This window comes from Alligator mississippiensis, chromosome 11 (genome assembly GCF_030867095.1).
Source record: "Alligator mississippiensis isolate rAllMis1 chromosome 11, rAllMis1, whole genome shotgun sequence".
In the NCBI taxonomy this organism is placed as follows: domain Eukaryota; kingdom Metazoa; phylum Chordata; order Crocodylia; family Alligatoridae; genus Alligator; species Alligator mississippiensis.
This window is the reverse complement of record NC_081834.1, coordinates 22,866,014-23,345,788: the sequence shown is the minus strand read 5'-3', so window position 1 is coordinate 23,345,788 and position 479,775 is coordinate 22,866,014. Positions and strand designations below refer to the sequence as shown.

Genomic DNA, 479,775 nt, shown 5'->3' with positions numbered 1-479,775 from the left:
ACTGAATTACTTGAAAAGCAGTAGCTTTGATTTAGAGGCAGACAGCTAAATTGCTGTAACATTATTGATTCTGTTTATATGTCTGAAAACGCTGTTCCTGATGACTTGGTGGTAGCCCCTTTTCTAAGAAGTGCTATTTGTATTGAGTAGTCTTCATCATGCTTTTAAAGGCATGATCAGTCTTTAATTTGTAGAGTAAATATGAAATTGATCAGGTATGTTCAAATTTAGTTTTCAGAGGTACATTTGAGGGGGTGTGGGGACTGCTGGATATCACATACTGGTCACACTCTTGAAACTTACCCTGTAATAGTGCTGGTGACAGTAAATGAGTCCTTCCAGCTACAAGACTATTTAAAAGCAAAAAGTTATAAACTCTTTCTTGTAACCCTGCATCCCCATCAAGCTTTTCAAGTGAAATTTACTGTAGCCCCCAGCCCTTTTTACTGGGCATATGTCTACAGAGATTATATTTCTGTTGTTGAAGTACAGATTCCCCTGAAGTGCAAAACACTGGTGTATCCTGTGAGAATTTAAAAAAAAAAAAAAAAAAAAGATTCCTATCCTAAACCATTCTGCAGTGTACTTGTACTTCTTTTCAGTAGGGCATCAGTCTATTGGATTGAATTATCTGTACTAAATACTCCTATGCAACTGTATGGACAGTACTGAAGAACTGAATAATACTAGTATTGGCAAACTAAAACCTAAAGGTATGGTCTGTAAATCACCAAAAATCTGGGGTTTGGAGATGGGATCTTTGGTATCAGAACCTGAATAAAAGTGGTGTACCAGTTAAGCATACTTTTGCTGGGAGAATCAGCTTCATATAACAGAAGCTTCTGTAACACTTTGAAAGGACAGATTCACATTGCAACTACATTGCCATATCTAGGGGAGATGCAACAAGCAATTGTCCAGCTGAGGGTTTGTTTTGATTATGGATTTGTATGTTGCTTTCCATGTACATGCTGAAAGACTTGTGACTTCTCTTGTGTGAAACTGCCATGTTACACCTTGTACTGAGTTGCACAAACATTGATTGGTGTTAGTGCTAGCTTGGAATTTAGAGCTGTCACACGCAGTCATGAAATCTTCTCTGACTGTGCCCCACCTGCACAGCTGTGACTTGCCACTAGGAGGCCTGGTGAGCAGGTGCAGGACTAGGAGCTGTAGCTACTAGAGGGATGGTGAGCCAGGAACACTTCCATCCTTGCTGAAGGACTGCAACTTGGGCAGCACATCTGTTGGGACTGGCCACACCTTAATGGAACAGGAGCTGAGTTGTGTGAATCGGAAAGAATCCTGCCCTGGAGTAGCGTAATTTTGAGCTGCATAATAAGTGCTTAAAACCACTTCAAAATGTTAATGTGCAGACAGTCCGGGAGGGTTAAGAGCTCCAAGAGCTGCCCAAAATTACTATGCAACAAGGTATCAAGTAATGAACACCTCTTTGTTACTTATCACCATTTGTCACTTGTATCTTGTAGATGTTTAGTTAGTCACAATGTCCCCTGAAAGATTTGTTCTAAACTTTGATTGGAAGAGGATTAACAACCTTTACCAAGTTTATATGCATGTTACTTGCTTTTGATTCTATCCCAACCTAATTAATTAGCAAATTCTTCAGGAGTTATTTCTAGTATTTGACTCTATCACAAAATAATATGCTATGGAGAGTTGTAATGCCTTTTGCTCTATGAAGGACTTGCATCTTATGCAAGTTCTTTAGTAAACTATGAAGAAAGGCTTTAACAGTGTATTTTTAAATTCTTATATGGCATGAATGAAAATTATGGGTTTTTTTCAAAGCAACCTTTGCATTGCAGGTATGTCTAGAACTCATTATGTTAACTAACCTTAAAGTTAGTTAAGCACTCCCAATTACTCCTGATATAAAATTAAATCTATGGTAAAGATGCCAGTAGTGCATCTATCTCTAAAACAAGAAAAAGCTGTTTCTAGCTGAATTTGGAAGAGACTTAATGTTACCTAAAAAAACCTGCCATCTTTTCCTACCTGTGCCCATTATGCCAGCAGCAGGCATTGATTCTGTGTTACTATATTATTCCTTTTTTGGAGTAACCATTTGATCAGCTAAAGAAATCATCAGTTGTAGTATGGCATAAAATGTCTACCCATGTCTAAGGATCTGGTCCCTTAAACTAAACTATAACATGGGTAGAAATTCCAAAGACTTTCTTGAACAAATTCTGCTGAATCCTTCCCCATTTTAAAGTTCTGAAAGGATAATTTTCTTTGCTGATGTCATTTAAAATCAGTATACAATATTGTATATGGATGTTATCACAGCTAGGTTAGTTACATTTGTAAATGTTAACTGTGATACTTGTATTCTGAAATCCTTTCATCAGCTCTGAATTTTTTTTTTTAAGATAGACAGATTTCTTTGGGGGTTGTTTTTTTTTAAATCTATTTAGTTAGACCGATGGTTAAGGAGCATGACTGGTTACTTATAGGTGTAGTACAGGAAGGCTGTATCTATTTTGTCACTGTCTTTAAAATCTGACCTTTAACGACAGACCTGAGATTTCAGTTTTGTGCTGAATAATGTTGAGACAGGAGTATTTTGGATAGACATATCTATTTTTGACTCGTGATTATAATTCCATTTGAATCCAGGGCTCCAGCTGTGAATGGCTGATACAATAATCCACAGTCCAAGCACGCTAGTGAAAGCAGCAGTGTGGATTTAGCATTTGCATTATCCCAAAGCAGCACGGTGGATGTTGGGTGAGAGCAGGCGCATACAAAAATTTTTAAGTTCTTATAATAAATAAATATCAAGTGAAGGATGAGAGTCACACTTGAGACAAATGATGATGTCAGTGATGACAGATAAGGAAAAAAAACCTGAGGGCATGTCACATGGCCAGGAGGGAAAAGGTACAGGCTCTAAAGAAGTAGGACATTCACGGAAGCTTAAGATACTGGATATATTGATGAGGAAAAGACCATTGTAAACATTGAGAGAAAGAAGACACCAATTACAGCTTAAACTGATCCTGGAAAAATTAATATTTATTTGTGATGTTTATTGACCATAGAGCATTGGAGCAAAGGACAACTCCCTTTTCAAAAGCTCAGCTTCCTCCCTCTCCAGTCTATTAAAAAAATCTGTTACTGATATTTTTTTGCTTGTTCTTACTATATCACTCTCCCAATCCTTGTGTTTTTGATCCTCTTGGCTGTCCTTCCTAGCCTGACCTTATGCCTTCACCTACTGCTCTATTTGGTCCATAATACCTTCCTTCATGTCCCAGTTGTCTTTTCCTATAATCATCTTTTTTTGTATGCTGCTCTGGCCTGTTCTGAACTGGCCTATAGGACCACTAGCCCATCCACATTCAAATCCTCCATGAAGGCTCGCTTGCTTTGCAATGCAAGAAGCTAACCAACTACGTATTTGCCTTTATATAGAGTAGCTTCACAGCATGCACTCACCTTCACAGACTTTGCTGACCTCTCTCTCCTTAACATCACTGCCAAAACTGTTTGTAATTTATTCTCTGCCCCTATTTCTGCATCCAGTCTGAAACTGGAGTGTAAGCCTTTCTGGATGCTGAGTGTGAATTCTTATCTGTGCCTAGCAAACTGCTGTAAAATTATTATAATGTTTCGGCCATGGCAAAGAATGTTAAGAGCATTTGTGGAGGAAGCACGTCCCCTCACAAGTTGTCAGATTCCCCCCACACTTCTCTATTGCCCTCATCCCTGATTAATAGGCTTTTGCTAGTTTTCTACTTTGGCTTTTTGGTTACTTTCATTGGCCTCCTGTAGCTGACCTCCAGACCACTCTTGCGGTTGGCAATTACAGGATTACCACAATGAAGAGAATCTGCAGAATTGATCCCAGAAGGAAGAAAGGATACTATGTACCATTTGTATCCCTCAAGGAGTTGGGGAACAGCTAGAAAAAAATCATGGGCTATCTCCAGTGAAATTCTAGTTCCTTCTCCCAGTGAATTTAAAACAAAAATAAAGATGGGAGCAGTGAAACTGCTGCACAGATGTGCCCTAAGGCTATGCTTTTATAGCGGTCTCAAATCATGGGGAAATGAATTTGTAACAAAAATTTAACTGCCAAAAGGTCTGTCTGAATTTTTTAACCCTTCAGTGGTCTTAGGCTGAAGCATGTGCAATGCTGAAGCAAAAAGGGTTGGCACAGACTTCCCTCTACCAGGAGGCCTCAATGTCCCTGCCTGCACTTGCCTGGAACCATTTTCTGTAAGCATCCGCCAGGGTTGGTCTGCTCCCTTGCCTGGGAGGTGCCTATATATCAATGCAAGTGGCTTTGGCAGTGGCCATTTGGACAGGGGAGTGGATGATTGCAGGATTTGCACCTGACACCACACAGATATGGCCTGTGGGTTTCACCTCGAGAATGATCGTGACACAGGCGAGAATTGGTGTTTAAAAGGTGCATAATAGAGAAATAGGGGTGGAAGGGACTTGCAGAAATCGTGCCCCTTCCTGAGGCAGGATCAGCCCCATCCAATCCATCCCATACAATTTATCATCTAAGCTTGATATCAGGCTACTGTCCGCCCTGATGCCACGCAGACCAAACGCGAACCTGCCACTGGTAAAATGGACCACAGCAGCCAGTATCCTACTTCTATGAAACGTTGATACACGCTCAAGGCAGACAAGGTTCTTTGGGTAAACGTGGTCGCTTTTATTAGACCAACTAAATGGTTGGAAAAAAATGTTCTTTGGGGCAGAAACACTTTTCTTCAGGCCTAAGGAGAGTCGGCGGGTGTCTGCTCTCCTGGGTGGACTAGAAGATTAAGCCAATATGAAAAATGCAGGTCTGTGAAAATACAAATGTGTGGCAGGGAAGATGCGGGGACGGGAGGTACAGGCAGGGCTACAGAGGAGCGGACTGGTAAGAAGACGACGCTGCAACATCCTCCCCCTTTCTGTTTTGTTTTCCCTCCCCCTGATCTTCCCCGGGAGCCTGGACATGCCCGGAGAAGGATGCCCGAAAGCCTGCGACCAACTATTTTTCCAACTATTCAGCCGGTCTAACAAAAGACATCACCTTTCCCCAAAGCACCTCGTCCGCCCGCGTGCTTGGACCGGCGCGGCTCCACCCGCCAACCGATTTCACGGTCGGGAGGCCGTGGGCGGCGGTGTGCGCCGCCCCGAGCTGAGGGACGAGCCCGTCCGGCGCGGGACAGCAGGCCAGGCGGGCCGTGCAGTGCCAGGGCGGCGCCCCAGGAGACAGGGCCCCAGGCCGAGGCCGAGGCCGCGCTCAGCGTCGCGCCGCCCGCACCCCCGCCCAGCGCCGCCTTCCCACAATGCACCGGGCCGGGGCCGGCCGCGCCGCGCCGCACAGGTAGCGCCGGCTCCCCCGCCCCGCCCCGCCCCGCCTTAGCGTCGGCATCGGCATCGGCATCAGCATCCCCCGCGCCCGCCCGCCCGCCCGCCCGGGCGGCATCATGGCCGCGTCCGAGCTCTACACCAAGGTGAGGGGCCGCGCCGGGCGGGGAGGGGAGGAGATGCCGTGTGTGTGTGTGTCCTTCAGGCATCCGCGGCCGATGGCGGCAGCGCCGCCGCTCCCCTCCCGGTCGCCTCCCCCACACCCGGGCCGGGAAGCGGGGGGTGGGGTGGGGGGTATCTGCCCCGCCCTGCCGCAGCCGCCGCTCCCGGCCCTTCCCGCCGCGGCATCGCGGGCTCGGGGGTGCCGGCTCCGCCGCGCGTTTGCATCCTCTCGGGCCCGGCGGGCTGCGCGGGGGGGGATCCTTCCCGGCCGGGTCCCCTGCAGGTCCGGCGCGCGGGCAGACCCGGCCTCCAGCACCGCCCGCCAGCAGCAGCCGCTGGCCGCAGGTCTCATCCACAACCCCTCGCCTGCCGACCCTTGGGGTTTCTCTCGTTTCCAAAATCCACCTTCCTGCTGTTGTCTAAAACCAGTCTCGCTTCTTCAGAACTGTTCTGCCGAAACAGGCATGGGAGACGGGGCTGAGCCGTTGCAGCCTTGCGGGGAATCTCTGTGGGTAATGGTAGGCTACGATCCTCCTTGCCTTCTGCCTGGCTGAGATCCCTGCTGCCAGCACTGATGCAGGAAGGGGACTCTTTGTAGGGCCACTTTTCAGTCAATCTCTTAATATAGTTTAGGGTGAATTTTACTACCTCTCCGTGTGAACTGCGGAGATCAGTGCAGAAGCGCTGCATACGTGTGTTACTGACCGACAGGATTAAGGTCCATTGCAATGCACATTTTATGCATTAGCAGTAAAGTGTCTCGTGTGTGTGTGTGTGTGTACCTGCAGCAAAACTATTGATCACTGATTTTTCTTTTCTTTTTTTTCTGGCAGAAAGGGCCATTGTAGTCATTAGGTATGACCCCATGCCATTGAATTTTATCAATCTTATTGTATCAAGTTTGTAATTTCAGGTTGAGTTTGGGCATATTTTATTAAATGGTGTCCAGTCTCGAATTTTCCATTGCTTTATAACATCAGTTACGGTCCAGCTAGTTACTCGTGTAAGTAGGGAATATGAAAAGAGAGTATTTCTGCACTGGATGATTCTTTCACCGTGTTTGCAGTAACTGCCCATGGATATACAATGGGTAATCCCTTTTGAGGATGATGAGTCAATACAAACCAAATTCTTGATACAATGTTGACGTGTTTCATAGGCCAACTCTAAACAGTGTGTGTTATGGGAAAAGCTGGCTCTTGGCCAGAGACTGGACCAATCACATAAATGAGAGACTGAAAAAAAATTGTGGAGGTGATGGTTAGTTGATGATAGACCGAGGTGCTCTAGACCAGTGGTTCTCAACCTCTTTCAGTATCAGGACCCATTTGTAAGCATTACTGGCCAGTCCCAAACTATCACTCACTGCCAAATTCCCATGCCTCTTCCACCAGCACAGCCAGATCTGGGGCGGGCATTGCCCTCTTCCCTCTGCCAAGTGAATGGAGCTGGGCCGTGCCCTCATCTCTCCATGTGGCTTGATCAGTGCCAAGCCATGCCCCTTTCCTGCCATGGGCCTGGATCAGGCTGGGCAGCCCCACTGGTCTCCTCTGAATGACTGGATGGAGCCCCGCTGCATCCACCCTGGGTGCTGGATCAAGGCCATTGGCCACATCCTGCCCTTGGACAAACTGAGCACTGCCCGTCCAGCCCACCAAGGAGAAAAAAGGCTGAACACCACTGTTCTAGACAGCTGCTTATATTAAATGTATCTGCATAAACAAATGAAAATAAGCATTCTGGTCAAAGGAAGTGTGGGCACAGCTGGCCTTAAAAAATTCACTAGACATCTATTTGTCCTTGTATATATTTAAGAATAGCTATTCCTGATTAACAAATTGTGCAGATGCTTTTATTCCACAATAAAAATGTTCAAAATGGGAAAGTATAGACACTTGATTAAGTTAACACTAGATAAGTGTCAGCAGGGTATTGCAGTGTTTCAGCTGTTCCATGGTAGTGGCCTTTGTGCATGTATTGTGCATAATAACTGAACACTAGCCCATGTCACTTTATCCTTAAACTACTCTGGTGATTCTCAACCAGGGTGCCACACAATGCTAGCACTGTTAAGTGTGCAAACATGATTTACAAGATAAACCCAGAGTTTTCAAATTGGAATCCACAGTGTTAAAAACATTCTAGCCTGTTGTAGTCTTTGTCTGAGTTCTGTGCAACAGCAGAATTGTTCTCTTATTTTTCTGTAGTCAAAAAACAAGTGAAAGCTCAAAGCTGGTATTTTATGAGGGGTGTCTCCAACCTATCAATGGGAACATCAAGTTGAAAAAGGTTGAGAACCACTGGACTAACCTATAGAAGACTAGCGTTCATTTACTGCAGGACAGATTTGTTCAGATAGATGAACGGTTACTCTAGAAAGAGGTGGTTAGTCATGGAGCAATGAAAACACTGTAAATTTCCACCCACGTGCATCTTCCACTAACTTGATTATATGTTCGTATCCAGAGTTAAACAGGAATAGCTATCCTGCTTTAAATTCACACCCTTCCTACCTTGTGTAGGCCAACTTTTTACTAGGCTGCTAGAAAGGACTAGATTTCCTGTCGTTCTGGGACAGCGCCCTTATGACAGCTTAGCAGCCTTTATCAGCTCCTGAAGAGGGTGATGGTACATGAGCATATAATAGACTTGAAGGTCTCCTGATTGCTGGAGGAGAGAGAATTTTTGTTTTCTTCCATTCATCATCTCAGTTTTTGTCATATATATGTCCTCCCACCTCTGTTTTCCAATTTTTAGATGTTTTATTTAGTGAATAAGAACAGTAGAGTAAACTTACTAAATAAGGAACATAATGACTTTAAGATAGTGGGCAACGGTCCTGTATAATAAAACAAGTGCAGCATATAGTCCCCCAGTAGAGGACTAGGTAATAAACTTATTCCAGTGTTCACTTTCTGAAGATTGTTCCTATTCTTTATGAGCTAGAACAGATTATTCTCTCCTCTATTAAAGCCATGTGTAGTCCAGAAAAACTAGTTTTTACATCTCTTCCCCACTGGTGAGCACCTTCAGGATGGTTCCATAAAATACACAGAGCCTCCAACATGAAAGTAATACTTGACATAGATACACAGTTACTGTAAGACTTAGCCCTAGATTCAGCAGCTCTGTTAAAAGTGACCAAACATTAGGAAGACTGGATCAAATAATAGGTAGCATGTAGCGTTAGAGGTTCAGTCATGGGTAGGTATGTTCAAGTGAACTGTTCAAGGAAGAAGCAGTCTCACTGGCAGACTTCCTAGGGAATGGGGTAGAGGAGAAAAGGACAAGTTGACCAGAGACGATGTGTTCATAGATTCATAGATGTTAGGGTCGGAAGGGACCTCAATAGATCATCAAGTCCGATCCCCTGCATAGGCAGGAAAGAGTGCTGGGTCTAGATGACCCCAGCTAGATGCATATCCAACCTCCTCTTGAAGACCCCCAGGGTAGGGTAGAGCACCACCTCCCTTGGGAGCCCGTTCCAGACCTTGGCCACTCGAACTGTGAAGAAGTTCTTCCTAATGTCCACTCTAAATCTGCTGTCTGCTAGCTTGTGGCCATTATTTCTTGTAACCCGCGGGGGCGCCTTGGTGAATAAAACCTACCCAATTCCCTTCTGTGCCCCCGTGATGAACTTATAGGCAGCCACAAGGTCGCCTCTCCTCCTTCTCCTGTGGAGGCTGAAAAGGTCCAGTTTCTCTAGTCTCTCCTCGTAGGGCTTGGTCTGCAGGCCCTTAACCATACGAGTGACCCTTCTCTGGACCCTCTCCAGGTTATCCGTATCCCTCTTGAAGTGCGGCGCCCAGAATTGCACGCAGTACTCCAACTGCGGTCTGACCAGCACCCGATAGAGGGGAAGTATCACCTCTTTGGATCTGTTCATCATGCATCTGCTGATGCACGATAAAGTGCCATTAGGTTTTCTGATGGCTTCATCACACTGCCGACTTATGTTCATCTTGGAGTCCACTAGGACTCCAAGATCCCTTTCCACTTCCGTGTCACCCAGCAGGTCATTTCCTAGGCAGTAGGTGTGCTGGACATTTTTCCTCCCTGGTGCAACACTTTGCATTAATCCTTGTTGAACTGCATTCTGTTGTTTTTTGCCCACTTGTCCAATCTGTGCAGGTCTGCTTGCAACCGTTCCCTGCCCTCCGGCGTGTCCACTTCTCCCCATAGCTTTGTGTCATCCGCAAACTTGGACAGAGTACCCTTCGCTTCCTCGTCCAAGTCGCTGATGAAGACATTAAAGAGTATTGGTCCAAGGACCGAGCCCTGCGGGACCCCACTGCCCACACCCTTCCAGGTCGAAACCGACCCATCCACCACGATTGTAGTGTTGTTTTAAATGATTGCTCTTTCAGTGTAACAACATAAATCAGGTAACTCTTTCCAAGTATGAGAGAGAGCTACCACACATTTTGTGTTTTTGTTTTAATTTAATCCTTACTACAGCTTCAATGGTTCTAACTTGTTCAGGATGGTCTTCTTGAAATTCCCACAGAACTGAAATAAGTTTTCACTGCATCCAGATGAGTCCAAACATTTGTTTCCCAGGGAACAAGTAGTAGCAGCACACCAGAGAATGCCTGTGCCATGTGCACTCTGGCATGTGGCAGGTTACCCCGGTGAGGTAGGGGAAGCTGGGGCCAGCAGCCTTACCTGGGATCCTGTCCCCCCCCCTCCCCCCCCCCCCGACTGCAGCCACGGTAGGAAGCCTGGCCAGCAGCCGGAGTGTGGCTCTGGCTAGCCAGACTTCAGTTTTGGGTGGTGTGTACTGCTGTTGTGTGCGCTGCTCTGCTTTTTTTTTTTTTTTGACCCCGGGATCTCCCGGGGTCAAAAAAACCCAAAACAAACACTACCTATGCTGCAAGGTAGCAGTGTGGGGAATGCCTCCATGTGTGGTGTGTGGCATCACAGATAGGTCTACGGTGCCATACACCACATGTCTGAACTCATCTAGATGCAGCTTTTGAAGATTAGTTGGAGTAGCTGGATGTCCTCTGCTTGGAATTCTCAGAAGGGCTAGGATTAGGGGATGTCTCCTGTAGTGTTACACTCTTGCTTGGGCACAAAATATGTACAGTCACAATAATGGGAACAACTTCAAGATGACAGAGGGCAAGACTCTGAAAGGCAGGGCAAGTTGATCAGCTATACAGGTGAGTGAGAGAGACTATCTTTGTGCATGTTGAATGGACAAACTAAACTGAAGAAGTAGAATGTTTTTCCCTGATTTTTGCAGCTGTAGTAATCTTAGGAGTTGGTCATAACAATAGTAGGTAAAAATCAAGCATTAGCTTTGAAAATATTGTCAATATTTCTTTAAATCTTCAGAAAGAGAGAGAGATCGCTATTTTTGTTGCAAAATATAGTTTGTGGATCAGTGAAGTATAGATAAGTGAAGTTCTGCACTGTTAAGCTTCAAGATGTCCCAAAGCACTGTTCAAATGCAGAATGAGGAATGAAGATTGCGAACTTGGATCTCTTGCGTGGCACCATGAAATAGTACTTCTGTGTTGCTGGCCAGGCCACAGCTATTATCTTGAAATAGGATACAGTAACTACTTTTCCAAAGTGAGATTGTTCTTGCCAAAGACCATCTACATACATTTTGTGATAACCGATGTCAGCACTCTGAAAATCCTTTTTCCCTTATCTGCATGTCAATTTGTTTAATCTCTGTGACTCTCTATAGACACTTGTGTTGTTATTCACTATTGCTGATAACAGAAGCTTTGAATTAAATGACTGACTCCAGGACAATCAAACAACAGCATGCTCTGTGTGAATGTGTTTGACCTGTCCCTTTTTTGATATTGCTGCACCCAATGAGTAAATAGATGTATTTACTTGCACCCAATGAGATTTCAAATGTAAATTGTATACAAGGCAGTATCTTCTCTCTAGGGTAGTGTTTCTCAACCCATGGGTCAAGACCCAAAAGTGGGTCACAAGAATATATGAAAGGGTTGCAAACAAACTTTAAAAATGGATCAACAAACTTCAAAAAAAGATTCTCCTCTAAAGGAGAAAATCATGGGAAACTCTGGGTTTTCCCTTGCAGGCTGGCAGAGTTCCAGCCTGCAGGGGGCTGCTTGGGCCTCCCATGCCCCCCTACACACACCTCATGCCCCACATACTGGGGGCTGGGGCTGGGGGTCACCAGGTTAGGAGTGAGGAGCACCGGCGGGACCAGCAGACTGTTTTTTACTTAAACTATTTACTGGGTCAGCACTGGCTATCAATGTTTACAAATAGGTCCTGCTGCAAAAAAGGTTGAGCCACTGCTTTAGGGCTCAGTTTCAGAACTATTTCATGAGTAGTGTCAGGCATTTTTCTTTGAAATATAACTTTGGGCCAAAGTTGTAAATTTCTGTAAAATTGCACAAAAACATTAGTACCAGTATATGGAAGTCAACAAAGCAGGTTAGAAATTGTGTTTGCTCTTCTTTTCAAATTAAAATGAGGATCTTATATTGTTAATGTTTTTGTTCCCCTAGTTCAAAGCTTATTTTTCCCTTTGGTTTTCCTCTCTGTGATTTAGGCACTTCACAGTTATTCACAATTACTTTCATCTTCCCAGTTATAGAAACAGAGACTTGTATTTTATGTTAGGTACTTTATTTTTAGATTTATTTATTTTTTTTGGAAGTTCCTTGGGCCCCTATCAATCTCAGATAGTTAACACTGGATGGGGTAAAAAGATTTTCTAAGATAGAACTATTGTTTTCCCAGAGCATTTATGTTGTCTTGGGTATGAACAACAAGCAGCCCTAACGGCATTTAAAAAATTAGTAATAGATCATTCTTTTTTTTTTATCCTTGATGATGCTTCTTGCTTCCTTTTCCAGAGTCTAATTAACAGCTAGTGCTGTTTACCTAGGACTTGATCCAGCTGCAGTTAAATTCAGTGGAAAGACTTATTGGGTATTTAGTAGACAGCTTTAGTTTACACTACAGCATATGATTCAACAAGCCAAACTCAACGTTTGACCTTCAATTCCTCCATCTTCTCCTTGATGCCATTCAACTTTGGGTTTTGTAAGCAATAAACCAGACTGACATGGGGTGGAATATGGGACACCGCTGACAGAAAAAAAATTAAGTTTCTTGGTTTCACTGCTAGTGCATACACTGTGGCTTAGCTCTTCTCACTATGTACTTTATCTAGCTTGTTTTTGTCCCAGAATATTTTGTTTGTTTGTTTGTTTTGCTGAAGGATATGTGATTGAAATTTGCCTCTAAGTATTGTATTTGTATAAGTAAGCATTCCCCATGGTCAATAAAAATGTCTTTGTGAGCATTTAAAAGAAACAGCAGGCTCTAGTCTGGTACTGAAGACTGCACAGGCAGACCTCAGAACCCTGTAGCTTAACTGGGACAGTTCTTGGGGCGTGGTTAGGGTCCTCTTTATGAAAATAAACGAACATCCCTTTGCAACATTTTCAGTTTAAGGCAGCACTGTGCTATTGTGGCTGGAAATTGAGAATGACCAGAAACTGACTCTCTAGTTTCTAAAAGTCCAGAATAAGAAAAATAATAGCAAACAAATAAAATGCTAGTGAAAAGACAGGTACATATTAAACATTTGCTTACTTCTTTCACATGCTTTTTTAAAATGTAGAACTGGAGGAAGTCCTCTAGCTGGCTTAATTAAGAAGTCCTTCTGTTGTATACTGTGTTGCTTTCTAAAAATTAAACAGCAGACAATTGTCTTAATAGATTTTTCAGGGTTGTACTGCTCAATAATAGCATGATGGCAGTTTTTCATGTTGATATACAACTTGTATGGTGTGCTATTTTAACCAAGAAGAAGCAAAGACTTATTATTTTAGTGTATTTCTACATGGGATATGTGGGACGTAGGCCCCTGACAGACATTCACTTTAAGATGTGATGGGATTTAATCCCTGATCCCAGAATCACATATCTTGCCATTCATGTGTGTCTTCCTGTGCTGGGCCTTATAAAATCATGTGTATTGCCCAGCTGGGTGGCACACAGGTTTTGATAAATCCTGGTGTGTGAGTAGCCACCTATGCAATTCAAGGCATGATACAAATGAGTCACAAAGTTATAATTAGATGTGAAATAACTTTCTGGCTCAATTACGGTATTATCACACCTTAAATTGACTAGCACATGCATCTGGGTTACTGATTAAGGTGAGGTTAACCTATTATTGCATCTTAAATATAACATATGTCAGGGGCCTCAGTACTGTGAGGTTATCATAGAAATTAAATATATGCTGTTGTTAAATTAAGCAGTAACATGTGGGAGCCTTTGATACTATATTTGCTAATCTTGCCCTTATGTTGTTTCAAAAATTAATTGCAAACAGATGAGGGAATATGTTAGCTACTTAGGGCAACTGCTTTACTATTAAAATAATGGTGCTTAAGCATTATGGGTATATGACTGATCAGAATTTTACATAGCAGTGTTCCTGAAACTGTTGCTGAAGTGAAGGCACTTAATATAACATTACCTACTATATAGCAGTGTATGATTATAGTAAAGGAAGTGCTTTTGCATATATTATTTTCTTTTTTGCTATTGGACACCGCATCCATGGTCTAGGAAACTGAAAAAAAATCTCAGATTTCTGTTAGCAGTTTACATCTGTGATATGTCACCAACACTTTGCTATTCTTATTAGCAGAAAAATTGAAGCCTTAAGGAGTGCAGGTATACTAAACCAAGACCTCTATGGTTAGAGCTGTTCATTTGAGTACTGAGTTCCTTCTCAATAGGAAATGAGATCATCATGGGCAGGGCTTTTTGTGGTCTTGAGGCAGCAATCTCTCTGTGAAAGCCTCTTCCACAAATAGGCTTTGAGAGGATGTATTATGCAAGACAAATGAAAAACAGTAACATCTCTGGAAGCTTTGTTTCAGTAGCTCTCTATTCAGTAGGAAATATGGTTGCTTAAGGTGTAAGTTTGCATGTGTGTACATATGCACATACATATACACATTTTAATGCATTCATTGTACAGTTGTAGCATTTTTCCTGTTAAAAGATGCACATTGAACTCACTGAACTGCTTATATCCAAGGAGCAGTTCAGAATAATTTACAGTGGAGTCGCATCTTATGCAGGGATTAGGTTCTAAAGTTGGCGAGTAAGGCGAAAATCGTGTACAGTCAAAATTACCCTTGAAAATCCCTTAAATTGCCCATATTGGGGTGTCGTCAGGGCTTGATGTCAATCCAGGAGATGATGGGCCAGGCTTGGGTGACGGAGAGCGAGTCGTAGATGAAGTGGTTGGCTCTGGTTCAGCTCGAGAAGTTGATTGCGTAGGCTCATCTGCTGCTGGTTGTTTTTTCTTGAAAAACATGGTGATTGGCAACTGTCACTGTTGTCTCTTGAGCTGCTCAAACATTTCTTGGTACGGTCTCAAATCGTCCGTAATACTATGTGTGATTTTGAGACTTTGTTCCATGGAGGGATTGTATTCAGAAATTAAATCATTCAAGTGTTTCACTGCTTGGAACACTTCAGCAAATTTATGAAGATTCCAACTTGCTGGCTCTTCCTGTTCGTCATCGTCATCTTCTGTAGACAGTTTTATCAGTTCCTCTAACTCTTCGTTAGTCAGTGTTTCTCTATGGCCCTCAATTAATTGAGCACCAGATGAAGTAGTTGGCTTGCGTTTAGGGACCATGTTGTACGAAAAATACTCATCTTTAAACACTAGAATCACACTCAGCGCAGCGAGATGCTGACACTATGAGAGGCGGGAACTCGAGTGGGATGGCAGGCAGAATCGCCTGCACTGTTTAAATTGTTATTTTTCTCTCTTTTTTTTTTTTTTTTGCCGAGCACTTATAGTTGAGTTCGCGTAAGTTAAATGCGCGTATGATGCGACTCCACTGTATTTAAAAGCATGGTATTCTAATATGTGTTAGATATCAGATCCCTTGGTATTTCATCAGCTTTGTGTTAATACAGTTGGCTTCTACAAAAAGTCAATTGTGGTTATATGGTAAGTAGATGGTTAGAGTTTTCCTTGTATGGGGGGAAGTGTGTGCAACTGACAGTTACTTTCTGCAAATGGCTACCCCTTACTGCTGTTAGATTTAAAAAAAAAATGCAATGTTAGCTTCTGTAGTGGATTTAGAGATGCCAGTCATTTAATACAGTTTTACGGTTAGTGACAGAATTTAGGTTTTATAAAGTTAGAGTGATCCCACAAGAGGCACGCAACTAATATTAATAGAACAGTTTTTTTTATCCTTGATTCTGTTCTTTTCTTCAGAAGTCTTGGAACCTAACAGGATTCTGAGCATGAATACAGGCCAGTGATTTTCAGCCAGGGTGCCATGGCTGATATAGACAGTCCACACTGAAGCAACATCTGGTTATTGATATGCCCTGGATGGTACAGCTGTGATGTCAGGAAATGTATGTTTGTTACACCAGTAAATGTTTCTGGTTTTTGTTCCCCTCCCGTGTTTTTGCTCCCCTACCTCCTCCATCCCATCTTTGACCCTAAGGCTAAGAACAAACGGTCAAAAAGCCCAAGGCTGAACTGATTCAATCTTTGCAGGTTAGTTTAAGCTGTATAGATTAAACTGATAAGCAAGTGAATAGACATTCACTTTTGATTCTGGAAATGCAGTCGCATGCCTGCATTGGCCCAGGCCCACCCATCCTGTGGGGAGGGGAGATGGAAATCACCCTAGGATGCTGGGGGACTAAGAGTGAATTTGAATTTGGATGAGTAGGTAGATGTAATGGCTGCCTTTCAGCAATTTCACTGTGAAGCTTGAAAACTGCTGGAAAGTAGGAACTCTTAATTAGAGTTAGTGGTTTGTTTTGTCCATGTGAACTTGGCAGGAACAGATTCTGGACTTAAGTCATTCTTTACCTTTTTTTTTTTTTGGCAGGGGGTGGCAGGGAATTGCATGTTTGACAAAAATGTTAGAGGTTACTTGTCTTGCACATTTTATGGAACAGTGTTTACAATGGATGGTTTCCCCCTTGCCTCATGGTAATAAGTGCTATATCTATTATTGTTTGTAGAAGTGAGTTATGGCCAGTTTAAGTGTCTGAGCATTACAGCTGTTCCTACTGTTTTTTCCAGAAGCGGAGTCCAGAAATGAGCACAAAAGAGGAGAATAGTGTCCCGTATTCCTTTACCTGTGCTGATGCTATGAAAATGAGATTTAAAACAGTAGTTACAATTTTCTGCTTTAATAGTGAAAGGTTTTTAAATGTTTGCATTGCAGAATAAAGAGTATTTGGTTAAAATAATTGGATCTGTGATTCTTGGAGCATTTTTTTCCCAAAAAACTTTACCTTGGGATGTTTGGCAAAGATCCTGCAAAGACTTATACACACAGTTAACTTTATTCACTGTAAAAATTCCACTGACCTCAAAGTATGAAGTTAAGAACATCTGTAAAACTTTAAAAGCACAGGGTTTTAACTTGTATTTTATTCAGTTTATGGGAGATATTTATTGTACTCTGATATTCCAGCGTAATTTGCATGGCAAACAAATAGAAGTGTCTCCTTGATGAGTCCTTCAAGTGATTGGCACATATGTGTCTATCCTTTTGATAAGATGGGTTTGATTGTTTAAAAGCATTTAATATTTAATAGCAAAACTGATTTCTTTTTTTAGGTGTGGCATCCAATTTCCACATGCGCCACTATGTCAAAGACACAGTTACTGGGCTCAAGCTTTTAAGATTAAACACCACTCCCTGAATTTCAAGCTGGTGCAAGCAGCAGCCCAGTGTGAAATACACTATGAATCAGCACTTTGTAATACAGCTGATCTGAATGGCTCCATAATTTGCAAGCGCAACAGTACCCACAGATTTTGTGCTGAAGATTGCACCCTCACAACCTGGGTTTTCTCCAGACTAGTTTGCCTTAGGAAAGTAGTTCATCTTGATGTGCTCTCATTTGACTCTACCATGTGTTAGTTTTGTTTTCTTCCTTACTGTGTCTGTGTAAGAATTTGTAAAAATGAAAGGATTATTGCTGACCTGAAGCACAGTTATGGCCCAGTAGTCAATGAGTGGAGGACAGGACATTTGTAATGTAATTCTACCAGATGTCTGTGACACAGATGTGAAGCCATACTGTCATTAGACCTTTTTGTCAATATGTATTGGCTCCTATTGGATGCATTGTAGCAACATGAGTTTCTGTTTTTTGGGTGAGGGTTAATTTGGCAAATTTCTTGAGATGGGTCTTGTGAGCATTTTGCCAGGCCTGCGGGTAGGCCCTAAAGGGCAACAAGAGGTCAGCTAGGTGGGAGTACAGGTTACCAGGGCATCAGGTCAGAGTCTGGGTCAGTGGAGCAGAAAACGCAGGACCAGGTCCCAGAAGAGCCAAGAGGGAGATTCAAGGTATATAGTTTGGAAGGAGAGATCAGAAACCAAGAGAATCGGAGAGCTGGTACCGAGTTCCACCTCAGTGAATGTGAGGCTTGCTGGAACGGACTGAAACTGTTGTCAAGGCTTAAAAGGGCTGAATGGCACTCTCAGCAGCCAATCCAGTTACAGCAAACTGGGGCAGTCGCATTAACTTGGGATCATGGTCAGGTGTGGAAGCTCAAGAGCTCAGCCAGGCTGAGCCTGTTTGACAAGAGCCCTTGAAAGGGGAGCCTGGTTAGCTGGAGGTCCAGGAATCTGTAGGTTACTTAGGTTGCATACACACATGCAAATAACCTGGGAGATTCCTCCTAGGTTTGTTCTTGTGGTAGAAAAACTAGGGTTACCATATTTCCAGGATCAAAAAAGGATTCCTGTGGCAGGGAGGATGCTGGGAGCGGGGTGGAGGGGAGGAAGAGGGGGAGAGGCAGGGGGCCAGTGATATGCCTGTGGCCTGCCTCTGCCCCTAACTCCTAAGCTCCTGCACTGCTGGTGCCCCTCAATCCTGACCTGCAGCACCTTGCTCCACAGCCCTGCTGGTGCCCCTCACTGCCAACCCAGAGCCCTCTTTCCACCCCCCCCCCCAACCCAGCTGCTCACGCATGCACACACACTCTTACTTGCTGGGGCCTACGTGTAGAGCATGTGACCCCTGACAGCCAATCACCTTGCCTGCTTCTCCTAGCCCCAAGCAGTCCCAAGCTGCTTGTGCCCAGGAAAGCAGAGGGAGAGCAAAAACCCGGACATTTGCGCTCATTTTAAAAACCTACTCGGACATGAGGACAGGGGGTCAACAAAGGGGACATGTCCAGGAAAACCTGGAAGTATGGTAACCCTAAGAAAAAGGTATGTAGAGCCATGTGTGCAGACATTTGAATGCTGAGGCCCTGAAGAGTGCTGACACTGTAGCCAAAGTAGGGGAGCGGGGGAGAGGCTGTGCACACATCTCAGGATGTTCTGCCTAATCTGCCTAGCAACAGATGGCAGTGGTGCATAGGGCAGTCCTGCTTGGTTAACCCAGATTGCCCATGGCCAGCCTGTGGTGTCAGCATATACAAACATTCACTCGCCCAGGAGAAACTCTCCTAGAAGTGATTTAACCCTGGTTATTCCCCTTATTTTTCTCCTGGAGCTGCCATTTTTACTCTGGGAGAAAAAGCCTGAACAGCTATACACTCATGGTTTCTCCTAGGAAAGGAGCAACTCTCCCAGGAGAAGCCGAATGTCTGTATTAGGCTTTATTTGACACTCTGTGATGCCCCAATTTTCTATATTAGCTAAAACTAACCAGGGAAAGAATGACTATTCAGGGAAATCTCTATGGTAATAGTAGTGAAGTCTAGGTGTTTAAGGCTGGGGCTACAACTCCTTCAAGTGTATTAGGGGAAAAAGACAAAGATAACATGAGGCAAATTTTGATCTTACTGTGGATGTTGGTTGCAATAAAAATTAATAATGCTTTCTTGAGCTAATATAATTCTCAAAGGCTCTTAAGATAATACTTCCTGTCCAGGGCAGGGGGTTGGACTCGATGACTTACTGAGGTCCCTTCCAACCCTAACGTCTATCCATCTATAAGCCCAAAAAACCTATTATCAATGGGAAGACATGTTGATGAGATGGCCAAGGAAGTGTTATCTCATAGTTATATGAGGAGGTGAATAGTGAAGGCTCCTATTGTGTTCTGTTGCACTGTAAGTGTGAGAACATTACTTTATCTTTGTTTCTATTTCTCTTGTCTATACAATGCGTGTAGTAATAGGTAACTCCAAGAAATAGTTTGAGGCCTAATTAATGCCTCTATATTCCTTTGAGTTCTGTAGAGGCAAAATATTGTAGAAGCATGTTTCAAAACAGTAGCAATTGCTATTTATTAAAATTGTATCTTCAGCAACCTACAGTCACAATTATCAGAAATACTACAGCATAGAAGGCAAAAGTGCAGAAATGGGGAAGCTCAGGTTTTGCTAATCAGAAGGATGCATTGGCAACTTGAAAAGAGTTGAAGACAGCACTGGATTTGCTTCTAATTTATTATGGGGTGCGCCCAATGCACACTATGGGTACCTGTACACATGCCCAATGCCTGCTTTGACGCATACTAACTAGCACACATTGGAGTAGACTCAGTCAAGTCTGCCGGAGTGTGCCAAGTAGCACGCTCCAGGAGCCTCAGCATTATGTGTATTCTGCAGCATTCTGTTTCTTTATGCTTCTAAATGGTGGCAGAGGCGCTTTATAAAGCTCATATAAGGAGAGTTAGTTAAAGCGCCCCCACTGCCATTTTGATGCTCAAGACACTGTGGGCTCTTTAATTAGAGTGGCTCCTGAGAGCTGCTCTAATTAAATCTCCCTCACCCTAGAGCATATGTTAAGACGCCCTCCAAGTTGTAGGTCCCTTTATGCTAGAATCAGCAGCCTTCCCAAGTGGTACTGTAGAAATTGCCAAGCTTGTATAGGCCATGCCCAGTTTATGGATGCAAAAGGGGGGACAGGTGCTGATCAGGAAAGGGCTAAGAATCCAAGTGTAATTGTAGTAGTGTAGTCCAGATTATTGCCTTCACATCTGTTGGTAAAAGTATTTTTAATGAGTACCTTTAATGAATACGCTACCTTACTTCTCTTCTCTTATGTTGTTTTTGAAGTCCCTCATTGTCAGTTGGCAGACAAGGTTCTTTGGGTAGATGTGATATTTTTTTATTAGATCAACTAAATAGTTGGAAAAATTGTTCTTTACAAGCTTTTGGATACAAACACCCTTCTTCGGCCACAGGGAGAAGAGTTTGTTGTTGCTTTGTGTTGTCGGTTGTTACCCATCTGCGTGTATGTCTATCTCTAGGCCTGTCATGTTAATTCATATGAAACTAAAACTGTTACAAATAATCAACAGGATAATTGATTTACTAAATTATCTTAGCTCTTAAGAAACAGAGGAGATGGATGGGCATAAACAGAATCTGTACAGCTGAGGCCCTTCCAAGCTATTTGTTCTCTCGACCTGATTATGAACGTGATTGCAAAATTTAAGTTCATAGATGCAATGGAATTGCTATCAAGCAAGGCTTTCAAGCTTTGCTTTAGCCTTCTGTAGAATAGGGAGAAAAAACAGAACTCTGTATAACTTGTCATATAAACATCCCCAAGTGTTCTAAATAGTTATATGAAAACTGCATGCTTGTGACAGTTTTAAACAAGGAAGAACTTGGATGTCTCTATTTGAGAGGTTTGCATGTGGTCTTCTTATTGCAAGTGAATAGGACAAAAGATTTATTGCTGGCAGAATCACTTAGTAATGGGTTTGAATTTTTCCGTTTGATTATCACAAGACAGTGCCATGCTGTCATTATTTTTGATGATTTAGAGGAAAACACACTCACTTTCTTTGTGCATCTAGAGAACTAAACTAAAATACTGAGTTACTTTAACAATAAGGGAATTCAGTACTCCACCATGGCTTGTGACACATTATCCTCTGCAGATTTCATGGGTTATTCATATGAATCTTGAAAAGCAGACAACCTCAGTTGTTTTTGCTGAAGAAGTCAGAGGTAGAAGTGTGGGTTGCTGTATGTGTTACTGTAGACTGAGAACAAACAAAATGGAAATATCTATGCAAGCTAAATCCATTTTATCTGACAATGAAACTCCAACTGTCTCTGAAGATGCTGGAAATCTGCACCGTCAGAAGTACTGGATGATGATAGATGGCTTAGACTATATGTATGTCAAAGTAAGTAGAGCAGTTAAACTTATTTTATATGCTTATGTTAAATACAGTTGAAACCTTTTTCAGTTGATTGCATACAGTATCTGTTTTTTGTCAGAGTGTATTTACCAAGGCTGAATGCACACTTATTTTTGACTTCTGGTTCAGAGGTTTACAAAACTCTTACTGTTTGAAACATTCCAAACACGATTTTGTTTATTAGGGCAGACTCTTATTTGTTTACTTTACTTTAAAATACATTTTCCAAACAATGATTTGCATGTGTTGTTGAAATTGAATGTTAATGTGATTTTTTTTTTTTAATCACTATTAATTATTGTAAGATTCATATTGCTGCAATCCTATTTCTTGGTAGACAAAATATTAACTTTTTCTAATAGCTGAATAGACATTTTTGAGGGAATATAATATTATTTAACAATATTCAAATTAGGGCTGTCAATTAATCACGATTAACATATTAATTGTTCACGTTAATTTTTCAACACTTTAATTGTGCACATGGTTTTGGAGCTTACCACTGCCCTGTGGGGCAGTGCAGAGGACCACATGGCAGCCTGGGTGTGAGCTCTGGGTGGCTGCAGGGGGGGTGGTGGGGCACACAGAGATGCAGACATGCAGCCTGCAGGTGGCTAGGAGTGCATCCCAGCAGCCAGGGGCATGTGGAGCAGTGCGCAGCAGGCGAGTCTGTGAAGGTGAAAGGGTGGGGTGGGGGTGGGCAGATCGAGGTCCCCACAGTGAGGGAGGGAGTAGGTCAGAGACAGGGCTGGGGTGAATGGGGCCCCAGGACTGGGGTGGGTCATGGGACGGAGCCACGGGCAGTTCCTCCAAGGGCGCAGGGCACCCTGGGGGAGACATGGGGGGCACATGCCCCTCTCCCCCCCCAGATCTGTGCTCAGGGTGGAGGCAGGCTGCCACTACGGGCTGGGCTTTGTATCCTGCTGCCTTTGCCCTTGGAGCTACGTGCTAGCTATGCCATGTCCCCTGCCCACCTGGTGGAGGGAGGCACAACATGGCATTGTGCAGTTCCTGGGGCAAAGGCAGCAGGGCACAGAGTCCATCGTGCAGCAGACAGCCCGCCTCTGCCCCGCGCACAAATCTGGGAGGCACATGCCCCCCATGTCTCTCTCAGGGATGCTCACAGCAATGGGAGTGCCCCCCGCCATGCGCCTGGATGAGTCCCTGCCTTCGTCTCATGACCTGTTCTAACTCTGGGGCCCTATTCACCCTAGCCTCTGACCCACTCCCTCACAGTGGGGGCCTCAATCTGTCCTCCACAACACTTACCTGCTGGGTGCTGTCTATGTCTGTCTGCCCCTCACTCTCACACTGCTGCCCCTCACTCCTATCCCACAACACTCCACATCCTGCCAAGGTATCTGGGACCCCCCCTCCCTGTGCTCCAAACTCAACACACCCCCACAGCCCCCAACGCCTTCACAAATTCCCCCCACACCCACCTGGAGCCATATAAAGTACCTGCATAATTTTGTGTAACTTTGAGTTTTTCTGCACATAATTTTGTGTTTTTACCTATGCAATTAAAATTGCGATTAATTGCAACTAATCACAATCCATTTTTTAAATCGTGTTACACAACCCTAATTGAAATATAAATAAACAGTGTGGAAAGACATCTGAATGTATGTGGAAGACTTGGTCCTAACGTAGGTACCTCCAGTGTAGGATGCAGCTCTGAGGATCACTGCTATTCTGTCACTAATTTGTAACATCCTCCAAGGTCTTGTAGGCTAGTATCTGGCTCCAGTGGATCTGACGTAAACCTAGAAAAACTCTAGTCACTGACACTGAAATTTGGCTACTCAGAGTTCTGTCAGCTAGTACAGCAGGCTTCTGGGTACAGCAACAGTGGATGTAAGTAAATACATTTTATTCTTTGGGGCCTTAGCAAGGCATTGATCACTGGAGATTAAAGGAAACATTTCAAATGAAACAAAGGCATGTGCAGGAAAAAGTCATCTAGCAAATAGGTGGGGAGCTTGGCTTTCAAAGAAGTTTCTTCAGAGTTTACCAGGGAGGTACTTTTATATGGTTACCTGGCATTTCTCAGGGTGCATGACTGGGCCTTCAGCCCCAGCCCTGCTTTATTGCTCCATCCTGTACATGTTGGAAGGAGAGCTATGGGAAATTTAACTCTGCTTACTGTTACTCAAGTGTGGTTTTTGCACTCTTACACTGGGTTTACATACAGTTGCAAGTTCCTTGAACATGGAATCTTCATATTTTGGAAACAAATGGTGGGACAGAATATGTACCCTTAATAGAGAGAGAAACTATGCATACTTTATTGGTGATGGGATACTGTGATACTATACCATTTAAGTGCTCCTAGGGTGGATGCGAACATAATGGTAAAACTATGCCTTATATCAATATAATAAAACCAGCTTCCCATGAATGGAATGAGCAAAATAAGCCATACCAGTAAATGTGCAGTTTTGAAGTGTAATTGCATCTGTGCTAAGGGCTTCTAATGTCATAGCCATTTGGTTACAGGTAACATCTCTTCACACCCTTGACTGATATCACAGTGCCTTATATTTACATATTAGTGAAAATGGATCAATGGATTAAAAATAAACCAAGTAAAAATTGACAGCTTGGGGTAAACAGGATCAATATGTGAAAGAACTAGTGCTTGGGGGGGGGGGGGGGGGGCTTGTGGGGGAGGGGGATATTGGGAAGGAGCATCAGTATTCTCAAGCCTAAAACCAAGATATAGAATAGAGACATTGTCCTCTGTTCCATGTGATAAGTTAAATTCTGGCAATTTATCAAGGGTGTGTTTGCATAGAAAGTGCACTGCTAGCAAGAATTATATGAAAACCTGTGGAGCCTATACTTGTATCACTATGTCATAGTGTTTATGCCAGCTTATTCCCAAATGACTAATTGTTCTGAACAGAGCTATGCAAGTAATGCACTTCTGATTTGTTAATCAAACCAAATTATTACTACTATTATTATTTTTAAACCAACTTTGAGGAGAAACAAAGATTGAAAATAATTATTTCAGGTTGAACAAAACATTTCACTTGCTAAGCATTACTTTGGGAAAATGTCATTTCTAAAAGCAAATCAAATCTTTAGTTTTCAAAATGTCAAAACAAAATGTTACAACTTTAGGGGGATTCTTTCTTTTTTCTTTTTTTTTTTTTCCAAATCAACCAGTTTACCAACATTGGCACAAATTTTCAGAATGTTTCAGTCTATCCATATCTTCTAGTTGAGGTAATTGGGCTTTGTTCTGTGGTACCTGGTTACACATTTTATTTATTTTTAAGGATTCCCTATCGTTTCCATGGGCCCGATTGCTCAGTATAACAACAGGCTTTGAAGTAATGTAACAGTCAGGATTTGCTACTCTGTCTCCTTACATTAAACTTTGGTACTGTATGTCCTTGAATCCAAGATGGGGTTTTTTTCCCCTATTCACCATGAGTTTTTAAAAAAAAACCTCATGGCCTCATGTTGGATTTGAGTGCCAGGCTGGGGCAGGGCCAGAGCTTGAGCCATAGCCATCGCTGCTGCCTGACCAGGACTAGAGTTACTGTGTGTTCTGGGCCCTAGATGGGAACAGGAGCCACCACATACGATAACTTGTGGTGAGGTGTGGGGGGAACAGGGCTGCAGGCACCAGGAGGGACACGGGGCAGGGGCCAGGTCTCCAGCCTTACCCCATCACTGCTTTCCCTGCCACTTGTCTTCCTCGTGCTGCTTTACCTGCCATAGTGGTGGTGGGATGAATTTAAGACAACCTTCCAAAAATTAGATTCTACCTGGAAAATTATAACATGTACTTAACATTTATGAATTTCCATGTATAGAATCTAATTATTGTGAGGTTGTCCTAAATTTAAAGTCATTTTGGATTTGGTTAAAGATGCGAAGCTGTGGTTCATAACACCATACAAATAGTTTTGTATTTTAATACGAATACTCCTTTAAAGAGTTGTTTCTAAATTAGGACTGATTCAGAATTGAGGGGAACTCTTAGGATTTGCTCCCAAGTTTATAAAAAGACATTTAGGAAAATGCAATCCACTAGTATCTTGATTTTTCTGACTGTAAGGATATCGTGTTGTGAAAACTTAATTCCTGTAGCTTTGTAGCTTTTTTTTTATTTGTCTAACAAGCATTCAACAGCTTTCTATACTTCAAATGCTTTACAGACATTAGTGAATTTAGCTTTATAACACCACAGTAAAATAGGTAATCAGTTATTGCTCCAAGACCACTTGCTTCCCTTAACTGCTTCTGTGTCTCAGTTCTACTACTATAGCACAGTGTGGTCCAGTGCACATGTCCGATCAATACAACCCTTTATTGTCTCCTCCTGCCTTAGTGAATGTTAGAAAAGCTGAGTAATCTCGTCACAGCATTACAGTTGGCTCTGTGCTAAAGCAGTAACACAGATACAAAAGAAGATGCTTCTTTTTTCTGTAACTATGAACCAAGGATGAACAGACAGCTGCATTTACCACTGACTAGTTTCTTTCTCCCAAATGGAAGGATCTGTTAGCAGAATCTCAGGCAGCCACTGTTTGTTACTCGAGTCTGTTCAGTTATCCCATCAGCTTCTCTGATGGGAGCTTAAAAGCTTTTGGAAAAATATATTTTAAAAGTCTACTTAATATCTGAAATCAATAACTGAATTGGAGAAGATGGGAAATTTCCATTTTAATTTTAAAGCAAAATATATGAAAAACAGCTAGCTTCTTTCACAATGATCTGAGATGGAGATTCTGTGCTTCACAGGAAGATTTAATGATGCCACTAACAACTGAAGTAGAGCAGAAAAGTGTTGGGCTGAAATGTTTCAGATAGTATATTTCAGTATTAACTTGAAGCTCTCAACTCAAGGCTTGGCAGAGAGAGAGAAATCTGAAGACCCACTTCTTTCTTACTTGCCAAGATCTGAATTAAGAGCTTCAAGTCTAACTGTGCAAGAGTTGATTTTGACATAAATGTAAGCAGTTTGAATCTTTGGTACTAGTAACAGATGTTTGACTGGTAACAGTGGAGACTGAAATTCTCTGAATAGCGACCCAGTGGGCATGCCTACACATTGTTGTATGGTGATATTGCTACAGCACCATGCTTTAATACTTCCTTTTGCAAGTAGTAAAGCATGGTGCAGTATGGGTGGTTACTGCGCCATGCATGTGGCACATAGGTAGATTTCGCCACCATGAGTGTGGTGCTATGGCGACGTAACTGGCGATCACATGTAGACACAAGTGATCCTTATATCACCATAGCACTCAGTACAACAACGTAGTGTGTTACTATGTTGCCATAGGGCAATGTGTAGACATGCCCAGTGGGTACAGCCAGTTGGGAGGCCACGCTGATTTCCTCATGTTGCTCTGCCATATGGCTTCAAGAGAGCACTTCTAAGGGTAAGGCAGGTAGTTCAGCCTCATGCCTATTTATTCCTTGTTCCCTTGGCCCAACCTCATGTCCATCCATTTCTTGCCTTTAGTGTTCCCTCTCAGTACCAGTTGCAGTATTTTTTTACAATGAGGAAATTAGAGTCCATTTCTCAAGCAACAAAACACACACACTTCACTTTTTGGGTACCATAATTATCAGATATTAAACTCTTTTGGTCACTGTTGTCCTGACTGGATTTGAACTAGTCCCTTAGGATGGCTATTTATCTTTTTTTAACAATTCTATTTAAACTGCTAGTGATTTGTGGTCTGTTAAAACACTCTCTTTTAAAAAAAAAATTATTAATTTCAACTTATTAGTGCTAACTTTTTTGGATCTCAGATTACCAAAAGTTAACAAAAATGCTAACCTTGAAGCACTGGAATTTTTTTGTACAACTGTAAAGTGTCTTGCAACCACACAGTGAAAAATCAATACTGTATGAAACTCTCTCATTTTTCTATTACTTCTCCATTCAGTGTAGCGCACTTAGCTTAATATGTAGAACATGGCTGTTCTCTCTCTCTTTTTTTTTTTTTTTTTTACTCTCCTTTACATCTTCCGTGGCTCTCAGCAATTGCCACTATTTTGTAGCTCCTCTAACCAGTCTTTCAGGTAATGTAAGTTTTGGTTTTACTCTAAGGCTAAGTCCAGACAGTCAAAAAGCCCGAAGCTGAATCGATTCAGTCTTTGCAGGTTTGTCTAAACTGCACAGATTAAATTGAAACAAGTGAACAGACATTTACCTTTGATTCAGGAAATGCAGGCACATGCCTGCAGTGGCTCAGGCCAGAAGCTGGGGGGGGCACTAGAGCACAGCTCTGACATGTAGCCAGCTGTGTTCACTTTCTCTTTCTGCTGCCCCCAAGGTCTCTGGGATTTGCAGTCCAAAATCATAGCACCAGGACTCTGCAGGATTGCTCATCACTTCCTCTTCCAAGTGCCTCTGGGATTTGTAGTACATAGTTGCAGCCAGCAGTAAGTTTGAGTGGGGTAAGGGGTGTTTAATCCCCACCCTGGCCCCAGCCCCTAGCAAGGGTTTGCCTGGGGGAAGGTAGTTTCCTCCCCCCACCCCTTCCCACCCCACCCCCCACCTGCAGACTGGGGGCATGCCCTTCTTCCCCCCTCCCCCAGCACCTTGTTAGCCAGCCCTCACTGCTTCAACTAGGGAGCGGAGGGGCAGGGCCAGCCCTGCTCTCTGGAGCAGACAGCGCAGTCTAGTCCAGAGCTCCAAAGCATACTAGGATGCTGGGGGACTAGGATTTAACTTGAACCAGGAAGGGGCCAGGGACAAAAGTTTCATAAACTGGTTTGACCCAAATCAGGTAAATCTGATACTACATTTGACTGGGATCACAGATGGCCCAGCATGCTGGTAAGTTTCTTTTGACTGCATGAATTTGAGGGAGGCAGATCGAGACCCCCACAGTGCAGGAGGGAGTGGAGTAGGGGCAGGGGCAAATCAATCACCCCTGCCCCGCTCCCTGCTGCACTGTGGGGATTGCCCCATGACCCAGCCCAGCCGAGGCCCCATTTATCGGGAAACGGGCCCCCAGCTTGGCCGAGTTGCGGGGCAATGGGAGCCCAGCGGCTCGTCCAAGGGCATGGGTAGGCGGTTTCTGCCACTGCACGCACCATGGGGGAGCTGGGGAAGGGGGCACATTCCTCTCCCCTGAGCTCCCCTGTTCTGTGCCCCTGGACAAGCTGCTGGACTCTGAATACCCCACAACTGGCTCAGCCAGGGCCCCGTTCATGGTGAGTGGGGCCCCTGCTGGGTCGTGGGACAATTGGAGCCCAGCAGCTCCTCCAGACCCACAGTGCAGAGTAACCAAAGTTGGGGGGTGGGGAGCTAGCCGTGGTGCTCAGTCTTTTCATGGGGCAAGGGAAGGCTGCAGCTGCGCTCTGCCTGCTCCCCACCTCCACGCCTCACTGCAGCCTTTGAAAGCGGCGCCATGTGCCCTGCTGCCTGGTCCACTCAGCAGCAGAACACGTGGTGCTGAGCCACTTTCAAAGACTGCAATGGGGTGCGGAGGCAAGGAGCAGGCAGAGCGCAACTGTAATCCGCTCTTGCCCCATGCAAAGATCAGCTGCCCGGCACCGCAGCTCTGGAGCAGCCACCAGACTCTTCCTGGGACAGGGTGGGCATGGGTGTCCCAGGGGCTCCATCCCCTCTGGCCTGGTTGGCCCTGCTCAAGGCCGGGTCAGTGTGGAGAGGCAGCCAGGGAGAGTGGGGGCTTTGCGGCGGTGGATGCCGGCACTGGGCAATGACCCCTGGTATGGGGGAAGGAGTGGCCTCATGGGTGCAGTGGGCCCCAGTCCCAGCCTCACTCCCTCCACCCCTTCCCCTGCAGATTTTGGTGTGGAGCGTGCACATACGCACATGCACTCAGCCCCTGCAGATTTTTTCTCTCCCTCTGCTTATGCCTATGACAGACTTGTATGGTTATTCTTATTCTCCATTACAGTATTTTAAACCAAACTTTAATTGTTTGTAACTGTTTATTACGGTTGATATGGTTCGTAACACTTTTATTGTTTGGTTCAGCATTGAAACTATATTTGATAAGTTTCCTTTTTCCTCCCCAGTTGTTGACTAATGTTTCTTCGTTTGTTCAGAAAATTCCTTGTATGAATCAGAAGGTTACCAACTGACTTTAGTTTTTGATCTAACTCTAATTAGCATCCTTCATAAGAAACCTTTTTGACCCATAAACCTTTCTTTCCAAGTCTAGAAGCTAGAGTTATTCTAAACACAAAACTTTCCTAGATACAAATCTCATGATGCCTAATTTACATTACACTAAACTTATTATTTGGAAAGAGTGCCAGATAAAATGAGATACTGGATTGAAGCTATTACACTTCAGGTGGCAGTACTGACATTTAACTTGAATATTCCACAACCTTTCTGATGGTCCCAAACTGGACTGACATTATCTGGCACTGACCCTTGACTCGATAATGGTGATGTGGTCTACATGGCAACTTTTCCATCTTTCGCCATGTCCTCTTTTCCAACCATTTTTCTTTTTCCTGTTGTTTCACTTTATCTCATTTGAACATCCCTAAATCATAAATGTTCTTTCAGGTAAGGTATTTTGTACCTGGATGATTATGTAATTTCTCTCCTTTGTTTAGTTCTATGAGTGCCTTTTCATGTTTCCTTTGATCTCATTTCTTACATATATTTTTACAGGTATAAACTGTCAGTTATGTCCATCTAAGTCACTTTCCTTTAGAAGCTATAACATGCAGCTTACCCTTTAGGCAAGAACGGTTACATGATGATTCATTACATTACATATTCTCTCCATAGTTAGGGTTGCATCAGTCAATCCTAAGGCTGCACCAACTGTTGGGACAACTTTGATGTAGCAATAATGTTCCTCCATTCTTCCCGGTCTTTTGCAATCCTTGTTCAATCAGTCAGTTTTAATCCCATCTGGTCTTTGATGTTGGTGGTCCAGCTTCTCCTAGGTCTTCCTCTTCTTCATCCATCCACAGCACCCTGTAGGATGGTGTTGGCAAGGGTGCTGGGCCTTTTTGTTACATGTCCAAACTACTGCATCTTTCTTATTCTTATGATTTCAAGTAAGGGTTCATATTTGCTGACTTCCTGTCTGATTTGATCTTTCACAAATTCATTTGTTCTTTGTGCAATGTAGGTTATGTGTTTGAAGTCTTCTGAAGCACTGCTTTCCAAAGGTCTCAGTTTGCTTTTCCAGTGCCCTAGTGAATGTCCAGGTCTTGTAGCGATAAAGAGTTGTTGAAATGATAATAGCATGTAGTAGGTGGAGTTTTGTTTTCATTGCAAACAAATTTGCTAATATTCACCCGCATATCAGTATGACATTTCTGGTGCAAGGTATAGTTCAGAGGTTCTGCTGAAGCACAGAATGAGTTATTTTTGATAGTCATTGTCATTTAGCTCACAAAGACAAGAAGGTGGAGCTATAAAGATCTACCAGGTACTTGTGTACTCCTATGCTGCTAGTCATGCCTCTTTGAGTGACTTAGCACCCTGGATACTTATCCACAGAGCATTTGGGTACTAAGCAAAGACATGGTGAGGAGTGGCAGGGGGGTAAACATAGGTGGGACTGGGTACTAGGCATCATGTGAGGGTGGAGAAACATGGTTGAGGTGGCAGGAGAAGAAAATAACAGCAGGAAAGCACTAATGTTTCCTTGCCTTGTGTATGTACAAAATATATTGTGACCTGCTGGAAAAGGGAATTGGATTGCTAGCCACAGTAGGCCTGCTGCAACCTTACTTTTCTATTAACAGCAGTCAAGTCAGCATCCCACCTCATAGCTCAGGTTGGCTTGCGTATGAAGGGTGGATTCACAGAGATCTGTCAAAGTGAAGATCCCCTTCGTGCCTGCTTTTCTCTACACCCACATTTCCCCACCGGTCATCTTGCACAATCCCTTCCACCCCTCTGTCCCTGCATATTATCTCCTCCTTTGTATACCTTCTGTCCCTTTACCTGTCTCAGTTTCAAATGTTTATTCATTACAGCCTCACTAAAATGCCCTGAATTGGCTCTGACTTCAGGTAAACAACATAGAGATTTTCAACTACAAGTATGTTTTATAGGTAATCTAGTTTACATTTCAGTTCAAGCTGCATGATTGTGAGGATCTGACTGTGTATAATGCATTAGATCATATGGTAGAGCCACAAAGGGAGGAGTCAGGATATACTGGAGGTGTAATATCACAGTTGCCTGGGCTCCTTATCTCTTGGCTTGATAGGAAATGCACTGAGTGACCATAAGTATAACTTGATAATCTATATAGGAGAAAGGGGGCTTAAAAGAATCTGGTACAAGGGACAGTTTGCATGTTGTGAGGAATGGGGCAGATGCCTCAAGGAATTTTGTATTTTAGCTTGTATTCTATATTTTTTACATAACGGTCTTGTTTTATTCTTTTTCATTTCCATTCATTGGGTACTTCTGGTCTGTTTTCAAAAAGAGAAACTAGAAAAATTGAACACAGTTGCTGCTGCTGCTTCTGAATTAAAGGCATTGCAGCTTTAACTAAACTTTGTTACATTAATTTTACAGTCAAAACAAACTAAAACAAAAACAAATTTCCAGCAAGAACAAAATAAAAAAGCTCAAAACCAGTTGTCTAAACAGCAATCCTAGTTTAGTAGTGTTCAATTAATTTCCAAGTAGGCAGTTTTCAAGTTTAAAGTAAACTAGTTTCAGATATTGGCACATTGTGCTGAATTTTTGTATTTCAGTTGCATGATTTTAAGTAGGAAGCTACTTGAAGGTGTATGTTCCTTTAATGTAATCAGTCATACACCCTTAGCTAAGTAAGTTCACAAGAAAAAAAAACTTTGGTATGTAGCAAAGAAATTGTTGCATGTGACTTCCCTTGGATACCACAATGGTTTTAAAGAATGTTTGCCACTAGAATCATAAGTTATTCACAGAGTGAGGAATTTTAACAATTGGAGCTATCTGAAATTACCCTTTGAGGTAGCTTTTAGCTATGGAAGAGAACCCATGAAATACTGCTATAGCTGACAGATGCCATTTCTGGATGGCTGCTCAGCTGGTATTTTTGGTGAAGAAAACTTTAATGGCCGTATATGATTTGATTTAATCACTAATTATTAGCAGGGTATAATTATTGAAGAGAAGATCAAGTAGATTAAGCATGACTTTATGGGGATGAGGTTTTTACAGGATTCTTATTGAAATATTTTCCTCAGACTCGACTGTTTAAAGGAGAGATTATTTTCCTGCTAGCTAGAAAATTAACGTTTTTAATGCAAATATAGTAATTTAAAGTAAAATTGAAGTGCTGAGCATTCTGGGACAAGAACTGTGAAACAATGCACTTGAATAGAAAAAAAGTTGGGGGGGGCTTAGGTTTTAAAGAGCCCCAAAATATCTATCATTGGGAACCTACCAAATTTGTGATTTTGGTGGTAGGTCCCCTGTGAAAAATCCTGGTCCCCACAAAAAAGCATGGGGATAGCTAAAAAACAGGAAAATGGCCAGCAAGCATGGGGCAGGGGGAGAGGGAGGAGGGGGAGCTGCAAACAAGGCAAGAAGTCCTGATGTTCTGAAGCATGGTGGGGAGGGAGGGAATTTTGCAGCATAGCACGGCAGTCCCCCACACCCCTCGTCAAAGGGCCCTAGAAGTCCCATCCCTCCCTGGTGATTGACAGGTAGCCATCTTTGATCTTTCTGGAGGGGTGGGGAGGGGCAGGACTTCCAGGGCCCCTTGGTCAGTCAGAGGTGTGGAGAGGCCTGCTGTGCTCCACTGCAAAAAAGGCAACCAGCATCACATGAGGACCACAAAATCTGGAGGCAGCTGCTGTGAATTAGATAAATCCCTATTATCATGCCTACTGCAAGTTGAGTCATATGTTCAGGATACAGGTTTAGTTATATCACTCATCTTGGACTAGGATTCCTATTTTGAGAAATGAGTCAAAAGAGCAGAATGAGATTTGGATTTATCTATGGATAACAGTTCAGCAATTTTTAGTGGGATGTTTATATTTAGTTTTGGTCTTGAGCACGGATGTCCTTGTTCTATCAGTAATTTTCCCTTTATAGCCAGTGGCCAATCCTCATTTGAAAAAAAGTACTCTCATACTTTTCAAAAAGCAAAACTGCAAATTATTGTATACTTAGGTGCAGATGGATGTATGGATGGATATATAATGAGATTCCTTTTCTTTTGAGTCAAGTAGTTCCCTGGAATTCAAAGGGACGTTGTACATACTTGAAGTTAAGTGCGTCATGTATCTTTGAGCTTTGGGTCTCAGTGCTTTTAAGGATAGTCATACACATGGGAAAAACACACACAGAAACACTTAAACCATAACAGAAAAAGTATGTGAAGAATTCAAATTGACACACTATGTCCTTATTCGTAGAAGAGTTAACTAGGAAAAAACTGTTGATCCTGTATTGCCTCCTTAGCGGCTGTTGTCACTGGAAAATGTAGAATGATATATGAGAGAACATTTTGGATACTTGGTTATCAGGAGGAGGAACATATTTTCTTTGTTAAAAAGTATCTTCTAGTGGGTAAATCTAAATTCTATTATGTGCTTTGTGGCAGTAGACTTCTGAAGTGTATCTGAAGTATATGAAGCCCTAAGTGTCTGGAGTATGTTCTAGTATTAAGTTACTTTACTGTCATAGTATAATACCATGTTGGAAGGAATAACTTAAGCAGTTCCAAGAAGTAGTCTCTACCTGTTAATGCAGTGTAGAAATGTCCAAAGTATCTCTTTGCAGTCCAACTTGTTTGAAACAGTGATATTGCATAAATTAAAGTCATGGAGACACATTATGTAACTTTTTTGTATGTGGCATTATAATATGAAATTAAATGTGAATATCTTATTTAATCATTAATATCATAATATTCATATAGAAATATTAATTGCCCCCAAACCTCGTTAATTAAAAGTTGTTTGTCCAGTGATGCCTTGTGCCCTGCTACACCCAGACTTTTGAAGATTAGTAAATAAGTTAATTTAATAGAAATTTAAACTTCTGAAACCAGGAAATAAAAGGAGAACCTCTTACCCTGCAATGCAACTTTCCTCTGCCTGCTGGAACTGACAGTACCCACTGGGAATGGTTCAGAAAAGGAGCAAGTACAGTAATATGTAGATAAAAGGAAGTGTTAAGAGAGCATTCCTTATTTGTGTTGTACATCACACATTTATATTGTAACACTAGTTTGTGTATATTGTGGCTCTCTTAGTTGCTTTAGGTATAGTAAGATTGAATGATGGAGGTTTTAGTTGCAGCAGACTGGCATTGTGATCTGACCAGGGCTAAGTACAGACAGTCAAAAAGCCCTAGGTTGAATCAGTTCAGTCTTTGCAGGTTAGTCTAAGATGCAGAGATTAAATTGAGAAACAACTGGACAGCTGCTCATTTTTGATTCAGTAAACGTGGCCACATACCTACAGTGGCTCAGGTCAGAAGCCAGGGAACACTAGAACACAGCTCTCTGGCATGTAGCCAGGATGGGCTGTGTGCTTGCTTCCACTTCCTGCTGCCTTTGAGATCTATGGGATTTGCAGTTCAGAATTACAGCAGCAGGACTCTGCGGGGTTGCTCATCACTTTCTTTTCCTGCTTGCAGGTGCCTCTGGGATTTGTAGTTCAGTGTCACAGTTACCAGTAAGTTTTTAGCTGGGCAGGGCAGCTCTGTACTCAGGGGAAGGGAAGTTTAACCCCACTCCCTGTTCCCAGACCTTACCTGGGAGGGGTGGCAGTGCTTGCCTCCCCCTTCTTCCAACCCTTCTCTGCTGGAACAGATGGCAGAGCCCTGTTCAGTACTGGAAAACATGCTGGGGGACTGTGATTTAACTTGAACCAGGAAGGTGCCTGGGACAGAAGTTCCGTAAACTGGTTTGACCCGAATCAGTTCAATCTGATACTGCATTCAACCAGGTTTATCTTGAACTAGTTTCATTCAGTTTGAAACTGGTTTATGTGTACTGAATTTCGGTTCTGTTACAGGTTTAAACAAGTTTTTAATTACTTAAACCAGTTCATGTGCAATTTCTGTCCCTAGCCAAGAGGTGCAGACATGCTTGGAGGGATCATGTCTGCCTTGTTTCCCTGCTAAGTTCTGTTGCTTGTGTCAGAAGAGATAGTGCTTGTTTCTGATGCCTGAACTAAACTTAGTTTCATATTAACAAAGAAAGTGTGTTAGACTTTGCCCAGTGGTGGTCATATGCTCTGTTCCTGAGTATTTTGAAACATCTGAAAGAACAGTGATCTAGTGTGTGCTGGGGCATTGCTTAAAGAAGGCTGAAGGTAGGTGTTTCAGAGATGATGTGCATCTCAGCCTTTCATTTCCTCTTTCAAGAATGTTTAACTGTACCTGAACTCAACATTCTTAAAGGGCAGACAGCACCATCAAACAACCTGAACTTTAGTTAACAACTTCTTACAGCATTTAATCCCCTGTTGTAAAAATTATTTCTCAACTCTCCTATGTCTCACAGCCCAGCCTTCTATCTCTGTCTCCTAGGGGTATACATCATGACCAGGGATCTGGGTTGGAGTGCTGCCTGCCATCACAGGAAGCCCCACCACTGGTGTCAGAGCTTCTGCCTGTTGTGCTGCTGGGGCTGCCACCGTGACAGCTGGGGTATGACCCTCAGACAATTAAAAAGGCGGGGATGTGGCCCTACAATGTATTTGACTTTGACATCCTGGGCTTAAACTGAAAAACTCAGTGGAATTCTGAGGGGCCACATCTAAATAGTGACCTGCTGAATTTGCAATTATGTGATTTTTGTGGAAACCACAAATTCAAGCAGGCTCTGAAGAGAACAGTGGGCTCACTGCAAAAAAAAAAGTGAATGAGTGAGTGAGCATCAGATGCTCTGCAGCAGGGAAGAGGTTTCTTTTCATGTTGCTACTCAGGGGGCACGTACACACGTGATACTAAGTCACTGTGACACCACAGCTATATTGCCATAGCAATGCACTCCCTCAGTATAGTGAGTCGCTATGGCAACATAACAACTAAAAATAACCATGCACCACACACATGGTGCAGTAAGGCTGTTACTGCACCGTCATTTGGTACTTCCAGAAATACTTCCTCTTAGACTAATGTGCAAAGACTGAATCAATTCAGCCTTGGACTTTTTAACTATCTGTATTTAGCCCATACGTCAGGACCAAGTCTTATCTATGTGTGGACACCAAACAAACATGCCAAGCCTCCCCCCCCCCCCCCCAAAAAAAAAACCCCCCAAACAAACAAACAAACAAACAAAAACCCTGCATACTTGGTTGTGTACTATATAATCCAAAATACTACCATATTTACTCAAATCTAAGATGAGGTCCATCCCTCCCATGAACATGGCTGGAGGGGGGAGGGGGCCTTATCTTGAATTCCGGTACCAGCTGCAGGAGACCTTATAGCTTGTCCCCCCCGCTACCCCCTGCCATTTATCTTCTGCTCCAAATTCAAGTCTGGCCTGGAGTTGCTGCCACTGCTTCTACCTGGCCAGGTGGAGCCAGACCTGTGGGCCACTGACTGCCCTGGAGCCAGAGCCACCACAGACTGCCTGCCCCACTACCCCTTCCCACTGCTGCTTTCCCTGGCACGGTAGTGGGGTGATTAATTTAATATAACCACCTAACAACAAATTTTAATTTTCCATATATAGAATCTAATTATTGGAGGGGGGGTTACCTTAAAATCAATGTTGTCTTGTATTTGGGTATATATGATACAGTATTCAAAGATTTCCGGTTCCAGATATTCCTCTGCCATCCAGCACACAGTTAAATTATTACTGTGCGCTGCATCCTTCTATCCTTCCTATAATAGCTAGTTCATATAAAAAAAAAAATGAGAAGCTTACAATTACTCCCAGTAACTGTATTAGCAGAAGTGCTGTGGCTGTGAAACTCCTATAAACTTAGGTTCAGACCCTGCTGAAGACCATTAGGTACATGTGATGAAATTCCCATTTGCCACCTGCTATTTTAAAAAATTAGAAAAGTACTAACAAAAAATTTCAAAATAACATTATATTTACAAAGTCAAAGGTCAGAAAGTACTGGAATTAAGTTGTTTGCACAGCTTAACCTTGGCGCTTTTTTGTATATGCATTGTGGCAGAGTGACTCTATGATCACAGACACTTTTTTTGTGTCCCCCTCCTCATTCTCAGCAGTGATAAGATGGACAGTGTATGAAACGGAAGGTTGAAACAGGAGAGGCATTGGACTGGGACATTAGAGAAATGGGTTCTGTTCCTGACTCGAAGAAACTTTCCATGTGATGATCTGCAATATCAAAATGCATTCAAATAAGAGGTGGAAGAGCAAATCAAAATTATACAAGCAATATTAATTCTGGAATTTCCTAATTTTTTACATTCTTTTCCCACAGATTTGGTATGCAATATACACGTTATTGCAGAACAGCCAGTAAAAGATAACTGTTCCAAGAGCTCTAAAATTCACTGGATGATGTGAATGGTCTTTACGTTTACTGCACCTCATTGGATTGCAGGTTAATACATTCATCAGAAATTGTGAACTCTCTACATCAGTCTTCATCTTGGATTGTATTCTTCATTTTCACAGTATGACTTTCATTTCACATTAGCAGTTGGCATATTCTTAAATGACTATGTCTTAACAGGCACTTGTAGCAACTTGGCCCATCAACTTTCATGATCTTTCAAAGACCAACCCATTGCCAGGGGACAATGGGCTTCTTGCATAGATCCGTAGCTGGAGGAAGGAGCTTTCCAAATGAGGCACATGGACAAAAAAAATAAAGATATATTTAGGGTTACATTTCTCCATGAATGTCTACTACCACATGTTAGCACACTAGATAGCCGAAAGCAAATGTGCTCATCCCCTGGCCAGGGGTCCACAGGGTCCCCCATGGGCCTGGGAATTCAGTATCAGGAAAGCAGTGGCAATTAACTGTTGCTCCCTTGGAGCTCAAGCACAAAGGACTCCCTTCTTGGTGCTGACAGAAAAATCTTTCATGTGGTGAATCATCATCAATCTCTTCCTCTAGCTCCTTAAAAGTCTTCCAGACATAAACTGCTCAGTCAGTCCTGCTTGGCTGGTGAGATTTGGCTGGACTGCAACCTGAGGCCCTGATTCTGTAATTGGATCCAAGCAGGCAAACCATTACATTGCCGAGTCTACTGACTTCAATGGGATTTCACTTGTGGGGGTGGGGAAAAATAACATCTGTCATAACATGTGCATCATTAAATGTGCCTGCAGGTTTTTGTTTCATCCAGATTAATTTAAAAAGACACACTATCAGCAGAGGCATAGAGGGCAGCCACAGACACCTGGGGCAGCTGCGCAGGCTGCCACCATGTCAACTGTGACAGTGTGATTAGCTGCTGTCTCAACAGCAGCTGTTTTTCCACGCTTCCAGGGCTGCTTCCCAGGTTGCCCCCACCCAGTTACACTACTGATTGCCAGGGTGTTCTAATCTAGTTGACCATAGTGCAAGCCTCAGCCTTTTGATTTTTTTAGCTGTTTTATTTCTGTTAACAGTTGATACAAAGAACAACTTTAATGCTTTAAATTTCTTTATTTTTTTTCTTTCAGTTGATGCCATGGTTGTTGTATTCTGCTTTACTGGTTAGTTTTGCATTATTTCTAGGCTATGCCTTTTGTGTGCATTTGCAAATAATCCAATTTTGGGAAATACTACTGTTTTGCAGTCCCTGGTTCATGGAAACCGCCACTAAGTTGATAGATGTTTGCAGCCTCAACAGTTTTCTTTAGATCTAAACAGTTATGGCTTGTCTTTTATTTTTATCTGTACATTTGATATCTGAATAAGCCTTGGGGCATTTTTTAATCATTTTAATATTTGGTGGCATTATTTGGTATTGGTTCCGATTCATTTACTGCTTGTTTTTCTCCCCAGAACCAATCTGTAAGTTGCTTTTTATGTACCTATTAATAACCAGGTCCAGGTTCATAATGGAGCCCCATAGGACTCTGCTCTGAGCTGTGTTTTCTGTGGTGTCTTTTTGTTCTCACAGATTGTGTGTTTGCACATTGGTTTGCAATACCTTGTTTTACTATGCCTTTCCAGTTGCCTTGTGTGTGTGGATTGTGTTAATCCTATAGAGCTCAGTATTTCCAAGAGTGAATTTTGTTTAATTGAACAAATCTAGCAGTGTTTTGAAACTTCTCAGTTTAATTTCTGTCACTAGTTTTGTTCATAGGCACTTGAAATTTTTTTCTGATCCTGAGACTTTGATTTAGCTATTGCATGCTCTTATACTTGGGTGTGAACACTGATGGTATGGGGATACTTTGATTGCTTTGGTTTCATAGGATGTTGGGTTGCATGCTTCTTCCAGTTGGTTATATTAATTAGTTTATCTATCCTCAGTTTGCCTTAACCAAAGCACATTGTTAACACAAAATAAAATTTAAACAACTGTCCCACCAAGAATCTGTTCAGGAGTCAACAAATATTAAGAAGTAAACATTTTTGGTCAGCAAATTTGTAGTGACATGAGTTTCCATAATATCTTATTGTGCTTTTTGGTTAGGTCTCATTACTAACATAGACTATAATATACTAGTTAATTCATACTGTTCTCTTCACACAGGTATGTTCAACATTCAGTAAAATATAATACCTTTTCTCCCTTAATTCAAATGGTTTGTAATCCAGTTTAACTCTGAGTTTCATCAATTAATGATATTCTACCAGTTCTTTAGCTAAGGGTGCCAGCTTGACAGTTTATACTTGATCCAGACATTACATTTATAATTTGTTTTCTATCTAGTAAAAATAAAGTAGTTCTTGTTTTCTTAGTGTAATTTACCATAAGCTTTTCATGTCCAGTTCAGGAAATGTTATGCTTTTTGATGTTTTAATTAAAAAATAAAGTTGTTTTGCTTAGTTGTGGAGCTGGCAGCAAATCTGTGCCTTTCTGTTGCTGCAGGTCTTGCTAAAACAGTCAGAAAGATTGTTCTCTGTCTGGTTGGATTCATTTTTACTTTGAAGTTGTGGACTCTTTCATCACCCACAAAAAAGTATCAAGTGCTAACCAAATAGATATTTCATATTTTTATTACTACAGTAATACTGCAGCAGAGTAGGGATTTAAAAAAATAATTCTCAATAATGGGTTGGTTTCTACTTTCTATGTATCAGCTATGTCAATTACTACTTAAAGTGGATTAACATCTCAAAACTGAGGTTTTCTGAGTCAGATGATCCCAGTTGGTTGATAGTTAACACAGTCTGCTGATTTCATGTGACCCCCCCAGATGAGATCATGAGGTATGAAAAACTGCAGTAGGCTTTTTTTTTATGGTACGGAATTCCAGTTTACCCAGTTATCCTGAGATATTTTAGACCTGTAGGTAGGAAAAAAATAGAAGCTCTTGAGTTGCTGTCCATTTTTTGTCTTGCTCTATTGGTGTTGTTACTTAGATAGCAAGCCTAATGGAGAAATAGCTGTGCTTGTGTAAGCAAAACAGATAAAATGTAAATGGGTCTTTACCCATGTTTCTGTACAAGTGGTTTTCTTTACATGATTGTAATGAGCCTACAAAATAGTCCAGGCATTGAATCAAGCATAGTCAGTTTATTTTTTGTGCTTATTCAGACTTGATCTAAATATAAGCTCCCTTATTCTGCAAATGATCTTTTATGCTGCTGTCTAGCAGCTTTCTTGGAGCAACTGTTGACTATTTCCTGCCCAGTCCAGACTTAGTTATGACTGATGAATTCTCAGAAACTAAACCACCCAAAATACAATAACACTTCAAGATCCTAACACAGGAAGAGCTCTTTAAATCTGATCAGTTATATGCAGGGTTTTCTTTATCTGAGAACTTGCAAACCTTGCAACTGATGCAGCAGTGAAACTCTGTCTAGATAGTTTTTGTAACTGCATCTTTCATAGTGTTTTTGCCAAATTTCTTTAGTAAGAGAAAAAGTGGAGCAGCAGCATACATTGAGGAAAAAGTGCAAAAATATTATCTGGGTATCCTTCTGTAAAGCGGAACTATTACTAATGTAATAAAAATCGATGTTAAGTTAAAGCTGCTTTGTCATCAAGAATGCTAGAGTAGATGATCTCAAACTTGATTCATTGCCCATGGATAACTCTTGACAATTATTTTCTATTTTCTCTAGGGTTTTAGAAATTTACAGTGAACTTTTATTAATGTTAGTGTTCATCAGAGACTGAGGACTAAGTACATTGCAAACACAAGGAGGCACAACTGTCTGTTTAAAATCTGTTTGTCTCTTAGATTAATTCTGTTTAACTTCAATTTCACCTGGGCTAGGGTTTTCTGGCTCTCGTATATCTTATAGGAAAAGAGTTTGGGTTTCCTGTATGATCTGAAGAGAACTTACAAATTCTGAAGTCATACTTAATCCTTGCTTTCTTTTAAAAAAAGCATTTATATTGGCTAGTAAGTAATGAACAATAACATAATAACTTGAAATTAATGGCAGCTAGATGCCTAACTATCTCAGAACCTGGGCCTTGGCTTTTAATATTTATTTGCCCAGGATTTGAAAAGTAATTGAAACTACTGATGGCTAAGCATACTTTCCATACAAAATACAGGTGAAGAGATCCATTTCCAGGAAGCAAGTTAACAAATTTTCAGATCACTGCTGGATCTGAATTTTTTTGTGTCTCTAGATCATCTAGCACACTGTGAACACTACCAGTAATGAAGAATGAAAAATTTATTATTAATAATTAATTAGCTACTATATATTACATTTTTTTTAAGATCCCAGATTAGGCCAGTTTAACAGAAGTTCAGTGTACATAAACCTGTTTCAAAATGGGCGAAACCAATTTAAGAAACCTGGTTGAATGTAGTATATCAGACTTAACTGATTTGCATCAAACCAGTTTATACAACTTCTGTCCCAGACTCCTTCCTGGTTCAAGTTAAACCAGAGTCCCCCGCTATCCCAGCATGCTCTGCAACCATGGGGTGGGCTCTCTGCTCCAGAGAGCAGATCTGGTTCCTCCCCTCTGTTCTCTAGCTAGTGGTGGAGGCATGGCCAGATGCCAGCTGGCATGGCCCCCTGAGGCAAAAGGAGCAGGAAAGGGGTTTATTCCCCCTTTCCCACTGGAGAACCGCAGCTGAGGTCTGCCTGGCCGGGGTGTAGCAGCCCGTTTAGGTGTTGGCCCCCCTTACCACTCCAGCGGCAGGGTCTGGGTAGAGCAGGCTGCCATGGCACCACTATCTGCCTGCTATGCCCGCAGCAGCAGGGCTGAGGCTGTGGGGCTGAACCAGGCCAGCCCAAAGGCGCTGCTGAGGGTGGATGCACAGGGGCCAGCCTAAGCTGCCTGAGATGTGCCAGCAGGCCCGGAGCCCGGGAGCCACCTGCCATGGGATCACTGCTCCTGCCGCATCCCTGTCCTGTGCATCACTTGCTGGCTGCAGCTGTACCACAGGCTGTGCTGTGGCGGGCAGGACTCTTCTGCCTCCCTTGCCTCCAGCTGCTGCTGCTGCACAGCTCTGGGTGGGCAGGTGGAAGCTTTAGCCCCATGGCGTCTGCCCAGCTCAGCTACGGCTCCATCTCTGGCTGCTTTCTCCATATCCTTCTTTCCTTGCCCACTCCCCACCCCATGCAGGGAGCCATCAGCAGTGACACCAGTCGGGGATGGCAGACCCCAGCTATGGTCCCCTGCGGGAAGAGGGGGAATAACTCCCCCTCCCTGCCCCTCTCTACCTTAGGGGGCCATGCTGCCCAGCCTCTGCCCATACCCACGCCCCTGCTGCAGCAACAATAAGTGGGGAGTGCCAGGAGGACCCCAACTCGGGTCCATGTCAGTGGGACAGGGAAGTGGGAATTAATGCCCTCCCTGGCCAGTTCACTTGAAGCTACTGCCAGGGCTGGCCACACCCCCAACACAGTTTCCCTGCAGGTGAGGGCATGCTCTAGCACCCCCCTCCCCACCCCAGCTTCTGGCCTGAGCCACTGCAGGCATGTGCCTGCATTTCCTGAATGTCTCTTGCAAATTGGTTCAATTCAGGTTAGATTCAGGCTCCAGCTTTTTGAATGTCTGTCTCTAGCCTAGTAGTGTACACAGGTCACTTTCCTTTGTCATCAACCCTTTTTCCTTGACTAACCTTAGACTCCACTACCTATTTGGATAACAAAGAATGTGAGATGACCTCTTTGGTTTGCAAGTCAGATCTGTTTAGGTTGTGACCTGGCTGCTGGTCCCTCTCTGCTACTAGATTATCTTGGAAATCTTGTTCTCTTATTTCCCTGGTCTTCTGAGTGTTTTTTCTCTGAGCATAGGTGTAAGCATATCAGTGGTTTCTGTTATTACATGCCTCATGTTGTTGACATCCTTTAAAAAGCATGATACAGTATTAATTTACTCTCAAGGTTTATCATCCTCTAATCTTACATTAACATAGTCTTAAAGTTATTGGTGTCAATCAGAGCTATCTAAATTGTACATCCCCCTTTTCCTTAACTCTTTCAATGTGATATAATGAATGACATCTCAGGTACCTTTCCTGTTGATTTTCTGTATTTAACTTGCCTTTCCAGAAAATTACAAAATTCAAACTTTAGTATAAATTACAACTTGATGAAGTGCATTTACCTTAGGAAAGAGATTCTGAACTTTTCATGAGGATGATGGCAGCCTCCCTGGAATAAGAAATGTTACTGTTTCTATTAAATATTGTATTGATTAAACATGATAATTCCATTGTTTTGGAACCATAATGTTCTGCAGGTGAAACTCTGAGAATTGCTGCATTATCTGTAAAACAGTTTGAAGATGTAGGAAGCAAATTTAATTCAGCAAACCCTCTGCAAGGTCTTTAAATACTTGGTATGCACCTTTTGTGGATAAATGTATTCTGGAAAGCGAAGTATAGCACCTATTGCATTTTTTCAAAGCTGCTGTAGCTCAGTTAATCTTTGGTTTATTTTATGCTTTTAAATACAAAAGGGTGATTTAAGAGAAGTGACAGGGACAAAGGACTATAGCAGAGATTTCATATCAGTTCTGTACCATGTAAAAAATTATCTCCTGGAAATTGATCAGAAAAACTGTTCTGCTAATTTAACATAGCTGAAGTGTTATGAAATATAATCAGCAACGGCTCTCTGCTTCTCCTTTCTCATCGAGATGTTTTCTGTCTTGTATTTCAAAATAAGCACTGCATAAACTATAGCCTGAGTGCTTTTAGCCAGGTTTTAATATCCTCCGTCACATGGAGGACTCATCTGGCTTTGGCAACCTGGTTTCTATGGTGATCTGTTCTGTGTTCTGCTTTCTCCTTTCACTTGTAGCCAGACAGTACGAGATGTAGTTTGCATTGATTAAATTAAAGGTGCCTATTTCCTATTGGTTCAGAATCTGTCTACAGGCTGACTTGCAGTATCTGCCAAATCAGTTACAGAGAATTGTGTGCCTTTTAATAGCATTAAATTCAAACGGTAACACACAGCTTACACTGATGCTTCCATCTTACCTGCTTCAGAGAACTTTTTCATATGGCCTAGAGGGAACCAGTCTGTAACACTTCTGATCTTTTCCAAGTAGAGTTATAAAAGCTTTTCTCATAGAAGAAAGGCTTAGCCGTTCTCTTCCATATCTGTTCAGTTCTTTGTGTATCTGAACTTTTAAATATTTACCTCTGACTGCTAAAAACAGTTTAACATCATTTAAAAAAAAATATGGAAAACAATGTTATACATTTTCATCCATTTAAGCCACTATGGTCAGCTTATACAGGTTTCCCTTGCTTTATGCGGATTCTGTATGTGCAAATTCGCTCTTACACGCTGACCCTTTTTATACCAAAATTTTGTTATATGTGAGGTAATTTCACTCTTATGCCATCTGTGTGGTGGAAACCTGCAGTCAGCTGCTTTGTGCAGTGCATTGTGGGAGTGACAATCACAAAAATATAGTCTCCTGTGTAGATCTGTGCTCCTTGCTCATTGTCCGTGATATGTGTTTCTGTAGTTGCCATCCCCATTATGACAGTGCCCTGTGCTTCTATGTACTGTCTGCTGTTGGTGAGTACCAAACCTGTCTTGTAAAAATGGTAGAGATGGGTCCGGGGGTCAGTACAGTTGAGGTCTTGGAACATATCTCTATTGGTTGCATTGTAAACTAGGTTCCCTTTATGCGAACTCAAGTTATGCGCTGTTTTCCAGAAATGCACTTACAGCATAAAGCAAGGGAAACCTGTACCACCTAGCAATGTCCAAACAGTGTTTAAAGTATATTGATTGTTTCCCCATTATGAACACATGCTACTTATATTTAATCTTTAGAGATCTGCTGGAAATGTTTTGAAACATCCATTAAATCCCTCCTGCTCTTAACCTAATTAAATCACATTAGTTGGTAGTTCAAAGAAGATTGCCATGATACAGTGTACTATCAGTACTATCTTAAATATACTGCTCATCTAGCTCTTGCTTAAAAACAATCCCCACTTTTCCCTTGGGTGCAAGGGAAATTAAAAACATTTAGCAAATAGCCCATCAAGCATGACTGGGGGAGGTGTGGGCATCCCCTCTCCCCCTCCCCCCCCCCCCCCCCCCCCGCTGCCTCTGGTCAGGGTCCAGCTTCCCCACCTCAGGTCCGGGCCCACTCTCTCCTTTCCCCACCCACTGCTTTGGTCCTGGACTCGTTCATGCCCCTCCCCTTCCCCCCCCTGTTGTTTTGGGTCCAGGTCTCCCCCTTTGGTTCAGGTGTGGGCTTATGTGCCCCCCCCATCCCCCAGGGCTGGGGGAGGTGCGGGAGAAGGAGAGCTTGCACTCTGTGGCAGGCGGCTGCAGTGGCAGGTGCTGGCAACAGCCAGCAGGTGTCTGCGGTGGGGTGGTGGGCTGCTGCAGCTGGCTGTGCACTGCCACCGGTAACCCTCCCCTCCCTCCTTCCCTCTCTCTTCCCCGCCACCACCTGCTGGCTATTGTTGGTGGGGAGGGTCTGCTCTCTCCGGCCCCTCAGTCCCCGCTGTCATGGCGATGATCCACTGTGCATCTCTGTCTGTGCAGAGCACTCTGATTGGCTGTCAAGACAGCCAATCAGAGTGTGAATAAAGCATTACAGATGGACGGACTAAGGCTTTTATATTATTAGAATAAAGAAAATAGATTCTTATTGTAGATAAATGCTGAAGAGGTGATTATTTATGTTTAAAGTAAATTTCTGCTCTTCTCACACAAATATCTAGACAAAGCTGCTTGGAGATCAGTCTTGCATTGACTAATAGTTTCATCATCTAACTTTGTGATGTGGGCATGTAGCTATTCAATAGCTGTTTAATTCAGGGAAATGAGTAGTTTACTAGGGTCTAACATGCTTGCCTTTCATTGGATTACAAAGTGCCAGTATGAATTGCAGTATTCATTCCATGGGAAAGAACAGGAAAATGGCTCCTAGAAGGTGATATACAAGTGTTCAATATCCACTGACCAGACAGACTTAAAATGTCACTTTTTGTACTTGGAGGGTGTGGCCCATGGGACCTCTGCTACTGAATCAGGCTTCATCTTTAATATGTGGTCATAGCCTGGCGTGCTAGACTTCTCAGCATGCAGTCAGAGGTATTGATTCCCAGCCCAGGCTCCCTGCTAGAGAGAACTAACTGAAACTTGTTCCATATTATTCCAAGTGGGTGCCCTCACACTTTCCTGTAAATCCTTTGGGGAAACAGATTATTGTTACACTCCATCTAGGGAGAGATTTTCAAAGGTACAAATGACAGGCACTTAATTTTCATTAACAGTCAAAAGTACTGCTTCTCGTGTCAGTCAGAGTCTCCCAATGCCTGAACAAGGGTGTTTTGTGTCTGAAACCTTGCAAAGAACTTTTTTTCCAACCATTTAGTTGGTCTAATAAGATACCACGTTTACTCAAAGAACCTTGCCTGCCTATGCCCTTACACCAACACGGCTACAACCAACAACCCTGTTCTCTCAAGTGATGTTACTATGGATGTAAACACAGGAACTTGGTGTGTTCAGTTTAAATATTTGAAACAAGCACTCAAAAATCAAGTTGACTGGCTGTCAGAATCCAGTGTTGAGAAAATGTTTGTCTTTGTTTATTCTACACTCCTCTTGTTCAGTTATATGCATTTATTTTAGATGCATTAATAAATTATTTAAATGTATGGAGCTGACCTTTCCAAATTTTCCGGTTAATAGCCTTTCACCTCCAGCTCAAAACAGCTGATGTGGCTGCAGACATTTCATAAGGCTTTAAACTAATTAAGTAGTTGAAGAATTAGATTAGCAATTGTCTTAAAGGAAAAACAAGGCCCAAGAAGATTTTGGGTCAGGATGGCATACCTTTTTTCTAATTTCTACGGGATTCTGATCTTTTTTTAATGAATTGTGTTGTAGGTTGTGAGTTTGGAATGATCTATATTTATGTAGCTTTAGAGTAAATTCCTTGTTTGAAGAAAGCAAGAGGAGAGAGGAAATCTGCCTTGCCTGTGATTGTTTCAGACTGAATGTATTATTTTGTTGGTATGTCCTTGTGGTTGTTTCTGACCCGTCTTTGCTCTTGCACTTCTTTCAGCCACTGTGCTACTAGTTTTTGTGCAGTTTAATTTTGTTTTAGAATAGAGGTGGGAAAAATACAGCTTGCAGGCCACTTCTGGCCTGTCAGCTGATTGGATCCAGCCTTTGGCTCCCCCTGTGGAGCTCCGCTTGGGGCAGGGCAGCCCATGCCATGCTCCCATCTGCACCAGCTTCTCGGTGGGGCTGCTCCTGGTTTGGCTGTAGCTGCCAAGGTACTGCTCAGCTCCCCATGTGTCCAGCGGCCCCATCTCCTCCTGCCCCTGTTGCACTGCTTCACAGGGAAGCTGCAGCCAGGTTGCTCCTTCCCCAGCATATGAAGCTTCAGCTCCTTTCCACCCATTTGGCTGCCCGCAAGTGGCTGCTCATCACACCAGTTGGGCAGAGTGGGTGGAAGGCAGGTTAGAGCTGGAGCCCCAGGCACTGGGGCATGAGCCACCCAGCTGCAGCTTCCCTGCCACCCAGAGTGGTACACTTGGGCAGCTGCAACCCCACTGGGAAGCTGCGCATGCTAGCCAGGACTGTCCAGTGGGGGCAGACATATGAGCATAAAATGGGCTACCCTAGGCAGGGACGAGCAGGACTCAGCCCCATACAGAATGTTGTGGAAGTAGCTGCAGGCCAGTTGGGGGCAGAACACACCCAGGCATCCTATGCTGCATAAGCCCCCTGCTCCTTTCTCCCTCACTTCCTGCCAACTACTGGGACCTAACGCATAGGCAGCCCTCACGCACACTTGCCTCCCCACACCCTCCACGTGCATACACCCCATAGCCCCCATACCCCTTACGCTCTCTCTTGTGCACACATGCATACCCCACTCAATATACAACAGTTGGACTTTATTTTGAGCTGTTAGGCAATTGCCTCTACTCAAACATATATCAAGACAAAAATATTTTTTGAAATAAAATTAAAATATGTTATAGTAAATGTTTCATTTTTAGTATACAATTTGGTTTTTTTTATCTATACTTTGTTAAAATGATAACTTCCAAAAGTTTTTTGTGTGTGGTCCTTAACAGTGTACCAAAACATGTTAAGTGACCCACCAGCCAAAATAATTGTCCACCCCTGCTTTAGAACTGGGCTTTTACCATAGGTGCCGTGATTCCTCCAGGGGATTACAGTTATTTTCAACTAGTTGCAACCACTCTTCTTTTCTTGACTGATGAATGAAAATGTGGAGAAGAGGTCCTGATACATTTTTCTTCTATTTTAATATAAAGAAGGTCGTGATATGGAAAACATGGAGTAACACTTCTTTTGAACATTGGGGTAGGCAAGAAATAAAGCCAAAGTGGTGAAAGAATAAAGCTGGAAATGGTCTAGGTCAGGGGTGGACAAAATATGGCCTGCGGGCCAAATCCAGCCTGCCAGGCAATTTCATCCAGCCCTTGGGCATCCACCAATTAATAGTACCCTGCCCACCTCACTCCCACCCTGAATTTTTCTCCTAAAAATGAAAAAATCCAGGTTTTATCACATTTTTCCATGGCAAATAGAAAACCTGGATCCCTACAGATTACTAGGGCTGTGCAAAACATCACTGTTTTGTTTCGGCTTCTGTTTTGATGTTACCATGGAACAGTGTTTTGTTTCAAGTTTAGTTTCATTTAGAAAGCACTGTTCCATTTCGTTTTGTCAAAACAATTTTGAGTTTTGCCCATAGGCCATAATGGGGAAGCACGAAAGTGGAGGAGGAGCCGCCTGTTGTGATCACAGGCAGATCGGGGACCCGCATCCCCGGAGGAGTCCAGCACAGCCCTCCCGGGGGTGCGGGTGGAAGGCTGCTGCTGCTGCCTGGGACCAGTGCTGGGAGCTGAGCCCGGTGGTGGGAGGCAGAGTGCAGCCCCGGCACTGTGCGCTGCCTCCCCCCACTGGGCAGCAAGCTGCTGGGCGCTGAGCCTGGTGGAGGGAGATGGAGCACAGCCCTGGCTCTGCACGCCAATTCCCTCCACTGGGCAGCAAGCTGCTGGGCACTCCACCTCCTTCCACCAGGCTCAGTGCCCAGCGGCTCACAGCCCCATGGAACTCAGCCCAGCGGCAGGAGAGTTAGGGCTGTGCTCCTGTTGGGCTGAGCCACATGGAACTGTGGATCCACTCAAACTGCAGCCCTGGCTCTCCCCTGCTTCCCACCACGTGGCTGCTGCTTCGGAACTTGAAATGTTTCAACAGGCCTCGTTTCATTTCAATTTCACTGTTTCGAGCTCAAAACAAGTCAAAACAGTGTCAAAACGAAACAGTCGGTGAAATTTTGCACAGCCCTACTAATTACCCAAGGCTTGGTTGCTGGAAGTTAATTCCTAGCTGACCCACTATAATGTCACTGTCCTTGGGCTTTCCCTGGCATGTTAATGATCCATTTCACTATTAATTTTCCATTCCACTTCTAAAGAATATCTTGAAATCCACGGTGCTTCATGTTACGTTTTATCAGCCTCTTACTGTTCAGTTGTTCTCCGTACTGCAAGGGAGCAGTGTGAAGGGGGGTTTTTTGTTTTTTTTAAACCTCTGGTCAAAAAACCTGTGGAGGAAAAAGGCAGAGCAGAGCAGCGCATGCACAGATAGCACATACTGGTCAAATGCAGAGCCAGGCTGCCTGGAGTTGTGTTGCGGCTGCTGGCCAGGCTCTGCGTGGCAGAATTGCCGCTGCTAAAGCCCTGGGAAGCCCCCCAGAACCCCAGCTAAGGCTTCTGGAGTCAGCCCAATGCTGGTCCCAGCCTCCCCTACTGCCCCTGGGGTAACTTGCCACATGCCAAAGGGCACATGACACAGGCATTCCCCGGAGACAACTAGCAGCAGTGCAAGGTGTGCCACTGCTAGTTGTCCCCAGGGAGTCAAATGTCCACACCACGTGTGGATGTGGCCAGCGTATAATGTTACAGTCTCTCACTCTCTCGTGCTGTCTCTCTCAATATATATTATTTATATATAGTTATGTAGACTAGTAGTTATGTATGGGGCTAGTTACAATTAAAAAGTAAAAATGTATTAAATACAAAGATTAGAGTTTCTTGTCTTCTTTAAAGGAAGTTCTGATTGCTAGCTCATCTTCCAGTCCGCATTTATATAGGACAGGCATAGGGGTCGCTAAATGTTTTGGTTTTGCAATGAGAAGAATTAAAATAAATGCGAGTCTTTCAGGACTTTCCCCTCTAAATTTATATTTTGAGATTACTTGCAAATCTTGAAAAAGCATTTTTTGGGTGTCTTTTGGGAGGAAGGATCAAGGGAGAACTTTATAAGTCCAGAATATGACAAGGGGAGAGCTTTGTTGTAAGCCTATGTATTTTCAGCAAGTGCACATTCTTAGGCTAGGGACAAACATTAAAAAAGCCTGAGCCTGAATTGATTCAGTCTTTCCAGGTTAATCAGTTTTGTAACCACACGGGCATCCCAGAAATGCAGGCATGTGCCTACAGTGGTTCAGGCTAGAAGCCAGGGGGTGCTAGAGTAGCCCTCCCTTCCCTTACACAGGCCTGAGCTGAGGGGGGTGTGGCTAGGCCTCAGCAGGATGCTCCAATTATTCCCCCGCTGCCCCTCCAGCAGCCCAGCAGGGGATGTTTATCACCCCTAACTCAGTGTTTATCAACCCATTAATAAAACAAAGCCTCTCTCCATTAACTAATGGGGCTCTTAAACAGCTCTTCCAAGGAAGGACATTAAGCTACCTGTTTAGCTCCAAAAAGCCAGCCTGCCTTTGTCGTCTCCCACAGCGCGAACTATAGCCAGCATGTGATCTGCTAGCTAAAGCTGAGGTGTCTGCATAAGGCAGAGGGAAAGGGGAAATAATCCCTGCTTAGCAGGGGGAAGCCAGGCAGATGCTCTGTGCCTGCAAGTCTCTGCCGGAACTCTGGCCATGGAGCAGAAGGGAGGGGCCAGCCCTGCTGTGAAGCAAAGCCGTGTGCAGTCCAGAGAGTATGCCAGGGTGCTTGGGGTGCCTGGTTTATCTTAAACCAGCAAGGGGTCTGGGACAGACATTGCATAAACTGGTTTGACCCAAATCAATTAAATCTGATGTTACGTTCAACCAGGTTTGTCTGAAATCGGTTCCAGTCATTTTTAAACTGGTTTATGTGCACTGAACATCTGTTCTGTTACAGGTTTAAACCAGTTTCTGATCACTTAAATTGGTTTATGTATATTGTCTGTCCCTAGCCCCAGTGGCCTGAACTAGATGTGGGGAAGGTTGTGTGATTTCAAGTAATTGCCTTAATCATTTTTTTTATCTTATGCATCACTTTTTATTTTGGCTCTTTCATAGTTTCATAGTAGCCTGGGTCAGGAGGGACCTGAACAGATTATCTAGCCTGACCCCCTGCCACAGGCAGGAATGAATACTGGGTTCACAAGATCCAAGACAGGAGATCATCCAACCTCCTCTTGAATTTGCCCAAGGTAGGGGTGAGGACCACTTCCCTGGGAAGTTCGTTCCAGATTTTGACCACCCTCACTGTAAAAAATTGCCTTCTGATCTCCAACCTAAATCTATTCTCCATCAGCTTATGACCATTGTTCCTCGTCACCTCAGGTGGTGCTGGGGAGAAAAGGGCTCTGCCTATTTGCTGTTAATCTCCCCTGATGAGCTTGTAGGCAGCCACTAGGTCTCCCCTCAGCCTCCTCTTGCTGAGGCTGAACAGGTTCAGGTTCTTCAGTCTCTCCTCGTAGGGCCTATCTTGCTGCCCTCTCACCAAGTGGGTGACCCTCCTCTGAACCCTCTCCAGGCTGGCCACATCCCTTCTGAAGTGCGGCGCTCAGTACCGGATGCAGTACTCCAACTGTGGCCTGACCAAAGTCGCATAGAGGGGGAGTATCACCTCTCTGGACTGGCTTGAGATGCATCTTTGGATGCATGACAAGGTATGGCTGGCCTTGCTGGCTGCAGTCTGGCATTGGCGGCTCATGTTCATCTTGGAGTCAATAATAACTCCAAGATCCTGTTTCGCCTCTGTGCTTTCAAGAAGGGAACTCCCCAGCCTGTATGTATGCTGTGGATTCCTTCTCCCAAGGTGCAGCACCCTGCATTTGTCTACGTTGAACCCCATCCTATTCTCATTTGCCCACTTTTGTAGCCTGTCTAAATCTGGTTGCAGCCTCTCTCTCCCTTCAAGTGTGTCCACCTCGCCCCACATCTTAGTGTCATCAGCAAACTTGGACAGCGTGCTTTGCACCCCCTCGTCCAAGTCACTGATGAAGATGTTAAACAGTGCGGGCCCAAGGACCGAGACGTGGGGTACCCCACTGCTCACATCTCCCCAAGTTGACTACAACCTGTCCACTACTACTCTCTGGGTGCGCCCCATCAGCCAATTTTTTACCCATCCAACTGTGCAGGCATCAATGCCACAGTTGCTTAATTTATTGATGAGGATGGGGTGAGAGACAGTGTCAAAGGCCTTCTTAAAGTCTAGAAAGACTACGTCCACAGCGACACCATCATCCAAGGATTTAGTTACTTGGTCATAAAAGGCAATCAAGTTGGTCTGGCAGGACCTGCCTTTGATGAACCCATGCTGATTGCCCCTGAGCATGGTCTCCTCTGCTGGCCCCCCACAGGTGTGTTCCTTGATGTTTCTCTCCAAGATCTTCCTGAGCACCAAGGTGAGGCTTACAGGTCTATAGTTACTTGGGTCCTCCTTCCTCCCCTTCTTGAAAATTGGGACCACATTAGCCAGTTTCCAATCCCCCGGCACCTGGCCAAATGACCACAAATGTTCATACAGCCAGGCCAAGGGCTCTGCGATGACCCCTGCCAGCTCCCTCAACACCCTTGGGCGGAGGGCATCTGGACCTGCAGATTTAAAAATGTCTAGCCCTTCCAGAAGATCCCTAACTACATCTGCGTTGACTGAAGGCCTGATAGAGCTATCCCCAAGATTGTCCCTACCTCTGGTAGGTGGGATATCCCGGTCCCTGTTCAGGAAAACAGAGGCAAAGAAACTGTTAAAAATATCAGCTTCCTTGTCTGGCATAGCCACAAAATTATTGTTTGTGTCTTGCAGGCCCCCTGGAGCCCTCTTCTTGTTCCCAATCTACTTGAAAAAGGACTTTTTGTTGTCCTTCATCCTGGACGCTAGCCTGAGTTCCATCTCTACCTTGGCCTTCCTAATACCCCTCCTATACTCCCAGGCCAAGGAGGAGTACTCCTCCTTGGTGATAGCTCCTCCCTTCCACTGGTTGTACGCCCCCCTTTTAGTCCTCAAGCATTCCTGAATGCCCTTGCTGATCCAAGGGGGTTTCTGAGCACTCTTTCAAATTATTTGTCCTATTTTGAAATATTTTGTATCCTTTTTTTCACCCTGTATATGTTAGACTTTCTAGATTCCCTTACCTCCACTGGGTTTATATAAAGTCGTTAATGGAATATGATTGAAAAATATTTGAGGGTGAGGGAAAGATGTAACAATAAAAACCATGTTCTAGTTATAAGCAAAAGTTTGTGTTAAAGGCTGGATCCTGAGTGCATTTAGCTTCTGCTTTTAAAAGAAAAGGGCCATAAGAACATGGGATTCCACTGAATTTAAAAAAGAACAAGTGTTGACCAAACATTGCTCCACTCTGGTGGAAATACTGAAAGTTGCATTCTCTGGCATTTATCTGTAGTTGAAAGTAATTCAAATGAGATGTCAAAACAGTGGCCTGATGTCGTATGGTAATTAAACATGTCATAGCCTTTTGCGAAATTTGGAAGTGTTAACTTGGTTCCCTGACCAAATTGTGACTTGAATAAGTGCACTCTCTAACTAAATTCCTTGTGCAGTTTCAGGTAGATGGCACATTCTTAACTTGACTTGTTTTTACCAGTGTTTGCACTGTTAAGCAATTGCCACTTCATTACAGAAGTATCTGTATTTTGATGATGATTTTTGTTTGTTGGCTTTTTGTATGATAAGAATACCAATCCGCAGCTGTTTTAAAAATGTACTAATAAGAAACCATGCAAGCTCATCATGGAGTTAGAAAACAAGCTGAGTAAGGTGCTTCAGGATCCTTTGAGATGAAAGGTGCTGTATAAAAGTCTAGCTTAAGTCATTATTAGACTGCAAGATGAGAGAGATGCTCCATTTTCTCCACTAGGATGAAATAAAATGCTGTGACTCATAAAATCCACCTGCTAATTTCACTGATGTGTTGGTGCCTTGCTATGTGGAATGTTTCAACATACAGTACTTAGTGGTAAGTTCAAAGTTTTGATTTAAAAATAATTTATAAGAACAACTTTTCCGGAATAGATTTCTTTTTTTTTAGTTTTAATTTTTTTACTTTTTAAGTCCCATTAAGAAACTTATTCAGCTAACATAATACCTGCTTTTTTCATATTCAAAGTTCTTCTTGGAGTATTAACTAATTAAACTTTACAACACTATTAATATTATCCCTATTTTACAAGTAAGGCACATTAGTCAGAGAGGTGAGAACTGTTAACCAGAAAGATCTTGAGTTTTATCCTCCTTTTTAGCACTACATTTCCTTGTTGAATCAAATTAAGTTATGTCCATTCAAACAAAGCTTAATTATCTTAAGTTATATTTATTTGATTCATTTATTTTAAATCATTCCTGTGTATGTTACAGAATAACCTCTGCCTCCTTTATCAACCACCTAAACTGACCGGGTGGGAGGAGAAGAGCCACCAAAGCCTGGCTAAGTGTTTAGATAGTGCTTTGCCAAGTATTTTCACTGCTTCCCAGAAGCCAGTAGACCCTGCCAGTCAGCTAGAGGGGAGCATGTTTCATAGGCAGGGATTCCTGTCTGCAGCAGAGAATACCCTACCTCCTGTTCTCAAGAGTGTGTTGACAAGAACACTCCATTGAGCCTCATCATTGTGATATTGCTATATGCTGCAGTTAGGATCTGTTCTGTAGCCAGTCCCAACCCATATAGTTTATAGATTAGTTTGCTTTATTAAATCTTTTTGTACCGTTCTGTAATGTGGAACAGGTTCCTGTGAGCACGAAACAGATGAGTTTACTGGCATGGGATGACCCTGGCTAGGGACCAGAGGTGTGCGAAGCGGGCCCTATTCGATTCGGATTCAGTCCAAATTAGGGACAGTGATCGATTAGTTGATTCAGATCACTTTCCCTTACTTGATTTGGCTGAATCTGAAGATTCAACGCTGATTTGGAGAATCAGCGGTTTGGACACAGACACAGCTTTAAAAGTTTTTTCTACATACCTTGAGGTAGCAGACGTGGCTTGTGATCGCTGCGATGCTGGGGCAGATGAAGCGTCCCACAGGAGGGCCCTCCTCGTGCTTGGCAGCAAACCCAGAAGTGGACCAGAACTACTTAGGTCCATTTCTGGGTCTACCAGGGAGTGTGCTGGGGGGCTCTCCCCCCAACCTCTCCCCCCCCCCGGTGGCCCCCAGCTCAGCAATTGGCTACAGGGGGACCCTGGGTGTCCCCTGCAGACCCAGGAGGCACCAATCACCAAGCCAGAGGTACGCGGGGGAGCCCCCTGTGCTCTCCCCAGCAGACCCGGAAGTGGACCAGATGTGCTTCTGGTTCATTTCCAGGTCTGCTGCAGAGCGTGCTGGGGAGCCCCCTCTGCTTCCGAGGGATACTCCACGCACCCTAGCATCACAGCACTCGGGAGCCACCTGCTACCTAGATGTATGTAGAAAAAAAATTTAAAGCTATGTCTATGTCAGAATATCCGAATCTTTCCCAATCGATTCGGAGGGTTCTGAATCGATTCACAGAGATTAAAGGGTACTCTGATTCAATTTGGATTCGGAGGTTCAGCCACCAAATCGGGCCGAATCCGAATCCACTCCACTGAATCGAATCGGGGACTGAAGCTTCGCACAGCCCTACTAAGGACAGAAATTACACGTAAACCAGTACAAGTGATCGGAAGCTGGTTCAGATCTGTAACACAATAGAAGCTCAGTGCACGTAAAGCACTTTCAAAATGGCCAAAGCCAGTTTGAGATAAACCTGGATGGATGTTGTATCAAACTTAACTGATTTACATTAAATCTGTTTATTGAACTTCTGTCCCAGATCCCGTCCAGATTCAAGTTAATTCACTGTCCCCCAGCATCCCAGAATGAAAGCTCTACTCAAGCATGGATCCCCGCTTTCTCCCTCCCTGCTTCCCACCACCTCCCAGCTTCTGGCCTGGGCCACTGCAGGCATGTGGCTGCATTTCTGGAATCAAAAGTGAATGCCTGTCTGTTTACTTGCTTATCGGTTCAGTCTACACAGGTTAGCCTAACCTGTGAAGATTGAATCAATTCAGCCTCAGGCTTCTTGGCTGTCTGTACTTAGCCTTACTGTCTGCTTGTGCTGATATTCATGCTGGACAGGAAAGTTAACAAAATGGGTCCCAGCTTGGAAGGGTTTGCTGAGTGGTTAAATAATTATCTCACACTATCCATTAAAACAGTTAAAAAAATTAGGAAAGGACCCCCTTCATCCTGCCAGTTCTTCCCCTCCATAGACATTTAACTGGCAGCTCATAACCAGTGATATCAAAGGGTAGTTACGGATCTAATAAATCTTGCACAGACATTTGACTTTTGTCTTGTATCATGTTGTCTGCTTCTTAAACTGAGTCTTCTGTGTGGACTGATTTGTGGTTTGTAGTGATTGTGTAACATAGGGGATTTTGTTTTGTAGCGAAACTAAGTTGTTATGACTGCTCTCCTCCAGGAACTCATTGGAATTGAGATGTATATACAACTCGTTAGGTTATCCCAGTGAGCAAGATTAACTCTATCACAGTGTGTATGAAGAGAATGGAAATAAGTGTTTGGATTTACAAACCTGGCATCAGGATGAGGATTTTACTGAAGGAGGAGGCATTAATTTTCTGTTGGTTCTTCCATCCTCTTTCACATGATGGTTCTCTCAGGATCTGATACCTTCAGTAGTGTGTAAAAACCCACCTTGGAGCAACAATCTGTTTACCAGGAAGACATTTACATGTACTTTATAGTAATTCCTGGAGAGGAAGTAGAGCAAAACAGTGGTTTTATCTATGCTTTAAAAAAAAATTGTGAAGAAAATGCTGCCGAGAGGGGAGCCATGGAGAAAAAAGCCCCTTGGCTAGATAGCCAGAAAAAGAGGTCCATACCCACCTTACTCTAAAGCAGTGGTGCTCAGCATTCTAACCCTGCCGGCTTTCTTGTGCAGGTTAGTCCACAGGCTGGATCTGGCATATGGGATCAGACCATGGGTGCAATCCAGCATGCTGGCCCAGCCATTCAAGCTGACCTGACTCCGTGCACACACAGCTTGATCTCAACATGTTGGATCCAGGCCCTGCCATACACCATGACTTACCATGCACTGGATGCAGGTGTCGCGGTGGATGTAGTCTTTCTGGACTTCAGGAAGGCCTTTGACACTGTCTCCCACCCCATTCTCATTAAGAAGCTAGGTGACTGTGGCATTGATGCCTACACAGTCAGATGGATTGCAAATTGGCTGAGGGGTCGTACTCAGAAAGTGGTGGTGGACGGGTCATTTTTGACCTGGAGGGAAGTGGGCAGTAGGGTCTGCCAGGGCTTGATCCTTGGGCCCGCACTGTTCAATTTCTTTATTACCAACTTGGACGACAGGGTGAAGAGCAGCCTGTTTTAATTCACAGACAACACCAAGATTTGGGGTGAGGTGGGCACGCTAGAAGGGAAGGACAGATTACAGCAGGACCTGGACAGGTTACAGGGGTGGGCAAATGAAAATAGGATAGGATTCAATACTGACAAGTGCAGGGTGCTTCACTTGGGCAGTAGGAACCAGCAGCATACCTATAGGCTGGGGAACTCCCTTCTTGAAAGCACAGTGGCAGAAAGAGATCTTGGAGTCATTATTGACTCCAAGATGAACATGGGCTGACAATGCGAGAACATGGTCAGTAGGGCTAACCATACCTTGTCCTGCACCCACAGATGCATCACAAGCAGGGCCAAGGGGGTGATCCTCCCCCTCTATGCAACACTGGTCAGGCCACAGCTGGAGTACTGCATCCAGTTCTGGGTGCCACACTTCAGGAGGGATGTGGACAGCTTTGAGAGGGTTCAAAGGAGGGCCACTCGCATGATCCGAGGACAGCAGGGCAGACCCTACAAGGAGAGGCTACAGGACGTTAACCTGTTTAGCCTTCACAAGAGAAGGCTGAGTAGGGACCTGGTGGCTGTCTAAACTTACTAGGGACCAGCAGGGTTTGGGAGAGACTTTGGTCCCCCGAGCACCTCCCTGAGTAACCAGGAATAATGGCTATAAGTTGCTAGAGAGTAGGTTTAGACTAGACATTAGAAGGCACTACTTCACAGTTAGGGCGTCTAGGTTCTGGACCCTACTTCCAAGGGAAGTGGTGATGGCTCCTACCCTGGGGGTCTTTAAGAGGAGGCTTGATGTTTACCTGGCTGGGGTTATTTGAGCCCAGTTTTCTCTCCTGTCCATGGCAGCGGGTCCGACTAGAAGATCTACAAGGTCCCTTCTGACCCTACATCTATGAATGCAGGACCATATCATCTGGCTGCCACAGGTATGGAAATTTGGCAGCAGGCAAGCAGTTCACACTCTCCTGTAATTTTTCAGATTCTGACAGCCTTCACTTAAGTGATTAACCTCTTCTTCCTACTGATGAAAGAAATATTACAGTCTCCAAAATCTTTTAAAAATAATTAAACCTTTTTTTTTAAAGAAACACAGATAATAGTCTTTAGGAGCTTGAGTCATTTTCAACTCTAGGGACAGAAGTTGCACATGAACATATAAAAGTGATCAGAAATTGGTTGACATCTGTAATGCAACAGAAGATTAGTGCACATAAACCACTTTCAAATAGGCCAAAACCAGTTTTAGATAAACCTGGATGGATGTAGTATCAGACTTAACTGTTTTAAGTTAAATCAGTTTATTGAACTTCTGTCTTGGATCCCGTCCAGATTTCAAGTTAATATACAGTCCTCCAGCATTCCAGGTTGCTCTGCACTTCCCTTGCAAATCTCCTCTTCGCAGATGGGTGGGTTAGCCTCACCCAAGCTGTCTGCTCCAACTGAGCACGGAGGCATGCTCTAGGGCCCTCTGGCTTCTGGCCTGAGCCACTGCGGGCATATGGATGCATTTCTGGAATCAAAAGTGAATGTGTGTTCACTTGCTTATCAGTTCTATTTACACAGCTTAGACTAACCTGCAATAATTTAATTGATTCAGCTTGGGCTTTTTGACTGTCTATACATAGCTGGGGTCTGCATAGAACCCTCTTTCAAGGAGGACATTTATTTGTTAAAGCACAAACCTTAAAATACGCAATAGGTTTAAAAGCAAAGTAGTAAGCAGGGTGTTTATTTAATAATTTTTTTGAAGTTTCAGCATCAGTTTAAAGAACTACTGAAAGATATGAAGATAGTAGCTGTGACTTATTTACATAGGTAGGAATAGTACCCTTTAAGAGTTCATCGTGGTTATAGGTTTGTAGGATTGGGGACTAACTATGAAGTTCTGGAATTGAAATTGTATTCTTTAAAGCTGTGGTGTTCCAAAGTGTGTGTTTATTATTAGAGGTGCACCAATACATTGGTCCAGTGTTGGAACGGCACCGATATAAAGAAAATCGACTGTATCGGAAATAGGCTTTTTTTTTTGCTTTGTGTGGCCAATTAATGTGGCCGATAAAGGCCTCATGCATGCATGCAGCCTCAGTGCAGCACATAGGTGGCGAGGAGCACAGCCTGGCAGCATGGAGAACTGTGTCCAGCTGGCAAGTCTGTTGTGGTGGAAAGGGAGTAGGGAGGGTGTGTGTGGGTGCAGATTGAGGCCCCCATGATGAGGTTAGGAGTGAGGCTGGGGCAAGCACTGCACAGCCACTGCAGGGTGCATGACAGAGCCACGGCTCATCCAGGGGGTTCAGGGAGGGGGGGGGGTGGCTTCTGCCACTGCACATACCTTGGGAGGGCATGGGGGGGGTCTGTGTGCCCCTGGATCTGTGCGGGGTGGGGTGGGCTGCGCTGTGGGCTGGTGCTGTGCTGAACTCTTCCCAGTGGGAGCTGGGGCAGGCAGCGGTGGTGCTGGGAAAAAGGGACTGGGGGGGCTGCGGTGAATTTTGGGGTGGCTGCAGCCCCCCTATGGTCCTCCTTCCAGCGCTGCTGCCTGCTCTGAGCTCAGCCCAGCCCAGGCCCCAACCTGGAAGAGCCTGGCACAGCCCTGTCCCCAGCCTGCAGCAGCAGCCCCCCCACTACACCCCGTGCACAGATGTGGGGGCACACACCCCCATGCCCTCCCAGAGTGCACACTGTGGTGGGAACCGTCCCCTCCAGATGAGCCCCAGCCCCACTCCCTCCCTCCCTCACCACAGGGGCCTCAATCTGCTTCCCCCCCCCTTTCCTTTCCCCTCCCCTTCCACCACAACAGACTTACCAACTGGACACTGCTCTTCAAGCTGCTGGGCTGCGTATCGGAAATCGGATCGGTATCAGCCGATATGCCTCCTTAAAAATCAGCTATTGGTATTGGTCCAAAAAATTAGTGCATCCCTATTTATTATAGGATTAGATGATGGGCTGTTGGTCTGAGGAAAGAATTGGTTGTATGCTTGCTAGTGAAATTTTTCCAATTTTTTTTTAATAAAGCAAAAGTTAATATGGCAAAGTTTCTTCTTAGTCCACTGTCCTCTAGCAGGTAACCATAGTGAAAAGCACGTCCTCTGATCTTGAGCAAAGTGGCTGCTTTAGTACATTTATGGATTAAACAGGGATTTTCTAAGGGCACTCAGATGATATCAGATGAAGCTGTATTTGGGAATTTATTGATGACATTATATTATCCATTTCTGATTTTTACTTTGTGCTTTCAGACTCTTTAGAATAAAATTTAAGAAGTTTATACATGGACAGGGCATGCAGGTTATGCATAGTTCCAGCCAGACGGTGCAAATTATTCTTGTTTGTTTTTCATAAATACCAAGCATTTTAAAATTTTCGACCTGTAGTGAATCAGCAGTGTAGCTGAAGATGTATGTAGTTGCAACGCACATTAAGTTGTTCTAAACAAACAGGAAGGGAAGAAGGATTACAAATGTGAAAGAGTGGTGCAGGCACATTAGCTTTGTTCACTGCATAAAACAAAAATGTCCATAGAGGACTTGCCTGGGATTGAACTTCCCTTATATGAGGAAGCAGGAAAGTCCCAGACAGTTTCTTTGTATTACCAGGTGTAACTTTGGGTATAGTTGCTGCCATTATTAAATGGCTCATGATCTGCACCTATGCCTGAATGGTTCAGGATCTGGATTCATAAAATGAAATCAGTGCTTCATCATTATTTTTTAGTTCCTGGCTCTTATATATTGACAGATGTAATATTTTCTAGGAAACTGAGAATAAAGAAACAACGAATGAATTCCACTGTGACATGTACTGGATCTAAAATACTATGGCTAGATTTTTGTTTTCATTAAAAAGATTAATAATTATGGTTCTGGGTGTCCCTGGGTTTTTGAAAGAAGTAGTATTTCTACCATGTTCAGAATTTTAAAATTGGCCAGGGTATTTTATTTTTGGAATAGTTAGTCGTTGCTGCTACTAGAATACAGAACCTTGGGTGTGTGTCTGTTCTTATGAACCTATAAAGTGGGTTGTTTCTGTAAAATCCTCTGCAATGAAATTGTCCCTTTTGCTAGTATGGATGAGTAATCATATATAGTATTCAAGGTTTGTAGAACATGGGTATACTGTGTGAGTGCTAAGATGTTTAGGACAATCGCTATAGATTGGTAAATATCTAAATGAAACATCTCTACTTAAGGCCAATAAAAATTGTTTTTTAAGTATATCAGGAACAGAAGATATACATACATTCCTAAATAGGGATAATGAAATTATGAATAATGTTGTACAAAAGACAGGTATGTTCAATAGATATTCTGAAAGACACTAGATGACACGGCTGTCCATGCTAATGACATTTTATTCAAACTAACTTGGATTCAACTGTTGACATCATTTCATGGAAAATAATTCTCATCAGATAAGTTTGTTGCAACTTTCTGATTAAACTAAATGGTTGATAAAGTTTGAATTGGTTACATTTTTCTGACAGCATAGTTTTGTTTTGGAAAATAATTATTTGTTGTAGTTGAAACATTTAGTAGGAAATAGGTAAATTGTTGGTCAATGTAACAGGGATTCAGGCAGGAGCCCTGCTACTTAGGCAAGGTCGGGCAGGACTGACCCGACAACGAACCCTGCCAGGTGGAGGAAATTACACACCCAAGACAGGATTGGATGATTAGCCCGCCAAAACCGGCATAAAGCTGGCAGTGGGGCATTAGCTGATTGCCTTTGGGCACTAGAAGACAGACCAGGAGTTACCGAGACTTCAGAGAGAAAACAAGAAGCTGGACCTGCAATCTAGAAGGACACCGGGGGTGTGGAACTTCAGGAGACTCGGCGGGTCAGCCGTAAGGGAGATTACCTCTCTGAGAATCCCAGCTGCACTGGTGAATGCAGGGAGATGTTGAGGTGCCGAGTGGTGAATCTGCCAGGAGCCTAGCCCGTCGGGACAGTCGATGCCGAAAAACGGCGAGATAGACTGTGAGAGAGCAGCAGGGGACTGCTCCCGGCACAAGGTGCCTGTGGACAATGAGAGACGTGGAGAACGCATATCTCTAATGAGACAATTAACAGCGGAGACTATTCACAAAGTATAAGGTATCTGGCGCGGAGATTCCTCATCTGTAACACAGGCTTCCCTTGCTAATTAAGTAATTAGCAAGATTACTGTAACTGTACCACTTTTATTTTGGAAACTAAAATAACACTGTGAGCACTTAACACCAGGATGGCATTTATCTATCCCCAAACATCAAAGAGCACTGATCTCCTTTCTTTTCTTCCCAATCCAAGTTGTGGCAGACAAATACAGAGGAGAGATGAAGCTAAGATTGCCCAACCCACTCACAGTCAAGCATATAAAATAAGAATCAAAATATTTTATTTTAATATACTGAAAATATATTTAATATATGAAAGAAGTTCAGTTAATATCCAAACAAAATTGTTGACTGTACTGAAATCATGGAGTCATAGAACAGTATGGCTGGAAGGGAACTCGGGAGGTCATCTAGTCCAACTGCCTGCTCAAGGTAGGACCATCCCTGTCTAAGCCATTTGAGACAAATGTTCATCTAATCTGCTCTTAAAACTTCCACCTCTTTAGGTAGTCTGTTCCAGGAGTTAATCAGTGTTCTGTAAGGTCAAAATACCGTGTTGTTTTGATTTTTATCCAAAATGTAATTTTCAATTTTCATTCAGTGGGAAATGTCAGAACTCTGTTGTTTTCTCTTGCAACAAAGCAGATAAACCAAAACAAAACCCCTAAACCCCCCCCAAAAGTCAGAGTTATAGAATTTCTACCAACATGGAATTCTAGGTTTCATCAAGGCCTACATTAAGGTAACTAAGCTGACAGTAATGTATCTGGCTTTTTGGAAGGCATTTGATTTAGTGTTTTCTGTGATGTTATGCTGAAAAAAATTAACAGTAATGGGAACTAGCACAGTACATATAAAATTGATTAACAGCTGATTCAGTAATAGATACAAAAAGTAATTAGAAATATCTTCATTTGCTAGCAGGTGTTTTAGTGAGGACTGACATTCTTTCATTTTTTGTCCCAGTGCTATTGAGTATCTATATTTCCTTCAAAATAACTGATAAAGTTATTTCTGAATAATAGTTGTAGGCAATTAAAATCTTTGATATTCTGTTAAACATTTATGAGGATAGATCAACTTTACAGAGCAGTCCCAGTTGCTAATAAGCTAGGCTCATTTGAAAAACACTCCAAGAATTAGATTAGCTCTTGTTATACCAACTAATATTACTTCCATTTTTTTTCTGCATGTTCCTTAGGTACAGGTTGTCTCTTGTCACTTTACTTAAGTTGCAGGCACTTTCTGAAATAAACCATTGTCTTGTTGCAATTTGTACAGTGACTAGCACCTAATAGAGGTTTGTAACTTGACCATTTCTCCTACCACCATACAATAATGATAAAAAAATATACAGACAGGGCGGGGGGACTACTTCAGAAAAAAATATTTTGGCATAGTGGTGAATAATCAGGCAGCTCTCAGTGCAGTGCTGTGCATAACAGGGATAACATGATTGGATGTATAAATGCGGGTATATTATGTAAAAGGAGAAAGTGGTTTACTTGCCTTTGTATACAGGGTTCTTGAGACAGTTAAGGCTACCAACTGTTCATTTCTGATATCCACACTATCTGGAAGGTGTCGAAGAACTGGAAAGAGTTTGGAAAGAATAGCAAGAGGTCTAGAAAACTGCCTGATTGGTGCTGACATAGGAAGCTCTATTTAGCTCATGAGAGAGAGAGACAAAAAGATGACTTAATGACTTAAGCTCATGCATGGAGAGAGAAGGTCTAGAATTATAAAGCTCTTTTATGTAGCAGACAAAGAATCACTGTCTCGATATTGATGCTATATGAATTCAGGTTACAGAGGAGGCAGAATTTTTTTAACAGTTTTGAATAATTAATACTTGGAACAGTTTACTAAGAGATGTAGTTAAATACCCATAATTTGAAGTTCCAGATCATGACTGCGTAATTTTAAAATTCTAACTCAGCTACAACCTGTGGCATTGGTGCCGAGTACGTGGGGGTCTGAGGGCCTTGGCCTCCCTTGGGAAGAGGTGTAGGGTGACCACCCATCTGTAATTGGATGGGACAGTCCTGAAATGGGAAGATCAAGTCCCAGTCCCAGGCTGCATGACTCCAGGACAGCATTTGTCCTGGATTTCCAGTATCATGCAGGGATCTAGGTTTTCTGTTCTGTGGGAAATGGGGGGGTTTCCCCTTGCAGGCTGGCAGTTACAGCCTGCAGTGCGCTGCAGGGAACAGGATGGAGGGGCACCACATGCATGTATGCATGCGCACACGTACACGTGGCCAAGAATAAAGCCTGAGGCAGCGGTGGAGAGCAGTTCCCCCAGTTGCCTGCAGGTAAGTCTGTACGGGAGAGGGGGGCAGATTGAGGCCCCACATTGAAGGAGGGAGAGTGCAGGCCCCCTCCAACTCCCATCAAAAATAAAAGTTGGCATTTGTGAGCTGTGGAATTTCTTGGTAAAATGTTTGTCCTGTCATAGAACTGGCCACACTGGATGATCATACTGCTCCTTCTGTTTATAAAAAATAGTGAAAAAAATGATTGTATGGGCATCCAAAACTCTTGCAGGAACTGGGAAAGTGTACTTTTTTTTTTTTGTCATTCTCTGAGTCATTTCCTTCTGTGCAGTATTGGGGCTTGGAAACTGTATGAACGGGCCACGAGTCTTATCTGGTGTATAGCAGCTTTCATGATTTGAAGCTAAGAAGAATCTTGTGATCTGCAAAAATGAATTGCCAAAAAAGAGTGTTCCCTCATTAATCCACAGTTGGAGGAACCTATCGATATGTGGCTTTCTTCCATCCTCATTCCACTGTACCCCCATCTCTGGAAGGAGCTGGTGTGATAATGTAAAGTTGGGAACATTCAGTGCCCTAACGGACTGAAGGATAATTGCGACTTAGATGCATGTGAACTGTACCTGGAATTCCATATTTTTCTTTTGTAGTGTGTAAACTTTTAAACAAAGGTAGAAGTTTTGCAGCTTTTAAAGGTCTAGGTCATATAATTCAACCAGAATTCACAGCAAAGATGGAGATGAATACTTTAAAAATAGTAAAAATTTGCTATATTGTAATCTTATCTTTGGATGATAATGTTCATAGTATCTGTTCAAATTGTCTAAGTCTCAAAAGAATTGTTTTAATTAAATCCTTTAGAAAACATAATCCTGGCTAGTATAAAAAAAAATTTCCTTTTCTATATTTTCTGCACTAAACTTGCATTTTGCTGAAGTTATTTTAATATGAAATTAATATTTTTTTTGTGCATAGGAAATACATTTTCTCATATGTATGGCTTTTCTCAGTGGATTAGAATGGTGTTTGAGTTCATAGTAGACATTTTAATTTACAATGATATCTGTTACTTGGAAGTTCAGATGGTATTCTAATACAGTATATGAGTCAAGTATTTGATGGTGTGTGTATTGAAGAGTATGTTATTAATAAGGAGGAATCACTGATATTTTACTTGTTTTTACATTGCAGTTTGCTAGGATTTGGATCCCTGATCCTGAGGAGGTCTGGAAGTCAGCAGAACTTCTCAAAGATTATAAACCGGGGGATAAAGTCCTCCATCTTAGATTTGAAGAAGGCAAGGTAAGCCTACATTTGTCAGGAAGTTATTGTTTTTAGCTACTAGCTGCAGCCTATTGTATACTGATATTAAAGACCACACTTTTAAAATGTGTCCATATTTGTGAACTTTAAGTACAGTTATTTGTACCTACAGTCCTTGAGCACCATTGCTTACATGTAACAGGAATTTGTATAAGTGCCTTGTTACATCTTACACTGTGAGCCACACAAATGTTCATCAGTGTTAATCCTAGCTCGAGTTTGGAGCAGTCACACTTTGAGCCCGGAGGATAAGAATCTCCCAACCTCCCATTCTGGGCTTCTCCCCTGTTGCCTCTGCCCCATACCCCTGCCTACTTGTATCTGCTGGGCTGGCTGTCCAAGGAGAGCAGGCAGGGAAGGGTTAACCTACCTACACAGCCACCACTACAGGTTCTCAGGACTGAGCCTGCCCAGAGAGTCTCAGGATGGCAGCTGGGCAGACAGGTTAACTCTTCCCTGCCTGCTCCCTCAGGACAGACAGCACAGGCAGCCACAAGTGTGTGGGGGTGGGGGGTGGTAGACTGAGCAGGGATCTGGTGTGCTGTGGGGGCTTCCAGGCACCATGTCAATGCCATTCAAGGCTTTGGGATCTGCCACCTTACTTAGGTAGTCCTGCAATCCAAATTTGGCCCAGGGCACTGGGTGAATAGAACTTACTTTCAGAAGACACCTTTTCACTTGATTTTTCTTGTTCACTTTCTAATTTCTTTTCCATCTTTTTCCCCTCCCCCAGGGTTTAATTACTGTAATGAACTGAGTTGTAGGTGGTTTGGGCTAGTGGTTAGACCACCAGAAGAGGGACAAAGAGAAGGAGAGTCTGAAATGTAAGCTCAATCCTCGGGAAATCCAGGGGTAAGATCCAAACTGCAAGCAGAGTCAAAGTTCAGGATTTGGACCCCGAATGACCAAATCCAAGGGCAAATCCAGAAACTAGACCACACAGGGCTGGGAAGCCAGGAGTACTAGATCACAGAGGATTGCCAGGGCAGACCTTCAGCAGGAACTGTTAGCACAGCTTCAGCTCAGTGGGGAATCTGCTCACCTAGCAGGCAGTCAGGACTCCCAGACAGTGACCAGAAGGGACAGACGTTCAAAAAACCTGGGCCTGAATTGATTCAATCTTTGCAGGTTAGTCTAACCTGCCTAGGTTGGATCAGTTTGCAACTGTACAGACATTCCCTCTGGACTAAGGAAATGCAGGTACATGCCTGCAGTGGCTCAGGCTAAAAGCCAGGGGGCTGGAGCAGCCCTTTCCTTCTGTAGTGCTGAGCTGAGTGGGTGTTTGGCCAGGCCCCTAAAGGACCTCTGATTAGCAAGGGTTTTAAACCCCCACTCTGCATGTAGCATCCCAGGTTTTTCCCCGCTCACTGCTAAAGGGGTGGGAGTATTGCCAGCCCCAAGGTAGTACTGTGAGGCAATACAAGGGTGCGCAGTGCATGTATCTGTTGATGATACTGATCTTTTCAGTCTCCGTCTCCCTGCTTCTTCATATTGTCTGCAAACCTGGCAGGCAAGAGAGCTAGCAGGTGGCTGATAACATGGAGTTTATCAGCCCATCAGCAAAACAAAAGCACCTCTCATTAGTTCAAGCTCTTCTTACACAGCTTTTTCCAAGGAAAGGACAGAGGGACATTACCATCTGACCTGTTGATTAGCTCCAAAAAGCCCTAAGCAGACACTGTTCTGTCTGCCTGTTCCAGTGAAATTAGAGACACACACAGGCACATCTCACCATTAGCTAGCATACTACATGCCTAAGGTCTGTGGGGCTGAGGTCATGCTGTGGAAGATGAGCGGGAGGGAGGTGGGGATCCTTGCTTGAGCAGTGAGGGGGTGGGGGGCAGGGGGAAGCAAGGCAGACTCTGTCAGAGCCCTGGCTAGGGACCACAGGGGCGGAGCCAATCCTGTTCTCTGGAGCAGAGAGCCCTGCCCAGAGCTGCAAAGCAGCTGGGATGCTGAGGGACTCTGGTTTAATTTAAGTCAGCAAGGGGTCTGGGACAGACATTGCATAAACTGGTTTGACCCAAACCAGTAAAGTCTGATACTACATTCAACCAGGTTTAGCTTCAGCCAGTTTCAGCCATTTTGAAACTGGTTTATGTGCACTGAAGTTGTGTTCTGTTGCAGGTTTAAACCAGTTGCTGATCACTTAAACTGGATTATGTGTAACGTGTATCCCTAGCCCTGAAGTCATTAGCTGGGTTACAGCTACAAAGCCCCACGTGGGTGTGGCCCATTAGACAGTTAGCCTAGGCTGGGTGGCCTGTTGGAGTCTCTGACCATTGCATTGTTGCCTTATGTTTATTCCCCAAATAGGGGAGTGTCAAAGATAGTAAAGCGCTGGAACAGGTTACCCAGAGAGGTTGTGAAATCTCCGTCATTGGAGGTTTTTAAGACCTGGCTAGATAAAGCCTTGGCTGGGATGATCTAGTTGAGTATATAGTTTGAGCAGTGAGTTTAAGTAGATGATCTCCTGAGGTCCCTTCCAACCTTAATTTTCTATGATTCTGTATAGCCCCTGGCTGGCTCCTGCCACATGCGGCATACACTGGCCCTAGCCCTATGCGCTGTATGCAGTGCACAGAGCCTGCCTGTCTGGGGTTTGACACCCCTGCCCTAAATGAAATCCTAACCCGGGTTTGACATTTAGTTGCTGTGTAGACGATGCTACAAGAATTATAGCTGCAAGTCAGGAATAAATAGCAGAAGCAATTTAATTAAAAAAATTAAAATAGATGTTAGGAGGTGAGAGTAAAATGAAGAGACCATATACTATATATAGAAATGGTAATTGCTAAATAGAAAGTTAATATATTTCTTTTAATCATCCATTAATTTTATTCAAGCAATTTAAATGTATTTAAGAGGATTACTTCACTAGATGAGACAGTAGTGACAATATGTTAATCATAAGATCAGCTTTTTGAAGCTAAATGTCTAGTGAAGTTAGTTGAGGGTTTTTTTGTTTGTTTTTCCTTTCTCTTCCATTCTTTCCTCCACTTAGTAGCTTAGATCCTACTTCTACAACTTTAGAAAGGAAAATAGCACAAAAATGAGGAAGTTGGAAAGAACTTAAAAGGAACTTTGAAAAACTTAAAAGGCTTGCAGAGAACATGGAAGCTGTTTTAAAATACCATTTTAGAGGCTCAGGCAAAATGTATGCGAGTGTATGCAAATCAAAAGGAGTATTGAATGGGTCCAATAAAACCCCTACATCAGGGGTGGGCAATTCTTTTGGGTAGAGGGCCACTTAATAAGTTTTTACGAGCTGTTGGGGGCCGCATAGGTAGCCCTTCCCCTTGACACTTGCCCCGCCCCCTGGTCGCCACATTGGGACCAGAAACCATGCTCCCTAACCCCTGACCTTTGCTGCTGGAAGTCCCTCCCCTTGCCTTCCCCCCCCACCCCAAATACTCTTTTTGGGAGGGGGGATTGCCATCTTAGAACCAGAGAAAAACCAAATTGTACACTAGAAGTCAAACACCTACTATAATATTCTAATTTTATTACAAAAAATGTTTGTCATGATTTGTGATTGTGTATTGTATATAGAAGGGATTGCATAATTAAAAAATAAAGTGTCACTCTTTTATATTCACAGATTCACAGCAGTATGTGTGTGTGTATGATGGGGTGTGGGAGTATTTGGGGGGTTGTAACTGTGTGGCTGTGTAGGGGGCATAGGGTATGTTGGGGTATATGTATATGTTGATAGGGGCTGTGAGGGTAGGGTGTGGGTATGTGGGGTGTTAGGGAGGGTGGAGGGTGTAGGGATCCCCTGCATGCTTCCCCCAAATGGCATGCAGCCACTGCTGCCTGGCAGCAGCAGCAGACAGGAAGATCAGGGTGTGGCTCCGGCCAGTACTGCGCATCAGAGGGAGTGGAGCCAGTCCTATCGCTGGGGCTGCACACCACACTCCAGCACTCGGAGTGGAGGAAGCCCCACTCTGGAGCCTGCTGCTTCCCCCATTCCCTGTTGCACAGGTCCCTGCACTCTGCTGGGAGTGGAAGGAGCCCTGCCCCCTGCTTCCCAATGGAGCCCAGTACAGGGCTTCCCAGCTGCAAGTGTGGAGCTGCAGGCGTGTGATGCAGAGCCCCTGCAATAGAAACAGCCAGCACTGCACTAGGGGTAAGGAGTGCCCCCAATGCAGCCTGACTGGCTGCTTCTGTCGCAGGGGCTTTGCACTTGTAGTGGGGAAGCCCCGTGCTGGGCTTCATGAGGAAGCAGGGTTGGGGCTCCCTCCACTCCCAGCAGAGTGCAAGGACCCGTGCAGCAGGGAGCAGGAGAAGCAGCAGGCTCCAGGATGGGGCTTCCCCTGCTACAAGTGCTGGAACTGCAGGTGCACAGCGTGAAGCCCTGGCAATAGGGCAGGCTCCGCTTCCTCCCCCCCAATGCAGCGCTGGCCAGAGCTGCACCCCTCTGAGTGCCTGCGCCAGGCACAAGCAGCCTGACCTCCCCGCCTGCTGGTGCTGCCAGGCAATGGGGGCTGCATGCCATTGGGGGAGTGTGTGGGGGTGTTCCTATACCCACACCCTGCCCAGATGAGCTCCCCTCTGGGCGCAGGCTCTTCATTGTGGTCCCACTTCCACCCAGCTGCAACTTCACCCCCCCACCCTGCCATTTCCCTACCTGCTGCCCTGAGTGAGCAGTTCCTGGCTGCAGCATGAGCCCTGCCCAGAAGCTGCTAGCTGGGCAGAGCACTTTCACTCATGAGGGTGGGAGTGAGGCCCAATAGGATATGTTGGGGGGTTGTACACATGAGCACCTTGCTCCCATCCTCATGGGTGGAAAGGCTGGGCAGGCTGCAGTTCACTGGGGGGCACTACAAGCCGGATGAAAGTGCCTGCCTGCTTGGCTTGATTATAGCCCGCAGGCTGGATTTTGCCCACCCTTGCCCTACATTGTTTAATAGTAGAGTTAAGGAGACTGTGCAAGGCAAAAAAGATATCCTTCAAAAAAATGAAAGGGGTGCCCAAATGAAGAAAACTGGAAAAGCTTATAAATTCTGGCAGGTCAAATGTAAAAGTGAAATAAGACAGGCCAAAAAAGAGTTTGAGGAGCATCTAGCAAAAGATGCTGGAGTTGATTGTAGACTTTTTTTAAAATACAGCAGAAGCAGGAAGCTAGCAAGAAAATCAGTGAAACTACTAGATGACCAAATTGTTAAAGGTGCATTCAGGGGTGACAAGACTAGCAGATAAACTAAATGGATGCAAAAAAAATCATTTTTAATGCATAAGGTTCTGCGAAAATTCCCACACCAAATCAGTCTTTCCTAGTGGTAAGTCTGAAGAGTTGGATCATGTTGAAATGACAGCAGAAGAGGTTATAGAACAGATGGATAAACTGAATATTAACAAGTCACCAGAATCAGATGGCATTCACCCAGCAGTTCTGAAAGAACTCGTAGGTGAAATTACAGAGCTATTGGCAATAGTATGTAACATCATTACAAACAGTCTCTGTATCAGAGGCCTGGCAGGTTGCCAATATAACCCCCATCTTTAAAAAGGGCTCCAGAGGTGATCCTGGGAACTATATACCAGTGAGTCTGATTTCCATCTCTGGCAAGTTGGTAGAATCTATAATAAAAATAAAATTGCAGTCACGTGGGAAAACTGGGGAAGAGTTACCATGGTTCCTGTATAGGGAAATCCTGCCTCATCAATATCCTGAAGTTCTTTGAGGGTGTTAACAAGGATGTGTACAAAGGGACACCAATTGACATAAACTTTTTGAAAATCCAAATATGTTTTCAAGTTTTTTTTAAAAAGCTTTAAAATTGTGTTGCTATGGGATATAAGGAAAGGTTTTTTCATGGACTGAAAGATAGGAAGCAAAGGGTAGGGCTAAATGGTCCCTTTTCAGGATGGAGAGAGGTCAAAAGTGGAGCCCCACTGTGCTGGGCCTGGTTTTGTTCAGTATTTTCATTGCTGACTTGAAATGAGGATGCACAGTGAAATCTCCAAGTTTACAGATAATACTAAATTACTCCCAGTAATTAAATCCCAAGTCTTTGGAGAGGAGCTGTAGAATGATCTCACTAAACTCAGTGACAGAAGCTTGGCAAATGAACTACAGTGTCAACAAGGGAAAGATAACCTCAGTTACACATACACAGTGCTGGGTTCTGAAATAGGTGTTACAACTGAGGAAAGAGATCTTGGAGTCATAATAGCTACTTCTCCAAAAACATCAGCTCTGTGTGCAGTGGACCACAAAAAAGCCAGTAAAATGATGGGCATTATTAAGAAGGGCATTGAAAACAAAACAAAACAAAACATCATGACACTATATAAATCCTTTGCGTGTTTAAAACTAACATGGAAAAGTAGTGGGTTTTTTTCAGCTTTTAATTAATTTGTGGAACCTATTACCTTTGGAAGTGGTAGAGGCAGATAGTCTAGCCAGGCTCAAAAAGGGACTAGAAAAATTCATGGGCTGGGCTGGCCTTTGGGTTAGCTCTGGGCTGTGGGTCTGGTCTATGTATCCGATCCGGCCTGCAGACTGGCCCTGCAGCCCCATCCAGTTCGTGAAGCTGGATGAGTTTGGCACCCCTCCTCCAAAGCATCCATTCCCACCACTGTCACAGACAAAATATTGAGCTAGATGGACTATTGATCTGACCTACTATGGCACTTATTATGCTCTTATATTTTGTGTCTATAGTAATGAAATAAAAAGAGTGGATTACGTATGTAGAATATATAAAATGTTTAAATCTAAATACAATGTTTTCCTTGCATGTAATTTCATCCTTTGACACTTCTATAGAACAGTATTGATGGAAACTAAAAATAGCCTTCCCATTCTAGAAAGATTCACAAATTTGCATGTGCTGTCTAGCTAGGTTTTGCCATCTTCTCATCATACTTTAAACAGTGTAATTTACATTAATCAAATCAAATTATATTGCAAAAAGAAAGTGCTAGTTTCAGGTAGACTTACTGTTAAATTTACTTTTGTTTAGCTTTTCTGTGTATAGTGAGAACTCTTCATCTGTAAATTATTTTAAGGAATATTATTTCTGGATTATATATTCCTCATAGTATTTACTCTCAACATTCTCACACAGTACTAATATATAATAACAGGATAGTGAAATTGAGTAAAAACTCAAGCGAATTACTATATTTTTCTGTCTTTTAAAGGAAAAAAGTTAAAAACTAAATTAGATTTTTCAAATCGTGTTATATTCCCATCTGAAGCGTTTTAGCAAGACATGTAAGAGAGGGTTTTTTTTTCTTTAAAAGATATTTTTTACATCTACTTGCATCTTTTTGTAAAGTCTAGCTCTGTACAAGTAATTTGTAGCAGGAAATTTTCAGTTAACTTTTTGCAGAAATTTTCTGCTAGTAATGCTAACAGAGAAGGATATGAAGTAAATAAAAAATGTAACTGACTCAGAGATTGATTAGAGAAGAAAAGAGATTTGAGAGACCAACTAGAAGGATGAGACAATGGTGAGACACCTGGAAATACTTGTTTTCATGTGGTGTGTTTCTGTTTAATTTACAGGACCTAGAGTATTGTCTTGATCCTAAGACAAAGGAACTACCCCCCCTGCGAAACCCTGACATACTTGTTGGTGAAAATGATCTCACAGCTCTCAGTTATCTCCATGAACCTGCAGTTCTGCACAACCTCAAAGTTCGTTTTATTGACTCAAAACTTATTTATACGTATTGCGGTAAGTACATTCATTGCAAACAATGAAAATCTACTGAAAGGGCCATGGGTAAGGAAATGGAAGGTATTGATATGTCACCATGAGCATAAATCAAGTTAGATCTTTCCATTAATTCTAAGGCATTTGGGAATCTTATAATAAGAGGCCCTTCTTTGAGTATTAACAACACCAAAAAGTATTATTAAAAACATAAGGTTCAGAGTAAACCTATTTGACATTTCTGTCCCTTTGATTCCCAAAGAGCTCTGTTTAAGATGTACTTGCAAATTGCCCATCAAGACCGATTGATGGATGGGCCGGCATGGATGGAGCCCAGCCTTTGGCCCTGTGCCCCTGCTCCTTGGTGTCCTCATTTGGCCCCATTACCCCCCCCCCCCCCCCACATGGCAGACCCGACCCTGTTCCCCCCTTTGGTGCTGTGGACCTGACCCTGTTCCTCCCCCCTGGCTGGCACGGCGGGCCTAACCCCATTCCTCCACCCCCCTCCCAGCGTAGCAGGCCTGAGCCTGTTTCCCTCCCCGCACCAGCGCAGCGGGCCGAGCCACGTTTCCACCCCCACTAGTGTGGGTGTCCTGACCCCGTTCCTCCCCCCTACCAGTGTGGCAGGCCTGACAGTGTCGGCCTCTCCTCCGTCCCCTGTTTCCACCAGCATGGTGGCACTCCACCGCACTGCCACTGCCTCCTGTCTGGAACGCTCTTGGAGCACTCTGGCTGCCGAGACAACCAATCAGAGTACGAATAAAGCACTATGGACAGACAGACAGACTAAGGCTTTTATTTTTAGCACTAGCCAATTGCCCATCAACACTGACGGGCGGGAGGTGCGGGTGGAGACGGGGGCCTGTATCTGGCTCTCCCCCTGCACCTTCAGTGCCAGGCCTGCTCCCTCTTTCGCCCACTCCACCACAGGGCCAGGCCTGCCCCTCCTCCCACCTCCCCACCACCGTTTTGAGGCTGAGCACACCCCCGGCCCTGCCCCAACCTCCCCACTACCATTTCTGGGCCCGGTACGCCCCCCCCCATACCCTCCGTTTTGGGGCCAGGCTGTGTCTGGGATGTCCCCTCTACCCTTTCCACCACCATTGTGGGGCTGCTGCCGGGCCCATCTCCCCCACCTTCCCTGCTGCCATTTCAGGGCTAGGCTGCTCCCCTCCACCCTCTGTTTTGGGGCCAGGCCAGGCCCGAGGTGCCCCCCACCTCCACCCAGCCACCATTTCATGGCCAGGCCCACTGTTCCCATCCCTTCACCCTTCCTGCCCACATTGGCCTGCACCCACTGCTTCCCATGCCCTACCACCGTGGTGGCCTGGCTTCTCCTTTCCCTCAGGCCTGCTTCTCTCCTCCTCCCCGCCACTGCTCTCCCTCCCTCTCCCGCTGCATCAGGAGAGAGAGGGGGCTGAGGTCAGCAGCTATGCCCTTGGCCTTCCCCCCCTTCCATATTCACCACCTGCAGGGGGGGGGGGCGCGGGGGAGAGGGGTCATGGCCAATGCTGTATCTCGACCCCTCTCCCCTCCACATTGCCATTGCTGCCTCCACGGAGCAGGGCAGGGGGTTGAGTCCAGTTGTGCTGGCCTTGCCCCCCATCCTCTGTGTCCTTATTGTCATGGCGGCGGTCCACCGTGCTGCCACCTCTTGTCCAAACACTGTATTTGCACTCTGATTGGTTGTTTCCGTCAGCCAATCAGAGTGTGAATAAAGCGTTATGGACAGACAGACTATGGCTTTTATAATATTAGAATTCTGACCTGGCTGTCATTGGGATTTGTCATTGATCACTGGTTCCCTAGCCATTCTTAGCTAGAGAGAAGAATGTCGCCAAGTCTCTGGGAATGCAGAAATCTAATCTGATAAGGATAACACTTTTTGGTCTTCTAGACTAATTCTTTATAAGCTGTGTATTTGTGCTTGCATTGAAGCAATTTCCTTCCCATTTTCTTGTCTTTCTAGGGTTTCCATTCACTGGAATAGTAGGACTGAGGTTGTAATAGCATTTGTGCCAGGGTTTGTCTGTTCATAGTCTGTTAGTGGTAGAAAGATATTAACAGTGCAGTGCAGATCTGTGATCTTGCAACACCCAAAAGCAAAACTGGCCATAATTTTTCCAGTCAGCCAAAACTGGAAGAATTTACTATAGCAGTGATGACTTCATTGTAACTGCAAAATTTAGCTGAGTAATAAACTTTAAGAAAACATTGGATTCTAAATTTATATGTCATGCAGGAAGGCTTGTTTATTTGCCTGCTTGTTTTTTAAATCTTGTTAACTATTAGAAACATGCTGCTAACTTTTAGCATAACATTTCAGTGCAAACAATTCTATATTCCTTTTAAATGCTTTCCTGGATTGTGGTATTTCACATCTCATGCTAGTGCAGGGGTGGCCAACCTGTGGCATGTGTGCCATTAGCAGCACAGGAAGCTTCCATGCGTGGCATGCAGCAGATATTGGGAGGGGTATAGCAGATAGAGCAGCAGATTGGGTAGGGACACCAGGCAGAAGCAAGAAGCAGAAAGCAGAGCAGCTGATCAGGCAGGGGAGGAGGATCAGAGTGACACCCAGTGAATGTATGGAGTTAATTTGTAGTGTGACTGCCAAAAAGGTTGGCCCCTACTGTGCCCAGTGCATGAGAAACAGTTTAACTGACCTGTGTGTTTCATTTACTGACCAGGCTGAGCTGACTATAAAATGTAAGGCTGTGAACAGATACTTCTTTATACAAAATAAAAATATCTTTTAATTTAAAATTTAAAAAAAGCCTGATAAGTCAATAGCAGACTGAGAGCAGAGGTAATTTGCAGTTCTGCTTTGTTCTTTGTTATTTCTTTAAATCTTTATCTCTGCACACAAAAATTATGAAGATTTGAAGGGAAAAGTGGATTGCTTACATTAACAACTTTCTGGTAGTTGTGTCAAAGTATAGTGAAAGCTTTTGCTTTTCTATCTGATAAATAAACTGGTGCCTGATGTTTCTTTTACAACAAGTCTAAAGTTAGATGAATATTTCGCTGTCCATAGATTGTTGATCCTTCCCCCCTTTCTAAAATTAAATCATAGGTGTCTTTTTAGTATGTATAGGAAGGATCATAATAATAGCAACTAAGGAGCCTAATTCGGTATAATAAAAAGAGAGAGCAAGACAGAAATACATAAATTTTGGAATGGTCCTGATATTTCTTAAGGAAAAAAATCTAATGCAGTTTAAGAAATTAAACCAAAAATGTTCAACAGAAATTATTTTTAAACTGGCAATATATAATATTAAATTATATTCCCGCTATGGTATTTTATAAATGAGTTTAAGCACTGTACAGAAATGGTATAATTCTTTCGTAACTTCTGAGATGTATTCTTGATGAATATTATTTGTTTTAAAAACCTGTATTGAAGTAAACTAATGTAGTGTGCCAGGTTCTTGTCATGTGAATGTTTGCTTTCACTTCCTGAGATCGTTTTTGTCAGCAGAGCCTAAAAGGGAAGGACCTGCCTTGAAGTTTGTACAAATATTTGGGTAGTGCGTGTGTGGCTGGATCTGCCAGTCTAGGTGGCTTAAAGAAATTAGGCACCAACATCACATTGATCAGTGCCAAATGCTTTCTTTACTCTTAGGGCTTCTTTACACAAGGAAATTACGCATTTCTTAGGGTGATATCTTTTATTAGACCAACTATATAGTTGGGACAGAGTTAGACAAACTTTCAAACACAAGACATTTTTCATCAAGTCTCAGCTACAACATTGCTCTTATGCTTTCAGAGAAATTAAAGCAGAACAAGATAGTGTCTGAGCTTTACAACCTAGCTATCTGCTTTAACTTCCACAGAGTCTACATTAAGAGCACCTTTATGTGTTTGCCTTGGTAGTAAGCTCCACTACAGAGAGGTACTCTCATTACAGATCAGGAGTATATTACAATCCCAGGCGGTGCTATACTCACTCCCACTCTAACTTGTGGAAGCAGTGTAGCAACTTTAGTGCAGTGCTGCATGTATGCCAGTAAATTCTGTGGCTACGCTACTTCACAGTCTGGAAGTCATGCATGTGGTGCATCTCAGGGCGTTGTCTGGCACTGTAATTGATCCACAGAAATATTCCCCTAAGAATGTCCACGGGGAGAGTTTAGAGCAGAGTAGCTTTGTACTGTACATGTACATCCTGCTTTATTCTGAAATACCTCCCTGTAGCAAGCCCTGAGTTATCTAAGTGAAGTCTGAAACAAAGGAGAGAAGGCATCTAGTATACTCCAGGTCGCAAAGAATTATTCTTGTTTGTTCCTGATCTTTAATCACATTTCTAACAATGAAAACTCTAAATGCATGGCTTGAAAGGACTTTAATTTGGGCAACTTAAATGAAATCCAGTATGGTGTTACAGATTTCTTGATTGTAGTATACATCAATAATCAATTAAATGTTTAAGATGTATGCCAGATCTGTGCCATTGCAAAACCATGTAGAGAGAAATGGGGGATTATTAGGTTTTCTTGTATCATAGAATCATAGAAGTAGGGTCGGAAGGGACCTTGTAGATCTTCAAGTCTGACCCCCTGCCTGGGCAGGAGGAAAACTGGGCTCAAATGACCGCTACATTGACTGCTTCAGGGAAAGAATGAACAATGAAATAATCAGCAACACACCACCACCACAGCAACCTCTCTCTACCAGAGAAAAAGGTGATAATCTCTAAGATCCAACCACCAAATAGTAATAAAACCAGCAGATAAAAGAGGAGCCATAGTCATCCTAAACCGTGAGGATTACATAAAGGAAGCCAAGAGACAGCTCTCTGACACCACCTACTACAAAGAACAACAAGAAGATCCTACTCCCCTTTTCACCAAAAAACTCAACAATACCATCAAATCATTTCCATCAAAACTACAAGAAAAACTACAGACCTTGATCCCCCCGCTACCTAACCCGGGGACTTTTTACAGGCTCCCTAAAATCCACAAACAAGGGAACCCTGGCAGACCTCTCATATCCAACCATGGGACCCTAACCGAGGAAATATCAGGTTTCGTTGAAGCAATCCTAAAACCGCTTGTCACCCACAGAGCAAGTTTTGTACAAGACACTACAGACTTTCTACGGAAACTTAAAAACATAGACCACCTTCCCAGCAACACACTCCTAGCCACCATGGACGTTACCAGCCTTATATACCAACATCCCACACCAGGATGGCATCCAAACCTGCCTTACATATCTACAGGAACAAGATTACAACTCAGAATACAGACCCAAAGATATTACTGAGCTTATACACTTCATCCTCACACACAACCATTTCGCTTTTAATAATCAACACTTCCTCCAGATGATGGGAACAGCTATGGGCACTAAAATGGCCCCACAGTATGCCAACCTTGTTATGAGCCACCTGGAAGAAGACTTCCTCAAGAACTGCACCATCAAACCCTTGCTATACTTAAGATACATTGATGACATCGTCATCATTTGGACTGAGAACCTGCAATCTCTGATTGAGTTCCATCAGAAATTCAACAGTCACCACCCCTCCATCCGACTTTCTTTAGAATACTCCAGCACCAACATCTCCTTTTTAGACACAAGGATCAGTATCCAGAAGGGTAAAATACAGACCACAGTATACAAGAAACCCACAGACCAACATACATATCTGCACAGAACCAGCAATCGCCCTAAACACACCAAAAAAGCTGTGATATACAGCCAAGCCCTCAGATACCACCAAATTTGCACTGAAGAGAACACCCGGGATCGCCACCTCACCAATCTTAAAAAGGCTTTCACCCAACAAGGACATTCGTCCAGAGAGAGAGAGATCTCACATTTGAAAGAGCCACCTGGATACCACGTGAAGAACTGCTGCAGTACAGAAGAAAACCCCCCACAAATCGCACACCGCTGGTTATGACGCATCACCCCTCCCTTGAACCTGTATGGAAAATCCTCAAAAAATTGCAACCCATACTAGAAAGAGACCCTATTCTTAAAAAGTTCTTCCCAGAGCCACCCATCCTAGCCTTCAAACAAGCACCGAACCTCGCCAACCTCATCACCAGAAGCAAACTTCCTCAAGCCCAGAACACACCAAAAGGATCCAGACGGTGCCATGAGAAGAAATGCAAAACCTGCCAACACATCTCTACCACCCCCACAATTACTACACCCCACAACAGAGCCATCAGCATCCCAGGATCTTACAGCTGCACCTCCAGAAATGTAATATACCTCATCCAATGCACCAAATGCCCTGATGGAAAATACGTAGGAGAGACCAAACAACAACTGCGCACCAGAAAGAATGCACACCGGAAATCTATCAAAGACAGAAACACCCAATTACCGGTGGGGGCACATTTCTCACAGGAGGGCCACTCTCTCTCCAATCTCTCAGTCCTGATCCTCAAGGGAAATTTACACAACACTTCCCAGAGACGAGCCTATGAGCTCCATTTCATCAACCTCCTGGATACTAGAGATCATGGACTAAACATAGACGTTGGATTTTTGATACATTATAATCTGCCTGGCAACTGACTCCCCAGCCCAGCCTCTGGCTTCTTTACTTTTCATTCCATCCAGGAAGAGCACACACCAACTGCTGAAACTTCCTTAGCCTGATGAAGGGTTTTTGAACCCAAAAGCTTGCCTAATAACTATTCTCCAACTATTTGGTTTGGTCTAATAAAAGATATCAAATTCACCCAAGGAACCTTGTCTGCCCAGCCAGGTAGGCATCGAGCCGCTTCTTAAAGACCCCCAGGGTAGGAGCCAGCACCACTTCCCTTGGAAGTTGGTTGCAGATCCTAGCCACCCTGACTGTGAAGTAGTTCTTACGGATGTCTAATCTAAACCTACTCTCCAACAACTTGTGGTCATTATTCCTTGTTATCCCGGGGGGTGCTAGGGGAAACAAGGTCTCCCCAAACCCTTCTGGTCCCCCCTAGTGAGTTTATAGATGGTCACTGATCTCTTGTAGCCTACAAGAGATCTCAAAAAGCTTCCAAACACATGACAAACACCTGTGGCAGTTCTGAGAAGTGTTTCCTGGAGGTGCTTCAGTAGGAAGCAAACAGTTGACACCCCTTTTTTACAGGGGACCGCATCAGACCTATTCCAGCATTAATAGTATCTGTGGTTGCTCCCAATCTTTTTTTTCCTATGGAAGCATCTTAACTGTAGTTTTATTTACTTTTAATTTCGTTGGATTGAATCTGGTTTTCTAAGGAAGTCCAGGATTTTGCAGACAGGCACTGTGCATATTTTCCCCCAAAGATCTGCAAGTGCACATTACTTCTGATTTGTGGCACATTAGCTACTTCCTGTGGCACATTAGCTACTTCCAAATTTCTAGCAGTTGCCCAGCTCTGGCACTGCACTTCCTACTGGTCTATAACATCACTTGCGATCTCCATTTTTGTGCTTCTCAAGCTAGGTTGCATCTGTAATGTGGATCAGAGCTTGCAACTCTATCACCTGCTCATATTTTCAATGGCTAGCTGTTTGAAACTGGCTCACACAAATTCCTTGAACCAGCCAGTTGCAGGGTTCATTTCTTTTTTTCCCTTTTTGGTTTTTCATTAAAGCAGTAGAGCTTGGCATATATTTTTAACAGTATCAAGACTCTAATTTCAGATTTCTGAGTCATCCCAGTGGTCATGGCTGATGGAAAAACACTGAGCTGTTTGTATCACAGGCTAGATAGATAGGTGTGTCTAGACTAGACCTATAACTTGTGCATCTGATGAGATTGGTTAAGAAACTTTGAGATCTTTTTTGAAAGATGGGTTGTCATTGGTTTGCTGTGTGCCTGATCTGTAAATAAATAAATAATAGAATTTAGTTACTTACAGAAGTGAAAGGCCACTTTAGTAGCAGGTCCAGATTTCAGGTGCCTTTTCTTTGCTTTTCCATGAAAGAATTTTCATATCCTAATTGTAATACTTGGGCCTATCTAATTTAATTTCTTTACCTGGATGACAGCTTAAAATGGAAACAGCGTAGAGGAAGTAAGAGTAGATAAATTCACATGCAAAACTGAATGCTTTATAAGAAAGGCCTACAAAGGATGGAGGATGGGAGTCACCTCCAAGGAGGATTATTCTGTACTGGTCCGGTCCTGTAGGGAGCAGACCAGGAAAGCCAAGGCTGCAACTGAACTCCAGCTAGCTTTGAGCATCAAGGACAATAAAAAGTCCTTTTTCAGATGTGGGGAGCCGGAGGAAAAGCAGGGGCAACGTTGGACCCCTGCTGAACCAGATGGGGCAACTGACAACTGACGCCCAGGAAAAAGCCAACCTATTAAATAGGTACTTTGCGTCGGTCTTTCATCAGCCCCATGGGACGCCCGTGCCCGCTACAGGGCCGGGAAGTCCGGGTGAGGGTGATCCCCTGCCCTCCATTAATGCTGATTTTGTGAAGGAACATCTTGAGAAGCTGGATACCTTCAAGTCAGCCGGCCCTGACAATCTTCACCCCAGGGTACTCAAGGAGCTGGCGAGCATCATAGCCCAGCCTCTAGCGCGGATCTTTGAAAACTCTTGGCGCTCTGGTGTAGTGCCCGAAGACTGGAAGAAGGCCAACGTGGTGCCTATCTTCAAGAAAGGGAGGAAAGTGGATCCGGCTAACTATAGGCCCATCAGCCTGACTTCTATCCCGGGGAAGATCTTAGAAAAGTTTATTAAGGAGGCCATCCTTAATGGACTGGCCGACGCCAACATCTTAAGGGATAGCCAGCACGGGTTTGTTGCGGGTAGGTCTTGCTTGACCAATCTCATTTCCTTCTACGACCAGGTGACCTATCACCTGGACAAGGGAGATGAAATTGATGTCATTTATCTTGACTTCAAAAAAGCCTTCGATCTGGTGTCCCATGATCGTCTCTTGGAGAAACTGGCCAATTGTCGCCTTGGGTCCCCCACGATCCACTGGCTGGAAAATTGGCTCCGGGGTCGGACCCAGAGGGTAGTAATTGATGGAAGTCACTCATCGTGGTGTCCTGTGACCAGTGGGGTCCCCCAGGGCTCTGTCCTTGGACCCATACTGTTCAACATCTTCATTAATGATGTGGACACTGGAGTCAGAAGCGGACTGGCCAAGTTCGCCGATGACACCAAACTTTGGGGCAAAGCATCCACGCCTGAAGACAGGCGGGTGATCCAGGCTGACCTGGACAGGCTCAGCAAGTGGGCGGATGAAAATCTGATGGTGTTCAATGCCGATAAATGCAAGGTTCTCCACCTTGGGAAGAAAAACCCGCAGCATCCTTATAGGCTCGGCAGTGCTATGTTGGTTAGCACTATGGAAGAAAGAGACTTGGGGGTCATCATTGACCACAAGATGAACATGAGCCTGCAATGCGATGCTGCGGCTAGTAAAGCGACCAAAACGCTGGCTTGCATCCATAGATGCTTCTCAAGCAAATCCCGGGACGTTATTCTCCCCCTGTACTCGGCCTTAGTGAGGCCGCAGCTGGAGTACTGCGTCCAGTTTTGGGCTCCACAATTCAAGAAGGATGTGGAGAAGCTTGAGAGAGTCCAGAGAAGAGCCACGCGCATGATCAGGGGTCAGGGAAGCAGACCCTACGATGACAGGCTGAGAGCCCTGGGGCTCTTTAGCCTGGAAAAGCGCAGGCTCAGGGGTGATCTGATGGCCACCTACAAGTTTATCAGGGGTGATCACCAGTATCTGGGGGAACGTTTGTTCACCAGAGCGCCCCAAGGGATGACGAGGACGAATGGTCACAAACTACTACAAGATCGTTTCAGGCTGGACATAAGGAAGAATTTCTTTACTGTCCGAGCCCCCAAGGTCTGGAACAGCCTGCCGCCGGAGGTTGTTCAAGCGCCTTCATTGAACACCTTCAGGAGCAAACTGGATGCTTATCTTGCTGGGATCCTATGACCCCAGCTGACGTCCTGCCCTTTGGGCGGGGGGCTGGACTCGATGATCTTCCGAGGTCCCTTCCAGCCCTAATGTCTATGAAATCTATGAAATCTCTGATGAGAGAGAAGGTTGGGGGGTGGGTCTAGATAAAGACTTCCTTGCCCAAGCTGCCTTTCATTGAATGATGCCTCACTGATTCTGAGAGATTAGCATTGCACTTTAAAGCCATTTCATTTAAAATCATGATGGGTTCTTTTTTCCTTCATAGCCACTACTTCTCTATAGGCTCTGTCATGGTGGCAGCAAGCAGTGGCTTTTCTCTACAACTGGAACAAATAAGCCCTCCCTGTACATTAACAGGACTGCAGGATGGAAAGCTACTATTAGCCTTTTCTCAAACTGCCCCTCTGGGTGAAGAAACCCTCCTTATTCATGATGAAGAATGTGACCAGCAATCTTTTGGACCTTACTCCAGGGACAGACAGAGATGTGCCTGAGTCCTCATTTTATCCAGTGTTACAGACTGAATTAGGATGCAGTTTAGGGAGAGTAAAAAGGACAGGATGAACTAGAAGGGGCACTCAAATGTGGTGATTGAGTGTGGTATAAAGGCAGGTCCATTTAGATAGAGGGAGCATGGAAAAAAGGGATAGAAGAAATTAGAAAATGTAGGGAGTTAAATATGTTTTTCTGTGAATATTAAACTGATCTTACAGCACTTTTTACAAGTCTAACTTTTGGTTTCCATCTGTGATTGTATGCAAGATGTCAGTCGTATAAAATATATCTCCATTTATTTTTGAGCCCTTTTAGGACGTTACAATTTAAAGTCAGGCCACTATTGATTAAAAAGTTCTGTACTAAAGCTTTTTATTGTTGGCATATGGTGCTGTAATATCATATGCGAATATATGATATGCCTTATGCCACGGGTAAGTAACACTCTGGTAACGCCTGCCAGAGTACAGTACACAAAATAATTTTGCTAGGCAGGTGTGCCTTGGGGTGGATGGCAGGGGAGGCATGAGGGGGCCGAATCCTTGTGGTAGCTGAGCTCCAGCCCCTTGCCTGCTGTGCACCTTGAGGCGTGCATACACCCACCACTGTTGCAGTTGCTTGCAGCCTCCCCGTTGCCTGCTATGAGCAGCCCAAGCTTCATGCTGGGCATGTGCACCTTGGAGTGGACGGCAGGGAAGAGGCAGGGGCTGCTCAGCCACAATGAAGATTGGGCCCCTCACAGCTCTCCTGCCATCCACTGCTGGCGCACCATCTTACAAGTTGAGGTTGTGGGTGTTTTTTGGTATTCTGCCCAAAAATGTTGCTGACCCCTGCCTTTTGCCATTATGACCATTAGTGAAGCTTTATGGCTGAAGTTGGCCCTGTTATATTTCAGAGCCTTTTTGTTACCAGAATAGTTGTAATTCAGCAGATCACAGGGACCTGGGATTTGTAATAAAAGACTAGTCCATGGGTCAGCAGCATTTTTGGGCAGTGCCAAAAAAACCCCTGTAAATTTGACTTGTAAGATGTTGGTGTGCCAGGGGCAGACAGTGGGAGAGCTGTGAGGGGCCCAAACCTTGTTGTGATAGTGCAGCCCTGGACTCTTCCCCACCATTCTCCACGGGGCATATGTGCCAAGCAAAATGCCTTCCCGTGCCATGCTCTGACACCTGCCCCAGGGGTTGCCTGCTCCAGGGCTAGTCAGTGCAGTCACTGCTGATTATTTTGTTGCTAAGCACAGCTGGCTATTTATCACCTGTCAGCACTGAGTGGATTCACACTAAACCTGATTAACCTTTCATTCCTTAAACCTAAAACTTTGAAAAGGGAGGAGGAGTAAAGGTCTTGCCTTGCATGCTTCCATGGACTTCAGTGAGCTTCTGATTGAGTCTATATTTTTCTCCAAGCCAATGATTTAAGATAGATTAAACAACCCAACCTATGCTTGGCTTTTGAAAGTGTTTTTGCTTTTTTTTCACTTAGCTATTATTAACTGGGTTTGTATCATTTCCCTTGTAGGTATTGTCTTGGTAGCCATAAATCCTTATGAGCAGCTGCCTATATATGGCGAAGATATCATCAATGCCTACAGTGGTCAAAATATGGGGGATATGGATCCACACATTTTTGCTGTAGCTGAAGAAGCATATAAACAGATGGCCAGGTTTGTGGGGCAACAGAGCCTTTTAATTCATTGTTTCATCCCAGAAGTCTTAAATGTCCAGTTAATGAACACATTTTCTCTTCATATTTTTTCAAACATTTTAGAAGTTCTCTCATTAATCCAGTGTATATTAAATGTCAACAAACCCTACTAAATTAGCAAACAATAAAACTGTTCTTTATACCTTGGAGATAATTGTCTTTGGATAGGTAGTGGGGGAAGGACCCATTGGACCTATTCAGAATTAGGCCTAAAATTAAACAAATTAGAGCAGATCTGTATGGAGCTACATTATCTCAGTCTGATCAGTGAAATATAGAGCTGTTTTTGAACAGTAGCCCTTTTTAAACAAAATGTGATTTAGAATGCAGCTATTTCACATGGGTTGTGTTTGTGCATATATGTACACATAGGGTAATGATAACAAAAAAGATTCTCCCAGTGTCGTCTTTTATTAAAGGCAGAGGTGGACAAACTTTGATTTGTTTTTTGAAGGGCAAAAGGACCAGTTTCATAGAATGTGTCTGAAGAGAACAGATACTGGATTAGAATGATTTAATTGTGCTATAGTTACAGAAGAGTAAATCCTTTGGGCATATATACATGGACCTTTGTCTGCTCCATCGCGCTGGAAATCAAGCGCATCAGAGCAGACTTGATTAATGGAGTTTGCGGAGCACATGAGCTGACACACCCAGCACTGCATTACATGCACTTGTATGAATGGCGAAATGCACATTAGCGTGCAGAAAATGGCAGCAGTGCGTTTTTGAACTAAAATACCTTTGATATGTTTTAGTTCCAAAGCACACCACTGTCATTTTCTCAGTGCTGACACGCGTTTCGCCATTTACACAAATGCATACGCTGCAGCGCCAGGCACTTTAAAAAGTGCCCAGCACTGTGGCACATGCATGTGTACAAATGCTTAAATTCCCTTTAAGTGTTTTCTGAAAATAAATTCTTTAACCAAGGAAAAACTGGCCACTGAAATGAAGCCTTTCCCCTCTCAAGGACATGCCTGCCTGAGAAGCATTTGAAACCTTTCTGATTTTGGATAGTCACTCTGTTTGGATAGTCGCTTTTAGTTTGGTTTGTGTGCTTCTCCAGTTAATAAAGTGGATCCAAGAGCTCTGTTGTTAGTGATAGAAGCTGTTAATTTAGCCATCCTTCAAGTAAACCAGCTTGTTAAGCAAAAGATTGTCTGCTAATGAATTCATTGTGATGTGGCAATCATTCAGTACTGGGATGAAAGTTTTCAGATGATCTTCTCTTAGCTGGCAACATACTCCATTAAGAATGTGTAAGAGAGTTAGAATGAAGTGAAGTCTAGCCAGCTTGTGTCTCTGAAGCATGTCATGACCCAAAGGGTATGATTGTGTGCGTGCTTCGGCACTGCAGAATTATTTCCCGCCACGAGGAGCTTTCTTTGCACGGTGCAATTCTCAGTTGCATAGAGAAAACCCCAGTGCAAAGGAGTTCCCGCCATTCATATGTAAATTTGTGTCCCACTATTGGCTGTTTCTAAATTATTCCCACATGGCAGCTAGCGATTGGCTTGCTAGCCGTATAAGAGGCTTGAGCAGTTTCCGCCCAAGTTGGAGGAGGAGAACTTCACATCCATCTCATGAAGAACTAACTCTAAGCGCTGTGGAGCTTAACAAACCCAGCGTGTGCCGTAAGAAGGATATAGGGGCCTGATCAACCTCTAGCCTCTCCCCGTCGCCGCCTGATCCCTCGATGTACCCTTCCCTGCGCGCTCGGTCCACAGAGCCTAGCAAACTTTGTGTGTGTGTGTATCCAGAGCTCTTTCCAGGTTTAAGAGGCTCGAGTTTTCTACGGGTGTTGTTCGTGTGAGTTTTCTTTTCGTTTGTAACTGCAGCTTAAGCGAACTGCACCGCGACCATCTACGGTGTAAGTAAAATAATATTTAATCAACCGCTACGCATCCGTGGCTAATTCTAGTCCGCTGTGACGAATTCCCCGACCCACGTGCCAGGGCTGCTGGCCGCAGCCCACCGCGCACCCCCAAAAGCCTCGGACTACTCCTGGCCCGCACATGGCGACGAGGATGGGATCCGGGGAAAGCACGATGGAGCTAGAATTAGTTAAGAACTGCCCTTGGCGCAGTGGAAAACGCCAAGTAGAGAACTTCATGGAACTGGAGGTGCATATTGCTTACCACCAGGTGGGCGGAATGGGTGAGAGGTTTATCAGCGGACGCCTTTCGCTGAAGGGAGAAGAGGGAGCATCCGAAGACGGAGCCCCGAGAGAGGGGGAAGTGTATCTTCACCCCGCGGAATTCGGGTGTATAATGAATAATGAGCGGGTCCTGTTTAGGCCCCTCGACACTGTGTCCCTCGCCAGAGTCAATCCGGCAGGCGCAGTAAACCTGACCCTCACCCAGGAGTGTGCCCGTTGCCTAAGATGTGCTCGGGAGAGTGAAGAACCGGTGCCGATCGACCGGTTTGCCCCCTTTATAGTAGTGTCTAGATTGAGGGGTCGCGAGCTTCCATCCAAGCTCTGCGAAGATCTGGAGGCGGAGGAACGTGCCGCAGATGAGAGGGTGGCCCCGAAATACGACAAGGGGGGAGTGTTAACTGCATCTTTTCGTACAGTAACTGATCTAATGCAAAAGAATTTAAGTTTGAAAGCCCAGCTGCGTATGGCCGTTCAAGCGGTCAAAGAGGCGGCTGCGAAAGAAAATCTTGAGATGCCACGTCAAGATGGCGCCAAGCAAGAGGGATACCGCGTGGAAGAACCAGAAGAGAAGGGTGGAGCTTCGGAGGAACCCGCGAGAGTTCGGCCGGCGACCCCGCCCACCAACGCAGCGTCGCTTCCAGCGACCCTGCCTTCTTGCTGACGGAAGGGAGAATCGAGCGAAGGAGTGCATCTGCCCCTCCTGCCTGAAACAATAACAGCAGCCTCGACTCCCGAAGTAACAGCTCATCCTGTAGCAACAATCAGCCCAGTGACTGATGCACAAGATGAAGTTTGTGCCGCCACCAGTCGCATTTGTGCTTGGACAGAGTTACAGGAGCTGTACAGAGAATCTGAAACGGAATCTGACGAGGCTATAGTCTCATGGCTGGAACTCATGTCCATGGAGTTTGAGTTTAACTAACCGCCCTATTGTGTGCGGGTTTTTGTAAATATTAGTGAAATAACTGTTTTAAGAGAATTCTTTTCACAGATCTGGAACTCAGAGTGCGTGGCGGAGAGAAGCCCCAAGAAGGATAACATCATCGGCAGAAGTGAGGGCTTGACGCGCGACTTCGCCATGATGCCCACTGAAGCCCTGATCATGCAGTTTTTTTGTTATGAATCTGATTATGTGTGTATGTATTTGTGCCGACTATTACTTAATTCGATCCCTGGAGGACGAACTTCTTATGTTAGCTGATTTTGTGTTTACCCGTTTAGTTCAATGCCCTGTTACAAGAGCTACTGGTGACCCGAGTGACGAGCATGTGGCATAATTCAGCTGTGCCTTCAGCAAGGGGGGATGTCATGACCCAAAGGGTATGATTGTGTGTGCGCTTCGGCACTGCAGAATTATTTCCCGCCACAAGGAGCTTTCTTTGCACAGTGCAATTCTCAGTTGCATAGAGAAAACCCCAGTGCAAAGGAGTTCCCGCCATTCGTATGTAAATTTGTGTCCCACTATTGGCTGTTTCTAAATTATTCCCACGTGGCAGCTAGCGATTGGCTTGCTAGCTGTATAAGAGGCTTGAGCAGTTTCCGCCCAAGTTGGAGGAGGAGAACTTCACATCCATCTCATGAAGAACTCTAAGCGCTGTGGAGCTTAACGAACCCAGTGTGTGCCGTAAGAAGGATATAGGGGCCTGATCAACCTCTAGCCTCTCCCCGTCGCCGCCTGATCCCTCGATGTACCTTTCCCTGTGCGCTCGGTCCATGGAGCCTAGCAAACTTCGTGTGTGTGTGTGTGTGTGTATCCAGAGCTCTTTCCGGGTTTAAGAGGCTCGAGTTTTCTGTGGGTCTTGTTTGTGCGAGTTTTCTTTTCGTTTGTAACTGCAACTTAAGCGAAGTTTTCCTAGACCCGTTTCAATGGAGTAATGCACCATGGTCCAAGTTTCCCGATGTGTCATGTTAATGGGCTGCCAATATCTACAAAATACCCAAAGTCTAGATTTTTAGAAGATGGATGGAGCCTACATAGATGCTATGCATTTCAATTGCTAGTAATCTGTTAAGGAGCTTGGTGTATCATGTGGTGTGAAAAATGCCTAAGTAAAGGGGAATCATATCTGCATATTATAGCTCCTTCTATCAGGGATCTCATTGCTTTACAGAAATTCTAACACCTTTTGTGCAGTCACCTTCTTACAGATGCAGAGTCTTGAGCTTGAGCCACTCTGGACTAGTGGCCAGTCATGTCTAGCCCTTTTGTGTTATCTACAAAAACTAGTGTGCTTTGACAACACTAGACCAGTGGGCTGCAAGGCTTGGAACAGGCCTTTGACCAAACACCTTTATTAAAAATGGGGAATGGAGGCAGATAACGTTACATAACTTTCTGAAGGTCACCCCATAATTCTGTGGTAGAGTGAGAACTATAACCCAGCTCACCAGACTCCAGTCTTTAGCCAGTTAGTAGCTCCAAATGATTGAATAATAGATCAACTATAGGTAGCACTTTCTTTTTAAATGAATGAAAAGTAACATTTAAGCATCTCATGAAACTGTTGATCACTATTTCATATAGAGATATGAACCAGCTTCAGACTGAACCATTATTCTTCTCAAAGCTGAATATTTAAGATAGGTTAGCCAACCTATATTTGACTTTTAAAACTATTTAGCTGCTTTTTTTTTCTTTTTCAAACAGCTATTATTAATCAGATCTGTTTTATTCTCATTTGAGGTATTGTTTTAGTACCCCAAAATCTTGATATATATAAAAACATACAACTAGGTAGAATGTCCCTACACTGAAGTAGTTATGCAGTTGTTTTCATTTTATGCTTGTACTCTCTTTTGTGCCACTTTACCTTTTTGTGCCATTTGCATGCGAGTCATTGATGAACCTCTGCACTGGTCCGGACCTGCAGGAAGCAAACCAGGAAACCCAAGACTGTGATGGAACTCTGACTAGCTACAAGTATCAAGGACAACAAAAAGTTCTTTTTTAGATATGTGGGGAGCCAGAGAAAAAGCAAGGGCAACATTGGACCCCTGCTAAACCAGATGGGAGAACTGATGACCAACAACCAGGAAAAAGCCAACTTATTAAATGGGTACATTTCATCAGTCCCATGGGATGCCCCTGCCCACTATGGGACAGGGAGGCCCGGGTGAGGGAGATTCCTTACCCTCCATCAATGCTGACCTCGTGAAAGAACACCTTGAGAGGCTGGACACCTTCAAGTCAGATGGCCCTGACAGTTTACACCCCAGGGTACTCAAGGAGTACCCCAGGGTACTCAAGGGCTAGCATCAGAGCCCAGCCCCTGGTACGGATCTTTGAGAACTCGTGGTGCTCTGGTGAAGTCCCTGATGATTGGCCTTCTTCCAATGTTGTTCCCATCTTCAAGAAAGGAAGGAAAGTGGATCCAGCGAACTATAGGCCCATCAGCCTGACCTCTATCCTGGGGAAGGTCTTCAAAAAGATTTTCAAAGAGGCCATTCTTAACAGGCTGGCTGATGGCAACATCCTGAGGGATAGGCATCACGGGTTTGTTGCGGGTAGTTCTTGCTTGACCAGTCTTGCTTCCTTCTACAACCAGGTGACCTATCACCTGGACAAAGGAGAAGAGATTGATGTCGTATATCTTGACTTTAAAAAAGCCTTCAATCTGGTATCCCATGATCACCTCTGAGTAAAACCGGCTAACTGTGGCCTCAGCCACACCGCGATCCGCTAGCTGGGGAATTGGCTCCGTGGTAGGACCCAGAGGATGGTGGTTGACGGAAATCAATCGTGGTGCCTTGTCGCCAGCGGGGTCCCCCAGGGCTCTGTCCTTGGGCCTGTACTATTTAACATCTTCATTAATGATGTAGACATTGGTATCAGAAGTGGACTGGCCAAGTTTGCTGATGACACCAAACTCTGGGGTAAAGCGTCCACACCTGAAGACAGGAGGGTGATCCAGGCTGACATTGACAGGCTCAGGAAATGGGCAGATGAGAACCTGATGGTGTTTAACACTGAAAAATGCAAGGTTCTCCACCTTGGGAAGAAAAACCTGCAGAATCCTTGTAGGCTCGGCAGTGCTATGCTGGCTAGCACTATGGATGAAAGGGACTTGCGGGTTATGATTGACCACAAGGTGAACGTGAGCCTGCAATGTGATACTGCTGCTAGTAAAGCAAGCAAAATGCTTGCTTACGTCCACAGATGTTTCTCAAGTAAATCCCAGGAAATCATCCTCCCGTTGTACTTGGCCTTGGTGAGACCGCAGGTGGAGTACTGTGTCCAGTTTTGGGCTCCATAATTCAAAAAGGATGTGGAGAAGCTTGAGAGGGTGCAGAGGAGAGCCGCGCACATGATCAGAGGTCAGGAAAACAGACCTTATGAAGAGAGGCTGAGAGCCATGGAACTCTTCAGCCTGGAAAAGCACAGGCTCAGGGGTGATCTGGTGGCCACATATAAGTTCATCAGGGGTGCTCACCAGGATCTGGGGGAACATCTATTCACTAGAGCGCCTCAAAGGATGACAAGGTCGAACGGTCATAAGCTCCTCCATGACCGTTTCAGGCTGGACATAAGGAAGAATTTCTTTACTGTCCAAGCCCCCAAGGTTTGGAATAGATTGCTGCTGGACATGGTTCAAGCACCTACTCTGAACGCCTTCAAAAGATATCTGGATGTTAATCATGCTGGGATCCTATGATCCCTGCTGACTTCCTGCCCCTGGAGCAGGGGGCTGGACTCAATGGTCTTGCGAGGTCCCTTCCAGACCTAATGTCTATGAAATCTATGAAACCTGTTCAGTCCCCTCTAATTTCTCACTTTGTTTCCAATTCTGTAATCACTTAATGCTATATTTTCCAGCAACAGTGCTTATTTTCTTCTCTTTTTTTTAGGTTCTCTCTGGGTCATTATTGCTTTAATCTCACTTCACTTTTCATTCCTTAGTTAACAAGACTAAAAGTCACAATATATATTCAGGCTTGCAATTCAACTGTTGGATGTTTAGAAATCCCAGTTTAAGTTCTGCAGCATTTCATTTGAGATTTGATTGTTTAATTCATAAATTTGCTAAATTTAGGGCAATAATCTTACTGTTATGATAACTACTGTTTGTATACTTTTGTTAGGTTGTATTTTTCATCATCTTTAATACTTCCTGATGCTATATTTAAATAGTCTCTAGCATAAGCAGTGATGATTCTCTTATTCTTGAAGGATCGGTTGACACCTCTTAATTTGTATACCTTACATTTTGCTTTATAACTTTATATTTTGATTCTTAGAATTTGCTTTTCCACCTTGATTATTCCCTCCTTTCCCATAGATGATAAATAAGAAAATATACTTCCAGATAGTTGGTCATAACTGGATGATTTCTCTATGATTTCATGGAACTATGAAGTTTTGATGACAGCAGTTGGTGAACATTAATTATAAATATAATGTTGGTATAGTGCTCTGAAAATAGAAGGTGCTAGATCAGTGTTGAATAGTGTATTACAGCACTCAGAAGGCTCAATCCTGGCTTCATTGGGAACAGCATACTTTTAGCAAAGAACATAAGCAATCCTAAATAATGGGAAAAATCAAGGCATGTTTATTCAAGAATTTGTTAGGTACTTTATTATCACATTCAGTACTTCAGAGAAATTTGCTTGCCATCAAGATAATCATCCTCCTACTTCTATTATTTCTTTCCTTATCTTTTTTATATTTTTTTTTTCTTTGCTTCTCCCTCCTTTTGGTAAGTCCCAACTCCCCACTCCCTATGCTCACTCCATGTCACTGCTAAAATAAGCAACACAGTAGTCAAAGCTTACATTTACAATGTCATTAAACTTCAGTGTTAAAAATTCAGTAGAATTGCTAGCTAGTGGAGTCATCATTTCGGGCTGTCATCAGACTCAGGCAGAGGGCCAGAAGCTTGTGTTTTTTTTTGGGTTTTTTGTGTTTTGTTTTTTTTTAATGAAATCTAATGTTTGCCATTCAGTCAGATCAAGCCAGTGGAATGGTTAACATATTTTTTGGGTTGCTGTACAATGTGGAGGTTCAAATCCTGTGAAGACTTGTTCACAAGTAATTTCTTTGGGATGGATTACACCATCTCCTTTTGTTTATATACACAGTTTTGGACCCTGTCTTCCCTTACTTCCATGTAGAAAGGAGGTACAGTTGCCAGTGTGGAATTCCATTCCCTCCTGTATGACCTATCCAGTGGAACTGTTTTTGCATATCTGTGAGAGGAGTAAGCTGGCGGGGGAGAGTACATAGCTCCTTCTAGCTCCAAAAGCCTTATGCACAGCATCCTGGAGGTAGCTGTGGCCAGAAGAAACCTTATTAATACACTGTTGATGAGTTTTGGATTGAGGGGAGGGAGGAGGACAGGAGAAGGGAGCAGTAAAAGAATGGTGCTGAGACATGGTATCACAGCTTGGATGACTCAGTTACTAGGATGGGCCACAAGAGCTTTTTCATTAGGGATAAACTCCACTGTATTGACCAGGTGATGGTGGGGCATCTCAGCACATGATTTCTCTCACAGATGTATTCCTGTGAAGTCTGGGATTCCACTCTGGGATTTTATTCTTGAACAAGACAGCATGACTTGGATGAATTGAAATGAATTTGATGGCATTGCTCTTGTGACTATATGCATGAATATATTACTCATTTGAATAAGAGTTGTATAAGTCCTTATATTGTTGACTTCATGTGAGACAGTAGGCATACATTTTCTTATGAGCTTTATCTTTCTATTTCTATCTAGAAATTATTGCCAAGTCACGTGTGTGTGTCTGCCTGCCTCTCTTTCTGTCTCTCTTATCCTTTCATTCTTATTTCTCATATGCCGCTTGTTCCATTTAAGCAAGTTTAAACAGATTTTGGACAGTGTTCAAAGCAGAAGAACAACTGAAAAGGAAGTAAATAACTGTTGAAATACTCATCTTTGTCCTGGAAGCATATATCACGTTGCCACATCTGCATGTTCTGAGCTCTTTGGAACTCCAGTGTTGATCTTTCTGAAAGTCAGCATTTCCCCACTGTTAACGCCCTGTTACCAGATTTCACAGCTTTTCTCTGGTAAAAAATAACTTTGCCAACTGTGACATAAAATGGCAAACATCTGACTTTGTTGATTGCAAATGCTGTACCTGTCCATGCAAGCAAGACTTCTAGGGAATAATGATTCAGGCTGAGGGTGGGGTGTTTATATACGTTTGGTCTTCTGGTATTCCTTACTTGCAGAGTATTTTAGTAAAATAAGTAATAAAAAAAAATAAAAAATAAAAAAAATTGTAAAGCTTAGTAACAATAGCAAGGCACTGTAGCTAACAAGTAGGCACAACTCCTCTCCTCTCCCTTTTATCTCTATATTGATTATGAAGCCTCAATTTTAATTGTAGGATTTGAAAAAAGAGTAGGTGTTGACTATGAAAATAGTACAGAAATTTCTGGTAACTAACAATTTACAAGACTTATTGTTTACAGATTCCAGTCATCAGTGTAATAATGTATGTAGAAGTTTTAATTTACGTTGTTACTTTTTATATGTATTTTTCCTTGTTCAGTGTAACAAGAGAATGCTGTATATGTAATACTCACTTGGATGTTCTGGTCCATTCTTATCTTGATGCAGAACAACAAGATATTGTTGAGGACAGCATTTTCAAAATTAAGTAAAATAATTTGGCTGCTATCTATTGGCTCCCTAGCAGAACTCTCCAAAGGAGCTTCAGTTGGAAATAACAGTTGGAAACAGCATTATACAATGAAAAAGATTATATAAAATGCAACATACTTGACAATTATAAGAGACACTGCCAAATCAGGCCATCCCTATCTATGTGCCAAAATAGTTTCATAGACTGGTCTGCAAAATTCAGCTGTAGCTCAAAAGGTCATACTTTTAGAGTATTTAATTGAAGGATCATAGCGGGCAAGTGTAGCAGTGGAGAGAAAGCAGTGGATTAGAAAAGCATACCATCATCATGCTCATTTGTGATGTAAAGAAAAGAATATGCAGGTGTACCCCTGTTTAGAGGGATCAAGTCATAGAACCTCATAGACTAAAGGGGGAGAGGGAGGAGGAACAGGAGGATTGTGGCATGGGAGTCCATGGTTCACTACTCTCTGTTTTTTCACAAATGTCACGTGTAACTTTAGGAAGTTGCATAGTTTCTCTGTACCTTCGTTTCCCATCTGAAAAACATAGATAATAACATTTCCCTGCCTTGTATGGCTTTCTGTTCTGAGAATAAAAACATTCAAATTATGAAGACTGCTGATGTTTTAATAATAGAGACCACCTAAATACATGATTTGGATGTACATATTTAGCAGGGAGTTCCCTACCACAAGTGTAAGGCTTCTGCTTACTCTCTTGTTCTTAAAGAACTTCACGCAGAAGCCTTTTACAAGCTGTAGGTGTCCTTACCTTCAATCCAAGCACATCTTCCTATGTAAGAACAAGAAACTAGCAGCACCCCTACAAAATATGGCAGAAGATTAATTAGGGCTTTCAACTCAGTAGAGGTAAGGAGGAAATATTCTCTGAAGGTATTACCATTTCAGACACCATCTTCAAAAACCTCTACAAAAATACGAGCTCTGCCCGCAAGGCAATGGATTTGGACTGCTTTCAATCTAAAAGGAGCAAGTTTCAAAGTTCTCTGGATCAGAAGTGTCTTCTAGTTACCCTCTCTCCTTTCATACTGAGGGGTCTTCACTGAACATCTCTGCTGATCTCTTGTGTGGTAATTCAGTAAAAAGGGAGTGCTGATTTTATGATCAGTCAGGTCCTGGGATTATATTTTTATAGGTATATATCAATATTAAATATTTCTCTCTCTTTAGCTCACCAGAAATGTACATGCTTTGCATGTATGAGGTCCAGGGCTTAATCCACAATCTCTCTCTCTCTCTCTCTCTCATATATATGTATGAAGTGATTTCACTTTATTTGTTTGCCTTGAACCTAAAGGACAGGCTGGAGTGACACAGCCTAAGGATCAGTCATGTAAAAAAAACCAGAAAAAAAACTTGTGCTTTACTGATTAGATTCAGAAGGATAAAGCTCTGTGCTTCTTTAGGTCTAATTGAAATAACCATTGATGAGAAGCTCTTTAATTCTTTGAGTGCTGATGCCTCAAAGGTCCAGGCTGTAGACAGACAGACAGACATACAGCAGATAGGAAGTTTGAAAAGGCCTGATAGAGTTTCTATCTGTCTTTCTCAACTGTCAAAATCCTTGAGAGAGCTTGTTTTGGAAATGATGGATGTAGTGCTGGAAATAACATACCTTTCAACGTTAAAATCTAGTGGATTCAGGAGGTGGATCCAAGTGGAATCGCAATGTACAGGAATGAAATAAGGCTGTAAAGAAAGAATTGTACAATTATAATTTGATCTTTGCTATTTGAGCTCCCCATCTCCCTTAGTTTCTCCATGTGCAGGTCGTCAGTGACTATCTTGTATGGTGATTAGTGAAGATTAATTAGTTAATAGTGGTACCTCTCTCTCTCTCGGACCATACTTCCAATGACTTGCACCAAAATGTACGTGCTGCTTGAGCTTTATGTGGAAATGGCTTGTCACAGTTCCAGATACTTATTTGTATTCACAATTATTACATATTTGGCAAAATCAAGATGATTGTTTACAGTTTCTTGTGCAAGAGCCCCAAGGCAGTGGTTAAACTGTAAATATGTGTTTTACTGGCATGGTGACCCTTTGCATTGGGCATTGGTATAAGTATTTTGCATTTAGAATCTGTGGGATTCTGAAACTTTGTTTTTTACTATCCACTCAATAAAAATCAAGAAGTAGTGTATGCTCAGCACAAAACCTCAAAGGCCTGACAGCAAATCTGGTTCTTCAGTTAGATGTGATATCTTTTATTAGACCATTTTTTCCAACTATTCCATTGGTCTAATAAAAGATATCACATCTAAGCAGCGAACATTTCCTACCTATGTCCTTAGACCAACATGGCTACAACCAAAAACACTGACAGCAAATCTTGCATCTGAATTGAAGTAGAGATGACCACCTGCGGCACCTGTGCCACAAGCAGCATGATCAGCCTCTGTGAGGTGGCATGTGACAGACTGGGCAGAGAGCAAAGAAGCAGAGCAGCAGATTGGGCAGGGAGAAAAGAAATAAAGCAGTAGAGGGGCCAGGGAAGGGGATTGGAGAAGCACTTGGTATGGGTATGGAGCTAACTTGTGGCATGTATGCCAAAAAGGTTGGCTTCCATTGATTTAAAGCTTTGCTGCCAGCAGTGCTAGAAAGTGTTGTAGGTATGCCATTATGCACATTTGTGTAAGAAGGAGGTTGTCTGTAATTCTGGACCCACTTCTTTTCCCAGTCTAGAGTACTTCCAAAAACTCTGTCCTTCAATGTAAAATAGCACAGTCTCCCTATCACACACTGGACTGCAGTAATCTGTTGTGTAGTTTCACAGAATGATTCGGGTCTGTTTGAACCAATTTAGGTGACTGCAACTTTGGAAGAGGTTTGTACAAACTTCAACCTTGGACCTTCATTTTACACTTCATGCCCAAGTTGAGAAGCATCAGGTTTGACACAGAGTTTTTAAAAAATGTATTCTTATTTATGTGTACCTCTTCATCTGATTCAGCAGCATACAAAAATTTGTTGGAATATTATGCTGGCAGAGTTCATTGAGATGATAACTAAGCTGTACCCCAGAATAACTGTTTCCATAGCTTTGAAAATCTTAACCCCCCCCATTCATACTAAAAATGTTCGGCACTAATCTAACTCTTTTCCTACTCAGGTCAATGTGAGTAGTTTCAGTGGTGTTAGAGTTCAATCAATGTTGATCGCTTCAGAAAATCTTAGCCTTCAATTTCAGTGAAATAGAGAATTGTAGAAGTAGTAGACTGTATTAAGATCTTGTGTATAAGACAAAAAAAAATTAGGTCATTCATTCCGTATCTCCACAAAAGTAGGCATGTGTTTTCAAGCCATTTCTAATTTCCATTTGTATTTTACAAAAACATATTCTCCATATATTACATCCCAAGCAAGACTTGGTCCTTTTTTTCTCCTGGAGTTGGGCTTATCCTAGCCAAAAGCATTGTCATCCCATTTTCTTCTTACTTAAATGCAAAGTGAAATCTTGGAAGTTTTGGTATTTTTTCCTACCCTCCTCTGGCAAAAATCTGGAGGACAATGAAACAAGGATCTCTTGTTAGAGGCTAGTCACTCCAGTGTTTTAATGCAAAACAATGGACTTATGTACTTTTAAAGACGAGAGATGTTCTGAGCAACATTGAGTTCTGGTAGGACAGTGCAAGGAGGCTCTGAATACGCATAATGAGAGACACTTTTGTTTCTCATGATTTCCATCACTTTCACAAGCAGGAGCGTTTGCTGCAACATAAACAGCAACAACTTTCCATTTCATATAGAACCTCTTTGTGCCAAGTCTGCTCCAGTCATATTCTACTCTGAATGTCTTGTAGTTAGGGAAGAAGATTGAGCCCAGACAGCCTTCTTTTATCTGTGCTAGATGTGGGATGCACAATTAATAGATTAAGACTTTTTTGTTATGATGGTTCATTCCTGGCACTTGAGATGTGGTTTGTCAGCATTTCTATTATAAATACATACATCAAGGATTTATAATGTTATAAACTCAAACATTACAGTTTTGCAAACAACTGAACAGATACATAACATAGGTAGACAATTGCAGTATTAAGACTTGGCATGTGGACATCTAATCCAAATCCTGAGTAGTGACACTACTTTAAAAGTTTCTTAATGCAATAATTTCAGTGAGTCTTTCTCTGGGTGATAAGGAGCAAAAGTCCTTTACTAGAATGCAGGGTAGAGTATATTCCTCAACAGTATGATTCCCCCTGGATTGCTCTGCCACTCATCCCTAGCCTACTCCTGGAGGGATTTCCTTTTGAATAGGAGCCAGTAAGCTGTGGCCTGCAGGCTGGATTCTGCCCTGAGAGCCATTTGATCCAGCCTGGAGATGTGGGACTTCAGCAGCATTCAGTGGTTGGGGGCTGTGACAGGAGTCACTTTCACCTGCCACCACAGGAAGGAGATCCAGCTATGGCACTACCTGTATTGTTGAAGGAAAAGCACAGGTAGTAGGTACTTTTCCTGGCTGCCATGCAGCCAGCAACTGCTTTCCCACCCACCTCTGACCCAAACTGGGTCACACTAGCCTGCAACCTAAAGACATTGCTGACCACTGCTCTGGAGATGGTAAAGGGGTAGAAGCTGTTCAGTCTGTGGTTTCTCTGTTGCGACTTCTGCCACATATCTCACAGTCCTGATGGCAGTGTGGTTTGTGGTGATGGGTTGTTTTGTTTTTATGTGGCTCCTGTCCTTCAGGAACTAGACTAAAATTTAATATGCTACTTAATTTTCACATGAGTAATGACTTCTGATAAATATGGGCCTTATTTGAAAGCAAATTGTTGATGCAGCTATAAAAGGCTTGTAATCCAGTTGTAAATTTATCATCTGGGTCATACAGCTTCTTAGACTGCACCATGAAAAAATATTCTAAGAGCAGTAAAAATTTATTCTTTCTGTGTGACAGAGTACAGGAGGAAGAAATGTGACAAATTTCTTACTAATAGATTTTTTTTTTCTACTTTTGGCCCACTCTTGACAAAAAGTTGAGGCTGCCTACATAAGAAAGAACCGGCTCATTGCTGGTCATACAAGTTAAACAAAAAAACCCCGAACAAACAAACAAAAAAAGATAACACTGGGCTTCTTTCAGAGCCACTACAGACTTATTTCTATTTCCCTTTTTCATCTCCAGCAACTAGCTTTATTCACACAATCGCCTGATATGCACAAAATAGTCTTACTCTCCTCTGTCTTTTGATACTCCTAGAGTAAATCTCAGTAATGAAGAAATGAAGAAGGAGCTGGACTCTTTTCCCCTCTTTCTCTTGATGCAGATTCCTGATCTTTGCTGCAGGGAGTCCCACACAGCCTTCCTTATTCAGACTGGAGTGTGCACTAGACTTTTTTGGCTGCCAAAAGAGCTGGCTTTGATTTCTGTGCTGAAAACATTTTTGAAGACCAGCAACTCCAGCCATGAGAGTGGCCCTTCTTTTCATAAGATATAAACGGATGCAGTATTGCACACAGTGTGGCTACATTAATGGTTACTGAACTTCGTGCTGAATGATTTTGTTGTGATTTTTTTCCTTCTGAACCAGTCATCTTTAACATTTGACAGTGCACAACTGTGGCTGTTTTCATTCACACACAGTATACTGATGAACCAGAAGCTGAGAACGCACAGGCTAAATACAGATAGTCAAAAAGCCTGAGGCTGAATCAGTTCAGTCTTTGCAGGTTAGTCTAAACTGCAGAGATTAAACTGAGAAACAACTGGATAGACATTTGCTCTTAATTGAGGAAATGCAGCCACTTACCTACAGTTGCTCAAGCCAGAAGCTGGGGAGCTCTAGAGCAGGGCTCTCTGGCATAGCATGGGCTGTGTGTTTGCTGCTTCTTCCTGCTGACCCCAAGGTCTCTAGGATTTGCAGTCCAGAATCACAGTAGCAGGACTCTGAAAGGTTGCTCATTACTTCCTCTTCCTGCTTCCAGGTGCCTCTGGGATTTGTAGTCCACAGCTGCCACCAGCAGTAAGTTTTTAGCAGGGCAGGGCATCTCTGTACTTAAGGAAAGGGAAGTTTAGCCCCCATCTCTGGCCCCAGACCCCAGCTGGGGTTTGCCTGGGAAGGGGCAGCCCCTGCCTCTTTCTCCCCCCCACCCCCCCCACCCAACCCTTCTGTGCTGGAGCAAACAGCACAGCACAGAGCAGAAAAGCATGCTGGGATTCTGAAGAACTGTGATTTAACTTGAACCAGGGAGTCTGGGACAGAAGTTTCATAAACCAGTTTGACCCAAATCAGTTAAGTCTGATACTGCTGTACATTCAACCAGGCTTATCTTAAACTAGTTTCAACCATTTTGGATAGGGAAAGAAGTTACACATAAACCATTTTTAAGTGATCAGAAACTGGCTTAACCCTGTAACAGAAGAGAAGCTCAGTGCACATAAGCCAGTTTCAAAATGGCTGAAACTGGTTTAAGATACTCCTTGTTGAATGTAGTATCAGACTTAACTAATTTGGGTCAAACTGGTTTATGAAACTTCTGTCCCAGACTCCTTCCTAGTTCAGTCAGAGTCCTCCAGCATCCCAGAACGTTTTGCAGCCTTGGACTGCACTAGGCTGTGCTGTCTGCTCCAGAGAGAAGGGTTGACCCTGCCCTTCTGCTCCCTAGCTGGTGTAGTGAGGGCTGGCTGTGCGGAGGGGTGGGGGGAAGCATGCCTGGCTGGGGATGCAGCCCAGTCTGCAGGGGGGGACTGCCCCCCCCTTCCGGCAAACCCTGGCCGGGGTCTGGGGCCAGGGAGGAGGGTTAAACACCTGTTCCCCCACTCAAACTTAGTGTTGTCTGCAACTGTGGACTACAAATCCCAGAGGCACCCGGAAGCAGGAAGAGGAAGTGATAAGCAACTGTGCAAAATCCTGCTGCTGTGATTGTAGACTGCAAATCCCAGAAACCTCAGGTGCAGCAAGAAGCAGCAGCAAACACACACAGCCCATGCTGGCTACATGCCAGAGAGTTGTGCTTTAGCACTCCCTGGCTTCTGGCAGGAGCAACTGCAACTGCAGGCATCTGGCTGCATTTCCTGAATCAAAGGTAAAATATCTGTTCAATTCTGTTTCAGTTTAATCTCTGCAGTTTAGACTAACCTGCAAAGACTGAATCCATTCAGCCACAGGCTTTTTGACTGTCTGTACTTAGCCTTTGAAACTGGTTTACGTGCACTGAACTTCTGTTCTGTTACAGGTTTAAACCAGTTTCTGATGGCTTAAACCAGTTTGTGTAACTTCTTGTGACAGAGGGCCATCTCGAGGCCAATCACAATGTTGGCCCACCTGCCTGTCTTAGGGCAGTCCTCCCACCTGCCTCTTCTGCCACACCTTTGATAGAAGCAATTAGGAGTTAACAAGGTGGGAGGTAGCCCTTTTTAATGCCTGATGCCAAGGGTGTAATACACGGCTCTAGCCTCCCCTTTACCGTGCCCCATGCCTTGTAGATGGCATCCAAAGAGATCACTATCCACTATTACTCTCTCAGCTCTATTGCTGAGCCACACTCAGCCTCTGGCCCAAACATGGTCTCAGGCATCCAAAGGCTTACTTGGCCACAGTATCCCCTCACTGGGGCCTCCACTCATGTCCCTGCACTAGGGCCTCAGCTCTGGCAACTCTGGTCAATACATGTGCAGTCCTTCAGGCCCCATAAGGCCCTACTCTACATGGCTGCTGGCCGCTACTCTGCCCCCCTCGCTGGGGCTATGGGTCCTTACACCCTGTGGGCCTCAGGTGTCCACAGATGTGCCTGGACCCCATTCTTGGCCTACAACCCACTCAGGCCCTGGGTGTCTGTAGACATACCTGGACCCTTCTCCAGGCCCCACACAATGAGCCTGGGTCCTGCCTCAGGACTCACTCAGTGGGCCTGGGCCCCTGTGCTTTTCTGTCAGGGTGTGCTTCCCTATCCTTTCCCCTCCACAGGGGGAAAGGCAGCAGGGCTGAGGCTTTCTGGCACCCCAGACTCACCCTTCACTGGGGAGGCACAGATGTGGCATTCCTAGAAGCTGCCCTGCCACAAGCAGCCCCACCACACCATCCAGACTCAGCAGGGTGTAGTTTTAAGTCATTCCCCAGGACCAGGAACCTCCTCCGTCCCCATAGTTCCTGTCCTTTACCTCCAGGTGTTCTGAGAGCAGGTTTTGATTGATATAATTAATTGATGTTTATTAGGCTAGTAAACTATATTTATATTCCTTCATTCCATTTCTTCAGTATGGCGTCCACTGATGACTTTGGCAGACTGGGCAGGCTGGATATAGTCTGTCTGAACACGTACATACCTGGACATTCATTTATAAATACTGCACAGGAAATGTATCATGTCCTGAGAATTCAGTTTGGGGCTTTGGAGTAAATGACTTGTGAGTTCTAATGCCAGCTCTGTGAGTGATTCTCTGTACATCCTTCATCACATATTTGGTCTTTTCTTTCTCAGTCTTCTGGTATTTGTAATAGAGATAATAGTTACTTACCGTGAAAGGTATACGCTTTAGTTTCTCCATTGCTTTGGAAATATAAAACATTGTATAAGCTCCATATATTGTGTATATTTTTTAATGTTTTAAAAGTTTTACATCTTTTTAGCAAGTGAAATTGTCTGATGGTCAATTTGCAAAGCTCCAGAAACCAGGGGGTGGGCAGTGCCAACTTGAGGAGGAGAAAAACTGTTTTAGTAGCAAATGGACCATTTTAACAAAAATGAGAACGAATTGCAAAGGGACCCCTGGTTCCAGAGCTGCTATTAAATAATCAAGTAAGACCTTTCAGTTAACAAATTCAAAGAAAGCCTTATAAGAAGCCTTGTCTACTGTTTACATCAAAAGAGTGGGTATTAGAACACCTGTTTTCTGTTTCTGATTCTGTCACTGATTTTCATGTCTGTAAAATGAAAATACCAATAATTACTAGTAATTTAGTAAAACGCTGTGAGATTCAGGCATGAAAAAGCTACATAGGTACAAATTATTATTGAAATAACAGGATGAAATCCCAATTAATATGCTATAGGGTCAAGTTCTTTGAAGGCAATGTAATGACAGGGCAGACTGTAATAGCAGTGCCAGTTCTAAATTACTATACTGGCCATACACAGATAGTCAATTAGCCCTCCAAAAAGACTAGATTACTAATTTTTTTTTTTTTTACCTTATGCATGTATAATATATATACCATTACCACCTGTGATGAGGGTTGTTGCTAGGTTGGATGCACAAGAAGAAGTATTTCTTAGAGAACAGCTGCTAATTAACGTGTCTTTGTGTTTCAGAGATGAACGGAATCAGTCAATCATTGTAAGTGGAGAATCTGGAGCAGGAAAGACCGTCTCTGCTAAGTATGCCATGAGATATTTTGCCACTGTAAGTGGTTCTGCGAGCGACGCTAATGTTGAGGAGAAAGTACTAGCTTCCAACCCCATCATGGAGGTAAGAGATGTTACCCAGTCTTTACACATTGGGGTCATTATTCTGTGAACTAACTCAGATATTCAACAAACAGAAATTTTTTTTTCCAGAGGCAGCCAAACTGGACTGAAGATAAGGTTTATGAAGATTAGCATAATGTCATTTATTCTGGAATTTGTATTTTCCAGAGAGTTTTCTAAGTTATCTTCCTGCAGTATTCATTAGTAAGAGAAGAGTAAAGAGAAGAGACTATGTGAAAAATTAAGTAAATTAAAAAAAAAATCAATTCATTTATAAGCAGCAGAGCAATTCTAAGGAAAAACTGCTTAAAATCTATTAAGACTCATAAGAGTGGTTATCCAATGAATAAGTAATAGAATGGGTATACTTGTAAAAATCTACAGAAGGCTAAAACGTCTGTTTTTATTTGTAGAAATTTGAATGACACACTAGAAAGGTAACAAATTATAGTTTCAGGGGAATCATTAGTGTGTATATGAAATGTTCAGTTTTATGGGCTGTATCTTACTGGGAAGACCAAAGTAAAAATATGCTTAAAGTATAAGAAGTTGATTCTTGCAACCAAGTAATATATTAAGAAAAAACCAAGAAAATTCTTTCTGCAGTAATTAATTTCACGATAACTTTCCAGTTTCCTGGACAATCTGAAGCATCGCACTATTAACTTGCTAGGTTACATTTGAATGCCATCTTCTTTTGGGCTAGAGGTAAGACTGTTGCCAATACATTTTAAGAAAAATGAGTAATTTCCCTATTGCTGCAGAATCATTTTTTTGCACACAAATGAAGAGGACACTTGGAAATCTGGATGTCATCCTTTCCTTTCTCATATCCTTGTGCCAGGGTATTTAGCAGAATTCACAGATTCATTTGAATCTGACATGGCCACACTGTGAGTGCTTTGGCTATGGCTTCAAACTCTCAACCTCTGGGCTTCCAGTGTCCATGCCACTGGAGCAGGGTTATCCAGATCTCAAAGAATCATAGAAAATTAGAGTTTAAAGGGATCTGAGTAGGTCGTCTAGTCCAACCCCATGCTCAAAACAGGACTGTCCCCAGCTATATCATCCCAGCCAGGCTTTTGTCTAGCCAGGTCTTAAAAACCTCCAAGCAAGGAGATTCCACAACCTGTCTGGGTAATCTGTTCCAATGCTTCATTACTCTCCTTGTGCAAGAGTTTTTCCTGATATCGAACCTAAACTTCCCTTGCTGCAACTTGAGACCATTGCTTCTTGTTCTATCATCCACCTCCACTGAGAACAGTTTTTAGCTCACCGGTTCCCAATCTCTGTTATGGGTACCACCAGCGGTACACAGACAACCTATCAGTGGTATGCATTAACAGATTTATTATAATTACTTTATATGACAAAAATTTGCTGGTGATACTTAAGGTTGTGTTGTTTTAAATTGGTTGTGAGCAATCTGTCAGAGTTTGGGAACCGCTGCTCCATCCTCTTTGTAACCACGCTTCATGTAGTTGAAGATTGCTGTTAAATCACCCCTCAGTCTCTAGACTAAATAAGCCCAGTTCCCTCACTCTCTCCTCATAAGTCATATGCCCCAGACAACCTAACCATTTTCTCTGCCCTCAACGGTACTCTCCCCAATTCGTCAACATCCTTTCTGTAGTGGGGGGGGCCAAAACTGAACACAGTACCCCAGATGTGGCCTCACCAATGCCAAACAGAGGGACAGAATCCCTTGATGAGCTGGCAACACTCCTACTAATGTAGCCCAGGAGGCTGTTAGCCTTCTTGGCAACAAGGGCACACTGTTGGCTCGTATCCAGCTCATTGTCCACTGTAACCCCCAGGACCTTTTTTGCAGGGCTGCTTAGCTAGTCAGTTCCCAGCCTATATTGTTATATGGGATTGTTCCATCCTAAGTGCAGGACTTTGCATTTGTCTGTATTGAACCTCGTGAGATTTCTTTTGGTCCAATCCTCCAATATATCGAAGTCTCTGAATACTAACCCTACCCTCCAGTGTATCTACTCTTCCCGCTCAGCTTGGTGTCATCTGCAAACTTGCTGAAGGTACACTTCTCCATCTTTCAGGTCATTGATGAAGATATTGAACAAAACCAGTCCCAGGACTGATCCCTGGGGTACTCCACTTGATGCTGGCTGCCAACTACACATTGAGCCATTGACTAGTACCCTCTGAGCCCAACGATCCATTCTGTTTTCCATCCACCTTACAGTCCACTCATGCTATACTTATACTTCCTTAGCTTGCTTGCAGGAATGTTGTCAGAGACTGTATCAAAAGCCTTGCTAAAGTCAAGGTATATCATGTCCACTGCTCTCCCTGCATCCAGAGAGCCAGTCATCTCATCATAAAAGGCAATCAGGTTAGTCAGGCATGACTTGCCCTTGGTGAATCCATGGTGACCATACCTAATCACCTTCTCCTCCAAGTGCTTAGAAATGAATTCCTTGAGGACCTACTCCATGATTTTTCCAGGGACTGAAGTGAGGTGCACTAGTCTGTAGTTCCCTGGATATATCCTCCTTTTTCCCTTTTTTTAAAGATGAGCACTATATTTGTTCTTTTCCAGTCATCTGAGACTTTTCCCTACTGCCACAAGCTTTCAAAAATAACGGCCAGAGGCTCTGCAATCACATCTCATGACTCAGTGAAAACAGTTTTTATTTATCATTCTCGTATTTATGACCATTTAGCTATTTCTCACTTACCAGCATTTCCTACAGCTTCAAACTGTAGCGAGATGTTGGTTGGTTAAGGAACTGTAATGAGCCTTGGTTCACAGTGGAAAAACTGTATTGGGAGATTTCTTTAAGAGAAATGGCTCTCTGCTGAAAAAAAAATTATTTGACCTAAGAAACAAGTTCACTGCTTTATGATCTGGTTGATATTGAGGTTCTGTGTACAGCAGAGGTACTGGTGGGTATTAACAGGAGGTAAGAGAGGCAGCATCTTTTCAAGGTAATATGATGCATCACAGGCATGCATTTTAAAGATGCAGAATTTCATAAAATTCACTAACTTGGTTGCAAATGCTGCCAGGTTTTACTTTCCAGTATTTTTAAACTCTGTTTTATTCCTTCTTTCCTCCTTGCTCAAGCACTTCTTGACACCCAAAAAGCACAGATGACGCTATAACTGCCCTAGCACAACTGTGACACATGTGGTTTTGATGTATTCTCTCATAAGGTAATTCTGCCTGGTTTGCAGTGCTGTGTGGCATTTCAAAACAAGGTTGTGTGGTGTAATACCCTCAGAGATAAATACTGCATATTATTCCAAAAGATGGCTGTTCCTATAATGGCTCCCTTAAAGAACAGATTCACTCTTGGAGTTTTTAAATCAGCTGTACCTGAGTCACTCACTAAGAAAGATGTTGAGATGCATTTTTAAATAAAATGGCAAGGAATTAGGCCAAGCTTAATCGTCATGGGGGATGAAAATTATTTTAGCCATCTTCATGCCTCTGATGCATGTTTGCTCACGCCATATTGATAACTTTACCTCAAAGGGTCAAGCTACAGGCAGACCCAATCCAGGGCCAGCCCGGTATAGTTTGAATAGCTCTCCCGTGTTTGGGGGCCCTGGGAGCCACAGCTGCCACAGGAAAAAAAAAAAAGAAAAGGTTTCTAGAGGGGCTGCACTTGTTGGTAGCCTAGCAGTAGAAGTATGTTTGGAGAGCAGGCAAAGGGCCAGGTGGAAATCAAATACCTCATCTCACTGCAAGAACGGCAGTGAGCGATAAAAACCTAATGATTTATTTGAAATGACTAGTCCACCCATCTTTTGCTACTGCCCTCCACTGTCTACGAACCACTCAGGGGACTAACAAGTGGTAGCAGTGCTGAGAGACCTTCTGTGGTATTTACAGAAGGTACAAGCATTCTGTATTAAATGCTTTATTTTTTGCCCGGTTTATATGATAAGTTGGTTAATTGATCTCCACAGGTTCATGGCAGCTGTTTAGTTGAAGTCCAACTCCTAAACCAAAATGTTCTGTGAAAAAAATACGGTAAAGAAAAAAAAATGGCCACTAATGATGTGCTTTAATTTCCAAAACAAAGAAGTTTTAAAATGAATGAGGACTAGAAATGTGACTATCTTTAATTGAGACATCTAAAAATAAAAATTATAGTGGTTTATTTTCCCTTTGGTAACACGAAGGGACAGAGAGCCTTCTTGAACCAGTGCAGACATAAAATTTGAACAAGTTTTGAAATGGTTATAATTGGGTGGAGGTTCTCCTTGATTTCAAGCATCTGCTGAGGTTTTTTTTTTATCAACCATTCCATAGCTGAAAATATTTATGAAGAAATCTGAAGTTGTGCTTTAGTATGTCGTAGAGCAGCAAAAATACCATTTTGAACTCTGCAGTTGCAGAATCAGCAGGAGTCCATATTAATTTGTGTAAACTAGGAAGAATATAATTTATGATTTTATGGTTAATTTGGAGCAGGAAAGAAAAGCTACATGAAAAAAAGTGTCAGGAACAGAACACCATTTTATTTTTCAAACTTCAAAATGGACTTACTAACCAATGGAGCTTTGGCAGCTGCAACAATTCATGCCGAAATGCTTCTGACGCACTTTTTTTATTTTATTTACCAAGTACTTCCTAATGCCAGAGGATTAATTAAGTACTGAATGTTGCTACTGACTTTTAAAATGCTTATTATTTTGTAATCAATAGCTTCTGTGAGTAAGTAACTATTGATGTCTTACAAGGTATATTTTATCCTCTGACACACTTCTGAAGGAATGATTGTCATGTCCTCTGTTTCTAGTACTCATTACTTACCTTATTAGTACACCATAATGTTTACAGTGCCAGTGGCTTCTTAAAAACTTAATTTGCAGAATATTTTAAATTGCAAATTTTATGCATCTAAACCTTGAGGCTTCAGCATACCTGAGAAGGAATTAATTTCTCAGGAATAAGTCAGTACAGCAATTGTTGTGGGGTTTTTTTGTTAAAACATACTGTCACACAGCTATTCACAATGCAGCAGTGCATGTTTAAAAGCAATGGGTGCCTGTACACAAGTGTGGAGTGCGTTGGAACAGACTCATTAATCGAGCCTGCTTGAGCATGGTAATTAAAATTCTAGGCCTCCCCCCACCATTTTGAAGTGTGGGGGCATGAATACACAAGACGCTGTAGCATTTTAGTTAGAGCGGCTCTTGGAGCTGCTCTAATTAAAGTGCATGCCGACTACCCCTGCCCCCAGAGCACGTGTAAAAAGTGCCCAGTGGTTTTAACTATTTGGAGGCCTATGTGGCATTCAGAACTAAATTGTTAGAAATGCAGAAGTACACAATCTACTCGTGTAATCTTTGCCTCTATTTATACATGCTACTGCTGCAGCTTCATTCCCCTTTGTAAGGCTCTGGCTCCTATGTACTATTCAGTACCCCTGCCAGTGCTCAGCAAGTACTGGTCTTTGCTTGCACAGCTGAAAAATTTGAATATATGGATATTTAATAATTGTCATTTGGTCAGCATTATCTTTCTCCTGTTTTTATTTCAGTACAGAGTGTCTACAGAGTAGCTACATGAACCAGAAAAGTAGGCCATACCCCCAGCTTTACATTCCATAGTTCTGATGTACTTTAGTATGGATCTATACTTGACACAATTGGCTATTTTATATATTAGATGCTGTAGAATGTGATAGAAAAGCAATCTGCTTTATCAGAACTAAATAACTTTATGCTCTTCCTATGTAGCCTTTTTAGGTATCCTTAGTAATTCCTAGATGTCAACTGCTGAATAATGAGTATTGTACTAGCTTCTTGCAGGAAAGAAAGTGCTTTGTTCCATGTCCCTGCATTATGCATTGTGTATCTATAACTCAAATTGTGCGTCTCAACAGTTCTATTGAATTTTTCTCTAGTTTTTATATCAGTGAAGATTGTTACTTATAAATAAGTAAGGTGGTAATAACAAGTCAGAGATGAAATCAAACTACTCTAGGCCCAGAAGCACCAATTAACCAATTAATGTATTCTTTACTTTAGAGTTGCATTCACAAAACTGCCATCCATGACCACAGTGTCTATCCTTTTCCTCCATTTTCTTTTGATAAGCTTGTGGTATGGTATAAGAACTTCAGAGGGGCATCACAGATCCAAGCTACATTTCTTCCTGGCCTGTTCCTGTACAAGTAATAGGTAGCCAGCAGCAAATGACTTTCTGCCTTGCCACCAGATCTTAACTCCATCTCCACTGGATGGGACACATCTCTGACTACTGGTTTCAGTTCCTAAACAGCATACCTTAAACTCTCTCCTAGTTAAAAACATTTTTTAAAAATCAGGCGATTTTCATAGAAAATTAGGGTTGGAAGGGACCTGAGGAGGTCATCTAGTCCCAACCCCCTGCTTAAAGCAGGACCATCCCCAATGAGATCATCCCAGCCAAAGCTTTATCTAGCTGGGCCTTAAAAACCTCCAAGGGTGGAGATTCTACCACCTCTCTAAGTAACCTGTTCCAGTGCTTTACTACCCTCCTAGTGAGAAAATTCTTCCCAATATCTAACCTTGCTGCAACTTGAGACCATTGCTCCTTACTCTGTCATCTGCTGCCACTGAGAACACTAGCTCCATCTTCTTTGGAGCCCCCCCCCTCCCCCCCCCCCCCTTTCAGGTAGTTGAAAGCTGTTATTAGATCCCCTCTCAGCCTTCTTTTCTCTAGACTAAACAGACCCAGTTCCCTCAGCCTGTCCGCATAGGATAGGTGCCCCAGCCCCCTCACCATTTTTGTTGCACTCCACTGGACTCTCTCCAATTTGTCCACATCCTTTCTGTAGTAGGGTGCCCAAAACTGAATGCAGTACTCCAGATGTGGCCTCACCAGTGCTGAATTAAGAGGAATAATCACTTCCCTGGACCTACTGGCAACACACCTACCAATGCAGCCCAGTATGCTGTTAGCCTTCTTGGCAACAAGGGCACACTGTTGGCTCACATTCAGTTTATTGTCCACTGTACCCCCAGGTCCTTTTCTTCAGATCTGCTGTCCAGCCAGTCAGCCCCCAGCTTGTACTGGTGCATGAGATTGTTCCCTCCTAAGTGCAGGACTTTGCACTTGTCCGTGTTGAACCTCATGAGCAGGGATCTGGGTTTTCCATTTTCCTTGGGAAAAACAGAGAAAGCATGGATTTTCCCTTTTAGAAGATAACCCCATGGATTTCCCCCTTTTGCAAACAGCTCTGCAGGATGGCTGAGTTCCAGCCTACAAGAGCTGTTTGCAAAAGGGGCAGGAAAACCCTCAACCCTGCCCGAAGGGGAAGGGCAGGGTCCAGCACTCACGCTTGCTGGAGGCTGCTGCAGACTCACTCTTCTTGCTGGAGGTAAGTGGGGTTTGGGGGTTGCGAGGCAGGGCTGGTGGGGGAAGCTGGCCAGGCACTGAAGGAGTGGGGAGGTTTGCAGCCTGCTGGGCACTCCAACCGGGAGGGGGTTTGTAGCCTCCCTGCTCCCGGCTGGAGTGCTCGGCAAGCTGCAAACCCCCGAAGCTCCTGGCCAGCTGCAAACCCCACCTCCCAGCAGGAGTGACTGGCTGGGGAGTGCCCAAGCTGGGTGGAGGCTGAGGGAGTGGGGAGGTTTGCAGCCGGCCAGGCACTCCAGTTTTCAAGTTGCCAGGAGCGGCGGGGGTTTGCAGCCAGCCAAGCACTCCGGCTGGGAGCAGGTGGGCTGCAAACACCCTCCCAGCCAGAGTGCCCAGCTGACTGCAAACCTCCCTGATCCCTCAGCCCCCAGCCAGCTTGGGCACTCTCTGGCTGGGAGTGGGGGTTTGCAGCTGGTCAGGCACTTCAGCCAGGAGTGGGGACACTGCAAACCCCACCTCCCCCAGCTGGAGTGTCTGGCCAGTTGTAAACCCTGGGTCACAAACACTGCGCAACCCTCCCTCCTGCCCTCCACCAGGTTCTCTGGAGCACAGCGTGTGCGACTGGCGTGGCAGGGCACAGCAGGGCCATGCACAAAACCTGCCTGCCGCTATAAGCTCTGTGCTGCCCTGACCACATTTCCTGTGTGTGCACAGGGGCAGCGCACACCCGCCTTGCCCCCGTCCCCCACATAGATCTCTGGGGCGCGGGTTCCCCCATCCCCCGGGACTGCGTGCTGCCACTGGGAGCTGGCCCCGCCTGAGCCTGCAGCAGGCAGGCAGCAGGGGGAAGCTGGGTTGTGCTCCTGCTGTAGCAGCCACTGCCTTCTGTTGGGGGCAAGGGGATGTGGACCTGGGTCCCTGGCCCCATAGCCCTGGCAGCTGGGGGCCCCCTCCAGCAGGGCTGGGGTGCAGGAGCTGTGGGTGTGGGATGAGGGGTGCCAGCAAGGCTGTGGGGGGTGTGGGTGGGGAGTGAGGGTCACCAGTGAGGCTGTGGGGGGCATTTAATTTTAACCATGGATTTGGGGATTTTTATCAGAGAATTTGTGGGTTTTTTTATCATGGAAAACCAGGATCCCTGCTCATGAGATTCCTTTTGGCCCAATCCTCCAATTTGTCTAGCTCACTCTGTATTGTAGCCCTACCCTCCAGTGTATCTGCTACTCCCTGCCAGCTTAATGTCATCTGCAAACTTGCTGACGGTCATCCTCCAGGTTGTTGGTGAAGACATTGAACAAAACCAGCCCCAGGACTGACCCCTGAGGCACTCCATTTCATACCAGCTGCCAACTAGACATCAAGCCATTGATTATTACCAGGGATCCTTGTTTTCCCTGGTTAAAAAAAAAAAAAAAATCACAAATTCTCTGATTTAAAAAAAAAATTGCAAATTTTCTGATAAATCCCCAAATTCCATGATTAAAATGAGAGCCCCTCCCCTCCCCATGGCCCCCCTGGGCCTGCTGGTGTTCCTCACTCCCCTCTCCCCCACCTCCCACACCCTACAGCTCCCCCAGCCCTGCTGGTGCCCCTCACTGCACATTGGGATTGTTCGTTCCTGCACTCTCAGTAAGGCTTCATTAAAGTAGTGGTGTTATTACAGACTCTTGTTTGTTTTGCAAAATGCTATAACTTTGTGTTTCAGGTTACAAATTTAATTAACAGCTTACTGCCTCATCATGAAAAACATTACAGTACATTTTGGAAATGAAATGCTTTTCCATCATAATCATCGGAGAGTGTCTTAAACTTGTAATCCAAACTTGAAGGGTCATAAAGAGGTTTTTGTGTTAGACTGTGCTTCAGGGTAGATGCCAGATAATACTACTCCTGTATGCCTTTATTTGGCCTTTCTGAAAAATAAGGGCTATCTAACTTACCTGGTCTTAATATTCATCCATGCACTATTGCTTGTGTGTGACTGGTATTTTATTAGGAGCAACTGCTAAAGTTAATATTACAGAGCAGTTTGTACAAACCTAGTTTTTCCATGTGCTTCTGACAATCTGAAAATATGGGATAGTTTTACATACACGCTTCTTGTGTATGCACACACACACACACAGGCAGCAGCAACTGTGATTTAGGAGTATATTTCTAGCAAAATGACAATATACAGTGAGCTAAGGCTTTTTCTGGAGGTAATGACTGAAGTGTAAAATTCCAGCTTTAAAACCAGGGATCCAGTCCTATGAACCTTCTCATGTTAATGCTTATTTGTACAAATTGCCGGGAAACAACAGGCTTTGCTGAGAGGAGTAATAATTGAGTGTTTACAAAGATTCCCAAAATGTGCTGTACTATTCAGGAAATGATGCATTTATTTTATTATGTCATTGGTACTTTGGAGCATTGTATTATATGTATGTATGTATCATAATCAAGGATGTAGAACCTTTTCTTATTTCTTCTGTATGTTCATAGGATGCACTCTGCAGATACAAGCTGTGTGCTTCTGTCACATGCAGGTTCTTGTGGTTAACATTTCATCCCAAACTGATAAACAAGGACAATGTTTTAAATTATAATCTATACTAAATATTACTGAGATAACCTAGTGAGAGATCTGGGAAATGGTGAACACTGGGGCCATAGAAAAATATCCCTAAAATTTTAGAGTTTGAGTTGCTAGACCCAGGACACTATTGAAACAGGAACATCTTCGAAGTTTTAATAAAGCAGTTAAAAGAAATTTCATAAAGTAAGGCAAACACCCTTAGTCAGTGAATGTTAGCTTCTAGACCAGCTATGTTTCAACAAAGGTGCCTTGAGATCCTATTTTTCAACAAAGGATGCCTCAGGGTGCCAGTCAGGCTAAGTGCAGACAATCAAAAAGCCTGAAGTGGAATAGGTTCAGTCTTCCAGGTTCCTTTAAACCATGTAGACTGGATGATAATGAACTGAATTGACGTTCACTTTTCAGTTAGGAAAGGCAGCCAGATGGCTGTATCGGCCCAGGCCAGAAGCTGGGGGGGTGCTAGAGCACACCTCCCAGCTTGCTGGCCATTGCAAGCCCATTGAAGCAGGGCTATGCCTGTTTGGCTACTCTGCACCTGCCCCCAACCCCTGCTGTCATCCCTTGCAGGGGGTTGAAGAGCTCCCCATCTAGGTGCTGGCCCATGTGCGGGGCAGCTAGGGGAGTTTTCCTGGCCTGCACCAGGGTCCTCTGAGCCCTGGTCTGCCCCTCCTTGGGGGAGCAGAGGGGGTTCCCCTCTCCCCCTTTCCCACACAGCCAGCTGAGTTGTGGCTCAGACTTACTCCTGCAGGTGGCATGGGGGAGTAGTCCCCTGGACCAAGTGCCTGTCTTTGCAGCCAGGCATGGGAGTATGGGGGAGTCCCTGCCCTGGGGTCCCCCACACATGGTCTGGGGGACTGCTCCCCCCTCCCACCTGTGGCAGAGGCTGAGCCAACCAGTCACACAGGGAAGAGGGAGAAGGAGGGGGAGAGAATTTCCCTCGGCTCCCCAGGACAGGGTAGCCCTGGGCTGGAGGAAACCCCTCTGCCCCTACCGGGCAGAGGCTTTCCCACAGATGCCTGGCTGTTGAGGGTTGGGGGACAAGGCACCAGCTGAGGGCCTGCTTCCTCCTCCTGCCTGGGGCAGGCGAGCAGCTTCTTGGCAGCAAAGGAAAGTGGTGGGGGTCGGAGGGAGTTCTTGGCTCTGCACAGCAGGGCAGACCAAAACTTGTTCTGGAACAAAGCAATGTTGATGTGGGTTAATATTTGTAACCCATACAGAAAAATAAGTAGATAAGATAATTTCTAAGAGCTGTTCAATCTTTGTATATTTTTCCCATAGTCCATCGGAAATGCCAAAACCACAAGGAATGACAACAGCAGTCGCTTTGGGAAATACATTGAGATTGGTTTCGATAAGAGGTATCGAATCATTGGTGCTAACATGAGAACTTACCTCTTGGAAAAATCAAGAGTGGTATTTCAGGTAATGCTGATACAATCTGTTTATTGCGTGTTATATGATTATAACAAAAATCTTACTGCCAACTAGTGCTAGGTACCTCTTATGACTAAGAGGTCACTAGGATCTTGTAGCTGTAATACACACCCAGACAGGATAGAAACTAAGTCAACTTGTAAGCATATTAAACATTTATGCTTGCAAAATCTACATTTCGTTTACTGACAGTAAGAATATGGTGTATATCTAAGGATTAAACGCCTTCAGCAAAATAGTGGCTATAAGTGTTATGAGTGGATTTAGGATTTAAAAAGGGGGAGGGGAAAGTTTATGGTGCTTTGTCAAATATAACACAACATGTATTTTTCTCCATTTGAAAAGAAACTAGAAGATGTACTAGTCAGCTAGGGGCCCAGGGCTGTATTAGTCGGGTTAAGATTGAAACAAAAACATAACCTTACTGGAATGTGCGTTAATGTGCTATATCATATATCGGGGGTTTTCAACCTTTTTGGGTTGGTGTACTCCCAGTGACTGTCGAGAAGACAGGATTCCCCCAGCAGCCAGCTGACGAGCTGGAGGGCTCCCACAGCCGATCGGCGACAGTGACGGTGGCGATTCCCACTGCCAAGTACTCCTTGAGGCCAACCCACGTACCCCCAGGAGTACGCATACCCCTGATTGAAAACCTGTCATATATTATGCATAGAAAAACACAACAAACTAGGGAAAAATAATTAAAATATGTTGTTTCATTAGTCCTGTAGTCATTAGAATTAAATGTACATCTTTTTTTTCAATTCATAAAACAAAACCTTGCGTTCTTGACAGTGCATCCAATGCTTCACTGAACATTATTTTCACACCTGAGTTAAGGTTTCCACACCTGATTTAATGGCCTTGATTTAATGGAGTTGATGGCTTTTATCTCCCGATGCATCTCAAACAAGGCCCAAGATGTCATTCTCCCACTTTATTCAGCCTTGGTGAGGCTGCAGCTGGAGTACAGCCTCCAGTTTTGGGCTCCACACTTTAAAAAGAGCATGGAGAAGCTCAAGAGAGTCCAGAAGAAAGCCACTCGCATGATCAGAGCAGGCCTTATGAGGAGAGGCTGAGAGGCACAGGACTCTTCAGCTTAGAAAAACGTAGGCTCAGAGGGGACTTTGTGGCAGCCTATAAATATATCAGGGTTGTAAATCAGAATCCAGGAGAATGTCTGTTCACCAGGGCTACCCTGGGGAAGACAATGTCCAACGGCCACAAACTGCTGGAAGCCTGTTTTAGACTGGATGTCAGGAAAAACTTCTTTACCGTCCGAGAGTCCAGAGTCTGGAATAGACTCCCCCCAGAAGTGGTGCAAGCACCTACTCTGGGCACATTCATGTTGTGTTTGGATGCTTATCTTGCTGGGGTCATCTAACCCCAGGTGACTTTCTGCACCTTGGGCAGGGGGCTGGACCTGATGATCTCATGAGGTCCCTTCCAGCCCTAATATCTATGAATTTTTTTAACTAGTTAAAGAGTTTGCACAGCTGTGAAATAGAAGCTACATTATTAGGAGCAGCTAACAGGCAGCAGAATCACAAAAGAAAGTATAGCTTGATTAGTGGTGCATCATCATTAAAAAGGGTCATTAACACCTATGGTATGAAGAGTTTAGAAGGAGTTAGGTAGATGATAATGAGCCATGAACGTTGATTCCTTCATTACTGCCTCCATAGCAATGCTGCTGCCATTGCCAGGCAGTTGATTTTGAACTGGGTGGACCAGGAAGCAAAGGGGAGCTCTGTCATGATGCCTGTAAATCATTTCTGTTTGGCATTATTTAAGCAAATGGCAATCCACGATTTAATCTGTTGAACGTGTTTTGTTTTGTTTTGTTTTGTTTTTACCTGATCCTCCTAACCTGTTCTTACTCCTTTCATCTATTTTTATCCATCTGTCTGTCATGTAGGCTGAAACCCCTGGACATTTGTTGTCTCTTTTGTATTTCTGTCTACCATCTATTACAGTGGGGTCCTAATCCTTGACTAGGATTCCTAGGTACATAATACAAATAATAAATAATACCTTATAATAGGCATTGTTGTGGGCTATTATGTAGAAAACCATAGTATTTTCTAATTAGTGGATGTATAGAGGCCTATTAAACCTAAGATTTATTTGGAGAGGTCTGTTGTTTGAAGTTTCACGGTTCTGAGTGTTTATGTTTATAATAGTGGTGTTGACTCAAAGATGTAGACTGCATGACTGCATCTCTCTAATATTAATATATGTTGTTTTAAAAGTGTCAAAAGTCATATAATGTTTCAGTAGTCCCTTCACTAGAATCCTGCAACTGAGGCATTGTTACTTATTTTATCAACTGTAAACTTTTAAGTAAGACCATTTTAAACACTGACAATATTGTGTGCTAATTTTTTAATTTTTTGCATATGTATTGTTTAAGGAAATTGTTGAAATAAGAGAGAAATTTCAAATTTACTTTTCATATTCCTTGTGGATTTTTATGTATTGCTACAAAATGTCTTAAACATAGAAGCTTTATTCTATTAATAGTTGTCTGGCAGTAGTTAAATTCTGAAATGTAGCTGCTTCTGTTTTCTTAAAGGCAGAAGAAGAGAGAAATTATCATATCTTCTACCAGCTCTGTGCCTCTGCAGCATTATCCGAGTTTAAAACTCTACGATTAGGTATGAAATTCACATCCAGTACGTTTTGCAGTCAGTATGTACAATGTATTATTTCTAAGCTCTGTGAGTTATAGGCCCAAAAGAAGAAACACTGGCTTTAAAGTTCTTATTAATCCTGAGCTTTTTAAGTTGTTACAATAAAGTCTACTCAAAAATAGCTAAAATGACAGTTCACAGACAAGTTATTTCCAAAGAAAAGCAGACTAATTATAGCCTTCGGTACAGTACAGAGATATGTACTAACCTGTAGAATATTTTCCTGAGGCAAGGATAGAGTTCCCTTCACTTGGGTCCTTTGAAACTCACCTAGTAGAGACACAAGCCTGTAACTTGTCAGGTCCATACTTGTGCTGGTGAAGGATGATTTGAGCCAGTGCTGTTCAACCTGTTGGCTCAATGGACCCAATGACTGGCATTGGGTTGGATTGGACCCTGTGGACCATAATCAAGTGTTCGCACCTGGATTGGGCCCTGCATGGCCTCAGCTGGCCCCTTCATGCCAGAATCAGGCCCTGAGGCCCCACCCAGTCCTGCATGCTAGCATTGGGCTCTAGGACCCTGTCCTGGGATTGGGGCCCCATTCTGCCTTCACCTGGCCCTGCCTGCTGGGATTGAACCCTGCACAGTTTCTTTCTGACCCCATGTTCTGGGATCAGGGTCCTGCACACTGGGATTGGGGCCCTGTGCAGCCTCCACCTAGTCCTGCTTGCTGGGATCAGGGCTCTGTGCCGCCTCCATCTGGCCCTGCACAGTGGGATCAGGGCCTATACCTGATCTGGTGCACAGGACCACAGAGCATGGGGACCAAAATGTCATGGCAGTGGGGACTGGATATGGGGTGTGGATTAGGGGTTAAGTTCTCCTGGTTTGAGCTTTCTAATAAGTCCTTTTTCTGTCGCTCTCTCTACATAGAGAATTCTGATGTTTCTCATGTCAGTGTGAGCTTCCTGGGCAGGCTGTACAACGTATAGTATCCTCTCTCACTTGTTTCTAGTGTTTTAACAGTAGCTAATAAATATTTCACAATTTATGGGCAAGTATGAGGACTGTCTTTGCTATGCCACACCATTTTGGTTTTGGTTTCCATAGAAAGCACAGACTTGATAGCTGCTCTGGGGCAGACAGTCCCCTTTCCCATCCTGCTGTGCTTTCATGCACAGTTACATCATAGCTCAAAGGAAAGCTGCACATAGAACACTACCTTACAGAGATGTGGTTTGTTACAAAGGACACAGAAAATCTGTTGAAGGAATCAAATGGATTTAGAAACATTTAGCTGCAATATCAAACCTTCTCACAGACCTGCTTTAGTGTACCTGATACATGTGGTTCAGAGATTTTAATATACTGAAATATTTCGAAGTGTGAGTTCTGCCAATCAGTTTAAGAAGTTCAAGAGGGATCTAACAGTTACATAGCATGCTATGAATTTCTCCTTTAGAATATGTAAAAGATTTGTTATTCTTTATTGTAGGGAATGCAAATTATTTTCATTATACAAAGCAAGGGGGCAATCCAGTGATTGATGGCATTGATGATGCTAAGGAAATGTTGAATACCAGACAGGCCTGCACTTTGCTAGGTAATTCCTGAAAACAGCCTGCACATAATTCTGCCTTTGGTATCATGGTTTTTATATTTATATTTGTCAGTTTTATTTCATTTATTTTATATTGCATTTTAAAAAGGAAGAGATTTGGATAACTTTGGGGATCAAGATACCTGTATTATATTTTTTACAGTATTACACAGGCAGCCAGGAAAAAGTATTACTTAGATAGCAATAAATGCTGGAGTCTGATTCTCTGAAAATGCAGTCTAAGCAGAAGCATGGGTGGTTTGCTAATGAATTATTAAATATTTTAATAATCCTTCCTTGCATCTTCTGTCTTGCAGTAAAACATAAAGTTGGGCCAAGTAACGTTTGCTGGTATGAAAGTCTATGCAGATTATCAGTGCACAAGAGTGAGATGGGAGGTCATGACAGCAGATTTTATCATCCCTTCTTACAAATAATTGGGGGTCAGCATTTTTATCAGCTGTGGTTCTGATTTCTTTACTTCACTCAGATGGTTTTTATTCATCCTGTTTCAGGAATTAGTGATTCCTACCAGATGGGAATTTTCCAAATCCTTGCTGGAATCCTTCATTTGGGCAATGTGGGATTTACATCTCGGGATTCTGACAGCTGCACAATCCCTGTAAGTTGTAGATGAGTTAAATAGCATCATTTATATTGTGATATTTCTGTATGCAGTTTGTTTACAGAGACTCCCCATCACCCATCATGCAACAGTATGAAAGCACAGGCAATTTATTTCTAGATCAGTACCACTTTCCTTCCTTCCCTTAAACATGAGCCAGGAAACTTGTTTCCTCTTTCCTCTCTCTCCAACCTTGAGTAGCAGTTGCAGTTTTGCCTTGCTGGTCTGCAGTTGCTGTCAGTATTCTCAAGAGGCTAAACTGTTTAGTCTGCGCATATGCCAACCTTTCCTATGTTAGGGCATGGTAGCTGAGTTGGCCACCACTGGCACCATATTCTTAATCTAATGGACGATTGCCTTGTATCATCAGTACTAGTAGGACTGGCATAGAGACTTGCCATTGGAAGCAGGCATAGATGAAGTGTTTACAGATGGAACTATAGTCAGACTCATTGTATTCCCAAAGTAGTGCTTAAGAATGGCGTTCCATCTGTAAACACTTCATCTATGCCTGCTTCCAATGTCAAGTGTCTGTGCCAGTCCTACTAGTACTGATACAAGGCAATCATCCATTAGATTCAGAATATGGTGCCAGTGTTGGCCAACTCAGCTACCATGCCCTAACATAGGAAAGGTTGACATATGCGCAGACTGAACAATTTAGCCTCTTGAGAATACTGACAGCAACTGCAGACCAATCAGCAAGGCAAAACTGCAACTGCTTCTCAAGGTTGGAGAGAGAGGAAAGGGGAAACATAAGCTTTCTGCCATGACATGGGGGTATTTCTCATTTTTCAGTCTTAAGAACAATTATCATGAGAAATGAGAAATACCACCACATCATTAAATTGAGCTGCTTAAATCGTGTCCAAGCAGTTCTATCTTTACATTGGCAAAGCTGAACTTTACCCTGAAGGATGCTGTTATATGGGAACTGAATAAAGTGATGAGCATTTGAAGCATGTGATGAGCAGCAAAGGAGCATATTTATACTGATTTTTTTACTTTGGGTAACTTTGTGTAAGACTTCCTTGTTCTAATTCAGTTAGTGTTGTAGATAAATGGAAGACTCAATTAACTGGATTTTCCAGATTAAAATTTAAGTACCTCTGGAATCTTATGCTGCATGGAGTATAATATGCTTCTGAGATTTTTAAATAGAAGTGAGGGAAAGAGTTGGAGATATGAGGGTAAGTTACTGGGTCCTCAAAATCCACTTGTCTGTGGGAGAAGAGAAACCTTGTTACTTGTTAGGCAGCTGTTCAAGGACACTTGTTTGGGCAGTAAACCTGAAAATTGTGGCTAAAGGAGTTCTTCATTAATAGGAAAGACCTGTGTTATTGTTGTTTGATATATTGTGAAGGTTAGGCTTTAGGAGAAGCATACAATTAGGTATGCTTCTCCTAAAGCCATGGGCAGCAGTTGACTGAGGTGTTGCAATGTGAGCATGTAACTGCTTCAGAGTGTGGTCATCCCAGGCACTTCTGTTTCCAAAATAGAAATCTGACTCTCTCATTTGAACAATTCAGTCTGAAGGCTAACTAGCAACTCTTCAGGTTGGTTCTCTGACGTTTCAAGTTTTTCTCTGGATTTCAGTGGGAAAATACTTTTTGTGGTATTTATGTCTGAGACTAAATTGTTCAGGCCCTTTGTTGCTCTCTACTCATAGTTGACTTTTGGATTGGGTAGCACTTGTTTAAGTGTTTTCAGTGCACTGGATTTATTGGTGCGTCTGAATCTCACTTAGCTTAGCACTTGTGCAGTAGACAGCAGGAAGCTGTATTAACAAACACACTAACGCATCTTTTTAATTCTACCAGTTTCTTGTATAATTGAGAGGCAGTCTTAAATTGAATGCAAATAAAAATTAATACATACCTGATATAGATTCTCTGATTTTTACTAGGTCAGATCAGAGTTTAGAAGAATTGTTTTAAGTCAGTATATAACTCAAAATAAGTCTTTGACAGCTCACTTTTGTCTGCGAGTGCTATGTCTGGGTGTCTTCCAAGTTAGCCCAGATCAATACACAAAGAAAAAGTAGTAAAATACATTTGAAGGTGAGTTATTATTGTGACTTCAGTGACCACACTAATTTAATGAAGTATATGAGTTGGAGAAACAAAAAGTTGGGTAATTAGATGCAAAAGGAGCAAGAGAGACGGAGTTGTGCTGTTGTTGTTATGAACTTTATGCTTGAAAAATCCTCTTGCATTGTTCAAGCATTGGACAGGGATAGACCTTCAAACACTGAATGATTCAATGTGTAATACTTGGATAAATAATTCTAAGTGAATTATTTTTATTTTAGCCCAAACATGAACCCCTCACTATCTTCTGTGACCTGATGGGTGTGGAGTATGAAGAAATGTCTCACTGGCTTTGCCATAGGAAGCTTGCTACTGCCACTGAAACTTACATCAAGCCAATTTCCAAACTTCAGGCTATCAATGCAAGAGATGCCCTTGCCAAACATATCTATGCTAATCTCTTTAACTGGATTGTAAATCACGTGAACAAAGCTCTGCATTCTGCTGTAAAGCAGCATTCTTTCATTGGTGTGTTGGATATTTATGGGTGAGTCTGTGTCAGGGATACATGGGGTTATGTAAGTATCTCATTACAGAGAGCTAGTGTATAAATTTGTGAGTGTATTTAGTTTGTATCGCTATATAAAGAAAACCACCAAAAAAAGCTATTGCTGGGTAACTGTGATAAAAAAGACATCAGTGAGTTATTTGGTATTTGCTTTAAAAATGTTCCCCAACATAATATGTTCTGGCTTTCTTAAGTGGATATTAGATTTTAGCAAATTTGCCTTTGTTAGCTCCTTACTGTCATATGGGTTGCCCCTTGCTTTTAATAGTAGCTGCTGTCACACTTTCTTCTTGGAAAAGTTGATGATATGTCCTTTTTCATCTTCAGGCATGTTCTGTAGTTAGGAGAGGAGGAGTCAGGTGCTCTACCACTTGATTGTGGTATGACCTACTAGATGCCACTGATTGTTCTTTGTAAATTTGATCAGAGCAAGTTTAAAATTACAGGGTCACTTATTATTCCTCTACATTATATTAGCAATGTTGAATGATTTTGTTTTGTAGGTTTGAGACATTTGAAATAAACAGCTTTGAACAGTTTTGTATAAACTATGCCAATGAAAAACTACAGCAACAGTTCAATATGGTAAGTAGAAAGTTATTGGTACCTGTTCCTTCCACTTGCCATCACGAAAGTCCATCCTCTTAATTGGGTTCCCAGTGTCACAGATAAATTCCTTCAGTATATTAATTCACTGGTTTAGACACAAATTTGAGGGGAGCTGGGGAGGTCAAACACATCTAGAAGTAAGATTTTAAAATTCTGATCACAGTAATAATTATCAGACAAAAGCAGTGCTTTACAGCTAAGATCCTGAGCTGGCTTGTTAATACTACTACATAAGTGAGTTTGGAGTCAGTCAGACTTATGTAAGCTCCACTGAGAACCTCTTCTGTGGCTGCAGACATTCACTGCTAGAAATCTGCCACCTACATTTTCCTGTGGTTTGGTGCATGCTGGCAGTGTTTTTAAGGGTACAGCCACTTCCTAACATAGAGTAACTGAGGTGTGAGAGGAGCCTTTTCTTTGTTCTGAAGGGAGCACAATTCTAACAGGTAACATCCCTCCTGACCTCATCCTCTATGACAGTTTATGATTCTGTACCTTACTTGAGTCATGAATAACCAAATTATTTACACGAGGGAGACTGCTAAAGTTCCACTGGAATGTTTGACTAGCTTTAAAATACATATAGTTAAACATTTTGGTACAGCAGATTGTTCTGGGGAGCTGGAATTTTGTGCTGTAGGGTGACACCATTTCATAATACTGTTGAGCTAAGCCACTAAAATAGTTTCATATTTTGTATTGACTGGGTTTTCTATAACTATCTTCAGGCTTCACCTTCTTATACCTCATGATTAAAAAATGCACTCTATATAACTCTACATGATTCAGTTCTGCCATCAGCTGTTCATATGTGCTTGCCTTTGGTGAGTGGGAAATGTTTCAGTGTATCTAAGGGCAAAATTGTACCCAAATAGGTGGGGAAAAAATCAAGTTGAAAAACATCACGCTACCAGAATCAGTCTCCAGTATTACTTGAACTTGATACTCCAGTGATAAATTGAGCTATATATGTACTACATGCTTGCTAATTCTTTTAAAGGAGAGTGACTGCTTTCACATTTTCTTTTTGCATTTGGATAACTAATGTACGATTCTTTAGTCAAATTATATTATTCAGTTTCCTATGAGGAATTAACTTACCATGTAATGCAGCTGCTAAGTGATTTAAATGTAGAGTGGCTCCCAGGAGCTGCTTCTGAAGAGTGTCTATTTTTGAAGATACTGTGCAAGCTAATGTAATAAAAAAGGATAGACTGCTGTCTCAGTATAGTTCTCTGCTATCCTAGTGACATGTGCAGGAGATCTGCAGTGTATGGATAGACTTCAACATTGAATTAGGAGGGCAGGCAAGGGCAAGTCAGAGTTTGTTGAGTTTTGCATCTTTGTTATCCAGGTGCCTCTAAATGTTATCATAAATGTTCGTGTGTGTTGCGTTATATTCTGTATTTTTTTTTGGAAGTCATAACAGTTGTACTGCATACATTATGCTTTAGGTTAAATACAAAACATAGTATAAACTAGAGAAAAGCTAAAAAAAAAAATTTTTAAATCCATTAAAAAAAATACATCATTGGTGTGTTTAAGACTGCTGGTTGAATATTTTATTATCATGATCCTTCCCCCCCCCGGCCGCTTTCACTTTCAGTGTACATATCTTATTAAGGGTATGCATTTTTTTAAAAATATTCTTTGTGAAACCTTTCACAGCTTCATTTTTAGTGATGTAGTGAATCCAGATAGACTTTTTACACTGAAACACTTACATTCTTTTGGCAAGGTTTTGACACACAAATTTGATCTAAATCAAACATACATTTTAGTATAGGGGCTATTTGAGAACAAATGGGTCTCAGATAGTCTCTCTCAATGGAAAACATGCAAGTTATTAGGGTCTTTGTGAAATATGGCAAGATCTTGATTGATAAACATAGTTGTGTTAGTCTGAAGTCAGGTAGAAGACAGGGTAGATTTCATATAGACTATATATCTACTTTAATCAGTCTGTAAGGTATAAATTTACCCTGCTTTCTACTAAGATCTTGAATGTCAGCATAGCCCTAATTCATATACAAATGCAGGGAAAGCATTTATTATATAACTTGTTGGTTTTTTAAGAAAAAAAATCTATAATAATTTTGTCACAGTATAATGGGGAAAAATAAACAAGTTTTTAAGAGTGTATGTGTGTATATTATAGATATTTCACATGCCTTTGTTCACAATGTGCATTTCCCTTTGATATGTTGAGATAGGAAGAAAAACCCAGGCCCAAAAAAGTACTAGAAGGAAAAGATTAATTTGCCCTTCTTCCACTTGTTCATTACAGTATTAGTTCAGTTTTAACTTGCTTATTACTCAGTGGCCGGGTCTAAAATGCCAAGAAGCAATCAAGTTAGAGGCCATTGTATTTCATATGAATTTTTATACACAGATATTTTGTGTTGGTTTTTTTTTCTTGTAGCATGTGTTTAAGCTGGAACAGGAGGAGTATATGAAGGAACAAATTCCATGGACCTTGATTGATTTTTATGATAATCAGCCTTGTATAAACCTCATAGAGGCCAAAATGGGCATTCTAGATCTGCTAGATGAGGAATGTAAGGTAGGTTTTCAATAACTTTACTGTTACACTGGAAGCTGCATGCATCTCCTGTTTCTATGAACTTTATGTAATTCTTATAGGGAAAGGTCATCTGTAGTTACCTGTTGTTTTCATGCTGGTATTAACTTTTTTGGAGGGGGAGAATTTCAGGAGAACAGAAGTCAGGCATATTCACTCCTTTTATCTCAATCCACATACCTAGAACTCTTGTTGGAGCTCCAACCACCCTGTGGTTTGTCACTGCCACCTATCTGGGCTTGGCAAGTGCTGCTTTGCCACCTTTGAATACTTTTAGATCCTTGCTGGTGCAGTTTTCTACTCTGGTTCCCCCAAGAGATGCAAAATATTTTGAGCTTTAAGGCCTTGCATGATCAACCTCCAGGCAAACATTCACGTGCATGTGAGCATACAGACACTTCTCATCAAACTTATGCAGCTGAGCAATGGTGCAGGTCCTTATCAGTTATTAATCCTGAAGCACCCCTATACCTTCCCCATTGCCTGCATTATATATTTGGCAGGGGATCCTTATAAATATTTGCAAAGCCACTATGCTGCCTTTCTTCAAATCCCACCCAAAGAGTCTTACTCTGGAGCGCTACAAAATACTGGATACTAGTCACAAAGTTGACATCCTAAGGATGCTGCTGTTTTTACTGAGACTAATGGTTTCGTTGTGATCTTTGTCATATTCTTTCCTACCTCCTTCCAAATGTTTGTATATGTTGTACCTGTTGTCTTTTCTCATAAATTAAGATTATAAAATCTTTGGAGCAGGAACTTCTTTTATACCACATGGTTGTTCAGTGTCCAGCTTAGTAGAAACGTGACTTGGGGGTTCTTTCTGCTACAGCAATATGAACAGCTAATAATGGAGGCTTTCCAACCTATTCTTTGATAAGGTAGTTTGCATACAGTAGTTTTGTTTTCATGTTTACTACACTGAGTGCATTGTTGGCAAAACGTATGATCTATTTACCTCTGTTTTCCTGTTACTGTTTCCCCTTGTAATTCAAGAAGACACTAGTTCACAAGTGTTGTCCTTACTATAAGTATCCTCAGTGAAGTCAATGGGGCTAACTGTTCTGGTAAGTAGTACCCGTGATTGATGGGTTACATCCAAAATTAGTTACTATGTTTCCATCATTAGTGTAGAAGAAAGAATCCAAACAAATTTAAATAGAATTCAGTAGTTGTCCCCACTATCATGGTGCCACCTTTTTTGGTTCATTTAATTCTAATAGGTGCTCAGCATGGTGTAAACTGTGTTTTATAATTCTCTTACATAGATGCCCAAAGGCTCAGATGACAGTTGGGCCCAGAAATTGTACAATACCCATTTGAATAAATGTGCACTCTTTGAAAAGCCACGGATGTCAAACAAAGCTTTTATCATCCAACACTTTGCTGACAAGGTAAGGGTTTTATTCCTTTTTCAGTAGTTGCACAAAAAGCTCTGTGCTTGAGTTAAAGCTATATTTGCCAAAAAGTAATATAATTTAGGCCAATGGTCTCCAACCTTTTTAAGTAAAAGATCACCTTTGGCATTTAAAAGCAACCCAAGATCTCCTGTGCACTGCTGCTTGCCCCCCCCCCCCCCCCCCCCCCCCCCCCAGCACATAAGTCTGTGAGAAGGGAAGGTGTGGGGGGCACATCGAGGCAGAGGGAGAAAAAATTATTTGGGGGTGCGCTTTCCCTGCAGTTAAGTCCCACCTGGCCGGGGCCCCACTCAAGTTACTCCTTCTTCCTCTGCGGCACTGTCCCTCACCGCAAGGGCCTCAACCTAGCCCTCACCCCTTCTCTCCCCCACAGAGTGACCTGCTGGGCTGGGGTGTGCATGCATGCAGGCACTCAGCCCCCCACCTCAGGCTCAGATTGACTCCAAGAGGCTCCAAGATCTACCCGTGGATTGAGATCCAGTGGTTGGTGACCACTGATTTAGGGGGTTCAGAATAACCTGCAATTGCTCATAATAGTGAGGTTTCATCTTAACTGGCTTAGAGTGCAGCAGGTAACTGAAAACTGCTTGGTACAAATATATTCAAAGACTGTCAGAAAACTTTACTGGCTAGTAATCTTATTTTGTAGGGTCCATACTGGTTTTATAGATATGAAACTAAGAAAGGTGAAATTAATTGTATAAAATCATAGAGCATGTGAGAGCATGTGTGAACCAAGAATGTAAATGCAATCTAGTAATCTCTGAATGCATGCTAGAAATCCCAAAGAAATTTCATTTAAAATACTTGTAAAAGTTCTTAGTTTGCATACACTAAAGAAAAAGTGTATCTGATTCCACAGAACTTGTGATCTTTACTTCACTCCAGTTTGTTTTCTCTTTAGTATTTGAATCGGTATGTAAAAGTTGTGAAACCCTATTTTGCTACTCTTTTCTGTATGCTAGTCTCAATGAAACTATATAGTTAACATGCTTGATTCATGAACTGGAAAGATGGAAAAGCAAAAAAAACAATTAATTAAAACCTGCATAAACTGTAAAATAAGTTGAACCTGACTTGTGGGGAAAAACACTTTTTCTCTGAACTCCACACTGACTAGATTGTTCAATTTATTTTGTGGAAATCCAGACTGTGGCTATCTCTAAGCCTATGTAGGACTGAGGCCAGTGTTAAATTATATCATCTTTCACATATGCACTCATGATCCCATGGAGAGAGCTTGAAGGAAAAATAGTAAAATTGATAGCAAGTTTTCTAAACTATATATCCAGTTTTACTGCTTATATTTCCTGAAAAAATAAACAGAGCTCTTTGCTTCCCTCTAGTGGTAGTGTTTCAGATGTGATCAGTAGCAGGCATTCAGTTAAAGATGTAATGGGATCTGACCTGTGCATGGCAGGAGGTGCGATTGTGTGATTGGGAATCGGATCCAAATCGCATCATGTGGCTGGTGCAGGGAGAGGAATCCAGTCAGCTGATTGGGGCTCACAGCCTTGGGACTGCATGGGAGCCAAGGGCTCTAGTATGCTTCCAGGCTGGCCACCTGGTCAATTTAAGGTGAGATGGGAACCAGCCACAAAGTTGTTATACATTTTTTTTGTGTTAATTTTGTGGGTTATTCCCTGTGTTATCACACTAATGCCACGAACATGTGGCTGGGATTACCACTTAAAACAGGAGGTGGGTAATTATTTTGGGAGGAGGGCTGCTTACCAAGTTTTGGCAAGCTGTCGAATGCTGCATGGGTAGCCCCGCCCCCTAGTCACCATCTTGTGACCAGAAGTCCTGCCACTGACCTTTGCCACCAGAAGTCCCTCCCCTTGCCCCCTGCAAGTACTCCTTTCAGCAAGGGGTTTTGTCATCTTGGAACTGGAAAAATATCAAATTATATAGAAAACATCTTGTATCAGTACTAGTAGAATTTTTCAGTCCTAGTAGGACTGGCATAGAGACTTACCATTGGAAGCAGGCATAGATAAAGTGTTTAGAGATGGAACTTCTACTCCCCCCCACCCCCCATGTTCTTTTCTGAATTTCACTCTCAATTCCAGGCAGGCAAGGAACATCCCCAGGGGCACAGGCAAGAAGGCTCTGCTAAGCATGGGGCTTCCGATGGGAAGTGCAGGGGTAGGAGGGGGTGGGGGGCAAGGCCAGGCCAGGTGGGCCTTGCTTCTGGGCTGCTTAGTCCTGCTGGCTTCCCTCGGGTCCTACTGCCCCTGACCCCTGTCATCTTCAACAGGCAGCCAGGAGCAGATAAATATTAATTTTCTAAATTTTTTTAGAGGCCCCACAGGCCAGATAGAATGGGCTGGCGGGCTGGATCCAGCCTGTGGGCCGTATTTTGCCCACCCCTTTCTTAAAATGTGATTACCTGGTTAATTGCATCTGAACATGTGACATCTGCCAGGGGCCTAAGATGCATTTTCAAGGTAAAATTCAAAATAGGGATTATATGGTGAATGGGCCTTGTATAGGAGGTGAATTTATTTTTGCCACAGTCCTTAAAATAGTCCCAACATGAGAGCATTGCTGGGCATGTATGATCCCTGATGGATGTTCCATCTACCTCACCAACTGTGATAGTCAAACTGCTAAAGAGGTCATTGTTGCTCAATTAAAGGTATAGATAAGTTTTGACACCACTTCCCCCTTCTGTGGTTAGTTTGAGACCCATAGCATGAAGCAGCATATTTATATCTATGTATTTTACAATATTAGTCCATGGATTGTTGTCATTTTTTTTTCTTTTGACCAGTCCTTGGATCATCTGTTGAGTTTGTTAGGCTGTGGCTACTTTTGGTCCATGAGAATCCCTGTCCCTTTCAGGATAAAGGAATGAATTGAGAAGTTTCAGGTGGGGATAGTTAGAGCACATAAAATTTTTATTAGCACTGAAGAAAGTTGCCTGTTTGAACGTAGAGGAAGGCTTTGGCTCACTGACTGAGGAGCACTGTCTGCAGCCTACAGCATCTCATCTAATGAGATGGGGTATCTATTACTTTATTGGCTCTGGCTTGGATCTATTTTTCAGCTATGTTAAATGAAACAGAGAATTGAAGTGGCTCAGCCCATATTCTGGTTCTTAATATTTCTAATAACCACTCAGTCATGCTGGGTTACCATTGGTGTTTTTGTACCAATACATTTTCTCTAGTTATTCCTATGTGTAGTTTAAAATTTGAAAGTTTTTATTAGAATGTAATTTTTTTTAAGTTACAGGTTACAGCTGATGAGTCCTGTACAAATGTGCTTCTAATTAAAGAGGTTTTTATAGAATTGTTGATTTGTTCATATTTTCAGGTAGAATATCAATGTGAAGGTTTTCTGGAAAAGAACAAAGACACTGTCTATGAAGAACAAATCAAGGTCCTAAAATCAAGTAAGGTTAGTATCAAGGATTTTTTTGTATTAATACAAGATATGAGTTGAAGGTTGATATAATATGAAGGTCTTCTAAAAACCTTAGAATTTTGTTCTAGAATATATGACCCCTGAAGCTGGTTATAGTGTGTATTTACAGTAAAAGCCATGTTAACTGGCATGGGTGAGGAATGGTGGGATGCCAGTAATCTAAAAATGCTGGTTACCTGAGGCACAGTGGTTTCTGGCTGGACACGAGGCAGGGGGGTGGGAGGTGGCAGCAGCCACACAGAGTAGTGGCAGCACAGGTTGGTGGGTAGTAGTGGTTGCCACCGTGTGCAGACTTCTTCCCCGCTGCCTCCCCACACTGCCCGCTGCTCCTGGCCAGCTGGCTGGGAATTCCAGTTAGTAGAGTGCACTGGTTACTAAAATGCCAGTTAACATGGCTTTTACTGTATTTGGTTATCGGTGCGTATTTAGGAAATGTGCCCTGACATTTTTCCCATTGAAGTTAGTCCATATTTAGCCATTTTTTTTCAGTCAGAAACAATTGGGAAACTTGTTTTGAAAACTATAGACAAGAAAATGAATTGATAGGTTTGAGCCTTTTTTAAATTTACTTACTTATTTTCAGCTGTACAATAAATTTTCAGTAAATATTACTGTAATTTTGCTCAGGCTTTTTAGAAAGGGCAACAGGGAATCTCAGTGGATCATAGTATAAGAGGCTTAACCGGGCATGTCTACACATGCCATTAATGTGCAGCAATAAACTGCAGAGCCTATTGCTCCACAGTTTTATTGCTTCTAGGCATACTATTTACATGTGCATCTGGCCCGCAGCACATTAAGCCAGGTTGGAGCAGACCAGGCTGGCATGGGGTCCAGGAGATCAGCCTGCCAGCCCAGGGCTGCTTCAACCAGGCTCAGTGTGCTGTGTAAGGGCTGTCTGGGGCGCAAGGGTGCTTCAGTGCAGGGCTAGCCAGCCAGCAGGCTGCCCCCGCACTGAAGCACCCTCATGTCCCAGCCAGCCAGGTTGGTATCTTCATGTGCACTACTGTGGATGAGAACTTCTCAGCAAGGTAGTATCTGTAAATAAACTAGTATTAATTTCCTCTGTACTGGATGCTGAGAAGTTTACTGCACAGTTAATTAGTCAACTGCACAGTAAACATCTCATGTACACATGCAAACTGTTGCCTTCTAAACTGCACAGCCACAGATTTCTAAATGTTGTGAAAACAGGCAAGGTCCTCCTACCTGCTCGCTCTAAAAGCCAAATGAATAAGAGAAAGTCAGTTAGGGTGTTAAATCTTGCTTGGGCTGGAAACATAAACCAGTTTTTACTTACCCTTGAAGCTTGTAAAAAAACAAAAACAAACAAAAAAAATAGAACTGTTCCATTTAAAAACTTGCTCTGTGTTGTGGAGTGGTTAATTATGTTGTCTTTCTTAATGGGGAGGATGCTAGTGATTAATTTCCTAAAATGTAAATAGAAGTAACATGGTATTTTCTTACTACAGGGGCTGGGACTTTGCTAACTATAGATTCCCACATGAACTAGCATAATGTACATAAAATTATTATTATTAGTATAGCTGATCACCATCCTGTCAGAAACTAGGGCTGTGCGAAGCTTTGGTCCCTAACTCAATTCGGCCCGATTCGGTGGCCAAATCTCTGAATCTGACTCAAATCAGGAGACCCTTTAACCTCTCCGAATCGAATCGGAACTCTCAGAAAGATTTGGTGATTCGGACATAGACGCAGTTAGTTTTAAGTGCTTTTCCTACATACCTCTAGGTACCAGGTGGCTCGTGAACGCTGCCATGGTGGGGCAGATGGAGAGTTCCACAGGAGTGCAGGGGGCTCCCCAGCATGCTCAGCAACAGACCAGAGGCACTTACAGTCCATTTCTGGGTCTGCCAGGGAGCACATGGGGGGGGGCCCCCCTGCATCCCCCTGCTCAGGAACTGGTGCCTCCTGGGTCTGGGGGTGCACTGGGCGTCCCCTGCAGCCGATTGCCAAGCCAGAGAGGTGTGGTGGGGCTCCCTACTGGACCTGGAAGTGGACTGGAAGTACAGGAAACCCTCACTATTCGCAGTTTCAAATATTTGTGAATGCTGAACCTGCATTTTAAATACTTTATACATTTACAGGAGCTCCTTGGGAGCTCCGCGCGTGCTGCCACCGGGCTCCTGCCATTGCCACTGGAGCCATGCCCTCCCCCAGCCACCGGGGACACTGTGTTCATGAACACAGTGCCTTATTCGCGGATTTCCCCTTTCACGGAGGATACAAGAATGTATCCCCTGTGAATGGTGAGGGTCGCCTTTACTTCTGGTCCACTTCCAGGTTCATCACTGAGCATGTGGGGGGGCCCCCCCGTGCTCCTGTTGGACACTCCATCCGCCCCAGCATCGCAGCATTCACTAGCCATGCCTGGTACCTCAAGGTATGTAGAAAAAACATTTAAATCTGTCTATGGCCAAATAGCTGATTCTTCGAATTGGCATTGAATCTTCAGATTCGAATTCGGCCAAATCGAATCAGGGACAGTGAACCAAATCAACAAGTCTGATCGCTGTCCCTGATTCAGGCCAAATCCAAATCAACTATGGCCCGTTTCACACACCCATATCAGAAATCCCCATATTCCATGTGTTTATGTTCTCAATTGGAATATAAACTTGAAGTATCCAAAGTTTTTTTGTGTAATGATAAATCTTTAAAAAAAAAATTCTGAAACAGAGGTGTTTTCTTTTGCTATGATATCAATCTCTCTGCTCACATGAGCCACTTCAGTGCCTTTTGGGAGTTGCGGCTCTCCATCTTTCATGTCTCTGTTCTCTTGCTGGATACTGCTGCCAAGTTACAATACATTAGCCATAGAGAGAGACCGATGAGCATCATGGGAAGCATACTCTAATCCATAATGGGAAAATAGCATTAGAAACCTGGAGGAGAACTCCCAAAAAGCATGACAGTAGTTCAGGAAGAGTCAGAGATTAATGTCAACTCAACCTGACCTGGCAAAATGAAATGTTTTGATTTTTCCCAATGGAAATTCCACCAAAACCTGCTTTTCTAGAGAAAAAGTCAATTATGATAAAAACCCATTTTCCAATGGGAAAATACTTCATTTGAAATTTTTCATTTGGCCCTAATTATTAGCAGTTGTTCACAGTAGCTTTACATTTTCTGATTTAATTTTTAACATTAATATACTTTTTTTTTCTTGCTGCTGTTTTCTTGGTTCACCATACATGTTCACCAGAAGGTAATCTAAAATCTAATATGTCATTTATAATTCCAGTCACGCTTCCTTCTGCATCAGTATCACATCCAGAGATTTACATGTTTAGCAACAAAAGTGCTCTCCTCTCAAAGCAAATATGTTTATACAGGAGGGTTATGTAATGCAAACGCTTAAATATTGGCTGCTCTAAAAATCTGCCCGCAGCACTTGTTTAAGCTTGTTTTATCCTAGTGCATGCGTTATTCAAGTAATACAATTGTTCTCAGTTTTCATGCTTTATTCTGGCATGTTATAAAAATTCACCTTGTCATGGTTTTGTGTTAAAAGAGATGGTTCTATTAGATTGTTAGCAGCATGTCTGTGAAATTATCTGAAATCACAGGGAATGGAAAATGCTTGCCTCTTTCCCCGTACATGATTTGTCTGTCCTTTGATCAATGCTTTTTTCCTTTTTTTTTAATTTTTTTTAATTGAGCAATGCCACTGGCCTGGGAAACGAAGAGGTGTTGAGACAGGAAAAACAGTATAGACCCTCTCTATAGTGCCCCATTTCTACGATATTATCTTTAGCACTATCCTTCAGTAACAATGGTAAAGAAAAGCCATGTTGTATCACCTCCCTTTCCATATACCCTGAGATGATGCCTTAGAAAAAGGTATCTTTGAAAAGAAGTCAACTATTTTTACGTGAAGCCCTTTCCTTTAGGGGGCAATAAACCTTGTGTATTTGATTCCTCAGAAATCTCAGTGCATCAGCAATCCAGAGCCTAGGAAGCATCTTTATTATGTTGGTTCATTAGTAGCAGACTCACTGAGATAAAGATTTTTTTATTTACATCGCATGGGTTTCTTTACTTGACTGTTGGAGGCCAGCATATCTTCTGTGAAATGTCTCAAATGCAGCGTATGGCTCTGGTTGGATGATATTTGTCTTTCTTTTGGTTCATGAATCTCAGACTACTTTTAGCACCTTTATTGTAACTTTCCATTGCGCAGGAGAGTTACAAGAGTCGCAAATGTTGGGCTAGCAGAACATATTTCTCAAGTTACAGTGACAGCAAAAGAACATCATCTTGTTGCACAACCTGTTTCATTGAAAATTTGCACGCTTGTTGAGCCTGATAAGATAGCCAAATACTTTTTTAAGTTGCCTGTGGCTAAGTGCTTTATAGTCATGAAAGCCTAATGTTCCTACCTGTTTGGGATGATGAGAGATTCTAAGTTAAAGACTACTAATTTTTAGATAGAAGGGTGCAGGTTTCCTCATTCTGACAATGCTTCGGAGGTGGTAGCTATCTGCAGAAAGACTTGGCAATGTTCCCTATGGTTATGATCAGGAATCCTTGTTTTATCTGTTAAAAAATCCCAACTTCTCTGGAGCAGGACATGGAGGCTCGGTGCTGCTGCCGCAACCATTGCTGCCAAGAGCCCTGTGCCAGCCACACTGCCAAGGTCAGGCACCCCTTGCCTGTCTGGCAGCAGCAGGGCTGATGGCGTGGTGTTGCACCTCCCCGCTGCTGCTGGGTAGACAAGGGCATCTCACCTTGGCGGCGCAGCTGATATGGGGTTCCTGGCAGTAGTGGCAGTGACACCAAGCCTCCCCACCCTATTCCATGGTCCTGCCCACTGGGCTGCAGAGACCCTGGGATGGAGGGCAGTAGGGCAGGGAGCCTTGACCCTGCATTGGGCAGCCTGCATCCTCCCCTGTCCCTGTACAAATCTGGAGGGGGCACATGCCCCACCATGCCCCCCTGTCCGGGAGCGCAGACAGCAGCAAGGAGCCAGCCCCCCTGCTAGCCCTGTGGACTCCATTCTGCTCCCCCAGCCAGGCCCCACAGCTGTGCATTCCTACCCCAACTGGGCAGCACTCCCAGGCCCAGCCACCAACCCTACCCCACTCCCTCCCTCACCATGGCTGCCTCAGTTTGCACCCCCCATGTCACCTATGCCATCCCCACACATCACGTTTACCCTCTTCCCTCCCCCAACTTGCCTGCAGGCAGCTGGGGGAGCTGCTTTCCACCTCTGCCTGGTTGTATTGCTGGTCATATGCACATGGCACCCCATACATCCTGTTCCCCCCAGCCCCAGGCATCCCCTTGCAATCTGGAACTGCCAGCCTGCAAGGGAAATCCTGCAGTTTCTTGTGTTTTTCTCCTTTAAAGGGAAAATCTGTGTTTTTCTGTGGCAGAAAGAAAACCTGGATCCCTAGTCATGATACAATTACAGGTAGCTGCTAGAGCCCTGTTTGGTTATTTGTTTTTTTGTTGTTGTTTGGGGGGGGGAGGGGGAGGTTTAAGCCTTTAACAATCATTTTGATGGAGGAAGGAAACTAGAGTTCCCAGAGATTGTTTGGGAAAATTTTTCTCCACTCCTACTCTACTACATAAAGTAGATCTTCAGCTTGGTAAATATATCTTCTTTCTAGCTAGTAATTTATTTTAGAGTTTTGAACAGGAGTTCTTTTGTGATGTCTGTTGGGTCATTCAGTCCCTCTGGCTGGTAGGTGTGTGCAAAGTGGGCCCTATTCCATTCAGATTCGGCCCAAATTGGGGACAGTGATTTCATTTGTTGATTCAGATCACTATCCCCAATTTGATTTGCCGAATCTGGGGATTCAATGCTGATTCAGACAATCGGTGATTTGGCCAGAGACACAGCTTTAAATGTTTTTTCTACATACCTCGAGGTACCAGGCACTTCTGGGTCTGCCAGGGAATGCATGGGAGGCCTCCCGGTGCCCCCCTGGCTCAGTGATCAGCCACGGGGTGACCCCAGGTGCCCCCTCTCCCCTCCCCCCCAGGAGGCACCAATTGCGGAACAGGGGCAGGCCCCAGCGCACTCCCCGGAAGTGCTTCTGGCCCACTTCCAGGTCTGCTGCTGAGCACGCTGGGCCCCCCATGCTTCTGTGGGACACTCCATATGTCCCAGCATCGCAGCCTTCATGAGCCACCTGGTACCTAGAGGTATGTAGAAAAAACATTTAAAGCTGTATTTATGTCCGAGTCGCCGAATCTTTCCGAATCTCTCTGAATCGATTTGGAGGTTTCCGATTCAATTCGGAGAGATTAAAGGGTCCTCTGATTTGATTCGGATTGGAGATTCAGCCACTGAATCGGGCCAAATCTCCACTGAATCGAATCAGGGACAGAAGCTTTGCACAGCCCTATTGGCCAGCTCTCAAAGGGACTAAGTGAATGCACCATGGGAACATCAGGATAAGTTCTAGCTTTTGAGTTGTCCTGTATAGCCATGTGTCTGTTCTGATGAAACAATGCTGTGTCGGTCCACCTTAGTTGTGTAGGTCTTGCTTACCGTGTGTATGAGATTCAGTGAAGTTGGAATTGGATCCAGAAAGAGAAGTGTTGATCACAAATATAAACAACTTCAGCTTTAAATTACTGTCCTCCACACCACATTGCAAATGTGCTCTCTCTCATCATCTCCTCTTCCCCTTTGAGATAAACAATCTTTACAGAAAGCGAGTATGGATTCCAACCATTCTGGATCCTTAGGAAAGATTATACTACTACTTTGTACTTCAGTACCCATCAGATGTTTCCATAAAAGGAACTTAAAGGCATTTTAAACAATCACTTTTGTCTAATACCTCTTTAAATAAGTAGTTATACCCCTTTTCTTGATCAGAAGATTCGTTCACTTTGTCAAGGTCCCACAGACACCTGCTAGCAAAGCTAAGAGAAGTACTTAAGTGTCCTCTCTTTCAGATCCGTGTATTGACTGTTAAACAGCATTTCTTCCTTTCTTGAATATTCACCCTCTTTCTCATTCTGACATGTTACATTATTCCTACTGCTTCACTAGTTTAAGCTGCTGCCAGAGTTATTTCGTGATGAGGGGAAGGTCCTTAGTCCCACCTCAGCAACCACATCAGGTCGCACACCACTGTCCCGAACTGTTGTAAAACCAGCCAAGACTAGGCCAGGCCAAGCAAGCAAGGAACATAAGAAAACTGTGGGACATCAGGTGAGTTGAACCACTGATTATTTCTATTAGAATAAACTCCTCCATCTCCCTTTCCTTTCCTGTTCCCCTGTAGCTTTAGTCCTATGTTTGACTGCTATTTCTTAGGATCATTGCTTGGAGGCTTTCCGTCTAGGCTGTTTGTTCCAGCGGAGGGTTCATCATCAAAGTTCACTCAGTAGCAGTGTTTGATCTTCTCCCTTTGTTTTTAAAATATTACAGAGCCTTTCATTTTTTCACACATGCCTCACAGACCACAAGTGAGACCTTGATTGATTAAACACTTTACCTGAAGAATGGGGTACCCAGTTTTCCAAAATACTGACAAAAATCTGTAGAAATACCATGCGACTCCTGTAAAAGAGGCTGCCCCTTGCAGAAATATGGGGTTTACTTTTTTTTTTTTAATCGTGGTGTTTGTTGTGCTCACGTCATCTACTTTCAGAACCACCTGCTCTCTCAGCTTTCCCTGGCAATGCATGAGAGCAGCTATTTCACAGCACATCAGAAAATCTGTCCCAAAATTATTCATTTAACCTAAAATATACCAAATTTAAAATGAAATATTCAAATCCACGTGGTCATAAGGAGAGTTTCACAGCCCACTACCTTCTAGTTATGGATAGCTAAGGCAACAGGTTAGATATGGATGTTTTGCACCCCAGCCTCTCCCAGGAAAGTTCTGCAACCCATTGAGGAACTAATAATTACTAGGAATAGGGCACAGAGTAGGAAGGTGAAAAGGTTTCCTAAGGTTGTCATGTTTTCCATTGGGAATTAATAGATAGCAACTTAAATTGCACAGGAGCCTTGTTCAGAGCCCAGGTTTTATACACTTGTCAGCTTGTACCAGTCCTTTTGCAGTTGTGTTCCACATTGTCTCTAAGCTGCCTGTGGGTGTAGTTCCAAGTATATTATTTTAGAACAGACCAGAGGCGCACTGCACCAAGTAATGAGATGGGTCCCAGCTGTGTGTTGCCTTTATCAGGGTTGGGCAAAGTCCTCGTTTGAGAGGCAGGGCTAGAGTCTCTTGGCCATGATAAAAAGCATACATAAGTACATACTGTGAATGGATGAGTTTTATTCTCATTAAGCATAATGTGCCGAAGTCTAACTATAACATCAATGGCACTTCAAGCTTCTAAGCAGAAGTAGGATGGGCACTGTTTCTGCCAAGGCTGTGTAGACAAATTGGATGCTAAATCTTCCATTTGACAGTTATTTCTCATTATGGTATGCACTTGGCTAAAGTCGTGTTCTAGTTGCTTTGTATTTTAATATGCTCAGATTATTACTAATTTCAGATGTAACATGCAAGGTTGGGCCATAAAAACCAATGCTGCCTATAGAAATGTTCAATACAAAATGTATTCTATTTTTACCCTTTAACTTCATATTTAGATTGTCTTTGGAATTTTATGCCCAAAAGCTAGGCACCAAACCAGTTACATGACGTCATCCTCATATACTGTTAAGAAAATTAATGTTACAGATTCCATGTGCCTGCAAAGTGGAATGTAGTTAGAAATTCAGAATAGTTGTCTCCTTAAATTGAAACACTCCAGCAGCTTGCAAGGTTATATTTGCCTGTTGACAGTTAAAGCATTTGTATTGCAGATGGCACTATGATTATGAATGATTCTATAGGAGTGTCTCAGTAAGTATGAGTTGCTTCCAAGAACTACCACAGTGATATCTGCTTACACTAGGACAAGCTTCAACCAAAATGATCTATTGACATTTGACTTTATTTTGGATCTGATCTAATAACAGCTGTTATGGTTTCAACCAAGACTGAATTTCAACATATTGTGTAAATTCCTGGTTTTTCTTTTTTTCTTTGTCAATGCAGTTTCGCAACTCTCTTCATTTGCTGATGGAAACCCTCAATGCTACAACTCCCCACTATGTGCGTTGTATTAAGCCCAATGACTTCAAGTTTCCATTCACGTAAGTTGGCTAAGTTATGGTGTCTGTAGACAGAGACTTAGCTACAAATTCAAGAAGGGTGCCTGGTGGTCTTTGAGGTCTGGACCCAGTGCCTGTTGTCACTCAGCAGTAAAATGATGTGTTGATAACATCAGGATGCATCTCACGAAAGAAGATATTTTGGACTTAGTAGAGATCAAAGTACTGGCCAACACATACATTCTTTCTATCCAACAAGAAAACCTGCAATTTTAATGATTTTCTATTCTGAGTTGATATAAGAGATCACACACTTAAAGAATCTGTAATAATGACATACTTTTTTTTTTTTTAAATAGGCATTTATAGTCCTAACACTGTCACTGTTTCTGGACTCTTATTTTCATGCTCTAGTCACTTAGAAAGCCTACCATCCGACAAATGCTTTATTTTCATATGCAGATTTGATGAAAAGCGGGCAGTACAGCAGCTCAGGGCTTGTGGTGTCCTGGAAACGATCCGAATCAGTGCAGCTGGCTTCCCCTCAAGGTAGGCTTGCTAATTTGGTTTGTTTTTAACTGCAAGCATTTTCATCAAGATATTTCCATTATTGGTCAACACCCTTTCTATTTCTTGAAACCAGGTGGACATATCAAGAGTTCTTCAGTCGCTATCGTGTCCTAATGAAGCAAAAAGATGTCCTTAGTGACCGAAAACAGACATGTAAAAATGTTCTGGAGAAGCTAATTCTGGTAAATGTAGTGCTTTAAAAAAGTGTTGCTCCCTTTTCTATGAATTTCATAATAGCTACACATTTTTTTTTTTTTTACTTAAATTCAAACAGCAGCCAGCAGTAGCTTATGCAAGTCATAGTCCCTCTGAATGTTATGGGTTTTTTGCTGAAATGAAAGATGCTTCTCCACTTTTAAAGCAGGGGTGCTCAACCCAAGGCCCACAGGCCAAATCCACCCCCTGGTGATCACCTGGTTTGTGGAGCTCCCCACAAGTCTGAAAATTTGGCTTCAGGGGAGTGTGGCACCATTCTGCTGCTGCCAAGTTTCCAGACCAAGGGGGAGCTCCCCCCAAGCCAGATATTGTGATCCTGTGCACTAGATCAGGTGCACAAGGCAGCGTGGTGTCCAATCCCAGTGTGCAGGGGTGATGTAAGGCCCCAGGACCCAATCCTGACATGCAGGGACAGCATGCTGACCCTGATATATAGGGCCCAGTAGGGTCCCACATCACTCATCTGACTTCCCAGGGCTAAAAGTTTGAGAACCATTGATTTTAAAACATTATCATAGTAGCTAGGGTCAGGAGGGACCTGAACAGATCATCTAGCCTGACCCCCCTGCCAGAGGCAGGAATGAATGCTGGGTTCACAAGACCCCAGACAGGTGATCGTCCAACCTCCTCTTGAATTTGCCCAAGGTAGGGGCGAGGACCACCTCCCTGGGAAGTTGGTTCCAGATTTTGGCCACCCTAACTGTAAAATATTGCCTTCTGATCTCCAACCTAAACCTGTTCTCCATCAGCTTATGACCGTTGTTCCACATCACCCCAGGTGGTGCTGGGGAGAAAAGAGCTCTGTCTATTAGCTGTTGATCTCCCCTGATAAGCTTGTAGGCAGCCACTAGGTCCCCTCTCAGCCTCCTCTTGCTGAGGCTGAACAGGTTCAGGTCTTTCAGTCTCTCCTCATAGGGCCTGTCCTGCTGCCTTCTCACCAAGCGGGTGGCCCTCCTCTGAACCCTCTCCAGGCTGGCCACATCCCTTTTGAAATGCAGCGCCCAGTACTGGACGCAGTACTCCAATTGCGGCCTGACCAAAGTCGCATAGAGGGGGAGTATCACCTCTCTGGACCGGCTTGAGATGCACCTTTGCATGCATGACAAGGTATGGCTGGCCTTGCTGGCTGCGGTCTGGCATTGGTGGCTCATGTTCATCATGTTCATCAATAATGACTCCGAGATCCCTTTCTGCCTCTGTGCTTTCAAGAAGGGAACTCCCCAGCCTGTATGTATGCTGTGGATTCCTTCTCCCAAGGTGCAGCACTCTGCATTTGTCTACGTTGAACCCCATCCTATTCTCGTCTGCCCGCTTTTGTAGTCTGTGTAAATCTAGTTGCAGCCTCTCTCTCCCTTCAAGTGTGTCCACCTCGCCCCACATCTTAGTGTCATCAGCAAACTTGGACAGCGTGCTTTCCACCCCCTCATCTGAGTCACTGATGAAGATGTTAAACAGTGTGGGCCCGGGCCCAAGGACCAAGCCCTGGGGTACCCCACTGCTCACATCTCGCCACGTTGAGTACAACCCGTCCACCACTACTCTCTGGGTGCACCCCATCAGCCAATTTTTTACCCATCCAACTGTGCAGGCATCAATGCCGCAGTCACTTAATTTGTTGACGAGGATGGGGTGAGAGACAGTGTCAAAGCCCTTCTTAAAATCTAGAAATACTATGTCCACAGTGACACCATCATCCAAGGATTTAGTTAGTTGGTCGTAAAAGGCAATCAGGTTGGTCAGGCAGGACCTGCCTTTGGTGAACCCATGGTGATTGCCCCTGAGTATGATCTCCCCTGCAGGCCCCCCACAGATGTGCTCCTTGATGATCCTCTCCAAGAGCTTCCCGAACACCGAGGTGAGGCTTACAGGTCTATAGTTACTTGGGTCCTCCTTCCTCCCCTTCTTAAAAATAGGGACCACATTATCCAGTTTCCAGTCCCCTGGCACCTGGCCAGATGACCATAAATGCTCATACAACTGGGCCAAAAGCTCCGCAATGACCCCTGCCAGCTCCCTCAACACCCTTGGGTGGAGGGCATCTGGACCTGCAGATTTAAAAATGTCTAGCCCTTCCAGAAGATCCCTAACTACATCTGCACTGACTGAAGTTTTGATAGAGCTATCCCCAAGATTGTCCCTACCTCTGGTAGGTGGGATATCCCGGTCCCTGTTCAGGAAAACAGAGGCAAAGAAACTGTTAAAAATATCAGCTTTCTTGTCTGGCGGCCACCAGATTACTGTTTGTGTCTTGCAGGGGCCCCACGTTGCCTGGAGCCCTCTTCTTGTTTCCAATGTACTTGAAAAAGGACTTTTTGTTGTCCTTAATCCTGGACGCTAGCCTGAGTTTCATCCCTGCCTTGGCCTTCCTAATAGCCCTCCTACACTCCCGGGCCGGGAGGAGTACTCCTCCTTGGTGATAGTTCCTCCCTTTCACTGGTTGTACGCCTCCCTTTTAATTCCTCAGGCATTGCTGAATGCCTGTGCTGAGCCAAGGGGGTTTCTGAGCATTCTTACCCCCCTTGCGTCTCTCAGGGACTGTTATCCTTTGGGCCTGGAGGATCGCCCCCTTAAAGTACGACCATCCCTCGTGGGCTCCCATCTCCTCTACGTTCTGGGCCTTTAGTGCCTCCCCCACTAGTCTCCTAAGCTCATTGAAGTTGGCCCTTCTGAAGTCAAGGGCTTTAGCCTTGGTGTGAGCCCTTGACACCCTGCGTTGGATAGTGAAATCCAGCAGGTGATGATCGCTATCTCCCAGGTGGTCAAGGACCTGCAGTCCCCTCACCAGGTCATCCCCCATGGCCAGGACCAGGTCCAGCAAGGCATTACCGCTAGTGGGGCTGTGCACTTCCTGGATAAGGTGAAGGTCCTGTAATACAGCCAGGAACCTAGCGAGCGGTCAGACCTGGCTGTCTGCTCCTCCCAGCAAATGTCTGGGTAGTTTAGGTCACCCATGACAATAACATCCCTTGACCTAACCGCCTCCCTAAGCTGACTGGAGAAGTCCTGGTCTAGCTTTTCCCCCTGGTTGGGTGGTCTGTAGTAGACACCCACCGTAAGGTCCCTTTTGCCATGCCCCCCCCCTTGTAGTTTGACCCATAGTGTCTCTGCCCGACCTGTGATATTAGAAATATCGCAATATCTGCGATATTACAAATATCACAACTTACCTACTGCAAGGGATAATTATTTTTTATAGTTAAATTAAGAAAGCTGTTACTTGAATTAATGTAAATTACTATTGCTGCAATATGGGATCTGGATTAAACTTTCCAGTCCATGAATGCCTGGAAGACAGCAGTATTAAGCATTGGTGGGATTTGAGTAGGGAGGGGTCTCACCTCATTTAACAGTAAAGTGTATTAGCTTTCAGAGCATATTTAGTCTGAGAGGTCTATCATGAAGGAATAACTCTGTGTGTGTGTGTACGTACGTATGTACGTACACACACGTTGGTTCTTCATTGTCCCAAATAAACACCTATTCAGCCTCTCATCCATTTTTCAGCCATGCTTTTCTTAGCATTCTGAAACCCTGCCATAGTCCCAGGAATCTCCTGATATTATTCTGTGGGGGAGTACTAGGAAGAGACCTTCCAACAGAGGAGCACAAAACCAATCAGTGCTTGAGCTGTGCAAATAAAAGGCTCTTGGCTTCATGGTGGAACTGGAAAAAATGGGAAAACTAAACAATAAGTTTGTCAACCCAAAACACATTTTTGGTTTTTTGGCTTGAAAACCTGAAAAAAATAATTTCAGGTCAAAAGAAACTAAATTGAATGTGAATGTGGTATTACCCCAGGGAAAAATCACATTCATTACAGAAAATCAGTTTTCAATTCTGTGATTTGTAAAAACTATAAAATACACAACCCCCTTTTTTCTGTTTCATTAAGTACTTCCAAAAGTATTTAGCTCTAAACATTCCTCAAATATTACTCCTTAATATTTCACCAGTTCTCTAACAACTAATTCTGCAAAACTGTGCACAGAAAATAATAAAATGAAAAATCTTGCTCCTTTTAAGTAATTGTTAAGAACAGGGTTAGCTGGAATACTATATGGGATGGTTTAGCTCTCTTTTTTTCAGCCTCTGAGACTTTTTTTTATCCATCATTTTTTAATCCTGTTACTGATCATATATTTCCTCTGAATATAGGACAAGGATAAGTACCAGTTTGGCAAGACAAAAATATTTTTCCGGGCTGGCCAAGTAGCGTATCTGGAAAAAATAAGGGCAGATAAGTTGAGAGCTGCCTGCATCCGCATCCAGAAAACGATCCGAGGCTGGCTGATGCGTAAGAAGTACCTGCGCATGAGGAAGGCAGCTATCACCATTCAGCGATATGTCAGAGGCTACCAGGCACGATGGTAAGTGGCACATTAGGGGACACTTGCTCTACTCTTGATGCAAATCCCTTTAACTAGGGCATTTCACTATAAGAACATCTTCTGTCTCTTTCCTATATGAATCATTTAGGAATCTAATTTTTGAGCATAATGAAGGAAGCAGAGTAGAATCTGAGTTCCCATAAGTACAGGACCTGCTACTTTTGTTCTTCAAAAAAAGAAAAGAAAAAACCATCTCCCAGCTGGGCACTGCCATAGAGCTACTTATTTTCTGTGGTAGAGCAGGATTCTTGCTGCAGCTCAATTCTTACACACTGTCTTGCTGCCATACATGTATAGTCAATTTTTCCTGATATTCCAAAAGTGATCATGGCTCCACTATTGGAGAATCAAGTTCTCAGGCCAGGATGCAATGTAGAAAGGGCAAGTAACATAAGGGTCGGATGGCTGGAGCAGCTGACTGAGGGAAAGAAGTCAACTGCTGAGGTGAGGAATCAGCCATGTGCATATGGATTGTATTTTGATGTACTTGTTAGTAGTCTTTCAGGAAGGCTAAGGGTTAAAGGTGGATCCTTTTTTGAAGTGTTTTAGAAAACTTAAGAAGAGTTTGTCAGTTCCTCACTGCAGCTCTCTGAGGATGAGAAAATGCTTCCTGAAGGTGATAAGGGTCAATTTTCTTAAATACCTGGGTAGTAGAGTAGTAATGTAAATACTGTATCATGGGCAAAACTATTCATAAAAAAGAATGAGCAGGAAGTTGAGCTTGAAAGAGCAAGTAAAGTTATAGGACTGGGTGAAAGGTATTTGTGATTTATAGATACCATCCGTAATTGTTTCCACTATTTGTTTCGGTAAGTTATGTCAAGTTCCTGCGACGAACTCGAGCTGCCACCATCATTCAGAAGTTCCAGCGTATGTATGTGGTTCGCAAAAGATACCAGCGCATGCAAGCTGTCACTATTGCTCTTCAGTCCCTCCTACGAGGTTACATGGCCAGGAACAAATACCAGCAGGTAAGAAGACCTAACATTTAATTGGTGCCTCTCTTGCTTTTTTCTTCAGCTACTTCTACATTAGATCAGAATGATACTTATGGACTGCTCAAAAACGCTTATGCATACAAATTGTCATACCTCATGCATACTCAGAATATCCCTACATGAACTATAGTAAAGTATCTGAATATATGGATGCCAATATACAGTTATAAGCCACTCAGTAATTGGGGGTCATGTTCAAAGTTATTCACACAATTACTCAATCCCTAATTTATGTCAGAACCTAAAATTAAGAATTATCAGAACGTTTGTTTATTTTGTTGCTAGTGAGCCAGCTCCTGATAAAATAGATTATCGAGTAAATTTTTTTTTTTTTTTTTTTTTACTTATACTGTGCTTAGTTTATTGAAGGATTGATAATCTTTGTCCTAAAATTATGATATGACATTTAGAATGAAAACTGAACAGCTTTTATTTTAAAAATTAGATTTTTCTTTTAAATGTTGCAGGCCTGGAAGCAGAATTACTGCTTAGTTGGCTAACATAGACAACATTTTTCATGGCAGTTTTGTCTCTTACTACTCTTTTACATTGGATTTTTCAAAGGTCAACTAATCATTCACTGAAAAGTTGTCCTACAGAGTTCTGTTAGTTCTCTAGCTGACATAGGTTAAAAGTATAGACCATGAATGCCTAGCAATGACTGTTTAAAATGATGCTTCTCTCATATTTGATCAGACTACTGCACTGAAAGAATTTCTTCAAATTTTACATTTGTGTAACAAAGTGACGTGTATGTTCTTGTGTACCAAGTATGGCAGCCTAACATAGCATCAATATGAAGGTTGTGAAAATGAGCAGTCAGTAGGTAGATAGTAAAATTTCTTCTCCTGTACACATTCACTCAGTCACCTCCTATTCCACCTGCTATACATTTTTCTAGTGTACATAATAGTACTTGGCTTTACTAACACTTGAAGTGTCTGTGTTATTGGTTTGTGTAACAATATATATATGGAATTTTGATAGGTTGACAGATGATTTTCAAACAATATATACCAACTTCAGAAAAGAATAAGCTTTCTGTTAACTTGAGATGCATGTCACCTCAACTTTTAACCTAAAAGCCACCCTCATGGTATGTGGAGCAGATGATTCAAGCCACTCAGTAATCCTCAACATAGTCATGTGATTGTTATGCATATGATGAGTTATAAAGAACACCATTTGATAGGCATGTCACAAAACCTTGTAATAGAAGTCATGTTACTTATGAAGTCACTGAAAGGGCCAGTCAGACCTATCTGTCAGAGGAGGCTGCTCAATCTTAATGAATTATTCACCCTAATAATTGCAGTTAAGAATTATGGAATATAAGATCCTGACACAACAGATGGAACATGATAAAGGCAAACCATGTATACCTTATTTGTACATATTGGTCTTTGAGGGAGGAAGTTTAAGTCCTAAGGTCTTAGGATGCCTGCAATACTAGGATAATAGATGATGTAGTTATGTGATACAATTTTTTAAAATTATGATTTACCAAAATTGAAAATCTGTCCTCAGTTCACTTTGATTGGAAGCAGAATCACTGCTCAGATGGCCGACATACACAAAGCAAACATCTTTCATGGCAAGTTTGTCTATTACCATTGTTTCGCATTATATTTTTCAAAGGTCAGCTAATCATTCACTGACAATTTGTCCTAGAGTATTCTGTTTCTTCTCCGGCCGATACAGATATGAGGTATAGAACAATACATGACTATAAGCCCACATATGACTTTACTATATGATGTGTACATTACTCTTTAAGAAAGGATTGTGAAAGCTGCCTGTTGTTTTATGGGCACATGCCCAGAAAGCATGTGCAACAGTCACGTGACTAAAATGGAATCTGAACTAATTGAATCACCTGTTGCATACATCCTGGGATAGGCCTCCAAAGTATATTGTGTTGTGCTGGTCAGTTTAACAAGAAGCTGAGTCCCTCCTCAGTTTTTCATAAACTCCTGGAAAGCATTCGATAAAATCAGTAAGACTTTTTAAATATTTTTATATTATTCTGGAATGTTTCATTTTATCCTTGGAATATAAATTTCACTGACTGATGAGGGCTAGACCAATAGAATGGAGGTATTTTATATTATTTTATTTTTCCTTTCAGGCTAGTTAAGGTAAAAATGTAACTGAATATTGATTTTATCTTAGTTATCAAGGTATATATACACTGGTAATGTGAAACTATGCATATAAACAGATAAGAAGGAGGCCTGTGCAACGCGGCAAGTATTCGATTTGGATTTGGCCGATTCAGAGAGACAGTGATTCAGTTCGATGATTCGACAGATCAATGCCCCCACAGTCAGGGAGGTTTTGGGGCTGGAGGGGCACAGGACTTGGGGAGTGGGGGTTCCCGCCACTGCTCGTCACCAGTCTGGGAGGGCATGGGAGCAGGTGTGTGCTCTTGGATCTGTGCAGGGTGGGCTAAACCAGGCTGTGCTCCAGACCGGGCGGTGGATGGGAGTGAGGACTGTGCCCTCCTACCACTCACCCAGCCTCCCTGTGCCTCCCAGACAAGTCATGGCTTCACTCCGACTGGGCGAGCAGCAGCAGGGCATGGGGGCAGTCACATACACCCGGCGGCAGGTGCTATGGGGAATTTTAACTCCCCACGTAGCTTCCGCTCCACTGTGCTTTGCAGGGCAGGCGGAGCCAGGGCTGTACTCTGGGCTGCGACTGGGGCTAGCTGTCCAGAGTGCAGTCCTGGCTCCACCAGCCTTGCAGGAGCACAGCCCGGCAGCAGGCAACTGGGGCTAGCCTCCCATAGCGCAGCCCGCCCCACACAGATCCAGGGGCACACTCCTGCTCCCATGCCCTCCCGGACCGATGGTGTGCAGTGGCGGTTGCCCCCCTCCCCAAGACCTACACCCCCCCACCCTGGCTGGGCAGCTTGTCCCAGCTCCAATCCCTCCTTCACTGTAGGGGCATTGATCTGTCCCCCACACACACTCCTTCCCTCCCGCTCTGCCCACCACAACAGACTTTCCAGCTGTGGGGGCAGCTGAATCCAGTGTCCTCAAGAACTGCAGCCTGTTTAATCTATGGCTGAATCTGAATTGGCACCAAATCTTTTCCGATTCAATTCAGAGCTTTTAATAGGTCTCCCAATTTGATTTGGATTAGGAGACTTGGCTGCCAAATTTCCTCTGAATCGAATTGGCTACGAAAGCTTCGCACAGCCCTAATAACAAGGGAAGCTGGAATAGAGAATGCTAAACTTATACAATGTATCTGAGTTAATATTGTAGAAGTAGTGTTAATTTATGGCATTTCTATGCCTTGAAGAACTCTATTTCTTTACCTTAATACTTTATTAAAATAGTGATATTTCATTTCGTTGATTTATCTTTTAAAAGAATAAAAAGGGACAAAATCAAACCTTGTTAAGTGCTCTGATTTTACAGTCATTGCTAGCTTTTCCTGTGGACATTTTGAATTTGTTAATCTGAAGCCAATACACTTGCATTGCTTACAGTTTTAAGTTTTGTTGTCAAGAAATGTCAAAGAAAATGAGCATTGTTAGATAAATACTTTGCCATATCAACTTTGTTGTTAAACTAGTAAAAGAATTCAGGCTATATTAGGAACTTAAAACTGTTAAACTAGCAACTCTTGTAGTGATGATGCAACAGCTTTAACCTCTTAACAAAAAGTATTCAACCTTCAGAGGCTTCACTGGTGTTGCTCAAAAATCATTAGAATCAGAATCATAGAAATTAAGGGCTGGAAGGGACCTCGAAAGATCAAGTTCAACCCCCCTGCTGTGGGCAGGAATACTGCTGAGACCAAATGATCCCAGCAGGGTGTCTGTTCAGTCTCTTCTTGAAGACTTCCAAGGTTGTGGACTGTACCACCTCCTTGGGAAACCTATTCCAAATTCTGGTCACTCTTGCTGTAAAGTTCTTCTGTACATCCAACCTGAAACCAATTCATGGCCTTTGCTCTTTGTCTTCTCCTGAGGTACCCTAGTGAAGAGTTTTACTCCGAGCTCCCAATATTCACCCCTTACATGCTTATAGACAGCCACCAAGTTCCCGCTCAGTCTTTTCTTCCCCAAGCTAAACGGTCCTAGGTTTCTTAGTCTTTCCTCATAAGGTTTGCCCTCCAGACCCTTAATCATTCTTGTGGCCCTTCTCTCTGGACCCTTTCAAGATTCTCCATATCTTTTTTGACGAGCAGCACCCAGAAGTGGGCACAGTACCCCAGCTGTGGGTCTCACCAGTGCTGGGTAGAGAGGAAGTACCTTTAGCCCTACTTGTGACACATCGGCTAATGCATCCCAGTATGCTGTTAGCTCTGTTGACTACAGCCTTGCACTGGTGGCTCATGTTCATCCTATGATCAACCATAACCCTAAGGTCCCTTTCAGCCATCATGCTGGCCAGGACATTTTCTCTTAATTTATATTCGTGTTGCTGGTTACTTCTTCCCAGATGAAGCACTCTGCATTTATCCTTATTGAACTGCATCTGGTTCCGCTCTGCCTACCTTTCCAGCTTGTCCAGGTCTGATTGGATCTGTATCCTATCCCTTAACATGACCGCTTTCCCCCATAACTTAGTATCGTCTCTAGACTTGGCCAGCGTGCTTGCCACATACTCATCTAAATCATTCATAAAGATGTTGAACAGCACAAGACCAAGAACTGAACCTTGCAGGATACCACTGGCCACCTCTCACCAAAACAATACAGACCCATCCACTAATACTCTTTGGGTTCAACTCCTTAGCCAGTTCCCAGCCCACTTGACCATGAACTCTGCCAGTCCACAATCCTTCAGGTTTTTTTATAAGAGCATCATGCGAGAGCATATCAAAGGTCTTTTTAAAATCCAAGTATATGATATCAACCACATCTCCCACATCTGAGCAGTTCATTACTTGATCACAGAAGGAGATGAGATTGATCAGACATGACCTGCCTGTAGTGAAACCATACTGGCTATCCTTCAGCACCATGCCTTCTACCAGTCTGTCACAAATGGACGACTTGATCATTTTTTCCAAAATTTTACCTTATATCTAGGTTAAAGTGACTGGCCAATAGTTTCCCGGATCCTCCCTCCTCCCCTTCTTAAAGGTTGGCACCACATGGGCCCTTTTCCAGTCTTCCAAGACCTCTCCTAAGCACCACAAGTCTTCATATACCCTCACCAATGGTGCCACAATGACACCAGCCAATTCCCTCAGCACTGTCAGGTGTAGTCCATCCAGTCCTGCTGACTTGAAGACATTCAGCTGCTCTAAGTGCTCCATCACCAGTTGGACACTGACCATTAGGTAGCAATCGCCCCCTCCTGCATCTGTCCAGTATCCGACCAGGCGGGTGACCACAATTTGCATGCAGGAACACTGACACAAAGTATTAATTAAAGAGTTCAGCTTTCTTCTGACTATATGTTATCAGCTGTCCCATCCCATTCTGCAAGGGGCCCACATTTCTCTTGGTCTTCCTCCTGCTCTCTATATACCTAAAGAAGGACTTCTTATTGTCTTTGATTTCAGTTGCCACCCTTGCCTTCCTTATCCTCTCCCTATAAACACGGGCTATACTTGTGTATTCCTCCTTGGTGTCTACCCTTTGTTTCCATTGTTTGTAAACCTCCTTTTTCTTTTTTAAGCACTCCTTGACTCCTCTGGTAAGCCAAGCAGGCTTCTAAGGCCCCTTTACCACCTTTCCTGCATACAAGAATGGTCCTTTTCTGTGCTCTGAAGATCATTGTTTTGAGGAATGACCACGGTTCCTGAACTCCCTTTCCCTCCAGTTGATCTTCCCATAGGGTCTCTTCTACTATTTTCCTAAGCTCATTGAAGTCAGCCTTCCTGAAGTCAAGCACCTCTACCCTACTGTCTGACTTCCCTGCCGTATGAGGGATAGTGAATTCTGTCATCTCATTATCACTATCTCCCAGATTACCCTCAATCTTCAGATCTCCCACCAGGTTGTTCCCTTTGGCTAGAACCGAATCCAGCAAAGCCTTCTCCCGAGTCAGCCCATTCACCTCCTGTACTAAATAAAGTTCTTCCACGCAGGTCAAAAACCTACGTGACCAGTCAGATCTGGCCGAGTGCCCCTCCCAGCAGATGTCAGGGTAATTGTGGTCACCCATGATAACCATGTCCATTGAATATGAAGCCTCCCTCAGTTCTCTAGAAATTAACACCACAGGGGTATGACCATAGGAGCTAACTTATGATCCTGTATAATTTAGGATCTCCAGACCTTTGGAGAAATTGCTGTAAGTCCCTTAACTCAGCTATTCAAAAAGTAAATATGCAACTTGCTTTAAAATGTAAAATGGAATCTGAACTATCTAAAAAGTCTGTGAAACCATATTTAAGTTTCTAGAATTATAAATGTTCTGAGGAATTAGACGGATATAAAATTTATGATTGAAATATTGGAAGAAAAGCATACTCAGGTTTTCAAAAATTGGAAATGCTTAACTAGCTTTATATGCCCTTGACCTAACAATCAGTGCCAATTGCAAAAAAGATTAGGAGGAATTAAAAGGGAAGGAAAGAATAGAAATCAGAATCCATCCAAGTAATAGCGGTTTCTGCTAGCACCTGTTTTAAAGCGTACAACATTACACATCATGTAAACTAGTGATCAGCAAAGTTTTGTAGTGGTGGCCCAGAATAGCCCAACTCTGGTCCATGGTAGGCTACTACTGCCACTTTCCCACACTGTCCAACTGCAGCATGGCACAGGAAAGATACCCATTGCTCAGCTGCCCAGCTGCAACATGACATGGTGCAGTGCAATAGGGGTAAAGCCGAGCATTGCTGAGGACTCTCCCACTGCCGTATGCTGCTAGAGCCCCATCTCTGCAAACCAGTTTCAGCCCTTGTGCTGTAGATTGCCAAGTCTGATGCAGAAAGAAACGGACAGACTAAATGATGTTTTGGGATCTATCCGACTGCACATGGACCAACACCTTCAGGCAGGTTTAGAATAAAAGGTACAATGGAAGGAAATTATAGACTTCACTAAATCTCCAAGGATGTATTTGTAATATTGTCTATAAATACCTTAATTTTTTTGTAATCAACAGGGATCTTAAATTAACATCAACCAATGTAAATATCTGCAATTCCTTCCAGCACCTTTTCTCTTCATTCTAATCCCCTTGTTTTTTTGTTCTTATCCATTGTCTTTGCCCTTTTACACTTTATTTTCTTACTAATTCTTTGCTCTTATCATACTGCCCTTCTGCAGTAGTTTCTTTTTCCAAACTCATGCGTCTCCAGCTGTATCACTTCTGTACCCTCTCCCAGCCAAATGTTGTTCACATATATACACACATATAGCCTGCAACATTTCCCCTTTCTGTTTTAACTTTTAAATGTAGATGCTTCGGGAGCATAAGGCCATTATCATTCAGAAGCGCATGAGGGGTTGGCTGGCCCGTGTGCACTACCACAGGAGCTTAAAAGCAATAGTTTACCTGCAATGCTGCTACCGACGCATGATGGCCAAGAGGGAACTGAAGAAGCTGAAGATAGAGGCGCGCTCTGTGGAACGCTACAAGAAGCTCAACATTGGCATGGAGAACAAGATCATGCAGCTGCAGCGTAAAATTGATGAACAGGTAAAAGCTGCTGCCCCAAAAAGTGCCTCAGTACTTGAATAATGCTGCCAGCCTTCCTTTTAAAAATGCAGTAAGCAGTGGGGGTTGATTTCTTTTTGGGATGATTTTTGTCTGTGATTGGGAAAATAGACCTTTCCACAGAAGAGATAGTGATCAGCCTAGGTATGAATATACCCTTGTAACTGTTTATTCCTTCATTTGGCAGCAAAGAAAGATGACATCTTTTCCCTTAATGAGACATTTAGCCATGTTAATATGAAGTAAAGTAGAAGGAAGTGTAAATTTTCACCTTAGACTAACCAAAGTAGAGCTGTGATTATATCACAAGCTTTTAAGAGCTGAAGGTCACTTCATCAGATGCTGTGAAAGGCCATGCAGTAAGCAGTGTATAAATAGAAAGAAAATAGAATACAAAAAACAAGGGAGGGAGGGGGGAGGCAGTGCTGGAAGTGGCAAACAAATAAGTAACTAAACCCACAGGAACAAAGGAGTCACAAAACCTAATCCAGGTAATGGGATAAGAATCCATAGTCCTTGTTTAGACCATACTTAACACAGTCCAGTCTATTGATGCTTTCTTGTTAGGCAATTTCCCATTCAAATCAGTTTCTAAAAATCTAAAAACAGCCACCTTGGGGTCAGCGATGGAGTTTCCAGGGAGGTTAAAGTGCTGTGCCTTATGTTTGCGTGTCTTTTGGCAGCTGATGTTAGATTAGTGTTCATTCGTTCTGTCACAAAATTCACTCTGTCTCTCTGATGTAAATAGCAGAGGGGCACGGTAAGCAGGTGATGGTCTACCTAACATTGGTGGAGTTGCAAGTGAATGAACCTCTGATGCTGAAGTCCATGTTTTCAGTCTAGTGATGATGTGGTCTGTAATGATGTTGGAGCACAGAAACTATCTGGGTCTGTTGCAAGGCCAGGTGCCTCAGTGAGACTGGGATTTAAGTATACTGTTGCTTGAGGGATGCTGTTTGAGGTTGGGAGGCTGCCTGTCAGCCAGGGCAGGTTCACTCCCATAACTACTTTTGAGATGGTCAGCCTTTTCCAGGAAGGGTTGCAGGTCACTAATGATGTGTCTCAGGTGTTCAAGCCAGGGGGGCTATAGGCAACAACCAAAGGGACTCCGTTATCCTTATCCTTGGATTGGTATTATAGCAGGTCAGAGCAAGATCAAAATCTGGCCTTGTTGATTTGTATGGCTACAGTTTTGGGTTGTATTATAATTGTAGGAATCCCTGCTCCAGATCTGTAAAGTGTGAGAGCAGATATGGTTGTAACGCAGAGCTTGGGTATAGATCATGAATCTAACAGTATGCTTAGGATGAAGGTGGGTGGCATGGAGGTAGCTGTGGCAGTTGGCCAGTTTGATAAAATGTGGCAGCAAAGTGTACCTTGACAATGTTACTGTAGTGTCTAAGATATGAATTTGCTGGGTGGAATATTCCAGAGTTTGATGGAGGGGTGGAAGTTATTAAAGGCCTGGTGAAATTTCTCTAGAGATTCCATCCCATGCATCCATACAATGAAGATGTCATCAGAGTACCTTAAGTAGATCATGAGGACGAGAGAGCAGCTGCAGACAAAAGGTACTTCAAGGTCTCCCATAAATATATTGGCCTACTTAAGGGTCATGGCAGTGCCATTCATTTGTATATATAAGGAGTCCCCAAACCTGAAACAATTGCATGAGAGGACAAAGCCAGAGAGTGTAATGGAAACACAAGCAATTTTCTTACTGGGGATAATGTTCTTCACGCTTGTAATCTGTCTTTATGGGGGATGTTGATGTACAGAGATGTGGCATCCATGGTAGCTAATATGGTGTTAGCTGTAAGCTTGTCATTGTGTGTAGTCAGGAGGTAGTGGGGTGAGAATGCAGGTTTTCTGTCCGACTTTTATTTTGCATTATAAATGCACATTTGCAGACTGGAGTGTCTTCTGTCCCTTGTGGTGTTTTCCTGAAAGTCCAGGGTGAAATGTTTGGCTGGATGCCTGTCTTGCTGCTTAGGCTTAGGTGTGTTTAGGGGTAAGCAGAAGGCTACATTAAAACAAGACTAAAACCCATCTAATTCCTCCTGTCTGCATTGTATTTTGCAAAGAGCAAAGAGTACAAATCTCTGTTGGAGAAGCTAACTAGCTTGGAGAACACCTACAGCTCGGAGACAGAGAAGCTGCGAAATGATGTGGAACGGCTGCGCATGAGTGAGGAGGAAGCTAAGAATGCCACCAACCGTGTCCTCAGCCTTCAGGAGGAAGTTGCCAAACTCCGAAAAGATTTGCACCGAACTCAGTCAGAGAAGAAGACTATAGAGGAATGGGCAGACAAATACAAACAGGAAAATGAGCAAGTAAGAACTCTAGGCCCAAAACTCTACCAGGTTTGACAAACCACCAATCTTTAACATTCCCAGCAGTTCACTGTTCCTGTCACTTGGAGAGCTGAGGCTGTTAATTTTCTCCTCTTTTCTGTTCTTGTTCTGAGGTTGGGTACAGGATATGTAATAGGGTACAGACAGCACTGGGAGCTTGCAGAATGAAGCACTCTTTAAAGCTAGAAACAGACATACAGATGATCTGACCCCAGGCTGATCATTCCCGTCTCCTCTGCCATCTGTAATGGATAGTGCACCAGTTATTGCCCTACAAATCTAAATCTTTTTTTCTGGAAAACTGGTTTGCTCTCCAAGCCCCTATCAGGTGGGAAGTACATTATTGCTTGCTGATGAAACAAACAAACAGATTCTACCATTGAAATTTGTTCAGATTCTAGGTCCTTTGTACAAGAACAGCTCTGTAGGACAGTTCTTTAAGGCTAAGTAGAAACAGTCAAAAAGCATGAGGCTGAATCGATTAAGTCTTTGCAGGTTAGTCTAAGATTGAACCGATAAGCAAGTGAACAGATGTTCACTTTTGATTCTGGAAATGCAGCCACATGCCTGCAGTGGCCCATGCCAGGAGCAGAGGGCACTAGATCATGCCTCCATGCTCAGCTGGAGCAGACAGCTTGGGCCAAGGCTAGCCCACTTACCCTGCCCCGGGGGGGGGGGGGGGGGGAATTACGGGGGAGGTGTAAAGTATTCTGGGATGCTCGGGGACTGGGAGTTAACTTGAATCTGGAGGGGATCTCGGGGAGAAGTGCAATAAACCGATTTAACCTGAATCAGTTAAGTCTAATACGGCATCCATCCAGGTTTATCTTAAATTGGTTTGGGCCATTTTCAAAGCGGTTTGTGCACGCTGAACTTCTGTTGTGTTACAGATTTGAACCTGTTTCTGATCATTTATACTGATTATGTGTAGTTTCTGTCGCTAGCCTAAATCTTTATAAGCCTGTTCTACACTATGTACTGGTATAGCTATCTTTTAGGGGACACATTTTTTTTTGAATATAGTTACATGTATACATCCTCTAATGTGGATTCAGGTAGGCTGGTGTGCCATGCTTTATAGCAGAACAAATGCATTCACACTAGGTCCTTTACACCATTTTAACTGCCCTGATGAATTAAAGTAATACAACTTTTGTGGGCAGACACGCCCTTAGATTTTCATCAAATTTTAATGGCAACATGGGGCAAGGATATTGAATTTGTCTCTAATCTGTATGTCTTTGGAGGCAATGGCATTCTTTGTAATTTTACTGGAAGACGTTATAGGGTGTCAAAGTCACTTTTATCATATGACAGAAAATCCAGTGTTGTTCATACAGGAGGGTAGAAGGATGTGAAGTTGAAGTGAAGATGGCATCACTTCAGCTTACTGATCTGATTCTCTCAGGGACAGTTAGAACATTTTAAGGTTTTGAAGTCTTACTGCAAGCTTATAGATGTTGAGTTAGATCCTTTAGAGCTTAGGGTGCGCTGTTTAAACACCAGGGCACGTTGACTGAAACCTTCCTCCTGACCTAATGCTCTTTGTTTTTGCAGTTGGTATCGGAACTTAAAGAACAGAATACGTTGCTGAAGAATGAGAAGGAGGAGCTGAATCGTCGCATCTGTGACCAAGCCAAGGAGTTCACAGGTCAATCGTAATAACTTCACTTCCATTTTTTCTATTTAGTGTCATTTGTAAAGCAGCACTCTTTATAGTCATTGGCACTCAGACCTGACCAATTTTCTGCAGTTTATAAACTACATTCCTCTTTAATTTGAAGTTTATGAGCACAGGGAAAAAAAGCACACAGGGGCCAACTGTGTCTATAGTGTATTCCAAAGAACAGATGCATTGTTGCATGTTAGCAAATTATTTTCTAATGTACACCTAACTCTACCCCTCATTTTACATTGAAAATCATGCACAAATGGAGATGCCATCTTCAGATGCTGGATTGATGCAACATAAAAGTAGGCAGAGGGTTTTAAAATAAAATTTTAATTTGTAGACCATTTTATTGCTGCTACTCTAACCTATTAGTAGAAAGACATTGGAAAAATAACTTTAAAATGTCCTAATGAGTCTTTCCATGAAATGATGTTTTAGTCCTTTGTGTCTTTGTTGATACAGTACTTTACTGTGACAGCACAAGTGCTATTGGCTGTTTTTGCTTTTTAACAATGTCTTTACACACGTAGAATATCCTGAACTTTATCTTGCATCTACAGAATGTGGACACCACACAGTAAGTTAGAACTGTTGTTCATGCTTTGGTTTCATGTTTTCTGTGACAGAGACCATGGAGAAGAAGTTAGCTGAGGAAACTAAACAGCTTGAGCTGGATCTGAATGATGAACGATTAAGGTATCAGAACCTACTGAATGAGTTCAGCCGCTTAGAAGAACGCTATGATGATCTCAAGGATGAGATGAACCTCATGGTGGTAAGTAGCTTAAAAATTAGGAGAATGATGAAGTGTTCCTGGACTGTGTTTTAACAGAACTCGTTTAGATATAATTATTATTATTATTATGAAATCATTTAGATTTTGCTCATATATATGGGGTGTTGGAACTGTGTGCCTGTATGTGGGAGCAATAATAGCTCCTGATTTGATTAGTTTTGCTCATCCACAGCATTTAACTTTTATTATTAATTGACTTGTTGTCTTGAATTACAGAGGATTTTTTTCAAAACCTCTTCTTTGACCTCTGATTGTTAGTTAGTCTTACAGATCCATGGAATACTAACCTGTGCTGCTCCCCAACTCTGCTTCCCCTCCTTTTCATCTGTAGCCAATTCAGCCGCTATTAAACTTGCAAGGGGATGTGGGGAAATACAGAATCTTCACAGGATACTTGCTACTTCTGTTATCCTGGGCTGACTGTTCTTTTCCTGATCACTCAAGTTTAACTTTCCACAAAATACTGCACTTTTGCTCACTTCTGCTACCCTTCCCCAAGAGACTTGGTTATCAAATCTCTTCTGTGTGCTTTGGTTTCATGTTGCACAAGGGAAAGAGCCATCTCGACCATTCCCAGAATTCTCATTGCTATGAAGTAACACAGAGCACTAACTGCTTACCTGCAGGGTTTATGACAAGTAAATGTTGAAAAGCCAACTGCTGGTACTGACTTGTTTTATTTGTACTTTTCAGAGCATTCCCAAGCCTGGGCACAAAAGAACAGATTCAACTCACAGCAGCAACGAATCTGAATATACCTTTAGTTCTGAGATCACAGAGGCAGATGACTTACCACTGAGAACAGAGGTAATACAAAAGAAACTCAAGTACTTTTACTTGATCAGTGCCAAGCAGATCTTTTCTTTATAACAAATCTTTGTGCAAAATTTTGCATCAAGAAATCCAATGCTTGAGTTGGCACTATCTCATTTTCTTTATGAATGTCCCACTATTTATGTAGGGGTGTAGGTTGTAGCCATGTTGGTCTAAGGACATAGGCAGACAAGGTTCCTTGGGTGAATTTGATATCTTTTATTAGACCAAACCAAATAGTTGGAGAATAGTTATTAAGCAAGCTTTCGAGTTCAAAAACCCTTCGTCAGGCTAAGGAAGTTTCAGCAGTTGGTGTGCGCTCTTCCTGGATGGAATGAAAAGTAAAGAAGCCAGAGGCTGGGCTGGGGAGTCAGTTGCCAGGCAGATTATAATGTATCAAAAATCCAATGTCTATGTTTAGTCCATGATTTCTAGTATCCAGGAGGTTGATGAAATGGAGCTCATAGGCTCGTCTCTGGGAAGTGTTGTGTAAATTTCCCTTGAGGATCAGGACTGAGAGATTGGAGAGAGAGTGGCCCTCCTGTGAGAAATGTGCCCCCACTGGTAATTGGGTGTTTCTGTCTTTGATGGATTTCCGGTGTGCGTTCATTCTGGTGCGCAGTTGTTGTTTGGGTCTCTCCTACATATTTTCCATCAGGGCATTTGGTGCATTGGATGAGGTATATTACATTTCTGGAGGTGCAGCTGTAAGATCCTGGGATGCTGATGGCTCTGTTGTGGGATGTAGTAATTGTGGGGGTGGTGGAGATGTGTTGGCAGGTTTTGCATTTCTTCTCATGGCACGGTCTGGATCCTTTTGGTGTGTTCTGGGCTTGAGGAAGTTTGCTTCTGGTGATGAGGTTGGCGAGGTTCGGTGCTTGTTTGAAGGCTAGGATGGGTGGCTCTGGGAAGATCTTTTTAAGAATAGGGTCTCTGTCTAGTATGGGTTGCAATTTTTTGAGGATTTTCCATACAGGTTCAAGGGAGGGGTGATGCGTCATAACCAGCGGTGTGCGATTTGTGGGGGGTTTTCTTCTATACTGCAGCAGTTCTTCACGTGGTATCCGGGTGGCTCTTTCAAACATGCGATCTCTCTCTCTGGATGAGTGTCCTTGTTGGGTGAAAGCCTTTTTAAGATTAGTGAGGTGGCGATCCCGGGTGTTCTCTTCAGTGCAAATTTGGTGGTATCTGAGGGCTTGGCTGTATATCACAGCTTTTTTGGTGTGTTTAGGGCGATTGCTGGTTCTGTGCAGATATGTATGTTGGTCTGTGGGTTTCTTGTATACTGTGGTCTGTATTTTACCCTTCTGGATACTGATCTTTGTGTCTAAAAAGGAGATGTTGGTGCTGGAGTATTCTAAAGAAAGTCGGATGGAGGGATGGTGACTGTTGAATTTCTGATGGAACTCAATCAGAGATTGCAGGTTCTCAGTACAAATGATGACGATGTCATCAATGTATCTTAAGTATAGCAAGGGTTTGATGGTGCAGTTCTTGAGGAAGTCTTCTTCCAGGTGGCTCATAACAAGGTTGGCATACTGTGGGGCCATTTTAGTGCCCATAGCTGTTCCCATCATCTGGAGGAAGTGATTATTAAAAGTGAAATGGTTGTGTGTGAGGATGAAGTGTATAAGCTCAGTAATATCTTTGGGCCTGTATTCTGAGTTGTAATCTTGTTCCTGTAGAGATATAAGGCAGGTTTGGATGCCATCCTGGTGTGGGATGTTGGTATATAGGCTGGTAACGTCCATGGTGGCTAGGAGTGTGTTGCTGGGAAGGTGGTCTATGTTTTTAAGTTTCCGTAGAAAGTCTGTAGTGTCTTGTACAAAACTTGCTCTGTGGGTGACAAGCGGTTTTAGGATTGCTTCAACGAAACCTGATATTTCCTCAGTTAGGGTCCCATGGTTGGATATGATGGGTCTGCCAGGGTTCCCTTGTTTTTTGGATTTTAGGGAGCCTGTAAAAAGTCCCTGGGTTAGGTAGCGGGGGGATCAAGGTCTGTAGTTTTTCTTGTAGTTTTGATGGAAATGATTTGATGGTATTGTTGAGTTTTTTTGGTGAAAAGGGGAGTAGGATCTTCTTGTTGTTCTTTGTAGTAGGTGGTGTCAGAGAGCTGTCTCTTGGCTTCCTTTATGTAATCCTCACAGTTTAGGATGACTATAGCTCCTCCTTTATCTGCTGGTTTTATTACTATTTGGTGGTTAGATCTTAGAGATTCTATGGCCTTTTTCTCTGATAGAGGGAGGTTGTTGTGGTGGCGCGTGTTGCTGATTATTTCATTGTTCATTCTTTCCCTGAAGCAGTCAATGTAGCGGTCAAGGTTAGGGTTTTGTCCACTGTGAGGTGTCCAATCTGATGTTTTTTGGGGCTTTTTGGCATTGATCCTTTCCTGAATGTTGTCAGAGAACGAGTTGTTGTTGGGAGTGGGTTCAAATTGGTCGTGGAAATATTCTTTGAGGCGCAGGCATCGGAAGAATTCTTCTGGTTCTCCACATTGAAGTTTTTGGTAGGGTATTTTTCTGGACAGAAATTTAGGCCTTTAGAAAGGACAGATTTTTCAGTTTTGGTAAGCGTGTGTAGAGAGATTGATAATATTTGTGGGTTGGTTGCTGCTTTCAGTTTTATCAAGTCTGAGGTTGGAATGTTGTAAGGTGTTGGTGTTGTTCCTCTGATGGTTGTTTTGTGGCTGGGGAGCTTGTTCTTGGAGTAATTTGTTCCATTTCTTTTTATGTAGGATGAATGCTGTAGAAAGTTTTTTGTAGTCTCTTTGTATCCACTGTATATTGTCAGGGAACATGCATGGATTTCTGTCTTTTAAGTTGTTGTAGTATATGGTGATTTCCTTCCTGAGTTGGTCTCTTTTGGAGTAGAGTAGGTGAAGTAAATAATTTCTAATTTTCTCTGAAATTCTTCTGCATAGCTGGGAAGCATATTTGGAGTTGTGTGTAGTAGTAAGGGGATTGTAGATGTTTAGTCCTTGGGGAATGAAGTTGTGTTTTTTGCAAAGGCTTAGAAAATATATGTTGCTGTTGAGTTTGGCTTCTTTCTTTTTCATGTTGTACAGTTTCCATTTCAGATGGCTGAATTCGATATCTTCCATGTTGCAGGGGTTTAGGTTGTAGCCATGTTGGTCTAAGGACGTAGGCAGACAAGGTTCCTTGGGTTAATTTGATATCTTTTATTAGACCAACCCAAGTAGTTGGAGAATAGTTATCAAGCAAGCTTTCGAGTTCAAAAACCCTTCATCAGACTAAGGAAGTTTCAGCAGTTGGTGTGTGCTGTTCCTGGATGGAAACTATTTATGTAGTTGTTTTTGTCTAATGCCTTAGTGAAAAAATGTGTAATTTTTCTGCATGACAATAAGTACATGTAGAAATGTTAACCACATTTGTTTGAATTGCACATGTAAAACAGCTGCCTGCCCACCATGGCAAGCCCAGTCATTTGTACACATAGAAGTAGGAGCTGGAAAAAACCCATTGGAGACTAGCTGAAAAGCAGATCCTGAAATACCTACAGGCACAAGTAACTGTGCTCTCGGTAACCATGCGTCTCTCACTGGGAAGGCAGCCACAAATCTCATGGTTCAGTTATGCTCAGATTCACAAAACTGCTGCAAGCATCCAAAAAGTACTGTGTGCACTTAGCTCACTTCAGTGCAGATCAGCTATGCAGTCCTTTGCATCACCAAAACTCCAAATTTAAAAGATTTAATGTGGGCTCTTTCCACTGGCGCAATTTCACCCTTAACGAGAAAATATTATATTAATATTCTTTTTCTCTGTACCATACAGAAGAATAAAATTTAAAAGGTACCTTATCATTACTGTAATCTCAAATATACAAAAATGCAAATTCCAGTTTACTTGGAGGTTTCCAGGATGATTACTCAGTTTGTCTACGTTCTCAAGCAATGGGCAGTAGTTATGAATAATTATGCAAGTCTGTTTTAATATATGCTAAGATTAAACACACACAGAGCCATCAGATTCATGGACTGACTTGTGTTGTTGTCAGTAAAACGGTCAATAGCATTTTCTTCTCAGCCCCTGAGAAGTTTCTTTTAAACTAGCTATTTTACTCTTGACTTTGGCCAGTACATACAGCACTCTCGTCTCACCTGTTGAACAGTACTGGTTTGGGAACTGAAGTTGGTGCAGTCTAGTTAGCCCCACAGTTGCACTTTACTGACAACCATATCTATTCCTAAACTTCTCACTGGATGATGGTTTCCTAGCACAAATACAAATACCATGAACTTTCCAAGTCAGCAACCAGTATTTTGTATGGATCCTCTCTCATTTTCAGTTTGCTATATTTTCACTTAGAGAGACCCTTATGCATATGGATAGATGGATAAAGTAAAAGGTAGCCAAACATTACAGTATTTCATGCGAGTGCTAAATACTGTCCTCTTACATTAACTGGAAACTATATGTAAAGGCTGCTCCTTTGCCAAAACCATGTTTAATATCAATTTTGTTCTTTGGAATATTAATAAATATAATAACCTACAGTAGAAATAGAGTTTAAATTTAATTCATCCCTTAAAAATCAAACTGATGTTAAATTTACAGGCTAACAAGAGAAAAGGATATAAAAAAGTAGAGATGATTTGAAACCAGAATCAAGTTCTTTTGCATTCATGGGTTATGAATGATAACCTTTACTCTGAAAAATACCAAGAGAAGTCTAGTCAATTAATCTAAAAATCATACAAATAAAGGGAAATGAAAAAATTAAAATAAAAGGAAATGATGATGAAACTTACCTTCTAATAACCTTATATTTTGCATCCCATCTAATTGCTTAAGTTGGTTTATAATGGATCCAAATAACGTGTATAGAATGTTGTTATTAACTAAAAAACTAGTAGTCATGCAAATTTGGAGAAGTTTGCCTGTATCTGAAGGTTGTTTTTAGTAAGTCTAACCACAAGTTTATCTCTCTTCTCCCTTCCCCTTTCCAAACAAATAAGAAAAAAAGGTATGATTGCTTACAGGCCTAATGCCTTCTAGTTATTGTCTTTCTACCCTTAATGCTTTAAATTAGAAGCTTTTATTTATACTAGTAGATTTGTTTTTAAGTCAACTTTTGAAGATTGATGAAAAATTTTGAATACCAGTAAGCAGCTCTCAGACTTAAGTAACAATTATATAGTTTATATGCCATGTTCTATCTCATTCTTTTTTCCCCGATCTGTCTCCCTTCTCTACTCTCAAAAAACCTTGTTCTTGGTGTAGAACTGTGTTCTCACTTTGTTCTTTCCTGTTCAGGAGCCAAGTGAGAAAAGGACACCATTGGACATGTCTCTCTTCCTCAAGCTGCAGAAACGAGTTACAGAGTTGGAGCAAGAAAAGCAGTCCTTGCAGGATGAACTGGACCGGAAGGAGGAACAGGCTCTTCGTGCCAAGACCAGGGTAGAGTGCATCTAGCCAATTATGTGATGACATCAGGTTGTTCCACCTACTGTTTGTTCCATGAATGCTAAATGGTGTCAACTTAAAACTATAGGGCATTTATAGATGCACTCTGGGGGTGGCAGGGAGGCTGCTTTAATTAAAGCATCTCCAAGAGCCGCTGTAATTAAACTACCCAAAGTGTCACATGTATCATCATCTCCGTGCTGAAAAATGGCTGCAGGGGCAGTTTTTAAAGTACCTGGGCTGGCCCCAACAGCCTTCCCTGGTGTCCTGGGTGTCTCCTGAGGCTCTAGAAGTGGCGATCCAGTGTGTGGAGCCTGACCAGCAGCCAGAGTGTAGCTCCAGCTGGCCAGGCTCCAGGTTCAGGTGGTGCATGTGGCTGCCATGTGCGCCACCCCACTTTTTTCAGGCCTGGGTTTTTTTGACACCAGGATTTCCCAGTGTCAAAAAATCTGTCATGCTGTAAATTAGCAACACAACAAATGCCTGTATGTGTGGCGCATGTGGTTTGTGGTGCCACAGATGGGCTTGCACTGCTACATATTGCACATGTGCACTCATCTGGATCTGCCCATATAGCCTGTTAATACTTATTTTGCTTTACCAAAATTTTCAAGCCTTGTTACCTAAATTTGGGCTCCTAAATCCTTAGTGGGCCATTTAAAATAGGTAGGACAATTTTTTCAATATTGTTGAGAGCTGGAAGTACTTGGACATGTTTGAAAACTAGATCATAAGTAAATGGAACAAGTCAATGTTAATGTTTCACAGAAAGAATTCAGGGGTGTAGGGCTGAATGTCTTGTATTCAGCTCTGTGAGAAGATGGTTGTTTAACTCCTTTTGTGACTGAGAAATGATCCAGTTGAGATCCGTTAGTGACAGTTAAGAGACATAGTGTTTATTTTTTTGTGTGTGTTACTCCTAGGAAGAGGAGAGGCCACCGATGAGAGGCGCAGAGTTGGAGTATGAATCACTCAAGGTATTGTGGACTGGAAGCTTCTGGTGTTTATGTAACTAATAAGAATGCTGTCTTCAGGTATTCTGGCTAGGGTAAGAGATACCAACTCTCCTGACCTAAGTCAGCTGGAAGAATTAGAAAGAAATTTCCTCAGCAAGCATTTTATTGCATAGTTTGTTCTTTGTGAGGTGTAGAATATGTGGCTGGGGCCTACACCTTGAGAGGAATGGGGGTGAGTCCTTTGGCAAGATGACTTCTCTGCTGGCCAGTTCCCTTGGGTTTAAGTTTACTTTGTGTACATACCATGAACCCGGCCCAGAACTGTATTGATATCAGAATATATTTTGGACCAGACAAAAACAAGGACTTATGTCCAAATACCATCAAATGGTTCAAAAGCTCAGTAGCTCTACTGAGCCCTCTTGCTGGGGTTTCATAGAAATTCTCTTTTTTTTTGCTGTTAAAGAGAACGATTTTCATTGACTCTGTACAATTCACATGTACATATTCTGGTTTTGTACTTCTGACAAAAGATAGTTAATGAAATCCTTTGAGACACCATATCAATTGTTAGGAGAACACAAAGAATGACAGGCAGAGAATGACTATATTTTCACAACAGTCACTCAGATTTTACCCTTCTGTGGTTCATAATTCTGTTTTACTAATATGGAGGAGTAAAAGGAGCATTGCGCTCAGTGATGGGGCTGTCCTTGTTTTTGCAGCGTCAAGAACTTGAATCAGAGAATAAGAAACTGAAGAATGAGCTTAATGAGCTGCAGAAGGCCCTGATGGAAAAGAGCTCTCCAGAGGTGACTGCTCCTGGTGCCCCTGCTTACAGAGTCCTCCTAAATCAGCTGACTTCAGTAAGTGAGGAGCTGGAGGTACGCAAGGAAGAAGTCCTCATCCTGAGGTCTCAGCTGGTGAGCCAGAAGGAAGCTATTCAACCCAAGGTAAGTAATAACTAGCAGAGGCACTGTGAAGCAGTTAAACTATAATACTGGGCTAATTTGTTACATGGTAGCTTGTTTGATGAATGTCTGGGAAGGCAGTAGGCTTTGCTAAGCCTAGACATGAACTTCCTTGGGATGAGCAGGCACTAAACTGTTATAAGAATGTAGATATTAGAATGGGTTACATTGGTAGAGTGTATTAACTACTGATTTCTGGCCTGCATGCCAGCCAATTTGAGCTTTAAAAGATCTGGTCTGTCACCCCAGGACTGTTTGGTGGATGGTTTGGCCAGTGTCTTCCAAAGATGACTATATGAACTATTGATTGGCAAAGGCTGGAAGTTGAAGCTTAAAAAATTGCAGAAAATGTCTTTCTCCTAACTGCCTGAAAGATTAAGCTTAATTGTTAACGTTATTTAGAAGAACTCTGAAAGCCCAGACATCTTTAGAAGTTGACAGCAAAAATAATTGAAGAGCATTGATTAGAATTGTGCAATATGTATGTTGCAGAAAACTCAGAGCAAGACCCTTCCGTTAAATTAGTTAATCTGCTAGCAGTGCAGAAATCACTGTCAGCCATTTGCTGGGATGGTGTAGTATGAGAGGTATTGTTCCCTAATGAATATTTAGTTTACCGCGGATCCTAGGAATCCATCTCCTGTAACCCTCAGTTGACAGGCAGTGGGAAAGATGTCTTCAAATCCATACTGAAGCATTAATGATCATGTTGTTTGTTTCAAAGTAGCAAAAAAGTGTCAAAAGGATAATCTACAGTGCTAAATCCATTCTACTTTATTGTCCCAGATTTACTGTATTGTTTGATCCAGAGTAAAAGGTACCATCAGACTTCCCCAAAGTCCTTATTTTCAAGAAAAAACAAGCATATAATTCATATAGGGGTGCATCAATAGATTTTTTGGGGGCTGATACCAATGGCTGATTTTTAATGAGCTGTCAGCCATTCCTCTTCAGATTCTGATGTGCAGCCCTGCAGTGTGGAGAGCAATCCAGCTGACCAAGTCTATTGTGGGGGACAAGGGAAAGAAAGGAGTGGTGGGGGGCAGATCAAGGCCGCCACAGTGAGGGAGGGAGTGGAGCAGGCGGTAGGGCAGGGCATGAGACAGAGCCACAGCTCATCTGGAGGGTGCTGAGGGGTGGGAAGAGCGGCTCCTGCCACTGCACACACCCTAGAAGAGCATGGAGGGGTGTGCCCCCACATCTGCTTGGGAGGCGGGACAGGCTGCCGCTGTGGGCTGGTGGCTGCACCAGGTTCTTCTGGGCAGGTGGCCAGGCCAGGCTGTGTTTGGGTCACACAGCGGTGGCACTGGGAACGGGGCTACAGGGAATTTGGGGACTATTGCAGGCCCCCCCAACCCTCCCTTCCAGCACTGCCACCACCCACCACCCCCTGAGTGCAGCCCAGCCTGGCCTCCTGCTGGGAAGAGGCCAGCGCTGCCTTGGCCCCAGCCTGCCCCACCCTGCCCTGCCCCATGTGCGGGTCTGGGGGTACACACACCCTATGCCCTCCCAGGGTGGATGTAGCAGTGGGAGCGACCCCATGCCCCTCTGGATGAGCTGTAGCTCCATTCCATGCCCTGCTCCACCCCGGCTGGGCAGCCCCAGCGCCAGCCCCACTCCCACCCTCACCATGGGGGGCCTTGATCTGCACCCCCCATGCCCCTTTCCTTCCCCCTCTCCTTCCCCCACAACAGACTTACCAGCTGGACCTGGCTGCTCTCCACGCTGCCTGGCTGTGCTCTTAGTCACCTGAATGCTGCGCTGCAGCTGTATGCATGCTCATGGCATTTATTGGCTACGGTATTGGCCACATCAGACAAAAAAAAGTCAATTGCCGATGCTAGCAATTTTTCTAATATCAGTGCTAATCCAATATGTGAGCAACATATCGGTGCGCCTCTACATTCAGGTGATATATCAAGGTTTTTTCTTTGCTTTTCAAGTATTTCTTCTGTTTAAGAAAGTTATTATGCAGAGAGCACCAAAGAGGAAAATATTGGCATTGGATAGGAAAACTGAGTCAACCAAAGCTTTAAAGCTCACCAGAGACTTTTTCCCTTGCTACTCTGAAAAAGATATTTGCCTTCATTTTAAATAATCTGAAAGCCATGATGCATGCAGCTCTGTGTATCTAGACTATTACAAGATTCATTATAAAAGGAACAAAAGCCTGTGTCTTGGCTATGTAAAATCCTGTTAGTAAATTGTAGGTTCTCTGTGATGATGAAGTAAAAATAATTGTTGACACTTCTGAGGGCAAGACAGATAAAAAGATGACTGGTGGGCTGGTAACAGAGAGTTTGCAGCTAATTTCTGACTGGTAATTTGGGTTGTCATGGTATGAGAGGTTTATTGACCAATTGTTTCTCTTCTTTATTGCTTGCCAATTTGATTTACAGGAGGATAAGGTAAACAATTTTTCAGTTCTGTAAAATTTCTTATAGATTTCTTAAAAACAAAACACCAAAACAAAAAAAACCCCAAATATTAATTAAACACGTTTGAACAGTCACTTCATTGACTCACATGAATAACTGTGTTTTGAAGTTTAGCAATCACATTTTGCAGTAATTAGAGAGAACTTTCTCATTGCTCTTGAGGAAACAAGGAATTTATCTACAAGTTGTTTTGTAGATTCTGTGGTTGAGAATCATTGATTTAGACTCAAAGAAGTACTAACAATTTGTAGTAACCTGAAGATAAAGTGAACCAAACGTGGGCAGCCAGTCAAAATAAAATATTGCATTAAAGTGTCCTCTTTAAAGAAACTAGTATTGCAATATTGTTTGTGAAATAAAAAGTAAGTTTGAGGTGTGAAAATTGGCCTTATCTTTACTAATAGATACTAGAAAATGTCAAACGATAACATGCTCCAGAATTAAACTGCAATGTAAAAATCTGTGGAAGGAATGGCTGAATATTTGATTAATAGGTTTAGCTGAGAGAACCATATTTAGAGGTATAAAAATTGAGCTGAGAGAAACTGCAATTCCGTTTTGTTTAGTTTTTTAATTAAATAATTTAATTTAAATAGTACTATGGCTAAACCACGAGTGATTATTCTGAAGAAAAATGTAAATAGCATGTCTTTTTAAATTAGAGATGATAATCCACATATGTAGTGTTGCAAAGCTTGATTGGATTGATGGATGAGAAATAATAATTTTACTCCATTAAGATAGAATAAAATAATAATTGTTATGGTGTTTTCTTACATTTCTGTTTTCACAATGGATAACGTTACTCCAGAGCTAACAAGGAAGCTGGCAATAATTCTGAGAGAAGCTTACCACTCCATTTCATTGTATTTTGTCATTTCTTAAACTTCAAGGCACAAATGTGGTGCCAATACATGTTATGCATATAGATGTTTTCCAAATATGTTCTCAGCAGGCTAAGTCTTCAGTATTTTGTAATAGCTTTTCTCAGAGACGTATGATTTAATTGTGGGGATGAAAAAAAATACCAAATTTTAGTTCTTGTATATGTTAATTATATGGCTGGACTACATTGTCATCCCTAAAAAACAGCACACAATTAAAATCATACTGATGCAGGCTATTCTAGAAATCATATAAAATCTGACTGAATTATGTGAAGAAACAATGGGAAATACAGCGCCAAAAATTGAACTCTCTAGAGTTTCAAGATGTCCTAGTTCTTGTAAGTTACTGGCAACTTCCCAAAATAACTTTTAAAAAATGTATAAAGCAGTGATGGAAATTGAATTATGAAGTTCCAAGTAGTACACAGTTAGTATTACCATTTATGAAGTGCAAACAGGAGTAAAATGTTTTTGTAAACACATATTTTGAAATTATGCTTCTCATGTTTAAAAATGAGAAGATAACAGTGCATGTTAATTGAAAGAAATGTGAATTTCACATTTCATGAAGTTTATTTTGCTCCTTTCTGATGATAGGCAATGAAGGGAGAAATATTCTCAGGTTTGCATGCTGGGTAGGTAAAATAATCAATATTTTAGTGTGTATGTTTTATATGCCACACAGTCCAGCACAGTACAGACCCCTTTTTCCTGACAGTACACCCTTTTACCCAAGTTGACTTGCTCAGTGTAATGGTGCTACTCCATGAATTGGACACTATTTGATTTGAATAAAGGGGACAAAACGTAGACCTTAGTCTGTAAATATAAAGAATTAGATGTAAGGTTGAAACTTACCTTGGAAATTTATTTTTTCCCCAGAATACCATGACAGATTCCACAATCCTCTTGGAGGATGTACAGAAGATGAAAGACAAAGGAGAAATAGCTCAGGCATATATTGGGCTGAAGGAAACAAATAGGTATGAATTCTATTTTTTTTCTTCTTTTTTTTGGCTTTTCATATCCATTTTGGAACTTTTTTCACCACCCACATTTTTCTACCATACACAGCAAGTTGGTTCAGGATTAGACAAGATTCCTTAAGTGTGTTTGTATTTGGGGTTTAAGTTAGGCTGATAGATAAAACTTACATATGCAAAATGCTGATGTAGAAATGCAAAATTAAACTTTCCAGAGACTCCATGTCCGGGGCTGTAATTGGCCATGTTACTCAAATTACCACTTTACTATGTCTCCATTTTTGTTTGCCATTTCTCTTTGATAATATCTATCCTCTTTTCCAGCTGTTTCTATAACAATATGTAATAATCCATATCTTAGAATGCAACAGTCTTCTCCAGCATTCAGAACTGGATTGCTCAATTAATTATTATGGGTTAATATGTCCTCTCCATAACATGTCTTATCAGGGATCCAGGTTTCCTGTTCACTGTGGAAAAATGTGGATATTTTCATTTGACGGAGAAGAATGCAGATTTTCTACTTTTAAGGAAAAAGCATGGACGTTCTCCTTTAAAGGAGGAAAACGTGGGAAACAGCAGGTTCCCCTTGCAGGCTGGTAGAGTTCAGGCCTGCACAGGACTGCTTGGGGCTGGGGAGAGTGGGAGGAGGGTGATCACAAGCAGGAAGCACCTTGTACATGTGTGCATGCACACATGCATGTGGCAGCTAGGCAGCATGGAGAGTAGCTTCCTCCAGGTAAGTCTGGAGGAGGAGGAACAGATTAAAAACCCCAGTGAGGGAGGGAGTAGGGCAGGGCTGGGGCTGAGGGCACTACCCAACCAGGCTGTTTATGGGGTGCAGGGCCAAGGCAGGAATGTGAGGTCCAGCTGGGGGAGAAGGATGGAGCCACAGGTGGCTCATCGGCAGGGGCAACGGGGGGGCTGGCTCCCTGTGCTACATGCAGTCTTGGGGAGGGAGGCATGGGGGGCACATGCCCCCCAGACTTGTGCAAAGGGTGGGGGCAGATGTGAGCTGCAGGCTCAGGTCTCCCCACCCTGCTGCCCTTTCCCCAGGGGCCTTCACAGCCCAGCAGGTGGGATCTGGTGTGGGAGAGCAGAGAGGGGCAGGCAGGCTTAGTGCTGCCATTGGGAGCCCTATACCAGCTGCACTGTCAAGGCAAGGCATTCCCTGTCCACCCAGCAATAGTAGGGGGCACAGTTCCATGCCACTGCCACTGCTGCCAGGTGGGCAGGGGTCACCTCACCATGGTGGCTTGGCCAGCGTGGGGCTTCTGACGGTGGCACCAAGCCTGCCCTCCCTTCTCTGCTCCTGTGCGGGATCCAGCCCACTGGGCTGTGCAGTCATCTGCAGGGAGGACATGGAGCCCTGAGCCCGCTGCGGGCAGAACGCATTCTCCACCCCTGCCCTGAGTCTCTGTTCCGGCCATGCCACTATTGGGGGTTGAGCTGGGTTCCATGGTCTACTTCAGCTGCATCAGCCACCACCTCCTGTGAGCAGCAGCCAGGGCTTGGGTGCTACTGGGGTGGGGCCTGCTCCTATAGCCCTGGCAGCTGGGGGCCCCCTCTGGTAGGGCTGGAGGGCACGGGCTGCAGGTCATGAGTGAAGAACACCAGCATTGCTGGGGGAGGGGGGTGGTGGGCTGTGGTTAAGGAGTGAGGGGCCCAGGGAGGCAGGGCCCAGGGAGCTGTGTGTGGGTGGGGAGTGAGGGGCACCAACAGGGATGGGGGGGACTGTGGGTGGAGAGTGAGGGGCATGAGCAGGGCCAGGGATCTATGGTTTTGGAGTGAGGGGAAACAGTATGGGCAGGGGTAGGACACTGGCGTATCAGGGCTGCTTAGCACCACAAAGCAGTGGGGACCAAAGCCACAGCTGGATCTGCATCCTGGTGAGCAGGGAGAGCACTGATTTTTGATGGGGAAAAAAAATCAAACACCAACATATATAGGTATTTAGAATTTATCTTATTATAATGATTGAGGCACTGGTAGGCCTCAATAAAACATTGTATTCAACTGATATTGAGATATATATTGGTGTTTCATTTTAATTTTGGAAAAACGTGGATTTTGGGGTTTTTAATCAGAGAATTTGCAATTTTTAAACAGAGAAAACCAGGATCCCTTCTTATTATCATCTTGTATCCCTTTTGTGTTTTTATCTCTTAAACATTTTGCTTGGAAGACAATCGCCTCAAGACTATCATATGCTGAATGAGGATGGAGAGCTATGGCTGGTTTATGAAGGGTTAAAACAAGCCAACAGGTTACCAGACTTCTCCAGAATGACTTTTCTTTGCATTCTGCCGCCTAACTAACTGTACCCCTTGCTATGGGATTGCTTCAGCTGCAATGTTTCTTATTCACTAATAGTTCAAAAATCATTCATCAGTATTAATTTTATTAAGATTAGCAGAAAACCTGGTCTGAGCCAATCTACCTGTCAAGTCATATTGTTAAAATCTTAAGATGGCTCTAACAGTTAATACATAATGAATTACAAGTGCTTAAGCCACACACAAATGACAATATAAAAACCCAAGCATTCCTACAATTGAAATGAAAGAAGCTTTGTTACTTATCTGCCCCATCGTACATGTGCATGGATTTTTCCATATGTGCAAAAATTTTTTAGATGTTAATAATGTTGTTAAAATAACCTCTAGGACTTTTAATTTAATTGTAGTAACTTCCCTACTTTTGACCCCAAATGAGTAACCATCCACAGTGTCCTCGGAGAGAGGAATGCCAAGAGATGCATTCATTCAAAATTCACTCAAATTAGGAGTAAGTTTTCAAAATGGCAGGGCAGTGTTCAAAAGTGTATTTGAATTAAAGGATATGCAGTTATTGCAACATCTGAAAATGTGTATGCATGTTGCTAAACAGGCATCTGATTGGTGAAATGCACTCAGCCTCTTGCAGTCACCTCTTGGTAACTAGCACATTAGAATTTGCGTGTTCCCATCCATGAAAACTTGTCCCAGAGTGTCCATAGTCTTCCATTTGTAATGAATCCTTTAGTGCAGCATTGTTGTTTTTAAGAAGTACACATTTACACATTCAAGTAGTAGCCGGCAAAGCAGGGACTTTGTAATGAATGCTATTCACCAATATCTTTCTTTTCCTTGCGCTAACAAATCTTAAATGTAACCTTGTGTTGTCTGTATGCTAAGAACTAACATGGAATAGGGAATGTTCTGCAGAGTGGGATTGGGGAGAGGTTGCTCCGCATCTTTTTCTTGACCTAGGATTAAAGCAGCAACCAAGTGTTTGACTTAAGTGACAAAGCGCTGTGGGTAAATGACCATATGCCTTCATCAATGTCGCTGCTAGTTAACTTGGCTGCCTTATGCATTTTTAAACCCTGAAAGTTTGTCTAATGTCAGTATTAGTGCCATTTCCTGTACATGCCCCAAAGAATGAATCATAGCATTGGGACACTGCCCTACAAACATGGACTAATCCACACTCCTCTGACATAAGCAATTACTTATTGCTCCCATTTCATTTGTGCGGGATTTGAGATAACACTTTTCCCCACAAAACAAAGAATGAGTCAGTGGCAGAGCCAGGTAAAACACTAAATTCTTGGCTCCTAGTCCTGTACTCAGTGATCCAGCTTACCTTTCTAGCATTAATGGCAATCCTCTCACAAAATGGCCCTTGCATTTTCAGATGCCAAATTTGGCCAATTTATGTTCATTTGCAGCTGAACAGGAGCTATTCAAACATTTCTAACTGAAAAGAGTTAACAGTAAAACAGCTAATTACCATATGGGTCTAGCTTAAGACACCAGTTTAATTTTAACTACTTAATGTGCTCTATTTAAACCTAACATGGTCTTGGCCTCCTTAGAAACATCACCAGTCTATGGAGGTTTAGGGATATATTAAGTATTAGGGCATGTCTTCAGTGTTACTGAACAATGCTCATTCAGTTCTTGTTCAGAGGAAAATGCTTAGCAAAGTCAGCGTTAGTTTATTCTCTCCCACTGTTTGAGAGTTTGAATACCGTTTAATCTGATGGCATATTGAAGGGTTTAAAGAGTACTCTGTCTTCTTCATTTTTTCTTGCAAGTCAAAGCTTACATATTTATTTCTGAGCAGCAGCTAAAGCTTTGGACTCCTAGAGTGAGTTTGGGATGTGAATGCTAAATTTCTCTCCAATCCTGCTCGGTTTTTGCAGACTTTTGGAATCTCAGCTTCAGTCCCAGAAGAAGACCCATGACAATGAGCTGGAAGCTCTCCGTGGTGAGATTCAAAGTCTGAAGGAAGAGAACAATCGCCAGCAGCAGCTTTTGGCACAAAACCTGCAGCTGCCCCCAGAGGCCCGGATTGAAGCCAGTCTACAGCACGAGATCACCCGTCTGACTAATGAAAACTTGGTAAGAGAAATGCTATTGCAATGTAACGACTTCAGAACATTAGGGAGAGGGATCACCAGTGCACACATCCTCCCTAGTTTTCAAATGAGAATCTCCCAAGGTTGCTTGCATGTATGCAGCAGCTTTTTTCAAGCAAAGCAATTAATTGAATAGGTGATATGACTGCTGCCAGTTGACAACATTTCATCCAGGCACATTACACAGGACATTTCTCTGGCAGTAGCTCTCCAGAGTCCCCCTGCTATCATTCTACCACTGACTTGGAGAGGATTGGGCATTTGACATGTTATAGCACTCGTGTGGTTGCTGCCAAGTCATACCTAATAGAACGATGGCTGTCCCTGCAGCTCATAAAAATGCTCCAACAGAACAGTAGTATTACCTCTGGCATGCTCTAGATTACACGTATGTAGAATAATGTTAGGGGAGGATGCCTCTTAGTATACCTGTAATGGGTCTGTAGCTTTCACTTTTCCCTGCATCTTAAGCTATGTAAGTCAGGGCTGGTTGAGAGTCACCAGGCCAAACTGGGACCATGCATCACTCCAGGGACTGCACTGCATGCAGCATGCAGGTTGGACCCAGCACCATGGGCTCTGCACACAGCAAATAGAGTACAGAGGGTCCAGGGTGAGTGCAGCATGCACCATCCCTGCCCCAGTGTTTGTGCTGCACACAGTGCATGGGGTGGCATGGGTGTGCACTGCATGTGGCACCCCTCTAAACCAAACCTATATGCTGGCTTCACCATGTAGGTGGCCTGGGGCCTGATCAGAAGTGGCCCTGGAGCCAGCACCCAGGGCCATTCTGGTAGGGAGTCGCAGCATGCAGGGCAGAACTGGCCACATGCACTACACAGAGCACAGGGGGCATTACACTGCATGCAGTGCCATGCCAGACTGGCCCTTTCTGGCATCACAGCCCAATCCAGACCAGCTATGGATCCAGTGTGTGCCCCAGACCTACCTCCTGTGATGTGTTTAGTGACTGTGACACTGAGTCCATCTCTTGAACCAGACCAGCTCTGCACACCGCATGTGGCATGCAAGGTCACTCCAAGACCTGTGCACTGCATGATAGGGCTCCACAGGTTTGATCCAGCTTGTGGCCCATATGTTTGACACCCCTGACGTAGGTCAAACATTGTGTTTTTTGCTGTCTGTTCATCGTGTTTCACAGGAACAACTGTTTCTACAAATGGGCACTTGATAGAAGTTTCCTGGCCAATTGGTGTTTTATCCTTTGATAGTTATTAGCATTTTGGGATGAATTCAGAAGCAAATGAAACAGACACCCCAGTTCCTCATCCTCTGTAGAAATGTGCTTCCTAATACATAGGGTCCAGAACAGGCAAATGGGGAAATTTTTTTCCAGGATTCCTACTTTTCTTCGTTGAAGGTGCTTTTTATAGTAAACTGAGCAGTGCTACCTCTAGGGGGAGAGAAGGCCCTCCTGGCTGCTCTGTTCTTAATACCTGAGATGTATTCTTTTCTTTTTGACTATATAACAGCAGGTCAGGGGTATACTGTGGTACGTGAGGTTTTGAGGAAGCTGATAGATAATTCAGGTCATGAGCAAGAGATAATAATCTTGAGACTAAGTTAATGACTGAAGGCACTTCACTAGTTTCTCAGTTGTAGTCTTATCCCTTAAATGGTAAAAGTTTTCCCACCTATACAGTTCCTTACCTCTGCTTAGTCTATGAGTCTATGCATTGGTATTTGGCTCTGAGAGCTATACACTGCATTGTTGGCTTCTGGGACAACACACAGTCATAATTAAATTGCAAAGGAATTTTGTTTCTTTTCAAAATCAAGGAAGGGTATGTTCCTTATCGCCATTAGACTTGCTCTTTAATATTCTCATTCTGATGTTAGAATATAGAATCCATCTGGGATTGACTGCATTCTTCACTTGCCCTGCCTGTTGGAAAGAACTCACAGGTTTTCTAGATGTAATTTAAGGGTACTAACATATGTTGTATTCCCCTGGTCATATTGTAAACATACATTATAACCTTCACATGTCAGTCTTATTTTAGACTCTCAAAAGTACAATATTGCTGAAGAAATTTCCTTAGTAACTAGCACATTGTCTTTTCATCTAAACAAACAACTGTTTATGGGGAGGATGGAAGGAACAGATAGATATGGCTGCCTGAAAAATGATGAACTGCTTAGTTTTGTGTTAACCTGATTTTATGTAAACAGTGTTGGCTGAAATATTAGTGTCTCAGAGAAAGGGGAAAAATGCACTGTACCTATTTTTTCAGTATTATGAGGAGTTATATGCAGATGACCCCATGAAGTATCAATCGTACCGGATTTCACTTTACAAACGGATGATTGTATGTAGATCAAATGGATCCTTTTTCTCTGTTGTTGTGTTTGCTACTTCTGGAGCACTAACTGAAGAACAGGCTGGCTGCCTTCTCCAAAGAAATCTTCTACAGACAGCTTCACAATGTCCATTTTCCCTCTTGCAGCTTTCTTTTGTCAGTCTTCAGTGTCATGTGTAATTGTGATGTCTCTTTTTGATGCACAGTTTGTTACTAATATGAGTTTTGCAGCATGATCAAAGCATTTTAATATAAAATCAAATGAGTGTTATGTGATGCTAAAATGCCTCGCTTCCAAATTTGCTCTCTGCTAAATATGAACTTTTAAAACCCAAATCTGCAAAATATAGGCCTGATCCTATAGACGCACAATACTAGACATACAAGGCCTATTATTATGAATAGTTCTACATATGTCTATTTGTTAATGGAACTTCTTAAAGCTTCTTATGTTAATAAATAATTGTAGGACTGAACAGTCATTTGAAATTGTGAAATTCATCTATGATAAAGACAATGGAATCAAAACACTCCAATTTTTTCTCTAAGGATATAGTACCTCAACTTGGAAACATAAATTCACTTACAAGATTTCATTTCTTAATAAAAAGAGGCTCATGACTATTTAGCTAGTTCAGAAGGGAATCATGAAGACACATTTTTTCTGCCACCAAATTTGTTTTGAAGTTGAAGTTAAATTCCTTAAGTCAGTCTTCAATCAATAAATGTTCATATTCTGTTAATGTTAATAGAAATATTATATCTATTTTTTTTTATTTAATGGTGGCTTTATGCTAAATATTTTTCACGTGCAGTACCTTAGCTAATAAACTCTCTAGGACATAATTAAGAACAGTTTTATGCCTGCTTCCCACAAGTTGACAAAAATACATGTTAATATTTTCCAAGATATTTGAGAGAACTTCTGTGAGGGATGCTTCTGGTGAAGACAGCATGTGTTGCCTCATTAACATAAAGGAGTATTAAGTTTCAGAAAGAGGGTTTTCTTTTAAATTGTTTGAATACACTTTAACTTGACTTTTGAGTTTTTCTGCATTCACTTAATCTTCAGAGGCTTTTGACAAATTATTTAAAACTTTGTAAAATTAAAATATTCTTTATTATAAGTCATGCTGATAAAATGAGAAATGATAGAGAGCTGCCCTGAAGTACTTGCCATCAATATTAGGGACCACACACAAAGTGTAAGTTTAATTATATTACAGTAACATCAAAGGAGCCCCAGTCATGGACCATGATCCCATGTGCTAGATGCTATATAAATACAATATAAAAAGGTGGTTTATGCTCCAGTCAACCTGACCTCTATACCTAGAAAGATCATGGAGCAGATCCTCAAGGAATTAATTGTGAAGCAACTAGAGAAAAACAAAGTGATCAGGAACAGTCAGCATGGATTCACCAGGAGCAAATCATGCCTGACCAATCTGATTTCTTTCCATGATAAAGTGACAGGCTCTGTGGATGAGGGGAAAGCAGTGGGAATGGTATATGTTGACTTTAGCAAGGCTTTTGACACTGTCTCCCATGACATCTTTAGCAAACTAAGCAAATACAGAATAGATGGAAATACTGTAAGTTGGATGTATAACTAGTTGAATCATCATCCGTGGTGTACTGTGGGTCTCTGGTGCCAGGGGCCCAATACTTGCATTTGCGCTTCTGTCCCCCGCCCCCCAGCCTTCGCGGCCAGTCTCGCAGGGGGAGGCGGGATTAGGGTTAGGGGCAAAACCAGAAGTGCTGCCAGGGGACCGGGTACCCCCTGGAGGGCCCAGCCAGTGCCTCGCCCCCCCATCGGTACACCACTGATCATCATACTCAGCGAGCAGTCTGCACTGGCTCAGTGTCTAGGTAGGAGGAAGAGGTATCAAGTAGGGATCCCTAGGGGTCTGACCTGTTCTACTATTGTTCAGCTTCTTCATTAATTATTTGGATGATGTGATCTAATGAACACTTAGCAAATTTCTGGATGACAAGTTTGAGTGGAATTTCAGATGCTCTGGAGGGCAAGGCCAGGATCCAGAATGACCTGGATAGACTGGAAAAATGGTCCACAATCAACTAGATAAGATTCAGCAAGGACAAGTGTGAAGTCCTGAACTTGGGACAGAATAACTGCATGCACAAATACAGACAGGGGAAAAAAGGGCTTGGTTGCAACTTCAGAGAAAGACCTGGGGGTTACAGTGGACTCAAGCTGAATATGAGCCAACAATGGGCTCAAAAAGAGCTGATAGCATCCTGGGTTGTATTACTAAGAGTGTCACTTGCAAGTCAAGAGAAGTGATTTTCTGCTCTATTCAGCACTGGTGAGGCCTCATTTGAAGTATTGGGTCCAGTTTTGGGCCCTGCACTTCAAAACCGATGTGAACAGTTTGGAAAGAGTCCAGTGCAAGGTAGCAAAAATTATTAGGGGCCTGGGAGGTGAGACTTATCAGAAATGGCTGAAAGAACTAGGGTTCTTTAGCCTAGAAAAGAGAAGACAGAGGGGGGGATTTGATAGCAGTCTTAAGCTACTTGAAGGGTGATTATAGAGAAGATGGAGATGGGCTATTCTCTGTGGCTGTAGGGGACAGGACTAGGAACAATGGCCTCAAGCTCTGGCAGTGAAAATTTAGGCTGGAGATTAGGAGGAACTTTCTGACTGTGAGAGCAGTCAGGCATTGGAACAGGCTACCTGGAGAATTTGTGGAATCTCCATGCCTGGAAACTTTCAAAATCAGGTTAGACAGAGCAAATCTGGCTGGAATGGTTCATCATGGGGGCTGGACTGGATGGCCTTGTGAGGCCCCTTCCAATCATACTTTCCTATGATCCAGTGGCTTTACAGTCTAAATAAACTCAATTACAGAAGGCAGTGGTTATGTCAGAGGACTACAACAAATATGTCATTTCTTTTGTCAAGTTGAAAATAGGGGTAAAATGGAAACAAGACCTTTCTTATTAAACCTATTCCACTTTCTGAGAATAAAGTTAGGCCTAAAGGCAGGTATAGATAATGCAGGAATAAAGGTCAGTAGTGGAGTCAAAGGAAATGAATTTTAATGCATCATTTGGACAAAGATGAGAGAGAGAGAAAGAAAAGGAAGCATTAGGTAGATGCATTTGCAATAAAACGTCTTCTCACCATAAGCACTGACATAGTTACCTGAGCATGTGCAAAACAGATCTGCATAAGAACAATTGCCTTCATCATGTTGCAAGCAGCTTGACAATACTTTCAATATTGTTTGGCTTGAATTATAGGCATTGTACCAGCTTGCAATTTTCAGCCAGACGGTGGCACCACCTTTCAGCTTTTCTCACAGTCCGTTTTGTATTGCTAACAGTGCTGGTTTTGTGTCTGCTTCACATGTTATGAAATTCTTCCAGCACCTCAATATTATCTCTCCTTTTGATTTCCAGGATTTAATGGAGCAGCTTGAAAAGCAGGACAAGACTGTTCGCAAGCTGAAAAAGCAGTTGAAAGTCTTTGCCAAAAAGATTGGTGAACTTGAAGGTATTTGTTATTTTGTTTGTGTGAGGGGGAAAAGATGTTTACTTCCTGCTGAACTTGAGCTGTCCTGGCACCATATATGTTTGGTGCCCATCCTTTGTGTGCACTGCATTAAGTAGCAACTAAGTAAATAAGGAAACTGAAATGTTGTGGGAATTGTCTGCAGGGTAGGCGCACTATGTGGTTCTTTTTAATACCATCTTCTAAAGCAGGGCTGTCCAACTGGCAGCCCATGAGCCTCATGTGGCCTCTAAAGGGTTAGCGCACAGCCCATGGGCTCCTGCCCTCAATGCACCCCTCCCCAACTCCTCTGCCATTGCTCCTGCTCCAGCAACCAAGTTCTTCAGGCTTACCCTTGCACCGCTGGCCATACTTCCTGCCCCCACTCATGGGACTGGGGCAGTGCAGTAGGGGAGGTTTAGGGTGCTTGAACTGCCTGTGCAGTGTAGGGGCCAGGCTACCTGCACTGCAGGTGGGTGGCGCACATAGCCATGAGGTGTGGGAGGTACTCTGTGCATGCAGCAGCATGGAGCCAAGCTGTCTGCATGGCTGAGGCAGGTGGGAGGGGTGTGGGGCCTGGGGGGATTGCCCATGTGATGAGCAGCCTCCAGGTCTGCAGTCTGCACCTTACACAGCCCTCAGGAATGAAGCCTGCGCAGCATGTTGCTCCCAACCTCCTGGAAGCTGGGCGGCCGTATTCCTAAAGCCATGGTTAATTTTGATAGTTAAGAATGAAGGGGATGGGTGGTCTACTGAAGGAGGTGCAAGGTGCAAACTAAGCAGTACATTTGTCCTCTCTGTTTCCCCAAGTATAATATCTGCATCTTCATCAAGAATAAAATAATTATAACAGAGCTTGGCAGATATAAATGACCTTTTATTTTAAACATTGGCTTCTATAGTCCTAGCATTGATCCCCTCTCCTTGAGGTTTTCTTTTAATGTTGACAGCCATACTTGAATGTGAATTTGGAGCAGTATAAAGAAAAGTATATTTTATGGAAGTTAAAGCGAGTCCCAATTTTAAGATCCCAAGGCTGTTGAGACTGTGTGAATTTTAAGCATTTTAATTGTTTTTTAATTCCTAAAAGTGATTAATAAAAGTACAAGTGGAAGGATGTTTTTAAATTATATCTTGATACTAATCCTTCATAAATTTTTCATGCATCTCTTCATTTAAACAGACTAACCAGTTTATTTGATCGGGCACTAAGATTCAAATGAATGACCTTTATAGACTCTTGTGATTTCAGTATTGAAAAGAACTGCATTTTATACATGCAGTGTTAGACAGTGAATAATAATCGTATTTTAAGTAATGGCATCTCTTTAAAATTCAGGTTGAAGTCTGGGGCTCTGCCTCCCTGCAAGAAATGACCTTTAGGTTCACTTATCAGATTCAAAATGTTCTTCAGTGGTTACCTTGTCTTGAGATGCATTGACTTGATGGAAGTGTGGGTATGGAGTGGAAAATCTGCTGTTTTTTATTGAAATAAGATTAACAGTAACAGAAATAGACTTAACAGTAACATCCACTGTACAATTTCTCTTTTCATTAAAACTGCGCAAGCTAATCCATGTCTAGGACAGTGGCTCCCAGCCTTTCTTTGCTGCGACCCTAAATCCAGGTCTGACCCCTGCCCCCGGCACCACCAGCAGAACCTGGGCCGGGCCAGGATCACAGGGGCAGTGGCAGCGAGAGAGCCCCACAGGCAGGAGGGGTGAAACAAGGGGTAGACACCCCCCCTCCCCGGGTGACCCTGATTTGGATTGTGCCCCAAGGTTGGGAGCCTCTGGTCTAAGATATAACTCCAGTCAAAAGAGTGTTGCAGTCCCAATTTGTTGGCTTCTGCAGACAGCTTCTTCAAGCAGGCACTGCAACCTGCTGCTGCCCACATGTTGTAATCTTCTGCCTACTGTATGCTATTACAGTTTTCCTAGTAATGACAGCCACCCACTATTCCTTCCCCAGCTAAGGATTCTCCTGTTTATATTTTTTATTAACTCTCCCATCCCCTTTTACATAGTCCTTCCTAACCTTGTCAAGATGAGGCAAATAAAAAGCATAGCCATAATGTTTCTATACTTGGTAACCAAATCCTGCTCATTCCTGGATGAGATTGCCAACAAGAAAAAACAACTATGTGGCCAGTCTCTGAAGATTTAATAGCTTAGCCTATGAAAATGTTTCTAAAAATATTGTCCTTGTCTGTGCCACATGGGGAAACTAATTTATGTAAGTGCTAGATTTGAAACAGTTTGTAGCACCATTTCACTTACTGGAACAAAGACAAACGTTGAAGAATGGTGGTATTTTGTGGTGTGAGTAACAGCAAATCCTCCAATATAAGCAAGTGTGTGATTGAAGCTGCTTCTGCCTCTTGCACTTCTGTGGAGGAGAATTCAGCAAATCAATGCTAATTCATTGCTCTGGATTTCTATCAATATTGTATAAGGACTTTTTCCCATCATTGCACTGGGATCACTGGCAGGAAGGTTAAGATATATAATAATGAGTATTGACCAAGTACTTCCACTCTTCAGCAAAGGAAGAAAGTATTCCTAAATTGTTTTTATCAGGGAATAAGCATCTTTGCTCAATGGGAGTTGCTTCAGTAGGTGTTACAGTAAGCCAAATAAGAACACTCCTTGATTACACAACATTGATGTTCTTGATTAAGGACACAGGAATTTCTGACATGTAAAGATTACACTAGAAAGTATTTCTCAGTTGCTTTTTTTTCCCCTCATACAGTGGGCCAGATGGAGAACATTTCACCTGGACAAATCATTGATGAACCTATTCGTCCAGTTAATATTCCACGAAAAGAAAAGGACTTCCAGGGAATGTTAGAATTTAAGAAGGAGGATGAACCAAAACTGATCAAGAATCTTATTTTAGGTAAGTATCTTCCCCATTTGCAAAAGACACCATATAGGGACATATGATTTACCTGGTAACTGATTGGTTTATTTTTGGCATTTCAGTTTGGACGGTGTCTAGGTTACTTAATGTTTTAGAGGAAAATGAAATACCTTAATGAAGTAATCCAATTGTATAATTCTTTATTGTAACATTATTTCACTTCTTGGTTAGCCTATCAGATTTTGACAGTATTTTTTTTTTTTAAACATAGTTTTAACAGGCCATTTTTTTCTTGATTCAATAGCTTTGTCAATTTTTTTTTTTACTGAGAACACTGAGTTTTTATTACCTGCATCTATGCTGATTGACTGGAGAGTTATAGTTACCAAACATGATACTGTCTAAAGAGTTTAGACTTAATAAAAAGCTGTTTGTTTTATCCCAAGATCTGAAACCACGGGGTGTGGCAGTCAATCTGATCCCGGGACTACCAGCCTATATCTTGTTCATGTGTGTTCGGCATGCTGACTATCTTAATGATGATCAAAAAGTGAGGTCACTGCTAACTTCCACTATTAATGGCATCAAAAAAATATTGAAGGTTAGTTTCATTTGTTGTGTGGAAATTGTTACTTGAAATCTGCTTTTACTTCTTTTTTTTTTTAAGATGATAAAAAGGCTGTCACTGATTTGGCTCTGGATCCCTAGTCAGTAAAACATTCTCACTGATAATTGCATGTCTCAAAAATACAACATTATCTATCTGCAAATTATAGCTATAAACAGAATTAGTTTCACAATATACTGTCAGCAATTAAGTAAAATATATTTTAGAATAACCTTAGTTTGATCCTCAAGACCCTATATACCAGCCTCTGTACAAGTATAACTTCATGCACATAGTCACTTGCACGTCGGTTGTTTTTCATAAATCCCTCCCAGTCCTCTCCAGAACACTATCCAAAGCATTTTACTTGCTGTGTGGGTTGGGAGATTCTCTGGTCTGTATCTGTATTTGCAGCTCATGTTAATGGCAATAAATAACTGCTGAGATCTATGATGCCATAAGCTTACTAGAAAGATTTAAGCTAGTGATGGCATGTAGCCAACATTAACACATTTAAAGATTTTCCTCAAGGTCAGTGGTTCTCAACCTTTTTGTACTCAAGGTGCCCCCCATAACTTTTGTGAATGAGTGACACCCAATTTCAAAAATGAATTTATACGTTACAGTACTTACCTCCTAGTAGTGGGGATGGGAATTGATCGGACAGGGGCAAACCTGAGGTTGCACTTACCTGCTTAGTTTATCTGCTTATCTCCTAATAGGGTGCCCTGGCACCCTGGTTGAGAATCACTGCCCTTGGTAGTTTCTCCATGCTTCATGGAGATTTTCAGTTGCTATACAAAAACTAACATGAATGTGTAAGATATTTAAGTAATCTATACCTTTGGAAAAGGCTTAGTAAACATCAGTTGTACAGCTTTTAAGGCAACATATGTAGGAAAACAAAATGTATATCAGTTATGGTATAGAAGGTTGTGAATTTAATTTTTCTGGAGATATTTTCTAGATTTCAAAAAGGATACTTAACTTTTTAATGGCTGTTTTCTCTTGCTAAGGTGACACCTATGAGGTTTACCAAAACTGCTTTAAAGTGGTAGAGAAATGCCTTAAAATTCTGCATTGTTTTCCATTATTTCTGCTGCCTGCATTTGGTTGTACTAACCCCAGTAATGCTGTGACATGACAGAAGATGTTTTCATACAATAAAGTGCATAATAAAAACAGTCATTTTGATTGCAGCTTAGTTAATGCTATGGGGGAAGAATGTCTAAGAATAAGAACAGATAAAGCTAGCAGAAGAAAATGGATCTATAATATTTACTTTTATTTCTGTTCTTGATACAATTTTCTTTTTTAACTTGGCCTAACAATCTGAATTCAAATGTGTTTGTTTTTGTCCTCAGAAAAGGGGGGATGACTTTGAAACGGTCTCCTTCTGGCTGTCTAACACCTGCCGATTTTTGCACTGTTTGAAGCAGTATAGTGGAGAAGAGGCGAGTAACTCCTTTTAAAAATATATATTACTATATGCTGCACTTTAAAACTTTCCCTTTAATTCACTCTTTTGTTAAAATGGGTACAGCTGTTATAAGGGCACTAAACATTCAGCTCCAATAGCCTGGATTCTGATGTGGCTTGGCTTGATAACTGTTGAAAGTATGAATTGAGGTCACAAAGCTATTGCATTGTTTGATTGTTCAGAAGTGATCAAGAGAGGCACAGGGTAGAATAGTACAGGGATTTATAGACCAGAATGGGATTGCACAGTGTCCTCGGGACAGTTATCAATCTTTTATACTTTTCCCCAATCACAAACACAGCTCTGGTATGTGTTCTCATTAGATCTCAAAGGTAGGCACATCTAGGCTAAAATCCAGATTTTTTGAAAGCGATGATAAGTCAGTAGGTGGTGCTGCAGATCTACATCATGATCTAGCATCCCAACGAAGGGCACTGGGTTGCTGCAGGTCTCCATTTTCAGGTTACACAAAATAAAGATTCTCACTACAATTTTTGATCTTTAAAAAGTTGTGGCATTCCCTGTAAAGGGATATATTAACCCTTAACTCAGTTGTGATTGTCAGATTTCAAATATGTTAACCAAGTTCTGCCTATCTTATTATATCCTACAAATTTATCTGGCCATTATAGGAGGGATTCTGGCCACAATGGGCCACCTTAATTCTCTGAGTTGGAGTGGGAGAAATCCCTCACCTGCCAAAAAGCAGGAAGAGCCAGATTCTCCGTAAGATTCTTGAAGTTTCAGGGCAGAAGATAGACATCATGCAAGAGACACCCAAAATCCAAGTCCCTGTGCTAAGTGTGAGAAAAAACAACTTTCAAATTAAATGTGTTAAGGGATCTTAGGGCAGCTGTAAGTATATTTTTCAAAAAAGTATTATTTGCCCATGGTGTGATAAAATATAAATCCTACTTTATATAAAATATAATATAAAACATAAATGCATTTGCTCCCATTGTCTTGTGAATTCAGGGGTTTATGAAGCACAATACACCTCGTCAGAATGAACACTGCCTCACCAATTTTGACCTGGCTGAATACAGACAAGTGCTGAGTGACTTGGCAATTCAGATCTACCAGCAGCTTGTCAGAGTGTTAGAAAATATTCTGCAACCAATGATTGGTAAGACAAAATTCCTCTAAATTTGCAACTGGGATAATCAAGAGAAGTTTGGGGGTTTTTTTAGCAATGAGAATGGTACTGTATGAAATTTTACGTGGTACAATTTTATATTAAAGAGCCCTACAGTACTCTGTTTGTAGGTGACAAGCACTGCAAAGAAGAAACCGGGTGACAGAAAAAGCATAACTATCCTATTTCCTTTGACAGTGACAGAATAGGTGGATGTACCTCATAAACAGGGATCCAGGTTTTACATTTCCCGTGCAAAAAATAGAAAAAAACTGTGGATTTCCCCTTTTAACCAAGAAAAGCATGGATTTTTCATTTTAATGGAAAAACATGCAGATTTTCCACTTACGCAACAAGCTCTCTGCAGGCTGGCAAAGTTCCAGCCTGCAAGGGGCTGGAGGGAGCAGGAGGAGGGCAGTCGGGCTGGGGCACCATGTGCACGTGCATGCCCACACGTGCACATGGCCACCAGGCAGCCCGGAGAACAGCTTTCACAGGTAAGTCTGGTGAGAGAGGGGAGGGGGATTGAGACCCCTATAGAGAGGAAGGGAAGGACGGAGGCAGGGAGGGAGTTGGGCAGGGTTGGGAATGCTGCCCAGCTGGGCAGTGTGTGGGGCTCGGGGCCCCAGGGCCAGAATGCATGGCTGCAGGTTCCCAGTAGGAAGCGGGATGGGGCCACAGGCAGCTTGTCTGGAGAGGGGGGAGGCTGGCTCCCTGCTGCTGTGTGCACTTCCAGGGTGGCACGTGCCCCCCAGATCTGTGCACAGGACAGGGTTGGATGCAGGCTGGCTGCTGTGGGCTTAGGCTTCCCACCCTGCTACCTTGCCCTGGGGCCTCCACAGTCTAGTTGGTGGGATCCAGCATAGCAGGGCAAAGCAGGGCCAGGTGGAGGAGCTCCTTGCCATTGCAAACCCCATGCCATCATGGAGAGGCGTCCCCTGCCTGCCTGGCAGCTGCTGGGGCAGCAGCATGGAGTTGTACCCCTTGCTGCTGCCAGGAAAGCAGGGGCACTTTGACACAGCGGCGCAGGGCTCCCAGTGGTGGAGCCCCACTCTGCCCTTCCACTCTGGATCCCACCCGCTGCAGAGGCCCCAGAAGGAGGGCCACAGGGCAGGGATCCCTGAGTCTGCAGCAGGCAGGCCTCCGCACCCCCATGGGCTCCACTCTGGCCATGCTACCCACAAGGCTCTGCGCTCCACTCCCTTGCAGCAGCTGTTGACTCCCACAGGAAGCAACCAGGGCTCGAAATGCTGCAGGGGGCTGCAGACACAGGTCCCTAGCCCCATAGCCCTGGCAGCTGGGGGCCCCCACTAGCAGGGCTAGAGGGAAGGGGGATTAGGGTGCTTTGCGTGGGGAGTGAGGGGCACCAGCAGGGCTGGGGAGGCTGTGGTTGGAAAGTGAGAGGCACGAACTGGGCTAGAGAGCTATGGCTTGGGAGTGAGGGGCCTGACCTGTGTCCTGGTGAGTCAAGGGGGAGCTCTGATTTTCCATGATAAAAAACCCCAAATCAAATGCCAAAATGTATAGGTACTTAGAATTTATTTTTTTACAGTGATTGAGGCACTGGTAGGCTTCCAGATGGCTTTAAAATTGTAAATATATCAATACAACATTTTTGGGGCTTTTAATCAGAGAATTTGCATTTTTATCAGAGAATGGTTATTTTTAAACAGAAAAAACAGGATAAATGATGTAGTAACATAAACAGCGATGAAATACTTAATAATGACATTTAGGGTATGTCTGCATTGATGATTAGGGTTTCACTAAAACCTGTACCTGCCAAAAACCCATACTGCAACCCCCTTAGATCAGCTCCTAGTACAGGGGTGGGCAATTATTTTGGGCAGAGGGCCACTTACTGAGTTTTGGCAAGCCATCAAGGGCCACATGACAAGCAGCCCAGGGCAGATAAATATTAATTTTCTAAATTTTTTAGAGGCCCCATGGGCCAGATAGAATGGTCTGGCGGGCTGCGTCTGGCCCTCGGGCTGCATTTTGCCCACCCCGTCCTAGTAGCAGTCCAGCTTTACTCTGGAAGTTTCACTTATAAATATGAGATTGAGTCTGTTGTGCAACACCTCCTACCCCGTTCCTTTCTGATATGTTTGGAACTTAGCTGGCTGTGCGGAGAGGAGGAAGAGAGAGGCATCCAAAACAAGAAGTCTGCCAACAAGACCCCACAATCTCTGTTTTTGACTTCTGGTCTGGACCTCACTCTGTCTTCCTCCTCTCTCTCCTGCTCTTGGGAAGAAGTGTGTCCAGAAGGAAAGACAAGCAATCTATGTATTGATCATTAGAATGGCTGTGCTTCACCAATAAGAAGCACAAAAATGGACTGCTATAGTGTAAATAACAAGTTATAATATAGATAGGGAATGGCAACTCACATGTCACTGGCTGGTTGATGGTGATTCAAGGCCAACCCTGATTGGCCTTGATGGTGATTCGTGGTTGAATCAAGGCCTTGATGGTGATTCAAGGCCAACCCTGAACGTAAGTATAGATATGCTTGATTTCACAGAGATTTTTAAATGAAAATTATTTATTGTGGACCTCAGAATAAAATCAATTAAATGTAAAGTATCTTCCTTTAAGACACTATTGACATGTATATGATAATATATCATTTAGATTAGTTGGGCAGCTTTTATTACCCACGTAGCTGTTGCTTGTTTGATTAAAAACTCAGGAAAACAGTGCTTTAGCAAGCCCCAATCAGGCCCTCTTTTTATTATAGGGGTAGTCACCCTTTTCTCACTGGAAGCTTAGATTCTGTAAAAAATAAATACGGCCATTAACACAATGCTGGATCAATATGATATAATGTCCAGTAATACACTCCATCTACTCGCTGCACTAACTAGTAGAATTGTTTTGTAAAATGCGTCTGCTTTTAGGCATTTTTCAAGTTTAGTAATAATATCATAAATCAAATATAGTTTCAGGGATGCTGGAGCATGAAACTATTCAAGGGGTCTCAGGGGTGAAGCCAACAGGGCTGCGAAAGAGAACATCCAGCATTGCTGATGAAGGGACCTACACATTGGACTCTATCATTCGCCAGCTGAATACCTTCCACTCAGTGATGTGTCAGCATGGAATGGATCCAGAGTTGATCAAGCAGGTAGTCAAGCAGATGTTTTATATTGTTGGGGCTGTGACCCTGAATAACCTTCTCCTGCGCAAAGACATGTGTTCCTGGAGCAAAGGAATGCAGATACGGTAAGTCATTGAATCGCCATGAAGTCTTTGAATTCCACGTAGTTGTTTAGTAACAGTTGTACTTTTAACATTTATTCCATCTCAAAGAAAAGCATGTTGGACTCTCCTACATTGATTTTGAAGGTTTCCTGCTCTCAGTGTCTTATTAATCAAGAGCCTATTATTTAATTTAAGTACAAATCCTGGAAAATTGGAAAATGGGCAGAGAGCAACATTATTTCCCTTTCATCCTACAAGTAAGGATCAGCACACCAACCCAGATGGGCCACAGCTGCTCTTGCAAAGCTAGGGGGAATGGCAAATAAGATTTACTGTTCAGGTGGATTCCTTCAGGGTTTGTAGCTCAGAAGATGCACACAGTGGTCCGACCAACTGTTGTTCCCTTGGGTCTTCCTAAGAGTTATTTTTTTCTAGAATTTGATGTCTGTTGTTCAGTTATTTATTTGCATACTGTTTGCATAGTTATTTTATGATAACTGAGCATCCAAATCCCCTAAGTGCTTTAAAAATCTTGGCCTACATTTATAGAGGCAAAATACTGCTAGTCTATCCATGCATTGATCCTTTTGATGCAAGTGAGAGAAGCAAGGTTTGGCTTTATGTGTACAGAACCAAACAAGGAGGAGGAGTAGAAGATGGTACATTTGTCATTGTTTTCAAATAGTCTACCAGGTGTAAGGACTTTTAATGAAACAGTGCAGAATTGTTTAACAGTCTGTCTTGGGAAAATTAATCATGAAAATAAAATTGAAGGAAATTAAGAGTTGCTCTGTATGAGGGGAGTGCATAACAGCAACAAAGAATATTCATTAATGAAACAGAAAATATAAGCTCTTTGATTTGGTCAGACTTTACAAGTCTTAAGAGTTTTCTCTTTTAACAGGTACAATGTGAGTCAACTTGAAGAATGGCTGCGTGACAAAAATTTGATGAATAGTGGGGCTAAAGAAACACTGGAGCCTCTCATCCAGGCTGCACAGTTGTTGCAGGTGAAAAAGAAAACAGATGAAGATGCAGAAGCTATCTGTTCAATGTGCAATGCTCTAACTACTGCACAGGTAATCCAGTACTCAAACATCTAGTCAGCTGCTACGTTAGAATGTGCCCCGAAGTTGTGCATCTTATAGGTCTACTTGTGCTCCCATCACACGTGGATTGAATATTTAGTCTCTTATTGTTGTAAATAGCATAATTAAGAAGGAACAAAAGAGGGAATTGTCTCTCTTAAGGGCAGCATTTGAAATAAGTCCCATCCGGAGGAAAGGCGGGTCACAATGGTTGCCCAGTGTTCAGAATATGATGTGTGTGCATTCTCACCTCTTAGGTATTATACATGTGTAACTATTTTAATTTTAAAAAAATCATACCCCTAATGAAAATCTGTGCAAAACCCATGTTACTCAGGGTTTGATTCTGACAATATAGGGGCAGCAAGAAAGAGATGCAAATCCACTGTATTACCACATGCCATTGAACTGCTGAACTCTGATCAGAAATGCAGAAATACTGCTGGTTTTGCATTCTAGGGAAAAATTCTACTTTTAAAAATTCTAAGGAGAATCATGTGAAAGAACTTACAGAGAATTGTGTTTGGGCTAAATACATTTATGTCCTGTCATTTTAACTATTTTTGCTGAAGTCCTTTCTCTTGATTTTGTGACTTAGTCCTACATTTGGGACAGAAATTTGCTCACTTTGAAAGCACTGGAAGTTTTTTATGCTCTTTAACAGGAGCAGGGTGGAGTCCTAAGTATCAGACCAAAATTCAGTAAAGGAAGTGGCAAAATTTCTATTAATTTTACTGGGCATAAAATAACATTTATCTACTTATTATTTATTTATTGTATTATCTGGCAGTTTATGCAGTGTACTGACCACTTTCCATACAAACATGAAGAACAGTGGTTCCTGCTCAAGAAAGCGCACGGTCAAAGGAGGCAATCTGAGTCTTAAACTTTTTATGTCATAACATCTGTTTATTATAATTTTCCTTGTTTTTTATTGTAAATTGCCCTAAGCCTTTTCTGGGGAGGACAGCATATAAATCTAATAAATAAGTAAGCTAAAATAAATAACCTAAAAGAATGTATAATAAATCTATCAAATAAATTACAATAACAATTGTAAGGAACTCCTATTGAAAGGTAACTATTTATAAATGTTGTTAGAAACAGGATATATAGTTCGATAGCCTGAATCAAGAACTGTTACTTTTTTTGCAGATTGTAAAAGTTCTGAATTTGTATACTCCAGTTAATGAGTTTGAAGAAAGAGTCTTGGTATCATTTATACGTACGATACAGGTAAGACCATGTTTTTTTTACCATAAATTGTTCAGATAACCTATTTTGGTTCACAGTCTTTTAGAGCTATGCCATAAAGTTCAGTAATCTTTTCTAAGTAAAGCAGGCTTTATTAGTCACTTTTCTTTTTCTCCTAACCTAAAAGTGAAACCAATTATCAGATTTTTTTTTAAGCAGTCACAATTTTGATTGCTATTTGCAGATTTAAATGAATTGAAATATTTAATTGCTGCTTCCATCACTTTTTCTGTACTTTTTAAAATGAATTAATTATGCCTGATTTTCAGATGATTTCCTTTTGTTCTTGTGTAACTTTGCACATGCACACTCCAGTAGTTCCCACTTGTCAAGTATTAATATTTTATTGTGTGGAAGTGCTCAAATTTAAAGTCTGTTTCTTCAAGATGACGTGTGTGAATACAATTTGAGAAGACTTCAAAAATTGAGTTAATCATATCAAAATCTTTAAACGTAGTTATTTTTGGAAAGAGCTAACAAGAAAGAAAAAAACTGCAGCATTTTATAACTTCAAAGGGTGGGCAATTTAAAAAGCAATTTTAAAAATTAATTAAGTGGTCTTTCTGGGTTTGCTGAGAAAATAATGCCATTTTTAGCATAATAGAGGAGACTAACCAAATAGAACTAAAATGAAACAAAATCATTTTGTTTGCCCTATAAGTAGTCCATTTAACATTTCCTGGACAGGTTCTTTGCCACCTATTTCAAAAAATCTAAATGTTAATCTAAAAAAATCTAAAGTAAAAATATACTGGCCACAAGCTACTCGAAGCCCACATTAGCTTATGGGTACAGTGGTTTCAAAGGGTCCATATCAAGTCACCAAATGTGCTTGTATATGATCTGTGTTTTTCATGAGTGTGTTTATCATGAGAAGAATGAAAATCAACCTTCTTCAAGAACTTGTGTTTCTCTTTACTATTTGCTTTCTCAAAAGAATGTTTAAGGTTGGTGGAGTAGTAGTAACTGCAAATTAAATAACACTGTTCCATATGGAACTCGTTGCCACAGGAGGTTGTAGAGGCAGATAATATAGCCAGGTTTAAAAAGGGACTAGACAAATTCATAGATCATGGGTCCATTAATAGTGAGGAAACAGAACAACCTGGGATGTTTCCTCCAACTTCCCTAACCCCCTAGGAAGGCGTTTGATCAAGCCTGCAGAGGTGCAGTCCAACAGAGGGGATGGTTGGCACAGAGCTGCATCCTCTGCAGTGCTCCCGTGTACTGTGGAGCCTGCTGCTCCACTGCATCTGGGCTTCTCCTCACTACAGAGCAACTGGGAATCTGAAGCAAAGTTCTACATAGACAGCTGGTTTCTGGGAGTGGGCAGGAAGGGCAAAGACTTGTGGTCTGCAATGATGGTCAGCTTTGGTTCATGCCAGCAAAAAGTTGCTGATTCCTGCTGCATATATATATACCCATTCATATGCTCTCCTACTAAAGCATCTACAGAGTAGTGAGTTAGATGGACTATTAGTCTGACTTAATGGCATTTCTTATGTTCTGGTTACAAAAAGCAATTTTTTTTATATCTATATATATCTCCATATATAAAGCTACTTAGTTTCAGCATGATTATTTTTAATTTGCCTTCTCCAAGAGATCAAATAATAACTCTCTATTTCTTTTCCTTTTAGATGCGTTTACGAGACAGAAAAGACTCACCTCAGTTGCTAATGGATGCTAAACATATTTTTCCTGTTACTTTTCCATTTAACCCATCCTCTCTTGCATTAGAAACCATTCAAATTCCAGCCAGCTTGGGTTTAGGATTCATCTTGCGTGTCTGAACCTAAAGATGCACTGTCAGCTGTTGACACTGAGTCTGAAATCTTAATCCATTAAAACATTGTGAGCCACTGAAAACACACTTTTTGAAAGAGCAATATGTATATGTCTAGGCCTTTAGTATTGGGCAGCTGGAAAACTAGGAAATTGTACTGCAGCTAAAAAGCTGATAGAAAGTGTTTATTTGCATCGGTTATTGTTTTTATGCAGACATATTGTTTGTTATGTTTCCAGAATATGCATATAGGTCTTGGGCAAAAATTGTGTCTTCAGCTGCATAGAGACATTTTTAGATCTTTAGTAACATATTTAAATAGTGTAAATTAAAATCCATTCATGATCTACTCATAAGTGAGGACTGATAAGGACAGTCACAACACTATAAATAGAGGACTTAAGTAAGGTGTTTTGTAGTAGAATACATAGTCACTGAGAATCTGTTTTCTTTAAATCATCAAAACTGGAATGGGGAAACAAAAACTGGCAATATAAAATAATTTGTTAATTGGCTTCCTTATTTTTGTCACTATGACAAATTATGGAGTGTTTAAAAAGTCTTTCAGCTTACTATATGGTATAACATAGGTATTCATTTGTTAGTACAGTGGTTTACTAAGCCTATTTAATTGCTGGCATATTGTGTTCTTTTAAATGTACGACAGTATCCTTTTAGGCGCTAAATATTAAGAAACTTCACTTTTTTTATTATTGACTTTGTTTACAGTCCAATGCAATCCTTTCTTTTAACTGGATTTATGCAAGTGTCAAGAAATCATCTGTAAAGAAAAATGGTAACTAAGCACAAGTAGCACACTGGAAGTTATGATAGTTTACTTTAAAGCTATCTTTTCTTAAAAGTAGTTTACTAAAAATATTTAGTGTCTTGAGGCAAAATGATCAAATGTCAATCATTGTTTTAGTATTTATTTAGATTTTGTAGTTTGTCAAGCTTTTCCTGTGTTTGTTTTTGTCCCCTGAAGTGTCAGTGTTGTATTTTCAATATCATCGTCCATTCTTTTTCATTGACTTTTTTGAGACATCATCTCAAATACCTAGAGTTGAAAGGAGACTTTTTTTTATTAAGAATTCCTTGAGTATCCCAACACATTACTTTATGGATATACTGGCTATCAAAAACACACACCAAACACTGACTGAGAGAGAAACTTTTTGAAAACTAAGCTTCTGTGTCTGTCCACATAGTGCATGCATGAAAAATAGTTTTAACAGGTTCCATAAAGTATTCTGTAAAGTATTCTGTGGTGTCAGAGATGCAGCTTGTGGGGCTCCTGGAAGGGCCAGGAATTTGGGGGGCAGGGTAAGGCCCTCTGCCAAAATCCTGGATACAGAGCCCTGTTGGGGATGTGTTTTGGCAGTGGCAGGTCGAGTGTTAATCACTGTAGCTGCCTGAGCTGACACAGCACTGCTTGCCCCACTGCTGCCAACACTCACTCAACCACCAGAAGTAGGTTCAAATCTGGCCTGGGGGAGCTGAGTGAGTTTGACACCCCCACTGTAAAGATGCAGAGTGCAGTGACAAAATGAGTTGTTTTGGTACTTTGCTTCCTGTCAGAGAGAACGTCCCCCCTTGCATGTCTCAGACCTTGCTCCAGTGTGGAATTCACATTTCAAAATGTGCAGCAACAAGTCAGAGGCCTTGCTTAACTTTCTGATTCTGAATTTTAAAAGGTATGGTCAGTGATATACGGTTCAAATATACATATGAAAAAAAACATTACTCTGTTGTAGTGTACAATATTTCTAGTGTATTATAAACATTAGTAATTTTCATGTTAACATTAACTTCTTCAGAAATATAGAGAAGTAATCTGTAGGTATGCTGTTAGAATGTGCTGGTACTAACCAGTTTGCCTGCAACCTTAAAGAATAATTTTTCTATCAGTAAAGGAGACCGGTGCATTTCAGTTGTGTTTTCCTTGAGAAAGACATATGGCTTTATATATGGTGGCTGATAAAATGTGTAATAAAGAAAGCTTGACCTTTTTTCAGTACCATTTTGAAATGCTTATGTCTTTATTTCCTAAAAGCGTGCCACTTTTTGCTTATTGCTCACTACTGATACATTCAGAAACCTTAAAAGAAGCATCTTATCTATATTTTGGATGCTCTTTGCTAAATTATTTATATTATTTGCTTATGAAAAGTAAACCAAAAGCTCTTCATTCAAATATGTTTGTTATTTAATTTCTGAAATGAACAATACTGTACATTGTCCCCAAATACAGCATAATGGCATGGCGTATTAACCTTTCAAACTTCAAAAGGTAATATATTTGTTACTATGTAATGACAAATCAGTCGCATCCAGTAACAGTGTAAAACCAGGAAATAGGGAAAAATAAAATCTTTATACACCTATTGAAAGAAAACTGGCATTACAGTATGTTTTTACTGTAGATCATAAAATATACTATTCAAACATTCAGCATATGAAACTATGACTAAAATGTATTTTTGTTTATTTTTAAAATTTGTTTACCTGTAAAAAGCCTTACTGTATCTTGTTTCCTTAACAAAGTAGTTGTTATTTATAGGTATTATCTGTAAACTCGGTGATTTAACTGGTGTTACTTTTATATCACATTAAAAGTGTGTGCTGCTTGACATGTTTTAAAGGAAAATGTTTTTAAGTTGAAATAGATGTGTACTTGGTAAATCATCTAATATTTTACATAACAGTATTTTACATGCACTTTTCAGAAGTAAGAACTTTAGTGATGGTGTATTATATTTAAAAAAAAATCTTTCACCTTAGGTTTAAGGTCTCTAAATAACCATGGGAACTAACACACAAGCCTCTTTTAACAATTTTCCTTTTCCTTTGAATCATGGTTATGCTCTTTTAATGTGGACATATTTTTTATATTTTAATTTATTATCTATCGGTATGGTAAATTCTGTTGGATGCTGGAAAATGTTAATTTGTCAATGTCCCCTTTGAAATACACAACTAACCTAAAGATGCTGCACAATATTTACCTCATTGAGGTCTAGTCAGACTTTTGGAACGTAATCTCCTGTCAAATTTTAGCAAATTGCTACCCAGACCTTAATCTGGGATGAAACTTGAAATACTTAAAAGGTTTTGCTTCATTTAAGTGTGATTATATAGTCTACTTGATCAGAAGAGGAAAATAGAGGTATATACTACATTTGTGGAAAGTTGATTTATGTCCATTAACATTTATTCCCTACTTAGAAACACCAGCATTTGAAAGATGAAGGTCTATATCATTTAAGATTTAAAATTTCAAAATACACATTTCAAAAATGCCATACAAAAATTAGGAGAGAATTATGTCTTTTTTTACGATGCTGATGATACATCTGATAATAAAGCCTTTAAACATAGGTTTTCACTAGATATGACTACAATAAATAGATGAAAACCAAAACAATATCAGAATGACAAGCTCTGAACTGTTGTAGTGTCTGATGTTGTACTTAGTAAATGTGTGCATCATAAACACTGTATCCTATTAGCTATCACTGAAAAAAATGTCCAAATAAAAATACAACTCTAAGACTCTGTTTTTGGTTTTTGTGTATACATAAAATATGAGACCATTGCAGACTTGGCAGAGTTCTTACAAGCTGGACCCTTATAGGTTGATGTGTTAGGACCCTACCTACTAGGCCCAAATGCTCTCATTTTGGGGAGTCTCCTGTTTTTGTTTTTGTTGTGGGTTTTTTGGGGTGGCGGGGGGAAGGGTGGCAGTTGGCCTAAATAGGCTGCACCATTATTGTTTCTTCTCTAAACCTCTCTGACACTGGCTGTCCATGTGCCCAGCTCTCCTCATCCCCTAAGAGCAGTGTTAGTCCCCTCAGACTCTCAGTAGTTTAAGCATGCCCTTCAGTCATGTGGGCAATTGAGTTTTCAAGTTAATATTCCAGTGGTACATGGGAGATGTGGCACACTCACTGCACACACGAACTTTGCACAGGATTATAACACTAGTTGCTCTTCACTTAGATACAAATACACAAATTGAGACAAAATAATAAACCCTAAATGTAGTCCCTTGCCTTGATTTACCCACTGCTCTGAAGTATTCTTAAGTCTGATCCTTTGGTGTGTCCGACACATGAAGCTTTCATATCTCTGCCCTAGGTCAGCCTGCTTGCTTTGATCTTGCTTGGTCCTGCGGTTAAGCTACTCTCCCCTCTCTATTATGGAAGTATGCCCAACTCTTCCTTTGACCTAATGCTGCTTATGTGGTACTGTGAGTCTTGTTTTATATGCTAGCTTTATCATTTCTCTCTTTGTTCTATTTAACTCTCCCTGCAGAAAAAGTTGGGAGGCTAACTTTTCCCTAGTTCAGTGAACTTCCTTAGCACACCTATTTTCCAGATAGGTTGCCCTTGATAAGGTTCAACTTCCCATTGCCTCTGGTCTGGTGAGCATGGTGTACAGTCCCTGTCAGCAAATGGTAAATTAAAAAATGCAGCAGTTTCATAGTTTGTAGGGTTGGAAGAGACCTTGACAGATCATCAAGTCCGACCCCCTGCCATGGCAGGAGAGAGCACTGGGGTCAAACGACCCCAGCAAGGTGTTCATCTAGCCTCCTCTTAGACCCCCAGGGTAGGAGCCAGCACCACTTCCCTTGGAAGTTGGTTCCAGATCCTAGCTGCCCTGACAGTGAAGTAGCGCCTCCTGATGTCTAGTCTGAATCCACCCTCTGCCAGCTTGTGACCGTTATTTCTAGTCACTCCTGGTAGTGCTCAGGAGAACAGGGACTCCCCCAATGCCTGCTGGTCCCCCCCCGACAAGTTTGTAACAGGCCACTAGATCCCCACTCAGCCTTCTCTTGCGGAGGCTGAGCAGGTTCAGGTCCCATAGCCTCTCCTTGTAGGGCCTGCCCTGCTGACCCCTGATCATGTGGGTGGCCCTCCTTTGGACCCTCTCGATGCTGGCCTCATGCCTCCTAAAGTGTGGCGCCCAGAACTGGACACAGTACTCCAACTGTGGTCTGACCAGTGCCGCATAGAGGGGGAAGATCACCTCCTTAGACCTGCTTGAGATGCATCTGTGGATGCATGACTAGGTGCGGTTGGCCTTCCTGACCACATCCCCACACTGTTGGCCCATGTTCATTTTGGCATCAATAATGATTCCAAGATCCAATTGCTCACTGTCAACTACAATGCACTGTTTCTTCTGTGGCTTTTAGGATATCCAATGAATATATCAAATGTCCATTTAACAGAGATTAATTGAAAAGCCAGACTAGATGTGATTTTTTTTTTCCCCAGCTTTTATACCTTATTAAAACAGATTTATTACAACAACTTGGTAATATAACAATAGCACTATCCAACTCATTGGGAATTTTTCTATTAACTTTAGAGGGAGTTAGTTTCATCTCTGTGGTGTGTGTGTGTATAGATTTCATTCTAGGGTTGGAAGGGACCAATTAGGTCATCAAGTCTGACCTCCTGCTCTGGGCAGGAAGGAGCACTGGGGTCAAGTAACCCCAGCCAGGTGCTTGTCTAATCTCCATTTGAACACCTCCAAGATAGGGGAAAGCACCACCTCCCTTGGAAGCCCATTCCATATTTTGGCAACCCTCACCATAAAGAATTTCTTCCTGATGTCCAATCTAAATCTAACTTCTGTCAGTTTATGGCCGTTGTTTCTAGCAACCCTGAGGGGAACCCTGGTAAACAGAGCATCCCCTATTCCCTGCTGCCCCCACCCCCGCCCTCCAGTGAGTTTGTAGACAGCCACAAGATCACCTCTCAGCCTTCTCTTGCAGAGGCCAAAGAGATTCAGGTCCTTCAATCTGTCTTCATAGGATTTTATTCGCAGGCCCTCAACCATACGAGTAGCCCTCCTCTGAACCCTTTCCAGGTTATCCACATCCCTCTTGAAGTGCAGCGCCCAAAACTGGATGCAGTACTCCAGCTGCAGTCTCACCAATGCTGCATAGAGGGGAAGTATCACCTCCCTAGACCTGCTTGTGATGCACCTACTAATGCATGACAGTGCGGTTAGCCTTACTTATTGCCTCAGCACATTGGTGACTGATGTTCATTTTTGCGTTGACTATGACTGCAAGATCCCTTTCCACTGCTGTGCTACCTAGAATGGTATTTCCCAGTCTATAGGTGATTCTTTCTCTTCAGGTAAAGCACTTCACACTTATCTTTGTTAAACTGCATCCTATTCTGTTCTGCCCCCTTCCCCAGTCTGTCCAAATCTGCCTAAATTCACTCCCTAACCTCTAGTGTGTTTACTATACCCCATAATTTCATGTTGTGTGCAAATTTGGACAGAGTGCTTTCTACACCCTCATCCAAATCACTGTTGAACATATTGAACAGCACTGGTCCAAGGACAGAGCCTTGTGGGACACCACTGCCCACATCTCTCCAGGTAGAAACCAACCCATCCACCACCACTCTCCGTGTGCGTTCCATAAGCCAGTTTTCCACCCACCTGTGAAAAAATCAACGTCCCAGCTACTTGGTGTCGCACCCAATTCTTACAAGTAAACTGTGTCAAAGGCCTTTTTAAAATCCAAGTAAATAACATCTACCTCTACTCCTGCATCTAAGCACTTTGTGACCTGGTCATAAAAAGAGACCGGGTTAGTCAGGCAGGATCTGCCTGCTATAAACCCATGTCAGTTGCCCCTTAACATTGTATTACCTGCTAGCCCCCCACAGATGTGATCTTTTATGATTTTTTTCTAAGGTCTTGCAAAGAATAGAGGTGAGGCTAACCAGCCTATAATTACCTGGGTCCTCCTTCCTCCTCTTCTTGAAAGTATGGACCACATTGGCCCTTTTCCAGTCTTCTGGGACCTGTCCTGAGTGCCACGAGTGCTCAAACAATTTCACCAGTGGTTTTGCTGTGACACTGCTAGTACCCTTGGGTGAAGATCATCGGGGCCTGCTGACTCAAGTATGTCCAACCTCTCCAACTGCCCCTTCACCAGGTCAGCGCTAACTGTTGGTGGATTGGTATCTCTCTCAAGCCAGACTGAAGTCTTGTTGGGAAGTGCGTTTGTATCCGTGACCAGGAACAGATGCAAAGAAATCATTTAAGAACTCAGCTCTGTCCATCCTGTCTGTTACAAGTTGCCCTAGTCCATCCCGTAGCGGCTCTATGTTACCCTGCGCAGCCTTCTTGCTCCCTGTGTACTTGAAGGGTAACAAAAAGTCCTTCTTTATCTTTGTTGCTGGCCTGAGTTCCATTTCTGCTTTGGCCTTCCTCACTGCTTCCCTTCAAGTGCAAGCCAAGCGGTATGCTCCTCCTTGGTGGTTGTCCCCTGCTTCCACCATCTGTAAGCCTCTCTCTTCCCCTGTAGGCTCTCCTGGATTTCCCTGCTCAGGCAAGAGGGTTTCTTGGCTCTTTTGCCTCCCTTTGTATGTACTGGGATGGTGCTCCTCTGTGCCTGCAGGATCAGTCCCTTGAGGAAATCCCACCCCTCCTGGACTCCCAACTCACGGATGTCATTACCCCTCAATCCCCCTCTTACCAATCTCCTGAGCTCATCGAAGTCTAGCCCTTCTGCACTACTAGCTATCTTTTTCACCTTAACGCCGGATAGTGAATCCTATCAACAGGTGATTGCTACCCCCTGGATAACCTGGTACCTGCAGATCCCCCCACAGCAAAGTCCTCCCCTGTGGCCAGCACCGACTTGAGTAAAGCACTTCCCTTAGCAGGACTGCATCCCCCTGCTAGCAGGTTGTTGTTATACGTGTGTGCGTGTGCGTGCGCATGCTGTGAATTTCCTAAAGATTTCCCAGAGATAAATCGTTCCGTTTGTATGAACAGCTATACTGAGGCACAAAACGAGTGCCTGTGTGTACAGTAATAACTATAAAAGTCAAGAAAGTTCTTGTACAAACCACATTAAAAGTTAATACTGACTTTTTATTTGGTTTTCCGCACTCGTTTATTTTGAAGGCTCGTTTTAAAATCTTTTCCTGTTCTTTGTACTTTTGAAAATCTCCTCCACCATCGAGCGAGAGCACAGCCCGCCCTCACGCGGCTGCAGCTTGAGGTCTGAGCTCCGTCCAGCCCGGATCCTCCCCGCCACGGGCACCCCGCGGCGCCGCCCGCGCCCTCGCCCTCGCCCGCCGAGGTGTCGCCGGACCTCGGCTACACACGTTTCACACGAGTCCGGGGGCGGGGAAGGGCTCCGCCTGGGCTGGGCGTCTGCAGCAGCGCCGCCGGGGCCGGGGCCGGGGTCGCAGTGACAGTGCCGGGCCGGGCCGGGCGGGGCCGCCTCCAGTCTCGCGCCTCCTCGCCTCGCCTCAGCGCTGCGCAGGGCCGGGCCGGGCTGGGCTGGGCTGGGCTGGGCCGGGCCGGGCCGGGCCGGGCCGGGCGCACCTGCCGCAGCTGCTCGCCCATGGCGCTGGCCGAGCTGTACACGCAGGTGAGCGGGCGGCAGCCGGGCCGGGGCCGGGTCGTGGTCTCCGGCCCCCAACTGCGGCGGGGCCGAGGCGGGAGCGGGGCTGGGCGCAGGCCCCGGCTGCTTTCTTTCATTCGTTTGTATCCCGCGAGAAGCGCTTCCCCCGGGGCGGCGCTGGACGTGTTGCGCGACCCCCCTCAGGAGGGCGCGGGCGGGCGGCACCAGAGGACGCGCTCGTCTCGACACCAGCAGTGCCCCTGCGCTGTTTGGCCGCACGACTGCTTGCTGCTCCTGCTGCGCTTCCCCTGGCGCCGGGGCCGGAGCAGGTGGCGGCTGCCTAAGAGGCCTTGAAGCGAAGGGCTCCTAGGTGGTGTGGGCAGGACCCCGAGAGCGCAGGGTGGGGAGGCTGCAGCAAAGCGAGACTGAGGGGTTTGTACCCCTTGGGAGTTTACGCATATCACATCACATCACCCATACGTGTTCAGCCAGAGTTTGTTACCATATAAGCAGTAGGCAGCCCGTTAGGAACGGTGTGTTTTTACCCAGGTTAGTGAATCACACGCTTACCTCCTATATGGCAGTGGAGGACTGCAGCAGGTGACATACTGGTGTGAAGGCCCTCGGGGCTGCTTTAATAAGCAAACACAGAGGTCTACGCAAGTCCATGCTGTTTAAGCAGGTAACGCAGCTAGGGAAGTAAGAAAACTGTTTTGAAACATAAATGATAGATCGTGAGAGTCCTGAGACCTGGATTCCTCCCAGCTGATACTGGAGTGTCCTTTGCAAGTCCCATCACCACTCTAATCTGTAGAAATTATCTACCTTTATAACGTGATTTGGGTCTGAAAAATGTTCCATGAAGAAGTTTATGTATATTTGAATAGCTGTAAACTGCATGGCCAGTTCTCATTTCCCGCAAGTGCAACTTGCATCGCCCTGGAGGCGCAAGCTTCACACAAAGCGCCTTCCTAGCTGCCAGTATGTGGGCTACAAAATGGCACAGCAGAGCTGGGTTGTGAGGGCTGTGGTATATTTAGGAGAGAAGTGCACCACCGTGCTGTCTTTGCTGGACTGATTTTCTGTTCCTTCTACGGATTTGCATTTAACTTCAACTTAAGCTGCTGTAAATCCTAAGAACTCTTAATGAATTTAACTGAATTACTCTAGATTAACAACGTAACTCGAAACAGGATTGAAACTAGGTCATTAAATATTGATTTCTGTTTCCTTCCAAAGGGTGCATACTATATTATACCAGGCAAGAAGTCCATAGCCAAATAATATGCAATAACTTTCAGTGAGCCAGTAGAAGAAACTTAACAATAGGGAGTACTACTCATAAATTATTTTTGAATCTCTGATTCCTGTATGTCACTGTCTAAGATGGCTATATCAGGAGTTGAGGACATCTTTACTTAAGCGTTATACTATTAAAATTAAAATAAAAGGAATAAATAAGACTTAAATATTTGGCAATATGATGCAGTCTGTACCGCGCAAGACAGAGAGACATTCTTACTTCAAGAATTTTAAATAAAAATACACAAAGGACCTACAAATGCTTAAGCATGTGCTTAATTTTAGGTATGTGAGTAGTCCATTAGGTAAAGCATGTACATAAGTATTTCCAAGATAAAGGAACCCTAGATAAGACACGATATAACAGGAACCCCATGGAGGTCTTAATTTGGGGTATATCTGCACTGCATTCCAAAGGCACAATTGTAGCTTGTGTGGACATACCCTACACTGCACATGGGTGTATCTAACTCACATGTTTGAATTACAGTCTAGACCTACCTGTACCTGATCTAGCTTATAAGTACCTGGCACAGGTACTTATAGTAGCCATGGCATCAACGCCATGCGGGTGACCCCTCTGAGTATTTGCATGGGTTCCCAAGTAGATTTATGTAGCCCAACCTGAATCCCATGCTGCATCAGCTACCGCAAGCAGCATACTGAAAACTTGGTCAGGTATGTGTACATGAGCTTCAGCTGTGTCTGCAGAGCAGGGCAGGATATAGCCTTAGAAGGTTAGGTTCATTTGTCATTTTCTCCCCTCTGTCATGGATATAGTTCAGTGTTTTGGTGCCTGATGGAAGAAATTCCTCTATCTAAAACTCATCTGAAAACTAGCAGAGTTTGTTTTATAAGCTCAAAGTGCAGTTTGTACAAAGTGATCTCTTATGAAAGTATTTCTGGGTTTTGTTCTTCAAGTATTGCAGCTAAATATGATGCAGAGAAGTTTAACAGTGTGATTGACCAGACAAAATACAGTCAGCATGCAGGGAGTAAAGTAAATAGCAATATCAGACTAATTAAGGTAATAGTTTAAAATAATTTACAAAAGGAAAATAAATAATTAATTAAAATAATCTCTTCCTGTAATATAGAAGAGAGGTCTTACTATTTACTATGGAAAAGGCATCTTTACATTGAATATGCATTGGCCAGAGAGACTCTGGAGTTGTGTCTGTTTTCATTTAAGTCTGTTCAAGTTCAGGTAGTTTGTTCCAGAGATATGTAACCCTCAGAATTTTTTTTTAAAGCTCTGTTTTGCAATTCATATCAGATAGGTAAGTTGAAGTAACCCAAGTAGGTTTTACAATTCCTAAGAGGGTAGTGTGGGAAAATACATTTTGAAAGCTGTGTAGCAATGTTGAATTTGGGGATATGGGGCATTATTTATACAGAGATTGATAACCAGATAGTTGATAATTTAGGCAATTCTAAAATTTAAGCAAGAACCTTGAACATATTGTACTGCAGAATGCCAACTCCATCTTGTAGATAAAACAGTATGGTGCTCTTGGTCCATGAAAAGGATTGTGTGCTGTGGTGGCTTGTGATAGAAAGGAACTGGACTTTGGCCCAGGAGTCTCTTCCAGTCCAATATTAATGTTTCCATGATTATCATTTTCATTTCTGAAGCCACACAGAAATGTGTTCTTTTAAATATGACCTGAGTGTTTTTTATAAAATTTACTTCCTGTTTTTCTCCAGTTACTTTAATGTCATGGCAACTTTTTTCTTTAAATAGCCAAGATAAACACACTGTGTGTGTATATATTAATTTACAATCGTATATCTCTATCCCACCATAACATACAACAAGTTTAAAGCTAGACCTTTGTGCTGACTATATTCCTTTCATTGCTTCCACATTTAATCATTCTTTTTGAGTAGCTAAAATCACAGACTCTCTTCTTGTTTCTGCAGTAACAGTCATGCAGGTGAGAGGAAGGTTTGGGTGTAACTTGATATGAGAATGAGTAAATTCCCTGTGTTTACTTGGTAGGCAGGGTTCAAATAGACCAATCTTAAAGTGGCTAGTTTCATTTACCAATGGAGGCACCTACAGCTGCAGAGGCTTTTACAGAATAGTTACTTCGATCACATGCTTTTTTTCCCTTCCCCTCTTTCTATGAGCAAGGACAATGCAGTTTCTTATGTATTACCATTAAAACTGAGGTGAGGCTGTATGATTAGAATAGCAAAGATCTCTGATAAAATAATACTCATCAATATGTTCTCTCATCAATATGTTCTTTCATAACAGATGTAAATATGTATAAAAGTATCTTAAACACCCATATCTGTAGCAAACATCAAGTGAAAATCAAAGTATTTGGAGAGAGAGAAAACTACTTGAATTCTGTCTTTCATATTTCATTTAACGGTGTCTTTTTATGTGGGTACTATATTGACTGTAATACTTGAGGGGTAGGGTTGGGCTATAGAGACAAAAACGTTTTCATCACCAGGGTTGTTCTGGGAAGACTTCTGGGTCTTTCACAGCTCAGTAATATATTTCATAGGTTTCATAGACGTTAGGGCTGGAAGGGACCTCGAAGATCATCAAGTCCAGCCCCCTGCCCCAGGGGCAGGAAGTCAGCTAGGGTCAAAGGACCCCAGCAAGACAAGCATCCAAGCATTTCTTGAATAAGTCCAGAGTAGGTGCCTATGCCACATCTGGAGGGAATCTATTCCAGGTCTTGGGGGCTCGAACAGTAAAGACATTTTTTCTTATGTCCAGCCTAAATCATTCTTGTAGGAGTTTATGACCGTTGGTCCTTGTTTTTCCTTGGGGCGCTCTGGTTAACAGATGTTCTCCCAGATCCTGATGAACACCTGTTGTGTACTTGTAAGCAGCAACCAGGTCTCTCCTTACACGAGCTAAAATATTCCAGGTTGGGCATTTTGTTTCACAAAAAAAGCTTCCTCCACAGCTTCCTTTGCCTTCCACAGATAATTCTGTCTTTATAGCGCTATGTGTCCCCTACTCTTTCATCTCGAATGAAGGGGAGTCATAGCTAGGAGGCCTGTGCAAAGTGGCTAGTATTCGCTTCAGATTCGGCTGATTCGGGAGACAGTGATTCGATTTGGTGATTCGAATCACTGTCCCAAAGCGATTCGGCCAAATCTGATTTGGAGATTCGGCTCCTGCTGAATCAGCAGAATCTCTGAATCACACAGGCCCCATCCCCCGCCCACTCTCAATGGCTGCCCTGCCCGCCCCAGCTGCTGGCTCTTTGGGGAAAAAAAAGTCTTGACTTACTGGCTGCTGCCAGGAGGGAGGGTGATCCCCGCTGCCCCATGCCATGTGAGGGCTCTACCATGAGCCCCCCGGACCCGCCCACTCTCCCAGCTCCAGCCTCATATGAAATGTTCCTATGTGGGGGCATCACCAAACAGACTGTAGTGGAAGGAACTGGACGTGTTGTGTAGTATTAAGCAACAAATCTGAATGTATTAAAATGAAAATTGTGATTCTGGAGAGTAAGATAATCCTTTCAAATTAATGCCAGTGTGGCATAGTGTCAGATATCAACTATTTCTAACTGCAATATTGTCAGAGCTTTTCTTAAACAAATACTGGATTCAGATATTTTTAATGACCATAAAGAAGCAAATACGATATAGCACTGTTATAAAATCCTTTCTTGGTCATCCTTTAATGAGGGTATTTCAGAAATCTAGAGGCTTGTAAAAGCAGCTGGAAAGAAAGATCTGATCTATCTGCTTCTCCTAGAGACCCTTGCCAAATAAGAGAAGAGAAAACAGATACAGGAGGCATCATTGGGAATGGACTCCATAGTCACTGGGAGAAAGGTTTCCAGGGCAGATAGAAATGAGGCAGCTGGGCACAGTGGGTAGAGCAGCAGAGGGAGAAAGCACCAGGCATGAAATTGGTCTGTGGCTGGCTTTAGTGGGGCCAGGATCTCTGTATCTCTCCTTGTGTAGAAAAATAAAAGAGCAACTAGGTGGCTGGCTAGCATGCCCAGAAGAAAAGCAGCTACATGGCACAGAAAAAGAGCTGGGGAAAGCACTAGAGTAGATGAGGTTTATAGATGAAATGAACAGTAAAGTTTGGTGTGATTCTGTTTTTCCTGCCAAGGAAAAAATTATCCTACTAAAGTACAGAGAACATTCATGTGTAACTTGAGGGTCTGTTCTTTTCTGTCCATAAAACAGTTCTCAGTTCATTACAGAGAGAACATTATAGAAGTGGAGAATATTATCATCGTCCTGTATGTCTTGCCTTCAAAGAGAGGGTCACCTACAGACTGCAGAATTGGGTCCTGTTTTCTGTTTTGTTTTTAATACTTGAGGTAAAACTGTCACTTGCAGAATAAGAGCAGGTATATGACTGCTTTGTCAATGAAACTGTTGTCTGATTTCCTATGTCCAGCTTGACAGCAATCAGAAAACAATATGGTTATTTACTATGATTCAGTAGAAGAGCCTCAAACTGCCATGACAAGCAAGATTTATACAGAAATAAATTTGCATAAGAGAGATTATGTATACAGCAGGTTCTTTTCTTATATAAACTGTACTGCTCTCAAAGATAATTGCTTTTTGAATGTTGCCTGCTTGCCACTTTTGCTTGTTTCTTCTCTGAAATCATAAGGCTGTTTTGTTTTGCTTCAGTTGGATGTTGCAGGAGGACTGTGATGTCATAAAAACACCATGACTTTGATATACCATGACCAGATGGTCTGTGTATGAGCAAACTCCTGTTTAAACAACACAGATAATAATTTAAAGTGGTAGTGGCAGTCGTTAAAAGCATAGGCTTCCACTGGGTCTACTTGCATTTTTTTGAGATATACATTAGTTTTTAGAGATAGACAAGTTATGTATAGTTTACACGGATGATAGCTAGCGTTGCTCCTTCAGCTCTTTGTAAGAGGAGAAGTTTAGTAGTTCAAAGTGAGTGTTCAAACAGGAACACCTGCATTACTTTGTCCAGAGTCTCATGACTATCGCAAGTTGCTGTATGTTGGCAGTAATGTGTACCTAAACAGCGTCATTGCTTCTGCAGCTCTCAAAACACTTAAATTTCTCAAGTTTTTTCAGGGGATTTTGTGGCCACTTGCAGTACAGTAGCACACATCAGAACTAAGGTGTTTTTAGGGTAGAGTGGAGCTAAACCCAAGTGACTTAGTGTTGAACTAACCCCTGTGCTGTAAATGGAAAGGCAACCAGCAGGTCCTGAAATTTGCCCTTGGGTACAGGAGAAAATACATTTTTAAAGAATGTTCTTTTGTCCTGTAAGAAGAAAGGTTATGGCATAATTATCTTCACATGTACCCGTCTGGTCCTATAGCAAAATTAAGTCTCACAAGCATGAATTTAAGGAGGTCTAACTCCTACTAAGATTTTAGGAGACTTCTCTCCTCCTAGGTGACTGAGTTTTTTCTATAAGTATTCAAATATAATAAAATCCTTAGTCTATCTGCCTGTCCGTAACACTTTATTCATACTCTGATTGGTTGTCTCGGCAGCCAGTCACAGTGCTGAGTGAAATAACCAGAGTGCTCCAAGAGCATTCTGGACCGGAGGTGGCAGCACAGTGGAGTGCTGCCATGATGGTGGGGACAGAAGGGACAGAGCAGGGGGTGAGGTCAGCTGCTGGCTTTGCCCTGCCCCAGCCCTGCTTCCTGGAGGCAGCAGTGTTACAGGGTGCTAGCCAATGGGGACAGAGGGGATGGTGGGGCAACACCCCCCGGCTCCATCCCCACCCATCCACCCCCATCATTCCTGATGGGGAATTGGCTAGGTCCATAAGGAAAATCCCCTATATTTAGCATCAGTAACTGAGACCGCTTAAATGAGCAAACTATAATCTGATCCTAGTGCTGCTTCCCATCTAGTCCTACCCCATAGTGTGTGGAACCACCCCAAAGTCCTTCCGATAGTTAAGGTAGCTGTGTGTTGCATTAATTAAAGCGTAAAAATAGGTCAGTAGTGGAGCCTGAAAGAAAAGACTGTGCAGTCCTGCCTCCCAGCCCTTTATTTTATCTGTTAGCTTACATTAAGAAAGTGAATTGTTAAGCCAGTGTCTTCTTTTAATAGCATGGGAATTAACCATTATTTTGTTCTGCTGTTGTAGTACAACAGGGTTTGGATTCCTGATAGTGAAGAAGTTTGGCAGTCGGCAGAAATCACAAAGAACTACAGAACCGGAGAGCGTGTGCTTCACCTACGATTAGAAGATGGAACTGTAAGGAAAAGAGCCTTAGTTATTGTCTGTAGCCTGGCAGGCTGCCTTTGGCAGGAGAAAATAGCACAGATCTTCTTTTGCAATTGTAGGAATTTTACTTGTACACTAAAGAGCAACCCCCTAAAAATGTTAAGAGCTTTATTCTACCCTTCACTCATGTCCCAGTGCACTGAGCCATACTTCTGAAAATAGGAACTCTGAAGCCCATCCTAGACTGATGTAAATTAGCATGAGTTCATAGAACTGAACAGAGCTATGGCAGTCACAGGATCAGCTGAGAACTTGGTGTTATCCTTTTACTAAATCCATTGCTTTAGTCTACAATTTGTAATAAATAAGCAGGAGAGCCATGTTAGTATGAACTCCTAATTTATAACACTACTTTATCCAAAATGTATTTGTGAGCCACCTCCCTAGTGTGATTGCAGTTTGTTATATGTTCTCTTGATTTTTATGAGTGAAATATATGAAGCATAAGGACAGAGAATGGAGTGAGGCTTTTTCTGAATTGTTATACTGCATTCCTCAACTTCCTAGGCACTCACTATGCAAACTTGTTAGCATGAACATAGGAAGATGTCTGGACTTTTCCCTGTTCTGTGGAAATATTCTAAAAGTGTGATGTGGGAGGCATTATTGAGGAAAGAGAAGTGAGTTTGTGTTTGTTTTAAAAGCAGTGAGGTTTGTGGTCATTCTAGTTTCTTTGGGGGGCTAGTTGCTCAGTTGTGAGCGGGTTACTAAGCTATCTCTTGCACGCACACCTCACTTTGGAGGATGACGGTTCCATTGTTCCAGCAGAATACATCCTTGGATGCATCCTCCAAAGATGCTTCCTTGGCTAGTTTGGGTCAGCTCCACAGAAACTTATTGCCCACATTTTCTGCTCCAGTGAAATTTGCACGGTATGAGACTAGGTAGGGGAAGAAAAGGTGACCTTCTATCATAGGAAGTTAGGGCTAGAAGGGACTTCACAAGATCATCTAGTCCCTGCTCAAGACAGGATCATCCTTGACTAAACTATCCTAGCAAAGTATCTGTCACCTTGATGTTCCCCTCTAAATTGAGGGATTGCTATAAATTCCAGGAGTCTTGAGGAGTGGACTTAAGCTGTTAAATTATGACAGGCTGCCTGGAGCCTCAATTAGCCATGCTAGCAGTCAGAGTCTATTAGAGCTGTGTGAAATTTCAACAAGTGTTTTGTTTTGAGGCTGTTTCAACGCATTTCAAGCTCAAAACACAAAATCGACATGAAACAAAAGGCTTTGAAATGATACAAAATGAGGGCGCTTGAAATGTTTCGAGTTCTGAAGCAGCCTCGTGGTGGGAGGTGGGGGAGAGCCAGGGGCGGAGCCACTCCAAGTGTAGCCTTGGCTCCACGCACAGCCTTGGCCGGTGGCTCTCCCCCACCTCCCGCCACCAGGCTCAGCACCATGGGGCTGCGGAGCCTCCTGCCTCCAGGCTGTGCTCGTCAGGGCTACACTCCAAGTGACTCCACCACTGGCTCTCCAAACACCAGGCTGAACTCCATGGGGCTCTGAGCACAGCCCAGTGGCTGGAGACTTTGTAGCACCCCGGACCTGAGCACAGGCGCAGGAGGTGGGGGAGAGCCACTGGCCAGGGCTCAGAGTGGCTCCACCACTGGTTCTCCGCCACCTCCCGCCTCCAGGCTCAGCTCTGTGGGGCTGCGAAGCCTGTGCTTGCTAGGGCTCTGCTACAAGTGGCTCACCAGCCTCATGGAGCTCAGCCCAGCGGTGGAGAGCCAGTGGAGGAGCTGCTCCAAGCTGCCTGGGGCTAGCGGCAGCACCAGTCTTCCCGGCACTGGGCACAGGCTGCGACTAGCACCAGTCCCAGGAGGCAGCAGTAGCCTCCTGTCATCCCGAGCGCAGATCCAGGGGCCCGCATCCCTGGGAGGAGTCTAGCACAGCCCTCCCAGTTGTGCAGGCCGCCAGATCTGCACACGGGATGACAGGAGGCTGCCGCTGCTTACTGGGGCCAGCAGCAGCACCAGTCCTTCCCGGTGCTGGACACACGGGCTGTACCCAGTGCCAGTCCCCGATGGGAACAGCAGCCTCCTGTCATCCTGTGCACAGATCCAGGAGCCCGCACCCCTGGGAGGAGTCCAACACAGCCCCACAGCCCTCCTGGGGGTGCGGGCCCCCAGCTCTGTGCACAGGATGACAAGAGGCTGTCACTGCCATCAAGTGACACAAGTTTTTCCTTGTCAGCACCTTGAGGTGCACTTTCCCAGAAACCCCTGCACCGATCTCCTTGAAACCTGGCAGGATTCATGCTCTCAGAAGGGGCTACCATCCCTGCAATTTTCATCCAAATCAGGCAAGAAATTACATTGGTTTAGGCATTTTCATGATTCCCCATAATAGCCTATGGGCAAAACAACAAAATACGTCCAAATATTGAAACAGTTTAGACAAAACAAAACGGAACAGTGTTTCGAAACACAACGAGAAACACTGTCCCTTCAAAATGGCGAAACAGAAGTCAAAACCAAATGGTGCTGTTTCGCACAGCCCTAGCGTCTATGTTCCAACTATGCCCACGTTGTGTAAGCCACACTTGAATTACTTCATCATTCCTCTGTTCATTCTAACCTGCCATTTTATTTTTTTTCTTTCATATGAATGAATTCCACAGTGTTTCATTGCACAGTATAAGCCAAGAACACACAGCTTTATTTTTATTAGACAATGAGGGGTCCCATTTACCTTCTTTGTGCACACAAATGCCATGCACTTGAGTTGAAGTTACTGGTGTTCTTGGAATACAAAGTCAAGTGGTGATCTGTTATTCATGCAACAGTTTAGTATAAAGGGAGTGAAAAAGTTCTGTTTGCATTTATGTTTACACTGCACATAATTTTTGTGACAGGAATTGGCTTACTCTGTTGATCCGACAGCCTTGCCGCCTCTGCGAAATCCTGACATACTTGTTGGTGAAAATGACCTCACTGCGCTTAGCTATCTCCATGACCCTGCTGTTTTACACAACCTTAAAGTTCGTTTTGTGGAGTCTAAGCTTATCTACACGTACAGTGGTAAGCAAAGACAAAACCACTGTTTAAAATAAATTATGAAAAACGTTTTAAATCATTGTTTATATTTATTTAAGCTCATTGAAGTCACTTAGATTTTTGCCACCTCGTGTATTTTTCCATAGGAATCATTCTGGTTGCAATGAACCCCTACAAACAATTACCAATTTATGGAGATGCTATTATCCATGCATATAGTGGGCAAAACATGGGGGACATGGATCCACATATATTTGCTGTGGCAGAAGAGGCTTACAAGCAAATGGCAAGGTACACTATTACGTTGTGTATTTAACATTCACTTTCTGAAATGCATTATTTGCCCTGATATTTTTAAATTATAACATAAATAATAACTATTTTACTTTGTAACTTCATAGGCAGCTAAGATTACATTGGTATGGCTAATATTGTATAGTAGGCCTGTGCGAAGCAGCTAGTATTCGCTTCGGGATTCGGATTCCGCCAATTCAGGGAACAGTGATTCGATTTGGTGATTTGACTCGTGGTCCCGAATCGATTCAGCTGCCACTGAATTGGCTGAACCTCTGAATCAAACAGGCCCCATCCTCTGTGTACTTTCCCAGCCCTGTCAATGGCTGCCTTGCCTGGCCCCAGCATCCCAGCTCTTTTATAGATTTCCATACATTTCATAGACATTTGGGCTGGAAGGGACCCCAGAGGATCATCGAGTCCAGCCTCCTGCCCCAGGGGCAGGAAGTCAGCAGGGATCATAGGATCCCAGCAAGATAGGCATCCAAATGTGTCTTGAAGGCGCTCAAAGTGGGTGCTTGAACTGCCTCCAGTGGCAGTCTATTCCAAACCTTGGGGGCTTGGACAGTGAAGAAGTTCTTTCTTATGTCCAACCTGAATCGCGGCGGAGTCAGTGACCATTCGATCTCATCATCCTTTGGAGCACTTTGGTGAACAGATGTTCCCCCAGATCCTGATGAGCACCCCTAATAAACTTATAGGTGGCCACCAGGTCACCCCTGAGCCTGCACTTTTCCAGGCTGAAGAGTCCCATGGCTCTCAGCCTCTCATCATAAGGTCTGTTTTCCTGACCTCTGATCATGTGCGTGGCCCTCCTCTGTACCCTCTCAAGCTTCTCCACATCCTTTTTGAATTGTGGAGCCCAAAACTGGACACAATACTCCAGCTGTGGCCTCACCAAGGCAGAGTACAACGGGAGAATGATGTCCCGGGATTTGCTTGAGAAGCATCTATGGATGCAAGCCAGCATTTTGCTTGCTTTACTAGCCGCAGCATCGCATTGAAGGCTCGTGTTTATCTTGTGGTCAATCATGACCCCCAAGTCCCTTTCATCTGTGGTGCTAGCCAGTGTAGCACTGCTGAGCCTATAAGCATGCTGCAGGTTTTTCCTCCCAAGGTGGAGAAACTTGCATTTTTCGGTGTTGAACCCCATCAGGTTCTCATCTGCCCATTTCATGAGCCTATCAAGATCTGCCTGGATCACCTTCCTTTCCTCAGGTTGTGGATGCTTTACCCCAGAGTTTGGTGCCATCAGCAAACTTGGCCAGTCCTCTTCTGACACCAATGTCCACGTTGTTGATGAAGATGTTAAATAGTGCAGGCCCTAGGACAGAGCCTTGAGGGACCCCACTGGTGACCACATACCAAAATGATTGGCTCCCATCAACCACCACCCTCTGGGTCCTACTGCAGAGCCAATTCCCCAGCCAGCAGATTGTGGTGAGGTTGAGGCCTCAGTTAGCCAGTTTAGCCAAGAGGTGATCATGGGATACCAGATCAAAGGCTTTTTTTAAAAAGTCAAGATATACAACATCAATCTATTCTCCTTTGTCCAGGTGATAGGTCACCTGACATAGAAGGAAATGAGATTGGTCAAGCAAGACCTACCGGCAACAAACCCATGCTGGGTATCTCTCAGGATATTGCCTTCAGTTAGTCTGTTAAGGATGGCCTCTTTGATAATCTTTTCCAAGACCTTCCCCAGGATAGAGGTCAGGCTGATGGGCCTGTAGTTTGCTGGATCTACTTTCCTCCCTTTCTTGAAGATAGGCACAACATTGGCCCTCTTCTAGTCTTCGGGCACTTCACCAGAGCGCCAAGAGGTGTCAAAGATCCGTGCCAGGGGCTGAGCTATGATGCTTGCCAGCTCCTTGAGTAACCGTGAGTGTAACCCATCAGGGCCAGCTGACTTGAAGGTATCCAGCTTGTCAAGGTGTTCCTTCACAAGATCAGCTTCGATAGAGGGCAAGGAATCTCCCTCATTCGGGCCTGCCTGACCCACAGTGGGCAGGGGCGTCCTGTGGGACTGGTAAAAAAAAAAAACTGACGCGAAGTACCCACTTAGCAAGTTCACTTTTTCCTGGGCATCGGTTGTCAGTTGCCCCATGTGGTTTAGCAAGGGTCTAGTGTTGCCCTTGCTTTTCCTCTGGCTCCCCACATATCTAAAATAGGATTTTTTATTGTCCTTGATATTTGTAGCTAGCTGGAGTTCCATCGCAGCCTTGGCTTTCCGGGTTTGCTCTCTGCAGGTCCGGACCAGAGCAGAGAGAGTATTCCTCCTTGGTGGTGGTTCCAGTCCTCTATTCTTTGTAGGTCTTCCTTCTAAGATGCAGGAGGTCTGCCAGTTCCCTGGAGAGCCAAGGGGGCTGCTGTGCCCTTTCGCTGCCTTTCCTTCAAGATGGGATGGACTTCGCTTGCACATCCATGATTGCTCCCTTGAGGAGCAACCACTCGTCCTGAACTCCCCTCTTCTTTGGGTTGTGGTCCTTTAGGGCCTTTCTGACAAGCCTCCTTAGCTTGTCAAAGTCAGCTTTCCTGAAGTCGAGAACTTCTGTATTGCTGACTGACTTACCAGCTTTACGGCAGATGGTGAAGGTGATCAGCTCATGGTCACTGTCACCCAGCTTCCCTTCGATCGTTAGGTCTCTGATTAGGTCGTCCCCAGCTGCCAGAACGAGGTCAAGCAGTGCTTTACCTCTCGTCGGCCTGTAGACTTCCTATGTCAGATAGAGGTCATCCATGCTTGAGAGAAAGCTTTGCAACTGCTTGGATTTGGCTGAGCGCTCCTCCCACGAGATGTCTGGGTAGTTAAAGTCTCCCATGACAACCATACACCGGGAGCATGCGGCCTCAGCCAATTCCCGGGTGAACTCCTGGTCAAGGTCTTGACCCTGGGTAGGGGGTCTGTAGTAGACTCCCACCATAGTATCCCCTGTGCCATGTTCCCCACAGATTTTAACCCAGAGGGTCTCAAGTCATCCACCATGGGTGCCAATGTTGGCTTGTAGGGACGCGTAGCTTTCCTTGACATAGAGAGCTACGCCCCCACCCCTTTTGTTCACTCGATCTCTCCTGTACAGGGTATAGCCGTCTATATCTGTGGCCCAGTCATGGGTGGAGTCCTACCAGGTCTCTGTTATCCCAGTGACATCATAGGTATTTGCATTTAGCATGAGAACAAGTTCATCCTGTTTATTACCCAAGCTCCTGGCATTTGTGTATAGGCACACAAGTGTCCCCATGGGGGCCCTTGCCTTGCCTACATTTTGTTTTGGGGCTGGGGTGGGATCCCTTAATTGCCTTGGTTTGCTGGCTTTGCCAGGGTTGTTCTGCAGGCCAGCAGTGGCAGTAGTCCCCCCATCCCCTGGCGGGCTTAGCCCAGTGGAGCAGGTCAGCCAGTCTTGCTGAGAAGAGCCTCCTCCCCAGCAGAGAGAGGTGAAGGCCGTCCCTTCCCAGCAACTTGCTGCCTCTCTCTCCAAAGAGCAGACTATGGTCATGGAAGCCAAAGCCTTCCCGATGACACCAGCGCTGCAGTCTTTGGTTGACTACCTGGATCCTCCTCCCCCTCCTCAGACCATAGCCCGAGACTGGGAGGATCGAAGAAAACACCACCTGCACCCCCAGACTCTTAAGCCCCGCACCCAAATCCCTGTAGCGCCTCATGACCCGGCTGGGAGCACTTCGAGCCACGTCATTGGTGCCCACATGGATGAGGAGCATAGGGTGGTGGTCAGTGGGCTGGAGGAGTTTAGGGATCTTCTCCGCAATGTCTTGGATTCTGGCTCCCAGGAAGCAGCAGACTTCCTGGGCTAAGGGGTCGGGACAGCAGATTACCCCCTCAGTCCCCCTCTGGGCGGGACTACTTTTTTTTTAAGAGCTCGGACGCTGGGGTCAGGCAGGGCAGCCATTGACGGGGCTGGGACAGCGGGCGGGAGTCAGGGGACGCTTACAGGGGCTGGGGGAGCAGGCAGGAGATAGGGCAGGGTTGGGCAAAATGTAGTCCACGGGGCACATGCGGCCTGCCAGGCCATTCTATCTGGCCTGCAGGGCCCCTAAAAAATTTAGAAAATTAATATTCATCTGCCCTGGGCTACCTGTTATGTGGCCCTCGATGGCTTGCCAAGACTCAGTAAGGGCCCTCCGCCCAAAATAATTGCCCGCCCCTAGGATGGGGGGGGGGGGGGGGGTCCCCCCATGTCCCCCTGCTACTTACCAGCACTGTGTCCGGGCCCAGCTCCCTGTGGCGGTGAGTGGAGACTGCCCGAATCTCTGAAGTTCTCCGAATCTTTTCCGAATAGATTCGGACCTTTTTATTGGTCTCCCAGTTTGTTTTGGATTCAGAGATTGAGCCGCTGAATTGGGCCGAATCTCCTTCGAACTGAATCAGTACCTGAAGCTTCACACAGCACTATTGTATAGTCTACCCTCAAGGAGGGGAAAACCATGCACTCTTATGGAGAGATGCTAAGTGGTCAAGAGCTTTTAGAATTTACATCTTGTTGACCAGAGAAAAGACAAAAGTGATCCCAGTGAATTGTAGTGATACTAGATTACAAGAGATAAATGTGAGGGAAGAAGCCAAAAGCCCAAAGAGGAGGTGAGAGTGATTAGCAGCTTTGGCTATAACTGCAAGTCCATGCAGTTATTTCATGTGTGTAGATTATTAGATATATACACTTCTTAAATTTGCAAGATATTTAAAGTATCTTTATTACTACTTTGTTTTAGAAATAACAAAAATCAGTCCATTATAGTCAGTGGAGAATCAGGAGCTGGAAAGACTGTGTCTGCTCGGTATGCTATGAGATATTTTGCCATGGTCAGTAAGTCAAGCAGCAATGCACATGTTGAGGATAAAGTATTGGCTTCCAACCCAATAACAGAGGTAAAATTAAGAATGTATTTGTAAAGGATTTTTATATTTGTTAAGGGGAGTACCTTGAATACTGGTGAACACCTGTCACTGAAGGCATTACCCATTCCAGAAGTTCTAGTAAATTGTAGCAAGCTATATAAGGCCTGGATTTTCAGCTGGTTAGTGTAGTTCAAAATATGTATGCCCTTTTTTCTGAATCACAGGTTTGTTTAATTTTCTTATGTGCATAAATCCTGGATTATAACATATACTTTGTAAAAATGTGTAGAGTCTATATATAGTTCCTCCAGTTCCATATTTCCCTTTAACCATCTTTTAAAGAAAAGAAATTCCTTCAGATCTGGCCTGTCATTGGCAAGCTCCAGTCTAAATCACTAGTCATATTTTTGAAGAGTTGAGTACTTGTATCTCTACTTAACTTCTGTGAGAGATTAGAAATCTCTATGCTTTTTAAAAAACAGACCACTATTAAGTTTCTGACTATTATAACCCTAATTTAAACTGTTTATCTGTTAATGTATATATTAAAAATAAATTATCAAATTGAGATATGCCATGTAAAGAACAAAAGAACTTTTAATAAATTAACAGATTCTGTTATGTTGCAGTTCTGAAGGTTTTGTTTTGTCATTTAATTTGAATTAGTAGAGAAGATTCTGGGATTTAGGTTATGGGAGAGGAAACAGGCATGGTTTTGTAGTTGTGGATAGAAAAAGGTTGAAAGCCCTGTACTAGGTATTTATATTTTATCTAATGTTCAGAATATACTGTGCAACTTTTAATATGTGCATTTTAATATGTGCATTTTACCTTGAGACTAATTTTCAAACTTGAGCCTCACAAAGTAACTCCAGTATTTCACATTTTTGTGCTTCCAGAGATCACGGGGCACTGAAATCTTTGGCCATCTAAGTCATGGTTTAAGAGAGGTGTCCCCACGTGAAAGCCTGAATGATTCCTTTAAAACAAACTGTTTGTTAAAGAGATTATACTTTTTGTAGGCTGTGGGTAATGCAAAAACAACACGCAATGACAACAGTAGTCGGTTTGGGAAATACACCGAAATCAGCTTTGATCGGAGGCATCAGATCATTGGAGCAAATATGAGGACATACCTACTTGAGAAATCCAGGGTTGTTTTTCAAGTGAGTAAAATTAATTCCAAAAGCCAACTGCAATGAAATCACTGCAATACAATTCTCTAACTTTATTAGAATTTTCCTAAGGTTGTAAGGTGATATTTTGCATAACATGTATTAATTTTATTCAGCTTTTAACTTCATCTGGAATACAAGACCAGCCTTAATTAGGCATGTATCTCCCCATCTGCTTATACTACATAGAGTATGACAGAAGACACTGGTCTCTTAGAATTGTACACATGATGCCGTTAACTTGATGAAAATATTACTTTGTATGGCTTAATGGCATCACAGTGTACATGTGCAAGACTTTTGTGCGTTTTAAATGATTCTGCATCACTGCAAACCAGAATACATCCAGATATAGTTCAGTGTGCACTGTTGTTGCAATGATGCAGTAGGGCTGTGTGAGGCTTCAGTCCCCAATTTGATTCGGCGGAGATTTGGCCTGATTCTGTGGCCGAATCTCCAAATCGAATCAGGAAACCCTTGAATCTCTCTGAATTGAAATCGGAACCCTCCAAATCGATTCAGAGAGATTCAGAAAGATTTGGCGATTTGGACATAAACACAACTTTAAATGTTTGTTCTACATACCTCTAGGTAGCAGGCAGCTCATGAATACTGCAATACTGGGGTGCATGGAGTGTCCTTCAGGAGTGCCAGGGGCTCCCCAGCACACTCAGCAGCAGACCTGAAAGTGGACCAGAAGCACTTCTGGTCCACTTCCAGGTCCACTAGGGAACACGCAGGGGGGGCCCCCCTGCATCCCCCTGGCTCAGCAACTGGTGCCTCCTGGGTCTAGGGGGGGCATCTGGGGTCCCCCCTGGCCAATTGCTGAGCTGGGATGGCGCGGGGGGCTGAGCGTCCCCTGAGCTATGGGGGGGCCCCCGTTCTTTCCATGGTGACGGCGCTCCCCAGGGCCACCCAGGCAGGCTGCTAGCAGGCCAGGTGCTGCCCCAACTTGGGGTCAGGGAAGAGTTGGATTGGGCCAAGTACTGCCTCCAAGCTGGGGCAGCACCCAGCCCGCTAACATCCCATCCCAATACTGCAGGGTACCACCACTGCGGAGGAAAGCCACGGGGAGAGATGGGCTGGCTCCTCCAAAATAAAGGATCAGACCCCTCAGCTTCTGCCTTCAGCAGGCACCTGCTGAAGGCAGAAGTGGTAACAGTCCAGATCCTTTTTTTTTTCCCAGTAAAGCCTGCCTGTGGCTGGGGGGGGAGGGGGGGATGAGCTGCTAGTGGGCTGAGCAGCCCCTGAGCTATTGGAGGGCCCCAGTCCATCCCTCTGCAGCAGTGGGGCCACCTGGGCAAGCTGCTAGTGGGCTGGGTGTTGCCCCAGCTTGATCCAACCATTCCCTGAGCCCGCCTGCTAGAAGCCTGCTCCCTGGGCAGGCTCAGGGAACCAGTTGGAGTGGGCTGGATGCTGCCTCTGAGCTGGGGCAGCACCTGGCCCACTAGCAGCCTGTCCAGATGGCCCCAGGGGATGCCACAACTGCAGAGGGAAGGACTGGGGCCCCTGCTGCTCAAGGGCTGCTTGGCCCTCTTTCAGGTCACCCCCTAGCTGTGGGCAAGTTCCGGCTTCAACAAATAAAAAGGATCAGGCCCATCACTGTAACGTGGCGGGGAAAATTGAAATGGTGGGTTTCAATTAAAAACCCACTGTTTCAACTCAAAGGGCATAGAATAAAACATTGGGGATTAAACCCCCATCATGTGTGCAAGCACCCATGGGGAGATGTACAGTGAAACAGTATGTTGCACCTAAAAGTGCTATATTGCTTGCTGCCCATCGTGACCTCAGGCCACAAAATCGAACTCATCTTTGCCACACAAAGGAGATGAAGAAGCCAGGTGAAAGGAGGAGTTGTAAACTTCTGCTCTGTGCAGTACATTGGCTTCTCAGGACAAGACTGAGAAGGGGAATGGATGGATGAATGAATGCATGGTATCTTGTTTTGGGCATTATTTAAACAAAGGATGCTTGTAATATTGGAGTACATGATAGAAATGAACCTGAGGCATTTGGAAAGAACAAAATTACTTAATTAAAATTTATATTGTTGTTTTTGCCAACTAGTTGAAATAGTATGGCCAGCCTAGTTGTCACTTCTTTTCACTCAGTAATTTCTGTGTTGCTTTGCTCCCAAAGTTTTCCTTTGTCATGCTGGAGACATGGCTAAATTGAGTTACTTGGCTGGGACGAGGTGAAATGAGAGATGAAAGTGAATACAGGCAACCCTCACTTAGTGCTTTTAACTGGTTCCCCAAAAAATCAAGCGTTAAGCAGAACAGCGTTTAAATGAAACCCATTTTCCCATAGGGATTAATGTAAATAAATATAATTCGTTACTAGGGTGCCCAGCAGCAGCAACATGAGCACCTGGTAGCTCAGGCCCAGCTCACCTGATGCTGTGCCATTTCTGCCTGCCCAGGCCCAGGCTGCAGAGGTGGTGCTGTTGGTCCCCTCCATGATGGGCAGCAGGCAGTGGGGATGGTCACAGCTACAGCCATGGTCACTTCAGGCTGGTTCCGCCCAGCCTGGCTCCATAGAGCTCCTGCCAACCTGGACCCCACGCTCCTGCCACCCCACCCTGGGACCCCGCTGGCCCTGGCCCAAGGGCAGCAGTGTGGGCCCCACACTCACACCTGCCCACCTACTCATCTCTCCATCTGCCGCCACCATTTCCCTACTTTCCTGCCCACCACCACCTCTTCTCCCCACCCCACCTCCACCCACCCACTGTCCGCTCTGGCACTACACGATTCCTGGCTGGACCGCTGTGTTGATAACTGAGTTTCCCTCTCAGGAGAGTTATAACAAAACTCGCTGAGCAGTAAGTGGAATCAGATATGAATGTAAAATGAACGTTATAATGAAGTAGCGCTAAATGAAACAGCATTAAGCAGGGGTTGCCTGTAGTTTAAGGTCACCAAGAGCCTGGTAATGGGCTCTATAGGTATTTAGACTGGTCTCTGAAGTTAATAATGACTAGAGTAATGGCCTGATATACTGCCCACCATAATTTTGGAAAACTTCTGTCTGAAGTTCTGTCTCCATTTAGCAACGTTGCTAGTAAAATTCCAGCATTTTTAAAAATGCCTCTATCTGCAAACATCTAACATGTAAAATATTTCTAAGTACCTCTGGCAAGACTGTTATACCATTTCTGGTGTGGACATGCTTTCCCTTTTTCTTTTGGGAAGAGATAATGTTTTTTTATGGAAGGCATGATAAACTGAGATGCTTTTCTAATAGCATTTTTAAAACAAGTAAATGACCAAAGATCTCACTAATTCCTCATGCTTTAAGTCAAGGTTGCCCAGTCTGTGGCGCACAGCAGATCCAGTAGGGAACAAGCATAACAACAGTAGGTAAGACCAGTGGTAGAAATCAGAGCAGCAGACCAGGCAGGGATGGCAGAGCAGAAAACAGCAGTGGATCAGGGAGAGGAAGGATATCAGAGTGGCACTGGGGAAGGGTACAGAGCTATGTGGCATGTCTGCCAAAAAGGTTGGCCCCCACTGCCTTCAATGATCAGATTTTATTATTTGTCTGAACATAATCAGTGTAGTAGAAGTAAATGGGAAATATAAACCTTATTGAGTATTGTGTAGTAGGTACAATCGTTAACAAGGTTAAATTGCCAAATGCATGTGTGGCAAAGTGGGTGTCCCTGGATAGCCACAGAGCTAGTTTCCCACCTGCCTCTGGGCACACCGCTCACCTGTCTCACCCACCACACCTTGTTGTTAATTAATTAAGGCTGTCAATTAAGGCGGGAGGCTGCCCATTTTATACCCCAATCTTGGGGAGGCTGTCCGCAGCTCTATTCCCCCCCTACAGATGCCATCTCAGGTAGTTGGCTCAACCATCCCCATCACCCATTAGCTGTGGCCCCCAATCATGGGGCCCTTCGGCTTCTGTAAGCCCTGGCCCAGTCTCAGGTCAGTTGGGACCCCGAGCTTCTTTGCTTATTATGGGTACCCCTTACGGTGGGCCCCTGGCCCTTTTGACCCTTCCTGTCCTGGCCCCAGCATTGACCAGTCGTGTGTTTCGGTTGGGTTTTCACCTCCTGCCTGCACTTAGGGATCAGGGTCCCCCATTCCCAGCTCAGGTGCTCCTGGAAGTGTGTCTGGCCCTGAGGGGTCACTCTCCCAGCAGGTTAAGGCACCTTCAGAAGCTTACCTGGCCTACCCTGCTCTGGTGTTATATGGCCCACCCGAAGGTGAGGGCTGGGGTTAAAGCACCCCTACTCGCCTTTCACTGGGGTGGTAACTGGCTTGGCATTTCCTGGGGGCTCCCATGCCACTGAGAGCCACCCACTCCCAACAGGGTACAGTTTTAGGTCATGGCCAGGACCAGGAGCCTCCAAACCATCCCCTACAGCTCCTGCCCTTACCTCCAGGATGTTGTATTCAGCCTAGCAGCCAGACAGTGTTACTACCAGGCCTGCCAGCAGTGAACTGCCCTGTTTCAATAGGCAGCCATGGATTTAAAATGGCTGCCGCAGTTAGGCACCTGCTGGCTGCTTGGCTCGACCCTTGAAGTTATTAACCATAACACAGCATGTTATGGTTAATAACATTAATCTTTGATGTGTACAAGTTGGAAAAGTTTGCAATATAACATAATATATTTTTCTATTTTTCCAGTCCTGCAACCACTTACATGCATGTGCATGTTAAATATGTCCCTAAGTGTTTATAGAATCAGGGCATAATTGTGTATCAATCATTTATAGCATCATGGTGGAATAGTGATACTGCACTAGAGACACTATCTTTTTTTTGTAAAAATATTTTAATATATTTTTGCAGTAGTAGCTCTTCTTGTAATGATAACTGCTTCTTCTGTATTTCGTTGTTCTAGAAGATTACTATAAAAGAGTCTTGAGAGCTTTTCAGTTTCTGTTAGGGAGTTTCATTTGGCACTTCCAAAAGCTACTGTGTTCATTATTACATTTGCCAGTTCTTGTTACATTTTTAACTGAACCAGTTATTAGAATAACCATTTTGGCGAAAAAGTCTGAACAGTAACATTTAGTTTGAGGAAGAAGCATGCTGGGATTTGTCACAGTTAACATGCTTGCTGAATTTTAGCATCAGACAGTGCTTGACCAAACTATATCGCAGTGGAATTTACACTATAATTGCTCACCCTTTTCAACTGTAGTCAAGTATCAAAAGTTATTCCATGTTCATTTCTCTTTCTGTCATGAGGTTCTTTTCTTCCATTTACAGTCAGAGAACGAAAGAAACTACCACATATTCTATCAGTTGTGTGCATCTGCTCTGCAACCAGAATTTAAGCCTCTTAAATTGGGTAGGTTTCAAATAACTAAGTTATTTTTTAACCTCACAAAGGTATTTTTTAAGGGTTTTTCCCCCCCAAACCACCCAAACCTTTATTGGGAAGTGCAGCATATAAATCTAATAAACAATAATTAATCTAATCGGAAATTTGCTATTGGCTTTCAGAGCACAGGGTTAGGCAATGCGTCTCTGCACATGTTTAATGCAGTGCCAGGCACTTTTAATTAGCTCAGCTTGCTAATTAAAAGCTCCCAGTACCACATCTGGAGCACATGTAAAAATGTCCACCATGCCTATCATTGGCACCCTCCTCTGAGTAAGATGCCACCTCAGCCAGAAGCAGTGCAGCTATGTGAGTGTGTTACTTTGGGCTGGGTACCTCTTGCTTCTGAATGACAGGGTCAGTAGCCTGCTCTCATGTTAACTAACCTGCCCATGTCCTGGTACAGACACAACCACAGTGTTTCCAGCCTTTGAAAATTCTACTGCACCACTTCATTTAGTAAAGGTTGTCATAGTGATAGCCTTGGAGACTGATGGTTTCTCTGTTCTACTTGTTCTAAAGTTCTACCTGTTAAAAACCCTAGACCTATATGACTGTTGTGTCTCCATAACAGTTCTTCAGCCCTTCTGTTGAGAGTGTCAACCAGAGTGCTGGTCAGTGCCACTTGTGCTGGTTTTATCATGGATTCTTGCCTACTAATAAGTGGACTCAGGTCACCAGCTCATTTTAGAATTCCTGACAGACAGCAGCAGTTTACATTTTTACTGACCTTGTGGTGAAATATTCTCTGTCCTGGTACCAAACTTGTTCAGTGTTGCCAGTTTTACCTTTCATCTGCAGGGAGTGCAGAAGAATTTAATTATACACGAATGGGTGGCAATACTGTTATTGAGGGAATTGATGACAGAGCGGACATGGTGGAAACTCGGAAAACGTTCACTCTACTAGGTAAATAAGAATATTTGACCTGAACTAAGAAAATAAGTTCTGAAATGACCAGAGAGATGAATATGCTTTAAATAACTGGTGAGTTTGTGTAGTAATTACATAAACATAGCAAGTAGCAGTTTACAAGTTGGTATTTATTGTGAATGATATAAATCAGCTAGGGCTAGAGTCTGACTCACCTTTATGCTGGCATCAAGTAAAGAAAAGGTAGCATAGAGCCTTCCTTATCCTTGTGTGCCTGACGTAAAGGCCACAGAGAATTGTAGCTCCTCTGTTCATGAAAGTACTTGAATTTATTCCCCTGCTGCCAAGATTGAGAAGGGTAGAAAAATAGGCAGAAATGTGTCTGTGAACAGCAAACAGTGAAGCCCTATGGAATTACAAGGGATACAGACTGTAGCTGTATTGATATACAGGCAAAAGCAATCAGAACTCTGGGTAAAGGTGATAACTTTTATTAGACCAACTAGATATTTGCAAAAAAAAATATTTTCTTTGCAAGCTTTCGGGCGCACTCACAGAAGAAGGGTGTGTGTGCCCAAAAGCTTGCAAATAATTTTTTTTTGCAAATATCTAGTTGGTCTAATAAAAGATATCACCTCTACCTAGAGTTCTGATCCCATGGAATTACTAATTTTTTGAAGCAGAATTGAAAGTGTTCCAAGATCTTGCTTTTCATCAATAGATTTTGTTTTTTTACTATATTTAAAAAATATCTCTTTGTTTTAGGTCTGAAGGAAGATTTTCAGATGGATGTTTTTAAGTTACTGGCAGCAATCCTGCACTTAGGCAATGTGCAAATAATGGCTGTTGGTGATGACAGATCATCAGTCAGTGTAAGGAATCTGTTCATTCATTCAAATATCTGCTAACTTTTTCTTTATTTGCCAGGCAATTGCTAATCCTCTCAGATGTGTCCGAGACACCTAGAATATCTTTCCTCAGTCTCCATGTTACAGGTTGCCTTGATGCATCCTTTTATTTGTGAGACATTTCTTGTAAAAATCTTTGGTCTCAGTTCTGGGATTTGGACATCAGCTCTAAATCTGGCAAATTAAAGTTACTTCACAATGTCACTTGCCTAATATAATTCTCAGCTGAACACTCAAGATAGTTGCTTGTAAGCCAGTGCTGTTAAGACGATGCATGCTCGAGTTAAAGAACAAGGAGAAGGATGTGGTCAGCATTCCCGTTTCCTGCTGATCTGCAACTACTGGAATGGCCCTTGCGACTGCTTGTAGTCTGTGCAAGACAGCAGCCTCAAGGCTACTCAGATTTGTGCCAGGAGTCTAAACCAATGGTTCTCAACCTTTTTAGATTTGAGGCAACCTCAGTAGATTTGAGGTACCCCTCAGTAGACTCAAGCCACACGTCAGAAATTGCCCGCTTTGAGCTTTCACTAATTTTTGACTATAGAAAAATAATAGTGCAATTCTTCTATTGTAAACGTCTCAGAGAACAGGTTAGAATGGTTTTAACACTATGGATTCCTGTTTGAAACTGGGTTTATCTTGTTTGCAAACCTAATAGTGCTAACATTGTATGGCACCCTGTGGCACCCTGGAAAAGATCTCAAGGCATCCCAGGATGCCATGGCACTATGATTGAGAATCACTGGTCTAAACCAACATTTAGTGGCCCCCAAACCAGGGCAACGCAATATAGCTTAAAACTACCTTTCTTTTCTTCACTCTGCAGTAGGTTCATCTTGTCCAGTCCAGGGGAGTTATCCCCCTCTGTAGAGAAGGTTCTGTTGAGCATTGCATACTCCATAAAACTCCTTTTGACATCAGTAGGGATTTTTACTTGAATAACAAATGCTGAGTATGGTCCTATATCATAAACGAATCCCATAGGTTGAAATCCTGACCTTTTTTAAGTCAACACATATGCGGCCACTGACTCCAACAGGGCCAGGATTCCACCTATGTATTTTAAGTATTCGTTAGATACAACTTTTAAATACGTTCTATTAATATTTATTTTTCTCCTTTAAAGCTGGAGGATAAACATCTTGATATATTCTGTGAACTTCTGGATTTAGATAGTGAACCAATGGCACAGTGGTTGTGCCAGCGAAAGATTATCACTTCCTCAGAGACTGTAATAAAGCCAATGACAAAACTACAAGCTCTTAATGCTAGGGATGCATTGGCAAAGAAAATCTATTCTCACTTGTTTGACTACATTGTGGAAAGAATTAACCAAGCCTTGCAGTTTACTGGGAAGCAGCACACTTTTATTGGCGTCCTAGACATTTATGGGTAAGATTATCTCTGGAGAAAAATGAATGTAATGTTCTACCTTTCTTTGCTGTCAGTATGTCTCTAGTCTCTGACCTGTATGTCTGTGCATTTGGGAAATGTTATGTACATTCTGTGTTACTGTGAATTAGCTTTCAAAGACTCCATTTATCCACAGAGATGCAGTCTTGTGTTCTGTAAAATCTTCTCCCTGCAGTACAGTAGCACAACTTGTTTATGAAGATTAATATTTATAGCATCTTAAAGTAACAATTGTCCTTGAGTTTGTTACTTCTCATGATACCAGTCTTTCATATTCACCTTTTCAGAAATGTTTTTGGGGAACCCACTCTAAAGGTACTGTTACTTTGATGTACAATGTGCTTCTTTACTGGTTGGTTATCTGGTTGGTTATCTTAGTTTTTTGGAACGTTTTCAATTCCATTGTATATTCAGGCCTGAGCTAGGAAGTTTGAGAGAATATCAAGTTAGTATATATTTCTATTATAAGCAGCATCTTACTCCAAAGTCCCATAGAGAATTAGCATTTACTCTTAAGTGATCATGTGCCTATTTTTCCCCATGCTATTACATCTTCCTCTTATTTATAATGTATTTCAGCTTTGAAACTTTTGATGTGAACAGTTTTGAACAATTTTGTATCAATTATGCTAATGAAAAACTACAACAACAATTTAACCTGGTACGTGAGTATGTTTTGTTGCAACTGTATATCTTGGCTGGTATGTATTGTAACAATTCACAGTAATAAAGAAGATATTTTATTTTTTGTATATAAAAGCCCACTTTTTTCAAAGATATATACTGCATATCACATGAACATGGTAGCTTTCCCTGTGTTTTTTAATGTATTGCTAAACTGCCTGTATCGTGTTTCTAAATAATTAACCTGTATTTTTGGTAATGTTGACATTTTCATTGCTAGCATGTCTTTAAACTTGAACAAGAGGAGTATATGAAGGAAGATATTCCATGGACCCTAATAGATTTTTATGACAACCAACCAGCTATTGACCTTATTGAAGCTAAAATGGGAATATTGGAGCTGCTAGATGAAGAGTGCTTGGTAACTTCTAACTTGTTATACTAATGAGCTGGCATATTAAACAATGAAAACATTTCTTCATGTTGTGTTTTGACCAAAATTTGGGGTTTAATCCATTTTTTCCTGTTCAAAATTTAAAGATAAGCACCTGGCTGATACAGTAACAGATCTCTGAATTTCCTGATTATCTTCTACAGATTCAGAGAATCTTTTATTATTGGCAGGAAATAGAGCAGGGGAGGCACCTTGGAGTCTAATGGGTTCCAAGCTGGTGTAGTCTGTGTTGAGGGGGCACAGATGTCATCTGGGTCAGGACCAAGGTCTTCTGGCTTGGTTGAGAATTGGCATTAAATAGCAGATAGAACAAAAGCATGTATATTAATCCATATATAAATAAAAACAGGTTGCTTAAAAGAATGGAGAAGAGCTGTAAAGTAGGAGCAAAGAGATATTATCAGAAGTGGCTACAAGAGAAGTGCAGTAGAATAGAGAACCTGATTACTAAAAGAATAATAGCACCGGAGAGGAAAGGAGCATGTAGAAATTAATGATACAAATATGGCAAAACTGCTCCATCTTTAATGCTGAATGAAGTTCTGTTAATGTTGATGTGATTTTGCTACATTTGTAACTTTCTCAGCTTGTTCACACATAACAATTAGAATACAACAGCTGCTGTTCTTGCTTAAATCCATTTGTTCTGTTTGCTTTTTTTATTTCACTTAAAATTAAGAACAAAGGACAGAGCCCATTTAAGTCACCAAATCTAGTCCCCTGCTGTTGTAGGCAACCAAGCTTCCCTTCCTCACTTTCAGCTACACCTTAGCTATACCAGAGCTGCACCCCTTCTCTTACAGCACACCCACTTGCTGTCTGTGCACCATCCAACCTTCTTGTCTTACAGTTTCTCTCCTTCTCTTTCACCATTTCTTTATCTGTTATATCAGGCACATGCAGCAAGGGTCTGTATTTTAAAGGGAAAACATAATCTTATTTTTAAAGGACATGACCAGGAAAGAAAAGATCTCCCAGGAGATTTCTGTGTAACATTGTGTAACAGAGCAACTTTGGTGCCTGCCACTTTAAGGGCTTAGAGCAGGCAGCAGGGCAGCTGGCAGGTGCGGACCAGCCCTAATGAGGTGGTCACATAACTGCAGGAAGATCCTGTGATTGGAGGAGGGAGCTGAGCAGCCTCCATTTTAACTCAGGCACTCATTGCTGAGCCAGCAGTCTGCTGCTGGCAGCTGGAAGAACACCACCCAGCTGATAGGGCTGTGTGACACTTCAGTCACTGATTCGATTCAGTGGAGATTTGGCCCGATTCGGTGGCTGAATCTCCGAATAGAATCAGGAGACCCTTTAATCTCTCCGAATCCAATCAGAACCCTCCAAATTGATTCAGAGAGATTTGGAAAGATTCAACAATTCGAACATAGACAGCTTTAAATGTGTGCCCCACCATAGCAGTGTTCATGAGCTGCGCCTGATATCTCAAGGTATGTAGAAAAAACATTTAAAGCTGTGTCTATGTCTGAATCACTGATTCTCCGATTCAGCATCGAATCTGCAGATTCAAATTTGGCCAAATCAGGACAGTGATCCGAATCAATAAATTGAATCACTGTCCCTAATTCAGGCTGAATCCAAATAGAATACAGCACGTTTCGCACACCCCTACCAGCTAAGCTGCTGCTCAGAACATTCTTGGAGGTAAGGACAGGAGCTATGGGGATGGCAGGATGCTCCTGGTCCTGCGGTATGACTGAACACTACACTCTGCTGCAGTAGGATAGCATGGTGGGTCCACCCATGGTGAGGTAGTCCCCAGGAAATGCCATGCCAGATGCCTTTCCAGTGAAAGGCGAGTAAGGAGCGCCTTATAGCCCCAACCCCCACAGCATAGTGAGTAGTAGGGAGGCTGTGGAGCCAGGCACATCTTTAGACACCTGAGCCCATGGGGTGTAAGACCCAAGGCCCTGGTGAGGGGGGCCAGGAGTTGGCCATAATGAGGGGGTGGAAGAATGGCTCCAGCGAAGGGGACAGAGTGTTGGCCCTGTGAGGGGGGTATAGTGAGAGAATGAGCCACGTAGAGTAGGGCCGCAAGAGTGGCCTGAAGGGCTATACAGTATTGGTGTGGAGTAGGGTCATGGGGGTGACCTGGAGGGCTGGGGCATGCAAGGGTGAACTGAAGATCTGTATATAAGCCAGCCCCACAAGTAGTTCAGGGAGTGAGCCCCAGTAAGGGGGCATGAGTGAGTCCCATGTGGGACTTTGGAGCATGGGTCACAGTGTGAAGCACTGTAGCAATATGGATGCCATCTGTGAGACATGGAACATGGTATAGGGAAGGTCAGAGCTGTGTATATCGCCCTAGGCATCGGGGCATTAAGATAGGCAGCCTCCCCCTTATTACATTTAGTTCATTAAACATCAAGCTATGGCAGGAGAGGCAGAGCAGACTGCCCTAGACAGGTGAGCAGGCCAACGTTAGACTGGCCTCGTGATGACCTCCTGTCATAGACACTGGCAAGTCACAGCTTTCAGAATTCAGAGCATTTATAAGACATATGGGAAGTTACTAAAGTTATGCAATGATATTAGTAAAAAGGCATTAATTGATAAGCAGTTTTCTTGTTGTTAATCTTCTATTTTATTAAACAGCCTCACTGTTTGCCTTTTTACAGTTACCTCAGGGAACAGATGAAAATTGGCTTCAAAAGCTGTATAATAATTTTATCAACAAGAACCCACTCTTTCAAAAGCCAAGAATGTCAAACACATCTTTTATCATCCAGCACTTTGCTGATAAGGTATGGCCTACAACTATTTTTCAACCAGCTTTAATAGGAAAGAATCTACTAAATGTAGATTCAACTGTTAGTCTTACTAGTCATAAACCACCTTTTATAAGCATATTTAATATTAATTATTTGCTTATTGGCAGGAAGGCCTACATTGTATGGTGGAGAGGAGAAGTCCCTGCTCTAAACAGCCTACATGCAGTCATAAATTTGTGAACATAAGCCAAAAAATTCAGTTTAAGGTTGTAGAAAAAAGGCTGTAACATACAAGCAAAATAGTCATGGACGCAACTGACACACATCTTGTTAGTACCGTAGAGTTATATTAATATACGTTATTTATATTAGAAACACAGTTTTTTGGTTTCTGGGGGATGCTGAGAGTTGAAATGGGGGAAAACAGTAACTGATGGGAGTGGGTAAAGAAGATAAGAACACTTGAAGGAATGTCTGACCAAGATATCAGCCTATGTAACGTGTACTAAGAGAATATGGTATTCTGCAGACAGCTTGATGTGGACAGATTTTAATTAAGAGAGAGCCAGAGGGCAGCTGACAGTGCATTGTGCCAGTTTGTCTAGCTGCTACAATGTGGGCTTTGCACCTAGCATAATGATAAAGGCAGAATTTTACGCAGAGTATGTAGGAGTACTACAGATATTGGGTTATTAAGACAAACCCTTCTCCAGTACCTAGCACATCTCAGTGGTAAGAAAGTTCTTTTTAGTACTTGTTCATGTTGTTGCTGCTATAAAATTAATTATCTTGCTTCTTTGCACAGGTAGAATATAAATGTGAAGGATTTTTGGAAAAAAACAGAGATACAGTCTATGAAGTTTTAATTGAAATTTTGAAAAGCAGCAAGGTTTGTAAATTCATGGCTAATTAGTCTATGGAGACACCAGATTTCCCATGGAGTATTAGTAAAGATTGACATAGAATTGCTTCATTTAATGTTACTAACTTGAGACCAGCTTATGTTTAAGAATTTTAACTATGTCTGAATTAATTCCAAACTATATATTTTAATTTCAAATTGGCCAGAGACCTTAAGGTCCATGACTAGCAATTATATATGTATCATCATTATATATGTATCATTATAATTACTATATTAAATCATTGATAGAATTACTCCTAGTTTTAACTGAAATCCTTTCTTCACACTTTCAGTTTCATCTCTGTGCAAACTTTTTTAAAGACAATCCAGCACCCATTTCACGCTTCGGTTCAGCTATCAAAGTCAAACCTGCAAGACCAGTGGTCAAGGCCCCTAACAAACAGTTCCGGACAACAGTTGGCAATAAGGTACTGTGTTTACTGGCTGAAGTGGAAAATACTGCTGATACTCATACACCAATGAACTTTTATTTGTGGGCCTGATATTCAGACATTCATAATTATGAGCATTGTGCTGTCATGTATTCATTGTTGGAAACAACATGTTTCTTGGCTACATAGTATGCAGTTCAACTAGGGCCAGTCCAATTACTATTATTTCAACATGTGTGCTTGTTTACGTCTTTGTATAATATCTTGGTAAATAGTGCCAACATTTGAATGAGCAGACCTCTAAGAATACTACAGCCTGTATTTTTGTCACAGCTTCCAGCCAGAAGATGTATTGTTTGAATGTAAACATTAAATTAACTAAACTGCTGCCTTATTGTTTTCTAGTTCCGCAGTTCTTTGTATCTGCTTATGGAGACACTTAACGCAACCACACCTCACTATGTCCGATGCATAAAGCCAAATGATGAGAAGATGCCATTTGAGTGAGTATCTTAGTGCTTTTGAAATAATATACTATCTTTAATGAAGAAGAATAGTTTCATTTTTAGATTAACCAGAAGTCAGTTGCCTGTTCTTGACTAACCAGACTTCACATTCAGAATGTATTTTATTCCTTTAAAGAATACTGAAGTAAAACAGTTTTAATGTTTTTACACAATGAATGTTATAGAACAATGAATATCACATGATTCTCTGGATCATATTTATTAAGACATTGGAAATTTTCTATCAGCTTAAAAGTCATGTATTAGTGGTTTTTCTTTTTAATAAAATGTTAGGAGGGAAGGCTGGATGTTTTAATTTTAGATTCATGGGTGTGCTTGTTTTTGAGGGTGAAAATTAGTATACGTGGATATCTGAGGTGAAGTCACAGACGTTTTCATATTTTTTTAAATAAAAATAGCTTTGAGGAAATTAGAAGCACACAGAAGAGAGCTGTGTGCAGTGTCAAGGGTACGTAATATTTTTCACTTTTCCCCAGAATACTGCAGCATGTACTGAAATTCCTGTAAAGGAAAAAACCTTTCTCAGACACCTGAAAATTACTTTGGAACCATCTGTGCTTCTACTTTTAATTGTAATATTAACAAGAAAGTATTCGTTCAATTAAAACCCCTTTTGGTCTGAAAAAACCTTGATCTATGTATAGTGGATAGTGCTGTGTTCAGGGTTTGCAAGACTAGGTCCTTATTTGACATAGAGTGTATTATTATCCTGCTGTCTAAATAAGTGAATTTTGACTTGTCATCCTCCTCTGTATAATATTGTTCTACAAAGAACAGATATAACTCATCAATATTTTAAAACCTACAGTTTTGTTTTATGGTTAAAAAACCTATTACCTAGGCTCCACTTAGACAAGCAGGTTTTAATCTCTGGAAGAAATGTGCAATCAGTAATTAAAACAGAATCTGAAAAATCCAGAACTAAATATGTAAAATCTGCTTCCTGAGGTTTGACTCCAAGCGGGTGGCTCAGCAGCTTCGAGCATGTGGTGTTCTGGAAACTATTCGAATTAGTGCACAGAGCTATCCTTCCAGGTGAGCAATTGTTCTTTTTTAGTTCAATGACAGTATTTAGATCTATTTAAATAATTTACATGCTCAAACTTATCATTGTATAGGTGGACGTACATAGAGTTTTTCAGCCGTTATAGCATTCTCATGATGCAGCATGAACTCTCACTAAGTGACAAGAAAAAGATTTGCAGAACTGTTTTGCAGCGGCTAATCCAGGTTAGTATTTCTGCACCTGACCGTTACGTGCTGTAGAATCTATTATAAATGCAAAAGATCCAATATTGATCATATTTTATATAGTCTTTTCGTGCTTGTTGGTGAGGTAATTTGATTTGTTCTGGTCTAGTGGACTCAGCCCAGGGCTGAGTCATGTTCTTTCTCCATCTGTTACAGTTTGTATGTGGCCACAAGCAAGTTACTTAACCTCTCTCTGCCTGTTTCCTTATCTGTGAGATGGGTATCATGTCAGTCTTTCTGTGCTTATAAAACATTTTAGATTAGTGGATAGAGAGTGCTAAACACATGCTAAATCATTGTCATCATTAGTTACTGGTTCCAGCTTCTGGCTGTTTGACAATACACTGACTCCATCCATCTCTTCTTACCTTTCTGTCAGTATTTTCTCCCAGGAACCACTTTATCTTCATCACAGCCTTCCCTTTGCTTCTTATTTTTAATATGCAGTCTGAGCATTCCATATGGTATCGTACAGCCTCCTTGTCAGTTCTTTGTCAATCCTCCTGTCACTCTTGCCCACTGAACCAAGATCCTTTAATCCATCAGCTATTTTTAATACTCTCTTAACATAGCTTTCTGTGTATGGGGGCACATTCCCTTTTCTGTAATCATCATTTTGCTCTCATCTTTATTAATCTTCAATCTGTATTCTCCATATCAGTATGGAGTAAAGCTTCTGTCCTTGCATCCTAACTCATCACATCCTCATAGAACAAGATGGCCTTCGCTTTGTTCTGCGTCCTCTCCACATTTTGAAGAACTCCTTCTGTAGCTGCCCTAAAAAGTATTGGAACCGACATGCTGCCCAAGTGCAAAGAAAGCCTCACAGGAAACCATTCCATCTCTCCATACTTTGTCTGCACACAACATACATGAACTTCTTACAGTCTCTAATGGAATCCACATATGCTTTACTTACATTTAACCTTTCTGATTCTTCTCTCCTTTCTCCAATGGAACCTTGTCCTGGGCCTTCTCCATAACAGTGAAAGCAAAGGAAACTTCTTTGTTACATTCCCAAATCTTTCTTTTCATCTCTCTGATAGCAAACATGAAGTCTTTCCCTTTGGAACCCATGTTCCTCTTTGCTCAATTACTCTTCAGTCTTCCTTTGGATCCATTAAATATCACTCTTTTGAATACCTTGGCACAACAGTATGTAATTATTATTTCCTTATAGTTGTTACTCCTCTTTCTGCCCCCTTCTTTCCAAATACACACCACAATTCCTCTGTTGTATATAAGCAATATATATATATATATATAAAAAGAAATAAAACAAAAACACCGCACCCTCCTGGTTTGGTATAGGCGCTCTCTAGCAGCCTTAGAGCGCATGCCCCGTTCAGGCCGCAGGATGTGTCCACGGGACTTGGGCGTTGGGCTGCGTTCGACTCCAAAGGATGCCCTGAAAACTCGCCTACCATGACTTGATCTTCCTTTTAGTAGTGGGGATCTCCCTCGTGGGACCTTGCAAACTGGGCGCTGCCCCTTGTGGGTGTTCTTGGGGCTCCATCTACCCTACACCCCAGCCATACACCAGGCTTCAGGACAACCATGTGATGGATCTCCAGCTTGTCTCTTTGATGTTCCCTCCTGCTCTTGCCCCCTCTTTCCTGTCCCTCAGTATCTTTCTTCGCCCCGAGTGTCTACAAGGTGTGGGACTGGTCCTGCCTCAATCTCTGCTTTGGCCCTATCTTCGAGCTGTCGCGTTCGTCAAGGCTGCCTCCACTCCTCTTCTTGACCCTTTGGGTCAGTTGGGGATGCCTCCCTGGTTCAGGCTCTGAGTGTCATTCAAGATGCTAACATAAACAGAAAAAAAGAGGAAAGAAAAGGAACAGGAGGGGTTCAGGCCACAGCCCACCCCATTCATGGCTCCAGCGTCTGTGGTCATCTGAATCCCTCAATGCCATCCTCCTTGACCCGGCTGTCCTGCCGAGCTGGGTGTTTACCCTTTTAAGGGCGCCGGGACCCCTCTGATGGGTCCCTGTCCAGCCCCCTGAAGATCTGCTGCTTCTGCGGTCCTGTAGCCCGGGGAGCAGCTTCACCTCCTGCCCTTGGCTTAGCTGCTGCCCACACTGTTTCCCCACCGCCGGCTCTTTAAATCCACCGGGCAGCAGTTTTCAATGATGTCATCTGCCGGTGCTGCTCCCAGCTGCAAATAAAAGCAGCTGATGAACCGCGCTGGCAGCTCTTCACAGCACAGCGCGGTTTTTCTTGTCAGAGGTAAGTAAGCCCTCTTTTTAGAGCTTTGTTTTTGTCCTTCCGGGAGCTCACCCCAGCCTCAGGTCCCGCCATGAGAGGGTGTTACAGGACCTCCGTTTGTGTTCCCCTGGGACAAACGCTTACTAAGACCTCTGTGTGTTTATGTAATTTAATAGGCCTTTCATGCTAGGATACCATAAATTCTGTAGAACTGTTCTAAGAATGTGTTACCCTGCAGTCAGGCTCTTTTGAAGCCAACATTTTAATCCCAGCAGGTTCAGTTCAGTCCTTTATCCTCTGGAAGATACTAATCTAATTTACTGAACAGTTTACTGCAGGTGTTTTTTTCCAACAAGATTTGAAAAACTGGTGCCCTCTGGCTCTTAACATTCAAGAGCCAGTCTTTGTTCTGGACTGGTTTTAGTTTAAAATATTTTCTTCCTTTCTATTACTTCTGTTCAACTCCTGTATACTACCAGTTACTGGTAGCTCTCCTTCTAGCTCTTCTTCTGAGATGTGGCTGTAATTTCTGTCAATATGAAAATACACAAAGCCCAAATCTGCCTTCAGTTATACCACTTAAATTAACAAAATGACTGTTGACTTACATCCAAGGTAGCTGTGAGCAGAAGTTGAGCCATAATTTTTAAATTAGTTTGAGATGTTGTAGGATGAAAGATACAAGTATAAAATACACAAAACTGACATTAAGCAGGTTCTTCAGGCACTTTTGCATTCAGGTTCCTTACGTGCGTTATTTTTGCCAGGTAGAAAGATGCTACAATAAACAGAGTGCATAAGTTAGGGAAACCATTGAGGTTTACTCCTGAAATGTTTTTTTCTTAGTCTGGGGGCTGTGTGTTTTGGGATCCTTTTGGTATTGCTTTATTTTTACATTTTTGGAATTAAATCTTTTCTCATTGACATGCCTGGGAGTAACCTTTGGATTTAGCATTCTGTTCTGTGCCTTTCCCCGTCATGTGCATGTGCTGAAAGATTCCCTGCAGGTATAAAGATGGCAGGCAGTACTCACAGTTAACCAGGTCTTGTCATTTTTGTATTGCTCAGCTACTGTGCTAAATTTTATGAAAGATGAAATGTGTGGTTTTTGAGGAAGAAGAAATTGCAGCTTATAAACAAACTACTGCTTTGCTTTGCTTTGTTTTCTTTCAGGATCCTAACCAGTATCAGTTTGGGCGAACAAAAATTTTCTTTAGAGCAGGGCAGGTTGCTTATTTAGAAAAACTACGGTCAGACAAACTGAGGCAAGCCTGCATCGTGATCCAAAAGAATGTCCGAGGCTGGCTGCAGCGGAAGAAATTCCTCCATGTCAGACGAGCAACTATTATAATACAGCAGTACTTCCGTGGACAGCGGACTGTACGGTATTTCATGCTAATAAATCAGTTTGCTATTAGGGTGTATGTAAAGAGGTCTAGAAGATCAGATTCATCACAGGTTTGTAAGAGACCTCAAGGGTCATCTAGTCCAACTCCCTGCACAAATGCAGGATAACTTATTCCTAAAATATCCCAGGCAAATCCTTACCCAGCAAATGTAGAGTTTAAAATTGTACTTCAGGTATCACTTTTTTTCCCCTCTTGAATTTATGTATGATTTTAAATAATTTTTAACCTCTCTCTGCCTGTTTCTTTACCTGTGAGGTAGGTATCACATCAATCTTTCTATGCTTATAAAGCATTTTAGATTAGTAGATAGGGAGTGCTCAGCACATGCCAAATCATTGTTGTCATTGGTCACTGGTATTCAGGAAGTACTCTAGCAAATTTCAGATGCAGTAAGCCTAATTCCTGAAAGTCCTGGATACGCCAGAACTGCTGTCCTTTTGTGTCTGATGCCAAGTGGCACACTAGTAAGCCCAAAAAAACTGATCAGCTTCAGAGCCCTAGATAAGGTCAGGCAGTGCATGCAAATTGGCTTTATACTGCTTGACTATCCTCAGTCTGATGTAAGGGACTGTGTAGGCTTGTGCAGTACTGAGGCTGCTATAGCCAGCAGCCTGTGAGGTATATGGTTACAACTGTAGATAGTAGGTTTTAGACAGAGGCTCCCCCAAACAATTGCTTTTGGTGAGTAAAGTTGGACAGTCTGGGTTGTTCTTAAGCCTGCTTCACTTAAATTGGTCAGAGAAAAAGATATCTTTAGGCCAGTGAGAAACAGTTTTTCATTGTTCACTGTATCTGAAGTGTCATCCAGAAGCATTTTAGTAGTCTGTCCCCTTTACCAGGCTTGTCTATTAAAGGCAGTGGCAGATTAAGATTTATTGGGGCTCTGGGCAAATAGAAAATTAGAGTCCCCCCACTAGGCAAGGGCAGGTTTCCTTTGTGCCCACCAGGGGGCTCTGGCTGGACTCTCCCAACCTCCTTGGCACGTCTGGGGCAAGCCAGGGGCCATGAGCACTGCTGAGGTGAAGGCAGCCCAGGCCCTGGCCTGGCCCAGCCCGGCCCCTCTGTCCAGTGGGTGCCTCACAGCCAGGGTTGAAATCCCCCGGTTCTGTGAGACGGGTCAGGGCCGGGGCTAGCCTGGGGGGAGGGGGACATGGGCTCCACGACTTCCCTGGTTGCCTGCCTACCCCTCTGTCCCATCCCATCCTGGTGCCAGCAACCTCCCACAGATGGCCCCAGAAAGCCACCACTGTCCACTGGAAGACCTGCACCCACCCCTGGCCCTGGCTTGGAGGTGCATGCTGCCGACCCTGGATGTCTGCAGCCAGCATGCCTGCATGGGCCGAGCTGACCCTCGTGCCCCAGGGGGCTGAGCCCACCTGTTAATCTGCCCCTGATTAAAGGCTTATTTAAACAGGGAAGTTACTATGAAGTTTACAGCTTGCTCCCTACTCTGCACTAACTCCTCATGTGGACACTCTTGCTGCTCAGTAAGGTAGCTTACTCTACTTCGAAACAAATGAACAGCCTCACCCAAAGACACACTTAACACACATTGGGTCCACCTACATGTGTGGTTTACTGCAGGAGTAGACTAATTAGCTCCACAGTAAAGCATCCCTGCAGCCTGGGCTACTCTGCCCCATCTCAAATTGCTGCTGTCTCAGCTGCACATGGAGGCACTGCACCCAGGAGTAGTTTTCTCTGGTTCAAACAGCACCAGAGCTTATTGTGTTGCATTAATTGCACCTGTAGATGCACCCACTAAGTGCAACTGTATGAGGCTGTAGTAGGGAGACGCTAGAGCACTGTGAATGTACATCTCAGCATCCCTATCTTAATTTCCCTTACTTGACAAGCCCATGGTTTGTCTTGCTAATTTTCCCCAGCTGGCACATAGTCTGGGGATGCAGATCCCAATAGGAGAAAACCTGTTCTAGTCACACTAGAGAGGAGTTTCCTCTATGTAAGGTTTGTAGATCTGTAGGTGTGGACTGAGCCTGAGCAGGTAACAGGACTCTGTCCACTTGGCACTTAAGAGTAAAATGTTATATCATGTTGCAGTATATGGAACATCCTTTTTTAGTCCTAAATTCACCTCTGTATTGCATTAAAATGCCAAGATCTTAGAAATTATTGCAAAATACTTTTATTACAGACTAGCAAATTGCCCATCAAGAATGATGCGGGAGGGGCGGGCGTGGATAGAGCCCAGTGTTTGCCCCCCCACACCTCATCTGCGCCCATTCTCCCCTTCTCCGCCTCCACCCCTGCCATTTAGAGTTTGGCACCGCTCCCCTCACCTTCTCCATGGCATCGGGCTCAGGCCCACTCCTTTCCCCCCGGCAGGTCGGGTCATTTCCCCCCCACCCACTCCTGGCCTCATGGGGCCTGGGGCCCCTCTTCCCCACCCCCCCCATCGGGCCCAGGGCTGCTTCCCACCTCCTCTCCTGCTGTCCAGGCCCACTCCACTTGCCACCGCCTCCAAGGAGCTGGGGGGGTGGGCAGGCCAGGCCAGCACTTCTGGCCTCGCCCCACTGTGCTGTCGCCGCCACTTCCAGGGAGCAGGGCTGGGTGGGGCGAGGCCATCAGTGCTGGCCTCACCCCTCTGCTCTGTCCCCGCCGTCATGGCAAGGCTCTGCTGCTGTCTCCTCTCCAGAATGCTCTTGGAGCACTCTGGTTGTTTCAGACAAGCAATCAGAGTGCAAATAAAGTGTTATGGACAGACAGACTAAGGCTTTTATAATATTAGAATAATGAGTTATGGAACTAGAACTGTACACAATGTTGTTTAGTTGAAATGTGATTTAAATTATCCATCCTATTATTTCCTTTTTTGCTCCATATTTGAACCTTCTCTGACAAGAGGAAAAGCACAAGGAGTCTCACATGAATTAAAAGAATATTTATTTTCTTCTTAATTAAGGCAAGCCATAACTGCTACAGCCCTAAAGCAAACATGGGCAGCTATAGTCATTCAGAAGTACTGTCGAGGATACCTTGTCCGTAAACTTTGTCAGCTCATCCATGTGGCTGCTGTAACAATTCAAGCGTATACACGAGGATTTTTAGCAAGGAAAAAATACCGAAAGGTACAACATTTTTTGTATGTGATCCTAGCGTATGGGAATAGCTAATGTACTATAAAATGATGCTTAATACTGTATCTTTTGTACAAATGATTCTTGAACCTTTTAGCGGGTCAATGTAGTATTATAGATAGTAATCTTGAACCTCAGAATTTCATGTAGGTTGCAGCTTGGTTGTCCAAGTTTTAAATGTTGGGAGGCAATATTATGGTTTTGATATGCTATTTAAATATATTAGTACTTTGACACTTTCTGTAGAAACAATACTTTATCTACAATGTAGATTTACAGAATATCTGAGCCAGTGCTGATTGCTCTACCAGTTCTCTCCTTTTCCAGATGCTCAAAGAACACAAGGCAATTATCCTTCAGAAGTATGCCCGTGCCTGGCTTGCGAGGCGTAGATTTCAGAACATTCGGAGGTTTGTTTTGAATATTCAGCTTTCATACAGGGTTCAGCGATTACAGAAGAAACTAGAGGACCAGGTAGGTGACATACGTGCATCAGGATTTCTTTCTTTTTCTTTGAGCATGTTTGTTTTATTCAGAACCAGATACATTGTGAATTGAACATTTGTGTGATCAATATAATCTCGAGTTCATTTGGCAAGATAAAAAATTATACAAAAAATATGGACCTTTATCCTTAAAAGCATATATCAATCACTGTCTTCCTGCTGTACTGTATTTGTCCACCAAAGGAATTTCTTGCATCTTTGGAGCATTTGGTATTGGCCCTTGTTGAAGATGGTATTTTAGACTAGAAGGACCACTAATCAGACAATTGCATGGCAATTTCTGTGTTCTTTACAAGTCTTCAGTCGGATCTCTTTGACCCTTTTCATACTGGGATTAGAACTCTGTTGGCTACAACTCTAGTTGACATATTTGCTATTTTTTGTGGTCTAGCATGTTTTCCTTTCAAAGATGGTTTACAAGATCCATCCCAGGCAAATTATTTTTTTAACAGCATTAATGTGGTTTTAAAGGGGGCGGGATGAGGTGAAATCTCTGGCTTCAGTAAAGGGGATTGAGCAAGAGCAGTCAGGGACAGCCATGGGTAACTGCTTTCTTATACGTAAGGTAAGGATTTAAATGGGGTTGTCCAGGTTTTATTTCACTCTGTACCCAAGCATCATAATAAGATCTATTTGAATAAGATTTTAGTACTCTAGTACTGTTCAAAATCCTGTTTTAACAGTTATAGAAATGACCAGTTAAAGAAATGACCAGTTATTCATTTTCCAGTAAAAGAAACTAGAGGTAATTTGGCAGTTGCTGAAAGGATAGAGCAGAAAGTTTTGCACTGATAATCTAAGTTACCAAGCAGAATGGAACAACATTTTTCAATTGGTATCATTCTTACCTTTTTTTAATCATTGTAGAGCAAAGAAAATCATGGCTTACTGGAGAGATTGACCAGCCTAGCTTCAACTCATGCACATGACCTAGATACAATCCAGAAACTTGAATTAGAACTTGAAAAATTAACCACACAGAAAAGAATCTCTGAGGATAAAGGGAAGAAATACAAGGATGACAAGGAACAGGTTAATCTTCTTGTTCTTGCTTGCAATATAATTTTATGTCTTTTGGTTACTATGGCAACTCTGATTCTGGGCATCGCTGTGAATCTACAACCCCTAGTAAAGCCCATGTTCTATTTCAACTATAAGATGGGTGTTTTTAATGAAGATTTTTTTACATTCAGTATCATGTTTACTTATATTTGCAGAAAATCTCAAAACTTGAGAAACAAGCTAAAGAATTGCAGGCAGAGAGAGAAGTTTTACAAAAGAAGCTCCAAGAGAAAACAGAGGAAATGAAAGGTATAATAATTAAAAATCAGACAGCTTTAGAGCTGCAATGGGGAAAATTTCTAGAGACATGTACAGGTACTGAGTATAGCTCCACTGAAGTCAACAGAGATGCACCAGTTTGCAATAGCTGAAGATCTGGACCAAGTTTTCATCATTCAAGTTTACACAGTCCATAGACCAAGACTTACATTTCAAGAATTTGTCTATGCCAGGGGTGGGCAATAGATTTCATAGACATTAGGGCTGGAAGGGACCTCGGAAGATCATCGAGTCCAGCCCCCTGCCCAAGGGCAGGAAGTCAGCTGGGGTCATTGGATCCCAGCAAGATAAGCATCCAGTTTGCTTTTGAAGGTGTTCAATGTAGGTGCTTGAACCACCTCCGGTGGCAGGCTGTTCCAGACCTTGGGGGCTCGGACAGTAAAGAAATTCTTCCTTATGTCCAGCCTGAAACGGTCTTGTAGTAGTTTATGACCATTCGACCTAGTCGTCATCCCTTGGGATGCTCTGGTGAACAAACGTTCCCCCAGATACTGGTGGTCACCCCTGATAAACTTATAGGTGGCCATCAGATCACCCCTGAGCCTGCGCTTTCCAGGCTAAAGAGCCCCAGGGCTCTCAGCCTGTCATCGTAGGGTCTGCTTCCCTGACCTCTGATCATGCACGTGGCTCTTCTCTGGACTCTCTCAAGCTTCTCCACATCCTTTTTGAATTGTGGAGCCCAAAACGACGCAGTACTCCAGCTGCGGCCTCACTAAGGCCGAGTACAGGGGGAGAATGACGTCCCGGGATTTGCTTGAGAAGCATCTATGGATGCAAGCCAGCGTTTTGGTCACTTTACTAGCAGCAGCATCGCACTGCAGGCTCATGTTCATCTTGTGGTCAATGATGACCCCCAAGTCTCTTTCTTGCATAGTGCTAGCCAACATAGCACTGCTGAGCCTATAAGGATGTTGCGGGTTTTTCTTCCCAAGGTGGAGAACCTTGCATTTATCGGCGTTGAACACCATCAGATTCTCGTCCGCCCACTTGCTGAGCCTGTCCAGGTCAGCCTGGATCACCCGCCTGTCTTCTGGTGTGGATGCTTTGCCCCAAAGTTTGGTGTCATCGGCAAACTTGGCCAGTCCGCTTCTGACTCCAGTGTCCACATCATTAATGAAGATGTTGAACAGTATGGGTCCAAGGACAGAGCCTTGGGGGACCCCACTGGTCACAGGACACCACGATGAGTGACTTCCATCAATTACTACCCTCTGGGTCCGACCCCGGAGCCAATTTTCCAGCCAGTGGATCATGGAGGACCCAAGGTGACAATTGGCCAGTTTCTCCAAGAGGCGATCATGGGACACCAGATCGAAGGCTTTTTTGAAGTCAAGATATATGACATCAATCTCTTCTCCCTTGTCCAGGTGGTAGGTCACCTGGTCGTAGAAGGAAATGAGATTGGTCAAGCAAGACCTACCCACAACAAACCCGTGTTGGCTATCCCTTAAGATGTTGGCGTCGGCCAGTCCATTAAGGATGGCCTCTTTAATAAACTTTTCTAAGATCTTCCCCGGGATAGAAGTCAGGCTGATGGGCCTATAGTTAGCCGGATCCACTTTCTTCCCTTTCTTGAAGATAGGCACCACGTTGGCCTTCCAGTCTTCGGGCACTACACCAGAGTTTTCAAAGATCCGTGCTACAGGCTGGGCTATGATGCTCACCAGCTCCTTGAGTACCCTGGGGTGAAGATTGTCAGGGCCGGCCGACTTGAAGGTATCCAGCTTCTCAAGATGTTCCTTCATGAAGTCAGCATCAATGGAGGGCAGGGGATCACCCTCACCTGGACTTCCCTGTCCCATAGCAGGCATGGGCATCCCATGGGACTGATGAAAGACCGACGCAAAGTACCTATTTAATAGGTTGGCTTTTTCCTGGGCGTCAGTTGTCAGTTGCCCTATCTGGTTCAGCAGGGGTCCAACGGTGCCCCTGCTTTTCCTCCGGCTCCCCACATATCTGAAAAAGGACTTTTTATTGTCCTTGATGCTCAAAGCTAGCTGGAGTTCAGTTGCAGCCTTGGCTTTCCTGGTATGCTCCCTACAGGACTGGACCAGTGCAGAATAATCCTCCTTGGAGGTGACTCCCATCCTCCATCCAATTATTTGGGCAGAGGCCCTCTTACTGAGTTTTGGCAAGCCATCAGGGGCACATGACAGGCAGCCAGGGGCAGATAAATATTAATTTTCTAAGTTTTTTAGGGGCCCCATGAGCCGGATAGAATGGACTGGTGGGCCGCATCCAGCCTGTGGGCCACATTTTGCCCACCCCTTGTCTATGTAGTAACAGATGCTCTCCTCTCATCCATGTCTACTGTCTCTGAAAGAGCATAAGCATTTTCTTCAGAACTCTTGCCTTTCCTTGATTATCTTGATCAGTTGTTTTGAAGTATCCCAGTTTACTTCAACGAGTAGAGCATGGGATCAAAATCATTAAGTATATTTTAGAATTAGGAGTATTTTTATGTTGCAGAACATGCTTATTCTATAGTGATACTTCTCAAGATTAGTGTGATTGTATGTGATATGAAAGAGTTTAATTCTAAACTAAAGTATCCAAACTGGTTACTATAACAAAAAATTATATTCTTCATTTTTAATTACTTCATTGTCATATGAAACAACTTTCAGATATGGAATTATTTTTTCACAGATAAAATGGATGACCTTACCAGACAACTGTTTGCTGATGTACAAAAAGAAGAAAAACAAAGAATGTATGAAATATAATTTAGATATTTTAAACCTACATTTTTCTTACTCTCTCAGCCTTTTTTTTCCTTGTAATATAAATAAATGTATTATGCATAAGAATATGCATCTCTTAGTACTCCAGGATTTATAGCAGTGGTTGCGTCTACACGTGCAATTACACGTGTCACACAATGTGTCACAGCATGTATACATGTGTCTGAGACTGCAGCAATATATGCCCGTGGTCAGTGTCTACGTATGCAGTAAATTCCCCCATCGTTAGATAGTACAGGTGACCCTTGCCATTCATGGGGGATATGTTCTCAATATGCCCTGTGAATGGCAAAATCCGCGAATAAGGTACTGTGTTCATGAAAGCAGTGCCCCCGGCAGCTGGGGGGCGGGGGAAGGGCTGGAGGGCACGGCTCCAGCAGTGGGAGTGCAGTGGTGGGAGCGCAGTGGCAGCAAGTGCAGAGCTCCTAAGGAGCTCCTGTAAGTGTATAAAGTGTATTTAAAATGCGGGTTCGGCATTCACGAATGCCAAACCCATGAATAGCGAGGGTTTTCTCTACTGTCCCCACCAATACTATCTTACAGTGACATTAATTAGTTTATTTTACGTAAAACCGTTGCACATGTAGATGGTGATGCTCCATAGCTAATTAGTCTACTCTGCAGTTAGGTGCATGTGTAGACATGGCCAGTATATATTTATTTTAGTAGGAAATTACGATTCCACAAAGATGAGGATAAAAACTTGAAAATGGGCCAGTCACATGTAGGAAATTATACTGTAGAACTGGAATCCTTTTGCTTCTAGAACTGTGTTCTGTTTCAATCTTTTGACCATCAAGAAGAGATTCTAATCATAACAATCTCTCTGGAGATGCAGTTTAATATAGTTTTGGGGAAGCAGATTATAGCCACATAAATCAAGTGGAGGACAGAAGAGAAGATTGGTCTTGGGGAAACAGGTTATAAATGTACTGTGTCCACAACCAGTTTTCCTTCTTATTCTCTTTAGCAGCTCATCTATACATTCAAAGAAATAATGGGTATTTGCTTGATAATAGAAAACGCTTCCTTCCGTACAGTATTGCATTTGTGGAACAAAACTCTGCTTTTTCACAATTTATGATGCTTTGAATTATTGTTGCTTGAAAACAGACCTTATGAATCTAAGCCCTATAACTTATGCCCACAGAGGTGGTATTCAAAAACATCTGGTTCATAGATTTCATGTCACACAACCAGATGAACCAGATGTTTTTGAATACCACCTCTGGGCATAAGTTATAGGGCTTAAGGTACCAAATAAAAAATTTCCCTTAAATGCAAGAAATACTCACTGTCTCCAAAAGCTGGTTCTTTTTAGATGTATCTGAGTCAAGCTGCAGGTCAGGTTGAAATAAGTTATGTGACCTTTCTCCAGGTTTCCATTTTCCCCACTACCCTATTGTCTTAGAAGCCACTCTGGTTCTCCCCTTGCTCCCCCTGAGTCTCAGAGGAAGCTACCAAAAAGCACAGGGATTCTTGAAATGAGCATAGTTCAAGAATTGGCATAGGGAATGTTATACTTCTGAGCCCTTTACCTCAGGTCTCCTATATCTAGGTGGGCAGTGGGGGAAGGAGGCCAGGGGGTTTCACTGATCAATTCTGTAGATAGTTCTAAGAATCTAGGTGGAATTATTTTCACAAGGGGTCAGTATAGGCCTAACTCTTCTCTCATTAAAACATTTTTCAGTCTCTAAAGCTGCCAGTCAAAAATAAAACAAACAAACCAAAGAGATGAAAAAATATAAAATGCATTTTCTCTCTGATTCTGAGTAGAATACTAGAGAAAAACTTCCAAAATCAGAAGCAAGACTATGAAAAAGAAATTGAATCACTGAAGGAGGAAATTAAGACTCTCAGAGAAGAGAAAATTCAACTACAGCATCAAATTCAGCAAGAACTTATTATTCAGGATGGCTTAAAAATGGAAGCAGGACAGCTTACAAAACAGTTGCAGGCAAGTAAATGCATCCAGCAAACAGTGCTGAGATGAGCCATTCCAGTCAGAATCTTCATTACATAAAACAAAGAGTGGATGAGAAAATTCTATTTTTGCTGGGTAGATTTATCTATAACATGATTTAAAACAACTTTTAGTTGTTGAATCTGTATGATGTCATAATAGCATGTTTTAACTTTTGACTTTAGTACAGAAAAAACAAAAAATACTGTTACTTTTATTTTTTTTAAATGTCAGCTACTTAGTGAATTTATTGGAAGTAAAGTATGAAAATTGCACTTGAAGAAAAGTCTCGCAATATAATGTCAGACTTTAGAAAAGAGTCATAATTTATTGCCCTGTACAAAAGAACATTTGTTACATCATGGTTCCCTTACACAGTGAGCACTGTGCCTCCTGAAGGACTGAAACTGGAGCTTAAGCAGTTGTCCATTAAAATGTATGAATTTCCATATGGAATAAGGTACTGCTTTCTTAGGCAGGTGTTTTCTAAATGTAATCTAGTCTCATTTGTAAACTTTGTTTCTGCTGAAAAACAGCAGCAACAACAAAATCTTTTTTTTAGTGTCAAATATTATTGCTTAGACTATATAACTATATATGGCTATGTCAAATCTTAAATTTCTGTTCTCCCATTTAGAGGAATGTTTAAGAGAGTGCTGACCTAAATAGAACATTGTCTTGTAAAATGTTGATCAAGCAGCTCTAAATCATAATATTCCATATGATTTAATTTATATCTGGACCATCTGTCATCCATCTTTATCTTATTCAATTTTGTCTCGTTCTAAAAAAAAAAAAAAAAAAAATTCTAATCAAGACAATGTCTATTTCAGATAATACCTGAATTGCAAAAAGAAATTGAACTGCTTCAGGCACAGAAAATTGATGTGGAAAAGCAGGCCCAATCCCAGAAGCGAGAGATGAGAGGTAGTTTGCTTACTGTCCAACTCGGGGAATTTGCAAGAGCAGCATAACATTTAATTGCCTCATCCTGTATTTGTTCAGTGGTGCCTGTCAGGTTTTTAAGGTACTTTAGAAAAGCACAAGTAGAGATCAAAACTGTCTCAGACCATTTAAAAAGTCCCAAAGCCCCTTCCCAACTAGAATGAACTACATATCATCAGTCACATCTTCCTCCTTAAGAGAGAGCCAGAGGCAACAAGGTGAGTCTTGCAGCATGAACACTGAGTGTTAATACAAAGACCTTCTCACTGGGAACAATACTTTCTACTCCCTCCCATTTAAATGTGGGTGCTGTTAGCTCAGGTGTTCAGTTGCACTGGGGGAGAGAAGGAAAGAAAAGGTCCTTCCAAAACACCATTCATACCATTCAGTGCTTTAAACTAACCCAAACTTACAATTTAATCTTCACTTAGAAATAAGTATCCAGTACAATTCACAGAACGTAGATACACTCTCTAGTCCTAATTCAGCAAGGTAATTTTAGATATGTGCTTAGCTTTAAATACACAAGTAGTTTCATTACAGTCAAAAGGACTACTTGTTGCTTAAAGTTAGGAATGAGCTTAGGTACTCTGTTGAATTGTGGCCTTTGTGATAAACACCATTGTATAATTGTGCTGCCATTTTGCACTAGATGCAATACCAGATGTCTTGATGATGCAGCCCTCATTAACATATACTGCTGACCTTTGACAGAAAGGGCAAATCATGGGTTCATTTGCCAAAGCTGCTTTTTTCTAGATATCCACAAGTATCAAGGGGTTCAACAAAGCCTCTGGATTGAATTTCCCAATTAAATCTATTTGTCCCAAGCATAGAACCTGATTTTTTTAAAAAGGCTGATTTGATTTTTCCTGGGACACAGGTAATCTAAAATCTAAAAAGAAACTTTATTTTCAGAGAAAATGTCAGAAGTTGCAAAACAACTCCTTGACAGCTATGACTTAGAAGATGTAAGAAGCAGGTAACCTATTGATTATTTTCCTAGGTTTTTTTTTTTCGGGGGGGGAGTTAAATAAAGCAGACTTCAGAGATTTTAAGAAACATAATTTCTTTAGTCATCTGCAGTTGTTGTTGTGCATTGTAGGCTCTCTACAGAAGATTTGGAACACTTAAATGAAGATGGAGAAATTTGGTTTGCTTACGAGGGCCTGAAAAAAGCAACAAGGTTAGCTTAATCATGTAATACATATTCATCATTTTGCTCTGGGGTTCAGAGGAGACAGCAAGGGGCAGTAATATGGCTTATCTTAAAAGTAGTTGAAAACGTAGTATAACACACAACCAAACATTGTCAAATAACTGGTTAGGGTTGTAGTACCTTTAGATAGTTGGATGCTGAAGCTTGGGAATACCACTCCTGCCAAGTTTGTCTGAAGAGATGGGGTTTGGAGCAATGGAATTTCTTCAGAAAAAGATCCATGAGATTTAAAATGGTGTAGGGCTGGGAAACTTGGGAGACTTCAGAAGGACTCATAGAGATATAGAAAGCTGGGACAGAAGACAGAAACAGAATGTCAGTTTTTCATAGCAAAGGACTCCAGTTTAATTTTGGGGCAGCTATGATGCAAAGAAACTGTCTGCATAGAAGCTCATTGACCCAAAAGAAGAAGGAAATCCTAAACTCCTTTTGAAGGCTTTGACCTAAGTGTAAAGAACACTTGAGTGCTGAAGAAACCAAGGCAGGGAAATGCATGTATATATGCATTATATTGTCTAGATCTGCCTATTTTTTGTGCCATCTAAAGTTAAGAAGCTTTTGGTTTCTGGACTCCTCATAAAGTTTCTTCAGCTGTCATATGAATGCTGTTAACTAGATTGCTCACAATATTGGAGGTCTGGGAAAGGTTACCTAAAAATTTGAGTTGAGGGGACCTTGGGCATTTGGGTTGCATGGTCCCATTTGCGTATAATTGAAAAATTCTACACTGAGGAAATGAATCAGGGAGGCTTAGAAATGAAACATTGCCTGGGACAAAATTAAGAGCATAGAGATCTAAAAGGGAAAGACCTGAGCAGCAGCCTGAGCTGCACCAGAACTGTAGGGCAGCATGAATAAAGGATTACTTATGTAAGACTTGCAGAATTGGACATTATAAACATTGAGGCAACTACAGTTTACAGCAGTATTCTATGCAGAGCAAGCACTGAAACCCCCTCCGGGTGTTTTTAATAGAGGAGTTTTTATGGAGCTGCATGAGAAAATCCGTATAAATGCTCATTTTTTGGTAGGAGATGAGACCATTCACTATAAAAGCCACTGGGTATAAGGTGCTCATACTCTTATGGTGGACATACTGTATGCAAGAGAGCATTTTCTGTTTTAAATTAGTCACACAGATCCTATTTAGGACTGTGCAGGTAGAAAAGGGAAAGAATTATGACCAAGTTTCAACAAAAACTGCATTGTTACTTGTCAGACCCATATGTATTGGGCGGAAACCACAGTGAATGTAATTAGGGCTTTCTTACACTTTAATCCACCTCAAATTGGTTACTTTCTCTGATTTTGTGTGTCTGCATGTCTGTCTTAAGAGGTTCTAAGGTTGTTAAAGGAAATCCCCATTCCTTAAAGACTTAAATAGTACATTGCATGAGTGCTGAGATGAGGACAAATGAGAAAATTGAACAGTTTTGAACTGAATATTCAAGGCTGCTTACAGACATGGAAAAAACAAACAAACAGTGCTTTACTTTAACTTGGCATGCTCCCACACTGAGCCCAGCACATGCCCAAAAGAGGCAGTGCATTAGTTGCACCCACTTTCTCATTGTCTGTAGAGATTAGATGCTTTAGTGGGGACTTTTTGGTGCTTAATTCTAGTAGTTGATTGAATCAGCCTTAGCTAAAAGCATCAAAAAGCACTACTGAAGCACCTGATATCTACAGATGCTGCAGAACCAAGTCGAAGTAACGGGCTGCTGCTTTCAGTAGAATGCAGTTCTGGGGTTTTTTGTTCCCCATGTCTGTCAGCACCCTGTACGGCTAAAACTACCCAAACTAACCCCTCATAATATGAAACAAAATGTATATTTTGGGATATCTTGTGCTTACACAAGTTCCATGGAGGTACAGATTGTGCGCTCGCCAGATATAACTGGATGCTAACATAGTGTCTTGTTATTACTTTGGTTTGATTTTAACCATAAGGGAAAGCACCAAGATTATATGTACCTGTAGTTTCCATTTTTCTTTTTTAACAGAGTATTGGAAAGTCATTTCCAGTCTCAGAAAGACATTTATGAAAAAGAGATTGAAGCTTTGAACTTTAAAGTTGAACATCTCAGTCAAGAAATTAACCATTTACAAAAGTTATTTAGGGAGGAAAATGACATAAATGACAGTATTCGGCTCGAAGTCAGCAGGCTAACATCAGAAAACATGGTAAGATTCAAGTAGTACTAGACAAATTTTTTTTCTTTTAATACCCTTAAAAGATTTATCTTGTCTATCAATCATACTTGTTAATGGTCTTCATTAAACTATTAAAACAATAAATAGCTATTAAGCTATTAATATAACATTTTTCCCAGTGCTGAGCCAAATAAAACAGAATTGCGACATACTATACTGCATGCTGACCTTACTGTGTTACAGATGTATATACCAAGCAATCACTATCATACTGAAATGATATTTAGGAAACAATTCAGATGTGACTTGTAGGCAAAACAGTGGGGTTTTCCCACTATTAGTTTTGAAAAGTGCTGTCCAATGTGTAACATGTACCTGGAACAGATGGGCAGAAGTTTGTTTTGTTGTTTTATGTGGAAGTTGTGAACTTTTTCATTGTAACAGCTATTTGAACAGCAAAGTTAAAAAAAGGTTCAAATCCAATAGTTGGAGGTAGTCATAGATTCATAGACATTATGGCTAGAAGGGACCTCAAAAGATCATCGAGTCCAGCCCCAGTCCATAATGATATCCTCTGTAGTTGCATATACATAGCCATCAGTATCCTCATAGATCCTTCACATTATTAGATAGTATTCCAGATCTCTAGCTTAAATAGCACAGACCTCTAGTAAGTAAGCTAAAGGGGGTTCTTTCTCTGTTATATGTCAATTGACTTTTAAGTCTTATATCCTCTTTATACATGTTGGATCAGGTTTGATACTGTGTCCACTAGAGGGCAGTTGTATACACAACAAGTAGCTAGTAAATTACAAACATCACTTACGAGTCCAAAGACTGGACATATATGTCAGTGAAGTATTTAGAAATTAAATTATTCATGGGTTTTTTTCTCTTTAAAGGTGATCCCAGACCTTAAACAGCAGATTTCTGAACTGCAAAACCAAAAGATGGATCTTGAAAACCGCTTTCAAGAACAGACTGCAAAGATGAAAGGTAAAGAAAGTACCCATGTGGGGCCCAGGCTTGCAAGCACTCAATGTAAGCCTGAAGCTTACTAAAATGAATTTCAGGGTTTTGGCTTTTAAAATCTCAAGCATAACATTTTGTTAACTCAGGTTTTGTATTTTTCCCTTGTTAATAAAATGTGAAACTATATAAAGAAAATGTAAGGTGTTAGTACAGTTTATTTTTGTGTGATCTTTGCACTAAGCAGGTATGAAAAGCATTAAAGCTGTGTTAGCAAGTAGCCTGGACAGAGCAGTGCACCCGCATAGCTAGATTGTTTTTAGAACCCCAGCTAGCTCATTCAGAGCTAGACTGAGTCTCTGTGCAGCACTACTTTGTGCTCCATAAGTATACCTTAATGATCTGTAATCTAGTCACAAATGGCCAGTAGACAGTTCCCCTCATGATTTTGCCTACAGTAATGAAAGATTTCCTAGTTTCCCCCGTGCATAAGTTACATAGTACCCAGCAAAGGTTTTTCATTTGTGTGAGGCTTCATTGCTAAATGTAATTGCTGTAGTAGTGCCACAAATGACTGGGCCATTTAGTAATCATATTGGAGTACTATTGGTAGAAATAATCAGTTATTTAACTTTTAATTACATGCCATATTCACTGCAAATTGCTCTGATACTCTATGGTATTTACCATGTAGTGTTCAGTTCTGTACCTTTTATGTGAATTCAACTCCCATTGTATACTGGAACTAATATCAAGTTGTTGCTATGTAAGGAAAGGACTTTTTAATACAATATTTGCTTTGTAATCCAATTTCAGTAGATGAAATAGGAAGCGATTCATACTTCCTTATAAATACTAATGTTCTAGTATTATAACATAATCCTCTAACATAATAAAGTGCTAACATAGGCAAGAAGCTGCTCCCCTATGTGGATTTTGTTGTGTGGGTTTGTTTTGGGTTTTTTGTTTTGATTTTTTTGTTGTTAAATTATCACAGGAAAAATGGAAGGAATATCTGAACAGTTGCATCATAATCTATCAAAGGAAGGAACCCCAAGGAGGTGAGTGGTATTTATTTCGGTGGTGTTTTTTGTTATCGTTGTTGGGGTTGTTTTGCTTAAAAAAAAAACAACTACCCTATTTACTTGAATGTAAGATGATTTCCCCCCCCCCCCCCCCCATTAGATTCTATAGATGGAAAATGTATTAATTTGTTATAATTTTCCATGTATAGAATATAATTATTAGAGGACTGTCTTGAATTCATCCTCCCCACTGCAGGGGGGCAGGCAGGTGGTATAGGAAAGTCAAGGAGTTCCCCCTACTTGTGCTTGCCACCTCTGTTCCCTTCCTGACCACCCCAGCCTCTAGCCCCTTCTGTCTCTGCTCCCCCTCCTGCATCTCCCCCCAACTTCTGCTCCCTCTTTCTCCCTCCCCACCAGCCTTTGCTTCCTATTCTCCCCCCCACCCCTTACCCTTACACTGTGCCAGTGGGCTCTGTCCCTTTTTAACCTAGGGCACTGAGCACAGCTCCAGCACAGCCCGCTAGCAGCTGTGCAGGCTTCAGGCTGCTGCAGTGGGCTGGGCTGGGGCCGTGCTCAGTGCCCTAGGCTGCAGTGTGCACAGTCTGCTGGCACTGACCAAGGGTAAGGGGGCAGGTGGGGAACAGAGGCAGTGGGGATGGGAGGAGATGAAGGACTGTAGAGGTGGTGGGTGAGGGGAGCAGGTAGCAGTTGCAGCTACAGCCCCAAGTCCAGATAGGGGCTGGAGCCCAAGCCAGAGCAACCACCTGCTGGCCCACCACCCTTGTAATCTATTCTAAGACAAGGGGCCCGCCCTGTTAAATGGGAAAAAAACTTTGTCTTAGAAGTGAGTAAATACAGTATTTGAGAAATATGGATATCATGCCACAGTTTGGATGGCCAAACACAATTTAAATCTTTAAGTGCTGGAATTTTATTTAAGAATCACTATACATTCCTGGGGGACTCTGTGGGAAAGTACTTCTGGTAACTTGATAGGTGCCCCAGAGGGAAAGAACACTTAACCTGTTGTTTAGCAATATTGTACCTTGTGGGAAGAAGGATAAGAAAAGAATAAGACCTTTTTGTGATTTCTAGAAAACTGGAAGCTGAGAATGAAATATACACAAAAGAAAAAGAAAAGCTGATTGCCACAAGCCAAGAAATTCAGGAGACAAACAATCACTTAAAGAAACAACATGAAAATGAAATAAAGAGGCAGGAGGCATCTCGCCTTGCTGTGGAAAACATGGTGAGGAAGCAAAGTTCTCTTCAGAATCCATAGCAGAGGGTTAGTAGGAAAAGAAATCCAAGATTGTGGGGTATGAACTAGACACTTCCCTGCACTGCACAAATGTACAAAGGGACAAGAGAATGGGCAGGGGTTGTTCCAGGTCTATATTGGGCCGGGCATATGTTCCCTCCTTGTATTGTGCCTGTACAAAAAATGAGGAGCTCTAAAGCCAGCAGCAGCTTTAGACATCTGAATGGGGAAAGGGACAAGGTCACGACCCTATTGCTGCTACAGCAGATCCAGGCCACCATTCCTAAATGGCAAACATGCCACTGTTGTGTGAGCTTTCCATGCAGTCCCTCTGTTCTGTTTGATTAATGTGCATTGCCTCCATGAGCTATCACTGGATACTAGTATTCCTACCCTCCCCCACCCCCAGTGCACAGGTACAAAATTACATACAGAAGTGGAAGGCATTGTTTAAAGAACTATAGGTAGTTACAGATTCATTGACTCGTTTTGTTTGATTTTGTAGGAGCTTGAAGAAAAGCTAGACATGAAAGACAGGATGATAAAGAAACTGGAGGATCAGATCAAGACTCTTACCAAAACTATTGAAAAGGGTAGGACTTACTTCATACAGTTTAAAATAATTTTGAATGGATGGCATAGTGTAAGAATGAGAATGTGTGTTGGTCACAGTGTTTTGAAATTCAAAATGTCATAATTTCTTCCATTTTTTAGCCCATTCTTGACTAATATTAAGATATGTAACTAGTGTCTTTCTGTCTTTGTATTGCAAGTAGTGAAGTCAGTAAGATTTTTTTTTCTGTGGGGAAGTGTTTGCCAATAATAATTGGACCCATAAGCTGAAGGTATTTTTGCAAATGGGAACTACGCTGTATTTGTTACAGTAAGAACTGCAGCTCTCTAATAATTTGTTGTAACATTTACCTACAAGTAACAGTATTTTTGTGTTTGACAGCCAATGAACTGCATGTGCCAGCAGCACCTAAAGAATACATTGGAATGATGGAATACAAAAAGGAAGATGAAGGAAGAATTGTTCAAAATCTAATTCTTGGTATTTCAGTAGTGTTTTAATTATATTTAGTTATAGAGCGTTAAATAAATTCCAACTTTTTGTGTTTCATTTATCTCGTTATTAACTCTGATCTTACCTCCCTTCTCTCTCAACTCTAACATTACTCCTAGGGGCTTCATACTTCTATTAATGGTTGATTCATGTTTCAAGGGCAGAAGTGCTTTATTGGCGTTTCAATCTGACTCCACTATCTTTCTTCATCTTTGTTCATTTCTGAAACTAGACATCTCAGAAGTACTCCAGGACCCTGAATTTCTTTTGATTCCAGGTCTACTTTGTAAGTTATCAGTCTCATATCTAGTCCTCACCCCCTGGCTTATCTTTTCTCATCCATCCGTGGTGTGGATATAACATCTAGTTGTGATCTGTATTGTGTGGGCTTGACCCATTGTTGTCCCACAGCATTGACCCCTTTCGGTCAATGGGTATGAACCCATTTCCTTCCCTAACTTTCTCTACTCTAAGGGTTGCACTTTCACTTATGTCTTCCTTCATGACCTTTTTCCTTCCTCCTGAATAATTTCCAACCTTTAAATCTTACCATAAAACCTATATCCTTGCTTTAAGCTTTTAATTTCCCATGATCTTCACTGCTCCCATTAACAAATATGCAAGAATGGTTGATATCTCTATTGCCTGGAAATATCATTTGTCTTTTCTGACCTATTGAATTGCTATTAGTATCCACTTACAAGAGACATTGTACTCTATAAACTATCACAGAATTTCCTCTGTGGCCCTGCAAAGCTTATATTACTTATATATGAAATACCGTAAATGGGAAGATATGGTATCATAATCAATTCATAATTTGGTTATTGAGTGTGATTTCATACTGTGTTTAATTAATTTAAGCCATTTACCTTTTGAATAATAACTAGATGGGATTGCTGTATTTTCTTATAAATAGTGACTGCCCAATGACTCTGTTTTACACAGATCTAAAGCCACGTGGTGTGGTAGTAAATATGATACCAGGTCTTCCAGCTCACATCCTGTTTATGTGTGTGAGATATGCAGACTATCTCAATGATGCTGATATGCTGAAATCTTTCATGAACATAACCATTAATGGGATCAAGCAAGTTATTAAGGTAAAAATATTTCTTGTGCACTTTGCTGTTTTGTAGGTTTCATTGTCAATGCATCTAAAAAGTATAGAATGTGCACACTTGATGCCTGGAAAAACACTTGAGTTTTCATCTATTAGGAAGATTATTGTTGGTCATATTTTAACGATAGTAGCACTGCAGTAGTGCTACATGCTTCTTGTGCTGCTCTGAGCTCAGTACACACATGATGATTGTTTGTCCCAGACGGTTGATGAGGTTGAGCCATAATTTTTCTGAATACAGTATAACCTCATAAATCCAGCACTCAAAATTCTGGAATTCTCAAAAACCCGGCACTGCAGGCAGGTGGCATCGTCGGCTCCCGGGGCTGCAGCAGGGAGCACAGTGGAGGGAACTGTAAGTGGGTGCGGAGTGCAGGGCAGGGGGCACAGCTCCTGCTGCTATGTGCACCACAGGAGGGCTATGGGGCTGTGCTGGGTTCTTCCTGGGGGGCATGTGCCCCTGGATCTACACACCAGAGAGCAGGCTGCCACTGCAGGCTGGAGCCAGTTGCGGCACCAAGGTTCTTCCCAGTGCTTGGGGCAGGTGGCAGCCTGCTGTCATCTGGCACACTCCTGGGAAGAGCCTGCAGCCCTTCTGGGGTGCATGTAGCAGTAAGAGCCACACCCCCAAACCCTGCACCCACTTACAGTTCCTTCCACTTTGCTCCCTGCTGCAGCCCTGGGAGCCGAGGATGCCACCTGCCTGCTGTGCCGCACCCTTCCCCCAGCCCCTTTCCCAGCCCCAGCCTCACTCATTCAGAAATCCAGAATTTTCAAATTTTCGGCAGGTGCTAGGTCCCCAGCTTGCCAGATTTATGAGGTTATACTTTACTGGATATCTAAAAAACCAGTTGCTAAATATGTTAAGGTTGCCCATGTTTTCAGCCAGAGTAAAAATTGCTGAAAGCAGCAAAAATTGTTTAATGTGTGTGTTTGATTCTGGATTCTTTTGTGTGGAATATTAGGTGGTATTTGCATTATGTTTGAAGAGTGTACTAGCTTTTTAAAATGGTTCTTGTTAACAAAGCACTTAATGCATTTAAATCCTAGAAGATCAGTCCACTGATGAAGCCATGCTATAAGCCAGGATCAGCAGTCTGTTGATTCATATGTCCTATAAAGTCAGCCATGTCATTCTTTCAATATTATATTGTGAATTTGTGATTCAGTAAAGCAAAATCCTGGTTCTTTTTCCAACAGAGGTGTGAGCAAACCACAATTTATGCAACCAGGTTTGCAGTAGGGATGTGTTGTCAACTTATTTACAAACCAGTTCATGTTACTGTTCATGCCTCTGTATTGATTACATCCTAAGAAAAGCATGTAATTAACTTGCTAACAAAAACCATATTTACCTACAGCTATGACTTGTGTAGGCTCTGCTTCTGAATTTCAGATGGGCCCCTTTAAATAGTTTACTTTCAGTTGTCTTTATATACAGTTTTTTGTAGTGAAGCCCCCCATTCTTGCAGTACTGTTTTTAAGCCTCTTTTAAACATGTCTCATCCACATTGTCTAGCCACCCCATGGTACTATTACATTTAAATAATTCTAAGTATGTTGTGACGTGGAAATGAGAAGATTTCATTACTGAAGTATAGAGTACTTCAGAGACTCTGTCAAGTTCCTTTGCTGTAGCATGAGACTATTGTACTAACCTTCTTTTGATTTTAAGGATTATATTTGTTTAAAAGATTTTGCTTATCATTGTTTAGGAACATATTGAAGATTTTGAAATGATGTCTTTTTGGCTCTCCAATACATACTATTTCCTTAACAGTCTGAAACAGTATAGTGGGGAAGAGGTAGGAATCGTTTCATTACTTTCTGTTTTATATAATTTCATTTAACTTCCTAACCAAATTGGACAGGAGTCATCAGCCAGGCTGTTTCACTGAAATATCTGAAACTCATTTATTTGAAATTCAAATTCTTTAATAGTTGTGATGTTGGCTTACATGTGTAATAAAATGGAATTGACCTAATATTCCAAAAGAGCCTAAGAAAATGTTAGAACGCTAAAATATTATTTAAAGCAAAAGAAAGAAACTTACCTTGGGAGTGCTGCTTAGTTTCATCTTCAGTTTAATATAAATAGGTTCTCAGAAGAGCAGTTATTTGTATCAAAAATAATTGTCACCCTTTCTTTCACTCAATTGTTACTGCTTCAGGCAGATATTGTTGCCATTTGATAACTGAGGAAGATTAAAATTTAGAATGCAATCAAAGAAGAAACCCCAGGAAAGAGTAATAAAATATTCAGTTTTACTTTGGTTCAGTGTGAAAACCAGATGAAGATTATTTTTTTCAGCTGTTTCATTTTGAGTTCTGTGGTTAGCAGAGGGGCAGGCAGAATGTAGGCCTGATCCAGCCCACCAGGCCATTCTGTCTGGCCCACGGGGCCCCTCCAAAAAACAATTAGTACTGGCCCAAGGCTGCCTGCTGAAAACCAGCTGGAGGAGAGGAGGCTTTTAGAGGTTGTGCACCACTGCATCGAGTGGGCTCTGTGGGGCGTCTGGCACTCCATCTGGGAACCCCATGTGAAGGCACCAAGCACTATGGTGCATGACTGGACAGCTGGTGAGTGGGGAGGGGAGATCCTGCCTGCAGGAGGGGTGGGTGGGGGTGGGACTTGTGTGTGGGTATGGACCCTGCTGCCATGGTGCACAGTCCCTGCCGGCAGTGGCAGGCCCTCTGGGCACTCCTGGTCTAATGCAGGCAGAGCCCCCTGGTGGCATGTGGCTCCAACTGAATCCTGGGAACTGCATATGGCAGCATGGAGCCCACCCGGCCTGGCCCACTGGCATGTGCCTTCGAACCAGACCAGACTGGCCCCCTGCCAGCATATGGGGCTTCTGGCACAGCAGCTGGGAGCTGTGCGCCATCAGGCTGGGCCAGCTCCATGCCTCCACATGAGGCTTCCAGCACTCCAGTGGGAAGCTGCACATGGAGGCATGGAGCCGACCTGGCCCTATGGCTTACAACTCCCCGTGGCTCCCGGTCTGTGCACCATCAGGCTGGGCAGCTCCATGCCTCCACATGCAGCTCCCTGCTGGAGTGCTGGAAACCCCAAATGGAGGCACAGCGCCAACCCGGCCCAATGGCGTGTGGCTCCTGCCTGTAGTGCTGGGAGCCCCATGTGATGGCACTGAGCCAGCCCAGTCTGGCTTGAAGAAGTGTACCAGCGGGCCAAGCCAGAGTGGCTCTGTGCCGCCATGTGCAGCTCCTAGGATTCAGCTGGAAGCATGTGTCGCCAGGGGGCTCTGCTTGCTGTAGGCCAAAGCGCCTCAAGGGCCTGCTGCCAGCTGCTGCCAGCAGCAGGGGCTGTGCACCATGCCAGGTGGGGAGGTGGGGGTGCATGGTGCTGAAGTCCACACACACCCCATACCCACCCTCACACATTCCCAGAACTCCCCCCACCACAAATGCCACACCTCCCATAGACCCCCAACAAGACCCACACGCCTTCACACCCATCCACAAATCTCACACATGCATACCCCCACACAGTATACAAGAGTAAGATTTTATTGTGAACTATGATGCAATTACCTCTAGATACACTATGCAAACACACACAAATCAGGACAAAACTCATTTTTTAAATAAAATTACAATATGCTATAGTAGATGTTCAATTTTTAGTATACGAGTTACTGTTTTTCTGGTTCCAAGGTGGCAAACCCGCCTTCCAAAAGGAGTACTTCTGGGGAAGGGGAGGGATGTGATTTCTGGTGGCAGAAGTCAGGGGTTAGGGGTGGGATTTCCGGTCCCAGGATGGCAATGAGGGGGTGGGGCACCTGCCAAGAGGTGGGGCTACCCTTGTGGCCTTCTACAGCTCACCAGAAGTCATTAAGTGGTTCTCCAGTCAAAATAATTGCCCACTTCTGGGTTAGTATGAACCCCAAATTCTAAGCATATTTGACGGGAGAAAGATATAAACCCATATGGATTCTATCTAAAGGCAGTATTCGCCTTCACCACTGCAAATTAAAAACAATGATTTTAGAACTCAATGTATGTGATTATATAAACTGCTGAGGCAGTTATATGAAGCTGCTCCGATGTGCTGTAATTACAGGACTTAGGAGCAGACTCTGCTGGAGCATGGTATTTAGTGCGCTTCGGCGTCATATGGATCAGTGTCCCCATGCTGACAAATGGCGGCTAGGGCACTTTAACTAAAGCTTGTTCAGTGAGCTTTAAAGCATCTCCCTCACCATTTTGCAAGACAGGGACATTGATACACGTAACACTCCGGGCACTTTAGTTAAAGCGACTCTCAGAGCTGCTCTCATTAAAGTGCCACTTTCCCCCTGCCCCCCCCATGCATACACACAACACTCTTGGAAGACCTGTATGGACACCACTGGACTCCCCCTTGTGGCCATTTTGTTCACTAAGCTATTGAAGCAGTAGGAAAGAGGCAATGTCAACTGAAAGTAGCGCAGTGGGGTTTTTTTCCACAATTCCACTGCAGACCTGGAGGTAGGTTTGATCCTAGACAGTAGTTCCAGGCTTGGGTGCAAGTTTGCTCCTTTAAAGTAGCTCTATAATGAACTAAGTATTCTTTGGGAGAGACGTATTTTAATCCAGAGTTCTGAAGTGGAAGCTCGCTTTATACAAAATACAAGACCCAGAACATTTTACAGTCATGAATAGACGCCTTTTAACTTTTCTCCAAAGCAGGGAAGAATGAATTTCATGCATTTCATGTGAATCTAGAGCTTGATCCAAATCCCTTAAAATCTGTGTCGGTCTTTCTTTTGGCCTCAGCAGGCATTGCAGCATACCAAGTGAGCAGTACTAGAAATATATGTGTATAATGTTCAGGACTAGTAGTAACTACTAATTAGTTTTGACTTATTTTGTATCTGTTTGCATACAGAATTTGCTTATCTAGTTCACATACAGCACTTTAAAATGTATTGGTACTGATGATTTTTAGTATTTATCAGTTTAAAATGTGCTTTCAGGAGTTCATGAAGCACAACACTCCCCGTCAGAATAAGAACTGTTTGAAGCATTTTGATCTTTCAGAGTACAGACAGATACTTAGTGACTTGGCCATTCATATCTATCACCAATTCATCATTGTAATGGAGAACAACATTCAGCCAATGATAGGTAAGAGGGAAGAAAAAAATTCAGTGAAAATAAATCCACTGATAGCTTCTTAGGTATTTGAATAAATCTTGTATGTGAACACAGGGACAGGTAAAAGTGCTGTCCAACCTACATGCACAAATGCTGTTTATAATACAGGTATGTACACACTCCATGTGCGTGTGTATATACATTTGTATTTATATATACATATGTGTATTTTTTACACAGAGTTTTATTGACTGGAATATCACCAGAAGTTTTGAAAATGCATTATCCCTTACAGCAGTTTTTCCCAGTGTGGAGCAGGCCCCTGGAATGCAGAAAGTTACTGGGAGTGGAATCAAAGATGTAGAAATTAAACATGTTAAAAATGCTTGAGAGGGTTGAAGGAGGCTTGGTTAGTATCATTTTCCTACAGGTGGGGGGACTCCTTAAGGAACACCTGCCTTCCAAGTCTCCCCTTCTTCATTTGCCCTGCAGTTCTCTATCCTGACTCTATTCCAACTGGACTTACAGGCAACCAGTTATGAAGCAGCAGTGTGTTCCATTTCTGTATTGCTGTTTTCAATGTAGGTTTCAGATTTTCTTCTTGAGGACTGCTGCAATTCTGTTGTTACACAGTGGCTTTTTTTTCTTGTCCTTCTCTAATTATTTGTGATACCACAAAACCCTTTTTAATTTAAGGTTGTTGTAATGCAGACTTTTACCTCTCACCAAAATGTTAACAACAGATGGCAAGAAATGGCTTCTGGAAGTTACAGGAGCTTGTACACATGATGAAATTGGACTTTTAAGCAGTTTAATTGCCCTTTTTCACCATCTTAATGACCTCACTGTTTACACCTGTGGTGGCGTATTATGTTTTAATTTCATCATGGTGTACATGTGCGGCAGTGTATTTCATGTTAAATGACTTCGTATGTAGCAAAGTAAAATGCATCCGATGTATTTTAGTTTGCTACGTAACAAATTGCAGTGATACATCCAGAGAAGGAGGCGGGGATGCTGCATGGGGCAGATAACATTGCCTTCCATCCATTTTGGAATACCACACTGAGATAACAGGGCCTTGAGATTTATCATGAAAACATGCATGCCCATAATTTTCATACACATGCTCTTTCTCCATCATTACTAGAGTACCAACAAGCTTTAATTTTTTTTGGTTTTCCTATTGTCTTTTCAGTGCCAGGCATGCTTGAATACGAAAGTCTTCAGGGAATTTCTGGCTTAAAACCAACAGGATTCCGTAAACGTTCTTCTAGTATAGATGACACAGATGCCTACACAATGACTTCTATCCTGCAACAACTCAGCTATTTTTATAGCACGATGTGCCAGAATGGCTTGGACTCTGAGCTTCTAAAGCAGGCAGTGAAACAGCTTTTCTTTCTCATTGGAGCTGTCACCCTCAATAGTCTCTTCCTCCGCAAGGACATGTGCTCTTGTAGGAAAGGAATGCAGATAAGGTAAAGCCAATAAAGTTTCAGCAAGTACTCACTTGAGAGAGAGGATTGTTTACTACATTGTAGTGCTGTTCATTATGTTATTTGATGCCCTGTAAATATTCCAGTTGGAGGTGACAACCAGTTCTGACTCTCTAGTTGGACAAGGACTGTCCTATCTCTGAATTTTCTCATCTCAAAATACTCCATATTATGGTACTTATGACCATTTAAATTTATGCTTTACGTGAAGTACAAAATAAATATCATTCACAGCAGGTTGAAAGGCCACATGCTCAAATCTGGAGACTTTGTTGTCTTTCCCCCTGGGATATGTCTAGAGATTTTATTATACAAGTTCGTGCATATAAATGTATCATAGTGGATTTTATTGCATAAAGCAGAAACAATATTCCCCAACTAGCAAACAGAGAGAAGCAGAATTCCTTTACTTACTGATTAGACAGGCATCAGGACAAAACCATTGAGGATTTGTCCTGAGCCTCCACAGTTCCTTGTTAACATGTGCATTGAAGAGAATATAGATCTTACTTTTTGCAAAAGAGAAACAGTTAATTTGCAGGCCATTAAACGAGTGGTTCTCATCCTTTTTAGGCTCAAGGCACCACTTGGAAAATGCCAGCTCTTACTTTTCACTTTTTTTTTTTTACTACAGAAAAATATTAGTGCAGCTCTCTGTTGCAAAAAAACTCAGAAAGACGAAAACTTGGTCAGAATGTTTTTAACACTGTAAATTATACTTGAAATCTCTGGGTTTATCTTGTGGAGCTCGTTTGCACATGTAACAGTGCTAACATTGCTTGGCACTCTAGCCCCCTTGAAAGGTTCTCAAGGCACCCCAGGGTGTTGCAATACTCTTGTTTAGAATCCCTGCACTAGATAGTTTGGAGGCTGAACAAAAGAAAGTCAGTAGTGAGAGGGTTTTTCTGGATGACTCAGGGAAATGGCAAAGATGGAGATGTTTACCCTAGATCAGGGGTTTTCAATCTTTTTTTGGTCAGTGTACCCCTGGCAGCTGGTTGAAAAAGCAGGAGTCCCCCAGCAGCCAGACCAGAAGGGGGGGATCCCCCCAGTGACCAATCGAGGGGGGAATGGGGTTCCCCCAGCAGCCAGTCGACAGGGGGAGGGTCCCCTGCTGCTGAGTACCGCTGGAGGCTATCACAAATACCCCAGGGGTACGTGTACCTCTGGTTGAAAACCCCTGCTCTAGATCATCACTCAAAAGAACTTGACCCAAATGGTGCAATGATCATCAGCTCTTTGCTGTCAAAAGAACTGCAAGAGTTAAGTTGGAAAGGAATTTTGAGTACTGTTGCAACCTCCTGATAGGATAGGGCTACACATAGCGGTGAAACTGGGGAGTCATCTTTTCTAGTGCAGTCTATATGAAATGCAGAAAATAAACAGGATAAAATGGTGCAAATTTAAACTAGATTTTTTAAATGATTTTAATTTCTTTAATAATCTTAGGTAACTATATATCATTTTTTACCTAATGTGTATGAATTTTAACCAGACAGTCGTGTGTTCCTTTATCCTCCAGTGTTTCTTTATCGTCATTCATTACTGGGTTAGTTTAGCCTGACTAGTTTGTGAGGGGAAGCTGACAATTCTATGCTTATTTATGCCCTAACTCCAGATGCAATATCAGCTACTTAGAAGAATGGCTTAAAGAAAAGAATTTGCAGAACAGCACTGCCAAGGACACCCTGGAGCCTCTCTCTCAGGCAGCCTGGCTCCTTCAGGTCAACAAGATCACAGATGATGATGCCAAGGAAATATGTGAATGCTGTACATCCCTGTCCACTGTGCAGGTGATGAACTGTGTCATTTTCTACTGTCATTCTCTGTTTTTTGACAGAGCTCTCCAGCCTTCCACTTTGTGTATACAACATCTCCAAGTGCTCCAGCCCACTATATCCCACTCTAGGCTGTGAGTCTTGATTTCTTTGTTTGAATATTCAGCTTCTCTGTCTTGTTCTGTCATGGCTGCCTGTTCACCTTGTTCCATGTCTAGGTTTGCTCTCAGTTCTGTCCTCTTCTCTGTTCTCCAGGATCCTTTCCTTTTCTTTGGACTTAAGCTTTAGCAGGTATCACACTCGTAACATTCACTACTTTCCTGGGGGGGGAAAAATCTACCTCTTTAAAAAAAAAATGCTTACTGTGACTTCAGTCAGTTAAATACCGATGAAGACATAATGTTCATGCCTTTTCACTTGAATCTATTACTCTTTTGTGTCATGGATTGCAAACATTAAGCAAGTCTGTCTTAATTTATACAGATAGTAAAGATCCTCAATTCATACACTCCTATAGATGACTTTGAGAAAAGAGTGGCCCCAGCATTTGTTCGTAAAGTACAGGTAAGATCCATAAATTGTTTCCACTTATGCATTCAAGTTACAGTGGCTTTTCCACACACTCTTTACTTTCCTAAGTGTTCATACTAGACTTCCTTTCAAAGCATGATACAATTACTGCTCTCCTGTGTAAGGGACAAGAAAAGAATGATGTGAAAGCAAATAATTTAGAAATAATTTAGAATTACAGTAACAAAATTGTCTTCTGTTACTTTGTTTCTGAAACAGACCTTTTCCCTGACCCTCTCTGTTCTGATTTCAGGCCATGCTAAATAATCGAGAAGATATGCCACAGCTGATGCTAGACACCAAGTATCTCTTTCAAGTAACATTTCCCTTTACCCCCTCTCCATATGCACTGGAAACTATACAAATCCCCAGTAGTTTCAAACTTGGCTTTCTAACAAGAGTGTAATAAAAAAAAAAGAAGGATTTGCCAATTGTCCATCAAAGACTAAATGAAGAGCAAACTTTTGTTACTCAGTCCTGCGACTGGAGCTTAAAGACAGAGTACTCTTTTTAAACAGCTGTGAAATCAGGACACCAATTGTAAGAGTAACTTGTGTTCCAGCCTATAACTTCTGTTGTCCTTTACCCAATATTGTTCCTTTTCTGTTGCATTTCTGCGAAGGATGAGAGCTGGATACTAAAGTGGCCTTATGGTTTTGGAGCCAGAATGTCACTGAGACAGTAACAGAAATCTATATTGGTGCTTCAGGATCAATGACAGACTGCCACTCAGGTAGAAAATGGGGCAACAGCTGTTATGGTATAACTTTTATGGTGCCATCTCCTCTCACAAGTGAGCTCTGTTTCATAAGAGTTCTTCTCATTGCTTTCATCTGATGGATTTATTTTACAGCAGTCTTCACCCAGCCTCGTTTCCTGTGGCATCATCCCTTCCATTAAAGTAGTCTTCTTTAATAACAGCAAGTAAATAATGTTTTGTGCCCTCAAGAGAATGTAGCAATAGCAAATGGAAGGTTTTCCTACAACAGTTTAAACAAAAATCAATACAAATTGCTCCTCTGAACTTGGGAAAAGTTCTGGTATAAATGTAAGGAAGCTCTTCAGCAAACTAAGGTTCTCCTTTTCACTGACAGGCTGCTTTGTTTCTCAGATGTCTGTATTATGGTTTTATAGACAGGCACATACCAGAGAGCTGTTCCAAGGAGAGTTGGGACTAGGGCACTTAGTTTTCCAGAAGGTTTCAATTCCACATAATAAAATTCCAGGGAGTTCAGCTCTGGGGTTCTGTTTTGGCCCATTCTGGATTCTCACAAGGGAATGATGTTGTTTTAGGTCTGACTTAAGGCCTGTTGTATCTGAAGCAAAGGTAGTAATCTGAAAGTGTGTTAGGAAACATAACTGAAATAGAGTTTTTAATAAGAACTTACCAGCACTATATATCATGGAAATTCTGAGTTTCTACAGACCATCCTGCTTGTTTCCCCTTTAACATTCTGATGTGCAGCCAGTCAGGAGAACCCTAGCATATCTCACTTAGACATTTTGGCCCTTTGGGAGGTGCTCATTTGCCACAGTGGTGGGTGTCAGAAAAGAACCAAGAGAGACAGGAAAGGGTCCCCTTCTGCAACCACTCTGTATGAGCTCTGTTTGTCACAAAGCTGAGTCAGTGGGCAGTAGGCAATGTTTGCAGGACTGTGCTCTAAACATGTATAAGTTTCTGGTATGACCATCCTTGGTGACTACTTTTTTTAAATTTTTTAAGAGGTTGTTATACTTGGGGAAGGCCCTGCTTTGAGCAGGGGTTTGGACTGGATGACCTCCTGAGGTCCCAGTCTCTAGTCCAGCTCCCTCTGTATGTGCAGACTACTTGGTGAGTAAATCCAGCTCCTGTGGTGAATCCTGTTACCAGATGCAGCCTGGTTTCTCTGTATGTGTTCTTATTTTTTTTCATTTGATGTATACACTCTTTGGAAGCAGGAACAATGCCACCTCTTTGGTCTGTACAGTAGGACACCCACACACAGCATACAGCAGATAACTTTTTATTGATTTGCTATAGTGCCCTGTGAGAATAATTGAAGTAACAACACCCTAGAAAAAAACCCAGGTTGATCCTGATGATGATTTACTAATCAGGTGTTAGAACTTAAGTATTCAAATGTAATATTAGTAAGGTATAGAATTCCTGTGTGCAAGGACAGATTTCAGTTGCTGCAATATATTTAAGAGGTTTTAACTTAATTCAGTTAATTTAAACATTGGTCATATGAAGGCATGACAAAGCAATGTTTGCAATATTTTGCTATAGTATTTCTTTAATTTCACGTAACAGCATTTGTGAATTTAAAGATGAAACCACCTTTGGTATTTACTAGCATGCAGAGTGATATATGAAAAGTACATAGAGCAAGAATTTTTATTGCTTCTAAAATAAATAAATATATATATATATATATATATATATAGTACTCAAGAGTGTCACAGGCATATAAGTAAGCTTATGCTTTCCACAGGTTAAATAGCTTTATTGTAACATCTAAATAATACCAGAGTTATTTTACTTTTTCAATACTCAAACTTTTGAAAAATACTCATTTAAATTCTGTAAGGCTTGGTGAATACTTTTGGTTAGGGGTTAAATTATTGTATCTCCTTCTACATACTACCCCAGTCACGGGGACTGCCAAGTAGTGTGTCTGAATATCTGAAATGTGTGCTGTCTTCAGCTGCTCCTGCATTTCCATAATAAATACTGGTATGAAAATAAGTCTGGGTGTTATAATCTGTATTTATGATATGGCTATATTGATGTTGGGGCACAGAAGACATCTGGGTCCATTACAAGGCCTAGTGCTTCAGTGAGACTGGGAGTTAGGTAGCCTGTTGCTTGAGAAATGCTGAGGTTGGGGTCCTGTCTGTTAGCCAGGACAGGTTTTTCCCCTGTAACTGCTTTGAGATGGACATCCTTTTCCAGGAGGGGTTGGAGGTCATTAATGATGTGTCTCGGGTGTTCAAGCCAGGGGGCTCTGGCAGAGATTCCCAGTCCACGGCCTGGTACGGGTCCACAAAGGGTTGGTTGCTGGTCTGCAGGAGGGTTGGTTGCCAGTCCAGAAGTGACCGGCATACTGTGGAGTGGCAGCCAGCCCTTTTTTATACTTAGTATATCACTCTGCAGTATGCTGGTCACTTACGGACTTCTGGTCTGGCAGCCAACCCTCCTGTGGAATGGCAGCCAACCCTTTGCAGCCAAATCAAATGAAATCAATGAAAAAAAACCATCAAATGAAAAAATAACACATACCAAGCTTATCTTAGTTACTGAGTATAAAAAAGGGTTGACTGCCGCTCCGCAGTATGCCGGTCACTTCCGGACTGCAGTTTGCCAGTCCTCAGTTTGCTGGTCCATGGTCACTTCCAGTCTGCGGTTTACTGGTCTGTGATCTAAAAAGGTTGGGAACCCCTGCTCTAGGTGATGACCAGAGGGACTCCATTGTCCTTGTCCTCAGGTTGGAATTATAGCAGGTCAGAATGAGGTTTAAGTCTGGCTTTGTTGATTTTAGTGGCTACAGTTTTGGAGATGTATTTCTAATTGTAGGAATCGCTGCTCCAGATCCCTAAGGTGGGCGTCCCAGTCAGTGGAATCAAAGCAGATATTGCTTCTCCCAGCACTGCCCAACACCTTGCTCCTCCCCTCTTCTTCTCTGCCCCTCCCTTCTGCGTCTGTATTTCCATTTCTGTCTTATACACAGCTTTGTGCACATCACAGATCTGATGAAGTGAGCACGAGCTCACAAAAGCTTGTGCTATACATACGTGTGTGTACATGTGTGTACATCTACTTTGGTTAGTATATATGGTGCAAATCTACCCTGCCTTCTATTTGACTTTTTTGACAGTTACCAAGAGCATCTCAAGCTGCCTGTTACCGATCACCTTCTCCTTGGAGTCCATATCTTATGTCCGTATCACAGAACTACTTCTGATGGCACACATATCTGCTTCCAAAAAACAGTTCATCACTATGCAGGGTAATTTAACTATTTCACAGAGTTAGGAGTGAAAGAATCCTACTAATATGCTCAAGAAGAAGAAAAGGTAGATACTTTTCACAGGAAGGGTCTCTATCACCAATAATGGGACAGAAGTTTGAAGTAACAGCCTCAGGCTGGATAATATTATGCACATTTATGGACTGATCCTACCCCTATTAAATGTAATAGCAACACTGCAATTGGTGGGATAGGGTATGCAGGTACACAGCTACACCTTGTCATCTGGAATTCCTCTTTCATCATGCCCTATTTAAGCCACCAGCCTTTGGAATGAGCAGTTCAACTGGAGTCTTTGGGTCAAATATAAGATGAAAGAATGACAGATCTGGACCGATTTGCAGTGTTCTGTGTTTCCTTATTTTCTCATTAGAAATGTCTGTATTTACAGGGAATAGTTCACACGTTTTGGGAAATTACTGGCATTTTGCAAATTCTGAGCATGTGAACCTGTTCTTCCGTGTGAATTTTCATATGTAAACTGTTCATTCAGATACCTGGCCTGTATGCATGTTTTTTCAGACCGCTTTGAAAATCCAGCTTTTCTGGCCTCATTCTCAAAGGCTTTGAGCACCAGAAGCTCCTTACATCCTCAGGGGGAAATGTAGCTGCTTGGCATTTTTGAAAATCAAGTCATTAGTATTGTAGCTCTTGGTTTTAATTTTTCAAGTGCCCATGGATGAGATCCGTTAAGTGTATGCTTGGTGTTACCTTCCACTCCTTTGCCTTCACCCTCAGAATGTCATCTTGAAGAAGGGCTACATGAGCAGAGGCAGGAGATGCATATGAGAGAGGAAGATAAATAGTGAGGATAGGGAGGGTGAAGGTGCAATGCAAGAGACCATATCAGTGATGGGGGTAGGTGCTAGGTGAGCCTTCAACAAGAAGCTTGAACTTTATTTGCATTGTAGCAGGAAAGCACTAAAATGGTTTCTAAAAGGAGAAAGGACCCAAGCAACATGTAAGAGAGATGATTTTTGGCAGCATCATTTTGAATACTGTCTTCCTAAAAATGACTGTTATGAATTACCTCCAACTCGGTCACCCGCTATTCTTGTGTTGTCAGGTCCTGTTCCCCACCACTTTACCTCCAGTCTTATTGACTGTTCTGAAAAAAACGCCCAATTACACCTAATGACATAACTCCTTTGATTTCACATCTGTAAAGAATGTGGCCTTCTGAACTGTTTTCATCATTCAGGCATGAATGCAACTTTCAACCAAGCTTTTAAAAAACCCAAAGCAGCAGCAAATGTTAATCTTGTTGATTTTCAAGTTATTGGTTTGTGCTACATAAATATGTCATGTTTAAAGAAATATGGATTAATCCAGAATGAGACACTTTTTAATCTGTTGCTTCAATTTATTTTTTAAAGTATGAGAAAAATATACAGAGATTTAACTTTGAGAAGGCCTTTATGGTAAATTCAGTAGCTGGCAAGTCATTTACCCACTCACTGGTTCTTAACTTTAATGTTTAGAAACAGTACAAAAAACTGTGAGTTCATGTGGACAAACCATGGTCCATCTCAAAAGCATAGTCAGGTTCTTTGTTCCTTACTCTGAATCCTCCTGGCCATCAGCAAGAGTTTTGTCTGAAGACTGCAGGTCAAACAAAGACCTTGAAGTGTAAACTAAACCTGCTGAACTGGAGCATACAGTAAGAAAGCAGAGGCTGCGCTTTAAAACCTAAGTAGATTATTGGGATTAAAGTTGTCCTTCTGTCTTCGTGGTTACGCATTGCTTGTCTACTCGTCTGAAGCTTCAAGTGTTGCTTCTTAAAAAGGTAGGTAATTTTAAATATTTAGCTCCAATATTCAGCATACACTATTTAATGTGCAGGTAGTATATTGCTAGTGTGTATTTCCTACCTACGTTTTTTTGCAACTATGACTGTTTCACAACAAATACATTTGGAAAGCTAAGGCTGTGGTACAACAAAATTTAAATCTTTTTAGATGTCTCTGTTTATACTGTGGGAAAATCACTATTTTAAAGAACACTGCCTGTTTATAAATATCTATAATTTCAAAATAAATATAATACTATTTTTAGTAACTGAAGTTTATTGGCTTTTCATTAGGTTTGTAGTAAGTACTTTCTATTACATAATCACAATAGTCTCAATTAAAGTAATATTGCTAAAGTAACCACTGCTGAATATTTAACCCAGTGTTACAGCATGGATAAATTTAGACCAGTAAATTTAAAGTCTGATGTAAACTTTTGTGGGATGCATATAATGTGTTTCTAAGACCAGTGAATTATTTTGTTCAGCTGAGACACATTTTTACTATAATAATACTTTCAAATACTTTCCCTTCGCTATTCCTAAATAAAAGCTCTTAGTTCAAAACAAGGTATAAGGCTGTCAACCAAAATTGAAATACAGGTTTCCCTCGATTTTATGCTGTACATGCGTTTCTGGAGAATGGCGCATAAATCAAATTGGAATAAAGTGAACCCACTTTACAATGTAACAAATCGAGAGAGGTTCCCATGGCAGGGAGGGAGGGAGGGACCAGGGAAGGAGCAGGGGGAGGGGCGCTACTCCCAGGACTGCACAGGGCAGCAAAGTGGAGGGAACAGTGCGGCACTCACCCCAGCTGCAGCGACCAGTGCTGGTGGCCTGCAGCTGCTGGGCTGGACTGTGCTCCACCTGTCCCCACTCACCTCTGCTCCTGGGCTGCATGGTGCCCTGGTGCAGGCAGCTGGTGTCAGCTGCTCCCAGGACCACTGCAGCCGGGGCTGGGGTGAGTGCTGCGCCCCGTGCTGCCTGGGGCTCCACTTATCCATACTTACCCCAGCCCATGCTGGAGTGGCCCCAGGAGCAGCTGACCCCAGCTGCCTCTACCACGGCATGGCACAGGTCAGGAGCTGGGGTGAGCCCAGGTGCAGGGGAACAGGCGGAGCACAGTGGAGCCCAGCGGCTGCGGGCAGCTGGCACCGGCCGCTCCCAGGGCCGCTGCAGCCGGGCCTGTGGTGAGTGGGGCCACAGCCCTTTTCCACCCCACCCCACAGACTTACCTGCTTGGGTGGGCATCTCTGCTGATTGTTTAGGAGCGAATTTACCTTGCATATAACAAATTATGGGTCTAAATATACTCATTGCATAAGAGTGAATTTGCATATAAAGAACCCATATAAATCGAGGGAAACCTGTACCTAAAATGGTTTTGGCCACCTAAGCAAAAGTGGCCTGTTTTTCAGAGATGATCAGCCATGGCAGTTTTCAGGTTAGCAAGGCTTCAAGATTATAAATTCAGGAAAAAAAATTTTTAGCTTAGATGTGGCTAAGACTTCACTTCTTGGCTATTTAGTAAATGAATGTAGGTGCCACTCCTAACACGGAGTCAACTCAGATAATTATTAGTAACTAAAAGTACCCAAATTGCACATACTTAAGTGTCTAGGTATGTGACTTGAATCTGGCTCTTATTAAATAGTCCCATTTTAAATTCATGAACCTGCTTGAGGAAAAGGTGCTACTCCATGAGGCAAGCTGTAGGATCAAGCATTAAATTCAGGACGGTTTAAAAAACATAAATGAACCGACTAGCAAAGCAACTTCCAGAATGTGGATTTTGCATAATGCACAATTTTCCTTTCTTTGACAGTTTCATTCTGTCCTTTTGTTCTTGTAACAATTTGTTATACCCACGTATGCTAACAATATTGCATTGAGTTTGTGTAATTTTTTTTTTTTCACTGAATAATGAATCGGGTCCTTTTGTAAAATTGTCGATGCCCCCTCTTTTTGCTAGAGTACCTTCTATACGCTTGTTTCTTCCTCCCACCTCCAGCACCCCGCCCCTTCGCAATGACTCTTGCTCATAAAAGAAAGAACAGATTTGCAATGTTCTAGCTGCCAGGATGCTGAGAAGCTAATTTCTGTTCAGGCCAGCTCATTGTTCTTAATGTAGCTGCTGAATGAAGTCTGAACCATGTTTTCAGTTTTGAAAATGATTCATAGAACTATTTAAAAACGCAGTGGAAGAACAATCAATTTCTGCAAATACAGGTTCCTTCTGAAGCCAACCGATTATTATCATATGATTACTGAGCATCTTTTGCTGTTACCTAAGTGAAACCACAGAGAAAGATGTTGCAAATAGAAAAGTCAGTGAGTACTATGTACTATGAGAGAGACTGCTATTATCTATTTCCTCATACAAATATCCTCCACAGGGCATGCTCAAATGACAATATCTTGTACATAGTGATGCTTTATCATGTTTAGGGATTAGCTGCTAAGAGCTTATCCAGCCTACAGCTGTCTATATACATTGTCTAAGATCCATTAGCTAGTAGGAGAATTCAGACAAGCTTTGGCATTAGCGGAACACACACTGTGTTTCTTCTCCGTCTCTTTCAGCTCCAGTCCACAGCAAAGATGTGTGACCAGACCTTCCTTGCAACTGTATTTGGTCCATGTGATAAATGCTCCAACCTGAAACCCCTCAGAGCAATTTACATCAAATCAAGCCAACTCGACTACTGCTCACTATGTGTGGAAATGGTAGGTTACTGATCTTAGCAAAGAGAACATGAGAATAAGTAGTGTGAAAATTAGGGGTCAGGTGAATTATCAGATGTGTGTTCAGTTAGATATTGCTGGGCTTTGAAGCAATGTGACAGGTGGAATCCCTGCTGCACTCCAGATAAATAGTCCAGGTTTTTGGTGATATCTCTTACTGGACCAATTCTACAGCTGGGAGAGATGTTAGACAAGGTTTTGGTCATGAAATGCCTTCCTCAGGCTCCAATCCCAGTTGGAGATCACACAGTGGGACTCAGAGGGGGTGGGCAAAGGCACTTACGTTCAAGACAGCTCTTTGCTCCCTGAGGGAAAGTGGCCATCTGGTTTTTCCTGGGTGTGATGGTATATCACTGCAACCAGCTGAAACAAGTCAGACCACATTCAATCCTTGTGCAAATGTGTATAAATCTGCTGAAGTCAATGGGGTTACTTATCTAGAGGCTTGTCCTTCTCTCAGGATCTGTAGTGACCTGTGGGGAGCCTCCATCTTCCCCGTTAACTTGAAAGACGTACAGGGTGAACTTGGGGTGATGCTTTTGCAAGGGGCTGTTTCAGAAGAAACTAACAGATCTGCCCTTGACTTATGAGATCACAGTAAAGTTGAACCACATGCACAGGTTGACTGAACTCCCACATGAGGGAGTAGGAGAGATTATCTCAGATTCCACAAGCTAGGCAGGCTTGAGAAAGTTTGGCATTTGAAAGTGACACCTTCAAGAAATACTTGGTTCTTGTCTTCTTACATAGCTTACAAGTCCCAGAATTAGCAGGCAACATTGACCAGCAGGTACAAGAGTCAGACAACCTCTACCCGCTATATGGACATCAACCAGTGCATTGTCATCTCTCATCAAAAAATATCTTTTTACCCTCTGCCATGCCATTGAACATATCACCAGAATCAGCCAGAACTGCCCTCTGGCGAGAAAAAAAAAAAAAAGGCAGAAACTAGGTCATAAAGCTGTTCAATGGAGCTGGCAAATCATTACCCCCAGTGAGAAGTTAGCATCTGGCTCCAACTACGAATAGCATACATGGCAGAGCCTGAAGACATTGAGAGTGGGTCTCAGAAGATGCAACTTTCTCATGAAATCATGGGGCCTTTACACAACCAACCAATGTGTTTGTCAAGAGAAGCTAACCATGAATCATGTCCTGAGATGTCCTGTAGCACCACAGTGAAGTCCACAAGATCTGGCAACACCAGAAGCAGAAGCAGTGGCCTGTGGAAAATGTTGGGAACAGACCATATAGAAAGGTTGGATTGGAGAGACAACAAAAAAGAAGTCCCAGCATTATGACAGGAGGCACTGTGCTGGCAGGCAGCTGCTTTTGGATGAGGTATAAAATTAAGATCATCAACACATCTGCCTATTACGGCCTGTTTTGTAGGACTTTGGCTACAGTCTTGATATCTTGGCAAAGTTCCAGCTTGGTAGGAATGTTCTGAATTCCTAAACTCCTTAACACCCTCAGTTATAAGGATTCTTCCTTGCTCCAAACTGTTGTGTAGTGTGATCTTCACAGAAATGTTTTGATTTGCTTAGCTATTTTGAAAAATCATTCTGAGACTTTTAGACAAGAGCAAGAATAGCGAATTAGCTGTTGTTTATAGTGCAGGGAGACCAAGCTTATCTTAGATCCTGAATATGTTTAAAAAACAAAAGACACCTACTCCCTCCTCCATCCATGTGCTTTTGTTGATTTTGCCACTGTATTCAGATCCTGCTTGGCTAACAGTGTATTAAACACCAATTTACCCAGTAGGTCTTTTGAGGCGTTAATAAACCTTTGCTCAAGATACAGGCAACAGACTTTTCCATTTTAGGACTCTCATAACTTCCTCTTTCCTCCTGATAGGATGAAAGGCAGAATCCTACTGCTTGGAATTTGGCCATGATATAAGCTATTAAAAAGAAATGTATTGGTGCTTAAGGAAGAATGGCCACAGTACATTGATTCTCCATAACACTGTGTTAGACTTGCTGTTAGCGCTGGGGAAGGATCACTGGCTTGCTGGCAGAGCTGTTGCATCTTGCTTGTGCACATTTATTGTGCAATAAGGACTTTAATATGAATACTTAAAAATCACACATCATAGCTTTTTGCATCTTCAGATTTCTATGCCAAAGTTGAAATTAGCTAGGGAAGTGGGTAGTATCACATGCAGGAAAGTTAGCTCAAAGAGGTGATGCATCTGATTTTTCAAGTAATTCATTCTTGTGCACATGCATTTGCTTGTGAACTGATCATTTGTATATGCATTTACCATGAGTGTGCACACACATCCAATATTTGTGGACACACCTGGCTAGGTTTATATCTGGTAAGTCGATTCCTTTTCCAGTTACCTGATTTGCATGTACAAACAACTAATTTCAGAGCCAAATATGAGACTCAACTGCGCACATGCAGTTTTAAGGACCAGGCACTTTGTGTGCCTCCCAAAGTTCACAAGTCACAGGCAAATGTAGGATAATGGAGTTCAGGACTTCCTAGTTCTTAGTCCTGTGCTCAGGATTGTGCTTGCTAGACCAAATAAATTCGATTCACAAGATCATCCTTTAGTTCTGAGGCTTGTCCTCCTCTCAGGATCTGTGGTGGCCCATAGGGAGACACAAGTGACCTATATCATGAGGGATTTTGTGTTCTGTTTTATTTGAGTTGTGAAGAAAACTTATTTTGTATCTAGCACTAGTTGTCATGCTGAACATTAAGAATTCATTGAGAGCAGCTAGCCAAATTACTCCATTACAGAAGTACCAGTGGTAGTGGTGAGTTTTGCAGGTAAAGCAGGGACTCAGTGTTCTGTGTCCTTCCCATAATGCCTACAGTTACTCTTTAAATACAGAATTAATTTTCTGAGAAAATGAAAGTATAATAGAGTTAAAAATTAATTTAAAAATCACCCTGTGTCAAACTATTTCCTTCCACCCTATGCCCAGATTATTTTAATAATGGAACAATACACTTTCTTGAACCTTCCTTTTGTACTTCAAACTTAGTAAAATCTTGCACACTTGTTACATTTGAAAAGTTTCTATAGGGTGAATGATTATTTTTGGCTTTAATCTTTATACGTGAATGGGTTTTTTTTTCCGTAGAGTCTGACAACGTTCTGTAGACCATTGTTTCTTTCAAAATGGCTGGTATTTCCTATTCTTCTTATTGGAAAGGAAGCCCCTTTCCAGGATCCTTCGGAAATGGTAGGAAGCAGCGGCCATTTATAGAATGGCACCTTGGTTATAGGCCCCCTGGAGCTTAATTTCCACTGCAAACAATGATGGAGGGTAACCAACTTGAAAGAAGAAAATTCTCTTGTGCTAAAGCAATGTGGCTAAGGCAAGCAGGACACGGCCCTGTTCTCCCCACATCTGAAGTGCAGGCAACATTTTATCGGGGTTAACTAGACATACTTGGCTTCCATAAACTTCCGCTGACTTCAGAGGATTTAATTTCTAGGTCCCTTAACATGCATCCAAGGATAAATCATGGATCAAAACCTGGGACACTCTCATAGGTCACAGTCCAATAAATGGAATTGTTTCTTCAAAAATCTCCCCAGCTGCCTCACCTGGACACAAAATAGTCACAGTATTGAATTTAATATAGAGAACTCATTGTTCAGATACCAAAATGGTACAGGCTAAAAGCTTCCTGTCTCTTTCTTTCCTGCTTGTTAATAATGCTTTTATCATCTTGATATCCCATTAAAATTATTGAGCTGTTACGCTATGTAGGCTGTCGCAGTGCTGGAAACTATTTCCAAGCTACCATTTACTCTTGGGAGAAGTGACTGATGCACCCATACACAGCCTGTGTGCAAGTCTCGTGGCTCATATCATCACCAAGCATGGAAATGAAAACCCCAGTTGTGTGCTGCTCATAAACCTAGTGTAGAAAGTGCTTTATTTTCTCCAGTGCCCAATTCTTTGTCCAGGATGTGCACAGAGCCTAAACAACAGTTGTAGCATGTACTTTATCTCACTTTTCAATTCTGGGCCTTCTCCAGGTTGAACAATAGTCACTTGGGTCTATTTTCTGGCTCAAAGAAGACAATGGGAGTCAGTATTAGTCATCAAGGGCAATTAACAAAAGAAGAAGATATCGAGGAACTCTTTTTTTTCTAAGGTAGCAAATGCTGCTACGGCCACTTCCAGCCACTGCTGTGCCCAGAACGTGGCATCGCCGCTTGCTGACACACAGCAGTAGGTCAACTTCAGGTGCACAAACTCAGGCCAGCCTCAACCACGGGGCTGCACCCAACAGTCAGTGGACACCAGGGATAGGAAGCTTCTTGAGTTTGCCACGTTGACCAACTTCACTGCTGAGCTGTTTGTGGAGCTGTAAAAAACAAGAGGTTTTTCTTCTGGCATGAGTCGGCGAGCGGCACGCGCCCCCCGCGCCCGGGCAGGTGCCCGTCTCTTGAAGGGAGGGCGCTGCCCAGGGGCTTTAGGCCCCACCGTGGCAGGGGCCCGATTCCTCCCCGGCTCCGAACACCGCAGCCCAGCCCAGCCCAGCCCCGAGCCGGGGTGCGCTGCTCCGCGGGCAAACGGGGCTGGAGCTGAACCCAGAGGTGTCAGAGGGGATCCGGGCATCAAACGGGCCCTGGGGTGCCTCTCCGCCGGCCGAACCGCTCCCCGGTTTTCCCGCAGCCCAAGCGGGATTGGGCTGGGGGCGGTGCCCGGGGCGGGGGCATCGCCTTGGTGGCGGGGAAGGGGCCGCCCGCGCCGCGCGGAGCCAGGGCAGGAGCCGGCCCGGCCTCAGACGTCAGCGCGGGGGGAGGGTGGGGGGGAGACGCCAGCCCGGCGCCCCGGCTCAGTTGCTCAGGCAGCGGCAGCCGCAGCATCCCCGTGCCCGGGCCCGCTGTGCTCTGCTCTGCTCTGTCTCCCTGCGAAGATGGCAACCGAGGGGCTGCACGAGAACGAGACCCTGGCGTCGCTGAAGAGCGAGGCGGAGAGCCTGAAGGGCAAGCTGGAGGAGGAGCGGGCCAAGCTGCACGACGTGGAGCGTGAGTGCCCGCGGCGGGGTGCGGAGGGGGGTGCCAGGCCCCGCCCGGGCCGGGGGTGCGGGAGTCCCGCCCGGCCCCGGCCCCGGCCCTGGAGCCGAGCGGCGCTGGGTGTCGCAGCCGGGAAGCTGGGGTGTTCCCACAGCAGGGCACCGCCTTGGGGGCCCCTGAAGCGGTTTCTGCGCGGATTGGATCCCGGGCGGGTGGGGCTGGGCCTGGCAGCGGCACTCCTGGGGAAACAGGCGGCCTGGCTGCACAAGCAGGTGCCGCCCTGGCCTCCCTGCTCCACCCGGGAAGGCCGAGGCCTCCGTGGGCCCAGCGCCAGCTCGTCAGCCCATGGCGACCCTGTCCTGTCCTGTCCTGTCCTGTCCAGCACCCCTCCTCGGCCGCTCCCCTCGGCCTCGACCCGCAGCCCCGGGCGATGTCGCTGGAAGGCGCCGCATGCCTTGTTTTGGTGACAGAGACATCACACGATTTGCTGAATTTCTTTGCGGCTGGCTTGTGTTTCCACCCCTTGTTTTCCCTGACCGCATGCATGACTTCTAGGGGGGCATTGCTCTGGAAAGGCTCCACTCTGGTTTTATCAATTCAGTTCTGCTTCAATTTGACTGCTTAAACTATTCCCATTGACTATTTATATTAAATTAAAATGGCTCTTCCTTTTTTTGCATACTTTTTAAAATGATGCGATCCATTTTCTTTGCCCTGATAAAATTAAGTGTTGGGTTCCCCCCCCAGGCAAATTATGCTTTATGGTGTTGCCGTTACTCAATTTTGTTTTGAACTGCAGCTCTGAGAAATGTGGCCTGCACATTTTGAAGGATTTAATCCATCATTTAAAAGTTTTGATTAAAAATATGAGCACTCGTGTCATCTCTGATCCATTGTTTTTTAACGTTGAAGAGACCGTTATGATCTTCCGGTCCATGCAGGGCACAGGCAGCGTCTGTGTGTGGCATGCAGTAGATTGGGAAGGGGACAGGCAGCACAGGAGTGGATAGGGCAGGGAACAAAAAGAGCATCAGATCAGGCAGGAGCAAAGGGCAGGACACAGAATGAGTAGCAAATTGGTCAGCAGATCAGGAACAGGACTTGTAGAGAGTGTAGACCTAATTTGTGGCATGCCTGCCAAAAAGGTTGACCCCCACTGTTTTCGTCTAATCTCCAGTATAAGAAAAGACAAAGAACCTCACTTAGTAATTTCAGGATCAGGCTTATAATATTTACATGAATTACAGCGTGCCTTGTATAAAGAGATCCAGTCTTATTTGGAACACTCTAAGCCAGGGGTGGGCAAAATGCGGCCTGCGGGCCATTCTATCCGCGCTGCAGGGCCCCTAAAAATTTAGAAAATTAATATTTATCTGCCCCTGGCTGCCTGTCATGCAGCCCTTGATTGCTTGCCAAAACTCGGTAAGCACCCCTCCACCCAAAATAATTGCTCCCCCCTGCTCTAGGCCCAAGTCTGCAACCTTTACTGGTGCCTTGTTGAGTACAGAGGAACTACTTGCCTGGGTAAGAGTTGTAGATTATGGGTCTAATCCTACATCATTGCACGTGCTGGGAACACTTCAGAATTATTCTTTGATTATGAAACGTAGGAAGCTGCTGAGTTTTGTTTTGGGGTGGGTATCTACCGAATCTAGGTTGCACTGATAGATGCAACTGCTTAGGCTGTAAAAAAAAAAAAAAAAAAGGGGGGGGGGGACACAACACTTTTCTGATAAGGTCTGGATACAAGAATTTCAGTCTGCTTTTTGTGTTGCTGTTACCGTCCCCAGTGCTTGTTTTCTGATTGGATTTTTTTCGCATGCAAACGGATCACTTGATAGGTTTCATTTCCCATGATAGGTGGAAAACATAGTTTTTCCTTATTTGGTTTTGTCAGTACTTTTTGAGAAGGCTGGTCTGCTTTTAACCTTTACTAAAGATCATTTTATAATGGACAAATTGTCAGGAATAAGACAGTGATATAGTTCCCTTACTATGAGAGGTATGTCCCTGGAAGGGGCAACATTTGTAGCTAAAAGCATTATTTTGGCACAGTTGTAAGGCTGATGTTTTTGAAGGATGATTATTGCAAAGCTAATCCATTAGACATAAGTCTCAGACTTAGAGGGGCAGAAATTGCTTGCCTGAGCCAAGGAGTCATCTCAGATGTGGTAAGGATGCCCCACCCACAGCTGGAACAGCCTTTTTTAGCACACAGGTATTCTCAGAGTTGCTTTCAAAAAGGGCAGTCATTTTAGCTGTGAGTTTTGGGAAGCAGAGGTCAAGAGCTGTGTAAATTAATCATGTAGACTCTGTTTTAGGGCTTGTTCCTGTGAGGTACTGAGTTAACTACCTTTTTTCAATGCCAGTTGTAGCTATCCAGTGCAACCACAGGAATAGGACCCAGAATCTCCTGCTCCTAAGTGTTAGCTTTGCCACTTGAGCTAAAGGCCCAATCCAAAACTCCGTGAGAGTTAGTGGAGGCCTTTCCAGTGACCCCAGGTTTAGATCAGGCTTTGCCTCCTGTAGCTAATTATTAGCAGCTATATCCTCATACCTGCTGCCATTGAACACCTGTAAGGGTTCCCTGCAGGTGTACTTGGCTGAAATACATCAGCACCTCTCTGGGTTAAGCCTTTGTTTTTCTTTTTTAATTTTGAGAAACAGGTCCTGGAGCTGCTGCTGAGGCTCTCTTCTCCCCTAGCTCCATCTTCTGCCTTGAGAGGCAGCTGCATTGTGCCCATGCTGCATGTTAGATGAGCTAAAGCTTTTAGAGGTCCTGGCTCCAGTTCATCCCCTTTCCTGCCTTTTGTGCTGAGCCCTCCACTGTGGTTTGAAAGAAGCAGCAGGTCCCTGCTCAGCCTCTCACAGAATGAACAAGCTTTCTGCAGTAACCGTTGCTTCTCCCCCTCTCCTCCTCCCCCAAGTCCCACAGACAGACCTGGCTCCAGCATAATGATTGTTAGTGGATTTCACATCCAGGTGCTTTTCCATAGTTATTGTTCCACTGTTATAAACCTAGGTTTATTTTTATAAACAGTAGCTGATAAAATAAACTTATACACAAGGAAAGCTAGTTTCTGTTCTATCTGAAGGGCTTTGTTTTGGGCCCCTCAGAATGAACACAAACTGCTTTGAATCATCCCTTTTTAGAAAGAAGCCCATGCTGTGATCCCAGTGCATTCAGGTGCAGTGCAGTGAGATCCTTTACAAGGATGCAGGTTCATATCATTAGACATGGATTGGGGTCTGTGAGATGGGGGTTCTATGCCTTGCCCTGCTGGAAGATGTCAGGCAAGTCACTTTCTCTTCCTGTAATTTGAGTTTCTTCATCTTTAAAATGAGGATAAGGACCCTGACCTCATTTGTAAAGTGTTTCAAGACCTATTGCTGAAAAGCTATATAGAAAAGTGAAGTATTATTGTTGTTGTTGTTGTTCTGTTACCCAAACAGTTCAGCCACTCAGCTCAGCCAAGGCTGTATCCTGCCAGCACCTGGCACACAGACCTCTGATGGGAAAGCTGTAGGCAGATCAAATGCCCTGTCTGGCTAAAATCCAGCACTCATCACAGTAGAGTTCTGATGCTCATCCCTTTTCTATCTGCCTTTTCCCCACTATACTCCATGTGGTAGCAACAGCCCCTCAAAATTGAGGGAACTGCTAATAAATAGACATGCTTGTATCAGTAAATCCATTAGCTTTGGCAGGTTTGTTTTAACTGCAGAATTAACCTGGGCCCTTTGGTCTGTTTTAAGTACAAATCTCTGTACCGTCCATGCACAAAAATGCCTGATTTGGGTTTGGAAATGCTTTAAGTGCAGACATCGCTAGGCTCAGTTTCATTCAGCCTGTAATCAACCCAAAAATCGCTCAGATGTCGAGGGAAGTTGTAGACTCTTCGTTGGAGGTTTCAGGAACAGGCTGGATAAGCATCTGGCTGGGCTGGTTTACAAACAAAGAATCCTCCTTCTGTGTAGGGGATAGCAAACTCTTGAGGCCTCTTCCAGTCCTCTGATCCTCCAGTCATCATCCATCAGAAGAAATCATAAGAAGAGCAAGTTCTGCAGTGGCTGACAGTTGAATAGGGAAAAATCCTAGAGCTTCTCAGTGGAAGGAGCCATGGGATAGCTCCTTAGACACACAAGCACTATAACTGAGGACACAAATATTGGAGAGTAGCTTTTCTCTGGGCAAGCTCTCACTCAGGCTAGGTTACCCCAGGTGCTCAGACCCAAGTGCCTGGCTGTTCATGTAAGGAGAACAGATTTGGGGTTAACCCCACCGGCATGAAAGGAACCAAGTGAGGGTTTGGCCTCATGGCATTAAATCACAGTGTAGCTAAAATGTTCATTTGGGTTTTCCATTACATTCCCAAGTTTGCACATTTTTGTAAAACAAAACAAAACCACCCATTTTTAAAACAAACTGAAGGAAGCCACACAATAGATATCAGTAGCATTAATGTGAATAAAGAGCTATCAAGCCCCCTTAATAAATACTGTGCTTGATTTGATGTAGTAACATTTTGGCTTAATATAATGTGTTTATATTATCAAACAAAAAACATCAGCATCTCTACTTTCTGAGAATGACAGTTCCATAATCATTGCAGACAAAGCACTGTACTAATATCATTAGATTTTGAAGATCTAACTTGTTTCATGCAGTTTTTCAATTTTTTACTAAAATTTCGACAAAAGTTAGGTCCAAATTAATACAGGTGATTTTTTTGTGGGTTAAATAGAAACACAAAACTGCAGTGGCAGATAGGCAGGATTCCCTCAGACATTTCTTCTGTTTCTAAGAACTGTTTTAGGCAAAGAATACTGTATCTGTGGTATATACACACGGTGGTTTGATTTCCTCTAAATGATCTCAAGATCTGATCTAGCAAACATGTACAGGACTGACAGCTCACTGCATTGTGCTTCTTGGAATTCTGTAAATAAAGCTACTTATGGCATAAGTGTTTGCAGGATCAGGAGTTAATATGGAGTGACTGTTTGGGAGTAACTGATGGTTAATTCTCTGCAGTTCATCAGGTGGCAGACCGTGTGGAGGCATTGGGTCAGTTTGTGATGAAGACCAGAAGGACTCTGAAAGGCCATGGTAACAAAGTCCTCTGCATGGACTGGTGTAAAGACAAAAGACGAATTGTGAGCTCTTCCCAGGTAAGAAAATGTGTTAGGGGCTTTTCAAAGTCACTGATGGGCGTTGTGCAGTTCTGACAGCTATAGTAGAGAACAGTAAATGGAAATAAAATGTATGGTTAATCTAAGTCTTTCATAATTAAGGCATTCACATGGCAACATATTTGTTAAGCACAAACCAGACTAATAAATAAAGAATAGAATTCTGTTGAGCATCATCACTACACTTGATGGAGGTAGTACTCTAAAAACATCTTGACCCCCTTTTGTACAGAATTTTCAAGGGTCCTTTAGCACATTAGATGTGCAATTTTATAGTAAGATTTCATATAATTTACACATACTAGTCTGCAACGTCTCATGCTTACGATTTGCATTAGCATATAGAAAAAGAATTAGGATAGGGAGGTGCTGATTTTTTTTTTTCCTAGAAAAGTCCTGGTGCCACCTGGAACCATGAGATTCCTTGAGTTGTCCTTGCATTTGATCTGACCTTAATAAATTTAACTTAGCTTGCTATAACTGTTGCAAATGTTGGGGCATTTTGTGCTGTCTGTTCAAGAGCTATCTCCTATCACAAAGCTGGTCTGAGTGAGAGGTAATGAGATAAACACCCTTTATTACTTTTAGGTTGCTGGTTCATAGTCAACCTAGAATGGTAGTGACTGGAATTGTTACCAGTATATCTGGCAGCTTGTTACATCTGACCTGTGTGCATTGGCCTGTAGGAAATCAGTTGGTGTTCACAGTGTAGTGCCTAATAGATAGAATTACGTATTTATATTACAAGTTGCTGTCAGAGTTACTGCTAATTGGCTCTGTTCATAGTGATCTCTGCAAGGAGATTAAAGACTGAAAGTTTAATATGATATTTTTAAGTGGTAGATTATTAGTGTGTACAATTGAAAGAAAAGAAAGAGGCTCTAATTCACCTTAAAATATGTGTTCTGAAAAAAACCCTCAGTAATTCTGTGAACTGTGAATCATTTTGGGATTTCTGCTATTTCTCTTATAGGTAATTAAGGTCTGTGTTCTGTTTTAAACCACTTAGTTCATACTCATTTTGTATTTTATTAAACATTTATTTTGTGATAATAAGTCCAGATACAGCAAATAAACAATTTGCTTCTACCATGCAGAAAAGATGAAGAATATTATGTATATAAGCTAAATATTATGGGCAAAGACACGGTATGATTATATAGTGCACTACTGGCTATGTGTTCATGATTGCTATTTATAGATATCTTAAATGGGTGGCTGATGGTTCAATAAGAGTTAGGACTAGGAAGAAGAGAGGATAGGAGTAGGAAGGAGAAAATGGATAAACAGAGGGATGTGAGGAAGAGATGCAACTGTGCCTTGGTAGGTAGTAATTATGACCTAGGATAGGTAAACTCAGGAGAGAAATAAAGTAAAGGTTACTGTTTCCTGAGAAGATCCGACCTCCATAGTTAGTGTTGAGGAGAACTGTGTCCATTCCCTTAGCAAGGCACTGGAACATGGGGTGTGTTTCTCTATATAAGCCTTTTAGACACCATTTACTCATCAACATGAGAGGAATGGTGTAATTATCTCGCAACCAGAGAAATGCCAAGTTGAATTCAGTGGTGTCACTAATTTGGAGCAAACAGCATTGCAGCCAGTAGCAATGATGTGAAGGTGGTGCAGAAGTTAATAACAGTGTTTGCACAGATCTCTGTAATGTGGGACTCAAAATACTCTTGGTTTCTCTCTGTCTGCCTTTTAATTTAGGATGGGAAGGTGATCGTGTGGGATTCCTTTACTACCAATAAGGTAAGAAAAGTTCAAATCAAGTCTGTAGTTTCATTAAATCATAGAAAATTAGAGTTGGAAGGGACCTCAGGAGGTCATCTAGTCCAACCCCCTGCTCAAAGCAGGACCAGCCCCAACTGTGTCATCTCAGCCAGAGCTTTGTCTATCCAGGTCTTAAAAACCTTCAAGGATTGAGATTCCACCATCTCTCTGGGTAACCTGTTCCAGTGTTTTACTACCCCCTTAGTGAGAAAATTCTTCCTAATAGCTAACCTAAACTTCCCTTGCTGAAACTTGAGACTCCTTGTTCTGTCATCTCTCACCACTGAGAATAGTCTAGCTTCAAACTCTTTTGAACCCCCCTTCAGGCAGTTGAAAGCGGCTATTAAATCCCCTCAGTCTTTTATTCTCTAGACTAAATAAGCCCAGTTCCCTCAGCTTGTCCTCATAAGTCATGTGCCCCTGAACCACTTTTGTTGCCCTCCACTGGACTCTCTCCAATTTGTCCACATCCTTTCTGTAGTGGGGTGCCCAAAACTGAACACAGTAGTCCAGCTGTGGCTTCACCAGTGCAGAATAGAGGGGAATAATCACTTCTCTGGACCTACTGGTAATATGTCTGCCAATATAGTTTCTATATGCAAGGCCAAATTTTGGCTGCATTGCATGTTTTTGTGAGGTGGGACAGAGACACTTCCCACTCTGTTCTCTTCAACGCGCCAGAGCTGTGGTACTCATCAGCAGGGCGCTAAGTACTTGGACATGAGGATTTCCAGCATTCTGCTCCCTGGCTGGCCTGTGACTGTGTTATTTCTCTGTGCATGACCTGGGTGCAGAGCAGAGCTGGAGAAGTGCAGTCTTGGTGTTTGCCCCTGGCTGCTTTAGCCATTTTACCCCCAGATGCCCCAACCTCTAATGGGCCCCACATGCCCCTGCGACTCCTTCCTGGCCCCTTCCACTGCATCTCAGATCTATATAACCTTAGTGGAGGCTATGGGTAGTAAAAACAAGCATTGTCATGCTGCACTGGGAATCCAGAATGGGAATCTTTATTGCATTCTTGCAGGTACAGTAAGTCTTACACAGTTGTTTGTGAGCAAATTGCAATAAAGCATGAATTTGATTAACTGCGTTTGCAGATTAGCCTAGGGAAATGTATGACTTGATGTATTTCACTTGAATTTTGTTCTTCTAAAGCCTTTTGATTTCACAATAAAGGGTCCTCTTGAACTAAAGATCAGCTCTTTGGTGTTTAGTTTAAAGAGAAAAATGTATCGGCTCTGTTTCCTATTTTCATTTTAATACAATGAGTACTCCTAAGGGCACTTAAGCAATTTCAGCCTCATTATCATTGTTTTAACACAAATTAGCAATGTAGTAAAGAGATAAGGAATTGATGCTTGAGATATAAAGGACATGTTGTATTTCAGGAACATGCAGTGACAATGCCATGTACATGGGTGATGGCGTGTGCATATGCCCCGTCTGGATGTGCCATTGCTTGTGGGTAAGGATAAACTCTTGCAGCTTTGAACTTGGTGGATCTTTCTATGTAACTGAGCATGTCTGTGAGGTGCAGTGTAATTCCATGCAGAGATACCCATAATATCTGTGAATGGGCTACCTCAGGTACTTGCAGTATATCTGTATTAGGGCAGCACTTCACCTGAGCTAGTACACCCTGCTTCATACCCAGGCTTATTTGTCCATGTGAAGCACTATACTGTTGCTAGTACCTGAGCTACCTCAGGTATCACTGCATAGGACTGCAGTGTGTCATGGAAGTGATGCACCATAGGTCCCAAGGATATGTAGCGAGTGGAGATGCAACAAGATTTCAAAATGTACCTTTTTCCTTTCAGACACATCTTGGAAACTGTGGGAAAGGGTGTGTTGCTTAATTGTTCTGTTGGGAGTTGGGGAGGAGGGGAGCAACAGTCCAAAATGAAACTGAAGGTTAATTAAAAAAAAATCTGCATATGTGACATTGTCTGTGCATCACTAGAGTTGGTTCATAGGCAGACAAGGTTCCTTGGGTGAATTTGATATCTTTTATTAGACCAACCCAAATAGTTGGAGAATATTTATTAAGCAAGCTTTCGGGTTCAAAAACCCATCGTCAGGCTAAGGAACTTTCAGCAGTTGGTGTGTGCTCGTTGGTTCACAACTTTACAGATGCTGACAGTCAGATCACTGGGATCTTGTAGACAGCTAAAAAATAGCCAATGAGTCTGATTGTTTCCATACTGGTTCACGCTTGCATAACTCCATTGACTTCAGTGGAGGGACTTCTGATGTGCATCAGTAGGAGAGAAAAATTGAACCCAAAACAGGGCCTCTTCCAGCACCCCTGGGATCCAATGAGCATCTTTCTGTTGCTTTCACTGTCCAGTGGATTGGGTTTTTTTTGATCAGATGCAGGTTTGATATAGTCCATAATGCATCTTTTGATTACCTCATGACTATTCATATGAAGTGGCCATCTTCATGAATTCTTCTCAGTATGTACTATTAAATTGAAATCCCAGATCAGAGTCCCATTGTGTTGTACATTGTAGAAATCAGTCTTCTAGTGACTTAGGATCACTTATTGCCCTTGGCTTGTATTTGTAGCTGTCAAAGGGAACTGAACAGCATGTGTACATCTAGGGGACATAGGACCTTAATGCTGTACTAAGTTTTATGTGCCAGCTTAGTACACAAAGAAACTGTTACTGCTGTTTTCTCATCATTAGGTTGTAGAACTTCAGGTGTTAAATACTTACTCCAAAGAATGCTCTTTAGCACATGCAATCATTTAGAGCAGTGGTGCTCAGCCTCTGGCCTCCCATCCAGATCTGGTCTGCAAAGCTTTGTCATCCAACCCAATGGACTCCCCATGGGTCTGGAAATTTGGCTGCAGGGGAGCAGTAGCGGTGTTAATTGGTTCCAGAGCCACAACAGTTAACACTGCTATTGCTCCTCCACCACCACTTCCCCACCATCATGTTTCCAGACACTGTGGCCACATCTGGTGCATGGAATAATGCCAGCACAGCAGATCACACTTGCAGACTGACCCTGTGCCGGATCCAACCTGCAGACTGGCCCCTCACCACTCATTTGACCTGTGGAGCCAGATTGGTTGACCACCACTCATTTAAAGCATCTGTCTCCAAGCAACTTAGGATTTGTTTGATTTCTTTTTTTTCATTCTGTAAATGTCTTTAACAGTGTCTTTTAAATAGCATCCTTACCTTAAAATTGAGATAAAAGACAGGTGGGGATTCCCTTGGCGAGGGGAATCCCAGATGCTGTCATACAGTGGAAATCTATACTTGTATGGGTTTTTGACATTGGAGAATTTTTAGGACATTTCATTCTTTTGTTTGCTTATCATCCCACATTTATTGTTGTTAGTGATTTAAGAGTGTTCTCTGTATCTTTTCTTTGCTATAGTGGCCTGGACAATAAGTGCTCTGTGTATCCACTGACATTTGACAAAAATGAAAATATGGCTGCAAAGAAGAAATCAGTTGCAATGCACACAAACTACCTGTCTGCCTGCAGCTTCACTAACTCGGACATGCAGGTAAATGCATTCACTTGCACGTTACTCAGGTATAATGCACAATCATGAGTTTCACTTACCTTTGTCAGCATAAGGAGATGCAGATCACTCCTCCCTGCACCAGCAAGGGTCTCTGTGCCTCAGGAGAGGTATCCCATTCTGCACAGGGGAGATACCCCTGCTTTAAGAGGCAGCTTCTGACTCAGCTGGAAACTTCATAGGTGCTCTTACTGGCAGAGGCTATAACAAGGAGGATCTGCTGAACCCGTTGATCTGGCTGTCATTGACAGTAGCACTGCCTGGTCATTTGGAGACTCATTGGTGGGAGGGAAAGGTTACTGCACTGGTGTTCCGTGCACTTTCCATTGCAGGGGTCTGTGCCAGCTTGGGCTTTTATGAGCTGAAATAGAAGAGTAACACAGGAAATCTAACTGTAAAAACTCCATCACCTGCACAACCTGATTCAATTAGGACTAGGTTCCAGCTGCTTGGAACCATTTTTGTCCCATTTATTCTATATTCCTAGCCTGCTTTGCTATTGTGCTTATTGGTCTTTCCTCCTTATCTATTATTTAATTGAGGCCCCAGATCAGGGCCCCATTGTCTTGGGTATTATATGGCCACATGTCAGGAGTCAGTCAGTCTCCACCCCAGAATGAAAGAGAAAGGGGTAGGTGAAAGGAAGTACTATTATCCTCATTTTAGAGATGGGGAACTGAAGGGCATAGAGATTTATAGGGTTTGCCCAAGGCTGTATGGGGAATCTATGGAAAGAATATGAGAGAGAGAAAACAACAAATACTGTCCCAGTCTTCTGCATGCCAGCCTGCTGTATTAACCACAAAGGATCCTGCTTCTGTAATAGATAAACATCTAAAATATCCTACATCTACAAGAATGTGAAAACCTAGGAACAACTGAAGAACCAAGATAATCCTCAACCCTAGTCTGTTTTTAGAATTTTAATTGATATTCTACACATTAGACTGCAGCAAAATAAATGGAGTAGAAAGTATTTTCATTGTAGAAGCTGAATAGAAAGGCATATTTTACTTTCCTTCTTTCAAGATATTTACAGCTCTTACTAAGGGAATATCAGGTATGATTGCTTCTATTTCAAGACCTGAGATATCCAAGAGTAAGCAGTTATTTGCTATTCTGTGGTTTCAGTAATGAATCTGAGATGCTGATTCAAGTCTATTGCCATGGAAACAGAAGGAAGTCAAGGATCTACCCACAGTGCTCCAGAGTGCTTAATTGTGGTCTTAAAATGCAGGAGGCCAGTATAATTAGGGCAGGGCAAAACATGAAGTCTAACTTGGATGAAATGTTGTTTGTGAAATACAGAACCAGCTTTTTGCTTTCCTGGATGTACTTATGTGAACTGAAGCTTTTTATTTTTATAGGGTTTAATTATTCTCTGTGCTTGAAGAAGAAGTAACAATACCGGGAAGGAATTTGCATTCTCATAGAGCAAACTGTATAGCTATCACGCAGACTGGTATAATATTATTTCTCCTTTGTGCAACATTAATAGTGGGTTTAGGGCCTTTCTATGTGCAGGATACATGGTCCCTGTTGCAAAGAGCTTCCAGTCTTGCTACACAGATATTGCCTTGAGTGGTATTTTATAGTCCTGAGGGTAACGGATTAAGGTAGTCTGGTGAAATGAAGAGTGAGATTAGAATAGCAAAAATAAACCAGCAGTCCAGTCCTCTTTCAGGATGCTGCTGCTTGATAAAGGGCTGTAGAAAAACATGTTTTATCTCCATTGCTTGTGGAATGGCCTTGGGATCAAATTTCTTATAACATAATTAACCAGGAATATAATGAGGCTACAGGATAAAATATGTGCCACAAACAGCACAGAGGATTTCCCTCTACTACCTTTTGGTTAAGCATTAGGGAACTTTAAGGGTTTGTATGTAGAGAGGAGCAGTTTTCTTCCTAGTTCACATCAACGTTAGACTTACTCCCAACCACAGGCTAAACCCAATGTAAATTTAAAGGCCTTTTCCTGCCTGGTATCAGCAATTGGTGATTCACTTTGCAGGGAACAGACAAAACCTCATATAACTAGGCCCTCTCTCTGCTTTTACTCTCTGTCTTTTTCCACATAACAGCAGGAAAGCCTGGTTGCCACACACCAAGCCAGAAATACCCATAATTAATAACAATAATGATATTTTCACTTGAAGTTCCTAAAGTATTTTATCTTCAGAAGCCAAACAGAACCCAGTGGCTGAACTGGGGATTGAATTAGAGAGCTCTTGACTTCTGTTTTCTTGCCCCAACAACAGGGCAAAAGGCTTATATCAGTGACAATAAATTGTTTCTGATATGTTGTACAATACGACAGAGTAAGTTAGACTCATCAGTAGCCCTCCAAACACCTGTGTATTTCATACCTGATTTGGTATTACTGAAGTGAGCACATGTTTGTTAAAGGAGGAAGGTGATATGTGCTTTACCCTCAAACCTATTAACATGCTGACTATGCTAAATGCTGCCACAAGGTGGCAGATGAAGACCTTTGAGCCAGTGTTTCCAAATAATCTAACAGCAACTAGAATCAAGTTAAATATTTTAGTCCTGTTTTAACTTTGTATAGGAATGTTTGGATTTGAGCTCATAATATTTCCAATCAAACCACATACTTCATAAAATATATTGAGTTCCAGAGCTCAAAGTGGTGGATAACTCCTTAACTGGTCTACCGGCTGCTCTTTCCTGTGTCATCTTCTTGAATGCTTGTTTGTGTATCAGAATAGGAAGATGCAGATATCCTACCAGGTAGAAATCTCAACATCTTGCACTACACCTATACATTTTCTTCCAGAATCTAACATCCTGAACCTAAACACTGGGTTATAGCTAATTTAGGACTCTAGTCCGCATTTATGATCTCAAAATATTACCGTATCTCTACATACAATGAACACATGCAGCACAGTCTGTTATGATTCCTGCTATTTTGCCAACCTCAGTGTATGGAAAGTGTTACTGGATTTGAGCTTCTGCCATAAAAATAATCTGTGTACAAACAGAACATGCAGAAATTCACCCATGTTTCTTCTAAAGCGTACATATAGCAAGCCACCTCTGCAATTAAGACACAAGCACTCTGGTTTCTCATTCTATGAGAATGAGAAACATTAGACAATATCTCAATGTGCAGCATAGTTGCATAACAGCCACTGAGTGCCACAGGCCAATTCTGAATGCTTGAGAACCATCAGGACTTGAACATGGTAACAAGCCACAATCACATGTGTTTTCAACAGAGACAGTAAGACAGGGGTGGGCAAAATATGGCCTACAGGCCGGATCTGGCCCACCAAGGGATTTTACCCAACCTGAAGCAGGACTCAGCCCTGCCTGGACCAGGCTTGGGGGGCAACCTGAGTTGTGGCACATGCAGCTGGTCCCACTGGCCCCAGGCACACAGCAGGCCTGGGGCAGCACAATGGCTAGACTCTGCTTCTCTGTAGCAGTGACTCCTTCTGGCTGTTGCTGCCAGTGTCACCACTGTCACCGGCCCAGGCTCCACTATGTGGACACCCTGGCTGGTCAGCCCCACCCCCACCACTGGGGGCACCAGTACAGAGTGGGTGAGTTAGGGTCTCCATGGGGACCAACCCCAGACCCCCATGGGCAGGGCATTCTTAACCAGGCAGGTGGGATGGGGCCCTGGGTGAGTGGGGAGCGGGATCTGGGAGCAGGGCAGGCAGGTGGGAGCAGGGCAGGCATCACAGGGTGGTGATAGTATGGGACCAGGGCCAGAGCAGAGCCAAAATCTGCTCTCTGCATGACAGATCGTGACTGGCCCAACCTGGTGGGGGAGGGCATGGAGCGTATACCCATGACCCAGCTGCTGCTGCTCCCACCCCAACATGGGCATGAACGGACAGCCATAGTACAGCACAGCTGCAGAGCAGTGCAGGATGGCCAAATCCCACCCTCTCACAACAGCTCACCAAAACTCCCTAAGTGGCCCTCCACCCAAATAATTACCCACCCCTTTTTGTTAAGCAAATAAGAGAAGTTGTTAGCAATGATTGGTCATTACTCATCCCTTCCCACGTTAATGATCTATTCAAAGTCAAGGACAATGTAGGGGTGACAGATTTGCCAAACAATTGTCTAAACAGGCTGATGCACACAAACAATTTCACATCCATTGGCTCAAGGTCTGGCTGTTTCATACAGCAAAGATACTGGTAGGAAGAAGTTAAGCGTATTTAAGTCCACCAACTCCATTTAACCCTTTTTCAGATTTCAGCTTTATAAACTTGAACAGGGCAGACATCTGGTGATGAATCTGGTGCTATGTGCTTTCTTGAGTTATAGAAATGTCAGCAGATCATGGACTGAGGTCAGCTTCTCAGACATCTGAGAATAGAATTAAGCCTTTATTAAGTGACTACATTTGATGTTGATCAGTCTCAGTATTCTTGAGCTCTTTTCCACTTTGTCATTTTCCTTTCAGGAAAATCATGCTTAGATCCACTTGGATTTTCTGACTGACATTTGCTACACATTAAAATTTTCCAGCTCTGTGTGTGTGAGTTGGTCAAGTACCCAAAGGAACTGCTAACAACTTTTATGTATTTTTTTATTGTTGGTCTTTTTCTCCCTTTCTGTAGATCCTGACAGCAAGTGGAGATGGGACTTGTGCCCTTTGGGATGTTGAGAGTGGACAGCTTCTGCAGAGTTTTCATGGGCATGGGGCAGATGTTTTATGTCTGGATCTGGCTCCTTCTGAAACAGGAAATACATTTGTTTCTGGGGTAAGTGAGATATTTTATTTTGTGATGGAAAACCAAGGAATGAGGAATGGGAAAAGGAAGGATACATAATAAAAAGGGAGATTCATGATCTTGTTAAACCTGGTAATAGATTCATTGCCGGCACATTTTCAGGCTGGATCAAATTAATTCTCTTACTATGGGGCCAGACCCAACCCATCACACTGACTGTGGCTCTGCTTAATTTGCAAGTACCACCCTACATTAATTGATGTAGCACATGATCAAAAGCATCCACAGAGATGAGAAAAGACAATTAGAAGTGCATGTGGTGAAGGTGCACCTTTTAGAAGGTGATTGAAGCCTTTCCTTGATTAATTATTACATTCTTACCTCAGATTCTATTACATTGCAACATCCTTTTGCACTTGGATCCTTCCTTCTCTATTCACTCACTTCCTACTGGGTGCATGTAAGAGAATGCTCAGTTCGCCTTCTTGGTCAGTATGTGATGCCTGTATTAGGGGTGTGCGAAGCGGGCCGTATTCAGTTCAGATACAGCCCAATTCGGGGGACAGTGATTTGATTCGTTGATTTGGATCACTGTCCCGATTCGATTCAGCTGAATACGAAACTGATTCGATTCTGATTCGGAGAATCAACGATTTGGCCATAGACGCAGCTTTAAATGTTTTTGTTACATACTTCAAGGTACTAGGTGAGGCTCATGAGCGCTGAGATGGTGGAGCGGATGGAGCGTCCCACAGGAGTGCAGGGAGGCCCCCTGCCTGCTTGGCGGCAGACCTGGAAATGGACCATGGCATACTTTTGGTCCACTTCCGGGTCCATTGCTGAGCACATAGGGGACCCTCCCCGCGCCCCCCAGCTCAGTGAATGGCCGTGGGAGACCCCAGCTGCTCCTCCAGACCCAGGAGGCACCAGTCACTGACCAAGGGGGAGGTGGAGGGTACATCACACGCTCTGCGGCAGACCCGGAAGTGGACTGGAATTGCTTCTGGTCCACTTTCAGGTCTGCCACCAAGCACACTGGAGACACCCCTCCCCCCCCCCCCCCCCCCGGCGCTTCCATGGGACACTCCATCCACCCCACCATCTCAGCATTCACGAGCCACCTGGTACCTTGAAGTATGTAGAAAAAACATAAAGCTGTGTCCATGTCCAAATCGTTGAATCTCCCCAAATCAATTAGGAGGGTTCTGATTCAATTCGGAGAGATCAAAGGGTCTCCTAATTTGATTCGGAGATTCGGCTGCCGAATCAGGCCAAATGTTTGCCAAATTGAATCAGCAACTGAAGCTTCACACAGCCCTAACCTGTATCACGTCTTGCTAAACTCCTTCCCAGAAGTCTGAGGATAGCTTGGGGTCTGTGTTAGCCACTGCACAAGCAGTATTTATTACAAGGTGTAGGGCCAAATCCTCAATGCTGTCTGCCCCCAGCAGCACCAAGGGCACAGCAGGCCTGCCTGCTTCTTACCTTGGCCCAGAGGTGACAGGACTGTAATGGCAACACACACTTTGTGTGCCTCCTGATGGTATCTCTCAGGGAACAGGCAAGAGAACTACAGGAGGAGGTGGTAAGGCTCCAAAGGCGATCATCAATTCTATGCTGGAGGAGACCTCCAGGACTGTGGAGGAAGACACAGTGCTAGAGACACAGCACTAGAGAAGAGAGAGGACATGGACACCCAAGAGGGTGGAAGCTGGAAGCTTGTGACTTCTAGCAGCAAGCAGAGATCTTCACCCTCACCTGCAGTCATTCATCTAGAGAACAGATATGCAGCCCTAGCAGCAGAGAGGGAGGAAAGGAGCACGTTCCATTGGTGGTAAAAGACAGGCCAGGCCTTACCAAAGTAGGAAAGATCAAGATGACTGTCACCAAGAAGCGATGGCTGGTGGTGGTTGGCAACTCCCTTCTGTGGGGGCAGAGGGAAACATCTGCCAGCCTGACCTGTTGTCTCGGGAGGTCTGCTGGTTGCCTGGAGCCCAGATCTGAGATGTCATGGAAGGATTACTGAGGTTCATCTGGCCCTCTGACTACTATTCCATGCTGCTCATCCATGTGGGCACCAATGATACTGCCAGGGGGGACTCTGAATGTATCAAGAGTGACTACAGGGCTCTGTGTACAGTTAACTCAAGTTGGCTGGCCTGCCAGGGGGTGTAAGCTAATGCTCAGGTAGCTCAACTCATCAGCCGCTAACAAAACTCCTCAGCAGGATGGATGGAGCCTAACTCCACCTGAGTGCTTGAAGTGCCCTAGTGTTTTCCCACAATTCTCCTCTTGTACCCAGAAAGGCTAGACATGTTCCACCCACAACTCACTGGGAAAGAATCATAGAGCATTTCCCTTTACTGCAGTGCAGAGAATTTTGGGATATACCCGGAGACGTCATTGTGCCATTTAAGAGTGCGCAGTGCCAGCGTGGATGTGGCTGCTCTTGAGCAAGGTTAACTCAAGGGAAATGGCCCAAGGGCTAAAAAAAACCACATTCAAGTTAACCTCTCAATGAAGACTTGGCCAACCCTAATTTGATTCTGATATAGCTACAGCCTCTTGGCATGTGTGATTAATTTATACAGGTTTCCCTTGCTTTATGTTGTACATGCATTCCTGGAAAACAGCACAAAACTCATTCACATAAAGGGAACCCACTTTACAATGTAACAAATAGCGATACATTCCAAGTCCTAGACTGTACTGACCCCCAGACCCATTTCTACCACTTTTACCACTTTTACAAGACAATTGTGGTACTCACCAACAGCAGACAGTACGCACAAGCACAGGGCACTATCATAATGGGGATGGCAACTACAGAAACACGTGTTGCAGACAACGAGCGAGGAGTGCACACAGGAGACTATATTTTGGTGCTTGTTACTCCCACAGTGTACCACACAAAGCAGCTGACTGCAGGCTTCCACCACACCAACCACATAAGAGCGAATTTACCTTGCATATAACGAATTTTTGGTATAAAAATGGTCATCGTATAAGAGTGAATGCGCACGTACAGAAGCCGCATAAATTGAGGGAAACCCATACTGGTATATAGGAGCTTATAGCAGCATAGCTATTCCTGTGAATCAGGTAAATAAGATTACACAAGTAGTGCCTGTGTTGCACCTATTTTAACTCTCTAGCTAAAAATTACATCCCTAAATGAGAGGGTCAAATTTGTACCTAAGTTTTGAGTGGCAAGGCCTTCATATCACTTTTACTGCTCCCTCAGAGTTATGCCAAGCCTGTCTTCAAGACCTCTCAGGCCTGAGCCCTCAGCATGCAGTCAGTACTTAACTCCCTCTGAATACCATTACAATAAATCTCTTGCCTTATTTGGAGCACATTGGATAGCTTTTCTTAAAGATCCTTCCTCCACATGGATAAATCACCATACTGTCCTGTCAAGAACTTCATACTTCAAGCACCAGACTGAGTATTGTGCACCTTCCAGTGGAGTACCACGGGTCCCTGGCACCCAGGGGCCAATGCCTCCATTTGTATGCCCCTCCGAGACAATCCAAACAGTGTGCAAGGCTGAGGCAAATCAGCCTGTGCAGGGCCCAGCTCCCACCCCACGGTACATCCATGGGGGAATTACCAGCACAGCACACCAGCTGTGGATGGAGGGGTGCCAGCTGGCATTTCCAGCTGGAACAGCAGAAGTCCACAACCTGCCAGGCAAGTGGGTGGGCCACACAGCAAATGCGGGAGGCTCCGGCCAACACCTGGGGGCCATGGCCCCCTACCACCCTCTGTCGGTATGCCACTGTGCATCTCGAAGTCCCATAGGAGTGATTAGTATCCAAAGAATGCAGCACTGGGCACAGGATAATGGATGGGCTTTGGAAACTAATACATTGACTCTCCTTCCAATCTATTTCCATATCTTGGAAGAAGAGCCAGTAGTTGGTAATTCAGTACAAGAAGGAATGTTTCTTTTTTTAAATAATGACATCATAAGTAAAAATATATATATTTTAATTGCATAAGAGATTTGAGAGAGGGAGCTGGATCACGAGGAGACTTTAGTTTAGCCAGCAATTATGTCTCCTTTAAAAATAAATAATGCATATGCAATGGTCTACTGAGGAGGAATGCACTAGATAAGCATGAATAGCAGCAGCCTTAGCCTGTAATATGTTCACCATGTTCCTCTGGTGGCTGCAGGGACCTGAAGGGAAAGGCAAGTGCCTCCATTGGCTAGCATGTAGACTAGTTACTGCCCCCTTTTTTATCATGTCCCAATTTTCATAGTTTTAATCGTTGCCTTCCCCACCCCATAAAAGAAAATCTGGGGGGCAGGTTACTTGACACCGATATTAAAAATTTTCATTATTAATATTAAAAAGTACTTGGAGACCCCCAACTTGTATTAAACCTGATTATACTAAGAACTGCATATAAATTGTGTATATGCACACAAATATACATTCATGTCCATATGCATTCATGTGCACAGATGCAGGCACGCACACACGAAGAGATGGTCCCCACTCTGAAGTGCTCGGAATCTAAATAATGGGAGACAAAAACTGGGATAGAGAGAGGTGAGGTGACAGGTAGATCCCAGGTCACAGCAGGTTAGTGGCAGGAATGAGATTCCCAGTCCAGTACTTTACCATGAGATGGTTGTGAGCCTGATCATATGAAGTGCTGGGTACTCTTAGGAGGGATTAGGTATTTTCAGTGGAAGTTGTGAAGGTACGTTGCATCTCCTTGCAATATTCAGCCAAGTTAGAAAAATAGCTTCTTCCCACAAAACCACCCTCAAGTTTCGGCCTCCTAAAGCATCTTAAAGACTTAAAGGACAAAGAAATATGACAATAAAAATAAAACATTAAATACATTTTCAAAAGATGATCTCAAAGCAAGTTGAAAAATTCTTCATGCTCTCTTTCTGTCACTGCTATGTTTAATACCAAACTGCAGTTAATCAAATAAAATAAGAGCCATAAAGGGGGTTAAACCTGGAAAAGTGGAGTTGATGCAATTATTTCATTTTCTAGCTCAGTGTATTTACAGTGCACTATAAAACTTTAAATGGCAGATATTAATTTTTTATATTGAACATGTTAAGTGATGAATGAGTCAGACAACTTTAGTGACTCACTGCATATCACAGAATATGACTATGGAAACAGCATTAGGACAGCAGAGCACCACAAAGTGGTTTTTAGTGTTTGATCAAATGGCGGCAGCCTGCATTGACACCCCTGGGCTGGGTCTACGAAATAATTTACTTCCACCTCCTGCTGTTTTACTGCATCTGCCCTGTTGGCAGCACCAAAATGAGTACTGGTCTACAGTGGCCAAGTGGCCACTGAGGATTTAATCATCGTATTGTGCAGTCCTCTCAGTTCTGGTTGCCTTGGTTTTAGGGCCTATGTTATGAAAATATTTGTGGCTTGGTTTTTCATGATGGGGAGTACCTGCAGCTCCCTCTGACACTGAATGGAGCTGTGGGAGCTCACAAATCAGAAAATTAGACCCTAGAGGTTTCTAACACTTGGCACCCAAAATCAGAAGCCCCTTTTGAGAATGTGAACCCACGTGTCTTGCAAAAGGCTGCTCGGCACTAAACCCAAGCTTAGAACTTGATAGAAATCTGTCTCCCTGCACGATGCTCAACCCATCAGTGCTGCCCCTGAAGAGAAGGGAAACCCACTTTGCAGTGCAGTGTAATGAGTAAGCCTTAAACCCTTTCTGTTTATTTAACTGGTGTTCACAATCAGAGGATGTTTCCTGTGTGGAATAAAGGAAAGACATAAATGGGACAAAGGCTGAAAAAAGATATGCAAAGCAATTTTAATTAAAGCATAGTTTTGTTTCCTGTAATGGTTTGACAACTCCTTTTATAGACAGTAAAGGAGAATGTTATATAGATTTGGTTACATTTTTTAGTCCAGAAAACATCTGCGAGGTTCTTCTGTATAATTTCACTTCATTTGTATCTGTGAGATACCTAAGAAAATCTCAAAGGGACTGTGGCCCAGCTCCTGCAGGAGTATTTAATACTATCATTGAATTGTGGTGTGAACCAAAGTACCGGCATCTCCCTTTACTCAAACGCACACGCAAAAAAGTAGTGAGTGGTGCTGGCTGTAAGGTTTGCCTCTGCGATTTTTTGTTTTCTGAATATAATGCTCTCAAAATCTGGAGCTTCTTTGCTAGAGTTTATCCTCCTAGGAGCTGTGATGTTCCAGGTGCTAAGAGTTAGTTGGGATTCGGTGGGTGCTTTGGCCACATGCAGGGGGGAATTTTAGTGCAAGACCTAGTAGGGGTATGTGTATAATCAAAATGATTTTTTTGTTTTTAGGGGTGTGACAAGAAAGCAATGGTTTGGGACATGCGATCTGGTCAGTGTATCCAGTCCTTTGAAACCCATGAATCTGACATCAACAGTGTCAGGTCAGTGTATTCCTGGCAAAGTACATTGACATTGTTTTCATGTGAAGCTCTATATTAATTTAATTTTTAAATTCAGCCTTATCTGAATACCATAACATACTATATTTTTTCTCCACACAGGTACTACCCTAGTGGAGATGCTTTTGCCTCTGGTTCAGATGATGCCACAGTACGTTCATTCAGCAAAATCACTCACAATTGTTATTTCTCAAGTCAGAAATCTTAAGAGTAAGGAGCCAAATTCACAGGGGCTAAACTGGGCCCAAGACATCATACTAATGTATGATTATAGGGGAATTCTTTCAGTCATCTTTGCTGGCCTTTGGAAGGCTTTTGGTTTGAATGGTTTCTGTATGAGGCCTTCCAGCATTGCATATGGTAGATAAACCTGAGAGGAACGGCCACTACATGAGGTTTTCCAGATTTGTTGTAAATCTGTCAAAATTTACAACAAAATGTCATTAATCTCCCAGCCCTCTTTAACCTGCCAGCTAAACTTATAGTTGCATCCATTTGCCGAAGCGAACCAAATTTACATTGTTTGAGTTGCTGTGTTTTGTGGCACGTGATGGAGTCCTGCTAAAAATGTATCCCTAAAATTATCCCCCTGACACTTCCATTTCAGATTGTTCTTCGTTCTTGGGGACTGCTACAACTACACGCATTCCCCACTTCAGCCACTCTAGAGTCTGTCCCAGATCAACTGCTGTGGCCATATGACAGAGAGCATAAGTCAGAAGGGTTTGTGCCCAAGTCACCTTGTGCAGGGCCAGTCTCCCTGCACTGTATCTAATCTACACAGGGCTGCAGCAATCACAAGGATCCAAAAACACAGGCAAGTTTTAGAATTGAGCCAGCCTGGCAGCAAAGATGAGCGATAGCATAGGACTTACCGTGTCAGCCCTGCACCAACTTAGGATTCCCCCTTAGTTAGGCTGGAACTGTTTCCTGTGGGCTGTTTAGGTGGCTTAAAACCAAAATTCACAGGGAATGCATTGCAGTGTACCCCTGTATCACTGGGCCTTCTGACCCCCCAGCTAAGAAATATTCTAGATTCATAGATTCATAGATGTTAGGGTCGGAAGGGACCTCAATAGATCATCGAGTCCGACCCCCTGCATAGGCAGGAAAGAGTGCTGGGTCTAGATGACCCCAGCTAGATGCTTATCTAACCTCCTCTTGAAGACCCCCAGGTTAGGGGAGAACACCACCTCCCTTGGGAGCCCGTTCCAGGCCTTGGCCACTTGAACTGTGAAGAAGTTCTTCCTAATGTCCAGTCTAAATCTGCTCTCTGCTAGCTTGTGGCCATTATTTCTTGTAACCCCCTGGGGCGCCTTGGTGAATAAAAACTCACCAATTCCCTTCTGTGCCCCCATAATGAACTTATAGGCAGCCACAAGGTCACCTCTCAACCTTCTCTTGCGAAGGCTGAAAAGGTCCAGTTTCTCTAGTCTCTCCTCGTAGGGCTTGGTCTGCAGGCCCTTAACCATATGAGTGGCCCTTCTCTGGACCCTCTCCAGGTTATCCTCATCCCTCTTGAATTGCAGCGCCCAGAATTGCACGCAGTACTCCAACTGCGGTTTGACCAGCGCCCGATAGAGAGGAAGTATCACCTTGGATCTATTCGTCATGCATCTGCTGATGCACGATAAAGTGCCATTGGCTTTTCTGATGGCTTTGTCACGCTGCCGACTCATGTTCATCTTGGAGTCCACTAGGACTCCAAGATCCCTTTCCACTTCCGTGCCACCCAGCAGGTCATTCCCTAGGCTGTAGGTTTGGTGGACATTTTTCCTCCCTAGGTGCAGCACTTTGCATTTCTCCTTGTTGAACTGCATTCTGTTGTTTTCTGCCCACTTGTCTAACCTGTCCAGGTCTGCTTGCAGCCATTCCCTGCCATCCAGTGTGTCCACTTCTCCCCATACCTTTGTGTCATCCACAAACTTGGACAGAGTACATTTCACTCCCTCGTCCAAGTCGCTGATGAAGACATTAAAGAGTATTGGTCCAAGGACCGAGCCCTGCGGGACCCCACTGCCCACACCCTTCCAGATCGAAACCGACCCATCCACCACGATTCTCTGGGTGCGATCCTCCAGCCAATTCGCCACCCACTGGACTGTATAGTCATCCAAGTCACAGCCTCTTAACTTGTTCACCAGTATGGGGTGGGATACCATATCGAAGGCCTTCCTGAAGTCTAAGTATACGACATCCACCCCTCCTCCTGTGTCCAGGCGTTTCGTAACCTGGTCATAAAAAGAGACTAGATTAGTCAGGCACGATCTGCCTGCTACGAACCCGTGCTGGTTTCCCCTCAGCATAATTTGTCCTGCCGGGCTCTCACAAATGTGAGCCTTGATAATTTTTTCAAAGATTTTGCCAAGGATGAAGGCGAGACTGACTGGCCTATAGCTGCCCGGGTCCTCCTTCCTCCCCTTCTTGAAAATGGGGACCACACTGGCCCTTTTCCAGTCCTCCGGGACTTTGCCCGTGCGCCATGAGCATTCAAATATTCCCGCCAGTGGCTCTGCAATGATGTCGGCCAGTGCCTTCAGCACCCTCGAATGGAGCTCATCCGGGCAGGCCGACTTAAAGGCATCCAGTTCTTCCAAGTGACTCTGCACCATCTCAGAGTCTACGCATGGTAGTCTGGCGCCTTGCTGCTGCCTCTCTACAACCCCAGTGAGAGACTTGTCGTGCCGCTCGCTTAGGAACACTGAGGCAAAGAACTCGTTGAGGAGTTCAGCCTTGTCCCCCCTGTCCGTCACCAATTGCTTCTGCCCATTTAGCAGGGGTCCTATTCCTCCCTGGGCCTTCCTTTTACTCCCTATATATCTAAAAAACAATTTCTTGTTGTCCTTTACTTGGGTTGCCATCCTCAGCTCCATGGTAGCTTTGGCCCGTCTAACTGCCTCCCTACAAGCGCGAGCAGAGGAGGTATATTCGTCTTTGGTGATCTCTCCTTGTTTCCACTTTTTGTGTGCTCCCCTTTTGGCCTGTAGGCTGCCCTGGATTTCTGCGGTCAGCCAAGGAAGCCTCCTGGCCCCTTTCCCTCTTTTTCCTCGCATCAGGATGGTCTCCCTTTGTGCCCGAAGGATCATTTCCTTAAGGCACAGCCACCCTTCTTGGGCTCCCATCACTTCAAAACTCCTACTCTGTAGTGCGTCCTTGACTAATCGCCTGAGTTCATTGAAATCAGCTTTCCTAAAGTCTAGCACTTTCACCCTACTAGTTACCTTACCCACTCAACGTTTTATGGTGAATTCTATTATTAGGTGATCACTGTCCCCCAGATGGCTACCGATCTGTAGGTCCCCTACCATGTCATCCCCTGTTGCCAATACCAGATCCAGTATGGCATTCCCCCTAGTGGGACCGTGTACCCCGTGTCAAGTGGAGGTCCTGTACACAGGTTAGAAACCTGCGTGAACGGTGGGACTTTGCCGTCTGCATCTCCCAGCAGATGTCTGGGTAGGTTAGGTCCCCCATAACTACCGCCTCCTTAGCTTTTATGGTCTCCGAGAGCTGTCTCAGGAGCCCCGAATCTATTTCTTCCCCTTGGTGTGGGGATCTGTAGCAGACCCCTACCACCAAATCCCTTTCTCCTTGCCCCCCATGTAGCCTAACCCACAATCCTTCTACTTCCTCATCCTTGGATTCCATCGATGAGGGTTGACGTATATTGCTCATTGACATAGAGCGCAACCCCTCCCCCCTTTTTCCCCACCCTGTCCTTTCTGTACAACCTATAACCCTCAACATGTACCGCCCAGTCATGGGACAAATCCCACCAGGTTTCCGTTAGCCCTACTAAGTCATAGTCTAAGTCTAGTGCAGTTGTAATACTTGTATTCAGTTTAGCTGATTGTTTTGGGACCTATCTGAAATCTAATCAGATTAGAATCAGGCGCACAAAGTACTGATATAAGCGGAGAAGTCAGTCTGAACAAGAAAATTCACCAAAACACTGAACATGAATTGAGAGGCTCTGTAATTCAGGGTAAAACCACATGTAGATTCTAGTATTGTGCTTCATCCAGGTTACTTAACTTTAATGTAAATGGTATCAGTGTGTGCTTTACAATGAGTAAGATTATTCTTGTCTTGCATGTATTTTTAACACTGGGGCAAAACTTTTATGCTAAAATATACAAGCTGCATTGCACAACTACTGTCAGATCCCAAGTCAGTACCTCAGTGTTTTTAGTAATATGCAGTGCCTCTTTTGGAAAAAGAAATAAAAGCAGTGCATTAAAAAGAAAAATACATGCAAGAGACCCTGGAGAGGCGAGTCCCTACCTTGAAACAGGCATGCCTGTTGACAAAAATGGGAGTTGCCCAAACAGCCAAGAGAAAACAAACCCTGCAATTTTACTTGTGGCTTCAGAAAAGGTGTGTATGAAATTACAGCTTGACATCACACCATTAAAATATATTCTGGACTATGTATTCTCCATGCTGAAGCTGTTGGGCTCAGTACAAGAAACAGCAGATTAAAATCTTTCTTATAGGAGAGGCCAGACTAGGTGATCTCGTGGTCCTGCTTTGAGCAGGGGGTTGGACTAGATGACCTCCTGAGGTCCCTTCCAACCCTAATTTTCTATGATTCTATGGATATCAAAACTTAAAATCTCATTCCTGAGCAAGCTGTTAGAGGAGAACATGGCATGTCTTAGTCAGCATGTTACAGGAAAATATAATTATCCAATAAGACCCCAGTGCTGCAGTCGATGCTCATAGCTCCATGTGGGTATGGGTGGCTGGCAGCCATGGGGTTGACATTGCACAACTGAACTGAAACCTATCATTTTTAAAAGGGGAGGAATGTGTCAAAATTTGCCATTTATTCAAATATTGTATTGCAACCTGGATCTGGTGCAGAATCTTCTTAGCAGGTTTGAATAATGTAGCACATTTTGGGACTGCACCAAAGCAATGGGTTTGGGATAAGATCTTCAGTGCTTCTTCTCAAGAAAGGCCTGGCCATTTTTAGATGCCAGAAGCCTCGATTATAAGTGAATGCATCTAAATGAGAGGATGGGACATCGTAGAAGGTTGGGATGTTCTACTGTGAGCATCTGAGATTTTGAGACCATTGAATGGAGAAATTTGAAACATAATTATTCATATGAGGAGATGCTCGTTTTTTCAGAAGTACCACAGCCTGTGGGCAACTGTGCATAGGAATCCATTTGGTGGGTTTTTCTTTGTAACTATATGTGAATCTCCTCAGAACGGAACAGAAAATTCTGTCTTTCATGTTAGGGGTAGAGGAGGGGCAGTTCAATTCTTCTTACATTTCTATTTTTTAAATGAGAGAACTTTTGGAAAATCTTAAGAACAATACAGTAAGGCCTCTGTAACACGAACAGAATGTTTTAGGATGCTGCAGGAATGAGAGTCCTGGGTGTCATAAGCATATGTTCCCAGTAGTTGTCCTTATCTGAAGTAAAGCTGGCTCATTAGTCAGGATATTATGACAGAATTACTCATTAGCTCATAGCAGCAGGAAACCTTGACTTCAGATACTGTGCAGTTTATAAAAGGTCTGTGCACAATACAGTTTCTCCATTATGCACAGGCGTTAATATCAGACTTTTTTCATTACTGTGACTTAATATTAACACACTGAACTAGTCACTGTTTGTTTAGACTTAACATGTTAAGGCAGTATTTTTGTTAAAATACAGTTTCCAAATTGCACATGATTTCAGAGCTAATGAGGTTTTTACTTCAGACTGCTGAAAGTTTGGTCTGAATATAGAATTTTCCGTATTAAACAAGTTCAACAATACAGTAATGCCAATTTGTTGAAAGAGGTACACCTCAAAATAACCTAGTGGTTACTTCCTACTCTGTCTGATTCAGAGCAGGGATGAGAACATGGGTTTCCCACTTCCCACATGACTAACCACAATGACGATAGAGTCGGTCTCTCTTTCTCTGCCCATGGAATATTTATTTATATGAAGTGGAACAGTCTCAGCAAACCCCTCACCACCAGTTAATGGCAGCAGCCTTTTGCAGGCAGATGTAGGGACATACAGGATCATAGAAAAGTTGGGCTGGAAGGGACCTCCACAAGATCATCTAGTCCAGCCCCCTGCTCAAGGGAGGATTATGTCTAACTAAACCATCCTAGAGTCAGAACTTGAACTGGAGTCTCCCATATCTTATATAAGTTCCCCTGCCACAGGGCTGTCACCTGTTGTAGGAGAAAGCCTGGGTATGTGCCTTTTTTTAAGTGAAAAGATTTGGGAGCTCTTTTTTTCTCCATGCAACAAGTGCAAACAAATTTCAAAGCCTCAGGGATTTTTATCAAATGGAATGTCACTTTCTGATAGTCCTCAGAGGGTATCTGTCCTGCAATGCTAGAAGGTTTTTAGGGTCCCCTTAAAACCTACCGAACTGTAAAAAACATACCGAACTGCAGTGGGAAGGCACACAGACTGTGAGAACTTTGTGTGGATTTTTGGAATCCAGGAACCTATAACTTCTTTCTTTGGGATCATGCATCACTGATTTGGGAGGGCTCAGGGGTTTGCTTAGTTTAGGATAGAAGGTCATTTAGTTCACCATTAAAATCCATAGATGTAAACAGCCTGTTTGAGGGACCCAAATACTACTGCTGGCATGGACTGAAGTAGCAGAAGCATTGTAGCTATTGCACATGATGGCCATCAAGTTGGGATTCCTTTTCCCTTCCTATTCATGCTTTGCACAGAGGAAGTGAGTAATTGAGTCTAGTCCTTAGTGATGCATAGGTGTTGTGTTTGCTTTAATTCTAGTGCCGTTTATATGACCTTCGTGCAGATAGAGAAGTAGCAATTTATTCCAAAGAGAGCATCATTTTCGGCGCTTCTAGTGTGGACTTCTCTCTCAGTGGTGAGACTTGAATTTTGGGGGTTGACATGGGTGCAGCTTGGATTGTAACATAATCCTTGTTCCATTTGATATGATAAAATGTTGATTATTACAAAGTAAATTAAAACAGGGAAAATATCCACCTACTGCAGTCTTTTCTTTCTTTGTAAAAGAATTTGTTAAAGTTAAAACCACCTCAAATGCAAGGAGACATTGTTACAAGATGTTAGTTAAGGAAAGATCTATAAATAGTTCATAAAAGGTAAATACGAGTTATAGATGTTATGTTACAAGCTAACATATAGATCAGGGGTCAGCAACCCCCGCCATGCATGCCAAGCATGGCACGCAAGGCCATTTTGCTTGGCACACCACTGCCAGCCCAGGCTCTAAGCAGCTACTGCCAGCCACAGAGCCCAGGCTGCTTGCTCCCAGCAGGCAGCTGGGAGGCTGCAAGCCCTGCTGCAAGCAGCTGCTCTGGGCTCCGGCATGTCGGCACTCCAGCACCTTCCAAGGTAGACATTGTGGGTTTTTTGGCACTCCAGCCAAAAAACATTGCCTACCCCTGATATAGATGTTATAACTAAGTTACAAACTAAAAGTTAAAAGAATGTCAGGAGCAACAGGTGGTTATAAATAAGACATGGAACTGCTTAACTCAAAATATGAATTTATTAACCATTTATTAGAGCATCATCTAATCAAAGGTTAACCCCTTTATAAACAATTTTATAATGCAGTCCTAATCTGAAGTGTGAGCAGAATATTTTTCTTATATTAATTATTTAAGTATAGACCTTCAGTCTATAATGTGACTTGAATTAATCTTATTTTTAGCAGTTGAAAAGATACAGGCTTTTAATAAGAGCAAGATGTCACTTTCAATGCCAGCTTAGATCAAGCCACTTTGGAGTGTATAGGGTAATCATTGCAAATTTAGAACAAATGCATTCAGCCTTGTGTAGAAACAACTCATGCACCTAGAACTGGAGTGAAGATAGCCTTATATGTGAGACAGTAGGAGACCTGAGTGATCCTTCACTCTGCCACAAATGTCTTGCACCAGGTCTTTGCTTCAGCCAAGAAGTATTAGCCATCTAGAAGGGTGTTTGTGCTTAAAAGCTTGCAAAGAACATTCTTTCCAATTATTTAGTTGGCCTAATAAAAGATACCACATTTACCCAAAGACCCTTGTCTGCTTATGTCCTTCGACCAACACAGCTACAGCCAACACTCCTAAGCCATCTAAATCATCACTTCATATAAATGCTATTCTCTTTGTAGGTCGTCTACTATTTGCTGGTTACAATGACTACACTATAAACGTATGGGATGTTCTGAAAGGGTCTCGTGTATCCATCCTGTTTGGACATGAAAATCGAGTTAGTACCTTACGAGTTTCACCTGATGGGACTGCATTCTGCTCAGGATCATGGGATCACACTCTAAGAGTAAGGAAGATTTTTCTTCTAAAATATGGAGATTTCCACAAGTAAATTGACTTTATAGAATGTCCAAGGGGACAGGAAATAAAACCAAATATTCCAAGAAAACTGAAGGCCAATATCATGGCTGCACCTTTGCAAACATTAGATAAGGCTTAAACAATATTTCCTCTAAGTCAGCAATATATTTCCATTTTAAAGCAAGTGTTAGTAGAACTTTATTGCTAAATATTTAAACACAAGGAAATTATCAAGTTATCACCTAAAAATAACCCCTCCACTCATAACTCTTTACTATTAATACTCTTTACCTATTCCATAATTTGACTTTCTTGTTTTATAGCCAGGATTTTAAGATAAAAAGTATTTTTACAGAATACTATTAAGGTAATTAATTTTTAAATAGAATATTACTTAAATATAATTCCTTATTTGTTTTTCTTTTCTACAGATCTGGGCTTAATTTGTGATGCTATATTCAAATGCAAATGAAGATTCATACCTTAAACTACAAGAAGGAAATCTCAATCTGGAAATGTGAAATGTTCTTTACTAACATTTAGCAGTTCTGTTGGAGTTTACATGAATCATTCGTGAGTTGCAGGAAAAAAAACAACATACAACTTGATAGCCAAGTATTAATTAAATAATTTGTTACATTATCAAATGTTATTAAAAACACAAAAGAACACGACTAGGGTAGACAGTGTAATCTGCTTTAACACATAGCAAGTAGTAAAATAAAATGTTTTTAATTCTGTTTTTGAGACTACCTTCTTTTACTAGCAATAGTTTAGATAATTCTAAAAACAGACTTTTTCTCTAAAGTTATCTGTACAACAGAATTTAGTATTTCAGTGCACATGATGTATTTATTATTTGCATGAATTGGATTCCTTTTTAAAGTAACTTTGGGAGAAAAATTACCAATTTTATTGGGGTAGAGTATAAGACTTTTGAAACATTCCACAGTAGTGCATTGAATTTTGATGTTAAAAGTTAGAAAGAAAGCAGCTCTAATAGTTTACTTTATGTTGGAGTTATAGATGACTCAAGAGTGTTAATAATTAGGGGAGCAAAGAGACTAATGATGATAGTAGTTGTCGTATAAAGGTATTTTTTGTATTTAAAAACAGATTCCTTTCAAACCCAGTTTTTTTCTACTGTCTTTTTAAATAGAATTAACTATTTCATCTCTGTGATCTGAATGTAAAGAACATAAATATATGCATAAAGATGATAAGCTACAAAGAAAATGGATATAATCATGATTTACATAATCATGAAGTAATATTTTAACTAGTAGTTTCTTAGAAATTTTTTATTGTATCACTTGGTGAGTGAATTTTCTGTTAATTGAAGAGGCGTTACATGCTAAGCACTAATTATAAAGATAATTTAATCTTTTCCAAGTCAGTCATCACCATTCTGTGACCCTGATTCTTACCTGTTTAGGCCATTTTATACTACTTGAGCAGTATAAAGTGGCTTTTAATCTATTCCCACTATTAGGCTTCTTTGCGATACCAAAGCAGTGGAATGTGGCCACAGTGTAAATGAGAATTGGACCTTCTGAGCCTACCTCTACAACCCTATTCTGATAAAGCTTCTAACAAAGCTAATGGTGATTGATTATAGGTTGACTGTAGGAGCACCCCTGCATGGAGAATGAGCAAAAATGACTCTTTGGGGAAATTGTTTGGTGGCATTCCTACCTATATGTGCTGTGGGTATGTACAGTGGTCATGGTGGCCTCAAATCAGACAAACCACTCATCACAGTACTGAGCACTACCCTTCACAGGCCTGCAGAAGTTATATAAAATGAAATGGTAAGGCTATGCCCATATTAATTCAGTGCTTTATAAGGAGCATTTGTTCTGGTAAAACAGGGACAGGCTAGGGACAGAAATTCAAAAAGCCTGAGCCTGAATTGATTCAATCTTTGCAGTGCAATTAGTCTAACCTGGCTATGCTAAACTGGTTTGTAACCACATAGACATCCCAGAAATGCAGGCACATGCCTGCAGTGGCTCAGGCTAGAAGCGGGAAGTGGTGGGGGATGTTAGAGCAGTCTTTCCTTCCCTTCCACAGCACTGAGCTGAGGGGGCATGGCCAGGCCCAGCAAAAGGCTCTGATTAGGGAGGGGTCCCCCTGCTCCCCTTGAGCAGCCCAGCAGGCAGTTGATAACACAGTGTTTATCACCCCTAACTCAGTGTTTATCAGCTGCTTAAGAAAACAAAAAGCTTCTCTCCATTAGTTCAAACTCTTCCTAAACACCTTTTTTCATTGAAGGAACAAAGGGACATTACCAGCTACCTGTTGATTAGATCCAGAAAGCCCTAAGTGGACACAGTACTGTCTCCTTTGTCTGGTCTCCCACAGCACAGACTGTAGCCAGCATGTGGTCTGCGAGCTAATGCTGAGGTGTCTGTGTAAGGCAGAGGGGAGGGGGGATCCCTACTTAGCAGGAAATGGTGAGGGGAGTAGGAGCAGGGGGAAGCCAGGCAGATGCCTGCAGTCTCTGCCAGAGCTGCAGCCAGGGAGAAGAGGGGCAGGGCCAGCTCTGCTGTGGAGTAGAGAGCCCCACCCAGCCCAGAGAGAATGCTGGGATGCTGGGGGAGTCTGGTTTAACTTAAACCAGGAAGGGGTCTGGGACAGACATCGCATAAACTGGTTTGACCCAAATCAGTTAAGTCTGATACTGCATTCAACCAAATTTATCTCAAACCACTTTCAGCCATTTTGAAACTGGTTTATGTGAACTGAACATCTGTTCTGTTACAGGTTTAAACCAGTTTCTGATCACTTAAACCGATTTATGTGTAATGTCTGTCCCTAGCCATGAAGTAAAAGACTAGAGAATAATGACAGTTGAAGCCATATATTGAAAACTACTAAGGTAAAAATGTGCCACCTGTGCTTGTGCCAAGTGGTACCTTGCTCCTAAAATAGACCCAATTATGGAAATACTTGAAAAGAAGGTGTTGTTCAATATGGTGTCTTCAAAAAGATGGAAGGGGAATTTTATACTTGGGTTCAGCCAAGAATAAACAATTGTCTACTGGAAGTGGTAGGTCACACACATTAAAATGTCAGTAGTCTCACTCAATTTAAAACTGTGATTGTTTAAGTTAAAAGCAGAACATTTGAGTTAGCAGCAGAGTCTCCTTGTTCATAAAAAACATCCAGTTCCATTAATGCAGAACTAATTTAGGGCACTGATACATACTTTAACTTTACATAGAAAAGATCAACCTTCCCTGATGAAATAGTTGATTTGTTTTCACTTGGAAAAGTCAACTCTGATGCTTTGTAATATTTGTGGCAAATTTATTCCTGTAACAAATTAGATGCACTATGGAAATTGTAATGTGTCATATAGAGCTTACTGTGCAATACTGAGTCGCTACACTGTACACATTTGGTTGAGAGATTAATATTAATGTTTAGATAGTATTTATTGTTAGAATATTTGATTTTGGACATATTACATTGTGTTAATACTTATGAATGGCCTAACTATAATAAATTGTATTTTACATATTGAGAACACTTGTTTTTAGTTATTTTTCTGCCAGCTGGATACTTTTGTGTAAGCTATTGTTTCCATTTCTTGGCATGTACTTGTAGCACAAAGGGCTCCTTGCCATTTCTTCTGAAACCAAATACTCATTGTCCTACAAATAGCCTGCTATACTCAAAAGCTGAACCAATTCTGTGTAATCCCTTGTGGAAACATCCACAGTGAGCAAAGGTGACACTGCTACTTCTAGCCCTCAGCATACCTATTTAGGCCTCCCTCTTACCTGCAGGGAAGGGGGGGGAGAAGCAGGCAGCTGTAAGACTGACATTCTACACAGTGTTCCCCCTTCTTTGTGGGTTAACATCTGTATCAAGTGGAAGTATTTATAAGCATGAAAAGAAACACATCTCATAATAAAATGGGATAGTTCTTCTCCATAATACTATTGCCTTCCTCAAGAACCTACTGAAAATGAGATGTCTGGATACCTGTATAACATACAGCATAAAATCGAGATGCGCGTACAAGGTTCACCTTATGCTTTGCTGTGACTCCAGTAGAACTTAGACACCAAATTACCCTGGACATCTTGGCCAGGTCTTTACTCCAGTAATATCATTACTGTATCACCATATCTGTGGTCTGATGTAAGTTACATACAGTAATTGCCAGCTTATAAAAACGTAAATATAGAATTCATTAGCTGACAATTGAAAGGTTTTTTACTTGCATCACAAATATTTCCTTAGCTCCCCATCATACCTGGGGGTTAACAACAGTGGGTTGTGGGTAAATTGGAACTCAAAATCAGATTAAGGAAGGTACTAATCTTTTGATATAACTTCTTGCTATCTCTGGCAAAATAATAGCATCAAAACAAGACAGTCTACTGTATCTAACTTTCCACATTCAGGAAGACCACAAAGGCCACATCCAGATGTGTGTGGACATTTGGTTCCCCAAATGTGTGCCGCTGCCAGTTGTCCACGGGGAAAGCCTATGCCATGCACCCTCTGGCACATGGCAAGTTACTCTGGGTGGGGTAGGGGAGGCCAGGGCCAGCACTGCACTGGCCCTAGCAGCCTTACCTGGAGTCCTGAGGGCTTCCTGAGTCTGCAGCAATCCTGCCACACGGAGCCTGGCCAGCAGCAGAGTGCAGCTCCAGCAGGCCATGCTCCAGCTTTGGGTGGCACTTGGTGTCGCTGCATGCACCACTGTTTTTTTTTCCATGGGTTTTTTTTACCCCTGAATAACCAGGGGTTAAAAAAAAAACCCTCCACACTGCTCCCTTGTAGTGTGGAGAACAACCGAATGTGCAGTATGTGGTGCCATGGACACGTTTGTAGCAGCACAAACCGCATAGCCGTGCTTGTCTGGACGCGGCCAAAATGTGTAAGAGGATTTTTTTTTTAACCAACCAACCAAGCAAAGTCCAAGTTTTAATTCCAGGGGTAAAGTTTTATGAAAAGCATTTTGAGGTGTAAACAGATAAGTTCAATTTACATTTTCTTCAAGTTCTGCCTTAATTCAGATAAATAATTTTGGGGTTTTTTTGAAGTGGGGGAAATGGCTAAGGACACTGTCTGCCTAGAGTTGGACTCATTTCAGTAAGAACAAGATTGAGCTGTTTGTATCATTGAACTAATTGAACCTTTGCTTCCTTTAAAATCTTTCTAAGAAACCCCCTCCCTTTCCACCACAATATCAGGCCTCATTCCTGCATCTTTTCAGGGTGGAATCCTGTGATTCTTATGCTCTTTAGATCAGTCCCAGGTACCCTGTGTGGTACCATCTGTGGTTTCTTCTCTCACTGGGTTTGGCACCTGCAAAACTCACTACTTTGGGAATCTGACCATTGACACATGGTAGGATTTATGAAATGTCCTGCAGTTATGCAATAGGTGATGGGATGTTTTGATTGTATAGGACATAAATACAACAATCTTCCAGGAATCCGTGATTTGAAAGATGTGCACACACAGAGTCAGGAAGTTAATTTGGTGGCAGGGAGTGTGGTGAGCAGAGATATACTAATGCAGGAGAGTGGTGAGTGAACAATAGCAAGGAGACTGGTATGCCAAACATGGCCTCTGGCAAGTCGAAGAGGAAACTCACCAGGGATAATCAAAGAAAGTAGGAAGTGGTTTTGTGTACTTATAACAAGATGGGTATGTGTGGAGTTTCTGGCTAGATCTTGTCAGTTTCTGGAACTGAGAAGATGATGTAAGGAAAGATCTAGCAGGATAAAATGGAGCAAAAGAAGAGTACTTTGGAAACAGCCAATATGGGACAACTGGAAGAACAGAGGTTCTCAACCTCATTAGATTCAAGGCACCCCTTCAGTCTTGGAGGGGTATGTGTGTGTGGTGCTAATATTGAGCAGCATCCTGGTTGAGAATCACTGATCTAGAACCTCCCCCACTAACCCAGTTGTGAAAATTCTGATAAAACTTTTGTAACTACTGTGTGGGTGTGTAACATCTTTATCTAATATTGAGTTGGCATGTTTTATAGCATTTTATAATGTTCGTTTAAAGAACAATAACTGCTATTGGCCTTTGAATTTAATAAAGGAATTTTTAGTTGAATTACTGATGTGGTCAATTGAATTCCAGCACATGTTCAGCGACCCAAAGTAGCCTTCTTGAAACAGAACATGTTTCATTTTGCCCAGCATAAAAGGAGCTAGAGGGAAACAGGATTTTATAATAATGAAATGTGTGTGTATCTCTGACCCAAGGCTTACTATCTATGTGAAGGCTTAGGCAGGGTAACAGTGCTGGCTACCTCTACTGTAACATTTAGGAAGGCCCAGGGGCATCAGACCCTTCTGCAGGACCAAACTCCAGCTGTTCCTCACAAAAACCTCCTGGACAATTGTCCTTTACTTTGCTCAAGAACAACAGCCCTGTAACTCTTCCTTTTGCTCATTCCTAACACTGACAAAACAGTTGTGTAACTTGCTTGGAAGTAGGCTGGAACTCTTCACAGCTAAGAGCTCAGATAATTCTCTCATCTCCCTTACCTGTTTCCTGGGAGCTGTTTATCTGGACCCAGTGGTTTTGACTTGCCAACAGCCCTGTAGCCAAGCTCTCAACTCATGTAATAAGCATTCTAGTGACCCCACAATATAGCCACAAACTAACTATCCCAATAATGCAGTCACATTAATAAATAGAGCAGTATTCTAAATTATGAATATCAGTCTTACATTCTTCATATGGACCCCAGAAATTAATCACCCTTGAATGTTAATATAAAGGCAGGCCAGTCACTTACTACTAGTAGAAGGATAAAAATTCCTATCCAACTATACAGCATTCAGCATACCAAAGAGGAAGTTTAGTCCCTGTTGACACTTGTGGTAATTAACCAAAATAATACTAATTTCTTTTTAAAATATTTTTTTCTCCCAAGGTATAATAAGCGGAATGCCCTGATGGTCAGAACCAATACCAGCCCCATACACAGTAGTAGTGTGAAGATCTGGACTAACATAAATAGATGTACATAAGATTGGGAAGCAGTGGTAAATGGGATCCAGTAAAGAGACTCTGAGCATGCAACCCATAAACAAGTTACAAGTATTGTGTAAGGGAAGCAAAATTAAGAGGGAATTCACTGTCAACGTTCTATTGCTTCAGTCTGTTACAATTATTATACAAACAGGAAGGGTGGAACAGGAGCTCACTAGAGAAAGTCGCCTATCCCTCGTGCTCCTGCTATGGGGGATGTAATAGCAGATTCCTGCTTGTGGATTTACAATCCCAGGGAAAAGCTCTGGGTTAAATAATTGTGTGCTTGCTCCAAGGGAAAAGCAACGGCATCATTGCAGGTACGGTCCTGAGCTAATTCACAAGGGCAAGTTCAATTTTCCTGGTACAAATCGCTTACCTTATATGGGGATGTAAACCTAAGAATTTGCCCAGAGAGTGACCCCAGCAAGAAAACAGGCCAATTCTTGATAGCAATCTGACCAGAGCAAGCTGCAATAGGATTGATTCCAAGTATCTACATTTTTAGACTGTTTCAGCACGGGCTTGTTGTGTGTTTACTGCTTGTGAAAATTAAGCAGTTGTAAGGATGGAGTTTTTCCTTTTAACACAAGATAAGTAGAGCATGACAGTAGTTATACATGCTGCCCTACAACATATCTCAACCCTACGGTGAAGGGATCACCTCTAGGGCTGAAAAGGTAGTTTGGTTTTCATTCAAGTCAGATACTAAAATTATTAGTCTTTTTGTAGGAATTACTATAGAGAACAGTGATGTTGGACACCTAGGATTGCAGCTACAGTCTCATGAGATACTGAACAGCTACTACTGCCTCACTTAGATTTAAACGCGTAGCCCCTCTAGTTACAAGCACTAAAGCCTAGTGCCGATATTCTGATTTGAAGAAGGTCCAATGAGCACATTTTTCAATAAGAGTGATTGTCTTTCATCCTACTATATGCTCCATTGAGGAGTTGCTAACTAAATGCATCACTTTTCTTTTAGAATCAGAGAAAATTAGGGCTGGCAGGGACCTCAGGTCATCTAGTCCAACCCCTTGCATAAAGCAAGACCATCCCCAACTAAATCATCCCAGCCAGGGCTTTGTTGAGCCGGGCCTTATAAACCTCCTAAGATGGAGATTCCACCAGCTCTCTACATAACCCATTCCAGTGCTTCACCACCCTTGGAGTGAGAGCTTTTCTTAATATCCAACCTAAAACTCCCTTGCTGCAGCTTGAGATCACTGCTTTTTGCTCTGTCATCTGCCACCACTGAGAACAGTCCAGCTCCATCCTCTTTGGAACCACTGTTCAGGTTGTTGAAGGCTGCTATTAAATCCCCTCAGTCTTTCATTCTCTAAAGTAAGGCCAGTTCCCCCAGCCTCTCATAAGCTATGTGCCCCAGCCCCCTCACCACTTTTGTCGCTCTCCACTGCACTGCCTTCAACTTGTCCACATCCTTTCTATAGTGGGGGGCCCAAAACTGGACACAGTACTCCAGATGTGGCCTCACCAGTGCTAAATAGAGGGGAAGCATTACTTCCCTAGATCTGCTGGCAACACTCCTACTAATGCATCCCAGTATGCTGCTAGCCTTCTTGCCAACAAGAGCTGACTCATATTTAGCTTATTGTCCACTGTAACCCCCAGGTCCTTTTCTGCACAGCTGCTACTTAGCCAGTTGGTCCCACACCTGTAGCTGTGCATGGGATTCTTATGTGCTAAGCGCAGGGCTTTGCACTTGTCTTTGTTGAACCTCATGAAATTTCTTGTGGCCCAATCTTCCAATTTGTCTAAGTCATTCTGAATCCTAGTCCAACTCACCTGAGTACCTACTACACCCCTCATCTTGGTGTTTTGATCAAGTCTATTCCTATTTGTGTACCTAATAACATAAATATCATGGCTGTTCCACATTTTCCATGGACATGTTCAAGCCAAACAGAGGGAAAGTCAGGTTCAAGAATGAGCCAAGTGGCATTGATTATTGTATTTTGAGCATATGCAAAGGATGTTTCATTCTAGTGATTCACATGGGCAGAGCCTGGAAGAGTAGGACCACCTTCTGTTTTCCAGCCTGACACCCCATAGTTGAGTATCAGCTCAGTGGCACCTACTGCTAACACCTGTGGTCAATGAGGCTAATTTTTGTTCAGTAAAGTGATTGTAAGTAACTACAAGGTGATGTATTGAAGCTATTGTGTACTAGGATATCCAGAGATCCTGAGATGTGCTGCTGAGGAAGCATGGAGGAGAGGGGGAAAGAAAGACCTGTTATGGTATCTCTCCATGAAAGTCTGGATCCAGAGACTTGAAATCTCAGAGCTGCACCACAGTAGCCTAAATTAGCTGTTAATGTTTACTCTCAGCTCAGTGCATCACTACGCCAGGGGCTGCACAAAAGGCCAGGATAGACCAAAGGGCTCCAGGAAACTTATATTAAAAGGAGGGCACCTTCTGGCCAGGAGATTTACATATCACCTCTGAATTTGGCTCCGAAGCGCCTCATAAGGGTATGACTGTGAATTCTGAGTTCTGTGTGAGATTTAGTCACATTTTCCCCATAAATATCATTTTGTTGGCTGAGTAAATGCAAATTTCACCCATCCATAAATCCGCTATTACCTGTTCATGTGGCATTCCTATCCCTGACAATGACTATTTTGGCTGTACAAAAACTGCGTACTGGGACCAATAATGTTTTACATGAAAGAACCTCAGAGGCCTCTCTAGAGTCTCAAGATTGGTGGGTGGCATGGGTCAAGGAATGGGAAGATTGTTTTTGCGTGATGATCAATTTCGAAAGTCGACAGACCTAGGTTGTTGGCCTGTAGACTTCCTGAGAGGAACAGAGGGACCCATCTGTCACCCGGATCCCATGGTACATGAGGTTTGCTGCTTGCCCAGAGATTGGATTCAGGATGTCACGGTGATGATCCTGGACCTCATCCAGCCCTCTGATCACTACCCCTTGGTCCTCGTCCATGTGGGCACTAATGATGTGGCTGGGAGTAGTCCGGACCACGCCATGACAGACTACAAGGCTCTGGGAGCCAAGCTCAGGGAGACGGGAGCGCGGGTGGTTTTCTCATCTGTTCTTCCGGTGAGCAGACACGGACGGCACCATGAGGCCTGCATCGGAGAGGTCGACCAGTGGCTTTGGAGCTGGTGTTACTGGGCAGGTTTCAGATTTTTCTACCACAACCCGCACTTCCACTCAGGAGACATGCTGGGGCAGGACAGGCTACATCTCTCCCCAAAACGTAAGTGTGTTTTCTCTTCCAGGCTGGCTGATCTTGTACAGCAAGCTTTAAACTAGGTTCATCGGGGGATGGGGATGCAGAGGTACAGGAGGACACTTCAACATCAAGCCAGGTGATGCAAGCAGGAACAACTCAGATAAAAGACAAGGGCCCGGGCAAGCTTGGGAACAAGAGGGCAGCACGAACACACATAGGAGGGTCTCAATTGCCTCTACACAAATGGTAGAAGTATGGGGAATAAGCAGGAGGAACTTGCTCTCCTGCTAGCTAGCAAAAACCCAGACCTGGCTGGGCTTGCAGAAACCTGGTGGGATTCTACCTATGACTGGGCGGTAGACATCGAGGGCTATAGGTTGTATAGACGAGATAGAGTAGGGAGAAAAGTAGGGGGGTGTAGCACTGTATGTTAATGAGCAGTACACGTCCTTGATGATCAGGATGGGTTCAGAAGAGAGGCAAACTGAGGTGCTCTGGGTTAGAATGCAAGGGGGTCGTGGGGAAAAGCACTTGATAGCGGGCGTCTACTACAGACCGCCTCACCAGGGGGATGAGCTAGACTGGGAATTTTTGGGTCAAATCATGGAAGCTGTGAAGACAACCGATGTGGTTGTCATGGGTGACCTAAACTACCCAGACATCTGCTGGGAGGAGCAGTCAGCCAGGTCTGAACGCTCACATAGGTTTTTAACCTGCATACAGGACCTCCACCTAACTCAGGAGGTACATAATCCCACCAGAGGAAATGCCTTGCTGGACTTGGTCCTTGCCACAGGTGATGACCTGGTAAAAGATCTGCGGGTGCTCGACTACCTAGTCATTAGTGACCATCATCTGCTGGAATTTACTATCCGGCACAGGGTGGTGAAAGCAAACAGTAAGGCAAAAGTCCATGACTTCAGGAGGGTTGACTTCAATTAGCTAAGGAGATTAGTAAGAGAGACATTGTGGACTCGGAGCCTCAATGAGATGGGAGTCCAGGATGGGTAGTTGTTCCTTAAGGAGACCATCCTCCAAGCTCAGAGGGAGTCAGTCTCAATGCGAACCAAAGGGGGCAAGAGTGTTAAAAAGCCTCCTTGACTCAGTAAAGGCATCCAGGAGGGCCTGAGGGCAAAAAAGGTGACATACAATCAGTGGAAGCAAGGGGCTATCACCAAGGAGGACTACACCTCTCCGTTGCTCGTGATTGCACGGAGTCTGTTAGGAAGGCCAAGGCAGAGATGGAGCTAGGGCTGGCAACCAGAATTAAGGATAACAAAAAGTCCTTTTTTATATACATAAGGGAGTAAGAAGGCTCCAGGTAACGTGGGGCCCCTACAGGACAGGCTTGGCAATCTGGTGATTGCCGCAAAGGAAAAAGCTGGTCTCTTCAAAGAGTTCTTTGCCTCCATATTTCTGAGCAGGGACCGGGACATCTCCCCCACTAGGATTACGGACAGGCTCAGGGGACACAGTGCTATGCCTAAGGTCAGGGACGATCTAGCTAGGGAACTCTTGGAGGGGCTGGACATGTATAAATCAGCAGGTCCAGATGCTCTTCATCGGAGGGTACTGAGGGAATCAGCAGAGGTCATAGCAGGGCCCCTGGCATGGCTGTATGAGCACTTGTGGTGCTTTGGCCAGGTCCCAGAGGACTGGAAAAGGGCCAATGTGGTCCCTATTTACAAGGGGAGAAAGGAGGGCCCGGGTAACTATAGGCCAGTTAGTCTCACCTCCGTCCTTGAGAAGACCTTTGAGAAAATTATCAAGGAGTACATCTACAGGCACCCAGCAGGGGAGGTAATGCTCAGGGACAACCAACACGGGTTCACTGTGGGCAGATCCTGCCTGACTAACTTTGTTTCCTTTTATGAACAGGTCACAAAGTCCTTGGATGCGGGTGTCGAGGTGGATGTCATCTACCTGGACTTCAAGAAGGCCTTTAACACTGTTTCTCACCCCATTCTCATAAAAAAACTAAGCGACTGCAGCATTGATGCCTACACAGTCAGATGGGTGGCAAAGTGGCTCAACGGTCACACCCAGAGAGTGGTGGTGGATGGGTTGTCTTCAACCTGGAGGGATGTGAGCGGTGGAGTTTCCCAGGGCTTGGTCTTGGGCCTGTGCTATTCAACATCTTTATCAGCGACTTGGAGGTGGGAGTGGAAAGCACGCTGTCCAAATTTGCTGATAACACCAAGATGTGGAGCGAGGTGGGCACACTGGAGGGGAGGGACAGAATCCAGCTAGATCTAGACAGGTTACAGAGGTGGGTGGATGAGAATAGGATGGAATTCAACACGGACAAGTGCAAGGTGCTGCGTCTAGGGAGAAGGAACCAGCAACACACCTACCCATAGGCTGGGGAACACCCTTCTCATCAACACGGTGGCTGAAAGGGATCTTGGAGTCATTGTTGACTCCAGGATGGACATGAGTTGCCAGTGCGAGGAAGCATTCAGTAAAGCTAACCACACCTTGTCGTGCATCTACAGATGCATCACAAGCAGGTCCAGGGAGGTGATCCTTCCCCTCTGTGGCATTGGTCAGGCTGCAGCTGGAGTACTGCGTCCAGTTCTGGGTGCTGCACTTCAAGAGGGATGTGGCTAGCCTCGAGAGGGTCCAGAGGAGGGCCACTCACATGGTCAAGGGGCAGCAGGTCAGGCCCTATGAAGATAGACTAAAGGGCCTGAATCTATTCAGCCTCCACAAGAGAAGACTGAGAGGGGATCTGGTGGCTGTCTATAATAAACTCACCGGGGGGACCAGCGGAAAATAGGTGAGGCTCTGTTCCCCCAGGCACCACCTGGGATAGCAAGGAATAATGGCCACAAATTGATTGAGAGCAGGCTCAGGCTTGATATCAGGAGACATTACTTTACGGATAGGGCTGCCAGGCTCTGGAATGGGCTCCCAAGTGAGGTGGTGCTCTCCCCTACTTTGGGGGTCTTCAAGAGGAGGTTGGACAGATATCTGACTAGGGTATTATGATCCCAGCAGTTGTTCCTGCCCAGGGCAGGGGGTCAGACTTGATGATCTGTTCAGGTCCCTTCCGACCCTAGAAACTATGAAATAAATAGTTACTGGAAACCAAACAACAACTGGAGAGACCAAACAAGAACTGTGCACCAGAATGAATGCACAGCAGAAATATATTAAAGACAAGACTACCCAATTACCGGTGGGGGCACATTTCTCACAAGAAAACCACTCTCTCTCCAGTCTCTCAGTTCTGATCCTCAAAGGGAGTTTACAAAACACTTTTCATAGACAAGCCTACAAACTTCACTTAACCTCCTGGGTACAAAAAATCATAGGCTAAATATAGACATTGGATTTATGACACACTATAACCTGCCTGACATCTGACCCCCCCAGGTACCTCTCCACTATTTACCAGCTACATTCATCCCACCCCCGGCCTGCTTCTCACCCACTGACTCCTCAATTTACACCTTCGCTGACTGCCCTTCTTGAATGCAGTCTAGCCTCTTTACTATTCATTCCATCCAGGAAGAGCACACACCAACTGCAAATGCTTCCTCAGCCTGAGGAAGGGTTTTTAAACCCAAAAGCTTGCTAATAATTTTTTTTCCAACTATTTAGTTGGTTTAATAAAAGATATCAGATTTACCCAAAGAACCTTGTCTGCCTAGTTACTGGAAGATTTTCGGTCACTGCTTTCTTGATAATTTGGGCGCTAATACTCTTCACATAGCATTTTCAATTGTAGAGAAAATTTTAGTTTCAAACAGTCCCTAGTGTCATATTGAACAGCATCTCTTGACAGCTTTTGCTGCAATCTTCAATATTTCTTTTTTTAAAGGACAAAGCATAGGGTTTTATGGCAACACCTGTTTTTATGATAATGCTTTGACATGTTTATATCTCAGGATTTCTGGCCTCCCTGTTATGAGAAATTGTTTAGCTAGTGCTCGATTAATTTCTTGTTGGTGGTCTGTCCAAAAGGCATTCAGCAGGGTTTCTGAAAGTCCCAAGACGCCAGGTGGATGTCTGCTCCTCTGACTTGTGTTTTCCTATGATTTCAGGAGAGTCAAGAGTGTGCAGAAGCATCTGCCTCTCTGGTTTCTGATGTGAATGGGGGATCTGACACAGGCAGTAAAAACCTGGTGTCCTGGGGCTGGGGCACATCATCCCCACTCCATCCTGCAGCCATGTCATTTCAGGAGGAGTAGGGAGGGATTCCTGTCCCTGCCAAACCCAGTACAGACTGGCCTTTGGGGTCCCTGGCCACAGAAGCTGGGTCATAAATGAAGCTGAATATTCCCCCCTCTCCATCACGTTGTCAGCTAAGGGAAAAAGGGGTTCAGGCACCAGCTGAAACCATGTCTGAGGCCTTGCAGGGGGAAAGAAGGGGATTAGTGGTGTAGAGGGGCTCCTGAATGAGGAGACACCTATTCAGTTCAAAGGAGAGGGGACAGAAGGGTTTACAAAACACCACATGGAGCAGGGAAAGCAAACATGGATTTCTTCCCAACTCTCCCCCTACAAGAACCAGGGGTCCCAGGAGGAAACGAGCAGGCAGCGGGCATGTCTACACCAGACCATAACTGTGCAGCAGCCTCATAACGCTGCGCAACAGCGCATCACAGCACAGACAGTGCAAATACGCTTCTGCCCCGCGTTATTAGGCTACCACACAGCAGCCTCAGTACAAAGGCATCTGTGAGCTCTGCCGTGCTTTATTTAGTCTTGGATTACAGAAGTGTTTTTGTTTTTATAATTTGTATCCGAGGCCAAATTAGCCAAAACTACTTGCAAATCCAAGAGTCCAGAAGCATACGTAGCCCTTCTACCGCAAACTGCCTCCACCCGCGCCTGCTTCCAAAACCTTGGGCAGGCATCCCTCCCGGCAGGGCCAAGGTCAGTTTTGCTCACCCTCGGCCATAATGCCCTCGGAGCAAGTGAGGGAGCAGGCTCCCATTTCCATGAAGTGGGCTTAAAGCCGCTGCACCTCGGCGGGTAATGCGCAGTAGCCACTGCGCACTAATGAACGTGTGGACGCGTCCCTAAGGCTGAGCCGGCGGAGGGAGTTCTTTCTGTGGCCATCACAGAGGACAGCCCGGTTGTCCTCTAGCGCTACCGACCCCGACGCCTTTATGTCAAGGAGAAATGGAGGCCATCACGGCGTGCGCCGGACAGCTGACACCGGCCGGGCGGCGGGACTGACGGAGGGAGGGATGGAGGGAGGGAGCCGGCGGGGCGGGGCGGGGCGGAAGCGGCGCTGGCTGCGGGGCGGGGCGGGGCGGGGCGGCGATGCCGGGCCACGTGGGCCGAGGGGCGGCTTCTTAGGCGGCGGCAGCTGCTGCCCTGTGCCGGAGCAGCCATGCCGGGCCCGCTGAAGGAGGAGACGGCGCTGCTGCTGGCCGACTACTTCCAGCACCGGCTGGGCGGCACGGCGCTGCCGCCCAGCCCCGCGGCCGAGGCGCTGCGGCGGGCGGCGGGCGAGCTGGAGAGCCGCGAGCAGCCCTTCTTCCGCTCGTGCCGCCCGCTGGCCCGGGCCGAGCCGCGGGAGGCGGCGGCGCTGCTGGCGCGGGTGGCGGCGCAGCTGGAGGCGGACGGCGGCCTCAACTGGGGCCGGGTGCTGGCGCTCGTGGTGTTCGCGGGCAGCCTGGCGGCGGCGCTGGCCGAGCGCGGCGAGGACCCGGCCCGCCTGGCCGACGTGCTGGCCGCCTACCTGGCCGAGGAGCAGCGCGAGTGGCTGGAGGCGCACGGCGGATGGGTGAGGAGGGCCGCGCTCGCGGCTTTCCCTTATATGGGAGCGGAGCGGCTTCCCTTTCCTCCTCCTCCTCCTCCTCCTCCCCTGCTTTCCCCCGCTCCCCGCTCCGGCGCGGGAGCCCCCTGCGCCGAGGAGATGCGCCCGCTGCCCTCGCGGGAGGACGCAGCGCGGCTGCGGGGGGCTGGCGGTGTCGGGGTGCGGGCCGAGCCGGCCGCGGGCGCGGTGCACGTGGCGGGGCGGCCGCGCTGCGCTGCGCCGGGGGCCGGGCTGATCGGAGCGAGCCGGTGCACCGACCTCGCTTGGCTCCCCACGGCGCCACGTGTCGGAAGCGCTGGTGCCGGGACCTCCATAGTAGGGCTCCATCTGCACAAGCTTGTCTCCAGGCTGGGTGCCAGCTGAAGAGATGGAGGCAGGGTATATTTAGGGTATACTGAAGGTGTCTTATTTCAAGAGATGGAGTGGAGGAAGTGTTACCAAAGGTGGTCATGGGCAGTAGCTGTGCTTTGTAATTATTGCTAAATATGGAGTGGTAAATGGGGATTTGGGCACGTGGCAGTCTGAAACCAGCAGGACTGCAGGAGCTAGCTAGAATGAGGATGTCTATAGTTCGTGTAGAACTCTTTCTTCCTGGGTTAGTTCATTCCTGCTAAACTTGTGTAACCAAACCTGGATCTGCCACTAATAAAATAGCATCCGAGTAAAGTTTTGGTATACGTTACTAGGCAGTATTGGGTGTGTAGAGAACACTTTGGAAGTTCATAGTTCAGAATAGAATGAAACTTAAAAAAATGGCAGGTGTCAAACAAAACGCCCTGTGGCACTCGCTGACATATACCGTGTACCAAAAGCTTAGTAGGACTCAGAATTTGATTTAAAAAACATTACTCCCAAGTACATGGGACAAGCATTAAAAAGGCTGCACTCTGAAGTCATAATCCATCTGATAAACTGATGGGTTTTGCAGAAGCTTCCTGATCGTCTTAGTAGCATAATTGGCCTGGGTGTTGTCCTAACCCTGCCCTCTGCCTTTCCAGTCTGCAAAATCCTCTCAACACAGTTCAGAGCTCTCACCCAGGGCCAGCTGACATGCTGCAGGAGTTGGAGCCTGGGTTCAGCACTTGCTTAAGCTGGTTACTTGCTCACTCTGACTCCACAGGATGTGTGGTTCAAGACCACTCCAGTGCTTTTCCACACTTCCCCCGTGTGTTCAGAAAGGCAAGTTTCTGCACAACTTCCTGAGAAGGGAATGGAGCATCTTGGTCTCCTGCTGTACATGCAAACCATGTGATATGTCAAGTCCTAGGAACATGGGAATGCTACACAAGTGAAGACCTAGTAATCTGGAGACATGACTGCTTGCACCCAAGCAGTTTGCCATGAAGGCAGCCTTTCTGTGAAGCATTTGGTACTGGACTGTAGTTTTTCTGCTAAATAAATAAATAAATCAAGTGGTGGGAAGCTATAAGTGGCACAGTCTTGGCCAAGGTCTGTGTGGCTGTCTTCACCAGCAAGTTATGAGAGCTTTCTCATGGAAGCACAGTATCATATCCCCCTCTTTAAGATGGGGAAAGTGTTGGCCAAGTTCAGTTCCTGCTTGAACCAGGAGTGGAAGCCACCTCCAAATCCCAGTCAACCTTCTAGGCACTAGGCCACATGGCATTCAGGTCTCCCCTTTCAGACTGATCCTAAAGGGGCCTTCTATAAGGTCCACCTCTGGCTTATCAGTGGATGATTTGGGCAGAGCTTTCAGAATTTGTAACTTGTTTTGCTGATTATTAAGCAACTAACAGAACTTTTCAAAGCTGCATTGTAGCTTAAAATTGTGAATCACTTGCAACTGAATGAGCTTATATATTCAGTGAGGATAATCTAGGGTTGCTTAGGCCCAAGTCTGCTTATCTTGGTTAAGAGAAGGCCCTGAACTTGGTCTAATCACTTGGTTACAACAAATACTTGTGTAGTGTGTGTGACTATAGTAACGTGCTGTGAGTATGAGGGTGTAAAATAAGAGGAACTTTCCGATGTCCTTTGCTGTAATCTATGGCCAGGCTCACTTTGGAGCTTTTGGTAACCAGTTTAAGTAAGAACACTTCCCTTCATAATGACTTCGAGTGCAGAGCTTAAATCAATGGGAAATATTGCATTTTGAGGCTCAGGAATTTGGCCAACGTTCATCTCCAGATGGGTACTTCTCAGGTGTTTATAGGGTAGATTACCATAATAAACTTGGTAACACTGTTCAAATAGTAACCAAATCATTCACATTTCTGAACTGGCCCATATGTCTCTGTCTATGAGAGAAGAGTTTATGAGTATACATTGGGAGAACCATTACAGGATCTTCTTGCAGTAAAACTGGGTAGTTGAGCTTTTAAAGTACCTGGTATTTTAAATTAACAACCCCTGATTTCTAGACTTTCAGCCTTAATATTAACTTTTTTTTTTTAGTCTTTTTTTTTTTTTTTTAATCAGTATAAAAATAGCAATTATGGGAAGCAGTTCGCTTTGACTCTTCCGAGGAAGCAAAAAATGGTGTGTGTGTGTGTGTGTGTGTGTGTGTGTGTGTGTGTGGTGGGGGGGATGTTTTTGTTTCTTCCACTTGCTCATGTGAATTCTAGTAACTATGGCAGCTGGCTGACATGTAAACGGTCACTTAGCAAAAAGTGCGTTAACTATTTGTACAAATTTTAAAGTGTAAAGAACAAAGTTCCGGAAGAAATTAAGAGTATAACTTGTTTACACAGACATCTGTTGAACAGAATTCAAACATGACCATCTGGAGCTATATTGCTGCCACTCTTGGTTATCATGAATAAAGATCTGGTGGAGCAGCTGCCAGCTATGTTCTGTCATAGGTCAGCTCTGAATTGAGTTACTTCCAGACCTTCCAAGTAGAATATGTAATTGGAATCATGCATAGTACTGGGAGAGGGGGCCAGCTTAAGATGCCTGCCTTAAGTGGAAATTTCCATGTACTGTGCTTCAGATGGTCTCCCAAGCTTGAATGAAGGGAAAACCATGCAGGTCCTCTCTTCAGTCACTTGTAGAAGGGCAAAATAGGCTAGCAACATAATAGTGGCTGTTTGGAAATAACATACTCAAGTCCCTACTGCAGACTGGATAGGAGATGGCATATTCCAGCTTTTTAAGCACTTTTTAGTTTCAACCATGGAAATTGCTGGTTAATAATGAACTATTGTAATAGGGATAATTGGAATACAGACCAAAGAACAGGTATATAAAGCAGCAGGGGTGACTGGTGCCTCCTGAGTCTGGGAAAGCACAACTTGTGGGCATGCCTGGAGGTGGGCCAAAAGCCCCATATCTACTCCTATGCTTCTGTGCCATGGCTTAGTGCAGGGGGGGCACATGTCTGCCTGTGTAAAGCAGTGTGGTCTTGCTTCATATTCTTGGCTTTTAAATAATCATCAGCTGACCAACTCCAATTCTTACTTTTCTTGTTTTGTTTTTTTTCTAGGATGGCTTCTATCACTTCTTCAACAGACATGGCTCTCAACCAGCTGACCAGAGCAATACCATAAGCACCATAATGGCAGCAGCAGGGTTTGGACTAGCAGGATTAGCTTTTCTTTTGGCAGTGCGATAGACTGATTTGATGGATTTAAAAAAAAAAAAAAATTTTCTTCAATGGAAAAGGACTCTTAAACTGACAGTTTACCAGATTCCCCTCTATTTTGTATAAAACAGGCTGTTGAAGAAGTTTATATTTTTAAAATGGCTTGTTGTCTTAAGAGATCTTGAATACAGACTGCCTCACTCTGCCGAGCAGCACAGCACAAACACACACCACCCTGTACATGCCTACAGTGCTTAATGGCTCCAAACATCTTCTGGACCTGTGTGTTTGAAAGGTGTATTCTAACTATTACCCTAGCTTGTAATACTGAGTGCTCAGAAGTTGCAGTATACACTAGAGTAAGTTATGGTGAACTTTCAACCAAACGCATTATTGAATGCATCTTTATTTAAATGGGAGAAACTGTTTTAGAACACAACTTCATCTAATACTGTTAAGCGAGTTAATGTCAACTGTAATGTAAAGGCTTTTACAATGTCAAATATGGTGCACTTCACTTATTACTGAGGCAATTCTTTGGTTTGGTTTAGAGTACCTGTGATGTGAAAAGTGTTATGGCTTTAATACTAAAGTGTAACATAAAGATAACACTACAGTACAAATAGGTGATGTGTATTGATAGGAACCATTGATTATGGCTGTAAAACCTGTTCTTACCGAAAGAAGAAAACTATTAACCTTAATTGGTATATTGAAATCCAGTGAAGGCTGGGATTTCCCTGGATTTCCTTGTCAAAACAAGAATTTCCATATATCTTAATATATTTTTTTTTGAAATATTTATCATTGTATTATACTAGTAGCCATAACATCTCTATTTTTGTTTAAAGTTCATTTTAATATGGCTCTTGTTATCACTAGTATGTGTGTCAACCATTGTTTCCCTTGATCTAATAATTGTTCTATTCTCAACACACTGTATAATTAATTTCATTTTTTGTTCCAGTAATGTACAAAACTGCCTTTGTTCTGGTAGTGTTTTAACTTGTACAATTTTACTATGGTGACTTTAAAAGGTGAATAAATGCAACTGAGTTTTTATTTTAAAGGGTTAACTCTTGATTTTAATCAGATGACTGTACATAATTGTTTGAAATATGAACACTTCAGTGTACTTGGATGCATAAACTGACATCCACAGACAGTATATTTTGACATCAAACAAAACTTGTGCAGCTTTACAGCAGTGTACATAACCTAATAGCTCTGGTGCCACTGTTTTGCACCTCAGAAGATAGAACTAGTTAAGGAAATTCCCTTTTAAAGATTAACTTAATTCTAATGGTTTTGAAAGTAATGTGGTAGGAGTCAAAAAAGCAGTGACTAGCTGCACTCCCAATGCCAGTCTGCTTTGCAGCTGCTTTTATCTTTCATAGCACTCCTGGCATAAGAACAAAAAGAAATAGGTAGTAGTAACTTACTGTATGGACACTTGAGTTTGCAGTGCATGCTGACTATTCTGTCTCTGTTCAGCTGGCATTAAGCAGGAAAGAATAACCCCTAAAGCTTTCAGATGAGTTGAAGGCTTGAGATTAATATGCTTTAAAATAAAATAAACCTATTCCAGCAGGCAACAGTTGAAAGATAGTTTTGCAACTTCAAGAGCTGCTTAAATTGCATGCTTTGAAAAACATGGGTACAAGGGACATTCCAGTAATACAAAGGGGCAACTGTTTGGAAGCTGAGTTTCCCATGCGAGAGGGGTATTGCATGGCCCAAGAGAAAAAGCAAACTTCTATAACTCCCTGTCATCTTCCCACTGGATGTTCTCCAGCTGAGTTTCTCACGCTGCCTAGGGAGCTAGAATAGCATCCCCTGGGCAATATCTAGAAGGAGGGTGCCAAATATCATCTTCTCCTCCCCCTACCTAGTCCCACTGCACATGGACAGGAAGCATTAGTGCAGTGAAATGGAGCTATAAGCTGTTCACATTAGGCTTCAAGATACAGTCTTTAAGTACAAACTAAGAAATTGGTGATCAGCCATTCTTCTGCAGTGCTTAATGGGGAGAAGACTTGTGAAAGAGAAGAGCTGTTCATGCCTGTGATGTTGGTACCAAGGGCTGTACTACAGTTTTGTTGTGTCAGAATTCGATTGTGCTGAGTGAATAAAAATGCACAGAGAACAACAAAAGGGAGCATTCATGCTGATAAGGTTTGGAGTGGCTGGAAGGAACTTATCTTCCCTCCCTCAGTGCCATTTGCTCAAAACAAACACAGTGAGTATTTGTTTTTCTTGTTTCCAGTCCTTCTTCCCACTCAGTGTTGATTCCTCCAGTGAAGGTTTTGAGGCCTTGTGGTGGCAGGCATTGAGTATGCTTATGACAAAGGTTGTTCCTTTCCCTCAAAGAGCTTATACAGTACTTGTTTTATCAGCAGCTAGCACTATAGATTAGCTAGGGGGAACTTTCTAGAGAGAAAAGAATAGTTGCAGTACCCAAAATGCACTTGCTCATCATGGCTGCTGTAGTAACCAAAATAGATTACTTTTAAGTAAGATTAACACAAGGAAATAACCATAGTTTCCTCAGTGATCACCTGAGAGTACTTCCCTATGCAGTCTGTAAATACCACTGGGGTCAGTAATAGGAGGAATTAAAAGTGCATTCTGAAGTAGCTTTGCCTGTGTCTATGAGCTTTATTTGCAAAACAAGATTAAGTAGTGTAAGCTGAAGCTGTCTTCCCAGCTCAAGCTAAAGGAAAATAGAAGCACAAGACCTCACATGAGACTTGTTTCTAATGTAGCTTGACTGGGCAGGCCACACAAATGCAAAACCAGAGAAGATAATGTGCTGATTGCAACAGTTTGGCAATGGAGAACAGTAATAAATGTTGTCTGTTACAAGCTGGAATTTGGAAATGTCCTTGAGTAAAGCCACAACAAACCTTCAGAGTAAACATGACTTCTGGAAAGGAAACATAGTTGGTTTGGTCTTGTGGAGCATCCTCTGCATTCAGCATCTTGGTAAAAAGGATGTCCATATATGCTGCTGGTCTAGAGCAGAGGTGGCAAACCTGCAACACCAGCAGTACTGGTGACCTGTGGAACACAGCAAATCAGGGAAGGGACAGGCAGCACAATAGTAGATGAGGCAGAAAGCAGAGTAGCTTAATGGTCAGGGAGCACAGGGCAGGAAGCAGAGAGCGCAGTAGCAGACCAGGTGGTCTGGGGAACTAAATCACTTGGGCTAAGTACAGACAGTCAAAAAAACCTGAAGCTGAATTGATTCAGTCTATACAGGTTAGTCTAAGCTGCAAAGATTGAACAAATAAGCAGATGAATAGACATTTACTTTTGATTCAGGAAATGCAGCCACATGTCTGCAGTGGCTCAAGCCAGAAGCCAGGGGCTGCTAGAGCACAGTTCTCTGGCATGTAGCCAGCATGGGCTGTGCATTCACTTCCTCTTCCTGCTGCCACTGAGGTCTCTGGGACTTGCAGTCCAGACTTACCACAGCAGGACCCTGCAGGATTGCTCATTACTTCCTCTTCCTGCTTCCAGGTGCCTCTGGGACTTGTAGTCCACAGTTGCAGCCAGCACTAGGTAAGCAGGGCAGCTCTGTACTCGGGGGGGAAGAGAAGTTTAACACCCCCTCCCTGGCCCTCAACCTCTGCTGGAGAACCACTGGAGTTTGCCAGCGAGGGTCAGCAGTGAGGCCAGTGAGCCAGCCCTTACTGCTTCAGCTAGGGAGCAGAGGGGCAAGAACAGCCCTGCTCTCTGGAGCAGACAGCACAGCCCAGTCCAGGGCTGTAAAATGTTGGAGTGCTGGGAGACTGGGAGAGAAGTTTCACTAACTGGTTTGACCTAAATCAGTTAAGTCTGACACTACATTCAACCAGGTTTATCTTAAACCAGTTTCAGCCATTTTTAAACTGGTTTGTGTGTGCTGAACATCTACTCTGTTACAGGTTTAAACCAGTTTCTGACCACTTAAACCAGTTTATGTGTAACTTCTGTCACTAGCCTTGGAGGGTACAGGGCTTATTTTAGGCATGCCTGCCTGCCAAAAAGATTGCCTCTCCCTCTTCCCCCCTTTCCCCCCCCTCCCCTCTCTAGAGGGTAGTTTAAAAGCAAAAATCTGAATTGATGGCAAGAGAATTAGGTATAAGTGGTTCCTGAATTGCTGTAACACTACATAAAAGCAGGAGAGCTTAGCCGAGGTCAAAGGTGAAAAGATCTAATATGATCATCGTTTGGAGGCTTATTTGCCCATTTCTAAGGCTTTGAGAGTACATAGCTATTCCATTCTATTACATTGTTCATTCTTTGTAACATTGGACTATGATTTGCCTCAGCAGTTAATCTTAGCTGGTATAAATCAGTTAACTCCATTGATTCAAAGCGGGTAAGACCACTTTTACCTGGTGGGGACTTTGATTTTCAGGTCTGACCTAAGTATTGAAATTTTGTACCTTTTCAGCAAAGACTAAAACAGTGCATTTGAACTGATGGAATCAGCTGATGGTTCATGTTCAGTCCTGGTCACCAAAAATAAAAAATAAGCAAGGAAGTATTTTTTTGCTCACATTCTTTTGGGGTTAGATAATGAAAATAAACTGCTAAGTTTCACTTTTGTTTCTTGTTAGCTGCTGCTTTAGAAGAAAAGGGAGGCAGTGCAAGGTCAGCATACATTTGGGTAGAAATGTTTACATGTGAGCCGAAAACCTAATCACTGCAGTAAATTACTTTTCATGAAAAAAACTTACTTGTATGAGATCAGAGACATACTTTTATGGAAGTAAAACTTAGCTTTAAAAGAGCCTTTATTTTAGGCATAAACTGAGAGTGAATGTTTCTTTTAATGAAGCCAGTTTCATGTACTCAGGAATTGGCATTTTTTAAGGCAAATATTTATTTAAAAATTCCATTTTGGAATGAAACAATTAGACCAGTCTCTTGTGAGACAGTTCCCAACCTGGGTCCAATCTAACTTACTTTACTCAGATTAGTAGAATTTGACTCTCTGCGTCTTTGTTTTTATTGACTGGTTTTCAAATTGTCCATGTCTGCATGTAATTTATGTTCCTATGTCTGTTGCGCTACATCATGTAACCCACGTTGTTAAATTGGTGAGCTTGTAGTTTCTGGAAGCTTCACTCATTTTAGGTCACTTTGATGTGTATAATATTTGCATTGGTTAGAAACTGAATGCATTAAAATGGGATTTTTTTTTTTCCAGGGAGGGGGTTATGCCAAATATCAGACATATCAAAATTCAGTTTCCTGTAGCAAGGAACTCCACAACACAGGAAATTGGAAAAGGATGTTTAAAAATAGCCACTGTGTGTCTTCTAGAAGGCTTTTGCTCTGTGCAGGATTTCATCCTTTTAATGATTCTGACCTATGTCAGGAATTTGCTTTGAATTTAATTGAACATGCTTTTTTGTTTGTTTCTGAACTGAGAGGAGTGGTACAGTGAGGAAGGGAAGGAACTCCATATAGTGTTTACTACTGTCCTGGATACAGTTTCCTTTTTTAAGTATGGCTTATATGTAGAATTGCCTGTGGAGCCTGAATGGGGTGGGGTAAAGATGGGTCATATCCTTGAGAGCTGTGCAGAATGGCTCTGTTCCGTTTCGACTTGTGTTTCGACGGAACTTCGTTTCAAATTTTGTTTTGATTCGAAACTGCTATTCTGTTTCGTTTCGTTGAAACAATTTCGCTGTTTCGACGTTTTGCCCATAGGCTATAACGGGGAACCTCAGAACAGCCTATAATTTTGTCATTTCTTGCCTGATTTGGATGAAACTTGCAGGAATAGTAGCCCCTTCTGCGGGCATGAAGCCTGCCAAGTTTCAAAGAGATCGGTGCAGGGGTTTCAAGAAAACTGCACCTCAAATTCTTGAAAGCAAAACTCAAGTCACATGTACGTGTTAAGCCACAGCGGGGTCAAAACTGCAGGCTTGCTAGCCCCTGCTGAGGCAATGAAGCCTGCCAAGTTTCAAGGAGGTAGATCAGGGGCGGGCAATTATTTCAGGCGGAGGGCCGCTTACTGAGTTTTGGCAAGCCATTGAGGGCTGCGTAACAGGCAGCCAGGAGCAGATAAATATTAATTTTCTACGTTTTTTAGGGGCCCCACGGACTGGATAGAATGGCCTGGCAGGCCGTATTTTGCCCACCCCTGAGATAGGTGCAGGGGTTTTGGGGAAACTGCATCCCAAGCTGTGGACAAGCAAAACTCGTGACATGGATGGCACAGTGTGTGTTAAGGCACAGCAGGGTAAAAGCTGCAGGCCTGCTAGTCCCTGCTGTGGCCATGAAGCCTGCCAGCTGTCAAGGAGATGGGTGCAGGAGGAGTCTGGGTTGTGGGGCCCTGCACCTCTGGCTGCTGACAGGCAAAACTCGTGACATGGGTGGGTGGCACTGTGTGTGTGTGTGTGTGTGTGTGTGTGTGTGTGTGTGTGTGTGTGTTAAGGTGCACCCTCACTCAACGGACACCCAGGCAGAAAGCAGGGTAGTTCAAACAATGCTGCTTTTTATGCAGTTTTTCCATCCCTCCCCCAGAGCACTAGGATTGGAAGAGACCTCAGGAAAGGATGACAGTCACTGGCCAGCTACACAGTCAATTATGAGAGCACTCCTTCCCCCTCCCTTCCCTTACTTTAGTTTCTGTCTCTCTGCAGGCAAGCCCAGCTTGAGCTTCAAAACTCGAGACATTTCGAAAATTTTTAAACATTTCAACTTGCCTTGTTTCATTTCAAGGCTGTTTTGAAACTCTCTGTTTCCTTTCGATTTTGCCATTTCGAGCTTGAAATGAGTCGAAATAGCGTCGAAATGAAACTGCCAACAAAATTTTGCACAGCCCTAATATCCTTCTCTAACGTAAAAGTGCTACCGTGTACGAACTGTCAGAGCTGATTTTCAAGGGATGGAGAATTTGACATAATACTCGGTGCATTACCATAACCATACGCTCCACAGTGATTTGAAGGCAAGGGCTCTTGTAAACTTAGCAGTTCTTCAGTGGAGAGTTCAAGTGCTTTGCCTCTTTATAGAGCTGTGAAAGCAAAGTGTTGCCTGCACCATGTGAAGAAATTAACTGTTTGGATGTTTTTAGTGTTTTAGCTTATCTTTCCTGAAGAGGACATCAGTGACTATCATTGAGGACATCACTGACTATCACTAACTATGTTAATAATAATGAATTCATACTTAGGCACCTGTGTAGTTCTTTTCTTTCCTTTGACTGTAAAGCATTTTATGAAGGTGGAAATATCACTATTCCCCATTTGCTGTGGGGAAACTGAAGCATGGATAACTAATCTGCCCAAATCACATAGCTAGACGGTGGTAGAGCCGGGAATACCCTGCATTGATTTACTACTGGTGACATTGCTCTAGTCCCTGAGACATGTCTCTGTGTGCAAAGAGTGCAGAAGATTGCACTTTGAGCTACTGGTTAATCCTTGTTGAAATCTACACCTTACACAAGCCCTACTTCAGAGTATTTTGGGTGGGGATTTTGGGAGCTCACTCCAAGCTGAAGAGGAGCTGCAGAATACCTGTGCTCTCCTGGTAGTGCACCTCGCAATCAGGAGCAGTTGCGAGTGCCCCCACTGCTCCTCCCCACAGCTGAAATGATTGTGAGGAAAGGTGCTGGTCAAAAATTTGGCCTCTGGAGTTTGTACTTGCAGTTTGCAGCAGTAGAGTTTGGTCCCATTAAGATACTTGCAAGGCTCCCCTCTTCCATCCTGCTGTTTGATCCAGCTGGGGGCACACTGAGAATGGCTGATAATAAGATAGGCATATAGCTGTATTTTATAGTCCTCAGGGATTGGCCTTATTAGTATATGTCAGCTCTGCATTCTAGCAGAGACTAATGTTCAGTGGGAATGTCACGAATGGAGAGAGAACAAGTGCAGGAGCATGCAACTGATACGAGACAACACTGAAACCCACTGACCTGGTTTTTATGCTTGTGCAAAGTGAAGCATAGAAGGCAAATAGAGATGACTACCGGGAGCTTGTGACAAGTCTGTAAAGTGTTCAGTGACACTTGTAGGTCCCACCTGCAAGTGGAGTGGCACAACAGGTGGGCCATTGCCAGTCATTCTTCCAAGCTTAAGAAAAAGTAGACTGGAAGTCCTGGGTTACAGGGGTCACTGAAAAGTAAATTGTGGCATGATCATTTGGGCCTTTGATTAGTTCTAGGGAGATGCCTGGTACTTTGCACAATGATGTCCTTGGTATGGTTTTGTTCTTTGGGCCTCAATCCCAGCAAAATGACCTGACTCAAGTAGGAATGAGTGGGATTGAGCCTTATTTGTCACTTTTTAACCTGACTATGACCCTGGCAGCTACAAAATTCAAAAGCTGCTTTGATCCTTCAGTGACCTCAGTAGACGTAGGAATTATGTGTTGTGAAGCCATGGAGGGCTTCTGCCAATTACACCATGCGCTTCTGGGAAAGCTGCAGCAGCTTTGCAGGAGCCCCAGGGTTCTGCATGCAGCTCCACGTCGCTTGCCCTTTTGTGGGTCTGCGCAGACTTAGATCCTTATGTTCTTTTAATGTAAAGTGGCATCAGATGTAGGAAAATGCTACTCTCAGGTTGTCATGCTGTACACAGGGTGCAATCCCAGGCCCTTAAAATGTCCAGCAGCTCAAAGCCAACAAGTTTCTATTTGTCCCCTGTTTCACAGACCTACTGGTGCTCAAAGTAAAACCCCGTCTGCCAGGTAAATGCTAGCCTGCATTTATCAACATGGCCTGTATGTTTTCCTAACCAAAGATGGGGGCCATTGAAGGAAAGGTTAACCAGGGGGGTCAAAAGATTACACAACATGGGAAACCAAACACTAACTATTTTACCATCTGCTCCAAGCTTGATCCCGTCTTATACATAGTTTCTAGCACCTACCCCATTGCTGCCCAGCGTGCTATGGGGCGGGTACTTTGAACTCCCAGAAATCGCCAGTAAAGGATTTGAATTTCCTCACAGTAACAGGACCTGCCCTTTAGAAGTGTGTAAAAGAGCCTTGAGTTGGCAGCTGGGTGGTTGTTTCTCAGCTGTCAGTCAAGGAGTCTATTCAAGTGACCTTCAAGAGAGGCTAACACTTCAAAGAGACTTTGGCATTCATGGATATAACTGCCTCAGAGGTGCAGCAATATATGCTGATTGAATCAGCACTGCAGGGGTGGTTCAGCTGGCCCAGAATTGCTGGCCCATGTTATGCTCTAGCCAGGCCATCCCACTCTTGGCACATCCCCCAAAGCCTGCCATAGTGGGTGCTGAAGAAGGGAGCAAGTGGTCTGTAACTGGCTATGTGAGTTTTATGCCACCGCCTTTCTGCTAAGGCAGGGGTTTTCAGCCTTTTTTGGTTGGTGTACCCCCGGCGGCCCCCAGCCAGTTGACCAGTGTCTGTGCACTGAGGGGGGGGTGTCTCCCAGCAGCCAATTAACAGGCGCGGGGGAGGGGGTCTCCCATGTGCAGCAGTGAAACCAGAAGCGCCAGCAGCAAAACCAAAAGCACCAGCGATGAAACCGGAAGTGCCCCCCACTTCTCGTTGCTTCTGTATACCCCCTGGGGCCTTCCCAAGTACCCCCAGGGGTACGCATACCCCGGTTGGCAACCCCTGTGCTAAGGGAATCCCCTATGAGCTGTTCAAGTCAGCTGTCCGGGGGATTAGGGTCTGGCCCTGTGCCTACGTACTGCTCAGATGCGAGGTTTCTGCTTCTCTGGCAGAACCCTAAGCATTTCCTCATCCCATTTGCTAGGCTTTTTATCGGAGTCACCATCCTTGCAGCTCTCTGGCTTTCAGGATGACTCCCTTGGAGATGGCACTTCAGGTTCCAGTGGACCATGCTCAGCGGTGGCGTAGATGGACCTCATCAAGTCACGTGCGTTGGTGCCAAGACTGCCCCTTCTTCAGCACTTTAGCTGAAAGAGCGAGGGACTGGGAACAAAATGTGACCCTGCAATTCTCCGTGTCAGTCCAGAGAACTGTCTCTGGGCTGGTCTTTGGAAGTTCCTGTCAGCAGACATCTCGTTTAACTAAGGTCCCGCGGCTGAGTCCCAGGTAAGACCTAGTGATGCAGAACATGCTCTTTGCCTATGACCTCAAACAACTGGATGCACAAACCAAAGCAGGCCCAGAAATGCCCGTCTTCCCTACCCCCCACACCCTGGAAAATGTTGACTTCTGTGGAAAGGTGAAAAGTGAGGCATTCCTGGATGGTTTTTTCTTCATTGAAATGCACATTTTGTCAAACGTTGCAATGGAAAATGTTTCCTCAGCATGCTGTAAGCTCCATCTGTCTGAGAATTTCAAGAGGAAAGGTGTGGGTCGGCTCTTTGGAAAAGGACTGGCAGAGGTGGGAGGCTGTGAATAGTGATATGCTTGCTGTGTGGTGGCTGGACAGATGGATGGGAGAGTGACAGGCTGCTGGTTTGGTTTGGCAATGCTTCTTAGATAAAGCCCAGAGCACTTGGAGCCCTGGGTGCCATTTCTCTTATGCTGTGCTTAAATTTAAATAAATGGACTTTTTGGTGTGTGTATTTCCAGAGGTAGAACAGAGCATGTAGGTGCCCAGGGTAGTGGTAATGCGCAGGATCAGCAGTGACTTCCAGCTGTTATTTTTGCACCCTTTCCCCTCTAAGTTGGTGTCCAGAGCTGCTGCCCCAGTTGCCCTAACTTAGGTATGCTACCATGTTTCGTCCATAAAATGTAAACCTCCTTTCAGAAAAGACTTCTGTGTAGTTAAACAGGAGCCCTGGGCAGCATGTCTGATGTTAGTGCCTATTCTTCTTACCTCCTGATGCTACTAGGGCCTTTCTTTATCCAGCCACTGAACTCCCATGGGTTTTAAAATTGTGTACACTTGTATTCATACCAATATTCAGTGGGTACAAGGTAAATTGACAGTAGCTGTGCTGAGATTTATTCTTGGTCTTCAAATATATTTCTTTGGTCATGAAATAATTGTACTGTTCAGCAAAACATGTTTATTATATCAAAATCCAGGGTCAGCTGGACTCACCACTCAAATGTGATAGGTGCTGTGCATGTACATGGTAAGAGACAGTCCCTGCCTGAAAGAATTTGAGATGAAGACCCCCGTTCTGCTATGTACAGTGCATGGACAGACCAGTGTGCTTGTGGAGATATTCACTGGAGCATGATAGTGAAGTTACTGGACCTTCTGGTAAACAGCTTTAATTGACTTGAACTACTCCTGGCCTGGAGGTCTCACTTGGTGACAGCTTTCCAGAGATGTCATGGTAAAGCTCAGCAAATCACAGTCCCCTGCTTAACCTCACACCAGAAATCCATCAGGGCCTTGGTGTCAGCTGGCAGCACACAAATACAATGTTCCCCGATCACTGCCATGAAACAAAAAAGGTCTGTCCTAGAGCTGGAGAACTGCAGCTACTGGTACAGGAAGCAATAAACAAATGTGAAGGTTGAATTGATAGGCAGTCTCCCACCCCAAACTAAGAAATTGATAGAGGACAGGATAAGACAGCCCAGGGCAGCTGTGGCAAAGCACAGAGTATTAGTGGCACTTGAATGTGATGTTACAGTATTCATGCTACAAAGCAGTCATATTAGCAATTGAAAAAATGTGTTCTTTTAGGCGCATATAGCCCTCCCTGCTGTCACAGCTAACCCATGTTAAGAGCCCCACAAGTGAGAGTTTTTGTGTATGTGTGGGCAGGGTTGAGTTAATAGGAGCTATGGCATGAGAATAGCCCAGTGTAGCTCAATGCAGCCACTGTGCTCTGTCCTTGTGGTATGTTAGGTATGGTCAGGGCTAAGTATGTGTGACAGATGAAGAATAGAAGGACATATAATCTATCCTCATTGTAGAAATGGGGTGCTGAAAATACAGAGGGGTTGTATGACTTGCCTGAGGTCATACAGGAACCCCCTAGCAGAGGAAAGTATTGAGTCTTGACTTAGTCAACTCTACTCCTGGTCCCTGTTCATCAGATCATTTCTTCAACTGAAATCCTCCTTTATCATTGAGCACCTACCTTTATTCTCTCTTGCTCTGACCTTTATTCTCTCTTGCTCTGAACCAAAACCCCAGTACCTCCCAAGCTGCTGTGCTTCAGAGCTGGCTGCCTGGGCCCTGGGGTCAACACAGCACTAGCTGCTGCAAAGGAGATCACAGAAAGCACATACTTGCTTGTATTTGAGCTCTGCCATAGTTTGCATTCTCTAATCTGCTTTTGCTGAACCAGTGGGGTGTCACATATTTGCCTGGGAATGTGCCCTTGCTCTCTAGATTATTTGCAAACAAAATACAGCTGCCATCCTGTGTAGCTTTTTGTGAATCTAATCATTAAAAAATGCATTGAAGGCAAACGTGGAGGCCTGGGGGAGGGTTGTGTGCTGGCATGTGAGAATAATGTGATTGCCTTTGTAGCTGCTTCTCTCAAACAAATCCATTGCCCACTCAAAGAGAATCACTCAGCACCTATACATGTGACAGACTTCTGTGTGTGCTAATTATCATGCATCAGAGCAGACTTGATTAATCGAGTCTGCTGTAAATCTGCTGGAGCATTATAATTAGTGCACTCCTGCAGACTCCAGGTCAGGTGTATTCAGCATCCCCACACTTCAAAATGGTGGTGGGGTGCTTGAATTAAAGCTCATTGAACTCTGAATAGGGGACACTGAATACACATGGTGCTACTCTCAGAGCTGCTCTAATTAAAGCACCCCACCCTCCACGCCAGAGCATATGTATAGATGCCCACAATGAGTAGACTTTGCCAGGACAGTTCTGAGTTTCAGGGCTCTCGCCTAGAGCCTGCATTGAGTCTGGGATTTTTGTCCTGAACTTGCAGATTTGGCCCTAGAGCAGCTGTATCCTTTCTTCCCCTCCAGTGTTCCCCAAGTGCAGTGTGGCATGCTGCTATCTGCTCAGGTGGACACAGCATGACACTACCCAGTGTCCTGTGAATGTAGGTAGCCATGCGTTACCTCCTGAATAGGATCCAGGATAGCCATGTTCACGTGATGCTGCCCCTAGGCGGATTAGCTCTGCCTCTCAGCTATTACCCTGTCTGCAGGGCTTACAAAGAGAGCTATAGTCACTGAGTGGTAGAGGCCCTTTCTGGTTCTGGAGGTCCCTTGAGCATCTAGGTCCAGGTTTTACACTCTCAGAGTTGGTTACTGTTACTGAAACTTGGTCTCTCTTCTTAGGTTTCCATAAGGCTGTCCACAGTGCATTGCTTAGCAAAATAAATAGAACAAATGAAATAATTATACGCTGTGGATGGAGACCAGTCCAAACTCAATCCTTGTAAATACCTCCCCCCCAAACCTTGGAAAAGAGCAGAACAGGAGCCAGACATATGCCATTTTATCCTTCAAGCCAAATCCAATTCCTGGATCTGACCAGCCTCGAAGTGTAGGAATATTTCAATCAAACGTTTTGTACCATGGCCTCATTTCTGCATCTGGTCCTGCTACATTGTTCCTGCACCATAACGGAAGTGGTAGCATTCTGATTTTGCCTGTTTCAGGTTTCACTGATTTAAGTTTTTTTCTGGCCGAAGCAGCAGCTGCCTTGTTTCTCATGGCAATGATTCTTCTGCTTTCTTGTATTGCTGTTGAGAAACTCCTCAGGATGATCCTGCCCATTTCAGCTCCATTTGAGTTTCATTTAGGAACTTATGGAGGCCATGAAACAGCTTGTTGTGAACCCTAATGTCTGCAATATAAAGTTCAGGCTATGCTGGCTACTTTGGATTAGACCCAGGGGTGACATAATAGTGTTTTTTCCCTCACTGGATGAGTGTAAGCTCTAAGCCTGGCCTGTGTGCAAGCTTGCACTGATTTCAATCAGTTTCCTGATGCCAGCTGAGTTATTTTGAGTCCTGGCTGTATGCACACACCCTTATACAGGAAAAAAGCTCAGCTAAATAATGTAGAATTCAATAACAGACCAGTATCAACAACTTTATTTCAAAGCAAGAGGGCTCACACATAGACTTGCACTGAAGTAGCTAAATCAGGTTTAACTCCCCCTTTTTGTCACTTGAGTGCATTTTTGGTGTGGAGACTAGCCCTTGATTTCACTTCTCTAATATGAATGCTTATGTTTATGAATTGAAAAGATGCTTCCCAAGCAAGCCTCCTAAAACCTCTGTTCTATGATCGTTCCTACTAATAAACATGTTTGCTGAATTATTCTTTGAGATCAACAGAATATGCACTAAAAATGGCCCAGATCCCTAGGTGGCATAAATCAGTGTAAACTCAAAAGTGTTGAGGGGAAATGCAAAAGGCCTGCACGTGAGCAAGTTTATCAGGTTCAGCTTCAAAAGACTGTCAGTACAAAAAGCTGTCCTTCCATTTAGTGGAAGAACTAGGAATTCTGTTTAGTTAGGAGTGTTCGCTTAGCTCAGTGATTCTCAACCTTGTTAGACTCAAGGCACCCCTCAGAAAATGCCATCTCTGAACTTTCACTCATTTCTCAACTACAGGAAAATAATTAAGTAATTCTGTTGCAAAGAACTTGGAGCACAACAGGTCAGAATGTTTTTTACATGGATTTGTATTTGAAAACTGGGTTTATCTTATGAGTCGTAACTACCTGGGTTAGTCTGAAGTCAAGTAGAAGACAGGGTAGATTAGCACCTTATAAAGTGCCTTTATCTTTTGAGTCATGTGCAGGTGTTAGGTGTGCAAACAGTGATAATGTTGCATGGCACCTTGTGGCAACTTTAAAAGGATCTCATGGCACCCTTGTTGAGAATCACTGGTTTAGATCAGTGTTACTAAAGTCTGTTCTGCTCTCTTCCAGCAGCATGTTTCAAGTTTATTTTTCTATACAGAAGAGCCCCAGCCAGTTACTGGGCACAGTGACTGGAGGCTATGGATGGATATTCTTGTGGATCCTTTTGGACAAATGTTTGCATGTGATGTTTGTCCCCCTTCAGTGAGTTTGGGCTGTAGTGCTTAACAAAACCAAGAAATGTCACTTATTACAAACTAGTAACTGAGGTGGAGACAGATGGTCTCATTGTTTTAAGCCAGGAGTGGGCAAAAATGCGGCCCAAGGGCCAGATACGGCCCGCCAGGCCATTCTATCCGGCTTGCGGGGCCCCTAAAAAATTTAGAAAATTAATATTTATCTGCCCCGGCTGTCTGTCATGCAGCCCTCGATGGCTTGCCAAAACTCAGTAAGCGGCCCTCCGCCCAAAATAATTGCCCACCCCTGTTTTAAGCTAAATAATTGGGTTGGTTGTGAACAATGACTTCAGCAGCTGGATGGAAATGTACCAGGTGAGAGAGCCAAGACTCCCCTCTGGCTCTGACCCGCAGGGCAGGTAGCCCTTAGCAAGACTGTGGGGGGGGGGGGGGCGGGGTGTCTGTGCATGCCCCCCCTGCTGAGCACGACTGGTGGGATTGCTCTTTAACCCTTTGGCATCCATAAGCTTTCTCCCACTTTGTTTTTGTTGCCAGAGAACAGCACCTTGTGCCTAGCCTTTGAGTAGGATTCAGGGGCCCAACCAGTTGTGAGTGACCCCTGGGCAAAAGAGAAGTGTTTTGTGCGTTTGTGTCTAGGAGGAGATGGGTTGTGAAGACCGGAGGGACAGGGTTTGAGGAACAAGGACTCCTCGGTTCTGCTATGGGGCTAATAGGCCTTGTTTGCATTGCCTCTGGAGCACTGTGGTGCATGCTTACCCCTACTCTACATCACACCGAGTGAGGCATTTAGCATCTTAGAGCAGCCCTTAGCATGTGCCAGTAAGTATGTCCAAGAGAGGGAGTGATACTGGGTGTGGTGCAGGGTTGTTCTAAGGGGAGATAAGGTCTCACTTGGGAGATCTGGCGTGTGAAGAACAGGAGCGAGTGGTCCTGTTCCCCAGCAGCGCATCCGGGCTCAGCACGCAGGCAAGGCAGGCAGGCACCTTGTGACAACCTGCATGACCTCGCGATGTCTCTTAACCTGTCCTTGCTGGGTGACAGGGTTTCGTGCAGCAGTTGTTTGAAAGGCCTCAAGCCTATAACATCAACACAACTCCCTGTGTCCAGACCAGCAATCCCTGAGACAACAGTGGTCCCCTGCCAGCAAATAAGCTACTGGACAAGCTTTCACCAGCTTGGAGGTTCAGGATCTGTTTCGATGAGCTGCCTATTAAATCACATGCAGAGAAACACAGGGTTATATTAGCAAACCAAGTGATGCCATGCTTTAAAAGGGCACAGAGAAAGCTCCTTTTCACTGCCCTCGCTGGCTCTCGGCTTCTCTTCTGCACTGCTGTACTGGCAGCTCTGCTTCCCCTTTTCATTTCTTTCACCAATGAGGCTTTAATTATCCCTGTTTTGCAGTTGGGGAAACTAAGGCACAAAACTGCAGGCACTCACTTCAGAACTGGGAAGAGAACCCAGCAATGCCAATGTAACACAGCTGAGCAATCCTGTAGCCCTTACTCCTGTGAGCTGTCCATCGAAGGATACTTGCATCAGTGAGGTTTTCAGGTTCAGGACTATGAACAGGCCTGTATCAGAAGCTGCGTGACTTCATTCTCCCCTGTGAGACCATCAAGCCTTTAACCAAAGAGATGCTTATTCCCTAGTCCATACTTACTTGTTGTTAGATTGATTCAACTTGGGGGTCTATGACCAAAAGCATCCGTGCAAAGTGTTTGGGCAAGGTAAACAGGCAGACAAGGCTCTTTGGGTAAAGTTTGTGCAAAGTAGATACATCCACAGCCTCCTGCAAAGGAACTGTGTCTGTTCCACCAGGTGAACAACATGCTTTAAAAAATGCCCACCTGCATGTAGCTGGTCCTAAACCTGTTTGTCCGACTAACTGATTTTTTTTCAGTCTCTGTGGTAAGTGACCTTTCCTGATCTATTTTTTTTCCTTTTAAGGCTGACATTTAAGAAAGGAAAGAAGTCATGAGCACAAACTGTTATAACAGCAATAAAACCATGAGGATCAACAAAGCCAGGAAAGTCTAACTGGAGCTGGCCCCCAGTTTCTACGCCTTTCAGATTGAAATTTGTTAAGGGCAGAATGTTAGCTTTAATTTCCTGGTTTGGTTGTTTTTCATCACAACAGGGAGTTGACCTGTGGGAAACGTCTACTGCTCCTATTAGCCTAACAAACTGACTGGGATATGCTGAAAGGCAGAGTGTGGGCTGCTGAAGTGCCTCTGCCTGTGAAGAGGCTCATGAAAGTAATTAAATAAAGGATAACAGCTGTTGGCAGCTGGAGGCTCTCATGCTGTGAGTTCCTTACTGAAACTCAAATGATGAAGAGCCTTAAATCTCCCTTGCAGGGACTGGGAATTTGGTGAGAAAGCAGAGCACCCTGCCTACTTCAAAAAGGCCCTGGACAGCTGCGCTAAACATTTGTGGTATAAGCTCAGGAGAGAAATTGGATTAATCCTTATTTCTTGCAGCCCCAGAAGTAGGCATACATCCCTTTTTGGAAGAATTCAGCTATTCTTCCTCCCCCCGTGCATTTAAATTAAGAAAGATCCACTTTCCAAGGCAACCTGAGGTATAGTGATAGCTGAGACCACACAGGGCCCAACTACCAGGACCCCCCACCCAGCTTGTAGCCAACACCTCCCTTCCTCAAGGCCCACCACAACCCCTCCCCCTTGAAAGATAATCTCCAGAGACCCTTCTCCCCCCAGATGTCACAGATCTCCCCATGCCCTTTGAACCCAGTGAGAGTATTAACCAGTGCTGCTCAGCACAGCCTTTCCCTGCATCCTCCACTTTCTGAATTCCCTTGAATGCCAAGCCTCCAGCTGCCAAACCCTCCCATCCCCAGATGTGCTCTGTGGGATGTGGCTGTCTGCTTGAGGCCCTGCACATCTCCCTGTGCACAGTGCCCCAGAGCCTGGCCCGGCAGGCCTGATTCATGTTGTTTTGTTTTGCTGCAGATGGCAAGTGGAATCACAACAGCAGCTGGTGTGAGCTATTGGTCTCTCTTTCCCCCTCCCTCCCTTTGATCCCCCCCTTCTCCGTGTCTCTCTCCTTTGTATGAAAACTCAAGATGGTCTCTCTGCAACAGCCCTATTCTCAACTCCCCCACACTTCAGGGAAGCTTGGCTCCACATCTGAAGTTTGTAGCTCATCCCACTTACTGAGTATATAGCCAGCGATTAAAACTACAACTGAAGGATGTGAACAGCAAAAGAAGCTGGTATGCATGGGGAGCTGAGGTGAGGAGATGGACTCACATTTATCTAGGCCTATTAATAAAGCGCAGACACCTGAGCCAAGCTGTTATTGTGCCAGAGGCTTTGTCTGTGTCCGTGGCTTTTTGTATGGGTCTTCATCCCTTGAGGTTGAATTCTCTGCACAAAATGTGCACAAGGGTTATTTAGAGGAAAAAGTCCTGTGTTGGACGTTATGTGCACCATGTGGAAGCTCTGCTTGATTTGATTGTGTCTTATTTTGAATATGCGTATTTTGATCTGCTAAGTGCAATAGGAAACTGAGTCAAACACCCACTCACTGGGTACGTCTACACGTGCTTTACTGCACAGTAGACTCATCTGCTGTACAGTAAAGCATCACCGTCTACATGTGCACATCAATTAGTCCAGCGTAGACTAATTTACTGTACCATGGGATAGTCTCATCAGACACAAGTACTGATGGCGGAGTAAATTACTGCACTTAAATGCACATATAGACCATGACTTCCAGATTAGTTTGCTCTGGCTCAGATTGTGCCAGAGTTTATTCAGTTGCATTAATTGTTTGTGTGGATGCACCCGTTAACAGGTAACAGCATCAAATTGGACTTTTCTCTGTTACAAGCTATGTTATGAAAGGGAAAGCAAGGCTATATAGAGCTAGAGATGCACTTCAGTGTTTCAGTTTACAAGGTTTAGTTACTGTGCGCATGCATGCCACAGTGAGAGTGAATGGCTGGGTACAGACCAATTTAGAAAGTGATCATTCTGCTTTTGTTAGCAATTTTTTTAATGAAGTGACATCTATCAGCAGCCACTTCTATCATGATATATGGCACCCTCCGCTTTCATCCTCAAGTGGAGTAGGCTGGGATGACTCTAGCTCTCTTTCATATAGAGGGGGCTTGGATGAGAAGCAGCTGGAAAAAAATAATACACGTTAGGACACTTAGTAAAAGGATATTTGCTTGACATCAAGTTAAGAATAAAGTCTGTATATGTTGCACTGTTTTCTCTGGTCAGCACAGGAGCCCTTCATAAATGAAAGGACACAGATTTGCAGAGTGGCATAAAAAATCTGTAACAAAACATGCAACATGACAAACTCCCCACCTCTCTGAAGCAGTTAGAGGGTGGTTGGCTGGGTTCCTCCTGGCTCTCTAAGTAGCTGGCTACACAAATTCTTAGTCTATTTAGTTGGTCTGCAAGGTACAAATCTACTCTGCTTCTGCCTGACTACAGACTAATGTAGCAAACTACCTCTCACTACACAAATTCCCCCAATTTGGGTTTTTTTCAAGCTTGGCTCCCTCTCCTCGCATACAATTCATAGCTATCTTCTGACAGGCAGAAGTTTGCCCTAGCCCATGCCTGCCTGCAGCAATGAAAGCAGGAATGCTGATCCTGTCCTACTGCTAGTGCAGGCTTTACCTCATTCTGGAGCACCCCAGCCTGCCTAGTAACTGGAACAGTGACTACAAGGATTTTTAACTTCCCCTACAAAATGACTGGCTCTGGAGGGGATAGTGCTTCTGCTTCTGGTTTCTGGGGCCCATCTGTAGCTCTAAGAGTGTTAACAAGAATTGACCAAGCTGCTGTGTTGGGAAAATGTGTGTGTGTGTTGTTTAGACTACCCTATTTCATCTCTGGTTTACATGACTGTGAGTGTTATTTAGACTGTTGGAGATTGCAAGGCCAGTGCCCTATTCTGCTGCAGAAAGGCTCTGTGTTTAGAGACTTCCTGTTCACCTTCCGATAACGTCAGCATTGGAGCCTGTGGGGCTATTTTAATCCCAAGAATTTCGATGGATGATTTCACTTTTGTCTTGAACTTGATAACCTTTTACATTACAATGAGTGAAGCGGACAAGATGTACAAGTGTGCCTGCTTTGCATGTACTTGTGGAAACCCCATTCAAATGGTGCTTCTTGGTAAAAATGAAAAGTGAGTTTAAAAATATCAACACAATTGTTAATGACTTTTGGACAAAAGGAGAAAAAAATCTGCCACCTCCATGCAATACTGAGATACAATATGCACAATAGCAAAACATATCCTCACTGGGGAAAAATCCAGTGTAAATAATATGGAGAAGGGAACAGATTACTGATGTTTATTATGCTCTTTTTCTTCCCCTTCACTATTACATACCTCTGAACTGAAGCCTTAAGCATGGAATTTGTACGAGTACAGCCAAAGCCTCCAGCCCCTCCTGAAACAAGTCATGGCGGGCTGACTGTGAACTGTCCTTGGACTTTTACCGCAAGATGTCTGAAAAGAGTGAGTTTCTACTGTGCCAGCCGTGGGAGTGCGTGCTTCTGTGGCTGAGACAGGGAAACTATCGGGCTAAACACAAACCCTGAGGGTGAAATGGGAATATCTGGCACTACAGAAGGTAAGGGGATGATGGGATGAGATGCTTTGTCATGGGGGTGGAAAGGTACATTTGAGTGACCCTGTCTCTAAACAGGATAACCTGGATGTGGGTCTCCAACAGTCCTAGACCAGCCCTGTTTCCTGACTACCAATCACATTTAATTGGCATTGCTAATCTCTCCTTCAGTTGTTTTCCCCTTTTGGGAGCCCCTTTGCGTTTTTCAGCTCCTGTTCCTTTCCCCAGAGTTGGGAGCTAGTTGAGACAGACCCACCACAGGGCTCGGATGACCTACAGCTGATCAGACTCAAAATTGCCAAAGCTCAGTCCCAGTTATGTCCTGTGGGAAGCTGCTGGCTGAAGAAACATTTTTTTAACTTCAAGCCTGTGACTTCCCATGAACTGTTGACCCATCATGTGATAGAAGAAGCAGCAGAGCAAGCTGGAAAGAGAAGGAGTAACACTGTGACCCAGTTCAGCAGCCTTTCAAGCTATACAGCACGTGGGTCATGTACAAATCAAGGCTTCTCAATATCACGTTGGAAAAACCTGCTTGCTACGGCTACAGCTTCCACTCGTGCTAACTGGAGAGTCTCTGTAGGGCAGGCTTATAGTTAAAACAATCCCTGTGCTGTTCATTAATAGGTCTCGAGGCTCACAAGGGAGGTAGCGTTTCACCACGTTTTCCAGGCAAGACCAATGAGGCACAGCGAAGGAAAGGGACTTCCTCCAGCTTACCTAGCAAACCAGTGGCAGAGCTGAGAATGGCGCCCAGTCTCCTGAGTCTCAGTCCATGATGAGGCCACGCTGTCTTCTGATAGCACGCTTGTGTCTCGGACAGTGACAACAGCAAGTGGGCACTTCAGTACTACAAGCCACGGCCATGGCCAACCATGGAAGCACAGCACCATCGCAGTGTATCTTGCTGAAATTCAACATTGTGTGAATCTTTGCTTATCTCCACTCCAAGGATTCCTTAGACATTTGACAATTAGAAAGCAGTTGAATTTTTGGTCCTGAACTTTGAAAACCCAGGAAGGAGAGTTGAAAACAAACTGTTAGAAGCAAAGGAGGTTCTCTGACCTAGAGAATGGCGCAGGATCTTCCAGTTTGAAAGGAAAACAGCCTCATCCCTTGATGAGCCGAGCTTCTAGATAAATCTCAAGGCCCTTGTGCAGTCCACACTCCCTATTCTGCACACATTATTCTGCCAATGCTATCGCAGTGGCAGGCCTCAGATTTGCCTGCTGAAAGATTATTGCTGTTTATTTCATTGTATTGCCCTAGTGCTGAGCAGTCCCAACCACAGACAAGAATCCCACTGTGCCGGGCACTCACAAACACAGAACAAAATGACCCTGCCTCAGACAATGTGAGGATGAGACGAGACCACAGTGGCAGGAGCCCAAGGGAGCAATGTTGGTCAGTGTGATTGCCAATGGGGACAACCCCAGCAGCAACCTATGTGTTGCTGAGTTGTTTATTGGCATCATGGAAGGGGAGAGTTTTAAGGTGGGATTTAGGAGGAGGATTTTGAGGTAGTTTTGCAGAAATCTATGGAGAGGTCCTGATAGGGAGAAAGGCTGAGGGAGCTCATTTGACCACTTGTTAAAAAAATAAATGATGCCATCAGCCAACTGGGAGTAGGAATTAATCTTGGCAATACCTGGAGGGTCAGGGACAGGCAGTGAAGGTCCTTGAAAGAGAAGAGCAGCAGCATGTGTTTGGTTTGAACACCGTTACCTTTTTATTTAGAAACATCTCCCTTACCCTGTAGTGCCTCTGTTACTCTGACGTGGGGATTCATAGGACTCTGTTCTGGTTTACAGGCCACTGAGTGCCTCAGCTGAAGGGGGCTAAAACAGAGGCCAGCCTTGTCCTGCTTGACTTGGCTTTGAGCAGCTGAGATGCCTTTTGTTCAGCATATAAACCTGAAGCCTGCCCTTGCCACGCGTGCACCCGGGGTCTGTTTACATAACACTGGCACAGGGCTGCTATTTATTGTTTTGCACATATTACATTTGAGCTGCTAAAAATGCAAAAACTAAATGCAACTCCTCTTCTGTGAGCAGTTTGCTTTCATTAGAGTTAAATCCTGATGAGTCACAAGGTTTCCTTACCTCAAAGATGCATAAGGAATTGACTTTGGCAGCAAACGTCAAGGTACAGCAAGCAGTTTGCTAGTTATAGTTGACATCTGCTGGAAAGACTTGTTTTTCATCCTAGAGTCACATGTGAGCTTGTGATCTGATCATGAGATGCAAAGGATACTCTTCCAATATTTGTTTTTCTCATCTGGAGTTTTAAAAGGCAAAAGAAAAGGGGAAAAGCAGAAAAAATATCACTGGTCTCTTTTAGTTCGTTTCCCTCTAATTTCTTCACTGGTCTCTCTTGCTGCACTACAAGTTTAGTACTACAGGTAATGGGCAATGGGTCCCTGTATTTGAAAGCTATACATACATTAAAAGCTGAGACACCTGGAGAAATGTGGGCTGAAATGCAGAGGATGACTAGAGAGTTTGGGGCACCAGCGGAAACTGAACCTAACTGCCTTCATTCTCCTCCCACTTCCCCAGAAGGGAGTTCTGGACTCGGGGCTCTTCTGGTCCAGCGAAAGGAGCAGCCAGCATAGGAAACCACAGCTACTGGCCAAACAGGAAAAGGGAGATAGCGCAGCTTGGAGCAGACATGGCTCCAAACCCGGCCTCATTAATCTTCCAGAGACGGACACGAAGGCAGAGACCTGGAATGGGAAACAGCAGGGCAGACACCACCAGCTCTCCTCTGGGGTACGCTGGCCTCTGCAACCTTGGCAGCATGGCACCAGTGCAGCAGGATCCAGCCCATGCAAATAGCTCTGGTTCAGAGGTCTGTCAGCAGTAAAGATGCTACCCTCTCCCTTTGCTCTGAAGTGAAGAAACATACCTAAAACTAAAGGAAAATGGGGCTCTTTCTGCTTTTTAAACAAAAAGCATAATATGTAAGAAATATATGAACCCAACGAGTCAGAATAACTGCTTACTAAGTGTGCACAACATGCGAAGTCTGTCTGCTTAACCAAGCTGTTGCTTTGGCTGGTTTCTGGCTGCTTGTGAAACATATAGGTCATAGGATCATAGGAAAGCAGAGCTGGAAGATACCTCGCAAGGTCATCTAGTCCAGTCCCCTGCTCAAGGTAGGATCACAGTGCAACACTGCCTAAACTAAGCCAAGAAAACAAGATGATACTGAGCACTGCTACAGGATCCACAACCTATTTAAAGGAATACTATCCCATTTCTCTACAGAGCACCTTGAGCAGGTGAAGAAGAAATGTTTTAAAACAGTACAGGGGGCAACATTTTTGGTAGGTATGCCATAAATCAGCCCTAACCCCTTCCTGAGTGCCACTCCAATCCCCTCCCCTGCCTGATCTGCTGTGCTGCTTTCTGCTCCCCATCCTATCTGCCACTTTGCTGTCCCCCAACCCAATATGTTGCATGCCACACAAACGGACTGACCATGCCACTAATGGCACATATACCAGAGGTTGGCCATCCTGGTTTAAAACATCTTAGGCTTAGCAGAGAAGTAAATGGGCAGTTTGGAGGTGATGTAGTAGAAGAATGCAGGTCATGCCCTTTCTCCTATTTTTTTGTCCCTGAGCTCCTGCTGCACATTTCCTCTCTAAGCTGGCAGAAATGTGGGTATTCTTTGATGGCATCTTCCACTGCAGCAAGCTATTATAAACCGAGAAACAGAAGCCCTGTGAGACGAGGCTGGCAGGGTTGTGGGAGAGGAAGGATGCGAAGTACAAGGGGTATCAACACAGGCACTCCTGTGAGAGAGGCAGGCTTCTTGTGCTTCTGCCCAGCTGCATGGAGCTAGCTCTGTAATGTCTTTCCTTTGTTAATTAAAAATTGAATATTTATTATAAATGCCAGTGTTGTAGCAGTTTTGAGGAGGAGGAGCCTAATGATAATGTCCTGACTGCATGAACTAGGCCTGTGGGAGTAGTTGCTATACATACTAATCTCAGAGTTTAATAAGCTGTGGGCACAGCTGCACCAGTAAAACAGAATCCCTCTCAAATAAAATTCCCTCATAATTCTGGGGAAGTTTTGATCCAAAATGGATTTTTCAGATTTGATCCTTTCTATCCAGCTGCTCTGAGTCAGCATTTTTGGAAAAATCCATCATGTTAGTTTGAACATCATTAATATTCAGCTCGTCATTCAGGTAATGACTGACACCTCATGGTCTGATGCACCATGCACATGGAAACACCTCCAAGCCAGTTCTTCATGCAGTAAAAGGCTGGAGGTAATTTCTTGCTGACAGAAGACAAGTCGAAGTGATGCGGTAATGTATTTGTTTATGAGTCAGAAGGGCCTGTACAATTGACTGTGCTAAATTTGAATAAGGAGGTTATTATCTGTGGTTTGTGCACATACAGCAAACCTACTGTGCACGTACACTGGGATTCTTCTGGGACCCACAAAACAAAATCAGCAATAAATATGCCTATTCAGACTTAGGAAGCAATTACATATGGCTAGAAAATGCAGTAGGTCATGAATGTACATTCCAAAATGTTTACTATCACACAGCCTTGCTCTGCCCAGGGAGGGATAGATTGTGCTTTCACTACATGCCTCTGTAGTGAAAGTAATAATGATGCACGCCACACCACATGAATTCTGCCTCTCTCAAACAGTGCCAGGTGGCAGGACAGTCCCCCACCTCTGTACCTGTACTGCAGAGATAGAGTGGCCATTCCTACCTACCCATTTTGGAACAGGAGGTCCCAAAAGGGGCATTAGCAATGACTTTGCTTTCAACGCATACAAAGGTTGCTATCCCACCCCTCCCTGCACAAAATGCATGGAAGCTCTTGAACTACCCATACCAACTGCACATCTGTCCAGAAGAAAGCATAGTCTATCTTATTGTTGGGCTGAGTAAAGACCTCTTACCCTGGGCAGTAAAAAATACCAATATCTGGCTAAAGAAGCATATTCATTCAGAGTTTGTTTTTTTTACAAGTTTTCTTGCCTCCAGCTTCACTGAAACCACTTTTCCTTTGAACTAAACGTTGAAAAGTGATTAGTTTTTTATTATTGTTGTTGTTGTTATCATTTGTTTTCTTCTTCTTCTTCTTCTTGTTAAATGTAGAATGAGCAAATGGGGAAAGAGTGTGAAGTGATTTTTGCCAGAGAGGCTAATGCTGCTCTTTCTGCAATGAGCCTACAGCACTCGTGTTCATGGGAGCTGCAGACTAAATTTCCAGGACACCACTTTGGGGCTGCACCTGCTGAGGTCTTTTATTTATAGAATGTATAAAGCCCTAGGTTTCCTCTACAGCTGTATACCCAGGAACATGAAGCTGGAGCAGCATTTTCCACCCTTTTCATTCATTAATAATCTAACCTCTAAATGGCGCTTTGTGGAAGGTCACAACTGGTCTTCAAGGCCTCCTCGTTCTGTTGTGACCCTGGCCAAAGTGTGTAAGTGGAAATCCATATTCATACTGCTCAAATCACCCACCTGGAGATTGGCTGCAGGCAAGAAGTAGGAAGTAGCGTGGTTGGAGCTCAGATATGGGGCCTCAGTCTCCTCTAGTCCTGGTGAGATCAGAGTCAGGGCCATGGGACAGGTAAGGTGAGAGAGTGAAAACCCCATTAGCAAATAAAGGCAAGCAAATATTAGTTCAGCAAGGGAAAATTCAAGTAATATCTGCCTCTGTCTTAGGGCTGCAAGAGACCAGTCCCTTTGCACACACTGGACACAACTTTCAGCGGGGTTTTATTTATGGTATTCTCATTAGACATTTAGAAAATGACAGTGGCCCAGTTCCACAGGGAGGAACATTGTTGAATCCAGCAAAGTTACTAGAGCCACTGAAGTCAATAGAGCTGCATGGGAAGTTATGTTGGGGAACAATGTGGAAGTGAATCATACTGAAAACCCCAAACACCTAACCCAGGAGAAAGCCAGCCAGGCTCTGCTAATGATGAAACACCCTGAGGTGCTGGGGCTTCCTTTGCAGGGTGTCATACACCATTAGCACTGTTAGGTGTGCAAACACTTCAAATGATTGAAACTCAGATTTCAAACTGGAATCGCAGGGTCAAAATCATTGTGACCTGTTGTCGTCTTTCTGAGTTCTTCGCCACAGAAGAATCATTCTATTATTTTTCTGTAGTTGAAGAAATGAGTCAAAGCTGGCATTTTCTGAGGGGTGCTTTGGGTGTAGGAATGTTAAAAACCACCAGGCTAGAGGTATGTCTGCCACCTAGTGGCTACAACAGCTGCAGTGTAGCCCATAGAAAGGGGAAGGGTCAGGAGATCAGTGAGTAGGAGCGGAAAGGCAGGAGGTGAGGCAGATTGACACCTTATAGACTAACTAAATCAAAGATGCGTAAACTTCCATAAGCAGTAGCTCACTTCATCAGCTGCTATGAAAGGACTGCCTTCAGGGGTGGAAAGACAGCAGGCAAGTGGAGCAAAGGGAAGCTGGGAGAAAGGCCTGTCTTTTAGCGCTGCCCCTCTGCACACCAGTGGCGCTCCTACCGCATGTCTTATTGCAGCTTTGCATAATTGCTACATAGACTCAGTGGACACAGCTGCCATTGTTCTTTGACTTTGGAGTGGACATTGCTTGCAGGAGGGCACATTTGAGGCAGCATTTATGGAAGCTGTATATTCCACCCCGAGGCAATAGCTGCCCTCACAGCCCTCTGGTCCTGCAGTCTTCTCACCCTCCAGTACAGAGGAACTGGCTGCAAGCAACCCTCAGGTCTACCCTGATTCTTCCCAATGCTCAATGGAGTGTGCTGTTATGAGGGCGTTTAGACACTAGCTTGTCATGTATAGGATTTCCTTTTAAATTACAAAGTCCTCCCACACTACCCTAAACTTACTTACAAGATGTACCATCCTCAAAGTGATATGGGATCCTTCTCTCTAGGGTCCCAATGGAGCTTTTCATCTTCAAACTGTGCGGGGAAGCTAGGTGCCTGCTTTACTTTTTAACTAAAAATCCCCCCGCGTCACACGATAGCAATGGTGGACAAGATAGCAAAGATTGTTCAGACTGTCTGTGGCTAATGCATGTCTCTGTAGTTCTGAGTATAGATCTACAGGATTGGAGGTGATAGTTAAAATGTTAGTTATCAGTCAGCATTAGCACTCTCGCCACTAGGACAATGAGTAGATGGGCTCTTGTGGGTAATGCTACTATGGATGCTAAAGGGAATGCCCCAGTGACCAGTAGGCAAACAGTGGCAGCAATGGTTTTCGGAGGGGCATCAGTTGCCCCCAGTGACCTCAACAAACTCGCCAGGGTCCCAATAACCCTGAGGTCACTTCTGGAAAGCATAAACCAGGGAGTCCCAACAGCTTGCAGCACATAACACTCTGACAATCGAGAGAGCAAAACACATTGCTCACTCTCTACATGCCACCATCTTGATCCCATCACAGCCCTGCCTCTTCCAGGCAGGCCTCTAGGTTTAGAAAAAACCGAGACAAGACACTTGCTGCACTCAGTTTTGTGCTGTGCTAATGTGTGAAAAACAGGCAATCAAAAAAACAGAGGCCAGGTCGAGAGAGAGATGAGATGCAAATTTAGCTCTTAATTTCTTTGGAAAGAAATAACTTCCATCAGGAGCATAAATTACAGGACCTCTTATAACTCAGTAGAAGAGCCAGTGTGAGGTCGATTAAGTAAAGAACAGCACTGATAACAGCGGGTAACTTGTTAAGCAACCAAGAAAGTGTGAGGCATTATAGTGCATTTCTGCTTGAGGGACCTCCAGAGACCTCTTCCCCACTACCCCATGTCAAGTTCATGTTAAAATGAGCTCTTTTTGCTCCATTTCTGGTCACCCAGAGCTAGAGAAGGTAGAACGGAAGAGATCAACTGTTTCTCTGAACGTGTGTGGATTTTCTCAGAATTTAAATGTAGGGAAGGAAACCATCTATACAATGTGCTGTGACAGGTCTCACCACAACCATCACCACATCTATTTCTGGGTTCAAAGAAAAAGCCTGTTGTAACGCTTTCCAGTAAAATGTGCACTCGCCTCAAGATTAGAAACAGGTGAGGGGTGCCCAGAAGTTACCCGGCTGAATGGCTTTTGCAGAGGAGGGGAGAGCACAGACCGGCTTTGTGTAAATGTCAGCAAGCGTGTTGCAAACAACACCTCTGTGTGGAGTGGTGATGGGTGGGAGGTGAGAGGGCAGAGGCACGCTCTGTGGTATATTGGCTCCTCCTGCCAGCCCGGAGCTGGCGTGCACGACTGCTCTTAAAGCCAGGACTACATCTGCAGTGTGAAAACTGGCTAACTCTAAGTCTGAGCACTTAGAAGATGACTGGATGTCTAATATAAAAAGACATAAGCAATCATGGTGCTTTTTGCTGCTTTGACAGCTTTCTGATGGGAGTTGGCAGTGCCGTCAGACCAAAGGGCCAGACCCTGGATCCAGATGTTTCCAGGAATGCAGCTCCCCACAGAGCGTGGAAGAGGAAGGGCCAACTCTGTCCACTGAGCAGCAGCTAGCGCAGTGGGGATCCAGTGAGCAGAAGCACAGAGCCAGTCCCGTGCTCTTGTCTAGACTGGAACATTAACTGGATTGTTCTTTAACTCCAGGTTTGGAGCTCGCCAGTGCCGGGCAGTCCATTCTGCATTCTTTAGGGCACTGAAGTATGCAGAAAGGCATGAATGTGGTGGGTAATTGGCCAAACCACAGAGTGAAAGAGCCCTCCTCATATTAAAATTAAAAAAAAGTTCTGGGCTCTTGGATGACCTTCAGTTGTCTAGGCCGTAGTTTTATGTCATTTGAAGAATGTTACTTCCTTTACTCCCATGCCTGATAAGGCTATGGCACTGGATCAAACAAAAAGGTGCCAGCCACTGAATCACCCTAGATGTTCCTTCAAAGTCTCTTGTACATATATTGACCCATGTCCACCCTGCCTCAGTCTGTGGAAAACTTGTCTCACAAGGCAGGCTGGGCTGGGGTGCGCACTGTGGGAATGGCATGAGAGAGTGCACTGTCCTGCAGGCTTGCTCAGTGCTACGGTCCACGCTTCTAGAGATATACACGCTGCCATAGCTGGTATGAAAACGCTTGCTGATAGTAAATGTTGGAGGTGTTTCAGGCTGAGTTAGGACTTCAGCTGAATACATGGCTGGAAAATGCATCCAGGTAACAGAGCAGAATTTGATCTTTGGGCTCAAGGATAATGAGACATGAAAAGGATAGTAAAGCACACTTACCATGACACCACCTTTCCAGTTTATAAATCAATTTTTAAATATATAAAGCAATAGATAAAATTCAGCTTGTGATTTTGACTGGTTACATTTGAAAACAAAATGTTGTTCTGGGCCCAGATCTCATATTACTTAACTGTCACGTGAGTTTACCTTTAGCATGAACGAAAAGCGTGCCTCCCCACTGACACAACTAACTCCCCAAAAAAGCAGTCCTGAAAGTCAGCCAGCACAAGCTAGTGTAGAAAATCTGACAGTCCAGTCAGGGGTTAAGTCAATAATGACACATGTAGAAAATACCACGCCTGCCTCACAGTACCCCAGTGTTGTGAGGTGCTAAAGTTTTTCCAAGTCTGTTTGACCAATCCGTGTTTCTCAAGGGGCTTCTGATCAGTTAAAAATGAGTTTCACAATTCTCGAAGACAGTGCCTGTTACTAACAAAATAGACACCCAGAAAGCATTCAGAGTCACAGGGCTGCAAAAATAATCAATTGTAATTACAATCGATCTACAGTTCTGCCCTGAGGAGTCTTGGTATATTAACTCTGAAATAAATAGAGATGGTTGGAAATAAATAGGGCAGCCTGCTGGTAAGCAATGAGGGCAGCTACTATGAGGACGCAAAGCTAAGAGCAAATGTAGCCTAATGCAAAATATTCAAATATTGCTCTGAGCCGGTTTCTTCCTGGAACCAAACCAAAATGCCTGTGTGTGGCTCAGAGGTAATTTGTGCATTTGTTTTTCCATTGGAGCTGATGATCTGGTTTGCTGCTTTAGGAACTGCAACCATTATCTGCATGATGATGAGATAAGAAGTATGCATAAGGGCATTGGGGATGTCTCAGCCTGCATTTGTCCTGAAATCCCATTGGGCACGCAAAAGTATATGCAAGGAGAAAATTCAGTTCTTCTGGCTCCATAATAATTACCTAGTTTGCCTGCAGAAATGGCAGAGTCCTGGGAAGAAGGCATTTGTTCCAGGGGAATACTATGCAGGACTGTGAGAGTACTGGCAAGGCCTGCAGAAGCTGTTGGGAGGACACTGCTGAGCCATCTCAACTCCCCCTGAAATCTCTGGGCACTGAGGATGCACGATACGTCTTAAGAGTCCCTCTGCACCTTGTGAGGCTGAGTCCCAAGACAGCAAGCTTAGCACTCAGAACTACAGTACAGGCCTCCCTTGTTCTATGCTGTACATGCGTTCCTGGAAAATAGTGCATCACTCAGATTTGCATAAAGGGAACCCACTTTACAATATAACAAATAGGGATGCGTTCCAAGACCTCAGCTGTACTGACCCTCAGACCCATTTCTACCACTTTTACAAGACAATTATGGTACTCACCAACAGCAGAGAGTACACACAAGCACAGGGCACTGTCATAATGGGGATGACAACTACAGAAACACGTGTCACAGACAACGAGCCAGGAGTGCAGATCTACACAGGAGACTATATTTAGTGCACATCACTCCCACAATGTACCACACTAAGCAGCTTACTTCACGCTTCCACCACACTGATCGCGTAAGAGTGAATTTACCTCACATATAGCAGATTTTTGGTATAAAAAGGGTCATTACATAAGAGCAAATTTGCACATACAGAACCTGCATAAAACAAGGGAAACCTGTATTAGGGTCTATTTTCCAGGTGTTGCATGAGTGAAAATCTGCAGTATTGCTACTAAAGGTCACCAAGTTACAGCTATTTAAAACTGGTGTCAGTGAGGCAGAGTCAGACTTCTTGGGTAACACGTTGTACACAACTGTGAACTCTTTGCTCCCTGACTCTGGGTGCTTGTACACGAAAGGGGGGTTTAGTCCTTTGGATTACATTCTATGCCCCCTAAATTGAAATGGTGAGTTTTTAATTGAAACCTTACCATTTCAATTTCCATCACTATATATATATATATATATATATATATATATATATATATATATATATATATATATTATCATCTATATATATATATATATATATATATATGATTGTTCTGCTGGCCGCAGGAACCTGCTGAAGGCAGAAGCGGCAAGGGGCCTGATCTCTTTTTTTCTAGTGGAGCCTGCCCACCTCTCCTGCAGCCAGTGGGCCATTCATCTGTGCCATTAATTTTCCAGCTCACTTCCTTGGCCGCAGGAGAGGCCAGTAGATTCTGTTGAAAAAGAAAAAAAGGATTGGGCCCCTCGCTGCTTCTGTCTTCAGCCTGCTCCTGCAGTCAGCAAGACACCTGGGGCCACCAGAGAGCGGGCTGGCCTACCCCTGGGGCAGCGCAGGAAGGTGACAGGAGGGAGGCTGGGTTTCCTGGAGGCGGGGATGGTGCATGGGGTGCTGGAAGCCCAGGTATACTGCTAGCTGGCCATGTGCTGTCCCAGCTTGGAAGTGCCTGATAGAGCGCTTCCCTGAGCCTACCTGGGTTTCCAACACTCCGTTCACTAACCCTACCAACCTTCTCCGGCCGGCAGCACAGCCAGCCACCCTCCTGTTGCTTCTCTGCACTGCCCCGGGGCAAACTAAGTGTGCTGGTGGCTGGAGAAGGCAGCGGAGATGGTGCACAGGGTGCTGGAAGCCTGGGCAGGCTTGGGGAAGCTTTGGATCGGGCACTCTGAGCTGGTCTGCTAGCACCAAGACAGCTAGCAGCCCACCCAGGCTTTCAGCATCCCATACACTCTCTCTGCTGCCAGTAAACCCAGCCACCCTCCTGCTACCTTCCTGCACTGGCCCAGGGGCATGCCAGCCCATTCCCAGGGGGTCCCAGGGGACAAGCTAACTAATGGCTGCATTATTCCAAATTGTATTGTTGCAAAGTAAACTACATTGGGATGTAGTTTAGTTTGGAACGATGCAAACTCATTTAAAACACACAAAACTCGGGTACGTGTGATGCCACTAAGCCACACAATAGGAAATTTTCATCACGTGTACATCCTGACATTGTCCCATGTACAAGCACCCTATATGCAAAGGCCTATCGCTTCTTTGGATGCAAGGTGCTAAGGGAATGTTAATATGCTTAGCAGTAAAAGCCATAGTTCTCTGTATACAGAGCCCTTTACTGTCAAGTTTGATTTAGTCATATAATGCAGTTCTGCCGTGCACCGCAGTCGAGTGAAGTGTGCAATGAAATAGGAGTCTGATGACTGGTTCTGCCACTGTCCTGCTGGATAATCTTGGGTGAGTCATTGTCTCTCTCTGACCCTCAGTTTTTCTACCTTTAAAGTGGATGTCAGGATGTTGTCCTCCTGTGTAAAGCACATTGTGATCCATAGAAGAAAAGTGCCATGCAAGACCTAAGTAGCAGTGTCCCTATTGATTAATTCCACAAAAAAAGAAAGCCTGCACTGACAGTGGGAGCTGGGGCCCTTCAGAGCAAAGGGAGGCCTCCCTGAAGGGAAAGGCAAAGCTCTCAAGCGTTGCTGAGAGATGCAGCTATGGAAGCTCTAAATCTGGATTTGTATTGATGCCCCAGGAAATAAATGTATCTGTTCAGCTTGGATTGCAGTCTGCATGCTTGCCTTGGATAAATCAATGCTTTTAGAAAAAAGTGTTCCTTTAAAATAGCAGCCTCCTGCATGATATAATCTATAAGCATCAATCAACAATTTGTAACTTTTCACACTATTAGAAAAGAACAACATCTGTATGATCTCAGCCGCTGTAAATCAGTGTCGCCCCATTTGGCCTATAAAGCTATGGAAAATTTAGAGCAGACTGCTTTGATCTGATAGGCCTGAACTGCTTTTTTCCTATAGACACAAGGTCAGACTAATGGATTGGTTCATGAAAAAATGATGTGGGTCTTATTGATTTAGCCATGATTAATGACTCGAGGAAAAGGCTGTTGATTCATGCAGACACATATAATGCCTGGGAATAAGAGCCTCAGAGAGTGATTCCAATATGCAGCCTTCTACCTGCTGCTGTGCCTTGGAAATCCCACTTTCCAGGGTTAGCGTTACAGCTATTAAGGATGACCTGCAGTGGGCAAATACCAGCTAGTCCACTGTGAGGCTTGCAGTCAGTACTTTGATTTAAGTTTATCTCCTTTCCTCTGCCTGTATTAGAAGTGGCTGCCTTGAAAATAAGCCTTATAGCACTCTCAATGGGAAATCCTTTAAAATAGGCCCATTTTTGCAGTCAGCAGGGTGGCCCAGAGGGAATGGCCCTTGAAGGGTGCAGCAGGGCAGAAGGACCAGGCTTACTCATTTTTCTTTCATCTTTAGGGTTGGGTCCTGCACCCCTTCCCCCACTCCTGCCTGCCCTCACTTGGCTGGACTTCCTGCCATTAATGCCAGGCTGAGATTACAGAACTGGGTCCTACCCCTGATTACTGACAGGCAAGCGTCAATTAAATTAACTTCCACATTGGCCTATGGTATCCATCACAACAAATACATTTGTGTGGAATTAGGGTATACTAATTTTTGTGTCCTGGGCAGCGCTGCCAGCTGAGATAGCAGCAGCAGCCAGGCTACTGGCAGTAGCAGCTGCCCTTTTTGTGCCACTTCCCACCCCACCAAAGAGGTCGGCACCTGGGGATGGTGCCCCACTCGTCCACCCCTAGTTGCACTGTTATGTAAAGTGTTTCTCCATATTGTGCCAATGGCATGGATGCATTTTTCCAGCAGATTTCCAGGGAATTCCAGTAGAGAGATTCTGCTTTAGAAAGGTCATCTAGTCCAACCCCCTGTCTGAGGCAGGGTCATCTATATCCAAATCATCCTGTACAAGCCATTATCTAAACTCTACATAAGGGTTTATTGAGTATTACTGAAGATCCCAGCTATAAATCAGTGCTTGGGTGGGAGGAAGTAATCCTAATACTTGTAGGGGAAAAACTCACCTCTGTGAAGGATCTAACATGGATCAATCTACTTTCCTTTTGGTAATTAAGGGAGTTTAAGAAAATCCTTCCTCTGGCTGCTTTTGCCTTGTGACTATGACTAAACACATGATGTTCCCACCAAGACTCTTTTGCTGCGTTCACTGATTTTACAGTCAGCTTTCTTGCTGTGTTTGCCAGAGACCAGTTACGTCTTTCAGTAACTGCAACTGGAGTTTGGCAGAAAACAGCTTCCTTTTTAGTTGGCTGCCTTTTTACAATTGATGTGGATTATTTTTAATGCCATCTCTCATTTCAAAGTAAATACATATTGTCTCTTGGTTACCAGATAATATCAACCAGGAGGCAATGCATCTGGAAGTGCTTTGCTTTAAGAATGATCATTCAGTTAAAGCAATCAGACCTAGAGTCCTTGAGACCCCCATTGCTACTGATGATGAACACGCAAGCAACGGGCGATCAGCTATACATATTGAAAAACAGCATTTGGGTTTTTTCCCCCAGATGTTCCTTGCATCATTTCATATTTAGTCTGTAATATAGGGTGGAGGTGAGTGGCAGGAAAGTTTCTGGGTTGATTCTGTAACTGTTGTTTAGCTGCTGATCTAGTGATATGACCTAGCTGGTAAGGGACATGTAGGAGTAATAATGTGGTATACATCTTTCTTAGCTTCATATTTAGCAAATCAAGAGAAAATCCTGGATTCTGGTTGGTATAAAGTCTTTTGTACAGTTACATTCTGGCCTGGCAGTATTATTTCACTTCTCTTTATTTTTGTTTCCTATTCCTAGCTTTTGATTCTCAAATATGAATGGTTTGTTCCTTAAAATGTCTGAAAAGGACATGTGACAACTGGGGAAACAAGCTGTCAGGAACTTGGGTAAAGTATCTCCCAGAGCAGGAACAATAGCAAGCTCTTCCACATAAGGTACCCCCATTTGAACAGAAGCTACTTAAGACAATTTCCCCAACCTCTTTGCAAGGGCTGGGATTTGTGTGTGAAAAGTTCCAAACAGGAGGAGAAATAATGAGATCTGGTGCTAGTGCTGGGTCCTAGAAACAACAGACCCTGGCAAACTCATGGGCAAGTTAGGAGGAGTCATAAGACAAAGGAAGCTGTGGCCAGGAAAAAGGAACAGAGGGGCTATGCTTTCATAGTAGAGGGGTCTCTAACTGGGAGACCAGCTGGCTGCACAGGAGAGACAGAGAGAGACTCCACGATTCAGAGGACAAGGAGGCTGGATCCTGGACTCCTTCAAAGACTGACCTAAGCGCAAAGAGTGATTCAAGAGTGATGAGGAAAATGAGGCAGGAAAATTCATCCTGATATTTTATTATTTTATCAAGATCTTCTTGGACTAGCTAAAAGAAAGAGAGGCTGGGTTTGGAAACCTTTGCAAACAAAGCCTGTGTCTGCTTGTTTCGACTGTCTTGCACCCCTAAAGACATGACAGTAGGTGGACTTCTGGGAAAGGGGGACCTGAGCCCATAAAGTGGAAGGTTACATCCGAGGTGCAGCATTAGCACTATAACGAGGCAGCAAACCAAGATGGCAACCTGAGGCATCAGTACTGCTGTCGGGCGGTCCAAGGTAACTGGTGCACATGGTCCCATTTTGTGAAGAGGTAACAATCAGAGTGCTTGCGCCCAGAAAGTGGCCCAGTATGTGAGGCCCAGACGCACCTCACCAGTGGGTGAGGTCTGGTTAGTGTCCATCAGGAGCAGTGCTTGCTAGGGCTGTGATGGGATGCTACTAATAAACCTGGCTGTAGGGCTTCTGCAGAACATATATCTAGGGATCTACTTAAAGGGTGCAGAGGCAAAGTAAAAATTGCAGGCTACTCATGGTGCCCAGTGCCATTTTCACAATGTTTTTGCAGCAACCCTTTCCCTCCCCCCCACCAATTTGTCAAGGGGCCCTGGTGGCCCTACTCCTCACTGCTGATTGGCAGAGAGGGCTGCCTTTCATTTAGCCCTGCTCCTTGCTGCTGCACAAAAGGCAGCCCCCTTGGCCAGTCAGCGGCAGGGGAGCAGGGGGCAGCTGGCACCTTGGCTGGTCCCTTTGTGCTGGTAGAGCTTCCCCCCAGCAGGCTGCGAGGCTGGGCTCCAGGCATTGCTGGCTCCCAGAGCCAGCATTTTATTTTTAGTAAGATTTTTTTTTTCCTGGCGATTCTGTGCAAAATCACGGGGAACACCAGTTTTTGTGGTCTCCATGAAAACTGCAAAATCACAAACTGAGTAGATCCCTACATACATCCAAAAGGATTTGCATTTGTAGCGTGGCAAACAAGTGGTATATGAACATAAGAACAAAGTGTGTCGAATTCAGAAGAGATTCAGAAGGTGAAGTAAATCAGACCTGTTGGGCAAAGCCTTTAGCCCTGTATCGTCAGTACAGCCTCCAAGTTACATGACCTAAGAATCTTGCCTTCCTCGCTTTGGCTCAGTTCACCACCCTCATACTCACATACCATTGTGTATGGGAGCACAGCTAGGCATAAGAAACATGCTGAAGATCTGTAAATCAGCAAAAGAAGAGGCTGGGTTTAACCAACCTTGGTTTGCTGCCTCGTTATAATGCTGCGCCTTTGATAGAATCGCAGACTTGTAGAACTGGAAGGGACCTGTAAGGTCATCAAGCCCAGCCCCCTGCCATGGGCAGGAACTTATTGGGCTCAGATAAGATCAACAAGGTGCCTGTCCAGGCTCTTCTTGAACACCTCCATGAATGATGACTGCACCACCTCTGCTGATGTGACCTTCCACTTCATGGACTCAGGTACCAAGGTGAGGAGCAAAAAATATAACCCTAATAAGAAGAGATTACATTTAAAGCTTTTTGACATTCTTCAGGAGAATTCTCCTAATGGACATTAGTGGCACTGAAATCAGAAGCAGGCTGAAACATGATGTGCAAGGGGGCTGGAGAAAGAGTACCAGGTTGTTCAATGCCTCTGCATCTAAATCTAGGAGAGGAGTTGTACTGACGCCCAGCACATGCGGAGTAAATTAGAAGAATGTTTATATATAGAGATCTCAGACTCACCTCACACAGGCCTCTTCCTTTAACTAATTGCACCTGTGAGATCAGTGGAAAATATAAATGTCCTCAGCTACCCCGGAGTTGCTTTCCTAGAAAATAATACTTTAGGATTCCAGACTGCACCAAGTGCAAGAGTCTTAGGGCGGCAGAAAACAAAATCCCTCAAGACGCAAGAAGCTTTTTGTCTGCAAACTTTAAATAAATACAGGCAGGTGGCCCGTAAGAGATTCCCGTCAGACTAACAATATTCCAACTCTCAATGATACTTACCTGAATTTGAAGGAACCTTGTGGACTTCAGAGGAGTCTCTCTTGCTTTGCATCAGGGTAAATGAATTGAAGTTTGATCCAAAGGACTAAATTCAGCCCTTGGTGTGAAATGGTGCAAGGTCTGGGAGGTTTCATCTTGGGGCCTAACTGAGAGCAAGGACTGTTTAATTCCCCTAAAGGGCTCTTTGAACATGTTTGGAAAGCCAGCCCATGCCCAGCAGCTGTGTGAGTCAACTCTGCCACAAACAAACTGAGACAAAAATACACTTGAAAAGATTTGACTGGACTCTGTTTCAAGTAGGAGTAAAATAGTGAGGCATTCAGAAAGACTTCCCACTGTCAAAAGAAGGCCCAGGGATGACTGATACCCTCCAACAGGCCATCTGAAGAGCTCCGATGTTGCTTTTTATGGAAGATTCACATTTCTGATCTCTCTCTTGTCCCTGGAAGTAGCTAACAGAATACAGTGGGCCGGGGGAGAACGAAGGCAATTGTCAGTCTCTCATTTATCTTTTCAGCTTGTCACCTTTCCCTCATTGCTGACCACAGCTCCAGCAGAGAAAGCAGGAAGTAGCCACAGGGACATGTGAGCAGAAAGAATCCTGTCTCTGTGCTCCCAAATTAGCCATTTGAATCATGCCAGGTTGGTTTTCCTGTTTATGCTCCAGATGGAAAATAAACCAGGGGAGTGGAAGCAACAACCTGACACTTGGGAATAGAAATGTGTCCTGGCACCCTGTATTTTTACCTTCATATTTTTATATTTTCTTGTCCAAACCCTAGTACAGTAGAGCCCTGGTGTGTGATGAGATCCTTATTTGCTTAAATGATAGAGATACAATTAGATGATGATGTTGACAAGCCACAGAAATTAAATCTGCCCCAGTGTATATGGGCTGCATTTTCTGCAGCCCCAATTTTAGCCCCATTTTAACCCTCAAAATAGGGCCTAAGTGAAGCTGAGAACTTCAATCTAAGTCAGTATTTCCCACGGCATGGAAGAGATGGCATGTATAAAGGACGAGGCCTAAGTGTGCAGAAATATATATATGAAAATGCATAGATCTTTAACAGCACAGCATAGAGCAGAAAATGGTTAACAATTATTTCTCTCCTGTAGTGGGGCTTAGCTTGGGAAGTGGCTTAAGTGAATATTTGGCTGAGCAAGTGTGTGAGCAGGTAAAGGACAACCTTCTGCTGAGACAGGCTAGCAGGGTTCCTGCTCGGGGAGGACAGCTGCATCGTGGACACAGAATAGGTTCTGAGGGGCCACAGGGGCCACTTTCACCCTCACTGCATTGGTCAGAGCGGTGCCTAGACACTGTGGTGATGTGCGTTATAGACAAGTAATAGCTAAACCAATGAAGGGGCTGGGGCTGACTCTTTGCTACGGTACAGTGAAGAAGAGGGTCAACATGCTGTGGTAAGTCAAACACCATGCCTCTGAAGTCAGTAGCTCAGAGTATTCAGTAAGGATTTTGCTAATTGGTTAACTATACTCACACTTGAGCTACTAGTCAGTTGACCCCAGTAGGCTGCCAAGAGAACACAGCAACAAAGAAAATCCCATATCACTTTGCAAAGTTTATATACATATAGCATAAAGGTGATTGGGTAGATGACCCATTAGTGAAATGTAGTTGCCTCAGACGTGCAAAGTGGCCACAAATTAGTAGACAACACAACACGAGAGAGGACAAAAGGTGAAGAATACCCTGACTCTCTGGAATTTCAGGGGCCATTTGCAAATATAATTACCCAGATGGAATTTGTCCAGCTGCACTCTGAACCGATAAGATAGTCCCATCCTCAAGGACTGGCCCTGTTGCATGTGGTTTTACAGTCCCTCCCACAGTTACTGGAATTTTAAAGGTTGCAGGCCCAGAAAGACTGCTGAAGTGTGTTTGCCTTAGATGACTGTTCAGCTAAACAGGTACAGGAGGATACTCTTTTGAATTCATCGTTTCCTTGTAATGATCCATAATCTTATCTGAAGCCATCAAAGTGTAAAAGATGTTAATCAGATGGACTCACTAACAGCCAACAAATAATTCAACAACTTATCATGAGGTCTGAGATTTCAGGGGAGCAACATGACTTTCCTGGGTGATGAAGGGTGACCCTGTTTATCAGGAAGGGCAGAAAATGAAACTACAGTAAGTGCTGCAAACACCTGTTAAAAAGCTAAAGTGACACCATCACACTTCTGCGTGAACATTTAGGTAAGTGTCCCCACTGCAGTCACAGGTGTCAGAGCAGTCTTCAGCTCTTGATTATGTTCCTGAACTAGCTTGGATGTTGGTAGTAGTGCAGCCACGGCAGCATAGAAGTCAGTGTGGCTCAGCTACTCTAAGATTTAGGCAGGATACCAGGCAGGTTTTTAGCCTGTGTGAAAAGCATGGGTGTCTATACAAGTTGCCATCCTACCTTTGGTAGCATGAGACATACTTCTATTTGTTACTCACCATTGTTACAAGGTGCAACTGAGACTGCTGCATATGGGAAGATTTGGAAAAAATATATTTCATGGTATCATAGTATCATAGTGCTTAGGGTTGGAAGGGGCCTAAACAGATCATCAGGTCTGACCCCCTGCCCTGGGCAGGAATGGATGCCAGGGTCATATCACCCCAGCCAAATATCTGTCCAGCCTCCTCTTGAAGACCCCAAGGTAGGGGAGAGCACCACCTCCCTTGGGAGCCCATTCCAGAGCCTGGCAGCGCTACCTGTAAAGTAATGTTGTCTCCTGATGCCCAGCCTGAACTTTCTCTCTTACAATTGTGGGACAAGGTGGGCACGCTGGAGGGGAGGGACAGAATCCAACTAGATCTAGACAGGTTACAGAGGTGGGTGGATGAGAATAGGATGGAATTCAACACGGACAAGTGCAGGGTACTGCATCTATGGAGAAGGAACCAGCAACACACCTATAGGCTGGGGAACACCCTTCTTGTCAACACGGTGGCAGAAAGGGATCTTGGAGTCATTGTTGACTCCAGGATGGACATGAGCCACCAGTGCGAGGAAGCGGTCAATAAGGCACCTTGTCGTGCATCTACAGATAGATCACAAGCAGGTCCAGGGAGGTGATCCTTTTCCTCTATGTGGCGTTGGTCAGGCCGCAGTTGGAGTACTGCGTCCAGTTCTGGGTCCCGCACTTCGAGAGGGATGTGGCTAGCACTGAGAGGGTCCAGAATTGGTCCACTCACATGGTCAAGGGGCAGCAGGGCAGGCCCTATGAAGAGAGGCTAAAGGGCCTGAACCCTCTATGTTTTTCTCTCTCTATTTTTGTTTGTTTTCTCTCTGAGTTTGACAGCATTTTACATATAATTTATGTCATGGTTTCCCCTCTGTGGTCTCAGTTAGTGTCTGCTCCAGTTTCTCTGGGCTTTTTACATGGCTATGGGAAATAGAAAAAAACACAGTAAATGTACAAAATGTGTTTGTACATGCACAGCACTTGGCAGTTTGTTCAGACTGATTTTATTTCAGCTCCCTTTCATATAATGGAAGCCAACTCTAAAGAGACAACCTTTCTACTATGATTCATCACCAAAGTCACAGGTTTGATCCTCATTTGAACTATATGATCTCCTGTGGTCTCTTCCAGCCTTACTTCTCTATGATATGATCTATTTTAGGGACTTCTTACTGAAAGTGAACTTTAGACAAAAATCTCTTCTTCATGTGACCCACAGCTGCCTTTCTACTGGCTAGAGATGCTTGGAGGGTTTTGTCTTGATGTGACTCTAAACCAGTGATGCTCAACCAGGGTGACAGGACAACCTGGGGAGCTACTAGATCCTTTGAAGGGTTCTTATCCAGATAATCTAAGCAGACAAACCAGGCTAAGGCTTGGCCCAACTTGAACAATCACCCATCCCTACTGTCCAGCCCTCATGTTGGGAGGTATAAATTAGTTTTTGAAATTGGGTGCCACTCAGTTCATAAAAGTTATGAGGGATGTCTTGAGTGCAGTGAGGGGTGCCGAGAGTCCAAAACATCTGAGAACCACTTCTCTAGACTTTATGAATTCTGAGCTTGCTAGGAACTAGAAATGTATATATTGTGGTAACAGGACATGCAAATCCAACTGACAGAGAAGGAAGCTTACAGCAAAGTACGGGCAGCTCCCTGAGTCCATACCAAACAATACCTTGAGGCAGACCAAACTGGATAGAGTTCCTAGGGGCTGCACTTCTCCTTATCTAATATCCAGTCTACACTCAATAATTGTGCTTAAATTCCTACTAGGAGACTCCATCTCTGTGCCTGTCCAACTGAGATGTCCTTAGATGTCCCTTCTTTGGAATGCAGTTTGTGAGACTATCAAGAGCATATTTCCTGTGACAAAAACCTGTCTACTAGAGAGAAAATTGAATAAACATGTGTCCAAACCTCTCAAAAGAATGCATTAGACTTTAATTAGTCCTTCCCAAAGAATGTGTTTTACATGTTTGTTGTGTTTTAGTCAGTACTTTGCACGTGACAAGTTTCCTTTCCCATTTGTAGGGGCTGCAGTTTTCAGGTGCCATTGGCTTTATACCATTTGTATTTTGATGCTATCCTGAAAAGCCAGGAATTAGTATAGCTTTTTTAATGCTATGTGTAATTTCAAAAGTATGCTCAGTTAAGCACTGGCACAATAGGGACATGGTTTGATGTACTGTGTGGCATATGGGATTCACGGTAGGTGTGAGTGGGTGGCAGATGACAACATAGGTATAAGCTAAGGTTGGAGGCTCACACTGAGCTCATCATGCATTTTTGCTTAGACACAGTTTTAAATTATATAATACTGTTTCCATAAAAGGAGATTAGCATTTAGGTGTCTCCCTAATATATGTGTGTTTTTAACTGATTAGAGCATAAAAGTCTTTATAAACATGGCAGTGTTTGTCCTGTCCTACATCATGCTACCTGCCATAACTTGGCTGTTTGAAGCAGTTGCACAGATTTGTGCTATTGCTGGTTCAGTGTTTTAAAGATTCAGTTGCTTGGGGTGATGCATCTTTATAGGAAGGGTGATCAATCCACTCAGATCATACAAACTCTTTGAATAAAAATTCAATGTATGAATTTTTCATACATTGGCTTTTCAGAAAATATGAGCTTCTCTACATCACTCAGGTGCTTAACAACCTACGTGACTGAGGTGGAAAACTACCACTGTTAGATTTCAGAAGCTTGTATGGAGCTTCTCACTACTCATTTAAACATTAAAGAAAAGTTATATGAATGACAAGTCCTATATAGTTCTACCATGTGGCTTTACCTTAACAGATTTATTGAAACATGGTTTGGCACATGAATTTTGACCAAAATGCTTCATCTAGTAAGAGGATTTTTACACATGCATGGATTATAAAGCCAGAAGGGATCCTTCTAGTGTGACTTTCTGTGTAGCACAGGCCATACAACTTTTATAGGACCTAAAACATATTCTTCAGGAAAACATCTAACCTTGGTATACATATTTCCAGTGATGGAAGATCTGACATAGCCCTTGGTAAGTTACTGCATCTGATGAAGTGAAGTGGGGTCTTGCTCACAAAAGCTTATGCATCTCTGACTCATTTTATAAGGTACATCTCTACCCTGCTTTAGCAAGTTGTTGCAATTGTTAGTAAGCTTCACAGTTAAAAATTTTGCATCTAATTTCTAATCTAAAGCTGTCTGGTTTCAATTTTCATGTTATGCCTTTGTGTGTTAGGGTGAAGAATCTTTTAAATTTCAAATTTCTCCTCTTGAAGCAGATACTTGTAGATTGTAATCAAGTAATGTCTTAACCTTTTCTTTGAGAAACTAAACAGATTGAGTGTCTTTCAGTATCAGGCAAGTTTTCTCACCCTTTTAATCCTCCTCCTCTCAAACCATACCACTTTCGAAACTGTTTTGTCATCTTCAAACCTTGTCTGTAATGATTTCATGTTTTCTTCTAGGCCTTTGATTAAAATGCTAAATTACATAAAGCAAAGTACCAATCTTGGTGGGACTTTCCCTAAAAACACCATCACTTGACATTGATTGTCTGTTTTCAATTACTGTGTGAGACATTTTAATTACAGGGGCAGGCAATTATTTCAGGCGGAGGGCCGCTTACTGAGTTTTGGCAAGCCATCGAGGACCGCATGACAGGCAGCCAGGGGAAGATAACTATTCATTTTCTAAATTTTTTAGGGGCCCCATGGCTTGGTGGGCTGCATCCGGCCCCCAGGCCACATTTTGTCCACCCCTGTTTTAATTAGCAGGTTTATAATCCATTTTATGTTGATCTTTTCAGTTTCTTAATCAATCAATCAATCAATCAATCAATCAATCAATCAATCAATCAGGCATTGCTAAATCAAATGCCTCCCAAAAGTTAAAGTGTGGTGCATTAACACTATCCCTTTGCCACTCAAATTTGTAATCTCATCAAAAATATCAAGTTAGTTTGACAAGATCTCTTTTCCATAAAGTCATGTCAATTGACATTAATAGAAAAATTCAAGTGGGATAATTTAATCAATCAGGTTCTGTATCAGTTCTTCTAGTCTTTTGCCTACTATTACCCATTCCTCCTGTTTTGCTTTTTTTAAATATCAGCACGATATTCACCTTCCTTCAGTTTTCTTCACAGCCTATTGGAGCTGAGGCTGCAAAACGTAGTGAATGTACAAATCTTGTTGACTGCAGTGAGATGATGTGGCTTGGTGGAGTATCTTAAGATCAGTCTTTGATCTATAGTTTAGAAACAACAGAAGATGCTGTTATCTTAAAATATATGTACATTGCTTTGTGTTCAAAATTAGGAAAGTCTTTGGGCAACAAAGATTGGATTGTTTTTGTCAGCTATATTGACAGTCACGTGAGGCTCCTGTATTCTCTGATGTGTGGTCAGACCCAGAGTTCATTCTGGAGGTTATTATAGCATGCAGATGGCAACAAAAGTGACCTACTCAATGTGAAGAGTCTGGAATCAGTATGAGGTATTGCAGCCTGATGGAAAAACAGCTCAGCAAGCCTGTTCAAGTATCAGACTAACCATTTGCTCTGACATCATTCATTCCAGCCTGGTTCACAAGATCAAAGACCATGTGCCTTAAGGAAGCAGGACTCGGTAAAAAGCACAGACAGTAAACACTTAAAATCGCATGCAGGCTAGTATGCTCGTCTCTGGCTGCATGAGACATCTGGACTGCCTCTGAACTTGCCCACACCAATGCCACAACACTGTCTTCACTGGAAATCCTACTGATTTACAGTGGTATAACTGAGATCAAAACCAGGTCTTTTGTAGTACACAAGGAAAAGAAAGAAAAGATTTAGCCTCTTTCTGCCCATCTTTTCTTGAAGTATGAATGAAATGCACAAGATGGGTTCTGCTGGGTAGAAATGAAAAGAAAATGCACTCCAAGCAAATGTTTCTTTTTTCCTTAAGAAAATTATACAAGCTCAAAGAATGTTTGGGGGAAAATATCTCTCTCATGTGACTATTAAATCATCCACCAATACTCTAGACTTTTTTTCAGCCAGTTAACATTGTTAACATGTGGGACTAGAACAATGGATCTGGAGATTATTTTCACTCTTGAGCGTACATTTTAAAGCAAGAAACTAGTGTTTTGGGTAGTTTCTCAAATAGGCAGCATTCTCCTGTAACACTGTGCCAGTTTGGGTGCTGTGGCTCTCAAACATACAGAAGCTATGCAGGCAGACAGAGAAGAAAAGGCAGAGGGATTTGAAAGAAGTGAAACATGCACCCTAATGTTCTTGTCAAGCAGGGCGGGCTAGTGGGAAGGGCCCAGGACTGTAAATCTAGAGACTAGTTTTCTACTGACTACTCACACTTACATAATTCTGGCTGGTTACTTCTGGGCAGATCCAAAAAGGGACTTGACTGGAAGTAGAACAGCTGAGGCAGGATGTGTCCTGCCACAGTTGATCTGCTTCACTGGGCCAAAGACATGTTCCCTGTTATCTCACATGGGGCAAGGGCCCGCTCCAGTGGGACAATGGGCAATGTGTTCCCCACTTACAGAGATGCACCTCAGAGAGTCTTTGGGGCATCTCTTTGTATGAAGGGAAGCCTGGATTTCCCTGCTTATGGAAGAGGGCCTTGGAGACTGCCTGGGGCACATCTCTCTAAGACAGGAAAGCCAAGCGGGTGCTCCAGGTGCTTGAGGAACCCTACCTGGCACAGTAATTCCTGAGGCATGCAGGATCAGGCCCCCTCATGCCCCAGGAGTGCCTGCCTGGGGTGGCTGAAGAGCATGGACAGGTCTGGGTTGACCATACTCTCCTTCTATAAATCTAACAGGGAGATGGCACAAATTGCTCCCACTTATGGCATGGCTGCAAATTTGGGGTATTTGTGGTACGACAAAGGGTACAGATGTCTGTTTGCTTGGCCCATGTGCCACCACAAACATTTCTATGGCAGCACAAAGGCAACAGCTGCTTCTGCCCGTAGAGACTGCAAAGCTGAGCACTGCAATGCTTCACTTGTAGGGCTCTGGCTTCTCTACTGTGGGATCCATATGGTAAGGAAGTGTCTTAGTTCCCTGTAAGGTGCCTCACGATGGGATCCAGTGCGGCCAGCCCATAGAGCAGGGAGTGGGCTGAAGTCAGTACCCGTAGCAGGGAGTCACCTAGCATTAGAGCACAGGGTCAATCTTAAATCTTGTCCCTCGCTGTAACTCTCTCTGTGACCTAGGGACTCCACACAGTGCAGAACAGAAACGTTGCCACTGGTAATCTACAGTCTGACAATCCTCTCCTGAGGGTAGGAGCCTAGGATCTTTCTTTCAAAAAAACAAAGGAGAGAGTACCACCTGGGTCTGGTCCCTACCTCAACCTGAGTAGGTGGTTCATGCATTTCAGTCAATGGCTAGAACATCCCTCACATGCTCTCACATCCCTCAGATGCTCAATAGAGGCATCTATTGTGGATCCCTCAGGCAGGTTTAGTCACTCAGCCCACCCAAGATGGCCAGGAAAGCCTTACTGTCACTATAAACAAATGGTCCTGGCAGCAGGAATGGAGACTAGACCCCCAGGTTGCCCCCGGTCGTTCCTCCACCAGCCCTCCTCATTGGGACCCGCTCCCACTGGAGCTGTTCACTTCATCTCTGCTCCTGTCAGACCCCCTTGCAATGGAAGAGCAGGGTGCTCAGTGAGCTTCTGCTACAGCAAACTGTGGCTAGACTGTTCAGCTGATCACTAGGAGGGGTGGATATTTTCTCTCAGAACCAGATCTTTCATCGTATGCTTGAAGTGTAGTGATTTATGTATCTCAGGAGAGCTATGTCACAACCAACTCCCATATAGTTAGGTATAAGGGATTAGATCCAAGGCAAAGGCATATATTTAACAATAGTGAGCAAATATAGCAAACTAGTATCAGAAAGAGAGATGTGCATTGGGCGGTATCCAAGTATGTGGCATGAGACCTAATAGTTGCTGCATAGACATGTACTAGAAAAATAGTGACATGAAATATCTTGGGCTGGTCTATCGCTATAAACTGTGGCAATTTGCTTTAGATTGTACTTTAGCCCACATTTTCAGCCTGGTTGCAAAAATGTCATCAGCAGCAGTTGCAAAAACTGACCTCGTCCCCAGCTGATCTGATGAAAACTGCGTAATCTATACAATTGCTCCAAAATTTCCGTAGACTTTTTTTTCCTTGCTTAGAAAGATTTGCAAAAAATCCTTGACCTTAGATTGTGAGGACAGGTTCTTTTACCCTTATAGTGAACATACCTGCTCCCTCTGCCAAAGGCCATGGAGGACACTACCCTGAGAGCTGATGCTCTCTTGTACTTGGCTTGTCTTGGGGATGGGAGGAGGTGATCCAGCAGTTTCCTCAACCTGTATAATTTGCTGGGGCACTTTCTGTTCTGGCAGAACTGGGATGGAACAGACTTGTTGGTATGTACTTTCAGTACATGCCTACCTCTAGCTTTCCCACCACATTCCTTCTGACCAGAGTCAGGTAGGTGACTTGTTTTGCAAAGTATGTCCATAGCATTTTGTTTTCTCATCTTCCACAAATACTACGTGCTCTGAGTCTCTTCTAAGAGCAGTGGGGCTAGGTATACCCCATGAAAATGAAATTAGCTGGTAATGAAATATCTCCCAGTTAGAAATACTTCCTTTTTACCCCATTACATATTTTACACAAGCCCTGCTTCTAGAAAAGTAAATGGTTTCCGAAATGACATGACAGTACACTAATGAATCAGCACTTCCTCTGCTGATTGTGCCTCCATCACATCACACTGAGCTGTCCACATGCCTGCCATCAGACTTGTGTGAATGAGTAGGGCAGAACTGGTCCTGGTTGGGGGGAAATCATCCCAGGTTGTGCTGGGATCCTTTCAAATCAGACAAGTCCAACTGCGTTTGAGATGGCAGCTCTCTAAGGAAGCTCTCAGAAGTTGTAATGAAAATGTAGCAGTAGGTGGCACTCTGTCCCTAGAGTCAGTCCTGAAGGAGCCCATGCCAGGGGTTAGAGGGGCTCCAATGTTATACAGGCTGGTACTTTTTGAATGCAGTATAAAATAAAGGTCCTTACCACCTGTGATCATGTAGCTCATAGACTTCTTTGTACAGCCAGGGGTGTTACCCCTCATGTCCTGGCCAAATTTGGACTTGGGAAATTGCATTTAGTTCACAGAGTCATAGAACTCAGTGAACCACAATGCTTTCTCATTGTGTATGTTCCCATTAGAGTTAATGGGAATGACATGTTTGTCAAAAAATTGTTTGTTCCTTCTCAAGGGCTGCACAGGCCAAAGATACTAGCTGAGTGGCATCCTTTTGAAGGAGGTGGCATTTGACTGTAATTGTTCATGGTGTCATTTTTCTTCCTAGATGTTTGGTGAATATTTGCTATTAATTCAATCTATATTTGACAATGGCATTTCCTGGGAACTTAGCAGCTGTTAAAAAAATGGTAATGTAAATGTTGCTGGCTATTTAACCCAAAGACAAAGTACCCGGATTTCTCAGTTTACCTTTGCTAGAGCTTTTATACAATCTTTCAGGTTAAATACGATGAGTCTTTGCTGAGATTTGGTCTGCCTGGTAAACAGACTCTTAGACTGGAGTGTCTATTCAGAAGGCATAGAAAGAAGACGGAGTTGCAGAGTCAAATCTGCTTGCACTGCATGGATGCAAACAACTGCAATCACAGGTACACAAGGTATATTTGTAGAGAAGGAAGTTGGTTACAATACATGGGCAAACATATAACCAATCCACATGACAGGGAACACCTAGGCAGCCCCATTTATTGTTTAACTTCAAATACAAGGAGCAAGAGATTTTTTACTGAGATGGGTCAATAATGTTAATCTCCTAGTATCACACCCTGTAACAGGCATGTTTGAGTGCTGTCTCCTTGGGAGAATAGGGGTATGTATGTCATTTCAGCTGCATCATGATCCCCTCTACTAAATCACTTCATAACTTTGACTAAGTTACTTAGCCTCTCTTTTATGGATAGTTGTCTATGTTGGAAAAACAATTCTGTCAGGGACTCAGTTATACTGCAACTGTCTCACAAGGCAAGTAAAACATGCTTTGGTCTTGTAGATGGGGCATAACCATGAGCCAAGCCATGAAGCCCTAACCCTGTGGCAATCTCACTGCATGGTCAAGTCATATACAGGAGGGAAGGTGCCATAAAGCTCATTGACTCATTACCTTATATGAAAACTGTAAGATCTATCTGCACTGCATTCCCTTCATGCACTGATCCCAAGGAGATAATAGTTAACTATGTCCTGAAACAGGGGTTGTCAACTGGGGGTATGCATACCCCCGGGGGTATTTGGAAAGTGGTTGGGTGTACACACAGGTGGACAGGGACGGAGCACCATCACCCACCACCCCATGCCACTGCTGCCTCCCAGGAGCAGGGCCAGGAGGCAAGTGCAGCGGCTCCCCTCTGCAGGCTGCACAGGCACCACGCGGCTGGCCGGATGTGGGGGGAAAAGAGGGAGCTCACACGGTGGCTGCCATCAACATCCACCACCCTGTGCTGCCACTGCTGCATGCAAGCCCCCCCCAAACCACTCTGCATCCAGCCGCTGCCAACCCCCGCCCCCCGGCTCCACCAGAAGTGTACCCAGGAGTACATTCCTTAAAACAGCTTGAATATCCCTGTCCTGAACTATTATACACAGCCCTGTGTACAACAAGATCTGGGAGCAAAATTATAACACTGCATGACAAGAATAGACAGAACAGACGGTGTGGAGGAACACACAGGCTGTAATAACCTACCCTGCTGACACACAATGCTACCAGTTCCATCACAATTCTGCACAGATTCTGGGATATTATATGTTTTTCTTAAGGCTCCAGGGGTCAAGTGCCACCTTCTCAGAAAGTAAATGTTAGCTCTTCCTGGGGCTTAGAGAAGCTTGAAGTATGGGACTTGAATGTGTTCTAACAGCAGAAACTGGACTACAAAGAAAAATAATCCAAAATGTATTTTATTTTAGTGATTTTTTAAGTCAAACTCAAGAATTTGGGGAGCTGGTTACTGATTTTTTTGTATGCTCAGGGTTAACCATAATGTGTCATTATTGTTCATTAGCTAGATGAAACCAGGAAGATAACACCTGCTTCTCTGGGGATTGTGTATCTTCAATCCTTAAAGCCATTTGGGTGGTAAGAACAGCGCAGTAATATTGTTATCTATGTTTGTAGAAAACACATGTCTACAAAGATCCCCATCACAAATCATTCTGCTGCTGATAGTCTGTTGCTTTCTTTACTTAATAGTATGTTTATCTGAAAGACTGAAATGGTGAAACTGAACCTGAAAGGTCTGAGCGCTGTAGCGGTGCTCCAGTGAGGTTTAGGACCTGACTTGAAGTCAGATTGTTTCATCAGGCTACAGGGTAGATGAGGATTCAATTTACCTCTTGAGATTTTTTTTCCCCCCTCTTCATTCTAGGTTCAAGGCCTTCTATCCACCTCATGGTTGGTTGGTTTTATGACTCTTGTAAGTCTTTCCCTTCCTCTTGTTGCTGCTCTTGCTAAAGAATACCAGTGCTACAATTTTATTTTCCTACTATGCAATGTCTCCAACATTTTCCATGTATATCTGGATAGGAGCTATCTTGCTGCTGATTTTGGCAAAGCCAGCTTCTACCCTAATGTCTGAAATGTTGTTTTCAATAGCCAGTGTGTTTGTATTTCTTACTAGACATGTGGACACATGCATTGCACACAATATAAAAAATCCTTGTTTTTAACGCCCTCACACAGCCATTGTTATTGAAAGAATATGGGACTTATCATGAAATCTCATCTTTTTTATTCCCGTAAGTGGAAGATGTTACCCTGTTTCTGAGGTACACTGGACAGTGATTACACAATTAGCCAATTTAATTTTTGTTATTCAAGCAGAGGCTTAACAGTTCCACTACACAATTTTAAACAGCTAGACTGCTGGTCCAGATACCTAGGGTTGACTTGGCCTTCTATTCTCTGATAGCAAATAAAGTTTTTCTGAACTAGCTGCAGAATGTGGGTTTTAAATGAGACCTTAAAAACTTGGGCACTGTCTGCTCTGCAATGTAACTAATTCCTAAGCAGTCTAAAACAGAAAAAGAATCCATCTCTCTGTGCATTTATGCCCTCTTGTGCTAACACAGTGTGATGCAGGCATTTTGAAGTATACCAATGTAATCAACTGCAAGCTTAGCATCTATACAGAATGTGCGTCTACACGTGCATTTGACCCTGGAGCAGTTTAGTCATGAATAAACTACTCACGAGTTAACACTCCTGGGCAGGCATCTACACATGCAGGGACTCAGGAGAAGATTTGCTGCTCATGGCAGCAATCTGCTCCCACCCCTGCTGGTCCTGCACCGGCCCCCTGCAGCAGCCAGGGGTAGTTCTAGTTCAAGCTCCATAGTCACAGGGCTTAGGCTGAGATATCCTTATCTCCCAGCACCAGCTCTGCAGCTGTGGGGCACAAGCTGGGAGATTCTTCTCTCCCAGTGACCATGGAGCTGGCTCTGGGAGATAAGGATCTTCCAGGGCCTGCTCCCCGATTGCTATCTGGGAGCAGGGGGCTGGGAGCTCCCTGCTGCTGGGGCAGGAGGGCATAGTCCTTGCCTGGGCTCCGGTAGCAGAGCCCGCCCCAGCAGCAGGCAGTTCCTGGGGTCAGGGCGAAATCTCTCACCCCTTGCTGTCCAGCTGACCAGGTGCACATTTGCTCCTGGTCAGGCATCTACATGAATGCTACTGTGCCTACATGAGTGTTACTGACCAGCACCATGAATGAAAGGGAGCTGGGGGTAATAATAGATCACAGTATGAATATGAGCCAGCAATCTGATGCTATAGCCAATAGGGCAAATAATACCCTGGCACGCATCAGTTGATGCATCTCCAGCAAAACCAAGTAAGTGATTCTTCCACGCTACTTGGCATTGATGAGACCACAGCTGGAGTACTGCATCCTGTTCTGGGTGCCACACATTAACAAGGACATGGACAAGCTTGAGAGAGTCCAGAGAAGGGCCACCCATATGATCAGAGACTTGCAAGGCAAGCCATACGAGGAAAGACTGAGGGATCTGAAACTCTTCAGCCTGAAAAAGAGAAGGCTGAGAGGGGACTTGGTAGCAGCTTACCACTACCTTAGGAGAGTACATCTAGGGCTCAGTGAACAACTGTTTACCGAGGTACCCATGGGGAAAACCAGGAGTAATGGTCACAAACTCCTGGAAGACTGTTTCAGACTCAACATTAGGAAATACTTCTTCACAGTCAGGATGTCCATACTGTGGAAAAAGCTCCCCCCAGAGGTGGTGCTATCAGCTACCTTGGAGATCTTGAAGCAGAGACTGGATGGACCCCAGTTGTCTTTCCTGCCTGGTGCAGGGAGCTGGACCCGATGATCTTCCAAGGTCCCTTCTGGCCTTGGAATCTATGAATCTAAGCACAGTAACTAATCACAAGTAAATTTGCTACTTGCATTTCCAGGTAGCAAATTCACTTATGGTTACAGCAGTTTACTGTGTAGTAAGAGTGTACGCATGTAGAAGCACACACTTAATGTGCAGCAAACTGCTCTACTGCTCAGTAAAGTGTCTCGTGTAGGCGCACCCTGTGTCTTTTTCTGTAGACATGTTAGTATCCTTTCTTATTTCCAGTTTTCTTAATAGTTCACATAAATAGTACAATGGTCATCTTTCTATCCTTCTTTGATAGCCATTGGAACCTAGTGGTAGATAGAATTAGCTATATAAATGCGGAACCCATCAAACCACTTGGATGCCAATTCTCTGACAGGTCATACTAGATGTAACTTCGTTTTATCCTCTGATTTTATTGGGACCACTCAAGAGATACGGTAGTCTAAGAGGAGATTCAGGCCCTTCAAATCTAAAATTGGGGCTGGCATTAAGGGTAGGTGAAGTAAGCAGCTGCTTACACGAGTGAGAAATTGAAGGCAGCAAGATATCAAAGTTGTACACGTGAAATATTTATCATTTGTTGCCAATAATTGTTTTCTGTTAAAATTCACAGATTGGCAAGGCAAAACTCACTGTCACGCAACAGTAGATGACAGGTGGTACTTTCTCTCTAGATGAGTCAGTTCATGGTTGGCTTTTTCGCTAAATTGGCTTGTACGTATAGTTAACTATTTGTAGTCAACTGACCTAGTGGTCTTCTCACTTGTCCAAAACTGCAAGTGAGAGTGATAATCTGTTACAAAAGTGCAAGCATCTTTCTGGAGTTGAATACTGAAAAAGAAAAGCTGAAAGAGAAGCCAACACAGTGAAAAAGACACATATGTTTAAGATTTTTGAAATACCATAGTCACTGGAATCAGCTAGTTGGGAATTTGCATCCAACCAAGCATGAAAATAATCTTCTTAATGAGCAGGTTTTTGTTTCTTTTGATTGATAGGCCAGAGGGAAGAGAACATGAGAAAATACTGCCCCTATCTGGGGATGTGGACATGTCTTTGAGCAATAACAGCTTGATATAATTACACAATTATTCAAGGAATATGGAGGAATCTACAGAGGAGGAAGCTGAGCATTGACGCTGTGGGAGAGTCTATCAAATGGCCAGTAACCAAGGACAGAGTCTGCCTTTTGTTCATGATGGTGACCTGATTCAAACAAGTTGCAAGGATTTTCCTTTGTATAAATTTGAGTCCAATATAGTTCTGAAAATTTAGACTCACCAGAACACAATATACATGTTGAATAGTATGGGAAGAAATGTTCAACTTTACAATTTCATGTCAGTTTTCAAGTGAAGGACAGCTGAAAGCAAGATTAGTTTCAGTAATCTGCTTCCACTGATTTTGTTTATTGCTTCTTCTGCACGTTGTTTAATTATGGAGCTTTTGCTTTAATTTCATGTTTGAGTCTGCCAAACCATATCGCATATTCTAGCCAAACATAAGAAATCAGCACATCATGTGAGCAGCTATCAGATGTGGAGAGACTTAAAAATTAGACTGAATGCTAAAAAATTTGACTGATAAAGAAAACCAACACCAAATTCTCTGATAACTTATTGGCAAGGTATGTTGGAAAGGGTTTTTGATTTGAGCAGGCTACAAGGAATAGAAAACATGTCCTTAAAGAGTTCAACAGAAACACCATTCATCCCCAATGAGAAATTTTTGAAAATATATGGAAAAATCTGCTTTAAGATGAAAGAACATGTTTGTCAAATTACCTTGAAGGGAATTAATGATCATTACTTGAGCAGAAAATATGATTCTTAAGACAGCTTTAACAGGTTTCTGGCTTAAATTTTATTGATATGAATCTGGAGTAACTCCATTAACTTCCTCGCAATCAGTGACTGGCCCATTTGCACTGAACCCCCACATATATCTATCTGGCTTCCAAGATGGAGTTAGAGAATTTTGCTGAATAAAGTCCATTCTGCTTTCAGTTAGACTAGTTACTCAGTAAAGTTACATTGGTATAAACCTAATTTATGTGGGAACCAGATCAGGCCTCCAGACTTCTGTACTAACTGGTCTTGGCAAAATGAATTTTCGTCTTGAAAGGATGAAAGGTCCTGGGTTGTCCATGTCTAGCAGTACTGTAGTTGTAACTGGATGGAATATTTGCTTGCAACAGTATATGTTCTCCCTCTGACCAGCAGATGTCACTGGGGGCTGAAACATTAACACTCCACGATGCCCAGCTCGCTTAGAGGTCAGCATGACTGAAGCTCAACAAGCAGCTGTAAGCCAGTCTTGACATCAAGGGGAGTTTTGCCTTTTCCTTTAACAGGCGCAGGGTTGGATCTGACAACTAAACAATGCTAAGGGGGTGATGAAAATATACCCAAAGCATGGAATTCATAGCATTGCACCCTTAATTTAGGTCATCAGGAGAAAAGGGCATGGTGAACCCTTCTGCCAGTGAAATCAGGCAGGAGATTGATTTATAATAACCTTCCCTGTTTTGAAGTGAACTGCTCTGATAGTTGCCATCGAAAGTACTCAGTTATTTAAAAAAGTATAGAATTTTGTCCAAGAAACTCTGATCAAGCTTTTGGGGCAGTGATGGTTACAGCCGGCCACATTCTGGAACCATCATTTTTGTTGCATAATTGTTTACTCATAAGTTGTCTCAGTGGGTACCAGGGGGATGTGTAGGGTAATATTCAGCAGGGGAAAGGCTATCACAGTATAGCTCTGGCCCAGTAGTCCTGTACATTTCAGCCAACCACCTTATTAATAGATGTGGAGAATAAATGACTCTGTATCTCCAATGGGTAGGTCTAAACAAGAATACCGTAGCTCTGGCCACATACACATTCATGCATGATTTTTTGGAAAGGGTCAAAAATGGTTACTGAAAAGTGGTCCACACTAGGGCATCCTCTCTCTTGCTGAGTTTTCCAGGTTCTGAGTTCCAGTGTTTACCCCCCCCCCCCACACACACACACACACGTGTGCGTGTGTGCATAGAGCTTAAAAACACCTATTAAAAATAAAAAGAATGGCAGATTTCAACCTATTGTAATTCTGGTGTGAAGTTTGACTACCCTTTGGCAAGGTAGGTGTGGCTTCCCCATCTCACAACTACAGCACACATCTCTGTCTCTGTCTGGCCAGGACCTTGTTTATCTATGCTGTGCCCAAATCAGTGATGCTGTGTTCTAGGGCTGGGGCTCCTTTATGCTAACACACTGAAAGTAAATAAACCAAGAAACACACACACTACAGAAATACAATACTAACATTAATATAGGTCTAAGCAAAACCTATCCAAATGACGATAGTCAAATGAAATGTTTTTCTTTTATCAAAATGAATTGAGGCATTTTTCTGCAATTAGTTTTCATAGATTTCATAGACATTAGGGCTGGAAGGGACCTCGGAAGATCATTGAGTCCAGCCCCTTGCCCGAGGGGCAGGAAGTCAGCAGGGGTCATAGGATCCCAGCAAGATAAGCATCCAATTTTCTCTTGAAGGTGTTCAATGTAGGCGCTTGAACAACCTCCGGTGGCAGGCTGTTCCAGACCTTGGGGACTCGGACAGTAAAGAAATTCTTCCTTATGTCCAGCCTGAAATGGTCTTGCAGTAGTTTATAACTGTTCGATCTCATCATCCCTTGAGGCGCTCTGGTGAACAAACGTTCCCCCAGATACTGGTGGTCACCTCTGATAAACTTATAGGTGGCCATCAGAGCACCCCTGAGCCTGCGCTTTTCCAGGCTGAAGAGCCCCATAGCTCTCAGCCTGTCATCGTAAGGTCTGTTTTCCTGACCTCTGATCATGTGTGTGGCTCTTCTCTGGACTCTCTCAAGCTCCTCCACATCCTTTTGAATTGTGGGGCCCAAAACTGATATTCATTTGATATTTGATATTTATTTCTTGGTGTTCATATCTATCTTACAGAACTTACAAAGCTGTGTGGAGAGGGGAGAGGGGAGAAGAAGGGGAGAGTGGCCTAAACACTACTCATTTAAAAAAATAGAGCTGGAAGGTATTTGCAATTGTTTGGCAAGTCACATCTGCAAGCAAGCCATCTATAAAGCCATGTGTTTAGCTCCTGCTCCCTGAGTGGAGGAAGCCCTCTTCAGGAAATGGGACTTGAACTCTCTAAGGAGGATGGACAAATGCAGTAGGATGTTACTTAGCCTAAGCAGGGTATAATGAGTCTTTGACACTGTCCTGCTGCCCCCTACAACAATCCTCAAGCACTCCCAGAACACCCGAGGATGTCCTTGGTTTGTCGTCTTTAGCCATGCCTGATGCTCTTTCACAGCCGCCTTTGACCAACAGCCCCCGAGCCCTTCCTGCTGGTGTCCTGCCCTGCTCCAAGCACAGCTCCTCACGTTCTTCATCTGGGAGCAATCTTTCACTGCTCTCTCCATCCCTGGCTCCCCAGCTCAGGGAAACAATCCCCTTCACTCATCCCCTGGGCCTCAGCCCTCTCCAGCCTCAGAGAAGCCAGCAAACAAATCTTTCTGCCCCCAGCTTCCAGATCTGTCAGTCCAGCCTGGCTGCTATCTCTCCCTTCATGCTTCTCCAGCTTCAGAGGTTTTGATCTGAATGAAACTGTGTTTTCCAATGGAAAATGATTCTGTCAATTTTTTTTTCAACTAGCTTCACTTTGAACTATTTGTTCTGGTCTTTAGTAAGGAGGAAGGGGGCTATGAATAAGAATACTGAAAAAAAACAGCTATTGCAACTGAGGCTATCTGGTCCAGAAAATATTGTAGAGAGTTTTCAACAAAAACAAAGAACAGAACAAGATCTGAGGGAGGCAGAAGGCAGAGGTAAATGGTGATACATCATTTGGGGGAATGGAGAGCTGGAATGCCCCCTGTCAGACAATGGAGTATCCCAGAGAGACGGATGTGCACACAGGAGACTGGGGTTGGCCAGGAGGGTGAAGGGTTGGATTATGGGCTGGCATTCATGCAGAACATTGATCAATAAGATGAACTTTAATCCTGGATACAAGCCTATTTTTACTGTCCTGAGTGTCCAGCTTGCTACGCACTGAGCTCCCGTCTCTTTTTACACAACTGGATATCATTGCTTACCATTGTAAGGCAACTGGACCTGGTTGGGGACTGCTTTGCTGAGCCAAAATGCTTTGTTCAGAAATCTCAGGTTCAGTATAGCCCAACAGGAAAACCCTTGGTTAAGGCCAAGGAAAAATGGTGTGTGGCAGGATACATGTAGGACCTGTAAGAGGAAAGCACTGATGAAAAAGCAGCCTCTGCAAGAAGCTAGGAGGGAATCTCCATAAGCACCAGCATGGCTATAGACCAAGCAAAGCCAGTATATCAGCTGAGAGTGACCTAACCTAGAGGGGTGAGTCCCTCCCTTTTTGTCTTTGTGTTTTGCAGGACGTGTGAAACACCACTGAAGCATCACAAAGTTTGCTGGGTATAGAAAGGAATTGAGCTTGACTGTTATGTGTAGTAATTGTGTTTTGCTGTGTTTGTAAAATGCTACTGCTATGACTAATTGTGATATCAACTTTGCTAGACTATGAAATATAAAGCAAAACTTCTTGATAGGATATGAAATACCTGCAAAGTGGCCACAAGAAATGGTGTATCATGAGGAGCATCGCCTTCAAGGCCTCACAGAGTTCAGCCATGCCAAAGATTGAGAAGGCTGGATTGATTGTTTGTTTTATTGTCATCCTTTTGGGTTTTGTCCTTTCTTTTTTCTTGCTTTGCTTGTACTAGATATGTATTTTAAGCTTTATAGTAGAAGTAATAATGTAATGTAGTTTTATTAATTCCCAGGATTGTTGCTGAGACTTGGAACACAGAGTAAAATGATGGGATCCCCATGAAAAACAGCATGCCTGGTATCCATGGCCAGTTGGGAAAGGCCTGATGCTTGGCATTTCTTTAGCCTTTTACAGGATGAAGGGGCACTGGTACTGGTAAAATGGCACCAAGCATCCAGTTGGAATAACAAGAAAAGTATTGCCCGGTATATAGGAGGGATAAAATTGCCAAGAATATGCCTGGTCCCCAAAGATTCTAACCATAAGATGTTTATCTGATCTTAATAGCCATCTTGACAATTGGGTAAGTTACTGATGGCAGAGTGAAATGTTATCTGAAATGCTGAGTAAAAGGTTTGGTAGGCATCTCGGGCCGTACAGTCCCAGCATGGGAGGCCTGTTCAAACCTAATTGGCTAAAACTCGGTTGCCAAGTTAGAGAATGCGGAGGCAAGAGGCTGAGTCAGAGGGCCAAAGAGCAACATTTGAACAATAGTTAAGGGTTCATCACAGCGTCCAGCCCATTGGAGCCCCTGACCATGAATGTCATCATACGTTTCCTGGGATGACTGGTGGAGGTCCTCCCCACAGATCTCATGAACATGCCATGTGATTCCCGTGATTATGTTCCATTTATGTTGTGAAGGTGTGAACCTTCAAGGAGGTGATTGTTGGCCTAGAAAATGGTATTTAAAGGTTTGGTTTTTGGGAACTGACTTATAGGTACATGTAGATGTATTAGAAGGGTCCAGGATGGGCAGTATGGATTAATTGATTTCTAAAAAGTTTGGGTCTCTCACACACACACGTACACGCACACACACACACACACACACACACACACGCACAGAGTTTTACATAGCCTTCGAAGCAGACAGGCTGCCTAACTCAATAAAGCCAATGCATATACACACAGCCTGGGAAACTGGGGGCATGTACCATAGTGTTTCATAATATGAGATAAAGTCGCACCAGCTAACAAGGCCCCAGAGCAGGGTGGGGCTGAGTCCTGGTTTTGTGGGGAACAGACCAAATTAGGAGAAGGCCCAGAAAGATCAAATTAGTATGTGTGCATGTGATGAGCTACGTAGACATATGAAAACTACACAGAGACACCAATCAGTGACAGCCCCAGATGAGGAGTCATCAGGAAGAAAGGAGAATACAAAAGCAGAGACTTGAGAGTAACAAAGGGTCCTCCACCCAGCCCTCCTCCTCCTCAGCCTACCCCAGGTCCCTCCTCCCCATCCCGCCTGAGTCCTCCTCTTCCTCGAGAGATGTCTCCAAACCCATCCCTTAGGAGGGTCCCTGAGGCTGCCATGGACAGAAGGCACACCACCAGCCCATCTCATCTACCCCACTGGTGGTGGGGTGGGGGTGGGCCTCGACATGCCACCTCCAGGCTGCTGACCTCTGACACCTAAGAGAGAAAGCCTCAAAGTAAAGACTGCATCCTGGACAGATATATTTTGACTCTGATGACAGCCCTAGGATTTGGTTGATAAAAATAGAATTGCTTAATTGCTTGCATTGTTTCTTTTCTATTATCACTGTGCATCAATACATTTGCTTATTATTGAATGGAAAGGTTATGGTCGGTCTGAGGGTGCCCCCCCTCTCCCCCCCGAAAAGGTATATGGGCTCTAAATCCAGAGCCAACAAATCCTGAAGCATCAAAAATCACTCAGAGTTGATGCACACCATTTAGATACAAATCTACAAAGAGATCCAGAGACAAATGCTCCCAAAGTTCAAGAGGGCAATAAAGATCCAGGAATTGGGATCAGCCTGTCCCTATTGCTAAAGAAATACTGAACACTCCTTACAGAACTCGCAATTATACCACTGTGATAAAACAATATTTCTCCTCCTGCTCCATCTTCCCTTCCTCCAAAGTCCAGAAACCTCGGCAGTCATTTTGATGCTGCCTCTCTATCCATATGTGCTGTTGTGATCAGTGGCTCTATTAACTTCAATGGGCTTTGGATCTAGCCCCCCAGTTGTACATGCAATACAGTTATGCCTTATAGTTTCTAAAAGTCTGTTCTAGCTAGTAGATAGAGTTTAAATGAGTTTGGTTTTGGCAGGTGTCAATAATCAGGTGTCAGTGATCTTCATTGCAGCTGCATTTCCAGAACTGGCTCTGTTGTTGCATGCCAAATTCTGATTTGGTTTTTAGAGCTGCTGAAAAGCTAAATTCCTTTTGCTTTCAGGACTGTGGGTTGAGGGAGAGCTCAGGAAAGATCTTTTTTTATGTCCTCCAAAGACTGCATTAGCCTATCACAAAGCAAAAAATATTCTGCGTGTTTTTTATGTTCCCTGTATGAGGTTTAGCAGGTTGACACTGTTGTTCCTACCATAGTCAATGTGCAAACAAGATATTTGTGATTATTTTATACCTAATAAGAGTAAAAGATAGAAACTCCTTTTGTCTTTGTTTTTTTCTTTATAATTCATTTGTATTGGTCTGTGATGGCTTGTGCTATTTAAATTAGATTTTGACAGGCATTGAAGGAGATGAGCTGCACACAGCTCCTGCCAAAATACCCAAGCCCATCACACACACTATAGAGAACAAATTTGTACTGGCAGGTGTATGGGCAAAGTGACCTGACAGGTCTTTTTCATTTCTAATTCCTCTGGTTCTCAAGAAATTGCATTAATTCACTGAACAGCACTCTTGGGCACAGGAGGTCTGGGATTTTCCCAGGAATTCATTAACAATTTGGTAATACAATTTGTTACTATTATTACTGTCTGACTTAGCAAAGCAATAAAAATGGGCCTGATCTTTAGGTAACATCCATTTGCACAGCTCTACTGAAATTAATGGAGCTGTCTGATCAACTGGCCCTAAGAGCTGTCTGGTTTCTAGATAAAATATTTTGGCAGCATTTCTTTCAACTGAAGCTTCAGATTTGCTGATGGCTTGAAAGCTGCAAGAAGGCATCAAGGAAAGTTTTGTGTGAACGTTTCAGGGATGGCCTTGTAATCAGCACGTCTGCAAACAGCTTCCAGGTGCTAGTGTAAATAATGCAAAGGACATCACGAATGCAGCATTCTTCCAGTCACAGGATTTTGAGAAAATCTCTCAAAGCCCAAGAAGTGCATATTGCTGGACAGAGGCAAGGAAGATATCAGGAAGTGCTGAATGGCAAATAGATTGCTTCTCCCTTGACGGGGTTAAATCCCCCCACGCAGCTGGGTCCCGAGCCCTACCCTAGCCAGGCAGCCCCTGCCCCACTTCCTCCCCCACCACTGGGGCCTCAATCTGCCTGTCCCCACGCCCCTTTTCTCACAACAGATTTACCAGCGGGACCCGGCTGCTCTCCACACTGCCCGGCTATGCTCCTGGCCACCTACATGCTGCTCTGTGGCTGCGTGCATGCATGTGGCATTTGTCAGCCGCATTATCGACCACATCAGTTCTGTGTACCCGCTACAACCTTTTTAAATACCCTGAGGGGTATGTGTACCCCCAGTTGACAACCACTGGTTTAGACAACATAAAGGGTGACATTCTGGCCTCATTGAAATCCATGGCTAAACTCCCCTGGTATTCAGTGGGGAAAAGATTTCTTCACCCTACAAGAGAGAGCTCAGAGAGCTTTCCTGGAGGACATGGCACTTCTATACCAAAAGGACTTGTGACTGAGAATGAACCTGCTCCTGGGAATATCTGAGGAATTGCTGCAGCTTCAGGAGGAAAGTTAGGCTGAGATTTTTGTTTGAGCTGTGGGAAGCTTTGGGTGGTGATTCAATTTGGCGGCGATTCGGCCTGATTCGGTGGCTGAATCTCCAAATCTGAATTGAATCAGGGGACCAGTTAAAAGGTCCGAATTGATTCAAAGCTCTCCAACTCTTCGGAAAAAATTAGGAGAGCTTTGATGATTCAAACAGTCCCCGGTGGCTGCAGCAGGGAGCTGCAGCTGAACTTGGAGCTGTTAAGTAGGGGCTGTGGAGAGGGGTGGAGGAGGAGACCATGGGGGGACCCCTGCCAGACCCCATCCCCTGCCTGCTTCCTCAGCTCCCCCCACCGCTCCCCTAGCCCCTCATGGCTGCCTCACCTGCCCCAGCTCCCAGTGCTTTAAAAAAAAGCCCCACTCACCAGGTGCTACTGGGGGGAGCGATCCCTGCTGCCCTGCACTGCGCCATGCTGCATGGGGGGGCTCTGCCATGAGCCCCCCCCCGACTCCCCCATTGCTCCCCCAGCCCCCCTACAGCTGCCCTGCCCACCCGAGTGGGCAGAAAAAACCAACCACGAAAAACCCCAGGACTCACCAGCTCCTGCAGTGGCCTCAGGGCTTCAGGGGGCTTGTGCACAAGCAGGAACGGTGAGTTTGGGGTGTTTTCTCAGTTTTTTTTTCTTAAAGGGCAGGAGCTGGGCAGGTGGGGCAGCTGTGGGGGGGGGCTGGCGAGGCACCTGTGGGAGGGGCTGGGACAGCGGGGGAGAGGGGTTGGGGGCTCGTGCAGAGTGCCCCACACAACGTGGGGCAGTGGGGATCGCTCCCCAGCTTGGCAGCACCTGGTGAGCTGGGGCTTTTTTTTTTCAAAGTGCCGGGAGCTGGGCCAGGCTGGGCAGCCATTGCTGGGCTGTGTGAGCGGGCAGGGGATGGGCCTGCGTGATTTGGAGATTCGGCCAAATTGATTTGGGACAGTGATTCGAATCACCGAATCGAATCACTGTCCCCCAAATTGGCCGAATCTGAATCTGAATCTGAATCCAAAGCAAATACTAGCCGCTTTGCACAGGCCTAGAAGAGAGTAAGCTTGGACTAGATACAGTGTGTGCTTTGTTAGGAGCACCCAGGAATGGCTGCTTACAGAAACAGGTCAACAAGAGGTATAATGTGGAAAGCAGGATACAATATTGCTTACAAATTTCACCATCAGGATCCATTTAACTTGACACCTCTTAATTTTTTTCTCCTTATAAGGGAAACTGGGAATCCCCTTGTCCGGGATTGAGGCAGCCCAAACACTGTCATCCAAGACCAAAAGCCTCAAGACAGTTGGCTTTATCTAAGACCACAGAAGGCAAAGCCTCAGTCATTCCCTTCTGAGGGAAGGCCTGGGCAGAACAAAATAACTGCAAGTCTGCTCCTATTTTACTATGGGCCATAAATGTGCCCTAGACGAGCACAAAGGCTGGCAGATAAGCTTGATAACATCTTTGTTATACCACCCATTATTTTCCTCTTTATTGGATCTGAAATATGAAGTGGGGATTAACTCAAGCAACAAAGTAACCCACTGGAACATCCAATAGTCATGAAGCGTTAAGTTCCCAAAGTATCTTCGAGCTGAGACTTTTAAGACAGTCAGGTCCTGCACATGCTTACACCGGTGTAAATCCAGAGTACACACACTGGGCATGATTCACACCTGCCCTCTGCCTTGCATAGTGATATGTATCAGTGCAGAGTCAATGCAAAATGGGTGCAGCAGTGTAAATGACCACACAAAGTGTAGAAGCAACAGCAGGTCAGGCTGTTAGATAGATTGACACTAGCGTAACGAAGATCACAGTCCAGCCAGTTGCTATTTGCAGAGTCTACAGTACATTTGCTTTGTTCCTTTTGGTCTGGTTTTATGCATTTGAAGGACAAAATGGTGACCCAGCCTCTGTGTACAGTTCAGAGCTCCAACCTTCACTTTCAGGGATTTAATTCTAAAGGAGAGAGCAAGGTAGGAGGGCAATATCTTCGTCACTAACACGTCATGTAAAGCAAGGACCAATTGTCATTCCCTGTTAGCTCATGGGTTAGAAACCTACCGAATTCATGGCAGAAGTGGGGTGTGCTGTGGCTCCTTTAACCTTGCAGGTTCCCCCTGCCCCTCTCCCCCCATGCTGATTGATGGAGGGGCCCCACTTGCAGCTCGCTCCTGACCAGCAGGGAGGCAAAAACTCCGGTTGTAAATATGGTGCTGTTTTTGCCTCCTACCACTGATTTTCTGATGGGCCCCAGATGGCCCTGCTGTTTGCTGCTGACTGGCAGGGAAGCAAAAATGGCACCATGTTTAAAACCATGTCTTTAGCTTCCCTGCTGATCAGGAGGCAGTGGTGGAGTCCTCCGCTAATCAGCATGGGGGGGGGAGGGGGCAAGGTGTGCATAGGGGAGCATGCAAGATTAAAGTAGTCACCACGCACTCTACTTCTGCTGTGAATGTGGGAGGTGCCTGGTCATGGGGTTGTGTACAGCTGGGCTCTAAGCCAAAACTGAAGAAACCTTCTGTCCTTTGGCTCAAGCTGTCTGGAAGTTAATAGGACTGGAAAGAACTCCCTGGGTCACCAGTCTTGTCCCTGCTATTGCAGAAAACTATCTCATTTCAGTCCTTTTCATAGATTCATAAATTGTTAGGGGCTGGAAGAGACTTTGTAGATCATCGGGTCCAGTCCCCCTGCACTAGGCAGGAAAAAACAACTGGGGTCAAGTGACCCCAGTGAGGTGACTGTCCAGTCTCCTTTTGAAGATTTCCAGGGTACATGACTGCACCACCACTGGAGGGAGTTTATTCCACAGTCTGGACACCCTACTTGTGAAGGAGTTTTTCCTGGAATTGAGCCTGAAGTGGCTTTCCAGGAGTTTGTATCCATTGCTCCTGGTCTTCCTCAGGGGTGCCCTAGTGAACAGCTGTTCATCAAGTGCTTGATGTATTCCCCTGATGTAGCGATAAGCCGCTATCAAGTCCCCTCTCAGCCTTCTCTTCTGTAGGCTGAAGAGGCCCAAGTCCCTCAGCCTTTCCTCACATGGCTTGCCTTGCAAGTCCCTGATCATATGCGTGGCTCTTCTCTGGACCCTTTCAAGTTTGCCATGTCCTTGTTGAAGTGTGGTGCCCAGAACTGGATGCTGTACTCCAGCTGCAGTCTCACCAGTGCAGAATGACGTGGGACTATCACTTCCTTAGTTTTGCACAAGATGCATTGGTTGATGGATGCCAGCATGTTGTTTTCCCTGCTGGCCACAGCATCACACTGCCGGCTCATGTTAATGCGATGGTCGATCACTACCCCTAGATCCCTTTCAGCCGTGGTGCAAGTCAAATTGTCACCACCGAGCCTGCAGGTATATTGGGGATTGTTTGCCCCTAGATGGAGCACCTTACACTTCTGAGTGTTGAACTTCATCTGGTTCTGGTCTGCCCAACTCTCCAGCCTGTCCAGGTCCCCCTGTGTCTGCAACCTATCTTCTGGCATGACCATGCTCCCCCATAACTTGGTGTTGTCCACAAGCTTGGCCAGCAAGCTTTTCTCCCCCACGTCCAAATCATTGATAAAGATGTTGAAAAGCACTGATCCAGAGGGACACCAGTGGCCACTTCTCACCAGGATGACACAGATACATTCATGAGAAGTCTCTGGGTCCTAGCAAGTAGCCAGTTTCCCACCCACTGAACCGTTGAGCAGTTAAGCCCACAATCTTCCATTTTTTCCACAAGGATATTGTGGGATACTAGCTCAAAAGCCTTTGTTTTTTCATAAACTGATCATGCACCATTGTAAACTGACTTGAAGTTATTCTTTTGAGAAAGCCTTTCCAGAACCTCAGTGCTCTGCTTGCTAGAAACCATCCTCTAATTTTCATCCTAAATTTATTCAGAAGCTCTCACTAAAGTATTTGCCCACAGAGATGGTCAAAGCAGGTAGTAATACTGAATACTTGCTTTTCAGTATTAACATTATACTTTCAGCCGAGCTGGTTTCCCAGTCTGGGAAATGTTCCCTGCAAATTAGGTGTCTACCCAGTCTGCAGGTTCTTGTGCTGGCTAGCCCACTCCAAACAGGACCAAGGTGAGGCTTGCTGGGCCTGACTATTGCATTGGCTTTATCCAAAACCTAGCAGAACAAGGCCCTAATTTTGTTGGGGCTTGAGGTATTATCCTAGTGACCATGACTGATTAAGTAATTGTTCTTCTACATATGGAAATGCTCTGGTCTGCATCTCTAATTAAATTCTAAGTGTAATTAAACAGATATTCACAGGGTTTTCACAGTTTGGGGCCTATGGAGAGATGTATCTTAGCCTCTGAACGTTCAGCTTTTTGTAAAGGGGAAATTTGCCTTTAAGCTGAGGAAGCTTTTGTTAGGCTGAGTGGTGGTGACTGCATTGCAGTGAAAGAGCGTAAGACTTCATTGCTATCTATCTCTATTTTGCCAAGTCTCTCTACTGGATGCTGCAAAAGGTAATTCAGACTACTTGCTATTTTAGTCCTCAGCCTTTCCAGACTGGAGACAGCTCAGTAGGACAAATTGAGTAAAATGGTCTGGTAATGCAGCTGATTGTCCACTAAAAATCAGGGAAGCTTAACATTTAGTTCAGCTTGGTACAACTCTGGCTAATATTGTTATTTTTGAACACGGTGTTCTTGGAGAGGAGCCTTCTTCACAGCACCGCATAATGTTCAGGGAAACCCCTCTCCCCTATGTTTTACTGCATTAACTGAGCAAGTATCTAGTGCAGATGATTTGCAAATGTTTGCAGAGGCTGGCTAATGCTGAAGCATTAGCTACAGGGTGCTCTCCAACACAAACACCCAGGAGCGTGGAGGGCACTAGTTATTTTAATACAATCTGTGCTAGTGTAATTACTCTGTGCTAGTGTAATGCTGGTGTTGAAGCTTGAGGAAGAGCTGCATGAATCCAGGTTCACCTACATGACCCACATTTTTGCTCCAGCAGCTGCTGAAGCAGTTTCTCCCTGCCTCTCACTGAGATGCAAAATCAGTGAATCAGGAAATAGAAAAGACTGCCATATGACCACATTACTAGTGAATCTGGCACTAGCTGCAAATTATACTATACTTTGTTCTATGCTGTGAATATTCAGGTATTCGAGCTAGCCATTTGTTTTTGGGGAATGGTTACACTATGTTCCCTCTAAGCTGCACAGCCACACAGGCGTGCTTATGCTGCACTGCCAGGCGCAGCTGTGCAGCCGCGCACGCCACACAGCTAGGAGGGAACGCTGGTCACACCTATTCAAGTGAGGTCTAGAATATCTACAGAAAATGAGCACAAAAGGGTGTCTGATGTATATGAATCAAAATCCACTTGGTGACTCTAATGAATATCTACATAATACTTTTCCCCACTATTTACTCAGCTCTATAACATGCTTTTTTATTCCACCAGTCTCACCTGATCAAATGGTTGGGACACGTTTTATAAAGGACAATGTAAGACATGAAGCGTTTTTCATTTCTTAACGATCTTAAGTCCTGTGGAAAGAGACACATGCAGGGCCCTAAGAAATGTTCTTTTTTTTTTCTTCCCTAAAATGATGGCTTTTTGCATTTACAGGCACTAGCACATGTTCAAGACAATATACCAAATATTGCCAAATTTCCAGAGGTAGGTGTGCGGGCCGGGCACGCGGGCTGTGGCCAGCAGCCCGGGCACGCGGGGTCGGAGAAGACCGGGGGCAAGCTAGAATTAGTCACGGACGCGTAGTGGTTGATTTAAAGATTGTTTACTTACACCAAAGATGGTTGTGGTGTAGGCTGGACAGTTTTCCAGGCACAGCTCCGCTTAAATCCTCATTTGAGGATTACGACAAGTTTGCTCTCTCCCACGGAGTTGTTGAAGCTCCGTGGGTCCGTTTCTTTTTCGTACAGGAAGGGATACGTCTAGGAATCTATCGGCGACGGGGAGAGGCCAGAGGCTGTTCAGGCCCCTGTTGCCTTTTAAGAAATGCGTTGGGTCCGTAAGGATCCGCAGCGCTTAGAGGTCTTCACACAGCGTGAAGTCTCCTCCTCCTGGTGTTCGTGAAGTCCTCCCTTGCGGGGGTTCTCCTCGGAGTTCTCCAAGTTCTCTCCAATTTGGGCGGAAACCACCCAAGCTCTTTATACGGCTAGCAAGCCAATTGCTAGCCGCCACGTGTGCATAATTTCACGTGAACCAATAATGTGGCTCGAATTTGAATACAAATGGCAGGAACTCTTTGCACCAAGCATTTCTTAGATGCAAAAAGAAATGCACCACGCAAAGAAAGCTACAAATTGGCAGGAAATTCTCCGTTGCACCGGGGTTCTCTTCTGCAGCAGAAAACTCCACCATACAAAGAAGCTGCAATTTAGCGGGAAAATAATTTAGCAGTGCCGAAGCACACACAAAACAAAAATCACAACTTTGGGATGTGACAGTAGGTATTCCTGTTTGCATACTGTCAGGGACATAAAACATTACATTAACAGGGACATAAAAGCATTCCTTTTCCAAAAAAGAAATAGCAAAAGTCACTTCCCTGTGCAGCTGTCTTGTACTCAGCACTTCCTTGTGCAGCTGTCTTGTACTCAGCACTTCCCTGTGCAGCTGTCTTGTACTCAGCCGAGATGTGTATCTCTAGCCTGCTCTACACATGCAGGTAAAAGTGTGATGGGATCTAATGCATGGTTCACACAATCATGCCTCCTGCCATGCCATGGAGGGCTCCCCTTGTACCAGCAAGAAGAAGGCTCATGTGGTTGGGAGCCCCATGCAACCCAGTTGAGGGACTTCCAGCCATGGGGGCACCCCACATACCCCTGGGCCTGGAGGATCCCCTCTGCAGTGATCTCTACCACCCCTGGGGATGTGGGAAACCCCCAAGGCTGGAGGATCACTGCAGGGACAATTCCCCCACCCCAGGGCCAGAGCATCATGGTTTCCTGCACTCCTGGGGGTAGGAATTGCCCCGTGGTGATTCTTCAGCCCCATGGGTTTCCCCACACCCTAGAGCTCTAGGGATCATGGCAGACATAATCCTCAGAGCCTGGGGGTGTGTGAAACTCCCAAACCACAGGGACTGTGATTGCTGTGATCCCTTGGCCTCGAGCATGCATGAAAATCCCCAACCATGGGGACTGTGGTTGCCATGATCCTCAGGGCTTGGGGGTTTTTTCACTGGGCATGGTACACCCCTGCGGCTGGGAGCCCTGTCAGCTGACAGGGGTCTGAGCCACCGGGAAGACCCTGCTACATCTGCAAATTAAAGCTTGATAGCAACCAGTTATAGAGTTAGCACACATATTTTAGATTAACTTCAAAGCTGGTTGGAGCTTTTTATTGTGTGATAGCTACTTTGCACATGTGGCTGGTCTCCAGTTAATTGCATGATACCTGTAACATGTAGAGGGGGCTTCTGGAACACTACTGTCTGGTCTTCCTGGGTAGAAATGTGATAGAAAAGTAACAATATTTTGTAACAAAGCACAGAGCATCCCAAATCATCCATTAAGGTCCATAGGGTGAACTAGTTTCAAAGTATCCTATTATTTCACTCAAGCAAAATCACACAAATAGTTTTGTCTGCAAAATTCCATTTGCACATGTAAAATTGGATGTGGAGTTACCCATCCTGTGCTTGCAAATACCTGTTTATGGATGCTGCCTGACCAAGATACAGTTTAGCAGATACAAAATGAATGTGTCGTTTGTGCAGACACCTAATGGGCATCTACCTCAGAAAATAAAATAAATGTTGGGAAATTATCTCTTCTAATAGGACAGCTGAGGAAAGGCTTTCAGCTAATTCTCTGAATGTATAGAGTTTTGCTTATTCAGGGCCTAAGGGTGAGAAATGCAGTTTTCTCAAGTCCTGCTTTTTCTTCGAGTGCTCAGTCCTTGCAGGATGGAAGAAGCAAGTATCTACAGCAGTGGTGTTTCAGCGCTGTATAAATGTCAGAGGTGAGGGTGCCATTCACAGAAACAAATGCCGGCTTGGTCTGTAATATGGAAAATGTGTCTTTACTATTTCAACTATAGAAATGTGTAAAACTAAAAAGAATGTCCCACTGAGGAAACACCTTACTGGACTTGGTGTTGGCTACAGGGGATGACCTAGTGGAGGATCTACAGACACAAAGTAACCTGGGGAACTGGTTGAATTCACTATCTGGTGTAGGGTGGGAAAGATAACCAGTAGGGCAGAAGTGTGAAACTTCAGAAAGACTGACTCCAATGCCCTCAGGAGAGTACTTAGTGAGGCACTGAAGAACAGGAGCATTGGTGAGATGGGAGTCCAGGAAAGGTGGTCCAGGAAAGGTGGTCCAGGAAAGGTGGTCGTTCCTAAAGGGAGCAATCCTTTGGGCACAGAAGGAGACAATCCCATTATGCAGAAAAGGGAGGAAAGGGGCCAAGAAACCCTTTTGGCTGAACAGGGGAATCCAGGAAACCCTTGGGGCAAAAAAAGAGGCATATAGGCTGTGGAAGCAGGGGGTAGCTACCAAGGCGGAGTATTGGTCCGCACTTGCAGAGAGGCAGTCAGAAAGGCCAAAGCAGAAATGGAACTTAGGCTGGCAACAAAAATTAAAGACAACAAAAAGTCCTTCTTCAGGTATATAGGGAGTAAAAGGAAGGTGCAGGTTAGCATAGAACCCCTACAGGACAAACTAGGGAAATTAGTGACAGATGGGAGGGACAAAGCTGAGCTCTTTAATGAGTTTTTTGCTTCTCTATTCCCGAACGTGGATCAAGACAAATCTCCCAATTGGATCATAGATAGGCACAAAAGGGACACCAGCCCACCAACTGTTAGTGCTGACTTAGTAAAGGGACACGTGGAAGAGCTGGATGTGTTTAAGTCAGCAGCCTCAGATGCACTTTATCCAAGGGTGCTGAAGGAATTGGCCAGTATCATAGCAGAGCCACTGGCCCACGCTGTTTGAGCACTCGTGGTGCTCAGGCCAGGTCCCAGAGGACTGGAAAAGGGCCAATGTGGTCCCTATTTTCAAGAAGGGGAGGAAGGAGGATCCAGGTAACTTTAGACTGGTTAGTCTCACCTCTATCCTTGGGAAAACCTTTGAAAAAATTATTAAGGATCACATTTGTGGGAGTCCAGCGGGAAAACAATGCTGAAGGGCATCAACCTGGAGAGTTGTGGGCAGTGGAGTCCCACAAGGCTCGGTCCTTGGACCTGTGCTGTTCAACGTCTTCATCAGTGACTTGGATGAGGGCGTGGAGAGCACTCTGTCCAAATTCGCAGATGATACCAAAGTATGGGGTAAAGTTAACACAGTAGAGGATAGGGAACGAATCCAGGCAGATTTGGACAGGTTGGAAAAGTGGGCAGAACAGAATAGGGTGCAGTTCAGCAAAGACAAGTGCAAAGTGCTGCACCTAGGGAGAAGGAATCACCAACACACTTACAGGCTGGGTGAGGACCTTCTGTGTAGCACAGCAGGGGAAAGGGATCTCAGAGCTAATGTTGACACCAAGATGAACATGAGTCGTCAATGTGACAAAGTGATCAGTAAACCTAACCGCACTTTATCATGCATTAGCAAGTGCATGACAAACAGGTCCAGGGAGGTGATACTTCCCCTCTATGCGACATTGGTTAGGCCACAGTTGGAGTACTGCATCCAGTTTTGGGCGCCGTACTTCAAAAGGGACATGGACAACCTCGAGAGGGTCCAGAAGAGGGCCACTCATATGGTTAGGGGCCTGCAGGCAAAGCCCTATGAGGAGAGATTGAAGGCTCTGGATCTCTTTAGCCTCCACAAGAGAAAGCTGAGAGGTGATCTTGTGGCCTCCTACAAATTCATTGCGGGGGGCAGCAAGGAATAGGAGATGCTCTGTTTACCAGGGCACCCCTTGGAGTAACTAGGAACAACGGCCACAAACTGACAGAGAGCAGATTTAGGTTAGACATCAGGAAGAACTTCTTTATAGTAAGAAGTCCCCTACCTTGGGGGTCTTTAAAAGGAGGCTAGACATGCACCTGGCTGGGGTCATCTAACCCCAGCACTCTTTCCTGTCCAGGGCAGGGGCAGACTTGATGATCTACTGAGATCCCCCCCAACCCAAACATCTATGAATCTACGTGAAGAAACTATACAGAGAATGAATTACTGGAACAGGACAAAGATTCTTCCCAGATTCAAGGATTTTCTTGGGTACAAATTTGACTCTGTGTCATTGCAAAAACAGACATTTCTGCATATTTATTTGCCTTGTGCACTTTGCTGTATCATCCAGCAATAAAAAAAAAACAGAAAAAGGCTCCAATGAGATATGAATCCATTTCAGACTGTGGCATCAGCAAAGAACTAGGTCATAAACAGACAAATAGCAACATGTCATCTAAGAGATTTGTTATCCTTAGCTGGATCTAATGATGTGAGAGCAACTATTCCTTTCATTGAATTCCCTCTGGGCAGCATCCTGCAAACCCTTAAACATGCATCTAATTTTACTCCTGGAATCAAGAATAAATGTGTCTGCAAGTGCAGCAGAATGCTGCAGCAGTTCTCTGTGCAATACTTCTTTTACAGCAGTGTAAGAGTGATGCTGTATCTGTGATGGTCCAGAAATTATGCAAAAGACAAGGATTGCTTAGGATCAACTATGCAGTTGGGGTAGTGTTAGACAAGCTTTCAAATGCAAGACATTCTAAAGGAAAAGTAGTGCATGAGTTTGTTTCTGGGATCTAGACTCAAAGGGCACATCCAGACAAGCGAGCACGTGCCTGTTGTGGCATATCAAAGCAGTTTGAGATGTTCCCCGCACTGGTGTGGACTCTAATTTTGATACCGGGAAATCCTGGTATCAACGAAAAACCCGCTGAAAAAACTGGCACAGGGCTGAGTCCTCCAGAGAGACACACTGGCACCTGGCCACAGCGTCTCTATGACTACCCTGTGCCCCTGCTGCCCCAGCATGCTGCCTCAGCATGCTGGGGCAAACAGGAGTGGGGCTGGGGCAAGGCTGCAGTGGTGACCCAGACCCAGTCACTGTCTCAGGTAACCAGGGACGTTGGGGGGGGCGGGGGGGAACTGAGGGAGTGGGGACTGTGGTGGTGTGGGAGGGATTGTGTGTGTATGAGTGGGGTTGCTGTGTGGGGATGGAGAGACTGTGTGGGGGGGAATGCTTGGGAGGGGTGGGTCCCCCACCTGCCCCCTCCCCCACATGGTGGACAGCCCCCTTGCAGCAGCAGCAGCAGCAGTGGCTGTCCTGGTGCTTATAGCCCACTACTGATTGGCAGGGCTCCCCAGCAGTGCAGTGTGGTCCCAGCTACCTGGGACTCAGCGCCGCCTGTGCCACATGGTGCTGTGCCATCTTGGCCCCCTCATGTGAGCCCCCAAGCAGAACTGGGCCACTTCTGCTGTTACCCAGGGTCCCAGCACTGCATGCAGGGGACACGCATGCCAGGTATGCCTTCATGGGCACTAAAGCGAGCCCTCCCTTCCTTTCCACACTGCTGAGCTGAGCAGGGGGGTGGGGAGGGGGCATGGCCAGGCCCTTGCAGGATGCTGATTAGGGAGGGTATAAACCCCAACCCTGGCCTGCACAGTCCCTAGCCAATGTGTGCCTGGAGGGGGAAGGGGAAGCAGCCCTCGCCAGGCTTCTCCACTCCCCTCCCCGCTCACTTCTCAAGGGGCAGGGAGTATTGCCGGACCCTGACCTCCAGACTAGCACTCTGAGGCAAAGGGCAGAGGTGGGAGGGAGGGAGGATTGCTTGTGTGGACTGCATGCATTGATGATACTGAGATTTTCAATCTTCCTCTCCCTGCTTCTTCCTACTGTCTGCAGCAAACTGACAAGCACTGCATTCATTTCAAACTAGGTCATGTCTCACACCTCTCTCTGCCACCTGCTGAACACTGACAGCAAGCTAGCAGCCAGCAGGGAGCTTATCAGAACACATAGCTTATCAGCCCATCAAGAAAATAAAGCCTCTCTCTCATTAGTTCAAGCTCTTCTTAAACAGATTTTTTTCAAAGCATTTTAAAGGAAGAATGGAGGGACATTACCAGCTGAACTGTTGATTAGCTCTAAAAAGTCCTAAGCAGACACTGTTTTGTCTGCCTTCGTTCCAGTGAAATTGGACACACACACACACACACGCACACACACACACACACACATATCTCTCAGCATTAGCTAGCATGGGGGTGGCATGACTGTGACCAGCTGCCAGCTGGGGTCCATGCCACTGGGGTCTGTGCTGTGGGAGAGGGAAGATCCCTGCTTGAGCAGCGAGTGAGGGGAGGGTGGGGCACAGGGGAAGCCAAGCAGATGCTGCTGTGCCTTCAGTCTCCACCTCCTCAGCCAGCCAGAGCTCTGGCTAGGGAGAAGGGTGGGGCTAGGCCTGCTCTCTGGAGCAGATAATCCAGTCCTGCCCAGCCCAGGGCTGAAAAGCATGCTGGGATGCTAAGGGACTCTGATTTAACTTAAACCAGGAAGGGGTCTGGGACAGAAGTTCCATAAACCGGTTTGACCCAAATCAGTTAAGTCTGATACTACAGTCAACCAGGTTTATCATAAACTAGTTTCAGCCATTTTGAAGCTGGTTTATGTGCACTGAACTTCTGTTCTGTTACAGGTTTAAACCAGTTTCTTATCACTTAAATGAGTTTATGTGTAACTTCTGTCCCTAGCCAGAAGCACTCACATGATGGCTTCCACTATGGATGGTCCAAAAGTTTTATTCAGCTGCATTTAAGACACAAATACCAATAATTTGCAGGCAGTTCTATCCAAAATTAAAATATCAGTGTGAAGGTAGAATCCAGAAGCTAAAATGACTGCATCCTGAGGGTGCTGGTACTCCACTGTTCCTGCCCGGAGCTTTCATGATATGTATGTGCACTCTGGAAAGTAACAAGCAACAGTGCTCCAGAGTACAATCTCCATTGGTGGCAAACATGTCCTCCCACTCCTCCCCAACTCTGAGTTGCTTTCCCCAGTCCATTTGGACACCCCTCCTTGATGCAATACAGCACCTGCACATTTTCTGCGTATTCTTTCCTCCCATCTCTGGTGCAAATACCACAAACCATTCCCTTCTGGTGGTCCTGCCTCCTGCCCACCCTGATACTAAGGTCCTTCCCACCTCTATTCCTGATGTTTATACTCCTGTTCAATATTTGCCAGGTATTGCTGTAAAATATCCAGTGCACATCCACAAAGATGGATTTGTCACTTGACTCTTCAAGTCAAAAGGGGCTACAGTGGGACAGCAATATTCTCATCAGAGGTCACTGCATCTCGGGAAGAACAGAAACTCTCTCCAAACATTCTCTGGAAAATCAAGTGGTTGGCTGGTTTATCAGCACTTTATCACCCCAGGTGTGATGACCTGGTCTAATCTCACCATATATAAATTAGAAGAGCTCAGTTTCATACCTCCATCTATCCTGAAGGCAGAGGTACAACCATGTATAATAAAGGAGAGAACAAGGTGGGCCAGTGCATTAAACACTGAGGGGGACATGAACAGGATACTAGAAAAGGAGGGAAGGTCACAAATTCCCTTTTCCATCCAAAGCTTAATCCTACACCTTGAATGTATTCTAGCCTGAAGAGGAACACTGCACGAGGCAACATCAGCCATACAACTAGCATCAGAGTCCCTTCACTTGTACAAGCCCAGAAGACAACTGAGCCCAAGGAGCAGATTTCCTTTTCTTTATTCTGTTAACCTACTTTTGCTGAAGACTCTGCAATGGCATTAGCGTACTTGCAGCCTGCAGTTCATTTACATGGCAACCATGTAAGCACTGCACTCCCAGGTCCCTGAATTCTTTTTTGTGCAGATTGAAATTTTAATGTAGATCTGTAAAATCAGAGGTGCTAAGCTCCATAATGCTGCCTTTGTTGCCCAGAATCATTTTGTTCAGAACCTCGCAGACGGCCTAACATTCCAGCTTTCAGTAACAGGCAAAGAAATTCAAAGCTAGAATAGGTTTCAGCTTTTATCTAACCTTCCATCCTATTAGCATAAGAGCATTGGCTCTCTAAGCAAAAATGTATGCATCAATTCAGAGACATTTTTTATTGATGATGATGGAAGGTAGAGCTTTACAACTCTTAACTAGACAGAGCTGGACACAGAACTCGGCAAGTTTCCTCTTGTGGTATCAGCTGTGCCCTTAACTGCACATTTTTTTGCTATTCCAGTTTCAGTCTCCCCTGAGGAAAGATCACTACTCATGCCAGTTGTGTGAGAGGGCAGTACAAACTGCATGCTAATAGCTATGGACCTTTGATTGCTAAACTCACAGGGCAACCTAGATTAGAAACCAGGCACAGAGGTGAAGAGCCACTTTACCAGTTCACAGAACCACTTGGCCTCTTGTTATAAAGGGTAACCATAGAATCATAAAATCATAGAAAAGTAGGGTCATCTAGTCCAACCCCCTGCTCAAAGCAGGACCAGCCCCAGCTAGATCATCCCAGCCTTTGTCTAGCTGGCTCTTAAAAACCTCCAAGGATGGAGAGTCCAACACCTCTCTGGGTAACCTGTTCCAGGGTTTTACTACTGTCCTAGTGAGAAAATTCTTCCTATTATCTAACCTAAATGTCCCTTGCTGCAACTTGAGACCATCCCTTCTTGTTCTGTCATCTTTCACCACTGAGAACAGTCTAGCTCCATCCTCTCCTGAACCTCCCTTCAGGCAGTTGAAGGCTGCGATTAAATCCCCCCTCAGTCTTCTCTTCTCTAGATTAAATAAGACCAGTTCCCTCTGCCTCTCCTCAGAAGTCATGTGCCCCAGCCCCTGAACCATTTTTGTTGCCTTCTGCTGGACTCTTTCCAATTTGTCCACATCCTTTCTGTAGGAGGAGGGGGTGGTGTGCAAAACTGGACACAGTACTTTAGATACGGCCTCACCAGCGCTGAATAGAGGAGTAACCACTTCCCTGGACCAACTGGCAACACACCTACCAATGCTGCCCAGTATGCTGTTAGCCTTCTTGGCAACAAGGGCATACTGCTAGCTCACATTCAGCTTATTGTCCACTGTAACATCCAAGTCCTTTTCTTCAGAGCTGCTGCCCAGCTGGTAAGCCCCCAGCCTGTACTGGTGCATGGGACCATTCTGTCCTAAGTGCTCTAAGTGTCCTAAGTACTACTCTCTGAGCCTGATGCTCCAGCCAGTTTTCTATCCACCTTACAGTCCATTCAACCAGCCCGTACTTCCTTAACTTGCCTGCGAGAATGTCATGAGAGACTGTATAAAAAGTGTTGCTAAAATCAAGGTACACCATATCCACTGGTCTTCCCACATCCACAGAGCCAGTCATCTCATCATAGAAGGCAATCAGGTTGGTCAGGCATGACTTGCTCCTGGTGAATCCATGCTGACTGTTCCTAATCACCTTTTTCTCCTCCAAGTGCTTAGAACTGGATTCCCTGAGGATCTGCTCCATGATTTTTCCAGGGACTGAGGTGAGGCTGACAATTACATAAAGTGCAATTCCTCCTCCTCCTCTGCCCTGCCTGTTCTTTCTGAACAGTTTGCACCTATCCATGACAGTGCCCCAGTCATGCGAGCTCCCACCAAGTCTCTGTTATTCCAATCACATCATAGTCCCATGACTGTACAAGGACTTCCAGTTCTTCCTGCTTGTTTCCCAGGCTCCGTGCATTTGTGTACAGGTACCTGAGGTAATTAGTTGATTGCCCTGATTTCTCAGGAAGTATGAGAACACCTTCTCTGTTGCCATATCCTGCTTGCTCTTCCTTCAAGTCTTCTGCTTCCCCACTTACTTCAGGGCTTTGGTCTCCATCACCTGGCAAACCTAGTTTAATAAAACAAAAATGTGCTATTGGGCAGTTAGGTACTTCAAATTAGTTTTTGCCCAAGGCCATTGTTGTTTGCCTTTATTTTGCACACGCTGCAAACAGATCATTAACTCAAGCACTCAAATCTTATCACCATACAGATGCATGATATGACTATGAAGTGGGATCTCCCAAAAATCCCAATCCTTTCATGCCCATTTCAGCTTCATTTTGATTTGGGGGTACACAAACAGACAACAACAGGAACAGGAATCATCACAAACCAAGTGAGCACACCACTGACAATTAACTAATCCAATATGCTATTAGCCAGCATGCCAAATACTACCAGATCACAGGCAACAGCCAGAATTAAGGGAGACACAACAAAACCAAACAGATTTGAAGAAATTGTGCTGACTTGTGAAAGCTTCAGGAAGACAAAATTTGCTATACAGGAGACCCTCGCTCTTCGCGGGTTCGGCATTCACGGCTTCAAATATTTGGGAATGCCAAACCCTCATTTTAAATACACTTTATACACTTACAGGAGCTCCTCGGGAGCCCTGTGCTCGCTGCCGCCAGGCTCCCACTGCCACCGCCGGGCTTCTGCTGCTGCTGCCACGCTCCCACCAGCATTGCCAGAGCCATGCTCCCCCCAGCCGCCAGGGGCACTGCATTCATGAACACAGACTATGTTCATGAATGCAGTGCCTTATTCACGGATTTTGCCATTTGCGGAGATATGAGAACGTATCCCCCGCGAATGGCGAGGGCTGCCTGTGTTGTGTTCCTGATGAATTCTGGTTAACTACCACAATGGGCAGCCTCTGTATTTGGCATGCATCAGACCAGGGAGGAGACAGGCAGCATAGTAACAGATAGGGCAGGGAACAGAAGACAGAGCAGCAGATGGGGGAGGGAGCACAGGGCAGGAAGCAAAGGGCAGAAAGCAGAACAACTGATTAGGCAGGGGAAAGGGGCCAGGGAAGGTTCAGGACTAATTTGTGGCATGACAGCCAGAAAGGTACCCCCCCATCTTAAACAGTTACCTATCTTGAAACAGCAAGAGCTGGGCTAAGTGAGTCAGATTCTTCTGAGATGTGATATAACAGGGGAAAGCAGGAGTGATGTCAACAGTAAAAATCAAATTAAATTTTAAAGGCTTGATTTTCAGTGACGGTTTTTTGTGGTGGGCGAATAATTGCTCCTGCAGTTTTGCTTCTTTAATCAGTGGTAGGCTCACATAGTAGATAGACATCCATCAGCCCTCCAGCAGGTACAACAATATCAATGTCATATTTTGTGGGCATAAAACAGTATATAGTTTAGGCTGATGCCTTGGAAAATATCAGACACTTAAAATCATCAGAGGACTCAAACCATTTTTTATGAGCTATTATGTACACAGGAATAATTGTATACACCACTAGAACATAGCAGACACCTCTGGCCTGCCACACAACAGTTGTTGAATTTGTCAGGCTACTATCAAGCAGACCAGAAATGAAGAAGCATATTCTATCTAATTGAAACTTCAAGGAAAACTTCATCTGAGGGAGATGCACATCTTACCCAAAAGAGCTGGAACTGTGTTCTCAAATCCATGTCTGCAGCGCTCATCTTCCAATAATAATATGTAGCACCCACATGTCTGCTTCCTTCTTTGGTTCACAACATAGCCTTGGAGGGAGAGAACATTTTAAAGAAATAACCATTAGTGCCTCAATAATAAGTATTGTAACAAATAGCAGTATCAGCTACCTTCCATTGTAGCTAAATATTAGTGCTAAAATCCTAGAATGACTGGCCCTCAGGTATCAAATTTATTCCCGATTAGTTACTGCACAGTAATGCACATGTAGACACATTGATACTGTATGTGGGGATTGACTCGGGATTAATTTTAGTCCCATATCAGTCCACACACAGCGTTAATGTGCTTTAATGCCTACACATGTAGATGCCTGCCTATTTCTGCTTACTGCACAGTAATTTACTGCGCAGTAAATTTAAGTTGGTGTAAATGTAGGTGTAGACATGCCCATGTGTAGCCCTGTCACTAGGAAAGGGGTAGTTTTGGACAGCCCTTTATTATGAAAGCCTAGCTTTAGTCTATGTATAGTCTCATGCTAAGGCACTGTAAGCCTATTTGTCTAAGCTAAATGATTTGTCTAAGCTAAATGACTGTCTTAATACAGTACTAGAATTAGAACAGAAAATGTAAGTAAAAGACACCAGACTGCAACCACAGACCTTTGTAAATAGATTAGCCAGGGATTCATGTTTATTTTAGCAAATTAAACTGGTGGGTCTTCCAAAGAGATTTCTGAGGTCATGTCCTTTACCCCATTGTCCTAGCGGTAGCACCTGAGCTTGTGGAGGCACCAGGCAATATGGTACCGGAAATGACAGCCTCCTGAACACAGCTGGATTATGAAACCAGCTTGTTCCTGTGCTCTTCAGAGAAGTCAAGTATGGCCCTGCCCGCCCCCCACCCTTGGGAAAAGGGCTGTTACCTGAGACGCCCCCCCCGTGCCCAACAAAAATAAAAGTCAGCACCTGTGGTGCTTGGAGAGACAATAGACAATGAAGGATAAGAGAAGAAGTGCACAAGCGCCAGTCAACTTCCAAATTTACAGATAAGGAAATGTGAAAATTGTTGATATTATATACTGACCACTTAAAAATAACAAAACTGTATAGGGCAATGCACCACTGTCTCTACCAGACAACGGTGATATTCTAGAGCTGATGCTTCCCTAACTTGCAGGCTGACGCTCCTACCAGTGAATGACTGAACACCTATTTAAGTGCTTTGCTGGATTGAGGCTATTTGGTACTAAGTTTATGCAAGAGATACAAAAGGACGGAGTCTGTGGGACATTTGAAAATAGGATCTTATTTCTCCCAGGCAGATAGGTTAGAATAGGTGAGCAGCACATCACTGTTGTTCTGATGCAGAAACTAGCACAGAGAGAGAACTGCAGGACATGTAAAAGGCTTTGCAACTAGAGCTGGTCAGGAATTTTCCAGAAAAAAAAGCAGTTTTTCACAGTAACATATTGATGAATAAAAAAAAATTGTTGTGAAAAATGTAAATAACAAACATCTTTGAGCCATTCAACAATATATTGACTATCCTATTTGATTTTGAGTTAGCTTCATTTCATTCTGACCTTGGAATTTAATTCCAGACTTTTTGTCTGTTTCACTTTATTTTGACTTCAGTGTTTCGTTCTGTGTTTCCATTTCACTGCGTTTCAGCTTGAGCACCTCAGTCCATATCTCCCATTTTGTTTCAACTTGTTTTGGGATAATTCTTCACCTGTGCAATCTGTCCCCCTTTTCCTGGGGGTTCTCTCTCTGCATGAGTGCATGTTATTTCTGACTGACACTGCGTAGCCACTTGAAATCAGTTTCTCCTCTTGGCGAAGTGCTTGTTTGAAGCTGGACTTGATGACCTACAACAGAGCAAACTGCATCTTTGGTGAAAGAAACATGGGAGGCAGCAACTTTTAGAAAGGACTAGTCCAGTCCTGCTGACCAGTCAGGGGCTCTGACTCAGTGCTGTGCTGGTTGATTGCTGTAGTACTATTATGATGCAGCAATCAGTCCGTAATTCCACTTTCTCCCAGGAGGTGTATCTGCCCTACCTTGTTCTGCAAGATGAAAAAGCAAACTGGAAAGCAGCAGTTGCCTCAGTCCCCAGAATGCAGCAGCCAGTTCAAACAGCAACATCAGCCCATTTATCCTAGTGATAATTCGTGCTGAGGTAGAGGATAGTGCATCACTGGAGCACCATAGCAGCAGGCTACTGTCCAGAAGCCATCAGCCCATTCTAAATCATTGCTTCTCATTTTCAGTCCTGGAAAGGATGTGGTTTACAATCATGGGTGTCAGATTGTGGGGGTGGGGGGAAGGGTTAAGATTATAGTCTGCAATTTTGCTAGATGTGATTTAAGTGGAAAAAAAGGGTGGGGAGGGGAGATGTAGGCAGTGATCCTCCCAGCAACAATCCCTCAGCTTCTTCCTTACAAAGACAAACAGGCAGGCTCCTGGGTTTGGAGGCCTTTCAAACTTGATGCTGGGGAGTGAACCACAGCCATTTGCCAGCTATGCAGACATAGAGTGGGTCTGAGCTGTGACCTCAAATAGCTGGGGACATCAGGCACGGAATCACATGGAATATAATCACAGAGCAAACATGCCACAAACGGTTACTTGGGAGCAAAGCAAATGGGCACTGAGTCAACTGCAGAGCTGAGCCTGACACCCCATGACTTCCCAGGGTTTTGTCAGCTCAGGCCAGCAGCAATACCCAACAGTCTTCTCAGAGCAAACACAATATCAGACAAGGACCCTGCAGGAAGGGAACTGGCCACAGAGTGTGTGAAGAAACTGGCTATGGATGTGCAGCTTTCTCTCTTTTGAAGTTGATGGCTTTCAGATGCTGAATGGCAACTGCTGCTTCCAATGGCTAAAACATCAGTGCTATGTCTGTGCACTGCCTTAAGTGCTGCAGTACAGCTTGGTATATGTAACTGCAAAGGTGGGACAGCACACTAAATGTGTGGCCTGTGGTTACATGGGTGACTGGTAGCAGCACTAGCAATATGTGCACCCTTCCTCAGCAGCATGGCATGCCTGACCTTCAGAAACATCACATCTCCCAAAGCACCATTGATTCACAACCTGGTGTCATGAACCTTCACATTTCACTGCTGCCGGGTCATACTCTCTAGTCTCCTCCCGTCTTCCTGTTTGGACTTTGGTGTTACTGTAAAAGACAATTTCTAATAATGATGATGAGGTTTATCAATTGGTTCCATAAACATACACAGGCCCTAGGGTTCCTGACCAGGGACAGAACACAGGCCCTTCCCTGCTGAGCACACCGACTTCAGATAAAGGAACAATCTTTGCACACATATACTATCTAAACACTATCTTAGATAGTATATGATGTACTTCACTAATTAGACAAAGGTCATATTCAAGTAAATGACGTCCATGAAAAGTACAGTTCTGTGTGGGGTGCTATTTCCTGTTATCTCATAGAGACATGGCAGCTGTAAGTGGCATAGACCCAGGACCTTGAGCCCAGCAACAATCCCTACCACTTAAGGAAGTAAATTAACAGTGATTATAAGCAGTTGTCCCTTGTCTTACTGGGCTTGGCCACTAAGGAGGGTTAGATCCCACATACAATATTGCTCTAGCACTTCAGAGCACTGTACAGACACTAACGCCCTGACCACGAAGTAGGCTCCAATGGGTGAACTCTTGTGATGGTGCAGAGCTCATTTCAGTATCAAGACGTAAATAATATTTGATTCTTCCATATTTATTCTTATGGGATAATATAACTTGGTTGCCATGTGACTATCTTTTTACACTATTGATCCAATCACATAACTGCTGTGCAGGCAGAATTGCTAAAAGAAATTTTTCCCATAAATCCTATGTCCTATGCAGGAAATTAATATAAGATAACTTAAAGCAGTAAAAGAATAAATGCTCAGTTTGCATTTGGATGCTGGATGCTAGTTACAGTTAATCATTTACTTGGATAACATTAATATGGGAAAATTGCCTTAAAAATAAATACTACAGTAACTTGATACATAAAAGGAACGAACCTTTCTTTCACTAAGATCAGAATTTCAACTCATGACTACATGGTGATTATTCAACCCCATTTAGAACAACCCAGAGACTATCCACAGTCATCTTCTGATTAATGTGTTAAGCCTAGGGGATGTCATAATCTTTCACCTACTCTTAATGGTACTGTGCTCAATGGGAAATGGTGGGGGTGCAGCAAGGGAAGTGATATTTTGATACGGTCCCCATACAAAAGGTCTTTACAACTGTAAAGTGAGACCTATCAGTCACATTTAACATGTTTCCGGTTACCAAGTTTAAGTACAGTACCATATAGTAACATTCCCTCTCCCCCATTAGTAAGTACCTTTTGTCCTCAGTTACTGTTCACAGGCCACTGATGCTTGTAGGGGCATGAGAGACCATTTCAAATGAGACTAAACTACAAAGAGTGAGCAATTATAGCAATAATCTTTTCCTTACCCATTTCAATCATCCTTATATTCTGCTGTGCCATCCTTGACAGGAGGAGGGTGCCTTGTATAAAGCCCTCAAAACATAGATTATAGTTCTTATGGTAAGATGCTGTACTCTAGCCACATCAGGATGGGTGCTAATAGATCAGCCAGAGGAAGGCCTCTCTCACGTGGTGGGAAGTACTGTCTCTATCTTCAGTCTCATGTTACATCTGAAGTGTGCTCCAGTAACCCATCACCATGATGGAACCACCTTGGCTGGCACTGAAAAGGTTGGTAAGTTATGTGTAAAGATGTACTTGTCACTTGGCTGATCTATTTTGTACTGGAAAAGGTTTTGCAAAGAATAAATTTACTGTGTGACACTTGCGGGACACATTTTTAAGGGAAATAACACCCCCAAAGAAAACAGCTTGCTTTTACAACATCTAAATTGGCAGGCAGATCACTCTAGCTCCTCATCGTCCAGGTCTAGATGGAAGTGAACATAATAAAGACAAGGATGAACAATTCATTTCTACTATAATATACAATGGAAGTGGTCTTTTATTAAACATAAGATTTGGAACACAGCCTACAACTAAAAAGCCAAAGGTCACCTTTGGCAACCAGTGTGTAATGGTCATACATTAAATTTGTTTTTGGTGAGTTTGCCTTTTGTGACTGACATAGGCATCCCAGGTCAAGTGCCTGATGGAAGGCGTATAGTAAAAAGAAAGTAATGTTATTAAAGAACTGATTGACACTACAGGAAATAATAATAAGTTGCTGACAGGTCTGGTTTTCCTAAAAAAAGGATCTTATAACATCACTAAAAGATTCCTCTAGACAGGAAAAGATAAGCATCTCTTTGTAAGAGAATGTTAAGTTACTCATAGAAGTAAATCAGATGGCTTACTTGCAAAAACAGACCATGGATTGACTAAACATTCTTGTATGATATATATCATGCCTGCATATCTAACTTAAAATGTTAAGCTATCAGAGGCTCTCAGGTTTGTTATGACATACCATAAATTTGTATCATGACAACCATTGTTTTTAATGTATAATAGTAAATATCTCAAAGATAACTTAAATGAAATATGATACAAACCTTCCTAAAAGTGATTCACTTTCAGTAACCACAAGCACTTTGCATTGACAGCAAGGTGTTTCTAACATATTAGAGTCTTGTAATAAGGTAAGCATTTCCTTTGAAGTATACAATAGTCACTTCTTTTAGTATTGCATTGAAAGTGTAAGCCTCTCCTGAAACTACTATCTCTTTGACATCTAATTCTTGTCAATTAGATTCTCGATTAATGTATTATGCTTGTTGCCTTGCTTACATATCATTCAGGAGCTATGGTAGTCAATGTTAATACGGCTAGTGACACCTAAACCACTCTTCCTGAATTTTCAGGGAATCCTCAAAGTATTGTGATATAGGCAGTCTGTAGATGCTTGTGGTCTATACACATTTTTAAGTATATCGCCATAAAGACAAATTCTAATTTTAAGGCTTCAGATATGTTGCTGTATTGATACTCTTCTTGTCTTTGGCATTCAAGTATCCATCGAGGACCAATTGTTCTGAAATTTTACAAGTTATGGGTCGCACAGGATTCTCTATATTCACAGAAGACATGGTCTGCTGCTCCTTAGCCTGAGTCTTCCCTTTCTCCATGCATAGCCCCATTGTATGAACACACGTACACAGAGCCGACCCTAGGGGTGTGTGGGGTCCGGGGCATATCAGCCTGTGCAGGGCCTGTGTGGAGGGGGGGTGGCATGCAGTGTGGAGCGGGGGCAGGGTGGTGAGCGGCCGGAGCACAGAGTGGTGGTGCCCTCGGCAAATGCCAATGGCATTGTCTGCAGGGCCCCGCACAGCGCAGGGCCTGGGGCGCTCGCCCCAATTCACCCCCCCCCCCAAAGGACAGCTCTCCATGTACATTTGGAGCCATTTCAGAAGGGGAACTTTTCAAAAGGTCAGTAGCTACTACTCTCTAAGCTACTACTCTCTAAGCTACACATTTTTGTGTGTGGACAAGCTAGGAACAATACAAATATAGCAAAACCACTCCAACTTTAATACTGCTTCATCCAGCATTAAAGTTGGAGCGGTTTTGCTACATTTATATAATTCCTGGTTTGTCCACAAGTAACAATTGGAACATATCAGCTTCTGCCCTTTTGAAACTGGTCCAAAAGTATAAGCCTTATCACATGGTAAGTTTAGGCAGTTTCTGGATTGGCTGTTTGTTAACACTTTTAAATTGGCCTAAAGCACTCACTATTTGGCTTAAAGTTATGTTACTCCAGGGCAGGATTATCCCCAGTCCTCCTAATTTTCCTCCTGTTCCATTAAAGTGTAGCTACTCCGGACAGCTATTCCACCCAAGTTGAAGTCCACTAGTGGCTCCTCCTGAGTCAGGGCAAGTGGGAGTGTTGGGGTGCAGGAGGGCTGGGTACATCAGGCACAGCAAACTCCACAGCCCTAGAGCACCTGGTGGCTGTGGAGCCTTCCACCATTGCCCAGACCAACTTGCTGCTCCTGCTGGTGGCAGCATGGGTGGGGGTAAGCTCCAGAGAAAAAAAGGATTGGGCCCCTCAGAGGTCAGGCAGCACTCAGTGGGCTGGCAGCTTGCCCCCTCATGCCACCAGCTGGGTGCCACCTGAGCTCCAAGGGACCCAATCCTTTTTGGAGCTCAGGCGGTACCCAGCCAGGTGGTAGCCTGGGTGGCGGTGGCACTGGGGGGTTCACTGAGCTCTGAGGGGCCTTAACCTTTTTTTTTCTGGACCCTGCCCCGCCTCCCCCCAGTGCTCAATCCCCCTGCACTGCTGCTACTGGCTGGGCTTCTGGCTGGCCAGGTGCTGCCTGTGCTCCATGGGGCCCAATTTTTTTTGGAGCTCAGGCAGCACCCAGACAGCCAGCCAGCATCCCAGACAGGAGTGGTGCAGCGGGAGTTGGGCCCCAGCGAAAAAAAAGATCGGGCCCCTTGAAGCTCAAGCAGTGAACTGATCCAGTGGCAGGAGGTACTGTGGCCACCGGACGCTCTGGCGTTCACTCTGCCCAGTGGGAGCAGCAAGCTGGTCCTGCCCCAAGCTCCTAGTCCTGCCCCTGCTCACCAAGTCTTTAGTGGCAAATCACAGCTGTTCTGGTGAAGGACATTCACAGATGGTTTTTCACCTTAAGGTGTAACTGCTCCACTAAGCCAAACAACACTGAGCCAATTAACATTTGTTTGGCTTACAGTATAAGGTGTAACAAGTCCCTAAGTGTGTCCATACACATTGACTTCAGAGGTAGGTGAGAGCTGCCTCTCAATCAGCCCTTTGAATTGCTGGAGATACCCACATAAACAAGGTGTACTTCCTCTGGCTGTACAGCATCATTGAAATATAGCTGCTATTGCCACTAACAGCAAATCCCAACAATTATAAAGCATGCTGCATGACTCGGGAAAGGGGAAGGTTGGCTAAGAATATAGGAATAAAGCCTTAGATGTAAGAGAAGCATTGTTGGATTTCTTGGGTAGCTCTACACCATGTTCTAAGATGGGCAGATGTGACAAAAACACGCTTCCCACCTAATCCTGCTGTGTGTATGCCAAGCATGGAAGAACTGTAATGCACCTGCTGTTAATAAGGACGCCTGAGACAGAGCTGGTGAAGGGGTGTGGGAATACCCAAAGAGCAGCTCCTTACAGCTTTTTTGCATTTGGGACTCTTGGAAAGGAAATAAATGGGCAAGGGACATTTTCATGGCAGTGCTCCCAGCACAGTCCATTGCAGAACATAGGGCCTCCTTCTTCAAAGTGTCACCTGAAAGCCATACACATAGTAACTGAGGTGGAGCCTCTCCCTTGTGAGAGAGGGTGAAGAGCTTTAAAATTCCAGATATTTTAAACCTGATAGATGCCCAGAACATGAATCTACCTCTATTGGTTAAATCATATAGGACCAGGTCCTGCCCTGCCCAGAAAAGACTCACAAGCAGGGATTCTAGGAGGAGAAAAAGAAAATTTTGTGACATTCCTCTCCATATTCTGTCCAGTTAGCCCTTGGCCAAGATTGGGCACAGGTGTGCCCATCAGGGCTGCCAACCCAAGACATTTCTTTTACTGACAATCTGCCAACCAGACTTTTTTACTAACACATTTTATATGAGGTAACTATAACTCTTCTGACAGGCCATGATCAGCAAGATCATGGTACAAAGTTGTCATATGCGGCAGCTGCCCAGACCCTCTGCCTAGAGCAGCAGCAAATCTGGCTGGCTCTGTCTACCACTGCTGCAGAGAGGAGCCAGCAGGGGCAAGTCATCATGCAGGGAACATGGTCACAGCAACCGTGTGTTCAGGAAGTCAGGAAGGAGAGTGGGAGAAGAATCCTGAGCACCGTCAACAAGGACGTGGGAGAAAGGAATAGTGGTTGTGTCAAATCGCTGTGCTATGGCGTTCAGGGGGGTGCATTGCAATGGAAATGTGCAAAATGCATAGGGAAAAAAGCCTCCAATTCTCTGCTTTAATTTTTTGGAGGGAGGGAAGTAAAAATATCAACTCAAAAGCTTTTGTTTGATCTGTAATGATTTCTGGGTTGGGCACTTCGTGTGAGCTACTGACTGCCTACAGCAATGAACCACGCTGACCGTTAGCTGACAGGAAATAGCCCAGTGTTCAATGCTGCTATACTAAATAATTCAAAGAAAACATTGACTTTGAAAAGTGATAAATTGCCAATAAGGCATGTTCTCTTTACTCTATGGGATCTTTTCCTAGCTGTCAGTCTCCTACAGTAACCAGTGAGAAAGCAGAACTTCAGACTCAACTGAAATTAAAATTATTATAGTAAGTTAATTTAATAAACCATTTTTAAAGTAAATGTTTCCACTCAAGAACCCTTATGTCTTAAATAATAATTGCATAAATATGGTTTCATGTGTATGTAAATCCATAATCTTAAATCACTACTCTCCTTCTGGTTAATCATCAAGAATTAATACATGCTATCATTACTTTTATATCCACAGATTTTTTTTTAAAGACCAATACATTAGTATCAATATGCCATTATGTAAAAGCAGCAACGTTTTATATAAGACTGTTCTGCCTTGTACCAGAAAGAACTATTCCTATGAAGAAGGCTAAAACACATTTCTGAAATTGGTTATCTATAAGGTTCTTTTTTCTCTTTTTTTAACATTGCTTATTCAAAATACATTTTGTAAGCAAATTTCTATGTTTGGATGCTGTCAGCCTTTTCACGCCACCCCAAAATATGAGGACAACAACATAATGCTTAGCTATAGGGTGATTCTCATCTGACTCAATGCTACTTTCATGTCCTGAGTTTTTCATGCTAATGCTGTGGACCTTTGGCCAACATACCAGAAATTGCAAGGAAGTATTGATATATAAACTTCCTAAAGTATATAGCGTTATACTGTTGGGGCATGTTGTTGACACTGCTTAGATAGTGTGGAAATAGTTCTCTCAAATCTCTTCTATATTTGGAAGAGCCTCTGAGTGGAACAGATATTATTTACCAAAGGTCAAATAAAGAAAGGGGCCAATTTACCTCATCACCATAGATGGCGGAGGGGGGCGGGGAGGGGGCTAACAGAGCTTAGCCCCTGCAAACGTGAGGCAGTGGTAAGGCCACAAAGCAGCCTGGCCACAGACTTCTGGCAGCTGCAGCAGGGTGTGCACGCAGCAGTGAGGGAGGGAGTGGGGATGGGGCAGGGGCAGGGGCAGGCGCTGCACAGCTGAGGTGGGGTGCAGGACAGAGCCATGAGCAGCTTGTCCAGGGGGTGCAGCCCCTGCTGCTATGTGCATCCCGGGAGGCATGGGGGACGCGTGACCTGGATCTGCATGGGGTGAGAGTGGGCTGCCACTGTGGGCTGGGGTTGGGGCTATGCTGAGCTCTTTCCAGAAAGAGGGGCTGGGCCGGGCTGCACTTGGGGCAGGTGGTGGCAACACTGGGAGGGGTGCTACGGGGGGGTGTTGGGTGGGCTGCAGCCACCCCAAAATTCACCGTAGCCCCCCCAATCCCTCCTTCTAGTGCCATTGCCACCCACCCTGAGCGCAGCATGGCCCAACCCCCCACCAGGAAAAGCCTGGCACAGCCCTGGCCCCAGCCCAAAATGGCAGCCCATGCAGATCCGAGGGCACATGCCCCTGTGCCTCCCGGATTGCGTGCAGTGGTGGGAGATACCACCCCCTCCCCATGCCGGGCGCCCCCCCAAACAAGCCATTCATGGCTCCATCCCATGCCCTGTCCTGGCTGTGCAGGGCCTGCCCCAGCCCCAGCCCCACTCCCCACCTCACTGCCATGGGGGGGAGGGGGCAGATCGAGACTCCAGCGGTGAGGGAGGAAGTGGGGCACAAGCAGGGACAGGGGCTGGGGTGAGTGGGGCCCCAGCCAGGCTGGTTGGTGGGACAAGCAGAGGCCCAGGGAGCATGTGCCCCCTTGGTCTGTGCATGGGGCGGAGGCAGCTGCCACTGTGCACTAGTCTTTGCTCCCCACTGCAGCTGCCCCATGCCCCCTGCCCACCCAGTGGTAGGACATACGTGGTGTCACACAGCTCTCAGGTCAGCGGGGCTCAAAGCCCAGCATGCAGTGGTAGCTGCCTCCACCCTACACACAGACCAGGAGGGCACATGTCCCCCGAGCCTCTGCTTGTCCCACCACTCACCCCAGCCCTTGCCTGTGCCCCACTCCCTCCCTCACTGCTGGTGCCTTGATCTCCACCCCCACTCCCCCACACAGCCTTTCTCCTCCCCCTGCAGCTTCCCCCACAGACTTAACTGCTGGCGGGGTGCATGTGCGCATACTTGTGCACACTCAGCCCCCCCCCCCATAATTTTTTCTCCCTCCACCTATGCTTATCATATACTTAATTCAATAATACTTTTGACAAGCACATTGTTCCCCCAGCCCTGCACAACATCAGGAGAAGAAGTGAATATAGGTCTAACTATCAATGCCATTTGAACTACTTTGACTTTACTTTGCAGAGCCACTGGCCATTGTCTTTGAAAACTCGTGCTAGATGGGAGAGGTCCTGGATGACAGGAAAAGCACAAATATAGTGCCCATCTTTAAGAAAGGGAAGAAGGAGGATCCAAGGAAGTAAAGACCAGTCAGCCTCACCTTAGTCCCTCGAAAAGTCTGGGAGCAGGTCCTCAAGGAATCCATTTCTAAACACTTGGAGGAGGTGATCAGGAACAGTCAGCATGGATTCATCAAGGGTAAATCATGCCTGACCAACCTGATTGCCTTCTACGATGAGATGACTGGCTCTCTGGATGTGGGGAGAGCAGTAGATGTGATATACCTTGACTTTAACAAGATATACAGAATTTCCCTATGGCTGAAGAAGGGCATTTGTGCCCGAAAGCTCACAAAGAACATTTTTTACAACTATTTAGTTGGTCTAATAAAAGATATCTACTCAAAGAACCTTCTTTGACTTTAACAAAGCTTTTGATCAGTCTCCCACAACATTCTTGTAAGCAAGCTAAAGAAGTATGGGTTGATGAATGGACTGTAATATGGATAGAAAACTAGAGGGATCATCGGGCTCAGAGGGTAGTAATCAATGGCTCTCTGTCTAGCTGGCACCTGGTCTCAGGTGGAGTGCCCCAGGGGTCAGTCCTGGGGCCAGTTTTGTTCAATGTCTTTATCAACAACCAAGAAGATAGGATGGAGTGCACCTTCAGCAAGTTTGCTGATGACACCAAGCTGTGGGAAGTAGTAGATACACTGGAGGGTAGGGCTAGGATTCAGAGAGACCTAGACAAATTGGAGGATTCAACCAAAAGAAATCTCATGAAGTCCAATAAGGACAAGTGCAAAGACATTCACTTAGGACAGAACAATCCCATGATCCCATGCACTGGTACAGGTTGGGGACCAACTGGTTAAGCAGCAGCTCTGCAGAAACGGACCTGGGGTTACAGTGGACAACAAGCTGCACATAAGCCAACAGTGTGCCCTTGTTGCCAAGAAGGCTGATGGCATACTGGGCTGCATTAGTAGGAGCATTGCCAGCAGATTGAGGGAAGTGATTCTTCCCCTCTATTCTGCACTGGTGAGGCCACATCTGGAGTACTGTGTCCAGTTTTGGGCCCTCCACCACAGAAAAGATGAGGACAAATTGGAGAGAGTCCAGTAAAGGGCAATGAAAATGGTTCAGGGGCTGGGGCACATGACTTCTGAGGAGAGGCTGAGAGAACTGAGTTTATTTAGTCTGTAGAAGAGAAGGCTGAGGTGGAAGTTAATAGCAGCCTTTAAGTACCTGAAGGCTGGTTCTAAGAAGCTAGAGCTAGACTGCTCTCAGTGATAGCAGATGACAGAAGAAACAATGGTCTCAAGGTTGGTACAGGGTAAATTGTCCTGGGTGAGGTATGGAGGGACTGTCTGAGGTACTGGGGGACTCCTGGGGAAGCAGTGGAGGTGATCCAGCTATTCAGAGCCTGGCTGGAAGCCAGAGAGTGTCTGACTGGCCAGGCTCCATTTCTAGAGGCACACACTGCTTCTGCATGCACCGCATCACTTTTTGCAACGTTTTTTTTTTCTTTGACACTGAGATCTCCTGGTGTCAAATTTTGGTGCTGCATTGCAAATGTGCAGCACAGCAAATGACCACATGTGCACCATGTGCAGTGCCACAAACCACACATGCTCCTCAGGCCTTGCCCTAGCTAGGCGTGATTCATTGTTTGTTTTACCCTTGGGTTTGGGAGCCCCCATGATGAATCAGGATCCCATTGTACTAAGTACTGCGCAAACATCAAACAAAAAGGTGGTTCCTGCCACAAAGGCCTTACAGTGATCAGAATGGCCAGTCATTTTTTATGACCTTTCAACCAGCCAAGTCAACCATTCCTAACATGCCAAAAATCAGGACAGATGTCCTGATTTTCTTCATCCACCCTTATTTTCCAAACCCTTAGTTTCTTATATGTCTCCAGATTGTAGCTGCAAGTAAGGTTATAAATCACTCCAATTTTGCAGCCATTGACCAAAAAAAAGAAACAGAACAGCAGTTGTCCACAGTAAAGTGCTGGGCTGAGGGATAGTAAAGTCACAAAGAAAATAGAGAGCAATCTTGGGAAACACAGCAATGAAAGTACTTATTCACTTGGGTCCTGGCACTGTCACGGGAGGGTGTCACTTGCAAGAAAGATCGCTGCCTGCAGTCTGTTCCTCTCAAAAGTCAATATCCACAGGGACCTTATTTATGAAACTGTCTCCTCCACTTTCTTGGACACAGAATAAGAATGCCAATTTTTTTCATGTTTCATCTCCTTTCCCCCAACTTGTTTATTTCATTGTTCTTTGCAGCTCCAGCAGGTTTCTAGCAGCTAAATGCAGAAACAAAGAGAAACAATGCATAAAAGCCACGTTTTGTCCAGATTTACAATCTTGTCTCTCTAAGTGGGGCACAGAGTGGAGAGGCAGCAGGCTGCCTAACTCCCCAAAACAATGGAATCCAAACAGAAGTCCCCCAAAGCTACAAATCATTGTGCTGCCAGGAATATTGTAATGGGGCTGGAAGAATGAATCCTGTAACAGCTGGATCCTTATTTAAACTCTGACACTACCAATTTTCACTGTATGCTTCTGCTAGACACCTCAGAACAATTGGGAACCTTAAACACAACTAGTTCAGCAAGCAAGTGCTCTAGTATCAGTCCTTAGGAAACTGGGGTGCCAATGGAGGTGGTCAGGGAAGGAATCTTGAAGCCTGAAGGTAGGTGAAGCCTTTCACTTTCCTGAGTCTGGAAACCTTCACCTATGTTCATTAAGCAATCTATGTCCTAGTGGAAGAGGAAGAAAAATCAGTTTACATCAGCCATAGATTTCATAGACATTAGGGCTGGAAGAGACCTCGGAAGATCATCGAGTCCAGCTCCCCTGCCCCTGTCTTTCTGCTTCAGTACATTTTTATTTTTTATCACACCTACAAATCCTGATTGCATATACCAGTGGGCATGGCTTTAATTAAAAGAATTATGATTGGCATAAAATACATGGAACAAAGTATGTTGCACTGTTCTGAGCCAACATATGATTCACATTTCAAAAACCAGTGCTGAAGTCATAAGGCAGGTGCAGGTGATTGGGAAGTGGCACAGAGAGATACAAAAGATGGAAGGAGAAGAGGGGGCAATGAGGGTTTTGACAAGACTTTGGAAAGAGCTGGTGTGAATGGTGCTGGCAGAAGATACCAGTGCCAGAGGACACGGGCAGCGTGTGCTGGAGGGCAGCCAAGCTTACCAGCAAACCTTTGGACAGATGTTTGGTTATTAAAAAAGAGAGTGAGTGCATTGGCAGTACTCTGTACATGGGGTTTAGGACGAGACAAATTTAGATCTGGATTAGGAAAGGAATCACTGATGACATTAAATATACTGTAATTACTCAGGCTTTTGCAGGCTTTGTGACTTGCAACTTGGATTTGTCTTCCATGGCTTCTAAAGCCTCACTTGGTAGATCACTAACAATGAAGCTACCCTTAGCATGGATGGAAGGAGCTAAGACCAAGTGCTGGTCATACTAAACTCACCACCTTGTTGTTGCATGATGAGGCCATAGGTTATATCTGATCCTGTCACCAGCAAGTCCAGTGCACTGTCTTTGGCACTGGCCACGTTCTAAAAATAAGTCTGATTGGCTGGTCTCTATATTCTTGAATCTTTTCTCTGCCCTCTGAGATTACTTCCATATTATTAAATTCCCTGCAGAATGATCAACATCGATCTTTAGGATAGTGTAGGACCTCAGAGCCCCAGTCAGGGGCCATGCCTCATTGTGCTAAGTGCTGTACAAACACAGAACAAGGAGATAGTGCCTTCCCCAAGGGGCCTGTATCCTAAGCATAACTGAAGGAAAAAGAAGATGGATACAGACATACAGTGGAATACAGGAAAGAATGAAATGATACCAGTCAGTGTTATTGGCAGCAGTATCTTCACATAGGCAGCCTAACTGTGGTCAAGTTTTTGTGGGTATCACAGCACTGGAGAGTTGCAAGGAGGAATTTGGATGATGATAATGAGGGCACTTTGCAGATGGTTATGAGGAGCACGACAGTGCATGAAGGTACTTGTTAGAAAATGTAGCAAGTGGGTGATGGAAGCTGTCGAACTGCTGGGTAGGAGGCAGGAGCTGACAGCTTGATACCGCATGAGAGATGATGAGCAAGGTGAGAATAGGTTGAGAAGGGCTTTGAGAGTGCAGGTGCTTAAGCTTCACTTAAAAAAGTGATAACCAAATAAGCCAATTCCCAGGACCAGCAGATGCATCACAGGGCTCTTACCTACATGACAAGACTGCCAGTATGGCAAAGGCCATATAATGACCACACTCTGTAGATAAGGTGGTGCAGCTGGTCAAACCTGTGGTGTAGACAGCTTTGCCAGTAGAAAGCAGGTCCTGCAGCAGTGATTCTGTCATTCATAGGAGCTGCTGTGGGTCAAGCAACAAAACATTTCTTCTGCCGGCAAAGCCATGTCCAATCAGGGGCCAATCAGGGTGGGCACTGTAACATGACAGCAGCCCCCGCAGTGCAAATGCAGGCTGGATTCCACAAGTTTCGTTTATGTAGCCCCTATTCATCTGTGGCGAAACAGAGAAAAACAGTATTATTTTTAGGAAGATTATATGAACCTCAGTTTACATCTGCTTGATATTATTCTGCCTGATTGCATAGAGTTAAATCAAAAGAGGGCTGTTAGAAGGAACAGGCAATGAAACAATAACTAAAGTTCAAATATCTCTGGAAAATACCATAAGAGCCCTCAAGAAAACAGTGGGTTGATTATTAATTGAGCACTACTCACCTACCTGGCTCCAGTCAGGTTAACAGGCACATTTTCCAGATCTGGGCCCCCCTGATCAAAAAGACACTAAATCATGAGATACCCTGCACAGAGAGGAAAGTCAGTCAGTAGACTGCAGCCAAAAAGAAACAGCAACTTCAACTAGTTCAGAACGGGCTGCATCTGAAACAAAGCTCTTTTGTTAAAAAAAACCTTCCAAGTTTCTGTTTAATCAACTGGAATGAGAAATTCCAGCATCACCAATTACAGAGAACTTCCAAGAACTGCACTTAAGAGTCAAATGCTTCCAGTGACAAAATGAAGAATGGTTTGATAGGCTTTCCTGTAGGTAAAGACAGTGTGGTGACCTTCAATTAGGAGAAGACAAGCACTGATAACAGATCAGCCCCGATCAGGAACAGTGAGCTCTCAAAGTCATTTCTTGCATCTGATTTTCTATGGACTTTCTTTTTTTAAGTGACAAATTGGAAATAAGATGAGCATCTTAGTTTTCACTCAGCCATCATCCTGCCTGATGTCTCATGGTATTAGACATGTCACCATTATTAATGCAATATTCCATTCTGAGTACTATTGCACAGGATTTTTCAGGGCATCAGTGCTACATATGGTCTGGCACACAAGGATCCTCTCTCTGTTGATTCCTCCCTAGTCTTCAGTCAGCTGAGCTGACCTTGGTCTTGTAGCTTTGTGTCCCTGTCAGAAGATTTTCTGGTTTACTGCCAACTCTTCTGTCATGCCCTAATGCACCAGCCCCTACACTTCACATCCTGGATAAAATATTTTAACAGCATTCTTGTCATACTTCACCAAGCCAGACATTGTAACTTGGATTTGGAGTGGTGCCTGAAGATAGTTCTAGAGCCAAATATTTTGAAGGAGCCTTAATTTAACTTTTTCCCTTTTAAAAAGAATGCCCTTTCCCTGCCTCACTTTTAGGAGTTTCAGGCAACTGCTGTTGGTTCCACAAATGCTTGAAGCTAGTTCTACAAAAACAAATCACCATCTTATAGCAATGAGCTTCCCCAAAGAATATGGAATTTGTGAAGTATTTGCTGACTGACTCAAAATGGCAGCATCTTGAAGGGATATTTGGCCTATTGCTTACTTGATTTAATCCGTTTACTCCTGTGGGGATGTGTAAGTTTCAGCAACGTGTCCCTTCGAATCAGTAAAATGCTATTTGGCAAGAAATTATGCAAGAAGAGCACACTTCTCAGGCATGCTACAGACAAGATGCTTTGCACTTGCCTTCTACTGAGTTGAATGGGTGTTCAGTTAACCCTATGCTAACTTTCACGTGCATTTCTGCAGCAGTTACGGGGCTAAGCAATAAACTTCCCCTTTCCTGCTGGTAGAAGTCTGATGAGGGTCTGATTTCCAGATATGCTGAGCATCCACCACTCACATGATGGCAGGAGACCTGCAGGTGAAAATCCCTGGAGATATAAACTGTTCAGGCACGCCAAGAAGTAAAGTTGCTGACTCCGACTAATCTCGATATCTTTAGACCATGCAGCACTGTATTTTATTCCTCACTTGTCATAAAAGTCAAGTGATCTAGTCAATATCTGTGGAACACTCTGACTGGGTTATTGACCCTGGGCACAGAGTTGTCATACTAGATTAGCATGCCACCTGCTAAACTGAGCCTCTATGAAATATTAATTATAGCTGCCTTTTAGGAATCAAAATCTGCCAGAAAGCTGCTTAGAAGAGTAACTCTCACCTAGGGGGTAAAAAAAAAAAATTATAAAGAGCTGCTTCTCTAGTAATTAAATGTTGTACAATACAGTCACTGGAGCTGGGAAGAGGGTTGGCATTTATTAATACTTTTTGTCTCCCTCACTCCTATAAGAAATATTTTGTATGTGAGCACTGAGCATGCCTTTTTAATTTATAATTTAGAAAAGATAAAATAATCCTGAATGAATGCACTGTTATGGTTAATGAGCAGAATAAAAAGGAATATTTAATCCCCACACAGAGAATATGTTGCTTCTATATTGCTCTATATTTTATTGCAAATTATTTCTGATAACAAGTGAAATTTGCCTGTATTCTCTATATAGGTAAAAAGTGGATAGCTTTGTGGGTTGCAAGAAGACAAGCTAGTGCTATTTGAGGATAAAAAGTATAGTTGTTTGCTTTAGACATCAGCTTTCAGAAGAGATTTCAGAATTCTAGGTGCATCCATCTGATTTGGAGTCTATGAAATAATTACTCTCTCTTCTCCCACTTCAGGGAACACAGTTTCTTGTACTTCAATGGGAATAAAAAAACGTATTATTGGTATGATTTGGTTTGTCACTAGAATATTGAGATGGCTACCAAAAGGTCAGGGTTTCAGAAAAGTCTTTATAAATCCTGAGAATTATTTATTTCCAAATGATGCATCAACCAATCTAACACCACAGGATGGCATCATACTCATGAGTTACAAGACTGTCATTGACCTAGCCAATCTGGTTTGCACGGCTGAAAATAAGATTTTGCTAATTGTCCACTGTAAAACACTCACCTTATTCTCACACATCTGCCATATGGCTCCAAAACCAGAAACCAGCTTGCAGCACCTGTACTGACTCACTTTTCACAAAGAGGCTTCAATACCTCAGTAATTGGTGCATGAGGGATTAGATGAGATAGATAAACATGAGGTCAGAAATGCTGCCAACACCTGAGAGCAAGAACTCTGACTATTCTCAAATTGACTTTTGGCAAAAAAGAAGGCACTTCTCTGACAACTGAGGGAATAGTTTTTCTCTGCAGTAATTCAGGGTGGCTACTAAATGTTGTGTTGGTGTCAGATATTTAAATGGTGAGTAAGTTAGCAGGAGAAAAACACTGCTTGCTGTTCATGCAATCTTACACTTGAAGAAAGCTATACATCACAGCTCTGAGAGCAGGTTTAGATCAGTTCTGGAGAATTATAGCACCCCAGTGACATCAGCACTGTGAAATACAGCTTAGTTTTGTTAGTTGACAATGGTTTTAGGACACATCAGATAAATAAATAGAATGCCAGACCAGTATGTTGTAAGAAATGGTTTATGACCTTCATCACAAGTGAAAGGGGAGAGAACAGGCAGGTGTTGTGAGTGAGCACATCTGCATAAATAGGCATGATAAATAATAATATTGTGGAAAAGGCAATATTCTGGAATGCATTTATGGGAGCTGCAATGCTGCCGCCTAAGGACATTTTTGGTGGCCCAATAAACTATTTGAGAATGATTGTTTTTTCCCTCTGATTTGCCCTCACCAAAATGTGTATTTCAAGGCTCTCCTGCTCCCAAGCCAGCTGTTTTTAGACAATATTAAATTGCCTCTTTCTGATGAGGTTTCCAACATCCTGCTTTCAGGGTAGTTATTTTACTCTCCCTATTTCTCATCTAATTTTTTTCCTTCTCCAACACATGCCAATGCCCTCTGCAACTTCTGGCTGTCAAGGTGGAAATATTCTCTTTTGACTGCACCAGCAAAATATGGACAAAAGTAGAGCATCAATTCCTCTTTTGCACAGGCATGCTTTCATATCACTCATCTGATCTCAAATGCACTGACTAGGGCCCCAGCACTGCAGCTAACCATGCATACTTAAAATTAAAGACTTGAGTTATACCAGTGGCTGAGATTTTATCAAGGCTAGGGGAACTGCATAAACTATAGAACTGGGGTCAGGAAGGAATTTTACCCCACAGTCAGACTCATACAGATTATGGAGTAGCAGGGGGCTGCCTTCCTTGTAGCAGGGTCATGGTCTTCTTCCTTGACCCTCTTGAGAGTATTTTAACAACCGTCATAGCAGCAGGACATTGACCACCATTGTTCCCCTGCTTTACCTGTAGGTTTTCTCTTATGGTTGTGCCAGAGTTGATTGTATAGTTGTATTAATAGGTTAGACCAGGGGTGGGGAAATGCAGTCCGTGGTCTGTATCCAGCCCACCAGTGGATCCTATCTGGCCTGCTAGCCACTGCCTGAAGCTTAAGGAGGGAGGGCTGTGCCCCATGCCGCTGTGCTTTGTTACAGCCAGGGCCAGGCCAGGCTGCACAGTGTGCAGACTCCTCCACCCAAACTCAGTTTTGGTGACAACACTGCCACCTACTATTCTTTTGCAACTGCACTGTTGATTCAGAACACTGCTGTTTTGTTTTGCTTGTGCTTTTGAGCTCTTTTTTTACAATCTCTTCTGGCACAGGGTGGCCTGTTTTTTCTGCTATGTCTGGCTTGCCTCTAGCTTCTGTTGTGATTGAATCATAGTGATGAAGCAGCTGACTGCATGGATGACACTATGGGATAGCTGATATGGAAGAGGCTATTACATGTGAAAGTACTAACTGCAGTGCTGATTGCTTTGCTGGGTCACATTAATTGTGATGGATCCCCAAATACAGCCCATGACCTTGATTTTAGCAATGCATGAAGCATTTAAAAAAAATCGTAACAACCTTCTGAAATAATGCTCTACTAAGATGAGAGGAGGGGGAGGCTCCAGTCTCTGTTGTGCTGTTTCAGTCTGTCTAGCTTCAAAGCAAACAGAACAGCAATGTGTTGACTTACTCTATAAAAGCTATTTTCACAAGCAGAAGGAATGGAAGCATCTGTTAAAAGAAAGTAAAGATGGGGAAAATCTGTGGAAAAAAAACTAAACTCCACTCATGAATTTCTATCTTCTTGGGCCACAGCACAGGAAGGAGTCTCTCAGTTCAGTTCCACACGTCTGTCGTTGTTGTCTTGTAGAACAGATTGGAGTCGTTCTATGGTGAAACAATTCTTCTTTCTTTTGCAAGCACTACTTCAAACACAGACTGTCTGCCACAACACGGCTAGCTAATTCACAACAGAATATAATCCAGAGATTATGGAGAGGGAATGTTGTCAGAGGAACAGTGATGAAGACCCCTTTGCAGTGTTTCTGTCAGGAGTTAGTCTTCCTTTCTCCTTCCCACTCACTATGGTATTCCCACACAGGCCATCATAGTGCTTAAGGTCGGAAGGGACCTAAATAGATCATCAGGTCTGACCCCCTGCCCTGGGCAGGAACAGGTGCTGGGATCATATCACCCCAGCCAAATATCTGTCCAGCTTCCTCTTGAAGACCCCCAAGGTAGGGGAGAGCACCACCTCACCTGGGAGCCCACTCCAGAGCCTGGCAGCCCTAACTGAAAAGTAGCGTTTCCTGATGTCCAGCCTGAACCTTCTCTCTAACAATTTCTGGCTATTATTCCTAGTAACCCTGGTGGTGCCCAGGGGAACAGAGCCTCCCACAATTCCCTCTGGTCCCCCTTGCTGAGTTTGTTAAGGGCCACCAGATCCCTTCTCAGCCTTCTCTTGTGGAGGCTGAATAGATTCAGGCCCTCTAGTCTATCTTCGTAGGGCCTGGCCTGCTGCCCCCTGACCATGTGAGTGGCCCTCCTCTGGACCCTCTCAAGGCTAGCCACATCCCTCTTGAAGTGCAGCACCCAGAACTGGACACAGTACTCCAACTGCGGCCTGACCAATGCTTCATATAGGGGAAGAATCACCACCCTGGACCGGCTTGTGATGCATCTGTAGATGCACGACAAGGTGCAGTTAGCCTTGCTGACCGCTTCCTCGCATTGGCGGCTCATGTCCATCCTGGAGTCAACAATGACTCCAAGATCTCTTTCTGCCACTGTGTTGTTGAGAAGGGTATTCCCCAGCCTATAGGTGTGTTGCTGGTTCCTTCTCCGTAGATGCAGCACCTTGCACTTGTCTGCATTGAATTCCATCCTATTCTCATCCGCCCACCTCTGTAACCTGTCTAGATCTAGCTGGATTCTGTCCCTCCCCTCCAGCGCGCCCACCTCACCCCACAACTTGGTGTCGTCAGCAAATTTGGACAGCGTGCTTTCCACACCCACCTCCAGATCACTGATTAAGATGTTGAACATTACAGGCCCCAGGACTGAGACCTGGGGGGCTCCACTGCACACATCACTCCAGGTCAAAATTGACCCATCCACCACCACTCTCTGGGTGCGACCGTCTAGCCAATTTGCCACCCATCTGACTGTGTAGGCATCAATGCCGCAGTCATCAATTTTTTTTAAAAGGATGTGGTGGGAAACCATGTCAAAGACCTTAAAGTCCAGGAAAACAACATCCACCCCGACACCCTTATCCAGGGGTTTGTGACCTGATCATAAAAAGAAACCAGGTTAGTCAGGCAGGAGCTGCCCTCAATGAAGCCATGTTGGTTGCCCCTGAGCATTACCTCCTCTGCTGGGCCCTTGCAGATGAGCTCCTTGATAATTTTCTCAAAGGTCTTCCCAGGGACCGAGGTGAGGCTGACTGACCTATAATTGCTGGTTTCCTCCTTTCTCCCCTTCTTGTAAATGGGCACCACATTGGCTCTTTTCCAATCCTCTGATACCTGGCCAATGCCCCATGAGCTGTCAGAGAGCTGTGCCAAGGACCCCACTATGACCCCCACCAATTCCCTCAGCACCCTCGGGTGAAGATAATCTGGACCTACTGATTTAAACATGTCCAGCCCCTCCAAAAGCTCCCTAACTAGGTTGTCCTTGACCCTAGGCATGGTGGTGCTTCCCCTGGGTACATCCGCAATTCTAGTGGGGGAGATGCCCCGGTCCCTGTTCAGGAATATGGAGGCAAAGAATTCATTAAAGAGGTCAGCTTTCTCATTTGCTGCAATCATCAGATTGCTAAACCTATCCTGTAGGGGCCCCACATTATTCAGTGCCTTCTTCTTACTTCCTATGTATTTGAAAAAAGGACTTTTTATTATCCTTAATTCTGGTCATGAGCCCTAGCTCCATCTTTGCACTGGCTTTCCTAACAGCCTCCCTGCAGTCCTGAGCAACGGAGGTGTAATCCTCCTTGGTGATATCCCCTTGCTTCCACTGTTTGTATGCCTTCTTTTTTGCCCTCAGGCATCCCTGGATGCCTTTGCCGAGCCATGGGAACTACTTAGCATTCCTGGCCCCCTTGATGCACGTTGGGACTGACTCCCTTTGAGCTCGAAGGATCGTCTCCTTGAGGAACAATCACCCGTCTTGGACTTGCATCTCATTGAAGCTCCGAGACCCCAATGCCTCTCCTGCTAACCTTCTTAGCTTACAGAAGTTGGCCCTCCTGAAGTTGAGTACCTCTGCCTTGCTGCTTGCTTTCACCACCCTGCGCTGGATAGTAAATTCCAGCAGGCAATGATCACTGTTGCCCAGGTGGTTGAGTAGCCGCAGATCCCTCACCAGGTCATTGCCTGTGGCACAGACCAAGTCCAGCAAGGCACTTTCCCTGGTAGGACTATGCACCTCCTGGGTTAGGTAGAGGTCCTGTATCCCAGCTAGGAACCTCCCTGAGTGTTCAGACCTGGCTGACTGCTCCTCCCAGCAGATGTCTGGGTAGTTTAGGTCACCCATGACAACCACATCTCTTGACTTTACAGCCTCCGTGACCTGACCTGAGAATTCCAGGTCCAGCTCGTCCCCCTGGTGAGGCGGTCTGTAATAGACGCCTGCTATCAAGTCCCTTTCCCCATGGCCCCCTTGCATTCTTACCCAGAGAGTCTCATTTTGCCCCTTCTCTGACCCCATCCTGATCATTGAGGACATGTATTTCTCTTTGACATATAGTGCTACACCCCACCTCTTTTCCCTGCTCTGTCTCACCTGTACAGTCTGTATCCCTTGATGTCCACTGCCCAGTCATGGGTAGAATCCCACCAGGTTTCTGTGAGCCCCACTAGGTCTGGGTTTTTGCTAGCTAGCAGGAGGGCAAGTTCCTCCTGCTTTTTCCCCATGCTTCAAGCATTTGTGTAGAGGCATTTGAGGCCTCCTGTAGGTGCCTGTGCCACCCCCTTGTTCCTAAGCCTGCCCTGCCCCTGAACCTTGATCCCCACTTCACCACCTGTATCTGAGTGACCTTATCTTCACAAAGGTACAATTGAAGCATCTATATACCAACTCCTAGAGATACGCCTCTCTGATCCTCCCCTTCCCTTTAGTTCAGAGATATATTTCTGGCTTTCCAACACCTTCATGAATGGCTGCTGCTGATAAACTAACCCACAGCTAAAACTTCACACCTTATTTTTCCTCCTAAACCTTTCCCTTGTCCCCTTACTCCAGCATATAGTTCATGCTCATAACTTGTGTGCAATTTTTGACTCTCCTAACCTCACAGTGACACTTGCTGAACACTGCAGCTATTTTACATATTCCCAAAATTTTCCATCCAATTTTCTATTCCACCTATCCCTTATAGCTAATGTGAACACCCTCACACATTTAAATCATTACAGCTTTCTTCCCTTTGGACACAGACATACACCGCACCCCTCTTCAGTTCTCCAAAATGCTGATGTAAACATTACATCCATGCTCCATACTTTCTGCAGTGCCTTTTCATGAGATGTGCAGGTTAAACAAACATGTGTCTGCAATGGTTTAGAACAGGAACATTCCTGCCTTGAGCAAGTGGTCAGACTAGATAACCTCCTCCGGTAGTTTTCTGCCCTGTTTTTCTATCAGTCTATGACCTTCACTCCATGCTGGTTGGGTGACTAGCTACAGCCTTCTTTTCCCATCTTTGGAAGGCAGCTGTCTCCTCTTCATCCTCTTCTCTTAGAGATGCACTGCCTGCAAGTGCTTAGTCTGTCCCTAAGCACCCACACTCTGCAGACAGAAGTAGACACACACTTTGCCTAAAACCTTCAATCACATTGCTTTTCCCCTGATTCCTCAGTTCTATGTACTGTCCACAAAGGAAATAAGATCCTTAGGGCAGGGACTGTAACTTTATACCTAATGTGAACCATCCACTACACCATCAGTGCTATTCGAATAAATAAGAGTGACTGTAAAACAGAGATGCCAGAGCTGGAGGGCAGGAAAGGGAGGTCCCCCTGGTTATTTGTCATAAGCCATGCTTAATTTGTATGTAAATGTTATGAAAAACAAATGCACTTAACATTAGAATTTATTTTTTCCTGTGTCTTCCTTGATATGGAAATAGAAATCACTGGGTAATTTGAGTTTAGTGGCAATAAAAACTTGTTTCCTTCTTGCATTGAAGTTGCAAGGAATGGGCAGCATTTATTCTATAGATAATGTTATGGGGCCTTCATGTACCAAAGTCAAGGGAATAATGTTGCTTAGCACCTCACAGATTTAGGGCTGTAACACCATTAGGGAGCTGAGTCAGAAGCTGATTTTGCAAAGTGCTAAGTGCCCTCGACTTCCAGTGAATTCAGTGGGAGTACCTGGCACTTTGCTGGTTTGGACTCTCCAAGAATACTATACTTTTGTACGTCAAGCTAGCAGAGGGGATGAGCTTTTGTATCCTTGTAAAATGGGTGGTTAATGTCCATGCTAGCCTTGAGAAATCTGTAGAAACACATCAAAATTCTCACTAAAATGCAGGAAAGGACCACAGTGGAACTTTCTCCCTTACTACGATATCAGTATGCAATAAGTATTCTGATTTAAATTTGGTTCTGAAATTGAACTTTAAACTGAGGTTGCTGTGTGAATGCTCCTAACAGGTTCAGTGCAACTGAGCTTAATAGGATGCCATCTTGGCAAAGCTTACATAAAACTATATCATGACTTTCAATGACCAAGAAATAATTAAGATTCATAGGGTCTAACTGCAATAGCAAAATGACTCAGAGATTTTTTTTAATTAGGCCCATGTTAATATTTTGCTACCAACTAGAAGCATGTGTGTAAATGGATTAGAGAATAGCCATGTTGTAAGCAAGGACCTCGTTACGATGGTATTTGTCATGCAGAGAGGCCCTTGTGGAAATGTAAACAGTAATTGTGGTGGTGACAGCAGAGGGACTTTTTAAAGCAACCTGTCATAATGGCACGAGTGTTGAGGGGAAAGATCATCTATAGAACTTAGTATTGTGACAGAGCTCAAGAAACAAAATCAGCAAAATTCAAATGCAAGAGAACTTCTATTTGATTACATCTATTATGTATTCCTCTGTAGTCCAATATTATTAAACCAAACAAGCAAATAGTCTGGGTTAAATTATATGCAATTGCTGAAAAAAAATGCACTAAACATTACAGAAGTAAAGATAATTTTGAACAACACTGAGAATCTGTTGAAGCACAACTTAACCGGACAGACTAGGCAGACAGAGTGCAAATGGTTGTCATGACCCAAGGGTCTGATTTTTTTTTTGTGTGTGCCTCGGCACTAAGAATTATCCCTGTGGGTATACAGCTTCGTTGCACGGAGGAGTTCTGCTGCCCAGAGAACCCGCGTGCAGGGAAGTGTTCCCGCCACTTTGCAGCGATCTTTGCAGGGTGCATTTCCTTTGCAACACAGAAATGCACAGTGCAAAGGTTTCCTGCTCATTGTATGCAAATTCGTGCCCCGCAATTGGCTAGTGCTAAATTATTCACACATGGCGGCTAGCGATTGGCCTGCTAGCCGTATAAGAGGCTTGAGCAGTTTCCGCCCAAGCCGAAGAGGACTCCGCATCCATCTCGTGGGGACTCTGGGTGTGCGCGGCAGAGTAATAGAAACCCTGTGTGTTGCTCAGAGGAGTTTGGCGGCCTGATCCACCGCCCACCTCTTCCCGTCTTCGAACGGAGCCTACCATAAGATGTAACGACGAGTTTTATGCGCGCTTGTCCTGGACATCCGGAGTTTGTCTGCGTGGAGCCTAGCAAACTCCACGTGATTGTTCGTGTTCTGTCTGCGTGGAGCCTTGCAACCTCCACGTGTGTTCGTGTTTTTTGTTGTAACCGCAACTCAAGCAAGTTCTCAGCCTGCACCACAACCATCTCGGTGTAAGTAAAATAATCTTAAAATCAACCGTTACGTGTCTGTGCCTAATTCTAGCTCGGCGCCCGCCCTCTCCGATCCGGCCTGCCCGGGCTGCTGGCCACAGCCCGCGTGCAGAGCGACGAAAGCGACCCGGGGTTAGACCCGGCGCGCACAATGGTTACTCAGCTTTCTGAAAACCTAAATAGAACGAAAACAAGAGCAACAATACATGAACGTTTCATTAGCATGAGAAAGCCCGGTGACAAAGGACTGGCATTCAGGACTCAGACAGATTAGGATAGTGAGAACAGAGCACTTCCCCTTCCATACTTTTCTTCTAACATTGCCCTCCAAGACTTCCCTTCACTTTGAATTGACATTATATTTTTGATGGGAAAAAACCCTGTCTGGCAGCAGTAGGGTTGGTGGTGCAGAGTCGTGCCCCTTACTGCTGCCAGGTAGACAGGGGGTGCCTCTCCATGGCGGCGAAGGGCTCCCAGCAGCGGCAGAGCCTCCCCATCCCACCTTGCCCTGCCCTGCTGGGTCCTGCCCTCCAGGGGCACCCAGGAGGAGGGCAGCAGGGCAGGGAGCCCAAGCCCATAGCTACAAGTCCACATCCGCCCCATCCACGGGCTCCACTCCAGCCGTGCTGCCTGCGGGGGAGGAGGAGCTGGTTCCACTCTCCACTTGGGCTTAAGTGGCTGCTGCCTCCCATGGATGGTAGCCATGGCTTGGGCACTGCTTGGGGGGGGGCAGAGGGCTGCAGACCCAGGTGCCCGCCCTTGCAGTTCTGGCAGCTGGGGCCCCCCCTCCAACAGAGCTGGAGGGGGCAAGGGGTTGCGGGTCTGGAGTGAGGGGCACCAGCAGGGCCAGGGGATTGTGAGTCCAGAGTGAGGGGCATCAGCAGGGCCAGGGGGCTGTGGGTCAGGAGAGAGGGGCACTGGCAGGGCTGGGGGGCTGTGACTTGGGAGTTAGGGGCAATGGCACAGGCAGGGCACCAGCGTATTAAGGCTGCACAGCACCACAAAGTAGTGTGGGGAGACAGCTGCAGCTGGCCCCACATCCTGGTGAGTGAAGGAGGTAGGGGGAGCTCTGATTTTCCATGATAAAAATCCCAAAATGACATGCCAAAATTTACAGGTATTTAGAATTTATTTTATTACTAGCCAATTCTCTGTCAACATTGATGGGTGGGCAGGTGGGGAAGGGGGCTGGGATGGAGTGCCGCCACCTAATGCCCCATGTTGCCACTGTTCTACCTCTTGCAGGGAGCAGGGTGGGGAGCTGGCCTCTGCTCCACCACCCTCTGTCCGGTCCTCAGCGCGGCTTTGGAATCAGGCGGCGCTCCCCCATGCTTGGAGCAGTCTGATTGGCTGTTTTTGTCAGCCAGAGTGCGAATGAAGTGTTACGGACAGACAGACGTAGGCTTTTATAATAGAATAGCTACTGAGGGAGGCACTGACAGACTTCCAAATTGCTTTAAAATTGTAAATATATCAATAAAATGTTGTATTCAATTGATACATACATGCATACATATATAGTGGTGTTTCATTTTAATCACAGAAAAACACCAATTTTGGTTTTTTAAATCAGAGAATTTGTGATTTAAAAAAGAATCAGAGAATCTGCAATTTTTAAACAGAGAAAATCAGAGCCCCTGCTTATAACACATGAACAGGAGGAAATGGTATAGAAGATGTTTGTTGTTAAAACATAATTTTGGTACAAAGCAGACAACAAAGAACAGCAGCTTGGATAGCAAAGCTGAATGCATGTCACCCTGAGAAAAAGAAAAATGCTTCAGTATGAAAGAAAGCATTTAAAAAAAATGGAAAAACTGTTTAAGTTCATGTTTCCTAATTATTCTATACTTGTAAAATTATAATGTATTTTATTGTATCAGACAATCCAGGAAAATCTTAGGAGCTAAGGGAGCAAGGGTGCCTAAAAACTGAACCGCATTATTATTATTGCAGGGTTTATTTTCCTCATATCTTATTATTGGCATGCAAGTGAAATGAAGCATACACCATAGATATGGGACAGACAGATATAGTGACCTTTACTGGTTAAATTTCATGCTGTGGGGAGGGAGGGCATTTCCATTTTTGGATCAATGCAAGTCCTATTACTAAATAAAGACTCTAACTGACCTTCTGGGTAAGGTCCTAAATAATCAGCTTCATCTTTTATGGAACGAATGACAATAGATCTAGGGATTTAAGGATAGATTTAATTAGTCTCTAATGCATAGATATCACAAGAGAAATTATGCCAATATCATGGCTACATTGCATGAAGACAGCCACATATAGCGCTTGCATGTTCAAAGGACTTAGAAACATTAACTGCCATATCCTCATACCAGTTATGTCACAGGGATGGCAACTCCAATTTATTAATAAGTGGGCTTACCCAGCCCACAGTAGGGCTGGGTAATAGAATGGTGATTCTCAACCAGGGTGCCACGGTACCCTGGGGTGCCTTGAGATCCTTTTAAATGTCATGGGGTGCAACTCAATGTTCGCACTGTTAAGTGTGTGAACATGATTTATGAGATAAACCCAGAGTTTTCAAATAGGAATCTGTCTAAGGGGGGCCTTGAGACTATTGAGAGGTGCCTCAAATCCAATGAGTGATGCCTTGAGTCTAAAAAGGAATAGCCCATTAGTTATAATGGGAGTGTTCTCATCAGAAGTCACTATGGAAGGTCTGTCTTGACCGCAGTCAGCATGTGACAGGCACATTTCAGACAAAAACATTTACACTATGTAGGGACCTTAGGAAGCCTCAATAAACCTCTTCATGAAAACATTGCAGTACCTAATTATCGATGCATTCCACTAGAGATATCATAGCAGGACTTTCACCACATGTTGTTGTGTACTCGTTACGTTATCAGCAGTACTGATTCTTAGTCAAAACAGCAGGTCACTGAACTTTTAAGCAGGTAATATTTTAAGGAGCTGTCAAATACTACTCAGAGTAAGTAGATAACCAATTTAATTATAGCACCATTTGTTTGAACCAATGAGCCTTCCAGGCCTAAAGGGTTTCTGAGTATGTGCCTTGTAAACTATGGAAATATTAGTTCCCTGGTTTATTAGGCTTACGCTTTATGCAGAAAGATGCAGAACAAGTGAAAAACTACAAGACTACGTGAGTGATGAAATGATTCAAGGGAAAAACCACAAAGGATTTTTCAGGACTATTTTAACTGTCTCATGATGAAGAGCAACATCGAAATACTGGTATATAATGGATAGTGTCTCCCTCTACTTACCTCTCAAAGCACAGAGTGCAATTTAGACAGATTCACAGGAAACAGCAGTTAAGGACTATTGTCCTTCAGGTTTTGCTTCCAGGACTGATCAGCATAGCAGGCGTCACTTGATCCCTCAGGGCGCCCAACTCTAATTCTTTGAGTTTCATAACTTCAGCTACAGAACGTTCAACTTTCTTTGTCCACCTCACTCAATTCTCCCGGCACCTAGGTCAACTTCTTGTGTCTATAGACAACACTGACACCAGAGAATGCCCCCACTGGAAAATCTGGTTCTCTCACGAAGTTCAGAAAAAAAGAGAGGCAAAGGAAGGAACTCCTAGCGTTCCCTACGGGTAGAGGTCTATCCAAACTCAAGGCAGTGGCTGGCCAATTTCACAGAGATTGTGGAGCTGGTCACCATTTTCGAGGGCTCATAATGGCAGGCCTGCCCTCCCTGCCCCCACCTCTGATTGGCTAAGGGGCCCCAATGGCCCCACTCCTACTGCTTATTGGTGAAGAGGGCTGTCATTGGTTTATTTAATGTCCCCCCCCCCGCTGAGAAACCATGTAGCAAAGTGATTTAATGTCTTAAAACAGCTGTTCAACAGGCAGCCTGTAGGATGTCCAGAGAAGCTAGGGTTCCCACAAATATAGCACTGCACAGCCAGGGCAGCCTTGGCCCTGTTGAGGATGTGCAGCCCCAGACACTTAGAAGTTGGACAGTCTTAAAGCAATGAACTCAGTGCTGAGCAGAAGGGACTCTGCCATGATAGCTAAATGCTAGGCAAGATTGACAACTTTTACAGTATAGAAAGCTGAATATTTTTGAAAAATAATTGGAGGGGGAAAAAGGAGAGAGGGAGAAAGGTGTTTTATCTAAAGAGAGGTCTGTACTGCAGTCAGAAGTGTGACTGCATATGTGTAAAGTTTAATAACTTTAATCTGGGAAGTGCATGGAACAAGTGCAAGTTGCAATCACACGAGTGCAGTGCAGACAAAGAGCGTCTCTAGGCGTGTCTACATTACAGTTTTATGATGTTTGAATTCAGCTGTGAGCATAATCTTGACCTTGACTGAGTACCATGCATGCACCAGGGCAAATAGCATTTAATATAGTGTCCACTAACTGTTTAACCCCCTGCTGCTCAACATCCTTTATGGTCTATGTTAGGTTGCGGTCAGCATCATGTTAATTATAAATCATATCTAGTTATATATCACAATGCATTGGAGTTTAAGCAGAGAAACTCTCAGAAACCACTTACAATTTGAAAATGTAGTTAAAAAAATTATTTAAGAAGTCAGTAGCAAAGAATGCTAAACACAAACACCCAGGTTAGTTGGTAAGCACCTTGGCATTTTACAGTGGAGCCTTCATTTGGCATACTTTAGACTATTCCACAAATGGTTTTCAAAGTTGCCAGATCATGGTTGAACAACTGCTCATTTACTCTTTTTCCTTTTTTCTTGTGGCTTTGGAGATGTGCATGATCAGCACGCTTATAAGATGGGAAACTCCCTTCTTGAGAGCACGGAGGTAGAAAGGGATCTTGGAGTCATCATTGACTCCAAGATGAACATGGGCCGACAATGCGAGGTCACAGTCAACAGGGCTAACCGGACCCTATCGTGCATCCACAGGTGCATCTCAAGTAGGGCCAAGGAGGTGATCCTCCCCCACTACATGACACTGGTCAGGCCACAGCTGGAGTACTGTGTCCAGTTCTGGGCACCCCACTTCAAGAGGGATGTGGACAACATTGAGAGGGTCCAGAGGAAGGCCACCCGCATGATCAGGGGTCAGCAGGGCAGACCCTACAATGAGAGGCTATGGGACCTGAACCTGTTCAGCCTTCACAAGAGAAGGCTGAGGGGGGACCTGGTGACCATCTATAAACTCACTAGGGGGAACCAGAAGGGTTTGGGGGAGACCTTGTTTCCCCTAGTGCCCCCTGGAATAACAAGGAATAACGGCCACAAGTTGCTGGAGGGTAGGTTTAGATTAGACACCCGTAAGAACTATTTCACAGTAAGGGTGGCTAGGATCTGGAACCAACTTCCAAGGAAAGTGGTGCTGGCTCCTACCCTGGGGGTCTTTAATAAGTGGCTTGATGCCTACCTGGCTGGGGTCATTTGAGCCCAGTTTTCCTCCTGCCCAGGCAGGGGGTCGGACTTGAAGATCTACAAGGTCCCTTCCGACCCTACTTCTTTGATTCTATGATCAGTGAAACATATGCCAGGAGCAATCTTTACAGCACAAATCCTTTTTAAGCCCATGTAACTTCTGTTCCTCCAATACAGAATTTTTGTAGGTCATCTAGGAAGGACCAAAAAGCTGACCGGTGTTTTCAATTACTAACGTATTTAAACTTCCTTTTGATGCATTTCCATTTCCTGCTCCTGAGAAGTGTTCCTGCTTAATAAGACATTGAATCTTCCCTGTAAGTCAGAGAATCAAGCTTCTTGCAAAGTACTCCTTTTGACCCAAATGCACCATTAGTATCCATGAAGCACTCCTTCAACATGCCAATCAATCCCTAAGGGTCTAGAGAGTAGTGAACATGCTTGATTTAGGCTTTGTATCCAACTCACCAAAGCCTCATATTTTGTCTCGTCATTTATGAATGTAAAATGCTGCCATTTTGCGAAAGTGAAGCATTTCACAAGACAAAACAAGATGTGACCACCAGCCCACACCAAGACAGTTGCATGCTTTTGGGTTTAATTTGATTGGCAGTTTCAATATTCCTCACCTACTCTTTCCATCCAATTTCATTACCATATTTCAAAACAGTCCCAGATCTAAGAGAAAGGCCAGACATACATTTCTTCTTTCCAAGAAGGAAAAACAAAACAAACCCCAAAACCCAGAACGCATACCAAGACACGTTTAAATTTATATTCTATGCAAAATTAGATTATGTGATTATGCAAATTGCTGCATACCTTGTTTTTGATAAAATGCCTTGTACTGCATATTCCCAAAGTGGTCACAGTCATTCAATACTTTAGGAAGTTTGCGCACAGGAGAGTATATAACTGTCTAGAAGAGTGGAATGAAAAGATTTGGTAGCAAGATTAACAATTTGTCTTGGCGCGGGGGTGGGGAGTTTTCCTCAAGAAAGTTACTTTATTGTAGGGCATACGAGCCCCCTAAGCATGGCTTGGATGAGTGCAGCTGGACAAGGAATGCAGTTTCCTGCCCTTGCACCTCGCTACAGCAAAGCTCTTATTTACAAGTTTACCAGCAGTCAATGGTAGCTCCTGCTCCTGGAATCCTTCCTCAAATTATTCATGAAAATGCTCCAGTCAGTTTTGTGTCCAGGAACCTGTTTCCCATCCTCCCCTTACAGTTCCCAATCCCAGAGTAATGGAACGTTGCATTTGCAGTGCTACCAGAATGCCACCATCACACTTTCTGCTCCATCATTCAAGTCAAAAGTCTTGTCGTGCTATTCAGATCACTGCTGGCAGGACAAAACATTGTGGCCACTTTGAAAGTACACTGCTCAAGTACCAGTCTTCATCTGATTAATAAAATATTTGGCTGGGCCTCCATGAAAGAACCTCATGCTGAAGGAAAACTGCATACCTGTTGAAATGCTTGGTTTTCCAGGAAGAAACACTCACATGGTGATCAAAGCATACCAAGCATTTCAACAGGTGTGTAGTTTTCTTCAGCATGAGGTTCTTTCATGAAGGCCCAGCCAAATACTTTATAAAGCAGCCAGTAAATTCTACCATCCTAAGGAATCAGCAGTTTGCCTCAGGCAAGCTGCCTGGACAGGACCTCTCAACAAGGACACTGTCCCAGCTAAACCACTGCTGATTTCAGATGCCCCATTTTGTCCCACAGGAGGTGCAGACTCAAAAACTAAAGGTAGTACACAAAACCAAGACAGGTCACATGATTTAGGTATGACAAGAACTTCAGCTTTTTTCACATACATATAGATAAGTGCTGCTGTTTAAGTATGTATTTATATAAAGGGACTAGACCTAGCTATAAAATTGGCCTTGTTTGCACCACAGAAGGGATATCATGTCATAGTAACTCTAGGTGAAATTAGTTCTCAGGCAGCACATTGTATTCCATCTAGAAGCTCATCTGTAACAAGGAATAGTAATATGGCCTCACTTGTTCCCTGTGCCTTGTATCTAGTAAGTATAGGGACTAAAACTATGATTATGTAAATATGGGGGGAGCCTCTGTGCACATGGAGAAGTCTGTCCCTGTGTAAGCAGGTTCCCCATAGAGGCAATACAGAAAGATCCCTTGAAAGTGAGGAAGTAGTCCCTGGAACCAGTACTACATAAGGCTTGCCTATCTTAGTAATGCAGGTAGCCCCCAATTCAAGTCTCATCTGCAGATTAGACATTTAACTCCAATACAGTGCTGGTTTAATTTGAGCTAGTTAATTTGTTGGATTTTAGGCTGGAGTGAACAACACCATTGCCAATACAATTGTACTGCAGTCTCCTGGTTAGCTGGTAGCCCTACATTCTGACTTCTCAGAAAACAGACACAGCCTCCAGAGTTCACCTGATTATAACTTCCTGCTTCCTTTTGCAGCATAAATAGTCTAACGAAGTGTCCCTAGGAGCATACATGCTACATATGAGCAAGCACAAAGCAAGCATGGACACAGCAACTAAGGTTTGATTTGTAGTGAGGCAGTTTTCACTAAAGTTCAGTAACTTGAGTTAATACTGTAGTAAAAAATGCTCATGCTTTTGCTTAGGTCACTTCCAGATCTCTAAAATTATGATAGCAAAAAGAAAGAAGGAAAAAATAATCAAGGCAAGTACACAGTTGAAAGGTAAAGGTACAAATTCTATTTTTTTTTTTTTTTTTAGGAGTGAAGTGAGCACTTAATATGTTAACATTGGTGTATGCAGTTTCCTCTGACATAGCCACCATGTAAAAGTATAACAGACTAAACTTTTAAATCCTTTCAGCAAAATCAAAACTATTATTTGGTTCATTAACACACAGGCAATGGAAGTTTTGTGATGTGCAATACATAAAAATAATATATTTAAAAACAATTACAGCTGCTATTAGATAGTATTCCAAAAAAGAGCACACACTTAAACCTGCAGTTTAGTTTGAAGTAAAAACCGTAGAAAGTTCAGGTTTTATGCTAATTACGCCAACACTGATCTGAAGTCACAAATTGTACCCAGGGGAGAAGCAAAACAAATTCCTAAGCTGCAACAGCAAATATAAGAGAGTCTGAACTGGATCCACTTTCCCCTTCCCTTAAAACAAACAAGCAAACCATCCAGTTGTTACATTAATCTGGAAACACTGGGGGGGCAGGCAGATAGGCTTGGCCCGTTGCAAAGTAATGGTGATACCTAATGATGTTACCAAGCAGTTGGTAATTTTCGTTGTACAAAGAGAGAGACAGAAGTCATTTTTGCTGGCCATGTTTTATTTCTTTTGTTTTAAACAGGGGAGCCAATGATACATACAGTATCCCAAAAAAACCCAGAAGGTAAAAACAAAATTTTCAGAAGACTGAGATGCTACATGCTACATTTAACCTAATTTTATTCATGCTTGCTCTGGGGGTGGGAATCATTCAGTAAAAACATACAGTAAAAACAAAATGTCTCACCATATAGAACTTTTAACCTACAGTAATGTTGTACCTTAATTATTTCCATGCACACAACTAATGTTACAAAATTTTTTTTTTAAAAATGAACACAATTAAGACTTCTAGGAGCATTTTATAATAAAGCAATTCCTAATTTCTTTGTAGAGAGATGAAGCACCTCCAAATGACAAATTCCTATACACAGTGAGTGCTTTACTTAAAATGAAAACTTAAAAAAAAAACCAACACAACTTGATGTATTGGGCAGCCTCAGAATAAGCTGATGTTATTAAATATCCAGCTATGTAGGCAATAAACCATAGTGCTAAACAAAAACCTAGCATTTGAAAAGTAACTTCAAAAAATTAAGTTGACTTTCTATAATTAGAGAAATATACTTATCTGCTAAAATAAATAAAAGTGCTGCATATTAACACTTCACTATAAAGAATGCATACCAGGACATTTATAAATATCAAATGATTTTTCAGTAAGAACAGCTACTACAATAATGCTGGCTAAATAGAAGTGCATAATGAGAAGCACTATGGGTGGTTAATGTTTTGCCACATACTGCTGTTACCTTGAGGTAGATAACACATGCGTACCAAATTCTGCGTTCATTTTCAGTTGCTGCTGGTATCATGTGTCTAAGAAATGTGTACAGTATGAAAAACTCTAAAATACACATGAATGAAAAAATGTTTCAGGGAAAAAAATATAGATATTTTCATGCAATTATGTACAGTCTCACTGTGTAAATTTAAAGGCAAGATTCTTTTTCTGCAAAACATGGACAACTGTTTTACTGAGAGAATGTTTTTACTTGGTTTAGTGCATTTTTTGTTTCCTCCTGCATGTTGCATTATTTTGCTCTATTTAATTTTGTGTGCAAACGACATGCCAGTTTAAAAACAAAACTAACTTATGTATAGAAAGTAATTCTGGATTGTAAAAACAATGGTAAACAGAAAGCTAATGAAATCCATACCAAAATTACACCATCTGATTCAAGTAAAAAAAAAAAATTACTTACACTAGTAATTAAAAAAAAGACAAACATCTCATGAATACAAAAGAAATGTCTGCTGAGTGTTTTAGTTTAGATGTTTTAGAATGCTGCTGTATGTTTTATGGGGAATTTGGGGAGACGATTTCATAGAAGAAGGCGTTAACGTGGCCTGAATTGATTTAAGTGGTGAACCAACAGGGCTGTGAAACTGAGGAATACCTATAGCCTCAAGCTGCTTGTTAAAGAGAAATTCCCCGCTGTTACTAAGAAAATTCTCTTCTCTTTCCTTCTCCCCAAGCTTCCCATCTTCACCTGGCTCAGTTTCTAACATTTCAGCATCTTCTTTCTTGCTAAATAATTTGTCCAAATAACTGGTGTAAGTATTTTCTTTCTCAATTTGTTCATCTTTCCTTACTTCGCAACAAAATTGGTCTATGAGGAAGCATTCTTCCCCACCACTCACAAACTGGCTATCCAAAGAAGTTTGGTGCAGAGCTTCCAACTGTGCTAGATTAGCCATTCCTTTTTCTTCTTTCTCTCTGCTTACTGACTTTGATATTAAGCCTTTCAATTCTAGTTGAGACACTGAGCTATTCAAGTCATTTAATTTATCAACATCAGTAGACTTGTGTTGTAAACTAAGCTGAATGGTTCCTGCTATAAATGAATCAAAGTCAAACCCTTGATTCTTCTCCCTTTCTTTTTCAACAAGCTGCTGTGAAGCTTCCTCAAGAGCTATCTGAGCCTTCACCAATCCATTCTTTTCACATTTGGACTTGCCTTTCTTATCAGACTTCTCTTTGCTCTGTTCCTTCCAGTTAGAAAGATCTATAATAAGCTTGGGCTCATAGTAATGGTTAACTTCACTATCTCGCCAAACTAAATTATCTAGGTATGAAGATGACCTCATTTTGTAATTACAAGTGTGGCTACATTCCAGATCACAGTACTTGTTTTCATGATGATCTGGATATTGCCAGCAAGGCTCAGTAGAGAAGTGGGTATCAAAAGCAGGATCCTCCAGATATTTTTCACGATCTCCATCCAGATATTTGCGAGGATCTATCTGCACTTCTTCTTCATCAGTGACATCAGAAAGAGCCCTTGGATCACGCTGAACTTCATCAGCTTCATAGTTATTATGAATAGGCCATTCGTGTTCTGAAAACTGACTTTCATGATATCTGCAATAATTAATTTCCTAGTGTTAGTGAATAAAAAAGCAGCCATAATCCTTACAAGTTATCCCCAAAAAATATGGTTTAAGAATAAGTTACTGTTTACAATAACATAAAACCCAGTTAGGTAACTTGAGCATCTATATTTTTGATATATATATTTTAAATGCAGCCTGATTAAACCAGTTATATATGAATGTCTCCAAGTATTTTAAAACCCCAACTATACGTTATTCTAATTTATAGTTTAGCAATCTTTTGGATATTTCCTGGGGGGGTATAGGGGAGACGTCAGAAATCTTATCAGAAGTATTTATTTTTAGGTGAAGACTTTTTTTTTTGGCTATATTAATGTTGAGATCCCAGACCTTTACAAGTATATTTACAGATTATACGAAAGAAAAGTTTGAATTTCTGACAGTGATGAACTTATGTCTAACAGGCTTGAAAAGCAAATGGTTTTAATGCAAAGAGCAGACATATTTATTATGTGATAGATGAACTGCAGAGTCACAAATAAGGATATCCAAGTTAGTCTTTGTACTTTACTTCTAGAAATTCTTTTTAAAAAATGCATAGAGATGTTACTCGTAGTAAAATTATTTTCCTCAAGTTAATTCAAGAAGTCAGTCAAAAAGGATTTAGTATGCACGTGGGACAGGGCGAAGCAAGGAATTTAACCCAGGAGTACCGTACTCTTTTTTTTTTTTTTCCCTCCAGTATCTACTGTTTTAAAATAGGTATTTCCAGCATCTCAGGTACAGCCTGGTTTTAGGCTCGAGGAGGATTTATGGTTCAGACCCAAGACAATTCACTGTATCCCGTGATTTGGAATAAATGTACCTTTCCCAATTATAAATGTGGCTGTGACTTTCATCCATCAGTAGAATATCATCAACCTCATCTTCAATGTGAAAAGGATGACTTGAAATGGGCTCATCTGTTGGAAAGGAGTAAATGCTCATATAAGGATGGGACAAAGCTTCTTCTGCTGTCAATCGATCCATGGGACTAAAAGTCAAAATTTGCTTCAGAAAGTCCAGTGCTGCAGAGAATTAAAAAAAAGTCATCAGAAACCAGAGGCTGAGAATTCCTATGCTTGAAAACAACTACAAAGCAGAGTCTTATTCCTCTCACATGTGCTTGAATGTGTTAAAGATTGCTGAAAATATTGCGGCTGTAAAGATGACAGAATCACGAACATAATTATTTTAAGACTAAACTACCAGCTGATCAGATTAATACAGTACAAAATATTGTCTGCACTTGTCTGTCTTATCTGGAAAAGTAGAGGCCAAACACAGTCTAGTTATTACTAGTGATCTGTGATAGCCAAATAATTCCTTTAAGTTTTAAAAGCTTAGGGTAGACTGTAAGTCAAGTCAGTGCACGCTACTGATTTCCACACCAAGCAATGACTGTCAGAGAGGCAGAAACAAAGATTCAAGAAAGCTCTTAAACAGAACTTCGCTCTTTTGACTAAGTAGTGCCCCAAAATGTTTTTTCAAAATAACATGGCATACATTTCTGATTTCATTCCTTTATTTATCTATCTTCAAAAGACTAGTTTCAACATAAAACAAGCCCTCCAGATAGGCGGGTAGCATACAGCTCTCTAAGTAGGTATGTAATACTGTATAAGAAGCCACACTAAAACGCCTCCAGCTGCAGTGGGTCTCTAACCATTTGGACAAACAGACCATAATGAACCCTGAAAATTTCTCAAGCATTTTTTTTTTAAATAAACAAACTACCTGGAACGGATTTTGAGGAAGGGAATAACTGAAGTGATCTATAGACTAGTTAAATGCCACTTTATATGACCTTGTGGACCACAGTTTGGGAACATGGGTCTAGCAATCCTAGCCCAGAGAATGGGCGAGAGCCAAATGTGTGATGGGGGATAATAGTACAGATTCTGCTACCAAATGAAACTTGTTTGTAATACATGATCAAGCTTATGCTAAAATTATTCACTGTAAAAGTCTTTTTACCGTGGATTTTAAAATAGAGACTAAAATTTTTTATTTTTTTTTTTAACTACTTACCTTCAGGGCTGATGCCTGGAAGGAGCTGCGTTAAAGGTCTGTGTGGCTCAGTCATATCGTTTTTAATGTAAACTGGTATTACAGTGAGAAGCTCCTGACGGTCCTCCTCATGCACAACAGGAATTGATTCTAGAATTAGCTGCATCTGTTCAAGTTCATGTGCACCTAAACATTAACCAGGGAAATGGACAAGATAGGATTTATATCCCAAACAACATGTCTGATAAATCCAATTCTTCAGGGATGCAGTTAACTAATCCAGTAGTACTACACTCCAAACTTTCCATAGATGTGAATCCAAACAGGAGGCTCAAAGGACAGTGAGATGTGTTTATGCCAATTACACACAATAATGATATAGAAGTGCCTTTAAAATAAAGATTGTGGCTATTTTTAAGAGCAGCCATGGACATGGATCCATTGAACACTTACTACATTAGAAGCAATCATTTCTACTGATCAGTGATTTCCCCCCCACAAATGTACAAAGATGAATCCATACTTGCTCCTGCAAGCTGACAAATTACTTATATATTACCATAATAGATGGGGATTTGTAAAGTTTTATATTAAGTCATAGAAACATGACTAGTTCAAAGTAAGTTAAATTGTAAACACATCATGAGAACTGTTTTGCATTTGACAAAACTGGTAGTTTCCCTAATGAACAGCTGCAACTATTTTACGCTTTTCAGCTAAAATTAAAGGAGCAATGGTTTTGAGTCCTTTGAGAATTTTTCAAGACCCTTTTAATTCTCAATGGATCAAGAAACACAACAGAGGAAATGTCACTACAAAGGACCACTTCCACCCAAATGCTTATCACAGAATAAGCTTCAATACTTTTTGCTAAAAGAAACAAACAAGAAGTCAAAAACAAGAACAAACCTTAAGACAACTGGTTTTGTGCAGAGAAGTCAGTGGGGTCAGACACACAATGTGTTAGCACTAATCTACTGGCAAGCCCTAGGGCCACTACAGGGATTTGTGGCATGATGGCTTATGTGGATTCTGCAAAGGGCTTTCTACTATGTATTGATAGGCAATTTTATAAAAAAAGAGAATCCACTAAAATAAACCTCACTGACTCCTACATTCTCCTCTGATTGAAATTAGTAAAATAATGCGTATAGTTAATTGAAAAAATGAAAGCACTGTTCTGTCAGTGAATTACGAGTGCAAACTACTTAAAATAAACCAGCAGACACTAACCCACATGCAATCTACTGGAAATCAGAACTATTATGAAATGTTGCCATTTCATAGCCCTCTTTACCTTCAGATGAAATCACCAGCTCTTTCCCCTCTCTACATGAAATACTAGTTTAAATACTTGCAAACATGAATGCAAATACATGTCTATTCCAATAGACATGATATACTACCTCTAACAATCTTCTAAAAGTTCTTTTGTCTTTCCACCACTACCACCGATATAATACGTCTCCTATTCTCCTTTTCCTTGCATTAAATATTTAATTCTAGGAAACAAAATTCAATTCCTGAGGTAAAATTTGGAAGTAGAGGTAGCCAAAGAAAATTAAAGAACAACCTAGTTAAGAACTATAAAGAATAATTTCCTAATCAAAACAGCACTTTTCACGTCAGCATCTCAATTAACTTGACTTCTAATACTTTGCCTGTTTCCCCCTTCTCACCTAACTGGAGAGATTACATGTCCCTTATTCAGGAAACTAAGATGATACCCAACAACTGAACTACATCTTCAAGTGAGTTCTAGAATTGCTGCTTAATCTGATATCATAGGCACAAGTTCTTATAAAAGCTTGTGGACCATGGAATTCTCCCCTATCAAGTCTGAATCAAAACTTAGAATGTATGACTGCTGTCTCCAAATACAAGTGCTAAGTGCTTTCAAACATTTGGCTTCTAGCAATTTTCATTTGGCTGTTATTTGGGGGAAAAAACATCCAAGAAACCCCAAGTAATCCTTCTGCAGTTATCACCATGGAATAAATAACTCCACAAGAAATATTTTAGTCTTGAAAAAATATGCATACAAGTTTTCTCAAGATCAGTGACAAGAGAACTGTCCTAGGAAGCAACTGCCTTTTATAGGGAAACCAGAGGTACGAGATGTTTTTACCAAACTGCAGACTGATAGCCACTTTAAACTTCCAGTTCACCAAAATCTTTGCACCTCTAACCAAAAGATTTCCTATACTTTGCTGCTCCAAGTAAACACACAGAGGTCTTCAAATATGTGCCATACTCCTATTAAATATGGCTTGCAAACACAGAAAAGATGTGGATTACCTCAGATGTCTATACATGAATGCGCAGAACCTGGGAAACAAGCAGGAAGAATTGCAAGTCCTTGCACAGTCACAAAACTATAATGTGACTGGAATAACAGAGGCTTGGTGGGAGCTTGCATGACTGAAGCACTGTCATGGATGGATGCAAACTGTTCAAGAAGAACAGGCAGGAAAGAATAGGAGGAGTCACACTTTATGGAAAATAGCTGTACGATTGCTCAGAGCTCCAGTATGAAACTGGACATTGACTTGTGGAAAGTCTCTGGGTTGGGGTCAGAGAGGAGAGCAACAAGGGTGATGTTGTGGAGGGGGTCTGTTATAGAAAACCAGACCAAAAGGATGAGGTGGATGAGGCTTTCTTCAGACAGCTAGCAGAAGTTTCCAGATCACAGGCCCTGGTTCTCAAAGGGCAGTGGTTTTTAACCTTTTTTGTAGCAGGACCCATTTGTAAACATCAATGGCCAGTCCTGACCCAGTGCCTGCTACTCCTAACCTGCTGCCCCCAGGCCCCAGCGTGTGGGTGGGAGGCAGCCACACAGTCCCTCGCAGGCTGGAACTCTGCCAGCCTGCAAGGGAAAAGCCATGGTTTCTCACGTTCTCTTTCAAAGGAGAATCCATTTTTAAAAGTTTGTTCGCAACTCTTTCATATATTCTTGTGCCCCACTTTTGGGTTGCGACCCACAGGTTGAGAAACACTGTCATAGAGGACTACAATTGCCCTGGCATCTGCTGGGAGGGCAACACAGCAGTGTGCAGGCAATCCAGGAAGTTTTTGTAGCGTGTTGGTGACAATTTCCTGGTGCAAGTGCTGAAACAGCCAACTAGGGACTGTGCTCTTCTTGACCTGATGCTCACAAACAGGGAAGAATGGCTGGGGCAGGCAGCAGTGGATGGCAACTTGGGCAGCAGTGACCACAACATGATTGAGTTAAAGATATGGAGAAAAGGAAGTAAGGGGAGCAGCAAAGTAAGGAAGCTGGACTTCAGAAAGGCACACTTCGACTCACTCTCAGTGGCCAACAATGAGATGCCTCGATAGTTTCCGCAATCAGTTCCGTCCCCCTTCTTGAAGATTGTTAGTATTGCCTTGACTGTTACTATCTAGGCATCCCTTAGGTTGGGTAGGATTTTTCCTTGTTCCAGATTTTAAGGATGAGGACATGAAGCTGACATGCAAGTTGTTCTCCTGAAAATGTCTGTAGGTATTCTGTCAACACTGACTGCCTTGTTATTCTTTGTTTTCCTGATGGCACCTCCGACCTCTGCCAGGGTAGGTGGCAATACGAGGTCTTCTCTGGTTGCTTTTTGTGGAAAGTTGTTGATCTTATCTTCATTGACAGCTGAGTCATGATTTAGAAGGTCCTGGAAATGTCCTTTCCAGTGAGCACTGATGGACTTGTTGTCTTTCAGGAGTGTTGTTCTATCCTTTGATCTTAGAGGATTAAGGCCTTGAGTGCTAGGGCTGTAGGCAGTTTTGGTAGCACTGAAGCAGCCACGAGCGTCACAGATGTCAGCAACACGTTGGATTTCTTTTGATTTCTGTATCCACCACTCATTCTTCAGTTCTTGTGTTCTCCTCTGCACCTCTGATGTTGCTTGTTGGTGTGCATTTTTCTTGATGACAGAGTTGAAGTCATTCTGCCAGGCACAGAAAGCTTTCACTTTCCTGTTGATGAGACCTTGAATTTCAGTGTCATTTTCATCAAAACAGTCTTGATGTTTCCTGGTCTTGTATCCTATGGTATTTTCACAGGATGAGAGAACAGCTGTCTTGAGTGCTGTCCAGGAGTTGGTCCTAGGGACAGTTTTGTTCAATATCTTCATCAATGACCTGAAAGATGGCACAACGTGCACCCTCAGCAAGTCTGCAGATTACACCAAACTGGAGGGAGTAGTAGCTATACTGAAGGATAGGGTTAGGACTCAGAGAGACCTAGCGAAATTGGAGGGCTGGACCAAAAGAAAAACTCATGAGGTTCAATAAGGACAAGTGCAAAGTCCTGCACTTAAGCCAGAACAATCACATGCACTGGTACAGGCTGGGGGCCGACTGGCTAAGCAGGAACTCTGCAAAAAAGAATCTGGGAGTTATGGTGGACAATAAGCTGAATATAAGACCAACAGTGTGCCCTTGTTGCCAAGAAGGGAAACAGCATACTGGGCTGCATTAGTAAGAATGTTGCCAGTAGATCAAGGGAAGTGATTATCTCCTTATGTTTGCAGTGGTAAAACCACATCTGGAATACAGTTTACAGATTGGGGCCTCCCACTACAGAATGGATGTGGACAAACTGGAGCAAGTGCAAGTCCAGCAAAGGGCAACAAAAATGGTTAGGGAGCTAGGTCACATGACTTCTGAGGTGAGGTGGAGGGAAGTGGGCTTATTTAGTCTAGAGAAAGGAAGACTGAGGAATGCTGTTATTAAATGCCTGCCAACTACCTGAAGGCGGGTTCCAAAGAAGACAGAGACAAGAACAAGAAGCAATTGTTTCAAGTTGCAGCAAGGGAAGTTTAAAATTAGATATTAGGAAAAACTTCCTGACTAGGAGGGTAGACATTATCCAGAGAGGTTGTGGAAGTTCTATGTTTGGACGTTTTTAAGACCTGGCTAGACAAAGTCTTGGCTGGGATGATCAAGTGGGGGATTGTCCTGCTTTGAGCAGGTGGTTGGACTAGATGACCTCCTATGTTCCCTTCCAACCCTAATTTTTTAAGATTCTATGAACAAAGTGTCACTGGGTAAGCAGGACGTCATGCAGTTCCTCTTTTGTAACCCTCCACATTTTAATCACCTGCTCAACTTAGCTGCTTTCATTTAACAAATGTGTTGTTGTAGCTACTACACATTCCATTCACACAAGGTAAAAGTTGTCTTCTACTATATTAAGATCTGCACAGCAGTCAAATTTTTCACTAGTCCCTTATAATTTAATCCATTCTTTCCATTTAAAAAACACATCGTATCTGGACATATCCTTAAGCTTGGCATTTAAGCCAAGCAAACCTAAGATATAACAAAAAAGTCTCTAAATTAATGAGAAAAGCAGACAGTATAATAGCCAACCTCTGGCCTGTCTTTGGAACATGATCTTCCACCAAAAATCAAAAGGGCAAAAAGGAAACTAAAGTGGGTTTTCAAGCTTTGTGAGGGTATATGGTAGATAAATAACTTTTCTACCAGCAAAAAGCTAGCAAAGGAGAGAAAGAGATGAAAGGTAAAATGTTGCCATCTAGCCAGACAGGAGTGGGGAGTTCCAGAAACCAATCAAATCTTGTCTATTTATGATAAAGTTTGGTTTGTTCTTCAATATATACTGAACATGAATGTGATCAAGTGATCTTTGACCAATGAAGTAGCAGCAAATAAGACTGATTGCATAAGTGGGGTCTAACCTACAGTTCTAGGGGCCAAGGGATGATTCATACTAGAGCTACAAATGTATTCAGATTTTCTTTGCACTTTTCAAAACAAACAAGACACTGAGTAACTGAAACAGACATAGCTGCATTTATGACATGTCAGATAAGAGAAAAAGTTTAATATTTTTGTTTAATCTTCTGGGAAAGGGCTAGACCAGGGCTGTCCAACCAACAGCCCATGAAGGGCTAAATTGCAATTCCCAGGCTCCCAATCAGCCACCCCTCCCATGGGGCAAGGGTCTTCCTGATGCAGTGGGGCTGTCTGGGTGCATAGTGCAGCAGGGAGGGAAAAGGTGGCCATGGAGGTACATGGTGTTAGCAGAGGGATGTGAGATATACGCAGGGGAAGCAGAGAAGGGGTGCCCAGTACAGTGGGTGATACACAGTGCAGAGGGGCACAAGTGCACACATTTCAGCAGGAAAAAGTACTGGGGTGAACAGTACAACATAGGGACATGCAGTACAGGAGCACGTGGTATGGTGGACAGATGGGCAGTGCAAGGGGGGGGGAGGGGGCATGGTGGAGGGATGCACAATGCAGCAGTGGGGATGCTGAGGTGTGCAGCCCCCAGCCACTTACAAGTGGAACAGCTCAGGCCTAGACAATAGGATTACTTTAAATAGTAGCAACTCTATCAGTCATGATATATAGCAACTGCATTCATGCTCCCAACACTAGTTGGGCCCTTCCCCCAATTCTGTCCCTTATGTTTTCCAATAAAAAGTTGACTAACTTCTTTCAGCCAAAACAAACAGTACTCACATAAGCTTTCCATCCCAAGCATTAAATATTTTGCTATTAAGAGACATACCCCAATTCCAGCTGGCTGGTGTTCACACTCCAGTGTACTGACTACAGAAGACCCTCACCATTTGCGAGGGATCCGTTCTAGAGATCCCCGCCAATAGCGAAATCTGCAAATACTGATGGGGTTCCCTGTCAGATCCCACAGCCGCCCCCTGTTCCCCCACTGCAAGAGGCTGGAGGCACGGGGCTCGCCCGCAGTGCCCGTGGACTGACTGTGGCTGCCTCCGGGGACAAAGATGCTGCTGCCGCCTCTCTCCCCATCCCCAGTGTTTGCTCTCCACCCGCCCAGCTCCGACTTCCCTCTGCCCACCTGGCTCTGCTCTCCCTGGCTCTGCCCTCCTCCGCCCCGCGCAGCACTCCATGCCTGTCTTAAGTGCAGAGGCTGGAGCTTGGTGCAGCCCCAGAGGGAGCCATGGTGGCACTCGCCCCGACCCACCCAGTTGGCGCAGTGCACCGTGAATAGTCGAATTCGCAATTAGCCAATTTGAGAATAGTGAGGGTTTCCTCTACTTCCAGGACACACATTTTTAGAGAGTGGCAGATCTAAATTTAATCGCTTATTCCTAGACTTTTTTCAAAGCTATAATATTCTACTAGTGGCATTTTAAAGGGCAAAAGACTTATATTAACTATATTGAGGTATGAAGCTAAGAATTTCTATGGAGGGGCCTGATTTTCCCATACTGAAAAAAAACTGTTATGCCTACAACTAAAACCCCTGAATGGACTTTGTGATTTTTGGGACCGCTGCATTACATCGTTTGTATGCTTGATTGTTATGCTGGGGGAAGGCAATTTGTGAAACATCAGTTTAGTTCTCAGAGGTTAAGAGCTTGCACTCTACATGAGTAGGAAAAATTCCTGGATATTACCAGCTCTGCTAGCACGACCTGCAGAATCTGTGAGTACAGGCAGCTCTGTGAAAAATCAATAGGCGTCCTACAGAAAATAATGTCTTCTCTAAAGAACTAGAGCACCCAAAGTGGGGTGCAACGTTGCCTTAAAACAGGCAGCTAGGAATTTCCCTAACTCAAGGAGTTCCTGCTTGGCAAAGTCAGGTCAGGGCACTCTTCCAGCCCACCCTGTGTTGAGGCTTGAGCCAGGAAAAGGGGTAGGTAACTGTGGTAGATACTAAATCTGAGAATCCCTACTAGTCATGGCCCCTCAGGTCCATTTATCACATACTGTGGACTGCTGCAACCCATATCAGCTCTGGGAAGAAACAAAGGTTGCTTAAAGACTCCTGCCTTTCAGTCACAGTGACAGCAAGAGTTCTGACAGACCCAGATATCCATGCCTAGGGTAGGTGTACAATGTATCCACAGTTCTCCCAAGAAGTGATGTTCCTAACCATGCCTGCTCACCTGAGGCTGCTCTTCAGATGTCTAGCTCTGGCATGCTGGAGAGCTTCCAAAGCAGTTTCACCAGTGCATTTCTAGCATGGTGCACATAAACAAGGAAGTGCTGCAGAGGTAGTGCAGATAGGCCTCTAGTTTACTTTGGAACTGCTGAGAATATAGGCACAACTTGGAAACATGCTTTTAACAATTTCCTGGTACAAATTATACAGCTCAACACACATTTAGACCAAATTCCTTGTTTAGAATAGTATGGAGACCCCTTCTGACATTCTGCACTACTTACTCCATTAGAAGCAGCAAGAAGATTAAAATTAGGTGGAAAACAGTGCAGATGTAGGGAAATAATTCTTCCAGCTAAGTGAATTTATATCAATTATAAAATTATTTAAATAAATCTGTGCAAATACATTCAATTCCACTGAAATGCTAAATTATACCAGCCAAGGAAAGAAGTACAACATGAAATGGGATTAAAATGAATCAATCTATCTAGCACTATACCTTCAAAGTCACTGGACAGGGACTACCTGCCAGATATTATTTATAAAAATAATTTTTCAGCAAGGAGATGTTTAAAATCCCAGCTTTAAACAACCTTAACTTTGGAACTGCTATAACAAAACAAAGTTCAACTACAAAACTTAAGTAAGTGAGCAGTACATTCTTTGAGATGCCGCAAGCATTTTACAATGCCTACAAACTCCTTCAGAAGTTCTTAGATAAAAACTGCTAATGTGAATTAAGAGATAAAAGATTCCAAATTAACTTAATTTCTTGAAGTAATTTTAATTAGTAGATATCCAAAGTGTAGAATTAAATATACAAACTATATGCTATGTGGAAAAGTTAATGTTACCATGAGCAATTTCACTGTTATCCTTGGCTGTTTGTTGTTTTAGTAGGATATATGCAACAGCCTTGGATAGGCAAAAGTAAGTGCTCATAAGTAGCATACTTACATGTTACCACTGACATTTTACAGCTGAGTTCACATAACACACACACACACAAACTCCTACCAACCTGCAAAGAGGGTTTTCCCAGTCAGCATTTCAGCAAAGATGCAACCTGCAGCCCACATATCAATGGCTTTAGTGTAGTTGTTAGGAGAAAGTAAGAGACGGGGTGATCTGTACCATTTAGTAACCAATCCTTCAGAAAGGTGGCCCTAAGGAGGAAAATAAAAAGCTTACTTGTATTTTCAAGGGGAAAAAAAATCACTTTCACTGTTTCAGATTTTAACCCAAACTTCCAGCAATAAAAAGGACAGTATTAGTCCTCTTGTTCCATCAACCATGCTTGCTTTGTGTGGTGCGCTAAACATACCAATAACACATATTTTATCAGCAATTTGAAAATGTGTTCAAATGGCTTGTAACAAACTCCAAGCTTAACCTTGAAAAGGCTATTTTATAAGATTATTGTAAACAGCACGATGGGGATTGTTTCTGAATCGACTACAACATGATTTAAATAACACGTATACAATGCTATTTATTAGTCAAGTAAGGTACAGCTGCAAAAAAAAAAATCCCTTATTCCCAAACGTTAAGTTAATGAAGAGGTACTAATGAACTCCCCTCTGAGACATTAAGCAGGAAGATTATACTACCTCTAATAAATCCCAGCAAGTAGTCACATTTGTACACTGGGGATGCACGTGTATTTTAAGCTCCTTTAAAGCTCCTGTACTTTTGCATCTATGCACTGTTCTTAAAGCCTAATTGAGGCTTTTGTTCATCACCTACATACTGTTCTTTTAAAAGGTCAGGGTAAAATTCTAATCCCAAATATGTACTTGAAGTTGCCCCAAGGAATTAAAGAGTTAGGAAATATCTGTTCCCTCCCCCCACCTAGTAAGTTTCTGGTGATAAAATTAAGTGGAATAAAAAGAAATTTTAAAAATCTCATCCTGTGCATTTACCAACATTCTAATTAAAAACATTTATTTAACTGTAATTTTTCTATGGAAAAAGCTTAAAGCTGATCAGGACCTTCAGAGGCCAGACAGGATGCGAGGCATCAGAAGTTGAACCTTCAACCTCAGAACACTGAAGTTAGGACACTTGGGACATTGGATTAAATAGCAATTAGCATTTACACGTGACATTATCAATTTTTATCTACCAGTTTTGCTGACCAAGGGACAAGAGCAGCAACTTTGGCACATGTGAAAAAAAAGTTATCAATCCACAAACAATGGTCTAAAGCAGGAATGTCAAACGTACAGCCCATGAGCTGGATCTGGCCCATGGGTCTCTAGACTGAACCCACATACCGCATGGGGAATGCACTGGCCATGGCATGTGGCACAAAAGGTCAATCCAGGATGCACTGTGAATGTGGTGTCCATGCCTGACCAAGTTGGGCTGTACCAGAACCAGTGGACAGGGCAAGTCTAGTGCGCACTGAACGCAGCAAATGCCCCGTGTCAACCCCTCATGCTGCAGGCAGCACGTGCCAGGCCCAGGGCTCATGCTGTGGACAGCACAGGAGTTTGGTCTATGGTCCTATGCACTGTGTGCAAAGCAAATGCCAGAGCAGGGTAGGCATGTGCTGCCTGTGGTGCACAGCCTGCAAGCTCCACCACAGGTGCTACACACAACACAGAGGATCAGTTCCAATCTGGTCTCCAGACTAACCCAGCAACCCACATGCATCTCACAGGGCCAGATGAGTTTGACACCTCTGGTCTAAAGCATTCTGGTGGTGAGTATCACTTAAATTCCTAGACAACAGATGATAGTTGTAGCTTATTCAATACAAGGAAAGAAGCCCAAACCAAGATGGCTAGGTTATATGGAGATCACTATTCTCTGCATACCTTGTGGGAATAATGAGGATCCATGATCCGTGCAAGACCAAAATCACCAATCTTCAGCACCAAGTCTTCAGTATTAATGAAAAGATTAGCTGGTTTGAGATCTCTGTGCAGAACGTTTGCAGAGTGAATATACTTAAGCCCACGTAGCAGCTGGTACATGAAAAGCCTGGCATGCTCTTCCAGTAAAGGGCCCTGCTCTAGCAGATTAGCCAGATCTGTCTCCATGTACTCTTGGACAATGTAAACACAGTTCAATTCTGTAAGGGAGCCCACATCATCTGTTAACTGGCTTCCATTGGGACCAAGAATTTCAAATAGTTTCACAATGTTATCATGGTCAAGTCTTCTAATAATTTTGATCTCACGTAGAGCATGTTTAACACTCTGGGGATCTGTAAGGACAATTTTCTTGATAGCCACTCTTTTGTCACAGTCAACATCGACAGCAGAAAAAACTAAGCCATTTCCACCACAGCCCAGTGCTTTCAAGTCCACATACCGTGAGCCCAGATCAAAACCATGAATGTTCATGAGACTTTCAAACTTTTCTGCCATTTCGAAATATTTATGATTTTTCCTCTTAAACTATCAAGCTTCTGTAAACACGCAGAGACACTTCCACTGGTATTGAAGGAAAGATCTTACAGAAAGGGAAAAGAAAACCTCGGCTTTAACTGCAAGATGGTTTCTTGACACTCTCATTGCATTATTAGCCAACCAGGCCTGTTGTGTCCCCTTTAATATAGAGCTCAGCAGCTCTGTAACTCCAACTGAGCATAAGATAGAAAGATTGCAGCATTCATAGTTCAAGAAAGGTGCAGCATCTCTGCAGACATTAAAGAAAATACTCACAAGAAACTCAAACGGAATGAAATGACATACTATGCACTTAGCTCTACTGTGCTAAACTGGTTAACATTTAACAAAAATATGAATAAATATGCACGTAATAGGCTTCTATTAACATCCTCCTCCTCACAGTGCAGATACATTCAGTGTTGGACTGGTCCTGAGCAGCGTCATTCTCTGGTGCTGGTAAGCACTATTTTTTCTTCCTTTTTTTCTCCTTTGTTTACAGTCTAAACGGGAAACTGGCAGCTCTTGATTTACAAAAGATGCCTTCTGTTAATGATCAGGTGGCTCCAGCTCACCACAATCACAATCAAAGCTACCATCCATTTTATTCCGTGACAACCTGAAAAGAGAGAAAACAGAAAATTTCCAATATTACCCAGAGATCCTTTCAAGTCTGCTGCAGACAAGCTGCATCCCACAAGTAACTGTCTTTCACTGTCTAATTTCAAAAAGGGAAAACAACCATATTTTAATAACTAGAATTAACATGTCCTCTGTGTACTCTGGAAAGATTAACACTGACTTCAGCCACCAATCTACTTCTCAATTACTTTCCTATGTTTTTAATAATATATCATGCTAGCAGCAATAAAGTCAAAGATAGCAATTAGATTTGGATAAAGAAAAAATAAATGTAGCATATATTTTGACAATTTTCTAGGAAGACCACCTTCCATTGTAGCAAGATCAACAGCAACCATTTTAATTATAATATTCCACTGCTCATTTGTAAAGTTTTGAAAAATTCCCTGTCATTATACTATAATATATATTTTATTATTTTTATGGTTGAGTGCAATTTTTCTAGACTAGGCAAAAGGAAACCATTTAGGCACCCCAAAGTCAAGCAGAAAAACACCCTGCTTTTTTATATACAAAAAGGCATCCTCTGAAACAGCAAACATATGTACATAATCCTCAATGAGAAAGATGTACTTCACAAAGTGTTTTCCACATAATATATGGCTATAAAGTAAACTTACAGACATCCGCATACAGAACAATTGTGGGCAACAGATAGAAGCAGCCTAGTTCCAGTTAACAGCAAGCAGGTAAGCTCATTTTTGTGTGGCCATTCTCCCCCCTCCATGGTGCACCTTGTCTCTAAGACTGTCTCTGGTGCCGCAAGGATGAAGGCCTTCTCCACTTTATGAACTCCAGTGCACGACTGGCATTTTTAAAACATGCGATTATTGGATAACAGACTTCTGCTTCTATACTTTCAACCCAGAATAAACTGGGTCTTTACAGCATGGGAAATTTCTATTTGCTTTGTCACTGATAGAGAGGTAACAGGACAATTGTTCCAAGAACTGGTAAGCCTGTATGACCTATCAGGTGGCTATCTAGAAAAATCCAAATCCTTATCATTTTGTATGAATATGATTTCACATTGATTGATGGGTTTCACTTTTCATATTCTCCCTTCCCCAAATCTCCTGTTGCAAAAGCCCTGAAGAAAAACCTTTGTTTTGGGAGGTATCAGAAAGTATCCAATACTACTTCAAGGATTAAATCACATATTCATTCCAGATACCAGAAGGAAAAGAACACACAGCACAGATCACATCACAAACCAGGTTATCAACAAGCCCTTCACTAACACTTCTGGCACCTCTAAGCCTCACTAGTTTTCAGATCAGTATTATGTTCCGCTATCATGAATTCAATCCGTTTGGGGGGGGAAGGGAACATAGTAACTTTCTTGGTGCACTTTGCCACTCTCTGCAGTAACGGTGTAATCATTAAGGCCAGAAGTAATTTTTTTCTTCTGTTTTGTTTTAAACTCTTGGTATCCCAAAGAAGGGCAACCCAACTGCTGCCTCTTTAAAATGAATATAACTTAGTTCACTTCAATACAATACATGCAGCATGTAACTTTTATTTAAAAGATGACTACATACTGGCTCCATGTTGCCAGCCTTGATATTAACTTAAAAATAACAAAAGTTCCTCCAACAAGCTTCATTATTTTAAAGTTATAGTTGCTCAAGTGTGTAACAACACCAGTGTGTTAATACTACACCAAAGAAATCATAAGACCAAACAAAACTGGTCTCCAAACATTAGCTAACATATTAGCATAGCAAAACAGACAGGTTGTTAATAAACCGATTACCACAACTTTAAATACTGGCCTTTTAGCTTGTTAAAACAATATGAATAGAAACATTAAAAAGTTTTTTTTTTAATGGCCTAAGATTGGAGAGTGTAATCAACTTACTTTGCTATACATTATAAGAAGGTACTAAGGTTAATAATTTGAAGATGCCTGCTGGGTTCATTACAAATACAGGTCACAGATAACTAAAAATTCACTAACATGCATATGCTTATCTGATATGATCATTAAGAATGCCACCATTACTGAACTGAATGCATTAGTGAATATTTATGCACCAATGAGTTTTAAGAGACCAGCAAGCTGATCCTCTGAGTGAGGATTTTATTGTACAGTATAAGTTAATATTCCTTTCTTCTTTTAGTGTATTGATACAGTTCATTTAAGCAAATCTCAATCTCTTGTGAACTAAGCATATGCACAAAACTAATTACCAACTGAATGGAAAATGATTTGAGCACTAGTTATGACTTTAAAACTCTTAAATTTACTTGTATATACTAGCTACCAGAGGTCACAATACTTTAAACATTTATTGCTCTACCTTTAAGCTCATTTTCCAGTTATAATAGAATTTGACCCTACCACAATGATCCTTTGCATTAAGATGATGTATCATCTTTTCTACATAAGAAGCCAAAGTTACATTCTAGTGTTACTTAGCCCAGGGTGAAACAAGGACCGTCAAGCTCTTCGATGCGTCTTAACTCTCAAGAAACATCTTAGTGAATTGAGTCAATCAAGGTTTCAGCTTAGAGAACGCTGTCCTGTCCCCAGTCTAAATATTATTTTACAGTACATACCTTACTGCTAATGCATGTATATCTAGTCACCTACATAGACAGCTTTGGCTTGTCAGGAAATAACTGACTCAGTCTTAGAAAAATTGATTTAAAGTTCTGCCTGCAAGCCAATCCAATCCACTAAGGATTTACTTTCCTTTAAATATTTTTACAACTACTATGAAGATTCAGTTTTGCAGCTGTAATTCAGTGTCCATCAAGTCTTTCATGAAAACAAGGCATAAAGGCAGGTGCTGCAGAATCACCTTAAGAAACCTGTTTTTATATGTTCAGGTAATATAAAAATACCTGAGTATTCTTATAGGGTCTCTTGTCCCCCAGCTAAAATGTCAAGTTTTTTATGCACAGCAACATAACAGCCCACATACAAGGTACAAGAAGATTTATGTTCTATCAAGTACCTATATTTTCAGTAGGTTTCACTAAAGAGGAAGATATCTAGCAAGTCCCTGGGAAAAAGAGTAAGGAAGCAAGATTTGCTCATCTTCCCACCATCATCTCAAGACTTTCTTTCATATTCTCAGTTTGGTGCACGGTGAGAACAGAGTCACCAGTTAACTGTTGTATTTTAAGTGAAAAGGAAGTTGCAGACTAGTGCCTCCTCTAGTGGCCAGCAAGACAACTAACAACATTCATTTTTTCAGCTACAAATTAAATCCTTGCATTTGCTATTAAGACTGGAACGGTTCAAAGGATCATAAGAAATGAAGGAGAGGAAAAAACAAAATAAGTAAACCCACCCTTCCTTAGAGTTAGTATATGTCTCAGTAAAGTGAAAGGGCAACAAATTATCTGGAACTTCACTCTTTTCAACTCCCAAATAACCTCAAATGAAGCATCAGGATTGGTTCTTTAAACCTTCAGTTTACTTTTTCAGTCCTGCCTTTTACATTTTATTTCTCATAAAATTTAAGATTTTATAATCTTTTAGACTTGTCAAAAGACACTTAGACACCTGTTGCTATCACACTGCAAACCTATATTTTGAGCAGTCAGTCCAACAGAACTCTCTCAAAATTCCACATAAAGAAGGATGTATGGAACTAGTGACAATGACACAAAAAGCAACCTGTTGCTATTCTTTTTTCAGCATAAATATTCAGTGCATCTTGTACAATTATTCAAGAACAGAACAGGCATACTAAAGATGACTTTGTATGTTAAATATACCAAAACACAGCACACTGTGGAGGAGTAAAGGCCAGATTTTACCATATTTAGTACATGTGGAGATCATTCTTGGGCTCTACTATTTACTGTTGGACTATTTGCAATGTACAGTACCGTCCAAGATAATTACTTAAGTAGGGATCTTATAACTCCACTCTCCCCAAACAGAAAAGCATCAATTAATTAGAAAATGACAATCTTTGTACAATCATATTTTACATAAAAGTCATCTCTGAAAAAATTCAGCCAAGAAGTGAGCTACAGGAAAACCACCTTCCTTGAAACTGTCAGTACTGCTGAGCTGACATCTACACAACTGACACCACTTTTAAAGACTAACAACATTTCTGCAAGGGAAATTGTATTTTTCAGTAGCAATAAGAAACAAAGAGAGCCACTACTCTTAAGTATTACATATAGCTTTCGCTAAAAATGCCAAGTGTTATATCAGCTATTTGCTGTTTCAGAATTCTTAGTTAGACTGCAAGATGCAACTTAATATAAGTTTATGTTGATGGTTTAATGATCACGTAGTAACACAAAAGGAAAAACACAAGACTAAAGAGTTATCTAGAGGAAGCTATTATACAACGTGCTAAACCCTACCCTATCCCTTCAATTATAAAAATACAGAACACATATGTATTTTTTTTTAGATCAGCCACGTTGCAGTTAGTAGGCATAGGCAGAGTGAGTCATCGTGGAACTCATGAAACTGCTGCTTTTCTAAAGCCTCCTACTAACTCCCTACAGTTATGGAGCTGTAAGCTAACAGCAGATGTTACTATTAGCTTATCAATTCTTGCAACAATTAATAGGTGTCAGAAAACCCTTTTTGGAACAAACACCAATATTTAGAGAGCGTTAGTTTAATTTAATGAAAACAGTCACTATTCTAAGAGTTCTAGAGGACCCTGAACAAGTTAACCTTTGCTAGAAAACCACCTTGCAAACTGCTGTTAAATCTACTGTTTAACCGAGACGTGATTTTTACCAGCATCTCAAGAAGCATCTGAAGTCTGATCACAGCGCTATGCATTCATGCTTGTTCTCTACATTTCAAGTGCACTTTCCGCTACCCATTTTCAGTGTCAAATTGCATGACTACAGCTTAAAATCTGTTTTATGTCACCACTTTCTGGAATTTGTAAAGGGACAGTAAAGTTTGTTTCAGGCCATCACAATGCAATATATTCTGGGTTTTTTTGCTGGCAGCCGTACCTGGAATACCGTCTGCCCTGGCTCAACCACAACGAAACGCATCTTTCTTCACAATACAGCTCAATTTTACCACTCCAAGGCTAACCAGGAATGAGACTGAATTGAGAAGAAAGAGCCACTGCTTTGACCATTACTACATTGGTTGCGTCTTTTAAAGATTATTTTCATGGGCATTATCTTGCCTGGATTTTAAGGCTACTTAAAAGATGGTGAAATCATTGTTTCTCCTCAGGGGATGCCCGGAGGACCCTCCCTCTCCCCACAGCCCCTGGCCCTACCAGCACCCCGGCCGGGGGAGGGGACCCTGAGGGATGCTCAGCCCGGGCCAGGAGGCAGCGCCCTGCCCCCACAGCCCGGCCCGCCAGGAGCGGCAGACAAAGAGGCTTCACTAACCAAGGGCAAAACTTGGGAGTTCAAAGGAGCCCAACCTCGGCCCCCCCCCCACCCGGTCCCTGCCCTTCAGGGTGACACGTCCACGTCCAGGTCCAGGGGGTTTTGACACCGCACGGTCAGTGGCCCCATCCCGCCCGGACCTGTTGAAGGCGCGGGGCGAGCGGGGCTCCCCGCGGAGGGGGCGGCCGCGAGGCCCGGCTCCCGCCCGCCCAGCGTCCTCGCGGCCCCGGCACGCGGCTCCCCGGCCTTCCCCGGCCCGGCGCCGCCGCAGTGCGGAGGAGGCCGCGCGGCCGCGGGGGGCGGGGAGGGGGGCACGGGCCGCGCCGGAAACAAAGCGCCTTTGTGTGGCGGAGCCCGCCCGGCCCTGCCCGGCCCGCGACCCCCGCCCGCTCGCTCGCTCGCCCGCCCGCCCGCCCGCCGCCGGCGCCATTGCCGCACTCACGGGGCGTCCCCGGCTCATTGGGGGGCTGCGCTGCACCGACCGCGGGACTCCCCGGCCCCGAGCACCGTCTCCGCGCGGGCTCCCGCCTGCCTCGCGCCCGCCGCCGCCGCAGCCATGTAACCCGGCTCCGGGGGCAGAGAGGGGAAGGGAGCGGCGGCACCGCCCTCGGGGCGGGACCGGGCCGGGCTCCGCCTCCCGGGGAAGCGCCGCCTCAGGGCGAGAGGGAGAGGGCGCCGCCGCCGAGACTCGACTCCCCGCCCCGCCCCGCCCCGCCGGCGGTTACCTCAGGAGCCCGCCGGCCGGCGCGCACGCGGCCCGTTGTGCTCGGCAGGCGCCTACCCGGGCGGGGGCGCTCTCGCAGCCCGCGAGGTCACAGTGCTTTTGTGCCACGAGGCGCCTGCTGCCCTGGGATGGGCCCCACGAGGGCTCCCAGGGTCAGGGGGCCAAGAAGTTTGTGCCCAGACACGACCCTTGTCCCGGGGTGGCTCCTCGAACCCCCCGGGAGAGCCAGGCGGGCACCTGCCGAGCCCAAGAACTGCTCTGCCCCAGGACAAGCGCTGGCATAAGTGATCCTAGGGCGGGTCTGCTCCCAGCCTCCAAGAAAAAGCAAATGACCTCCTCAACCAAGACCCCGCATTTGAAGGAGGCCCTGGCACTGCAGCCTAGCGCCTTTCTGCTCTTACCCCTGGCGCTGCCTTTGCCCAGGAGCAGGAGGAAGGCAGGCCCTGGGGTTGCTTTCAAGCTGGTCTTGGTCGCTTTACAGATGCTTCCCTGCTGGATGAGGACGTGGGTTTATAGCAGCCTTTTGCTAGGCAGAGCCATTTTGCTTAGGGAACTAGCACAAGATAGAAAAGGGCTTTTGTGGCACATGTCTCTGTTAACTCTTTGCCACTCTACCAGCACACTTTTTCTAGTTTAGACCTAGCCTGGTGGTTACTAAGACAAAGAAAATACACATAGATAGAGAAATAACTATACAGAAGATGGAAGGGCAAGGCTGAGAGGCATAAATTCAAGGCTTCTCTCTACACAGCATTTTTACAGTGTACAGTACACCCCTGAGTTACACATACATTACGTTCCTGAGAAACCTCGTGTATGGCAAATTCGCGCAACGAGGTGAATTTTCACATAGGAAATAATAGAAAAAAGAGGGGTTGTGTTCCTCAGGCCTCACATTTATGGTACCAGAGGTACCAAATAAAGTATTGGTTGAAAAAGGTTTTATTTATTATGTTACAAAACATATTGTAAATACATTTATTCAGTTACATTATAAGAAATGCAGACAAAGAATACAAAATGGACATGCAACAATTTTCAATCCATCAATGGGGAGCTGAGTCTTCATCCAGGTCGAACACATCAAAAGATGGCAGTGATTTCTCTTCCCCAGAAGTGGAGGGCTGAGAGTTAGTTGACTGAGTCGAGACAGTGCTGTCCCGCTTCCTGAAGAACTTGTCCAAGGAAGACTGCACCGAGCAGCGCTGCTTCTCCCTGTAAAGCTCTGTGTGGCAGGCACTGGCTTCCTTCATCAGCCTGGCAACCCATTTCATCAAAGGCGGCTAGGTAACCATCCAAAAGTTTGAATGCATCAGCCATGTCTTTCATTGTGAGAACTTGTGGGAGAGGGCCTTTCATTTTCTTCCATGGGCTCTTCCTCTTCATAGTGCTCCCTATCCAGCTCAAGAAGATCCTCGTTTGAGAGTTCCTCCCTATGGGAACTGAGCAGCTCAGCCACATTTTCCTCGATGACCTGCTCAAAACCCACACTCTTAGCCATCTCAACAATCTCGTGCCTTGCATCACTGATAAATTTGTCAGCAGCAAAGCCTCGGAAATCATTCACAACAGCAGGCCAGATGTTTTTCCAGACACCATCAAAGCACTGCTGCATAATATCATTCCAGGTGTCTCTGATGATGTCTATGGCCATCTTGATGTTAAATTTCTTCCAAAATGCTTTAACGTTTGTCTTTTTCTTTGACTCTGTCTCATTGATAAGCTTCTTGAAGGTCCTCCGTAGACAACAGCTCTTGAAACTCGAATAACACCCTGATCCATGGGCTGGATGAGCAACGTTGTGTTCGGTGGCAAGAACAGCACCTTAATGTTCTCACTGAGGTCGCCAAGGCTGGGGGGGGGGGGGGTGTCCTGGAGCATTATCAAGAAACAGTATAATTTTGAAAGGCAGATTTTGCCTTTCACAGTAAGCCCTCAATTCCAAATGCAGCAGACTGGAAAAATAATCTTCAAATAACGATCCAGTAACCCATCCTTTCCGGTTGGCTCTTCAACAAACAGGCAGGTATCCCTTTGCATAACCCTTAAGCGCCCGAGGGTTTTCGGTGTGGTAAATCATCAACGGTTTTGAGCCTGAAGTCACTAGCTGTGTTCGCTCCAAGCAGCAGTATGCAGCAATTCTTCGTGGCCTTGAACCCTGGGGCGGTTTTCTCCTCGACTAAAATACACGTTCGACTTGGTATCTGTTTCCAAAAGAGTCCGGTTTCGTCCAAGTTGAAAACTTGCCTCAGATTGTAGCTTCCCTCAATGGCAGCCTGTAGGATTGAAGGAAATTTGTCTGCAGCACTTTTATCAGCAGCTGCTGCTTTGCCCATCAGTTTGAGATTGTGAAATCCATGGTGTGCTATCAAATCTATCAAACCATCCGGCACTTGCATTAAATGGCTTGGCTTCAGGATCATCATGTTTTAACACTTCATAAATGCTGCATGCCTTTGTTTGAATCACCTGGGTCGAAAGCAACGCGTGTTCTTGATTCTGGTGCTCAATTCATTTCGTTCCATTTTCTCCATGATAGCCAACCTTATTAATGAAACACGGGCAGTAGATAAACATGTAGCGCTCTTATAGGGCTCCTTAATTTTCTTCACATTGTCCCTAGCGGTAGGGAGAGTTGACTCACTGAGCCCTGTATCACACCTAATTTCCTTTGTCTTCTCACCTCTTTTGTATCTCTTCACAACTTAAAGTTTTTCTTCCAAAGTTACAGCTTTTCTTTTCCTTGTAGAGGCAGAAGCACTTGTAGAATCACTATTAGAAGCATTCATCTTGAACACAACGGCAACACTGAGGCTGAGTGAGCCTCCAGAATCCTGCTTGGGAACCCAAGCTGCACATGACTCCATTTGACTCAGTCTGCGCATCTCGCGTATATATCCAAAAGACCTGCATCTCGGGATGTATTTTTCTGCTTGGGTATTAATATTAATTTGCGTAAACGTGAGACTCGGGTAACTCGAATATGCGTAAAACAGGGGTCTGCTGTACTAGCAACTCCACACCGATTCCCCATTTGGATGCCTACTAAGTACAAGGTAGCTCATGTCACTCTGAGACTGGCCTGAGGTATCTTGCACAAAGACAGGAGGTGCCCACAGTACTTGCAAACAAGCTGACTCGGGTGCCAACATTGGTTTAGTTAGAGAATAGATAGACCCATGCACTCAGTTTACCCTGCTTCTCATGAGGGATGCCAAATGCATATCTTAGTCTACATAGTAACCAGCTCTCATGTAGACCTGCACCTCAAGACGTAAGTACCTGAAGGTAATTAGTTCTAAAATAGAGTTGTAGAAGTCCAGTGTGGACAAAATCCTTTGCGGGATCAGCAGGGGGAAGAGGGAGAGTAGCTATGCCAGGGGCAGGCAATTATTTTGGGTGGAGGGCTGCTTACCGAGTTTTGGCAAGCTGTTGAGGGCCGCATGGGTAGCCTTGCTCCTTGACAGGTGCCCCACTCCCTGTTCGCCATCTTGTGACCGGAAGTCCTGCCCCTGACCTTTGCCACCAGAAGTCCCTCCCCTTGCCCCCAGAAGTTCTCCTTTCAGTGAGGGATTTTGCCATCTCTGATCCAGAAAAATACCAAATTATATTCTAAAAAGCAAACAACTACACCATTCATTAATTTGATTTCAAAAAATATTTTTGTCTTGATTTACATGCATTTGTGTACTGCACAGAGGTGATTGCACAATAGCTTAAAATAAAGTCTTACTCTTGTATATTGTGGGGGGTGGGTATGTGGAGTGAGGGAGCATGTAGGTGGGTGTGAGTATGTGGGGGAAAGGTGGCTGTGGTTTGTGGATGGCAGTGTGTGGGGAGGTGTGGGTGCATGTTTATGGTGGGGTGTGCGTGTGGGACTCACCCTATGAATATACACACACTGCCCCCGCACCTGCACACACACACCCCCTTCCCCCTCTGCCCTCTGTACCAGCGTGGTCCCATGCTTTGTGGTTCGGGGATGCAGCTGGGGGCCACAGCCAGGTGGTGCTGGAGCAGGAAACCAGGCATTTGGCTGGGGGTGAGGTTGGGCTGAGTTGCTCAAGTCTGCAAGCCTGCTGGGGGTTCCCTCTGGGTCCTACTGCCCTGGGCTCCTATCAGCTTTGACAGGCAGCTGGGAGTGAGTAAATGTTAATTTAGTAAATTTTTAGGGGCCCTGCAGGCTAGACAGAATGGCTTGGCAGGCCCGATACAGCCTGTGGGCTGTATTTTGCCCACCCCTGCTAGAGCATTGAGATAATTGTTAACCCACGATACAAAGTCTAGTATAGACACGAGCAGGGTGTTAAATCTTATATGATTATGTCAATATTTAAAGTGTCACTTAACTACACCTTTACATAAGAAAGGAAAAAAGCTGCAGTTTTTCTGAATTACCTCATTTATCTGCTACTCAGGCACTGTGCTGCTTGTCCCCTCCTTGATCTGCTATGTGCCACAGAAAGGTTGCCCATGCCACCGATCAACCACCCCTGATATAGACTGTAATAGGCTGCAAGCTGCTTAATGGAAATATGGTATAGCATTTGTTCAACCAAATTTTGGATCAGACAAGAAGCAAAGGAAATGAACAGGCAAGAATATAAGAGGTGACAACAGTTTACAGAGTTCAACAAGAAGTAACAATTTCTGAGGTGGGGGTATCTTTTATTGGGCTAACCGTATGGTTGGGAAAAAGTTAGAGAAGCTTTTGAAAGCACATCACCTGATGACAAATGTCTTGCATTTGAAAGCCTGTCTCTTCAGTCATGAACTGTGGTTCTTGCCAAACTGCCCACTGGCAGGTGTACCCAATTAGTACATCTTAAAAAGTATTTCTTGAAAACTTTGTTTTTGAAACATAGGTAAGAAGTCCTTTTCCTTAACAGGGTGACTACCTGCTAGAAGCTTTTTAAGACTTCAGGACTTGGAGGATTTAAGATTAGGTTTTTTTCAAGTATTAATAAGATAGTTATTTCTTTAGCTAAATGCACGCTTCATAAATTCTAATAATTTGCTTGATATATGCCTTACCTGTACTGTGTGATCATTTATGGTCTTATCTATATTTCATTATTAACTCTGCTAGTAAAATTTATCTATGTCTCTGTTTGTAAATGTTGGTGAAACTAGTTCTTCAGACTTTTCTTGATTTCCAGAATACTGGGGGGGGGAGAGGAAGGGTTAACAAACAACTTAAGTTTTCTATACAATGATGCAGCACGATTGATCCAGCTAGCCACAATAACACCAGCCGTGAGGATAGCTGGCCTGCTCTATATGTTGCAGAGTTGACTATCAAGGAAGTTAGAAGCCTCGATGGCTTGTTTACTGGAATTATTTTGTCATTACTTATTGCTTGCAAGGCTTCCATAGTCATTTACACCACCAAGAGACATGGCTTGGCAGTATAAGAAATTTGCTCATTAATGCATATAGTTTCTTCACATGCAGCGGGCAGAAACTGTTGTGGACCAAGTTTGATCATACAGGTATAATTTGTTCAAATTTCTGTCATTAAGTAGTTTAAAAAAGCCTTGTTAGCAAGCTAGGTGCAGGCAAGCTAAGGGGCAGGCTTTGATCATTTGAAGATGAACATCTTCATACAAAGCTACACTGACTCAGATCCTATTTGGATCTGGCCTGTAATCTTGGTCAGAAGGCAGAGTAGATATGTACATTTAGGCTAGGGACAGACATTCAAAAAATCTAACCTGGCTTGGCTGAACCAGTTTGTAAACTGGACAGATATTCTCTCTTGACTGAGGAAATTCAGGCACGATTGCAGTGGCTCAGGCTAGAAGCCGGGGGGCACTAGACATGGGTGACTGGTGCCTCCAGAATCAAGGCGGGGGGGGGGGGCACTTGCCTCTCCAGTGGCCAGTCAGTGACCAATCGTGCAGATGCGGAAATGCCAACAGGGGAACAGCAGAGATTACTTCTCCTGGTGCCCCCACCCCCCAGCCGGTGATTTCAGGGGGAGCACCAGCACTCTCGCCGGCCACCCCTACCCATCACCTAAGCGGGGAACACTGCTGTCAGGGGGTGCACCAATGTTCTCAGGGGTGTATGTGCACCCGCTATGTATCGCCACTGGTGCTAGAGCAGCCCTCCCTTCCCTTGTACAGTACTGAGCTGAGGGGGGCGAGGCCAGGCCCTGGCAGGACGTTCGGATTGGGGAGGTCTGCCTGCACCATCCCAGGCTTTTTCCTGCTGGCTGCTCAAGGGGTAGGAGTGTTGTCAGACCCCAGTCCCATGCTAGCACTCTAAGGGAAGGGGGGTCTGCAGTGCATGCATTGGTTGATGATACCAAGCTTTTCAATCTCTCTCCCTGCTTCTTTATATTGTCTGCAGCAAACTGACAGGCAAACAAGCCAGCGGGAGGATGATAATAGTGTTTATCACCTCATCAGCAAAGCAATAGCCTCTCTCCATTAGTTGAAAACTCTTCTTAAACAGTTTATCAGCTGACCTGTTGAATAGCTCCAAAATGCCTTAAGTGGACACTGTTCTTCTGTCTGCCTATCCCAGTGAAACTGGAGACACACACAGACACCTCAGCATTAGCTAGCATACCACATACCTAGGGTCCATGGGACTGGGGTCTATGCTGTGGGAGATGGGCGGGGGGAAGGGGGGGGGAATTCCTGTTTAAGCAGCAAGCAGTTAGGGAGGCAGAGGGCAGGAGGAAGCCAGGCAAACCCTGCTGTGCCTGCAGTCTCTGCTGAGCTCTAGCCAGGGAGCAGAGGGGAGGGGGCAGCCCTGCTGTGAAGCAGAAGACCCCACCCAGCCCAGAGAGCATGCTGGCAGAGTCTGGTTTATCTGAAACAAGCAAGGGGTCTGGGACAGACATTACATAAACCAGTTTGACCCAAATCAGTTAACTCTGATATTATATTCAACCAGGTTTATCTCAAACCAGTTTCAGCCATTTTCAGACTAGTTTGTGTGCACTGAACAGCTGTTCTGTTACAGGTTTAAACCAGTTTCTGATCCCTTAAACCAGTTTATGTGTAATGTCTGTCCCTTACAGACTAACAGGCTTTCCTGAACCCAAGTTCACTTCATCGGATACTGTAGTCTCGGTGCCATTGTTGACTCCAACTCCTATTCCCACGTATCCACTACATCTGCATGTCTGCCTACCTGAACTTCACTACTTCCCCCTGATCACTGCAACTAATTCCCTTGCCAAAGATGAGCAGAGAAAAATCCTGTTTTCCTTTAAATACCCACCAAGAAAATAAAATGGACCAGAAGCTGGCTAACATTTTTCTAAGCTTTCCCCCAGCAATTTCAGAACTTTCACGGTAATTTATACATAAAACATAACTGACAGGAAGAAATCAGACTCGGATTTTTTACACATTCAGAAAAAAACAGACATCTAAAAAAATAGTGAGTTTTTACGTAAAAGGAAGCAGTCAATATGCTGCTTGCAAATCAGTTTCACTATAACTTCTTGGGAAAGTGTGGAGTTTCCCCATGCGTCTTGTTAGCATAGTATGAATCACAAAGGGGATAACATTACAACATCAGATCCCCTTTATAAAAAACTTCATACTTCCTTTAGTTAACAGATTAGCTCATGGGACAGAAACAAATATAAGCAAATTTTACACGGGTATCAACATAAGGCTCTATGATTCCATCTGCTACTATGCGGACAGTGAAGTGAAACTCAGTTGAATTACCACGTGGTAGCTCTATAGAACCGTTAAACCTAAAATTGAATTACCTGTTAAAACTAGAACAGTTTTCAGCCTCCACTGAGCTATTATTTCTTTCCTACCAACTTCTGTAGCTTTATTCTAGCAGAAGTAATATCTCCATTTAGAAAGCCAACCATTAATGCTCCAATTTAACCAGATGTGTTACTAACCCTCCTATTGGCAGAAGTTACAAACCCAAAGCACTGTCTTGTATGCAGTTCTACTAACATAAATGCTGGCTCAGTGCCAGCACCCTAAGCGCATAGAACGATGGGTCACATGGTCTCATAGGTCACATAAGGGGTAGGCATCATTTTTTGGCCGGAGTGCTGAAAAAACCACAATGTCTACCTTGGGAGTGCCGACATGCCAGAGCCCGGAGCAGCTGTTTGCAGCCTCTCAGCTGCAGCCAGCCCACAGAGCCCCAGGCCTGCTTGCAGCAGGGCGTGCAGCCTCCCAGCCGCCTGCTGGGAGCAGCCTTGGCTTCGCGGCTGGCAGCAGCTGCTTAGAGCCTGGGCTGGTGGTGGTGTGCCGGGGGTTGCTGACCCCGGCTTACATGCTGAAGTGTAGCAACTTACTACAAAGCCTGCCTACCGATTCTACATGCAAGCTAAAGCCTGCTACTTGGTGTGTGCTGCCATACTGTATTGACTTGCAACACTAAGGGGGTTGGACCAAATGGCTCAAGTTCCCTTTACAACTTTATGATTCTAAAAATGGTCCCCCTATGGGACATGGGGCTGGGAGGGAGGTGGGAGGGAAGGCAGGATGGAAGGAAACAATTCACATCCTCCCCCACAAGCAAACTGCTGCTGGGAAAAGGATAAGTATCCATTCTTGAGCTCTGGAAATTAATTTTTTTTTTTGTGGCTCAGAGCACAACAGAAACCTTCTGCTTGTGAAGAGGGATTGTGGGCTTGATATCAAGACTGCCAGGGGCTTGAAAGATTGCTGCATTTATCCATGTGTGACTGCAGACTCCTCCTAGACACAAAGTCATTCAATCGATGTCCCCTGGTATTTTAACTCTTCAGTAGGAATTTGTAGCCAGTTTCAAAACACTTTTCTCCTCCCTCCCTTCCCACCTGGGCTGTCTAGAAGAAAATCCAGTGCCACCCACCCCACACGGAAACACACGTCCAAGCTTCAGTAGAGTCTGTTGATCCCAGATAGGCCTCATCAGCCACCTTTGGACACAGAGATAAGACAGTCATAGAAGA

General features: G+C 43.5%; 5 protein-coding genes and 1 long non-coding RNA gene across 11 annotated transcripts; 4 read left to right on the top strand and 2 right to left on the bottom strand.

The window, feature by feature from the left end:
* Positions 1-5,366: 5,366 nt before the first annotated feature.
* Positions 5,367-200,674, top strand: MYO5A (myosin VA). 4 transcript variants are annotated; one of them, XM_059714677.1, is made up of 41 exons: positions 5,367-5,492; positions 67,314-67,424; positions 74,965-75,136; positions 87,029-87,173; positions 106,273-106,429; positions 117,600-117,743; positions 120,331-120,412; positions 121,887-121,994; positions 122,507-122,613; positions 124,928-125,193; positions 125,718-125,799; positions 128,246-128,386; positions 129,676-129,801; positions 133,147-133,230; positions 140,291-140,452; positions 142,302-142,399; positions 142,820-142,906; positions 143,001-143,109; positions 147,299-147,510; positions 148,346-148,502; positions 155,909-156,148; positions 158,251-158,499; positions 160,078-160,171; positions 160,819-160,967; positions 161,682-161,795; positions 167,078-167,221; positions 168,151-168,204; positions 168,909-169,136; positions 173,362-173,462; positions 175,648-175,728; positions 177,652-177,850; positions 180,123-180,197; positions 183,615-183,708; positions 186,460-186,606; positions 187,017-187,171; positions 188,542-188,631; positions 189,633-189,783; positions 192,735-193,017; positions 193,901-194,075; positions 195,240-195,320; positions 196,979-200,674. In XM_059714677.1, exons 1-41 carry the CDS (start codon positions 5,466-5,468, stop codon positions 197,129-197,131), a joined length of 5,634 nt encoding a protein of 1,877 aa, XP_059570660.1. In that variant the 5' UTR covers positions 5,367-5,465; the 3' UTR covers positions 197,132-200,674. The 4 variants fall into 4 exon arrangements, with proteins under 4 accessions (XP_059570660.1, XP_059570662.1, XP_059570661.1 ...); XM_059714679.1 differs by lacking the exon at positions 175,648-175,728 and having other exon boundaries at positions 5,368-5,492; XM_059714678.1 differs by lacking the exon at positions 180,123-180,197 and having other exon boundaries at positions 5,369-5,492.
* Positions 200,675-205,050: 4,376 nt separating this feature from the next.
* Positions 205,051-272,499, top strand: MYO5C (myosin VC). The gene is made up of 41 exons (XM_014605954.3): positions 205,051-205,540; positions 212,919-213,029; positions 215,916-216,081; positions 216,204-216,348; positions 221,080-221,236; positions 222,229-222,372; positions 227,616-227,697; positions 228,532-228,639; positions 229,369-229,475; positions 230,638-230,903; positions 231,504-231,585; positions 231,829-231,969; positions 234,633-234,758; positions 235,531-235,614; positions 235,923-236,057; positions 236,427-236,524; positions 237,497-237,583; positions 237,667-237,778; positions 241,178-241,389; positions 244,337-244,502; positions 244,839-244,985; positions 245,885-246,049; positions 246,235-246,328; positions 249,008-249,071; positions 250,879-251,059; positions 251,899-251,992; positions 252,929-252,992; positions 253,116-253,196; positions 255,233-255,413; positions 256,286-256,379; positions 257,350-257,413; positions 258,473-258,626; positions 259,144-259,231; positions 259,594-259,692; positions 260,653-260,807; positions 262,543-262,632; positions 265,804-265,954; positions 267,123-267,405; positions 269,042-269,216; positions 269,685-269,765; positions 270,025-272,499. The coding sequence occupies exons 1-41, from the start codon at positions 205,514-205,516 to the stop codon at positions 270,175-270,177; spliced, it is 5,214 nt and encodes a 1,737-aa protein (XP_014461440.1). The 5' UTR covers positions 205,051-205,513; the 3' UTR covers positions 270,178-272,499.
* Positions 272,500-278,143: 5,644 nt separating this feature from the next.
* On the top strand, positions 278,144-316,844 carry GNB5 (G protein subunit beta 5). 2 transcript variants are annotated; one of them, XM_019477851.2, is made up of 12 exons: positions 278,144-278,300; positions 283,221-283,332; positions 288,356-288,492; positions 290,227-290,268; positions 291,678-291,754; positions 293,686-293,818; positions 298,444-298,587; positions 304,889-304,980; positions 305,101-305,149; positions 311,772-311,868; positions 313,132-313,298; positions 313,744-316,844. In XM_019477851.2, exons 1-12 carry the CDS (start codon positions 278,175-278,177, stop codon positions 313,753-313,755), a joined length of 1,188 nt encoding a protein of 395 aa, XP_019333396.1. In that variant the 5' UTR covers positions 278,144-278,174; the 3' UTR covers positions 313,756-316,844. The 2 variants fall into 2 exon arrangements, with proteins under 2 accessions (XP_019333396.1, XP_014461439.1); XM_014605953.3 differs by lacking the exon at positions 278,144-278,300 and having other exon boundaries at positions 283,100-283,332.
* Positions 316,845-328,854: 12,010 nt separating this feature from the next.
* BCL2L10 (BCL2 like 10) lies at positions 328,855-333,939 on the top strand. Its single transcript, XM_059714676.1, has 2 exons — positions 328,855-329,296; positions 332,772-333,939. Exons 1-2 carry the CDS (start codon positions 328,901-328,903, stop codon positions 332,898-332,900), a joined length of 525 nt encoding a protein of 174 aa, XP_059570659.1. The 5' UTR covers positions 328,855-328,900; the 3' UTR covers positions 332,901-333,939.
* Positions 333,940-407,723: 73,784 nt separating this feature from the next.
* On the bottom strand, positions 407,724-429,285 carry LOC109280615 (uncharacterized). Its single transcript, XR_002086990.2, has 4 exons — positions 428,975-429,285; positions 428,452-428,750; positions 412,633-412,740; positions 407,724-411,074 (listed from the first exon to the last, which is right to left on the bottom strand). It is a non-coding gene; the product is annotated as an uncharacterized LOC109280615 (long non-coding RNA).
* Positions 429,286-448,436: 19,151 nt separating this feature from the next.
* On the bottom strand, positions 448,437-470,714 carry MAPK6 (mitogen-activated protein kinase 6). 2 transcript variants are annotated; one of them, XM_006270145.4, is made up of 6 exons: positions 470,562-470,708; positions 463,556-464,750; positions 461,755-461,899; positions 452,864-453,028; positions 451,659-451,860; positions 448,437-450,821 (listed from the first exon to the last, which is right to left on the bottom strand). In XM_006270145.4, the coding sequence occupies exons 2-6, from the start codon at positions 464,108-464,110 to the stop codon at positions 449,723-449,725; spliced, it is 2,166 nt and encodes a 721-aa protein (XP_006270207.1). In that variant the 5' UTR covers positions 464,111-464,750; positions 470,562-470,708; the 3' UTR covers positions 448,437-449,722. The 2 variants fall into 2 exon arrangements, with proteins under 2 accessions (XP_006270207.1, XP_019333237.1); XM_019477692.2 differs by lacking the exons at positions 448,437-450,821; positions 451,659-451,860; positions 452,864-453,028 and adding an exon at positions 460,739-460,878 and having other exon boundaries at positions 470,562-470,714.
* Between the last annotated feature and the right edge of the window lie 9,061 nt (positions 470,715-479,775).

What these genes read in the sequence shown, in the direction of transcription:
- MYO5A (XM_059714677.1), top strand. Translation starts at nt 5,466, where the DNA reads ATGGCCGCGTCCGAGCTCTACACCAAG. An exon ending in ACTTATTTATACGTATTGCG is followed by an intron (nt 75,137 to 87,028) that starts GTAAGTACATTC and finishes TTTCCCTTGTAG; the next exon opens with GTATTGTCTTGGTAGCCATA. An exon ending in TCCAACACTTTGCTGACAAG is followed by an intron (nt 129,802 to 133,146) that starts GTAAGGGTTTTA and finishes TCATATTTTCAG; the next exon opens with GTAGAATATCAATGTGAAGG.
- MYO5C (XM_014605954.3), top strand. Translation starts at nt 205,514, where the DNA reads ATGGCGCTGGCCGAGCTGTACACGCAG. An exon ending in AAATTTTGAAAAGCAGCAAG is followed by an intron (nt 235,615 to 235,922) that starts GTTTGTAAATTC and finishes TCACACTTTCAG; the next exon opens with TTTCATCTCTGTGCAAACTT. An exon ending in AACAGTATAGTGGGGAAGAG is followed by an intron (nt 262,633 to 265,803) that starts GTAGGAATCGTT and finishes ATGTGCTTTCAG; the next exon opens with GAGTTCATGAAGCACAACAC.
- GNB5 (XM_019477851.2), top strand. Translation starts at nt 278,175, where the DNA reads ATGTGTGACCAGACCTTCCTTGCAACTGTATTTGGTCCATGTGATAAA. An exon ending in CAAGCTGCACGACGTGGAGC is followed by an intron (nt 283,333 to 288,355) that starts GTGAGTGCCCGC and finishes AATTCTCTGCAG; the next exon opens with TTCATCAGGTGGCAGACCGT. An exon ending in CTGGTTCAGATGATGCCACA is followed by an intron (nt 305,150 to 311,771) that starts GTACGTTCATTC and finishes CTTTAATTCTAG; the next exon opens with TGCCGTTTATATGACCTTCG.
- BCL2L10 (XM_059714676.1), top strand. Translation starts at nt 328,901, where the DNA reads ATGCCGGGCCCGCTGAAGGAGGAGACGGCGCTGCTGCTGGCCGACTAC. An exon ending in TGGAGGCGCACGGCGGATGG is followed by an intron (nt 329,297 to 332,771) that starts GTGAGGAGGGCC and finishes TTTTTTTTCTAG; the next exon opens with GATGGCTTCTATCACTTCTT.
- MAPK6 (XM_006270145.4), bottom strand. Translation starts at nt 464,110, where the DNA reads ATGGCAGAAAAGTTTGAAAGTCTCATGAACATTCATGGTTTTGATCTG. An exon ending in ATCCTCATTATTCCCACAAG is followed by an intron (nt 461,900 to 463,555) that starts GTATGCAGAGAA and finishes TTTCCTCCTTAG; the next exon opens with GGCCACCTTTCTGAAGGATT. An exon ending in CACATTTATAATTGGGAAAG is followed by an intron (nt 450,822 to 451,658) that starts GTACATTTATTC and finishes TAATTATTGCAG; the next exon opens with ATATCATGAAAGTCAGTTTT.